General features: G+C 41.6%; 1 protein-coding gene and 2 long non-coding RNA genes across 6 annotated transcripts; all 3 read right to left on the bottom strand.

Moving 5' to 3' along the window:
• Positions 1 to 14,265: 14,265 nt before the first annotated feature.
• LOC143376530 (neurotrimin) lies at positions 14,266 to 280,459 on the bottom strand. 4 transcript variants are annotated; one of them, XM_076827003.1, is made up of 11 exons: positions 280,313 to 280,459; positions 76,710 to 76,802; positions 52,573 to 52,676; positions 47,683 to 47,890; positions 46,771 to 46,926; positions 34,223 to 34,351; positions 29,540 to 29,677; positions 28,700 to 28,870; positions 25,960 to 26,031; positions 25,536 to 25,604; positions 14,266 to 14,632 (listed from the first exon to the last, which is right to left on the bottom strand). In XM_076827003.1, exons 1-11 carry the CDS (start codon positions 280,383 to 280,385, stop codon positions 14,481 to 14,483), a joined length of 1,365 nt encoding a protein of 454 aa, XP_076683118.1. In that variant the 5' UTR covers positions 280,386 to 280,459; the 3' UTR covers positions 14,266 to 14,480. The 4 variants fall into 4 exon arrangements, with proteins under 4 accessions (XP_076683118.1, XP_076683117.1, XP_076683120.1 ...); XM_076827002.1 differs by lacking the exon at positions 280,313 to 280,459 and adding an exon at positions 135,920 to 136,050; XM_076827005.1 differs by lacking the exon at positions 280,313 to 280,459 and adding an exon at positions 135,920 to 136,050 and having other exon boundaries at positions 28,700 to 28,849.
• Positions 280,460 to 295,647: 15,188 nt separating this feature from the next.
• On the bottom strand, positions 295,648 to 297,090 carry LOC143376523 (uncharacterized). Its single transcript, XR_013087109.1, has 3 exons — positions 296,859 to 297,090; positions 296,488 to 296,788; positions 295,648 to 296,407 (listed from the first exon to the last, which is right to left on the bottom strand). It is a non-coding gene; the product is annotated as an uncharacterized LOC143376523 (long non-coding RNA).
• A 9,474-nt stretch (positions 297,091 to 306,564) lies between these two features.
• LOC143376177 (uncharacterized) lies at positions 306,565 to 313,971 on the bottom strand. Its single transcript, XR_013087037.1, has 2 exons — positions 313,704 to 313,971; positions 306,565 to 308,112 (listed from the first exon to the last, which is right to left on the bottom strand). It is a non-coding gene; the product is annotated as an uncharacterized LOC143376177 (long non-coding RNA).
• Between the last annotated feature and the right edge of the window lie 173,616 nt (positions 313,972 to 487,587).

Here is a 487,587-nt window from a genome sequence, read left to right as displayed (position 1 = left end):
CGTTATGTGCGAAGTTTGTTTTATACAGCGGTTCTTTACTTTCCGGGACGTCTTTCGCGACGTATGATGACAGCTTCCCTCATCTGCTCACTTTGACTTGGTAAAATTGCTTTCAGTAGGGGTGAACTTTTTATCCTACCTTTGCCACCGAAGATATGCGATTCAGTATGCGTCGAGTCTGGCAGCGAAATTTGAATATTTGCATGAAATATCCACACATTGACCAAAATACTCCACTCGATCACAAGGATACTTGATTTTATTTACGCTCCGCGTTTTTCTTCGCGATTGAGCTTGATGGCAGAAAATTCACTCAAACGCCACCCCTTCTCGAGAAGATTAACCAATCCTGAATTCTCTATAATTAATAACCAGATATTACAGACTTACACTTACTATTCAATTCCTATGATTTATTCTTAGGAATCCCTTAACTCATTGCTACACACACATAGGAGAAAACCTTCTCCTCGTTAAATTACGCTACCTCAGTCATCATTCACCCTTTAAACTTACCTCGAGTAAAATGTAGAAAAGTGCTCTACCACTGGTACCGCCCAAAGAATCCACAGAATTATTTACAGCGGTGGTCAAAGAAGAGCGTAAAATAAATTTATTCAAGCACGTATACAAGTAGCCACTGGACTTCAAATACCATGTTAATTAACGTCACTGCTCTAGTTGAAGTGTGCAACGCAGACAAAAATTTTGTTTGTTCAAGCGAAATAGTAACATTTTCCACTATCGCTCAGCCTTTTAATTTTCTCCGGGCCACCCCTGTATAAACACGACTCCACACCTATTCAAAACACCGGGCCCTCTTAGCGCCCGAGTTGCCAGCCGTACGAAAATTCTGACGAGCCCGGCCACGAGGCTTTGATGTGATTTTATAGGACGTAAAGCGTGGCGACTAAGCCCGGAGGTGGTTTTGGCTAATTGTGAGGAGAGAATGAAATAACGAAGAGTGAAGTGAAAAGGCCGAAGGGGGGCGTGGATGCTTACACGGCTATGTACACCCACGTACGGGACGCGAAGTGAAGTCTTTCCCACAGGACTTCGGGGAGACACTTTCGAGATTACGTTCCCTCCTTTCCAACCTAAATTGATCCGAGAACCATAAGGCATTCCCTGTCCGGCACGTTATTTCCCCGGAATAACCAATCGGGGAGAAAGCAGTTGAAGGGGCACGTCCCGCGATCGCAAAAATCGAGAGAGAAGGAGAGAGTGATTTTTATATCATCCGATGTTCGGGCCGCGAGGGGGTGCGACGGGGGAGGGCGCTGCGATCGATTGCCAAACACAACATATTGACAGACATCCTTACGCCGCGATATCCTGGCTTTCCTTTTTTTTTTCTGTTTCTGTTAGAGGAAATTGCGAGCTCTCGGATCATCAAACAATATAAAGTATGTATGAGCGGCGTCCCGTTCGACGTTTGCGAAAGCTTAATGCCGCTTGTCGTTAAGCCCCGCGTAGCTCTTGGAATGGATTGCGCAGAAAATAATGGCGCTGTTTGCAGCCATTGTAAATTGACAGCAGCGATTCGATAGTGGTTTTTATGTGAACGCTAACGACCCCCGAATGGCCTCGTAACGGGAGGTCAAGTTCGAAGAGTTGGAGTATCAGTTTTGGAGACCATGGTATTTTAAGAGAATTCAGAGTTGTATGAGTGAAAGAAATGTATGGTAACCACCTAATTTTGTTACGCAACGCTGGGACGCTCAAAACTGCACCAAATTATTGGACGATTTTTGTTTATGATACTATGAAGTTGAACATTATTTCTATACTTTTTATGTTTAGGGCATGTTATTAATGAACATATTGTATATATGTAAAAACGACGAGGATTTATATAAATAATCGTTGAAATAATGCAATATTACTAATAATAATTCACTATCCGTGTTACACTTGAGTTGCAACTGCAATCTGACTACAAATGGTGGCTTCGAAAAAGGCAACACTTTGAACTATATTTTGCCACAAATTTTTCAGTAGGCACTGCACCTTATAAGTTTACCACAGCATGGCACACGTTATACACTAACTACACCCAAAAATTTGATCCAAATCCCTGACCTCAATTCCATGCACTCCCTTTGTAAGCAATTTGCATAAAGTCTACTCACCTTGAAAATATCTAAACACTTCTAAGCACGATAACGAGCTGTTGTTAATTTGCACAATTCGGTAATACAGCTTTCTATAACTCCATTCAAGCACATCTGTAACACCACAATGACGCTTACTACGAATTCTATGGAACAGAAGCCGCCAATGCCCCGTCGAAACCGAGGGTACCAAGTTCTAAGTCAATTTCGACGTTATTAAATCAGATAGGGCATCAATTTTGGTTTTCGAAATGTCAGGTACGACCGATAATGGGCACAAAGGAGTGGCGAATGGGAAACTGCTAACTTCCGCGAGTCAGTAATGTCCCATAATTAGTAACTCGAGAAGTGTCGATGCAAGGAGAGTACGTAGACTTAGTTCCACGGCAGTCGACGTTAGAAGCACGGTGGGTCGGACGTAGAGTCCTTCCTAAACTATGTATCGTTAATTCCGCCAATAGGAACTAGTATCCCCGCTAATTGGACGAACGGTCGGATCTACCTACGAGCAATTTAATGCTGCGCGACAGTCTATTAAATCGGTTTACGCATAACGCGCGCACAGCTCTTGGCGTAGTTAACGGCGGCCAATTTAAGTCTCTGCAGCAGCAACTTTTCTGACGATTTGACCGTATTAATTTGCATGCCAGCCTCGAGCTGCGTCTCGCAACGTGGCCTCGTCGCGGAGCAACGATACCTGTAAGAATTTTATTTCAATGTACGACTGGGTTGCACTTGCTGCTTGCTTGCAAACGGGTCTGGCGAGGTCGCTATGAATCGCAAGTGCCTCACGAAGGACTGAGGTATTTGATAATTATGATTCTACATACAGCTTGGGGATTCATAGGTGTACCAAGCAATAGTGAGTATTACAATACAAGAGGTAGGATGAGGTGGGGAACGAAGTGAACGAGGGATCTGTGGTTTCGATACAAGGTGGGCCGCCAAACCTTAAGGGGTATCCTGGTCTAGCGCGCGAGATTCATGACCATTTTTCAGAATTTTGTATGGGCATTGAAAGTAAGTGTACTACACACAGTTTTTCCTAAGATCTTAATCGTCCTTTTAACTATATTTACAAATCTTTTGTCGTGAAAAAAATTAGTATGACATGTCTGTATCAAACATGAAAATTATGCGTTCTGCCATGATGCTGCCACGATTCTGTTCTTCGTAGGCATCTGAAACAAACGATTAATGAAAATTTTATTCAGTAAGAATATGGTTAGCATATGGATCGAGATTATTCACTGGAATTAATTTTTCACAAAATGGCGTCACGTTGAACTGAAAAGTCCCCCAGAAAAAAAGGAACTTATCTGTGCTAAAATTATATTTTTGCAGGTGCAAAGTATAATGATAGCCTGTTTGCTTGAAATTAACCCCGTTCCTGTGAGATCCTCGGCAACCTTCAAAACGCCCAGTATGAAGGCTGACGCGCGCGTCTGCCACGATGGCAGATCGGTTCGTAAAAAGTGAACAGAATTCTTCATAATTGATCGGTCCTTTCGATGCGCACGGGACACGCAGTCAGCCACCCGGGCTGCTTTTTTTCCCAATCGGCAATGATTTTCTCGTCGAGTGCGTCGACGTGTATGGGTACACGCGCATAACCGTTGGCCCGCGGCGACAATCGCCGGTTTCAAATATACAGTCGGACAAATGCCGGATTGCAAAATCGCACAGGCGTAAATAACGGCGAAATGGAACGCGCGCGGCGGCCGCCTGTTTGCCGAAATCCTCGGCCGCGGTCGCCGCGTTTTGCTTTATGCGGCGTGTCACGCGCGCGCGTCGCCACGGATCTGGAGGCAGAGGAGAAAAATCTGTGTGTGTGTTCCATAAATGGCCACTTTTGTTCGACCGACGCTGGGAATCCAAATCGCGGTTTTAGCGAGCGCATTACGTCTAAACGCTTCGCCGATTGCGGACAAGTGGAATTGCACGTGTCCTCGTGCGGGTTGTCAGAAATTTTAGCGGCGGTTCGGTGCGATGGTGATTCGGAATATAGCAGGTGGAAATTTTGTGTATTGAGTAGCTGCGATTTTCAGTGTGGCAGTGTAATTCTTGTTCAGAATACGGTACGGGGTAATTCTACGTATAGAATAGTTTTAATTCGGATTACGGCAAGGAGTAATTCTGTTTCGGTATAGGTATAGCGCGGAGTTATTCTGTTTCAGAGTATAGAGTACCTACTTACAGAGTTATTCCAATTTAGAGAGTGGTACGAAGTAATTATTTTTACTGGGAATATGTATTCCTAATTTAGAGCAATGTTGGGCAATAACTAAATAAAAAAATAGTTAACGGATCGAATAAAAGTTGCTTCAACTTTAGATTATTTGAAGAGTAAAGTTAATTTTTTTATTCGTCGAGCGTTTCAACTTCAGCGTGGAATACATTTTTCATCATTAACTTTAATTTTATTTGTCACGTGAGGAGTAATTTTGTTGACTTTTATTCGTTCTTCGAAATTTTATTTAAATACAAATTTTGCCTGTCTATTGTTTAGACTACAGTAGGAGCATCCATGTTCTACGAATATTTATTGGGGGTATTTACCGTATGTCTCGTAATATTAATGTGAAATACAATATTTGTAAAGAAAAGTGAACTATATTCTGAATAGGTACGTTCCACTCACTCGAAGCTTCAACAAACTCTCGTGATTAGAGAGTCGTTCCATTCTCAGGTGCTCTCCATCACAGGCAGGGTGGTACTCAATGCCAGTGCGATGTCTCCATTGAGCTTGCAGTCAACAACATCCCAGTTTTCACTTTCAACGCTTTCGTTTTATTTATACTAACTTATGAATATGTTAAGCGGCAGCTGGCAACAGCTTGCAACAGTCCTTTCACTAATAGCAGAGAGAAGTGGCTGGTAGCAGAGCACTTGCTCATTCGACTGACTGTTACCTCAAAAGGGCGGTCTTTACACTCATTTCTTGACAGGCAAATCATGAATTTGCAGAGGGATTTATTGCAATACGCGGACTTTATTTTATAATTTTTTGTTTTATTATTGTATTACTCTTGTACTGGTGTTTCACTTACCGTGTATCTCTTGTTAACTGTATTAACTTTCTATTATAAACCAAAGAGTCTTCACCCGTTGAATAAATAATAATAATCATAATATGTATGTAGATATAGATTACCAGCAGAATTTCAGTTGTGGTGAAAGAAATTTCAAGATTGCTATCTTATATATTCACAGGAACAGCTATGTGCATATACAACAACACACTGTACAAATATATTGTTCCAGTTCGAGGAAAGACATTCTGATTATTTCCATCTATTGAAGCAGGACGAAGTAAGCTTGAAAATAAGCTTGTATGATTGTGCAATTGTTGTTACCACATAATCGATAGAACAACGCGAGGCCGCGAATAATAATTTCAAACCCCGAAGGGAATGAATATGTATAAGTGTCGTTTTAACGAATAGGATGTATACGGACTATTGTTTGTTATTTATGCGGCCACCATACGCACGTACAGATTGAATGATCGTAAACAATGCTAATGCTTGGTCGATACATTATACATTTATTTATTTCCACGCCCACGGCATTCCCGTCACGTTCACACGTGAGCCGCATTCGACGACACTATACATTTCTATAAAGAAATTTCTGTTACCCCCACCATTATTAACAGTTTATATTACAGAAAAATGTACTTCGACATTCTACGCTACAAAAAATCGTAAACAGAAAAATTGAGTAAATTTCAAATAAATAATAAATCACTGCTCCCTGTCTACTAACTCTCTCCTCCCTTGATTACATTTCGATCCCAAAATACCTTAAACGAATGATTCTCCGTAATACATAAGTAGATCATCCGATTTAATCCAATTCCCGGAAGTTTGCTCGTTACGAGTAATAACACTCGAACCAAATACTACCCTTAAAGTTTACCTCATCACTGGGAGCAGCTTGGAACCGTGACGCATTAATTCTAAAAGCATTTTTACCACTTCCATCGGAACTCGGTCCGCCGAATTATTCGCTCACCCGATCAAACACTCGCCCATCCACCCCGCGAGGAATAATTCTCCAACGTCTGTGTACGAGGAAAATCGAAATCGCCCCGGATTTCGTGCAATCAACATTCGCTTTAGCGACAGATTATCCGCCCGTTGTACAGGAGATCTGAAAGGAACGCGAAATGGACATCGGCAAGGTACGAAGAAGTCGCCGCGACAAAAGGAAGCGGTGCGGGGAAAAACAGAGAGGCGAGGCCATCGGGCGGAGAGCAAAATGTCGATGTTGCTGTAACCTTTCTCCGTGTCCTCGTGGAAAAAAGTTCACGGGGCAAGGGAACCGTGAGGCATTTGTCTCTCGCGTTCGGCGAGAGAAATCGATCGAAGGTATTGTTAAAGTGGCGGGAACAATGGTGTCCTGGCGGGGGAAACTTTTGACCGTTTTCCGCGCGGCACGCTTATGAAACGCTCGTCTTCCGCGGCCAGCGATGATCGGCACGGCTCGATCGATTAATCGCCAACGTAATTGACTTTTTGCGCTGTCGCCGATAGGGATAATAAATTTGTCCGGCGGACATGTAAGATAGCTACGGATAGTCTCCGGAGCCTTTTTAATCACCCGGTTTCGTCCCGGTCGCTTTAATATCGTTTCTTCTTCGATCCACGCTCCAACGCGTGCGCATGATTAATTGGCAGCTGAAATTGCGTTTCGTTTGCGGGGAAACAAAGTGTAATCGCTCTCGCGGTACAAAACGGTCGATGCCTTTCGATGATGGCACTGAGGGGCGTTGTTACGAGGAAATTCAACGAGCAGCAGCGGTTCAGGGACCTACGATTGTACTGTTCGATATAAGAACGTCCTTAGGACAAACGAGACCTTTTTCCATAAAACGCAGAATTAGATTCCTCAGTCGTTAGATTCCAATTCGTGTCTAAGGCAAACGTACATCAACCTGAACATGACACGATCTATGATTATTTTTCTGACTTTATTTTTTTGAAATATTATCCAAATCTTAATATATAAAGCAGAAAGTGAAGATTTTTTCTATATTTCTCCATTTTATGCAGGAAGGGCCTGAGAGGCAGAGATGGGAAACAATTTTATTTAAATAAAATTTGGAATAACTAATACAAGTTACAAAAATTATTCGTTATGTGTAGAATAAAGTTGAAGTTGAAGTTGAAGTTGAAGTACCTAACTTTTATTTGATCCGTTATTTAAATATTTTTTTATTTACTTAATGCCCAACTCTGCTGACACGGTTGTAATTAAAATTAATTTCACTGATTAATTTATTACATAATTCGGATTGTAATAATGCAACTAAAAAGGAGATGTATCAAATTTTTAAATATTATAGACGGTTTTACAACTTCACTATGTATAAAAAATATCTAACTTCGTAATGTTTACAGATACATCTCTCGAAACCGACTTTTGGCACTGAGGCCCTTCTTGCACCCAACGGTACAATTTAATTTATGGGAATCAATGAAGCTCAAGGTACTTGTAATTGACATAGATTCTCCAGGATGCCTATTCGCGTGTGAAACGGAAAAACACGGTTTGTGTATAATTCTGAATCACCGAGATGGATGGAAATCTCTTATAGTCGCGATTAATACATGAACAAAGCTTTTTAATTGCCGCGCGACCGCGAATTCTGCACGGAAATGCTGGGGTTTATACTTTATATCAGCAGGAATATAAACGTGTTGTATATTATATTCCAGAGGATTTTCCACACAAAGCGTGGCAAGCTGTTCCCTCGGAAACCGCGCGACGCAACGATAAAACTCTCTCTTTTTTATGTTTTAGATCTCAATACAGTCTTTTATGTAATGCATGTTGCACCGCTGCAGGCGGCGATGTCTTCGTCGAGTTCTTTTTAATAAAACAGCGTATGAAATGATTGTAATTCCAAACCGTACCTTGGAAATAATATTCACTAAAACTCCGTACGCCATTCAGTTTTAATCGGAGGCTCTAACTATTATAACCTAAATTTTAAAAGTTATGGCATAAGAATTAATATTTTTGTTTAAATTATTTTGGTTATGAATAACCATTATAGATGACGGATATCGATTTTGGTTTCAAATTTACCATTATTGTCGACCGGAATATTATTTGGTTACTAATAATTATTATTAACGACGAAAATATTTTTTGGTCACTAATAACTGTTATAGACGACGGAAATTGTTTTCGATTACGAATAACCATTATTGACGACGGAAATTGTTTTCGGTTCCGAATAACTATTATCGATTATGAGATTTTTTTTGGTTACGAATAACCATTATCGATGACCAGAATTTTTTTTGGTTACGAACAACCATTATCGTTGACGAGATTTTTTTTGGTTACAGTATAGCCAATATCTATTGCGGAAATTTTATTTTGGTTACGGCGTAACCAATATATATTGCGGGAATTTTTTTTTTTTGGTTACGGTATAACTATTGAACTATAGAATATCTGAAATGTGAACTGTGGGTATTAGGAGCCGCGGCGCGCTGTTGAAAAGAGATAGTTGCACAGCGTGGGATGCTGTTTCGCTTTTACACACACGTCTATACCTGCCTATACTCAAATTTACTACAGGATAGAAGTAAATTTACTACAGGATGGTGTATAATACAGGATAGACACCCATTCAATGCCACTATCTCTCTTGGCCTGGACAGTCCGGGGTTTTCCGTACCGTGTTTGCATTGCAGATATTCTATAGTTCAATAGTTATACCGTAACCAAAAAAAAATTTCCGCAATAGATATTGGTTATATCGTAACCCAAAAAAATCCCGCAATATATATTGGTTAAACCGCAACCAAAAAAAAAATTCCGTAATATATATTGATTACGCCGTAACCAAAATAAAATTTTCGCAATAGATATTGGTTATACCGTAACCAAAAAAAATTCTCGTCAACGATAATGGTTATTCGTAACCAAAAAAAAAATTCTGGATATCGATAATGGTTATTGGTAACCGAAAACAATTTCCGTAGTCTATAACAGTTATTAGTGACCAAAAAATATTTCCGTCGTCAATAATGGTTATTCGTAATCAAAATCGATATCCGTAATCGATAATGGTTATCAAGAACCAAAACAGATGAATCTGAATATTTTTTAATCTTTTTTCGGAAGATTTATGCAGTATTTAATGAAGACCGACTTCCATTTAAATAAAAATTAACTTTTCCTCAATGATTTTTTTCGAAAAAATTTAAAAAAAAACTGTTATTTCTGGTCTCTGGTTTTAATAAGTAAAAAGTATACTGCCTCCACGTTTTAAAAAACAAAACATCCTACAACACAAAAACCTTTTTTCCATACCTCTAATAATTTTCAGTAAAATGACTTGCATCCCTTCATTAGCACAATACCACCGTCTCAGCAACCTAACATTTTCCAACAATGAGCATTCTTAAATATTCCACGACCGCCGTTTCCTGCATTCCAATTCACCGCTGGGCATACACGCACAGAACGCGCAACAGTCTTCACGTTTGCTCGCGTGGCATTTCGGTACACAATTCTCGTGGTGAAATGCCTAATTAGCCGCGTTAATTAGCGCCGTTAATCTTTCAGCGGTGTTTTAAATCGCGTCACCGTTCCCGTATTTATCGCAACGGGTTGGACAGATGCCGTGGCGTAGACAATGGGACTTATAATGCCATTGCGTATCGGTTTCATTACGGATGGAAATTACTCGCGCGTGTCCAATATTTCACAGGACATTACAACGCGTCACGGAGTTTCGAAAGATTATTATGTCACCGCCGGATGTGGCATTTCCGTGGTCCGATTCGGCGCAGACCGTCCCCTCGCCACCCCCGCCTCGCCCCTCGTCGTTCCTCTGCCGTTATTGTGCCGAGCCGGGGTTACTTTACTGACGACGCAAAGGGATTGTAAGACAGCAGTGGTAGTGTACCGTTGCAGGTCAGCCGTAAAGGCACCCGGAGACACGAAACTTGTCGCGCAGTCGAACAGACGTTGCAACGTTATTATAATTGCATGCAAAACGAATCATGTAGCAACTCGACCGCGTTAATTGTTTCTGCTTTTAATTAGCCAATCGACGTTTCCTTCTACCCATTATAATTTGTCCCGGCCGCCTCTGATGGGAACAAGAAGTGGGTTGGTTTAAAAACGAGCGTGTAATTGTGTTCAAAATACTAGCAGGTACAACATTTTTGCTTATCGAGAGGGTAACGCTGAAATGTTTGTTTAGACGTTTGCCTCAGGTCTAAAAGTTTTCTGAAACGCACCTTGTGCTGTCACACAGTTGTAGTTTGAGTAACAGCACCTTTCTGAATGAGTAGATTTACTGTTCAGCTAAAAAGTAAAGGCCACTGCTTTCACAGGTGAACCTACACCTCTGCATCGGTGGAAATTTATAAAAGAAACATGCCGTAAAATTGTTTATAACACTAAAAGCAAGTGTAAAGTGTTTTTTACATCAACGTGGTCTGCTCGATGAGAAGAAAAAAAGTTGAAAGGAAACCATCGGCCGTGAAAGCACCGTTTCGACGTAAAAAATTGTTAAACTTTACAGAAAAATTAGAGTGTGTAGAGCAGCGGTTCCCAACCTGTGAGTCGCGAAGTGTTTTCTGGGGGTCGCCGCGGTTATATTTAATTAACGTTTCTTAGCAGTTATTTATTTTACTACGGTTACATTGCTGTATTCTATTAATGATGTGACACTAATTTTTCATAAATGAAAAAGGGAAAAAGCTGGTTACCCAGATGCAAGCACAGCCATCACACTAGATAAGATAATTACCTAAATATATTAAATTTCTTTTAGTATATTTAATATAATAAATTTCTTGAAATCTACTTAATATATTTTTTAAGTATATTTAACATATTAAATTCCTTTAAATATATTTTATATACGTAGGTATTAAGATAATTAAATATTACTAAGTTATAATTGTATTCTGGAACACCTGTTTTTAATCTGTTTTCTTTACCTTACGAAATTTACTTTATCTTATATAGAGGGCGCGCAGGTTATTTAAATATTATAAAAGGGGGTGGACATTAAAAAAAGTTGGGAAACACTGGTGTACAGCCACCTGATCCAACTACATACTTTGTATACACCTTGTACAAATTGGTAACCAATTACTTTCGAGTATAAATACTAGCATTGCAAACGTGGAGTACTGCGATATTCCGTACTTACCGTTCTTAAATCGCCGAACTTATTATTTCTGTGAAAGACTGTTTATCCTGCTACTTACCTGCTGTTGCCTGCACCCGTTGCGAAGAACATGCCTGAACTCGTGGAAAACGGAGAATAAAGAGAGAAGATTAGTGAGGGGGTTGATAGAATACTCGTTTGTAATGGCAGTCATGTATTCGATTTATTAAGATATTCAGACCGACAATTTCACTAGCTATAATCTAACTCGTGATCCGCTGACCGTTCGAGGTGCCCAGCGAATGCCATAAAAATTCCTCGGTATAGTGAAACCGTCGGGCATGATACATTAATAACGTTATCATAATAATTCTTTTAATACGACATATCTATGAACGCTGCAGCCTCGGTTTATTCTCTACCGTGCGACGCCTTCGTAACCGATCATCGACGAACCGTTTTCTCGTAAACAGTCAGCGTGAACGAATACGCACCACGCTCGCTCTCCGCACTCGCTTTAACAATACGCAGCCTCGAATCATCCACCGCTGAAGACGACGATTCAGATTGATCACAGCACAACGTATCTACAATATTTACAGAATTAATCGGCAAACACGCGTTGCGTCTCTCGCGTCCCTCTGCTTCGATCCATTGCGGACTGGTGCGAAATTACTGTGGATCAGAAATGGAGCAGCGTAAAGACTCTGCTAAATCGTACACTACCCCTCAATAGCCTGGAATCGTCTGCCTATCTCGCATCTTACGATTCGACGTTAGAAAACATGAATTATTCAGCGAACTTTTAAGTTTGTAACAGCACGATTTCCGAAAGTGGGATTAATTCTATAAGTTTACTGAAACAAAGTAGGTGTCTAAGGAATATTTATGTAATTTATACAAATCTGCAAAGCACGACGTAAGTAATTTGTAATTGCAAAGGAATATCCTTGGGAGAGTAATAATAAGTAGATTTATAGATATTCTTTTTAAATGATAAACAAGTGCAGCATTTTCATCCCCTTCTGCTTGGAACTACCCCTTAATCTCACAACACTATTGGAAACTTAATAAATTCCATCGACAGAAACTCGGTATTCTAAACTCTCCAACAAGAATACATCTAGTTATCTCTACGTATTGGACTCGAAAGAGCCGCGAAATGCACATCACAACATTTAATATCCAGAGCCTACTGCGATGTACATATTGTCAGGAGTACATTTCCCTCTACTCTCCCTCTAGTAGATTTCCCTCTTCTTTCCCAGTTAACTATAGCCACTCCCTAGCAATCCACGAGAATCAACTGTGCAGTGTTCCAGCAATGGAAAAAGATTTCTGACAAAGTGTCGTTAACGAGTGCCTCGTCTCGCTTAACTTAAGGTACATAGGTTTCCGCATACGCGACTTTGCGCAACGTCAAGAATTCTCAGTCGATTATCTCGAAAATGAAGCGCGATATAGAAAAAAGTTGCTCTTTCTTTTCGATTTACAACAAGCAAATAAGTCGAAAAGAACGAATAAAATTTTTTGATATTGCGCTTCATTTTCGAGAAAATCCACATTGAAGTTCTTGACGTTGCGTCCACTCGCGTCTAGAAAAACGTACCAATACAAACCGTACGCACCAATGAAATTCCCGGTTGAATTGATCCAGAAAGGTTAGCTCCACGATTGTATGCACCCGGAAGCTTCGTTAAAGCTTAAAATATTGTCGTTGAGTTAGTGGGCTCTCCCTACGCGATACGTAACCGAAACGAAAACGACGAAGCTCTCCGCGTGACTGTACACCGTCGCCGATGATTCGAGGCCGCGCGACGACGCTCTGCCCGTCGCCAATCTCGCCATTATCTTCGCTCTCTCGCACGCGGTGAACACGCACGATCCATCGAATAATCGCGGGGCCTTCTTGTATATTACGTATGTACGGCTGACTAGCCTCCGTGTTAGTGCATGCACGCATCTGCCAATCGAACACAGCTAATGACGAAACACCGGAGCCCGTATCCCAACGAAACTACGATTCGATTATATGCGTTATATGTATACCTATGTGTCTCGTTTATCCGTTCCCGTGCGTACGTATATGCCGTTACATGCACCCGAGATACAATTACGCCGCGCCTCGTGATCAGGGACAACTGTCGCGAACGTGCCTGGTCGTGAACGAGCAATGGATACCGCTAATCGAAGCCCTCGCGTGTTCATGTACCGACAACGCCTCTACCGAGATCGCCGCGTGTAACATGGACGAGTAGTACGCGAAACTTGGTTAAAAATAATGTCTTTCGGGGAACCGAGGAGTTGCGCGCATCGCCGCCGGCGCGCATGGCAGTGCCCCCACCACCCGGGGCGTCCCCTCCCGTTCGCGCCGGGCCCGCGGGGACACTGGGCAGCGAAACGACGCGAGGAATGGGATACCCTAGGCGAGACGCTCCTCGACAGCCGCGGAATCGCTGAATACGTATGTACATAGGTGATTAGAAACGAAGAAACCCGAACCATTCCCCCCCTCGTTTCTCTCCACGCAAAGTCTCGCGTGCCAATTAGGACTACCTCGAATCATCTAGACGCGCTTTTTGATTATAAAACCTTTGGCGGGACACTCAAAGCGAACGTGCGTACGCGACGCGAATGACGCGTCGGTCCCTCGGTACGCCAACCGAGGAACCGTTCATCCTAACCTCACCCGTTGGACCGAGTCTCACTCGATCGCCAGAGTTTCAGCGTTTCTGCGCGGATACCCGGTCCGCGGATCGCGTGGGTCAGAGTGTTGGATTCTCTCCTCGCGATGGGTGGACGTCGCGCGCCACGAAACGATCGGATCGTCGACCATAAAAGCCTAAGGATTCCTTCATACTCACCGCATGTATACTTACATAACATATTATATTTGTATTTATATTTATATATTTTCTTTGTATATATATATATATTATATATATAATATCCTCTTTACTTTCTCTCTCTCTCTCTCTCTCTCTCTCTCTCTCTTGCTCCCTCTTTCTCTCTCTTTCTCTCTCTCTCAATCTCTCTCGCTCTCTCTTTGTATACGTCTACTTTTAGTATGAAAATAATTTCAAGCGCGTCTTGTCTCGTCGCACTCGCCCGCCAGACGGCCGGACGACGGCGCGCCGGAAACAGGCGGCCGCCATCGGTCTGGTCACCGTCCAATAAACACTAGAACTGGAAGCCCCGTTCCCGCGACGTGAGAATCACCTCCGGATGGCTGGAAGTAGCAGTGACAGCAGACTCACCAAAATGTGAAGAACGAACTGAGCCCGATGGGAAACGGCCGGGCTCAGCGCGTCCACCGGAAGCTCGCCTGGCGGCCTCATCGATGGCGAACCGTAATCCCTGTCGTAATCTGCAAGCAGAGACACCCAGTTGTGGTTCGATCACAGACGGACTGTGGAATGATTTTCGACGACTATTTAACCGAGAGTACATCCAAGAATGAAAGTCGGACTGTCTTCTTGGAATGATTAGGGTGGACAATAGTTATTGGTTATTCCAGACAGGAGGAACGTTTCGTTATGTTTCAAGTTGCGGTGTTATTCTTGCTTTGGACATGTATATTTACGATTTGGGGAATATAGATGGTGCGGTGGATTGTTTAAGATCCTTTTTCGATGTGTTGAAAATATTGGGGGGCTGATATAAACCCACAAAGCTGCGATCCAATCGGTGAGTAAGGGTTTGCGGTGTTTCCTTGTAAGTTACCAATATTCTAGAAAGCTTCGGTATGTCAATAAGGGTAACCTTATCGGTTTGGAGACAGATTGAGGAGGCCCACATATACCGAAGCATTCTAGAATATTGGTAAGTTAATGTGTACAGAATGTACTGTAACAAGTACCATCTTTTTTATCATAACTCTTGAACCAAGATCATCCCACGCTTTGGACAAAGTGCATATGACTCAGAACCCTCCCCTCTACAACATACCTGACATCCCACAAATTGAAGTTGCGGCCCCCTTTTCTGCATAACTACCGAATATTTTTGTATCTCGCACCGATTGAGACTTAACAGTTTTCAGAAGATATTCTTACTGCCGAATTCAGCTTCGTGAACACACGAAATCGGTTTAACGCCGCCGAAGAGTTTCTAACTGCACGTTATTAATGCATTAGTCCCGTACAGCTGCATTCCCCGTCAAGTTCATTCCACCATCACGAGCATTTACCTTTTAAACGTAATAATTTTGTTCATTTCCATAATCGCCGCGTGTTTCTCGTTCCTCGTCCACGGCGAATTGTTCTATATATGCAGGATTAACTGTGAATTTCACGCGCGACAGAGGGGCGTGGGAGGTGGATGGAGTTTCAGACCGCGCTGAAACGAGAGTACGACAAAGCTCGCGTAGGAATATGTTATTCGAATAATAGACCGTTCGAATAATAATACAACACTTGGATAATCGAAAGTTTGGATGGTAATTGTGCGAGCAGGTCGGGTGCCATTCTGAAAGGACTTGGACCGAACAATGCCGCGGTAATACGAGTTTCATGGAAAATAAATGCGCAAACCAATTCGTATTCCCGGCAGTCCGACTTTCAACGATTAAAAGCAGCCAGCATCGTACAATGCTGACTACTTATAAAATGTCAAAGCGCGCGCAGCAACTGATTGTAATATTCGCACATCCTTACATCCCCGTGCCTCTGCACAGGTATTTACGAGTGGGCGTGATTTCCACGTCGGCCCTAACGAACGTTGTTAATTTTGAAAGAAAAAAGGAAGATGGAAAGTAAGTAAGTTCGTTTGGTTCGATTGGCTAGAAGTTGGAGAGTTCGTTAGAGTTCGAGTAGTTCGGTCACAAAGTCGGCGCAGAAAATTTGAGGAGTTCAGGACAGAAGTTCGAGAGTTATAAGTTCTGGTAGTTTCGAACTTCCAAAATTCGATCACGGGGGCTTCAAGTGTGTTTGATTGAAAAAATATGGACGTTATACTGTTTCTAACAAGGAAAATTCGATAAGTGCTCGACACTGGGATCAGTGTAACTTCCAAGTTTTACGGACCAGCCAAAAATTAGGGACGCGTACCCTTTTACCAAAAATTACCCTGCAAATTCTCTTCCCTGCCTTTTAGACAAATCCTTTACTGCGGACCCATCATGGATTCACAATTCTGTTCTTATCCGCAATTACCTATGATTACTTTAACTTGATACTGATATTGCATGCACATAAATTAATAAATTAATAAATAAATTATGCTGGCGCACAGCTGCATCACCGTGTCACTCTTACATTAAAAATAACCTTAAATGCACTTATTATTTAATACAAAATCTCCTTCGTATTATCAACCACTGTCTATTTTCTTTAACCATACAATATCCACCACACCTCGAGAATAAATCGTCGTGTCAAGTAACAATCCAAAATCATAACTGTTTTGCTATAAATGGAGTGAAAATGTGTTGTGTAGTTCAAAAACCTCTTTATTATTAAAACTTTCAGGTGATAAATTAATTAAGTCACTATAAATAAATGCCGCTACTTGTATTGACCAGGGAATTACTAGGCAAAATTATTCAGAGGACCAGTGTAAATTTACTTACACTGATTGGCTTCTGATCAATACAGATAGTACTAATCTAAGGAGATTTATCCAGGAGCTTATTAAACATACCCCACACAACACATGTACCACTTAAAAAGGTTCGATAAACGATTGTGGCGATTTCGAGGCAAGCTGCGAAGTTATGGAAAACGATTCGACGTGGAATTACCGAATTTCGAGGAGTTTGATGGACCACTTTGCACGCTGTTTGGAAACAGTATACCCATTAAATTTTCCCTTGGGGGTTCTTGGAAGGAATACGCGATTGGACCCGTCGCAATAAACGCGTAGTTTATCGTCGAGCTAGATTCTTTCCTGCGCAAGAACCGTTTCATTCCGCTTTCCCGATTGCACGGACGGTTGTTCTAAGTTTCACGGATCGACCAAAGTTAAATCAACATGGCCACCTGTAGCGCTAATACGAATACGGTAATGTTGACGGCTATGAATACATGAATATCAACGGGGAAGAAGTCGATACATACATACGTTTACCCTGTTAACCTGGGGATTTCAACGTGCAGCTATCATACGAATGGAAATGAAATGATTTCGTATGTGCATGCAGCTGCGTGGCTACTGGGTCCCCGTGAAACATGTTTCGGTTCATCAGGCTGAAGAAAGCTTGGCACAAAGTGCTTCCAAAGTCATTTCTATATTCGTGAATTGCTGTCACTATGCGCTGAATGAAGAATTAGAATGATAATATTTAATTTTGAAAATTGAAATAATTGAACTAATTAAAATAATCGAAATAATTGAGATAATTGAAAGACGAATTACTGTCGAATTGAATTTGAAAGAGATTACCTATCCACATGCAATATTTAATTCATAAGATACCGAGTGTTTACGCGTATCGAGGTGAATCTCTCTCTCGAGAAACAGAGGGGAAGGAGTAAATTAAGAAACCTCTCGAACTTCCGATGCATAAAGACTATGAAGAGACTTTAAGCGTACGATGTGCAGCTGAAAGTTTAGATTCCTGTTACTTAGAAGTTCGGAGCAGTGCGACTGAAAATTAATTAGGAAAATTTCTTTCGAATGCAAACAGGGACATGGTCCACTGCGAAATTCCTTTGCCCCCGATTCTGGATATTCGTCGGCGTTAGAATTGAATACAAGCGTTAAGCTGGAAAATAATTGCAATGGCACTGTTGCCTCTCTGGGTTGAAATAAAGTGACCACTAATTAACGGCGACCTATCGCAACCGGAAACGGCGGGATATTTTATACTATTCAGGTGAAGAAACCTCCATTACAGCTCCCTGGTCAGCAATTCAGTGTTCTTATTCCACATGCACGTTATTTATCGATCACATTAGAGAGTAGATATACAGTCCCAGGCGAGTTTAAAGCAACGAATTCTTCATGGAAATACTTGCACTGGAAACTAACGTAACCATACTTGTTCCTCGAGTATTTAAGAGAATTTTACCACTGAGCGCGACTGCTCGATTTTTACTAGAGTACTGCAAATGTAAGATCAAGCACCTCGCAGGAATTAGAGGTCTAAGTAAATTCATCTTTGACGTGATTCGCTGAAAGTTCTAAATTCGTCCTCCATAAATGAATGTTAGAAATTTATTCCCGTCGATAATTATCGAAAGCCCAAATGACGCCCAATTGCTATTGGGCAATTCTTAAAAGCTTTTCTGAATTTTGCACGCGCATGTAATCTTGGCAAGTAAATCCATAATTTGGGAATTTCTGCAAAAGATCTTATTCCTCGGGGCTAATCACACCCTACTCCGAAACTGAAGGATGCTCCTCCTAATTACAATTCAGAAATTCTCCAATCCATTCGGTTTGAAGTGTCTGAGTGGATGAAACGATTGTTCATCGGTTCTAAAAAATGGCAAAGATGTCACGTCCATATCGCAAAGCCAATCCCCCCCATCATAGAGCTTAGCACTCGCAGCGGGGTTTCCAGAACGTAACGATATCAGCGAAGAAGTTTAGAGTGTTTAGCGAAAATGCCATTTCGTTCGTGTTAGAGGGGCGAAGTAAAACACAGGCAGGGAGGAGAAAAACGACAAACTTTTCTTATTACATGACCGATCGAGGAATAGTCGTCGTGAATGCGCGACGTTCCTCCGTGGCAGTTCACCGCTCGGCTTGGCTCGCTCGCCAGAGAGGAACGCCGAAATCGCACGTCCATTCGGGAAAAAGTTATTCCCACCTACGAGTAAAATCCACGGTACGTGACTTTCTGCATGAACGGCGACAGACGAACCGTTTTCTAACGCATTAACAACGTCTTTACCGGTTTCCGCAACCGTGCTGGTTTCATGGTCTGTATCCACAAACCAGTCTGGATGCTCGATCGAAGATGCAGCCATGGGACAGCAGGTAATTAACGAAAATAGAATTCACGCATGCGCCAAACTGCTGCAAGAATAATTACGCAGAAGTTGTGACTGATATTAGTAGTGTAACTCGACGAAGATGAAGTCAAGATTGCGTGGAAAAGATATAGGTACTATGTTTCGTTTCTTCACTTTTTGTAGAATGAATATTCATTTTTCTAAAGGATATATAATTCTAAATATTCTAATATTCTAATATTCTGATATTCTGATACTCTGATACTCTGATACTCTGATACTCTGATACTCTGATACTCTGATACTCTGATAGTCTGATAGTCTGATAGTCTGATAGTCTGATAGTCCGATAGTTCGATACTCTGATACTCTGATACTCTGATACTCTGATACTCTGATACTCTGATACTCTGGTACCCTGATACCCTGATACTCTGATATTCTGATACTTTGATACTCTGATACTCTGATACTCTGATACTCTGATACTCTGATACTCTGATACTATGATACTCTGATACTCTGATACTCTGATATTCCGATACTTTGATACTCTGATACTCTGATACTCTGATACTCTGGTATTCTAAATAAATTTGTATACATCATTCTATTCATGTTATTTATGAACCAAAGGATTTTTTGAGTAACGACAAAAGAAATATATTTATTTGCGAATGAAGACTGAATGGTTTATCCTCGTTATTCGTTACTCTTTAATTGAATACAGTTTCTCAAAAAGCTGTGTGTGGTGAAATTAACGTCGTATTTAAGCAAATTGATATTAGAGAATCGCAGGAACAAACTCAGATATTAATTGCAATATTGGTACAGCTACAGTAATTCATTTCGTGTTAAAAGCGCCAGGGGAAATCCTTTGCAGACCTGCGAGCATTGTCAATTTAAAAATATGTAAAAGCAGAATCCATTCAATGATTAAACTAAACATTGAGCAAATGGAGAATTTAGGGGAGGGAATTTCGTGTGTATTAATAACTGAAACGTGCATTGTGGAATGCTATTACACTCGCGGGAATAATAGCTGATGGGCGTGTAAATTGTAATAAATTAAAATAATTCATTAGCACTCAATTATTCAATTAGGCATTCCGCCATTATTGCTCTTTTATTAGCAGAAACAAGGTTCATAATAACGTTAATAAACAATTATTCCACGCTGACTGTAGCTTATTACTCAATAGCCACTGTAATTGGTAATTTATTCGAATGAAACAACTATGCTTGTGTCCACATACCTTGTACCCTGCCATGCGTTTACATTATTATTATAACTGAACTCATTGGATACGGCGCGATGCAAAAGCAGAGGGTACAAAATTTACGGGGATATTATGCACATTAGAATTATTTAAAATAATCCTACCAAACATGGATCCGCAAACTTTCAATCTGTAAAATATAATCGTTCCCATTTCAAGCGATCATTGCAGTAAGTAAATTTAAAATAAACAACCCCCTTTGGTGAAACCATAAATCAGTTGAAATCCATAATGCACTTTTCTTCGAAACTTTTCAAGAGTTGCAGAAAAACATAGTGCATAAAATGCAATCAAAAGCTACTCAAAGTAACAAAATATTATAAAGTGACTTCATATCAGCAACAAATGACCAGTGAACCGATGTCTATCGAAATTCTTTTCCATACTTCCAACTTATAAAATACATAGTAAATTATGTGACACTGCTTCAGAATCACCTTGTTCATCTCGCGTTATCAGTGCCTACAGCCTTAATTTTGAACCACTGTAAAAGAGAAATAGAAATCTGAAAATACCAGAGGCACCCTTTTCTATTTCTACAAGCAACAGCACTGAACAGTAAGATCCAGAAAGACTAGCACCACCGAAAAGACAGCAGCAGTTGCAACGCATTCAACTCCCCAATACATTCCAAAACCCGCGGCGATCCGTTCGCACGTACCCCGTGCCCGCGAGTACACGCAGGTGAAACGCATTGGCCACGAGCACCGCGAGCATTCCGCGCACACAAACGGAACGAGTCCGCTGGAATTTCTCTCGCGTCAGGCTGGAAATCAATTCACTGGGGATTGCAGGGAAACTGGTTATCGTGTCGATCAAATTCTGAAAGACTAATAGAGACTGCGAGAGCGTGTGTACGCCGCGAGAATCAATTCATCGCGCGGAGTCGCGAAGTTCGGCTTATTATACGTGTTCGACGCGAGAGGGGTGGTGGAGCTGAGGGTCGATCGATGTATAAGAAACGAAAGAAGGGTAGGGGGACGCCCGCGGGAGTAAGAGCGGGGCGGCGAGGAACGGCGAAACGGAGGAAAGAAACGGCAGGAATTCCGCTGGCTGCCCCGCGCCCCAGCGTTTCGCGACCGTGGTCGGCCGCAGGTCAACGGAGCTCGTTTTTCATTAATTGAAAGTAAACTCGGAGAAAGGGGAGCCGCTCCCGGGGATCTTTCAGCGGAGTCATTGAAACCGAGTCGCCGAAGTTTGACGGGCGTGCCAGTTGCTGCCGATTTATTGGCATGCGGAGCGAAAGAGCCCTCGGCGTGACGTTTTATCAGCGACGCTTGTAATACACCGGATGCCCGCCGAACTTCTGATACAATCGCGGGCGGAATGACCCCTCTTAAATGAGCGAATCGAATTTGAAGGTAGAAATTCCTTTCACGGCTGCTGGAAGTGGCCTCGTCGAGGGGGGAATTGAGTGGGCGAACTTCTGGCGAACATTCTTTACGGTTTGTTTAAATCTGAATCGACGAACGCTGGGGGTGGTTGTTTATCTTTGGACGGAGGGACAGCGGTGGAAAAGGCATCTGTAATACCCCCCCGACAGCGCAGATGGTGTTATGATTTGAGAAACTTGAACGGAATGTCGATTTCTTTCGTGCTCGTGAAGTGTTTGTTAGTTTAAGGCATTTGTACTGTAAACGGTGTGAAGCACTTTTAAAATGATGAATGGATTAAGAGATATTAGTGGGGAAATACCGAAAGGTATGATATGAGGTATAGAAAATTGATTTGCGATGATGGAATGCAGAATACTGCGACGCAGTGTGATATAAGTGGTGTAGGTCAATGCATGGTCAGACACACTTTGTAAATACAATTTACGTGCTGTATGCAACTGTTTATAGATGTCTAGTGGAAAAATTGCATTGAAGGGAGATTCGCCAGGGCATGTACACCCAATTTCCTATAATTTTATTCATTTTAGCCAAGATTCTCGATTTACAAGTCTGTGAAGTCGTTTGAGGTGCATAAAGTAGAATCTTGATTCTTGTGTTATGAAAATCGCGAAATGTGGTGTTTGAAATTTGACTCCCGATGAAATACTGCCAGTTGAGTCTTCGAATTAGGTCCTCCATTGATGTTGAATAATTTTTTATCAGATTACTGCTTATAAGGGTCGAAGAGAATTCTTGTTCGCGTCGTTCACGCGCAACTCTACATTGACGAGTTATTTCGTCGCAAAGTGTTTAGACTTTCAATCGATATTCGAAATTTAACGGTAGTTAAACTCGTTGGATTGTTCTTCTCATGCGTATTCATAAGATATTACAACGTTCAATATTCATAAGCTACGCGATACTTTAAAAGGGAGCGGCTGAAATCAGGCCGTTAACAGCGAAGAAATAAGACCACGGCGATATCCGTCCACAGTCTAGAAAAGTCCATTTTAAATGGAACATTCTTTACGCGGCTCACCTTTCAACTTAATCAACGGGAATTCATTGAACAGCCATTAAAATTGAACAGGGTTTCCATTCTCCCGCTATCAACGATTTCAATAAAAATGAAGACTATTGATGTTTGTGCGTTTCTTTCCATTAAGAGACGAACTTCGTACAGTACATGAGTAAAATAAAGCCTGATTTCTACAAGTCTTTTTCAAGGAACTGAAAGTTGCAAAATAAAAAAGTTTGAAAAAAATTCCAAAAATCAGGCTTCATTTGAATCATCTACATATACGAAGTTCCTCCCTTAAATCGTCACGCAAGGAAATTCAAATTGACTTCACATGTGTTAGATTACACCTTGAATATTAAATTCTGACACCTTATCGGTGAATAAACGTTAAATATAAAATATTCCTAAAAGATAGAAGCAGACTATGCAAGATTAAAATCGATTAGGGTGCGGATATTTTATCTAAGAGTTCTATGCGCTTTCAAAACAGCTTTTCAAAGTAGTTTTTCGATGGGACTGGTTTAAAATCAAATGAAATCGATGATCGACGAAATGATATAATACAAACGTTACTTGGAGTTTCTTTTATTGTCTGCGGACGTAGGTACTAAAATAAAAGGGTACCTACTTTGAGACCGAAGTAGAAATAATTCCCCAGAGCTATAGAAGAAGCCGATACTACTGTCACCACTATTTATATCATTATAATTAAATGTGGCTTTCCAACTGACGTGTCTGAAAATGATTGCTGGAGCAATTTCAGGTTAATGCTGGATTTTTAATTCAATACACTGAATCATTGTTCCTCGATTGGTCTGAACTCTGACGAGTTCAAATGAATAAGTAGATGGTGGCCTCGAACGTCTACCCTGTTCAACTTTAATGTGGACTGCGAATTGACATGCACAGTCCACACTGACGTCCCTATGCTACTTAAATGCGTTTCTGTTTTCATAGAGTTCTAACGTCAGACAATCATTTGGAAGTCCAGACCAATTAATTTTATTCTTTGACCTCTGTTGTTCAAAATGTTACTTTTCACAGATTGCACTAGATATCGTCGATTTTACAGTATGAACTCAGAATTTTTAGAAGTGTATTAACGTCATTCTTTAGTGTTATAAATTGTCATTGATTGACATTCGCTGTTCATTTGACATTTTTTTGAAAATGTAAAGGAAAGATGGAATTTACTTATTCTCATTACACGAACTCAGAAATTTTCAGCTAAAATCGAGCTGTATTTTACACTGCTATTAGCACACGTTTCAATTTGCATTAGAATTTCTCGATAGTAATGGCAGAAACATTAACTCCAATTCGAACTGTGGTTTACTGTGAGAATATAAGTGGCAGCCACTGAACACAGCTTCGAGCGCCAAAGAAAAGTTGCAGCGAATTGAGAATATAAAAAAAAAAGGGAAATTCTTAAATAGAGGAAACGGGCGACGACACGTAGCAAAGGCAAAGCTTTTTACGAGTGAAACGCTCGAGACTGAAGAGAGCTTTGCTTTGCACTATAAAAAGATTTCGAAGTAGCAGCCAATTTGCTGCAGTAACTTCGTATTTTTTACTCTGTACATTGTAGTTCTTATTCCAACATTTCACTTAAACTTAACATGACGGGATCCTAATTATTTGACGTTCCTATCGAAAGGAAAAGCCCAAGAGCGTACGTACATAACAATATGTCCATAAATTCTTAACTTGTCACTTTGAAGTCGTCGAAGATAAAATCCGTCGGGAAGTAAATTGGTCCCGTTTAAGAACTTCGCATATTGAACAGAAAAGCAGGAAACAATTAGGTACAGCAAGCGTATAGAAATATATACAGAACGAAAAGTGACATTTCCTTATATCTTACAGCCTGCATCTCTCCAGAAGTAATTTTAACACGACCGATTCTGAGAAGACTACCCCTCAGAGACGTGGCTACTTTAAGCAGAAACCCAATAGGCAATCAACAGCTGAGAATAATCGGACACCTTTCACCCCAAAGAAAATTAATTAAATTCTGTACACATCATTCCACATTTACCCTGCAAGGAAAAGCTCTACCTTCGATCTAACGAATTGTACCACCAACCTCTGTCACCCAAAGATACGTAAATATACATGAATATATAAAATAATCCCCCACGTCAGCCCAACATTCTCTCACCGCTCAAGAAAAACACACCCTATTCGCGCACACGAACTCGAAACGAAAGAGCAATCGCAACCGATTAACCCTCGTCCCAAATCCCGCCGACACTATCGTCAGTCGGTCCCAGCGCAACAGCTGCGAATCGGGAATCAACCCTGAAACCGTGGCCATTAAAGAAGAGAAAAATAAGCGATCGTAATCGCAAAGCGCCCGGACGGTGCATAAACGGGGCTATCAGGGAAATCACTGTCGTCGTCGCGCGGCGCGTGATTCCGAAATCCATTTGGGCCGGTTAAAGGGGACCAAGTAACGCGAAGTGATTCGTTCGCGGATAAAGGGGATCACCGAGCATTGGCAATTTAGTGGATTCGCCCGGTGAATCTCTACGGCCCGAATGCGCCCCGTTGACGAGGTTTTAATTATGCTAATTACTCGAACGAACCGGCGGCTATAAGAGGCAGCCAGCCGGTGTATCGCCGTGGGAAATGGCCGTGGTACACGCTCGGGATGGTGGGGAGGGTGGCACGGTTAAAATAGATATTTACTGACCTGGATCTCGCCATTCCTCGACCTCGTAGTCGATAGGTCGTTGTCGTGATTTCTTGTTACCGTTTCTACCTAAAATGCATCACACAAAGGCGGTTTTACATCGTGCGCACTGGCGACGGGGGCGTCGCGGCTAGGAGGGGCTGCCGGGGGATGAATCGTCCTTTCCGTCACGGCGAAAGAAAGAGAAAGAGAACGGGGACCGGGGCCGAGCGAACGGCGTCACGGCTGCGGAGGCTGTGCGCGGGTTTTCGCTTGCTAAACTAATGGCAGGTATTCCACCTAATTCCGCGCCCGTTGCCGGGATTCCCGGCGATACTTAATTCGCTTCAACTGCGCTGGTCGCACTTGAGACGGGTTCGAGATGCAGATCCGCGCCGTGGAAGCAGGGGGAATACCTACGGCGGAGGAATGAAGGTTCAGTTACCGTTCTTCTTCATCAATGATGTCACGTGGTAGGGCGATGGAGTGGTGGACGTCGTCGATGGAGCTGGAATCTCTGTTAGAGAACGACAGAAATTATGGCTTCGTTAGTGTCTTGCGGTATGTATACTGGAGCGTGTAATGTGGAGTGCGGTTGTTCGGAGCGAGGTGCCGAAGCTTGTGAAGTTGGAAGAAATTGCAGGGGAAATATCGATGGCTTAACATGGAACATGGAGTATGGAACAAATGATTTAGCATTAAATATGTCTGTCTTTGATGATCCAAAAATAGTTTACCAATAAAGTTTTTTCTTTTTACTTAGTGTAATTCGTAATTTCTTATCGGAACATGTGTGTACGTAATATGGAACATATCGGGTGAGTTCATAGTCTATATTGCGTGCGTGTTCCATTAGGGTGGCTCTTATTTATTCTTAGTGAAATTTGTTTTCATGATTTTCTTCGCGGCACCCCCAGAATAGTTCCAAATAATAACAAAAAATCTGTGTAAAGTTTGGGCCTGATCGGATAACGGGAAAAGGTACCCCTTGGTCCTTGAACATTTAAATAATTATTTAATAGCTCACAAAGTCGATTTTATATAATATCCTCCAATTTATTGATTGCATAAAAAAATATGTTAAACAAAAGTTTTCTATACCTTCGAAATTTTTGCGAATTTCAGTCTTAAATTTTCAGGGAACATTCATGACATATCAAACTATGTACATATGATTAGATATGCATTAATTCCTACGTCCCCTCATATCAGTTTTATTAAACAAAACAAACTCCCCTGCTATTGACTAGCTTTTGAAATCGGGTGTTCCATATTACATACATTGTATGTCAAGAGTGTAGTATAATACAAGAAATACACAATTCCACAATTTCACAAAATGTGAACATACAATAGTTGCGCAGTGAGCCATCGATATGTCCTTCTCCGTGTGCGAACAAGTGTTTAATTTGAGAGTTTCTTAAGGGAGAAAGAGGGTAGCGGAGAAATCTATCTATTTGAATTTATCTGGTAACTATTATTGCTTCGTGAATTAATAAATTACTTATTACCTATGTATTTACCACATCGATAAACTTATATTTCTCGAATTCGAAGTGAGCATGAAATCTGTAGTTCCAGTATAAGGAAACGGTTAACATTAATTGAACTCTTTAAGCCACGACATGTGTCGGTTGGAATTTGTAATACCCAAAGTTGGAATCACGTGCATCTTAGGCCATAAATTGGAGAAGTTTCTGAACGTAACCGTACAAGAAAATGTATTGCGTCTCAATGCACAACGGTGTTCACGAAATATATCGGTGAATTCAAGAAATTCAAGGCTGAACTTCCCCTGCACTCGTCCCGCAGCGATCGGCCGAGCGATACATCTTATTAAACTTTTAATTTCAGCCAATTTATTCGTCCAGGGAGGTGGAAAGGTGTACTCTCCGGGGATACATATATCCTTCGTAAATTTAATCGCCAATTACGAACAACGCTGAGCTGGGGAGGCAGTTTCAGCCCGTCCATCGATCGATGCCTATCGACTGTTAAGAGTCTCCGCGTAAAAGTCCATCGGGAATCAATTACGTTGTCATTAGGGCGTAAATACAGACAGGCTCACTCCAATTATTCCCAATGTCACAACTTTCCTGTACACTTTTAATCTCTCTACTTTCACCGGCCTGGGCATGCTCGCAACGTTTACATTTTGCGGAGCACATCGACGTTAAGTGTGCAATATTCAGTTGTGTTTCGATACTGTGCGAAGAGAAAGGGAAAGGAATCTCGCATTTCTGTAATTTGATTGATGCGCTTCATCGACAGCGATATTAAATTATCCGAAAATGGACTCGTCATCGCGGAAATTACTGAATCAGAAGATCATACTACTGGACGTTTGCATTCAGATTTATGATCGCATAGTATCGATAATTTTGTAGGGTAGACCGGGGGCGATTGTAACGCGTTAAATATCTCAAAGCATATGATAGATATTAACACAAATTTTGGATATATGATGAAGAATGACATTTCGAATACACGCATCCATATCCTAGCAGTATAGATACACAATAGACATGCATAGTGAAGAAAATAACTTTTCGATACCCTGAAGCAACTTTTCCTTGCTGATTTAAAATTGTGATATAAATACTCCCTTTGCAAGTACGTGTTTTCTCTATTTTTTAATATTTAATCTGGCCATTTTGAAAGTAATACTGATCGTTACTTATCACTTTTAAGCGTGTCGTTAATAAAAATTTATAATTTAAGTTCAAAAACCTGGTCGGGGGCGATTGTAACATCGGCAGTCGGAGTTTGTTGTGCCACGACAGAATAGAGCAGTGATAAAGAAGATTAATAATATTGTCTTGTTTGCATGGAATCCTATAGCACAGCACAAGTAAATCAAATGAAAAATGGGTGCAGTGTACTGAATGTAAGGATTCATCGCATGAAGAATGCACCAGCCAAAACGTTTTCTATTTCTGCCACAATGTTTAAGCTAGTAATGTGAACAGGGAAACTATGCAACGTACTGAGAAAAAGAAAGAAAATGGTTCACCACTTTAGTAGCTCCGTAGATTTGGGTCTACCAATTAAAATATAAAAGAACGGAATTTATTTTCTGTGGACTTAAGATGTCGCTTTCCCTTTATCGTTTGCTAAAAAAAACTGTTCAGCAGTATTCCATGGGATTTGTAATTCGAAACGGTATCGTGTAATGAAAAGCTTACCGTCTAATTTGATGACACCGTCCGTCCCACCTAGGGAATTCTGCGCCAGACATTTGTACGAGCCGAAGTCCTTCGGCCCAACATTTCGAATCTTCAGCATCATGTACTTGTTGTAGCCATTGTCGGAACACACCGCCTCGTACTTCTCACCTGCAATTGTATGGTAATTGCCTAGGCAAATAAAACAACATTCCTCACGATTTGAAATTAAATTGGGTATCGTGATCTGTGATTAAACGAGAGCAGGAATACGAAACTACTGGCAGAGTATTGCCATTACTAAGAGATATAAATAAGAATGATATTAAGTATGTTTTAGTAAAAGATACTATATAGGCGATAATTTAAAGTTGAACTTTCAGTTGGTCTGGGTGCGGGATAGTTGTCGTTTGATAAGCAAACACAACTGTAAAAAATTTTGGAAAAATATTCATGTCTGCAGGTTCCTTTTTCTCCTAAATAATCATATAATCATTTTTAGGAGAAAAAGGAACCTGCAGACATGAATATTTTTCCAAATTTTTTTTACAGTTGTATTTGGTTAATCAAAAGACAACTATCCCGCACCCAGGCCAACTGAAAATTCGAATTTAAATTTTCCGCTCCGCCCTATTCGACGGTCTACGTGTATTTTATAAGCTAAAGGAATTTTCCAGAATAAATCGGTGGTGTCAACGTGACATAAACTCTGATATTGAAGTTTCCCCCTTACACGCACAAAACACATGAATTCTGAGCTCTCATTTGCCCACCAGTGTGTATTTGAGGAAACCGTTGCTTTAGTATGCACGTAAAGCTGTGATAATCGAGCGAGTCTAATTTTATGAAGCTTAAAATTACCGGGGACGATCATGTCGCCGCGCTCGGTCGTCCAATAATTGATCGAGGTGGGATAAGCTTCGGTGTGGCATTCTAACGTGACATCTTGCCCAATATACGCCCCCTCCAGCTGGTTCGGTATCGAAAGCATAGGGGGGACTGCAACAGAAAAAGGACGAACATGACGTGATTAACGATGAACCTCCATTATCCAAGTGCTCCATTACGCCTACGCTCTGTCATTCGAACATTCCATTATCGGAGAAACGGGTACCGCTCTGTTATCACGACGAACCGTTTCGTGCGATGTTTGTGCCCTCCTGCGAGAATCGCAAAGAATTCCCACTGATTCAGTAAAATCGGAAAGTGGCATTCCTCTAGACTCGCTCGAAGTAATATTTAACTCGAACAAACGTAACTTTTTTTCGTAAATTTTACATGTGAAAATTGTAATTTACGTAAATTGAAATTTTCTAAAGTTAGGATCGATTTTGATTAATTCTGGTCTACTTAGGTTTAACCAAACATGTTCTCAAAATGTCTTCGTCCCTTTTTTAACTTTCTAAATACACTAGGTATTTGATTTTTCAGCAGAATGTGTGACAGAATTACAGGTCAAATTCTGTAGCATTATATGAGAGAAAAATATTTTCCACAGAAAGATTTCAGAAATATCAACACTAACCAGAAATGTTAACTCTAGCCAGAGGGATTATACTCCGCATGTATCCACAATATTAATCAAGCGATTGAATGCAGATATGGGCAAAATGTTTACTTAAATACAATTTCGAATAACGAATAAAAGTTAAAGAAGTTATTCGTCATGTGTCGAATAAAATTACAGTTAGTGTTGAAAAATTGATTCGATGCTGAAGTTGACACGTTGGACGAATAAAAAAATTAAATTAAGTTAAAGTAACCTTTATATGATCCGTTATATAAATAATTTTTTATTTAGTTAACACCCAACTCTGATTCAATGTACCTACTATATCCCCCTTTTTTTGCTTATATCATCAGCATTTTATCCAAACGTCATATTGTCGGTGATACCAAATGAAAAGTTCACGCAAAAGCAGACGTTGCTTTGCTTACATGAATATAAAAGATACATTAATCATCCTAACCGCGGGTGCAACGCATTCACACGAACGTTCACAAAACCGAAGCATTGTTCGCGGCATCTTTCAGAAAGCATTATTTACCAGTTTTCGCGGCACGATCGCTTTCCCTAATCGCGTAATTAATTCCTGTAAGTTGAAGGTGTATACAGCGAAAGTGTTGAATAGATTAAGGTCGCGGCGCCTGAAAAGAACCTTACACCATTCAGCGGTTTTTTAGCCTTTACTCAGAACTGTCAGTAAATTGGTCGAGATTCGCACATTTACATTAATTTAAATGGAGAAAAATATTCGACACTTTAATGCGGCGTGTTTGATCTCTAGTCACTTGAAAATCGCAATGTAAAAACATTATAATATTATTTGTTAAAAAGTAACTGAAGCTTTCAAAGAGAAAGTGCCTTCAACTGTGTTTATGGTAGAAATTGGACAGCTTCTCTGTTATTCTCAGAACTTTTAATTCCTTCCTTTCTTGATCCTTTATAAAGTGAAAAAACGAATTATATGACAGCAGAAGTACCTACGGAAGCGTCTATGCAATTTCTAAATACGAAATTTAAGAAATACTAAAAATATCAACAATCTAATTTATCTAAGTTATAATTAATGGTATTAAATATTCCAGAGTTCACGTATACTTTCACGATTATAGGGTAAAGGACCCAATTACTGTCACCTTAAGCTATTTTACTTAAAATAACGAATAAATAAACTATAGTATATAATCTGTAGTATAGATTATAGGTTGAATTACATAATTCTTTTTGTGTATGACGTTACATCGTTTATTTATTCGTTATTTTAAGTAAAATAGCTTAAGGTGACAGTAATTGGTTAGGTGTAATTTTTCTCCTTTATGTTTTCTTATACATATATATATATTTGTTTTTTTGTCTTCTTGTTACTTTCGTAATGACTACTGTGCAATAAATAATTATTATTATTAACATTATCAGAAAATTTCCCTATTCAACTAGTCCAGATAACCAAGATTCCACGTGTTCCCCTTTTTCCCTAAGCTCGCGAGCCACGAGCCGTAAATAATTCTTCTCCCCGAGCCGAGCATCCATTAGAGGTTCCAGTTAAAAGATGGACGGTTATTTTCGCATAACCTCGGGAGCAAAAATTACCCCCAGGATGTCCTCCTTTTATTCAACTCCTCTCCCTTTACGGCGCTCCATGGACACGCCTTTATATCCTTTAATTTCCCCTCATTCTTCCGCGGACTCGATAAAGTTTCCATACACTTGAAACTCCGACGGCCTCCGACTTAGAGAATGCAAGACTCTCTTAGAGCGAAAACATCCCCTCTTGAAGTTTCCAGTTATTATCCGTGTAGCAACGGCGTGCACCGAGCTTTCACGCGATCGATATAGATATTCCGGGGGCCGCAATATCATGTCATAGTCCCGTCTTTTACGTACCAACGTAAATCACGATTTACTGCCGCTGTGTACGCTTGAGACGATATCACGGTGGATAACGCCCCTCGTCCACTCTGCGGGGTGTTGGAAAAAAAGTTTTCAAAACCTAGACAGCCCATACCGCACGGTAAGTTGAGTGAAAAGGGGTTGTTTAACGTGGATCGAGAAATTAACCGTGCTGGATGGTGAAACGATTTCTAGTTCTGACAATTCGAGGGCTTTTCACTGTGTATAAAGAAATTTTAATATAGAAAGTGTTCCCAGTGCTTTCTTTTTGTGTCTGTGTGCGCATCACATCAGCTTCGTTTTATAAAGTTGCGTTCTTTACGAAGAATTCCTGGTCTGTACTTGACAGGCATATTCTACTGGCTGCGGCAAGGAAGTATTGATTCTTCAAGTATTATGAAATTGGTATACAGGTACTATACGAATTAAGTATGTACAATTGGTATTATGTGAGTGAAGTTGTTAATGGGTTTTCGAAGGATTAAGAAAAGTGTTTTTTTAGTTTTTCTGATTAGTAGAGATAAATAAATAAATCCGCCAAAGGAAGCTTTCTCGAGATAAAATAATTTTACACTTGGACATGAATCTGGGCATTGTGTGAAAGGATATGCGGAATTATTGCTTAGTGTAATGAAATGCAAGTTATCACGAATGAGATGATATTAATAATAATTTCTGCTTAATACTTTAGTTCAATTCTACAAATGAATTATCAACTGATTCCTCTTTCAACAAGAGTTGAATAAAATATTAGCACTAACTTTTTAACTTAATTAATCGCGGTACAATTGCATTTTCAGATTCACATTATTTCTGACTTCGTTAAATTCTTTGAGAAAATCTATTTTTACACCGAAAGCGTATTTTGCTCAATGCACGATGCACTTTATTCTTCATTAACGAATATTATTATATAACAATGGGACCTGAAACAATAACGGTGGACGTGTTATTGTTCCGTTTGTCATAAGTCTAGAATTAAACAAAACATTAATTTACGGTATTAATTTACAGTATATTCTCAGAGGTGTATAAAATAAATTCTGACATATCCAACGTTAGCAGAGCAACTCGACAACAATTGAGCATTCTTCTAAAACTTTCGACACTGAATACTGCAAAATTTATGGTCCCAGTATCAAACAATCCAACAGTCCAACTACAAAAATCTGCACCTACCTCGTTCATTGCAATCTCAATGAATTTAATGATAATCGTCAAATTAATATTTCTTAGAAAAACCATGTATGTACAGTAAAATTCAATAACCACAAAAAATCGTGTGCCAGACAACAAAAACGGAAAAACACAGTGGAACGCGAATCACTCGAGAATGAATTAATTAGAATTATCTTGACGGTTAGCAGATTGCCACTGTCCAACGAGATCGCCATTCGAAAGGAGTGTAATCCAAATTCTGGTGGACAATCGTTAACACTCGCAGCTGCACGCGTGGTGGTAGAACGGAGACTAATGTGTCAGAAAGGACGGAGCGGAAACGCGTTTCGCACCCTGAAACTGGTGGTTGGACGTGATGGTCGGGATGAACGTACCCAGGTACATCGAGCATATCTAGGTCAAGTGGCCGCTCGTAAATCGGTGGCTAAATGAAACGTTGGAACCCGACCTAATGCATCGTGCTTGGACGAACAACCACTCTTTATTGGGCTACGCTTGGAATGCACCCCATTACTCTCCTCCCTCTATCTTCCCTTCTTCACTTGCTATCTCCATGGTTCTCCATGGTTCCATTCAATTATCACAGAGAGCTTTTATCCTATTTTTTCCGCCCGAAATACCTACATATAAGATATATTAATTCTTCCTTCAACCACGTTGCAAGTGGTATAGTATCAAGTGCAAAGATAATTCTAGGTATCACACCATCGTTCTAGGTATTTGCAGAAAGCGATGTCAAATTTCGAGATTCTCGTGTGTTATTATGATTAGCGGGAGATGGAAGGTACTATGTGGTTTGTGGAATGCGACGAAGGCGATTATTTATAGAGTTTGTGCGACCCTTAATGCGATAGTATCTAATTATGAGAGCACGCGTCCAGATTTCGATATATTTTTGGATTGTCGTGTCTGCGGAGCACTCGGACAGTCTGGGCGTAAAAGAGCAAACAACTGTATTTTTAGGCACTCACATTGCACGCGGAGCGATATACGTTGGCTAACCGATGGGGGGACATCGTTCGAAGCGATGCACAAATATGCACCCATGTGCAGTCGGCTTATCTTCACAATATGCAGCACTTCGCCATCCACGACGTTCACTGGAACATAAATAAAGCATCGTGACGTTAGAGACTCGAACGGACAATCGAATTATTTATGCTTCTAGAAACGTCCGTCACGTGCAGATGTAATTTCGTGAATGGGGAGGGGGTGGGGAGGGGAGAGATATTTTCCGCTGGAACAGACGCCCGCCATTTTCAACACTACTACTTAAGCTCGTCAATTTACCTTTTGTTATTAACTGAACGAAACGCTGCTGCTTGAATATTTTTTTACAGCGAAACCTTGCAGACTCGGGCGTAACACAATTTGCGGGGCTATTTAAGTTCCTCGAGTAAAGAATTATGATGGGAAAAAATTTAAAAAGATCTACTTCGATGGTACCTAATTTTTCAATGTAAATTTCCAGATAATCCGCTCAGCTCTTCCCACTGTTCGTTTCTGTTGCTTTAAAATACGTTTAGGTCTAACTTCCTCGGCGTCCAGAACGTTAACTGTGACTGAATTAACGCAGTAACACGGTATCAAGATTTAGGTCGGTTGTTTCAAACTAACAAGCGGGAGATAGGGTGTGGTAGACATCGATTTTGATGAGCCTTAGCACGATGTATCTATGACCGAAAATAAGTAAATATGGAGGCGTCGGGGTGCCTTTTGAAGATTTCCCTACGATAAAAAAATGTAAAGAAATGGTTTATAAAAGAAATGTATAAATTATTATTTTTTTTTAACGTGGGGAAATCTTCAAAAGGCACCCCACCACCTCCAGAAGGGAATCCCCCGGGGGCACCAGGCTAGTGTGGGATTTTTACCCACTAAAACCCCACGGCCACTATGAAATGGTTAATAATTTACATGTAAATATTTTTATTATTAAGGCTTATTGGCTTAAGGGGTTACCTAGAGGTCCGGAAAAAGCATACAAGTTCAGGATTTTTTTTTGGGAAAAGTATAAGTGAAAATCATACACAACGTTTTTCTACTAAAAGATATATCTTTTAACTATATTATTTAAAATTTTCATGAGATATTATTATTAACTAAAAAATTGGGGAGCATTTGAATTTGGGCAGCAAACAAAAATTGCGTTGTAATCAGGAGGAAATCCCCCACATATTCACAAAGTTTCAGAATTTTTTGAATTTTCGGGCTCGGGATCTTCCCTTGTGAGGCGCATCTGTATTACGAATCCTCGACGCAAATCTGCCGGCGCTGCTGCTAACAAAAGTTTCGCTTCCCCTTCATAAAAGGGACATTTAATTAAACCTGTTTTTTTTTACAAATTTGTAGGAAAATGTGAGAAACCGAGAATGCGCGAAGCAGCGCCACCGACAGATTCTGTCCGGAACTTAATTTCACTTTGATGATACTTCTTACAAACACTTTATAATTGAGCGGCCGAGCAGGTGAATTTCCATAAAGTAACCCGAACAATGCCCAGCAGCGGCCAGAATTCGGCGCCCCGATATATCTATATCCACAAGGCTCATTAATATCTGTCATAGAAAAGTAATTATTTATTCCATCGTACAATAACCGCTTCCATTTCCGCGGGGCGCAACACCGTCTAATTAAATTACGTTAAGCGATTTATCATTTTCCGCGCAGTTGCGCAAACTTGCAAAACTCCGGTGTGCTCCACATTTTCCAGCAACTTTCAGCGTATTTCGCAGCCGCGGTCGGTCATCGGTTGTAATAAATTATGCACCTGAACCGCGAAACGAGCCTCCGAGCGAAACGAAATGCAGACCACCCTTCTGCTTGTCCCGTATCGATAAGTTTTAATAAACCTCCGGCAACGAAGCCGAGGGGGAGAAACAATTGTAGAAAAAAGGAGCGCGGCGGCGTGGGTCGGTGTAAAAAGAATATAACACCGTGGAATATAATAAAACCCAATTTACCCGCGGTAACAACATGGCCGCCGGGGATGCACAGGCACGGTGTACCGCGGGACGTAAAACTGGATGATCGTTTCTATGCGTTTCCAATAAGGATGCAGTAATAAAAGACTGCGGCTGCTCCGACACGCATATTCCTGCGCGAGAAAGCACTGTTCATTCCTTGCCCCCGTGGGCTGATAGAAATGGAGGCGCGTTGTAATAAGTTTGAGTACTATGTACCCGTTCCGAGTGATTGGGCCTGGAGTGATGGAGAGCCGAATCAACGTTCGTCTCGATAAAGGTAAGAGGGTATTGTATCACGAGAGCGTTGCTGCAATTCTTCAATGGCAACGCAGAGGTAATGGCACGCTGTAAGAGCTGGGGATTCTTCGAGTCAGATGATACTGCTCAATGCATCACGCTCGTTGTTCTTCGTTCAGGACGAAATGAAATGTTTCAGGCGATCCTTGGACTTTTCGTTTTCTAGCTGCTGTTGCTCTTGTATTTTATTTCCCAATGCAATGGGGGCGCACTTGTGGCTGATCGCGATCACCTCATTATGCAGGTTCATGAACATTGTAAAAATAATGGAGCTAAGTAGTTGTTGGTTTCACTTTATTCGACCCAGTGATGCAGGGGCCTTAGATGAAGAACAGGGCTGGATTTAATTTATAATATTGATGGGGAGTTTAGTAATTATACTTCTTGTAAACCTTCTGATTTTTGCGTGCAATTTCTTGAAGGATTATTACAGTGGGTGGCCAAATTATTATACTCAAACAAAATGGTTTTACATTTTGTAAGTTTCAGCGACGGGATAAAATAGATGTCTGGTTTTTAATGTTATAATGTTATTTTTTAATACTAGTATACGTATTTAAGAATGCAAATTAAATACATTTAGGCATTCTGTGGCTACTTCCTGCGGTTTTCGAATATTCTGCTATACTCTGATGATATTCTCTATAATTTCTGTCTTATTTGTAATAATTTTATCCCTCCCTCTTTTAAAAACAAATGAGATTTATATGTTGAAAAATTACTCACAATGTTGCCAGATGTTGTGGCTAATCAATAAATTCGTCGAATAACCTAAAGTGAAAGTAACTTTTATTTGATCCGTTATTTAAATAATATTTTATTTAGTTAATGCACAACTCTGACCTGAAGTCAGGAATATGGCGAACAGAGTGGAAAATTGATACAACGCATTCGAGTACTTTGAAAGATATTATTTATTGCTGTGAGTTGCATCGAACACTCACCTTTAACATTATTATAGGGCGGCGTATAGCAGTATAGGCGGAGCTGGCGGACTGATGCTTTATCGATTTCGCTATACAATAGAAGCTCGATTAACTGAGCCCGATTATTCGTCTACTGGCATGTGATAAAGGAACTGCCTTAGGAACTCTGTTCTATACGACCTGCTTGAATAGCAGAGGCAAAACGTGGAACACTAATTCTTTTGGAAACTCCAAAGAAACCAATACTTGATAACGCGGATAAAACACAGCTGCGACAGAACGGAGCAATGAAAAGAAGCTTATATCCATGAAAATTAAATTCCACCATACAGTTTAAATCTTCGCAAACAAAGTATAAACTCAGAATGAAAGTAACTCTACGCAAGTACCCCCTTTAGAAGACAACATTCCATTCAGCAATCCAGAAGGATGAAAGGATAGCAAACGAAGTGTTGCATAATCTAAAAATTCGAATAGCTTGGACACTTCAAAACCCCACAAAAGTATAACAGGGACGTTTATGGTTTTAATTTTTAAACGTTGATAAATATTAAAACTTCGATTTTCCTCAAGATGTTCAGCTAATAATATGTATCCTTGGAAAAAGTTTCCACTGCTAAATTTAGATACGGTGACACTTTTACGTAAGGTGCGGCACCTTTCCCACAATAACCCTACAAAGTTCCAAACTCTCTGAACTTACAGTCATCGTCATTATCATCTCCGAGGCTAACGTCTGCCCACTGAATTGCCGCTCCACTAGAAGGCACTACTTGGCTCGAAGAGAACTGGAGGGCACCGAATTGATCGATACCCGTGATATTTATATTCAACGCCGGTTACCAGGGCAAATCCACCCCCTCAGCTGTACAAATTTATCACGCTACCTGGGGAGTCTTATCGCCCGACGAGATATCGCGGGGACATAGGTCGTGAACCGGCTGAAAGTTGCTGTCGCGGTGGGCGACGGTGGGCCGTAAGAAGATGGTGCGAATCGCTGGTGGCCACGGCGTGCCGGGCGCCGAACCTATCCATTGTTCCATAAACAATGCCTAGTAGTGGCGAGAGATTCCAGCGGCGGGTAGCACTTTCCCAGGATTTTAATCAAGTAGTCCCGCAGGTCTTGTGCAGGAGCTACCCGCTTACCGGTTTAGCGGGAACCTTTAAAACTTTCGGCCTAATGGGAAACCTCAATGCGCCACGGCTGGATGAGATTCCTGCCGGCGCACGCCGCGGTTGCGTCGAATAAAGAACGAGCCGGTGGCAATTATTATTTCCCAACAATTCCCCATTGTTATTCCACCTCCATACCGGGCCGCGATTTTCCCCGATTGCCAGGGGTTAAATGTTGTCCGCGACTCGCCGTTTCGAGGCGCGCTTTACGCAGCAAGATTCCAGGAACAGAGGGCAGATGCTTTTTAATACATCGCGATGCGTCCGCCCTCGCATCTTTACGCGACCATCCGATGAGCATTAAAGCGCATCGTTGCCCACCGTTCGCGGGAAGGATCCCCTCAGCCCTCTCCCCCCCCCCATTGAATGCGCCGGCTCGCATTAGCGTTAAATAAGGTTCGTTTCAACTTGTCGCGGCAAGAAATGCCGTGGAATTTTCATAATGCCGGGACGCTCGCCGCACGATAACGCAGTGTCTTTCAAAGTCCATTAGCCCGTTTAAATGTTAAGCGGCCACGATAAGGGGGTGGTGCACCGTGAAAAGAACCGCGGAATAAATTAGCGGCCATTCACGTCGATGCGCCGCGCGCTTTGCATAACATTCCTCCCGCGTGCTCCTTAACGTCGTAAAAATAAGCAGACAGCTTACTCGAAGACGAAAGGCAGGAGGACGGAGAGGGGGGGGGGCCCACCTATTTGGGAATTAGTACGTGATGTATTCCGCCCCATAAGCGGCGGCGTTGGACGTCGATATTTCATCCCCATCCACTTTCCCCCGTACCCTTAAGTGCCCTTTTTCGCGTTATTACCGCCAGATAACCCGGCTACATTCATTCTCCGGCGAAATCCTCCAGCCACGATCATTGCGGCTAATGTTTTAGCGTGCGTTCAAGTGGACAGATGGAATCCGTTTGCGCTGGCTCGTAGTTGTTCGAACCACTCTGTTCGCTGTCGGATGCAGAAATTCACGCGCGGCGTTTGTTCATTGCGATTCATTGTTTTCAGATGGAACACTTATAACACGATTTAAGGAAAAAGGCCCGGACGGTAAACGCTTCGAGGGGCCCATTTTTCGGGAAAGTGAAAAGGTAGTTTAGTAAAAACAGGCTGAGTTTAGTAGTACAGAAAAAGAAGTTACAGTGTTTGGATAAAATTATCCTTTTTTTTTTTGAAGATGGGGCCTTGATGGGGCCCACTGGCAGGGGCCCAGGCGGCGAACGTTCGTCGATCGCCCGTAAAAGGCTTTTGTTGTTCAACGATTACCTACAAAACAATTTCGCTCACTGTCAAAAATTATATTCGAAGATAATTATTTGTAATTAAATACAAAGAGCGGCAACATTCATTTCGGGCCCTGCTTATATGCGAAGTATTGGGTGATCGAAGGAGTTTCTGTGGTTTCCTTAAGACAGTACCTACGCGGAATTCTTCACGGAGTCGATGAAACGTGGCGGTTGGGGTGGGTAGACGATTATTGGAGGGAAAAATCGAAATTCCTGGTACATTGAGGTACAGTGAATTGCAGGAAGACAAAGCGAGGGATGGATGTGTATAGGGGTAAAGGGAAAACGAGGGAAACGTACCGAGAGAAGTTGGAATCTATTCCTTCCTACCTTTAGACGCGAAATTTGCCAGACAATATTGATCTTGCGTGGAACACTGACTTCGCCTGTGCCGTCGAAGCTACAAAGGGGCCTCAAACGGCAACAAGATAAGCTCGTCTCTTCGCTATGAGGATCGACGTCGGTGCAGTTTGGACGCGAGTTTCCCCTCGTCGTATGATGCTGGGGTTTCGCGTAAAGCGAGTACAACGTAGATTCGATTTTTCCGTGCCGTCTATATCGATATCCGCGTCGTGACCTCTTCCCTCTTTCGTTGCCCCGGTCGGGACAGGAATTTGCCCCGTAGGTACCGATTTTTCCGCCCCAGTCCTCGTGGTCCGCGAAACAAGTGAATTCTCGCGAAAAAAATCCGAGAACTGTGTAAAATAAATGCTCCCCTGCCGGGATATTCTATTTCTCGAGGGGAACGGTATTGAAAAATTTCGTCGCATCCCTCGGCTATCGTCGAAAGGTTTGTTTTACAATGTTTTTGTCGGTGTTCGTCGCACGGGGACTCGAATCTCGTCAATTAGGTACTAGTTGCAATTTTGGGGAATGTGTAATATCGTGTATTATAACGATTATTTCAGAATTTACCCTTCCTGGTCACACGGGGTGTATCGCACTCCAGGCAATTTTTCATTCTTTGCCAGTATTTCTGCAAATTTGTAGAGGTTAATATTACAATTTAACGGTTTCGTGAATTTTAACAAAAAGTCGTTGTTTTTCTGTAATTTTTTTTCAACTAAAAATTTCAGCATATCAAAATTTACGTTTCTAGGGAAAGGTTGGATGAGTATTGCGAATGTACAATTATCACTCAAGAGTTAAAAGATTCAAACATGCGAAAATGGCAACTCAAATTGACGCTGGGGTGCAGTGAACGGAGGGTTGATTATTTATTGTTTGTTATTTGCAGATAACTGTGAAAAGTGAATTTGAATTCTTTTTGGTAAGTATTCTGTGGTACTGAAATTTAATTGTGGTTAAACAGTGAAATGTTAAGGTTGCAATTAGTTTTAGTACGAGTTAGGAGCACCTAGTGACTTTTCTCTAGAGCACAGACGTGATTTGTTATCGCCTCTTTGGTGCCATTCCTTCACTTCGGGATTCTTTTGCCCCTTTTGTTCCCGGGTTCTTCTTCCTCGTGCTTTTTAGTCTGCTATCGGCTTTCTAGTCGATGTAAGTCCTAACCCAGACCCGGGAACTAAATCTTCCTCTTGCCCACAGGTGTCTTGATCACATTCCTTAAAAACACCCTCAGACACGCGAGAGTTTTACAAAATTCGATTTCCTTTTTCGACTCTCCAGAGTATTCTTCGGTGCCCGCGGAATGGCGGAAGCAAAAGGACAGTGTTAAAGGAGCTTCCATGCGAACACTCGTACAGTATTGTAGAAAACTTTTACACTGTTTCCATACTTCCAATTTCTTCCGAATTTGTAGCTCCAGTTCTAGCTTCTCTTCAATTTTTAGCCAGATTATCATCACGTACAGAATATTTCTATTCCTATAACCACTCGCTACTGTCATCGAGAAGCCCAGAAATAATAATTTTAATTATGGACCGCGCTTCTTCGTGATTCGTCGTTAAATAAATAATATAAAATTCAGCAAGTGTAGTCCAACGTGTACCGCATCACTGAACACACATATTTACATTGGCGGAACGTATTTGGTAAAGCAAATATTCCTTTCGAATTACTCGGTAGGATCGAATTTCTTGAAAATACTTAAACTGATGGAGCAGACCGATCTTATCAAGCTACTAAAAACCTACTGAAAATTTACTCACAACTTCCACTGGCCGCTCGTAGTATTCAAATTTAACAGTGATCATCACCGGGCTATCCAAAATTAACGAAACAGCAAATCGAATATACCCGTTCGGCTTTCCCAACACAACAACGAGCCTTTCACCACATAATTCACAAATTTCCAAACACCAATATGCCTACATTCCCCAAATATGAAAGCAATAGTTGCGTGCCCATAATAAACGCCAATTAAATCCTTAAATCGTGTAACGAAACATTTAAAAAGTTCAATAAATAAAGTTTAGTCCAGAGAAGCTCGATCTCAGTCCATTAGACTTGAGTATGTAATTATTCCATCAAAATGTCCCCTTACCTTTCAATTTGTACAATAACAACGCATTCTTTACTAAACAAATTTGCAACAAAGTGACGTTACGCGATGACCAAGGAAACTTTGCAAACGGATTGAACATTCGGGCAGACTTATAAATTCTGCGTCGCGTCGGAAGCTTCACGGTTCGATCCAAAAAGCGATCGCATCCTCCCCTCGTGAGTAAAGCTCCGCTCGGTTTTCCCGAGTGGTCGAGCAGCTTGAACCGTAGGTGGAGTACAGGGACGATCAGGGAGCTGGGGAAACTGACAGCAGGCCATACTTTCCTCGTGGGCGAAGGGTGTCTAGAGGCTAGCAGACGGCGAGTGATGGCGTTAGACCATCCCCCGGGCCCCAGAGGGCAACACCTCAGCTAGTGATGCGGCCGTTACGAGTGTGTACCATATTCACCGCCGTAATATTTCGTCCAATTACGCCGATAATCTGACGCTTCCATCGAATGACGTGTCCCTCATATAATAGCAGATGTGTCCACGGATACCTTCGATATTACGCTCGTCGAACGGTGCCCTCTCCTAATTGGCTATTGATGGCTCAACGGGCCCCGCGAATTCATTGGCCTTTTCATTAATGCCAGCCTAGGCTCGACACATTGCGCACATTTATCCTTCGAATGGATGTGTCAGATTCCTTTGACGACGACAAAATTACCCCCGCTTTTTTAAGGGAACTTTGGGTCGCGACAATGCATCAGCGAGCTTGATAATTTGGAAAATCACTGCGGGTGGGAAAGCCGTGAGGAATAAATGTCAATACGGCTGAATTTAGTGGAAATATGCCCCCATGTACCTTTCGATTTAAGGGGGAATCCTATTCTTCGGGCTAAAAACACAGCGAAGTTTTAGATATTTTTTTTTAAAGAAACTAGCGATTCGAATAATCTGAAATTTAGACTATGTTTTTATGCATCTTTGAAGAAGTTGTAGTTTTTTTTTTATTAAATTTTAATAGTAAATATAGGAGTTATGCATGATCGACCATCAAGTCGCCGATGTCCGCGGGGGTGCACGATATTTCTGTAACCACTGAACCGATTACCTTCAAGTTCGGCCTGTACGTCCAACAAACATTACTTTATACTTTGATGAACCAGGATACCGATAAGTTATATACTTCTTTAATTACATAAGACAACTGGCGCCAAATTGTATAGCAAAAGTTAAAGTTTCAGACCTTTCAATTTGAAAACTCTCCACAGTCCTCAAAAAATTTTTGTATTTTTTTCTGGCCCATCAAATTATTGCTACATATGTACACAGTGAAACGCCGTTTCATTTTTCTGTTTAAGATTACCAGGAAGATAAATATCATGCACACCAGCGGACGACGAATTTTCCGCGGCGTGTTGGTCGATCATGTATAACTCTTACATTTGTTATTAAAAATTCATAAAAAAAAAATTATCGCCTCCTCAAAGATGCGTCAAAATATGGTCCGAATTTCAGATGAATCAAATCGCTAGTTTCTTAAAAAAAAAATCCCCAATTTTGCTTTGCTTTTAGCCCAAATAATACAATTCCCCCCTATATTCAGAAGTTTCCTTTCTGTCGATTACGCGTTCAATTTTAACGCAACAAGCTCCAGCTTTTTTCCAATAAAACGGGCACGGCAGAAAGTTTCCCGCTTTCAGTCACTTGTAATCACTTTTACCCCCCTTCGACTGTCTGGGGATAGACGGTAATATATTATAATGTAGCAGAGTATTTTTCCCCGCGTCGAAACGATTCGATGCATACATATTTATCAGTGACAGTTTATACGGGAGAGTTAGGAGGAGACGCAAGCTTCGAAAGCTCCCTCTGAGCGTCTGAGCCCGAGTATGCCTCGAGGGCAATGAAAATTTAAATTAGAGCAGAAATTAAATCCGGCCTTTATCCGATATTGAGAAAATCCTTTGAAACCGACAGACTGTCTGACGTCCCCGCTTTCCTGTACATCTTTCCACCGTTAAACGTGTGTCTGTCCGCCTGCGCGTGTCCGTGTGGAACGGCGACGGACGAGGGTGTCGCACTTCTCACCCTCTCCATAATTAGTAATTAAGAAAGTAATTAGCATCGATCGGGACGATCACCCCCTGGGAGGGTCGTGTCCCGAAGCTGCACTCCTATTTTTAGAGGCGCGCCACGATAAGCAGAAGCCTTCGAGAAGATCGATTATATTCGCGACGGTGGATGATGAAACGTTTGCTCTGCGGAGAACGCTTACAAAAATTCTTTATATTACGTCGGAACGTATCCACTTTCCCGAACGCAGGATACAAGAATCAACCCGTGGATAAAACGTTTCGAAATCGACTGAATTTTAATCAGAGGAGCATCGCGTTTCGGGATATTAATTTTCATTTGCGTGATTATTTAGGATTCCCGATAGCTTGGATTTTTAAATAGAATTGTTAATTACGACGTGAATATTAAATTGCCACGGTAGGATTTCTGTTTTTTAGTGATGAGAATTTATTTAATACAGCTCCAATGCTTGTGGATTACGTGTGCGTATTTAAACCTGACCCTTTGGTTGATAATATCGAAAAGCTGCTATTATAATATTATCGATGCTATTAAAGCAGGTAGCAGCATTGATTAATCGGAGGAAACTGATGAAGGAATTTTAGCCAAGTTAAGAATTTAGAATAACGTCTGGGATAATCTGGTTCTTCCTTTCTTGTGGACTGCTCTTGGAGTTATGAGTCTTGCGTAAACAAAGAATTTACATTAATCGAAAAGTCTACTTGTGTTCGCTCCCTAATGAGGATTGCTATCGCGTAGCCATCGGCATTCAATTGGTAGTTCTATGTCCTACCTTTATTGATATATTAACGGCAGATCTCGAAATCGCAATTCCTGGAACTAATTTAGTTAGTGATATTCTGGAATAGCCTGTTTGCCCGACACAGCACAAATTTCAATTGCTGTCTGGAGCGTAAACGTTCCCCTGACTGAAACTCCCAAAGCATGATACGTCGAACACGTTCTTCAACATATACCCAGCATTCCAAGCAGGGTAATAATTTATGGATTACGTTGATATAAGAACCAATTACCAAACTTCGAGGCAGCCTGTACTATAGTTGCATGTTCTTCGAGGAAGACAATATATACTGCTGGACACTATTTTTTGGGCCAATAGTTAAACGAAATTCGTGTAAAATAAATAGTGTATCGTGTGATACACAGATGGCATTGTTTTAAATTATTAATTACTAATTAAAAGAAGATTGCGTATTGTTTCAAATGTAAGAATTAGGAAACAAGCGACTATTCAAAGCGACGAACTTTATCGTCAAAAAAATGTGTTGCAACAAATTAACTGTCGTTATAAGTTTCCTAAAGTTGTTTGTAAATTTCGTGTATTCAAATCGTTTCCTCTCTCTCATTTACTTCTTGCAGGATTTTTAAAAAGATTGGGTATGCCTTTTCTTGGGCATTTACGTTGCAATTAATGTATACATAATCATATATTCGGCAGAAAATAGTGTCGAGCAGTATAATTGATATTTTCGAGTCGCGTTACACGATATTTACAAAATTGTTAAGCATTCAATATTTCTATCGTTATAGTCTCTCAATTACTGCCCAATAATCCCCTACTAATTATTGACCACCCAATTTACAGATAATCACCATGAATACAGTTCATACAAAAATTTCTAAAACACATTCGCACATAGAACTTTTTAAATTTTCAGAAAACATATTTTCTACATTTCTGATAAATCTATCGAGCGTTCGATCCCCTTTTTCTCACTCCTTTCCGACAAACTGTTACTGATTTTCCAATCATTAAGAAAATTATATTTTACAATACCCAAAGAGAAGACAATCCAGGTTTTCCAAATACCTTAAGCTCCACAATCTCTTTCGCCACAATAATCTAAACAAACACACCTAGGAATCGCTACTAAAGTTAGTATTACCGACTCACACTTGTTCTGTCACGCTATCAGCTAAGGGGTCATTCTTAAATAACGTAAGGCTTTTTTGGGGGGAGGAGAGGGGGTCGTGAATTTCTTACGTTTTCTTACAAAGAGGAGAGAGTCAGGTAGCGTCTTACGTAATATTGTTTAACCTAGTTTTAAATAAATACAAATTCTATCATTATATTTCCAGAAAAGTAGTTTTAGCTTAAATTTCCCGAAACCAAGTTAAACGAATTATATAAACCTTTAAAAGAATTTTAATAACTGAAAAAATTAACCTGAAAAAATATTACGTAAGCAGGGGGTTGGAATATCAAATCTGGCGAATTCTTATATTGAGGAAGGGAGGGATTAAGAATTCGTAAAAATTACCCTTACTTAATTTAAGGACGGCCCCTAACGAGCACTCGAATCCAACATAGTCACCGTAAAGTGGCCATTAATGATCTCGATCTCGAATGAAAGAAACGAAGTATTTATTGGTCAAAACTCACCGCTCTCGCTATTATAGTGTATACCCGTTCCATCCTCTCTGCGCCACATAACGTACGGTTCCGGATATCCGGAAGCTTTGCACGTCAGCGTCACGTTTGACCCCTCGCGGACGACCATGTCTGTGCTGGTTTCTTTCGTGTTAATGGAGGGTGGCACTGCGGGAAGGAAGAAATTCGAAAATTGAATAGATTACCTTCCCCGTCGTTCCATAAAGCGATGAAGTTCGTGAATTATAACCCGGCCGCGAGCAGATCGATGTTAACTTAACACAGCTGTCCCTGATACACGTCCTCCCATAAAAGAGATTACGGTTCCCAAAACATTCGTCCACCCTCGCTGCCTGTTATTCAAATTTTACCTGGGCAGATGTGAATTATAATCGTTCAATTACTTATTATCGCGATTAGCGTATCCTTTATCGACTGCGCGACTTTTATATTAATATTCGCAGGTGTAGCTCGATCGAATGCTCTGGCGCTTTATAAAATAATTATTTGAAAGCCTCGGGACTCGTGGCACGGGATTAATTAGATTCCGCGTTATCGAATCGCTATTTAGGTAGAAGATATTATCGGTAAACTGTCCTTGATGAGAATTCGCTTAACCACACGGGCGAGGCTTAAATCTGTGGTTAATTGGATATCGCGACTGTAACGAACTAGAGGCAAAAGTAATACCGGTAATTCATCGGTTGCCACGGTCCCCAGTGACAGGACCGAGCCACGTCAATGCCATCCTGCTTCGTCATATTTACAAAAAAAAAATAACGCTTGTCCCTTTATTTTAAGTTGCTATCTTTAAGTTCACCGGGAATGGGTCGGCTGAAATTCAGAACTTCATCGATGGGAACCTCTCGAGAATTCAGTCGAGACACGCGCAACGCGAAAATGCAATATTCATTTTGGGCTTACCAACGACCTGCAGGAAACCCTGCCTAAACCTCATCGGATCTGTGTTCACCTGACACATGTACCATCCACGATCCACCTCTTCAACCGCCTTTATGTGAAGGTACCACGTACGATGGTCATTGTACGACAACGAGATCCGTGGATTCTGCGTGATGACATTATGGTGGATAGACAAGATGGTTTGTGTATCGACACGTACCCATGCCACCTAAAACAAGCAGGGACAGACGTTTGTTTAGAGCTTGCAGGATAAAATGAGGCTTACTTTCAACGAGATAGAATGTTCCGTGGAACGGTGAGTTAAGTACTTAACATTCTATAATGGTGGAATGAAAGTTTGTCACGCAATGCTAGTGCACTAGTATCCATGGATGACAGTTTCAGCTTCGTTGTATTGAAAGTAAGTGATTCCTTATTAATTGGCAATACTGATTGTACATCGTAGAAAATTTCTATTCAGCGAATTTATGGTTATTTTGTAGCCGTTCGACCAAAAAAGTTGGGGGGCAATTGGAAGTTGGAAATGGTACTTTAAATGGGAGACAATATATATGTGGTAACCATTCGTATTAAAGTGTAGTCGTTGGATTATCTGGAAAAAAGTGATCACTCGAATATCGAATCTATTAATTAGTTCAGCTAATCGAGATTCTGTTGTAGAGCCTATTGTGCCGAAGGGCTTAGTATAATCGGATAGTGTTCATCAAATGATGACGACAAAATCTGGTATATGAGATTAATGAGAGAAGCATCACAAGTGATATACATGACGTAGGTACGTGCGTATATTATAGGGTATTCCACTAACAATGTATCGAAAGGTTTGCGCAGAACGCATTGATATGATAGATATAATTTTGCTCAAGTAACTATCACTGAAGCTCTTGTTAATCTGAATTATACTCACTCGAAGCAAATTTTAAAATAACAAAAGTATGATAAGTTATTTGGAGATACAGTTTCAACGACTGCTGGAAGAACGTCTGACCACGTACAGTGCTATTCCACTTATTCCCCATGAACTGTGCTTCTCTCATGCATTAACCCAGGTATCGTTTGAAATGTGTTCCTATTTAAAAAACATTTCATATAGAAGTTGCTCAGCTTAAAATAGTACCTGGAATGCTTACACATTTACCAGGACTATCACTCAAGTATCTCAAGTTGTGTCATCATGTTAAGAGCCACTTGGAATGCCTCTCTTCAAACAAACACGAAAGTCTCTTTACCTAATGAAATTAGATTAAGGTAGTTTAATATCACGAATACATTCGTGTCTTTTGCGTGAAGTAGAATATAAATTCAAAAGGAAGTAACGCGAAGATTCCATTAGTAACGCATTAGTAATTCTAGAATTACCTATTCTGGGCAATCTAGTTGCAACGTAGTCGTCCATCGGAATAGAATACTTCGAAGTTAGGTAACAGCAGTTTCACAACTGTGCTTTTATGCGTCCTTTTACTTCAACAATTATCCTTCCCTGTATTAGATAAATAATAAACACTATACCTACTAAATTCAAATAATACTTCCACCTCGAGTCGCATCATGTCAATGTTTACCAAGCACTGAACCATGCTTTCGCGTGCTCGTTCCCCATCCCGTTTGCGAAAAAGCGTTTGCGAGCTTGCCGTGCGCGGGAAAAATTGTATTTTGAAACAGTGATGAGATTGTAGGAAGATAGAGTGGGAGAAGGTAATGCAGTTTTGCGGTGTACTGTGCATGGTGGGAACGCGCTGGTATTTTCTTTAACGTGATATGTCGTCGGTTACGATGTCAAAAACGAAGTTTAATGGTAACCAGTGGTCCCTCCTTTTTTCCCCACTACCTCTTCCCTAAGTGCGGACAGAGGGCGACGTTAGAGGGAGATTTTTCAGGGAAATTCCCGTCGGCTCCCCAAGGGCGCCAATGAATTCTGCGAGTGTGAAAGTAAGAATTGAAAAGCACCGGGCATCTCGATGTACCGCTTCACTTATAGAATCGTTCGCATGTACATTCCCGGCGCATTCTATTCATGCTGTATCCTTTCCAAGAGCTTTGGACACTGCACCTATATAACAAACCACCCCCACCCCCTTCTTATCGCTCGCTTAATCCAATACACTGGCTGGCTTGTATTCCGTATCCTTCGTGGATCTTCGAAACCTTCACGGATACAGAGAATAGAGGGATAAGTATAATAAGGCTTAGAAGCTCCCTCGATTTTCTCTCCTTCGTCGCCGAGGTATCGATGTGGCCGAGAGCTCCTGCGGCTTGCGCGAGACACGAACTTCCTCGAATACGGCACACCGATACTGTCGGCTTCTTAATATGCCGGGAGTCGTGTAAGGATCGATCCAGGACGCGAAGACAACAAAATGCATACGTTTATTTGGCGAACGATAAGTTCTCTCTGTTACTTTAAATATCAAATAAACTAGGTGGCTTTTGCAACAAATCCTGATGCCGACGATTTTCTATGCCCCTTGTTATCGCCTAATAATTGAACGATAGAGAGAAGGATTTCGTCATTGCGGGACAAACCTCTGGACGAAGTTTTATGTACACTAGTCCTGCTAGCAGAGATGGCCAAAAATTTTATTTAAATAATATATAATAGTGTGATTTTAATTACAAATAACAACTAAATTATTTATTCAAATAAACGTCATTTGACAGAAATCATTTATTTATTATTTCTTATTTGCAAATAGAGGGTTATTTGTTATTTGGATTGAGGTGAAAAATAATAAGTGACTTAGTCAGTCCTGAAATAGAAATTTCAGTTATCCTGTGTTAAAAATTGTCCAAAAATTTTTGGAAAATTTTAAAGGGAGGGTTCCAGTAATTTGCATTCATCGAAGGTTCTTCTTCAAACACGAGATAATTGAAATTTCAACTATATTGACTATTTAACTATGTTTAATTTTATATATTTTGGTAGTGCATTATCTGAAGGCCTAGTTAAAATTTGGCGCCAAAATTCGTAGAGATGTAGAGTCTACAGGTATAAAAGTGACTTGTTTTTATCTACAGCAGTTAAACTTTACACGCCACAGATTTAGAAAAACAAATTGATCGGTGTCATGATCTTCTCCATAAACAAAACCTTTGCTCCATTAAATTCGAAGTCTTTCTCTGCCACAAAAGCGGCCATTCTCGTCCAACAAACTATCTTCAGATAGGACACCAGTCTGTGAGCAGAAAGGAACTCAATTTGTTCCTCACAAAGAGTCCCGCAATCTCTAAGCTCCTAAAGTCCGTTTCTCTAACAATAGGAGACCACGCAAACGAATCGCAGAAACAGCACAGCCGAATTACATTCGATATTCCCGTTGTGCACGGAAATCCTGATGTCTAAAAAGTGAGGTAACGTTCGATGGCTGGATGAAACTATCGCCGCGGAGCACGTTGCCTCTCTACGCGTGCACGGTGTGCGGGATCGTGTGGAACAGGCGTCGTTACTGTATTATTTTAATAATTCAACGTGACACGCCGCGTGATGTATTCCCATTGGCGTAACGAACGACGTAGAAGGCTGGAGCTGACGTTGTTGCTAGTCACGGCTAGAATTACCAGGCTTCTCCGTTGCGTCGTGTTAAATTCGCCAGTGAAGAGGGGAAAAAAGAGCTCCGCTTAATGACGAAGCGCTGCGAGACGGTTATTTGTCCGTGGATGGAAAATCGTTTCTGGCCGCGTGTCCTGAGCGTGCAAAAACTTGGAACGGTCGACAGGGAATGTAGGTACCTACTGGTCGTGTTTCGACACCAATCGCCGAAGGGGTTAACGTTCGTTTCGTGCTTTTCTTCGCGACGTATTTGAGGAGGAGGGCAGGCAAACTTAGGAGCTTGCGGATGGAATCAAATGTTCAAGTAACGCGAGTAGGTAAAGGTACCAGTAGTTGACCATGTGTCAATAGTTGACAACTTTTCAGACAAACGTGAAAAATAAGGTTTTTAGATGTGGCGAACTGTGGGTATTAGGAGCTGCGGCGCGCTGTTGAAAAGAGCTAGTTGAACTTCGAAAAACCTTATTTTTCACGTTTTTCTGAAACGTTGCCAACTATTGATACATGGTCAACTACTGGTACCTAGTGGCTTTCATTTTGTTATCGAACGGCATTCATAGTTTTTCGTTCTACAGTCGGGGACAAAAGTGTTTGGACACTTTTTAAAACGGAATAACTTTTTTAAAATTGGTCCAAACGACGAGTGTTTTTTTTTCAGGCAAGAAGCTTTAGTTTGCTAGTTGGCGCGTTTCGGCGTTTTGAAAAAATATTGCAATTGGTCGGAAGAGGGAAGAAATAGTGAATGCTTTTTCAACTTTTTTATCTGACAAGGAAAAATTCCGAAATCGGAAATTCAAAAAATTCTGAGACTTTGTGCATATGTAGGGAATTTCCTCCTGATTAGAACGCAATTTTTGTTTGCCGACCAAATTCACTCTGAGGGGGTGAAATTGACCCCTAAAATTCCGGCTATTTTCCAATTTTGTGTTATAACTGGCGAACTTTAAGATCTTCAAGTTACCAAATGATAGTCCGAATTAAAAGAAGTAACTTTTGTCTTGAAACTTTTTTTTATCTCTTACAGATTGCGAGTTACAAAATAAAATCTGAAAATAGCCGAATTTTCGGGGGTTAATTTCACCCCCTTAGAATGAATTTGGGCTGTAAACACAAATTGCGTTGTAATAAGGAGGAAATCTCCTACATATTCACAATATTTCAGATTTTTTTGAATTTTCGGGTTCGAGATCTTCCCTCGTGAGCCTGTAATGAAAATTTAAAAAGTGCCCTATGTAGAATCAAGTTGAATACATGCTGAAAAATTCATCGAAGTCGTAAAACCCGATAACTAGTAAACTAATTCTTCTAGCTCGTGTTTGCTATCATAAAAAATTCTTTCTGACCTTATATTTTTGAAGATTGTTCACTATGCAGGCTAACAACGCGTTGCTGCCTTTGCTCACGGTCACATTTTGGATTTCCTCAGCGAACTTCGGCAACTCGGAACCTGAAACACAAATTGTAAGGATGAAGTTAGTGGTGCGTTAAAACAATGATTACATACTGATTAAGATTTACACTTCAAATAATAATATTCCGCACAGAAATACTTGTTTATTCCTCATTTAACTTATTTAAATTAAGCTGTATTCGCTGTCATACAATTAATTCTCCATTTAAATCTGGACGAATAAACATATTCAGAGCATCGTTCAGCAATTTATCCGAAAATAAAAAAGGACCCATCTTTTCGACCTCCCCATCGTCAATACCCTTAATTGACCCCGAGTTACTACGACCACTGAAGAACACGCCTCAACTCAGCCCACGAATCCTATACACTACTACTTAAAATACAATTCAATTATATTTAAAAAAAAAAAATTCTGCTCGCCGAAATCTCCTGCTCTCTTTCCGCGCAGGTCACCGACAATAAGTTTCCTCGAAAGACTTGCCTTCGAGGCTCGCATCGATTCGGCCGTAAATACATATATCGCTAGACAGTGGACGGTGGAGCAGAGATTGCGAGTTATTATCGTAAGAGCCGCATAACGAGTTCAAGACTCAGCCAGGCCGCCCTTAAAAGCTTTTACCTTCGTTAATGTCTTTACGACATCCTGAGCACCTGAATTATTTATGGACGCAAAGGACCCGCGGAGAACGAGAAACAGGGAGTGAGGGAGGGGGGGGGGGAGGACGGGATGGAATACAGAGGGAAACGGGACAGAGGCAAGGGAAAGGGGTGGAAGTGAATGAGAGGCAGGATGGAAATACAGACGAGCTCCGGGATAAGACCGTGTTACTTTCAGCTCTTTTCAGAGAGGCAGCACGAAATACGGGGCGCCGTTAATTATGTCAGTCGTACTTTATTATACAACAGTTCGCCGCGTTAATTATGACGTCTGAGGCAACAAATGCGGGGGACGGCGGATGGGGGTGAACGCCGCGGCGCGCCAAGTCTCCCCGAAGTTCGATCGATTTGCCTGGCTAATCGATAGCCGAGGCGCGTGTGTCAGGGGCTCGAAGGGATTCGGAGCTGCCTGTCCTCCCACGAGCTACGCTTAACATCTGAATCGACGACAATGAAGGATTATCGAGCCCGCTACTTCCGGCAACTTGCTCCGAGGAAAATCAACAGGTTTTCTATTCTGTCCGGCACAATGCATGGCCATCGACATTCCGGATCGGCGTGTCGGTCCGCCATCGGTCGGACACGGTCGTTTTGTTGCGTAGGCTTCGGCTGCTTTTGGCTGCTCTGCATGCGGTTTCAGGGAACTGGAATGGAACGGCGCGGGGTGGATACCGCGCGTGGAGTTGTATCGATGCAGATGTTGAGGGAAGAATAACTTTGGCTGCGGTCTCGTGGGAGTGGGTGTTTATTTAAATAAGCTTTGAGGACCGCAAAGAACGTCCTTCGCGGAGGATAGGTGTATAGAGTTGTTTGGATGTGGGAGGAAAAATGGGGAAGCCAGAGCAATGCGTTTTATCCAGGTGTCTGAGAAATCGTAGGCTACCCTGCTTGGTGGGCTTGTATTGCAAGTACGAGGACAGTTGATGTGGCCAAAATGTCGCCTCTTTCCTTGGAGGGTGCAAGACTCCGACGACGCAATGTCACAATCCTTGAGGCTGCAAAAATTACGCGAAAAAATCAGGATTTCAACTTTAAATAGCTGCCATGTTGTTTTAACTTAATATTTCGGGAATTTCTCTCCGTCAACCTGAGGATACATTAATATACTAACGAAATCTTTTTTGTTTTTTGAATTTAGATAATCTAGTTACGAATGGCAGTGCTCACCGCGAAAGCAAATTTTTAAAAATGCTTCTTGGATGTCGCTTGTTATTTTATTATATTCTTAAATATTTTTCTACGAAAAAATTACCAAATGTTCTTTAAATGTTGCTCTTTGAAACGCAAAAAGTTTTGTAAAATTATACGCTTCCGCTTCTTCAAAAAAAAATCACAAATATTCGCCTCTTTTCGACCGCCTGACTAGGTATAACCCCTTAAACCAGGATGCCAACCTATTGCCTATTGGTTGAAACTGACGTGGCTTGTACGATGAAAAACAAACGGAAAGGGAAATGTGTTTTCGGCGAAACCGAAGCGATCAGCGCGACACCACGTCGTCTGTTTATTATCGTTAGCGTCTGGAGAACCGTAATCTCGACTCGGCCGAAGAGCCCCTATTCCACAACGCCGGTTGTAAATTATTGAGCCCCAAAACGTTGGGCTCGGACGGGCAGACCAAGTGTCTGCCACGTGCCCAGTGGCATAGCATAGAACACCAAGATACGCTTCGAGTTTGAAAAATAACATCGTCACGCTCAACAACAGCAGATGTTAAATTACGTGATTTTTGTGTGTAGGTATAATAGCTCTGATGGTTCGGGGTCTCGTTAGGTGATACTGCTCGAAACATTTTGGACAGGTGTTATGATGTTCCATTGTCAATATTGTCATCCTTCATGAGCAATTTGAGGATGCGCTGATGCAGGCATGTGTATTAAGATTTAATGTGCATGTGCGCCTGTGACAGATGGTTCATTATCAATCACGGATTTTAAATTGATTGGCTGGCCGACATTGCGCCAGTGTTGGTGGGTCGTCACATTTCACATGCAGTTAATCACATCACTGGTAAAATGTCAAAATACGGATTCGAAAGTACTGGGATTTTATTTGGAAGCTTTAAGCACTATAGGCCGGTCGTTAAATTCTTGCGCGTGTGTATTAAATAACATGATCAATTACTGTACTGTGTTCGACTGGATCGATGATCAATTGCGATACCCGCGAAAAATGGGAATTTCGCGATAATTGTGGAAGCCATGACAAACGCAGAAGATACCGTTATTGTGTGCTTATCGAAGAAGCACTACGTACACGACGTACATACGTACCTACGTACGTAATAATATACATAATTATTTGAGGCTCCAGGTTCGAACGGCCCACGATAAATTAATTAATTAATTACTATATCATATTAAACTAAAATAGCAATGCTCGTTGAAGGTATTTCCTAACAGGTATAACATGTATAAGAATTGTAATTATCCTTGGATGTAAATGTTCATTTAAAAGAAATTTCAGCAGAAATATCAAGACGTTCATAATTATATTGAATTGCGTAAAGCAGAAGGTAGTTCTACTTTAACAATTTTGAAAAATGAAGGGGATAACAATTTATATTAATGTTCCATGGGTATGAGATAAAAGATAACAGGTTCAGTATCAGCTTTATCTGTGTTTAAGTGAATTCCTGAATAATTTATCGTTTGGTTAAAAGCTCCTTTCGCGTAAAAATATAAATCCTCCCCGCGAGTATCGCGCGCTACCTTCCGCGTAATCTCCTTGTACTTCCAGCTGCAGAACTTAGTTAACAATATAGGTAAAATTGTATGTTGCGCACTGGTGTACGCCAGAGAAGAGAAGAGTACCAATTTGTGTTGACATTACGATATCATTATTCCGTAACGAGATAATTAAGACAACAATAGCTTCACGCAGTATCGCGCTATGGCTTCTCGAATAAATCAAGTGTAATTTTCGCACGGGTTTCGTTGCAAAATTCTCACCCTTTCTCTCACCATCAAAATAACTTACTGTTTATATTAAAGTGTTATTCGCACTTACACATCCGCCGTTTTGTCCCAGATTAATATTTCATAAAAAGGAACGTTTAACTACTTGATAAACTAATATACTAAGTAACTAAACCTTTTTCGTTCTCGATATTAGATAACACAGTTCCGAGCAGGAGTGGTGACCGCAAAACACATTTTCAAAAAGAACTTCCCGGAAATCGACTGTAACTTTGAAATAAATAAATATTTTTGCACCAAAATTTAATACACAAACTTGTTAGAATGTTCTTTATCTAAATATAAAAATCTTTGTGTAAAAATATCCACATAATTCTTCAAATACTTTCTCAAAAATCGTTCTTTTTTACCTCCTGACTGCGAATCACTATGAAATTAAAATTGACGTAGGATATAAATACTTGAATACTAGAAACGTGTTTGAATTCTGTTTGCAAAATTCACGTGTATTCACTTAACTATTTCAGACACATTATCCATCTGAATGGACACGACTTTAAATTATTCAATGAGAACACTAAGTATGTAATTCCTTAACTCTAAAAAATTTAAGTTGTATGCCATTGAATATTCCAGTGCACCTACATATATTCAATTATGTATATGAGGTACCTTGCAATTTTCTTTAATGAATTTCTACAAAATAACTCTATATACTCCAAATTAAATTAATTCTATACACTTCCATAGAATCGTCTAATTAAAAGTTTCCGTGCCTCATTTCAAACATATCGATAAACTCCGTGCCTGCATATTTTCTAACTAAAATTGTTATCATTTACCTACCAGAAGCATTATCTCAAATCCGAAAGAGTAAACCAAATCCCACAAAAGACACAGAAAAAGAATGAATGGCCCACCATTTATTTACCAACCCATTTATAACAAAACCAGCAAATTTGACGAAAATCCTGAATGCACACCCGCCCCAATAACATCCCCAACAAAGTCGATTTCGCGCCAAACCTCGCAGTACGTTCGTTAATGGCGCAAAGCGAGTATTCAGCGCGTCCTAAAGAACGAGTGGGCTGGGGGTGGATTGTAAATGAATTAAAATGACGTGGCCGTTTGAATGAGCATTTGCGACACACGTGAATCGATATGGACACTGGCGGGCGAATATTTCTGAATAGTCGTTGGATTAATTAAACGTAGCTGTGCATATGGATGACAGATTTCTATGGCGGGCGTGCTCTTATTATATTTCGCAAATCCTTCCCTTTTTCCCCACAAAAGGATCAGCTGGGGCGGGTAATTAGTGCGTGGCTGCAGCATCCCTCCACGCACAATGCGGGTAATGGTAATGAGATCCAGGGCAGCCTGTTGGAGCACCTGGAATTCGTAAGCACGTCTCCCAAAAGTCGTTACCAAGCTGATTAACAAGCTTTGATTAAGGCAAATCTGTGTGCATGCAGGCCGCGTAGCTTCGTCCTGATGTTACCCAGGCTATACTTGTGTTACTTGTTGCCAGTCACACGTGACACTTATCTACAATCCGCTAGCAATCAGTCAATTAACTGAAACACCGTCACTGGCGTTGGCGTGTTTGCACGCCAAAGGATTTGCACCATAGCTGGGCATTGACTAAATAAAAAAACTTATTTGAATAACGGATCCAATAAAAGTTACTCCAACTTCAGATTATTTGACGAATAAAGTTAATTTTTTCATTCGATACATGACGAATGATTTTTTTTTAATTTTTATTCAGTATTCGAAATTTATTTAAATGAAAGCTTTGCCTATTTATGATTTCCACCCTGTGCAAGGTTTTCGGGTATTTTCACGCTACTGTTTGGAAATCATTGAAGGTTTTCTTCGAGAGTCATCTACTTTGAAAAGAATTTAGACAATGTGGATTTAATGGTTGAGTTAATAGACTGTGTATCGAATTCTGAAAACAGTCGAGCATCTTTAAATAAATGCAAAGACGGAGTGGTTACTTTTGAGGTTGGAGCTACCAGTTCGAGCCAAATTCGTTTACGTGCTCGACCCGGTACCTTTCTATGCTTTTCCTCGTCGTGCTTGAGGGAGACTAATGAGGAACGTAGAGCACAATGTATCGTTGTTACGATCTCTGACTGCGCTGAGTCTCTGCTTCGAGTACTTGGAAATTCAGGACCAATGCTTCTTTTTCTCTTCTGACTCCCTAATTTCAGTTCCCTCGGCTCCTAATCTTCTGGTTTTCTGTGCCTTTCTGTTTCCTGTTCCCACGTATTTTCTGGTTATCATTTGAACAACTATTCTATTGCTAACTTTTCTGTGGTCCAAGGAGAGGCTTATTTCTCGCTGGTTTATTATTTTAAAGTTCAGATCCATTTCCACTTTGAGCATTAGCACTGGCGTTGATTTGATGTCGAAGTCTGCCCCTCAGCTTTATGCACAAAGAAAGCAGTGCAGCTCTATTTTTTTGTTTTAACGGAAATAATTATTTCTGACATTGATGGTCAGTTTATATAATGATACTTGAAACATTGCAACCACCTTTCACTTCAATCGAATGGTCATATATCGAGTCCAACTTCTTAAACGCTCAAAGGCTGCCTCACTTCGTCATTAAAGAAAATTAAAGGTCGGCCTTTCTTTCTCCAGAAAACGGAAACCTCTGTAACTATATGTCTACTTCCCAAGGAAGAGTGTTTTCTTAGCGCACCTCATCAATCCTAACCACTCCTTGAAACCACAGCGATGTTTTCGAGTAGCCCTTTGGGCGAGAGGTGATTCAATGCTTTCTCGTTAGATGAACGTCCAACTTATACCTACTTGTTTGCGCGATTTTTCATGCCGACGTCAACGTCTGTTAGACAGTGGCTGTTAGTCGGCAGTCCCACAACGAGGCGGACAAAGAATGATAAAAACGAGGCCCTTAATTGGCAAACCTTACTTTTCCTTAAACTACCTAACATTGCCGCAGGAAAGTTTATTTTCTGCAATGTTGCATTCAGAACTCTAATCTGCTAAAATTTTATTGAAAGAGTGTTATGAAGGACAATTTAGTATTTTTTACAAAAGGTAATTTATATAAACTATAGAAAGAATTCTATAATTTAAGGTCTACAACGTTTCTTCTTCCCTATACTATAAAATCAAACATATAAAAATACAATTAATACTTTGCGAAAGCTTTCCTTTTCCTTTTTCCTTCAGGCGTTTCCGCAATCCAACATTATCCTTAATAAGCAATAATTGAAGGGTAGGATGCAGTAAGGGGACCAGCGCTCGAAAATGGGAAAAATTATTGTCCAAACGCTAAGATTGGAAAATTAAATGTGTTAAACTGTATTTTAAAAAATATAATGTTGTAATGGTCGTCACGACACACATTTTTTCTATTTACAGTTTGGTTAAAATACAGTTTAACAGCGTTTAATTATCCAATCTTTCTTAGCGTTTGGACAATAATTTTTCCCAATTCCAAGCGCTAGTCCCCTTACTGCATCCTACCCTTCAATTATTCCTGAGATATCAGCCAGATCCAAAGAAATACTCCAAAGATAAATACCTTTGAATCCATTCGCAATAATCGTACAGTTCAGATATCACCACAGAAATAGAGGGGCCATTTTAATTTCTGTACAAAGAATATTGTCGAATTCTCTGATTGTCAGAGTTCTGTAAAATTTCATTTCGAGCTACTCCGCCAAGTGGCCACATCCACGCGCTGCAACGAACTATGTACATTCAGCGCGGATGAATCGGAACGATGTCCCTGGAACGATTTTCCACGGAACCGCGGGAGAAGTTAGCAGTCGAACCGACCATTTTCATCCGGGTATTTCTATGAAGCGAGATCTGCCGTGAGATAACGTCGACCCGATTGTTCTATGCGCCATTTCAGCGAGAGGCGAAAGAAGTTTCCTTCCGAGAGCTGAAAGCTGAGGGAACGTTCGAAAAACGGTTAAGACCGCACGATATTCAAACGAGACCATGAAGAACATTCTTGGATCGGAAATGACAAACTTTATGACCGATACCATTCGTGGGAAACTTGCCTCCGGCTTCCTCCGCTCCTTGGCAACGACCTTTCCAGTTCACTTTAAATTGATTGTAATAAAGAAAACTTGCAGCCACGTCGAAAGATCCATTATTTATACAGTGCATGATCAAACGATGTTCCGCCCCAGTTGCCCGCGTCCCTTCTTTGCTTTACCTAGTTTGCCTTATTTCGCGAGGAATAGAATCTGCTTACACCTCTCATTTATCGTCCAGCTGCTACCCGCGCCGCCGGAATTCCAGAGATTTTTATAATAACCGAGTAAGTCGCTCTGCCGGTTTCGAGTTTGTTACGAAAGTACACGCATCGTTTAAATAATCCTGCACGCGTAACGCATGAGCTGTTACTTGAAACGGAGCGCACCGAGGTATTTAAAATCTCGTTATAATGCAAATTTTCAAGTGACCACGCTAGACAAAGCATTACTTTTGCAGGACAAGCCACAAAGGACATCGCCATAATTTCCCAGACTTTTACAAACACCACCTTGCAGCGAGATTTACAAAAGAAGACGTTGCTCCTAACTTTTGTATTAGAATGACTTCCCGATCTAAAGAAATTTATTCAAGAGAGCCAATGCTTAACTGATTCCAAAGAGAAACACTTAATATTTCCAAGGATAAAAATTCAAGGAGCGTGTATTTCTCGGAAGGAAGCAAGAACACTGAACTTTATAGGTACTGGCATCTTTCAAACAAATTCAATTCCAGCGAAATGATGACTTAAACCCCTGCCAATTCCGCGCGGACTACATCATATTTCAGTTTCATCGAAATCCCTGCCACGAAGTGGGAGAAACGAGCAATTTGTCGCGGAATGGCTTGAGGAGCCGTGGCGTAAGTAGTAGAGGTCGATAATAGCATCGCCGTCCGGCCCATCGCGTTCGCGGTTGCCAGAAATATGGATACAGAAGTTCTTTACAGCGGAAGGAAGTTTTAATCGGCTCGTTCGCCGGCTGGAACGAGATTTCCCCGTACGAGGAAAATCACCGGCGAAGTCGAATGGCGCGCGGGCTCGTAAGGGTTTACCTTAAATGAAGTTAGAGTTTATTGGTTTATCCGAGCAAACGGAAAGGAACTTGCGCCGAACGTGCTCAATAATCCGTGCCGCGAGATTATCCGTAAGCTGGCAGCGTTTCTTTCGGCCTGCCCTCCCTATCGTCGTGGCCCCGCTTGGAAATCAGGATGGAATTTTAACAAGTTGCGACCGGCTGCACGCGTGAGTGGTGCACCCCAGGAAGGCGTATAAAGACTTATGAAAGTCATGAGTTCCGCCTCGCTTGCCGCTTTATGTTCGCGGATAACCCGGGCTCGTTGAAACGATTGTGACAACTGTAGCTATAATACTCGGCTATTCGTCGGACAAATTCACTCTGCTTTATGAAAGTCGCCGAAGTACGTCGCGCTAATTGCTTCTTAATCAGACTCCATAGAACGCGCTATCGAGAGCTCTTCGTTGACGCAAAGGCCCAGAATACGATAATGTCCAATAATTTTCCAGCTAACGGGTCTTCAAGTGCTTAAAGGTTAGTGCCATTCTTTGTCCAACAATTTTTCACGTAGTAACTTTTTTTACCTAAAAATGAAACCTTTTGTTCAACCACGCACCATTCTGACAAAAAACGGTATTTTTAATTTTCCTACGTACTTCCAAAGCTGATCTCATTTAGAACTCGAATATTTTGCTTTTGTTCCCCAGGTCAAAAATTGCGGGAGAAATCTTTCCGGCCGCGGAACAGAAGGAGCTTCCTTTGTCGAGCTGTGGCGCCCACCGTTTTGTACTAAGAAAATTAAAAAAAATTGTGATCATACTTTAAAGTATGTACAATAAAGGTCTTGAAAGAGATTTTGCATTCCATTCATCGCATTATCCATGTGGGTAGGGCACTGTAACGCCACAAGCACGATTTTGCCGTAGCACACATTTTGACGAAGAGTATATCGGAAACGGATTTTTGAATTTGATTGAAAAAAATGTTTTCTTACCCTTCAATGTATACATATTAACTATACTAAGCAATACATTTATTTACTTGCGTTGTTTGGTTGAAAAAAAATCCCAAAAACATATTTACTTTTCAGACCATTACTGTGGTCTCCTCCCTTAAGGAGACTAGGCAGTCGAAAAATCGTATTTTTTATTGCATTCTTCGAAAGTACTATCTTTTCTGAATAAAATGGCGCTTGGTTTATAGTAAAATTCGCAAAATTGTAGATTTGGCAACGTGTTTTCCTCAAATATTTTTTCCTCTTCATTTTTCCCTGATTGCGAACGAATTGAGGTTCAGATCGACTTGGAAAAAATTACAGGATGTATAAACATGTGCCATTTCAAGGCAAACCTTTTATAGGATCCGTAAAAATTCGAGATTTTCATAAAAAAAATAAAGAAGTCACCAGATTTTGGTAGCGCACCATCATTGTTTACGCGCAAATTAATTTGTCGAACCGTTTTTGTAGAAAAAATTCACAATGAATCATATCTTCGGCCCAACAAGGCGCAATCCTCCCTTAAGAATTTAATCCATCGATCCGCAGCCTGGGTCCTCCAGTTCCTGAATTTTCGTGCCCCTGATTCACTCAAGCCTCGAATTCCTTAATCCCCAAATTACTGGATTTCTGCCTTCTTAAATCCTTCAGTCCTCCAAATTCCGTCCCTGAATTTCTAAGCGGCTGAATTGCAGAGTTCCCGAATTCGCGAACACTTGAGTTCCAGTGTCCCCAAGTCCCTCACCTTTTGAATAACCTCAATCCCTCAGTGTCTAACGCCGCTCCGGAGCATCACATATTAAGTGCTTTAATATTTACTGTTTCCACCTCGAGAATCTCGATGAAATATAAGCTCAACAGAAAATCGCGCCCGTGACAGTAAGAACAGTTAGATATCCCCCGCCCCAGCACCTCGCTCTGAATATTCTGCTTTGTACACGTTCGAGGAGACTAATTTTCCTCCGAGATAACTCTGCGCCCTGGAACGACGTCTACAAGGCAGATAGAGCAAGAAGGGTGCGCGTAAAGGGCGCAGTTCGCTAATCTCGGTTCGTTAATGTTATTCTTCGCTCCCCGTGCCCTTCGTTTCCTCGTTTCAGGGCTGGCCGATATAAATCTTGGAATCAGGCTGCGCGGCGAATGAGCCGGAAGTTCATTAAAATCAGCAGGATAAGAGGCTATCGAGGCGGCCGCGTGCTAATTGCGTATTGATAATTCTTCGCGAGCGTGGCGTGTTCGAGGGGCTTCCGCATAAATTTCTGCTCGCCCGAGACTGAAAGCTCCGGCTGCTCGCGCCGCGTCGTTTTTCAGGATCAGATTCGACGGGGATAAAATATATTCGCCGCGGAGGAGGGACAGTGATAAATCAGGCAATAAATGAAAGCCCAACGACGCGAGAGAGGCCGGACAAAAAGAAAGTAGGGGAGTAGAAGGAAAGCGGAAGAAGGAGTGCGGTCTTCATTATTTCTAAAAGCGCTCCAGAGGCAGAGCCTTGTGGCTCACCAATAAGGGTGTTTTGCGGTGTGTATCAACTTCCCGCCCCCCCGTGGGTCGTTGCCACCAAAGGGTTCACGACGACGGATTGCCACGGAGCGTATATACTCGTCGAAAGGGCGAAGTTCGTTATTACGCTTCGCCGTGGAAGATGTGTCTAGTGAATCTTAGATATAATTCAGAGTAGGTCACGATATTCGTGAAATTCGTTAAGTTTCACGTTTCAGGTATTTTTAAGTTGCAGAATACTCTGATTTAATTTCACGCAATTTCGATTGTAACAAGTATACTATAAAAAGTAACGAAACAATAAAGGATACACAATCGAGTGCCAATATAATCACATTCTTTGCACAGTGAAAAGCGAAAGCAAATTCTGAAACAAATCGTCCACCCCTGATGAAAAATGGGCTCCGTAATGGGAAGTCATCAGGTTTATCGACCCGAAGTTACAATAAACGTCCGTTCGATACCGAAACTTATTTACCGTATTCGCTGACAATTATTTTAGCCGAATAAGGAAAAGGGGTCAGCATGAAATGCCAAAAAAACAGCATAACCACTTCGTTCATTATAGAAACCGATTTCGAGGGAGCATTGTGGAAGCACGCATATCCGATTATCGCGGTATGCTCGACATCTGTTGAATGCTTGGTTGTACCTTTGTAGCATTCTGCAGAATTAGCGTTGCAAACGGCTTAAACGAAAATCGAATCGTGTCCTGGATGAAAGAAAAATCCGACCCAGTTACGAGGTACCAGCATGCGAGTCCGTGTTGCCGTTCGTAATTAATTTACACAAACTTACTTTTTTCAAATCTCACTAATAAGAGACAGAAAGAATCAGAACCTCTTTACTCAACCATCAGCACTTCCACTTTCCCATCTGGCAACCCTGCGCTCGCGTAGCGCTACCATTTCGCGTGAGTCCCCGTCACGAACTGCGCGTAAGTTTTAGGTTAATGTTTTATCACCATTATTATTAACAATTATGTGTTCTTTAATAAATCATTTTCAAACTCAGTTATGCGTTGAGTCTGTAAAAGACATTTGTTCAGTATCTCATTTTGTTATAAATATTTTTCCTAATAAAGATTTAGTGCAATAAATTACGTGCAGTGCAAAAATATTTTTTCCTCAAAATATCTATGCATGTATGCAATATGCAATTCTATGCATTTCTAGATTTGGAGATATGGGCCTGCGAGGCTCAACGCGTGCGGTGGTGTAATTTTAATTTACGCGTGCACTGTGGGGTTGAATTCTTCAACTCCATCGATAGTCAACTACTTGGTAGTCACTGATCAGTTGAGGAAATAAATGTCCTCTTATTACGATTACCCTGCAACTAACCATGAAGGTGGAGGAAAGGAGATGATCAGTGACAATGGTAAAATAGTGGGCGAGCTTACTGAGTTCTGTTTCCCTCGTCCCGTAGTGATTTGCAATCGGGTGCTGGGATGTGAGAGATCAACGGTAAAGGGGAGGAGTGAATCACGGCGGCAGGAAGTGACGCTTTGGAGTGAAGTTAAAGGAAACGACAATGGTGTGTTCTTCACCGCAGGAGTGACAGGACTTGCCACTTTAGCCAGGGGATAAATAAGTGCCATTTAAATGTGATATCCAGAGAGATTGGGGGAAAGAGCCGTGAGGTTGGAAACACAGAATCCGATACGTACATACGTACTCCGCGCGCCGATACACCGCTCTGTACTTAACGTTTACTAACTATTCAACGCTCGATGCAGAACTGCTGCCTGTCATTCCCACGAGTTCCCCGTCGCGCGTCGTCACCGACGCCACTCTCCGCAGTGCGGATTCTTTGCGACAGGGGATAAATAATGCGTGTAACCTGTCAGTGAGAATGGAATAATTTGAAAAAGTTTCTGTGATAAACTGTTGTACCATTGTTGCGTAAGGGGCCGTTCCTACATTACGTAAGGGTAGTTTTGGCGATTTGGTACTCCCCTCCTTAAATATAAGAATTCATAAGATTCTATATTCCAACCCTCCTCCTCTTCATTTCACATTGCATTTTTCAGTTATTAAAATTATTCTAAAACTTTATATAATTCACTCATATTGAAAATTAGGTTAAAAAAATACGTAAGGCGCTACCAGACGCCCTCTTTCTCCCTTTCTGAGAAAAATTAAAAAATCCCCCCTCCTAAAAAGCGTTACGTAATTTAAGGACAACCCCTAATGAGAACTGAAATTGACGTATAATGAAACCTGTAGGTGTCACTGATAAGAGACTTGAACATTAGGATGAATTATTAGATTTTAATTGGAGTGGAGTGGAGCTATTCCGACAAATTGCAATTTTCTTTTCACAACGACGAAACAGGTTACCTACTTAGTAAACTAATCGATCTAGCTTCTCAAAATAACTCAAATCGTTTGGACCAATTTTAAAAAAGTTATTCTGTGTTAAAGGGTGTCCGAATACTTTTGTGGCCCAGTGTAGTTGTTCAAAGAATGTTTCAGAATAACTCAATTGTCCCTGTTGAAATATAGGTATCCACCAAAATTTCCACTAAAAATGTAGAAACGGCTTTGACGTTCTGATAGGCTCAGTGAAGTATCAAGACTTCTCAAGGACACGTTAACGAAGGCAACAGAAGTTCCACCTTAATTACATCACAGCAGAATATATGAACCAGAGCAATTTGAGCGCCATAGGCGCCTATAAATAATCAATACCTGGTCTCTCGTTTTTTTTTTATTGAAATATTAGCTTTCCCCTGTGAACGCCCCGAGGTGTAATAAACCGAAGACACGCGATATTCCTCGGTGTTGAGGGACGTTATTAGTTTTCACAGGCATCCGATAAGAAGAAGGAAACGGAACATTACACGGCTGAATCTTTCATTCTTCAAGGCGTTCGCTCCCCTTTCTTCCGCCCGCCCGTTTCATCTCGCGCGCGGGGGGAGGAGCCGCGAAACAGGCGAGGTGCCGCGGAAAAGGAAATTATTTTATTTCGCGCTTCGGAATATCACCCGGAGGGCTCATTCATATTCATGCCGACGTCTGGCCACTTCGTCTCCGAAATGCGACTTACCGCGATCCCGTGTTGGTTACTTGAAGATTCAAGCACGGCCCCTCTCTGTCTACTCGGACTAATTCCATCCCTTATCCCCTTATCACTCTCTTCCCTCATCTTTGATTGCTCAAACCCCTTCGCAAATGCGACCAGGCCGGTGTAATGGACACGATATCGAGAGATCCATCGCGTCGCTCGTCGGAACGCTTTCAGAATTCAAACAAGCGAATTTACACAGCTGACATGTCAATAAAGTATCAATTGTACCGCGATCCCCGATTTATCGTCCGCCGGTCGCTACTCCGTTTTATTTACTTTGACGACCAGAAGTACGTAAACCATTCTGAACGCTGCTCGACTCGCTGGGAAATTATTAACAATCTGCTATAATTTTTTAAATGAAACGAGCGGATTATAATTAAATGTAAAATGCGATTTACAATAAGCCTGGGATAAGCTACGTTGGACTTTGCTTTAGAGTAACGTCGGTCTCTGTAGAGGTAAACAAAGGTTTGTTGATTGATATAATTGTTTGGAATTATAGTGTTGTTTTGGGGGAATAGGGGTTCTTTGCGATAGTGTAGAACCACGGCTGTTATTTTGGATATATTCACTTGGCAAAGAAAGCAGTAGTTTTGAAAATATAAAAGTAGATAAAAAATGTGTGAATTTGTAAGCCACGAGGGAAAGGGACCCAAAGTGATGCTTTGGACACGAGATACTTTGTGATTTAAAATAAATATTTTGTGCATAAGTATGAAGGAAGTATCTTGCGTAAAAAGGCTACAGATTAGGGCTGTAATACATATTCGAATGATCTAAGTATTCGGATACCAGAGAATTCGAATTTGAGATTCAAATATTCGAATAATGAGGAGTTTTAGAATATTCGATCATTATTCGAATAATTAGGAGTATTCGAATATTCGGAGTGATCAAATTCTGGATTGTACCGAATAGGAATCTGAACATGAAATATTTTATCCAACTTTATCGTGAAATCGTTATATCCTAAAAGAGTTTAATCCAATATGACCAACAGTTTTTTAAAAAAAATTCTTAAATATCAGTTACTTCTGGGGCTGTTAGACGAGAATCCCCCCTTAAATTACTTTAATACCCAGTTTATTACATAAACTCTAATACCCACTTCAAGAAACACTAATAACCTTAGAAACTTGCAAGTGATAATCTGAGAAAGAATTATTCCCCCATTGCCATATTTCCCGTGTACTTTTATCGAATATATCTCCTCCCCCTTTGCTATTTCTTTTTCGTACATTCAAAGGCAAAGGTGATATTAAAATACAGGTACGTATGCTATTAAATGCCCGCCCCTGTTACTATACGACCCATTCACGGCTGAACGGAGTAATCCCCACGCAAACGTCAGACCTGACAATCGGTATGCTCCTATAAAATTAGCGTCCAATGTTGCTTGGACCACGAGGGTCGGTCGGCGATGTGGAACTACCGCAGCCAGTCTTGTCACGGACAGGGAATAACTCATCAGATAATGTCATCTTCCAAGCTTATCTAAACATGTAATGTTTCCATATCGTCTGATGCAGGCGGACGGTTCACTGATTAACACGCTAACGGTCCATAAGTATTACATTATTCATCCCCCTTCGGGCACCGCCGCCACAACGGTAACGGCTATTAATTAACAGCTCTGCGTATAATCAGTTCGTGATGTTGACAGGGGTTAATTAGAATTTTTCGAGAGTCACGCTGCCGGGCGAAAGTTTTCGCTCTTATTGCTTTAAAAACCGTGCCCCGCGCAGGATCGATGATCGTGGACAAAATGTTTTTAGCTATCTGCTGTTAGCCTTTTTGCTCCGAGTGTTCTCGAACTGATGCACACTCCCGCGAAAGCTTTCAGATTGTATATCTGATCTTTTGTGACGGCAGCCTCATCGATGCGACATTTTTTGTCGTCACGAAGGGAATAGTGTTTAAAACGGTGCTCGCGCGTTACGAATGCGGTATATACACGGTGCCATCGTCCGTAGTTGATGATGTATTAAATTTTGAAAAGTTTTTGACGAAGGTAGCGTGTATAAAGAACCGAGGCAATTTTTGCAATTCGAATGGGAACGGGCCGAACAGACTTTACGCTATTCGTCTGTTCTCTGGCTATCAATTAAAACCGCAATTGAAGTCAGACACAGACGAGGACTAATTAAAATTTATTTTTTTCGGAAATTATATCGCCAGCAAGTTTCGCTCTCTTCAGTTTCGAATCTAGGTTACGCGCCCGATCGATGCTTCAAATGAAATATGCTTCGCAATCGAACTTCGTTTTTGCAATTTAAATGTGACCTCTGCCTCTATATCGCGAGACCGTTTAAACAGTTTTCGAATGGCGGAACTCGCGTTTATTATAAAAAAAAGCACGCGTGATTTCTTGCATAATACCAGTGGGGAACGGTAATTTCATCAGCCTCGATTTAGGACATGCACCTTTATGGGTTTCTAGCTTATAATTTGCATTTTACTATTTATTGTAACAATTTGAACTGTGTAAGTGTAACTCGACACAAATAAATGCACGTGGTTTATTCTTAGAGGACATAATAATTATTAATTGAATAGGTATTAATATTTTAAGGTATACAATGTGGAGAACAGAGCAGAAAATAAATGTTAAATGGCATTGAAATTTATTTAGGAGGTTTTAGGAGGATTTAATTTTAATAAATTATGGGAAATCAAAACTGAGTGTCTATAGTGTACTGTTGTATAAAAACTTTGTATCGTTTCGTCACCTTAATTCTCTAAAAATTATGGTAGAATGTCGAAAAATGGAAATTGTTTATTCAAAGGGAATACAAAAACTACTGTAACATTCTGCGACCTAGGGTTCAAGGCAACTGTGGCTTGGGAATCCCACTTCCTGCGCGCGCAATTTAAGCAACACAGGACACGGGAGAAACACGAGCAATCTCGGGCACCGAAGCTGTGCAATCCTCTTAGTTTTGCCACTTTACATGCAGTTTCTTTACATTCGCGTGAAACGTCCTCACTTTTAACAGCGGTGAAAGAAATTTCTTCGTTTTATATTGTTTCAATTAAAGAAACACACTTTCCTTCTCAAATGAACGAATTGTAACAGTTGCGAGCAATAATAGTAATAAATACGTGCTACTAACTGTTGTAGAACAGTTGTAGAACTGTTTACTGACTTGTAGCTTTTAAATGTTTACTAAAGAACTTCAACAAAATCAAATTTCAATTCACTGTCGTGACGCTCCATTTTTTTGTTTTACAAAACACGACTTACAATGTATATTTTTATATAACACTGCTCGCGCCAGGCAGCCCCTTAACTTTACGGGAGCACATTCTCCTTCTCCAAATTCAGACTATAGAGAGATTGTGACTTCCAGTGATAAAGAGTGAGAGTCTGAAAATGTGAAAAGTCGTAAAGTCCGCCTTCAAATACCCGCCCTTTTGCGAAAAATTGAAACAACCAAAATCGACTACGACAAGTCCTAGTTTTTTTCGTCCACTTTAAGAATAATTTTTCCTTATTTGTTTCAGATGGAAAACAGCGAGGATATGATGGTCACCGCAGACGCCTTTTCTGAAAAAGAACCGTTGTACGAAAGCAGCTACCACGCAGCTTCTTCTCCGATTTTTTCAATGAAAATTTCACATTTTGTAGACAAAAGTATGAACTTTCTAATGTATATAATGTTTCTTTGATAAGTACATTTCTTCACAGACAAGAAAATTCTTCGAATCCATCCTACTTTTTCACCCCCTAGGTGTATGCTGCCCCTTAATAAAGTGACACAGTTTATTATAAAACACATATTGTGTATTTAATGTTTAGAATAACTAATAAATAAATATTTAATTCTTGCACACGCTCCACACTAGGGTGGCCCTTCTTTATGCGTGTCGATTTTTTTGTTGTATTTTTTTGCTCTCACCTCCTAGAACGGTGCCATTTGATAAAAAAAAGAGTTTAAGGCGTGGTTGACACCCTTTCTTCTTATCCGATTGCAATAATCCTTTTCAAGGAGTATTTTTTTATGAAATGGAACCATATTAGGGGGTGAGAGCAAAAGAAATCGTAGGTTGGAAATAAGGGCCACCCTGCTCCACACACGAGAGAGCCAGCGAAGCCGCTGCCCCACTTTCCCCTCTCTCTCTTTTCTCTCTATATTATTAGAAAATGTCACCAACTTAAACCTAGTCCTAACCCTACCTATTACTAATAAGAACAACTCTATTATACAGCTTATAATCTAATAGAAACAACCCCACAGGGGCATCCACCGTAACCACTATATTAATAATATTAAACCCGAACGGAACAGACAAGACAGCGAATAAGAATCGGAAGCTTACCATTCTAATTTCTATCCACTTAAACTAACATATCACGCAACGTGGCTGAAACTCTTTCCACTTTATCGCCGCTTGGGCCATTCGTTTTCTCCCCTAATTGTGCCAGCTAAACTTAAATTATCTCCCGGAGGAATCGAATTTTGTTCGACCAGGGGCCCCTTTCCCCACGCCGCGCGGGAAATTCAAGATTCCGTAGACCTGGACTGTTTCAATTACCCGCGACGGCGGATCGTGGGGAATCTGATTTTACGGTAACGCGGGCCCATGATAAAATCATTAAACCAGTGGCCGGCAATCGTAAGGGATTCGAAATCACGAGTAACTGGTAGCGGGGCAGCGCCATCCGCGGAATTCACTCCGGAATCAAGCCCGAGCCCATTATCAGAAGAGCGGGAGGGTAGAAAATGTCGGCTTAACGCGGAATATATGAACCCCTATACGCTCCCCCGAGCGGAATTGGTCATATCGTAGGATTTCTCGTGCAGCAATGCCGTTGATTAGTCGCTGGTGGCTGGCGGGGGGGGGGGGGGGTGGGCCGCGGAGGTAGAAAGAACCGGCACGAGATGCTCCGTTTCTGAGGGGGTAGGGGGTAGCTGGTAGGAGGAAATGCGTGACGAATAATGGAGCGTGGCGAGGAGACGAGTAAGTGGTACGAACTCCTCCTGGGAAAGGATGGAAGAATTGAAGGAGGATGAGTCTGTCTTGGAGGAAACGTATGATTGACGTGGCTGCTGCTTTCGAGCTGCTGCGCCGCCTTCCAATTCGTAACGATTACTGACGGCCTCGAGACACCGCGAATCAGTTTAAATGATATTTGATGTTGGGAGAAAATCGTGGGACAGGAGGGACGTGAAAGGGGGCACGCTGGCGAAACGCGGGGAGAGAGGAGGAATTATTAAGTTTTCCAGGGAAAGGTGGCTACATGCTTCTGGATTCAGGTGTCAGCTGAAAGGACTTCTGCTGTTATTTATTATTTCACGTGACGTAATTGTCTCGTTTATTCAAATCGGGGAGGTGGTCAAGCAGTAGTTTATTTTGGGAAATGCATTTGCAGAATGTATGATTGGAAGGTGATTGCAATTTAGCTGATTGACTGTGAGTGGTGGAAGCTTGACTATTCAAAGGAATATTAATTTCTGATTAGTCCAGGATTGATAGAATCTTGAATTCTCTATAAGTATGCTACCTTGTAACAAATTCCAAGGTAGCAGCTATTTACGTTCGCAGTACTGTAATTCTTTGAAGAAAGGGGGGTGAGGTAGGTAAACAAAGTGTTCCTTCGAAGATAAGCGAACCACCCCAATGACGCGCTATCTACCACTTCCATGAACTAAAGTCAAACGTTCGTTTCACCTAGGGATTATAAATTTAACGACTTTTTCAATTACAGGTAACCTCGGTAAAATTTCCGATCACTACCGGTTTACCGGTATTTTTTAAGGTATTAGCTTTCATTTAGATATTTAGCTTTCATTTAGATCAGAGTTGGTCCTTCATGGGATACTTCAGTTTTCGTCTTTTTTAGGGACTGAAGTCTTTCTTTCATTGATAAGCTAGTAGATATCGAGAGAATTAATGAACCCATATATGCGCTATACTTACTGCTACATGTAATTTATCGAATTACTGGTAAAAACTGGCTAAATAGCGGTATAACTTTTAGGGGTATTTTTCGCAATTTACCGGTATTACAATCCCTAGCAATCCCGCAGGACAATATGCGCGTATATAGATAATCGAAGATGAGCCGGAGGAAAAGAAGGAACGGTAACGGTATCGATCTACCGAAGAATCGTCACGCATTGGGGCTGCTCGTTTATTGTGTCTCAGGTCTCGTGGGACAAAAGGGCATTCAGCTAATTGTGGGAGCCAGACAAGAGGGATGGAAACGTTGAGATTGAAGAAAACGGGCGACAGCGATGGAATTCCATCCGATTTCTATGTCACGGATGATGTATTTTCGTTCAGCAGCAAGAAACGATTGCCTCGGCAGCAGTTCGGCCGCGTCTCCTCTGATTTTTCTACGATCATTGATCAGCGAACGCCAGGAAAATGTTTACGACGGGATATTGAGATGAACGTTGCCTTTCATATTCGATCGGTTGCAGCGCGATACGCTCGGAATTTCGATACGGTGGTACAGCTCAGTGGTTCGATAAACAGTCCGCGACCAAAAAGCATCGAACAGACATTTTAAATAAATCCGGCGGAAATGTCGATGGAGCCGCTGTCGAACGATTGATTTTACCGAATTTAACTTCCACAAGCGACAAACTGATCCCGATTTTACGCAACACTGTCCCCAATCGGTTCTCGTTTCTGGTTCAGTAGTTTAAAAATTGTAGCACCGTGCCTGTGCCGGCCATACCTACATTAACTACAAAATGATTAGGATGACTAGGTGCTAGTGATTTTCCACTCACAGTCAACTTGGTTTGCTGGAGAATATGTGTCTGACAAGGAAATATCCGGAACTCGGAAATTCACAAAATTCTGAAATTTTGTGAATATGTAGGGAATTTTCTCCTGATTACAACGGAATTTTTGTTTGCTGCCCAAATTCACTCTAAGGGGGTGTAATTGACCCCTGAAAATCCGGTTGTTTTCCGATTTTCTGTTATAACTCGTGAACTGTAAAATAATTTTTTTACCAAATGATAGATTAAATTAAAAGCAGTAACTTTTGTCTTGAACCTTTTTTCTATGTCTTACTGTTCGCGAGTTATAACACAAAATCGGAAAATACCCGAATATTCAGGGGTTAATTTCACCCTCTTCGAGTGAATTTGGGCAGCAATAAAAAATTGCGTTGTAATCAGGAGGAAATACCCTGCATATTCACAAAGTTTCAGAATTTTTTGAATTTTCGGGTTCGCGATCTTCCCTTGTGAGTTGTCAAACTTAGAATTAGTACAACGATGTTCTTGATGAAAATATTGTTGCAAGTAGTACTTGAAGAGCTGAGTGAAGATTCCAAAAATTTTGTAACAGGATTACAATATTGAAGTGTTTAATAAAATTACTGTACCAAACTTAGAATTAGTGGAAGTTAAGGTCACGTGTAAATTCTGAAAAGTGTCATCAATGTATGAATTCGAAAATTAATGTCTTCAAAATGTTTGGTACTATCGATATTTCTATTTTGAATTTTGGTTCTTTTTTAGAAATTCCTGAAAACTAAATTACCTTTGTTAACATTGCTATTTTATATTTATAAAGAATTCAGTGATGTTAGAGTAAATTTTCGCTGATTAGGAACTGAAATTCTATCGAATTTTGTAGCAGACTCGACATTTACGTATAAATTCATGATATGGTTTCACAAAAACTTGTTCAATTATAAGCAACAGGTATTCCCAGCCCCCGTCGCCGTAATGAATAAACAAACATCAACTTCGATCGTGTGATTTCATGTTAATTAAACAAATTGCTAAATACTCGGTTCATTTGAAAATTAATTTCTCGTTCGTGTCGCTATAGCATACTGTTGAATTAATTATTTCGAGATATTCAAATTGGAATAAACTATTCTTGCCCAGTGGACGCAGTCTAGACAAATAACATTATTAAAACTGACATTCTCATATCATATTTCACCCTGAAATCTTTAATCTGAAACCGAACAATCCAATTCCCCTTTATTCAATTACCAACCCATCGTTCAAAAGAGTATTAACCACCTTCCCAATAAATTCTAAACCCCAATCTCATAATCCCAGAGGCTAATACCTCCAAGTCACCCAAAAGCTCGCCAAAATATCCACGACAATTCGCCAACTGTCACGAAAAACTCCCCGTCGATCGGATTCAATAATACCAGTAACGACGGGTAATTTTCATTTATCAGCATCTGCTATTGAAATCTTCCGCAACGGACAAACTGCATCCGGCAATATCAATAAATGGTTACTCGATATCGGGGTCGTAAAAATTCAGCGTCCGATGCAATTTTCGCGAGGATTATATCCCTTCGCGAATCAATTAAATATAGTTATCCGCGGACGAAACGGTAGGGGCGGCTTTTTTCCGAAGGGATGATAACCTGCCCGCGCGGAAGGACGGGATCGAGGCGGACGAGAGCGAAGCGCGAGGGCAGTCACTTTAAAATGGTGCCGGTGTGCAGAATTGTACGCGAAACGGTCCATTTCACTGCGCCCGGCTGTACACTGGTACAGTCGTTAACGCAATGCGAAAACATGGTCGTTTCCTAGTTTATTTCGGCTTTTAACGGAAACAGCAACAGCAACAGCAATAATGCCGGCCGTTCTGACAGACGTTCACCACACCGCGACCGTGTGATTTTCAGCATCGAGAGCAGCAAAAACGGGAAGAGAGGTGGAGAGGGTTCTCTATCACGCTAATCCCCTGAGATTTCGCGAGTCCCGCTACTGATTTCAAGCTGGATTATGGCCAGCGCTGAATGATCACTCGCCCTCCTCGTTACGAGCGGGGATATTAGTTTCTCACTCTCCGCGGCAGGGGTCTCTCTTATTTTGCTTACAGCGGACGTAATTACATGGGCATCTTGGCATTGATTGTGGTCTGTTTAGGTACCTATGTATAGTGACGGTTTAGAGTTTAAAGACCCAGGTTTTGTTTGTTGACTGGGGAGTTAGATAGTTTTCTACTTTCTAGGAATGTCGGTGTCCAAGTGTTTACTACTGAGAATTTTATTTTCTTAGGGGTGCAGATGTTGTGGGCAATGTGGGTTGTGTTTTTTTTATTGGAGCTAGTAACGGTGTGATTATAGCACCGTTGGAACTTACCAGGAGAGGTTTTTAGGTGTCCGCTTCTGATTGGTTTGGGTTTTCCAAAACAGTTGTAAATATTCGAATAATTTCGAATGCGACTAGTTTCTTCGAATAATTCGAATAATTAGGAGTATTCGAATATTCGAACATTATTGATAAATTTGGAACAGTAACCTTTGCACACATCAGTATTCGAATAGTATTTGGATACTTGGATATTCGAATTATAATCGTCAAATAACTGAGCAACTGAAGTATTCGAATACCGAAAAATTCGACAAATAATCCCAGCCTTAATACCTAAAGAATTTCACGATAGATTACTGCTCAAAGTTTGAAGTATTATACACAAATAGTCACAAACTAAAGTTTAAACAAATCCATATGCAGGGTCACGGAAAAAACGGGAGCATCGGAAACGGGACTCGAACCCGCGATCTTCAGTTTCGTTGCGCGCTAGTCAGCCGCCTTAGCCACCTCGGCTACCGCCGACTCCCCGGTCTTAGTCATTCCGTGTCCTTCTTTTACGGTGGTGAGGGTTTCTGATCCCACACATATGTAATCCTCGAAATTCTTTAGTCTCAAAAACTAATTGACAATACTAAATGCACGACGATGACACAAGGATGAAACCATTCGTTTCAGACATTGGTAATATTCAGAAAGATTTCTGTCGAATTGCACTATTGAAATAATATTGTGGCACGAGTAAGCTCCAGTCAGATTGAATTTCTGCTGCGTACTCGAGCGCCATCGATCTCGTTTATGAGTAGTAACGTAGATAACAAGCAACAACTCACTGTTCTTGTAACTCTCCGCCATCGATGCATACTGCGTCTCGTGATGGTGGCCCGATATCTGCCCCAATATTTCCAGATTCCTCGATTGCCGTCCTGAAAAAGGCACAAAGGAACAGGGACGTTAAAGACCAAGCCACGATGAATCATAACGGTAAATTAGGTGCTCTGCCAGATAAAAGGATGCTTTCGATGGTTCCGCCATCTTTGTCGTTCCCCCCTTTCTACCTCAGCAGAAGATTTCCAGCTGAAATTCCGCGGATGATTTAAATGAATCTTTATTTCGCTAAAGAGCCCCTAATGAGGCAGGTCGATATTTTTGATGAAGGATGAAGATCTCCGAGTGCCTTCTTGCAACCATTTCGTTCTAATACCTCTTCCATGACAAAAGCAAAGAATCTATGTCGGATATTAATCAATGAGCCCTGTAGTTGATTAAAATAACCGATCGGCAGGTCTGTGGTTGTGTGTAATGAAGAAGTTAGTGATAGTAGTGCAGGTATAACAAAACTATCTACTGTCGACTATGAATTGATAATTGTACACTTGATATTTAAAATCGCACTCCTAAAAAGCTAAGGGTTCTTGTTAAAAGTGTTATGGCACAATCTCACCCCTATTCATAGGAATTATACTGATTTCCAATCGTTACGAATTATTTCCTTGTGATATCTTTAAATTTCCATTTTTAATTTAGAACAGATCGAATTCCAATGATCACTACAATACAGCAATGAACATAGACATTACCATTACGGTTCTTTAGTAAAGTAATCTAGAACACGAGTTGCTGTCAATTACGCCTGTAAAAGGTGTCAGGTGAATAAGTCACATAGTTTTATAAAAGCCGCAGTAACCACGTTCCATTTTCGAAGTTCTGCGGAGTAAAAATTCTACGTTCACTCAGAGCTGTCAGTCATAGCAGAAATTAAATTTCACGTTTCGAAACGCAACGTCAAAAATAAGCGAAATACAAGACTCATTAACTCTGCGCCTTCAGAAGCTGAAGTATCCGAGTTGATTTAAAGCATAATAACTGCCACGGCTCGCGCCTTCGTTTTAAACGAATTTAACTAAATAAAGCGCAGTCTTCGTTGCGAAACTTTATAAAGAGATACCAAATCTTCCCTCCCTCGTAAAACGAACGTCACTGTCCCTTGTTTAAACTTAAAATTGTTTTATTCATTTAAATAGCCGTGTCCGCTTAGCTAGAAAATGACACCAGTGCTTTTATATTCATCTAATCAATTATCAATTACTAGCGTTCCCCGTGTCGGCTTCGCCGGAGATATTAGCGTGACTGCTTCATGTTTATTAGAATTAATATCTTTGAAGGAAATTAAGTATTTTGAAAAAAAAAATGTTAATTTCTGCTTAATATTTCGGAAAAGATTCTCTCTTTTGGGAGATTTACTTTTCCTCCAGCGCAACATATACCAGACGCTTCTTCGTTCCATGTTAATAACGCGTTTTTGAGACTTGCCTATGTCCGTCCTAGAGTATCCAGGAATAACGTGTAAAAATTTGAGGAAGATCGGTTCAATAGGTCTTGAGTTTCGCGCGAACATAAAAATCGGCTCTCTCTTTATATAATAGTATAGATCTCGTTTTATTTTCAGATGCACTCAGCATTTCCCGCATATAAATATAAGCAATGTGTTTCATTATCATACAATTGCTTTTAAAATATGTTTTCAAACAAAAGTTCCTTTAAAGGTGATAGTGACTTGGGGGTGCTTTCAGGTGTTGCGTTTCGTACAATTGAAATATGAATTTTGATCGTTCTCTGGGCTAGAGTTAAATAAAAATGGAATGTATGTGTACTAGAGTGTTGAAGATTTAATATAAACGACGAAGCGACGAAATTCCTCTTCCCGGAAACGGTTTAAGGAGATTTAAAGAGCAATTCCTATTTCGCGGAGTTACATTCGAATCAATAAGAACAAGATTATAACTCCCCAATGGAAAAACTTTCTTCTTAATCACTTTCGTCTATGTGTCGGTAATTAGCAAACTTTGCCGCCTTGCATTATCATTTATCTCTGTCCCATTAACTCATAATTACGAAATATTACCGAAGTAAGTCTTTCGTATATTATCTTTGTGAATTCAGCAGCTTCTCAAATTAGTAAGTGTGACGAAGCAAGCTTATTAGAAAGTGTATCAGAAGCTGCATTAGATCTGACTCACGTTACCAGATTAAATCTCTTGAATTGCATCGCGCGAGATAAATTTTTTTCTCAAATACGTTAAACAGAATTAATCCCAATAGTATTATATTCAAGTGAAGTAAGCCAAAGTATCATAGTTCTCTTGGGACTGAATAAATAAGTTAATTGATTAAGCCTGAGTTACGTGTTGAATACGTTATCCCTGAATTAAATTAACCAGGAATCCCTGGTCTGAGGCGTAGGTTAAGCAGTTTAGGACTGCATCAGTAAATTAATTAATTATACCTACGCTAAATAAGTTAGGCTTGATGGATGTGAGTGACATGTACATAGCTCATGCAAGTTAAACACGAATTAGGTAATTAGGTGTTGTCTAGGTTGTGTTAAGTATGCCTTATCGAATATACTAACCGGTTTAATGAGAACAGGTCCACATAATTTATTAAAAATCAAACACTGAAAAACTGGCCTACCAGCCCCGGTCTCCCCTAACAAAGGAAATTTGAATGGATACTCTTGACGGAATGTTGAAAAGAAGCAGTATATGTAGATAAAAACGTCCCTTTATTCTCCGAATAAAAAAAAAAACTGTAAGCTCAGCGATTATATTGCACCACTGAAGTTAATACCCTGTTTCATCCTTTATCCCCGTGTCTAGCACCACTCGTACGTTTGATTTTCATACACAAGTGTGCATCGATATTCATACGTTCAAAGTTCTGGTGGAAATTCCACGGGCTGGTTGGATGACGCACCATGTATTCATGCTTTTCGGATTCGGTCGCGTCCGGATCACCGAATTTATACAACAGGCCGTCGAGGATGTTGCTCGCATTGGAAAACATTTCGAAACCCAAACTATTCGAAAACATCGTTGTTGCTTAATCAATGCCTGACTAATTCGCGAAAATATAAATAACTCCCAATCATCCGAAGCAGGCCGAGCTCGAAATAATCCAGTGCGAGTGCAATGCAGCACTGGCGTTATTTGTTTTCCATAAACAGGTATCGAAGCGCAGATCTTCTCCCGCTTTCGCGGGTTTGTGTAACTGTGTACCGGTTATATTAAACGGGGCTTTAATATTTCAGCTGAATTTCCAAGTGGTGGAATCGATGAGAAAGCTGTTCATGCGAAAAATATGGAAAACTGTATAACTGAAAAATACCAAAGAATTAAGATTCCATGTTTAACGCGTAATTTATGTGCATCTGGAATGAAAGACCTTTCAGATCACAGTAAACTTCACCCTGGATGGAATAATGGCAACCTAAATGGAATCGAGGAACAGATTCACTAAATAATACATGAAATTCAATTTTCTATTTACAAATATTCAGCCATCTTCATTAGGGTGGAGCTTATTTTTCAACTATGAAAATATGATCGTACCATCTCAATTTGTTCCTTTTTGTGAGAAATAAAATCGAACAGAATATGAGCACAATTTATCTAGGGTAATGCCAGGTAATATGGAACAGCACGTAATATGGAACTTCGTAATATTTCGATAAAGAAATAACGAACTCTTCAGGTAATCGTGTATATTGGATCCCTAGACACAATAGACGACGATACTGACAATTCAGCACCAGTCGAGCATCCATCATTGAAAGAGAAACGTTTATATTTTTAGTGGTGTGTAAAAGTTTCTGAAAATTGTCAAACAGTTAAATATTGTAGTGAGGGTAAGTTACAAAGTATTATTCTGGTATAATTTATCATTAAATATGTGTGTTCTTGATTATTCAACAATAGTTTACCAAGCAATTACTTTCTTCTTAGTGTAATTCTTAATTTCTTATCGGAACATGTGTGCACGTAATATGGAACATATCGAGTAACATAGATGAAGTTGATAATGATGATGAGAAGAAAGCAGAAACAAATTCCAAAAGTGATGTATATTTGTATCTTCTACTTAATAAATCTTCATTTCTAGTAAAAAAATAAAGATTTTTCAGTTTTCTTTACAAATTTTCTAGGTGTTCCACATTAAGTACCTACCATTTTATCGAACGGTCGATTTCCACTCTTTTCCTTTTTTTTTATAATTGCGAAACAATAGGATTTTTTTACATTTAACCATGTAAATATGATTATGCATTAGTTCCTTCATCCCTTCATGTCAGTTTTATTAAGAAAAAAAACCATTCCCCTACTTTTGACAAGCTTTTGAAATCAGGTGTTCCATATTACCTGCCTTTACCCTATATTTGGGGGCAGCTCAATCATGGTGAAATTTGCAGCATTCACTTAAAAAAATAGAAACTGAGAGAACGTATCATTGTGCCCCATCTGACGTATAATTACAGAAAACAATTAGTAGATTGTACCCTGACACCAGGAAACAGATACTGTCTGATGTCTGAGCCTCTCTGAACAATGAATTTAACAAATTCTCAAATATAAATGTAAATGTCTTTTGAAACTGAATTTTCATAGTTTCTCTGATCTTTGACCCACTTAAGCTACCCCTAAACATAAGAATATATTGTCCAAAAATTATACACAATGTCTGTGTATCCAAACAAACAAATCAGGGTGGTAAGCCCTATAAAGAAATATTAATTTTTTCTTTAACTTTTAAGCTACACCCTAATCTTCATCCCCACAAGTCCACAGACGGAATCAATACGAAACCGTTCGACTTAGCTATAAAAATTATTAGCAGCCAGTCCTGTCGAATGGAATATAATCCACAACAACGTCCACGATGATATCCCCGTCTCGATTTTTCCATTGAGCGCAATTTCCATCAGGGGCACGTCGCTCGCCGTAACTTTTGCGAAAATTCGAAAAATTCGAAACAGCTCGAGGAGGGGATGGAAGGAAACAATGGCACTCGCGTTTACCAGCGCAGCCCACGGTGGCCGTATTTTCGAAGGCGCCTTTGTGCTCTTCGCTTTCAAATTTTCAGCCGTGCCTGAACTTGGGTAACTGAATTCTATTGGTCGCCCTCGAGCCGTGCCCCAGTTCACCCCGTGCCGCCCTCTTAAAGAAAGCTTTCATTGTTGGAATTCGACTACGAACTATATTCCCTCTTCTTTCCGCCTGTTCTCCAGTTTCGCCCGTTATCCAAGTGGCCGCGTTCATCGCCCCTCTGCAGGGGGAGGGTGCAGGGCCGGGCCGTTTTGCTTGGGCCGAGGCGTTTGTTTAGGACGCGGTCTCATCATGAAACGATAATATCACGGCCGGCTAGGGAACGATTAATGGAGCAATCTCGGCCGTGACTGATGCTGTACGCAATCGCGGAACAGCTTCTGGCTTTTCATCGGGATACGTATGCATGTACGTCGTGGCGCGGAATTACTCGGCTTACCTATACGGAGCGTCCAATCTATTCAACGCTGCGAATTTACTTTACGGTTTATTGCTTGGGTGTTTAGAGTAAAACCGCCTCTGTTGTTCCTCTCGAATACGTCAAAGCAGAGGTACATGTTCTAAAATGTAGGTAGTTCGTCTGTGCTCCAGCACAGATCTGTGCTGTCTATACGGGCGAAATCGATTACGAGTATTATAGAAACGATGGCCAAACAGTAACACGGCTTTGGGAACGCGCGTGTGTGCATTGGTATGCCGAGCTACGGTGAGGTTTATAGGGGGAGGCGAAAGACAGGGGCGGGAGATAAAGGTTATTGCTTTAAGGGTACATTCTCGTGTACTCCTTACGGAATGTAGGATTTTTTGAAAGACAACTGTAACAGATAAGGTAAAAAGTCTCTTTGGTATTAATTTATACATATTTTAAGGGGGAACACCACTGTGGAGGCTGGGAAAGTATCTAACCCATTTTTACACCAAATACAATAGCGAGTTCATTTATGCAAAGAATCCTAAAAGAATTTTTTAAATCCGTCAATTAGTTATTTTGTTTGTACGTACACCGTTCTTCTATCGCCGTCAGAGTTATTGCTATTTATTCAAGATCGCATCGGAGAAAGGACAATAAAAAAATTATTTTCGTCGTCTTAAAATATGTATAAATACCAATACCAAAAAGACTTTTCACCCTGTGTTACAGCTTTCTCTAAAAAAAATCTAAATTCTTAAAGGTATTACACGAGAATGGAGCTTCAAAGACCAGGGCGTTGCTTCATAGCGAAGCGATAGGGGTAGTTAGCTGTATTTCGAGTCTACTTAGACAGTGCTGTCGCTATTGAGTCCGCGATGTGAAGGTGTCTTTCGATTGGATGCGAGTATTTGGGGAGAAAATAGAGGAAAAATATTCGTGATTGAGATAGTGCATCGGGAATATCATATCTGAGACTTGTGAGATCCGAATTCGTACAGTAGAAACTGTTTATATAATTTAATAAAACAATTTTATAAAACTCTAGATCAATATTCAGGATTCATCACATGTTTGGTTCGCCTGTCCCTCGTGCTCGATTAAGAGTAATGGAACTGAGTTCTCTGTCGTTGGTTTTATAGAGTTCTGGAAAAAAGCAAGTCCTCGGGCGTGACTGTATTAGAAAGGGTATACAATAACACAAGGGTGGCTATCGACGGCTGTCACGGCGTATATTTATTATAAAGCCATGAGTCACATGGGACCAACATCGATTTGTCTTTACTCGCAAATTCGTATCGAGAGGCGGACCTGGCTGCATCTATCTATCAACGGTAGAGAAGCATGGGAAAAGGTGTGTTCCCGAAAAAACGAGGACGACGCGCGGAAGAGCGATGACGTGGTTGAAAAATCGATGTATCTTGTTAAATCGCTATTACAGTTTTTCAGTTTCACGAATTTCATAGCGGATATTGGACAATCTTCCGTAGGTAGGTACGTATCCACGTGTAAGTGGAAAATCATATCATTGAACAGACGCGATTAGCTTCCTTCGAAATTCAATTATTATTGTTCACTAGCGATCGCCATACCGCACTATGCATATTATGACTCGAGATGTCCATCGCAAACCCGAGGTGCCAATTTGAAGATATAAATCAGAGCAACCCTTTGGAACTAGAAATAATTCTACAAGCAGAAAGGTATACCTTGCGTTCGAAACATCCTACTATATATTCCTTAAAAAAGAAGAGTATTTTAGAGTATTTTAATTATAGTCAACTTAGAATGCACTCTCTACAAGCACACTTCCAGAAGAAAAGCCCCTACGTCGACGTTCTAAATATTAAATGAAAGGCTTCAGCAAGTTTCATTTTAAGACATCCATTAAATCTAGGGCGAGTTTTAAAAAATTCACCTAGGTACAATTTTAAGCCACGTTGAATGCGGCAGTACGAATTTTCTACGTACAAGCGAAGGCAGAGGGGAAATGCTTGGTTGCTTGAAGCGATTCCTGTAATTCATACGCGTTCTCCCAATATTAATTCAGGTGGCATAATCAGAATCGCAGCTTGCTTAAGATAATTTCGTAACATTGTTTATTCACTTTGTCTCGCTGAATGGCTCATAACCACATGTAAATTCCCGGTGGATCGCGGGTCCCCTGCTGGTGCTATGAAGTTGCGCGAGAAAGCTACGACGCCTAATACAGCTTTATACACCCAGAGGGGTATTTTATCCAAGTTGCTTCGCTCTGGTCTGTCGCCACTTTTCCGATAGGCCGTTTAACTAATTCAGCCGTCACTGGCACCGGGAACCGTAGCAAAATTCAGAGGAAATTTAAAAGGGAAAGGTCTGTGGGCTCACGTCTGTGGGATTATCGTGGGAAGCATCGACTTCGCTATCGAAAATTGTCGAGTCGCCGGACTAAAACTTTAAAGCTGGAAGAGCACAAATAGAATGTCACGACATCGAGTTTTTATTCATCGCAGAAGAAAATACCTTTGGCAACTTTTCGGGGCCATTGAAGCCCATTTCGCCGAAACGTGTACAGATGAGATGCAATGCGATTTCCCTTCTACGCGTGCAGCGGACTTAAGCCGCGTTACCACGTGCCAGAACAAAACGCACTTGGGATCAGGGCTAAGCAATATTTTTGTCCATTTCTTATCTACAATATTTCTCCGTTACTCGACAAGTATAGATATAAGATTTACTCACACCGTTAGAATGAAGAATTAAAAAAATTACTATACTTTTTTCTTTTCTTGAAATCACTTTCTTCGACTTCAACTGTGCACGCATATATTTTACGCAAAGTTTCGATGCCTTAGAAATACATCCTTTCCCGAGTGCTTTAAATGTGTTTCGCGAATATGCACGTGGGAACGCGGCTTTACTTCAAAGTATTCCTGTTCGTTTGTGCGCAACGACCGTGTGAGATTTCATTTGCGCGAAGAGCGGTCGTACAACAATAATTGTTGGAAACTTCCGATTACAAATTGGAAAGCGAAAGTGGGCGGAGCCGCACGAACAGAGCTGAAGTCTGCTCTAATTGAATTAATTGTGCTGGCTGCAATTTTACTCGTGATTCATCAGTGAAATTACATCAGAGTGCATCGCGATTTACGCGCCGCTCCTATCGGAGGGATTGCGCTGTTGCGGTCTCGAGATCTTCACCGATTTATCGATTTTAATTGTGAACGATGGTTGCCCGTGCCCGCTGCTAATTTATTTAATGCCTTTATGGGGATAAGTGGGGAAGAATTGCGATTTAACTGAAGCGGGAGACCAAGGTGCAACTGCACCTGCGTTCTTCTACCGCACGGGCAAATTAGAAAGGAAGGAAGCGACGGTGAGAAGCTTTCTGAAGAGATCTGGATTACTAGATTTCTAGAAGAGCAAAGGGGAAAATAGAGCAGAGCAAAAAACTAAAATCCTCTCGGCGAGATGCAAACGAATTTCGAGGCAGAAGCGTTAATGTACCCGGTTTAAGTTAAGGAACCGTTTCGTGTATTTGGAATAAACGAAATGAAATACTTTTAAAAGCAGTTTGAAATTGTGTGCACATGTTACAGTGAAAATTTAACTGTTTTGCTGTTTGAATGAAATATAGGCATTTCATTTAAATGTATTCTTATCATTTGATCAAATAAATTTTTATTTGATTAACAAAAGTGATTTAGATTTCTTAATCACAGTTTTTCATTTCATTAAGGATTTGAAAACTGTATTAAATCCATATGTACTCCAAATATTTGTGAATTTCTTGAGAATTGCATACAATTTCATAAACAGGTATATTGCCTTTTCGAATTTGTTTAAAATATAGTGTAACTTACACCACCAATTTTCCACTTTATCCTTGTAATTGTGCCAGATAATATAATTGTCTATTAACGAAGAAAGTACATAAAAAATGCACAAAAAACTAAATTAAAATACACTAAAAACTCAACAAAAAAACTGTGTTTTTTCACTTTAAATAATTCAGTTCAAATAAAAGGGTGGGGCACCATGTGCAACCAGAAGTTGAAGTATCGGCTGGCAAGTGGAACATCATCAACTACAGTTTATCAATTTTATGTCACATTACAATTTGTATCATAAAACATCACAACCCCTCTATTTACCCTAACAGAATCATAATTCCACCGTTCGCACCTCTAAAAATCGTGCACAAAAGACAGTGCGCCCTCCTTTCATCGCGCCATCAATTTCACGCGAATAATATTCCAGCCCCGGAGTGCCGGGGCGGTTTTTCATTCCCGCCGACTCAATCGTCCGGCCAGTCCTTTCGTTTTAATTTTAATTAATACCCCCGGTTCGAATAGCAGCAGATAAGTCAAAGTCGCGCCGCGGCGGAGATACATGGGCCGCGAGGGGCCAAGGATATTACAGAAACTTGCAGGCGCATAAATTTAATTTTACGCTCAGCCGTGTTAATCCTTCTCTCTTTATACACCGCGAGTCTTCTTAGCCGGTGTAAGCCCACCTGGAACTGCGAGCGGCGAGACTGCGACTCGGTGTGTCGTTGCGAAGACACGGTGGAAGAAAAGGGGACCAGAGGTCGAAGAATAAAACCGCCACTTCCCAGGCGTGGGCAAGTTGAAAAAGTGTGAAAAAAATTCGATCCTGACACAATTCTCGCGGCCAGGCGGAACTGGCAATTGCGCAGCAAATTAATTAGAGAGAGGAGAGGTGCCATCGTAAAGGTGCGAAAACGGTTATACCTTGCCCTAACTATTGCCCCCTATTTACCAGCGTCCATCGCTACAGCCACTACTATCGCCCAGCTACCAGCAGCTTCCGCTCTCCGCCCCCAACTTCGCCCTCTTCTTCGCGCGGACTAAATAAAATATGGATCAAAGTAAGAGAGTTCTTCCCGCTCGACCCGGGCGAGTGTGGGGCCTGTAGCCGGCAGCGAGCTGGATAAGTTCTCAACTTTAGAACGAAGAGACACCCCCGCTGCCCCTCTTCGCGGTGAGTTTAGCAAGCTTGTATCGGGGCACCGTGCACGCCACCGCCGCGGCGAGGAGGACAGCGACGTTGTTTGAATTTCTGCGCGTACTCTTGCCATCGTGGCTGTGTAACAACCGCGGTACACGCCGTATAATTACCAATTCGAGTCACTTTTAAACTAAGAAGGTTCTTCAGGGAACGTATATGGTAATGCTGGGTAAGTCGACAGACATTACCGGCTCGAATCGCTTTTAGGGTTAACTTCCAAGGCTCCCGGGCCGCGGGGTAACGCGAGGCGATAATCAAGTGCTCTTACCGTCAAGAACCCAGTTCCTGATCACTTGAGAGTAACTACCGCGGGTTTTTAAACGCGTAAAGGGAGAACTTAAACAAATTTAAACGATTCTTTGTTATTTTAGTGAATCTGTGTTTTATCTTTAATTTGGTATTTAAAAAAGTGCGCACACAATGATAATTATTTTATAATTTAACTTTGAATGTGAAAAATGCAAAGGGAGCAGTTTCTGATCACCTTCACACGTTTTACTATGAGCTATCAAATTTTGCGTATAAATATCAAAATACTTCATAATCATTTAGTAATTTGTTAGAATAAATTTGTATCATAATAAGCTTATTATTTGGATTATTTTCCTAAATTGATCAGGAATTGGGTTCTGATCAGGAACTGGGTCCTTGACGGTGGATGGGACCTTTCGTTTAATTTAGGCTTGTACTGGTGCGCATGAGCAGCACCGTAGCTGTATCTGAATTTTCTGTCGAGATTAATCCTTTAATTGTTCGAGCTGGGCATTTTCAAGGCGTTCGTGGCATTCTGGAGGAAAAGGGAAGCAATGGTGGCGAAGCGCCCGGTCGAATCGATACCCGATGTAAATCGAACGCAGAGCTACCGCGCCTAACAAATGCCGCTGCGCGGCCGTCGAAATCCGCAGAGAAAAAATGCACGGGTTCCAGCGGCAGTCATTCGTCTGTGTTAAAAAGGGATTCGCTGTCGGGATCGAGGCATACATCACACACGTGATCAATGATAGCGATTCGAGCAGATGGCTGCAGCCAGTTGTTTCATGCGCGAATTGAGAGGGAGGAACATTGTTTCAGCCTGAAGATAACGCTTTGTTTCCGCCGCAGTCCCGGGGAACAATGCGCACACGCGAAAATCGAATAACGCGCGTAAAGCTGCAGATAAGCGGCTGAAAAGACCGCGACTGGAGCACCTTTCATATTTCACGAACCGTTCCGCGACCCGCGCCATGTTTTCCGTTCCAGTCCTACCCCTGGTCCATTTAATTACTCATACAACGGGGAAGAGTGCTCCGCGCGGAACCCTCGCCGAGGGAACGTTTAATCGAACCACATACATCGTGATCACGTAGTCCAAAAATTCTGATTTCCTTCCACCCCCTTTATTCTCTGCCTGGCGGATATGGCGACACGAAGATCGCTGGAATTGGATGGAAATTTCGAACGAAACCCAGCTAAAGCTATTAACTGAAGCCATACTTAGGGGTAGTTTGGATTAGCGAAATTATTTAATGATCACTGCAGCTTTATTTTAGATACCTACGTTATAATTATGCGCTGCTCGGAACAGATGCGGATGGTCTCTTTCTATTTTCTATAAATCTTATCAGCCTTCGTTTACAATTCGACTAGAAGACTCTACTTATTTGGTTACATTTCTACACACCCCAGGGCCTTACAACAATTTCGCCTGTTGTGGCATCTGTTATGAGCAGAGCGTCGCTTTTTTGGGGTTGTAAAGCTCCACGACACTAAGTCACTCTCTCTATGGTGTTTTACAAACATAAGAGTACACTGTATTAAGGATGATGAGATGTGGAGGTTGTTTCAATGAATCGAGACACCGCACTTGTAACAACAACACTATTTTGCAATGTATTTACTATGGGTAACAACTATGTTTTACACGGTGACATCGCTGAGGTCTATAGGTCTACATACTTGTGAGTTCTGTTGGTTACTGGCGAGAAGGAGACTGATTTTATATAAGAAAGCTATGGAGCCTCCCTCAGGGTTGGGACTTGTCCAAAGAAGTGATTGAAACTATAAGCTACTGGTCAAAATGAAATGTGAAAATGGTTGCTGGAGACAGTACAGGAAAGGGAATCCTGAGAATCGGTGCCGGCGAAAACACGACCGGCGAAACCATCTGGGTATTATCCTGACCACCCCGGTAAACTGCCTCCGGACTCGGACTAATATAGTCCAGTGAAATTAGACGGGAATCTGCCCAATCTACGGAATAAATCCCAGCAAGCTAAATTTTGGAATGTGTCTTTATTTGGTTGCTTTAAACAATATGTCAAAAGTCCCAATCAATCCGTCCACCGCTAAAAAATTTAGGGAGGGTTAAAAAATAGTTTTTCAAAATAGTTATTATGAAATTTATAGCTTAGGAAATTCTCTACGAAAAGGTGTTATGTGTTTTTTTGTAGGATTAATCATTTTCGTGTATGTCGGGTTACCATGTTTCAACCCTCATATTGTTGACAAGGGAAAATCCTAAACCCGGAAACTTAAAAAATGATGAAATATTGTAAATACGTAGGGGATGACCTCCTGAGTACAACGGAATTTTGTTTGCTGCCCAAATTCACTGTAGGGGGGTGAAATTGACCCCTGAAAATCCGTTTTCTTTCGATTTTGTGTTGTAACTCGCGAACCGCAAGAACTGCAGGGACTATAAGTTACCAAATGATAGTCCTAATTAAAAGATGTAACTTTTTCCTGAACACTTTTTTTCGATCTCCTACAGTTCGCGAGTAATAATACAAAATCGAAACATTTTCAGGGGTCAATAATTGCGGTCTCTTGGAGTGAATTTGGGCAGCAAACAAAATTATATTCAGGAGGACATCCCCTACATTAGCAAAGGCCAGTTCGAGCCATTTGGGAGCCCGGGCCCCATGATGTTTACCAGAGCCGCGCAAAAGGGGAACCCGAAAGCCAATGACAACTTGGGCGCGCCACGGATAGGGAAAACTGTAGTAGTGTGCGGTACAGCTTCATACCCGTGCGATAGGCATGAATGACTGGGATTCTTGGGGACCCCAGTGATCGCTGCCACTGGGGCTCTTAAGAGGGCGAGTTATTTCAGCCTAGGGGTACGACCGTGCACCGCACGCTCTACTACTTACACTTTTACAGTTTTCCCTATCCGTGGCGCGCCCACGTTATCATTGACTTTCGAGCTCCACTTCCGCGCGGATATGGTAAACATCATGGAACCCGGGCTCCCAAATGGCTCGAACTGGCCGTCGCTGCCCTACATATTTACAGAGCCACATAATTTCTTGAATTTCCGGGTTCAGGATCTTCTCTTGTCAAAAGTGTGGGGGTTGAAACATGGTAACCCGACGTACACGAAAATGGTTACTCCTACGCAAAAAACTCATAACACCTTTTTTGTAGAGAATTTCCTAAACTATAAATTTCATAATAACTATTTTTGTCGTAAAACTGCTAGATAACAAGATATTCGCGAAAAACCGTTACTATTTTTGTCAAGCATCTGTAGAATATTTAGCGCGGTTCGGATCGATGGGGACTTTTGACAAATTGTTTAAAACGACAGGATAAGTACCCACACCAATATTCAGCCTGCTGGGATTTATTCCGAAGAAACATCCTAATTTCACTGGACTAATTAGGCGTGATGCCCGTGTCGTAAAAGTGAATTTACAACAGTCCCAAACCAAAAAAGGTGAAGTTCCAGGGCTCGAGACTCGCCGAGATCCGCGCCGTGGAACTTCACCTTAAGAAGTGCGGACTGACGGACCAAGTGTCTGCCAGCTGAGGCAGACGAAGCGCAGGACACCTCTATGGGTATTCGAAGGTTATGTAGTAACATTCTCTCCTCAACAGTATCACTGTACCTCCGCAAGGCACAACGCACCTACGCGTTGCAGCAATTTGAAGCAACGCACGATTACATCCACACAGATGTTCGAGCATCGCCCGTCGATAGCGGTACCCACCCTTCACGCAGCGAAACGATCCTGAGGTCGACGACTAACGCTGCGAATCCGGCGAGGCGTGAAAGATCGCGCCGGCCAGAAATCCCCAGCCGAGCCGAAAGTAACAGCTTTTTGATTTATTCGTCCAATCACCGTAATGTACATCAAGCCGAGTTAGCGTGTCGCGCGCGGACCCGTTGCATATCGAGTTATCGCCGGCCTCGCAGCTGGCCCGTCTCTGTGGAGCGTGTCGACGGCCCCGCGATCGGCGTGGATCCGGCGCGCGACGAAATGGTAGCGGGGCCGTGGATCAAATGGGCCACTCTTTGACGCCCGCGCGCGGCTGCCTGCTGCGGAGGCCCCCCGTGTTCCCCGATGGTCGTGAAACGATCGATACGCGAAACAAAGTGCGCCGGCGGTGCACATTTCTATACGTTCCAATCCGAAGGGCAATTCAATTGCGGGCGGACGTCCCATACGGCCATCTGCAATATTCTCCGCGAGCAATCGTCCTCCAGAGACCGTCAATGTATGCGCTCGCGCGCCCCCCAATGACATTTACATTTATATTGACACGGCGCTCGAATGGGATCTTGAACACTGGCGGGCGCTTAAATGCATTTGCGGTGCCAGCGTAACGATCAATTTCAAATTTTTTCCGACCACCGCCGACCCCCCTGCTGCGATCGGTCGCCGGCCGATTCCAAGCTATGCAACGATCAGCGGCGAACACCGTTATCGCGTTAACAGAGTTCGGGATTGTTCCGCGGAGGGTAGCCGTGACTGGTCGTTCCACCTTTTTCCCGGCCCTCGCGTGGCAAGATCGCCATTGTCTCGTGGAAACTTTCCGATGGTGTATGACGTGGAGTTCTGCTGGGTGCTTGCAGCTGTGGATGGAAGATCGTGGGAACGGTTTTCAGGGAGTCTTTGCGGCTTTGGCTGGGGGGTGGATATTTGGGATGGGTGAATGGGGGAAATGAAAGTTAATGTGTTATGAAATATCGGGGGTTAAGGGTTGGAGCGTAGTAGTGTGAGTCGATATACTGTTCTGGTCTGTGTTTTGCTGTTAAACGAAATGTAATTACAAGGAGTGAATGGAATGTTTAGAATAGCAGCGGGAAATTTCATGAAACGCGAGTAAAATTAAGTGGAATAAAGGATAGAAAATATTTTGTAGGGGAAAAAGTGAGCTTCCGGCGCACAGTGACCAGAAAATCGAATCTAAATCGCAGTCTATTATAATAAATAAGGTATAATAATATAGAGTACCAATTGTTATAAATTAAAACGATTCTTCACTGAATAGTGAATACTTTCGCAGTGTAAATTGAGAATGCGTTACAGACTGAATACCTACCTACTTTCACATAAATTATGTCGTCTCGGCATATTCAAAGTTACCGTACGAGTACTTATAGGTACCACAGATATTTCATAAATAAAAACACAGCCGAATTTCACAAGGAACTTTAAACTTTTCACACCAATGTAACTTGCAATCCAGCATAATTCTGTAACTAATAATTTAATCATGTCGAACGCGGAAACCTTAATGCGTATCGCAAAACTAATAAAATTCTCAAGTAGGTATTCCTATGCTCAAGTGCAGCAAGAGATCCCAACTTGGTAGCTGTTGGACGCTCTAATCCGCGTGTAATCCCTAATTTTCTGGGACACAAATTTCTATGACCCGAGTCAGCCATTCAAAACCAGTCGATCGTACAATCTCATCTCTCCAACTTTTCTGAAACTTGTTAGTCCGAAAATAAGGCGTGCCGTGCGACGACAGCCTACGGCTACTATATCAAGGAGATTGGGATCTCATAACGAAGTGGAGGAGAAAACGGCCGTAAAGCTGCGTTGGTGTAACTCGCTACGCGGCTGATACCACAAAACACGTACCGCGATTGAGTCTCGTCTGCGTAACCAAACTCGACTTGCATATTTCATCGGCTGTTCAAGCTCGCCTATGAAAGCCGCACTGTCCCGCAATTTATCTAAAATGACGTGGCATTCAGCTGGAGATCGGCGATCTCCAACGAGCTCCACTAACTTCTGCAAACATGATAAATCTATAATTGCCTACTCGACGAGCATGCAATTAACATATCTTCCCCTATTAAAACGTACTTCGATCGAATGTCCAATTTTTGCTATCAAATCGACGAGTCGACAGCGCTGAACACTGAGAATATTGCTTCAGAGAGGAGTCTCTGATCCTGTCGGAATTAATGTGTTACCGTCTTCATCGCAGCCTGTCAAATTTGTGGGAACGTGCGACGAGTCGAAGTGGAAATTTGATTGATAAATGGCATATTGCTTGAACAACTTTTGATAAGACGGTGAATCACTTCTTTTCGTTATTGATCAGAGGAGGAGGTACATATTCCACGCTAGTATAGTATTATTGAAGGCAGTTTAATTTTATTTTTATATTCCGTATCGATCAGCTCGATAGGTAGAAATTTCCCAATAACACTCGACGAGGCAAGCCCTTGCTGTTACTACTTTCCAATCTGTACCGCCGCGATTACGTTGCCCGTGATCTTACTCCCGCGCTAAGTGCACACTCAAACGCTGCATTAAGAAATAAAAGCCCCCTCGTATTACGAAAGTGCAAGCCGAAATCCGCAAATTACAAGACATTCGTCGGACCCGATGATGTTTCAATGCCGCAGCAAGGCAGGAGTTAGCAGTTCGGGAATCCTCTTGTAGTAAGCAGTACTTAGTAACCACGTAGTTAGGAGGCAAATCACCCTTTCCCTTGCCCCGCTCCTTTTCATCCGCTCCTTCCCATCGCATACTGAATGTACAACCTACATTTGTATCTATGTGTATGTACAGTCGAGCTTCCCATCGAATACATCGGCATATTTCACAGTGCCCGGTTTCAGCGCGGAATAATTAGGGGATCGTGTTTATGGGGATATAAGAATTTGTTCGTCTGTTACGGAGAAGGTACAGTACACTGCAATAAATGGGTATAGTTATTTGTAATTTTGACCCTTTAGCCCCGGCACCTAGATCCCATTGAAGAAAAAATATCTAACGCTGAATTTTTATATTTCTGTATAACATTTTTTCTTTTTTCTTCAGAGGTTTATTATTTATTTTTTATTTTAGAGGACCGAAAAATAACAAATATACATGTTTTTTAATTTTTCCGTTTGCGTAAAGTTGTTATTATTAATTTTAAAAGAATATAACATTGTGTTGAATAAAACTTGATATATACCTGATATACACAATGTCATACTCTTTAAACTAGTAACAGAAACTTTTGTATCTCTTCATATGAACTTTGAGGGGTGGTTTCAGTCCCTAAATATGCAATCGGGCGAAAATAAAACACACGTATCTGTTCTTTTCGGCCTTCTAAAACATATCCGAAAACCAAAGCAATCGGAGACGGATACCTGAAAACCTCTCTTTGTCAGTGGTACGAGACACCATATAGTCAGACCTCCATGAAGACCATTTTAGATTCCCTCAACTTTGAAAGTCAATTATGTATAAATCATTAGGCACTAAGAAAGTTGATTTGAATCACGCACAGGGGGTGCCCGCAGACATATAGAAAACTATTTTCCAATTACATCTACCATTCTAAAAACAGACTAATCACTTCAAGAACCCACATAGTATTATAAACTGAAATGAGTACCTAGGTGCGCCAGCTGAACTAAGATCTGGTTGAATCGAGATTTACACTAGAGTAGGTTACACATCAGTAACTTCAGCAAACTAAACTCGGCAGATAAGAAACTTCTTAAACAGAAATTACTCGTCACTGAAATTCCACAATTACATTTGGCAGCCTTAATCTTTTCCCCTGCAACGACTGGCATTCACACACCAGTTACACTCGTGTACATCATTTCTGTCAAAGGAACTTTGTTCCTGCAGAACCACCATGGCTCCATCACACTCCTCCTCAAGAACCCCCATTCAATTCTACCTTAAACCGAATAGAAAACAAACTCCAGGAGTCACAGCTACACTAACCTCAATTCTACCACGACAACCACGGTAAAATAATATTAAAAATTAAAATTTTAATAAATGGCCCGATGGCCCTTAGAGACTGTCATTCTGCATAGATTAACGCAAAGTTCATGAAATAAGGTTGTAAATTGGCGAAATTATGATGCTGATAAGGTGGCCCCCCGTTTGGTGCAGAGGTTGCTGCAAGCGCAGAAAACGAACGGCAATATATGACAAAACTGTGTCAAATAACATTTTTTATATAAGTAAAGGTCCCTGCAACAAGATACGATTATAAAATTTCCGATTTATATCATAGCTCTGAAGAAAAAAAATCCGAAAGCAGATGAATTATTAGGCGCCGAGAACGTATGTAACTCCTTAACCGCCTTCTCCCTCCATCAATGTACGGGGCGCAACAGTAGAGACGTCCCAAGCGCTGGACGACTGGCGGTCCAGGGGGGTGTTTCATGGCTTAGCGGGTGTCAGGAGGGTCGTGTAGAAGCGCCGCTCATGTGTCGCTCGTATTATGCCGCAGACGTAGTCGACGCGCTGCAGCAGCCAGCCCCTACCTCGTATAAGCTTCCTCCACCGCGCCCACCTCTTCCTGGCCGGGCTCTCCACAAAGTACACGTCTCGGGGTTGGAATTCTCGCGAAAAGAACGTCTCGTATGCGTCCGGGGATTCGTCGAAATATTTCCGCTGACTGCCTTTCTTGTTTCTTCCTCTTGCGAGCAAACGAGAGTAACGGCCGGCACGGGGCGAGGCGGAAAGAGAAAAGGGGATAAGAGAATTGTGAGAGCAGGTGGAGGGTGGATGTCGAGCACGGGGCGGGGACGCGTATGCTCCTTTCTCCTGTTCTCCCGGGCAAATACGGACCACCGGGTCAGTCGCGGTTTCACAAAGGACCTTTCTACATGCCAGTTTCGACGGTTTTCTGCCCAGCAATAAGACGACAGCATCAAACGCATTTCATGGTTGCAACGGACGGGGGTGGAAGATGGGGGAGGTGGTCGGGGGGGATAGTAGCGAGATAGTCCGGCGGACATAAATATTCAAGTTGCAAGACGGTCCCGATAGGTATAATCCTCGTTCGAGTGAAACTCCTCTTTGAACCGCGGCTGGACTTCCAGCGGGACAATTAGTAATGTGAACGCTACAAAAGAGTCATTATGGGTCCTTCTTTTTCCCTATGCTGCCTGTCGCTGGGAGCATTAAGCTATTTAAGCTTAGTCGCCAAATGGCCCACTATGCGATCCTGACGGCTGCGCGGAAGCAGTGATAGGTAGGAGTATATGGAGTCAACAGAAGAGGCTACCTAATATCTTCACCGCGATTTTCTTCATTTTCATCCGGCCCAATTTTTGATTGAGATAATTCGCGCCTTGACCCCTTAAGACCCACCTCCGGAATATTATTTTTCTTCCGTACAGTCTCCAGATTAAAGGTGGTAATTTTGGCACGTTGTTCTAAAATTCAGTGACAGGTTCAGGGGTTAAGGGTAAGAAGATTCAATGGTTGGAAACAAAATATTGCACGGTGGAGTGAATTAATTTTTTTTATAGTTCTTACAAGCTGTCACGACTGCTAAATCTGTTGAGTAACGCTGAAGACTAGCTAGGACCACCAATTTTACCATGTAATAGTTCCTTCAACAGTTCTTTCTCAGTGAAGATACCCCGCAATGTTGCATTCTTCTGTGGTATTGTTTGTGAAGAATAAAGAGAAAATAAAGATGTACATCCTTCTTTTTAAAAACACTTGAACCTCATCGGAAGTAACAGATCGTACATGAATGGCTGTTGCCCCTCAGCAAGTTCCACTTTCAGTGTACTCGCAAAAAGTTAAGAAACAGCCCTGAAGAAGCATAATTAACGAAGACTATAGACTGACTCTCACAAGAGACTCGTGTGTCGTTCCATTTCCCTACAAGTTCTCCACCAGCCTGGCATCCACTCATTATACAGTTGGAAATAATTAAAATCATTAAAAGTAAAATAACCTCAGGCTAGCTCCAACTATTTTCACCGGACACTTAAGACCTAATGGACCCGTTACTGTCAGCCTGTTTACGCTTAAATCTCATTTCACGAAACATACGGGATTATAAAGGGCACTCTCTCTCTCTCTCTCTCTCTTTCAACCCCTCCACCCCCTCTCTGTCTCTCTCTGTCTCTCGTAAGGCTAAAATTCCGTCCAAGTTCCACGGTAGTGGTCTCCAACTTTCTTTCTCTTACGAAGAACACTGTCATTATTCTCTTACCAGGAAAACTTCTCTAAAAGGGACAGGGGACAGGCGAGACTCCTCTCGGTGCTTTTCCTCCTTTTTCTTCGCACGGTGATTTAATGCTACCGTGAAAGGGGGGACGGGGACGATGCTTAATCAAAATCGTTGCCTGCGGATTCGTGACGAGGGAACGAGCCGAGAGGAAGGTAATTTTGCGAAGTGTGCCTGGATTAGTGCTAGTCCGTTGTCAGTTTAGAGGTAAATAAGCGGAGTAAGACGAGACCCGGATGATTGTGCGTGCTGTACAAGATAGGTGGCCGGAATAATAATAGGGGCAAAGCGACGAACGTTGATGAGCCCGTTTAAACAACTCGACAAATTCTTCCTCTACCCTTGCTCAATTGGAAACATTGACTCGGCGGTTGTTGGCGGACACTGTTACCCTCTTTCATCTGCCATTAGCTAGCGGTCGATCTTTAGGAAAAGGAGTTTTGTCTGAATGTCGATAAATTATATTCACTTGTAGTGGAAGGATGTTAAGATTTCTTGAATTTAATGCTCCTTGAAGAATGCCTGGCATCGTGTTAAATATTGTTAATTTGTTAACCCTCGGTTGTCACACTGACTCAAAATAGCCCACAATTTGACTTTGAGGCATCGTTAAAAATGGTACTACTTTTTTTTAAAAATGATAATACTTTAAATGTTAATATAGTCTACTATGTTCAAACTTTATTTCAGAATTTTTGCGACTTACTTTAACAGATAGTGTTTAAACAGCAGCCGATTGGAAATTGGATTGGGTCGAATCGACCCAGTGTAACAACTACCTTCGAAAAAATTGGTTTGACGACCGAGGGTTAATATAAGTGTGGGGTGATTTTGGTGGTCGAATTGGTTCCAATCAAGAAGGCTCTGGTCATCTTGAAGTAATACTTGTTAATACTGTTTGCGAAACGTTGCGAGGTGAAATTTAGACCCAGGGATTTGCGCATGCACCTATCTGACACGAGTTGGGTCGATGATTAGTTTACTTCAGCCGTCGTAATTAAATAACTGAAAATTCATCTCCCCTCAGAATTCATTTGGAAAATAAATACACATCGACGTGGCATTTGGATTCTATGCATATCTGTCCACAAAAAGAGCATTGAAAAGGAGAAATGATAAAATGGCTGGCTAGTGGTTTATCGAGTTGAAACTGAATCAGTATTTTAAAAGTAATGTAACAGTGCATTGCGCACTTTGAGCAGGAATTGAAAAGGTGTACTCGTGTTTACCATATAAACCGCTTTCAACCGATTCCATTTCAAGCAGAACTGGAATTCCGGATGGTTTAACGGTCTAGCAATATTTACGCGACGAGCACAGCACGGCGATTATTACGAAATTATAAGCAATTACATTCTTCTGTGCACACCTTCCTGGCAACGGGCTTGCTTACGTAATCGCGTCTGCGTAGCCATCCGTGAAAGCTCGCCGATTTCGTTATCAATTTATTGTAACGTAAAATCCGAATTCGCTAACCCGAGCTCGTTCGCAATTTCGTTCCGATATGACGGCCGTGATATCATCCGGATATTGATCTTGGTGTACAACACGGGTGCACGGAACGCGTACACACACTTGCCCCCTCATGAACGTCGGGACCTGTTGGTACGCGCGCCAAGTCATCCAACTTTGCAACGTAAAATATTGCCTCGATAGAAAATCTTTCTCGATTTTCGCTAAACTAACAGGCGACATTACCCAGAGCGGCTGGAATCGATTTCGGTCCCCGTGGAGCATGTTCTTGGCGTCTAAACTCCAAAAGATAACTACATATTCTCCGTTTCTTCTCTGCCCCGATTTTGGGAACGAAACAGCTTCTTGAAGATTATAAACTGTCATTTTATTAATAATATGCTTTGCTGAAGTTGTGGTTGTTTAGATGGTGCAGTATATTTCGGAAGAAACGTAGATTATGAAAGGGATAAATATTATTGAGTTTAAGAATGGCGGAAGGGAAAGTATAGGAAGAGTTGACGAGGGGTGGTCACGAATGGGGCGAGATTTTTTAACGAAACAAGGGCAGAAAATGTTGGGGTCGATGTGTATAAACAAATTCCAGAATTCTAGCTGGGAATGGCCAGCTCTTTTGACATAAAATGGCTTCGAACATTAAAATTAAGAAGTCGTCGGATCGACTTCGTTCTTCTTTTAAATAACAGATTTTGATGAAAAGTATAGAGAAGGCTTATAAGCCATTGTTATAGAATGAATTTAAGCAGAAAATGCAGTTTTTTGTCGTAGTATAGTCCCTTCACTAAACTTGTGGGGAATGATTTTCAACTGCCGCACTAACCTAGGTGCAAGCAAGAAACTAGGGTGCGAATCCGTGCAAGGAGTGGTTTTCATTCGTTCTTCTCCTTATATTTTCGTCATTGCGCGTATTATGACTAATCGAAATTCCACAATTTTCAGTTTAATACCTGGATAAATAAATTTGAATTTAAATACTGGTACTAATCATGTACTAACTGTACAGCATTCAAAAACGTCACGATATTAAAATTCAAGTGGCACACTTAATTTGGAAGAACCTTGTTCCGAGGACTAGAATTTATAACATTTCGAGTCATCGTTGAGTCGATATTGAGCAATTTATACAAACCCAACGACTTGACCAAACTGAATTTTGAGTATCGCGTGACTTATTTAAAAAAAAATTCTAAAATCGAATATTACAAGTGTACAAGTAGAAAAATCAGTAGATCTAACACCCACTCATTTAACGAGTTTGTTAACTCCCATTACAAAATTATCACTAAACGAGAGTTCCCGCTGATTTCCAACAGTCCCTAATTAAATATACACGCGGACCAACAGCCGCTGCCACGAATATAGAAACGTCGAGCAAGAATGACCCGTGTGAATCCTTTAGAGCAAACTTTGATTCCAATTTGCTACAATTTAACGGATCTGATAATCAGGGATCCACGTGTTCTGTCAGCCGTGCGGCCCAGCGTTGCTGCCTTCACGACAGCGTGAAACGGGCGGCGGGATTATTATGCAGATAATGTGCATTTGCAATGTAATGTCGGCGGGGATGCTGAACGCGGCGGTGGAGCGAGCGAATGTTCTCGCGACGCTGCTCGTCAAAACGACGAGTTCCGGCGTGCACGCGTGCGTGCCTCGCTTTTCACGGCTGTCGGGATACTCGTCGACGTTTTCGACCGCTCAACAGCTCTCGAACTCGTGTCTCCGCGCTCCCAAGAATAAAAAAGACCACCCTTGCTCCTCCTCGCTATCTTCACTCCCTTACCGACCACTTTTCTGCGCCCCGACGGCTGTTTGCATATATAATAATGCGAGGAAAACTGCTGGAACTTGGACTGTAACAGTTGCACTCTTACTAGGCGGTGAGAGCCTCGGAAATCTTAGATTAAGGTAGAAACTTTCTGTTTGCAATTAATATCACAGACTGGATGTCTTCTGTGCTACCCTCGCGCATAAGTCAGCTGGTGAATAATGCGGCCTTTGTAATCTTGCTTTTGGGAGTACACTTATTAATCTGTGGTCGGCTAATAGTAATCGATAGCTATAAATGAGGGATGTTCGTTTGAGGTTAAGCATGGTTTCCGTAGGTTGGGTGAAATAGTCCCCTGTCTGGATGAATTCCGTTTGACATAGGTCTTGGTAAAAAGATTAGGTCGTTTAAGTAAAGAATGTGGTGATTCGGAGGGTTAGCTGGGATTGGGGTATGGTTGAGTCTGGATTTAGAATAGAGTAGGTTATATATCATGTCAGTAACTTGGGCAAACTAAAAGTGGTCGGATAAGAAACTTCTTAAATTGATTTTGCACGTTGGCGTTGAAATTTAGAATTATATGTGGCTACGTCCGGGGAACGTCCACCATGGTGCCATGACACTTTGCGCTGAGGAATCACAAGCACGTCGTGATTGAAGAATCAAGTAAACTGTATTCCTCAGTGAACATTAATCCCACATTTCCTTAGACGACTAGGGTGGCTTCTCGCAGGCAGTACAGAAGGATCTTCAAGCCACCGCTTTCTCCTTACCTACCCACCCCTTCGGAATACTAGAAGCACACTAAAACGCGGATTGCACCGAGCAATATAAAACCGCCACTAAAATTTGCATCATCTATAAACCAGATAGCGCCACCCCGCTCCCCAAAAACGAAGTCCCCGGAATATCTGATCTCGCTGCAAGGACACGGAGCGACTCCCTAATAAAGCCAGCCGGAACAGTTATCCGCGTCCCCGTTTTCTCAAGCTTCTTCTTTCCCGTTTACTGTACCGAGACAAAGGTTTCGCCACCCCGGGAAGACGATGGGAGTTCGCTGTCGCAGCACACACAGCTCCCGCGGCATTGTTTCAGCGGGCGTGAGCGATTGCCAGGCCGCGAAGGAAGAAGGGCGTCGTTAGAGCAGAATCGACGTCGAATTGCCACGGGTCGGTGTGTAGTTTTTGAGGGTCACCGTGCTCACATAACCCCGATCCCGTCTCTGAGCGCGGAGCAGTCGTGGCTCTATAGATCTGCGGCGGGCAGAGCCGTTAAAGGCAGCACACATCCGCTGACGAGGCTCTCCCAGGCGGCGGCCGTGCTCGCTCCTGGACGGTGGCTCTGGATCGGGCCAGACGCGCGGGTAAGGGGTTACTTTGCCACGTAGCGGTAACAAGGAGGGATACGAGGCTGTGAGCGAGGAAGGAACAGGAGCTGGCGGGGCGAGGGTGAGGGGAATTGAGGATCGGTGGAAGCGGAGAGCCGAGCTTAGCGCGGAATCGCCCAGCCGGAAAACGCGACACCACCGGAAGATTGCACTATCGCGCACCCACTTGTTTTCTATCCCCTTCGCCGTGGCCTTTCGCCCTGTCTCCCCTTGTCCGCCCGTACATTTCTCCACCGTCCTACCAGCGATTCTCCAATGGTATACACAAATCTGTTCCCCAGGCTCCGCTCCTTCCTCCGTGTGGTCACCTATCGCTGGCGCACCCCACCCGCCGGCTCTAGCTGTGGGCTGGGTTCTTTGTGAAACGAGAGATCGCGGCAATATTCTGAATCGCTGTCGTTGAGCCATTCTTCTGTTCTATTTGCCAAGGCAAACCGGCAGATTGGCTTGTGCTCTCTATCCTCTTTCTTGCCGCCGTTGTTGCTGGACTTTCCTAATTGCTGTTCACTTTCTTGGCTTTCTTGAGTCCAATGGGAACAGGCGAAACTTCCGGGGCTTATTTCAGTTGCTGTAGTCGGATCCTTTTTATTTCTTGACAGAGTTTCGCGAGAATGAAGTGGTTAAATATACATACGAATAGTGAATAACACCAGTGCTGTATATACAGGGTGTATATAAAAATGTGGGACATTTTCTCGGGATCGGTTCTGCTCACCAAAATAAAAACAGTTCCCATACGGATGTGTCTGATAATTGAGGCTATCAGCGCAATAGTGGTATAACTAACCCCAAAACTTTTGTTTCGAGATAACGGTTAATGAAATTATTGACGTTTTAAAGTCGTGGTTTAAAATTTCTACTTTTAGGTAGGGTAAACTCGGGTAAGTTCGTGATAGTTTTAGAATTTATCTATTAACTGCTAATATTCACATGATCTGAAAGTGTTAGTTGTTGTTCCATCTAAATTGATTCAGCAAATTTCGAGTTACAGACAAATGAAAAAGTATCATGGAGCAACCTCTATCACGCACTTACCCGAGTTTACCTTACATAGATATAATTTTTTACAAAATGTAGTTGCTCAGGCGTATATTATTATTATATAAAATAATGACCAATGCTGCACAGGCCAGTATTTTGCGACGTAAATCAACAAAATGTTCAGTGCAAAAACACGTTTTTGTGCTCCCATTTTGTGAATGTTTTTGTAGGGTTGCTCAGGACACTATGGAATTAAAATTTTGCTGCATAAAAAGTGGTTTAGGCTGAAACGTGAATCCACCCAAAATTGTGGATTACGCCACTATTGTGCCGATAGCCTCAATTAATGCTTAGTTTTGCAGTTATAAGGATTTTCCTTCTCACCTTTAAAGAAACAAAGGCGAAATGATAACCGATCCTGAAAAAATGTCCCACATTTTCATAAACACCCTGTATATCGATCTTGGTTTCGAAATCATTCCTCTATAACCTGCCTAAACATCCTCGACAAGAACTATCACGGAAAAAAGGCTTTGAAACTCAAAAATCAAGCGATTCATAATATCCAAGTAGTACAGACTATCGTTTATGACTTCTTCAGTAGTACAGTCTACCATATCTCAGCCACGTATTTCTCCATCAGCTCGCACAATCTCCACGCGTCGGTTACCCTGCTATTCTTCCCAAAAACTCATCGATCCACCCCACCTGTCCATCCCACGTGGCACAACTAGTTTCCTCTTCAAAATGCATGCCAAAATCTCCCTTCAATTTTTTCCACGTCAAGTTAACGTTTCCGTGCGCCGAAGGAGCGTTGCGTTTAATTGAATTTCCAACGCGCAGCGAAGTCCCCGGAGCGCGTACCCCGCGCAAAAATCCATCCGTGCCACCCCTGATTTATCGAGCCTCCCGACGTCCGCCGATGGAACCCGCGCACCCGTTACCGTCACTCGCATCGGGATCCCCCGATCGACAGGGGTGGCTTCTTCGTAACGAATAAACTCCGTTCAGCGGCGTATTGGCTGGCGCGATAAAGTCAGCGCAACTAAGATCACGGTCCGGTATACCGGGGTCTCGTTTTACGAGGTCCGCGCGGCGACGACAGTTTCGTTGATTAAAACTCCTCGCCGTCCTGTGCACGGCTCCCTTTGTACAGAGGCGGAAGGACCACGGCGCGAAAAGAGCACGGCGAAGAGAAAGGCGGACTCCTTACTCCGGAAATTGAAAAAAGTACCGGCGGTCATGGCGGTGGGTTTCGAGGCTGGTGGTGCCCGGGGGAATGGGGCTCGGAAGAACGGAGGGAAGTGCAAGGTGGAGCGGCTCCTCCGCGAGCATACTTATGCATTGGAATTCCGTTTCCGTGAGGATGACGACGCCGGCGGTCGGATCCTGCCACAGAGGCGAGGCAACGGTTTCTTCCGCCGCCGTGTGAAACAGAGGGAAGCGGAGGAGCACAAGAGGCTGCCTCTGTGTTTACCTGCACGATTCTGCGTGTACACGTAGGTGGGAGAGGGCGGCGGGAGGGGCGCAGGAAAAAAAAATCAAGCCGGAGAGATAAAGGAACGGAGCAGAGAAACGGGCAGATATAGTTCGACAAGTAAAATTCGAAAACGAAGTTTGCCAGACTCGGGCTTGCCAAACGCAAGCCGAGAGAGGGCAAATACGGTCCCGGGCATGGCACTGGCGGATAAAGGATTTTCCCGGGGCACGACGTCAGATTTTCCAAAGGCAACCTTCCTCTGACTCTCTTCGAGACGTTTGCATAGGTTAATGCCGCGAGTTTGGTAACCAAGTAATAAGCTAGCTTTCCGAAGCACGACGCCACTGTCTGTGACGTTCCCGTGCCGCGTTTCGGACCTCGCGAGCAGACATTTACAGACCTCGTTTAGATCTCGTTCACACCGTGTTTGATATTCGGAGCTTCAATCTGATTAACTCACCCTCGGCTGGAGAAGTTGCGCGCAGTGGATTTAGACAGTGTATCCAGGCATCAGAGAAGAGAAGCGGCACAGGGAAGAGAAGAGTCAGAGGCGCGCCGAGAACGCAAAGTTTCATCAGGCATTATAGCGAGCTGCCTCCATTACGGCAGTCAATCGCTCCTCAAAGGTACCTCCCGAAAGTGGGCAATTTCTTAACAAGTTGGGGCGTTAGGGGATTGTGATACCGCCGCCGCATTCCCGCGTGCATGATCGTTCCGGCGGCGGTGCACGCGTAGACTGGCCCCGGGGCCGTGGAATAAACTCGTTCCAAGATACTTGAGGGGCAAGTGTTTCGTGGTACGTGTGCAGCGGCGGTGCCGGCAAAGTTTGCGTCGGAACTGCCAGCCGCAGGTCGTAAGGACAAATCCGTTTTCGAGTTTCGTTGGATTACTGGCGAACAAGGAATTTCCTAGATCACCAATACGATCTCGGGGGTCAAGGGACGCGAGGTGCTGCCGCGTTTCGCCGGGGTGCCAGCGTTCCCACCTATACACGCCACTCTGTGTACGTGTGTATATATTTCTCATAGGAAGGGTTAGCAACGCCACAAATCAATGGTGTCCAAAGTTTAACGTGGCCCCGAGGCGTGTTACACGCGGCAGCGTGTAATTAACCTTTAACCCGTGCGCCGACAACGACTTTATAACATCCTGAGTGCACATCCGCTGCTACCAACCCACGTGTCCGACTCCCCCCGCCCCTCGAGCGCCGCCACACCGGGGCAGACTAATTACAACCAACTGCACGGGGAGAAAGACAGCGTACGTGTGAAAGTGGCAGACAGCAGGATGCGAACGAGGGCGAGGGGGCCGGGCGGAGAGTATCACGAGCAAACAGCGGCTCCTTGGGCCAATCAAGGTTCCACATCTGGACCTGTTTCGGCTACGATCGGGATATAGATAAACGTGGCCTGCTTGCCCCCCCGTGGCCGGCTGGCTCCGTACCTGGAACAATTGCCAGAGATCCCAGGTCGCCCGTGCCGCCGACGACCGATCAGGACAATTCCTAGCCAATTCCGGGCGATCGGTTGGATCCTCGAATGTGCCATTCCGCCACGGGACGTGCCATTTCGCGAGTACTTTCCGTTGATCGGATCGTGCCATTCGAAGCCGGGAACGGCCCCGAACGGTCCTGTGACCGTTTTAATTTCGACGGGGTCTCTAGCGAGAGGCGACGTTGACGGTGACCGGGCCATTCGTAAATTCGCGGGACGAGGTTAATCGATGGAGGCGGGGGGGAAGTTCGCCCGATGGGGCGCGAATTTTTAATCAGCCGGAAAAACTGCCAATCCCGGACTTCGTTTCGTCGCGTGAAAAGCTCGAGTTATGGGTGGTGAAACTTAAGGGACGTTAATTCGGATGGAAGTTGCGAGCCTCAACTTTCCGGCGAAGTCAATTTTCGCCGAGTGTTCCGGATACGCGCGTCAATATTTAAGCAAGCGAACCTAGATCACGGGATAATGGAGGCGGGTGGAAAAATGTTACGAGAACGTGCAGTGTGTGTTCCCTTACTCGTGAGTTATAACAGATTAAAGTACATAGTTGGTTGAAGTTCCGGTGTCTCGTTTCAATGGGACGCGCTATGGCGGCTGCGAGGGGGTATAGGTGGTTATCTGATACTTCATTTGGCAGTTTCTGGTGGAAATTGTCTACTGCTGTAGGTACTCTGCGTAAGATACTGGATTGATGTGTTGGGAAGGAGAATTCTATGAGAAGTTAGGAAACTTAAAAGCCTGTACTAGAATGGATTTCTGCGCACTGATTATTCCCCCGAGAAGTTGTTATATGAAATGTAAGAACTCGAGATAACTAGTGTTTCGACCGTACGTCGTTTTCGTATTTGCAACGTAGGTGCGCGCCCGACACTTGTATCTGCACGACGCTTCCCGGCGGCAAGGTAATGGCAACGGGAACTTTGTGCGTATTAGGGGAATTTGAAAAAAACTGTAGCACAGTATCTCCTAATCCTATTAAATTTATTGGACACTACAGCTATTCGCGGATATATACAATGCTTGACTACGTCTGAAAGACTTTGAGCTTGCCCCTATGACGGTTTTCGAGCAACTGGTTTAATGAACAACACGCGACAAAACGTGGACTCCGTGTGGGTGGAGTTCCGATCGTCTTACCGAATTCTGTGACTTTATTGGTGCAATCCAGCAAAACTCTCACCAAGGGTGTCAATAAGGCCTTCCCCTAATAATTAGGAAAGGGCAAATCCGTTGTGGAAAAGTCAGCGACGTCAACGAGGACCTCTGACCCGTCATCGGGCCCTGCAGGTCCTTGTCGCCTGAGTAGAATGAGGCGTTTGAAAATTCTGGGTCGCGACCCAGTGTGGCGGAAGCGTTGGGAAAATATAGTGTGGTGTTTGAGGGTTAAATATGTTTTCCTTATAATAATAAAGAAGTGGATACTCGGAAGACTAGTTTGATGTTGCATAACTTGGAAATAACAGTGCAACGTTTATTTGTGAAATATTCTAACTTTTATTAAAGTCTATGCTCATCCTCTTAAACCATTCACACGCACTTGTAGCACGTTCTGCATAAATGGGTATTAAAAAGGTGACGCTGGAATTTAAAAGGCGTGTAGTGCACTTTATAATGAGTAAAAAATGCTAAGTTAAGATAAATCCACGAAATCGTGTTATGCAAATCATCCTTCATGGAAATAAAGATAAAAGGGGTTGATAAGCTTCTGGGTTCACGAATCAGCTGAACTATTTAAACGAGGTATTCCATTTTACTTGCAAATGAAAATTGTGACAGAAATGAATGAGAGAAATCAAATTTAGAGTTAATTAAGAACCTAGGAAAACCAACGTTTTCTATAACCAAGACTTGATGTCAATAACATATACTAATTTTTCGACAATCATATATATTTTTCATTCATCGACGATATAAATTCATGTCAATTAAGAACAACTTCGACTTTTTTATTTCGCGCAAAAATTGGATCCGCTAGAATGTACAGAATTTGACAACTCCGGCGGCGCGGCGCTACAAAGATAGACTAATAAAACAATATTAAATCAATTATTATTGGATAATAAAAGAAAAAGTTTTCTTGTGGTCGGAACATACAGTAAAACACCCTTAAAGTTTTGGAAAGATTCTCTTCATATTTGATGAGAAAATAATTCTTAAATAATCACCGTGTTTTCAGCGTCTTAAACCAGCTTAATCGCAGCCTCCCAAGGTTCGTACTAAATCACACATCCCAGTCAGAGCCCAACATAGAAAATAACAGTTTCTATTGAACTCCTGCAGTAGTAACTAATATCACACCTTATAAAAGTACCACAGTTTACCAATTTACCCTAAACTCACGAACCACGCAACAGTATCAACTTATAAGGAGTGTGAGATCTACAACACTGGACCCCCAAAACCTCACCAATCTAATTCCCCAATAAGCCTTCGCGTCACAGATGAAAATCGTCCTAATTAGAAAACCAACCGAAGAAACGTCCTCCATAACATTTAACCTCGCGCCAACTTTCTACCATGTCAATAAAATCCACTTATTTTCGATCCGGCCATTCATCTCGCACCCTCCCAGATCCTCGACGAGTCAAAGCCCAAACACCAGAACCGAGAAGCGGTGATCCTGGTCTTCGGCTGGCGCGAATTTAATTCAGACTGATTCCAGCGCGACGGGAACCCGCCCCGTCGAAATCCCCGGAACGTCTCTGCGAGGGCATGAGCCGAATAAAACGGGGAACGCATTCCTTAAACCGGAAGTTTATCAGGGAATCCAAGTCGTGGTCAAGCGGGTCCCCTGGCCCCTCTTCCTCCGCCTTTATCCCCCCATGGCAGGACGTCGGAGGGGTGCAAAAATATTCGAGCAATTTGGTGACACTGCCAAGCATCCGCCCGGGTCTTTTTATCCGTGGTGTTAGCCGGCTTAGTTTTATCGTGGCCGCATTATCCTTCCTTTCCCCTGTTCCATTCCGTTCATCTGTCCTCCCGCTGTTCAGTCGACGCTCTCCCTCGCTGGTACCCGCTACGCTACACTCTGCCTCTTACCTATTCTGGATTAATGCCAGTGGTCTTTCCGCCTCGGAGTCCCTCCCGCTCTTTTCAAACGAACACCACACACACACACACACACCCTCCGCCGGCGACTCCTCCACGCTCGTCCTCTCTATCAACCGTTTGATCTCCAACGATCCCTGCTCCCCATCTCGCTCTCTCGCTCCTCAACTACCCCACTTTCCATCCTCCGCCCCTGCGCGCCGCCACCCCCTGTTCTCTTGCTCACAACGATACGTCGGCGTGGCATAGATGCAAAGCTCGCAATCGCAGCCGAAGAATTACGAAGTGGAGCGTCGCTAGCGGCACCCGGGGCCCGTGTATATTCGTCGCGCTCGGTTTACCCTTCTAACGTCGAATCCCCGAGTTCAGAGCTCGTCGCCTCCGGACGACCTCGGGGGAATGTTACAGGTTGCCGGAGGGGTAGTGTGCACACTTATCGCGATGGCGAATTCAAACGACGACCCCCTCTTTGTGAGCGCGTAGGTACGTGTACAGAAATAGTTCACGGGGGACAGCAGTAATTGAATCGTTCTTTCCTGGAATTTCACGCTCTTGCTGATCAAAGAGTCGCGATATTAGCATTCATTTCCCGCTCAGACGTCGAGCAACTTGTCCCGGGTGTTTCCACTTCCAGCTACGTTCACTGTTTTAATCGCCACCCTTTTGCTGAGAGCCAATTATGATCTCCCGCAAGTATGATCTCGTCGGATATTATTTACCATTGTGGTTTATTGGAAAGCTGCCCTTAATGTTTCGTTCTTCGTCGACTGTAGACCAGATGCATCCAATGTCCCCGTCTGGTTTGCAAGTGCAGGCTATTTATCGATTGTGCTGCAAGACGCGATACAAATGGTACAGTTTACCCCTCGGTATTGAACGTGATATCTCTTGCTGCCCTAGACGGGAGTGTGCATCCACCTTATCTCCTTAAGTTATGTTTGGGCCGCACCGCCCTGAACTCGCGTCGAACATGATTTGAGGGTGCAAGTTCTTGAAACATCGCCAACTATAAGTCTCTCTTTGATCCGGCAGATTCGTTGTAATTGGCACAAGTGTTCCTTATCGGTCTTCGCAACGGCGTCGAGGAAAAGACTCTACCTACTATTCGATACGATCGTCCGTTGAGTAATTACGACTATATAACTTGCAACCAGCGAGAAGCAGCTTCGCTGCGAAACAGAACTTCCCGAACAGAAAATCCTGACTGGTCCGACTGCCCTTTATCGATTTTTACGAAGCAGCAAACTGCGGGGTTAGTGCTTGGCGAACTCTGAACTGAAAGGGTAGCAATTTCGTAAAAAAAGAAACTAAATGGCGGAGTTTCTTTAGAAGCAACATACTATGGAATTGCATTGTGACCTAAGCTTGACTGGCTGGAACGTCCTTCCTCGATTTTTATTCCCAGCTAATGGAGGATTTAATGCCTCGCGGACTTTAACGAGGGAACGTAATAATTTAGGCAGCTAACGAGATGATAGAACTTTATGAAAGTCAGTACCTATACTAAAAAATTCAATTCTACCATTTCTAGTCGACTGGCCTGATTATTGAGCCTCAGTTTCTGAGAAATGAAAGAGCTAGCGTTCGAACTGCTCCGATCTCGGAAGATAATAATCCAGCGAACAGACAGACTTCTTAGACTTCCCTTAGAGACAATATCCCAAGAAATATGTACGACTAATCTCGTTTATTTGACGGCTGCTCGTTGCCGTCCACAGCGCCTCGGAGAGCAAGAGCAACGTTTCCCGGACATTAAATTGAAAAGCTACTAATTTACAGAGCCCTCCATTGATGGGCAGCGCACCGCGAGAAGCAGCCTCGCGACCTTTACTTTCCACTCACTTTAATTGCCACGAGCGGTCTGCATCGTTATTGGAGGAGCAACCAGGAGAATGCCTGCCATTCGATGGGCTGACAAAGGCTGTATCGCGTGGAGAAGATGAGACGATAGAGATCAGGGTACAGCGACATTCTATGCCCACGCAGCATTGTGCCCGTCCATGCGGACGGCGACCCTTTCGATACGTCTACGTAGGACGTCGTGAAACACTCCGATCCGTGGGACAAAAAATCCTGAGGGAGAGCAACGACAACGGCATTCAGTCGAAAAACACTCGTGCGCGTATAGAATCCGCGGCTAAATCCCGGCGGGACGGTGCGTTTATGTCTCGGGAGCTTTTTCCCCTCCCCCTTTTTTTTTGAGCGTCCATCTGTGCAGAGGCCCGCGGGGTGTATGTGCCGACAAGCACTTTATTTCCTTGATTTCCTGCACTTTTCATTCCGCGGATAACGACCCGTTACAAGCGGGGAGCACGCTATACGTTCCTGGCCGATCGCCGCGCGCCCATTCATCCGCACGCCTACCATTGCGCGCCGTTTCTAAAGATCGAGTAAATTGTTAAGTGCGCGAGCGTGGGGCCTGAATGGCGCTCCATGCAGGCGGCACTAAACATGCCCAGCCGCCGCCGCGAATTACGATATTTACCGTCGGCTACCGTCGGGAAACATCATCCGCCAGCCGCGTGAAAATGGTCCCCGCCGAAATCCTCAGGCACGGTGCTTTCATTCCAGCAGCCGTGGAATATCGTAATAATCGGTGTGGGGCTTCGTGGTGGTGGGTATGTGGATGTTGGCGCGCTCTGTTTAATCGTTTTTAAGGGTGTGCTCTGGATTACTGTCCGCCATGTTCTTCGTGGATGATGATGGTGAGTGACGGGGTTGGGTACGTGCGCATCGTTTTGAAATTAAAATTAAACGTGGTGTTTAGAATTGCGAGTTATTTAGAATTAGGGTGGTTATGGGAGAGACGCCGCACTTTCGGTATTTCAGGGTTATCGGTAATAAAATATAACACTGTCGATTTTATTTGCTTCAGTATTACGTCGAAGGAACTCTGTGGAATATTTCTCGGCCAGAAGAGGTCATATTTGACATAGCACTTGGGGCTACGAAAGTGCCGCGTCTCTCCCGGGCATTTCGGATAGATGCCGCACTTTTATGCGGAATTGATAGCGTATTGTATCGGAAGGTACCTAAGTCGACTATATGATGTTTTTAATGTTAAATATATAAAAAAAGGTGTTTCAAAATAGATACCGTGATATCTTCAGGCAAATTATTTATTTTTTAATGACAAATCTGATAATCCAAACATATTTGTGGGCTTTTTACTCTTTTTCGCATTTTATTTTTATTTTATGTGTGATGAATGTGGAATGGAGACGAAAAGACAATTAAATTTAAAACGGCAGAAATAATATCTGTACCTGTTATTTTTCCAATTTTATTGCATTTTACAACCGTATAATTGTTTTTTTTTTATTAACAAGTTTAAATAGAAAATTAAACGTTTTTCGAAATGCGGCACCACTTTCGCATGTGCGGCATCTCTCCTAAGAAAGGATGTTTTTAGTTTGAATTTTTTAAGGGTGACAAATTTTAAAATTTTGATTTTCCTTAACGCTGGTAGTAGCACAAGATGTTCAACTAATAATATGTATCCTTGGAAAAAAATTTCATTGCAAAATTTAGACACGGTGACAATTTTGCATAAGGTGCGGCAACTCTCCCACAATTACCCTATGCTGATTGGTTTAGTATTCAAGTGGTATGGAGGATTGGGTAAGTAAGTAGATAAATAATGGGAAATAGTTTGGAATATTGTTAGTTTGATAGGGCTCGTTGAAGTAGCTGTGTAGTTGTGGGAGTAATTTACTTGTTGAAGAGGACTCACGTGGGATTGTTTGAAAGTGTACTGCATGTTTGCAGTGATATGTGTTAATAAATTTATTCGAGAGGTAGTAACGTTTTCATTTTATAATAAATATGAAAACAGGTAGATGTTACAATAAAAATACACGTGGGTTTATAAAGAGCGAGCTGCAGGCGTTATTGAATATGAGCTCAGAGGAATATCGAGCTTGGAAAAACGAGTAACAAATCCTCCTATCTCGATAAAAGTATATTATGTAGTCATTATTGATACAGCAATGTTGCACGAGTTTTATACAGGGTTGAGAGGCATAAGAAAGCTCGTTGAAATACGAAGAATGGAATCGCTAGATCATTGATCGCCTTGCTCATACAAATACAGAGATCAGGACAGGGATTCGGTTTAGAGAATCCCCTATTTGCTTAGAACAGCTTCTAGTCTGCTGTTTGAATTCATGCAGTATGATTGATCTGCGCGCAGCAGAAGTAACGAGCCATTAATTGATAGGGGTTAAATATGTGATTAAGTGGAATCTGGTACCTTGTTAACTGTTCATTCTTGAAAAAATAATAAGTGAACAATTTGAGTCTATATTTATTGGAACTATTCCATCTACTTTGCTTGGACACTACGTGTAGGTAAATGGCGGTTCACACAAAATTCTCCGCACAGGGGTGTATAAATCAGTAGAGTACTATAATTCAAAATTTTCAAATTATAGGTGATTTCTTTCTTTTTTAACTCGTAGGAAAATCTACTGGTTACCTAATTAACACTTCAAAATTAAATTTAAAGATGAACCATTAAACAAATTTAGACAAAAACCTATAGGTATAGTATGTTAATATACTATGAGTCTCAGGCAATGGCTCTAGTGTTAAAATTTTACAGTGTTCACTCTGAAATCTTCGTATTCACTAATAAACCACTATCAAAGGAAAAACGTTCAAAATCTAAACAGCATACGTACAATCTCTCAGAGATTTCTAATCCGTTGTATCAATTAAATGAATTCTCATCTTTCACCGATGCAACCTTCGTTATGCCATCATCACCAAGAACTAGGGTCGGCCTTTTCTCAGAAAAATGAGAAAAAGAAAAGAATGGAAACGAAAATATTTTCTTTGATCAAAATTCATCTAATTTTAGTATAAACCAACTTGAATTTCATGCTCTGAACACAAAACTGGCAATACTACGGACACACCACAATTGCGGTTGTGGTAACCATTTGCTATGGTGTACCAGAACTGTCGAAAATAAATTAGAATATAATTTCTAATACAATAATATAATAATATAATATTATTACTGATATGGCAATAAGAAAGTCGTATATTTCAATAAGTTAATGTTTATTTGTTTATATCTTTTATTTTATTAGTTACTGTTATTACTATCTTTTTTCGTGAAAAGATGTTATGCTTTTTATATTGAAAATATTTCTTGCATCTTAGACACTTCACAGAGAATGCCGGCCCTACCAAGAGCCGCCACTCAACATTTTCCGACCAGCTCTGACCTGCATGTTAATCTGCCACGCGCTGTGTTAATACAAACAATATTGAACACCAGATACAATAGAATTCGTTAGACGAGAATTACGTATCGGTAGTACCGAAGCGGTACCAAGGTACTCAAACTACGGTTCGCCACTGGTGAGCTTCGGAATGGAATGCGAAGGCGTCGCGTTTTCGACTCGCAGCGCTTTTACCGCGTCGTAAATCCACGCTTGTGAAATATTTCTGCTATAATTGGTTCTAACTTTTTTCATATATGGGGCAGCGACTTATACCCGAGGCCAGGGAAATTATTCCCCGTGGACGCGCGCGTTATGTAACTCGGTCGACGGTGAAAAAGGGGGTGAAGTGTATGTGTGTGAGAGAGAGAGAGAAGAGAGAGAGGGAGGGAGTGAGAGGGTGAATTCCCTCTTCCCACAAACGGTGGTACCGTTACGAACGCCCACCAGCGTACAACGACCATTACATTAGAATGGGTGGAATCGCGAGAAATTCCCCGTTAACACGCATACGCTGAACTCTGCACGGGTTGCACGAAATTTCAAATTTCCCTTTAGAATATCGTATCCGCCAGTATTCGTTTCAGATCCTAATAACCGGTATATCAACAAAATAAGCGGCTCTGAATGTGCTGAACTTACAATACGCAGAGCAATCAGGGAGTCAATTTTCTGGATGGCCCTCTGGAATTCGTGGAATATTAGGCACGAGAGAATATTCTGAAATGCACCAGGATATGCCTGTTTGGAGTTGTGTTTGAAGGATTAAGTAATATGTGGGAAGTAGGATTTAAATTACACGAATAATTGATGCGAGGATTAGGGGGTTTGGAAAACAGTCTTTGTGTCTGTTGTCTGCGAGTTAATCAGCTAAAGTTGCTTTCGAACGTTGGAGTGGAATATTTAGGTAACGTTGCGAAACAGTTTGAATATCGTTTTGGGATCGTTTTCAGTGGTTTCATTTTTTCTCTGTTGAAATGAAGACGTGGCTGTTCGTAGTGGATAGAAAATCAGAAAATAATCTTGTTTAATTACCCTGAGCTACCTATAACAAGTATATCTACTTTAATGAACATTTCACTTATCAACAATTTATTATGATTTATTAAGTCGCCATAGTATGGAACAGCATGATTTATCAATCATTTTACCTTCATAGAAAAGCAAGCTCTTGGTGATTGCTTTCAGTGGACTTGTATTTTGGATTTCGTAAAACAGTATAGGATGAAATAAATCTAATGGTACAAGCTTTGAAGTATATTGATAACAGGACAAATAATTACTAAAAAATTCTGAATTTAAAAATTATATGGTGATGTACAGGGCGAGTTACAAACGAAACAATAAGTACACAACGTTCTACGCTCCCTTTTTAGCCGTTCATAATGTAATCCGTTTTCTGTGACATAAAACGTCGCTTTTTGCACGATTTTCCACTGTGCACTGACATTGCTAAATTAGTCTGAGCTCCCATTACATGTTCGTCATGCCATTTTAATGATTAATAAACATAATGCTACGGGGCAACGTCACATTTACCTTGATACGATATTCAAAGAGATTTTTTAATCTAGTAAACTCTCTTTATAAAACATTCATACTAATATAAAAATAGATAATTTAATTTATAGCGTAGTAGAAATCATGGGCTTTCTGCAGAGCCTAGAAACTTCTCTGCCATTGAAATCATGTTGCATGAAAACATGATTTTTTGTTTGTCGATTTTGCTATCGACTATAATATAATTAATTGTGATTCCATAATCGTATAAAATACAATTGAAAAGAAAATTAATTTCCTTCAAGTCGAAAAGTATTCAAGCATTAGATTTGTCGATTGATTACAGAAATCAATTTAATATTAACACAAGCCTACTTTTTGTGTAATCTTGTAGAAAAAATTCAGGCAAAATCGTTTCCACATAAATTAAGCTCCATACCTTAGGTTTAGTTTTTGGTATTTTGATCGTAATTATTCTTCCATTATAATAAAAGCGATAATTCTTCCAATGCTTACTATCACTCACACATTTTAATCACTAGAAGAGCTCAACTATTGAATATATTGCTCATAGAATATTCCTTGGAACACCAAGAATAAGAGAAGCGTTTAAACGTGTCGCCTTACAACGAGACCGTCACGATCTGTCTTCCAAATACATTTCCATCCCCATATGTCGACCGGAACGATGAACGGCGAAATTTAAAGCATCGATAGGCTTTGCTTAAAGTGCGCCCATTTCTCGATCGAATATGCCGTTTGTCTTTCCAACGTGATTAACTTCAGCGTAACTGGAATATGAAAATGGGTCCCCGTAACTCACGTTGATTTTCGGTATTTGAATTTTAGATACGCCGCCCTGCACTCGCAATAAATACAGACACGCTCGAGGAACGTTTATGTGGTAAATTACTTATCCGAGCTACGGATTATCGCGTTTTCGCGTTCCCATCCGCGTAAGTATCGACTAAACATTTCCTCCTTTTTTCCCCTCTCCGCTTCGCAGCAATCAACGCCGCTGTTGGAAATTTCTGCGTAATCTATTTTAATGTATTGATTTTTCGTATAGCGAAGCACGGCCAGATACAACGCCGTGCAATCCAATTTAAAAAGTCATTAACGCAAAAACTGCGGCCAGTTTCTGGGAGAAAGAGATTCGTCCGCGAGATATAGTTCCTTTCAAATCATATGTTCTTATATAGCACGATACAAGAAGTATGTGCTATATAAGAACTGTTTGTAAAGCACGAAAGGAACTTTATATGGATATATAAGACAAAACATATTTTTCGTTAATTTGGGAGTAAATCAACCAGCGGTGCATTTTGGAGATTTGACACCCCTAGTCGTTTCTGTTGAGGTTGTGGGTCGAAATAAATCGCGGCTTATACAACGGAAACACAAAGAATTTAATATAATCTGAATTGCATATAATAGTACGAAGTGAAATAAATCTTTTACTGTACATCGAGAGAATCGCACGTTCAGATCTTACCGTAGGTCTTCCGCAAGTGAACAAAGGAACATGGGAACGATAGACCTGACCTCTATCACAGTAATAATCCGCAACACTAAAAAAGGAACTAGGCTGCGCTGCGCGACGAATAATGAACAATACAAGTTTGGCAACTCAGTTTAGCAGTTTCGAAACAAAGTCCTTTAACAAACCTCCACCAATCTACACGAATAGATTCCACTGTGAGGATGATTAGCTCGTCAAGTGTTGCCTTCGATGCACCCCGTGCACATGTATCGAATGCTGCACGCCGAAGATGGAGTGGTTGAAAGGAAGTATGTATTATTCAAAGCAGCACATTAGAATATTTTGTTCGAAGGAGGGAATCGATTGGAGGCACATAGTTTCCTCGTTCCTCGGGGAGTTGTGAGATTCGCATTCGAGTCAAGGTTTCCCACGTTTTGCGCGAAGCACAAACAGCGCCTCCTTAACGAGTGACTCGTGGAGGTTGAATTACATTCCTATTGGAAAGCCTCCTCTCGTTTACCCATTCCTCCTTCGCTTTATTTGCGCGGAGCTGGGGCGACTCCGATTTCCCGATTCTTACGGAGTCACAGGGAGGCGAGCCTCGCCGAGCGACAGTCGCGTGTCGCAGCGGTGACGTCCGCGGGCGTGTCGAGCAAACGGGAATGAATACCGGCGCCTTGTTACTGAACCGCTCCGATAATCAATGTAGATGCATGTACGGTGCTATCACACAACAATAACCGCACGATTTGATTTCGCGCGACGCGTGGAGATGAATGACGCCGTTCTGCATAAATCATTCGCCGCCCCTGTGATCCGTTATTCTTTGACAAATAACGCGCGACTCCGCCCTCCGGGGCTAGTGCGCGCCGAAACGAACATACCAATGCTGTTGCACAATTACATTGTTCGAAACAATTTCGGCGCGGCCTGTGCAAATGCCTGGGCTGACGTATGGCGGACATTGTGAATGCTGGTCACATTGTGATGCCATAAGTGCACGGTAAACAACAATGCGCATTGTCGGGGGCTGAATTAGCAAAGTAACAGTGACGATATAAAGGGGAAACGCGTGGGCGTTTCATCGAACAAGGATGTACTCTCCTCCACCCCTGTAGAACTTGGTTTGTACATGGTGACACGCTAGATCTCGTGAAAGCTGCATTTCAAAGAAATAAGGTCTACTTGCACACACAGCATTTTATAACGCTTCGCAGATTTCAAAGAGATGTTGCGAGCTTGTAACCAATCTTTCCCGGTCGCCTCCGGCGTAACCGTAATCCTTAAGGCCAGTGACGCGCAACGGAGTACTGTGTGCGGGGCGGGTGGATTGGCGTTTAAAGGATCCCAGAAGGTAAAGAAGAAGAGAGCCGCGTATCTGTCTTGGGTCCGTCAGTTTATACTCGTCAGTAGGGCTACAGTCGACCTCGACGGAAGACGCATGGGAACCGAAAGGAATAAACTTGGATCTTGTATATATACGCACGAGACTGGGACTTAGGACTTGCGAGAAAATAGTTAGGAAGATTGGACCTCTGGCGGTGCCGGCTGGAACGTTACAAACTTGAGCGGCCATGCCATTTTCAGTAGCCGAGAAGAATCGCAACGCATAGATCTACGAAGAGAAACCTTCACCTCCCAACTGCCCGTTTAAACAGGCAAGGGAAACAGTCAATTTTCCACCCAGTCGTAAACGCGGTAATCACCTCCTTATTAGCATTCTCCCACACGGAAATATTCCGCAGGCGCTGGCGCTCGTTCACGGTGTCCCTTCGTCGCCGGCGATTTCCATATTTCCCATGCGCAAGCAGCGGAACGGTCGCGGCCGTGTGTACCTCTTCTGCGGCCCATTTTTCTCGATGCTCGCGCTTCCGCGGCAGCGGCGACAAACGGAGCGCAGCTCCCCACAGAGTGCGCGCGGCGCGCTCATTCGTACAGATAAATTTGCAACGCGGCCGGGGATACACACCAGGACGGCGTTCGTTTTGCGGGACGTAATTGCCGCAACCGAAATCGATGAATATTTTAGCGCAGACTGTAGCGGCCTCGCGCCTCCACGGCTGATGGCATTCGCGCACACGTGCCATCCCTCTCCGCACACCTTCCTCCCTCCTACGTCTCTTCGGCCTCCTCTATTAGCCTCCTTCCCTCCGCCGCCACGCCACTGGGCAACGAATATGTTTATTCATGCAGTTATTTATTAGTTCGGGCAATTAGCATTAATTAGCGCAATCTGGCACCGGGCGCCGTCCCCCGGCCCCCGATTCTCGGCACACCGCCACGGATATAATAGCGCCGTGCGGTCGCGATGTTTTAGAGGAGTACAACGGCGACAGCGCCGGTTGCGCCGTGTCGCGGCACGTACGGTTGCCGGCGACCAGCCTGGCCACCTTGAATCCACCGGGGTTGTCCTCGAAACAATTAGGAGGCCACTTTTTGCCCGCGATCTAGGTAGGGTTAATTACACGCTTGCGACGAAAGCGGGGCACGGAAGTGGTGCAATGAATGCATCGATCTTGTTCCTTAGACGTTGAGTAGCGTTTTCGCGTTGAAGCGATGGGTATAGTTTAAAAGGATGCACAGACACGTGAGTTAAGTGTTGAAAGGCTTCTTGGTACCGTGACGCTCTGTGATAAGAAGCGCGAATTCGTCGTTATGCCATTTCTTGTGATTATTACTATTTCTAAGCTGCCTTCTTGGCAGGCAACTTCTTGAAAGTTCCTTTGTGGAAACCTCACAAGTTGGCTGCTGGTTTTTATTGCAGTGGGAACGGGAGCCTTCGGCAGGGGTCTGCGTTAAGTTAGTGCGAGGCAAGAGACAGAGTGGCAATGAGGGCTGAAAGTGACGCGATACCGATGTGGAATGGAAGATGAACGTCGCCACTCTTGATCCTTTCGAACTGAGGAATCTCAGGGAGACTCCGGTTGAACCTTTCGGGACATTAGCATAAATCCGATAAAGGTTTCTGGTATTATGGGGGGCCGAATTCCCGCGGTCATTAACAATTCCCCTCGCTCACCGTCAGCCATTTTGCGATAGTCTAGAACTGTCTGGCGAGTGCATCCGTTTACAAGGGCGCGCGTACTAAGAGGACAATGGGGTTTCTCGCGAAGTGGGGGAGGACACTTCATTAGCGAGCGTTTCTCCCTTGAGGATATCGGTAATCGGTCGTCTAGAAAATAGAGAAGCTCGTGCCTTTGCATCCACCTTACGCGTGGCTATTCCTGTGTTTTAGATATCACCCGAGATTTGTAAAATTTCGAAGGTTCTGTGACAGGTTCTGGTAGGCCTCTCCCAGGTTTATGTTACCTTCTGTCTTTGAATAAATGAATTTTTCCACTAACCCCTATTTAAATTTTATTTGTACAGCTCCGGTTTCTCCGCAAACATGCATCATACCAAACAGTCAAACACTACGTCATCCATAATGGTAAACACTGTGTCATTCCTGCGATCCATTGTTATTCTAGCCACTGTGTCATTGAAACCCGTAAACACTCATTATATTTCCTCAGTCTTGTGTATTACTATTCGGGAAGGCACCGGACACAGTCATAGAGTTTAGGTCCAAGCACACTTAACAGTCCTGTCGTAGGTCCGTAACACTTAATTTAGTTTAATAAATATATTGTTTAAACCGGTAGTTCGTTTTATCCTTGTGTCCATTAGAACTGCGATAAACGTGCTCGACGAAGAATCGAATAAAACGTAGCCGCTCGCAGTGAATAATTTCACAAGAATTCATTAAAACGCACCATAAAGGTCTTCATGAATGAAGATCTCGCTCGAGATATGATATCTCAGCGTAAATGAAGTGTACACTACTGTGCACAGCATTAAATGTTACACTGAAATATCTGCTCCTCACAATTTACTGCTACTCGCTCCAAAAGCTATTCACCCTTCTGTCATGAAAGAGAAGAGAACGCACCTTTGTTCTTTATCGAAGATCAACACTCGGTAATTTGTGTGACGTGCATTTTCCGTATTTCGAAGCACTTTTAATTGCCTTTGGCTAACGTTGATCCGCGGAATAGGTGCGATTGATGCCAGCCAATCAATCTTTAAATGGATTCATTTCAGCTAAATGAGATTGACGTGTCCACACCTGATTCGAATCCTTTACAGGCACGACCTATTGGTCGAGCGATCGCGGTTCAATCCTGTTCAATCAGCGCGAAATGTCTTTGCCTCGAATACAAAGTGGACGCCAAAATGCAAGCTCTGGTTGTTTATTTTGAGAACGCACGACTTTTATAAATCTCCGCCGACCCAATAAGCCAGTATTTAAACGGAGACAATATGCATCACGCGTCAAAGTGTCCATCACTTTTAAATCCCCACGTAGATTCTACCACAGACACTGCAAATTCAATTCGACCTATTGGATACAGAGAAGACGGTCTCCTCTGTGGTCTGCCTAAACCCTCTAATCGCTGCTTTACCCCTTCAGTGACATTTTTATGGAGATGCAGTCTCCTATTGAGATTCTTACACACTTCGATGCAAGTAGACCGACTGGGATATATGAGAAGGTCTGCAAACTAACGAACCTGGGGGTCCAGGTATCTTCGCCAGGGTGGCCCTTATTTCCAACCTGCAATTTCTTTTGCTCTCACCCCCTAATATGGTTCCATTTCATAAAAAAAGTCCCTGAAAAAGATTATTGCATTTGGACAGCAGGAAAGGGTGCCTATTTTTTTATCAAATGGCACCGTTCCAGGTGGTGAGAGCCAAGAACTACAAAAAAAAATTCGACACGTATAAATAAGGGTCAGTTACGTATAAATGCCACTTAATCTTCACATGCAGAGGCTATAGACACAAGTTGAGCTATCGTGTGTTAGTCTTCTGTTAAGCAAACGCACAGACACTGTTTCCTATATAATACTCAGCATTTTCCATACCCTCACGCTTCTAGTTTGTCTAATTATCGCTCTGAATGCACTCAAATCCCTGGAATCTTCGTGCAACTCACACTGCTAGCCAATGTATGTCTTCAATCTTCGAATTCACCTCCACACGCACACTCAGCATTCTCTGACGTCCATTCAAACTATGTACTACGACTGGCTATCAGGGAACGTAGACGCAAGCCAGGGCTGAAATCCCATGCTCACTGGCACAAACGATATTGCTAACTCTTTGAAGGTTGCATCATTTGCAGCGAATTTACTGTGGATATTTTTCTAATCTTCTTAGCGTTGAAGTTTCAAATTGCTCAGTCAGAGTTCTCATTGTCCCATCGCTGGCAATATCCAGCGTACATAAAAGCCTTATTATTAATTGAGACTGCCCTAGTTGCATTTCTGGTTGGCCCACAGTATCCCCAAGTTGGGAATTATATAGTGGGCTAAAGCTTTTTTCGTCTGGTATTTTTTTTCAAACTCCTTTCACAATTTTGTTAACCCAAGTTTGCAGCGCTTATTGCGCCATTAAACTTCTGCTTGAAATTTGTTCTGTCTCTTGCACTTTTGATGTTATACGCGAAAAAGTGGGAGTCCCTATTTCACTTTCAGGTTAGTTTTCACACCCTTAAAGGGCGACTGGACACGCATGAAACCTACCGTTGTTTCTGTCTTGAGTCACTCTATAATCCCACAAAGTTGCGTTGCAATCGATGAGTGCGGATTCGTGGTGCTCCGTTGTGAGGAATCTTTTTAAAAAATTCCCTCCTCTTCCCCGAAAAGAGATATGTCACCCGGGCAACGCCGGGTACTTTAAGCTAGTAGGATATAAATGTTTGGATGGTATAGTTCCACCAGTGATAACTATGAAATAAAATTGATTTCTTAGAAGAAGAGCTCCTTCTTTCTTTCTAACATGCATTCTGCTGTCTATGATTGAAAACGTCCGGCTATCATTTGTCATGCCGCATTTTCAATCAGTCTTCCACACCCATTCACATCGAGCATCCTCGCTTTCTTCTGCATGCCGGAATGCATGCAGACGTTATGCACCGCACGGCTTTTATCGCAGCCCTATGGAAGCTCGCGCATTAAAGTTCGCATCACTCCTATTGAGATCGTTTTGACACACTTCTAAACGCGTATACAATTCCCCAGCATGCATTCAGTAATCTTTTCCCATACTTGCGCGCTGTTGCGCCAGCTCACGCACTCGCGTCGTGCATGGCTCGAGTCCTTTATGCACCACCCTTACTGCTCATTTTCATAAAGTCTGCTCCTCGAGCGCCCTCCTCATGCATTCTAGAGTACTCATAATTGTACTCGGCGAAATACTGCCTCTTACGTTGCAGGTGGAGGGAATATAGCAACGTAATGAAAGCAATGGCGAGGAAAGGAATATATTAAGTAGTTAGTATATCGGTTGGACATTAAAAAATTGGAAATCTTCTTATACCGATGTGGTCCGTTAGTGATTGGCAAAGGACCGATTTCGAGGGGCTCTACTTTCGAGAATGTTGCAAGTGCAAATGGAATAGTTTGTCATTTCAAAGAATGCTTGAAGTACTGTATTATATTGCTATTAAGCCAGAATTATTAGCTTTGCACAGAGGTGGGCAAAATTTTTATTTAAATAAAAATTTCGAATAACGAATAAAAGTTAAAAAAAATATTCATCATGTGTCGAATAAAAAGACTTACTATATTTGTTGAATAATCTGAAGTTAAAGTAACTTTTATTCGATCTGTTATTTAAATCAATTTTGATTTAGCTAATGCCCAACCCTGGTTTTGCAGGAAGACACTGCTAAAAAAGCTGAACGTATTTAAAGTGCTATGTAAGACCAGGTGTTATATTTTGGACGTGGAAGTTGATTTTATTTTTAACTTCGATTCATAAAAGAGAACAAATGAGGAACTGTTTAAGCTTGAGGTAAAACTTGACTTAGGTACTCGTTTGCCCCGTCCACTAGAGATTTCCTCTAACAAAGAAACATGCATTATTTTCTTCGAATATCCAAATTGCAGTCGCTATTCATGTATAGCAATTTTTCCCACTGCAATTGATTTCCTCGTATTAAATGCATCTCTATTGGACAACATTGCTACAGTCTTCCACCCACTCATCTCAAGTGCTACACCTCAACCCCATGCACTCGTCATACACCATGCACTCAGATCCCATTCACACTATCCAACCGCACCTCACCGCCTGAATCATCACCAGCAAATCATTCGCATACGCTACTATCTTCCAGTCACGCCTCTGTAATTTACGCAACAAGTTATCCATCACAAGTTTCCGTACCACCGGCTCTCAAATGGACCCATGCACACACCCATTAGCTCACGTTCGACTGTCTTCAAACAGTTTAAACTAAACTGGCCCTTTTCTTTCAACTACACTAGTCTACTGTCACAGATAGGGTTCTCGGTTTTTAAAAACCGAGTTTAAAAACCAGCTTTTTCGATGAATTTGTAAAAGTCGAAAGCCGATACTTGAATTTGAAAAACTGGTTTTAAATAGATACTAGAATTATTAATATCTAAAAATTAATTATTTAATTAAAAACGTTAACGTTCAGACTTGAAGTCGCCTCGGGCACAAGCATATCGTAATTAGTAATAGTTTCCTGTAAAACTAATCTTCGTGAGTTGATATTTTCTGAAGAAAAATACTAAATGAAATAAAAATTTATAATTTATATTTTGTACGGATTTTAGTTATATCAGTTTTTATTTGGATTTGCATGCAGTATATTTTTGTAGTTCCATAAATATTAAATGAACTGAAAATATTTTGTTTTATTTTTTTAATTTATTTAGTCTGTATAGGTAGTGTATCTATACTTTATTTTGTTATATTTTGTAATTACATAAATATTAAAAAAGCTGAAAATTTTTAAAGTGAGCATAAATATTTCTTTACTATTTTAATCATATTTTTTGTAAATTTTTTTTAAGAATAGTGGAAATCGAAAACCGGTTTCTTCAAAAGTCGGTTTCCGCATAAACCCTAGTCACAGAATAGTAATTATAAATTTATACTTAAATTGCTTAAATCTCCATTATCCATAATACCTTTGTATTATGATCTGTCCTGAGATTCTAATTCTGAGCCACCAATTCTTCAACCAATTACCGATAACAAGTGTACACTAAGCTTCCAAGATATCGGTTTCTCTTTCTTTCAGAAGCTAGCAACTGAGCTTCTAATTCTAAGAAACAATTGTCTATCAAACCTAAGCTCGCTACAACTCACCCCCTTCATCCCGCAAGCTCCATTAACCACATAAAATCGTATCTAAGTTACCGAAACACCCTGTGGAATAAGATCTGCATCGCCCGCCTGTATCAATGAGCTAGTGCATCGATCGACTGCACGCGCGAGTGATCGCCTTTCTGAAATCCAAATCTTCTCGCAACATTGTTGAGCGATAGGCAACAGAGAGGAAACAGAGGGCCTCGAGGGTATTGAAGCTGCCACATCAAACGAAGTCGCAGGTAGGTAGCGAGCCAATCCCCAATTATCGTCAGTGGCGCTAGCTCAAGTCGTCCTTTAATCGTTTAACAAGTAGTCCGATGGGAAAGTTCATCTGTCAAACGATCTGGTCGGGTCAACGGACAGCTCGCGCCGATCGCAATTCGCGCCCTCGAATAATAAGTGTATCGATCACAAACCGTCGACACGCTGCGAGCGAGCGATTAGACGTGAATTGTGCGGCGATCCAGCGGTGTCGATTAAACGGGAATTTTCCGCGACGACCGCGACCCCGCGAGCTTAATAGTTTTGGTGGGAGGCTGCGTGCATTTTTAATGGACTGCCGCTCGTTAAATAAGAGCTGGATATTTCATTTGCCTACGCCGCGGGGGTTGAAAGCTTCGGGACCCAGTTCCGCGACTCGATTCGCGGAAATAGAATAAATCGGGTTTAGGCGGCTCGGCGTTACGCGCGCGGTGCTTTATCTATTTAATTCGATATCTCAGCGACCGTCAAAGCATACTGGGGATTGTGATAACGTGTTATAAAAAGCGTGCTTTCAGATCGTACGTGGAGTTAATTGGTGGTGGTCAATATTGAGTATTAGGTACTCTCGTGATGTTGAAACATGATTTTGTAGTTGTGGATGGAATATTCAGTAGTGATGGGTATAGTTTTGTTATAGATCTCTGAATTTTCTATAAGAAAGTATTAAGCTTTGTTTGTCTTAAACCTAATAATTAGCCAAGTATTTGCAAAAACGATGTTCATGGTCTCCATAGTTATTTTATTGTTACTTACAGTAGGTGCTGAAAGTGATAACTGTTGATTTCCATGCAACTGTTATTATTATTAGGTGCAGGAGAAATAAAGCTGAATACTTTCTTACAGAAAATTCACTGCTCTTTTCATACTTTAGAAGTTATTCGGGGTGGACTGTATATCAGGGGGCCCTTATTTATACCTGCCGAAATTTTTTTTTATTTCATCGCCTTCACGCCCTAGAACGGTGCCATTTGATAAAAAAAAAAATAGTCCCAGACAAAGTTTATTACAATCGGGCAACAGGAAAGGGTGCTGACCAGTTAAAGTTTAGAATTCATCAATAGTTTGAATGTAAAGAATTTCTAAAAATGGTAGGCCCTATCGAAATTTTGTTCAAATAATATTAAAATAACTTTCTCCAATTACTGTATATATACTGCACCCTTTCCTGTTGTCCGATTGCAATAATCTTTTCCAGGGACTATTTTTTTTATGAAATGGAACCATATTAGGGGGTGAGAGCAAAAGACATCGCAGGTTGAAAGTAAGGGCCACTCTAATATCACACTGACCATTGCTAGAAAGAAATAAATAGAATTCAATAAAAGTTAATAAATTCAGAATTACCCATTATAATTTCCATTAGTATAAACCTTGATTAATACATTTTTAGTTAGTACCATCTAACAAAGAAATGGTCAAAGAAATTTTGCCAGAAGAATGAAACAGGATAACCTCGAATTACGTTTGTATAAATTAAATATGGAATTTGGATAAATAATTCTTTACACAATCCTTGCTAGTTCTACTAGACATGTGTAAAAATTTTCATTTAAACGCACCTAAAAGAAAAGTTTACTAACCAGGATTTACATTACCGTGAATTAGAGTAATGAATTCTCACTTTGAAGATTTAATATATAAAATATGTTACATACAGGGTGGGCGGATACTCTCGTGACTTGATAGTGATCTTGATAGGTCCATTGAGTTTCAATCTAATATTAGCCTTCCCAACCAAATCGAACCAGACATCCACTGCCTCCACCGCATCCTCCAGTTCGCCAGAACCCGAATACCAATCCTGAACAGCCTACCAAAAGCCAAAAAAAAAATCCCTGCACCCACTTTATCCCCCACGCTCACTCCCTTGAGCGAACTACCGCGCAATTAAGAATCCAGCCGGCTCAGGGTACCCTCCAGCTAATAACCATGGGACTCGCGGCGTGAATAAAGTGCCAAACGACTCGATAAACCAACGTGGCCCAAAGAGATTTCGCGGCATGCATGGGGAACGTTACGGGGCGAAGGTAATCGCTCGAGCGTATCCACCCCACGTTTCGAACGGGGTAACGCGGGTACGTTCGCCGAGTTTTATTGCCCCCGTTTTTGTCAACCCTCGCAGGAGAACGGGGCCGTCGTTTCTTTCTCTTAGCAGTGATATTTCACCATGGTCAGGAGAGACGTTCGCCTCTTAAGCGTCTGAACTCGTTGGCTGGATTCGGTCGCGGGCGAAGAAGAGGGTTGGCGGGTGGGGAGGGGGTGGTAGAGGCCACGGGGTAGTTACCCGCACTGCAGGATTGCCATTTTCCGGTCTCTCTCCCTCTCCATTTTACTCCCCTAATCCCATCGCCATAAATTAGCCGGGACGGAAGTTCGATACGTTGCATTTGTCCACGGTACACCGAAATAAAGAGTAGCTCTCGCGTAATAATGCCCCCCGATTTCCCTCCATTTCCTGGCCGACACCCGTGCAATTATTCCGCGCGTTCTTCGCGGCGGGCGTATCGCTCTTCGAATCGTCGGGGCATCCGTTTCGCGCCCAACTTTAATGTCTCAAGAGCGACCCACGGTCGTTTATGCGCGCCCACCGCTGCCAGAACCAGTTCCCCGCAACTCTCAAGTAACTCTGAGATAGGGTGGGCGCGGACTGGCTGGGAGGGGTGTGAAATTAGATAAACACGAAACAGCACTAGTGGGAATAAAATGGAAGTCTCGTTGTCGAGCGGTCTTGCGCGGGTTAGACGCCGGCGAAAACTTGCCTGTTTTCCGTGGGAATGGAATTTCCGCCGCCGCGGTCCAATCTGTAATTCGAGTCGACAAGAACGCTCGTAGTCGTTGAAACGGTTGATCCAGCATCAATCGAGGCGAACAGATGAACTGGAGAAAGGTGTTGCCGCAAGAGAGGGCTTTCGACGGATCCCGCTCTCTCTCGGAAGTTCTCTCTCAGCTACCGATTTTATATATACACCAGTTTCGCTCTACCTTCTGATATCCCCACGTCTAAGGCAGCGCCTGCTAGGTAAGCCTTAAGCCTCGTTCAGATTAATCAAGTTACTTGACTTCGAGGCGCTTGAGTTTCAAGTAACTGGAAACTACTTCACCAATGGTGAACCTGTTATTCACTTGGCCTGAAATATCCTTTCAAGTTTCTTTTAATTTTCTAGCGATCTAGAGAGTCTTTCTACTTTCACTTATAGGGAATTCGGTACCCCGCACTGACTCTGCTCTGGTGCCAGAAGATGCCTTGGACTGGTTGTTTCTAATAGGAACGAAGGTAGCTCTATAAGAATCAACCAATCCAAGTCATCTTCTGGCACCAGTGCTGAGTCAGTGCGAGGTACCGAATTCGCTATTACCTTGAAACACAGCTTGAACAGTTTTTAAAAGTGAGTTTATAATCATAAAACAGTTTTTAGTTTTTGCAAACTGCTACAGTTAATTGTAAGAATAGGTGGAGTAATGACTCTTCCCTTTTAATGATTTTTTTAAATATTTTTAATAATTCATTCCTAATTTCGTTCCCTATTACACACAATACAGCGAACACCACCTTCTTTGCCGCCATTGTAGATATCTACTTGCTTCAAGTAATCTTAAAGGTAACCCGAAGGCAACTGACACTACGGAACACAAACTTGAATTCCTGTAACTTGACTAATGAGAACGAGGCTTTACCCATGAGCAGCGTTGTCAGGAGAAATTCCCTCTGAGGGAAATACTATGACGTCACGTTACCCCCCTCCTTCGGAATACGCAATATTAAACATACCACAGTCCCAAATGTATGCTAAAAAATAAAACTAGAACAAATTGAAAAAGTGGTAACTTTTTTGCCCGCTACTGTATTATGTAAAATATGGTGATTTTGGTAGATAAAACCAGCATTCAACAACCACATATATTTCCACTTTGAACCGCGGTTTTATCACGACCATATCCCCGCGGCATGCAAACGTCCTCTCCAACATCGCGGAAGACAGTAAATCAATCGTCGTATCTTCCCCCTGAATCTAGATTGTAAAACGCTCTCCCAAAGTCGATTACGAACAGTCCGATCCAATATTTGGCCTCCAATGGCAGTTCGAAGATCATTTTGGAATCCCCTTCATCGATCTTGTCTGGGGATATCTAGGGTAAGAACCCCCCGGCCAGATACGGACTCCGAAGCCCGAAAATCGCAAATTACAATCTGCTAAGCTTCCTAACAACTGGACGTCACAAATGTCACGAGTATAATAACGCCACTGCTTTGACCGTTTCCTTTTCAACGAACTTATTGGTCCAAGCAGGACCAGCCAGATAATCACGCTCCAGCAGATTGATTTTGTGGGGAATCCTAGCGAGAATTCATGTTCCGACAGTTTTTAGCCATCTCGGCTTTCGTTAGATAAATATCAAGCGTTGAACGCGTGGCCTACAACACAAGGAAAATGGGAAAACGTATCCGTGATACGAGATAGTAAATGTCGATAGTGGGATTTATCGTCGAGAACGTTTCAGCTCTAGGTACCTACTTATCTTTACCATGCACACCGCTCAACTCAGTGTTCATTTCATATTTGATATCGATCTTGCTGGATAAGCAACCGAGCACGGGCTTCGGTGCCTTTGGAGATTCTTTCTATTAAACGTGGCGCGAGTGAAAATTAAAAAGCCCCGCGTTCGACGAAGCGGAACGCGCGCTCGTGACACGCGTTTGATCCCCAGCATCAATGCAAATCGAATGTAATATATTCGCCGGAACGAAAGCACTTTAATGACATACTCGTTACACTTTGTCGCGGAATGGTTTACATATTGCACTTTGTAACGGGCTGACGTTTTGCGCTTTGTATTCAGCGAAAAGCGCTTGTATTATACAAATGGAGCTGCGCCAAAGAACTACTGACGTATCAAACAGTTGTACGATTTGATTTGCAAAGGAGCATAATGTGAACTCGACGGGGGAGGAAAGCTTTGATACCTTAACTGGATGTCGTGCCGTTGTAAGATGAGTGTTAGGAAATTCTTAACAAGAGGAGCTGTGGAATAAATAGCTGGAGTGCGGTGTAGTGTGGTTCTCTGTGTAAAGAAGCTATCGTTAGGAATGTTTGCTCGAATCTGTGGGATAAGTTTCTTTCATCTTTCTGAAGAACATTTTGCAGAATCTATGGTGTTCTGACTTACATACGGATATACATCTGCTAACCCTCGGCAGGGGATGTCCAGGTCATTTTCTACCCAAATGTAAGCCTTTGAGCACTATTTTAAACAGTATTTTAATTCACAGATTTTTAGAAACAGATAAATGAATTGCTTTAACGAAAGGAACGTTACCGAAACTGTCTATAATGGGGCAGTTACTGCGGGTCTAAATGGACCCAGACACTTCTGTGCAGTAGCTCAAATCAACCGTTGGTTACTCGGGCGCGGGGGGTAATAACTAGGTTTTACTAACAAGGGGAGTTTTTAGGTGCTCGCCTCCGATTGCTTTGGATTTTGGATATGTTTTAGAAGATCGAAAAATAACAAATACCTGTTTTTTTTATTTTTTCCGGTTTGCATATTTAGGGGGTGGAAGCACCCCTTCCACATGTGAAACCTTGATCCTCAAACTTGTATATACTCTTTTCTACTTTTACTAGGCAATGATAGCCATGAAGATTCTTAATCGACAGGTTTCATAAATTATTCTACTGAACTAGTAAAGAAGAATCTCGCTTTTTTTCAAAATCTATAGGAACGATTATTAACTTAAACAATCCAGAAAGGAATATTAAAGTTTCAATGTATGTTTGGTGCTCATCAGGGTTGTGCAATATGCAACCATGAATTCGAGACTGGAGCGTTATCAAGTCAGCGTTATTATGGACGGAACGAGCAGGAATTACTTCAACGCGCCGGATCAATCAATATCCTGCTAGTAAGAGATCGTTCGCCTGATTTTCGGGGTTGAATGTCGTCTTGTGGCGTGTTGTATATTAATGGCCGCTCCGCGCCATACAGTGGGCGAACAATGGGGTGCAGCGAACAATGCTGAGCATCGATTCAGATAACTCAATCACGATAGCCTAATTCCCAGCATGGTGGGGTCAAGGTGCGTTATACATGTCCAGGAATATCTGAGACCATTTTTCAACGCTACAGCGACCTTAAACAGGAGTGTCAATCATATAAATCCAAGGTGACCTGGTTACCGCAGTATCGAGATCAGGACGTCACTGAATATCTTGTGAATCAGCCGGATCGATGGAGGAAGAAAGGAGAGCAAATATTTGGAGCTGTGTCGAGGGTTAGCAGGGGATACAGGATTTATGCGGAACTTACAATTAGTTTGCCAACTTAATAAGAATTGATGTGACGTGAGTTTCGAAAGCAACAGAGTAATTACGTAATATAGGGTGACTTGTACTTGAATGAACACCTAATAAAATCAACCACAAGAGTCACCTTGAACTTAATGAAGAACTTAGAAAGAACTTGGTTGAATAAAAAAGTACTGGGTAAATTTTAACGTGAAACGAGTGTCATAGGTGTTATTAATATTATTAGTACCTATTAAGCGTTTTTATTCCACAAACAAATGTATATAAGCAAGAGCAAGAGAAAGAAGAACACGACTATCGCAAAGGCAGGGTTCAGTCTAAGGACTGTTTCCCAACCGAACCTAATTTGTGTTAATTTTTCGTTGCTATTTTTTATACGAGCAGTGTTTATTCAAAATTAATACCTTTTTCCCAAAGCGAACTTACAAACTATTTTTTCTCTCAAAATATTATATCTGAACAATAACTTTGTAGATTTTCAGGTTCTAATTATGAAATTTGTAAAAGTTACAATTTTTTGAAAATTTTCTTCGTGTTTTCTCGACACATGGTAATCTAGATTTTTTTTACAAAAATTATGATGAAATTTCAGTTAAGAAACTATTAGAATACATTCTACAGACTTTGAAATTGACCCATAATTTTTTTCATATTGATTACATTCTTCAGATGAGAATGGCAGTCGTTCAAAAAGTGTTCTGGGTGTGAGCCACCCAGGCATGTCAAAGTTGATCGAAATAAGAGGTGTGTCAACGAAGGGTTAAAAAGCTGTATGATATAATTCAACAGCATTGCTGTACTTGAAATACTAAGGTTTTAAGCCTGTATCAATAATTAGTAAGACATGCTGCCTATTTGCATAGTAGGCGAAAGAATCATTTATGAACAACTCGTTTCGCTTCGACGATAGTACACACAAGGCGAATGTTGCTACGAAATAATTCAGTAAATCGCAAACAGTCGCTGTGCCCTGAATGCTGGTACGAAAAGTACGACAGGAAGTCTCAGTAAAAATGCAAAACGTCTACAGACAAGGATTTAGCGAGGCCGTCACAATAATTGTATACTATGCAGCTAAAATTGGATAACAGGGCAAATATCCAACGCAGGATTCTTGGAAAGTGTCTTAAAAGGATGGAGAAGCTTCTTCAGAACTCTTCGAGTGGCACTGTACTGCAGACACAGAAATAAAGTATTCACGCGAGTGTCCTGACACTGAACTTCGAGGTAGTTTGTGCACAGACTTAACAGTACAATGTAGTCGCTAAAACTCGGGAATTATCCGTGTCTCCGCGAGATAGAATTGTTTTATTACATGACTGTGGATAAACTTGACGAAGACTTGCTGGGGCCTTAGAATCGAGCTCCTCTGTGCAGAGTTGTTATTAAACAAGAGAAGCCGACGAAATATTATCTGAAAAGGAGCAGGAAGCCTAAGAAGTCCAAGTTCATAGATGCCGCAACAATGTCCATTTATACCTGCATGGCGCCCAAACAAAACAAAACTATCCTTCTAAGAAGAATATCCTAGAATTTTTATTAATTTCCCCCTACATTTTACAGAATCATTTATCATCTGCTTGCCAACATGTAGCGCCCCTTTAACAACACGTTGCTCGAAAAACAACTAGAAAATTATTCAATGTTCCTAACAGGACCTTCCATCGCCAGAATCGCAACAAATTAACATTATCAAAAATCTACAGCATCTGTTAAATTTAGAATTTAAATTATTTAACTTTACTTTAACAAATCAATTGGTAGAAGCACCTTTGCAAAATTGGTAATCAATGCCATTAATACTATCTACAATGTTGCAACATTTTCTACAATACAAGCACCAGTAAATAAGGAAATGCTTCCTCAACTACAAAGCTGTTTCTCAATTCCCATCTGTCCCGCCAATTGCACGCAAAATAGGTAGCGCAAGAAGTAACGAACAGTAATTACAATCCGGCAACAAAGCCACTCGAAATCGACAGATTAAGTAGCAAGTACCTCAGCTGGGATTCAAGTTTCTTTCGCGACTGCCTAATGGACAAACAATAAATTCTAGGATCCTCAATCAAGGCTGCTTGAAGAACCATCCAGTTGCACGGCTCTCTCTGAAGTTCAACTGAGCTGATACAATAAACAGACCGGTGAACTCGGCCAATACTTATCATAATGAAATTCATTCAGTAGATTTACTTTATCCCGATCCTTACAAAAAAAAAGCAGGGGCACCGATTGAGTAACAAAAACTGTCCAAGTACCGCGGATGAGCAAGCACGGAGGAGCATAAACGCCAGTCGTTTCGCAGATATATTCGAGGGCGTTTGTTGGCCCCAAATTAAATGAGCATCGTTACGATGCCAGCGATTTTTTGGCAGCCGGAGCGAACAGATTTCCGGTCTGCGGGCGAAGGCAAGGGAGGAGAAAGAGAGGGACGACGAGAAAGCTGGAGGACTGGCGGAGCAGTCGCCACCCCCCTTTCCATCCCTTATTGTCAGAGGGTAAGCGTAGCGGCTGGGCTCTCTGGACGCGGACAAAAGTTTTCTGGTCCGCTGGAAGGTTTCTCGCCTTCACGAAAATTCGACGGCTTTATAGCGGCAGGGGAGGCGGGGGATAAATAATGTACCGCGATATCGAGGGGATAATCGCGCGTGGACGAGAGAAATCGACGGCCCACGGATCACGTAGCAGAGGATATCCCCGTCTGGCGCCTGTCCGCGTGTAACGCGCCGAGTTCTGCTGAGGATCCGATGGTACCTAGCTAACACAGAACGCAAGCTAAGTTGTCCTACCGAGCAGATGATATTTCCACCATTTCCTTCAGTTTTTGATTATCCAATGAATTGAAATAAACAAGTCTTTCGCGCTGCAGTTTGTCCTGCATGGAGCAGTGGAGTTGGGTCTAGGTAGACCGAGCAGAGATTTTAGAACGGATTTCAGGGGGAAGGTGGAGCTCGTTATTTAGAAGATTGAAATCCGCGCGTGGCTGTTGCGCCGCGGTGCTCGATGGTCGAAGGAAAACACTCGGGAAAATTACGAAACGAATTATCCAAATTTACTCGTTGACATGGCCGCGGGGTGAAACGCTGCTTTGTTTGGCCGCGTTAAATATGTGTTCAAATGCGTTACCATTATACGTGTCGTCGGCGAAAAAACACACGGACGTGTCACCACCACCGGGGCATCCTATATATCCACCATCATTCGTGAACTGTATTTTCACTCGGTGAGCGGCGCGTCACCGAACGCGCGCTGGTACGCTCGGCGAACAAACTTCGGAGCAACTCCGCCGTAACATTCCGCCCCCCCCCCCCCCCTACCCCTGACTGGTCGCGTACGTATATTTGGCCCCATGCTTCCCTCGATGCCCACGACCTCACTGACGCGGATAAAACGCGATCCCCGCTCGCCAGACTCTGCTGTTCGCACCTACGTGCCGTGACTTGCAAAGCCATAGCGGCTAAACGCATTCGAACGACGTGCGAGAGGGATATTCTCGGGGGTGCTCCGTTTCTTCCTCGTCACTGATCTGTTCACACTGCCGCGCACCCCAGGTATTTACATCACTAACGGCGCTCGGAAAGTATACTCAGCACATCCCTCAACACCTGACTCGCCTGCACATAGGGGAACCCCAGCAATTTCGCCCTCCATTGTCCCCGCGACGCGGCTACGTCTCTGCGAGGCACGGTGCAACTTCGAATCGCGGGTGGAATCGCGCGCCGCGAAGCACGACTCCCCATGGCGAAACGCTGACGGACGGTGTACCGGGAACCTGTCGCCGGACTCGCGCGAGGATCTAGGTGACGAGACACGCCGGATGTATCCCCCGTGCTACGATCTAATCTACGTGGGCCTAGGAAGCGCACGTGTCAGGTTGTACGGTCCCCTTGTGCGTGCCCGAGGGCGAAGTGTTACCCGGTATTAACGGCGGGGTGGGCTTGCATCACTGACCTTCCACGAAGGCTGGACGGACGAGGAGCAGCTGCGCGACGACGTAAATCGCTGACACGGGGATGCGGTTCAGCGACATCCATCTAGGACTTGGCGTGACGCCGCGACGAGGAAGGACGACTCGCGCCGGAATCTCGGTGCGGACTGGCACACGAGGGGGTTACCCGGCTCGCCAGCGACGAGACTGGAAGCGAGAGGGCGAGAAAGGGGGTGGCGCGGCGGTGGGATCGAGGGGTAGAAGCAGAAGAACGGCGGGCGAGAGAGAGAAGGCATCCTTTCTCGATTGCCGTGAGCTTTAGGGTTGGTTCGCATGCGCCCGCTCGGGTTCACGTGCCCTCCGCCATCGCGAGCCGTAGGACCCGCCTTCCTCATACGAAAGACACGTTCCCCAGGATAGCGGAAAACACACATAGACACGGGTTCCGCCGTCGCCCTAAGGAATCCAACCGCGAAAGTCTCCCTTAGGACTGATAGACGGCCGAAAGCTGCCGGCCTCTCTGGCCTCGGCCGGCCAACCGTTCCGATGCGCAGTTTGTTTCGATGACACTTCTGGTATTTACCCGACGATGCTTCGACCAAGTTTTTTACTCTGTATTCCCTTTTCTTTCGTCCTCGCGGATGATGCTGCGAGTTCGAGTGATTTGTTTCGGCCGATCGAACGCTGGGTGGTTTGTGTAACGTTTGGGGTTGATTGGGTGGGTCGTTGGGCACTTGGGGGATGGGAGCTTTTCAGCTGGTTCCGTGGGGTGACAGAGGCTTTTCTTCGGGGACTGAATGTAAGCTTTGACGGTTGTAGCAAATTAGAGGGTTGGCTTTTGAAGTAATTTTGTGGTTTGGTCAGGTATTAGACGGTTTAGAAGATATATGCATTGGGAATTGGATGATCAGTGATAGTATTGCCATATCGAGATCACAGTATTTATTTTCAACCCCTTTAACAGTTTAGAATTGTGTTTCTCTAAGCATTTGTTAGTAGGTACGGGTTATGCAAGTGAAAATTAGACGCTAAGTAAAACCACAGATCTAGATATATAAAATCAATATACCATTGACAGACTGACTCAATTACTTATTGACTCATCACGATTTCTCTGGAACCACTGATTCTATGAACATGGAAATCGGTAGGTAACATTAACTAGAACTTTAACTTCACTTCATTGATTAAGATTTTTAATTTCTTTAATTATTATTCCAATAAATTATTGATTTATTCCTTCACGAATGAATTTTACATGAATATTACTCAAAAAATTGATGGTCCTTGAATTTGAATTATTAACAAAAATCTAGTTTTACATTAATGTAATTATTTTTAATAGAACAATAAGAATAATTATATTAATAAATTTATTTGGTTTGTTTTTATTTGTATTTATGGTTGATCAATAAATACAAATAAAATATTTATTCACTTTGTTATAGTAGGTATCTAATTATATAATAAACGTTTCTCAGACTCAAGCGGCTACTGCTTGTGGTTTCATCGCTAAATCAGTACATGACAGCCACCAAGTTAGACTCAACGTTTCGATGCACCTAACAAACGAACATCAACCTAAATTTTAATTAGCCTCGCTTACGTTTATGTGCTTAATTCGCACAATTCCAACGAAAATTCTCTATCAAGACCGAGTAAAAATAGCCTGGAATCACTTCTTGGTCGAACGGTGAAAAAGATTATCCACTTTTCCCTGTCAGATGGTTAGATTAGGTTCGTGATTCAGATTCGCGGACCAGGCGGGGTGCAGGGAGTGCTTTAACGGGCTGCCGATCAATCAGTCGATATTTCTAATCATCGGTTCTTTTCGATGAAAGTCAGGTTGTAACGGTTGGAGAATGCTTGACAGGGAAAACTTCTCTTTTCACTTTAACTCTACAGAATATATGATGTTTCTTTAGAATTTCTGTAAGCAAAAAGATGGGAAAATACCATATAGAGTAGAAGATATAGAAATCTAAGTATCTCCAAAGATATTGCTGAAGTTTTTACACTCCTACGGTTAGTTTCCTATTTTCTCCCTGAAAGTCTCCAAAAATTTCAGATTACTCCATTTTTTTTTAAATACTGCCATGTCTCTTTACTGTACATGATTATGTCTTTTTAACCAACTTCAAAAAGGAGGAGGTTATAGATTCGACCCGTATGTATGTTTTTTTTTATGTTTAAACTCCTCAGCATATGGACGAATTTTGATGATGTTTTTTTATTCGAAAGAGGGCGATGATTCGGTGGTCCCATATTACAATGCATCAATATTGGCTCAATACTTTCACAGTGCTAGTTAATAATTTGTATCTCGTGTATTCTCGCCATTTAAAGTAGTTTAATCGAATGATTTCACTGCAATTATTAATTCAATACTTGTAAACATATCGCTTATCAGTTTAACGAGATACTAACATTTCACTGAAACACATATTTTTAATTAAACACGAATTTGGAAAGCAATATCGTTGATGAAACAAATATTTAAACTCATTAATCTTTCCAATCTAACCTAGTGACTCCAAATCGATATAATTTCCACCAATCATTTATAGGCGACTACTCAACAATTCTACATCGCAATGAAATTAATTCTAGCCCGGAAAAAATACGTCAACTTTCAAACTCACCATTAATAAAAGATCACCTACTCCTAAACACGCGACATAAATAATCGTAACCGTAATTTCGCCGCAATTTCCAAACCAAATTTTACATATCTCACTCTGACTTTTCTGATTTACGTTCGAGCAACCAAAAATCCGATTTTCGCTCACATTATCCACCCTTCATAATCATAATCACTGCAAGCGCTCCGCGAACCCTCGTCAGAAACCAACGATATGCAATCCCATCCCAAGGATTCTCATTGATATCAACCCGAAAACCCGCGATACGTCTCCACGGGATCGTTCCCCTCGAAACGATAGCGGATCCGCCTTCAAACTCCGCCAGCCGAGGTCCTGCCGATGGGGGAGAGGGGCGGAAGTCATCCGAAAAAGGTTTCAGGAAGAGTTTAAGCGTTTCACGTCTTTCGGGGAGCGTGGCATGCGAAGTAGCGCAAGTCATAAACCCGACCCGCACCCAGCGCGGGCTAGTATTCGTAACAGACATTACAGTACCTAACATCGCACTATTTCGAAGAATGACTTTAAGTGCGAGTGTACCAAAACTTTCGCGCGAGGGTGTCCTCGTAAACCGGCGAGAGATGGCTTCAAGGTGACGGCAGGAAGCGAAACGTGTTTCTAACTCCCCTGCACCTTGCCCCCTCTCACCCTGCCACCATGCCGCGACCCTCCGACTGTCTCCGCCGCCCCTGTTTCCACGCTTAACCCCAAGGCGTGTTTCTTTCTCCCCTCGCCGGCTTTCATTGGCGAGGTGAAGTCGACGAGATTTCCACCACACGGAGTACCGCGGGTTTAGACATCTTCATGCGCGTCAGCGATGCTGGCTGCTCCTTGGGTTATCGACGGGAATTACGGGAAAATATTGGGCGTTCCATTGTTTATGCCAGCCGAGCTGGCTGTGAGCTAATGTCTGTGCACTGGTGTAAGGGCTTCGTAATTGGTCGAACGATTGTGCGCTGAGAACTGTGTGTTTAGTGGGTCTTATTGTTTGGGGCTGCCCAATTTATAGTTTGAGATCGGGGTGGGTATGGAGAGAAATTTCTTATATATTGACGAAGGACTATTCAGGTTGGCGATTGAAGTGGATAGGTACCTACTGCGTGGCATTTGAAAGGAGAGGGAGGATATCTACGTTCAGTTAATCGATTGGAGGATTAGATATTTTTAGGTAGTTCGGAACTTCCGTTTCTTAAGGGGTCATTTAACTTTGATCGACCGAAAAATGAAGCTATTTTTAAAGATTTTTTTCTAAAAAAATACAACATTTAATGAAATAAATCTTTTTGGAATTTATTAAACTACTCTTATACAAAAACAAATTAAAAAGATTGTTTCTAATTTTTTTTTTAGGGTTTTTAATAGCTTCAATGTGGCACCTACAAAAAAGTGGTATGTCAGTGGCTTAGGTGATTTCCTGCCTCAGGGTTATCTGAAGTAAAAAATTCGTAAAGATTCTTAATCTGTATGAGCACCGCTATCGCCCTTAGTTCAATTAACAATTTTTGTCGAAAAATAACCGAGATTTTTCTCGGGGAACATTCGAGAAAACACTCTTTTAGGGAAAGTTTTCTTTTAATTGAGCTATGGGCGATAGCGACACTCATACAGATTAAGAATCTTTTCAAATTTTTTGTTTCAGATAAGTCTGAGCCGGGAAATCATCTACGCCACGATCTTAACACTTTTTTGTAGTTCTCACATTGAAGCTATAAAAAACCTAAGAAACAAATTAATACAATCTTTCTAAATTTTTCTTGTATAAGAGTAGCTTAATAAATTACAAAAAGATTTATTTCATTATATGTTGTATTTTCTAAGAAAAAAAATCTTTAAAAATAGCTTCATTTTGCGGCCGATAAAAGTAAAAGGACCCCTTAAGGAGGTATTATACCTTACGTAACGCTAAAGCAGGTCTTTGTAAATTTTTTCAGGAGAAATTATGAAGCAAATCATTTTGAATCTTTTTATGGCTTTATATTAAACGTTTGAATATTCGAAAAACAAAATTTATGCTAAAAATGTGCATTGTAGATGTCGCTATCGAGACATCTGAAATCGTGGTTACCGTTTTGCCACCAGAACATGCATCAAGTTGGAAAAATTGGAGCAAAAATTATTTTTGTGCCCTAACGAGTGTATTAATAAAAGCTGTATCCTCTTTTTGTAAAAAAATTCATAAAAGTGGCTTATTTTTCGAGCGATTTGACCGGATGGCACCCTTAAATTATGAATGGGGTGTTAAAACGTACATTTCACCAAAATACTCGCTGACATTGGACAATACTGTGCGTTTAAATTTGACGCTCTAGCGTGTTCGCGATTCGATTATCGGGGAACAGATGGAAAATTCATTCCAAGCCCTAATTAGAATCTGCTGGCTTTAAATAAGCAAACCGACAGTGGCAAAGGAACAGTGAATGGGAATCATTAATCATGAAAATTGCGCGATCTCACATTCGTGCCCGTAAACTTAATTCACCGCGTTCTATTAACGCGTGCCGCTGCGAAACTTTGCAACGCGGTTGGCTATTTTACAAGCGCGATTGTTATAACGACGACAGAAACGATAATCTGTTGAGCGTTATCGATTTATCTGCTCCGATACAATACCGGCGCGCTTTGTTTCAAACGCGTATTATAAAACTTATTAAACTTTAACCGAATACAAAATGATATCTCCATTAAGCATTCAGTAAGGCATTTTCAGAATTAACATGGAGTATGTACCTACTTCGACTGCCAAAACAGAAATTTCCACGCCCAGTGTAAATTTTTTAATAGATAACAGTAAAATGATAGAAATTAATGTAAATCAGAAATGCTGCAGATGATCAATTAGAAATTACACACTGCAAATTTCTTGCAGCTCTGCATTCAAAGACCCTTCAATTTTACTATGAATAAATAATCTGCTATTAAACTGTGTAGAATTAATTGGATAAGTAGGGGAGACCGGGGCTGGTAGGCCAGTTCTTTAATTTTTTATTTTTAATAAATTATGTGGACGAATATCATTAAACCGCTTAGTATATTTGATAGGGCATACATTTGGCTATCTCATTAAATTATTAAAGCTGACTCAATGTAAAAACAATTAAGGTATTTTAATGTTTTCTTAACAACAAGTATCGGGTAGATTGACTATAGGTACAATCAGTTAAGAAAATGTTATTAGCAACTTATCTTAGTGGTAATAAAATAAGACAATGTCACGAGAGTTGTTTCATTATAAAATATTAATTTTTTTCTTTCATATTTTACTCTTAAACTGAAAATTTGTTAAACTTAAACATAAATTATAATGTATTTATAACATAGTGAAACTTAAACAAAAAATAAAAATCGCTTTCTGAATAACAAAACAACAATTTAAACCTTATTAACGTTATTAGTCAACCAGCCCCGACTGATCATCTTGACTTCAATAATCTATATAACCTTCAATTATTTATGTGTAAAGAAAAATACTATGTCAATAGATCGTCTAATAAAGGAGCTTAAAATAGTCCCTTAGCATTTATTCTACTGTAACTACATAGACCGTGAAAAAATAAAATCGTTAAGAAAAAATATTTACTTACGTAGTCAATTTTTCCACAAACGCTAATAACTGTTGAAAAACGTGCGATCGCAGGGTCGGTCATAAATGCATGGCATAGTAGAAGTGACTTCTTTCTGCAGTAAATCTTTCCGCAGTAGAGCATATGTCGGTGCAAAATTATTAACAATTAGTCCACCTACCCCTTGAGACAACCAACCTCGGTCTTCCCTTCTCCTCAACTAATAATAAAATAAAAGAAAAATCACTTCACTAGCTTCATCATCGTGCTCTTCGGACAACCAAGGCTTATTCTAATTATCTAGGAATTGTTGTCATTAACACCAAGTAATTCCGAATTTATTTTAAAACATCAGCAAGTATCAGCGTTTCGCCCTCGTTTACGCGGTTGATGCATGTCCTGACTGTGATTGCCAGGAAATACGCGTTTAAGTTTACACCGTGTGCGCGTACTGGAATTCATAGTACCGTTCCAATGCCGTAATAGAAGCTCGCCAAGATAACGTTCCGCATTAGAGCTGGGGAAAAAGTGCTCCTCGAGGAAACCGTTATCTTAGGTGCGGCCATTTTAAGATCTACCGCGGATCTAAATTCAGGGTGGTTCTTCAGAATTTCAGATAGAAAGGCGTCATACATTAAACATGCCAGGGTCAATGAGAAAAGCCGCGCATTGTAGGCATTCCTTAATAGAATTAGCTTTTACCATTGAACGAATGAAACCTCTCTCACTGTATACCATCGTGACTCTCGTTTTAATCGTTTACAGCTGACTGGTATTGAATTGCATCGAGAATTTGGAAAGAAGGGCGTGAGACATGATGGGGTTTGAGAAGTGGAAGGGGTTGAATCGGGTATTCCTTGAATGACAAGAGAAATTAGGTATTTAAGCAGGTACGTACTATTTTTTGTGATGAGTAGAACTTTGATTCAGAGTTGGGTATTAACTAAATAAAATATTATTTAAATAGCGGATCGAATAAAAGTTACTTTAACTTTAGATTATTCGACACATGACGAATAATTTTCTTAACTTTTCTTCGTAATTGGAAATTTTGTTTAAATAATAATTTTGCCCATCTCAGCTTTGATTCAACGCTATTTTAATAGAAACTACTTAGGTACCTACTCGAAGGAGTATATTATCAGAGAATAGTTTCGTCCTTCAGCGTCGAAAAGCAAAGGCATACCGAAAATAAAAATACTCCTACGTTTTTATTGAATTCTGAATCCTGAACTAACAATTAAGATTCAATGAAATCGGGAGTTCTGGAATACGGTAGAATTAAGAGGGAGTAAAAGGAAGCACAATGCGAAATGAAGCTGTGGGAGCCGTATGCATAATGCAAAGTTATATCTGGTGCTTGCAAACATCACGGAAATGAACCCCATTCCTTCGATCGAGTACTGTATCCTTTGCGTAATCGTTCCTCAACGCGAGGCACAAGATACGCCTGCTAATGGGAAGTCGTTTTATTGCACATTGACATGAAATATCGACGGAATTACACATGTAATGTGCGCCCTATATCTCAGACTGTACGCCGGGGAGATAATTTTGTTGGCCACGTTAGACGTTATAACGCCATACGTACGCCTTGTAGCGCAATCGACGTGCAATAGAGTCAGACTTAAGTGTCCCGTATATTTCAATGCTGTACGCGTTATATCTCAGCCTGATTTTTTACCAGCAACGACAAAATTGATCAAAAGTGCCATTTGAAGCTTTATCTTTTCGATGGCACCAGGGGGGAGGGGGTGCAGAGGACGCAAGGGTGAAAAAGGAAAAATGAAGAAAAGAGGAAATAAAAAGGAATAAAATGACTACGAAATTTTGGTATTTGATTAAAATTAAAAAAAGAAGAAATTAGAACGTAATTTCTAATATAATAATATAATAATCTAATATTAGTGATTACACATTAATGTGTTAATGTGTATTTGTTTTATTTTTGTATCCTATTTTCTTTATCACTTTTATTATTATCCCTCTTATCGTGATTTCGTTCTGTGAAAAGATGTAATGTTTTTGAGCATTGGGAAATTGTTTGAGGCCCCACAGTATATCTTGCACCCGGGCCATTTTATAGAGAAGGCCGGCCCTGGTGGTCACGCGGGGTGTATTGCACCCCAAGAGCAATTTTCGAGTTCAGATGTCGTGCCTTTACGACTTCCAAAGGGGATTTAGCAATCGTGGAAAATCGCTGTTTTTCAACTACAAATTTCATCATATCAAAATTTTCGTTTCTAGAAAAAGACTATTGGAGCCTGATTACGCGAGTATTGCGAATATACAATTATCGCTGAAAAGTTAAAAAATTCAGAAATACGAAAATGCTAACTCAAAAATGACGCTGGAGTGCACTGAACCTCGCGTGACCATTTTGTGATTATAAGCTGCGACCACAATTAACAATTATCGTAACAATTAAAAGATTTTAGATTAAAATCTGGAAATTAGAAACGACCCATGCGTTCCAAACAGAGTGTCCCTTCGCAACATGTTATTCAAGCTTAGGTCACCTACATTCTACAGAGCTGCTTTTGGTGGCAGAGAATTTCTTCCTTTTGGACTTGCCTGTGTGTGACGTGTAAAAGGCAAAGCTGCTCTGCGAATATAACAATACCATAGGAAGTAAGGGGACGTATTAATTTCAAAAGCAACTCTGCGTGATTTAATGGGCAAAATTTTAATCACACCCTCTGCGAAAGGGATTTTATTTCTCTCTGGACTTCCCATCTTGTTGATTCAAATAGAATATGAAAAATTAAAAAAGTATTCGACTTCAAATTCGGGATTAATGTGAAGTTTACAGTCATTCTTCTTTTGCTGGGATACAAAGGGATCTGGAAAGTACATAAATGTCAGTATTTCTTTAAAATCACAAAGATTCATTAAACTGAGGCATGGTTTTGCATAAACGCAGCGAGACATTCGCGCATGGCACTGCGCCACGGTGATATTAGAATTCGCAGTAATTAGCATCGGGGGCAATTAAAATTTCCCCGTCATTATTCCGGAAAACGTAAATGCAACGTAACCGCGAATCGTTAACCTTCGTATTAACGTAAAGTATTGAATATCGGGGCTGCCGTTCGCATTCCTATGTAAACGTCTATAATCCCGCGGGCACTCACGCGGAATTTACACGCGCAGCAAGATTCCCCAGCAACAAACATCCATGTTCACGGCGATTTTTAGGACCCGCGTGTTATATTTGCCGATTGGATGAAACAGTTCTCATTAACAAGCGAGAAGCTCGTTAAAACCGAGAGCAATTTATTCTGCGTGCGCGATCACTTCAATATCCGAATGGATTCCCCGCCGTGGACAATTATGGAAACTGAAAGTACACAAAAAAAAAAAAGAAAAAATGTTACTGGCGTGTGTGCCTACCATTATTTTATACGCATTCAATCGCGGAAAATATGAGGGGGAATTAAAACGTCCTTTGATCTCTCGCCGTTGCCACGGAATGAAAGTCGGTTAAACTTTTATGATTTCGCATTAATGAACAAAGTTCAACTGCAGATTAATCTTTCGGGTAATGAAAGTGCCGGGGAAGTAACTTCCTGGCTGGTTCAATGAAAGTGCAGCGTCTCGAGCCCTGTTTCGCTGTGAAAATGGAAAGAAGTATTTTTACGAGCCACAAGCAAGTATCAGCTGATTGGCCCCTCGTAGAGGAATATATATTTAAGAGATGAATGGATTTAAATAGAATCGAATCGAATACCAGCTGCGGCGCAGCTTCCACCACCTTCAAAACTTTCTTCAACTCTGAGCAAATCTTACGCGACTGCCAGCAAATAATCCTTCCACTTCAGAGGAACATTAAGATTCAGAATGTATATAATTAGAGTGATCCAACGGGACATGTTGATTAAATATATAACTCGTCTGTACTGTATTGATTTTCTCGAAGGTGAGTATTAAAAGACGACACTTCATTATTCGAAGGCAACGATGAATGAAGGAGTCAGTTCTTTCGATCGAATTTGCCAAGTTGCTTATTATTTACAGAGGTGCGAGTAATCAGCTTTGAAGCACAAACATTGCGATTTAAATCCACACATTTGTAATTATACTTTGGACGCATGAAAAATATGATTCTATACAGCAAGGGATAATAAACATTTAACACCCAAAAACATTAAAATCCGTGCGTTAGTTTTTGAGAAAAAAAATCATGAATATAGAATCCCTCTTCGACCAGCTAAGTAGAATGGATCCTTAAGTGAATTATAAACGACACATTCGATTCCTCCCTTTTAATATTTATCCCGGGCTCGATCGTTAGACATTTCATTTGAAACGGGAGCAGTAACTCCGTCAGAATGACCTCGAAAGCTTAAAACGTTCAAAGCTACCACGAAACACGACTGACGCGTATTTATCACAGGCAAATCTTTTGAGAGCGTAATGAGATCCTCTCATTGGATATTGAAGTAAAGGTAAAAAGAAGGTAGAGCAGCAAACTGTAAGTATCCTGCTGTTCAACAGCATTTCGACCTCTGCTTAAGGTGCTTAACAAGCTTCTGAATCTTTTCATTACTTCCACTCGGTTTCACAAAGCAAACGCCGAGAACAAGTCTTCGCGCCCGGTTCCATTCACCACTCGTTAACCATCTCGCGGATTTGATGCCCGTTTCCATTAACTCGCCTTCTAGCGTCACACCTCGCCCACGCCAACAAAACCAGATGTGATATCACAAACGGTCACTTCAGTGGCGGATTTAACGAGTGGCCGATGAGTAGTTGCCGCCTGGGCCCCTGTCAGAAGGACCCACCAGGGCCCCATTTTCAAAAATGAAGAATTCTGATTTTAATAAAAGACTATAACTTATTTTTCTGTACTACTACACTTAGCCAAGAAGAGGGTACCAATAAGTAGGTGCATCGCCCCCGAATCTGAAATGCATCTCTCCCTCAGGTCTGGGGTCAGATGCACTTTTTCGAAGTTTTTTAGAAAGCGTATTTTAATACTAAAATAAAGTTTTTATATATTTAATATGTAATTTTGTGAAAGGCATCGAAATAAACAATCAAACTACATTTACCTAAACTTTCAGTTGTATTTATTTAAGACTTTTTAAGCAATCGAAAGAAAGTGGTGCGTCTCCCCCGAAATGACCCCACACCGATTAATGCCCAACGCAAGTGCTTCAGGACTGAAACAACCCCACCACCAAGTTCACAAGCTCGAGGCGCGATAATCGCCAATAAAATTCCGGTCCCTTTGAATCAGCCACGGAGGGGCGGGGGAAAAAAACCGACCCGCAGCAAATCGCAGCCAGAGGACGGCTGGAGGGACGTTGAAACTCTTAGGAGACGTTCGTCCCGCTAAAGAACTGGAAAGCTTATTTCCTGTCGGCGAGGCGCGAAGCGCATAATTTGATTTTCGCCAAGGGGGCAACCGAACGCTCGGCCTCGGATGGCGCCGAAGTCGACAAAAGGAGTTGGCTCGTTTGCTTTATTCATACCGTTCCGATGAGCTTTGTCGTCTGCCAGCCGCACTTTACACGCCCTAATGTCGGTCGTCGAGAAGCTAAAGAGCAGCACAAACGAGAAAACTTGGCTGAACTTCGTTAATAACCGCGCTGTTGTTTAACCTGGCCGTGTACGGGGCGCCGCGTCGATGGCCCCCTTTAGCCGCCCCCGTCCATGTATGGCCGCCTGAAACCACCGTCGAGCCCTTAACTGGCGTCGCGAGTGCGTTACAGGCTGAAACATTATGTACGCTGCATAGCGGCGGAGACGGAAGGGGGTCGCGCCGTTACACGTCGCCCAATGGTTCTGATTGCGTCGTAAAACTTGCCTTGTAAGAGGAAGTCGATCATGAATCGCTCATGCACCGCGCCACGGAGCGTATAACGAGGACGGAAGTTGGATGTTACCGTTGGATCGCCGCTGCTTGAGGACTCGCGAAAATTCCCGTTCGTTTGGAGTTTATAATGACGAGTTTTGATGCTTGCCGCGTGAACGGCGGAAAATTTTCCGAAAACATTTCATTGACTCGCGCGGAGGGAGAGACTGAAGGCTCGTTAACTGAAGTGCGCGAGGTTTTATGCGAGCCGTGTCCACGCGCGATGCAAGGGCCAAAGTTCTGTGGGACGATAATAAAGGTGAGACTCGTTTTTGGGGTAAGCAGCTGGGACGCTGGGCAGTGGCGTTTAGAGGAACGCGTGCGGCTCCTTCGTTACAGATTTTTTGGGGAATTTCGAACGCGGTGTAGGGGAGCGAAATTAAGGGGACCTTTCGGTGCAAAAGTCGATTTTTTTTATTTCATTTTTCGAATGTTCAACCTTTTAGGAATACGTGTTTAAAAGGATTTGTTGAAGCTCGTAAAATTCACGAAGTTATAGGCATTTGAGTAGCGGCAAATGCATGGGCAACAACCCACTCGGCGCCCACGTAAAACTTTCAAAGTGCTTTTCTCGAAACAGTGTTCTCAAAACGGTGGGAATTGTATTTCCAAAAGTTATTATCCGATTCGACTGAAACTTTTTTATTTTGAAGAATATACTGCTGGCTAGGGGTGATACCAGCAAAAAATACAAAAATTGAAAATTTATGATTTTCAAAGGCGTTGAAAGGATGAAAATATATGGAAAAAGTGATTTCAAACGTCAAGTGTCGTTATTTTCTAAAAATATGGCATTTTTGTCATTTTTTCTGGTTTCCCTCCTAGCCAGGACTATATTCTTAAAAATAAAAAAAAATGTCAGTCGAATTGGATAATAGCTTTTGGAGATACAGGTCTCACCGATTTGGATCAATTTTTTGACGCCTTGAATTTAACGACTCTCCAGTGCCATCTGCAATGATTAATTATAAAACAAAAAATATATTTATATAATTTAAGACATTCTTAATACAATGCAAAAAGTCCCATTAAATTATAGAAAGTCCCCTTAAATTGTAATTGGAATATTAACTTTGTGGGATAAATATTGTAGAAGGAATGGGACTAAGTAAGAATATAATAGATTATAATGTTAAGGTAAAGGAAATGAATATGCCCTGTTTGAAATTATTATGGAAATGTAGATCAGAGCGCTACCAAATTAAAGGGGGAATCCTATTTTATGGGCTAACAACATAGCAAAATTTAGGATTTTTTTTTAAGAACCTAGCATTTCGATTCGTAAGAAATTTGGTTCATGTTTTTATGCAGCATTGAAGAAGTTGCAGTTTTTATTTATTCATTTTTAATAATAAATAAATATATACATCGCGCAGCGCAAAATCCCTCGTCCGCTGGTGTGCATGATATTTACCTTCGACGTAACCTGAAACAGAAAAGTGAAACGCGTTTTACTTTGCACATATGTAGCTTCAATTTGATGAACCAGAATACCGCTAAGTTCTATACTTCTTTGGTTACATAAGAAAATTGGCGCGAAATTAGATTCCAAAATTAAAGGTTTTTCAGACCTTTCAGTTTGAAAACTCTCCACACTGCTCAATAATTTTGTATGCTGGTTCATCAATTTCAAGCTACATATGTATAAAATAAATCGCCGTTTCATTTTTCTGATTCAGATTACCTGGTGGATAAATATCATGCACACCAACGGCCAGTGAATTTTGCGCGTCGTCATGGTCGATCATGCATAACTACCATATTTATGGTTCAAAATTAATGAAAAAAAAACTGCAGCTTCCTCAGATATGCGTCAAAACAGGGTCCAAATTTCAGAAGAATCAAAACGCTGGTTTTTTTATAAAAAAATCCCAAATTTGGCTATGTTTTTAGTCCAAAGAATAGGATCCCCCCCTTAAGTGAATTATTAATTTCTAAAGATTCTTCGAATCGAATTTGTATTATAAAGATCTAAAACCTAAAGTTTAGGCTTCGTGTAATTTGGCCAAAGGTGATCATGATCCTATTCTGTTTCTCTTCTTTTAAACAAATTATAGCTATTATAAAATTCTGTTATTTTTCGCACAGCTAATTCGTGTGTGGTGAAGATAATTTTTGGTTACGGTCTAGTTCGCTTTGAGAAATCTAAACTGTTGTGAGTTTCGCATGAATTATTAATCAAATCGGCGTTTCGCTTTTGCGTAAATAACTTACTGACGGGTAAAATGCCTGTGTAATCTACGATGTTTAAGCGAATTTCAGTGCATCGCGTATGTTAATCACAAACCGTATCGAGCGCACACTTTGTTCGAACGTTCCGTGCGCTACAACATTCAAAACCAATTACACGTTTCACTGACCGAAGATATTCGGTTGGCAAACGTTTCGAATTCAATCGAAACCTATTTATACAGGACGATTCGAAAATTGTAGTACAACGTAATGCAATCGTTGCGTTGAATAAATTTGCTTCGCTTAAAGCATCGGTTCTGAGGAAACAAGGGGATATCGATTGCTCCACGTAAAAAGTTAGCACAACGAAAGTATTCTTATACTTTTGCGACTTTATGGATCTATGATAAGCAGATCATTGATATACATTATTAATTTGCCACAGATAAATCATTAGTGGAGATACTTTCCCCCTTTTTGTATTTATTTATTTAAAAGGTGTTTTGTTGACTAAGTTAATATATAATATTCAGATATAATATTTTTGGTAAAAGCCTACTAGGGAAAGCGTATGAAATAAAGAAATAACTGGAGTAGTGACATCAAAATTTGCAATGAAATTTTCAGCAAATTATACACGTTTCAGAAGCTGATATTAATTTGGACACCGTTCACTTGAAAGTATTTTTCAAATATCACACGCATGAGAAGTTACAGAGTAATAGAGCTCCGGCATATTGGTTCGAAAACGTGTCTGGCTATATACGATCCTGTACCACTTGTTCCGCTGCAGGGCTTCTGCCGCTCCATTACTCTTTCGTACTGATTAATCATACCATTTTGCTTTTTGTAACATGTACAATTTTGCAAAGCATTAACTTCTACTCTTTTTATCAACGTTTTCACCTAAAATATTAATTTTTCCCAGCGGCCCGCCATTTTGTTATCTTTTACGATATTGACTTTTCTGTACGCCCGAATTCAGATTAACCGTATAGCTAAAGCACTGTCAACGCCAGACGAACGGTTTTGCCGCAGCGCACATTTTGACGAAGAGTATACTGGAAACGAATTCATTGAATTTTCTTAGAATTTTGTCTACCCTCACATATTAACTGTGCGTTAATTTTGTTAAAAAACAATCCCGAAAATACCCTTACTTTTCAGACCGTAACAATGCTTCTCCCCCTTCAGACGTTCAAATTATACCAACCTTTAATTTGTTATAGTCGAGTTTGAAGTGCCTTTTTTTCTTCGAAACGTCAGAACCCTTCGTGCAATAAACTTTGAAAAGAAAGGCACTTCAATTACATGTACATACACATTCAATGCTTGTGAATACCTTTAACTTACTTAAAAGGGCCAATAGACGCACGCATATGGCTTATAATTCTCATTTCCCATAGGTACATTTGTAAATTCGATCATGATCAATGCCGGCGGATAGAGCCGCCAGGCCATTCATTTTCAATCGAATGCAATTTCTGCGCGTCAAGGATAATTAGACGCGCAGATCGACCGAAAATCCCTAATTAAACCGAGCTTGTCCTACATCGAGCCTTTCAATTAATTCCTCGCAAGTGGAATCAGCAACGAACAGCAACGCACAGGTGCGCCTTTTTACAAACGCGTCTCACAAGAACGAACTCATAATTAGATAATGATCAAACCGTGAAGCAGAACGAACGACGTGAATGTCTGTCGCGGATTTTAAGTCAAATCACTGACCTGGGGAGTGCACTGTTTGAATCACCAATTTGCAACAATTAAAAATCCTACATAACGTTAATCCACCCCATAACAATGCACCACTACTCTAAAATTAACAAAAAAAAAAAACAAATTCAAAGTTCCGCCTTTTACAGGTCTCGCGTAAATATTGAAATGCCCACTGGCAGAAAGAATGAAGAATTACAAAAAATAGAAACATGTAACCGAAATTACTTTATGAATGACCTGGCGCTGCAAGTTAATTACAATTTCCTATTTACCTGCGCGTTCATATATCGAGGGTCTGAAAGAGGCGGAGCTATGCGCTCGCATTTCCCGCAAACATTTGAGTAACGCGGCGTGTGCGTTTAATATGTTATTACGCATGACGTGCGCCAGCCGTGCGCAAAATTCGCCAGCGAGTCGACGGGCGGAATCTGGCGCGGCTCCCTCGCGAGCCTCGAGCCGTCGTTGTCTAACCAGGATTCGAAGAGGCGCATTATTCTGACGGGAACCGCTTTGACGACGGTCCTAGGCTCGGGGGCAAATTGACCTTCGCCATGAGCGTTGAGCAAGTTACATTTCAGCTTGTCCCCGCAAACGTGGGTAACATCCCCCCCCCCCCCCCGCGCAACGGGGAAGTGTCGACGACGCAACGGAGCTTAAACGGAAATAATTGCTTTTCCAAGCTGACGCCCCCGGAACTCGTGTCCCAAATGAATCGGCCGAGGGATTTGCAAAGGGAACGCGCACGTCACACCTGATTTCCCCCGTAATATTCGGACCTCCTCGAGTTCTCGCGCTCCTCACGTTGCGCCGCGGCGCTGCTCGGCGACTTCAAAGGAAATCGAATCGCATTTGCAGTCGCAGCGACGCAGCTGCACATTCCATGGTGTTCTGTCTACTTTAATTGGACGACGAATAAGCTTTTAGAAAGGACAAGGATCGCTCGTGCCTTTTCTTCTGTACTGATTTTTAATTCGGTTTACACGTCACAACTATGAAGGAGCTGGGTACTGTGCACGGCGAAGAGAGTTCGAAGAGTAAGTTAGAAGACCGAGATGGCGTAGGGCTGCTAATCTATGGGGAGACGGAGAAGCGAGGTCTGGGTTAGGCGAGGTGGTGGACTATCAAAATCGATTTTCTCTGGAATGGGAATTATTTTTAGATGCCAGCCTGTTAGGGGTTTCACAGTTTGTAGTTGCTATTAATCTGAAGTAGATTACGTGACTGTCAAGTTACGTGACGTAAGGTCCGAGGAGTCGAAGGGCTGCTGAGTTATTTCGTGGGACCGTAACGTTCCGCGGATTACGAAGCCGGTTGTAAACATTGGTACACTCATCACATATTCATAACCATTCTGTGTCTACAGTGGACGTGGGTGGTTACTTGGTTCCATGCAATTGCGGTTGCTCCGTCAACATTGTGAATACATTATCGCCGCGCTTGCGGATTCTCGTGTCGCGTTAATTGCAATTACGCCGCGTAATCTTCCCGCGATATTTCTTGCATGGCCCGTCGTGAACGTCCCATTCCAATTGGACACGGATTGGTATAGATTCGCAACGGCGATATTTTGCTAAACCACGATCAACGATATCCGTGGCTGCCTACGACGGATAGCGTGATAGTTGTTTAGGCGTTGTTAGGGGTCGTCCTTAAATTACGTAAGGCCTTTGGGGGGGGTCGTGAATTTCTTACGTTTTCTTACAAGGGGGAAGTCAGGTAGCGTCTTATGTAATATTTTTTCACTTAATTTTCAATATTAGTGGCTCAAAAAATAATGTTTCGTGGCACACCCGAAACCGATTTAAATGAATTATATAAACCTGTAAAAAAACTTTAATAACTGAAAAAATGCTATGTAACAAAATTTAATGTAAGGATGGGGGGGGGATATAAAATGTTACGAATTCTTATACTGGGGGAGGGAGGGGGTAAGAAGTCGCCAAAATTAATCATAGTACTGTGCAACAGTCGTGGTGATGAAATAATTACGTCCCTCATCTGCAGTAATTTAACTGTGCGATGCATGTCATTATTTGTAATTTTTTTATTATAAAAGTACATGCTTAGATTAATGTAATCTGTTGCCTTACGTAGTGTGGATTTACATACTATTGAATATGCTTACAGTAGAAGTTGGGTTACTTCAATTACTATGATAAAAATGAGCAACAGAGCTGTAGGAAAGTGTCTACAATTAATTGCAGAACTTTCTAAAGTCCACTGATGGATTTGTGATGGGACGAATTAGGTACATTTAAATTAGACACGCTAGGTATCACCAAGATTAGTAGAAAAATATGTTAAATTATATGAAGGGGGTAAAGATCTATCTGAATAAAATTTTATTTTCCTACTGTAGATACTGACTTAAAACTGTAATAATTAGTATACCTATTATTGGAAGAGTAACAACGTTATCTATCCAGCCCACGCAACCGTGGAATACAATTGTACAAGAAGCTTGAACTTATAACGTTTTCGTGTAATCAAGTAATTTTCAAATGCCGACCCCAAACTGCCCCTCTCCCCTTGCTTAATCTGTACAGCAACGACTAAGAAGGGCACAATCGCGTGTGCAACCGGTGCTAGTCGTTTGCAAGATAGTAACTTCTTAAGGTTAGTCGGGGAAGTGTGCAAATCCCTTCCGTTGGATAAAAAAAGAAAAAAACTCAAGATTACCGTGATTTCCCGAGACGAGGGCGAACGAACGCCTTGCAATGCGAAGACTGGATGGGTGTGGTCGGGTTCATTTTCCTTTTATTCAGTTCGCCGTCGGTAGCTTGGAAATCTCCGACGTAAAAGGCTCGTAGCTTGGCGAGAAACAACCCGAAACAATACTACCGGAAACAATGGTCGTGCTGTTGACGTCATACCGATATCTTGCTGATGCAGTAAGCTAGAAATTCCCTCCTCGTGTTTCCGCCGTGAACGAAAACGCTGGAGCTTTCTGCGAAAAACTGACTGAAATCGCGTGCCGTTCTGTCGGAAATGGTGTCTATCGCCGTGACAAATATTCCAGGTCCCGTGGATTCGATTAAATTCCGTTCGTGCACTCAGTTTACGAATTAGACAAAGGGGAAATAAAATACTATCCGGGAAGAGAAATAAAAAAATATATTAACGCGGTAGCTAATTGCGAATGTAAAGATAAAAATAAATCTGCGATATTTTTCAGTGTTCAGTGGCGTCAGCAAGTCGAGAATAGAATTGATTCTAAATATTATATATTCTAAATTCTCTACGGAAAATTCCTATGGTAAAATTTCCATCGTAAATTGCATAAAAACTGTCTGGTCTTAAAAATAATAATAATAATAATACGTCTTTAATACTTTCATATCTGCGTAAATTAACAAAAAAAAAAACAAATAATATGATTTAATGGGCGAGATTCCGCAATTTGCTGCTCTTAAGTCTACCCCTGAGAATAATAACAAAATACTAATAATAATACGTGTTACCATGTTAACTAGATGGCTGTTATTTCGTTTCCAAGCATGAATAACTTGTCCAACATCTCCAAGCTTAAGAAATGAGGCGTGCACGTTAATTAATCCGACCGACACTGGATTATCCTCGTAACGGCTATCACTGCACTTACCGAACACCCTGTGTGCATCGGCGTTTACCTCGTTTTGAACTCAGGAGCGTTTAGTAAAGCAACTTCAAGGTGGTTCTCCAAAGCTCTTTGAGTAGTCCGCGTTGAGGCTTGATTTCATTGGCGATGCTGCGAAGTTCAACACGACCGAACCGTGCTGTTGACCTACAATTTTGATGAGGCGACAAAGATGACACCTGTGGTCGTAAGACTTCAATTCCGTCGCCTGATTCTACACCCTGCTCGACACCCATAGAATCAACGTGCAGAGTAATCCGACGGTGCCTCTTAAAGGAACTCTTAAAGGGTCACGCGAAATTTCTCTGCCGCGAGGTTTCGAACTCATCGTAACCTACACTCCACAATAACGTCCCCAGAAAAGTATATTTTTCTCAAAATTGGAACAAATTGAAACCATAGGATAGATTTCCCTGTTACTGCCATTTTACTTAATAAAAATATAACGTATAAAAAATAGTGTACAATAATAATAATAATAAGAAGAAGAAGAATAGGGGAAAGGTGGAATAGTTGATCACAGTTTTGCTTTTTTACTTTTAACCACACTATTGTATGCTCCCGAAAGAAAACTGCAACATGAAGTGTTGCGATAGTGCAAACATTACCACGATAACGTGACAGCACGTGCAAATTGCCAATATATTAATTAAAAAACAAATGTGATCCCCAATGATTAACTATCCCACCTTTCCCCTACTCCAGATTTAATAATAAATTTTTTTGAGCACTATTCTTTATGCGTCACGTTTCTATTAACTAAAATAGATGAAGTGGTAGTAATAGAGACACTGGCATTAATTAGGTCATCTACCCTACACAATATGAAAGCAGCAACATTTCTACACTGCGTTCCACATTAGAGCATACTCGTTTCACGCGTGTCTGATCCGTGGGAGCTGCGCAGATCGGTCGCAAATCGGTAGGGGCGTTGGTACGCTCTTATATGGAACGCAGTGTACAGGATCGAAAGCAAACACTAAAGCACTCCGTCCGAACGCTACAATCAAGTCTTGTCGATAGACGTTTGAGAAATTCAGATGTTCGATACTAGGTGAAAAGCTATTGACCTATATTTACCAGAGGCAAACCGTTTTTAGATGAACGTCCACATCGATCCACTCTGTGTGTCGAAACAAAGCGAGGGCACGGGTAGACGAAGCTGCAGAGTTCCGCGATACTATTTCAGTTCTTTTTTCATCTGTGCTTAAGATATCGAGAAACATGAACATCGCACGCACACTTCTGCTGCAGAGTAGGAATGTATGAAGGCATTATATAAGGATAACACGTGTCCTCTATTTTCGAGGGATTGGACAATGGAAATGGCAGGAACGAATCTTCTTACATTTCCGCGCGTCACCCACTGCTCAACAACTACTTCGAGCGACACTTATCCCGAGACAGGCTGCATTAAGGGCTTGCTCCCGAAGGTGGCAGTTCGTTCGAATCATCGAACAGAGTTATCGAGCCGATAGGGAGCCCATCCGAGCTCTGCCCCTCCGTAATCCCGGCTGCTCGAGCTATTATCCCGGAAAAGCTAGTCGAACATCCGATTAGGAAAACCGAACATACGTTATTTCCTACGCGAGGAACGGTCGGATTGCGGCAGAATGACATTTTATCGTTATTACGTTTAGGAAGCAAAGCCGGGGCTTGTCGATCCTCGCATAAGCGAATTTCCTCCCAACGTCTTTAGAAAGCACCGCTGCCCTCCGCCCCGATAAAACGAAATCAACGACAATAAAATCCATTCAGCCACGATAAGACAAGCATTCGCTCTCTTTCAAAACAGCCGACAACGGGAATTCTCTATAAAACCTTCCCGCTGGAACATTCGCTAACCCTCATTGCAATTAACCTTTGATAGAGTAGAACCCGCGAAGATTCGAGGAGTATTGCGCACTAGGGTGGCCCTTATTTATAGGTTTCGAATTTTTGTTTGTATTTCTTTTGCGCTCACCCCCTAATATGGTTTCATTTCATAAAAAAATGGTCTCTGAAAAAGATTATTGCAATCGGACAACAGGAAAGGGTGCCGACCAGGCCTTAAAGTGTAGAATTCGTCAATGGTTTGAATTTGATGAATTTCTCAAAAATGGTAAGCCCTATCGAAATTTTGTTGAAATAATATTAAAAGCAGCATTTAATTTTCTACAATTACTGTATATATAATTTTTTCGTGCTTCCAACCGTTTTTTAGATAATCACGTTTGAATATAGAGAGGTCCGCAGTTCGCGGGTCTCACCTGTACGGCGTGACGTATTGTCTATGCGCGCGTAGTGCGGTCCTCTCTATATTCAAACGTGACTATCTAAAAAACGGTTGGATGCACGAAAAAATTATATATACTTTAATTGTAGAAAATTGAATGCTCTTTTAATATTATTTGAACAAAATTTCGATAGGATTTACCACTTTTGAGAGATTCTTCAAATTCAAACCATTGCCGAATTCTAAACTTCAAGGCGTGGTCGGCAACCATTTCCTGTTGTCCGATTGCAATAATCTTTTTCAGGGACTATTTTTTTAAAAAATATCAACGTTCTAGGGGGTGAGAGCAAAAGAAATCGCAGGTTGAAAATAAGGGCCACCCTATTGCGCACTGCCGTAGAAGAATATGTATACCGAATTTTAGTTAATCCATAAGTCCACGATGTTTCGTGGGAATCGACATACCTAACCTCCAGATACTCCTCATCAGCGACAAAATCAATTGCCGAGCCCACGAGCTTCATCCAGATAATGGCCCCGTCGCAATTAAAACGACGCAACCGAATTAAGGTGCCGACGAAACGGCTACGGCGGAGTCGCTAGATTCATCGATACCGCCGGCATCGATATTCCCTTCATCGAGAATTCCCCGTTGTTCCGCGCGAGAAGCAAAGTCCCCGGTAAGTTAAATGGAAACAAAACAAACGGTTGGCGAGGAGGCCAAGGGGGACGGCCGATAATGGGATTTTTCAGCGGTTTATTCCCGTTGGCGGCGCTGCAACTTGTTGTAATTGATAAATGGAGATCTGAAAAAGCCTAGGGGTCGCGGCTGCGGAGCGGGAGGATCGAAAAGAATGCGGGATAAGCTCGGGCGAAAGAGAGAGAGAGTGAGCAGAGCAGAGCAGAGAGGGGAGTGCAGTTTCGCCGCATACCGGAAGATGAAGGCGCGGCCGTTCTTGAAGCGTTTCATGGCAAACCAAATATTCGCGGTATGCTACGGCGTTGCGCGCCGGAATTTGCCAGCGTGAAGTCGTTATACTGCGAGGCCACTTATAATTAATTGCTTTAGTTTATAATCGCCTTGCGGCCATTGTGACGCAGTCATCCGAATAACGAGGATATCCCCGTATTCCGCGTCGAGCGGCCGCTGCCGCTAATCCCGCGCTTTTTACTTACGCCAACCGACCGCTCCCCGGCTTCGTGTTACACTGTCAACCGGTAGAAATATCAGGCTGAGAGTACAGTGACGGTGAAGCGCACCTACCCCGCTTGGTTAGCGACGATGAAAATATGCCCTGTTGCGCGGGACGCGTGACGTACACCGCAACTTGCTCGAAACGTGACTGGGACCTTGGGGTCTGTGGTGTTGACAAATTTTCGAGGGCTTGATGGATTTGATGAGGTTCAGGAGAGGGGATCCTGGATATTTTCCGCAGCTGGGTATCGTTTAGCGTAGAATGGACTTTCATGGCCAATGTTAAATGTGGAGTCAAATCTGGAAAAGGATCAAAATAGCAGAGTTTCCTCTTCGGAAGATGCACTCTTTGCGGGATATTGAAAGTAATAGCATTCTAATTGCGAAATGAATATTTTATGCTCAGAAATGTCCAAAAACTGTAATAGAACTGATATGAACTCAATGCCATTCATTATGCATCTGTTGAAGATTAAAAAAATTTTATTTTTTTCAACAAATCAACAATTTTATTTAAACATTCACGTATGTCATAAAAATGTTTGTTTTGAAATATCCCTATGTACTTACTTCTTTAGTTTGCGTCATATAGAACATTACAATTTTTTGGTTTGTTGTTCTCGGGCACACCACATCGGAGAAGTGTGCACTGCCGGTTGGCGAGTCAATTGTACAGGACCCACAACATAGTGGCTTTAACAGTACCATTTTGTTGAAACATTTGCTCTTTTTATCATCAATAGATGTATAATAAATGCCAATAGTAGCATTATCTATTCGTTAATTATTTAAAAGATAAAAAATACTAAATTTCTTTTTTAACTTTCTTTTTCTTCTTTATCGGCCTCGATCGGCGCGCCGATTATCGCGGTCCATTCTAAACCGAGCACTCCCCATCGTCTGTTAACCGTTAACTTACACGCGACAGCGGTTAATGAAGCGATAACAAACAAATTTCGCTCGTTTTATCGCGTGACAATTGAACGGTACGTGACAAAGCGTAATAATTCGGAGACTTCATTAATGCTCATATGCCGCGGCGGTTCGTATATTTTGCTTTTCACACAAATTACGGCGTGTAGCCCGTTTAATGCTAATTTCACATATTTCCCACGACAATTTAATCAGAAATTTCGCCATGCCTGGTCGGGCGTGAACGGCTACATGGTAATTGAGATTTATCGACGATACTTTTAATCAAAACACCAAATATTCAATGCAAATGTATCGCGGTTGCCGCTGCTGCTGTGGCATCTGTCGCAAATATGATTGTTTGCGTGTGACGCGTGAAGTTGTTTCAGCAACTGGGGGAGGGTGGTTGAAGGAATTTGGTGTATTAATATTTTTGTGCTGCGAGAAAAAAAATTATGCATTTGCTACATCGCGTATAAATTAGACTGAGTAGAAAGCGGATTAAAGCATAACGATTGTAAAATGAAGGAACAGATGCGTGGGTTAAATAAATCCCAAACATCTGCTAAGAAAATTTGTATGCTGTGGTATTTGTTTACCATTTCTTTGCAAGCAATACTTACAATTAGTAGATAGTAGTACTTGACTACCTATGTTAACGAATCGATTTTAAAAGACTGTGAAGCTTAATCTGTTTAAGGAGTCATTCTACTTTTAACCGCTGAAAAATTAAGCTATTTTTTATACATTTTTCTCAGTAAATGCAACATGTACTGAAATAAATCTTTTTGGTATTTATTAAGTTACTCGTTTTGTTAAAGAAAAAAATTTAAATGAATTTTTGCAATTTGTTTTAATTGTTTTATTACAGTGTCGATATGGAACATGAAAAAAGAGGTATGTTCATGGCGTAGGTGATTTCCTGGCTCAGGCTTATCCGAAACAAAAAATTCCGAAAGGTTCTTAATCTGTATGAGTATCGCTATAGCCCCTAGCTAAAGTAACAAATCACCAAAATAGATATACCCTAATAATTCTAGAAATCTCAATCTGCCTATAACACACATAACACAAATACAAACTTCAGAATCAAAGAGTAAATCTACCTCGAATCAGCTTCCAAATCCGTATCAGTCGGTTCTATCCCATTCTAAATAATCCCTCAGTAGTATTAACCGCCCATTTGTCGTACATTCAGTGGTACAATTAAGTAGTCGTGCATATAACACTGCCATCCACTTACGGTTTTGCCTACACTTGGAAACTATTTTGCTCAACTATGTATAGAAACGACTTTCAACTGTACACCTTCTGCAACAATATATGAACACTGTTATCCACTCAACCACGGAAGGTGTACAACCCAGATTCATCGCTGATCCTGTAAATTTCCCAAAATAAAGTATTAAAAGCCAACTGTAAATATTGTTAAAAGACAACGATATGTATCAACCTATATCGTGGACATCGTTAATAATTCCCCTACTATTTTGCTGGCTGGTAACTCGAGTTCCCTTACATTTTTCCGGGAATAAAATCGCTGTTATTTCAATGATGGATGTAAAAATAACAAAATGAATGCGTTTCACGGTACACAAGAAGAAATGCCCGGCTGTTTACATTTCGCGGAAGCACATGTATGCATGCACCCGTTTATCCAGGCCAGGTGAATCCATTTCCATGTATACCCACGTATAATTAGATAGTCCGCGAACTTATTAAGCCCCCATGAACGATACCCCGAAAACCGAGCGGTGAAATTTAAGTTCTGTTTGACTGCAAACAGATAGCATGTCTATACGTGTCTTCCATCGATTAGACGGGGCCGCGGTTGTTTGAGTTCACAGATTGCGCCTCCGGGGTATTAAGCTGTGTTATCGCAAATTGCTCTCAGACATTCGCGTATCCCGGCATACAGGGACATAGAAATATTCCGGCCACTTTGTGCGACGAAATTGTGCTATATAAAACAACTTTGCTCCGAGTGTCCATTATGCTGCGGCATTTACAGACAGATGACAATAATGACGCCAGTTTTATCCACACAGATTATTGGATACGAGACAATGCAATTTGCTATTGCATATGTGATTGGAATAATTCAATTGAAGACATAATGGCATTAAAAGATGACGTTAGGAAATAGATAAGAAGAATGAAATTAAATCAGATCACAAATCCTTTTAAATTATTTCTGACGGGGGTAGTGGAATTACGAAATTCGAGCTTGTTTGTAGGAGATGATGCTTAAAATATGAAATCAATTCTGCTGAAATTTACGTTGCTGTGTTATAAACTTGGATAATTAAGGAAATTGGGAGCAATTACCACGATAAATTTTTATATATAGATGTTGGTGAAGGAGGGTTTATAATATGAGCAGTAATGAAAGTTTTATTTGTTTGTAGGAAGTATTATATTTCACAGTGCAATCTGATAAGCAGGGTCTAGTTTTATTTATGCTCGTTACGAAAGTATTAATTTTAAACTCTCTTCTGACTGCTGCTGTGTATTTATTATCCAACCCATTATTAAGTGATTAGAGCTTTTAACCAATCAGCCGTTCGAGTTACGCTTTATTGGCGTTAACCTATTAATATTGTAATAATTTGTGGGAGGAATCTCGAAACTACTTCTTTCACCCGCGGTAACTCAAGTTTAAGGGGTGAAACTGCCCTCTGAAGTTTCATTCCGCCGATGCTCCCTTGGAAACTATCGGGTATGCAAAACAACTTCCTAACCGAATGTTTCATGGCGTTTTTTGTGAATTGAAATTAGCATCGTGTAAACATCATTGCAAGGTATACAAGAGCTGCTTAATCCTTTCACTGTGGTATTCGGCTGTAATCGAACGCTGCTATATTTCCGTTCTTTGCGGATTTCGGCTTTAGTCCACGCATTAAAAAATGTGTTCTCATGTACTGTGACACTCAGCAATGTTCTCCGATATATTATTATTATCGCGACTTTATTACTGCTTAAATGGAAAATATAATACATATAGAGGTAGTAAAGTTAGAGTAAAAGCGAGGCAGCAGTAAAAACTGTCTAACCTTAAGAACATAGAATTAAGAATTAACTAAAATTATTACAAATAAAATGAAATGAAAAGAACAATAGTGGCCAACACATCGTTGGAGCAAACCCAATAAAAAAATTATCTGGTCGACTGTTTATTTTTTGGATTCCATTCTTGACACAGTTCTATCCGTAATCATAAGTTGAAAATCAAAATTTTTTTATTCTACTAAAATTGACACTTTCCAATAATCATCCGAAAATTTCGATCGTCCAATTCTCAAATATCAGTGAATTCACGCTTACTCCTTCATTACTCTACTTTAATAATTTACGAACAACATCCAGTTACATCTAACCGCAAAACCCACAATTTTAATCCCATCAACACAGTTCAACTTATTACAAAACCTATCACAGTCCTCAATATCTCAAAATTAGTGCTTAAATATATTATTCTATCAAGGACTAAAGTAATTTCACGTGACTCCACTGATCTATGATCGAAGATAGGGCTCACAAAGCTCATAAATAAATTCACTACCCTCCTACCAAATAACACTACAAAGGATGCCTCTAAGATTTAAAACGAGCGATCACCCTTCACATTACCTTACATTACTGAGTTTCCGACAATACTTCTCAACTACTCACGCCGCAATTCATACTGTCAACTGTCAATTCCTGTCTCTAAACACAGTTTTACATAGAGAACGACAGAAACTTCTACAATTCCCTCCCCACTTCTATAATTCACTTCAATAATTCACTAGCTCTTAAACAGAACACTAAAAACCCCGGCGAATTACGAGCTACGCGCTCCATCCTCGAAGCCGACGTTCCCCATTCACGCACCGGTTAATTCCACCTAAATTAACTCGATGGTATTTTATTGCAGGGTCAGTGGGGTGCCGGCACAGTTGCCCGTGACGCTCGAGCGCGGTGGACGAGCCCCTAATAAAGACGAGCCACGAATCCGTATACATAATATTTCAGGAAGAGCTCCTGCGGCTGTCAGCCGCGTGACACGCGATAAGACAATTTGGCGAGCAGGCAGAGCGCAATAATTCACGTCGACAATGCGAACGGCCCCGCTGGATATCGATTCCGCGGCGACAAGAAACGATGGCCCTCTGATGCCTGGAATAAACAGCGGCGCGGCCGACAGGAGTCTGGTGGAACAAGGAATTCGGGATAGTCGCGCGGATTTGTAACTGCCCTCTCGACCCGCCGCGGCGCCGGCCCCACAGGGCTGCTGCCCTTAAATACTGAATGCCCTGTCAGCCATGAGAAGCTGGCGCGAGAGTAGAACCCGAGTCTCGCCGTGAAGAAAGCTTCTAACGACAGCGACCCTCGTCGGAGGAACGGAGGAGCGGCTGGACGGCCAAGCGGACAGAAGGAAAGCGAGGAATCCCCTGGTGCACACGTACCAACGATCGTGGGATTCGACGCAACATCCGCCTACCCCCATGTCGACGCTGTGTCGAGGGATCGCTGGTAATACAGAGGCGTAATAAGCCTGAGGGTAATATCACTTTTATGACGCCCATAAGTATCGATCCTTCCGTCGATGGAGCTCGATGCCCCCGACAAGCCGACCTTTCCTATCGTCATACATACTTTATACGGGGGAATGAAACGTTTTACTCCACGACGCGACTCGTTATAGGGGATTACGCGCGAACGTATTAATTTTATCGGCCCTCCATTCGTAGCCTCGTATCGTCGTCCGCTTACGTGATCGTTGCTTGGACGAACATCGGCACCGACACGGTTGCGCGACGGGCTTCATGCTTTAACTGCGCTGTTGTTCCGTTGCGCGCTGTTTCGTCACCCTCGGGGATAATACGTGGAGGGGTGGTGGTGGTTGTGGTTGGTGAATCGAAGGACTGAATCAGTTGAAATTCTTTGTAGTCGGTTGGAAATGCGGATGTTCTAAGGGGTGATTGGCGGGGGTGAGATGCGAGTGAAACGCAGACCTATTGGTGCGGGCGAAATGTTGGCACCTAGTTAAGTTTAAGTAGATGATTCAGGATACGTAGTCCAGAGGTTGAAGTTTAATATCGTCTGATTACTTTTGAACAGAGATGGGCAAGTATTTTATTTAAATAATAACGAATAAAAGTTAAAAAATATATATAAAAAATGTTATGTTAAACGATTCTATTAAAAATGCACTAAAAACTTAAAAATAATTTTTTCTGGTACTACAATTTCGGTGGTTTTTTCAGTTTATGCTGGATTAAATTGATTCATGTTCTGTTATGAAACATCTTGCTCCAGGATTTTATTTAAAGTGAAAAAAACACCATCAAAATTGCAGAACAAGAAAATAATTATTTCTTTAGTTTTTAGTGCAACTTTTCAACATAGATAAATTTTAACTCGTACTTTATTCAACGTCGAATAAAGTCGCAGTTACAGTTATAGTTAAGGTTGACAAATTTATTCGACGCTGAGGTTGAAACGCCCGACAAATAAAAAAGTCAACGTTATTCGTCGAATAATCTAAACTTAACGCAACTTTATTCGATCCGTTATTTAAATAATTTCTTATTTAGTTAATGCCCAACTCTCTTTTTGAAGGGCACTTGTACCTTCTTTCCAGAAAATGCAAGGACATTCACGCGGTGGACTCAAACTTCCAATATCATTAATTCAACCCTTAAGTGGCAAGGTACGTATTTATTTCGACGCATTTTCACGCGAAGATACGAAACAGCTTATCGCAGTTTGATGTTCTTTACAAATAAGATTTTATTCATATCACTTATATTAATATTATATACTAGCTGATGTCACTTACATGCTTCGTTCCGAAAAAAGTCAAAATTTCCCTGTCTAAATAGAAATAAATATTCCCCACCGCGTCAGTTAAAAGTTCCGGGTTAAAATAAACGTAGGCTACTGCTTGTCACAGCTTCGATCACACGGAGGAGTTACAAGTGACGAACAATCTTCAGAATTATTTTCCCCAGCTTCCCATTTCTCGCATTTCCCCATTACCTCAATATACATATCTAAAAATCCACATTGAAAACGTAACTGAAGAAACGAATTATGCAAAGGAACGTACGTGACTCCATTTCCAAGGTGCCTATCAACACAGGCCGAGCTACAAGCAGCAACGCCATCGCTGATGGCTCGCGTGCTCGCAATTAACAAGTCGCCGAGGATTTCACGTGGTAGGGGGCAAGCGCAGCCGTGACAACGCGGGCTAGAAAGACACTGATACGCGCAGGAGGGGGGCAATGATAACGGGCTAAGCCTTAATCTGGGTCCATTAGCCTGACAGTTGTAACGGTAAACGCGTTGTTATCGGCTTGCAAATTACAACAGTGTCACCTGCAGGACTGTGATAGACAGGTCTTGCGTCTGGTTGATTACGAGGCTGGAAGGATAGAGGGTGGCCAGGGGTAGACGGAGATAATATGAGAGCAATTAGTTCTCGAGTAATGCCACAACGTCGCCGGCACCTGGCCCGTCCGCGGTGCACACGATTTTTCTCAATTATCCCACATCCCCCCTCCCCCCAAAGTTCACCGCTTCTTTGGCTCATCCGACCGCGTTGAATTACATTCAATCATTCGCTCTGTTCCCCGTTCGGCGCCGGCGGTTCTTTCTCCCTGATAGAATCGAGCGAAATAACGTGCGCCGCGACTTGTATTCGCGCTCGAGGTGCTTTATGAAGTCTGGGGGTCGAAGCCGAAAATTGTCGGGTAACCGATATATCATTCTTCTGAAGAAAATTACCGGCGTGCTTTTAGTCCAGTGAAATTAGGATCTGTCTGCGGAAAAATTCCCAGCGAGCTAAACTTTTGTATGGGCCTTTATTTCGTCGTGTCAAACAATACGCCAGAAGTCCGCATGGATATGACCGCCGCTAGAAATTTTACAGGGGGCTGAAAGGTAAAAAAGACAGTTTTTCGCGAATAACTTGTTATCTACCAGTTTTACGATAACAATAGATATTATGAAATGTGCAGCATAGCGAATTCTGTACAAAAAAGGTTCAATGAGTTTATTTCGTACGAGTAACCATTTTTCCTGTATGACGGCTTACAAAATTTCAACCCTTATACTTTTTACAACGGAGGATCCTGAACCTGGAAATTCAAAAAATTATGAAACTTCGTGAATATGTAGGGGATGTCCTTCTCAGTGCGACACAATTTATTTTGTCACCCAAATTCACTGCAAGAGGGTGCAATAATTGACCCCTGAAATGGTTCGATTTTGTGTTATAACTCGCGAACTTTAAGAACTGTGAGAACTATAACTTACCAAGTGATAGTCCTAATTAAAAGAAGTAACTTTTTCCTGAAAACTTTTTTTCTATCTCCTACAGCTCGCGAGTAATAATGCAAAATCTGAAAATTTTCAATTGTCAATTCCACCCTCTTAGAGAGAATTTGGGAAGCAAAATTGCGTTGTACTCAGGACATCCCCTACATATTCACAAAGTTGCATAATTTTTTGAATTTCCAGGTTCGGGATCTCCCCATGTCAAAAGTATAAGGGTTGAAATTTTGTAAGCCGTCATACATGAAAATGGTTACTTGTACGAAAAAAACTCGTAGAACGTATTTTGTAGAGAATTCGCTGTGCTGCACATTTCATAATAACCATTGATGTCGTAAAACTGATAGATAACAAGATATTCGCGAAGAACTGTCTTTTTTTTACCTTTCACCCTCTGTAAAATTTTTAGCGGCGGTCACATCGATGCGGGCCTCTGACATATTGTTGGAAACGACGATATAAAAGCCCATACAAAGATTTAGCTTGCTGGGAATTATTCCGCAGATTGGACATATTTCACTGGACTATTTCTATCTTCGTTGAGAAAAGAAACAGAAAATATTCCCTGTGCCGTATTAAAAAATATCTGGCCTCCATACGTTTACTCGTGAAATACTGAATGATCTCAAATGAAATTCTAAAGTGGTACATACTTATGTCACCAAGTCTGTACAAATAAGAAATTTCTTACGGCGTTACTTTGATATTAAAAATATCAATAAATCGAACTTGATAGTACGTGCCATAATATGTAAATATTTGCTGGGATTATATCGAACCAACTTGAGCGCAGTTCGAAATCGTCCATCATGTCGAACAGCACCTTGGAGTGCAGTTAATGGAAATTCCTTTTAACACGGTATCGAGATATTGCGCGTTAATGGCCCCCGAAAATTCATCCCCAAAACTATGTATCTCAATGATACTCGGAACCTTGGAAATGGGCCGGTGGAAAAGTGGTGGAAAGATAGCGAAGAAAATAGGGCGAGCCACAATACTGATAGACGTCACTAGGGTGGAATAATCACCTCGAGGGTCATTAAAACTTTCCATCATTTCGGGTTCGCATTGTTTCGGGTTCCATGGGAAATTGGCGGGGAGGGGTGGCCGGATTTTGTCGCATTCGCCCGCATATATAATGTTTCGCGTCCTGACCAAAACCAGCGACATACTTTCCGGGGAACAAGCGGCCCCGAATTTTGAACGGGATTTTATAGCGAAACGATTTCGCGGCTGGAGAACAAAATGCAGATCACCGAGTGCTCGCGCGTACGTGTGCTGTAATGCACCCTCGAACCAGCCCCCGCGCGGACGCACACGTGCGCACGGTAAGGGGGTGTGATGGCGGAGGGAGAAAAGTTCTAGGGTGGAAATTCCGCGCATTTTCCAGAGCGGGGCTGGACGCGCGGTGTTGAACGAGCCCCGACTTTTTTAGTGCTTGTTTAATTCGCGCGAATGACCCTTTTGAAGTTAATGCCCCATGAGTGTGTACGGCCATATACTAAACTCGTACGACTGTTGCCAGTTGAAAAATTCATCGATCGCCAGCGTGCGAGCAAGCGAGGCGAGCCTCCCTCCGCGACGATGAAGCAGAGGCGAACTTCGAACTTTTATGCCCGCAGTTCCCCGCTTCCGTCGCTGTTTCACGCAAAATAAAAGTTAATCCGCTGCTCGTGTAGCTCCATTTACGCGACACCCGTAATGCCCCACTCCCGCGGAGACATTTGTCCTGAGGTGTACGAAAAATGCTCCGCGTTTGTCCGCCGCTTCAAATGCAACGCAATGCAGCCGCGGGTTTTCGTTACCACCCCCTGCGTATACCACGGTTTTCTATAATTTTATTCCCTCGCGTCCGACATATTAAATCTATCTGCCGATCCCGAGCACATACCCAGAAAATTAAATATGTAGGGGAGACCGGTGTAAGTTGATACAGAGAAATTATCTCGACACCGTGTATATATATGCAGCTCCATTTGAGCGAGATATGTGAAGTTTATTGTTGAATTATTTACTACGATGCAGCGTACGTATGGGTAGATTGGCATTAGCAATCGATTTTTAATTATTGTGCTCGTTTTTATAGAGGAAAAGTAAAAATTCGTATTCACTGTAAATCCATCTGGGGATGCTATAGAAAATTTTATTACTCAATTAGTTTGACTTCATATTGAGTCTTTTGAAGGTAAGGTAACTAGGTGCGTTTTGTTACTTTGTTTATGCCCTCTACAGTTTTTATGGAAATGTTTTTATATAATGATTTTCTGGGGGTTGATACGTTTCCAGTGGGGCATGATGATAGAGTATATTCTTGGATTCTTTCCTTTTATTTCTAGGAATATGGTTCGATATTATGATAAGAAAAGAACTCGCGGTGAAATATCGAAAGACATGTTTGACAAAGTTTTTGTCGCAATAAAAAAATGCTCAGTTTCACTGAGGCAAATTGCGAATATGTATAACATTGACAAAATGACTTTACTTGAGATACGTTAATAAAAAAATATGGCACCTGATGTAAAAATAGGTTATTCGAAACATAATCAAATTTTATTTTTCAATTAAAATCAAATAAAAATGTTTCATCTGTGTTTGTTCAAAAATCTATGTAGTGTTTAGATTTTAGACTACGTCTTTGTTAATTTAATTTTGTTAAAAATGTATGTCTTTTTTTGAAAGACATACATTTCAGGAATGTTCTCTCCAAATTTTGTGAAGAAATTCATAAAAATTGACTTAGGAATTTGATTGAAAAATTGCGATATCTGGTTGAAAAAAAATTGCGCAAACACCCTTACTTTTCAGACCATTACAGTGGTCTCCCCCCTTAAAGAGGAAGGGCCAAAGTGTACTTTAGCCTATTTGTTATTAAGTAATTAATTCAAACAAAACTGAAAAAAATTGAAAACTGAAAACAATCTTCAATGAACGATCTTTTCAATTAGCGATCTTAACAGTACCCATCACATATTAAAAAAAAGGAAAAACATTTCCTCAATTTTCCACAAATAGAAGCCACACCCCCCACTTTCTCGTCCCCCTAATCGCCAGGAGTCAGCGTTTTCCTCCACGCTCCAAGGCTCCCCGCGGCTCCGCTATATCGCGATAAAATTTTTGACCCTCGACTTGCGTTTCATCTCAAAATTCGCTCCACGGTTCCGAATCTCCCAGCCGCGAGTGAAACGTCCGACACGTGTCGAGCTTCCAGCGGCTGAAATTGCTTTACACCGCGTTAATGGAGCTAGCAGTCTTTTTGATGAGCCGATGAAAGGGGATTGACTCGGCGCACGGAAAACTCGGGGGCCAGAGCGGTGCGAGGTTACCATCCCCCCCCTTTTTTTCCCCCATCCTCGATTCCGCGCCGGTATTATGCGGATTCCGGGCCGAGCCGATTTGACTGACCATATTAGAGGAGGGTAGCTCGCCTCGCGAGAACGGTTTAAACGTCGGCCGTTCGTTCTCATCATCCTGAAATTTACGCAGCCGACGCTAAAGCAAATTACGTTCCGCGGGCGTGCAAGCGCACCCCGCCATTCGTACGGGCATCCATCCCTTTCTTTTTCTTCCCCCTACCCCATCCCACGCCGCTGTCCCTGTCTGCGGCTCGCGTTACACAACCCTCAACCGCCTGTTATTCATCGAGCTTTTTCAACCGCCGACTCTATGCGCCGGGACCATTGTTGCTGTTAAAATTCACCACGCGGCCGCGCAAAGCCTGTAATAGGATTCGCCGTCCATCGGGCTGAAGTCTTTAACGCTCGCTCACACGCATTACGCAACCGCTGTTCCACCCGACGGGCGATGCCGGTTGTATCGGGAGCTTCTAATAATGCGGATATTTCCCGTTTTACCGTCACGCTGGAGGATCTGTCGATCGCTGGGCAGGCGGATCATCGCCCTGGTTGCAGGTTGCTGGTAGGGATGGGGCGAGCTTGGACATTGTAAAGTCATTTTGTGAGGTTTAGGGAATTAATGGAATGCGAAGCTAACTGGGAACGGGGCGATGGATTATTGGAAGGCATGCGGGTGGATGTAGTGACTACTTTGAGAAGCTTAGTCTGAAATATACACTGCATTCCATATAAGAGCATACCGACGCCCCTGCCGATTTGCGACCGATCTGCGCAGCTCCTACTATTACCTGGTTTGAACCGCACGCGATTGTTCGTCGTGGTTTCCAAGGAATAACTGGTACACCCCAAACGCGGGACCTGACCGTTTTCAACGTAAACAACGTCCCGCGCGAAAAGTTAACAGAGAGAGTAGAGGGCCGTGCGACGGAGAAAAACATAGGCGGTTAAGTGGGGAGTCTACGATTTCGACACAAAGAAAGTGCAGTTTGTCTCACTGTGCGCCGTGGCAGTCGATGAGTTGATTAAAAATTCACCAAGGTGCATATAGAGCAGCAATTACACTTCACCGCTCTCCCGAACGTCCGGCTCCCGCATAGAGCGCGGCGGTATCGGTCACCGCGTTGTCCCCTTGCCTTCCAGTCGGCCATTTGGCCAAGTAAGCCGGCAGCAGTTGGCAAAAGATAAGAACGCTCTGCGCGAGCCATGTGTAGGGATTTGTACCCGGTGCGTGCGCCCCGGGTAGAACCTAAATCACGGATTTGCTGCGGATATACGTTGCGTGAGGATGAGGCTCGTCGCGAGGAACCACCCACCAAGCCTCTAAATGGAAGATCCGCAATGCGGCTAAGTACCTTGATAGATTCGGGAGGCAGGCTGAAAGCGTTGCCCCGGAATTAGCCATTGTTTCGGCCCATGATTTAGGTAAGAGCCCGCAATTTGCTCGAAACTTGACGACGGAGCGGCGATATCGACGTGGCTGGTTGACACAAAGCAACTGGGGAACCAGTGTATACAGGGGGAGCCGCGGGGAGGGCGTCTTGCGGGGGAATCGCTAATGGTATATCCACCGATAGGAAGAAACGACTTCAGACGTGATAACGTGGCAAAGGTTCGGCTGGGAATATGTAAATCGTGCTGCTTACCTTGTCGCGAAACGGCGGTTGCAGGGAGGGTGGCAGGGGAGGCCTAAACAGACGTCGGAAGTCTGGTAAGTAGATTCCGAGTTGTCTGAGAATAGATCTCCTTCTGGGATTCGAGGGGGTCGCGGAAAGCTGGTAGAGGCAAAGGAGCTGACAGAGGGTTGGGGGGGGGGGGCGTGGCTGCTGGAGGATTGTAAATGAAATCCACGAAAACGAGCTTCTCGCGGAGAGTTGATATCGAGTCGGTGGTGCGTTAGGAGAAAGAGAACCAGCCACTTACCGAGAAAGATCTTCCGCGGATTTGCATGAGGAAAAAAGGGGAGGCTAGGTAAGTAGCATGCGTGAGAATGCAGGAATAGGAGACGCCGTCGAGGCGTCCGAGGCTATGTCGGAGCTGCCGGAACATGCCTGCGAGTTTTCATCCCCCCCCCGCGCCAATTAATGGAACCGCTCCCTTTCCTGAGGCTACCGCCCTTTCATTTCGGCCGTGTTCCTCGCGGCCGGACGATTGAACCGTTCGCAGCCTCGTTTCAACCGGGATTATTATTTTTTTTTTTTTCAAACCCAGGGAAATTTGTATTATCCCTGACGCTTGAAACGTTGAAACTGCTAAATCGCGCGTAATATTAAATCCGTCCGGCGACGGGGAGGGAAGTGGTGCAATTTTTTAATGAAATCCTGAACAGGCCGCCGCGAAACTCATTGGGCGAACGTTACAATACGATATTTCACCGCGCAACGCCATGAAAGGTCCAATATTCAAACGGAGCCTAGAATTCTCTGGCCACAATGGGAAATACTCGCGCGTACTCGTCAAGTACCTATTCAGCATCTTCGTGATGATGGTGCCTCGTTGCGCTGTAATTGTAATTAAACATTTTACGCGGAGTAGTGTGCAGTCGTTCCCCAATGTATTATTAAACCCGATTTTCGTATCAGAATATTGCAGAGCTAAAATTTAAGGAGCTCAAATTTTTCGGACTGAGTTACAGTCCATTGTAGCATTTAATAATTTGGTTCGCAATTTACATGTATTTCGTGGAGGAGGAATATTGTACGCAGTGTCTGTCAGGTTGCCAGGCAATAAGAAAAACAGTTTCGGCGCAGGGGGTTGGAAGTGAACACCGGGCAAGTTTAAGTACGTTTAAGAAGTAATTAACGGTCTCCTGGACTGTCGATACCTTCCTTGCTCTCTAACTGCGGCAATTTCGCCTGGCAGATATTCGTCCTGTGAGTAACGGGAGGGGGAACTATCGAGGACAGATTGCGTTCTTGCAAGACGTCTGAAGTCGACCACCGTGCAAGTGTTACCACAGCTCCAAATCTCCTTGTCGAGCGTTTCAGACCTTACAAGTACATCATTATGCGCGTTTCTGCCGTAATTTTGTCCTTCGCCCTAACATAATGTACATACCTGAAGCGTATTCCGCGTTTCCATGTGCGCCAGCGACTGCTGAGCACGGACACATGGTACTCCTAAATTCATTCCTGGGCTTGAGATGGAATTGTTTTGTTTGGTGTACTGACGGCGGAATGTTGCGAACATTGTAAATTTACGAAATAAACAAAATGTGCTATGGGAAACTGGAATAATATCTTATGTGAAGGATAAGGGGAAAAATCGGGAATGCCCATTTTTCGTGGTTTTGCCATTTATAGCATATTTTGTTGGTAGCAACTGGAACTGCAGAATTGTCGAGTCACAGAGGATTATAAAGTTCAAATACCCCCGTAAGATTTGGTATACTGGTTAGAAACAGGAAATGTCTACTCTGCACTGGAATAAAAAAAAAAAATAAAATAAAGACCTACTTAAAAAAAAAAAAAATAATAATAAATAATAATGAAAATGCACTGAAAAGTAAAAAATAAATATTTCCTTCATTTAATCTACGATTCTCAATGCACTGTGTAAATCTGGCGTCGACTTAAAAAATTGAGAATCGTAGATTAAATGAAGGAAAAAATTCTTTTTTACTTTTCAGTGCATTATTATTATTACTTTTTATTATTATTTTTTTTAAGTCGGTTTTTATTTATTTTTAAATTTTTTTATTTAGTTATGTAATATAATATATATATATACTACGTCCTTTGCCAGCCCCTACATACAATGTATTATAATGAACAGTTTTCTTATTTTTGTGTGTAACTTGAAAACTACTGGATCGATTTTGATAATTCTTTCTCCATGGCCTAAGTTGATCGAAGCCAAACTAAATGCAATAAGTTTCACCAAAATCGGTTCAGTAGTTACGGAGAAATTCGCGGACAAACATAATACGTATAACATACATACAAATACCTCGAACTGAGAACCTCTTTCTTTTTGAAGTCGGTTAAAAAAATACGGAAAAACAAGAAATTATTTAAGCAAAAAATTATATAAGAAAATTAAATTCTAATTGTTTTGTATTAAAATTTAATTGCCTCGAAAAAGCTGTTTTGTGACATTCCCTGTTTTCCCTTTATCCTTCATGTGACTGTTCTATCTCTCTTCACGTGACCTCGTAATTTTGAAAATTTTCATATTGATCAGTGAATAATATATATTGTAACTCCTCGTAAGTTATACCTGGACACAGGGAATGGCACTACTACCATAATTTGAAATTTTCATTTGAACACAAATCCTATTCACGCAACTAGATCAAAGCACCACAAACTAATATTCCTAGTAGCAATGAGCAGATTCATCCTGAACCTGATGCACTAACCAATATACTCCTTTCAAATATGTATTACCCACAGTGTCGAAAGCTTTCCTATATAACGACAAAGTTCAAAATCAATACTACCTATCCAACCACATTTAAATTTTTTAAAACAGCCTCCATCCACCTATACCGAACACATGCCGAAAAATTCTGTGGACGATTTCAAGAATGGCCAATGTCAAATTTGACACTTTCGACTAATAAAAAATAGAAACTTTATATTAACTTCGACTTTATTTAAGAAGACTAAGGCAGTCTAATCGCTCGAAAGTCAAGTACTTCTTTGTGAATTAATTGCAAGGAGATGAATGCAAATTGTGTCTGATACTTTTGGGTAACGTTTACTAATACTATAAACTGTATAAAACTTTTTTTTGTTGATAATATATACAGATATATGACGGCGCTATAGTCGCCTGATGTGTAGGTGTTTTTTCTGCCGTTTTGCAGTGATTACAGAAAAACGGAGGTTCGGATCGACTTGAAAAAATTACAGGGTGTGTAAAACATGTGCCATTCCCCGCGGAACCTCGGATATGGTCTATCTTTCGAAGTCTTTTGTTTCGGATAAACCTGAGCCGGGAAATCACCTACGCCGTGAACATACCTCTTTTTTTTGTGCCAAAATTGACACTGTAATAAAACAATTAAAACAAAGTGCAAAAATTCTTTTTAATTTTTTTTTGTATAATATAACAATAGCTTAATAAATACCAAAAAGATTTATTTCATTATATGTTGTATTTACTCAGAAAAAATCTTCACAAATAGCTTAATTTTTCGGCTGATCAAAGTAAAACGACCCCTTAACTCAAAACAGCCAAACGTTGATATTGGCCCATCTCGAACTCACCCATTATCGCTCCTAAAGTCCGAAAACACCTTGTCGCGTGAAATGCTTCTTACAATTGCGGGGGCGTCAGCCTGTAGTTCCCTTAATTATACATTCCCTGTATGTGTACGTTATTTGCACATGAATTTGTATACCCAAACACTTGCGTATAGTCCGTTTCCCAAGAGTACCACTACATATATCTGGTTCTGTCGAATTACGAACGGGATATCGTGCCCGAAGTCGAACGTTATTCTCACGACGGTTGATTTATCGGTATTATTAATACCGGGATAATATTACGCGATACGGACCGTTAAAACCGACGTTAAAATCCGCTTCCAATATTGCCGCTTAAGGCAGATACAGGTGCGCGTGATGATCGATGAGCGTAATCCTATTGCGAATCCTTTAAAGCTTCCCGTCACTGCTGGAGGCTTCGAAAGTTTTCGAACCCGCTCACGACAAAATTGCCGATATTAAAAGTGCACGTAAGGAGATAACGGGCCATATTCCATCATCGACTAATAATACGAGCAATAATGACGACACCATGAATCCGAAGCGTCTTCATTCAGCCGAAACGATGAACCGTAACTGTCGGGTCTACTTAAATCTTTCGCCCCACAAAATTTAACGCGATGGAAAATTCACCCGTTCCTTCGCCGAGATTATGTGAAATTCGCAATCCTCGATGCGTAATAAATTGCAGCTTAAATTAGAAATTAATATCGAAATTACGTTACGTCACTTTATGTAAAAAAAATTTACAGTGACTGTATCACAAATTCTTCCTCATTTCGTTTTAAGATATTTTTTCGAATCACCAGCAGTTTCGATATATGATTTTTGTGATTGTTTAAAATTCTGTTGGCTTCCAAACAGCGTCAGTGCCGTCACCTTTTTTTTTTTATCAGAATGGCAACTAGAGCCATCAAGGTTTGAAAATGCTTAGAAACTACTGCGGATCCCGGAAATTCGCGTGCAGAGTGCATTCGATCGACATTCGAGCCGGCGCCAACGATTCCCCTGGCATGAGGAATAAAGAATCCCAACTCAGGGGGCAACGATCTCGGAGAAAATCATTATAACGCAACTTTCGAATCCCACGAAATCCTTCTGTGCCCCGGCTGCTGCGAAACGATTTTTTTCCAAACGCGGCGGAGGGAACGTTCACGAGGGGAAAGGGATCTGAGGAAACTTCTCGTTACATCCTCCCCGAGTCGGCGGTACGTGTTTGCTCGGAAGCATCGATATCCACTGGCAACAACTACTTGACAAAGCGAATCCAACACGGTCGTCTGGCTCTTTCTTCTACGCAGACAGAGCCGCACACTTTGTGACGTGTGTGTCCGAAAGCTTCCAAGGGTGCAGCATCCAGCCTCGACTTTCCTGCCTCGCGATTGAAGCAGCAAGAGGGCAATGAAGCGGAACGCAAATGTCTTCGTTGAACCTTATGAAACGAACCTAGAGAACCCGTGAGCTTCTGGCACCGAACACGTGGAAAGAAGCTGTGCTCGGTGGAGGAAAGGAAACACCCGTCTCTAATCTGTGCGTCTCCCCGTCTCCGCAAACATTTTTCACGTTCCTCAGTCTCTCCGCACTTGTAAATATTGCATTGTTCTGTCAATGCTGTTTCTTACGTTGTGTTTAAGAAGCACCACTTCAGCTATATTCGTTGCCGATTTTGGATTTTCTGCTTTTCTTTAGTCACTGAACTGTTTTGAATAATTTTGTTAGTTAGTGATATTAACCTCGTGGTAAGGGTGAACGTGTAATGCGTTTCTTTTTGTTTGGTGTTGTATTTTATTCTGTTTTGTAGTTATTAGTATTTATATTCTTTTTCTCTCATTATTAGTGGTTTCTTTTATTATTCTCAGGGTTAGACTTAAGAGCAGTAAATTGCTGAATCTCACCCATTACATTTGTCCGTATAAGCTGGCTCATATTACTTTAGCAAGCTTTATTTTTTGTTAATTGTATGCAGATGGGAATGTAATAAATAATATTATTATTAATATTATTATTGTTATTGTTATAAGTGAATTGTATTGTAAATTGTTAATTTACCTTGCGAGTACTTCAGTAACACTTTAAAATCTTCAGAGAAACTTTAAAATCCATCCTATTAGTTCAAGGGCAATCATATTTTTGGGGCTAAAAATGTAGCAAATTTGGGGATTTTTTTTTATGAAACTAGCGATTCGATTCATCTGAAATTCGGACCATGTTTTTATGTAACTTTGAAGAAGTTTCAGTTTTTTTCTTATTAATTTTTAATAATAAATATAGGAGTTATGGAGTTATAGTAGTAGTGAACCAGAACAGAACAAGAAAATTAATTGAGAAGAGTGATGAGTTCTCAAATTAAAAAGTCTGATCTTTTAATGTTCGCTATCTAATTTTGCGCCAGTTTTCTTATTTAATAAAAAAGTGTATAACTTATTCGTATACTGGTTTACTAAACTGAAGCTACATATGTATAAAGTAAAACACCGTTTCATTTTTGTGTTTCAGATTACCTGGAAGATAAATACCATGCAATCATGCATAACTCCCAAATTTATTCTTAAAAATTAATAAAACAAAAACTGCAACTTTTTCAAAGATGCGTAAAAACATAGTCCAAATTTCAGGTGAATCGAATCGCTAGCCTAAAAAAATCTCGAATTTTACAATGCTTTTAGTCCAAAAAATAGGATCCCCCCTTAAGGGGACACCGCGTTAATGATCCGAAAAGTAAAGGTATCTTTGGATATTTATTAAAAGCAAACTACGTAATGAATCTTTCTTAAACTTTCAGCACTTTCTATTGGATATTTAAGTTATACGAATATCATTTTTTTAAATTTATTTAAAGCAGATTTTTCAGAGCAAAACTTTTCTGTTACAATCTGCCCCGGTCTCCTCTGCACCTTTACTTTCCGAGCCATTGCCGTGGTGTCGCCCCTTAAATTCAAATTCCCAATACTTCCCCTTTCTGACTACCACAACCAATCTACCGAAATTTCGGTCCAGATTTTTGTTCTTCATTTCCATGGAGGCTCATTGGGCTCCATCTTCGCTTCCAGCTCCTAGCAACTTCGAAATTTGCTTTCCACAGACGAAAGAAACTTTCGAAATGGTAAATCCCGCTTCGAGTACCATCGTCATGGCGTGCGAATACTGAACGACAATTCCAACGTCTGACGAAACGCACCTAACAGAGTTTCTTCGGCGAAACTTTACGATTTCGCGATGTAAAGGGGAGCAGCGAAGAAGCTTGGTAGAAATTCAAGATTAGACGCGCTTATTTACGACCATTTGTTTGGCAGGATCAATCCGTAAATTCGGATTACCGCGCACGAGCGGCACGCACGAGCGGGCAGCCAGGGGGAAACGTTTGATCCTGAAAACCGAGGAAAAAACCCTCCAAGGTCCGTTTTACCGGGATCGCGGAATAAGAGCGGGGAAAAAAATCGACGCCCGCGGAGCTTCGGAGCCCGGCGAAAACGTTTAAAATGTTTCAGCGCGTTTGTCAGCGTTTATGCTAACCGAAGACGAGGGAACGAGTTTGTTTGTTCGCCGGCGAAATCAGAGAAATAGCGGCGTTCCATTGGTTTCCCGACAGTTGAAAAAAAAGAGGAAGAAAGGAACGAGGGGGCGAAAGGAAGCGAAATCCTTCAGAATTTTTCCACGGGATAATGTAGAATTGAGGGTGGAACGCGCTGCACCGTGGCCGAGCTCTGTTAAAATTAAAACTTGCCAGAAATTGCGCGGCAACGGCGCGGACGGAAAGTCGTCGGGTCGCTGAGTATCATTTTCCCGTTAGCACGTCGGTGATTCCAGCGGGAAATTGACAGCTTATTTTACCCCGTCACGCAACACCAGAGTATCCGAATTTATATTACGGGACGCACAGGGTCGCGCGCGCGCGCAAGCCCACGGAGCAATGGATGGATGATAAGCCACTGATATTGCCCATCGAAGCGTGATGCTGAGATTGGACTCGTTCCTTCCCATATCCATTCGACGTAATCACCGCAGGCACCGTCGCCATCCTAGCCACGGCGATGGCGATAATCTCCTGGGACGGCGCGAAAATCAGCAGACGAATTTTCACGTCCTCCACCCACCGCCACCTGTCCACAGGCTTCTTTTAATCCCCTTCGATTTTCATTGCTGGGCTATTCGGGTCCGCTTGCAGGGCAGGCCGGAAATTTTGGACAGGCTCGGTCTGGGTGCCTCGCGAACTTCGAATGGAAGTTACCAGACGTCTGGAAGCTTCGAGTCACTGAGCCTGTCATTAAAGCGAGAGCGAGCTTTTTGGGGGATACGAGTGATTCCTTGGCGGCGGAGATTGCCTGCGCGTTAGTAGACTTGATGGGAACTCTGGGCAACTGTAAGTGATCTCGACTGATTCTGCAATTGAGAGACAGTGTTTTGTGGGGGTGAGTTTTCAAGGGATGAGTGGCAGTGTGGCGGTTGGAATGGCTGAGAACGGGTGGCTGAGCAAATTAAGGATGCGCAATGCATGGTGAAAGTGTACCTGTGATAGAGAGTGTATGGAGAATTTAGAGGGTGGCATTTATGCTAGTGTCGATGCTGCGTTGTTTAAGGGAACCTTCCGGTCTAAAGCCCCCAACAAATCGGTGATGTTTAGGAATTAATTAAAGGAAAACTACTATATATAATTTAATGGGACTTTTTGCATTGTATTAAGAATGTCTTAGATTATAGAAATGTATTTTTTGTTTTATAATTAATCATTGCAGACGACACTGGGGAGTCGTTAAAGTCAAGGCGTCCAAAAATTCATCCAAATCGGTGGGTCCTGTACCTCCAACAGTTATTATCCGATTCGACTGAAACTTTTCTTAATTTGAAGAATATACTTCTGGCTAGGAGAGAAACCAGACAAAATTACAAAAATGACATTTTGAAGTTTCAATCACTTTTGCCTATAGTTTTCATCCTTTCAACGCCTTAGAAAATTATAAATTTTCATTTTTTTGTTGTAATTTTTTCTAGTATCCCCCCCTAGCCAGAAGTATATTCTTCAAAATGGGCAGAGCATCAATTTCAGAGGATATTTCACAATTCAATTTCTTACGGCCAGAATCACTGCAAAATTACAGCGGCTCCGGAAAAAAACACCTATATATCAGGCAACTGTAGCGCTGTCATACATATGTATATATTATTCAAATAATTTTTTTTTTTACTGTTTATAGTATTAACAAACATTACCCAAAAGTACTAGTCCCAATTTGTGTTCATCTCCATGTAATTAATTCGCAAAAAATACTTGATTTTCGAGCGAATGCTTAGTCCCCTTAATGCGTCTCTGAAGTGGAAGGATTATTTGCTGGCAGTCGCATAAGAACTGTTCAGAGTTGAACAAAGTTTTGAAGGTGGTGGGAGCTGGCCCGTCTACGTCTTCATAGATGGGCGAATTGAGGGGGTTGCCTAATAATACGAAGTTACACGTGCCGAAGGGGATACGGAATACGGAAAGGCTGGTCGCTGTAGAAAAATTAAATAAGAGGAAGTTTAACGTGGCATTTGAAAGTAGACGTCCAGTAAATAAATAGAAGGAAGGGTGCGATGGAAATACCGAAGTACGAAGGTTCGATGTATCGACCAGCTGCTGGCGCAAATGTTATTCTCTATTTTTAGTCAAAGTCGCGTAAATACTTTTATATAACGAGCGCAGGATCACCCCCACCGTTCTAATGATGTCAATGAATTTTTTCACGTCAGACTTTCGCATTGTCGATCGCACGACAACAGCACAATTAAACAACAGGGTTCGCATGCAGAATTTAAATCAGTTGGTCGCAATTAAATTAATCACGGGGCACATTATAATAGTACGATAATACTGCGATGCTGAGTAAATGATGAGTACCGGTTAAATGGACTCGCGGAGCAGAGTGTATGGTGCAAATAACATTCTCGTTAATTAATATTTTAGCAAGTAACTAAATTCCCACTTGTTTCTTTGGTACGAACGGATGGGATACATTGTTTGTGCAAAAGCTTTTGCCATGCTTCCAGAAACCGTTCCATGATTGATTTAAACTGAGTATTTATTGTCAGTGCTTTCTTTTAATTGCAAAAAGAGGGTTAATGGATTAAAATGACATTAAAACTACAGATGTTATTTAAAACAACCGTGAGACGTGCAGTGAATATTTTTTTATACCTGGAACAGTGGAAGGTTTCAAATTTTCGAGATGGTATTTTTTATTTTGTGTCGATCCGAAACTAGGGCCGGTATTCATAGTCGCTACTTAATCTTAAGCGAATGCTTAAGCATGCGGCATCCTCTACTAACCTAGTAGATATAATTTTGAAATCCTGATTTTTTCGCGCGATTTTTGCAGGAAAAAATCAGGATTTCAAAATTAAATAGCCGCCATTTTGTTTTAAATTAATATTTCGGAAAATTCTCTCCGTCAACCTGAGGATACATTAATATACTAACGAAATCTTTTTTGTTTCTTGATTTTAGATAATCTGTTCCGAATGACAATGCTCACCGCAAAACCAAATTTTTAAAAATGCTTCTTGGATGTCGCTTGTTATTTTATTACAAACTTAAATATTTTTCTAAGAAAAAATTACCAAATGTTCTTTAAATGTTGCTCTTTGAAACGCAAAAAGTTTTGTAAAATTATACGCTTCCGCTTCTTCAAAAAAAAATCACAAATATTCGCCTCTTTTCGGCCGCCTGACTAGGTATAACCCCTTAAGAACAAGTAGCGACTATGAATACCGGCCTAGATCGTCCAAAACAGTCCTGTAACTCGATGAAGAACCAAACTCAACTACGCTAAAAACACGAGGAATAATATTATGCATCAAAACTAGTAAAAGATTGGAAAAATGTAGACACTAAGAAAACAATGATTTCACACAAACTGTCGATGGCAAACTGCATTTAAAATTTGAAGGACAAGTGCTTGCGATTTTTTAAAAAAAAGCACAAACATCATCCGTTGTTTATTTCCATCGATATTTCAGACAGAAAAACTATCACACAATAATCTGAAACATATATAGCAGTGGATGGTAAAAAATGGATAATTCCTTCTATATAGAATAAGTACCAAAAGTGCTTTCCGTGCACGGAAAGTTTTCCCGCATTTTTGCTGGGATATAGCAGGTGCGATACATTTCGAAACGTTTACAGCCTAACCAGTCATGCATCCTTGTTACTTCGAATAATGGACGTGCCGCTGTGTTTTATTCAAAATGGGAAACGTTCAACGATGCGCAAGTTCCGATTTCAGCCGGTGGCATGTAAAATAAATGCGAATTACCGCTAGTTAATTTTTCACGGTATAAAGCGTCGCGATACCAGCGGATTACGGAACGGTCGCGTGTTAAATGTTGAACAAATCTCTCGATAATTGTATGGCCGCGGCGTGAATGGGGAGCGAGGGAAGCGGCGATAATCGATGGGCTGTGTTGAAGACACACAACAGGGGACGATATGTGGAATGCAGGGGGAGATTTCCGCTCTCGGCGACGCTACGTGCAAAAATTCACGAATGCAATGTGAAGCTTCGAAAAGGCAACATTGATGCACCAGAATCTTGATCATGCGAGCTAATCGGTTAACCCAAGTGTTTGGGTAATCGGTCATCTGGATGATCGAGCAATTACGTGTTAACACGATGAACAATTATGTAACACATAGGTAGCGCCTCGTGTCTAAGGGAAAAAATTAAATTAGAATTCAGGGATTCTTCTGGTCCTTTATTCCAATTCCATATCATAATTATCATGAGCATATAAATGACACGGTCTTTTTAAAAAAAAGTATTTTGTGGGGATGATTCAGAAGTGTACCTAAACTAAAAATACTATCCATTTCTTCAGGTTTGGTATTTTTTTTTCCAATCAGTATTAACACTTTCATATTCTTAAAATTAATATTCAAATCCTATTATATGCTTGTTTTAATTACTCTGTTACCGGATATTACAGTTCGAGGAACCAGACGAAACAGTGATATTATAGCATCGAATCATATTTATTTTAATGAGATGACTTTCAATAGTAACAAATTATAACAGTGGTTAGAAGTTTTTCGATAATGGGAAACCTTTCCCTCGTTAGTAATCTAATATGTACTCGGTGCAAATGCTTTTTGCTTCTTTCCTGTTTCTGCTGGCTGGTATTTGATATTGATGTTCCCCATCATTCATTGACTATTTCACGTCCCTGCCGGGCAAATTCCAATTCTCGATACTTTCTTTCCGCTAGAGAGACAATGAAAATACTACAAATAAACCATTGAACGGTCGAATCAAGGATCATAAAACGAATGGAGTATAAAGGCAGTGAAATGCGCGTGGAATGACACCGCGCAATGCGGTAAACAAAAGCGCGGCGAAAACCATTTTCGGGCTTTTTATAACCTTTGAAATCTATAGTCTGCAATCCCTGCAGCAAGTTAATGCAAACAATGCGGTCTTCGTGGCTGGGTATCAATGTAAACTAAATGATTATAAATTAACTTTTTTTCTCTGCAATTTCTCAATGTTTATGTATTTCCTAATTGATCGCATTGAAAAGTGTACAAAAGGATTTTATTTATTTCCTATCTGCACCCTGTCTTCGCGGAAACCTTTCTTTGCGAGAAAGAGAACAGTACAGGCTAACTAATTAACTTCGCCCAAAATAATTTTTACAAATGGAGCGCAATGTCAATACCCAGAATACGAAGTAGTATATACCACCAACGAGAGGGCGAAATTCTCCACGGGAAAACTCGAAAAATGTGAAATAAAATGTTTCTAAAAAAGATCTATTGCAGAATTTTGACACCCTTCGCGACGATAAATAACTTCGTTTGCGATCTACCACAAACATTGTCGGACGTTGTCTAAATTCTCTATCGACATGCGTCATGCGCCGATGGTCGTGGTATTTGCACAGCAAAGAAGGGACACAATATTATTTTGAACCTAATATGTTGGCAGATTAAACAGATTTTGACAGAACGCGCAGCGGTAGTGGTAAATCTACTGTAAGCATTCAAAATGATAACCCGTCATATCCATTGGCGGTCTAAAACTCCGTTGCAACAGTCCGACGATTTCAGCACGCATCTGCGTGGCAATCACAGCAGTTCCCAATAGGAAGATTAAATTCGTCGCAAATTCTTTTCGTGGCAGACTCGCGGGAATCTGATTCACGATGTCACCGGTAGCGCGATCTCGGCGAGAGCAACACTTGAACGCTCGTTGAAACGCGGTTCCCTGTGTTCTTTTTAAAGACATCTCAAGTGAAGGTGTCTTTGCATGCTCCCTTTAACCCTCTGCGTAAACAGAGGCCTAAAGCCACGTTTCCATGTACGCAACACGTGGCGCGGGGAACACCTCTTCAGCGTGCGCTCCCTTTGAAAAGCACCCCTTTTTAAGCGTTTCGAGGGTCAGGCGTGTGTCGTCACACGTGGAAACGTGGTTTAAAGGAGCTGCGTTTACTAAAAGATACATATTTAACTATATTATTCTAAATTTTCATGAGATATTATTATTAACTAAAGGAGATATCGGGTTGGATATGAGGCTTGTTTTTTGTATGCATTAGCTGCTGGATATTCCCTAGGCCAAACGATGTATCTGAAAGCAAAAATTCAAGTAGATTTCATAAATAAATAACTTACAGAAATACCTGACGTTCTTCGAATTTTAATATTGCACTTTAGTCAAAAGGGGCCACCGTTTGAAGTTGAAATATCGAATTTCGTGGAAAAAAAATTATTTTTTTCAAGAAGGCTTTGCAAGTATTTCCATTATTGCAAAATTGAAAGCAAAATTTAAAAAAATGAGAACGTCAGGTACTTCTGAAAGTTATTTATTTTTAAAATCTACTTGAATTTTTGCTTTCAGGTGCATCATTTGCCCTAGGGAATGTTCACCAGCTAATGCTTAATAAAAAAAACACGACTCATATCCAAGCCGATATATATTTTAATTAATAATAATATCTCATAAAAATTTAAAATAATATAGTTAAAAGATGTATCTTTCAGTAGAAAAACACTGTGTATCATTTTCACTTATACTTTTCCCAAAAAAAATTCCTGAACTTGTATGCTTATTCCGGAGCTCTAGGCGAATGTAACCCCTAAAGTCAAGAAGGGTAGCTTTATCTACATTGTGACATTTCTCCGGAAATGAGAATGTCAATCCTCCAGGTCTAAATTCATCATTGAACCTCAACAATCAAGTTTAATTACCACGCCAGTGAACAGCACCACGAAACCAAGTGTTGATAAACATAAAATATGTAATTCAAAGTCCGAGTATCAAAAGCGAAAGGCCTGGGTATTAGAATTTACAAGAATCCAAGTGAAAATCTGAGTTTAGTCGTCACGCTCGATGTTCAGAGGAGCTTCAAGCCCAGACCGCAATTATTTCGTTGCAGCACAGTTCAAATTACTTTCTATCAAGTTCCACACCAGTATTTAGAAGTCCAGTTGAAATGTTCAGATACTTGAGTCGCGTAGTTCCAGTAGTCGCTCTAGGTGCAAGACTTCAACTACCCCTGCGCCGAAGTTCGCGTGCCCCAGGTCCCAGGAACCACTCTAATGTTAAATGAAAACTCCAGTCCCTCCCTTTACAGCGATTTTGTACCGTTGCAGTTAGATGTTGCTCCCAGCGCCAGGGCTCGAGCTTGCTAATAAACTTTTTTCAGACGGTTCCTTGAATTTTACATACACCCTGCGCGAGCCGGCTGCATAGCCCATGCAGGCGGTGCGCCTGGGGATGCAACGCTGCACACGTGCTTAATTTCGGGAAATTGACACGCAACCCCCCGTGCAATTCCCCGGAACCGGGCTTTTTCGCGAGTTTACGCCACGCTAATCGCTATTAAAGAACCACAAGTAAACTAGTAAACTTCAAGCCCCCACCCCCGAGCCCTGATTAAAATTTTAAAGATCCCCGGCCGTAGCCGATCGAATTAAACACGTCAACGGAAACGCACACAGGAGCTTGCACCCCTAATCGTTAGCACCTCGCAAGCCTACAGAAATCATCGATCGTGTCGCGAGTCGCCAACCGAAATTCATTGCCCAAGTAAATGGCCCTCAGCCAGGTGTCCCGCGTCGATGGGGCTGTGTTGGGGCTTTAAATTAACCTAATACCCCGACCGAAAAAAAAAGGGAGAGAAAGAGTGGCGCAGGGTTGGGAGGGTGTTGGGAGATGCCGCGATAGAAAACGAATTACTTTGAAGTTAAAGACCCAGGAGCCCCGTAATTCGTACGGTCGGACGTTTAAAGTCCCGAATCCAATGAGGAGTTCTCTGCAAAGTACAATTTGATGGCGCCGGTTAATTTCGCCGAGTTTATCGCCACGCTCGAGTCTACGCGAAGATCTGGCAAACGACGTGGCTCGATTCGAGGAGCGGCGCTACGTGTCGCGGGACTTACGACCGCCCGAGACCAGGATCCGCTGGAAGCAGTCGGTAGAAGAGGGGCTGTGCACGCGTATTTGGAATAAAAATTCCCGCCCGCTTGGGGAATCCTTGAGCGAAGTGGCAGCGCCCGTCTGCCCACCGGCTCGGTTAATTCGTCGCCGTAAAAGTCCGACTACGGACATTATTTGCCAATCGATTTGCACCAACTGATTTTTCTATTGTCTTCGTGCCGTCGAAACGACCGCCCCCGGCCGGACACCCTACGGAATGCTAATTCACGCCGTTCAAATACTTTTTCTACGTGACTTAAATTCCTCGAATGAGAAAACCATTACTCTCGACGCTCCGTCGGTGTCTGCAGAGCGACTCGATTGATTCCTCCCTCTCTCTCTCTCTCTCTCTCTCCTCCACTCCTCCCGTTTCCCCACTCGCGTTATCCGTCTCTTTCAATCCCTTTCACCCCTACCAGTCTAGCTGCAATAAAAACGTGGCGCACCTTGTATTTAGCGGCGCGTTTGTTCGACCGCGACGAGCAACGGATCACCTGAATTTTCGTCCATGACGGGTCGCAAGATCCACGGGCTGAACCGTGGCCCGCTGGAAGGGCGATATTTTAGTTATCGGGGGAGGCTGTGCTGGCTGTGAAAAACGAACGAGACGCATTTATGGGTGGGAGTTTCGTGTGTCTGAGGTCGAATTGTGAAACTGTTAAATGGAGTGGACCGGGTGCTCAGATTGATGGCTGTAAAAACTGTGAGGACTGATATTTAAGCGCGAATCACTGTCGTAAGAAGCGGTTTTCAAGCTGGGATAAGTTTCATAGGATTTGGGAAATTTTAGTGGTTGATAAAAAAATGTTATCAGAATGTATGGTACCTAGATGATGAAGAATCGAAGAAATTGCCACTGCCACTTGGATATCTTCGCGAAGATTATTGCGGTAGACGGAAATAGACTATCTAACCTTACGTGATGCTTACTTTAATCGAAGTCGCAGTCGAAACTACTCCCGAACAACAATTAGACCAGCGTATGCTGATCCACGGCCCCGGCAGAGTTTCATAATTAAACGTTCGAGCAAATAACAGATTAGCGGCACCAAATGAGGCATAAAGGAGATTAGATCCTGTCGCTAGAATATCAGTCGAGTGGCGTGTACTGGTAGCAAGCATCGTTCGCGGCAAAACCTTTAACAAAGAAGACCGTGGAAAATATCGGGCTGTTTACCCGATTCCCGACAGATCATCAAGGTTTTCTAATTTGGAATAGAATTGTCTTTCTGAGTGAATGCTGTTTGGCTCCAGCTCGGCGCAGCTGTCCTAGGGCACCAGGAACAAGTGGTAACAGCGTCTGCGCTGATCGCGTACACCAGGCTAACACGGCCACTCGAATCTCGCCGGCAACAATATTTACGTTAACGCATAAATCACGGCGGGCCGAGATAGAGGGCGGAGGCGCGGGGGCTACGTAGAAAGGCAGGCAACCAGCCAGGCGAGCAGGCAGCCGGGCGAAGGGTGGGAATTGGCATGCATGAGAATACCCTGGCATTCGATTTAATGCGGGTAAAGAGGTAAGACGCCGTGAAACATATCTATCCTGTCTTATCGGATCCCGAAGATGTATATCGGCTGACGTCGAGCTCGGCAGCCACCTCCATTCTCGCGCCGACCACCCCCTCGCCCCGCTGCCACTTTCTGTTCTATCGGTCCTGCCTCGAATCGGTTTTAACCAAAGTGGATCCCCTCGCCGGGCGCCTTGAGCTCGTAGGCGCGCACCAAACTGGTTAATAGATGTCCCGGGGAGACATGGTGCTTTGACGAGTGCTGGCTAGTGTCGGTGTCTCGAGCGCGGGGTGATTCTTCGTGGGAAATGATAGTGTATCGCCAGATCGATTCTACGGTTGAAGCCTGAGTAGCCGTTTACCTCTAGCCTCCAGAAACTGGAGGATAAATGGATGAAGAAGTGTCTGAAACACCTGCTACGTATGCTATCTAACTACCACCACGCTGGACCCAGAGTTTAAGTATACAAGGAGTCATTATCTCGCAAACTGAAACCTGGAGTGCTTTTCAGGGCTCCTTTGTTCCTTTCTGCGATTTCCATCGACCATTCAAATTTGCACCCGCAGTCCTGGGCCCTCCCTACACAGTTGCACTTAAGAAACTTCTTCAGCAGAAGGACCACAATCGGCCAGCATCCTTCACTTCTCCCTTAACTCCGCTTCTCCCCTTCGTCCTTTCTTTCATTTTCTTCCTCCGACCCTCCCCCTGCTCTGTCTTTCCGCCCCCCCTCGCCTCCAGCGCGGTCCCCGAGAACCAACGACGGTCTCAGCTTTTTTTCTACATTGTACACTCACGCCACTTTGCCCGTCATTTACGCACTGCCATCGATTTCCGATAATCGACGCCGGCCAGCGCGGGGGGCCGATGCAAGCGAGCAGAACGCTCATCACGTATTCCATTTCGTCCGGCTGTGTGGCGAATCAAGGCGCAATTCTAGGCTGGTTTGGACGAAAGTAGGCGGGGTGAAAAAAATACCAGGGAACAGCGACGTCGCCCGCGACGGCTTCCGGTTGACGGTAGCCGCGGATTACTGCGCACAACCCCCCGGCGCGCTGGTGTGCGCGGGTGGCCGCGGTGGGTACGTGTGAAGCGTGGAAAAAATCAACCACGCGATTTAAATCTATTTTTTTTTCTTCCAGCGGAATCGTTGTTTCGGGGAGCGTTCCATTGTTTCGTCGTTGGTAACGTCGCGCTTCACGCGCTGGATTGCTTGAGTTACCGCTCACTTGCTGTTTTTTTTTTTTTTCGGTTGCTGCTCCCTTTTCAACGTGCTTCCTTTCTTCTTTGTGGATTTCTTGAAATTCTATTGTGTTGGATAGGATCCTCGCTATTAAACCGTTTCGTGCCACATGGACCACTGGTGGCGTAAGATATTTGTTGAGAGTGAAGCTTTTATTCAAGTCGAAAGCAGAGCGGGTGTGAAAGAAATTGAAATTGTGAGGAATATAAGTCAGCTTTTATATTAGTGAAAATTGTAATATACTAGGGAGACCAAGAATCGGAATTTCCACTGTGGCACGGAACGTGGTAAGGGGTTGAGCCACCTCGGAGGCACGAAAATCATATGTAAGTTTCAGAATTTTTTTCTGGAGAAATTGGAAAATAATTGGAAAAACTTTTTTGAGGGCTTTATTCTGCATACCTTATGGTATATACAGAAAATTGTAAATATATATTTTTTTTAATAAAATGGCGGTTCTGGTACTCTAGCATTCTTCCAGTTTTTGGGAAGACACTCTCCACTGCTGGCAGTAGGAGTCCCGTACACTTTGACGTAGGATAAAAAAACGACAATTTTCATTATATACATGACATTTGCTACGGAAGCACATAGCGATTGGTCAAAATATTGATTTTGGTGAAACTGATGGATATTTGAAGAGAATATCAGTTTTAGTCGAAAATTTTAAGCCTAAATTGTGTCTAAAAGTGCCTGTACCAGGAAAAGCTTTTACTGAATCCTAAAATCGGTATGTACTTCTGTCGATAATCTATTATAGACGATACTATTAAAATTTCAAGTGAATCGAATGAAAATTGTTCGAGTTAAGCCAATTTGAAAAAAGTGATTCCGTGGAGCTTCGCGGTACAACACATACCTCGGCCACTTTTTAATATTTCTGTACAATATTTATACATTATATTCATTAATACTTCTATTGAGCGTCGCAGAAGTCCAATTTTTTGCCTGCGGGACTTTTGCACCAAAAAAATCAGGATTTCAACTTTAAATAGCCGCCATTTTGTTTTAAATTAATATTTTGGAAATTCCCTCCGTTAATCCGAAGATACATTCATATGCTAACGAAATCTTTTTTCTTTTTTTATTTCAGATAATCTGGTTCCGAATGGCAGTGCTCACCGCAAAACCAAATTTTTAAAAATGCTTCTTGGATGTCGCTTGTTAACCATAAATATTTTTCCACGAAAAAAATACTAAATGTTCTTTAAATGTTGCTCTTTTAAATGCAAAAAGTTCTGTAAAACTATATGCTTCCACTTTTTCAAAAAAAAATCACAAATATTCGCCCCTTTTCGGCCGCCTGACTAGGTACAATTCCTTAATTTCAGTCACACATAAATATGACTGAAATTTTTTTTACTACTTACTGAAATGTTAGTACATTCGTGTGGCTAATGTGTTTCGGTAAAAATTGCGTAGTTTTTTTGTGGGCCGTCCCTAAAGTGAACAGAGGATCCCTCTAGACGAGAATACCCTCTTAAATAAATGTTTAGCAGAAATCGTGTCATTGGTGCTGAATCCCCAGATTGTTTAATTTGGTAGGGAATCGCAAGCTGTTCCATTTATCATTCGATTCGAAGACACGCAGGGATGTCCTCCATATTTATAATACCCCAGTGTACAAATACCACGTCCACACGTACGCCACACTACTATCCACATTTGAATAAACCCATGCGAAATAGTATTTGCGAGGGTATACACCATGACTGAAGGTAAACAGGAAAACGAAGAGGAATAACAAGGCAACTATCGACTTCATCTCGCGATTCATTCGTCGCTCTACTCCGGAGAGTTCTCTCTAAACAGTTCGTCCCCTTGAAATAGACTGCGAAACCTGCGAGCAGAGTCTCGCTCGCGAAATATTGCATCGATCCTCGAGAACGGGACTCCAACATTCGTTAGAACACGTATCAACGTTCGTTCGCGCAGCTCGAACTTAAACTTCGTGGAACAGATTACGCTCAAAGGGGAGGGGGGCGCCTTCGCCCTCTTCGTCGCGCGCGTGCGAAGAAGATAATGGCAACGGTGAAGTGCTCGTCATTAACGAGGAAACGAATTTTCATGTTGCCAATTAGAAGCAAAATCTCTTAAAGCGTCGAGGAGCTCGACGAGTTATTACTTTTCTTCCAACAGTGGCGAAATGATAAAAGTACGTCCTGTCGGCGGACCCTGGCGGGAGAGAGATTGGGAGCGGTGGTAATGGAGGGGGGGGGCGGGAGGGTCGGAGGGGGGGGTGTAAAAATCAAGAGAATCGCAAAGGCCACGGGAAGATACGGGCCGGGGCGGGGGAATATATTCGGAAAATGGATCGAGTGGGAGGCGTGCTCTTAAAAAATTCAAGTCACTGTCCTAAATCCATCGATCGATTTGCTCAAGTCGCTCGGGGAAGGGGGCCCGATAAAAAAAGAGAGGCACTTCGTTACAGACACGGCTGGAAATTCTGAAAGGACTCGTAAATTTTTTAAAGCCGCTCGCGTAAATATTTATCGCGTCATATTTTGTTACACGCGGTTCGGTGTACGACGCACAAACAACCCCCGCCCCGTAATTTCATGCAAAACACAGTTGAATATTTATTCCACTGTTTGTTCGGCCGGCTTTTTCGCGTTTCGCGGGGTTTTATGATCTGTTGCGATGAACGCGGGTATCGAAACTTTTTGAAACTTCGACGAACAGCATGAAGTAATTTAGTGGAGTGCCTGATGTTCTGATGAGCTCCTGATACCTGCGGAATACCCTCCCCCGCAACACGTTTTTAAAGGAAATTTAGTTGACGCGCAACCTGATAAAAGTTTAAAGTGATAGTGTTTGCAGCAACGTTTAAGTAAGCGGGGAAGAGAAATTGTTAAAGACGTTGGAGATGAGTCATACGTCTGTCCTTCGTGTGTTTTAACCAACAGTTATTTTTTTCAGGTAGGTTAATAGTATTCTTCTTGAATGAAAAAGGAACCAGCTTCGTGAGATGTATAATTCGGGAGATAAAAATTCATTTATAGACCCCAATTTTGCGACAATGCATAAAACACTTTTTAACTTTGTTGGCTTGTATTTTTTTAAACAAATGCCGAAGCAGCGAGGGGATGACTTAAACCCCCCCTAATTTCACGCGGGCTACGTTATATTTCAGTTTCGTTGAAATCCCAGACGTCGACTGCAAACAGTGATCGATTCGGTATGGAAAACGTGAAACTTCTTTCTTATGCTGTGTGCTTTGTGGATTTTTATGAATAAATTGAAATTTATCAAAATTATATGGGAAGCATGATATATCAAACGAAAATGCGAGGAGACCCGACAGTGGGAGGGCTGCGAAGAAAATATTCAGCAGAGTGAAAGGCCGACGTCTGACCTGCAACGCCACTATCTACTGCATCACGGGCAGACTCTCGTACTTGCCTGTATCAAAGAAGACTGAATGCAGCCGAGGTGTGTTGGTCTTTCTTTCTGAAAATAAAAATTTTTAATTTAAGTCTGATGTTTCTTTCGCAGCATGTGCAATATTTCTTCCTTATAAGATAGTTTTCAATCAATTTTCGTGTGTACGAATACTTTGAAATATGAAATATGAATTTTTGGGTGTACATACACGCTGGCAAATATGGAAAATATTTTTCAGTTCTGGAAGGTGCGCACACATGGTAGCGGAGTGCATAGAGTGTTTCGTACTAGGCGATAGAATTAGGAAAATAGTGGTTCCATGTGAAAGAATAGGTGGAAACTTTGTTCATACGAGACACCAATTTCGAGGAAATCGATATTGAAGATCCTTCGAGCACGTGTGCACTTAACTGAAAATCAGTTCTATCTCTGAAATCAATTTTCGAGGAAGTGAATCTTATCTAAAGTACATAGCACCTTTTGGTGCAGCAGAATTGGACGACAATCGACGTGGTCTAAACATATTTAAGTTCCTTGTCTTACGAGACATTTTATATATTACATTTTTTATAAATTTATTAAGAAACTATAGGCATCTTCCTCCGACTTACCTTACCCTCTTTAAATGATCGTCATTTTCCATGAAAAAAGGGCCTGATTTCGGGCTGTTGATGGTAACCTACCCCCTTAAACTACCCTGGCCTCCAATTCATCCCTCCCCCTTTCCTACCATAACCTACCATAACATTGTAAATTTACACAGCCTCAACGAAATATAAAAGTCACTGCACGGGAAACAATGCGATGCACGATCGCACCATTCCGTTTTTAACCTCGCTAAGGATCTTCCTACACTTCCCATTAATTAATTTCCATCCGAACAGCCTGGCGGTGGAAAGCGACCGTGGCCACGATTTTCAGTCGCACTAATTCGCGCGACGTCTGAGTCGTCAAATGGCTCAGGGGCCTCCCTTCCCACGAGCCGATGGAAATTATACCCCATAGGTTGCAGAGAATCCAGCGAGGGATTAACGTTCGCAGGTGGTTAATGCGCAAGGTGTCTCTCGATTCGCGGATAGATCAGCGATCACAAAAGAGTCGTCCCTCTCATTAAGAGAATAGAATGAGTGGGGGCGAAGGGATAGGGGGGCAGCGTTCGCCTTAATAAATGGCGACGGCGACGGCAGCCGCGGCGCAAATCAAATATGTCATTTTATAGCCGACGAGGGCCGTAATGAAGTCGTTATTTGTCTGCGCGAGCGAAACGCTGAAAATGCAAATCGCGGGATGGACGCTCCTTGTTGCGACGCCGACGGTGATTCGTTCTTCTTTCCCTTGTTACATTTTTCTTACCTCGCCACTCCGGCAAACGACACCCTCCTTGATACTTCGTAGCGGGTCATTATCTCGCCCAAACTCCCTGACACGCTGATTTCCAAACGAGGATTACTCGCGTCACGCCAAGTGGAGTTAATGGACACGTTGGACGCGTCTCGGAAGGATCCAAAGCGTAGGGTGTTAACATCAGTGCGGCGCTATAAAGTTTGTCAGGGGATGGTGCCCGGTATCCGAAGGGTAGATTTCGGAACGTAACATTCTACCGAACTGTATGCCTCGTGTGTGATTTATTAAATAGTCAAAGTAATATTGGAAGATCAAAATTGTTTCAAGTGAAATTGTGCTTTTTAGTACCGCCATATTGGAAGTGCCGAGTTTTTTGTTTTTTTTTTAATTCGGGGCAAGCCCACTGACGTAGAAATAGTTGTGATTTATCGAACGACGCGGCTAGTGAATTATCGAGGAAATTGTTCGTGACAGTTGGCTGTAAATTGATTTTCCATTAGATATCTTCCACGGGGCTTAAAATATCCCGAAGCGCTTTTTTTGCGAATTAAATTGCAGCAGTTCCAAATAACCGCGCTCGGCGTTTATCAGCAGCGCCTTCGGTTCGCGTTTCGGTGAAATTGCAAATACGTTTCGCCGCGTTATTAACAAATTTCAATCTCCGCGCGAGAGCTGTTATCGTTCGTTCAGTTCGATCATTAAAAACTCCGTGCTTGTTCGTTTCTCCGAATGCAGAAAATATCTCGTTTCGCTGCGAGTGGTTACTGATCGTTTTCTGTTCGTATACATAAATCAGAGGAACATGCAGAAGTTAAGGGAATCGCTCATGCGTCGCCGGGATAAATTAGACGGTATTATAAATTTTTAGCGAATAATCAAACTCGGTTGCGTTTCGTCCGATTGAAACGCGCTGACAAACGGGGAGCCTGTTCATTATACGAATTTAGCGGCAGTGGATGGTGCCCGCACGTCGGATCTCTTCCATCTTTTTTTCTAAAAACTGTCATCCGGGGAATAGACGATTACTCGCTGCAAGTAGGATCGATATTTTCAACAGCTAGGTCGTTTACGTTCAACTTATGAGTGGCCACTCGTTCATTCGCCCGTTGGAAAACGCTCGTAAAGGAACTGCGGAATACTCTGGTGGCTACTAAAATTATTCAGTGTGTCTTTTCACGACTATTACATGATAAAATTACAGTCCTAGCGTTTCACCGGAAGCAATTTGAAACCTCTTCGTTATTACTCCCTGGAAATTCCTTCACGCAGCTTCGACGGCATGCATCGCGCGTAGAAGAGTGAGGATACGTTGACAGAGAATACCTATTCATTTGTTGCACAAAGCAGCGTGCGTCGTGCGAACTGGTATACAATTTATAAATTGTACGAGGATACCTGTATTTTTATATTCAGCTTCGAATGGAATTTATGGGAGGATTTGTTTTTAAAATAGAAGAATTCCATGTCAGGAAGAGTAATCGATAATTGTTATCCTGTACATTGTATAAATTCTAAATAATATGTAGATATTGTAGATAAGATGATGGAATACTTAGACAGTTGCCTTGAATTCGAGGATAATCCAGAAGTGAAACCTCTACACGTTAATTAGTAGGGCTTTCTGGTTCATGCTGAATAGTGAACAGGATTGATGTGGCTAACACAGAGAAGGTGTTATGTGTAGTTAATCTATTTGATCGAGTGGCAACCCTTAGACACGGGTATTTAATATAGTGGATACTGATATAACAGCTACATCACCATCTCTTAAATCCACCTTGTGTTTCAGAATACATAAGACCTGATACGAAGAGACATGATTGAAATGTCAGAAATGCAAGTAGATACATTTTATATTCAACTTGAAACTGAAAATTTTATTATACGTCTCTACCAACCAACTGCACTTTTTCCATGCAAAAAGCTCTGCATCTAACGAGGGTACAATTTGTAAATGTAACGAGAGTCAAGTGCCCCTCTGTACTGTCCCCTGCTTTCCTATACATTATACAGAAGAAAATTCCACTAGGACATGGAAAGCGAGACATCGCTAAGTAAAGAATTCTAAAAAAATGGTAGAATAACGCTTTTGGTCGAGTTGACTCTCGTGGGGGTCACCGATGGCTACCATCTCAAATGTACATCCTCTTTAGAACACTTACAGTGCTGGAAATATTTATTGATTCACTCTGAAATTTACGTAACTTATTTTGACCAGGACAGTGAGCTACACATTTTTGCAATAATATTTTCCTAGTACTAATAATGAGAATGGTATAAGTGATATATAAATATCTACGTGTTTAATATTCGAGCGATGCAATATACAATAGTTCCAGTACTGTACCAATAAATAAACCCTTAGATTTGCAAGCTTCTGAAATATATCACTATTATCAGCAATAATGTAAAGTAATAACATTCTTATTTGAACGTAAAATATCTACGATGTAGCATACCGATTTGAATAAAAAGTTCATTGTACAAATGACAGCAAGATGGAAATTAATATTCATGTTTTAGCTGACAAGGTGAAGATAAAATATTTATTATAAAAAAATGGGATATCATATCAAAAGAACTGTATGCTCTCTATTTTGTAAAATTAGAAAATTTCATTTGTGTAGTTTTGGCCATAAATCGTAAAATTTACCCGCTGTGCACTGTTTCCGCGGAGGAGCTTCAGGGGAACACACATAACTCGGCCATCTTTTAATATTTCCGTACAATATTGATAAAATATGTTAAATAACACATGCCCTAAACATAAGAAGCATAGAAATAATTTCCAACTTCACTGTATCATAAAAAACAAATCGCCTATTTTGGTGCCGTTTTCAGGGTCTCAGAGTGGCGCAACCCCTTAACAGATCACATGTCGCTGCGGTACACTTCTTCATCGACGACTTTCAAAAACCCTATTCCCCTGAGAGGCTCTAAGAATGAAAACACGAAAGAGTGGAAGCCAACTGCATCGCAACAATCATGACTGTTTCGTCGTCACCTAGTCAGTCGCCAAACGATTGACTAATTTAAATAGTAACTGCTTCGGGGTAAGCGAACGTTCTCCCGCGCCCATTAGAATAATTGCCACGAGTTGGATTGTCTAAACGGCACGCCGCGCCCCAACGTCTGTTGTAATTCCCTGGCGCAGCCACCCCCGCCGCCACCCCCGCGAGGTGACGGCGTTTTTGACAATTATTGGCGTCAGACGGAGGTGGCACGTAGCGCCGGTCCCGCGTGAATTTCCAAAGTTCCGCGTACTTTAAGTTTTGACGAGACCGAGTTGCACGCATCACCTGAGCCTGCCCATCTGTAAACAAGATTTATCAGCGGAAACGTTTTAGCGAAACTTTCGCTCCCACGAGTAAACCCGGCGCGCGCCTGACCGAATGCCGTTACCTCTGGAATGCTTCTCGATAGGAAATATTTCACTTCGACGAACACACGGGGATATACGTAATTCCCAATGCATTTTATTTCGCATTCGCCACACCAACGAAAGGTCACGTTCCCGCTCGCCCTCTTCGCAAGCTGGCTGGCTGATCGGGGCGAGGGCGCGGGAGGGTGAGTTTGGATTCAGATTTGCGGAGAAAGAATGGGAGGTTCGAGGGGTGGGTGAAAAAGCCTGGCAGCGGAGGATCGGGGACGAAGGACGAAGGTAATGAATGGAGACCGGAACGGGACGGAGATTTCAGCTTAAGAGGGATCCCTATGCCTTTGCCACTGTCATAACTGCCCCATTCTGGGGACGTTTAATTGTCCCTCCAACGGTGATACGTACGCGGGACACGCTGATCTTATTAGCCGGTCATGCGAATTACTTCTGCCCGCCGTTGGAGATTGAATCCCAAGGTCGTTACGGTTATTCTGATAAGGGGGAGCTAGCAGAGGCAGCTAGGGGATGTCGCAAATCGCGGCGCACATGCACACGATCGTTCCTACTATCCGCCGTCTTCGCAGGATAACCGTGCCGAGGTCTTTATTTGCGTTGCTGACAAATCGAGAAAGGGGTAGCCGCGGGAGGGTGGCGGGCACGGGACCAGGGAGACGAGGAGTGCCCAAGGCACTTTCAAAGTGGTGGTATTTACGATCGTGTACTCGGCGTATACACAGTCGAGGAGGCGGGAACGCAGGGATTTGCGAGTAATTAGTAGAATGCAATTAGTTAATGGTCATGAGGCAAGACGACGGTTTCAGACCTTATAATCCCGCTGCTTTCCTACCCTAGCGCCGCGTCCGGGGGATAAGAAAGTTGGGAATTTAAAGTGGTCAGCCTTAGGCAATTATCCTACCCGCGTTTGATTATGTTGCTCGGCGTACCGGCAAGTGACGTAAGTGACGTGGACGTCGCGTTTTGATGGGGAGCAGCAGCTTTCCGTAACGTCCGCCTTTTCCCTTGTCTTGTTAGGAACACGTGGAAGCATGTGTGCTGGCAGTTTCTGAAGGGAACGCAGTGACTTTATACCGTGCCAAGGCTAAGGTGTGGCTCTGGTGATCGCACACCTGAATATTGCACGGCAGGATGCCACCTCCAGGGCTGAAAGGAACACCAAGGATACCTGGGAACGGGGGTGATCTTAAAATATTGAGTGCGTCGGGCAACAGGCGATAACAGGTGAATATCAAGTGACTTGGAGAGTAACTGAGTAATTGAGGCGTTTCTAAAACTAGCGGGCCACCTAGTTGCGTCTGGATTCTCTGAATAATTGAGATTGCTTGAAGAACCGTTTGACTTTTGGAAGCCAAAGTTCTTTAAGAATTCTGGCTACCTACTGACTGGTAATTTCGCAGAAAAAGATTCATTTATAGAACCGGATTTTGCGGATAGGTGCAGGCAAAAATTGCAAAGTTTGATAGCCTGTATTTTTTAAACAAATACGATAGTAGCAGAATGATGAGTTAAATCGCCCCCAATTTCACGTGGACTATATCAAATTTGAATTTTATAAAAATCCCTCGCATTGAATGCACAACAAAATTGGGATCTTCTACATATTTATAGCATTCGAAGTTTATTTACCATAACTTGTTTACTATATTATTTAAGTTTTCCCTTAGGAAATACTTTTATATATTAATGTTCAAGCCAAAAGTGTACCGGTCACGAATGTGCAATAAATTTTTTTTTTTAATGTTTGACTATTATTTTCTCACCATCAAGCAGAAAGTGATCCGATTCACCCCGGTCTACCCTAGGCGTTATTTATAATTCCAATTTTATAAACGCATTTCACCATTACGTTTGTTATTCAAGTAAGCTATAGGTACACGTGGTTGTTCGCTGGGGAGCAGTAGCGTGGCTTTAGTTTTAAACAAAAGGAAGATATCGCCAGACGTAAAGAAAACGGGATTTTCGCACGGAGCAAAGTGCACCCTGAAGTGCACGCGCCATTTGTAATTGCGTAACGTTTAGGCGAGCACCGCAGCGTTGTAGCATAACGCGTGTGTGCTTAAGAGCTAATGGCGTAAAACAATCATAAAGTGCGCCGCGTTAACATCTATAAATGTGGGAAATACAAGCTTGTTAGCTGCGTGTACGTTTGCTTGGCAGTTATAACGAACAGCAGTTTCGAGTAACATTTTCATTCGTTTTAATAAGTCCCGGCTACTTGAAGGCTTGGAAATGTTTCGCAGCATTTAGCGCAATCAATTTGATGACAAGCTGCTGGGAAATACCCGATAACGATCGATCTTCAGTTGTAGGAAATAATTAAGCAAAGTTGTCGTTTGACGTCATGGGAATTTCAAAGTATAAAGCAGGATGAAAAGCTTCCTTTACGAGTGATACATTCTTCCAAGTGAACTTTGCTTTTCTAATATTTCCCTTCGCTTTCATACGCGCAAGAATATTGATAACGCGATGCTACTTCAGTTGGAAGTAGTTCAAAGTGGAGAGAGCAAATGATATGAACTCTTCGTGGTCACACGGGGTGTATCGCAACACGAGGATATGTCTGCCAATATTTCTGTACGGTTTTAGACCTTAATAAAAAAATTTAAAAATTTTGTGAATTTTAACACCAACAAAATCGCTTTTCTGCAAAATTAGTTTTTCAAATATATATTTCAACGTATCCACATTTACATTTCTAGAAGCAGACTATTATAGCATGATTGTATGAGTATTGCGAATCTACAATTATCACTCAAAAGTTAAAAAATGCAAAAATACGAAAATGGTAACACAAAAATGACGCTGTGGTGAGTGAGCCCCATGTGACCAATTTGTGATTATAAGAAGTGTGACCAAGGAGGGTAAAGAAATAGAAACTAGGAAATCATGCTTCATCATTGGCGTGGGGGTGGAATGACAGAAATATCACCCTCGCATTGCTTTGAATATAATCAGTGACCACATTCCAGTGAGAACAACATTCGTCATTCTGTAGGTAAATAAAAAATCGTATAAATCATAAAATAAAAATTAGAAAATATTCAACCATTACCGGCCAAACATTAAAACAAAAATTCCAGAATTTTCAATGCATTTTCTTTCATTGCATTTGCCTTAACGGAAAAAAAATTAAAATTCAATGCTGCGTTTATGCAACAATGTTTATTCGTTAATGGGTTAATTCAGAAACGTAGAATTTATCAATCCATTGATCAAATAGCTTCCTAAAGCTATCAACTTTAAATTTTAACAATATCAAGCCTCAAACATTATCCACTCAAACTAAATTTCTACCCAATTCAAAGTGCCACCAGTAACACTCCACTAATCACGTTACTAATTTTCCCAACCGCAAAAGCTTCACATTAGGTCACACTCTTTTGTCAAAGTCTCCAATGAAACCACATTAAAATACGTCATCCCCCAATTCCCCAATAACGACAGAAACGTCGATCAATTGAGGGTACTTACAGATACCATTATTCGCGCTCGGACGATCCACTGTGCGTTCTCTCGATTAATTCGAGCGATGTGTGCTTTAGGCCATTTAATTAATATTCTATGATTAATTCCCTGCTCTAATTATGCGAGTACTAACGATCGCGAAAATTGCTTCGACTCGATGCCCTTCTTAAGCATTTCAAGTGGCAAGGCGATCAAATGTGGCGTCAGTTCGCGACGATGTATCGCGGCTGCTCTAATTAAACCGGACAATGGGGCATCAGAGTTAAGTGTAAAACATTCTCGGACCGGAAATGCTCGCGGACTTCCTCCCGTAGTGCGGGCACGGCGGCCAGCGATAAAGTTATAACAGCCTTTTTCGTTGGCGGCGGTGCCGAAGCGCGAACAACAACCCCTTTCCGCAATAAAGCTTAACGTGGTGCTCCCGTTTTATTGCGCTGGCCGAATGTGTTATATACAGAGTGATCCATACACTCAGGACAGCTTAAACACATTCGTGCGCGTTGTCTTCTCGGGGAAGGAGTACGTCGTATGGCAGTGGCTACTTTCAACTGACTTGAAATTAGTGTTAGCTCTGTTACGTGACAGAGATGTTGAAACGTTAAGGGGAGAGTATAGATAAATTGATGTCCAATCTAATTTCGATTAGAGTTTGAAGAGTTTGTGATTTTTACATACTTTGAAGTATTTTGTATAGAAGCTGAATTACTTTGCCAGGTGACTTACATAAGTAAAAAGCAATGTAAGTGGAAGAAGATTTGTGAGATATTAGAAAATGGTACTTCTCGATGATACAAATTAAATAACAAGCAGATAATACTTATGACAAGACCCTGACCACTTAATGAAGTCAGCTTTTAATTCCATCTGACTTTAGGTTGTATGACTGATTTAGGAAAGCAGGTTAGGACTACAGCATCCAGATGTATCAGGTAGATTAGGACCAGATCAAGCAAGTAACTGGATTTGACTAGATGGGATAAGTACGTTAATTCTGGGTTAAATAGATCCGGTAATGTGGATATATTGTACTTGGCCAGGTAGCGCAATTAAGTTAAATCTGATTTAGGTTTCTAGTCAATGAATTAGAGTCTCATTAAGCAGTTCCGGGACACACCATTTAGACTCGGTTTGGTATGGATTAGAATCGAGCTCCATCCGTAACACAATAGTTACATTTATTTTAATGCTTCTTATAGCTTCTCAGTAGTATATCGACTAATAGATGTAAAATAGAGTTTACCAATCAAGTCAGTTGTTGATTTTTTTTAACACACATTTCTATGGAAAAGCGAACGGATTTTCTACCTCAATAAAATACACCTCTCATCGATTGTGGAAGTCTACAGCCAGCAGGGGGATGACATAAGGATTGTACGTTGGTAAGAGACCCAGAAAGTTACGAGTCACGACATACATTATTTTCGCAGGGAAATTTATTCGACGTTTCCTAAGAGAGTGTCATTATATGTCAGACTTGGCTTCTAAATGAACTAAGTTCAGATTCCTGTCATTTCAGTTTTAAATATAATTGAATTTGCGCAACACGAACTTTAAATTCCTCGAAAGCTTTCCTTTTGGGAAATTTACATTTCAGAATCTGAACACTGTCTAATAAAAATCAGTGGTATCTATATGCAGCGTAATACTTGACTTTTATTCAGGAATGCATACTGCATTACATTACTTCTATAAAATTCATGCTAGGTCTACTGAAACTTGTAATTAATATTTTTCTATCAGCAATTAAGTTCCGTTTATAATGCTTCCAACGCTAATTTCCGAAGAATTAAGAAGTATCTTTGAATAAGAGAAAGAAAATCTAATATACTGATCACACAGCCTACAATAGAAATTCTAGTTAACTCAATCGTGTGTTTTTCTTGAAAAGAGCCTTTTCAACAAATCAACGATCTTCACACATTAACTTTGCTTAAAACATTTCCCAATCTATCGAGTGCTTACATAAGCAACTATATAGCAGTGGCGCACTCATTTCTAATGCAAATTCAATAAAATTCATAAGGTGATTACAAAAATTTATTTAATAAATAAAGTCCAGTTTTCTTTTCCTTTTGCAAAGCTCTTGAATTACTTCAGTAGCGATTACATTAATCTCCTTTTTCCTTTTTCTTTGGGGGTGTGCCAGGGTCCCATAGCGCCCTCTGTGTGTGTGTCACTGCGATACAGTACTACTTCGAAATATTTAGTGCATCACTCAAATATTTAGCGTGTATTCATATCCAGTTTCCACCTCATTTAGGAGGTATCCTGAAAGTACCTTTGCGCGATTGTTGACGCCTGCCTGCAGTGCCCCACATCCTGGTTAAAATAGCTAGGATACCAATTACTTCGTCAATCACGTAATTACGAAGATTGTTTCATAGGACGTGAATTTGGTGCTGATAAATATTTGCAGTACCTACTATATAGGTTCTGATACCTCATCTATCTAAAATTTCGTTAAAAGGGATACCGAATACACCCCAATGGGGCGTTTTCCTATTATAAGATACCAGAACCAGGGGATACCAAACGGTTCACTGGTGAAAGTGCAGTCACCGTTTGCCACTCACCATTCACGCGGTTACTACGGAAATAACAAGGTAGATTTCGTCGGATCACTGCAGCGCTCAGAAAAGAATTCAGGGGTCGCCCAAGCAGGGGTGCACGCAGGGCTGGCGCAGCTGCGAGTGCGCACGAATGGAGAGTGCTGAACGACCAATAATTGAATAGAGGACGTGTGAACGAGGTCGGCACGCCAACGACTAGACCGACTTTAAGGTCCTTTCCCTAGCTTCCAGCAGAATTTGCGCTATCGTTATTCAGCAGAATCCGATGGACCCTGTCGTCGCGCCATGTCGACAACGGAGTCCTATGCTGAATAAACGAGTATCTTCCCTCCCCACTCGAACGACCTTCTTCAACGGTTCATTGAAGATTAAGTCCCACCAACTGATTTTTATCTAGATAAGCCAACTGCACAGACTGCAAAACGATTTCGACGATGCGGTTGAACGTTACCGTCATTTATCCTGCACCCTCCGACGAGGGAAAGAACTATGACAGTTTCGCGAATGATAGAGTAACGTAGAACTTTGAGGAAGATGTCAGGACATATTACAAGCAGTGGCGGACTTAAGAAAAAGGCCCAAGTGGAAAACGTTCTGAGGGGCCCATTTTTCTGAAAAATGAACAGGTAGTTTACTAAAAATCCATTAAGTCTAGTAGTACAGCAAAATAATATAGCGTTTGGATAAAATCATAATTTTTTTGGAGATAAGGCCCTGGGGGCCTTCTGGGCGGGGGCCATTTTTCGAGAAAATGAAGAGGTAGTTTACTAAAAACAGCTTAACTGTAGTAGTACAGATAAACAAATATACTTAGTCTTTGGATAAAATCATAATTTTTTTTTTGAAGATAGGGCCCCGGGGAGGTCTGTGCAGGGCCCCAAGCGGCGACTGCTCACCGGACGTCAGATAAATCCGCCACTGATTACAAGTATCGCTAACGAGCATTGCTACTCTTAGAAAGTGTCTTAAAGAAGGAAGAAGAATTAAGTCGCAAGTCCTAAGTACCGAAGGTTGGTGTATTAGTGTTGAAATTTTGCATTTCTCTTGGCCAAGCGTGTTTCTCGCGACGTCTACCTTCATACTGAACGGCGATTGACGTATCGCAAACCTACAATGTGGGGCGTGCAATCAGAGACCCTAACCGAGTTACAACCCCGAGGGTGCAGGTTCCTTGCTACGTTTCCGCATGACAAACCTGTAGATCACAGGCGGCATGGTGGACAGGAGTTCACTGATTTGCTTGCTATGACACCGTTTGTTGAACGCCGTTTCGAATTTAAGGGGGAATAGTACGAGGTACATTTAAACAGCTTAATACTCTATGTTAGAGACACATTAATACAGGCTTTGGATCTTGAGATGCTCATTTTGTATTCGTTAGACATTCGTGGTTATGATTAAAATTTTGATAATGCTTTGTTTTGTCAATACTTTGTTTTTAATTACTTTGTAATGTGTTCGTATTTTAGTAGCTCTGCCTACATTTTGTATACCGAACTTAATGTGCAAGATTACTTCCTGAATAAAATGCCCATGGTATGAGTTAGAAACTAGAGATTAAATTTGAGGATTTTAAAAACATTGTAAAGAGTCTAAAAATATTGCAAAGCATTAAAATAAAAACTCTAGAATTTTTATTGCGTCTGTCCTAATGAAATAAAATTAAAATTTAATGTTGAGTTTATGCCACAACATCTGTCAATGGGTTAACTTAGAAACGTAGAATTTATAAATCCATTGATCAAATAGCTTTCGATATTGAGTTCGCCTTGTAAAATATATCACCTTCCCCAATTTCCCACATTTCCACTTAGAAGGAAGCTATATTACGTCCTAATTTTTAAAACCATTTTATCCATTGCAGCACCCCCACTTGAGCTCTCTTCCCGATACACAATTCTCCTGAAATTCATAAGTACTTCACACATACGCGTGAGAACGAAAGAAAGGGAGACAAAAGACCCACCTTAACCAGTGACCGCAACACGAAAATGAAAATATCAGCGAACACTTTTTGGTAATTGTTGCAGGTTCGACCGACGAACTCGCAGAGCGGAATTTCGCATTGCAAACGATGCGACCGCGAGGTCTCGAGAACGGCATGGGCTATCGATAATGATCGCTGCCCCATTAAACCGTAGGAAGTTCCAATATACGAAAGCGAACATTTGGCAGCAATTACGCGCGGGTGCATTCGGGTATTAGTATTACTCTAGCGGTATACGGAATGAAACAATCAGTTTCGGTGTTCTTGGTTGCACTCCGAGGACTGAGGACGTACAACTCGCTGAATACGAGGTTTTCAGCTACATGCAGTGTCCTTTTGGAAGAATGTTTCAACGATTGGCTGGTATTGCAGTTGGCTTCGTTAGGATTGGAGGACACTGGCAATAGTGTGTATCTGTTGACTATCGAGTATTTGAGATTTTGAGATATCTACGTGTTACTGTAAAAACCTGAATACAGTATATCCCAAGAATTGCCGGTAAAACCTAAGACTTACACGCCAACCACTCCTCACCGCATTCAGAAAACACCACCCTCCCCAAGTCTCCACCAGCAGACTAGACCGAACATCGACTCCTCGAATACCAAGAACGACACGGTTCGCGAATCGTCAGCGTGTCCCGAGACGGGGTCACGGGGTAAACAGGCTCCCCTCGTAACCGGGGTAGAAAAAGGAGCAGCGCGATTAAACGAGAGATCGTGCCACTTGGTTAAGAAATTGACGTTGACCCGTAATCTCGTTAAGGCTCGTCGGGGGACCAAAGAGAAACGGAGAGAGACAGAGGGAGGCAGAGTGAGAGAGAGAGAAAGAGAGTCCGAGAGGGTGGGAGTAGACAGAGGGGTAGTCGCGCGTAGAATTCCTCTCGGTCGTGAGAAGACCGTGAAATCCGGACAGGCTTGTTTTATTTTTGTTTCTCTCCTGGACCACCTCTACTATCCAGACCCCCCCGACAGCTTCCTCTTTTTTCCTTTCGTGAACCTTCCCCCACCCTTTGAAGTAAGATACAGTTATGCGGGCGAAACATTCCCCGCGTTCCCTCAGACTGGAAGCCCCGAGGAGGAAGCCATCGAGATAAGTAAACGGTCGCAGCCGCGTGGCGTAATTCTTTAAACGCTGCAGCTGCGGCGCTAGGCGGAGGATATTTCTCATGAATGTTTCAAACGAAATTGCGGATCTAACCCCACGGCGGGGCTAAATCATTTGAACCCCTGCCCCCTCCCCCCCCCAAGCGACCTAACCCATCCTTTTGCTACACCTATCCCCCTCCCGCACCCTTGATTCGCCATCTTTTCTCGTATTCACTCCTACCCTCTCCGCTCTGCCCCTCGGTATTTTCTTCTTCGGCCTCTCTGTTTCCATCCCCTTTCCATCCGAACGCCCCTGCCTCCCTCCCGCGCCTGTGTTCATTTTCCTCCTCGAACCTCGGTTATCCAGTTACCCTCTGCTCTCTTATCCTCTTCTCGGTTTCTCTTTCTCTCGATACCCTCTCCCCCTGTCCGCCATCCTCCTTCGCCACCCTTTTCCTCTTCACTCAAGCTCGCCTAGTCAGGGTACACCAAACTGGGCTTTTTCGATGGAGGAGGCGGAGGTGGGGGCGGTGTGCACCATCGACCAACGTAGTTACGAACTACCCGCCGTTGCTCTGAATGGGTATCTATAATGCATGGCTCGCCTTATTCGAGATTTTCGATCCTCGACGAGGCTTAGCTTTCGCCCCGGGTAAACCCGGCAAGAAGGAATAATGAATTCTTAAATATTCGCTTAGTCGGAATAGGTGCGCGGCTCGGAGTATCGATCTGCCGCGAAAAATACTGTTTCCGTTTCCGTGCGGGCTGTCTCTCCGCGTGTGCTCATCGGTTCACTTCTCCTTCGCGCCGCGCCGTCGTCGATTTCATCGCGAGTACAGCTCCTCGCGGTGCTGCAACTGTGCTCGGGGATCCACTGATATTATAATTCACCTGTGAAATCTACTTGTACTCTAAACAGTGCGAATAATTCACGATTCAGTTCGCAAGACTCAGGTGTCTCTTAGAGACGAGATATTGGATCTGTCCTGAGTGTCTGCAGTTTTTAATCGTAATGAAGATGCCATTCGCAAACTTCTTTAATGGCAATTCATTAGCTGATAATTGAATTAAGAAAATAAATCCGGGGAGCTACCTGGAAGCTAACAAGGGAACGCAACTTTGAGGGTTTGAAGAGTGACTCAAGGTAAAGACAACGGCTGTTTCATTCATGCCTAATCGCCCTTTAAGCTTGTGAAAACTAACCACAAAGTCAAATAGGCATCACCCACTTTTTCGTCCGTAAATCCTAAAGTACAAGAGACAGAAAAAATGTTCAAACAGAAGTTTAATAGTGCACTAAGCGCTGCAAAATTGCGTTAACAAAATTTTGAAAAAAATTAATCGTACTTTTACACCTTTGCCGATGGAGTGAAGCACCCACTATGACCTAATACTTCAACTACCCCATATTTAGACCCTAGGCCATATTTGCTCCACTTCCTCTACTTAAGCTAATTTTTTAAAACTTAGCTTAGCGTAGCACAGCTTACCTTAGCTTTCAGTGGAGTTCACGGCTTAATTTCCTACTGCACTATTATTATACCAGTACTTTTGTAATTACAATTTGAAATATCCACGTGTTGCTATTTTGTTGCAGTTGAATCGTCGAGCGTTTGCGATTATTTTGTCAGGTCAAGGGGCCAGATAGACGTGACTACCTTGTTCATATAGTAAATCGTATTACAGTTGGTGTTCGGAAGGCTAATATTTCATAATGGGAGAATACGTTAACCGCCGGACACGCGTAGAGGGAGTACGCGTAAACGTGCTTGATGCGCGCTGATTGTGGTGGTCGTTGTCTATACGCCGATGTAATTCAAATCGCATATGACTCCGCGTTAACGCCCCTCGTTTCGCCACATGTTGTAAACACCCCTCCGTTCGTGGGTTTCGCGCGCGATTACCCCAGCGCACTGTGCTCAAGTTGCGAAGAAATTATCGTCAACAAGCGCAGAGTGGCGGTACTGATTTTTAGTAGTTCAGGAATAAATTGTGGAGGGAAAAATTGCGCAAAAATTCACGTTCATCCAAATTCTTCGTGACTCGTGTTGGAACTAAAAAAAAAAAACAAACGCAAATACCGAATGTTACACACCCCATAGCAATGCCACGTGATACTTTTCTATCACGAATTAAACCTTCGGCTTGCCATTTTACTACGCTCCAAAAATTTTAGTGGAATTCACAGCCAAATACCAATACTTTTGACAAATAAGAATGCACTCTACTATCTCGTACACCACGAATTTAAATCCTGAAGACTAAAATTCTGCACGACGCACAATGGGGTGGGAGACCCTAAACGTTGGCGAAAAATCGAAATACAAAAGAATGTTTACATATCTGATTATTTTCCCTGGTAATAAAAATGTATTAAATAAGTTTAAAAGAGGAATCTTATTTACTTTAAAATAATCGTTTTTGATTAAGTTATTTAATTGACACAAGTTTGATGCCAACTTTTATGGTCTTTCACCCACTGTGCGATGACGTTAATCAATGGGATCGCCATCGGGACATACGCGTGCACGCGTTGATCTGTTCCAGCGCTGTCCAGCGTAGGGGCCCCTCGCGCGTCTACTTCCCCTTCCAACCTTCCTCCCGAGCAGCGTGACTTGTCGTCAAGGAAACTGCGCGACGCTGAAAAGGAGACCGCGACATTTCCGTGGACAAGGAAGCTCAGACGACACGCGCGACGCCGACGTTCACTGTCACTTTGAATCGGCCTTGTCTGTGCGCCATGGCAACAGCGGACGATGGTGGGGGACGGCTTTCGCCTCTCAAGAGGCAAGTTGGACGGGGCTGCTCAATCTACTGAAACCCCATCGGCCCGAGCGTCACTGCAGGACGCGGTTGAAAATTCTCAATAATTAGCTCATAGAATCCTCGAAACAGCGTAATGAACACCGCGCAGCGTAACAATAACTAGCGTGCTGTGTCGATTCGCCGACGCGAATAAAGCTCGTGAATTCGACCGATTATCACGGATAGAGCCAACCCCCCCTCCCTCCCGTTAAAGACGATATCTCGTCCCGTTAAATATCGGAATCAATTTGCGCGGAACGATAGTTGATAACGGGTAGTTAATCGCGGCGAAAATTTCACGGAAACGCTCGGTGACCCGTGTGCACAGCAAGCGTTGCGTGTGTTTATGACGCGTCAGTGAAATTAAACAGGGATGATTCGTTAATTAGCGAGGAGTCGGTTAAATAATGCAGACCGGAGGCCAGATGGACGGGGAAATCCTGACGGCCGCGAGGCTGGCGCAGGCGTAATGTATAGGATTAATCTGCGCGAACGTCGGTGCGGACGCGGATATGAAAAATTTGTCGATAATGAATTTCGCCGACAGAGGTGAACGCGAATTTAGCGAAGCCCTTTTGTACCGTTGGGCAGCTGAACTAATCGCGGCGGCGATACAGCGGGGAACAGACTGGCAAGGGAGAATTGCACGGTCAAGAATACAGAAAATTATGAAACGTTGAATATGTACGGGGGATATTAACTTGCGCCATTTTTTTCTTCTGATTTGCAGTTGCATTTGGACGCTTTTGGAAGTATTTCAAGGATTGGTAGTTTTTTGGGTTAGCGTAAATTTGGGTGACAGAAGGTTGCTCTGTATAAGTTGCTTCGTGTCTTTGTGTTTCTATGTTGCGAAGAATGAAACGGAAAGGAAAAACGGATCAATCTTCGAGGACTGGCTTCATCTGTTTAGAGTGAACTCGGGGAGGAGAGTATGTAGTATATTGTTTATCAAGATACGCTTTATATATTCCCGAAGTTTCAGCAGCTTTTGAATTTTGCAAGCTTAGGGTGTTCCCTTGTCAGATTCGGGGCGCTCAATCAGGTGCGATTGAGTTCTCCTCGACGAACTAGTTGCACTGTGTGCTCTTTCCACAATACTTCCTTCTTATACACAGAATTGATTATTTTAATTTGTGACACTCTCTAGGGTGACTGTACCTAATATCGCCACCCGCTATATCTCGCAATGTAAGCTCTAAAATTTATCGGTTATGCACTGAATTAGTACCTAAACATGTGTAGGAATACATAATGTAATTGCAGCACCACGTGATCAACAGTTACAGAAAGAGAAGTATTTTAGTGAATCTTAATAGTGAAAAAATTTATTGGACTGCCACAATTTTACATTACACTCGAAGAAGGTAAGTTTAATATCTACTAAAATAACATAATTAATGATGTACTTAAAGACTGTAATCGATTCAAATATTTTTAAAAGATTTTATTCAGCTTCGATCCTCTGTTTGTTTTTATGTTTGTATGGCTCAAATCTGGCAGCTCAAATTTAACCCACTTCCAACTATCCAATTGTCTTGAAACTTTGCAGGCGTGCGTAGTTTGGATGACAATACAATATTTAAAAAATAATAATTATGCTCGAGCGGGTGAAAAAAATTACCCAGTCATCAATAAATATAAGCCATAACCACAAATCGAAACGACTTGAAATGAGCCACTCGCGTTCTTTACGAAAAAGACAAAAAGCCGCTGCATTCGGGAAGCTAGTCGCATCGCGATTTCCGAAAATGCACAATTTATCAAGAAATGATCCGTCACGTATGTACGAATAGTAAAACTAAAACTTTGCAGGCGTTCGTAGTATATCACCATCGAAATTGTAGTACAAGAGAAGAATTATTTTTTAGTTTTTAGTGCATTTTAATTAAATTTTTACTATATTTTTAATAAAATCGTTTCACATAAAATTTTTTTTATATATTTTTTTTATAATGAAAATAGCGTTTTTCTTTTAGCAGTATGCGTGTTTTCAGTACAGCCTACCGGAGAACAATGGTTTCGATGCAATGTTTGTTACAGGTGGGGTCATGAAATGAGCGGAGCAGCCGAAATAAACTTCATTTGTCCAATATGTACATCCGAACGTAAAAAATAAAATATTTTAAAAATCCTATTTCTATACTTTTGTAATAAAAATAAAATATTTATAAATCCTATTTCTATACTTTTGTAATAAAAATAAAATCAAAGATGGATAACAAAAACATTTATAAAACAAGAAATAATAAAAGCACCTGTGAAAATGACTTTAAAAACTCATATATACATGCATTAATCAATATTTCTTGAGTGGGCGATATTAGGTACACTTTTTTTCTGGACCCGAATTTTGCACGTCTTACGTTTTTTGAGTCCTAATTAAAAATTTGTAGGTTTCAACGATTCTACCTTATGCCACATGAAAGATGAATAATTTCTCTTCACTTTGAAACGAACTGCGTGCAAAAATATCAATTATTATTCAATTGACAGCGATTTAACTTTTGCCTGGCGATATTAGGTACAGTCACCCTAGTTACCTGAATATTTGAAAGACACGAGAGCACATGGTTTTAAAAAGGAACTAATAAATATTTCTCTAGATTGTACTCTGACTGTGACGTTTCATTTAAACTAAAGCTTAACAAGAATTTCGCAGAGAATAATACAGAAACTCTGCGCCAATGAAAACCCTGCTGTATCACTGAATTGTTGAACATACTTCTGATAAACACGGAAAAGCATTCGAGCGATCTTCAATGTCCACGTCAGTGTCCACAATATTTTCGCCACAAGTCATCGAAACACTCGCTGCTCTCAGCATCGATAATCAAGAGCAGTCGCAGTTCCAACACCACTGCTCTTCCTTTAAAGCCTACTTTGAGAGCATAAACTTTAATTAGTTCCTAGAGGTGCGAATTTCATTCGTCAAACGGCCAGCGATAAAGTGTTGGACGAAAGAGGCGTACGTTACAGGAGACAATAGGAAGAAAGGGAGAGCTCAGAGGCAAACTCTACCAGAACTGGGGTGCGAAAAAGAAGAGTCGAGGACGTTTTCCAGCGGTCGCGAGCGGCAGCTGCTCCCTTAACGAACGTTAAGCTAAGTAAAAGCGTTAACCCGCTGCTTCGACGGAAAAACCGCGTGCGAACCGGCCGCAGCTGCGGCAGGGTCGCGGTACTTTGGCTAACTTTTCCGCTAATGCTCATCCCCGGCAAGGTGGATGCCGTCGCGACGTAAGAGAAACGACCGGCCGAAGAATTCCATTAAAATACATTAGATTCCGGGACAGTCGACGGGCAACTAGTTCGGCACGTTTCTTAATGGAGTTTCGGTCATGGTGATTCGTGTCGTCGAAAACCTGTCGGCCACGATAAACTGGAAAACTCGCCGGTACCTGACCTACCTGACCACGGAATCTGGAGCTTGTACACTTACAGTTCCTAGAGAATCTCTGTCGTTCATCAAGTTCGATAAATCTGTACGAGAAAAAGCCGATGCGTTGCTGGGAAACTTTTCGGAAGTCGTAATGCTGGGAAGGAAACGTTCTCAATTAGAAACTTCTGGTTTTAATGAAACTTTCATTCAAAGAGGAAGGTGTTTCTCAATTCAGTATTGAAATGAAAATTGAATAAAACAGAGCTGAAACTGTGGAGAATATTACACAATTGCAATTTTTCTATAATTGTATGTCGCAATTTATTTTAAAAATTTTAATTTCCCCCGTGGCACGGAATGTGTTAAAATGTGTTTAAGAACGTTTTGCGGCTCTGAATATTAATATTATTGGGCACATTTGTTAGAAGGTTAGGAAGAAACGAATACTGAATAAAGGAAAAATGTTAATACTCTTTTAAATCAATAATTTCACAGAGTTTAGAATCTTTCAAATATTTCAATAGTGATGCGTATAAGAATGCATCATGAGATTACTACCAGCGTTCTCGTTTTCGTAATCAATTCGTAATTAATTATTGTACTGCACTGCTTAAAATTTCATTAGACTTCGGAAAGATTTTAGATAAATCTCTCGTAGACACGTTCGTAGAACTGTAATTGTAATGCCAGGCTATTAACCTGACGTTCGAGATTACGAGAGGCAAAAGTAGCTTGTGGTCTCTGTGAAACGAAAATGGGAGCGATAAATGTAAGGAAGAAACGGTCTGCGGCGCTGGCATTGCGTTCTCAGCAGCTCGAACGTGCTCAATTTGCACGAACAACCCCCGTTGGTTTACGCCTAGTCAACCCCCGATGATCATGCGTGCTCGTAGAGGTTGTTCCTGCAAACAACGGGGTGGGGGGAGAGCATTGAGGATAATGTCTCTTTTCGCTCCGGTACTGAAAACAAAGCGCGATAATATCGATGCGAATATGCTGTGGGAATGTAAAGGTGCGGAATAACTTAATGGAAATTGCTGGGACAGCAGACTATCTGAAAGAATCTAATATCCTCTGATTCAAGATAAGTGAGACGTTTAACCATGAAATGAAATGGGATGAAATAAATGCCCTACACGTAGTAACTCTATTTTTATTATTATTATTTATTCCACGGATAATAGCCCTTTATTTTACAATATATAATTAATGAAGTTAACAAAGAAACAGTGTAAAAAAAAGCCCGTGCTGAAATAAACAAACAATAAAACAAGAAAATAATAGAACTACTATATCCCTAAACACCATTCGTATAGCCACCGAAATCTCCTGCCAAATGGCCCCCTATTTTTCACACAGCTATCTCCAACCCAGCCTTAATAAACCTCCGAAACCAAATAATCAACCAAACAAAGCTTCGACCCGGTGTCTGAATCTTCAATCACTAAAATCTGGCCTCCAATTCACCCCCTCGAATTCTCATAATCATAATGGCTGTCGCTGAAAACATGCACAGCCCCGACTAAGTTTTGAAGTCACCGCATTCTAAGTAACACCGCGTACAGCTACGCGAAATCCATTTGCACGTGGAGAGCTTGCAACACAGGCGCGAGGCCAGTGATTAATAACCATGGAAGGCTACAGTGCTCGAAAGGGAAAGGCACACGGGACGATCTTTGGTAGCCTCGGTACACAAGCCAGCTAGCCGAATCCGCAAGATTAAATCAGCCCAACGATTGTATTTCCGCAGACGTGACTTGTACGGGACTTGTTGGAGGTGCCGTGTACGTTATGTATATACACTGGTGCAACAAGGGGCAAGACTTACCCGCGGAGCCCGACGAGGTCCTATGACCGTGTTAAACAACTCGTGCTCAATTTGCACGCGCAACCCCAGGAGTTTACACTGGCTGAACCCTTGACGGTAATGTGCTTCCACGGGGTAGGCTTTGAGGGGCCAGCGGCGGACAGTAGCCGACCGCCAACTTTTTACGCCAGCGAGGACAATCAGGAGCGGGATCGATGCAGCAACGCGTAGAAAATACGTGACATAATCGCGAGCAGGCGCGCCGGGCTCGTTGGGGAAAGCGCTCGCCGCAGAAATTCAATCGCGCGTTTCCTCCTTGCGGCAGTCAGAACTGTTGCGATCACGGTCGACGGACTGTATCGATCCGGAGCCGGTTGGGAACGCGACGAGATTCCGTGCGGTGGAAAAATGAATTGAATTAATATACCGTGGCCAGTGTAACCTCTATCAACACTTCTGTGCAAGATTCGATCCCATGTCGCGTACCTGCCACTTCAATACTTCCGAGCGCTTCGGACTGAACAGGCGAAACGAAGTTGGCGCGCGCACCGATTAAACCGTCCACGTGGAGCCCTCGTTACGACGTTTTCAAACTCGCGTTTAATTGGCAGGAATTATAAGGGAACTTTGTGTTGGGGGAACTGGCCGGCGATGCTTTTCTAAACTTTTCAATTCTCCCATTAGCAAATTCGGCTCCGCCAGAGTGTGAGGAAGGTTACGTCTGAGGAGTATATTTTAGGGACTAATATCATGACCTGGAGGGCTCCAAAAATAATTTCAATTGGTTAGGAATTGAGTTCACTGATTGGAAGGCTTGAAAGGCGATTATAAAAGTGGTTACCGTGGAATGGTGAATTCGTAATGACTCCTACACTGCATTCCATATAAGAGCGCAGCTCCCACTATTACCCACGGTTTCAACCGCACGCGATTGGTCGTGGTGGGTTCCGAGGAATAACTGGTACATCCTAAACGCGGGACCTGACCGTTTTCAACGTAAACAACGTCCCGCGCGAAAAGTTAACGGAGAGAGTAGAGGGCCGTGCGACGGAGGAAAACATTGGCGCTTAAGTGGGGAGTCGGGCGCAGCAACGCTTCCCGAGGGTCGTGCCTGCGCGAAACAGGTATGCTCTAATGTGGAATGCAGTGTACACAAAGACCATAGCCAGTTTATAAATATTCCATATTGAATTTAGAAGCTTCACTTACTAACATTTAGTTAACATATAGATTGCTTAGTGCACAAATATTGTATGTCCACTTTTAGCGTTTTCGAGAAAAACAGGTTTAAAGGAAGAAAGTTGATACTTTCGAAGGAAATTGCGGTTTCCCCGTTGTAATGTGTGGCTGAAGCTTTTCTTTGACTTGTTATACATCATTTCTTATAGATTTTAACGCGCTGATTTCAAATCTGGTCGCAGAATTTACCTTGCCCTTCAGGATTCTATGACACAGATTTTCTAAATGAAAATTCGCTTGTCATAAATTTTCAATATTTTCCCCTGGTTCTGTAACATCTTAGCTTTAGCCTCGAAATAGATGCATCGCTCTATCTTATTTCTACCAAAAGTTCTACGATTTTAACACAAAGGAGTGCAGTTTGCCCCACTGTGCGGCGAGGTGGGGTTCACTTCGCAGTATTCGCAGCCCGTCCAGTGATTACTGGTTAGTGGTAGATTAGGGTGATTCTTCACGTATTGAGTAAGACGACAAGAGAATACAGAGAGATAAGTTTTCTACAGGTATTGTTCCATATTAACTATTCGAGAAATATAATCAGTAATAATACAGTGGGGTATCCTACAACAAATGGCACTCTATTTTTCTGTTCGCCAGTTCTGGTTTCTTCGACTCCATAAAAAATACTGCATAAGGTACAACCAGCCCTTAATTGCAGCTCTTTTCTATTCATATACAGAAAATAGAAATACTAATTCCTTTGACCGATCTGGACGAAATTTTGCATAGTAGCTGCTAGCTAGGACTCTGTGTAAAATATAACTACCATGAAACCTGGACACCCTTCTTCTCCCCCAGATTTCATCCCCTTGACACTTTCTGATATTTTAACTTCAGTGTATTATTATTTAAGCAAGCATCGCGTAATAGTTGACGCATTAAGAGGAAAAACGGACTAACCCAACTTGAAAAAGAATTAATTTAATTTACTAGAATACATTATTGCTGCTAACTCAATTTAAAAAAAAATGTGGGTTACTCCGGTTTTGTTGTTAATGTTAATTCTCAAGTACTATATTATATCGGCAGGTACTTTAATCTAGATTTCCGATAAAACCGCCCCAAACATACGAACTACGAACATCATCCCCCACAATTGCAGCGTGTACCTGCAGAGGACGGACCACCCCTTCCCGTCGATCGCGCCACAGAGCCGTCCAGGGTGGTCGAGTTAAATGTAACCCGTCACGCGGACGTCGCCAAGATTTATGTACCACGACCAAACAGACAGACACGCACAATAACCGTATCTATTGCCGGGCGTGTCAGTCCCCGAGACTGATTGCTCAGGCCGCTCGACTCATCGTTCCCGGAAGATGTTTTTCAGGGGCCGGGGCACTGATTTGCTTGGGCTCCGTGGCAGGAATCCGTGGTCGATTCAGCCGTCGCGGGACGACGAAGCAAGCATAAAAGATTCCTTCGAGGATCTCGCAGATTAAATCGGCGCGGCAATCGTGTTTGCGTGAACGTGACTGCGGATCATCAGTTAGCCAGCCCGAGGCCGAGCTCTCCTCTCCCGGCTCGGCTCGGTCGATACCCCTCTAAATAAATAGCTGGCTTTGGGTCACGGGCATTAAACGAATTAGCTGCGTTTGATTTTATTGGTTTGTCCCTCCTCCTAGCCGATCTATACCTTCGCCGTTTTCCACCTTTCCGTCGTCCGTTCAACCCCCCTCTCCACCCCTTCCGTTGCTCAGCAGGAATATCTGTACGCGACAGATAAAGAAAAAAACGCGGCGGCGTCGACGTCGTTCCGCCGATTCATGGCACTCATTCTCGATAGACAAAACCAATTGGGTTTATTAATGAACGCTCGATTGCGCGACGATGGATTATACGTCCATCCCTCGATTATTGGAATAATTTACCGAGTTCGTTGATTCTCCCGTTCTTCGTTGCGGTACGATACGATGCGTTTGGTTGCGTTGGTTAAAAAGGGTGTGGAATTTCAAACTGTTGGATTGAGATTAAATGGCTTGGTCAGGGGCGGATTTGGGTATAGGCTGCAGCATGGGGCGGCAAGTTTTGGGCGCGAAAAATTTTGGGGAGCAATAAATTTTGGGTGGAAGAAATTGGGGAAGGTTTTAACACAGAGGCTTGAGACAACTGTAAAAATAATACACTTCTTATTCGCATAGCGAATTAGCAATCTTAATATATAAAGCAGAAAGTGTTTGTGGGTTTGTCTGTCGGCTAAAAACTTTCGAATGGAAAACTCTGGGGTCACGAAATGTGCTCCAGCTCATTATGCCTGACTAATCCAGAGGAATGTGACCATTTTCACAAAAGAAAACTAAAAAAAATTATTTTTTTTATACAATCAAAATCTAAATTTCTAGCGAAGCCGAGTAGTAAAGCTAGTAGTTTATAGAAACAAATTAAATTTTATTTTAGAGCTGCTTTTCCATAGTTACACATACCGCCAGCGACTTATGTTTTTTGTGAAGGGTCCAAAAGATTAATTAATATATTAAAATTTATGCATGTGTTTCTATCCATATTTTTTATAATCTCTTAAGACAATGTACTGAAAGTAGCAAATAAAAATTTTATATGCAAACTGTAAATTATTCCTGAGAAAAATTCTTAAATTATTAAATTATTCCTGAGCAAATTAAAATATTTAATGATATTTCGCGGAAAGGGCGGCAGGTACTTTAGCCTAAAGGTGCCAAATCTCCAAATCCTGGGTTCAATCTATGGTATATTTGCTTTTATATTATTTTACGACAGTTCTTGCACGTTGAGTTTCCAGGTGTCCCCTGTGAAGCTTGAAAATTATCTTGACTTGTTAATTTGTTTGCGGAGCATAACAATCTTGTTCACGTAGCTACAGCGATTGCAGTATGTAAAATTGAATAGAAATTTGAGATATTTCGTTGGTTTAGAACTGCAGACAGTTCGCCTCCGAAAATCGGAGCAGTGATCGATGAGTTCACCGTGATTCTTCGAGCCTAACCTCCGGTTGCCAGCAGCGTCTCATTGAGATTAACGAGCTTATAATTTTCCACGTGGATTTCGAGAATGCTCGAAAAATACGGCGGCCGGGGAAAGTTTTACACGGGGAAAAAACGCGGCGCGCCGGGAAGTTTAACCGACGACGACGGATTAAATGAGATCAGCGGATTATACTCTGTCGATACAAGCCTTTTTGTTTTCATGGAACCTGTGTAAACAAAAGTTTCTCGATTGAAAGGCTGGAAAGTTCGGCCACCGTTGGTCGTGCGCGTCGGGGAAAGTACGATTTCAGCTAGGGAAAAAAAGTCACGGACACCGCCTATCGTTTCCCGCTTCAATATAGCGAAGTGAGCAACTTCACGCTCGATGAACTGTTTCGCGCGCGAGGATCGCGGGCTAAAATTTGTTGCGCGCTGCACGACGCGATAATTCGACGTAGGAGTACACAAGATGATTTCCAAGAAATTTCTACTGCGAGAAAGGCGGGGTATTCATCGGGATTAATATCACAGTTGACCACTCGTTTTAATTCCGATTGAAATTGCGAAATGAGTTTCAGAACAGCTTTTTCAAATATTGCAGCGTTAAATATTTGTCCTTTAAACAATCGCTCGTAACGGTAGTCATACTGTATTGGATTTATGTTCTCATCACATTCTGTCCCGGGGAAATTAATTTGCAATTTGAACCTTTATTCGCTTGTCTATTCCAGTTCAATGTAAAGTGGCAGTAGAAACTGTCCGTTCGAGACAGACACTGTGTGATGTCAAACACGTCGTGATTATCTAATTTCTTTGAGGAGGACTAGGCAGTGAAATCGCTCGGAGATCAAGTATATTTTGATATATGTTTATAAATACTATAATCTGTAAAAGAAATTTCTTTTTGATAATATATACATGTATGTGACGGCGCTACAGTCGTCTGATATGTAGGCGGTTATTAGGTAGTTTTGCCCTGGTTGTGAAAAAACCGAGGTTGGGATCGACTTGAAATTTTTACAGCATGTCCCAAATATATTCCTTTGTGAGATGTACCTCAACATTAAAGTGTAAAAGTTCTAGTTTCCGAGTAAAAAAAGAACAGCCATCTGTGCAACCCGAAAATCGACATTTATAGTTCAAATCGTCTTCTCCTAGTCATTATTTTAATAATGTTGGTTCAATTCCTTTTTTCGGAGGTCCTCTCGAAAATTACAGGTTCTAGGAGAAACATATTCCAAGGAAACCGGTGTATCTTTACTTTTAAGCTCAATATCAGGGCAGAACCAAAGACACTTTTTCTAAAACACTGTATAATAATCAACCTCGTGTTGCGCCATTTGTAAAATAGATATGACAAAAAAAAATATTTTCTTACTCTACGTGATAGTATTAATCATTGTGCAAAAGGAAAAGTCTGTGCTTGTTTTCATCTCTTTGTAATTAATTCGCAAGGAATACTTGATTTTCGAACGCTTTGACTGCCTACTCCCCTTAATTCTGAAGGTAATATGTTGCTTCTTTGATTTAAAGGCGATCCCTTTTCGAGTTTGTAAGAATGCACCCTAAAAATTTTGAATAAAATTTTACTTGAATTATGCTTCCAAGATTATGCACAACTACAATTTCCACTTGTAATTCAGAATATGCGATCCAACATAATGTCCTCAAACATCAATTTTCCAATTACCAAACACTAAAGCTTTAGTTCAGTCCCAGCTAAATTAGCATTTCATAAACTCTAACAAAATCAAGCGTAGAATAAACAACCACCCTCTCTATTAATAATAAACAAGAGGCACCGTGCTGTAATAAATACAAATAACTCTTATTCATCCCTAAACTGTGCACCAAACTGCCCCACTATTTCTTTATTAGCAAAGGGCGCCGATAGTCATAAGTACTCCAAGTTTCTCGCAGAGCAGTATCGATCACACACCCTTATTTATCATCTACAAACTGTTGCGCCCGGTTCAGATGAAAATTGACGAGCCCTTGGAACAACCAGACTCTAACGAACTGAAATCCCAGGCAAAATTCCGCGTGTTGGCGGGAAATCAAAAGAACGCCTCCGCGAGGGGTGCGCTTCTCATTAAAAAAGTTTGTTTTCTCATTAAAGGGGGATGTAACTCGCTGGTGGAAGTTGGAATTGTTGCCGGAGTTCTTTCCCTCCCGAGCATGCGATTTTCACTCGTTCGTGGCGAGGAATCGAAAAGCCGAAGCGTCCAGTACTCCGCGAGTATGAAGAATCGCCCCTTGGGGGATCGAGGAACGATAGATGGCCAGGTTTGGAAGAGCTGTTGGATTGCCTTTAACAGTGGCATCTTTTATTCATTGTGGCGGCTCGCTGTGCGGCTTGACGACTGCGTGAGCTGAGTTTATACACGCCCTAGTTAAACTTCTAACAGCCTGCGGTCTAAGAATCGATCTGTTGGATCTTCCTCGTCCCACCGTCGGCCACACGCGCGAGAAGAAACCACCCCCTTTGTTAAGGACGACGTCATTACCGTCGTCGTTGGGGTGGACTAGTCCCAACTTACCCCAGGACACGTTCAGACCGTGAGACAAAAATTATTAGACCGGGCGCCGTGAAATGTTATCGGGCGCTCGCTACAGGGCTCTGTGCAACTTTATTGCCTTCTATTTTTATCTGCCCCTGTTTTCACACCGAATCGATATCAAATTGTTGTGTATTCTGTGACGGTTTTTTTTTATCATCTCCGTCGGTGGATCGTTCCGTTGATTTTTGGTGGTCACGGTGCTTGAACATGTCTGGGGTTCAGTGGTGATTGCGCGAAGTCAAGTTTTTACTGGTTGCCTTCTTACAATTAGTTGCGCATTATCCGTACCTTTTTTCTTTACGTCTATAGTTATTGGAATTTGGTACTGCGTATTCATGTGGCGAACTGATAATAAGTAATAATTTTAGGAAATTGGAACACATAGATATTTCATATTTTAACGATGTCCATTATTTTAATCGATATTGTCAGCAAGGAATTCCTGCAGATATTAAATCCTCTCCGCGAAAAATGTGACGATATTAACTGACATGAAAAGGAACTAGGTAGAAATTAAATTACATGTATGTTCGTACAGGGTTCATTTAAAGGCATCCCCCGGTCTTTTATGATTTTTTCTGGAAAAAGTATACAATGTGTGGGTCTAAAACTTTTTGCACTTTATTCTGCTACAAATGTAGAGTATAAAGCAATTTTTTTATTTCATTTTTGCCTACCCCTGCCTCTGATATGCATTGCGTGCTGCATCATTGTAAAATAAAACAGGCCTGCACTATCGCCACGATAACTTTAGACAGGATCATCCGAAATCAAAAAAACAAAGATATTCCTTAATTACACATGTGTAGTTATCGCGCTACCATCAAACAGTGTTAAGAAACAACTCGGCGATGATTGCCAAATGTTTAAACGATAGGGTCCCTGAAACATGGGTTTCTTCGCACAAAAATGTTTCTTAAAAATGTTGCTGAACTGCCTATAAAATCTGTACCGTTAGGAGTTTCAATCCAAAATTTTAACTTGACAGTTTCGAGACGTTGTTGGATGAAAATATGCAAAAAACAAATTTTCGATTTTTTGAACGGCGGATGCCCTTAACGCGTCACGTTTAAATATTTAAATCTCGTCTACCTTTTATTGTATGATTTTATTTAAGAAAAGGGTTTTTGATTATCATACAAAGAATTTAGAATTAATTGAAGGAAATATAAAATGCTGACAAAGTAACTGTATTTATTTCAAATGATTGTGCTGAGTTGACACAGTATTCAGTAATTACTATCAGCTTACAGCTTCATAATGTCAAGACCGATACCACCTTGTTTCGCCGAGCAGAAAGTGGCTTGTCAAGTGCAGGCCAAGAGTTTTCAAAAGAGTATTCTCTGATACGAAGAAGTTGAGCCTGGATGGAAACGAAAGGAGAGTACTTAAAACATCTTCTCTGTACATCAAAGGCCGAACACGGTAAAACATTAACATGTTTACACGACGTATCTCTTGCGTTATCGAAACGGGAAATTAGTTCTAATGCTAATAAAGACGTGACTCAATTTAACGAATACCATGCACACATTAAATTTTGATAGTTTGTTAAATCCTCTGCGTGTTACTGTGGTATTATTTTTATGATAATATTAAGAAATGTCAGCGGAGAAAGCAGTAATGATTCTAGAATGATTTCATGATAAGATATCTATAAATGTGTGTAATTCGAGAATAATTTTTAACGCTAACTAAAATGGATCATGTACTTCGTTTCTAAATGCCACAATACGAAAATTGGAAACTATTGAGAGATAATGTATCGCGATCCAAGAATGGCTCTCTCGATTTACAAGGATAAGAATCCATCTTACGCTTAGAAGACTGTATTTCTTTGAAACGACTTTAAGTTCCCTACAAGATCGAATCCCCTTAACCTGAATATTGTAAGACCCCGCTGAGAATCTCATCGATATTCACTCAGTTTGTAGAATATTAAAAAGGCGTTTATGATGCCCTGAAGTGTCAGGTCTCTTATGTCTCAAGTACCTCACCTTCGATTCGTCAGTTCTACGATGTTTATTATTATAATTTTTGAGTGGGAGATTAAATGGCTGTGGTAAACATTTTCCTTCTAGCAAATTTCAGTCAGTAACGAATCATTAATGAGAAGGTAATTCTGCTGTGATTATGATTACGAATCACAGTAATTATAATTAAACGCTATTATTAAACTGTAAAAGTTCAGAATTTTAGTAGAAAATTTGTACCTTTATTTTCTAAAATTTAAACGCCTCATACTAGAAGTCGATTCCTTAAGCTTTAATTCCGTCATCATGAAATGATACTTCAGACTTTAAACCATTAAATAGCATTTCGATATGCTTTGACATGAGAATTACAATTTCTTTTCTCTATTTCCTTATAATTTCAGAATAATGTATTTATGTAAAATGGGATACACGCAATGCTTTGTGATACTAAAATGATAGAAACTTCGATGTGTACTAATACAAAGTAGATACTATAACAGAAGTAATGATTTCGTTGATACTTTATGTGAAATTTACGATATTACTTTAGTAACGTTACAAGAGGAATATTCGACTCTTTCATAGGAATGCCAATCACATCTGGCATTCAAGAATTTCGAGAAAAAAGAGGGTACGAGCTGCGGTGCTCCGACATTGCCATAAGGATCTATGCTTTCAATGCAAATCGCATCTTAACAAATGCAGATCGATGTTTCCTTCGGCGAGAAAAGAATACAAAGGCGGGGTGGAGGATGGAAGAGGGACATGGAGAGGGATGGGGTAGGAGAACGAAGAAAGGAGAGTGGAATATAAGTGTGTGCTTAAGTCGTACCACACCTTAATGGGTCCCAGCAGGGAATGGGAACAAGGGGAGTTTAATTGCAGCAAAAAGGAAACGCAATCGGTACCACGCCTTGCTTTCCGTCGTAACTCCGGCACGGAACGTGAACCTCCAAACTTCAGCGTTTCTTTTAATAAATCTGACGTTGAGCGATTTTAGTTGCATTTTATTAAACGGAACACAGAGATTTAGCAGATCGATTGATATTTCGAAATATTTACAAAAATCATTGTAATAAAAACAGGAATGCATTGCGAGGTCCGAATTCGAGTATAGATACCTTGCAAGGTGTGACAAACTCAGTACCTTCAGCAAAACAAATCGGGCAAGGAATGACAAAACTGTTCATCGTCGGAGAATTCAGGAGCAACGCGAAAGATAAGACACTAATATCACAGAATCTAATTACTCATTAATCTAAGAGCTCCTTCGCAGCAGAGCTGGGCAAAAAATTTATTTAAACACAAATTCGAATAAAAGTTAAAAAGTTATTCGTTATGTGTCGAATAAAAAAGTTAACTTTATTCGTCAAATAATGCAAAAATAAAGTAACTTTTATCTGATCCGTTATATAAATAATTTTTTATTTAGTTAATGCCCAACTCTGCCTCACAGGCCACCTTTAAATACAAATTTCAATAACGAACAAAAGTTAAAAAATTATTCGTTACGTGTCGAATAAAAAAATTAACTTTATTCGTCAAATAATGCAAAATTAAAGTAACTTTTATCTGATGCATTATATAAATAATTGTTTATTTAGTCATTGCCCAACTCTGCCCCACACACCACCTTTGTGTCTCACTAGTGTTTCACCTCCATTCACACAGAACAAACAGTACCAGTTTAAAGAAAAAATATTAAATGTCAGAAAATCTGCAAATCACCAAAAACGCAGTAAATCATTCAAGTCTTCCTTATTGGAATTTCCACGACAGAATCACGCTACCAACTTCCGAAAACCCACCCGCCACAAACCCAGTCCAAGTTCCTACACCGATACAGCTCGCAAGGAAATCGTTCCTATAACTCCGAACTCGCAGTTCGCTCGTTCTGCCAAAGAAATATCGTGCGTTGTCTCAGTAACGCTTCCTCCTACGAAAAAAAAAAAAAAAAACAGTGACCTCCATTCCGCGCGGGGTTAGGTGGCCAGAGTAGTTTCCCGTGGAGAAGCGGCGCAGAAAGAAGAGAGCCCAGGCCGTGTCCCCGGCTGACTCCCCGTTCTGAGCGGGGCTAGGTGGCCAGAGGTTTTTCGTGGGAAGGCGGCGCGCAGAGAGGAAAGTTGAATCCGAGTCACCGACTGACTCCGATTCCTCGACTCCGCGCTCCGCTCGGCCGGCTTTCTCACGAGGCTGTATAGGAACGGTGGGCGCGGAGTCACGCGATTCACGTCACCGTACCGCCTCGAGCCACCCTCCGAGTATTTCGCATTTGCATCGCGGCCAGGTGAGCCAGCACCACCAGCACGGTCGTTCGCGCTCGAGGAACGCCTCAATCGAAGGGTAATAAATGAATGGGCAGCCAAGGAGGCGCGACTGATCGCTGCCGGTGGTGGGAACGACCAGCAGCCACCGCAGCAAGGGCTGACGGCGTTGCTGCGATTTCCCAGCAGCTCTAAAAGAGGATCCAGCACCACCCTCCTGTATTCCCACCTAAGATTGGCCCCGGCCGCGCATACAGGCTGCCGGTAATCCGTGACGAGCTGCTGGGAGCAGAAGTGGCCGGTGGGCGGGAGGGAAAAACACGCAGTGCACGGGGAGAATAAACAGTGGGGAGGGAATGGACGAAGGAACGAAGGGATGCAGATAAAACGAAGGCAGCGAGCTTCATCTTGCCGTAGATTTACTGTAAATACTGTTAAGGGATGTACCTGGCCGGAGGATGGGGGGATTCGACCGCCGCAACCGGCGGGGAGTGAGCGATTGCCGCGCGACGAGCTGGTAATAAGAGCCCTTCAGGACGCCGCGCTGCGCGAACGTGGAAGAACCGCCCGGCGCTTTGTAGAATTTATAGTGGCCATAGGAAGAACCTTTCGTTTCGGACGAGAATTGGCTGTGTTATTCCTCGCCGTTCTGCCTTACGTTGTTTGTCCTTCCTGAGCTTTTACTGGCAGCGACGGATTGTGTCACTGCGCGCTGGCTAGGGGAAGTTGACAAAGGATTTTGCCGAGGATATGGTCCGGTTGGGGTGAGGAGATCGTGGCTGTGCCATTTTTGGAATCACGTTCGTGGTTCCGGGTTTCAGAGAGACTTGAAGCATGGACAAATAGTTTTAAGGGGATATTCTCATTAAAATTTTTCAGAAATTCGATTTTTTTATAATATATGTAGGGGGAGTCAGGGAGACTTGACGATATGGGAGAGTTGAGCCGCTTCGACTATCTGTTTTAAATTTCGTGGTATATACACACAGCCTGCGAATTCTTCACCGCTACCATGTCATATAACAAAATGACGATCGGTAGTCCGCTTTAGCTGTGAGTCAGGAACGCGTGTTTCTTCGTGTTCAGAGTGAAATACAAAGTAAAAGCTCAATTAACGTGTGTAAGATAATTATTGTAATGTTTAAAGTTTGTGACTACTTATTATAAACTAAAGCAAATTGTAGTTTTTTTTCATTTGTTCCTGAGTTACTAGAGTATGCTCAAATCCGATAGGGATTGGTATAACATATAAGAATATCTTTGGTTTTCTTATTTGAGGCGCCTCTTTTTGTTGTAGCAGTGCACTGAGCGCCACGTAGGTACCGAACCACTGCAGGAAAACGAAAGAAAAATTTCATACCCTTGAACAGCAAATAAATAAAGGCCATAAAGTATTTTGCTACGAGTTGTATTGTTTAAGAAAAAAATCCTAAAGATCACCTATTTTTTTAGCGATTCGATGAGACTATCCCCTTAATTTTAAATATTTTTTTGAGAAAATTGTGACTATTTGACATTCTCTGTGTCACGCCTCCTGTGGATACAAAATATTCTGTGCTTCTTTCTCAAATGTTATATTGCTTTTCGAAAATAAATTCATTGAAAGCAAGAACGGATTAACCCGCGTTGAGAAAAATTAATTTTTCCAATTTTGTACGATTAGTACAACCTATTGAAATAAATTATTACTACTAATTCAATTTCGCAATAAACGTTGATTACTCTGTTTTTGCTGCGAATGCCTCATACATATATTCTGCAATTTCGTTTAATTTTCGCATGAAGTGCCTTGTTTGTTCAACTACGAACTTTCCTATACACTCTGCGTTTCCAGCTCATATGGTTTGATTTTTCACGAGATGGAGAGGCTGTGATACATTTGCCCGATGCTTCGCTGAAAAGTACATATAATACAACGCCGTAAACATTCACGCTGGGCATCAAAGAGAGTGTCGAAACACCTGTACATGTATTGTCTTTGTAGTTAATACGAATTGGAAGCTGCAACGGGATACAATAAAGAATGACGAGGCGCATGAGAGGCAGCAAATTCGTGTGACCCATTCAGGGCATACGCGGTTCATTTTTACCTGTTCATAGGCATTTTGCGTTTCATACCAAATTTACTGCAAGAGGCTTTTAGTAGAACAGCCAGTACTCAGTTAAATGGGCACTGCTGTAAACTGAGCTTAGTGCACTGAAGACTTGAGTAATGCACATGGCTATCTCCCAAACGATCGATTATTTTGCTTCCATCAATTTCTTTCTCCCACCCAATTAATACAAAACAACTCATTTTGTTAAAAAGCTATTTATACAGATACAAAAATACAATTTGAAATGTCAATGGAAAGATTTGTGCCCTGAGGTCTTACAATACTAAAATTAGTTTTGTTAATTGATAAGTTTGGAATATTCACGACGGACCTATATTTCGTCAGACTCTACTGTGCTCTGCCCTGTAATCTGGGATACTTGGCAGATGAAGGTAATGGAAATTGACGGAAGGAAGTCAGAAGCCTCGTTGCATGTTTTTCGAAATTCAAGCTTCATAAAAATAACTATAGCTACTCTCTTATATCCACTTATTTTTTTCCCGATAATTGCACTAATTTTCAGAGTACCGTTTCTAAATATAATGACCTGTATCTTGCTCTTGTAAAACACCTTTACTATTATAAAAACGTGTGTCCATGTACTGTAACTTCACTTACACTTGTGTGATTTTTATTTGAAGCTAATATGTAGGGGTATCCTTGAGTTTTATTACGTAAAGTAGTATCACTCGATGTAGGATGTTGCGCTCATCGATCAAGCTATCATACATCGCGGTAACATTAAGTTGACAAACACGATTGCTTTGGTATAGGGTGTTCCTAAAATGTTTGGACATCCTTTGCTAGCCTATTCCACCAATCATACTGATGAAAGCAATGCCAAACTGTCGTAGATCCGCGAATGCATCCTATTCTGTTTAGAGACACTGACAGATGGACGTTATTGGATATATCCCTATATGAGATTCATGTATCTCTATATGAAACAATAATTCGGAATATGGTAGGAATTTTTGACCTGGCACTGCGCTCCATGGAGCAATGTTGGGAAACTTTTCTAGACCTAGCATGTAACTTTAAACATTTTCTCTAATGTACAGTTGTAAGTCTGTGAAGCATGTTTCTACAGTATAATTAATAGAACGTAACGTCTGAGTAAATACGTTTAGAGCACCCAGTATTAACTGCCGTGTCTTATTCACATGCATGCGATGGGTATGGAGAAACTGATCACTTTGCATAACTCTAATCGATCAGAAGGCAGCGGTAATACTAAGAGGGATTTCCTAGAAGATACAAAAATAGCTATAGGGGAGAGGTGGGATGAATGGGGCAAGTATAACTGGCCTTTCTAATGCTACCAATTAGAACTCGGATGGTTATTTAGTATTTTTAGTATCTGCTCCTAAACATAAATGTCCCTTTCATCCCACCTATCACCTATCTGGGAATCAGAAGAGAAGATCATCACATTAGTATGACATTATTGTTTTAAATATATCCCGAGAGCATAACGGTTTTAATAGACGTGACTGCCATTAAATTCAACGTCAAACTAATAGCACCTTTCGATAATGAAATGCCGTGCACTCAATTTCTAATATTTCCTGCCATCGTCCAACTAGAATTACTCGAAGAAATGCTCTAAATGTCCTTATTTCTGCTCATGAAAAATAGCGATGTATGTATTGCCCCAAGCTCGTGCAACACTCGCGTAAATGTTTAAATAATTTAGAATTATTTTGTTGCGACTATAGTACAAACGCAACGCATATAATAATAAGAAAAATATGAAAGGAGCAGAAACGGGGACACGAGCAGAAATTGCGACATTCACCTTATCTTGCGACAGCCCTAACAGTTAAAATAAATTATTCTAGCATTTATAATAATCTTTCCCCTAAAATATCCTTTTATAATTTTTTTTTGGCACTTACATCGTTTACCACTTCAACTGTGCGACTGAAGCTCCCTTATAAATGGTGCACGTACGAAAAACCATCCCTTCCAAATCATTTCCCCACCACCACTGTAAAATACACGTTCGCCAGTCCCTAGCACGTTGACATACCCCTTTAAATAATTAATACAAATTGAAAAGTTCGCCAGTACATCCCTAATGAGACCCACTCCACGGCCGAAGCGAAAGCCGCAGAGGGTGCACTGGGAGCACTGGATCATTTCCCGCGGACTGTCTCCCAATAACAAAAGAAAATCATACCCAGCTGGAACAAAATTCGGCTTCACGCCCAGTGGCATTTTCTCATCGCGCCCAAGTGTTAACGAGCCCCGCCACGCGCGCACGAGCGTCCACGTGCATCGCGCGCGATACGAGAAAACGATTAAACACAAAGGCGGCGGGCGTGGAAACGGTGCGCCGTGCCGTACGTCGCTCCGAAGGAGATTCTAAATGTGGCGCGCGTTATCACACGACTATATAATATGTATTATTCATCGTAGTGTCGGTGCCCGGGCAAACGAACGGACGAGCAAAGCCCCTCGCGAGCGTCTGCTCGTCAGAGTAACCGAATCCCACGTCACGAGAGTGGATTATAATTGGACGTCGATATATCCTTGCCTCTCGTACGTTCCGTTAGCCCGACATACGTACCAACACACACACATACATATTTATAACGAGATGTAGCCGCAGCATTTAAACGGAAGCCACGGAGCGTGCATTCTTTGATCCGCGCACGTACCCCTCCCCGACGTTACAGGGGAGGGTGGATGGCCGCCTGTTGGCCACATCGGACCTGTTCAATCAGCGCCACCTAGGTATATAATATTTTACACGCTTTGGGCGTTTCGTGGCGTCGTTTTCTCTCCACCGTCCCAAACCCCCAATGGTCGCCTTCCTGCTCTAGCCACCCCCCCCCTGGTTGTCTGTGTCCGTTTCCTCCTTTTTAAAAAAAAAAAGCCTTGCGCTACGAAGTCACGTTCGTTGCTTAACGAATGCAGTATATTCCAGCCACAGGCACCGCGGCGCGCAGCGCTTCGACGCCAACCCCCTGGTTATTTCTCTTTCCCAAATCAGGGATCTAGACGGCGACGTCTACCGACAACCCAGTGCATGCCTCATCGTATAGGCGCAAACGCTGAGCCAATCTGCGGGAATTATTCGGAAAGATGACGCGTGGAGTGCTTCGCAATACGTACTACTGCGGGCGATACTGGCAATGATGCCTCTGAAAGCTGGTGCGGGTGTGAGGACAACGTTCCCCAGCCACACCGGCGCGGTGGTATAAAGGTATACATTTGGGGCGATGCACGGTAGGTTCTGTCTTGGAGGTATAGAAACTGGGATTTCGTAGGTATTATTTGGAAGCTGGATCTCAAGTATGTTGTGACACATCTAGGGTGACTCGTCCCGCTCGGATATCTTCGAAACTGTTGAACATAATAAAATAGTGTCGAACAATAGCGAAGTGACGTAGAGGGCATATGAAGGCCAACTTTGTTTTTTTTTTAAATCGAATCATATATTTTTTAATGCACTCGTCGATGTAGCTCGGAATTCTCTACACAACAGTACTAATTGTAAGCCAGAGTTGGGCATTAAGTAAATAAAAAATTATTTCAATAACAGGTCAAATAAAAGTTACTTTAACTTTAGATTACACAATTCGACAAAATTTGACATTTTTCAGACTTGTAACATTCAATAGCCTCTTCTTATAGGTTTTCGTGCGCTGAAAAGGAATCCGTAAACCGTTTGTCGCTATCACCCTCAGTTTTTGAGAAATTTAAGTTTGAAAAAAACCTGCAAATTTTCAGTTTTGAACATCTTTTGTGTCGAAACGGTAATAGTTACTCGGTTGGTTGTTCGATGAAATTATTCTATGAACCCTCCCGAATACAACGATATAAGTTATTAGTGCATTCTGAGCATTTAAATATGTTTAAACAATTTTCAAAGGGAAAAGCACACCCGAAATGCTCCCATTTTTGCAGATATCTTTCAATTTATTTCCCAAATTAAGAGTCTAGGGGAAAATCTGACTGCTCCACGCGACGCAGCAGATAACTAAATTCAATTTTTATTTCAAAATTGACAGTGTCGCAATTTTGTGCCTTATTCGTACACACTACTCTGCAAATAATTTCGGACCATCTGGACTCGCCACGCGTTAGAACGGCCAGGTACTGACGTCATGTTAAGTAATTCGTAAAAAGCGCATCAATCGCAAAGCCAAGGTACTTAAGGGCGCGGGGCAGGGGATCGTCCCATGGAATCTAGCACCGAAGCGACGAGGAGGTGGCAAGGAAGGAAACGACGCCAGTCTACGAGGAGTCTTCGGACCCTCATCCTGACACGAAAGGTGTCGTTATGGTTATAACGACGCGCCAAGAAGGCCACGGAGGATGTTCTGGCCCTCTCAGGCCCTTGTTATCTCTGTCTCTCAACGAGTGCTCACGCCACCGCAGCTTTTCCAGGGCGATGCTTGCTGGCGGCGGAGGAGGACCGAGTCTAAGAGGGAAGGGAACGAAACGTGACCGAAAGGGGGCTTGGTCTAGCGAGAAAGTAGATCAGGATAGCGAAGGAGAGAGCAGAGGCTAGCAGGAGGAACGTTTCGAGAGAATTCGGTGGAAACGGGAAGTCCGAAAGAGCGTCTCGATAAGTCAGGTCGCGCTAGAGGCAGGAGGCTCGCTAAGCCTAAGATAAGCTATCGCGTTTAGTGGTTTGTTATCGAGGAGATGGTTAATGAGCTTCCACTGACGGATAATCGCTGTCTATTCTGCTTCGAGCCGACTTCAATCAAGCCGCTAGGTTCGAGTGCTTCTCTGCTACCGTTGGGAGCCATTATTCCTTTCGTGTTGCTGATCACTATGGCTAGAGTAGTAGCAATAGTTGCAAAGTGACTGAGAACAGGTACCTGAACGTGGCAAATTTTTTTTACATTTAATTTAGTAGCAATTCTTGACGTTAATGAAACATGGAAAAGTGACGAGTTTTAAATTGGAAGCTTGCTTTCTAATTCCACTTATTTAAAATAGCATTCGACTGCGAAGCAGCGATACGATATTGGCACCAATTCTACTTTACTAATAATGTCAGTCTTGAAACTTTGCAGCTCCTTTCTTCTTCTAAAATTAAGTGTCGTGGTTACACTTCGAGAAAGCTGTTTGCATGGTTAGAAAAATTTAAATGACCTTCAACTACTGTTTAGGACAATTTAGGTGGTCCTACAAGAATGTACGATTTCCTTCCCTCATTTCTATTCCCTCGTTATTTATATTTATTCCGTAAAACGTTCTGCCACTACAAGTTTCTAAAGATGCTAAATGTCGTGTAATTATTTAAAGCGATAGCTTCCACTCTTCGGGGGTGCAGTTCCTCAAACAAATGCCCAGCAGTAATGGTCAAGCCGTAGCACTGTGTTGTAAACAGCGAGGCGTGTGTTATCATAAATTGTCCGTATAAATTGCCGAGAGAAAAAATAGCCGGGAAAGGAGGAAACGCGTCGTGGCGTGAGGTTTAGTTGAAAGGAGATTCATATTCAAGCTAAGAATGAAAAATCTTCTAAAGCTTCCAGCAGACTGGGCTAATTTTACGCGTCATGCCTGAGAAACATAGTACTGCCGGGGTTCTATTGTTCTATTATTAATTCCTACGCGTTGTTGCATGCAACACGCACTGCACAGCGGTTGTAACTGGATTCGGGTTTCCACCACGTTATATTTCAGATTAATGCTGAAGCTACGTATATACGCTGGCTCGGGTAACGACATCCAATGAGTCCAGTATCCTTAAGTGATACAGTATTTTCTCTTTCATCACCAAACGATTATTTCATCGTTGCCTTATCTTCGCGAAAAATTACGTTAAACGTTCAACAAAATAATTGTTAAGCGTTTATCGTAAAATGATTTCTCATTTGAAATACAGTGTTTCATTGCCCCTTCGAAGTCACATTGACATTTATCATCTGAGATGTCTGATTAAAGTACACGTGAGTGAAGTTAGCCCCCAATTTTATGAAAAATTATTGTAATTTTTTATATATTTTAAAGGTAGTTCCCTTCTGAAAAATATCGTTTTTCTCGATTGTACTGCATTGTATTAGTTGCACCGAGCATTGTACCGTTAAAAAAAAATGGATAACGACACTGGTTCCCAAGAAAAATCAGAAAATAATTAGTGGAGTAAGCATTTCATATGGGTACTTGGTGCACTAATTATTTTCTGATTTTTTTTGGAAACCTATGTTGTTAAACATATTTTTCGAACGGTACAATATTACATACATTTAGTACAACTTAGTACACCGAAAAGGGACGATTTATTTTCATATGGGTGCTTGGGGCATTTTTTAGTAAGCCCCGATGATATACCCACGAGTTTTATAAAGTTTCGTTCTGTTACCGTTAACAAACATGCTTGTATAAAAAGCATAAATCAGTTTCGTGTTTCTTTGTAATGCTGAACGAATGAGGAAACAAGAAAATTCGCAGATAATTCATGCACGCGGCATTAAAAGGATAAAGTTCAGCACGAACGTCACGAAGACGACCCCCTGAACCTTTTTGTTCCTCGTCTTTACTGTTTGCGATCTCGACAAGCAACCGAGCGTTCCAGCACGGGATATTCGATAACTGCAGACATTCGAGACTTCCGCGAAGCTCTAGCACGGCCGTTATCAAATTCTGAAGTCGTTCAAACCGAACGTCTTTGCCCATAAAGTGGCATTGCCTACCTCCGCCTCGATCGTTCCGACATAACCGACATACTTCTATTCAATTACTTGGTTTGCGGCCGATCTCGCCCGCCAGTTTGCCCCATCGGCGCGAAATGAGGTATGCCTCCATGCCCCCTAACGAGTCCATCCCGCCTGAACGTGAAATTAACTGGTAGCAACGGTTAATAAACATCATCGATATAATGAATTTAATTCGCACGAAATCTGTGGCAAATGACACGTGCGCGCAACGTCATGATTAATCTCTGATTACCCCACCAGAGATATAACTCCATCGCGCAAAATCCGCCGGCAGAGTTACGGTATGCGTACCCAATTTACTTTTCGATTTGTGCTCGCGTAATTATCAACGTGGTCATTTAACAGCTTATCGCCAAACGCACGCGCTGCGGTATTTTTACGACATCTGTTGGATTGTTTCGGGCATCGGTGGTTCTGTAAAATAGCCGCGACACAGAAATTGGGGACATTTCGGGGAGGCACTATAAAATCTTTCTTCCTTGCTGAAGATACACAACAATGATTCACCTTTACCGTCTTAGATATAACGTATATGAAGGGTAAGGGGATGAGAAAAAAATTAAAACCGAGGTTAAGAAAATACTGCGCTAAGAAGTAAAAAATAAATCTTCCCTTATTTAATCTACGACTCTGAATCTGGCGCCGACTTAAAAAAAAATGAGAGTCGTAGATTAAATAAGGGAAAAAATTATTTTATATATATATATTTCTAATTTTTTCCCTTATTATTTTATATATATATTATATATATAATATATATATATTATATATATAAAATAATTTTTTCCTTTATTTAATCTACGACTCTCATTTTTTTATATATATTTTAGAAATTTATACATATTAGAAATTTCTTTATATATATTTTAATTTATATATATATTTATATAAATTTATATATATATATATATATATATATATATCCTCAGCACTGCGAGTCAATTATTTTTTATTTTTTGTGCAATTTTATTTTTTTGAAAGTTCCGTAGTCCCACTTTCCACCAACAAACTATGCTATAAATCACAGAATGACAAAAAACAGACATTCCCGGTTTTCCCCTCGCCTTTCATATGTCCTCAACTTTTAATCTCAACCACTACACCATCAGGTAACTTCTGCCTCCCCATTTCCATAACCCCTCGCAGTGCACGCTTAGAAAGCATCGAAAGGGATGGATCACATAACTCTCTTCAGTTACCAAACCACCGAAATCCTTTCCATCTGCGAAAGGAAGACAAATAAAGTAGCACCCGTCCTTCATTCTCATCTAAGAAAGTGTACAGTAATCGAGGGAATATTTCATTTCGCGCGCCACGTAACAAGATCCACCGAATTCCGCGACAAAATCGTGACTCGGCTCTGACGATCGGCGACCGAACACGAAAAGATACTGCCGAGAACAATTTTAATTTAAACGCTAAAAAATCCTCGCCGGCCTTCGATTGTCTGGAACTAGGTTCTACGGCGGAATTCCCGGCGTCCTGGAATTCGTGATCATTACGCCGGAAAGGGAGGGCGGAGGGGATGGGACGCGAGCGGCAGTGAATTTCGCATAAATAATCCGACACCTCCGCCGTTCGACGAGACATAAATCATGCAAATGAACCGTTTGACGTGATAAATATTGCGCCCTTGTAATCCGCTCGTTCCCCGCCACACGATTGATTACTACCAGATAAATCCAAGCCGCACATTAAGGCGGAACCACACCGCCGCCCCCGGAAACTACGTCAGTAATAGTGGCGGCTGGCACAGAGGCGGACTTCAACCCCCCTCCGACCAATAAAACGACGGTTCTTAGGCAACGAGCGCGACGCCACTCGCTTTTTCAAAACTTCCTCGCACATCCATCTGAAGCTGAAAACTTGCCGCGCAAACGACGCCACCGCGACGACGACGACGACTTTGTGCCTCCACTCTCCTTTCTTCGATCTCGCGTTTCATCCCCTTTCCCTCGCCCTCCCGCCGCCGCGCCAGCCCGAACCCCTATCATTCTATCATCTATCCGACTCTGTCGGCCGTATCAAGTCTGATGACTTTGAAAGAAGACACGAAGAAGGGGGAACATCCCCACCCACATCCATAGCGACGTGTGGGTAACGCAGGTGAAGAAATTTTCGGTGAGAATAATTCTTGCCGAGGCTTGGGGAAAAGGAAGGAATGAGAGCTTCCAGGAGAACGGTTATCTGTTGTGTAAGGATTGGCTGCAGAGGTAAATGTGATTGGTTTGTGATAGAGATTTGTGGGAGCTTCGCAGAGGGTTTTGCTGCTTGTTGAACAGCTCAGGTAGAAGGGATAATGGAGGAGTGATTTTTCGAAATGGGATGTTCCCAGTTTTAATAATGTTAAGTTACATTCCCCAGCGGCACAAAACACTTCAAAATAAATTTAAATTCGTTTTGTAAAATTAACGTGGAAATACATGTTTCATATAAAAGGTCTGATTTTCAAGTTTGTCTGATGACATAGTGAAATCATTTTTTAGTCCAATACGAAACGGACATATTCCCTATACTAATCTAGGAAATTCTAATTAATACAAAAGGAACTTAACTCCATATAATTGCCAAAACATATGCTAAATTAGTTTAAAAAAGTAATGTGTATTAAATGTAGCAAAACAAAGTAACCATGAATGCTATATTATATTTTGAAAATGGCTTATTTTTTTGTTTCCATCAAGAGAGCTTATTTCCAAACGTTTTTTTTTAATAACTACTGAAACAATGACGCTAAATTTAAAACATTGCCGCTATCAGGCGAAATAATAAAATGTACGTGTACCGACTAATAAAAAAAAAATTACAATAAATGTTGCTACCACAGTTTTTTGCTGTTATTGAATTTTGTTCTGTGTAGAAATGTGCCCTTTTGATAAATCATTCCTGAATGAAGAGTGTGACGGGTTGCAAATGGACTGCGAGGAAAGTCTGCGCGTGTTATTTGGGAGGCTTTTGTGAGCAAGGTAGGTGATGGAGGAATGTTACTGGTTGCATATTTCTTGTATGTGTGAAAAGTTGACTGCAAAGAATCATTCGTTAGAAATGTTGTTTGCGTCTGTTGGATTAAACTCTCTATTCATTTATATAAACTACTTGGATGGTTTTCCCTCGGTTTTATTTTATGTAACTTACAAGGGAACATATTAAACCCGCACACGTCGATTTGGATGAAGACTTTACAGATTTGAAGAATAGTGAAAAATATTTGACACGTACTTTTTGTCATTGGCAATCGTCCACGTTGAAGGAGTGAAAACAGACCCTAAATTTGGGGGTGGAAAACGTACCCGCGTGTGCGGGTTCGATGTGTTCTCTCGTTAGATAATTAACCACCTTTAGTGTAAAACAGTACACTACTTGTTCTACCCAAAATCTAAATTTCACTTGAACACCTCCAGTTTCTGTCTTATTACAATTCGGTATCTTACGACAACCTCCATTCTAAAGTTCCCGCGCGCAATCCGTACTCATATATAACGGGGAAAATTGAGTGGAAAGTTAGCATCGTCCACCTACCATTCACACAGTCCACTCTAAACTCCCCACTACATTCATTAGCGTCACGTTCGAAAGTTCAAAGCAATTGTCTCTCCCAATGGCACGGAGCTAATAATCGGGTAACTTCCTCGTTACAATTTGTAGTCTTAATAGACCGAAAGTCCATGACTTGCTGCTGCACGTCACGGCAGAGCGCAATTTACTGTACCGCGGCTGGCTGGTCGCGTGCATTTTGTGACACACGTGCTAAATCTTATCGCGTTGTTCTCGATGGAAAAATAGCTGCTCTGACTTCTCCATGATAATCTCACTTGATTTATGACGCCCCATCGAATTAAGCCACAAAAAACCGCCGCTCTCATCGGAAGCCACTATCATCGAATCTACGAGCATTCAAACTCGAATTTCTAAAGAGCCGCGCCGAGCGCAAACAGATTTTAAGCACTTTCCATTAACTTTTTCACACCGCTCCGCTCCATTCTCGTCCGCAACGGGTCGCCATTAAGCATATCCCCCTATATTGCGTCGCGACTCCTCACAAATGAGCTGGCTGACCCGCGCGAGGGAGCCCGCTGAAGAACATCCAGTACACTGCAGCCATTAGCAGGAATCCGAATTGCTCTCAAGACCACTAATTCGCCAATCAACGTTAATAATCGCGGCGGCCGCGGAATTTAGATTACACCTCATAATTGAATCGTCCTCATCAGACGGTGGCAATCCATCCCGAAGCTTAGCTTATCTTTCGCGCGGGCCGACCGAGAGACTGGTTCAGCCTCAGCATTACGATTTTCATCGGCAATCTAAAATTGAATCTGAGGCTGTCCGTGGTTCACGCGATGTTGATATTCCTGCCTCGGGGGGGGGGGAGCGCGGGGATGATAAATCACACGTTTAATATTACGACAATTCTCTTTCCGCGGCGGCGTATCAATAATGGTCTTTATTCACAATTTATCTAGTTACTTTTATAATTTTCTCATTTCCATTTCACGGTGGTGGCCGCTTCTTGCGCTAAGAAGCTCCCAAGTACCGTGCCCGCGGCCATTAATATTCAACGGTTTCAGTTATGAAAGTAAAGTGAAAAAGTAACACCACCCCTCGCCCCGGCCGCTTTCGGCTCGTTCTTTCGCCAACGGCTGTCTCCGTTCTGTCCTCCTTCCGCCCCTGCAGCTCCCGCCCGCCCTTTCTCTATCTCTCTCTCTTTCTCACTTAAGTCAATTATACTATTTAGCATTGTACTTGGATAATGGCATTAGTTAACTCAATTATTTCGTCGGGACGTTCAACGATGCACGACACGTTTCCGCGTGCCGCGCAATGAAAATCTATTTCACCCGGAGCAGCCTTCATGCATTCTTCCCCCCCCCCCACCCTCCCCCTGATTAGCATAAAACCTATTACTCGGTTGCGTATCAGGGGATGCTTCGATCGTGTCGACTTCGTGTATCCGCGAACGGAGAGACAGCTTATCTTGCGTTTATTCGAGACGTACCACTTCTGGACGCATTCAGGCCGATGGCTTTCGCGCCCACCCTGGCCACATTGTCGCGTGACTTCGAGTAACTCGCACGGCTCGCGCATTCAGCGCCTATCGTGCGAGAGTCGTTCCGTTACCTGCAAAGAAAAACGTTTGTGTTTAGTAAGTCGATTCTCGTTCGATTATGCTTCCGAGGTACGACTTGGGGCGTTTTTACGCGGAACATTTCTCCGGCACGTGATTAGAATTTTGGAATTTCATAGGAAATGCGGCGCGAAATTGTGATTATTTTAAAAGGCACTTGAATTAAATGGTAGATGCTAACTGTTACCAAATTTCAGCTGAAAAATGATTTTTATTAGGTTACGTGTCCCCAAGGAGCTGAGTGCCATAGGCCCCTTTTCCGCTACGCATTTGTTTTTTTTCAGTGGGAAGAAAATTTAATATGATACTGTTCAGTGAAACATACATAGGTACCTCTTGATAAGGAGGTGGTGGAATTACACTACATTGCAAAGAATGGAAAATTTATGCGCCTATATATGGCATGTGCCTGTTTTCCACTGGGCCCCTCATATTTAAATATTTATCTGTCTATCTTTCTCAAAATACCGCCGTCCGGTCACAGAAGTGCCTCGTGTGAAAATGTCCTAATACTGTGTTTTTATATTCTAATGTTTATTATTAGGTTTCGATGTTTCTTAACACCGCGTGGCAATTAATATCGTCGATAAAGCGTTTCTACATTTAATGCTAAGCATAAAAATTGTATAGCCACTGCTCTGAAGTTTATACCGAGCCATTTACAGAACGTGGAATTGCCGAAGAAAACCGTCGAAGTGGAATAATGGCAGTTTGTCGCCGGGAGATGCAACGCGGCTAGGATGATCAGAACGTTAACTGTTCGTCGCCGTTGTTTCGCACGACGGCGCGTTTCTCGGGTTATGGCCGTTTTTCAGGGTGTCTGTAACGCCACGCGCGATCGCTGGTAATTGCCTGGGCTGCTAACGGGTGGCACTGCTCGACGTGTAATCACTCACGAATGGGAACAGCAAATAGGATTTAGGAAAAGAGAGAAACGCGTAAACACGCGACGTCTTCATTTCCAGCTATCAATTATGCCCTTTCTCTTACTTCGCGCCACATTTATTCCGTATCTTCCCTGTGTCCAATTGGTAGCTCGTCTGTCAAGATAGTCCAACGTTGTCAGAATTATTTCTGCTCAGCGAAAATGAAACAATAGCGTTCATGCAGCTCGAGTTATTTTATTACGAATTTCTAAAAGGAAAACTGAGCGATTCTTAATTGCTTGTCAGCGTTTCAGAGGATAAACCTGCAGCATAAAATGGGGCAGAACGTCTAGTATAAATACACCAAGTGCATCAAGGCTTCACTTTCTAAATTAAGATGCGTAATTATATTTCTGAGACCCTCGCGATTATTAACATTACCGAAACCCCCCACACCCCGAGCAAGAACCAAAAAATGAAGAAATCTAGGACGAAGTGAGGAAAAAGGGGACAAGAATCCAGGACAGGTGCCCACAGCAAACAGGAAGTAATTAGAAATAAGGCGAGAGACGAAAGAAGGGAACTCCAGGCTGCAGAGCGTCTGACAAAGAAAATTCGAGACGAAAATAAATGACAACGGGATGGAAACGTGTGAGTACCAGAGTGACACTAAAAATCCAACGTACACGCCGCTCGACTCGTCTTCCTGGACCTCGTTTATACTCCCTCAAAGCGGAGCCTCATCTTTGACGTGTTCGCTCCAAGGGCCCGTCAGCGCTCGCAATCGAATTTTTCCCTCCATCGGCGACGATGTTACGCGAACAAGAAAATACATCGCGCCTCTTGCTCCGTCCCCCGTGCGACGAATATATCGGGGACGGTTGCCTCCCCCCCCCCCCCCGCGAATCGAAGTAATTTCTGCGCAGGAGAAGCAACGGAGAGGATTCCGTCCCATCGTCATTTTTTCCGGCCGATCGAATTTCACGTTTGACCGCAGCTCGTGGCTTTAGTCGAATAACGAAAACGTTATCAATTACGGGAGAATCGAGCGCGCTCTCACAGAAAATGTGATGCGATCGATGCAACCCGAACAAAAAAGGGACGGACGAATTGGAGGGGTGGGGGAGATTGGTTAGCGACCGGGTTGGAGACAAAAAAAAAAAGGAGAGGGTGGCCGACACGGTATCAACGCGCGCGATTGGCCGGGCGAAAATAGGCACCGCGATTTTCGGGGGTTGCGCGCCATCGGGATAATTTAGTTTAGCGCAATTCGCGCCGACGACGATTCGCTCCCCGACTTCGCCGATCGTTTCTGCCTGTTCCGTAACCGCATGCCCGATGACGGTTCGCATGAACACGGCCCCGGCTCCGTGCGATGACAATAATTACGCCTCGGCTGTCACGTCACTTCGTAATTTGTAGCTGTCGCGCCCCGCGCCGGGGAAACGGAACAGATTGCGGGGATAGAAACAAAGGGTGAATGATGTACGTAGCTTTCGGGCTGAGTCGATCGAGTCTCTTACGGGATGAATTAAGTCGGGAATGCTGCGGTGTATTGCGCGAGGTTCTGCTATGTGGCAGAGATAAAAGTGGGCCTCTTAATGGGTTATAGGAGAGTTGATGGGTCGGTAGAAATGAGTACTTGTGCATGTTTCCCTTATTTGAAAGTGGAAAGGAAATTTTGGAATATTTAGAGTTCTTTACACCAGGGGTGCACAGGGAGCCGTTTCTAGCGCTTAGCTGCGAGCAACCCGCATGCTCCGTTGCTAAGGTTAGTGAAGGGAACTGCAGTAGTGTAAATGCTTACGTCTTGTGGCACAACCGTACGGGGTAAAGCCGTACCCCGCTATTTCAAGCAGCAAGAAGACGAAAACACCTACTCTGAATATAGAACAATCCATAAGAGCTGAAAACCAAAAATTGATAAACAAAAAATGCAAAGCAAAGAAACGTAGACAAAATAACGTTGAAAATAATTTTTGTGTATACATAATGAGCCACCTAAGACGAGCCACCTGAATAACTTCTATAATTTTGAAGATAGAAAGAAATGTTTGATACAAAAGTTGTTTGGTTCCCGAGGGACTCATTGCGTCGTGGATAGAACTTAATACTAGTGTTGTTACTTTAGATCGGGGCAAAATCGGATAAAGAACAGGTTTTGTTTTATTGTTAAATTAAGTAGCCTGTTCGGACCTTTCAATTATATTTTTGTGATTTTTGCGTTGTTCATTGAAAACATTTTAAATACCGTCTTCATTGCCCAATTTGTTTTATAATTTAAAAAGTTATGAACCTGGAACATTAAGCATACAGTTTTGGACAGGTTTCCCGTACTCCCAAACTATTTCAAAGCAACTTCCTTATATCTCAGAATCCACAATCTCCAGCAAATACTAAATGAATAAAACCCCCAATCTGCAACGTCAGCCACTAAACATACAGATTCTGCTTCTACTGTCACCATAGTCGTTAACCCCCCTGTAACCGAAACTCATTAGCAGACATTAAAGATTACATAGAAATTAACAGGCACATTCAATTCTCTTATAAACCACAGCTTCATGGTTCCTACGTATGCTACAATAGCTGAACACGAAAGGCCTGTGAATTAGCACCTGCAAAACGAAGCACAGATAGTATAATATGCCACCTGAAAGTCACGCATCCTTATAAAGGGTTGACAGAATCCACGCCAGCGAATCAAGAGCACCGTGCCATTTAATAAAAGAGAGCAGGATGGAAGAATTTACTTGCCTGACCTGCAACTCGATAATTGGATTCTATGTACGCGTCGCTATAATGAGGTTACATTGATAAAGCCACCGCGAACGAGGAAGCAAAGGGCAGAGGGTGGGAACGATCGTGCAAGTAAGAGCGAGAGAGAGAGAGAGAGGGGGAGGGAGAGAGAGGGTATGATGAGACCGCACACGGGGCAGAAGGGGTTATCGAGAGTGGCGCGGTGATCCAATCATCCGAAGACGCTGTCATGAAATTGCCTCTGAGCTCTATTCTATCCGCGTGGCACGGCCAATTGCCCGCCCCTCCAGAACTCTCGAAGAAACTTTGCTGCATTTCGGATTAAGTCGGCTGGGCTTAAAGCTCTCTCCTCGCCGCCACGATCGCCGCCAGAGCGTAACAGTCCTCAAGCGCGGCGGTGCGAGGCGATCGAACTGAAAAGAATTGTTCTTTCCGCCTGAATCGCCCTCCTATCAAGCACGAGAACTTGTACGGTCGCCTTCGAGCAAAAGGAAAAAAAAATTTGTCGCATAAAAGAGCAGTTCCAGAAGGGGACAATGTTTCGTGAAATTTCGATCAGTTATTCAGAGAAGGGTCCTTCGGAAAAGTCCGAGCGAAGCGTCGGAACGCAAGCTCCCTATTAGTTGCCGCGAAATTCAAAGAACGGTGTCCAAAGTCGACTTTCCCCGAAGTATTCGCAAGTCTGCGAGTCAAGTCGAAGGGCACAGGTCCCCGCGCTCGAATCCCGTTGAATACCCTGGATTATAAAACTCCTTTAATCCTGCTAAATTTGAAAAGATCCATTTAGGGAAGGGAACCAGGCCCGAGCGCATAAATCTCTTTCACTGGTTGTTGGCTGCGGGAGTTTTTCTGAAACCGGGTGGGAATCCGACCAGAGAAACGATCACTGCAGCCCAGTGGAACGGTACAGCGGTGGCGGCGGGGCGGAGAAAGGTGACTGGCGGGGAATGGCTGCCGTACGTTCTTTAACTAATCGCGGAAAAACGAAGGGCCGCGTCTTGCTTTCTTTCCCCTCGGACGCGTTTAATTTACCACCCGTGGCCCCGAGAATCGAGCCAGTCACGGTAGAGCGGCGGGATGAATAGATGGTGCACTTACGGGGAGATAAGTGGAAGCAGTGCTGGCTCCTTGCTTGCTAATCTAGAAGAGCGCCCGGGATCATCTGTTGCAAGCTGTTGTGGCACGGAGTGATCGCTAATAATGTTAGCCGTCTACAGCTACCGCGTGCACGGTGTGTCTGGTTTAACCGTAGATGCTCAATTATACCCCGGGTCATCGAGGACGGGGGGAAACTATCCGCGCAGCGGCGGGTTTTGTTTGAAAGAGAGAGGTGATACGGAGGGCGAGTCGTTTCACTGATTTTCGCTACCGAGGACCTTTGAAATCGCCGCGGTTTCTTGTAATGAGAATTGTGGTAGATATGTTCGAGATTAATTACAAGAGGTATATGATACTTGCGCTGGCTCAAAGTGGCGCTGATAATTTGAACGGCTTTTCAATAGGCGTATGTTACAAATTTCATTGCAAATTATGACTGTAACTGTGTGATGCAATTAAGTATACGTAAGTAGTACTGTCACAATACCTTCTTGTACTCGTGCAATTAAATCTACTAACTAAGTAACGTGATGTGGTTAATCATTAATTTACCACGGTTTGCGGAGATTAAATCACATATGACTTAACTGTATTACCAAGGGCATTCGCAGACTTCTTCCAGGAGGGGAGAGCAACTTTGGGGTGGCGGTAGAGAAAAATATAGTAATGAAAAATTATTCTGCAATAACTAAATTACTATATATATTTTCAATAAAATTCAAATTTTGACGACCCCCATTAACCAATGCAGATTAAATCAATTTTTATTTTAAGCAAAAATATTACTCAATTTAATCATTATCCAATAAGTACATTATATATATTTTTAATAACATTCAAAAAACCCTGGCGATGACATCGACGAATCGTGAAACACGCGGTGCGAGTGGAGTAGCCCTCTTGTTTTTTTTAAACCCATTACGTATTACCAATTTAAATAAAATTTTAAAAGCGGGATTTAAAAATATTCACTTTTTTAGTATAAACTTAATAAAAATCAGTTTTTAAAATAAGCGATATTTTCTGAAAAGCCAGGCCCTCCCCCTGGGACGCCGATGTTTATTACTACACTTCATACTGATTTTATACGAACTACTTTTAATTCGGGAATTAATAATTTTCGGATTGATTTGGATGAAAGCTGAGCGTGTAAGTTAACAGTGAGACCTGCATTACACAAGGCGTTCTACTACAGGTGAGTATAATTTTTTTCGATAATTTTTTTCATATTGTGGCACCTACAATGTTTTCCACAAGGGCTCTTCAATTGTTGAAAGTACGCGTAAAATATGTCTGACCACAATGGACTTACACTACTGATCCGGCGACTACACGCGGCAGTAGTGTAAGTCCCTCGTGTATCAGCCACTCTTGACGCGTGTATTTCACAATTAATACCTCGGAAATGAAGCCTGAAACGCAAGTTCCTTATTCTTGATTTTCTTTTTACTTCGGCATGTTAAATTATCCCCCAGAAGGACACCCACCTATAGTCGAGCACCTTGTATGTGGGTCATATTTTGCGTTAGGTTTTTGTCTAGCTTGGATGAAATTTGAAATACCCTTGTGATAAATCTACAATTTCAACTACACCTATAATAAATTATACTGGCGCAGCTTGATTTATTCTGTTAGAAAAATGGAATATCATATTGTAAAAACGCCGTACCTCTTTTCTATCCCTACCCTACTTCCTCTGTTTGCATGCTCGCGAAGTAATCGATCATCTATACTCAGATGGAATTTTCCTTGATACCTTCTGGCATCGTCGATCCTTTAAGCTCCAATAACAAATGCTCGAAAATCAGCGCTGAAAGTAAGGCTCCATGGATGGTGATGTAAGACGTTTCCAGTGTGATCGTTCTTGAACGGTCCTTCGCAATCCCTCGTTATATATCAACCCTGCCAAATTGTAACAGGCACAGCTAGGATTCACATCCCCTAACAAATATTTCAAACTAATTGAATTATCATCCAATCCACGGCACGAGTATAGAGCCGCGTACATTCTTCATGAATGGCAAGGGTTGCAACCCCTAAATAGAGCTCCGCTGTGTCCCGAATTATAACGTTGACGTTTACAAACTCATTTGCTGTGGATCAGCGAATACTCGGGACAGGGAGCGTCTTCACCCTCTGTATCCACTTGTCGATTGTTAGACAGTGCTTTGACTGTATCCGTGACGTAAGGTAAATCCCAGCCCTTCGCGTTGTACACGTAGTTCTGGCTGCTGAGTCGTTCCGTTTACTCTGCGCCCGTTTACTCTATCTCCGCGTAATTATCTTCGTTTCGCAGGGATTGGAATCGAATGCCTTGTATCGGGAGTGTTCCGTGTGGACGTAACAGACGATTATTAGGCGGAATTACGGGCTGATAGAAATAACAGTAACGCTGTTAATTCCGGCACGAATCAAGCACTAGGAACTAGTTAGTTCCGCTTGTTCCAGCTGATCGCCGAGTTGCATTAATTAAATGCCACGTCGAACGAAGAATAATTATCTGACATGTGTGGGATCGAATTTTTCTAATTTGTCCCTGTCATCCGCAGCGGTTAGTCATATTAATAGTTTGATACAACCGAAAGCTGATTGCACTCCGCTAACGTTGTCGGAAAAAAAAAACCTCCGACGAGAACAGAACAGCGGGATATCAACGGCGGAGCAAACCGTCTGGAAAATATTTGGTTACAATGCATCACCGTTCCTAAGTGAAAAAGAACAATATTGATTCCTATCGTTTCCACTATGACGGAATCCCATTTTCCGTCCTTTTTTCTTCTTTTTTTTTTTTACAGGGCAGACACACAGAGTATCTAGCTGGCGGGCACCGCAAATAGATCCGTGCCTTCGATTCGATAACAATAAAAACTGGATACTAAAAAAAAGAGAGAGAGAGAGGGAGGAAGGAGGAAGGGACAGAAGGGTGGAAAAAGAGTAATACGCAGGCTTCGACTTCGCTTGAATTTTTCCGAAAACCGAAAGTAATAACTCTTGCAGCTGTCGCGGCGTACGCGTCCTAAATAAAACGGTTAATCGATGGGACAGTCGACTGAATCGAGCACGTCCGTTCCATAAACAGCGAATCGAACCGGGGATGAAAGTCGGCGTTACGGTGGACGATAAAATTTGGCCCGACTGTCGCGATTCTCGCCTGGAAGATCCCCATTTTAATCAACAAAATTCCATTCGCCGTCCACGAACGCGTTCGTGGTCAGCGGACCAGTTTTAGGGCTGATCGTGCCCGTCTTGCTGTAATTGCAACAGCGATACGAGCCCCGCTTTCCCACCCGCGGCTCCACGTTTTTATTGTAATTTACCATTACGACCGCATAATATCAACCCTACCACCCTTCGAAGCCAACGTTTGCGGACACGACGTGCTAATTCCATTCAACCGCGGCCACGTTGTTCACGGGGATACGTTCAATAATTTCTTACGTAAAAACCACTTGCTCCAGTCGCGAAGCGGTATTACGCCTCGCACGTGCAAAAAGCCGTGTCCGCTGGAAGGTAGAGCGGCGGGCGTAAATGCGAATACCGGGCGGTTTTTCAGATGGCCGGTGGAATCGATGGCACGCAAACTGGGGAAAGGGGTGCGCTATCCCGACGTGCCCTTTTTCCTCAATTTGTAAATGGGATTGCGGCAAATATTACGCCACTTGTGTCTGCGGGATGGACAGAGTGATCGATTTTAATGTATAAATATAGCTTGAAAAACGAGTTGAACTGAAGGGTCGTCGGTGTGTTATGTATGCTCGAGCAGTGGAAGAGATTGTTAACATGCTTTTGGGAATCAGTGGGGTCACTTACGTTTGAAGAAGGAAGAAGGTAATATACAGTAAAATATATGTATATCCCAGGAATAAAATTGCATAAGAATTTGAAAATACTGCTACGTATTTTTACAGTTGCACCTTTATAAAATATTTTTGTTGAGACAGTAGAATTTCGGACTAGCAGGTATTTCTTCGGTAGGTCTTGCAGAAGTATAAGAAATATCGTTGACGAGATTCAATTCGAATTCTTTTGAAAGCGAACGATTACGAAAACAATCCTCTTTTGTGTTTTCAATTCGTAGCTTTAACGGAGAATTACTCGGTTGCGTAATATAAGGATAGATTTTGCTGTGGCACCACTTATTACAGAACATTCTGTATATCGGGAAGCAACGAGAGATCACAAACAAGGTAGAAAAGTTCGGGCTGCTCTAAAGAAATTATAAAGTTTAAAATCTCATTGCGTTTAATGAGAAAGTAGCTAGTAGTAGTTTTCTGAAGTTGTTCAGATCCGGCGGCTGAAATGGGCGCGACCGCCCTCGCCCTTGCGACTAACCGTCGAATGTCTTCGAGGCATTATTCCAGCAGCGGGGAAATTCATTTTCAGGATTACCTCCCATGCGTATTCTCCGTTTGATATCTATTTATCGGGAACTCATCGATTCCCGCCATTTCTTCATGCAGAATGGGCCCGCAGCATTTCTTTACACCCCCCTGGGGGCCGATACGTCCTCCATGGCCGTGTGCCATTCTCCAAACCACTTTACTGGTTACCCAGAACCGCTTTTTAACTCATATATTTCGCTTCAACTTTGCGGACAAATCAAAAGTATCAGTAAACGGGCGCTTGTAACTTATTAATTGTCCGTAATGTCAGTTGCAAACTTATTTCGATTTCAGTAGTACAATATTCGTAACTCGTTCGCTGAATCTTTCATTTCCCATGGTACATGGAATTAGGAATTTTGAAAAAAAAATTAAGGACGACGAAAATAAAGAAGTCACTTATTAGGTCTTATACTTGGTGTCGTTATTCATTTCAAATTAAAGCAAAACATGTTACATGCGAACGTCTATCAACTGTAGAACTATAATGATGACAAGGGGGTACACCACCTTGTAGGCCTAAAAGGATGGGTAAATTTAAAATTTGTTTCCTCAGGTAATTTTTCAGGGAAATACCGGGATCTTTTTGCGAGATGTTAGGCAACATTTTAACTTTATTTTCATACATTATTTATTATTTGAAGTTTTAAAATGGCGGAGTTATACAACGTTGCCTACCGTCATGTCTAGAACAGCGATTGGAACTTAAAAAATAAAAATTCTTATTTCAACTCAAAGAAAAATATATTTTACTCAATGTAGCATACGATTTTTGGATAATTTTAAAAATTAAGGAAATGGCGGCTGCGTGAAGAAATGTTTTTCTTCTTCACTGAAACATTTCGGCTACTCAAATTAAAATATGATAGAAACTGTACGTTACGTTGAAAAAAATTTATTCTTCTGTAAGTTGAAATAAGAATTTGTATTTTTTATGTTCCAATCGCTTTTAGTCCTGGGGACCAGCCGCAAAGACACGACTTTTAAAACTTTAAGTAACAAATAATGTATGAAAATAAAGCTTCATTTCCTAACATCTCCTAAAATGATGCCGATATTTCCCTGTAAAAATTTCCTGAAAAAGAAAATTTTAAATTTATCCATCCTCGTATGCCTACAAGGTGATGTACCCCCTTAATACTTCGAACAAACAAGTGAAAGAATACTCTCTATTGAAGTACCAACACTTGAAACCTATTCCACTTCATTCTCCTTTCCCACTCATCACATGATCACTCCTCATTGCACTTTGCGCCCAAAACGTCCCACCTCCTTCAATACAGATATTTAGAGCACACGCCATCTAGTCACCAAACTTCATCACATAATTTCAACCCCGATATTTCTACAAAGTCCACCTGTACCTCTGAAAGTCACCGCAGCCGGCCTGATAGCAACCCTTCAGCTACACCGGCCTCTATCGTCCAACTATGATTTTACAAAATCTGGCGCGACAGCGGGATCGCAGTCGCCGCTGAGTGTGTGCCTCCATCCACCCACTCGTGCCTAAGTGGCCTGCGCGAAGGTACACCTCTGTTCTGTGTGTGCAAGTGGTTTGTGTACACTGAAGGGCGGCCAACAGAAGAGTGAAGGGGGGCGGGAGGCGCGACCAGGCGAAGCCCCGTAAATCGTGCTCTATGTAACGATCGGGCATAGTAATGAGGACAAATGAAGTGGCTGAATTATACGCGAATGTCCCTATGGGAAGCAGGTACCCGCTGCTCATGAGTTATTCATGGGAGTCTATCATAGCCACTCCATCCAGATTGCGAGATTAATCGAGCGCGCGCACTCCTTTGCTCGTCCATACCAGCCCCCCACGCCCCTGCCCATCACCGTCTACCTCTTCACCTTTTCCTTGCCTCTCCTCATCCGTTTTCCTTTAACACCTCGTCAAAACGCGACGCCCCGCGCTGTGGCCTTTCGTTCGACAAACGAGTTCTTTCGGGACGATGGAGACACCACCCCAGCTCGGACACTTAATTCGATTCTAAGATCCTCCTGATACGACTGTCAGACCTGTCAAACATGGGTCACGTTCACCGAATAAGAAGTGGTTGTACCGCTGCGCGATCTATTTGCCATTTGTTACTTCGTTCAAACCGCGTCATTGCCGTTTTTTATAGTTTCTCGTCATTTTGAACAATCGAACAATTAGAGGTTTTCGAATAAATAGGTATTTCATGTTCGGATTGATATTCAACACAATCCGAAATTCGATCACTCCAAATATACGAATACTCCTAATTATTCGAATATGCGAATAATCGAATACTCCTGATTATTCGAATATCCGAATAATCGAATACTACTAATTATTCGAATATCCGAATAATCGAATACTCCTAATTATTCGAATATCCGAATATTCGAATACTCCTAATTATTCGAATACTCGAATACTTGTAAATATTCCATTCTCAAATTCGAATTCTCTGGTATTCGAGCGTTCGAATTCTCTGGTATTCGACTATTCGAATTCTCCGGTATTCGACTATTCGAATTCTCTGGTATTCGAGTAGTCGAATCCTCTGGTATTCGAGTATTCGAAAACTAAGATTATTTGAATATTCGTTACAGCCCCAGTCCTAACCGTTACGTCGCGTGATCTGAGAGAACGTCTCGAGCAGCGCGAGCCAAACGGGGCACTACACCCAGCTGGCGTCTCCGAAGACGAGAAGCTACTCATTACCGATTCAGTTACCCGCCGCAAAGAATTTATTCCGCCACGGGGGCAACGCTAATGGCCCGGTCATACGTTTCCTCTAATCCCGACATTCCTTATATTTGTCTCGATTTCTCTGCCGGCGGCGCGCGCACATAATTCCACTTGACTTATATCTCCGCTAGAACGAGTAATCTGGCAACAGGCGAATATATGTATAACACGGCTGGAATTGAAGTCGCCCGAACCGACGACCGTTCCGTTGTGGTTCCCCGGGCCGGGTCGATTTGGAGCTCGTTCAATCAGGGAGCAAAGCCTCTTTACCGATGACCGGAAGTCCCCATCGAAGACGATGACATCGGCAACGTCAAGCCAGCCCTCTCGCCCCCCCCCTGACGTCCACGATAATGGCGCCGAGCGAAATGATTTGTCCTTGGCCGTTATTGCAGCAGGAAGCAGCGGTCGTCCGGGCAGGGCGGCGGGGGCGAGAAGGGGGTGGGCCAACAGAAGGAAGTTAAATCGAGTAAAAGCACAGAGAGCGCGCACGGGAACGTAAAAGGGTTTCTCTCTCACGTGCTGCGTACGTGTACGTCGATACTGGCTGTCGAACGATAAAATAATAATGGGGGGAAGGAAAGACGCGAAAGGCGGTTCGCCTCGTGTGCCCGCGTTTCCAGATGCCGACTATTTCTCCAAAGGGTTCAGGGAGCACGGCAAAAGGGCCGTAAGTATCCACGCGACGTGTGTTTTATGGCTGTTCGTGTATAACGAGACGCCAGCCGGAGCTTCTGAATTAGGTACCCGATCCCCCCCATTTGTTCCATCTTCTTGAAACGTTCATCTTCCGTGGCCGCGGAAATTAGTTCCACCACGCTATAAACGCCGTGTACTTATCATTCAGGGTGTTCCTCGGGATGTAGCAAATGACACTCCTCGATGGTTGGCGCGTGGTCGTTTCTGTTCCACTGTGGTGGATCCAAGAAGCGAGAAGGAGGTATGCGGTATGCTTTGGAATGGTGGGTTAACAACCGAGTGGGCGTTCGAATGAAACAGAGTGACTCGTGAATGTCACAGGGAGGATATTTTAATTGTAGAGATCGATTAATCTCCAATTTTACTTCTAATGTCTTCGCGCGATACTTTAAGAATACATTTTCCGTTTTATAAGGGGAAGAATAAGAGACACGTTTGCCACATGATCGTGAGTAACGTGACTCATAATTAGTATATAAGAAAGTAGACTTTACTGGGCTATAAGTTTTAAGTGTATAGAAAAAGGATGAAGGTAGTCGTCCGCGCGAAGCTGAAATGAGTTGTCAACCGAGGCTCGAATCAAGGTAAATAAGTTTCTCGTCTGTGATCTATGGGTGATAAAACTCTGCGCAAGTAGTGGTAGAAAAAGAGAAACGATGGCTTAGGTGCGTGCGAAGAGGTATCACCGGAGTTGTACGCACGCGGAAGCAAAAGGGGAGCCTGAGGCTAGGGTCGAGGCGGACTTCTTTGCTCGGTGCTCGATAAATCGAGGAAAAAGGTGCGAACAAGTGGTTCTAGAAAAAAGGCAGCCGTGGACTCAGACGTTTGTAAAAAGTATAGACAAGGATGTAGAGGAGTGCAAGAAAGGCGAGGGATATGGTCGGTTCTTGGAGAAGAAAAGATGGGGAGTTTGTACTGCGGCTGAGGATTAAAAGTGTTTGAAAATTCGTTTGGTTCGCTCCTCTTGCTTTCAACGAACTTACTTTCAATTATAAGCGAAGAAGAGGAGTTGAGTTAGAAACGAGTTTGAAAATGACGCAGTTTAGAAATATGCGGACTCTTCGTTTGTATAATAAAAGTACTGTGTCGAGTAGTTACATACAAGTTGCATAAAACTAGTTTACAAGTACTCGTGTTCGTTACAAGTGTTCGTTTTAAACTAATTATTACGTGGTACCAGAAAATTGCGAATGTGATCTTCCTACAACACTCGGTGCACAGGGTAGTAGAGTGTAATTTCTAAAAATATACCGTGGATGGTACAGGTTGAAAGAGTAATGAAAGCACGAGTTTGCTGAATTTTAACTAGACATTCCAAGTTCTTGATTACATCAAAGAGTTTGAGTTACTTTACATAACCATCGTCAGATCAGTGGGAATTCCAAAAAAAAAAGAGTTATTCTTTTCTCACAGGCGGCAAGACACCGCGCCTGAACTAAAGTCAGAAAGTGGAAAGCCGTAGTATTTGTCAAACAGTTGAACTATGGTTAGACGCAACCTGGTAGCGATTTCGGTACACAATTCAGAAGTTGCATTGTAGAAACACCCATAATGGACCCTGAGGAACGATCTCCCGAGACTAAAACTCCGGACGAGCGAGGCCGGCACATACCATTATCTTATACATTACTGGTTCCCTGTTAGGAAACCACTTAATACAGCAGCGAGGCACTTCCGTTTTTCGGAAAGCGACGAAAACAACGTTGCGGCTGAGACTGGACGGCAGCCAATGACTCGAAACGTCTGCTTTAACGACCCATCCGCCTCCATCGCTATACACACTGTGCTACTTAACACTGACAATTCGTTCGGCAAAAACTTAATTAAAAATGTTGAATCCTACCAGCGACACGGCGATACAAATGGCACCCTCCCAATTACGGAACACTTGTCGCGGCAATCACAACTGAAATCAATATTTATGGTGGCGTCCGGATAGTTCCAGTCGAGTGGGCACACCTGTGTGCGGCGCAATCGTAGGTCGGGGCTTGTAAAATAGGGCAAACGACTCAACGACTAAAAGTGTGACGAGGGGGGAGGGTAGGGGATAAAAGGGAAAAGAGACTGCTGGATAGGATCACAGAGGCGAGATGTTGCGGTGTAGAGAGCCCGGTGTGTACCAAGTCATGCGTCCCCCTCTGAATCCTGACATCGGGTCGGTCTGAGGCATCAATTTTCCCTTGGCTCCGCCGTGTAGCCCTGTTCGACGAGCGTGCACGAACGTTTCCGGCACTACCAACATCCGCCGCCGTCCACAGACGGCGACACACAACGAACAAGATGGGAATTGGGGGACTTCTTCAGCCGGGTAGTTTGAATACACTTTGCCTAAAACGTTGGAGTTTCATAGACAGATCCGCGGTAAGTGTTGTTGCCAATACATTTCCGCGGAGAGCGCATAACGTCGTTGCATTTTGCAGACGCCGCTTCTTTGCCCCAGCGCCGCGGAATGGCGGCCGGGCGGGAAAGGTGTCGTTCCCCCCAGAAACACCGACGGGAATCGTTTAGTTGCCAGGGAAAGATCCCCCAATCCAGAAGTTCACAGAATTATGACACTTGAGGAATACGTCGGGGTGGGAGGGGGGTGGGGGGACGTCTCCAGCTGTGACAAGATACCCTTTCCTCTTCCTAAGATGTAAAATGTACAAATATAGTTATTGGTCTCAAAGAAGCATAATATACCCCGTGTGCTTTATACTTCATACATATTTCACACTTACGATTGCATTTACTATTCTTGGTGAAAAATGTGACACTCTTATTAAAGAGATCATTAGATAACAATATATATGTATATTATATTATAAATATTCCTAACCTACTATTAGCTTTTAAGGGGTTTATTTGCAGCACTATAACTCCGGATGTAACCACTATTTTTGCATGCAATTTTTTCTTCATATTCTCTAAAGATTGACAAATGATGCCACCAAGCTGGAAGTAAATATATTTAATGGTTTTGTTTTAAAAAATTCCCAAAGTTCGCATGATTTTTCGTCCGTCAAGGTAGGGAGACCCCTTAACTCTATGACTCTACTCTGTCAATCTCTTCTATTTGACGTTCCAAATTTGACTCTGGCAACTGCTCCCCGATCCTCGATCACCCCCCTGCTGTTCAAGATTGCACACACTCGTGGCACACGCCACCATGTACGCCAAATCAATTGTCGCCTTAGCAGTTACACTAAATTAAACGAAATTATTGCAAATGTAACGCCATCTGTGCATCATTTAAAAAAATAATTTGGAAGTGGCATATTACCTAAATTCCAAATCCTAGTTCCTGAGCTCTCCCGTCAGATCGCCAAAGACAATACATATTTCCAATTGCAAAATCTCATTCAACCCGTCCCGCACCCCGTAAGCACACCCCCACAGTGCAAAGCTTCACCCTTCCACAGCCTACCGCGGACAACCTCGTTAAGCGTCGCCTCGTAAAAACCGTGGACAAATAAACGGCGCGGACCAAAAGGACACGTGGTGGCCCCGCAGAAATATAAGCACGGTACTCTTAAAGAGCTGCATAAGCAGCTTCCGCCTAAAAGGGCTTAAGGATCACGGTGCACCGAGTAAATCCGCCTTCGCGTTACCTCAATGCGGTTCTGACCAGGGGCGGGGTAGGGGGCCTCGGCTGCGATAAGCGGGCCGGACCCACCGCGGGAATGCGAATAATCCCGGCGAACACTGTTACGTGTTTATATCTTGTGTAGCTCGTAAATAATGCGATTTCCACGGGCCCGTCTGCAACCAGAACCCGAACTATGCCCGTCTATACCGGGAGATCATTGTGCCAGTTCCGGTTGTGTCGTTGGTCGATCGATATCGTGCCCTCCGCCTCCACCCCCCCCCTCCCCCTGCTAACATCCGACAAGGCGGAAGCTATTCACCCCGTACGCGCCCGTCTTCCATTCGACGGGCCAAAAGAGCGGCGAGCCTCGCGAAATGCATGCCACGGGCGCGCGCTAATAAATTCTGCGCCAGCTTATACACAGCGCTGAACCGAGGGCAGCCGTGCCGGCGTAATTTCGGGGCGGGGGCAGCTTATGAAATAAAAGACGCCCGAGCACGGCTGGCATGCCAACAATGGCCATCGTAATCCGTTATCGGCGAAACGCAGTATCGCCTTTTTCAGTCTTCCTCCCTCATTTGCATGTTTATGAAACGAAACGGAGGCGGTACGTGTGTCTTCCGAGTGCAATTCGCTTTCTTACCGCCCGGCTCTCGCGTTGGCGGGAAATACGTCTTTCGGAATGATGGTTCCGGGAGAGAGGCAGCTCGGAGGTGTTCAAGGGGCGTTTTTATGGGGCATTTTTCGCGTTGCAGGGGAAAGGACACTTCGCACCCGTTTGTAATGGGGAATATATGTTGCTTGGGGTGGTAATAGGATGAAGGGGTAGTTTAGGGGTTTTGGGAATATTGAGTTGAATTATTGGGGAAGGCTAGCGTAGCTGAGGGGATTTGCTTTTCTTGGGTCGAGTCATTTTTGAGGTAGGGTGGCTTGAGTTGTTGGGATGACGTGGGAACTGGTAGTATAATTGTTGGGAAATGTCGGCTTTTGCAGTAATTTGCAGGAGCCTATAGTCGTAGCTAGGCATAATGTAGCTTGCTGGATAATATTGAGGAATCGATTCGCGGAGCTGAGACCTAGGTTGTGATTTCACCTCGTATAAAGGTTAACTGACTCTTCGGTGTCAGAGTTCGTCGCGTTTATGCGCACTCCAGCTGGGTGAGACGATTTTCCTAGATTCGTTTAGTTTTAATTGGATGACTTTTTGGGTCGCCTATTTAGGGGATATTGACCAGTACGCTTCAAGGAAGCTGTTATGCAACTAAACCTGTTTAAAGGGACGTCTACACGACGATACTTTTGTGTCTAGATCAAGTGTCATTTGTGTCCAGCTAGAGCTAGTTGCAGTGTCTTGAGTCTAGCTCTAGCTGCAACTCCCGCGACGATGGGTCGAATTCAGTGTCGCGGTCTGCTCTAGACAGTTTCCAATCTTCCATTTTTTCAACATAAGCATTTAAATATTTTTTTTCTATGCAAGATAAAATATTTTCGCCGATGTATTTTCGTTTCATATATTTGGCAGAACTTGGTTTGAAAAAAAAAACAAATTTATTAGAAGGATTCAAAGTACCTGCTATAATAAACACCATAAATGTGCTATCAATTCGTTACTACATTCTTATACGCTCCAGAAGCATTCTGGCACAGTTTAATACTTCAGAATCGAGTTGCGGAATTTGGAACTTCAACGCGTTCGAATTGAGACGAAATTGAACTGGCACTGAAGTGACCTAGTCATTGCAACTGGAGTGAATCGAGACCAGGAACATTCTGATCTGAGGATTGAAGCTAACGGCGATAGACTAGGTCAAATCTCAAGAAATCTCCCCGTCAAGATCTATGATCACAATTTTAAGTAGAAGCTGAATTATTGACTTCGCTTACTTCAGCCTGAATCTGCAATCATGATATCTCGACTAAACACCGCCTGAATCATAAATCTAGTCCCCGAATTTTAAGCTCCTTGCTAATGTCGCATAAAACAGCAAAGACCTGGTACCTATAGCGTCACATCTGGTGGGCTTCAGCGGACGTCCACGGTGTCGCTTGAAAGAAAAAAGGAAGAGAAGGAAAAACTTGGGTGACACACAATAACATGGACAGCCCCCGACTGGCTAGCAGGCGACCGAGCAGCCCAGAGGCAAAAGAGAAGCACGCTTACGATTCTAGGCATACGCGCGGCACGGATGGAGGGTTGGGGCTCGGGTCCACGGTGGATTCTCACGTGGTAAACGAATTAGGGGTTGATTTCTCGGCTAGGTAGTCACCTATCTACCGCTCCTAGGCGAGGATCCGGGGCGTGCACGGCCGTCCACGTGCCCGTTCTGTCCACTCTTTCGCCGCCTATCTATCGCCACGGATCGAGGGCTAAAAGGTTGGATATATAGTGGCGGGCGGTAAGAGAGATAAAACCAATCACATAGCACTGTACACACAGAAATTTATTGCCGCAGATTATCTGGCCGGGATCCAAACACAAACACATTTCTTCCCGGTGCATCGGACGCGAGGATAAGGAGGGGAAGAGTAAGAGAGACGAATGGGCAAGGGTACAGCCGGGGGGATGCTCGAGGGGCGAAAGAATAGGACGGAGATATCACGGTTTCGGAGAATAGAACGAGCGGCGGGGACACGCGGAGCGAGAGAGCGGAAAGCTTCGACGATGGGCGCGGGTCGTCGAGCTTTTTATTCACTACCCTCCCCCCAGCGCTATCCTCCCCCCCCCCCATCACACACGCTCCGGGCTTGTGCGCGTTTGAATCTCGCGGAAGTGGAGGATTTCCAGGGAAAGACGTGCATCGCTTTTTATCGTCGGATAGACCATTTGAACAACAGCCAACATGGAAAACCGAGACCCATCCATGTAGGATTTCCCTCTTCTACTTCATCCCTCTCTCTTCCTTCCACCCATTCCTGCCTCCTTGTCCCTTGCCTCTGTCTCTGGCTCCTTCCAAATCGGCTTCGCTTCCTTCTCTGCTCGCACAGCTTCCCCCCCTAGTTCTCTTCTTCCGCCTATGATCATCCTTCACGTGGATCTAGGAAACGTCGTCGTACGGTAATAGATTTATACGCTTGTGTCCTCGGGGATAGGCGACGGTTGTAAACGCGTATCCGGGCTACGGAAACGAGCGAGGAATGCGCATATGGTCCTCTGAAGCTCTCCACTGGACGACGAATGCGTAACTCGGGGTCGTTGATGTATTCCTGGGTTATGAGAGGAAGGAAATAGGGGATGGGGGAATTGTGGATCTAGGTAGTACCTTGGGTTCTTCGGCAACTTGTATCCTTATGCGTTCCGCGACAAAGTAGTGGCGATCGAGGGTGCTGGAAGTGGATAGTTGGAGTAAATTACTCCTAGTATAACTTTTGATTTTATGTCTTAGAAAGAATTTGATAACGGTGACCATGGATACTGATCTTGTGGTGTAGAACAGAGTTTTTTGGAGGGTGAGATTGTTTTCTGTTGGAGAATTTGAAAACTGAAATTTTTCTGCACTTTGTGTTGATGAAGTGGATTTATGAAAACAGATTAAAAGCACATTGGTGAAGTTTTACCATCCCCCAAGCCCCAAAAGATGAGGTCTTAGTTTCTTTTCATAAAGAATAAGGGTTTTCATTAACTTTAATTTAGGTTTTGAATCGATTGGTACCTCCGTTTTTGAGCTATCACTGCAAAACAAAAGAAACTTTATTTAAAAAGTTTCTTTAATGATCCATCTGTAGCGTCATATATAATGCATATTTTTGACTAAACAAACAAGTGTTTTAAAACTAATCAGACTATTATAAATAACAACAAAGTTAATATAACTCTAATATAATATACGTAGATATAAATTTACTTGATCAATGCAAACAAATTATTTATTTAATAATTTAATTACATCACTAAAAGATTGTAATAACACTACTACCCCCCACCATATTAGGATCCTTACGATTTTCAATAAACCTTAAAAAAATTGGTTTCAATAAAGTTAAAAAAGCTAACGTAATCATTATTAATAGTAATAAAATGAAGTAATAAATAAATAATTATTGAAAGGCTCATTATCTATAACGTAACTTATATATTTTAAACTGTAAATTTAATGCAGTATTCTGCCAAGATAATTTTATATAATAAACTTAATATAAATAAAAAAAGATTGAAAAATAATAGTTTTGCTAATTCTTTGGATTCGATAGGATTGTTTGAAATATTTGAAATCTGCGTCCCTTTGAGACTGCTGGGGTTATTAAACCTGAATGGAACAGTTTTCCATTCCATTTTAATGGGCCAATTTGCTTTTCAAGTAATCTAAAGTGAGCTATGACACGATATAAGTATTTAAAAATGAAACTTCAACTGGTACTGGGTCAACAAATTGAACGATACTGTCCATAACTAGTTAATCAGGTTTCCTGTGAAGTGTACAGTGAAGTATACAAAATACATTTGTTTTCCCTGAAAAGCTAGTGGAAATGGAAGTACAATTACTTTTTCATGCACAGGTCACCGGAACTAGAACACTAAATCTCGTCGGTGCTGCGAACGCTCCGCCGCAGCAATGAATCGAAATCCTCATAGGAGTGGTAGACAAATCGAACGAGTGATATTGGAAAATTAAGTGTGACACGAACATTTCATCAACAAACATTTCTGCCGCCCCCCTCACATTTTCTACTTTCAACTTAATACTAGAAGTTTCTAAAGCGTGCGAGTACTCCACTAGGAATTAAGACAGCCTGGAAATAATAAATTGCTTTTAATTGGCAAATTATATATCCTCATGAAACACCAAAGTCAAATTTAATTTCTCCAAACATGTTTCGTTTTTCTTTCAACGCTACCAATGAAACAACTATTATTTTACTTATTTTCGAATTCAAAGGACCAAGAAGTTTACTTAAAATTCATGAAGTTTTCGTATTCTACATAAATTGAAATCCGATATAATGCACACCGAGGCAAACGACGAAATCACATGTGGCTAATTGCTTCCTAATTTTATCAACCATGGAATTTTTAAAACCTTTCAGTCCTCGATACACAGGCAGTGTCACAGTTAGCGAATAATTATACCGCGGTGTTTAAACTCAAATGAAATTTAAATTAAAGTTTTAAATTACCGACCACTGAACCATTCATTTACAGCTGTCGCCAAGGAGATGTCGGCATGGTCGTTTAAAAATTCAAGTCTTATTAGTACTTTGGACGTTAGTCGATTAATATTAAGTTAATAGTGACTCATAGCTTCATAAATTATTTGAGACCCGTTACATCCCTTTGTCAAGGGTTGTACGAAACAAATGCCTCCAGCAGAAATAGCTTTGGATGCTTGTAAAATTTATTCAACATAAATCCAGGGAGAAATGTACTAGTTCTTTTCTGCACAACGTGAATGCACTTTGTCTTCTATTCAGGAAAGCATTCACGGCAAGAGAGCTGGGCCACGAAATCGCCCAGATGTCAATGGGGGTGTGAATTTCGAATCGATCGTTAGTAAGAAAGTCTCTGGAAGAATTCATGGTGAGAGAAGACGGGAGATACCCCCGACGAGATTCTGCCCGAAATCCTTGATAGGCTGGTCGGTTGTAATCGGGGATTGCAGGGAATCTAAATCGTCTTATTTTCGGGCAAACGACTGGACCACCTACTACAATGCATCAAGATAAAATAAAACTGTGGATGCAGGGGCGAGATTAAGCTAAGGCAACTACATTTTTATTACATGGCAAAGTTTGCTTAAAAGGAATGATATTTTTTTTTTGAGAACATAGTCACGGTCAAGGTTGAAAATGTGCATGAGTACAGTTAGATAGATAGTTCCATGTAGGGGACTATCTTTGAGCTCAATGAGAAAGGAATGATAATAGTGGCTGCTAAGTAATTGGAAAAATTGTTAACTTAATTGTAGCTCTATCTAGCTTACAAGGGACCACCGCGAACCCTTACTTACTGATTGGAACGCAACTTTGTGAGTTTATTGAGTGACTCGAGACAAGAACATTATGTTGTTTAGGAGTGCAAATAGGCACTCCCACTTTTTCGCGTGTAACTCCTAAAGTACAAAAAGAAAACAGGAAAAAATATTTTTAAAAAAATGTTTAATGGTGCACTAAACGCTGAAAACTTGTTTTACCGAAATTTTGAGAAAAGTTTTTTCCGTCGGGGATTTTTTTTTTAAACTCTTTTCAAAATTTCTTTAACCCAAGTTTGCGTTTATTGTACCTACCATTAAACTTCTGTCTGAAATTTTTTTGCTGCCTCTTGTACTGTGGGAGTTATACGCGAAAAAGTGGGAGTGCCTATTTGAGTTCGAGGTATACAATAAACGATTGACCTAGATTGATTAATAATCGTACAAAGCCTGTGTAAGTCGAATTTTCGTTTGCTGAACCTTTATTACTCGAAAACTCGATAAGCCGAAACCTCTATAATTCGAAGATTTTTTCCCTTCCCTTGAGATTCGAGCTATCGAGGTTCGATTGTATACACTTAAAAAATAAGATGATTTTCTCAGAAAACTACTATATTTTTTCACAATGTACTATACTTTTTATCACATTTGGCCGGAAAGTACTATAGTTTCCTTAAGAAGAATTGGCAACCCTACTTTGAGGCTAGTTTTCAAAACCATAATGGGGCGATTGGGCACCAATGAAACATACCGTTGTTCTTGTCTTGAGTCGCTCTATAAACCCACAAAGTTGCGTTCCAATCGGTGAGTGCGGGTTCGCGGGGGTCCCTTGTTTGTTTCTTTGTGTATTGCGTGAAAGAAGAGAAAAGTTTGGCGCAGCAGAAAAGGCAGAGGAATGAAAGAAGAAAATTTACTGCTAAAAAGTGGAAAGAGAAAATTTTAGAGAGGACGAAAGGGAAACGATGAAAAATAAGGAAAAAGCAGACAGTTAGAATTAGACTCTGGAGTGTATTTTTAAAAAAAATTGGCGGGAACATTATTTGCCTATGTAATAAAAAAGATGAAAGTACCAACTGTCTCAACAATCCAGATTCAAAATTTACCTACCTATATATTTCTGAACGATCGTATTCTTATTTATCCAGAAAGGTGGTATATTAATAATTCAAGAAACCATTCCGAATTTTCTGTTACCCTAACGTTCCCGAGCCCGAAGTAAAGCAGCGAGTTGGACGCGAGACGAACTGAAATAAAAATTAATGAAATGAAACGATCGAATTCAACGAACGACTTCTCTATAGCCGAGCTACTCGGTCAACGTAGTATGCAACTAAATGTCCCTATCACTGTAACTCGGCAAGAAGAAGCATTTAAAAAGTTCGGAAGATCGTGTGAGCGCGACTGCCAGCGGTGCACCAGTTACATTGATTTTTGTCAACGGTGGGTGGCGATTTTCCGTAAAGACGTTCGTTATTGATCGATTTACGGCCCGCGCTATAATAGCATTTCGACAGTGGCGTCGCCGTAACTCCTCCGATCGCTTTATTGAAGGGTCCGACCGACGATACCTCAAAAGGTTAACGTGAATTATGGAAGCCGAGGTGGTGCCCTCGTGCTAATCCTCTCTATACGCAGACTTCTAACGCTCCATTACCACTCGCAGGGACGGCCTCGAAAGGTGCCAAGGATTCGGGATCGATCAATTCCGGAAGAAGACGTCCTACCTCTTTCATTGCCGCGGCGGAGCGAACCGTGTAAATTTCCACCTCCACTCCGTCGACGTTTCTCATTAATCGCTGATCGATCTTCTTGCTGGGTGATTAACGCTCGGCACGGTCAGAGGGAAGGAGCCGGCTACTGGGCGAAGATGAAGGGAAAACTATTCAAGGGGAAAAGAACAATCGAGCGGAAAAGCAGAGGGAGATGAACGGAGAAGTGGACGGGCGTGTAGATAGAGAAGAAGATTTGTAGGTGTGGCTAATGAAAAAAACAAGGAATGAATGGGATCGGGAAACCCGCTGGCCGCGAGCTTCCTGTATCTCTATGTACCGTGATTGCTGGTACCTCGGAACACATGTTCTGGGATAAAAGAGTGTTATAGAACTGTGGTGTCATTCATCATTCATCTGTGACTTTTGACGTAAGTAAACAAAGATGAGATAAAAGGAAAGCCAGCAGGTTCGATAGAGAATTCCTCGTTGAAGGGTTTAGCCGAATAATGAACCCTAGCTTTGTACCTTGGACAATTGAAGAGTCCTTGTAGAAAACACCATAAGTGGCAAAAATCAAATTCTATACTATTACCACTGGCACGTAGAATATTTTCCGATGAAATTTGTTCTTTCTTTTAATTGTGCTAATTACAGTGTTTTCCCTTGCAAGGAGTCTTCAATTCAGATCTCAAAAATCATAAGGTAGGGGACTATAAAGGAATTCGAAATAGTAAAGAGATTCTCCAACATATTTAGTCAAGTACGTATGAGCTGACATTGCAAGGCTTGTGATCGTTCAGAAGTGGAAAAATTTATTCGACGCTGAAGTTGAAACTCGAAAAAAGTTAACTTTATTCGTGGGATAATCTTAAGTTAAAGTAACTTTTATTTGATCCTTATTTACACAGTGTTTTATTTAGTTAATCACCAACTCTTCTATAGGGAGTGTACCTTCAAGGAGCATCTCTAAAAGCTCTTGGAATAAAGGTCACTGTTATATGTAATACATCCCTAAACTGGTCAAGCATTTTCCACTCGAACGCATTAGAAAATTCGACCCCGCCGAATATCCTCGTTCACCATTGCCCTCCCTAGCGGGGTATCGAAACTGATCGATAACTACAACGAATGGTTGGCACGGAAAGAAGAGGACGCTAGGACCGAAGGTGTGAATCGGTCGATGAAGATTGTGTGCCAGCCGATAGTTCGTAGGACGCCGTGAATTATCGTAGTAACAGCTATCCGTCTTCAACACGTCACGTAACTATGCACCGCCAGCCACGGAGGTATTGGAGCATAAGGAGACACGCGGCATAATTTCCTCCCACTCGGGCTTCCAGCAGTACCCGCCTAGCGCCCTCCCCGCGGCCGCTGCTACCGAAGTCATAATGAATACGCGCGTTGCGGTTGCATAGCTACGTCACGTGTCACGGAGGGGGGAAACTTTGAACGGTCTCCTCATCGTGAAACAGCAGTCACACACGTCACGTTACAACGGCCTCATGCCGTTCCTCAGCCGCCCTAACGATGACGACTATAACGAAGACGAAGACGGGGAAGTGAACGTGGCAAGACGACGGAACAACCCTCCAGCAACTCGCGGGGCAAGGACTTCGCCCTCGCCCCCTCTGCCTTTGCCACTCGCGTCTCCAACGGCAGAAGAAACGGGTTGCGCACTTTAAATTTCACTGGCACCTTCTTACCTTACCGAAATACGTGACGTTTCTTTCGCCCGCTCGGTTCGCCAACTTTTCTTCATCCCGCGTGTGTGCGGGCCTGCGCGCGTGTGCGTGAAATCTTGTGGCGGCGGCTCACTATTACGTATCCACGGCGACGCGCTCGCTTCGAGGAACGTCGTTTCTCGGGTTCTTGTAAGCTGGGTTATCGGACTTCGTACATTGTTAATGTTGCGGACTTCGTGCAGCCGGATGACGAAATTGTCAAGGCTCGGGCGTGAAAGTTTATTAAAGGAGAGTGAGGGGCAGTGATTGGTTGGCGAGTAGTTTTGTAAGGGATTGTGAATAGGCGTTGCTGAAGTTGCTTGTGTGAAGCGTGATGTTTGGAATTGCTGCGCGGTATGTGGGGTTCTATGTTTGCATTTGAATTATTGAGTTGGCTGGCACCATTGTGAATCGTTTTGCAGTATAAAGACATTAATTATAGCAGCGCTGTCCAGCGTAGGGGCCCCTCACGCGCCTGCTTCCCCTTCCAATCTTTCTCCCGCACAGCGTGCCTTTCGTCGGCAAGGAGACTGCGCGACGCTAAGAAGGCTGCCATGACGGGCTAGCCGGGCTAGCGTCTTCGCGGTTAGGGGGGCTCGAGCTCTACGCACGTCGTACTTATGTGTTAGCCGCCTCTTTAGCGTCGCGCGGTATCCCTGACAACGCGGACGAGAGTGGGAGAACCCCAAGCTCCCGCGGGAGCGACCTTGGACAGCGCTGAATTATAGCGCTACGTTTGAAGCATTCAATGTGTAAGTACATTATTACAGTGGGTGGCAGTGGCGCACATAATGGTGGGGGTAGCAAGGGGCTCTGGTACCCCCCAAAGAAAAAAGAAACAGGAGTTTAATGTAACCACATCTGAAATAATTTAAGAGCTTTGTAAAAAGAAAAGAAAACTGGATTTTTTCTCTTTAAGTAATTTTTTCTAATCACCTAATGAATTTTATTGAATTTGCAGTAAAAATATTTGTATCTGTTCAACTCGCCTCCCCCCGAGATTAAATCCTGACTGCGCTACTGGTGGGAGGAATATGTAATGCAAAAATTACTAAAACCCTGTTGAGACCCCATTGATGAGGTTTTACCATCCCCCGAGCCCCAAAAGATGAGGTCTTAGTTTCTTTTCATAAAGAATAAGAGGTTTTATTAACTTTAATTTAAGTCTGGTCCGAAACTACACATTTCGTGCAGAGGCTCGAATTTGTTTTGAATCGATTGAAACCTCCGTTTTTGAGTTATCACTGCAAAATAAAAGAAACTTTTTTAAAAAGCCTCTTTAATAATATTTTTTACTAAACAAATATATATATATAAAGAAATAAGGAAACATCGACTAAGCCACGCGCGCAAAACAAGTAGTGAAGGCACGAATACGTATCTTTTCAATATTCTCTTGCTTACGTCCGACCCTCTCATTTCAAGTCATCGAAAAGCTACTTCAAAAAAGCAAGATAAAGATTTTACAGAAATTAGAAAATACCTTACAGCTGAGCAAGACGAATCAAACGATTCAATAGATATTGTTGACTTGCAAATCAGCTTAAGCGAATCGGTGAATGGTGAATAATTTTAAAAAGTTTGTAAAATTTTAGTTACTAATTTTATTTTCCGTAAATATATTCCAATATTTTGACATTTATAACTGTATTTAAATTTTCGCCCAAAATTGTATCATTCGGCCGCACTGTGCGCTGTGCATAATAGCCTAAGGGGAAGAGGATCGTTTATAGTCAGACGCGCCCAGCAACCCACCGAACCAGAAACATATCTCCTTCTAGTTCTTCATACATGCGTTACCTAAAAAATGTTTTCAAGCAAAAACTATTCGCGTTAATGAGCACTTGAGAAATATACAAGTGCTTTGTAGAAATTTTATTCGAGGTACTTACTAAATTGCGCCGCGTAGCCACCTTCCGGCCACGTTTATTCGCGAAGTTTCATTGCGAGCAATATTTATTCCAATTACGTTACTCCATTTACCCCGGCGATCTTGCACAATGCACAACAAAGGCATCATTATTACCGCGGAATATAAAGAAAGATGAGTTGACATTTAATTAGAAAGCATCAGAGAAAGAAGGCACCGTTCAAGTGCAGGAAGGAATCTTAAAGACTGCACACTTTGACATTGTGAACGGTACCGCGTGACTAGCAAGTGCCAAGCGCAGAGCGATTCAATTTTCTGTTTTTTGTTTCAACGAAGCTTTCATCGAGCCAAATGACAAAAACAGCGAATTTAAAAAATACAGCGACGACTGTTAACAGCCACGACACGCGTCGTTGTCAAATCGTAAGTCTTCGAATATTTTGGGAACCTATTTGCAAAAATTTGTTATCCAGGTGGGACCTGTTAAACGTTGCATACCTTGGAGTTCGACCCAAGCAACACCATAAACTCTTGGACACCATAGAGCAAAGAACTAGAAACTTATTTGACCAACTGAGTGACCAATCAGAGTACGTCTAAGAGTCCCACCTTCAACTACATTTCAAGAAGAATATTTTTTAACCAGTTCCTTGCGAAACTCCAACTAGTCCTAACTTCTTTATTTGCTAGTAGCTTCAATAGCTGACTACAAGAATCCAATGATGCGGGCGTAACTCAAACAACCGCGTCCTTAAGTCGAGATATTCGAGTGTCGACTTTACAACTCGTGAAATCGATGACACTCAACGGTTACCTCTTACAAAACACGTATCAACGGTTAAAGTCGAAAAGAACACGGAATACGGCCGGACACGCGCGGCGCGCAAGAAATGAGCGGTGATCGGACGAGCAACTACGCGGAAATTAATTAGCGAGCCAATTTAACTTCAACGATCGTTCGATTGCACGGAGGTTCCGGCGAGGTGTGTACATTGATAATAGTTTCGGCGAATGCGCGCAATCGGCGCACGAAGGCGCGGCCATTGGAAAAGTTTATCAAGGATATTTTTTTTTTTTTCGTCGCCTGTTGATTTCGCCCGAGATTGAACGGAGGGCGGGAAATATTTCGCGAAGAATTCACGTCTCCCCTGACAATTTTCCACACCGCGAGAAATGTTCGTCATTACGGCGCCATTCGGGAAAATAAAAAATAATTTCGCTGTCGCACGTGATCGAGAAACTTGGCCGATTCCGATGTGATAATCGTCGTGATTCCCGGTAATTGTCGAGGTCGATAAGCGAACCGTAGTTAGACACGTACATTTCACAGGGAAGGTTTTTTGAACCTCCGAAGGGAAGGTTCCCTGCTGGAGCCGTTCGTGATAGATTCCACCGATTTCTATCTAAACGATTCATTTGTTACTTTATTCAATGTGTTTCAGCGATTAGGGTTAGACGTAGAACAGTGATTAGCCTTAGACATTAGACGAAGGAGTAGACATTGGTTTTGGGAAATATTGGGTCCTGAAAAACAACTTGTCGGATGATCCACTTAGTGCGAATGGAACTAAAGGATCACATGTGTCAAGAAATATTTATAAGCGAACATATAAGTTGAACATATTGCATTAAACTCTTTGGGATGTAAGGAGGCATCTTTAAATTTGTAGAATTTTTTTCTATGTCGATCATTCTTATTATTTATTAATTATTGCGGAATCGCTAACCTCTTCGACGATGTTGGCATCAGGTGTAGCACCTGTCACAGTCATCTGATTGCAAAAAGAAGAAAATTTTCTTAAAGCTAAATAATTTACGTTAGCACTGGACCTAAAATTTTAATTTTAGTTTTTATTTATAATACTGTTTTCGTCGATACAAAGAATAATATGAAAAATTTGTCAAAGAAAAAAACTTACTTTTTCGTTCAAATGCTTTAACTCTTTCAATTTTTTATTTTTTTCTTCTTTAAAGTGGACCAATCCCAGCGTAAACTATCTAACTTTAAGAAACATCTATTTTTTGTGACTACCCATCCCGCCAACAGGAGTTACATCGTCGAAGAGGTGGATAAGGTTTCACAATAATTAATAAATAATAAGAAGGATCAACATAAAAAAAATATTTTCTGCAAGTTTAAAGATGCCTCCTTATATCCCAAAAGAGTTTAATCCAACATGAGGAACACTTTTTTTTTAAAAAAAACATTCTTAAATATCAGTTACTTTTGGGGCTGTTGGACGAGAATCACCCCTTAAGTGTTCGCGATTTTTCTTCGTCTTATTCGGGGTATAAAATTAAAAGGAAATTTGCAAAAATTTTGTCCTAATTCTGCTGGGGACAATAACTACACGTCTGCTGAAGATGTGTGTACACGATGGGTCCAATCGATCAAGTAGAATTTGAGACAACCATTTTCTAAAACACCGTTTTGAGGAAATCGCGTTTAAAGTTTCGCAAACTGTTCCAGTGAAGAAAATTCTACGTACACCCAATCTGCCACGCCTGGTTCGTAATAAAAATATTTCATTAAGTCCATAAAAAAAATTCCCGAAGAAAGTTAATAAAATCGCGTGTCACAGTAGAATACCCCGTTAAACGTACATAACCGATTTCTCTATAATCCCTCTTTTCCAAAGCCTCCATCCTCGAATTTACCCCCGGAGCGTTCGAAAGTATGACGCTCCCAATCGTGTCTGACAAATAATATAGCGAACCTCCTGCCCACCACAGACTGTGAGTATAATTTTCTACCACAGCGTATGATAACGTTTGAACGGGAGTGAATCAAATGCTACGCTATTTCGCGTGATCCGCATTTTATTTCTCTAAGCGGCTTTAAAATCGCGACGTTCGCCGCCGTGGTCGCGTGTATCGTACCTATTTAAACGGATCATCGAATCGTCGGGGCTGGAAATTTCACAAAGCATCAAATCTTGTAGCTGACAGAGCCCCCAAGTATCAGCCTCGACTGTGGTACATTTTTCCTCCCGATTGGGGCGGTCTCGAATCGCCCACCGGTTCAGGAGATACCTGGCGCTATCTACAGAACGATGATAACGCGCCCGTTGAATATAATATATGCTCAGGTGGGCGGCGAAATCGATGACCCGCCGTTTGCACTAACCGATCGCAGGAAATGCGATTGTGCTAGCCGCCTGCAAACAATTATACCGGTGCTCCAGCAAAAGTGCAGTTACAGCATCCCGTAAAAGTAACAGAATGCCGTGCAAATATTTGCGGACGCATGAATCATGAAGTTCGGGTAGCACAAATTTGCAGAATTAATTGAATTCGCCTCATTTCGCTGCGCTACGAACGGACCACGGGTGTTAATTAAATTTCATCAGGGGATTTTTATGCAACAACTTTTTGTATACGGGACGAACGTCCGGGAAGAACGGGCTCCCTTCTTCTGTTAGTTTTAAATTCCAGCGACGTTGATGAGACCGTATCCTCGAGTGAAGGGCAGATAGTGAAATGGTTATTAACAATGAATATATAGACTTGAGGAAGTATGAAAATTTGCTTATAAATCAGAAAGTTAGTTGTGATTCTATCTCAGAATATATGGCACAGCACGGTTTCCCTATTTTCGAGAAATTGTGACGCTTTAGGATACTGAAGTCCCATTGGTGATCTTGCAAAGGGGACAATTTCAACTATAATTTATGCATCTACAGTAGTGGTGAAAAGGCAATTTAAACTGTGAACTATAAGAAATATAAGATACTTCCATTGTAAAGAATTATATCTCTATATGGGCTAGATAATACTTAAAGCATTAAGTATTAAGTTACTTACACATATATGTAAGAATACGAATTTTAAACTTTCTTTTGATCATCACTATGCGTGCCGGTGATTTTTGCGTAAATCAAGAAATCATAAAAATTGAGATTTCTCTTAGTTTGTTATATTAATTTATATTTCAATATTATGAAAGAAGTGTTGCAAAATAACCGTCAAGTGACAAGTAAGACATGAGAGTGTCACTTTCATATTGAGCCGCGATAGTTTCGCGTTAGGAGAAAGAAAACGCGAAATATAATTAATTATGCTGAAAATATGAGAGAAATTAGGAGAAATAGTGGTAAAGTTGTTAGTGGCAAAATATTTGAAAATAAAAATTGCTATTGTTCGAAAAAATATTTGAATTTATTCAGTTTTAGAGATCGAAGATTTTCATGAAATTTTCAGCATTTATACAACTTACTTAAATCTATTAACGGGATCTTTAAATTTTCATTACAGGGTCAAATAAAAAAAGTTGAAAAAGCGACCTTCACTATTTCGACCAGTTGTAATTTTTGTCAAAACGCCGAAACACGTCACCAAATAAACTAATCCTTCTAGCTTCTCAAAAGAATTCAAGTCGTTTGGACCAATTTTAAAAAAGTAATTCTGTTTAAAGTGTGTATTAAATTAAGGGAATGATCCGGTCTAGAGCTCATAAAATAGGTGATCTTTAGGAATTAATTAAAGCAAAACTACTACATATAATTTAATTTTGTCAAAAAATTCATCCAAAACAGTGGAACTTGTATCACCTAAATCATTGGTCTCAAATAAAACACAATGCCAGATTATTAAAAGGCATGAAACTCGCTAGTAGACTTACCAGCAAAAAAATAAAAAAATCACATTTTTTGAGAAAATAACTACACTTGAAGTTTGAAATCACTTTTTCCCCATATTTTTCATCCTTTCAACGCCTTTAAAACTTACAAATTTGCAATTTTTCAAAATGTTAATAGTTCCTCCACTACACAGAAGTATATCCTTCAAAATAAAAAAAGTTTCATTCGAATTGAATAATAACTTTCCGAGATATTGTTTCCATCGATTTTAACAATACTGTTTTGAGAAAAAGGCGTTTAAAATTTTACGTGAGCACCAAGTGGCCGGGTTTTACCCACGCATTTTACTCGAATGTCTATTACTAGATGAATTTTTCGAATTTCCCAAAATCCTCTTAAAAGCGTATTCTTGAAAAGTTGAACTTTCGAAAAATGAAATATAAAACAAAAAATAGATTCAGACTGGAACGGCTGCTTTAAATTAATTGCACGGATATCCAATAAACATCTATCCACACTATTTCCAATCGATTGGAAATTCACTAATCGAAGATATCCCAGAAAGCGATCCGTTAAGTGACTAAAATCGTCCCAATATTGGCGTGAATGGCGGGAAACGACCAAGCTGAACGTCTGGCTGATGCGGGGGGCCATCAACATTCCATGGAAACGCGTTATTAAATCACGGAATAAAGCTGACACGTGTAGCAGGTCGGTCGTGGGCGCGGATTACATTGGTACTTGTCAAGCTCCCAGGCGGAGTTTTCCCCGTTGCTCAGGAAAATTCGACCACCGAACATCGCGTAAGAGCACCGTCCACCCCAGACACGCGTCTACATTTGCATAACAGAAGCGTGTTATATAATGGGAACCAGGCTGCGCTGTATGGCGTTGCGTGCCGCCGTTGTGTACACGTATACGCCCGCTGCAACTCGCGCCGAAAGAGAAAGGAATTTCTCTGATTCGCGTGCTCGCGAATAATTAGCGAGGCTGGCCGTGACATGAAGTTTAAAATTGCTGCTGACTGGCTTCCTATACCGCACCGCTGAGCACTTTATTGTTTCTTTGCTTCATGACGCCGGTATTACTTCCGTATCGCGGAGTATCATCTCGCGATGGCAGGTTTTTGGATGTATGCGATATCCGAGGCTGGGAGAGTGCATGCCCCTTCGATGAGGGAGAAGTGGAGAATTGTTAGTGTATTTTATGGTTCAAAGTTTGGGGAAGAAGGTGATTGTGGGTGTACGCTTGCAGGACGTTTGTTTTCGAAATTTGGGAAGCTTAAGTTAGGGCAGGGATTATGTTAAGGAATTTTTAAATGGTCAGGGAAGCTACATTTATTTATTAGAAAAATACTTTGCACTCTACTTCTACTTTTACGTATAATATATAATTTCTAACTCTGCTACTTTTCTCTTTATGGTTTGCTTGTATGTACGTGTTTTTTTATCTTCTTGTTACTTTCGTAATGTCTACTGGTGCAATAAAGAATTATTATTACAAAATAAATAGAGATAGTAGAATGATATTTGAAATTTCTGTGGAAACTACTTGCGCTTAAGGGGTTATACCTAGTCAGGCGGCCGAAAAGAGCCGAATGTTTGTGAATTTTTTTTGAAAAAGTGGATGCATATATTCTTACAGAACTTTTTGCACTTAAAAGAGCAATATTTATAGAACATTTGGTAATTTTTTCGTAGAAAAATATTTATGTTTATAAGAAAATAACAAGCGACATCCAAGAAGCCTTTTTAAAAAATTGCTTTTGCGGTGAGCACTGTCAATCGGAAGCAGATTATCTAAAATCAAAATACCAAAAAGATTTCGTTAATACATTAATGTATCCTCTGATTAAAATAAAATGGAGGCTATTTAAAGTTGAAATCCTGATTTTTTCGTGCAAAAATCACGCGAAAAATATCACCGCAAAACCAAATTTTTAAAAAGGCTTCTTGGATGTCGCTTGTTATTTTCTTATAAACATAAATATTTTTCTACGAAAAAATTACCACATGTTCTTTAAATGTTGCTCTTTGAAGCGGAAAAAGTTTTGTAAAAATATATGTTTACGCTTCTTAAAAAAAAAATCACAAATATTCGCCTCTTTTCGGCCGCCTGACTAGGTACAACCCCTTAAAAATGGAAATTAAAAATCAGAATGATGAATGAAAAAGAAGGAAAATGGTTCCTTGGTTACTTGGCTCTTTGTTAGCTTTAAGGTGTAAAACGAAATAAATTTTAGTCCTTGGCTTTCCAGTTCAATTTAATTATAAGCGAAAATAAATTATCTTTCTTATATCTTCGTGTTTCCAGAAAGCTTGCATCTCTTGCCCATCGTACGGATTATTCGAGGGCAACTGTATCGCGGAGCGATGAGACATGCAGCCCCACTATAACAAGTCTGCCTGCGATGGCATTCCATCGGAATGATAATGAAAATAATTAATGCAAACGACTTCGGTGACGAGGAAATTAATGTGGTTCCCCGCGGACGTTGACGTTTTATTGAAAGTTGTGAGCCATTTGTATAGGAATGAATGTTAATCTATGCTAATCCCTTGGCCGCTTTATATTTAAATAGGATTAGGATAAGTTTTAACGAAACTTTTCATTCGAAAGTCCGGCCGCCGGGGATTTTCGGGCGAGCGCACTCGAATGGATGCTCAAATTTTCGCATGTTTTTTAACGCTCGTTTCGTGTAATTTCACGTTGAAATGTTGCGTGGAAAATGAACGCTGCGCGACAATTTGCGATACACAATGATGATGTGTATTCGAAGGCGTGAGAGTTTATTTGAGTGCGCATCATTTGGGCGCCAACTGTTGCGGAGAAAAATGTTCTGTAAACTTTAACATTTGGAACGAACGTTGTTGAAATTCAATATTAAAATCTGAATTACCTGTGTAATGTTTAATACGTAGATTATTATTATGTGTTCAGCATACAGCCGCGCTGTGAATGTGAGAATGAAATGAGCTTCGAACCAAGTGTTTTAGTACTTCGGTACTAATTAATATTTGGAAATTGAAAGTATTGTATTAAATTTTCATAAGCCCAGTGTTGGATTAAATTCTAACACACTTCGCAAGATTTAAATCTTCACCCTATCCATCTTAAAATACAGACAACATGTTAAGGATGTGACATACAATCATAAAAACTAATGATAAGTCTAATATCGACAGGTGTTAAGAAGGGAAGCCACTGTAAATTATTTTTTTTACCCGATTTTTCTTTTTTTGTATTTTCATAATATTTGGGGTCTCGAAAATATACCTGCACAATTTCAAAGTGGATCTCGAAAAATTCTGGGAGTTACGGAAGGTTTTGTATAGGTATTTTTTGCTTATATTGCCCAACGAACTATAAGTCCCATTTTTTTGTTCCCTCCTCTCTCCCTCGGGTCCCAGCAGCAGCAGCGCACCGGGAGAAAGGTGGTCTCCCATCTTTCCCCAGCACACCGCCCCGCGACGCTTAACTTCGGTGATCTAACGAGAACCGGTGTTCTCCATCACTTCTACAGCCGCTGGTATATATTTCATTACAAAAGAATGTCTTGAAAATAGCCTTTATTTTCGACCGTCACAGTGGCTTCCTCCCTTAATGAACATTTGAAGGCGCGTCGTGAAAAAATAATTTTCTGATACAAAATACGAAGAGTCCTTATTTAAACGTTTCCTCAAGCAAAATTATTATCTAGGGCTACTGTCAAGCATTTTATAAAAACTGAGTACTTGGTGACCCAGTTTGCAAATCCCTGCAACGTCGACTATGATATCAGCTTGCCGAATTTCTGTTCATTATTTATTACCGGATTACAGGCCGCCATCGTTAATTTCCACGTCACTACATTAGTGCCGTTGCGTCAGTTTGAAAATCAACGAGAACGATCTCGTAAGCGAGTAACTGAATATGTACCTAGTAGCGAATAAACTAAACTTAATGTCGCGACGGAGTTTCGGGAGCAAATTCGTCCTGACAGGTTATCAAATTTAGGAAGTAACTTATTATCACGTGTGCACAGGTACGGCGCACGTGCATCGAGGCGGCCACGTTCTTGACTGTGGGTCATTCCGACAGCGCTACTATTAGAGTCAGCCACCGCTGGTCTGTCTATCACAGACCACTGACTCCCTGGGGGGTGGCAGTCCCCGAGAGAAATCGTGGCCAATCCTCAAGATCGACAGAGCACTAACCATTCAGAACCTTAATTTTTCCTCTGTTAGCTGTTCCGCGGTAACTAGGTGAGACGACGATCGCGAAACTGAGAGGGGAGTTTGAAGTTAAAATGCCACCTGGGTCACAGGGAATTGCTCTCCACCTTCTCTTCCGTTTGCTTGTTAATTAAATCGCTGTAATGTATTCTACTGATAATGAGGATACGATCAAGAATATTCCAAGTAATGCAAATTTTAGCGAAACATATTCCAGGTACCTGAATTAAAAGTGAAGGAATCTTAGTCAAGCTCTGCGCATAGGTTACTCGAGGAATAAAATTCGAATTTTCTTTTAACACGCTTTGTGGAACAATCTTTCTGCTTTCGCGTGCTTTGGGAATGTTACCTAAGTTCGTATGTTTGATGATAGTATTATTGTAATTAATATGCTTCAATGTCTTCTTAAATAAATTACTCATTATAACAGATGGCGCAAAAGTCGCCATCCGATGTTAATAGCTCCTAATTCTTTTAATTTCAGGTATCTGTCAGTGATGTTTTCACGTTTTAATAGAAGAGAGTCGTGAAATGTGTTATCCATAAAGATGAGCAAGTGCACCCTTCATGAACGCGGAAAAATTGTGTCGGTGTTTTTACGTAATGATTCTTCGATGGCCTTAACACAACGTAAATTTAGACGAATGTTTAAAAACTTTTTTGGGGCTATTTGAAGGCATTGGTATAATTGAATAGCCTGCTGGCTTTGCAACAATTAAAGGACAATATTCAACACGAAATCGATAATTTAACCCCACAAATTCTTCGCAACACCATGGAAGATGTAATAAATGAGCATAAATTTACATGAATTCGAAAGGCGGTGATTTTTTGGATGTTATCTTTGCAACATGATGTCATAAAATTTATAAGTGTCATTATTTTGTACCACAAAATAAAACGGATGGTGACTATTGCGCCACCTGTTATAACAGTTTTGAATTTCACGTATTACTCAAGTAGTACCGAGTACTAAATAACTATTACTGGATTGTAACGAAGCACTTGTGCAATACGTGAAAAAAGCTTCGAAGCAGTTTGCAGTTCAAGCGAAATCTGATTCGCTGCTGAAGAGTCAATGATGTGTGTTGCAGCACGCGGAAACCAATGTTTACTGCAGCATAAAAAAAGGAACGCTGCTAGATTCGGCGAAACGTGGCGAAAATTTTACTATTGAGGGCTGGAAACGAATGTCATAGACAGGTGTGTCCTCTTTTGAAGCTCCCGCCCTCGAATGTCGAACGTTTCATCCACGACAGCTTCGAGAACGATCGAACGAAGGACGTTTAATTTACACAATTAAATATGGGGGCGAAAGGACTATGATTTCAAGCTGTTTACTCAGTGACAGAGGGTTAGAAATGCTTTATGCAATTAATCAAATCTTGAAAACAGTAAGAGAATATTTGTCCCTTTCAAGAAAACGCAATATACCTTTTGAAAAAAAAAAACTAGAGAGAGTGGGAAAGAGAAAAATTAATATCTTAGCAAGATTACGGTGCTGAGCTCATTGCAAAAATATGCTAAATCTAAAGTGCAGAAGATTTTGAACATTTCGATTTTTAAATCCTTCAATTCTGGAGTATTTATGAGGTAAAGTGTTTCAGTGTGGGAAGAAAGGAGCTTATAATGGCAAATGACAATCGGGAACTTACTTAATAATTGGTTCGTGTACGATGTTTGCCAACAATGTACAGAAATGATTTTTAGAAAAATTTTAAAAGTATTTAATTAAAAGGTCTAACGGTTCTAGGATGTAGAGACTTTTATTCATGACTGCTAATAACAGTATTCCTCTTTTTACTCCCCTTCCTACCACTCTGTATTTTTTTTTTAATATTTTCTTCACAGATACTTCAAAGAAAATTAAAACACACAGTCATTAAACGACGCTACTGCTGCCTCGAAACTTTCAGTCTGCAATATTCATTCACGAGTTCGTATCGAAATGGTGAACGTCGATAATTAGTAGCTATTTTGGGGATGTTTGTATCGCAAATAAGGGGCGAAGTTTTTGATATTGATAGTACGAATACCTGCAGGCATGCAATTCCTGTCGCGTTATTCTATTTGACATTCGTAGCAATTTCAGGAGGTCCTTTCCGTTCAACGGTGCAGAAAGTCCTACTTCCATTGTGGGGCAGAGTTATAGAATGACTTCTGGTGAATGTTTTCTTCCCCGTATGTTCTACGTTCTTACCTGGTTACAAAATTTTCCACTTTATTTCGACAGAGGACGCGACACTCGGCACCAACTTATTGTCAAACGCGATAAATTTCAAATGCAGAAATCACTCCTCTTTGACGGATTTTTAATCTTTCGAAAAGAAAATTTGCTAGGTCTGTGTAGGTCACGCGTATTAAGCTTGGCTTGCTAATTTTGCCACAACTATGTAAATTAGTTTCACAGTGTGTAATGGTAGTCGAAATTGATCAGAAAATAGTGAAAAATATATGATTCTATAAAAGAATGAAATTATTCTAACTTGTGCCTCGCAATAATTAGGCATACCTAATAAGATTCACTTTTACTTAACCCTTTGTGGTCACACGGGGTGCATCGCACCCCAGGCAATTTTCTTCCTGAAGTATATGGCTTTGCCAATATTTCTGTGAGTGTTTAAACCTTAATACTAAAATTTAAAAATTTGGTGAACTTTAACAAAAAACTTGCTTTTTCCACAACTGTTTTTTTTTCAACTACAAATATCACCATACCAAAATTTATACAATTATATTTCGAATGTTAAAAAATTAAAAAATACGAAAATGGCAACTGAAACATGGCGCTGGGGTGCAGTGGCAACCCCATGTGACCAATTTATGATTGTAAGAAGGTGTGACTACGAGGGGTTAACTGTATGCAATTGTTAATAGGAGAAACACTACAACAGGCTTTAGATAGTTTCAACGACATTCCTAAAGTTATGTTTGTTTTAGCATTTTAATGGTAAATACTAAAATGGACTTCTAAATGTATTCTAAAACGGTGCAACGTTAATTCATCTCCACCTTATATAATGAAGATGTTATTAAATTAATAAGAATATTATCGTCAGTAAAAGATAATTATTCTAGTAACCATGCTGGTGTGGAAATATTTCTGGATAGTAACGAATCTGTTATTATCACCCCGAACTTTTGTTTCCCTTCTAAAATTCCACTTTCGCGACCGCTTGGCATAATAAAGTTCGTCCACGGGAAATATCCGTAGAAACGTAAATATTGAGGTAACAAACATATCAGGTCGCTCACGAACCGTCAGCACAAAACGAGGGTCGTACGTTTAAGAACCCGTGTCAGAGAAACCACAACATTCGTTAAGGAAACGTACGCCGACCTTGGGATTATTTTCTGTCGGAATATTTACGGTCGAGAGTGTATAAAACGTGGGAGTAGAAATATCGCGAAGCAATTTTCGAAACGAAATCACCGCGACGTCAAAATCGCATCAGTCTTAAAATAAATATTCCGATTTACGTGCTTCCCTCACGCGACCACATACCATAATAGAAATTTAGAAACGACGATAAAAAACACTAAATAATTTCAGATAAATAAATGTACTCTGCGTTCTGCCAGTTTCAACATTCCTCAGGATTACACGCACACCTTCCTCGCACAGACACCTCGCTTTCTATTTCTTTAGGAAAGCTGAAAAGCTTCTACCTCGTTCGAATTCGCAGGGGTATTTTCTATTCCAGCGACGGTGCAAGAAGCGTGTGTTTACCACTCGACACGGCAAAACCGACAATCAATGTACATAATTGAAATCAGCATTGCCCACGTGTTGAGAGGCACAGTAAAAACGATTGAAACCCTCTGCGCCGGCCATTAACGAATTGCACGGGGGTAAACTAATTCAAACATCCTTCCGCGCAGAAGGATATCCAAAGAAGCGTCCCTCGGGACGGGGGATTTACATAATCGTAATAAATGGTGCGCGCAAGGAGCATGCACACGGCTGGCATCCTTTGTTCCTTAATCCGTTTCAATGCGTTCTTCCATTGTTTGCCCGTTAATACTTCAAACAAGAGGTCCCGCTCGGAATCCCCTGTCTTCGTGGAATTATGTAACGTTTAACGTAAGAGCAGCCGAAAATAATTAGCGCCCCCCCCCCTCCCCCCTGCGTTCGTCTAATATACTATGGCGTGGCGATACGAAGAAACAGGGGTGGGAATCCAGGCGACGATGGTGCGAATAATCCTAATGCGAACCGCGAAATTTCCTGCTGGCACGATCCCTCACCTTCTGATTGATGAGTCGCTCCGACGACGATCAACGGGGTCCACAGTATCAGCAGAGGCGTTATTATTGTCATAGTTGGTGTCCTAGACGATCCCCTCTCGTTCCTTTCACTCACACGCACAGCGGGAAAATGTACGCGAGCCGGAGTCCAGATGCAGACTGACTCGCCGTACGAAGTCCTGCAGGAGCAACACGACACGCATGCGTCCTGGCTTCCACGTGACTGTCTCCTTTCGCGTCTTTACTACTTACAGGGGTACTTGTGACTTTATAGACGCCCCGTCCCTTCGCTTTGGGGCGAAGATTTCGGGTGTTTGTCGGATGGGTTGTAAAAAATACATCTGACTGCGAGGTGAACGGTCCTTCGGATATTTATTTGCTGGAAACCTGGCGTTCAATGGTTCTGAGAACGCTGCGTTTCGAGGCTCTTTGTTGTGATTAGAGAGGGATAAGGACGTGGGAAGCCTGATATAGATTATAATCTATGCTTTATTATTTATTATATAAATTTGAAGTTGCATACTTTGACGTGCGCTTTCTCTGTAAATATTAACTGTACTCACAAGTGTGTTACGTCACTTTGTTCGTGTTGACAAGAGGAAGGTTTTAGCGGCTTTATTATTTTTAAATAATTTTTCTTAGTACTGTTATACATATTTGAAATTGCATACTTTGAAGTGCGTTTTCTCTGTAAATATTAACTGTACTCACAAGTGTGTTACATCACTTTGTTCGTCTTGACAAGAGGAAGATTTAAGCAGTTTTATATTATTTTTAAATAATCTATCTATAAGTATATATAACACCCAAATACCACTGACACATCACGATTTCTCTGGAACCACTGATCCTATGACCATGAAAATTCGTAGGTAGATTCCTCCTACCCCTAGGTACTCGCTAAGAAATCATTTTAACAACTCTGAACAAAATCTGTTTGAAATATACTGTAATGACATGGGGGAGATTAATAGAGACTATTTTACTATTTATTATTGTCGCATCACGTGCTACAGATTATTAGCGACGTAAATATAAATAAACCGTACATTTACTATTACAATACAATAACAAATACAATTACAAATTTTATATACATACATTTTATACATTGATAGAGATGTTGAGATACTGATTGAAAACTACTAAGTTGTAGGTTACTTAGATTTTGGAGTACATATAATGATTTTCCTCTGTGATAGTCCATTAACTTCTTCATGTGCGCTGGCTTGGTTAGCATTTCACCTATATTGGTATCAAGTGTATGAGATTAAAATAGGCAGATTGTGTATGTATTATAGGATTTCGGGGAATGAGTTTGGGAGATATCAGACGACAAAACAAACTAAAAATTACAGATATGTAACTAGTGTAGATTCGAGCGTGTAGGGGAGGGTTGTCAATATCATATCTACCACTTAAAGAGGTATTCTACTTCGATCGGTCGAAAAAATTAAACTATTTTTAAAGATATTTTTCTCAGTAAATACAACATATAATGAATTAAAACTTTTTGGTATTTATTAAGCTACTCTTATATTATACCAAAAATATTAAAAAGAATATTTTTAATTTGTTTTACTTGCTTTTTTACAGCCTCAATATGTACAGCGCTTAATTTTTCGACCGTTCAAAGTGGAATACCCCTTAAGATATTTTACGTTATATGTATTTCGTATATGGTACTAATTTGAAGATGTGTTAGGCACCTACTATTAGATGTTTACCATTTTTCCCAGAACAAATTAATTTGTTATTAATCTATTTGTGACATATTAGGTCTCCTAAATCGCACCTCTGCTAAAAATAGTAAATCTTCGAATGAAAATAAAACCTAATACCAATATGGGTGAGAAATGGAATCGTTTATATACTTACATAATATATTAAGAACAAATAAAGAAGCATGATTCATTTAAAAGTTTATAGCACGCACAAAATAAAGTACAAGCTCGAAAGGTTTTGTTTCTATTTCTCATTTCGCATTTACTTGACATTCTTACCATTACATGTCATTTATATTCATTAACTATTGAGAATTAATATTTAGGAGACCAGCACGACATTGGCATCTTTCCTCTATTTGATATTACAACATAATCTTCGGTATTTCTGCGAAATCTAAAGACAATGCTTAAACAGACTTCGCCTTATCTCATTTACGACAAGAAACTGCTTGGGATCTCCTTACGTCACTCCCCTGGATTAAACTTATAATTCACTATAATTCTAATAATTACGAGCAGCATTGTACACGCGTGTTTTAACGAAGGAGCCTCGTCTGCGTCTTCTAAAGCTTCAACAATGACAGGGAGCGCGTTAAACGTTCGGCAAGGAGCATTCTACCTATAAATATTACATTCGAAGGGATTAAACTGCAGGAATTATATCGCTGGGAGCATTACGACTGCGCTTGAAATTAGTTTCGACCGTGTACTTGCGTTATGAATCGAGAGAGACGGAGCATGCTTCAGCACGCAGAACCAGACGTCACGAAACGCACTAAAATCGTGAAACGGAATGGAAGTAATTCGTTAGGCTGTTGAGACTGTTAGGATTGTTATAATGCGCCGGCATATAGGATCACGGTGTTTCAAGTTTACACTCCCGAAGTGACAGGAGCAGAGCGGGCGACAGAAAACGAGGAACATGGAGAACGTTCCTTAATATGCAGCAACTGCTGCGCTGTTGAATCAGACGTGTGCCTTTATCTTTGACTTGTGTCGTGACCAATGTTCTGCTCCATCTACAGGTACTTACATTAACACATATATTCCCCTGGAGAAAATTTTATCGAGGAAATACACGTTACAGTGAATGTGTCGGCTTAACTTACTGTTATACCAGTTCCTGTTTTGTGTTTCATGAAGGGAAGGTTCTCGTCTAACAGCCCCAAAAGTAACTGATATTTAAGATTTTTAAAAAAAAAATGGTTGGTCATATTGGATTAAACTCTTTTGGGATATAATAAGGCGTCTTTAAGCTTGCAGAAAATATTTTTTTTATGTCGATCCTGCTTATTATTTATTAATTATTGTGGAACCTTATCCACCTCTTCGACGATGTAACTCCTGTTGGCGGGATGGGTAGCACCAGTCACAAAAAATAGATGTTTCTTAAAGTTAGATAGTTCACGCTGGGATTCGTCCACTTTAAAGAAAAAAAATGAAAAATTGAAAGAGTTATAGCGTTTGAACGAAAAAGTACGTTTTTTCCTTTGACAAATTTTTCGTATTATTCTTTATATCAACGAAGACAGTATTATAAATAAAAACTAAAATTAAAATTTTAGGTCCAGTACTAACGTAAATTATTTAGCTTTAAAAAAAATTTCTTCTTTTTGCAATCAGATGACTGTGACAGGTGCTGCAATAATTAATAAATAATAAAAAGGATCGACACAAAGAAAAAAATTCTTCAAGTTTAAAGATGCCTCCTTATACCCCAAAAGAGTTTAATGCAATATTAACAACAGTTTTAAAAAAAAAATCCTAAATTTCGAGGGCTGTTACACGAGAAGTCCCCCTTGATATAAATAAGGTACCTGACATAAATTTCAAAAGTACCCTTCGCGAAGTTATACCCAACTCTCGAGACAAGCAGAAAAATATCCCACACAGTTCGAAACGAGAGCACGGGTATGCCCAAAATAGGACCGGCCCCGTGGTCCCGCGCAGACTAATTGTCCGAGATCAAGAACCTGCCGCGGACGTGAGAATGGCCGTTGAAGTTTCGAAGAGCCACCCGATGTACAGAACGACGAGCCGGGCGACTAGGGTAGGGGGTGAGAAAATTGACCGAAAGGGAAGAGGAGAACCGACACGATGGCGGCGAGTGGGCGAAGGTGGAGAACGAGGAAGGGGACACCGAGCGGAGGAGAAAGGAGATGGTGAAACATAACAAGTGTGCAAACACATTCCACCAAACGAACATCGTTAGCAAGAGATTCACCTTTCCGACTCCCGCGTTTGATATGAATTTTTCCCCCCTTTGCCGGCGTGCATTAGCGCGCATTTTTCGTTCCCCCGATCTCTGCTGAAAATCGCGCGCAACGGGAGCCAGCGACGGCGGAGGTCTTAGTCGAAGGCGAAGTCAAACGAGAAAACTTTGCGGATTAAGCGCAATCAAGTACCGATAATTCCCCGGTGAATCGTATCTCTCCTCTCTATCCATCTGCAGCGGAGTCAGGAGGGTAGGAGGGGGAAGGTCAAAGGGACTTCCGTAGGTCCCATCTCGAAGGGATGGCTGGATTGTTCAGATTGGATGTCGCTGCGTTCACGGCGACAGCGTCTCTTATCCGCCATCGAAGCTTGCTAAAGCACCCGCGAGTATTATCTGTCGAATTAATCGCGGAGATCCCCTTCATCCCTTTAATTGTAACATTTATTTTAATATCAATTCGCTGATTCCAGCCTCGCCCTCTTAATAACGTCTACGGACCTACTTCGTTAGGAGTCGAATTGAGACGAGGGAAAAGGAATGAGCAAAATCTGGGAGGAGTGATTGAAGGATTAACTAGTTTCGCGGGACGGAATGCTTTCCCCCTTTTTAGCGTGCGATTTGTAGTATCATCGAAGCAGAGGAGACTGAAAAATTTCGAAAATTTCGAAATCCCATCAGTTCTAGCATTTCGTTGAAATATTCAGAGTTCCTCTTATCCTTCTATCTCAACACTATGCTTTGGGTAGGAATAATCGAACAACGCTTGATAATTTCACATAAATTTATTTCATATAGATACATAATATGTAAACAAAATATAAAAGAAAGGGAAGGAGGATTTATTCAAACATTTTAATTTACATTTATTCTTAGGTACATTCTATCAAAGTATGTCAAGTCCAAAATTCTTACATGTAACTGGGATGTTCATTTTGAAAATCGCACCATCAGCTCGGTTCTTACCGATTACCAGGTCTCACCACGAGGAGGTTGCTGCGTTTGGAGACACGCAGAGAGGTAGATGGAATCAAAGCTCCATCGATCTTTCTTTACATGAAAACCTTAGTCTAATAAACCAAAGAGATGGATGGGAGCAAAGTTCCATCGATCTCGTCGGTTTAGATATAGTAGTTAGGGAACTGCCAAGCAACCACTCGATTAAAAGAAATTCAGCGAAGAAGGAAAGACGGGGGTAAGCATGAAATGAGTATTCGATGGCGCAGTTTCCACCACCCTGCTGTCCGAGTCGAAAGGGAAAAGCGTCCAGCGCCTCAGAGGCGATTCCTGTTGCTCCAAGCAACCCGTCAGGAGCGCACTAGGTGTGACCCAACTCAGGCCGACTAACACAGAGATTGGGTAATCGGACCGGGTGACTTACGCAAGCAATGTACCTTTCAGTACACCCCCTGCGCCTGAAACTTTTCCCTTTCGACGTGAACACCAGGGGACGAAACTGATCCATCCATATCGATTCCCTGCTCAGTCACTTGCCTCCAAACACGGAAGCAGCGGTGACGTCGTCGCCAGAGATGAGCAGCTAGTAAGCGATCAGGAAAGCTAATGATTCAGTGACTACTTGGCAATTTTACATGGGACCTTAAGTACTTAATACTATAGTAGCTTAGCCTAGGCTTCCTTAGATGTCTTCTTTCGCTATCTTCTGTCAGTTTCATTTTTCGGAATCATCTTTCATTATCATTTTTTGTTTTTAATGGAGTGGGGGGTTCGGGAGGGAACTAACAACAAACATATTAGGTTGGTGCTGATCGAGGTAATGTGGAACCACAAAAGAGCATGTACGAGCATGCAAAACCATCGCAGAGATACGCGAAGGAGAACGGGAAATGTAAACGCATCGATGAGATACATGCGAGGGAACAAGTCCTGCAAAAACCACCGAAGAAATCAGTTCGAAAAGAAGAAAACTGAATTGTGATCTTTACAGAACAACAAAACTTTAAATGGCTTTCAACGAACCCCAAAATTTGATCGGCGCCAACCGAATAGGTTAGGACCAGGAGGCCGAGGGAAAAGCAAGTTTAAAATCCTGTTCGGGTGTCCAGGAAGTCCAATTAGTGCAGTCAGTCGTGGATCGCCAGAGGTGCACTAAGTCTAGCCAGTCCTGGATCTTCAGATGTCCAGTAGGTTTAGCCAGTCCTGGATCTTCAGAGGCCCAGGTGGTCCAGGTTAGGGTTTATACAAAATCCGACTTTTGAAAAAAAACAGTTTTCGAATTCCACTATTCCCAAAAAATCAGTGAAACCGGTTTTCGAATTTTCACAAAAAAATATAATTCAAATAGTAAATACATATTTCTAATTATTTTAAACATTTTTAAGTTTTTTAATATTTATGGAATTACAAAAATATATCAAAATAAAATATATTCAATCTATACAAAACCAAATAAAAATAAAATTCGTACAACTTTTTACCTTAAAAAACTGGATACCTAATACAGGAGCTCACAAACCTGGGACAGAAAACAGTACTTTGGATGTTAGGTCTATTCTATACCTCACCTGCGGTATAAATACATTTAGAGAGCAGACATTTCAATATTTGATGGCTCGCATTTTACTAGCAAATTAGAAAGTGTCAGTTAAACACCCCCTAATGCCACACGGACTATATCATACTTCAATTTCATCAAAATTCTTGAAATAGAATGGGAGAACTGAGCGTTTTGGCGTGGAACGACCCACATTCACAGAATTTTAGAATAGACTTTATAAATAAATGTAATTTTAATTTCAGGGGATTGAACAACTGAATTAAACGTTATTGGTTCAAACCTGATAAAAGCTTCGGCTGCATTTCGAAACGTATTCCTTCCAGCTGCATATGAAATGGCCTAGCATCGACGTGTGGAAGTGATTTACAGATAGTTGAGTAAATGATTCGTGTGATGCAATGTAAATGTTTAAATGCAATAATCCATCGTTAATCCGCAAGTGCATATTCCGATGGTACTGAAAATATATATCTTACGCAGATGCTGTGCAACACATTATTTGCGCTTCATGCCGCCACCATCAATCTTAATTATTGAGTACACACGCGGTATTTATAGCGGATATTTGGGAAAATAATTCCTGACACTGCAGATAAATATTCCATCCGTTTCCGAAAAGCCAGCCTAACAATACCAACGAAAACATTCATCTTCAGCATCAATATATCACTCCATACTGTCCTAGATCTTCAGCGATCGTTATTCGTGTCCAAGAACTCACAACGAAGGGGAACGAGGCATCCGAAACACTGTCGAAAAGTGACTAATAACTCTGTATGCCCCTATTCGCTTGTTAATTGTATTCAAACCTCAAGCGTAAATGTGTAAACGTTTACCGATCAATAATACCAGTATATCGAACTTAAATATCGAATGCCACGAAAACCATAGCTCTTACTGGCTCTTAAACATTATTAAAATTTCTCCATTGACAAATACCTGCGCGTGGAGTGTGAAATCCCTCGATTATTTCCAATAGAACTGTTTGAAATGCTCAGGAAATTCGCGATGTTCACACGAAGTAGTGGAGCAATGCCAATGCCTCGAAATTTATTTTAATAACATCGCGGCGAATACTATTGTTCGTGGAATTACCTTAACGTTGTACTTCTCAGAAAGGATTATTTGATTGGTGGAGATGTTGTCCTCGGCCAGCGGAACCAGTAAACTAGGTAATAATGAGACTAATAATTCGCCTGCGGAAGCCTCTCACGTTCTACGTAATTCACTGGCTCGAGTACAAATGGCTCTCGTAGCTTCTGGGCCGTTAATGTTAATATACAACGTGCAGCCACACGTGGAGCATCAGATTTCTAATTCTAATAAATCCCATATGGGGCGTGTCTACTTGGATTGCGTCCGTGGAACACCAATAAATGATCCTTATAATTCCTTAATGTACAGCCGGTACGTGGATATCGAGAAAAGTGAGAAACAGCTCTCAGTCGCAATGATAATTTATGGAAACTGCTGTCCATCCTGTTGCACTTTAACTTTCTTGTTTCACGCTTTTTCATTTCTATTTTATTACATTTATATATCTTATCTCATTGTAAGAATTTCGGATACACCGGGTGTGCTAACATATTTTCCGCGGAATAGTGGAACAGTTGAATATAAAGACTGAGTCTGTAGTAGGTGAAGATTGCTAAGGAACTGGACACGAAAAAATGGGAAGAAGAACTTATGTGTTTCATCTAGGTTCGCCAGTTCAACTCATCAAGAAGACTTATCCATAAAGCAAATGGTGGTTGTGTGGTCTTGCTTCTATGTCAACGAATACCTCATGACGAAGGATTGTCTTACCATTTTACTTTGCTTCACTCGGATTTCTTTTTGCTCGCGTGTTTCGCAAGCACTAAAGTAGGAATGTTAAGATAAACCCCTGTTTCCACTCCGCATGAGAAAACTGTCACAGGAGGAAAAGAATATTGCACTGCCAGCATAAAAAATTCCTTTTAACCCTGACTTGATTGATGTTCCATTAGACTTAACTGCGTCTTTATTGATACATCACTGACAGGAAGCTTGCCAGTTTAATGAGTACTATCAATCCCATAAATTATGAATATCTTCATTGTCCTCTAAGTAGAATTAATCCTTCTGTAATGAATATTTTCTAACTAAAAATGTATTCTACGAATTTTTAAAATTCTTATTTATCTTTACTCCCTGTACTGTATCTCATTTTAGATATCGCTTCTTCTGGGTTTATTACGGAGCATCCATGAATGCTGAGTCCATTTGTACGACGTGACGGTAAGTACTACTACGAATTCGTCACAACGATAAAATGGTATCGATTACTTCTGTGACCTTATTATGCACACATACAACTGACACTCCGAAGGGGCGATATTATCCCACGAATTTCTGGCCCTCATTGTACCAGTACACCTTGCATGCAATTCACTATGTCCTGCCACGAAGTCCTAGTGCGAAGTTCTCTTGATTGCGCGTGCAAGTGTGTTGCACTTCATGCCTCTGTTCGACCCTGTTTGTTAGGAGTTCCATCTTTCTTCAATTTATGACGAATGACGTTTCCATCCATCCACCCTTCACTTTACATCTGTAGATACACTGTACTTCTAGTCATGCTCCACCCCATTTGCTTTGAAACCACAATGGTGTTTAATAGTGAAGTGCATACAGTGTTCGAAATGTTTGGAGGTTTATATTACTTTAAAGAATCAACTTTAATTTAGTATCCAAGTGTAATTTCAATAAATTCGTCCAGTAGGTAGAGTTAAACTGCACTAATGCTGCAGTGCACTAATCATTGGCAGTCCTGAGTAAAAAGCCAAATATTAAAAAAAACAAACTTAGAAAGTACTTTTTTACAATTTTTTTATTTTTTATTCAGTACAACGCTGCAAAGCCCAGTAGTTGAACTGCACATGTTACATCTGGCAACACTGTGGCGAAGTGGGACAAAGGTTTCAGGTGTTTCTTAAAATTTTGATAAGGGGTAGGTAAGTATATTTTGTCGCTTTGTAACTAAGTAATGGATTGAAATACAGATTTACTAAGTATCGTAGGTATTTAATAGCGAATGAAGTAGTCTGTTCAAGCACTTTAAACTTCGTTTTTAACTACATATGTTTTTCTATATAACCTTTAAATTTTGGGTGCCAATGATTGTACTTTTATGCCGATTTTTAAAATAAAAGACTTAACAGGTATTCAGGAGGTTTTATTTTAATAAGAAATCCATAATCATTGACAATAACTGAAAATTAAGACCATAATAAAAACTTCACAAAAAAATATAGACATTTCAATTGGGATTTCCACTTAGGGTGCCAATCCTTGTACAGTTTACCCTACTCACTATAATAGTACTAATTAAATTCTTATTCTACAAGATGTAGGCCATAAGTTTACCAAGAAATCTTTGTTACTTCTAACTCTGCAAAGTATACAGAATTTTTGAGAAAAAGTTTGTCGAGTGAGAGGTACAATTATGTTCAACAGACTGAAAGAAATTTCTATGACATATTTCTTGAGATCTGACACTTGGTATTTGTGTGAACAGAGCTACACATATTCCTGCACATACTTTTTAACACAATCTTCATGTTCGTATAAACTCAGCGGAACCGCATGATTCTAATCAGAGTGATTCAAAACAGTGCAAACGAGATGGAACTCTGTCAGTCACGTGGACAATTTTAATGGTACACCTTTTAACGAGGCACTGTTAAGAAATCCTTCGTCGTCAATTATTAATTGCATCTAAAACTTAAAAGCTGCCAGTGGAAAGGTGCGAGTCCACGATGAGATTTTATGAAACTTCTCTGTCACGAGACAAAAGTCTCAGCAACAATTAAATGTAAATAATGGAAATACACGCTAGAGATGAGATTTTTGAAAAAATATCATGAGACTTTTCTGACGAGAGTACTAATTTCATGAAACTAATCACAAAATAATTAAAAAATAATAAAATAATTGTCTCGTGAGATTAAAGTCTCACGTGAGACACGATATTTCTGTCTCACACACTCCTATCGCATTCCTCTGAAATGCGCCGCGAAACAATATTCATCATGACGCTGAAACGCTTGGTAAGGTCGACAAACAATATTAAAGTCCTTTGTGTTGAATCCAGGTCGTGGACGAGGGGCTGACGAAACAAGTGGCTAACAAATTATCGAAATTACGGTCTGTATTAGTCGCTTAGGCCGTTTCATTCGAATTCTGCGGACGCCAGCAGATCGCATAATTCCGCAGAGCGATTGAAATTAAAGAGGGGAATCCCAACCGGCATATTCTTCGGAGGGATGGGAGACGTCTTCCTTGATTTACGTTTGTCCATTAAGGATCCTAGCTAGATAGAGCGCACTTAAAATTAGTAGTAGCGAGAAGCTCTGGCCTCTCGTGCAACAGAGATACTTTATCGAGTATTGAAATGTAGCTCGTTAATCATAAAGAAGGATTACGAGCCACAGGGTGTGCATTTTTCTGGCGGATCTAGGGAACGGATATAAACTTTCTAGCACACTTAAGTAGTTTTAGTTTAACGACATTTATCCAATTAATTTGTAGCACTTAGCTACATCGATATTGTGAATTGTACTCATTTGAATTAAACGCATGAGATAATTTTACTGGTCGAGAATTGTAATACGAAGTTGTCAAGTGATATAGACAGACAGAGTGTACCATATAGTTCGTGATAGTGGCATAGTTTTCAGTCCGAGGAGGAGTAAAGTAATTCGTAGGAAAATATTAATTCCCAGTTGGTAAATTTATTCCACGCGTAACTTAGATATCGTTTGAACCTACATCGTCTAATATTCTCCCTAACTTAAATTTAACTCCATTGGCCGAGGTAAATTATGAAGCTCGCGACCCAATCTACTCAACCTCAATAGCACGACATCGACCACTTCTGCTGAGTATAACATACGTAATCAGTGGAGCCTGTTTAGCTTAAACTTAAGCTACCTAATTCAGATCTAACTACTTTAATGTGCCTTTCTAGTCTAGGGTCGGGTGGGGTAGGTTGTAACACGGGGCGCAGTATAACAGTGGAGGTATTTCTGTTTCTTTGTAACATCTTTATTGCGTCATTCTACGTTTTTGACAAACGTACCGGCGTCATCTTGTGATTCAGTTGTCATTTATCCGCATCGTACTTTTCCTGTGATAATACCTACCAAAATAGTTTTCCTCGGGTTTAAACGTGACGAATTCAAACAAAAGGTTTTTCTTTCTATTCCAACATACAGTAATAATATTTTTTAAACAAACTACATATATTTGTTGCTTTATATAACAATAAAGTTTGCCGGTATTCATGCCCTATAAAATTACTGTTGATATTTTGTTGTTTGTACGGTGGGGGTGCAGTGTAACGTGAATATGACATTAGTTACTTGCGCAAAAATGGAAAAGTAGATCACATCTTTTACTTTCCGCTGGAACTGGGTCTAGAACTGTTGTAATGAATGATATATATCTTATATTGACATTTCCTAAAATGGAAAATAAGACAAAACGTCAGGTACATTTTTATTCGTTTCCAGATAATATTTTGAAAGGATATAGGTAATTTGAGTTAAAGATTGTTTTTGTATTTTATTGGTATTTTTAAGGTTTTATGCAATTGTTATAGTGTGTACTATTCTCTTACATTGTATCCCTAAGGCTGTTAAACTGTACCTCAGATCTGGGGCACACTGTAACAATTATGTGATCTCGGAAAAGTGTCAAATTAATTAGTTTTTAAGGATAATTGTTAACATCTGCTAATTTCGATTTGAAGGACCACGACTGTTGATTGTTTAAGTACAAAAGAAGAGCTGATTTATTATAGGTACATTCTGTTGTCCACAATCATTACTAACTTTTTTGTTACACTCTACTCCACCTGACCCTATCTGTTACAATCCCTTTGTTTCCCATCGAATCTTCTTAACTCTGACTTAATTGACTCAACTAATCGAAGATTCCTCGATTATTAATTGAAACAGATACTTTCCACTTCACAGTTCCTTCTCCTAGAAGCTGGTTATGAAATATATAACCAGCGTATATTAGAATATATTATAATTACAACCGTAAAGTTTTTATCCGAAGAAACAGCGTGACTGATTGCCGAACATAAATCAAGTTCAGTGGAACGGGAAACCGTGACACTCTACAACAGATAATCTACGCGGACAACGCGCTCTGCAAAGCCGATATGCAAATAAACGAAAGTTGTTAGCGAAAGATTAATCGAAACACCACTTTCATCCTATGCTGCTCCTATCTGTGCTATTTCATCCCGGAATGCAGCGCAAGACACGAATCAATAGGATCGTGTTTGCGGAACCGTACCTAACAAGCAAACTCATACAGAGCCTCGTACAATAAATAAATAAAGCTTGCTCTATCCTGCACGTTCCATTTTATCGGCCGCCTTTATTTGCACACCGACACGAACGAACTATATGGATTTATAATCATCTTCTCGCACGTTCCTCGAGCAGGCTGCATTTTCATCTGCAGATTCCAATTGTGCATGGGCAAATAACGCGTGTCCCTTCGCGTACCTGCTGAAACTCGCTTACGCGATCAAGCTAACAGATCGTAAATATAAATTCCACCGGCCGCGGGGGCATTGTCAACGGAACGTGACGGAGGAAAAAAGCAACGTCACGCGCCCTCCCCGCTAATTTTTCGCGCGTATTTCTCGCGGCTTGATTCGATTCGACAGCATCGCAAACAACAGGCTTGGGAATCGACGTTGACAATTCCCGTTGCAGCGTTTCCACGCGACAAGATTTGCACAAGATTTGTAGAAGCAACAAAATATGACAGAACTGGAGCACTTTGATTACTTCTGTGTTAATAAACTGGGTCCGGCTTTTTTTTGTCACAGTTAGCATTTTAGCAGAGGGGCGGATGCAGATTGGTTCGCTCACTTTTTCCTTCAATTTTCGAGCTGTCAAATTTGCTTTTAAAATTATTGTGTTTAAATAGGGACTTTTAGCTTTAATTTTTACCATAAGAGATCTGTGGAAAGTGTTATAGGATTTTATTAAACAAAAAGAAAGTGACGAGTAAGAATTGTTGTATAATGAGCTGGTAGATTGATTTGTGCTTTTTTGTTTGCGTAATTTTTGCTTTCGCCGTAGAAAGGATTAAGGGGTTATACCTAGTCAGGTGGCTGAAAAGAGGCGAATATTTGTGAATTTTTTTTGAAAAAACAGAAGCTTATATTTTTACAGAACTTTTTGAACTTAAAAGAGCAACGTTTAAAGAACATTTGGTAATTTTTGTGTAGAAAAATATTTACGTTTAGGTATAATACAAATACAACGACATCAAAGAAGCCTTTTTAAAAACGGTGAGCAAGATATCTTAAAAACTACTCCACCAATCTTTCTGAAACTTTGTGGGCTTATTTTTTATATAAACATCTATTGAGGGAAATTTTTTTCCATTGTACAGTTTCGATTTTATCAAAGAAAAACGGCCATTAGTGACAACCATGAAGCCAATTTTCGTTGAAACGAAGAATTCTCTGAAGTCTTTAAAATGGCACAAGTTGAAATGTATTTGAGTCTGCATCACGTCCTTTGGCCAATGCGCTGTTTGTTTGGCGGAATTTTCGTTAAAATGAATATTTATGAAATTACCAGGGATGGCGGCAATTAGGTGGGCCCCACAGCGTGTTCAATTGCCTCGATTCGACGCAGTTTCAAAAATGATATATTGAAATAAAACAGCGCGCATAGAGAGGCAGGGGCGGGGGCCAGATTTCATTCGGTCGCTGTATCGATGCATTCTCGAAAAATGGAAACGTGAATTACCCTTTGTCTTTGCCCGTGATATTGATCAATCCATTCTGTTAGCTGTCAAACGAGAGATTGGAAAATATTTTGTTTCCCTGTGACGAAACATTCGTTCTTGTTCAAGACGCGTTGCCCCCATTTCCCTTTATTCTCCACCATTTATGTAGATTATTATTTCGTCAATTTCAATTTTAAACTTCGACGTGATATATACATCTCCAAGAAAAACCATGAGACTACCTCTTTTACTGACCAATATTACTTGAATAAATCAAAGTTAAACCACTAATAATCAGGTTAGCTCAATTAGTTATTCCAAAAGTGTGCTTCACAGGAAAAGGAATAATACTTCATTCATCTTAATACTCGATTTACTTGACCTACTATTCTGCACTTTTATCAAAACCATTCCTAGTAATCAGTTCCATCCATAGAACACGGTGGTGAAGCTTGTATCTAACAGACACTCTGTCCTTCAAAGCTTCTTTTCATCATCATTAAACATGGCAAAACCCTTTCAAAGCAATCTCGCAAATAAAAAAGAAAAATGCCACGTTACTACAACTTAAACTAACAAGGGGAGGACACCATGTGGTAGACACCGATTTTGACGAGCCATGGCACGACGGATCTATTTCGAAAATAAGTAAATAGGTGTCCGAGCGTTTCTGCCAATAAGCCTTAATAATAGAGATATTTACATGTAAATTATTAACAATTTCATAGTGGCCGTGGGGTTGTAGTGGGTAAAAATCCCACACTACCCTGGCTCCCGCGGGAGATTCCCTTGTGGAGGCGTCGGGGTGCCTTTTGAAGTTGTCTCCACGTTAAAAAAAACTTTATAATTTTTTATATGAATTATTTTTTTTATAAATAATTTTTTAACTTGGGGAAACCTTCAAAAGGCACCCCTCCGTCAGAGGGGAATCCTCCGGGGGCACCAGGGTAGTGTGGGATTTCTACCCATTAAAACCCCACGGCCACTATGAAATTTTTAATAATTTCCATCTAAATATCTCTATTATCAAGACCCATTGGCAGAAACGCTCGGACACCTATTTACTTATTTTCCTCATCAAAATCGGTGTCTACCACATGGTGTCCTCCCCTTGTAAGTAGTAAAACTCTGAAGAAAGTCCTTCGCAGACCCACCAATTATTATCGATGAGAATAAGACCCTTTCCACGCAAGTCACTTAGCTAGCCCGTCACTGTAATTTTCAACGCATTGCCAAGTCATCTATTCCCTGAATTTTTCCAACCAAAAAACGCACCGCCTCTCCAAAGTGGGCAATCACCGACCCACGAAGGTGTCCCGTGTGAAAACGGCCTGAGCATCCACGTGTCCTCGGTAGCCCGGCTCGAAAATCGATAACTTGCCCACAGGGCGTCAAAATAAATACTTCCCCGCCGTGGAAACGTACCCTGGCCGCTGTCCGTGAAATTGATCGAGGACATTAAAAAGTACACGGGAGACAGATCGCGCTGGCGAGGCTGCTCCGACGTTGACTCCATAGGTCCGCGTGACGAGAACGGAAGACCCGTCGCGCCTTATGGCGTAATCCAAAAGTAACATAACGATCAGTCTTTTCCGCGAGAACCCGACGAGTTGGCTGCAACCTGCAGACCAGGGCGCGCGCGCGCGCGCGCGCACACACAAACACAGAGGGGAGGATTAGTTGAAGGAGAAAGGCGTACAGAAAGGCCGTTCGTGCAAATCCAAGAAGCTACCGGAACAAACACGACCCACCCCTCCTTTTTCCTCGCTCCTTTCCTCTTTCCGAACCATCGTCCGTGCTGTACGCCGTGCAGAACCAGCCAGTGGATCCCCGACAGTATTTCAGTGAAGTATCTAAGAAGTGAAATGAAATGTAGAGGGCTGGAGGCGTGACTCGAACTCGTATGAGTCGCGCCAGATGTTACAATATTTACTGCGAGAAGAGTTCCCTTCCTATACACCCCTCGATGGCCCCTCTATGTTTTCACCTGGATGCTTCTGACGTGTGTGCACACGTACCCGCCCGCCCGCGTACGTGCGCGCGTTCACACGTACGGCGATATTAATGCCACCTAATGACAGCTAAGAATAGGCGGGGGCGTCGGCGGGCACGGGCGGGCAGGATCGATTCTTTTCGCGATCAAAGGTGAATACGGATGAAACGACTCGGTTGTAGTTGGAGTACCCCCGAAGCAGCATCCCTCGCTACGTAGGACTCCAATTACTCCTTAGGAACTGTAACAGAGTGACGTTAATTACTTCGATCATGGACACACTTTCGAGTGCGCCGCTCGGTAACACCTACCGGTGCGCGAACGGAGGAACAAAGTTCTATTAACACTTCGGTAATTGTTTCTATAGACGTCCATCGTTGCTTCGTTATTGAGTGCTGCTTCATTCGAGGGACTTTCAAGCAGGGAATTTTTTTCGATGACTGTTCCCGCGTCGGCTGTTATTAATGGGGCAATTGAAGTCGAGTTACGGGTAATGGTTCGTGGGAGTGTCGCATCTTCTCGGGCCTCCTTCGGTTGCTTGTAACAGAAAAGATAATTTCGTGCGCAGGTCTAAGGCTGGCCCTTATTTATACGTGACGATTTTTCTTTTGTATTTCTTTGCTCTCACTCCTTAATATGGTTCCATTTCATAAAAAAATAGTCCCTGCAAAAGATTATTGCCCTTAAAGTTTAGAATTCATCCATGGTTTGAATTTGAAGAATTTCTCAAAAATGGTATACAGTAATTCCTATAGATTTTGACGCGCTGATATCAAGTCTGGCCGCAGAATTTGTCTTGCCCGACAAAACTTATTTGTCATACTCTGTCAATATTTTTCCTCATTCTGCAACCTACTAGCTTTAACCCTTTCGCTGCGTATTTAAAATTTCCGAACATTCTTGAAAAGTGTGAATTTTACATCAATAAAGAAAGTTTTTCATTTTTTTCGGAGAACATTGCTGAGTATCACAGTACAAAAGAATACATTTTTTTAATGCGTGGACTACAGTCAAACACCGCAGCGAAAGAGTTAACCTCCAAAATGATTCATCCCTCTATCTCTACGCCATGCCATTTTTTTCTATTTTTAAAAGGCGACTGTAGGCTTTGTGTTTATCGTTTAATTGAATAATTGTCTACTTCTAATGGTGGATAATTAGGAAGAAAAAAACACTGTTTCGAAGTAAACAAATGACTAATGACGAAAAAAATAAAATTACCCCAAGAATTCTATTTTGTTATTATTAATTGACAGAAATTCAGACATTGTATAAATGACCACTACGCAAAAGAAGACCATCAAAACGGAAAATAACAGACATCTTCGACGCAGTAGCGTACGGAGTACACCTGCGGATCAGATCTCCCGAAAAGTTGGCGGGAAAGAATTGCTCAGAATCATGATCCTGACAACATCCCCAAAAATCAATGAAATCGGTAAGGTGGACCCTCGTCTGTATAATTACCCAATCCCCAATAACCCATCGACATCTGCACCGACCCAGCAAACTAAAGCATTCAGGTCAGCGATAAGTTAGAAAACGATTCCATTTCTCTTCGACTTTCGCCGACAGTGATATCCGTCCTCGACGTCCGCCTGCCAGGCAGACGTGCTTGAAAACGCCTCACCTCTGAAAATTTCCAGCCGTCGGACGATTCGGAGCTGGAATTCCCTCCAGCAGCCATGTTGCGGCGACGCCAGCGGTGAAACGTCTACGCGATGTTAATCAGACGAGGGAGGGAAGAAAATTGCACAAAACACCGTGCTATCATCCGCGGTGATCGGAGCTGATCGAATCTTTCTGACGCGCGAAACTAGGTTAATTGACTAGTATAGATCGAAGGAGGGTGCACTCCCGTGGGACGACCTCTTCCGCCCCTGTACGGTCACCCTCTTCCATTTCACACATCGTCCCGGATAACGCAACGTCGCATTAATGTGTAATTGGTGGCGAGCTGGCAAGGTGACACGATACCAGGCCGCCAAGAGGGAGGCCAGCCATGTGATGTAGTGGCGGCAGGCCTGCCGCCAGCATAGACATTTTACCCGTGGAAGACGCATGGTCCTTGCTAATATGACGTGTGAAATATGGCGCGACGCGTGTTCGAAGGTGCGAGAAGAGGCGGCTCGGCGGAGAAGAGGGATGGAATCGCAAAGGGTAGCTGAGGAGGAAAGGTAGGGACGGCGAAAGGAAGGAACTCGAGAAGAAGACGCAGCCCAGAGGGGTTAGGCTCGAACATATCGAGGAAGGTAGCAACGCCAGTCTCGAGTCCCTCCTGACGCCTACTTTCGTTCCACTTGGTCGTCGCGTGATGGGAGAAGAGTGACGTTGACCTAGTCCTCCGTCCGATATTATGATGATGAAGGCGCTGATGAAGGGACTGTCGGTGTATAAATTATATTACCAGGAGCATTACAGGCTAGCAGGCATTCGTTCCTTTATAGCTTTTCTCGGCTCCTTAAGTATCTGACGATGGTGAAGTTCCTCCGAGAGCTAATTTATTTCGCTAATAAAAAGAAAGGAGCCCTGGAAGCCCTGGGATCGAGGAGCGAAATCTACAAGCATCTGGGCGACAAATGTGTTTACCCAATATTTTTCTTCGCGCAGGAACGGCAATTAATTACGTACGTATCAGTCGCTCAATTCTGCTTGTCACTCCAACCGCGGGCAATGCTGATAATGATGATTAAATGGTATAACGACTGGCAGTACGTACTTAATTGTCAGAATATAGCGTGGTTTTATGATTCATTACCCAAAACATGCAGCGTGGATATCAGTGCTGCGCTCGCCGTAATTGAAAAAATTGGGTTTATCGCCGAGCGAATGCGCTATACATTCAAAAGCACTTCTATAAAGTTTATCAACACATCCCAATTCAGAACTTACGTCGACACGAGTGGAAAGGTTTCGTATACACAATGTTACCTCAAAGAAGATTACCAAATGGCATTTCCACATTAGGGTGGCCCTTATTTTCAACCTGCGATTTATTTTGCTCTCACCCCCTAGCACGATGCCATTTCATAAAAAAAAGAGTCCTTGCAAATGATTATTGCACTCGGACAACAGGAAAGGGTGCCGCCCACGCCTTGAAGTTTAGAATCATCAATGGTTTGAATTTGAATAATTTCTCAAAAATGGTAAGCCCTATCGAAATTTTGTTCAAATAATATTAAAAGAGCATTCAATTTTCTACAATTACTGTATATATCATTTTTTCGTGCTTCCAACCGTTTTTTAGATAATGGCGTTTGAATATAGAGATTTCTGCAATTCACGTGCCCAACCTGTACGGCGTGACATATTGTCTATACGCGGTTCTCTCTATATTCAAACGCTATTATCTAAAAAACGGTTGGTAGCACGAAAAAATGATATATACAGTAATTGTAGAAAATTTAATGCTCTTTTAATATTATTTGAACAAAATTTCGATAGGACTTACCATTTTTGAGAAATTCTTCAAATTCAAACCATTGATGATTCTAAACTTCAAGGCCTGCTCGGCACCCTTTCCTTTTGTCCGATTGCAATAATCTTTTTCAGGGACTATTTTTTTATGAAATGGCACCGTTCTAGGGGGTGAGAGCAAAGAAATACAAAAAAAATCGACACGTATAAATAAGAGCCACCCTACATCCACATATACCTGCACATACACTATACAGAAATCCCCTATTCTACCCAAAACACATAGGAATACAATTTTCCCTCTCCTCACGTTCTAAACTTCTTTCTAACCGCGCGGAAAACCCGGCAGTAAAGAGCTCCCGCAAGAAAACTATCTCCCCTTACTTGAACCGTGACAGAAATCACAATCTCCTTGGAACTACAGGGAACCCAAGAGAATCTATGAACAAACGCGGGAATAATCCGACCGCGGAGGAGGGGTCGCAGCAATTTTATTCACACCCGCGACGCGCATTCTTGCGATTCTTCGACGGGACGACAAACTCTATTTCGCTGCGTTTCCCTGTACACGAGGGCCAGGCCCATCCGGATTACGGTGCGCGAGGATCCGGTCGGGGCGCGGGAAGCCGGCGTCAATGCGGGGTGACTCGGTTATACCAGAAGCAGCGCGTGCACCCTGCACGCCCGCCGATTTATTCGAAAATCCGTGGAAAGTGGCACGTTTCACCCGTTGTGAGGCGCCCCGACCATCCCCTCGCCGGCCCGCCGTGCCAGTTCCGCCACCGGGTCTCACCTTCTTTTCCCTCGCCGGCGCCTCGGTCCTTCAGCTTCCCTGGTTGCCTAACGCGTTCCTAGCACCCCGTCCCCGCCCTCCTCCTCTGTCCCGATTTAGGTATTCCCGTAGTAGAGGCACCCGTAGCCTCGGAGCCAGTTTAGCGTCCTCTCTCGCGCCCCTATCTGATTTCAATGTGGTTCGGTTACGTGCTTCAAATCAAAAACACGAACGTTATTTCTGCACGTGGTCTCCACTTTTCTCGCCTCTCCACCCTTCGCCCCGCGACACCGCTACCGCCCCGACCCGCTTGTCCCCGTCGAACCCACCCGCCCCAGCCGCGCGATCACTCCTCGCGCTCCCCCGTCGACCTTGTCGCGTTCTCGCTCCCGTATCCCGCCGACGTTTCCGCTTTTTCGCGCCTCCAGTCAACGTACGCGGTGAGGAACAGCCCCAGCCGGTCTCACCCACACCGGCGAGCCGGCGCTCGGCGCCTTATAAACTTTTATTTTCGTGAACGGCGAGAGGGGGACAAGAACAGAGGAGCCGTGGATAGGTGAGAGTCCCGGGGTTCAGGGCGAGCGGGGAGGGTGCAGGACGAAAGGATTCGAGCGGGACGGAGCGTATGTTCTGTCAAGCTGTCGCTGAGAGGCAGCTCGCCTGCCAACTTATGGGACACGTACAATGCGAGCCAAGAATATTGCAGCTCCTGTCGCCCTTCTTACCACCTCTCACCCCCGCCCGGCGCTCCTTTTTCGCCCGCCTTCATCCAGCGGGCGTCTCGTATCCGCGGCCGTATCTCCGCGACGCGAGGCGTCGCGTTCGAGAGGACTGCTCCCCCGTCGGATATTGAAATGTATTTAGCAAAAAAGAAGGGCGTAAGTGCTTGGCACGGACGACCGTTTCGTAGGGCGCCAGTCCTCGCGGAGCCCGGCTAACTTTTCGCGCGTCGAACAAGCTGCCGTCGCCTACGGTGTAGGGAAACGTATGACGGCGCGGCGACACGGTTTCAAGGGGAGATGAAAATTCGAGAGTCTCCGGGCAGCGGGATCCTCGCCCCGCGCGAGGGTCCCACACGCAATTTTAAAATAAATCGCGGGGTATACGCTCCCTCTGTACTGGGCTGACGCTTGCTCTGCCAATCCCCTCCCTAGAGGCAGATCCTTGCGTTACGTCGAATCAACAGGAGGATGCTGGCGTTTTAAGGGAACTCGTTGCGGCTGAAATAGTAACTGGAAACGTTATGACGTTGGGTTGATGCAGTCTTGCGGTGGAATGTAAGTCGTTGAGATGCGTCGTAGTTTTACGTAAGACACAGTGACATAAGGGGACATTCTCATTACAAATTTTCAGAAAATCGATTTTCTTTTCTTCTGCATATACCTATCTGTAGGATAGTATCTGAAGAATAGTCACAAGGGGAGGGCAGGGTGTGGTAGACACCGATTTTGATGAGCGTTGGCGCGATGGATCTAGGGTAGATGTCCCATTTACTGTCAGTGTCCCTATTACTGCCACTTTATTTATTTCACTTAAAAAAAACGTAATGTATAACGAATAGAAATATAAAGAATGTACTATAATAAGAAGAAGAACAGTCCCAATTTTATGATAAATTATTTTTTAAACTATTCATTATACATTGCGTGTTTAGTAAGTAAAATAAATGAAGTGGCAGTAATAGGGACACTGGCAGTAATTGGGACATTTACACTATGTCGAAAATAAGTAAATAGGTGTCCGTGCGTTTCAGCCAATAGGCCTTAATAGTAGAGACATTTACAAGTAAATTATTAAAAATTTCATAATTTTGTTTGTGTTGAAACATACACCAAACATCGTCATTTTGCTTTTTATGCCTTCTTAGGGGCTGAAACGATAGCGATTGATATAACTTGTTAGAATGTCCTTGGTTTTTCTATTTGAGACAATACTATGTCGCAATATACTGGCTACCGTTGACGCCTCTTTTTCTTGTAGAAGTGCACTGAGCGTCACATAAAAATCGAACCACTACTGAAAAATGAGAAAACAAATTTCATATCCTTGAAGAACGAATAAATAAAGGCCATCAAGTTTTTGTACTACAAGTTGTATACTTGTTAAAAAAAAATCCTAAATATCACCATACCGATTTTTTTCAGTGATGAGAATGTCCCTTTAATACTTTCAGTCAGCCTCTTCTCCCAAGGCCACTTCATAGTTACATCATTTGCGGTGCCAAAAATATCTCAGAGCTTACTGGATCGATTTGAATAAATTTTTGCACGAATATTCTTAAGACTATAATTCAGTACTTGTCGACGCCGATTTAGGAAAAATTTATTTTTCTTAAAAATGGCAGTTACTCAAAGTCAAGCACGTGAGTTTCGACCTAAGTTTTCCCCTTCTTTTGTCAATAAATAACAAAACAAGACACTAATCGAAAAATCGTCCTGGGGGGAGGGGGCACTTTATCAAAGGCCCAGATTCCATCCGGTAAACTGACACCCCGGTTAGTCCGCCACTGCTTTCAGTCTCCAAAATGCGACAATGACTTTGTAACATCGAGACTTAGCCAGCCATTGAATTATCCGGAAAATTTTCGAAATCGGCTTTCGCGAAAACGAAGTCACTCGCGAGGAGTTTCATTCTGGAAGAAGAATCGTCTTCTACTGAATTGGATTTCATGTTACAAGACCTCTTTTATATCTCCGCGTCGTATCAGCTCGACAAAAGATATCTGGTAGGAGTTCCGTGCGTCGTACGCGAAGAATCGGTGGCTAAGTTTCCGTTGGTAAGTCAAATCCCCGGGAGTTGAGCCTTCTGTTGTCGCCGTCGACGTTCGGACAGAAAAAGCGGCTTGACGACGAGAAGCCGTGACAAACGATCGCCTTACTTCCTGCCTCTTCTTCACGGATGCTTGTGCATATAGATTTATATCAATTTCAGAGGGTTCGTAATCGATTAGTGCAGCAACCATCATCGTGATTTCTGATTATATTTCATTCTGCCCTGCTGAAAACCTAATTTCCGATCAATTACTTAATCATCGACTATAAATGAAGTGTTTAATTCTTATGGGCTTTGCTCCGAGCTAATTATCACCGAATAAAGGAATACTTGATACTGTAAAATAAAAATTTCATCGCTGTTTACATTTCCGTCCAGTTAGTCACCGGAGACTTGCTTGACTTGAGTGAACTGTTTATTGGAAAATGGATACAAGTTTCTCAAGTGACTATACTGTTTAGCTTGTTATATTTTTAACATACTTCAAAGAGCTGTATGCCTATTTAAAAGACTTAGAAAATAATAATGAATTAGTAATCATGCCATGATCTCCATAGACACTTCGCATTGACTCAGACGATCTGAATTGAAAAATAATGAAAATAGTTGTGGAACAGATTAGAAGAAGGTTAAAAAGAAATTGGTTCAGAAATATTAAAAAAATTAAGAAAATATAGGAGTATACTTACTTTTAAATTATATATGAAAATTTAATTAAATAAGAAAATATAAGAGAACTTACTAACTTATTTGCAAAATCTTTAACATGAAATTGGAAGTGCATATTCTCTACTATATAAACAATTAATATGTGTTGTTTATATATCATAATGTAGGTCAATTCGTACTGTAAAATTGACCTCCAATTCAACCTTATTAATTGTAAGTGTCCGGTGCCTTACGGACGGGAGTGCAAATCTAGACGGATGTCGACTTTGACCATCAGCGTCCTTAATCCTGCAGCTTACATTTATTTCAACCCCGAAGTGGACACTGGGCGTGCACACGAGTTTGCACTCTGGAAAATAAATTCCACGATGGATACAGCAAGTGGAATGGATAAGCAGCTGTAGACATCCTCAGCCTTTCGTTCGTTCCTTCTAATCCGAAGATTTAGATCTCGCTAGCTAAGCGTGCGAAATCGTGTGGGATTGACGACGTACAGCAGTGCGTGATTTAAGTGCAGGGAGTAAAAGAGGAATTGCGTGACTTCTCTAGACATGGTTAAGTTTGGAACTTCATTGAAATATTTTAACCCCAATGAATTATGAAATTAAAAAAAATACGTTGTTGCATTTTTTAAATAAGTTAATGCTAATTTAACACTATAGGAAGAATTAAGTATTTTGAAATTTCAATCTGATTATAAATTACTCATTTGTAAGTTAAAAAGTTTCAAGTTAAAAACATTAGCAAATACAGAAAACGCATTTTTTGTTATTAATTACACACAATGCAAAAGGATACCAAGATATAAATTTAATTAACATTACCCCAATGTATTCTCAAGCACTGCTTTATTTATTTGAAGTTTCTCCTGTAATCTAAGTTAAATGCTCCCCATACGTGATTCGAAGAAAGAAAGTACCACTATTGTCGCACAAACGTACTTACATCACTGCCATTAACAATTTGTCATTGTCATACACTGTCAATAATTACGAGCACAGAATACACCTCCGCTTGTCCAGAAAAACGCATGGAATCGTCCGCTCGCTGTACCTACCTGTTCCTCGAATTTATAGAAAAATATTTCACCAGCGTAAACAAGCAATTAGCAGAATGCTACGGAATAAGGTACACTTGGACCATAGCTGTATCATGATGGTATTGGTGTCTCTCGATACAGAAGTGCGCCAGGGGATCGTGCACAGTAAACTCGATTGTACCTTGTTTGTACGCGCACCAGACTGAAGATGGAAAATCCGATGAGGTTATCGAGCCTATTACCTGGTAGCAATCATTCTTAAAATAGAGTTAATAGCAGACATCTTGTAACCCCAGGCACGTAGTGAAAAGAGAAACAAAGAGGAAAGGTGGAAAATGCTATGAGATAATTCGACATGATTACAGTATTTATTCCGAGTCTTATTCTACGTCGTGCCGATTAACATATTATTAGATTGTACCAGATTGTTAGCTGCTATTTTGAAATACCAAGGATAATCTGATGGTGAGCACTGCTTTAAATTGCGAGGCAATAATAGAATAATCGTTCCGAGTCTAGTAAATAAGATGTGAGATTGAAATAGCGAATAGATTTTTGTACAGTGCTTGTGATTTGTCATAATAATAGAAAAGATTCTTTTAAAAAAGACTTGTTAGTTATCTATGTAATTTATTTACTGAATTCCGTGGCATAAATAACATTTTCGTAAACGAGAAGAAAGGTTTCATTCTTATCATAAATGGATGAACCTTAGAAGCTTTAAACTAGATTATTATTATAGTTGTGAATGATTCTAAGGTTACTATTAATCGTGGCAAATGGCACTTGAAACAATTTTTAATACTGCAGGTTTGAAGAGTAACAGGGATATAAGGCTGAGTCTGACCATACAGGACTTATACTACTTACCGTTCCTCTTTCTACTGTTCTCTTGCAGTCTTGCCAAAAATTGCCTTCCTATGACAAATTGCTTTGATACATCATGAAACTAAAGAAAACAAAGATATGCTCTATTAGAATTTATATTAATTTTGTTAATATTAGATGAAAATGGCGTTAAACATTATGGAGAACCAGGAATACCTTCATTTTTAGTATTTGGTTGATTTATAGATTTGTTTATACGAATGATCCTCTAATTCTTTCAAGTAATATATAAAGTTTAGTACAAATGAAAAGTAAATCAAAAAATTAAATTAAATCTGTATACAAATTGAGGTTAATTTTCTTGAACGAGAGTACAATGATTACAGTTGCGGTACAGTAATGCAACTAAAATAAAATTATTCAAATTTTAAGTCTTATAAAGTAATATGTATTACTAAACTTAAATATATATTACTATTTACACGCTTAAGCTTAAATATTTCAGAAGACAGTGGAGAAATTATGCCTCATTCCATTATATTTCTTTTCATTAATGTAAGTACAGTTCTTTTTCGAGAATTTTTTGGATGAATAAAGCAACACAATGAATTGAACATTTTTCATCAAAATCGTCCTCAATTCTGCACAACCAAAATTTTACTGAACAACCCATGCGTGCTTTGCGCGAGCATGCGTTTGAAGTGGCTTGATAAATTGAGTGGAAATTGATTAGAAAAAGGAGTAAAACGGAACTGCTGATAAATTTCTGTGGCTTTACGAAATTGTTGTTAAACTGAGCACGTTATACATGAAACAATTTTCCAAATAATGCACACGATACGGCAAGATATAGGAGGGTATGATATAACTAATCTGTGCAACCAGAGGACGCGAAAGAGGCAAAGGAGGTGTGGATTGTCTATGGTCAGACGCGCTGTGCACCCCAATATCACCAGAAATATGTGTGGCCATAACTTTTCAGGCGTGTATTACTTTCAAAATTGTTTCGAGCGAAACTTGCCCAAATTGCTGGGAACTTTAGAATTATATAACAATTTTTCAGCAATTCAATTTAACATCCCTATAATACATCCTTATTTATTTCTTTACGTACAACTCAGTCTTCCTTTCTATCTGATTAAAAGTATATCTTCAAGCTGCGAAGCTTGACGCACCGTTATGACAATTCTACTTTCTTATAAAATTAATGAAACCCACTGCGAATAAATTTAATACTACGTATCACATCTCAATAAACTTGTTTCGATTTTATTTAAACCACCACGGAATGAAACTGATCACAGAGTTCCTCTTTCTACAACAATTAAGAATATTATTTACTAAACACGTGACAGTGGTGGTATGACAAGATTACTCTTTCATCGATCTCTAACTACGCTTATCCTATTAGGGTCGCCACCCTCTCGCATTACCATCACAGCGACCAAAAATGAAAGGGGTTGATAATAGAGAACAGTGACCAGGAGGGTGTGAAGTTGCTAATAAATTGAAGGGTATTAGATAGCTCTAAAAAATAACAGAAAAATAGACCTTGCTGAATCCCCAGCAAGTGATCATGCTAGGGGTGACAACCTCTCACCCGACAATTAAATAATCACAAATTATCAGGCTAACATTTAATTGAGCACGTCAGGGGTTGTTCGGTACGTCTGCTGCCATCTTTTAGGGGGTTGCGCGCAGTCGGTAACAGCAAGGGGCATACACATTGACTATTCACGCTGCGGGGATGTCTTTGCAGTAGGGTTTCAGAAGTCTCCAGTCGAAAGCCAACATCCGGCCGATATTACAGGGACCTTGCTCTCCTTCTCTGTAACACCGACGATCCCCAGGCCATAGGATAGTGTTATCAGGACATTTCATGGCGAACTTTATGTAGTTCGCTTGGTCGGGAAAGTAGATAAAGTCCGAGCTCAGGCTCCTGCTTATACCAGTCGCAGGATAGGCAAGAACGCACAGAGTGCACAAGCTGAATATCGTTACCGTAGCCGTACGACGCATCCTTGTTTCCAATCCTCGGTTAGGGATGCAGTTCTGCGTCCGACTGATCCTGGGAGCAGAGTTATCAATCGTTAAATGCATCCACCTTGACGTAATCGAAAAATGTGACAGGCAATACCTCCAGTACTATTCTTATTAGATTATTTTGTAAAAGGTCCCTTTCAGCGGGCAGTAGTTGAAGGAGGCAAGAATAGCTTTGGAACGGAAAAAATGTTACTTTCTTATGGTGACTATTTCATAGTAGTATTACCCAGTACTTAGTTAGTGAAGCTGTATGGCTCCCAAGTTGGGAAAGAGTAATGGAAAGACATCTACACTGCGTTCCATGTAAGAGTGTACCAACGCCCCTACCGATTTACGACCGATCTGCGCAGCTCCCACGGATCTGACACGCGTGATTGGTCGTAGCACTTTCGCGATTGGTCGTAGCACTTTCCCTGCCGGTTTACTTCCAATAAACAGTGTATCCCTGCGCGAAACGAGTATGCTCTAATGTGGAACGCAGTGTAAAACTGTGCGAGTCAATAAAAAAAAATGGTAATCTGGTGCGTAAACTAGGGTGGCCCTTATTTATACGTGTCTGAATTACACCCTATCGAAATTTTGTTTAAATAATATTAAAAGAGCATTCAATATTCTACAATTACTGTATATATTATTTCTTCGTGCCTTCAACAGTTTTTTAGATAATAGCGTTTGATTATAGAGAGGTCCGCAATTCGCGTGTCCAACCTATACGGCGTAATAATAATTTTCAAGGACTACTTTTTTCCTGAAATTGCACCATATTGAGGGGTGAGAGCAAAAGAAATCGCAGGCTGAAAATAAGGGCCACCCTAAAACTTATACAAAGAAAAATAAAATTACCAAGGTTATCAATAGCCACAACTGATTTAGGAGTTCCTGATTACACTCTGCTCCACACTATTGAACGTGCAAGGTGACACGCTCGAGCGGTCCTCAAAATGGTTCCTGAAAATAATTCCCGTCCCCTCGGCATTGAAACGCAAATTCTGTTTACAGAGATTCCCGGCGAGTTTTCCTGTCAGACGGGGAAACACCGTGCCCGTTCGAATAGCGTGAAGCGATACTAATGAACGTTTTAATAAAACCAAGCATGAGTCCGCGTGTGTCGTAATGGCGTCGCTGGTTGGAGCGCTGTAATTCCTAAGACTATTTACGATCTCGCAGTACGTTCGTCGCCAGTCCCGATCCCTACATTTAGAGCAGACGTGGCACCCAAGGTCCCGTGGTATCAGAGGCACTTCAATTTGCCGCAGACGTCGCCCGTTGCTGCACGAACGCGTTATATTCGGCCGATGTTCCGAATTGTAAAACACCCCGGCGCAAAGCAGGGATAGGTGGGCCGCGGAGGAGGACTTAATCCTCGGTAAGTTAACAGAGGACACTTTGAACTAAGCAACGCTGGCTTTCACGCTTTATAGGTCGCCATAAAAATTTACGTCCGCCGCCCGGGGACGGGGGAACGGTTCCCTAGTTAAAGTCAGACTTTACAGCGGTTTTTCAAACTCTGCCGGCTACCGAGAACCACCGGCAACGCGCACCATTTTTATCGGCGATACACCGGAAACGGAAGGGGCGCGGTGCCTCGAATTGACGCACGACGACTCCACCGAATGCTGTTCGTGCGCCGTTGCACGGGTCTGGCTTTGTCTCGGATGGAAAATTAAATTCAAACTTTCCGCGGGGGCTAACCGCCTCGTCGCCTCCGACCCCTCCCCTATGCGAAAATTTCGCGAAACGCGATAGCGAAGAAACAAACACGTTCTCCCTCGTGCACGCTGCTCCTCGAGACCTCGATTTAATCTCTTTCCTTCCTCCTTCTCGCCTTCCTCCAGGCAAGTTTACTGCGCCAGAGAAGTTCGTTCATTTGTGCACAGGGCCAAGAAATATTTGCGTGTTGGTTACCGAGAGGGTAAGACTCTTTAAACAAGTACAGCTTCTGTGTCCCGCACATAGATCTTCAAAGGGGGTATGTATGTAAAATTTAGCAGTTTAAAAAAATTAGTTTTTTGGGGGATTGCTAGTTTTTCTTACAGTGTGAAGCAGTCAGAAGATATTTCTGAGATATTATGTTGAAATGGGTAATATTTTAGTTATTTATTTTATTTTATTTTTCGCATTTATTACATCAATTTGGTTATATCGGATGGTGAAAAGTCGAGGCCCAGCTATAAGTGTTATTACGCATAACCTGTGTATAAAGTGGGAACGGTGTACCTGGTCGCATCGCACGGGGTAACTCGTAATAATTCCGCGAGTAAGTTTTCAACTTTCGTGGACGATACAATGACCGAGACTTCAAGAAGATAGAGCACGCCGGGAGCTTTTACATTATCATCGTTCCTTACCTCCCGCCGCCAGACAATTTATTGCGTGTAGATAGCAATTAATCGTAACTCTTGTAGGAGATGGGAATTCGCTCGAGGACAATTCCTCTCGTCCTTTTTTCCCAGAATTCCCGGCGACGAAAGCCACGCGAAGGACGGCCATTATAATACGCGTAACGGCTCTTAAAAAAATTTATCGCCCCACCCACCTGTCACGCCGTCGCCCTCGATATATGCGTGCCGTATTTTTTAAACACAACCCCCGCCACCCTGTTGCTCGAAAATACGAGATCATCGTGCCGTGTTTGTATTGTCGCGGCCGATAATTATGTACCCCTCTTATTTGCCTCTCAAATACCTCCGCCCAGGCTTTATGCACAGATTATCGAAGCCCTCTGCCTTGGATTTTGTTTATTTATTTGTTTATCTAGATTGCACGGCACGTAGGTAGTATTTGGGGTGGTCGAAGTTGTTTCAATATTGCCTGCTGTTTCAGTTTGTCAGGGAATTATTGATCCAACCGTAAGAAAAGGTGACGTTGATAGCATGGGAACTATAAGCAATCGAAATTTAATGACGCATAGTTTGGCTGCTTTAAATGATATGTACACCTGTGAATACATTTTTCTTGAAATCAGTGGAACCTGGACCTTCTTTAAGGGGTTATGCCTACCTGCAAGGTCTGAAAACACTAATATATACTAATATATTGGTATTTTTATGAAAATATATTACGTTATGTCGGTGTTTTGATAAGCTCGAATTAATAAGGGTTATGGAGATATTACTTTAATCTACTACATCACCCAAAGAGAAACCGGAAAAATGCCGGTATTTATTTCGGTTTCGGTACTTTAACGATTCGGTATTCACCTATTTCGGTTCTATAACAGTTTCGGTATTCATCTGTTTCGGTACGATATCGGTTTCGGTATAGCTATGTTGACGTAATACCGGTATCAAACTCATACCGGTTTAAAGTCCCTGTCATTGAGTAAGGAACAAATAAAAGCCATAAACTTTTTTATTTGCAAGTGGTATACCTTTGAAAAAAAATCCTAAGGATCACCTATTTTTTTAGCGATTTGATGAGAATGTCCTCATAATATTACTTTAAACTTCACTGTGTGTTAGAAGGAGTTTATATTTATATTTCAAAGAGTTCACACAGCAGAAAATTTTAAGCAAAGTTTATAAAGAAGTAGATTCGAATGCAGTTGTCCAATGCCGCAGGGTCTTTAAATAACTGCTCGAAAGGGGGATGAAAGTCAGTTGGAAATATCGGTTCGATCCAACTGCGATGATTTACAGAGTATACGCGTAGATGAAGTAAATCTACGATATAAAATATTTGCTGCGCTTTGAGTTCTCTGTACCAATATTTGCTGTTAGTTTCGTTCCACCAATTATTGAAATATCTCAGCACACACCCCCTTTTAGTTTCCAAAATCGATCAGACTTGAACAGCTCGTACGTTCGTACGAATCCATAGGAACTCCATCTTGCATCAATTTTCAAATTGCCCATTAAGTCACTAGCAATTTCATACAAACACATGAAATCCGACGTGATTATTTAATTTTCTACGATGCCCATTTCACATAGCCTTTCTATAATATCGTAATTAAAGCCATAATATTTCGTACAATACCGGAGCTGAAGCAAACTTTGATCGATCGTCAGCGCTACTTAATTTCAACTGCATGCAGAATCAAACGTGTGAAGGTCTCGCTTTAATTTCGTTCGCTGTTATTTCACGGAAGGAAGAAAAAACTCGTGCGTGGATACGTGACGAAAAAGAGGTGCACGCGCATCCGTCATCTCCTTTGACGTGTCATTTCGCGGATCTCATTGTACTTCTATGGGCGATCGCATAAATTTCCATTGCACGTGGATATCCGTGAATTATTCGCGGCCGAGAGGATTAAAAATCAGTTCGCCCCGGTCGGGCGTAACGAAACTCTGCGACAATTGATTATCACACCGTGCAGCCTCGTAACCTAGGTACCCGATAAAAAGCGAGTCGATCTAAATTCGCGTTAGCTCTTCGAATAATTCATTATGCTTGTTGGCACGTCGAACGGAGTCCGCGATGTTTCATCGATCACGTTGGCGTCTTTCGCAGTGACACCAAACGTTCTTTTATGGTATAAACTTGTTCCCGCTGACTCGCGCCTAGTGATGGGCGCAAACGTGCCACGAGTGGCGAGACAAATGGGTATCACTTACAGGGTGAACCACAGAAAACAGAGTTTCTAATAGCTTTCTTTTAAACGAACTTATTAGATTTTAACTTGGGTGCAGTTGAATACTCCAAGATTGGATCCAAAAGAGATTTTCAAAATATATTTTTAAGGCGTTACATGCACCTAGAATGGTAAGAAAAATCGAATCGGATGTTTTTGAGTTATCACTGCAAAGCAAAAGAAACATTTTTTAAAAATCCACTTTAATGAACCATCTGTAGCGTTACATATAATGCATATTTTTAACTAAACAAACAAGTGTTTTAAAGCTTATGATGTTAATAATCTTCATGCCAAAGAACAAGTCTCAGTTTCTATTTGTTTCTTTGTAATTAATTGAAACAGAAATGCTTCATTTTAGACAGGAATGGCTGCCTAGTACCCTTAAGGAGTTAAAGATTACGTGGTCAGACTTGGTATACTTTCCAGAATTTTACAGAACTTATCTCTCCACGATATTTGTAGCGACTTTTCACGGAGTTTGAACTAAGTCCTAAGTACTGAACTAAATCCAATTTCCAATCTGAGGAACTAATTTCACTAAACTATTGAAGAATGTACTTTCATTATCGTAAACTACTCATTTTGCCCTAAAGACACACAGCCACAAATTTGCTAGGGAGCCCAAACTTTTCTGAAAGAGCATTGACCATAAATAACTAAACACATTCTAAATGAATCTCCACTGAATTTCCACCAGCACAGGTAACCAAGGAGAAGAGCACAAAGATCACAACAAGTACTCCAGACAAAGCCCTCACTTCCACATCGTCACAACGATCGCATCTACTGCCCGGCCACCGAAACGACACATCGATCTTAAATCTCTCACCGTTTCCGAGCACACGTGAAGTTTAATTCCGCTGCTAATCACGGCCGCCTCAAAATCGGCGATAAAGTCTCTCACCGTCGCGCTTTTACGTGCACAAGAGGGTGGCCCGAAAGCGCCTACTAGATATGCAAAGCGTTTTACATAATTTAGATTAAACTTGCACTTCGCGCGCCCTCGCCGGCAACAAGATTAACGATTACTTTACACTCACGTTTGCCCGTTTATTTCCGTTCCTCCTCCTCTGTTCTCGGCTGGCCTGATCCGACGCTACTAGCGCGGTAGCCGTCCTCCAGCCGCCGCAGCTCCCTGGCGATAAAGTTGCTCTTTACAAGCGATTCGGCCGTCACTAAGAGAAATTTGATAATCGAATGTGCACGACGTGTCCCAGCTCGCGCGTACGAATCGAGGCGCCGACGGAGACTGCAGGGCCGCGTATCAAAAGCTAATCTACGCCCGGCCAGCGAAAGGATCCTTGTTAAAGAGGTGGAAGGTGCCAGGCAGGTGGTGGTATCGTCTGCTTTTAGGCATGTCATCAGTCGGCGGGGGCAGGGGCTGGGTGGGGAAGGAACGGCGAGGGAAGGAATTAATCCGGAGCAGCCGGTGATCACCTCTTAGAGAACTGGTCTGATCGTGAGCAGACTACGTTTTCGAAAGGCGCTGCCGTTCTGCCGGCCTTTCGGACCTCTCCAGGGAAATAAAAGGACGTATTTATGTCTATGGCAGGGCAACGTCGGGAATCGCTCGATAAATAGGACTCCTCTTGCCGCGGAGGTTTATGCGATTAAACCGTGTTTAGGTTCACGCGAGGCGCTGGCTCCTTGGCTAGGATGTTCTTGTCGTGGATGGAGATTTCGTTGAGGAGAATTTTAGATAAATGACACTTAAGTTCAGGCAGCGATGCGGAATATGCGAAGGAGGATTAAAATGCATGAAATTATTTTTAGGGAGTCTTGTATAAGGGAGATGCTTGGGAGGTTGTCGCGTAAGTAGGTACAGTAGCGGACAAAAAAGTTACCACTTTTTCGACTTGTTTTATTTCTGATTTTTTTTAACGTCAACTTGAGACTAGTGTTCCTTCGCGAGAAATTTTATAGATTTTTTAATACTTTTCAAAGTGGTCACTTTTTTGTCGGCTTTAAAAGTGTGTTGTCTTGTTTAATGTTACCTAGGGTTCTTGTTTGTTAGTTAAATAAGTTCAACTTTAACTGGGTTTTATACAGCGTTTAATTCTCTAACAGAATATGTATATTGGGCACATGCTGCAGTGTTGAGTTGATGTTAAAAAGTAATAGAGGTAGAGTGGATTGAAAAAGTTCTAACTTCTTTGCCCGCTACTGTAGGTATATACATACTATGTGGGACAAAAGTATTAGGACACCCTTTAAAATAGAATAACTTTTTTAAAATTCGCCCAAACGACTCGAGTTTTTTTTAGAAGCTAGAAGGATTTTAGTGTATTAGGTGGCGTGCTTCGTTGTTTTGAACAAAGTTGCAATTGTGTGCGGCACCGTAGTTGCAGTGATCGAAACAGGCATGAAAAATTCCAGTTTCGAAGTCTTGAAGTCATTAGGGATTTGTAAGTTCAATATGAATCTTTTCTTCCGTTTTGTTTGTTCAATTTATTCTTTCGCATTGTAATTTCATAACAATTTCCTTTTGTACTAATATGTACACTTTAGAAGTTAATCCTGAGCAATTGAATCACATTGGTGTATTTCTAATGCCTATTAATAATATTAAAAACAGTAAGGTTTTCTGAAAACATTTTGGATGTTTAGAAGACAGTGATTACAACTGGAATATATTTTTTAAAAATTATATGCAATAGGACCTGCATCGGATCTCACTGCTCCTATTCGATACTATATATAGATATTTATAGTTTTCTCGGATGGTGACTAATGCGATCTTCAACCGATTGCATTACCTCATTAATGATCATGGCATGGCCTTGACGCCCGCGGTGACGTGCCAGCTACCAAGTTCAGACGTCAGGAATTAAGTGCCGTCCAGCGGGAATTTCCAAGTATTATGATGCTCTGTCCAGCAAGAAGTGTTTCAGCGAGAAACTAAACGGCATTCGAGTCAAGAAAGTGGTGCATGTAACAAACTTAGAGGAAATTGTTCAGCTACTTTCTCTCGAATCTGACACGTGATGCCTACGACTTAAAAAGTAGTTGACACATTTTCTGTGTTTAATGTACTTGAGTGTTTCAAGTCCATCTGAGTGATGAGTTACAGTAAGTTAGAATATACATGACTACTAAATCACTTCTATCGAGTCTAGTTTCCATAATTTGGTGTCCACTAATTTCTAATTCTCCACCGAATAGTTATTGAATTTACTCACAAGTGTATTTTGTAAAACTGTTAGCTTTTTATTTCTGAGATTTAAGAAAGACGAAGTTTGAGCCAATGAATTCAAGTTTTTTTTTTGTAAGCAGGTGAGCAAATTTCTGATTCAATGCATTTAAACGCCTGAGATGACTCGTGCGTGTGTTTAAAGTGTACTTTTTTCGCAGTGGATGCAATATATCAGGTTCCCGGTGCCGCACACAACGCAAAAGAGCGAACCACGAAGAAGGGATCGGGGACTCATCAGTCGGCTGTCCGAATCAAATGGAAATTACTCTTCCGTTTATAGGTTTCCGCGGTTAAGTGGTTGCCGAAGTTAAATAGGAACATGAAACGTTGGAGAGCTGAACGACATCCAGGGAATTAAACACGATTGAAATAATACTTTTTTTTTCTTACGTTTGACAAACGCATCGGTTTGTCAAACATAACAAACGATGGCCAGTGCAGTCGAGACCGGGAACAATATGTACTAAATCGTTCTGTTTGACATCCTCCTTCTAGGTAACGCGAAACTAACTGGGAAACGTTTATTGCATTCTATCTGACCAGTAATGCGTATAGTTCACGTACAGACAAAAAACTCACCTAATTCATAAGATTAAGTGATTCGAAAATAATAAAAGTATTAGTTAAGAAAATCGTTTAAAGATTTTTAATTCTGAAATAATATTTTGACATAGTTAAAAGAGCTTTTTAATTCTGAAATAATAAAAGAAATTGTCGAAAGAGTTTTGTTTCGTGATTAATAAAAGAAATAATTAAAAGAGTTTTAATTAAAAAATAATAGTAAAATAGTTAAAACAGTTTTAATGAGTATTAGAGTTTTGAAATATTTACGGTGTCATATCGTAAGTCAACAGTTCATTAATTATTGCATGCATTTTAAAATGATCGACAGAAGATTAGAAAATATGTCATTAGTGTGGAATTTGAGAAGCACGTGGTATCCAGAAGATCTTCCAGAAAATTTACGTATTCCTCGTTGCTTTACAAGTTTGGAGTATCCTGTATGGATTTTCAATAGCAGTGCAACGCAAAGAGAAGTGGTAAGCTGCATACTACGGAGAAATCCGTGGTAAGCTCTCGATGATTGTAAATTGAGCTGTCTATGAATGTTTTATAACGGCATCCGTTGGATCGCAATCAACGCTTGATGCGGATCAAAGGTTAATCACCGTGGGATACCGTTAAGCATTTAATCGTCGCAAATTCTGGCGTTGCATTTCCCGCTTGGTATGCACTTTTAATTACGATTTGATTACCCAACCTCCTAAATGCACTTGTAAATTGAATATCCTGGAACACGGTTCGTTATGAGGTAGACAAGTCAGCTGGTGAAAATCTTCTTCCTGAGAACATGATAGCTCTATCATCCTCATTGCACACGCAACGAATTGGTGCGTATGTAACTTATTGTTAGAAAGGAAAATTTATTGTTAAGGGGAGAAGCCCGTATAAACGGTTTATTTTTGTATCAATTTTTAGGAATTTTTTGCAAAGGTACCAATGCGCTAATCCTTTCGTAACTTTACGAGTACTTTATTCAACATTATAACAAGTAAAAAAAATATTTATAATTATAATAAATACAAAAGAAATAGAGCAGTATCTGAAATAGGTTTTTTTCGAGATGCAAAACAGACCAATGAATTTTTTTCAATTTATGTCCCAATTTCAAGAATATGAACCAGAAATGGTGTAAAAAAAATTGCATATTTTAAAAACGGCGGAACTTCAAACATTTTCGCGAAAAGTCGCGTTTTATTTGTTTAAAAACAGTAATTAAAATTAATAATTAGGTTAAACGCTGTGGTTCATATTCTCAGGTATATTATAAACTAAAAGTGTGCAAAATTTGAAGTTGATTGATCAAATATTTTTTGAGTTATCCCCGGCGCCAATTTTGGAAACGTGGTTTCGTGAAAAACGCGTTTAAAATGCGGTTTAGTTATGCTCGACGCTCAGCGGCGCGCAGCCTCACCAGCTATAGTACCGATACGGAGTTGCATTTCGGCCTATAACTTTTGAATATATTTTTGAAATGTTTCAGAAGCGATTTATGGGAAAAATTTTGTTTCTATTTTATTTCGATTTATACGGTCTTCTCCGCTGAAGTGTGATTGTTTCAGCTTGTGAGAGAAAATAGTGTTGCATAAATAATCCTGAAAGATTTGTGCAGATACATAAACTGCAGAAAGATATAATACTACACTTCGAACTTATTTTTTAAAAATAAAAGGATATGGTATATTCATCATACTAACCGATGACTAACAGAATATTTATCATTCACTAAACTCACCGAAAAATAATAACTGTGAGTCATTATATGCAGAAAAATTGATCCCAATCAGGTTTTTTTCATTTTAATTGTTCAAGCATGTTGTGCTCGTAAAATCTAGCGGATAAAAAGAATTATTAAAGAATCACGAATCTTTCCATGACACTCTAAATAGTTTTTCCAGGCGTGATTCTACTTACATACCTACTCGTAGCGATGTCACGTGAGTCAACGTATAATCATTGAGTGAATAATAATACAAGTTTCTTGGAATGGAATGGAAACGTCGAATCCAGCAGGAAAATATTCCGCTGCGCTCGCCAGCAGCAGGAGAAGGTGTTTGTTTTTTATGGGCATCATTTATCTTAATAATCCTTCAGCTTAAGGACACAATTAATCAGCCATTGAGGTCATGAATAATTTATCCGGAAGGAAGAAGGGACCTTCTCTAAAAATATTCCACCGTAACCGATCTTAATTCGTGCCATTCAGTCGCGCCATTTAATTCAACCACTTTCATTGGCAGGCGTGAGCATTCACTTCCGTTGCACTTCGTTCCGTTTAAGTTCCAATTGATAAGAGTTCGGTTCATCGGTTACATTACGCGACTTTATTCTTCCACGGGAATTCGCCACGTGAAAATATTTCAAAGGGCGGTATTTTAAGACGAATAAATTGCGTGGGATACGAATTCTCTTCTTTGTCATATAGATAATAATTAATTTGACGTAGCATATTTCGTTAAGCAAACTATTGCGTTTAAAATGTTCAATTATAAATTGAGTATCGAGTAACTTAGCCAATGGGCCACGCGGCAGTAAAGTAAGACCCGACGTCGCTTTGGATAAAAATACATTCAATCGACAATTACTCTTTAACAGACGTTTTACCCTAATTCGTGGACAAGACGCAGCTCCATCGAAGCCAGGCGATTTAACTTGCTTAAGTAACTTAAGAACGTGTTATCCACTGACATTTCGGTGGGTGTGTTAAACCTGGGTTGTATATTCACCACCTTACCCTTTGGAAACACGGTCGCCCGTTTAGCCTGGCATTTTTCACTTACCTTATCCTTCGCAAAACCGAGATTTAGAGGGCAGCTGACTGAAGATGCATGGCGTATACTTTGAAATTCCTAACAGCTGTTTCTCATGGCAGCGAAATTGTCTCGCGATGGCGATACATCGCGGGGGTAGAAAACTGTATGGTTATCGGCGCTCAATTACATTATAGAAATTATTCAAATTTTCAGGCATTTAAATAATAATAATTGTCGTTACTGCGCAAAGTCGTTGATTGTACAACCTAGGGTAAAGTAGCCGAACATGACGACCTCTCCTAATATGAGACCCCAGCTTGTCTTCGCCACGGAACTCTTGTATGTCATAGCGATGCTATTTCTTTACTAACTAACCGTGTATTAGTTGCTTCGTCCGCACAGTGGCATTGTAATCAATTCAGCATCTTGAGCGAGCACATATTTCTGAAATACATTGCAGAAAGTTTTTCAAGTGGTTCGATTAACTTACAAATACCTCTAAAGTGGTAAGCGTATAGTGATTTTCATAAGTACTGTTGTATAGTGCTTGCTATGGAGTTTAAGACTTACTAAGGTCGTGTTCAGATATATTGGCCGGTGAGTTTCGTGAGGGGTATTCTCCCACCACACCACTTGCCTACATCGGTGCTCCTTTTCTCTACGTTGTGGGCCCACGAAGACTGCGGTAGTGAAGAAACAGATTTCACATGCCGACTTTATGAAAAAAGAAAGAAAAAATAAGTTTCAGGAACAACACAAACTGGGTCTCATATTAGGACCCCATTTTTTATCTGCTTATTTGAATGACTTTCGTTTTTATTTTATTATGAAGAAACCGAATTTTTGTTATAGTACTTTCCAGTAGGTTGCTAAAGAATACATATTCTACTTTTAAGACGTGTATAGAATTTTAATAAAAGTGTTCTCAGTCAAGAGTTATGATGTTTTTAAGAAATGGGTCTCATATTCGGCTACTTTACCCTATTAACATTCAAGAAAGATTCTGTACCTACTACGACTTTTACAATTTCTTTAACAGCAACCGCTGGTTACACAGTTTTTACCATTTGCGAAATATTTCGGGTGAATTCGTCGAAAATGAGATTAAAAACTGCCGCATCGCTGGCATCGTTTTGCAATTTAGCAGCGCCGCTCCGAAGACGACAAAATTCATTAAGATAATTAAAACGGCAGCGAGTGAAATGAAACGGAGACGGTAATCCATACGTATAGTTTACGGCCCTATTATTAATGTTGATGCCATTAATCTAACCATGTAGCGTGTCACGGGAATCGCGAAGTACGTGGGTTCTATTCGGAGCGAGAATCAAGCCGCATAGCTTGGTCTGAAATTAATTTCACCGCTATATTCGTAGGTCTCGAATGGCAGGTGACGTCTAAAATAGATGATTAATTCTGATATAAAAGCCTCGACATATTCTTCCGATTTATTACTGCAATCATCATCATTTCTTACAGCTTAATAATGTTCAAACTTCGCTGCTATTTAACGACCTTACATCCGCAAAACTTTAACTTCCCTCGTTTCTTAGAATATCTAAAAGAATATTCTAACAAGTTTGAGATCCTATTTATTTGTTTCAATCATTTAGGAAGGTGGAAGATTTTGGAAAGTAGGGGAAAGTTCTCTGACTTGGGCCGGATCCTAAATTAGTCTATAGTCTTTATTCGCATATTAATTGACTTGTTAGACGATATCGTTTAGCATGGAGTTGTAACTCACATGTTAAATACACATGTCAATAACTACAGCGCGATGAATGTTTTGCTTTGATGCCGGCTGATGTAATTTTACCTCCAATTTATATAAGCCGTAACTTTTGACTGGTAGCTAAATTTTCAATTCAAATGAAAATTTAATTAAGGAAGTTGTAACTTTTTATGAATGGTCATACCTTTAATTTTGTCATAACATTGATTGACAAAATTACATGCACTAGTTTTTGTTTATTACACATAAACGTTAAAATTGGGTTAGTTTCTTAAATCTAATGATTCTTAAGTTGGACCGGTCCAAATTATGCCACGATGTGAATTTCTTAAGTATACAATGATCACAGCGGGGAAAGTATGGGAAATGGGAAAGATTATGGTACAGAAAATTCTTCAAGTGAAGTAGAGGATGAAGAATGCCTTTGTGTTGTTTGTTTGGCTGCACTTTCGGTCCTAATGCCGATTATCACGAGTGCGTAAATTACCATTCTGATAGCAACTGATTATTTCGCCAAATGCATATTTATTTTTCCCCGGTATGCCGTAAAATGCTTCCTCAGAGTTATTTTTATTTTTTTTTATAGAGTATAAGTATATTTTTAAATAAAAGCTCTTGCCAAAAATAATGAGAAATAGACTTGGTCCAATTTAGGATATCTGTGGTCCAAAGTAGGAAACCAGTTTCATACAAGCCACATATCGTTTCGGTTTGTTTTATTATAATTATCATTCAGCAGGATAAACGTCGATGCCTCAATTTAGAGAAATGAGCTTCGGTCATTTCGTGGCATTTTGTCTCCTTTATGAATACCATTGCTGTGCTTTTTTTTTGTCGGAAATAGGTCTGCCTATAGTTTCGTAGCACATGCTTCAATGTTTTCGCATTTTTTTCGTCAGGGCAAACTGTGTTGCACTGACCGGAAGAACCTCCCAGCCGATATCGTGCAATTGTTTCCGGCTCCCTATTGTAATATGCGACTGCACTGGAGGATGCGGGCCACATGGCTGTGGATCGTATCGACTGTGCAGCCGCAATTTTCGATCTTCTTAATGAGACGTAATATTTAGTTAGATAATTTTTAACTATGACGTACGCTTCAATTCGCGATCTGTCCCATTGCTTCTCACTTTCCTTCCATTTAGAACCTCCTTAATTACCTAACATATCCACTATTACAAATTCAATCACAAACTTGTGCTATAACTTCGACCACCATCACAACTTTTACAGATACAACTACAAATTTGATTAAACAACTCCACTCGTGGTTTATTAATCGAAACTCAAAATTCCTTCAAATAAACCCTTGCTTTCCATCTACATCTACATAACTACTAGCTTTACCACTCGGCTTCGCCCGAAATTTAGAATCTGATTTAATAAAAAAAAATATTTTTTGTGAAAATAGTCACATTAATCTGGATTAGCTAGGCACAACGAGCTGGGACACATTTCGTGGCCCCATAGTTTACCGTTTGAATGTTTTCGAAAAGAATTGAAAAACAAAAATACCCGACGGAAAGGAACTTTTTTCAAAATTTTGTTAACCCAAGTTTGCAGTGCTTAGTGCACCATTAAACTTTTGTTTGAAACATTTTTTCCTGTCTCCTGTACTTTAGGAGTTATACGCGAAAAAGAAAATGGGAGTGCCTATTTGACTTTGAAGTTAGTTTTCACACCGTTGAAGTACGATTAGCCACGAATGAATCATGCCATTATTCTTGCCTCGAGTCACTCTATAAGCCCACAAACTTGCGTTCCAATCGGTGAGTGCAGGTCCGTGGTGTTCCATTGTGAAAAGAACCCATTCAAGGCCGAAGATTGAAATTCTGAACATCCTAATTACGTCACAACCTATTCGACTCCTCTGTCCCATCTACGAAATAATTCGGCTCGCCCTCAAGTCCGTCACCATTTCTGAAACCCTGGTGACTTTAAAGGGTGCAAGGCTACCCGGCGGAAACGAAGGTCGCGGTTTCGTTTAATTTGCAAGTAGCGCCGGATAAATCTTGTACGTAATAGCAGATAAGGACGTTTATGCTTCCGAGCATGAGTTACAACTGGCATCTATTACGTAGTGCCGCGTGTATTATGCACAGATAGGCGCATATATGTATGTATGTCCTTATTAGCGTCTACCGCCGGCCACGTTACTCGCTACCCATCGATTATTACTTACGGCACGCATTAAATTACCCGCGAAGCACAGCCACAGGAACTTCGAAAGACAATCTCGATAATTTCGCTGACTTATCGCTGCTCGGGCGGACTGGTTCGACGTCTGCGCGCGTTTCGGTGCACTACAGGCGTCGCCACGGTTTGTTGATTAGCCCCCAGTTACTGGATACATTCACTTACCGGCGTGTCTACGCCAGCTCAACTTCGGATTAGAGTTCAATTTGCGGATTACAGTCAGCAAGAAAATGCCTGGCTGACGGCCGTGGCTGCGCAGATTGTTTTGCAGTAATCGAACCGTAAATCTTGAGCCACCGTTCCACGGTTAATCCAGCTTTATCGCGGGGAACTTGGAGGCGTCTTCCTACCCTGGCTGGTGGCGACCTCGCAGCATTTGGAAAACTGAGCACAGATCAAGGGAGCCGCGAAAATAAAGCAGCGTGTATTACTTCGTCCCGAAGAGCAGAGGGTGCCTGCGTTATCCTAATTTAAATGACGAACAAGTCACCGTGTAGAATCCCGATCGCTTAAGGACTCGGCGATTAATAATCCAGTTCCTACGGCAGCAATTTTCCGCGGGATCTCGCAGGAGGAACTGAAACGCTAAGTTGCATTTCGGCGAAGGCATCCGGCCTCGTCTGCCGCAGAAAATCGCGAGTGGGCACGAAGCGAAGTAAGGTGAATCGATGACTGAAGAACCGTTGACCTTTCGCGCCGTTTAATGACGTTCGTAACGACTCTGGGCCCGAAGCCGAGAAGATTGTTCACCTACGACAAAGCCTTAGGACGCTGATGGTGTGTCGAAGCCAGCAACCGTCTAAGCTCCCTCGGGGGGCGAAGAAATGAATACCACTTCGCGTTCTTAATGATGTGCTTTACTCGGTCTTCATTTGGTTAAGCGAAAACACTCGCAAGAACGGGGGCCAGCGGCCGGGGCGGCTCGGAGGACGAGGGACAACGGGAAGGCGGCTGAAGCGTCGACAGGAAAATTAGAACACCCGATATATAGACGGCGGGGGACTACGCCGGGCGGGACGAGCGGGACGGGGGGGCGCGGGCGGCGGCTGGAGGCTGGAGGGTGTCGAGAGACCCGTCCTGGGAGTGTGGATGGTAGTAGGGACTCCCGAGTGAGCTGTTTGCAGTTCCTTCCACAAGCCTCCAGTTTGCATTAGTTTGCATACGTGAGTGAAAGTTTAAAGTTTAGTAATTTAAACAGCCGCGCGCTGTCCCTTTTCCGAAGAGCGTCCCGCGGATATGTGCACACGCGCACATAGATTATGTGCATCTATATCGACGCCAGGCGACCGCTGTGTGCGCCCTCCCCATCCTGCCCCTACATGCAGGCTACCGCGCCTCTGTCTCGGAATATTCAACGGATGCAGTTAAGTATTCCTGCTGGTCCAACCTCTCCCTTCTCCCGCTTTTTTTCATATTGGCGCGTTCCACCGGCAGGGAGCAGCGACGGGCAAAACAGAAAGCCAACCGGGCTGCATTTCCTTTGCTGCCCCCCTTTTCTCCCCCCTTCTTGTTTTCAGGGATCCTGAGGATCCTTTTTTCCACGAACGTTTATATCCGGGACTGCGCTACTTCGGAATGTTGCCCTGTTACTTTGCAGCTTATCATATTCCGTGGATTACGGTACTTACGAGGAGGAATCTGTTTTTGGAACGTCGCGCGGAATGTAACGAGTGATGATTGAAGGGGACTGATGGGTTACATTTTCGGTTGTAAGGGCGAGATTTTTGTGTATCATGGGAAGAGTAATATGGCAAATGCGAATGTCACTTAGAAGGGATGCTCGGTTACTCATTTGGATTCTTTTGAAACTCTGCAGGGTTTTAGAGGACCTCGATGGAAGGATCAGGTATTTTTTCGTTTATGCCCAGTTTTTGTTGTTCAGGGTGAAAACACCAGTTAAATGGTTAGGAAGTTACATACGTTTAGCCGAGGTAGAAATTATAAAAAAATAATTAAATACAATGCTTATTACGCATGATTTACCTCAGAAATCACAAATAATTTAATACAAATATTATTGTAAATAAAGTTTTCGTGCACTTTATGGACTAATAAATCGTGTGTAATAAATGTTTTGATTTATTTTTTTTAATAAAATTCCTAAAATCATTAATGTAACCCCTTAATGGATGATTTCCTTCTTTCCTGTATATCTTGAAAACTATTAGAATCAGAACTTAACGTTTTTTATATGCTGTATAAAACTGTGCAATCAAATTGTTTAAAATTTGCAGTATAAACAGGAAAATGTTGCCCGCCACAAAATTTAAACAATTCGATTGCATGTCCAGTTTTATACAGGATAAGTAACCACTAATTTTTCTTTATAACAATGTTTCTATATCTACTATAGTTTCCACGATATAGGTACCCACTGGAAATGGGAAAACACTCGTTAACCTTTAAGAGGTATTTGCACCCTGTAGAGCCAAAAATAGGCAAAACCAAAAAATTGCCAAATCCTTCTATCGAGGCCCTCTACCAACCTGCACAGTTTCAAAACAATCGGAATATTCGGGTAACCAAACTTCCCTTGTTATAAACAAAAGGCAACAGAAAATATCACAAGCTTGCAATGAAATATAAACGTATTTTAATTAATACATAACGAATTCAACTACCGCACTTGTCAATTCAGAAAATATCTGTGTTCACTGTCAAAAAAAGTCAAAGACTTAACGAATACACAGTTCCATGTTAGGTTGCGTTACATAAAATCAAACACACTATGTAGATGTTTTAATTCCTCGATTCCAGTAGTGATCACCTTCGGCGAGGACCGCTAATAAGGAATCCTGTCGGTTGAACTAAATCCCCATTTCTATTCGTTCCTTCGCTATATCCACTTGTCTTTTTGCTTGTGGCTTCCCAAAAGTACGAATACCCCTACCACGTAATTTCATTCCCCCTTCCCCGTTCCCCCAAATGGCCCAATCCCCTTTCTCTTCTCTCGCTCTCCGCGCACCCAACGACATAGTTATTTTTCGGGGGGTTGGGGTGGAGGGCGAGGGGGGGGGGGAGAGGAAGATTCGACATCGATACGTTACATCTCTCTGAATACATTACCCGACTACCCCAGCGCTACGCACGCGAATGCATTACACTGTTTGTACGTGTGTAGGTGCGGGGGAGTTAGTGATTTACGATATCGCAAACTACTTTTCGAAAGCGTATCCACAAATGCGTAGTGGCTGCATTAAATTTCTACGCCCACCCCCTACCCCCTGGCCGACTTCTTCGCGTGGCCATGCTTCATCATTTACGTGGTCGATTCATTCGATTAAAATTTCATTATTCTGGGCTTTACGGAGAACACCGCGTCTCCTAATACGCGCCTCCTTTCCTCCGAGTGGACTTTTTCCAAATGGAGTAACCACGAACGCGAATTTGCGCGGAGCGTAGCAAATAAAAACGTTAATGTGTTCCTTGGAGGAGCGTTGATGTATTTGAACACGTAAAAGGGTCCGGTGTAGCGTACACATAGAGATTTCCTTTTTACAGAAGGTGAATGAAAATTATGCCCTTCGTGATGGGGCGAGTTGCGTGTTGCGTATGGTGTTGTAGCTACTAGTAATCTGAATATAATTTCTAAACTTTATATTACATATCACATCGGTTTACTGCCTGGCATTTCATTTTATTACGATTCTGTCAGCGTTTGCTGGGTACATGTAATGCACGCGCCATTTATTGTTCGTTATAAAGGTTTGACGAATATAACTGGCGAGCTCTGATATCATGCATTCCTCTGACCATTATCACGAAGGTGCAAGTTTATAACTGCTTTATAACAGACCATAAGGCCACCCCCCCCCCTCCACCCCCGTCCCTGATCCTCGTTAGCTTCCTTCCTGCTCCGTTTCTGTCTCGCAATCAGTGACATCTTCTTTGCTCCATTTTCAGCTCGATTGCGCACGTGACTTTTCTCGGTCTTACCATTCCTCCACGGCAACAGAAATTCCTACTTTTATAAGACGCATAATTGCCACAATAATGCGGCACGAGATGAGCTACTCGCTGAGTCTAACGCTATAGTGATAATCGTCTGTGCAGAAGCTGTATTACTCGCGACATCCAAACATTTTCGTTCAACTTATAGAATTCTGTGAAATAGTAAGTCGTTCCCTTTTTGGATCGTGACACGACGGACATTGTGGTGAGGAATTCGAGACGTGGCATCAATTTCACGCTTGGGGTGTTATTGTACGCGATTAGGGTGAGCTAATCGATACTTGGAAGTCACTCAACGAAAATTAACAAAAAAATGCTATTTTTCTAATGTATTATTTAAACAAACGGAGGTTTTTGGATTCTGTTTGCGCAGATGCATTCCTTATTAGAAATTACACAATTTTGCCTTTTACACAGTTTCCCTGGCTCTAGTAGTTTCCAAGATATTCGACCAAACACGTTTTTCACCCTCAGGTTCGAGGGCCGTTTTCACCCCTTCAACGTGAATGTCAGCCGATAAGAAAAATACGTGTCAAATATTTTTGTAAGAACTACTTTCTACAAAAGTCGCATCAGAATCGGCGATTGTCACTTCGATATGTTTCCTTGTTAGATATAAATCAGTGGTTCCCAACCTCTGAGGCGCGACCCCCAAAGGAGACGCAGTGTTTTCTGGGTGGTCGCCGCGGTTATTTTTAGTTGACGATTCTTAGCACTTAATTATTTTAATGTAGTCACACTGTCATATTCTGTTAATGCTGTAACACTGCTTTTTCGTAAATGAAGAAGAAAGAAGCTTACATCACACTGAATAAGATAATTAATTATATTAGATATCTTTAAGTATATTTAAAGATATTTAGTATATTCAATAATATACTTAAAGATATATTAAATTTAATTATCTTATTACATATATTAAATATACTTAAAGATATTTAATATATTCAATAATATATGTAATAAGATAATTAAATATTATTAAGTCGGTATTACATTCTGAAATACCCATTTTTAAAGTGTTTTCTTTACCTTATTAAATTAACATTACCTTACATGGGGGTCGCAGGTTTTTTGAATAGTATAAAGGGGGTTGCGACTAAAAAAAGATTGGAAAACACTGTAATAGATAGTACACAACAGATTCACAAAGCGATATGGTGGTGATAAGTACCATTCACCGTATCTAAACCGAAATTATTGGCAATAACAATATGTCGTCGATTAAATATCTATTTCCTTAGCTCATGTCTCCATTCAATGACACCCTAGTAGTAATCTAGTAATTACGGCATACCATAATATAGAAGATAAGTTTATCAAAATGTTTGCAAACATATCAGCACCCAGCAGTGGATTTCCGTTGTTTATACGTCGCGTTGGCGACACCGTCTCCTTGCCCTTTCAGCAGTTGGAGGAGTTCGACCTGGCCGTCTCGTGGCAGTTGCAGTTGATTTTGGATAGTTTCAGATTCCAAGGGAATCAGGCTCCATCAGCAGAGACCCAACTGGTCGAAATTACTCTTAGCCCTCAAAGCTGCTTCTAATTTCATATCGTCTCGTCAAAGTCCGTCGAATTAACGAACGGGGTCCATTGCCCGCCGTAACATAGTTACTCGAGTGTGAGCCGATACGACGAAGTTTGACGACGATTATCAGTGACCGCGGTGCAGAAATATTACGCTGCATCTCGTCGAAAGAAGCATCGATCCAGTTGAGTCGCTCGACTCGAGGTGACGCGACGAGTTGTCCCAGCAACATTAAGTTATTATATTTACAACCACAGTGTAGAGACCGGCAGGCGGTACCTCAGATGCTGTGAACAATTACGAGGCTAGATATAGTGCCCTCGAGACGAACGGTAAACGTTTAAACGTTTGAAACGCTGATGGATGAAAGTACCCCTTTGACAAATTACCCGAGCACTGGTTAAATTGTAATTAGCCAGCCGGCAATTATTAAACGTTCAGGCAGGCGAAATGTGTTAAAAGGTAATCAGAATTACGAAGTTGTCAGTCTTTACACGAGCTTGCCGAACGAAATAGCAAATTTCAGGCGGAGATATACTGGACAGTAACGCGAAATTAAATTCTAAGGACATATTTACTGCTGGATCACGTTCCCCGCTTCTTTCGATGTCACTGAATCGTAGTAGATGATGCCACTGGGACGTTCATGAACCGGCAAACTAAAATGTGCAATTCTATTTAAAAAAAAACTCGAGGTGGCCTGGAGAACTTTAGAAAATGTGAAGGGGGTGAACTTGACCCCTGAAAACCCGGTTATTTTTCGATTCTATGTTATAACTCGCGAAAAAATTAAAGTAAATTCTTCAAACTGCTATAATTTCCAAAATAATTCGAATTTTGAGAAAATCCTCCGCTACATGGAAGATAATATATTCCAGTTTATATATCTCTTTTGCATTTCCTTCTCAGATGATCCAGTCATTCCCGGGAGTGTGGGTCACTTTCTTTTGCAGTGCTCCGGGAATACATTTTGTTCACCTCCATTTGGTACAATTTTCCATAAAAAAAAAATTTCTAGCAAAATAAAGATTGCTTTAAAACTATGTAAAAAATCCAGACCCAATATTTTTATTTATACGAACAAAAAAATCCCAAACTTTTTAGTGGTTTCTGGGTGGGTTCCCCCCTTGAAAACGACGAAACAAAGGCTCATACAAAAATTTAGCTCGCTGGGAATTTTTCCGCAGTCACATCCTAATTTCACTGGACTACAAGCACCCACTTCCACTAATCCACTATTACTTAACAAAAAAACGGGAAAGTAGTGAAGCGACGATATCCGTGGATCTCCAAGCCCCTCGGCTGTTCGATGGATTTATTAAACGAACGCACGACACATTTTAATTTAAACGGGAAAAAGTGAATTGCATCCAATAGTGCCTTTGTGATGTCCGTTCCGTGTTCCACCGTTGCTCCCTTCCCCCTCGACGTCTTTCCCTCCGCGGAGCACGGTGCCAATAACGTCGATCTCGATTTCACTCTCATATAAATATCGCGATCGATTGACACGAAAGAAACTACGCCCCTCGGAACGACAGGGGGAGGGGGGGGCAACGCGACGCGTCACCCCCGTTCATTGCGCGGTTCATTTCGCAGATGCCCACCCCCCTGGGCCTCTGTTTATGCAAATGCCCGGGGGAAACGGCGGATGGCAGATATTTTTTCGTAACTAGCCTCTCGGCATCAAAAACATTCGCGATCGGGTTCGGCTGGAACGGTCGTCGCTGCCAAACCAACCGCGGCGTTCCCGTGGTCGACCAGGATAACGAGTTAAAGTTCAGCAAGCTGTTTCTGGCCGTGTGAAGTAAGAGCTGATTAGAATGCGGATGAGGTCGATCGGCTGGTGGGCGGCGAACATGTATATTCAACGCGTTCCCACAAGAGACGCCGAGAAATCGATTTCGTGCCTTAAAGCTCTCGCATCCCTCCCCGAGAAGCTGCGAAGACGGGAGGGAAGGGAGGGGCGTTAAATAAAAAGACGCGAACTGATTTTAATGCGCCATTATGCCCCTTTCGCCGCGTTCGTTTCAGCTAACTGATTTATTTCCTCCCGTGGAAATTAAAAGCACGGAAGGAAAGGAGCCGCGCTTGGAGGGGGGGCGTGCAGGAAACGGAATACAATTTCAGAACGGCCGAGGGGTATTTAAATATTCTAGATGCACTTTCGATATTCAGCTTGCATAGTTTACGAGGAAACGAGGAACGAGCAGCAGATTTTCCATGAATAACGCTTATAGGTAGGTACTGGAAGGTTTTTGGTATTGAGAGCCACTTCGAGAATTGCTGCGCCTGCATTAACGGGAGTACCTTGAGTGCCTGTATGGTTTATAAATCTTTCTTCAAGGGGAAAGTGAACGTTTGTTTGAAGATATGTTATTCCAGATTTTCTGTGTATTTCTTCTTGTGGAATTAGTTGCCTTGTGGTTTCACCAGAAATTAGAAATTACAGGGTTCCGTTGACTTAGTACCTAATGTGTCTAAATAGAGTTAGCATTGACAATTAAGCTCGCAATGAGCTTTCCATTGCTGTGCATATTGCTCTTTTATGCAAAAAAATTAATAGTAATTCTATTCACTGAATTTGTTTCACCATGGCTCATTCTGAGTATATCATAGTAATTTATATAGATTGTAATGTAACGTGTTGATTTCCATGAAATTTTCAGCATGTATGCAACTTACTTAAGGGGTTACATCCACTTAGAGCTCTGGAAAAAGCATACAAGTTCAGGAATTTTTTGGAGGTAAAGTATAAGTGAAAATCATACACAATGTTTTTCTACTAAAAGATACATCTTGTAACTATATTAAAAAAACGACCAATTTTAAAAAAAATATTCTGTTTTAAAGGGTGTCCCAATATATTTTCCCCCAACTGTGTGTGTGCTACCAGCTAATTTTTAGAAAGTTAATCGCTGATCGACTTCTTCTTTTAACGAATCATCTGTAATTGAGTATCCAGCTTATTAAAGAACTGCAGATGTTTCTGGAGCGATAGCTTCTATACAAATTAACCTTTACGCAGAAACTTCTGTTTTGAGTATTTAGCAATACAGCACTGAGTGCAGGATCCTTACAAGAAAGTTGAAACCGGAGCCATTTCAGAATTGGATAATAGCTTAATAGCTGCTTTACGCCACCTTTGCATCAAAGTTTCATGCAAGTTGTGGTAAACGCCTCAAAATGGGCCACGCGATGACACTAACAATTTGCGTTCTAATGGCTTCACGTTCGAAGTGGGATTAACGAAGGTGTTACACCGAACGCAAGTTTCCAGGTTTAAAGACAAGTCTGTTCCTTCCGACAGGATGCTTTAATGCTTTAATCGAATCCACCTGAACTTGGAACTGACGCGCTCATTAACATCCGTACATAGCTTGCGAAGCACACAGTAAAACGTCCCATTAAACACTCTTTTCCGCAATCAGGGGCGGATTTTCAGATTTGACGCCCCTAGGCTGAAAAGCGTCTGCCACCCTCTCCGCAAAGTATTCTCCAATATTTTAATTTAAAGCAGCCTTGCGAATTTCAAAATTAATTCAATATGAACAACTCACACATGAATTGCTGCTGATTCGCTACATGGAACAAAAAGTGGATTGTCTTTAAAGTGTTTAAACCTCCTCCAATTTCTTTCGCCTCAACTTCGTCGCCCCCCAAAAATTTTACTTGGCCAACAGCTAAATCCGCCCCTGTCCCCAATCCGAACGTTTCCGTTCGTAATTCCACGTTCATTCGAAATTGCTCGATCGTGTTGCGCTGCAATTCCGCAGTAAAGGCACAATGGACTTTTTCTCGCCACAATTTCGAATCCCAGTTTCGCGATAAAATTCTAAATGCCTGGCCCCGATTATGGATGCTAGAACGTAACGGAGTGGGGAAAGCGCCGGGGAAGTACGGCGCATAATGCTCGCGCAAACATTTTAGCAGGACAGTTTTCAGATTTTACGGCCGTGTACTACGCTCTGCTCTGCAGCAAGATATACTGGTTACCAGTTATCGGAATCGAGCAGCGGGTGAAAAAGTCATAGCGAAATTACGAGATCGTAGTCGCGAAATATATTCGGGAAATACTTAAAAACCGACTATTTCGCGGGGCGCATTATCTTTTGATAAATTTCCCCGCCCGGCGTGCACGGGGAGGGAGTAAATTATTCGTGCAATTATCAGGGATTCCGCTGTTATCGAATAAGTGCTCCTATAATTTGCACAGGCTAGCCAGGCATTCCTTTTGCTTGGAATCCCATCGGCCATGCAGGTCGTGCCTTTGAGGATAATAAAGAGAATAATTACATTGTAATTATATATTGTGAAGCACGCTCCAGACTCTAGAATGCATAAACTTCAGTCGATGTCTATCTGAGCACCCTTAACAGCAGCTGGAGTCGCGGGTCACTGATCGTGGTTTTATGGCTTAACCCTACCCACTGATATGAATGGAGTCTTCCTCCTGAAGAGACTAATTGGTAGTGCCGCCTTTGATTTCCCCCCCGATCCTCTCGATAATCCATCGTCTCGGATATTCTACATAATTTCAAACATATGGAGCAAAAATGCTTTGGACGTCTGCTCGACAAGTTCAGTCTGGCGAATTCAAACAGGATTCAGGGAAGGTCGACGGGGTGAGCATTGAAATTCTACATTGGAACTGGATTCATCTTCACGGTTTGGTGGCAAACTGGTTACTTGAATAATACATGTTTCACCCTTAATTTATTATCCCTAAAACCTCTCCACTAACAATATAAAACTACTTTAACTGTAGACTTAACTTTCCAACAGAGTTGGGTAGAAGTTTCATTTTAAATTTTTATTTAAATAAAATCTCCACGAATGAAGTTGATTTTTTAACTTTTATTCGTTATTCGAAATTTTATTTAAATAATACCTTTGCCCATCTCTGCGTTCCAACACCTCTTCCACTATGCTCTCGAACCTAAATTTACTAAATAGATCCTCCCAAGAATTTTTCTTAAAATTCAGTACCAGTAATTCTCTCATCTTATTCGAAAATTCTACCAAGATGAATAGTAAAGCTTCGCTTGCAGGGCGCGAAAATTTCTTCGGGGAAATCCATTGCAATTAATTTTGAGGTACCTACTTTCACGATCTACAGGAATAAAATTCAAAGTTTCAAGGAAATCAGGTTTCAAGGATTTAAAAGAAATATTCCAGCTTTGGTAATATTCCTCACCCTTATGACTCTAAGGGTAACATTAAATTTCAGTTTCGTATGTACCACATTTCAGTGGAGAAACAGCATCGCAGGTAGGAAAAGATCCTTCTTTCCACGCCAACGGTTTCTACGTCGTGTCACTTCAGCATGCCTAAACGAATATGGTAGTTTTGTTTTAATGCTATCGCCCTGACACATGTCGGTACATTCAAGCGATTTGAGGTTGGACTGCATGCCATGCGCCATATTCTTGAGCTGCTGCTCGACTTTTATCGCTGTTATCGAACGTATACACGGTATAGATTGTATCGAGGCGCATTGTCGAGGCACATCTCGGCAGAATGTCGTTACTTTCCACCGTATCAGGCCGAGGTTTCCATTTGTGCCTTTCAACGAATTCCTCGAGGTATTTCATGCTCGCTGTACTCCTTTTTCCCCCTGCCGTTTACCGATCCTCACTTTCTTTTACCGTCTCCTGTCGTAAATCTGCGGTGCCAAACGGATATTCGAGAATAGCGAAAAGTGAAGTGGGTTAACAGGAACTTTACAGGAGCATTTCGAATTAATAACTCATGAACGTACCTATCCATTCAGTTTATTCCAATATTTTTCTGCGAAATTTCATATCGACCATCATTTAAAAAGCGTGGTTTATTTGGCCTTCTCCCTTTCCTACGGTTTATTATTTTTCTGGGATTAATCGTCCAAGTGAAAATCCAACTTCTGTTGTCTGAAAAGTAAGACCTAGAGGTCTGTCTGGCCTGAGATATTCGGTTTTTGGATGATTAATTACTAGGACAAACGTGATTATAGTGTAGGAGTCGGAAAAAGAGAGCCACAGTCGCCGGGAATCGAACCCGAGCCGTCCGCGTGCTGATCAGTCGCGTTTGCCACCACGGCTACGCCGACCCTCCGCGGTCCCTGTCTTCCGAACTCCTCATAAATGGACGCCACCTATGGGCCTCATCGCACACCATAGGCCGTTGCCTAAGTGGCGGTTGCCTACTACAATAGTAATATTTATTGTTAGATTCATGTAGGAATGGTAGTAGCGGCCGGCATGCGTTACATTCTAGCGCGGAAGACGGAGGTCGGCGGAGGACGAAGTTCGGCGAAGACCGCCGAATCGAGGCGGTGCTCGGCGGTTGTGCCGATCGTCTTTGGGCAGTCGTGCGAAGCGTGCTAAGAGCACAGTTACGTTGCTATTGTCTTCTGTATTTCTTTGTTCTTTTATACTAATATTACACCATTACATTTTATTTATTCTCATTGCACTGGTGTGTTTGGTTGTTCATTTTGTGAAACCCCGAGGATCCTACATTTAAATATAATCGTAAATTATACTTGCAACGTACGCTTTCTCAGCATAAATTAGCGATGGTGAAATGGAAGACTGTTCCGCTAAAGTTTTAAAGGCACCCGAGAGTCTGATGGGAAAAGAGAAAAAGAAACAGTGAATTATGAATGAGGGATGTTTTGTTTCATAACATGATATCAAGGTGGAGAACCAGTCTGACGTGATTCTATGGGAGATACGGCCATGAGCAGCCAGTTAATTTTGTTCCAATTAGAGTGGCCTCGTTAGCCAAGTTGCTTTTATAATTGCCACCTAATATTCGGTGTTAGGAAAACAGGAATTTAGAACTTAAGGGAACAGGGTCTGAGAGAAGGCTCTTTGGTAGAGAGCTGCCACTACACACTAAATAATGTAATAAATGGTAATGAATATTGCATTTATGGCACAAAGAGGTGGGGTATCTTGGAAACTATCTATCAATAAGGTAGTTGTACAAGTCTAATAAGCCCAGGTCCAAGACAAATCAATTTTTTGTTGGTGAAATCAGTCCTTGCAAACAATGCAGAATTTTCTTTTTTGAGGCATATCTCAGGAACAGTGAGAGATATCGAGAAGTTTAAACGAAAGTTTAAACTGCGTAGAAATAATTATCGAAACATGCATACTTTTAATTCGATAATTATTTTTGCATTTGTTGCATAATTTTCTGAATTTTGAGTTGCCCAACTTCCCTTGTTACTGAATTTGACGAATATTCGGTGGAAAATGGTTTTAGCTTATATACAAAATTATTTAAATCCGAATGAATCCAAAATTCAATCGTGGGGAGTAATGTGTAACGTACATGTGGGTGTTAACGCTTATTCAATAAATATCACGACCAAAGCTGTGGTTATTCACTAATTCATCATTTATAACTTAATCATATTTAACGATGGGTATTGACGTACGTTGGTCCCGCTTCCATTAACCATGAATGTAGGTTAATCAAAAATCCTGATTATTAAACAATTGTTTTATTACATTTGGCACAACTTTGATCAATCCAGCATTACCGATGCTTAATATTTGTATCTGCCCATTGAAGCACTTGCCAAACGCTGCTCAATTCGCTGAGGAATAATAATAGGGAGAAAAAAAAAGGAGAGGGCGATGCGAAAGAGGAAAAACATAATCGCAATATTTCCTTTGTCAAGGGAAAAGAGCTTAAACCAAGTCGTTTGAAAAGGCTGACTTAGTAAGGCGAGGCTTTAAGATCTCCAGTCATTCTCCTTCTTCGATTTCCTTTCCGTCTCGTCCTCACCTTCTAACTTCTCCTCAAAGCTTTATGCAAAGTTGTGTGTCCAAGAGCAGTGGAACGACTTGCAGGACCTGAAGGACTGAATCTATCGAAATCTACCATGAGAGGAGGCGTTCTCGCTATGTCAGGATTTTGAATGAAAAATGGAAGAAGCAATTACCAGCGAGTTCTGCTGACTGAAACGTAGAGAGTGGCCCATTTTACTCGGCCGCTTAAAATGTGTCTTCGTAAAGTATGAATACTCAGGGATGATTATCCAACGTTGTAATCATCTACTCCACTGTATAAGTTATCTGAAAATTCTCGAAAATTAAACGTAAAAAAGAAAATGAATAAAAGATATTTGTTCCGCAGTTTCACTTCCACTACGAATGAAGAACCTCAATTATTTTCAATTAAATATCTCTGCGCATATGGACCCTTCAACTCTCATTAAAGCTTTCTAAACAAAATTCAGCAAAAATATTTGCAATATTTTTCTGTAAACATTCCCCAGTTACCCACCACTCCATTCTACTCGGCTCGCATATATCTCTTTGTAATTATTGCTGATAAGCAAAGGGCCGTATTTTAAACTCTCAATAGCCGCTCCACGTGGATAAGAACTGTTAGCTTCAGAAATAAGCCATCACGGAATAATTCAATCGAATTGCACGCAGTCTACACGGGAGCCTAGTCACAGCGCTATTATCTTAATCGTAGCGAGCGATAGCACAAAATAATCTTTCCCTTAGCGCCCCACCCGAAAATTACCATTCTTGGCTCCCATTCAACAATCTCATATCGGCTGTAATGTCGGTGCCCCCGCATTATTCGTATCCTCCAGGCCCCGCTGGTTTCTGCACGATCACGCAAATCGTCAAATTATTCGTCGGTTCCCGGCATATCGTTGGCCATTTCGACGTCGGCCTCAGGAACCTCTACGAGGGGGAGCCACTAAACTCGACAGCCTCAAATTATTGGTAAGCCACTGTAATGGGCACGATTGGACGGACGAAGAATATTCGATCACTTTTAAGTAACAATTCTGCCTCTCCGTCCTTGCCATCTGCACGATTTCGAGTTTGTATCGATAAGAGTGCACCATCGACGGCACATTTTTTACTGAATAAATAGCGTAGGGACATACATGGGAACACAGAAGTTTTAGGAGTTAATGGAAAAATACAAAGTTTTGCTTCTCGCACTTACTTTCGAGTGAAATCTACTTTCAGGGATACTGGAGACGTTTGAGGAGAGATTGGAAATTTTATTAAATCAATTTTGGCGTGCCTCGTTTAAGTGTCATGAAAAAAGAGGAGTTCCGATGCCCAAACCATGTTTTAATCCTCTTTGCATAAAGCTGTTTCGTCAAAATAAATTGAAGGTTCAAAGTAGTGGATGTGTAGTTCGTCTGCATATCTCGAACACCAAGGAAAGCAGGATACTCCTCAACTTCAGCTTTTTGCCAGTTATATCAGGTGTTGAGGCTGGGTCAATCGCTTTGTAGCCCGAGCATTAAAGCTCTTCTGGGGGCTTAGTGGATTTTAAAACCGTGTTGGAGCATCGCTTTCAGCTGCACACGGCCCTCATTTACTGCCCTGCATTCTGGCCGCCATTACGCTTACGATATTTTATCGGTACTCGCAAATAGAAGCAGGCGGATCGCGATATCCAAGCCAGAGCGTCCTCAGCTCAAAGGGCTTTCCAGAGCATAGGTTAGTCGGGGGTTTGCACTTGGCTCTGTCGTCGATAAAAGGGGCTTTTCCCGGTTGATTCGGACGAAACCAGGCCTTTACACCGCATTGCTCCCACAGAAATTTCAAAACCCCAAATATCACTCTCGATTTTCTTCCGTGAACTCGAAATCTGTAGGTACCTGTTCATCCTAGCTTCGCGAATCTATTCGAGCTTTGTTTGTGTAAGTAATGCGAAAAGGATTTCGAACTTCCATTAAGGTAAATTATTAAATTATTTGCAAACGCTGATTGTAATCGCTGTGTTCCTTCAATGATTTTGCAATTTCAATGGAGCCCGTAGCTTTTCTGCGGACCGATTTAAATGCACACCCTTCAGCGTAAACAAAGGTACAACAGAAAATGTAAGCTGCGTGAAGCCGAAGGAAAGCAGCTTTCTAAACTTCTGTGGTACAAGTTTTTATGCAAACAAAAAAAATCGAGCAATTTCTTCTCGTGTGTATTTGAGCACCGGTGCAGTAATTACCAGAGTAAAATAAATCGCGAATTAAAGCTAGATGGAGGGTAGCCCTGTTAGTGGCAGTCTCAAATGAGGGCGTAATTTTCGACGAAACTACTCCCATTTCAAATCAACTTCAACCGAGGTCGTATAACATCAACCATATATTGTACGGATTCCACACACGATGAACAAGGAAAAGTAGATGCACTGCGAGGGCGAATAATGCAAATGGAATTTTTGTACGACCTAGATATACAGATTTACGAAATAAAAGAACGTTTGATATTTATGCGATATGCGTAATGGAATAGAATGAATTAAGTATACCGTACATTACTTTGAATGTAAGATTGAAAATTTCACAAAAAGGTTATTCAAGTATTGTTTTGCTTGACAGTAATTTATTCGTATTTAATTTAATTTCGTGATAGTTAACTTTTACACCCTATTTATGAAATTCACACTTTTTCAGACTACTAGAAAACAATAAATGACATCTTAAAACTAGAATGTGTCCTAATCTTCAACTTGAAAAAAGTCGAAGAAAACTGTATCGTAAATTCTTAATAACCAATATACCATTCTGCTCAATTATACAAGATTCAATTAGAAAATAATTTTTAGCAAATTTTTTTTCAAAATCAAGCTTTCTAAAAAAAAAATTTATGCCGGCCTAAATGACTGTTTTAGAAGATTTATTATCTACATTGCTTTATTATCGGAATCGCGAATTTCAAACTTAGTCTGCGATATTTAAGCGTTTATAGCTCAGAGCATCGTTAACCAATTTTTATGAAATTTTCAACATGTATACAATTTACTTAAATCTACAAACGCAATTTTTGAATTCTCATTACAGACTAAGAAAAAAAAATTGAAGAAACAAACTTTACTATTTTTTTTGCTATTCCGACCAGTTGCAATTGTTTCGAAACCGACGAAACACGTCACCTGCCAAACTACTTAATCCTTGTACCTTCTAAAAAAAACTGAAGTCGTTTGGGCAAATTTTGAACAAGTTATACGACTCTAAAGTGTGTCCACATAATTTTGTCCCCCACTGTAGAACGCGGACATAGAAGCGTGAAAGCTGTACGATTATCACTTTAAGAGATTCTAGTATTCTGTAAGAACCTAGTGGCGACCAGGGTCACGGCGGAACGAGTACTCGTGACCCTTAAGAAAAGTGAAACACTGCTGGGGGAACACAGGTAATAATTATGTTCCATCGTAAACAGCCAGTAAAATATCGCGCGGAGGGGCAGCACGGGGGTCGAGTGAAATCGTGCGAATCTTCGAAGGTGAAAAAGCGTGGGGCTGTTCGCGGGGGTAATGGAGCTGGTAATAAAATGCCGGCGGGTGTAAGGAAACGGATGGAGGCGCGAGTGAGACGCCTGGGAGCGACTTTCGGCTGCCGAGTCGGAATAAGAGGCGGAAAAGGAAGGAGGAAGGAAGCGTGAAGCTCGAGAAGGAGAAAAAGGGGCGAAGGGTGCGAGACGAGGAGCAAAGGTGAGGAATAAGGAAAGGCTGAGAATGAAAGCGGAGGCACGGGAAGAAGGACTATCCCGGGGAGGGGAAAATAAAAGGGTAACTCCGCGAAGGGAACGCTCGGGCCCTGATATTGTGGATTCAGAACTCGCGTCTGCTATCTGAAAATTCTGTAAACCTTCTGCGTTCAGGTTCGATTTTACCGTCCCTGAATGTTTACGATGCATTAGTGCTACTCGGTAGTACACACTGCGAACTCTGGGTGGTGACATAGGTTCGGTTTAAGTGTCCCCTCGGTCTTAAGTGTCTCAAGACGCAGTTCCATGCGCCCGCAAGAGGCGCGTGCCCGCAGAAAATGCGCGTTCCCGGCAATCGGTGTGGAAACAGTCTAGTGAAAACTGTGAAGATGAGAACTTCTGACCTACGAGGTGCAGTAATGAGAAGCGTTTGAAAAGTTCTCACGGGCCACAGTTTATACAGAATCTTCCGGCGGTTAAGCGAGTTTCTAGACCTGCGCAGAACCATATTACCCTTTCATCCTCACTGCCATTACCTTATTCTGTAATATCCCCACCGCTTCGTTCGAGGACTCTTTAATCCCAAGCTCCCGCAGCAACCCTTGCGCTACTAATCGCCAAACAAAAACCCCCAACGTTTCAATCCTTAATCACCCTTTACGGCGCCCTAGCCTACCAGCAGCGGCGCCGAAGCGCTGATATAAAGTGAACGCGCGTGTAGGAATTATCGTTCCATAAATTACCGAAATGATCGTGTTCAAGTCGTAAAAGCAGGTCCAGGACGTGTCCCTAACAGAGGAAGAGCAGCGCCAGCAAGTGACGCCGAAAGCAGCGGCTTGTAAGTAAACCGATATAAAAGGCGTGCACGATCTCCTCGTAAAATACTAGACGGATACGTGTCATTCGAAGGCTGCGGGAGTTGGGGCAGGGTCGGGGGACATTTTTTGCACGATAACCACCCCTCGAAGCCTGAGCCGGAACCCCTGTACAGGCTCCGGCACTCATACCCCCGGCCATTCGCTTTCTTTTCGTGTCGGACGGCACGACAAGGTACTCGCCAATCTTGGAGATGGCCCCGTCGTTGATACGCAATATCGTGTTCTAGCCTGGAAATGGGGGCTGTACAGGGGACAGCGGCGCATACACACGGCCGTACGTGTACATATTGCTGCCTCGATTGTGTCTGGCCAGCTACAAGAACTCGTTGCGAGGCGAATGCAATCAGGTAAGGAGCTCTAGCCGGCCTCTGCTACCTCCAGCTCTCAAAGATTTCTCTCCCGGTCAGCGGAAGTGCTTCCACCATCTCGCGGCCAGTGCGTGCGGTTCAATTAAGGTGGCTGCGTTAAGAAATTAGGCTAGACTCGTTCCTCGCGCGGTTCAAATTTTGTGGATTCGTGGTAGGTGTTAGGGTACGTTTATGTTGGAGCTGCGATAGAAACTATGAGACCGTCGATCTGACGGTGATAAAAGCTGCTCAAAGTGTCGTTTAAGGGGGTAGTCTCGTCTAGAGGGACGAGATCCTTTATTCTCTTTAGGGACGACCCTCAAAAGAACTACGCAATTTTTACCGATAAGCATTATCCACACTCAGGGGAGAGTAAGGAATTACGAACACTTGAGGGAAAAGTTGAATTGAAACAAAAGTACTTACTCTGATCAGATTTACTTTATAGATATAATTGAACTTTGGTTATTCATCTACAAAGGCAACACGAAGAATTATAGATACTTTAATAAACAAATCATTTTTGTTAAAGAAAGACAAAACTCTTTCTGTCCGGAATTACCCGTAGCTAGCGGGGTAAACACGAACGGCTATTTAAAGAGCTTGATGTTTACTAAACACTGGTTTTCTTCAACGCTGTGGGTCTGACACAGTCTTTCTTCTTGTTTCATCGAATTTTACTTGCTCGTGGGATTGAATATTTATTTGCTGCCTGACGGATGGAAAATCTTTAACCTCTTTCACGTGTTTCTCAAGATCTTTCGACGAATATGTACGTATATTCTTCCTAATATAATTCCGGGGTACTGGACGCATAAAAAGCTTCGAAATGTTAAGAGAAAAGGGTAAATGCCACCGTCCATAATAGCTGCTTCAATGCAAACACTTCCATTATAAAATGTATTTCTACGCTTCGCTTTCATCACCGCTCTGATCGTTTATCGCAGCTCCAACGTAAACGCACCCTTCTCTGTGATACAGATTAACGTCGCGAAAATGTTACGAAATTGGGATTCTAAGAATGGGTTTCTTAAGAATTTGATTGTTCTGTGTATGAGCACTGTGAGTCTTAGAATTTTGGATTCCCTTCTAGTACCACTCTGCTGACTTATGTCACAATCTCTTCTCAAACAGCTATTACTCATCGAATGCATCTGGAAGTTACAGGATACATTCATGTTTAGAATGAGGTGTCAAATACTGTCACGCAAAAAAATCCCATTCTTCTCGGGGCACAGCGAAATATTTGAGAAATAAATTTTTCAGCTGAAAGAGGCAAACGTGGTGATTGGCAGGTAATTATTTTCAGGGTCATACCACTGGAGATTCGAAGTCCACTATGGACTTCGTAATTCTGTGGAATTTTTTTTAGTCGTCGATAAATCATCGCGCAGGCCATGCTATAAACGTCGCGGGGGCAGGATGAAAACAATGTTCGTGGCACAGGAAGTTCTGTAATTACACCTATCAAACGCAGAACGACCTTGTTGGCCCGATTAGTTGCTGGCAGACAAAGAGGGCGCTGGTTATAAAGATTCATCGTGCGGTGGAAAGAGGATTTTGACGTTTTAATTAAACGTTATCTAATTCCTTGGTCGAAAGCGCCTGCCGGTGGACGGCGGCGATGGCGGGCACTTCTTTCCAGAGGGGTGAAACGGTAATGTTAAAAAGCGTACATATCGCGGACGATGATGAACTTTTACTGGACATTCCGGGGGCCACGATAACATTTAACGCACCGCAGAGGATTTAAATGGGAATGCTATTTTAAATATTTCTCGCTGCTTCATTTTCCATTGAAAGTGTGTCCGCGAATGGTACCCGGTCCTTCCTTGGAAGCTCTTCACTCGGAAGTTATTAACTATATCGTGCGAAATGTTTTTGTCCCGCCATGTCAGCGAAAGCCAAGCTGAGAGTTCTAGTAGGCGTACCAGAGACTTAGCGGTAAGGAGGGCAAAGAGATAATAAAATTTAACCGGGGTCTGGACAAAATTATGGCTCGCGAATCGTCTGCAGAGGTGTTCTATAAAATTCAAGCAAAAATAGGGAGTTTTCATTCGGGGAAAGCAGATTAAGTGCATTTTTTTATTGTGATGCTTGTTGGACGAACAATTGCTCAAGGAATGGCCTTCGAGGCAGTAGTTCTCCCATTTAGGTATTATGTGCAGACGCTTTGAGTCGCATAAACAATTAACAATGGATCGGACTTTGCAGAGGGGCAGTTTATTCCTGTGGAACTAATATAATTAAGCTCCTCCTCGTTATTTCCGTGTGGAAATGAATGTTTTCTTGAAATAATTCTAGCTAACACAAGTAAAAGATGAACGATATACTAATAAAATGGTAATGTTAGTGGAATGGTACTCGGCGGGAAATAAGTTAAGGCATTTGTAAGGAATGTTGTGATACATTAACACCAATAATGGTATCACGAAAAGCATGGAGAATCACGACGTTGTACTTTTGCTGCTTTACTCTTCGAATCAAATTCAAGGGACTCGATGCTCTAAGAAGGATGTCAGAAGCTCTTCAATACTATAAAGAAGTTCTACAAGTGTGACAGAAAATGGTAACCAAAGATAAAAGCTGTATAAAACAAAGTAACTCCTGATTAGAACTGAACTAGATGTAGAATTAGCCTGAGTTATATAATTAATCAATAAAGAGTAGAAACATGCTAAATTAAATAACACTTCTCTGTGCGCTGCCGCGGAGCTGATCAGTTCCAGCCAGATTTTCCTCTACTGAGAATACTTGAGTAATTGCCATATTAATATCCATACGAAATATAGCAAAATTTAGATGAACTGGTACGGTTTTTAGTTAATTCACCAGCACCACCAGGAGCAATAATTAACCCCGTTAGCCAATGGTTTCGAGCGTTTTGTCGAAAACCGTTAGCTACCACAGAGAACAGGCAGCGAAATGGCGAGAATCCCGACGCGCGGCACTGTTCATTCCTGCACAAATTGGCCGAGCTTTCCGACCCTGGGGCGCTTATTTGGCCGTACTTCCTTCATGAATATGGACCCCTCTGCGTCAAGCCACCCTCGACGAGCGAAGCAACAAAAGAGCCAACGAAACGCGCCGCTGTAGCGTTTAAGAAATATACGTGGCCATCATTCACGCGTTTATAAAACGGAACAAACATGCTCGGTGGCTGCGAGCGCATTCTGCAACGCGAAGGAGCATCGGTGTTCGGCGGAAGGTCCCGGCACCATTCGAATATCCGCAACCCCTCGCCACCGGGGCAACATCAATTGAATCAAAATAAACATTTGCTGTTTCAACGATAGCCGATCGCCCTGGGCATTATTAAATATCAATTTCCATAATTAACCCGTCGAAATGACCATTTCCGTTGCAACCGAGTCCAACTGTTTCACTTATTGGTTTGATTTGCGAACGGTGGATTGAAGCGGACAGTGGAAGTGTGAGACGGTGAAAGGTGATCAGAATACAGATCACTTCACGGTGTCTCACCAAGTGAAATATTATTTCTTCTAAATGGCAATATTTCGGAGAAAAGCTGCATCTTCTGAAAAGGAATATCACTGGACCGAACCCTAGTAGCATTTATTTGTTGGGAGGTTGAGGGGCTATTTACGTGTTCTCGGTTGGCCAACTGTTGAAGTGTGTTGAAGAAAAAACAAATTTGGCGGTAAGCCCCGTTTCATCTCATATGATCTTCGTTCCTTTTGCCGTATAAACGGCGCCGTGCCGTGAATGTGTGAATCAGAAGGGGAATCGAACCCAAACTTCCCGCTACGAAGCTAGCCACTGTTCGCTACACAACACACTTCTTTGTAAACACTTTTAATTTCTAGGTACCTAACTAGTATTAATTGTCTTTAAAAAATGCGCAGTGACGAGAAATATTCTGCAAAATATCGTCATTCGACCTTTAGACTCATTCCTTAAAATTTCACATTGGTTTTAAGACAGACGTCAGACAGAAGTCTTTAAGATGTCTGACGACAGGTGTCTTAAAGATGTCCTAATAAGGTCGTCAGACGTGCAGACCAAAAACAGACGTAAAATGGACATCTTTAAGACGTCGTGTGCTATCTGGGTATCGATGATAAAAAGCACCTTCTTTTTTTAATTCATATTATTTTCACTTCTTTAGACTGAAGTGGAAAATTTTAAAGAAATAAATAAATTCAAAGAAAACTCACAACTTCTATGTATTAGCATTCCGGTAACCGAAAAATAAGGGAACAGATTGGACCTTGCAGCAAGAGGGGTACAACTCCACTTTTGACAGTTTTTTAGTTACGACGTGTAATATTTGTAAACAAAATCTACATCGTTTGGGGGAACTTTGATGCAAATCCGAAAACAAATGATAAACTCAACAACTACTACTTATTCTGTGAAAATGTATATTTTTTAATTTGTGTTCTCCTTTCAACGTTACGTCACAGCAATAGTTTTATAAACAGTTTTCTGCAGTTTACTCGAAACTGGCAAAGATGGAGTTGCACCCCTCTTGCCGCAAGGCTCCAATTTTCCTTGTTACTCATCAGAATCCACAAATCCATTATCACCCGAATCATCATGGCCCCGAGCATGCCCAAATATGTAAGCCTAATTACCGCAAACTCTCTGCAGACTAAACTCTCTTCCTACCCCACAGCGTGCTAATAAAAACGCTGCCCGTACACCGCGAAAATACTGAAATAATGATAGTCACCGTTGACACGTTAACGATACAGGCGACATGGGGTTCGGGCAGACCTAATGTTTGTCAGTGACGAGGCGCCATTGTGCTCCCCATGTCGTCCGAATAATTCTGCGCTAGGATACTGTGCATGCGATACAGCCTAACCAGACAGAGGGATGTGTATCCGCTGCGTAGCTGACATCGAGGTGCGACGAAACAGTCGGTATGTGATGCCAGGAATATACAGGAAGCGCAGGAACGTGCTTCGAGGGGTTCTCGCCGCATAACACTATCGCGGAAATTTCGCCGGCGACCCCTCCCGCGTGTCCGTATCATTCGCGCGCCATTAATTTCATTCCCGTGCTCAAGGATATCCTATCGACGCCGGCAATCACGACGACGATTTGCCACGTATCTCGCGGACAGGAACGAGTGTAGGGCCCGCGTACGTGTCTCCGCGCGGATGTGGGTCGATTGGCGAGCTAGGGGATGCAGAGCGTCGACGGTCGGCTGGACGTGCTCGCGCTGGCTGGTGGAAATATCTCGCGCTACGCCTCGCCTCCCGGCGGTGGCTAAAGATATATTTCATCGCGGAACGAACTCGAACTTGGCCGTAATTATCGCAGACAAAGGCCGCGTGTCGCATGGCAAATTGTCTCTGGGGCGAATCGATACGCGTAATTGGGACAATACCCGTTCGCAGCAAAAGCGACTGATTACTTTGCGGAGCCGATCCGGAATAAAGGGGCACGCGGCTCCGGGTATTAAATTGGGGTATCCCGCGAGTTCATCGATTGTTCCGAGGGGGATCGGCCGATCGCCGCGAGTTTTTATTTACAGTGGCCGACAGAATGGGATTATTAAAAGTTGGAGGGAAGTTTTATTGCTGGCTTGGAGGTAAGTAGGCGAGCCCGATGGCGGATGAGGGAGCAACGTTGGTATGCGACTGATTACCATCGAGTTGCCTGTGTTCGTTTACATTGGAGGGAGGGGTTGGTGAATCCTGTAAGCTCGGTGACGGTAATCGAGTTGCGTATTCTGGAATGGATTCAAGCACTTCTTTTTTTCTGCAGATACGCATTGAATGTTTCTTGGTTGAATTACTTGCGGGAGATGGGACTTTGCGTTGCGATTGGTTAGCGAGTGCAGGGTGACTTTAATTGCACCCTAATCCTGGGGACGAGACGAGGGAAGAAAGCCACGTGAACGTAATTTTTTTTAGCTTCACTTGTGAGTTCGTTAGTTAGGTTTAGGGTGAAATCTTGTAAATTTGTTTTGACCCAATTCCATGTATCCGATCGATTTGAAACTCTGCACACATACGTAGTTCCGATGACAATACAATATTTTCACATAAAGTTTAAAATGATTTTTAGTAAAAATTGTTTATTTTTAAAACAAGTGTTTATTAAAATGTACTAAAAAGGATATGAATTATTTTGATAACGGTCTAAATGACTGCCTTAGAAGAATTCCCTGCAAAAAAATGAAAGCGCGGGGCGTAAAATATTGAATATTAAAAGTTATGCAGAGAGTAATTGCTGGACGGCATGATTTTGTCCTGACTTTTAATCTGGTTATATCTCAGGGCAGACTTTGAATTGAGGAATTACAACAAGGACGCTCTAGCAAAATGCAAAACCTAATGTATCAAATTACGTAGAGCATTGTAAATATTTATATAAAAACGACATTTCAATATTTACGCCCCACGTTTTTATTTTTAGTCATATTTTTTGCTTTTCATAGAAGCTGGTTTTTAAAAAAAAATTATTATAAATTTTTATGTGCTTTCCAATCTCATTTGAACGTTTGTCATTTTAGAGTACCTACTCTGTATTCATTTACTTCACCAGTTTGTTACATCAAGCGTAATGACCTGCATTTAATTACAGAATACCGGATAATATATTGCAGGAGAGGAATTGGAGACAAACCCAATAATGTATTGGGAAGATAATAAGAGGAACGCGAAATTGTATGAAAAATTGTTAAATCTCCCCTAGTTCAAAAAATATGTTTAACAATGCGGATCTGTTTTCGAAATGAACAGAAGAATAATTTATATAATGCATTTAAGATACTTAAGCTATTTTATATTAGTATATCGATATTTGCAAAGCACCATGTATGAAATAAATGTTAATGGGTATATCTATATATTATTTCCATAAATTCATTATGGATTCATTACTGAGTCATTCCATTACTTAATAGAATAAAAAGAAAACAGTAATATTAATTTTATTTTATCCTGCTAAACAATCCTGCTTAATCCAAGCACTGCATAAATATCCATAAAAACCTGTGAAGCAATCTCAGAATTAAGTTTAACAAAAAGAACATGCCATTTCTTGTCACTGAATTTTAGTGATAGAATATTTACGGTTGCACCCTTTTTTAATTCATTTGGTGGTATTTTTCCTCTCAATATATAATATACATATATCCTCAGGAAATTATTTCGATTCATCGACTGTTTGATTAGAAAATGGATGGATAATTTACTTTCCCTCGTATCCAGTCTTTCCCTGCCTTCAACGAGTCTCGCAGCTTCATAGCGGTATATTGCATTAATTTTCATCCGAAACGAAATTATCGGCTGTCGAGGAGAAATTATACAGACGTATCGTTCAACGGCGGTCGAAGAAACGGTACATACCCGTGGATCTCGTTCACTGGAAGGGAGACGAATTTTCGGTTTCACGATTCGCCGTAATTTCCACATGACGTCGGACTGTCGGACAGACATTCCACTTTTTCGTTCGCGCGTCATGGAGCCTCGTAATTAGACGTCCGTTAATTACGAGAGAAATTATTGAACGCAGTAACTTAAATGGTAAATATGGAACGGCACTCGATAGTTGGCGCAAGTAGGAGTGACGTGGAATTACGTAAAAAAATTAATCGGGAGTATTAACTAGCTATTAAAGTTTGATCATGTGCGTCACGCTGCTTACATTTTTGTTGACGAATGTGCGGTAAAAGATGCACGTCCTCGTTTTGACCGACGTGCAAAAATGGAAATTATGGTTCGTTAAAATATTGTTCTTTTTTATCTTAATTAGTTGAGATTTATTAGACTACAAATTATAAAAGTATCTTCACATTTCAGTGTACGATACTAGTACTAAAGTATCTGGTATTGGTAGTACTAATGTTATGATTCAGCGTATCGTTAAAAGTGTCCTATTTTAAATATTGTTGCAAAGTGTTGCAGAATTCTGGTAAAATGCTATAGGTGTATAAATTTATCAGCAATTACATTTGAGGTGCTCACGTTATGCTATCATTTACTCTGGTAAAAGGGGTTTAAAATTTTCTTGCCATACATGAAACAGAAGGGCCCTTGACACAATGAAGTTTTTAATAAATATCCAATTCAATATTGATTACGTTCGTGGAATAATAAGGTTAACGAAGCACTCTATATACTTGCATGGAAAAATAAGTACATATATACTTCTTCGTGTACAGAAAAGCTTCATTTCAAATACATAATATATCACGTGGTTGGTGGAGTGATAAATTAAAGAAATTACCTTCCTCATCGCTTTCAACGAGGAAAAAGTGACCTTCCTCGAAAAGTCAATATTTTAAGGCTATTAAAAGTAGTGCGTACCTGATTCACAAGGAATTAAATGTAAGTCGCGGGGAGCAATGTGTGGTCACAAATAATACTTTGAAAGGACCAGCGGGCTAATGGACTCGCATCGAATAATTTCCATATTTTTATTGAATTAATGCGTTCGAAGGGAAAGAACTCGATTTGAAAGTCAACTCCCCTTAATGTAGTCTATTACGAAGTGTTCCGGGCGACGAGGCAACTATTCGAAACATAAATTTACACCAATTCTGTACACACTTGAAAGGAAAATTTCGATAGGAAAGTCGGAGTTATATTAAACGCTGTTCCGCTGTTCGAGACCGTTATAAGACTTCTTGTTTTATTTTGACAGTGATCGATGTCCATGTTATTTCATAACCAGCCGCTTCAAGAGCGATCCTTATTATTTGAGCAGAGGGCGTCGAAAAAGCTCCGCAAAACTGATCGCGCAGCTAACGTTTCGAAAGTTTAATGCATTTTCTTCGGGCAGAATTATTTGCCTCCGCTTGCAGGCATTAATATGGAGAACATTTATACTCGATGCGAAGGTTGCTCATACTCATCGTGTTATACTATCTAATATCCTGCACCACGGTACTAATTTCGTGAGTGAACACTAATAAAGTGAGTATATGTAAATACTGAAAAAAAAATCGAGGGTTGTCATTTAATAGGATTTATATTTCAAAAACGTCTTAATCTAGTTTCAGTTATAACCTCACTGTGCTAACATCAAATAGGAATTATTCTTTAAGACATCCTCTCTCGTTTTCGGTGTGATTCGAAGTTATGTAAATTCAACCCCCAAGGGATATTAATATCCAGAAACCTCATAGCTTTAATTACGCACATGTGGAAAACAAAACCTCAGGCTGCATTCTAAGAGTAACATGTATCAAATACCAGCGTTGAGGAACCCTTTGAAAAAATGGTAATTAAATTACCACGTTCCTAAATTCTTGAAATTCTTGGGCTTAAGGGCAAGGATATTGATTAAGAAATTTATTTGAAATGCAATTGATTACGGAATTTTTCGTATAACTTTATTGCAGGATTTTCCCTGTTAAGATCCAGCGGGAAGTCGAGTTCGGGAATTACTCTTAAAATGGAAGAGCGTACACGGGGAATGGGGGATGCAGCCTGAGAAATAAAGCAGTATAATTGTAGTCTAAACGTTCTCGTCATTTCTGGTGAAATCAGCAGCAGACGACGTTAAAAGCAGTCGTAAAAAAACACAATACAGCACCGCTGCAGATAGGTGCATCACTCGAGCGTACCAGTCGGATTCGTGACTCTTTTTTCCTCTCTTCATACCAGAGAGGAGCTGCTACAAAGCCAAACGTATCTGGCCGATAAACGTTTGTAACAAGTGGAAGACGCTTCAAATAAAAATTTTGCACGGTTGGCTGCCTATAGAGAATGGTTGCGAATGACAGATACCTATGTCATGTTGAGCCACAATAACTTCTGTTGGCGAAGCTGATAGAATTTTACTTAGTAAATTGAAGTTCGCTGTGCCCACCGTGTTACTTTAACCAGAATCGCGTAATATCTTTCATTTATCTAATTCAGACTTAACGAGGCTTCCCTAATTATCCATTTCTCTCTTGTTTACAATTCAGTGGAATTCCTACCCCAAGTTTGTCAATCACAATCATAATATCCATTAATTTCGCCAACAAAAGTACCATTAATCTTGCTCTCTGTCGTTTGCACAATTCTTCAACTTCAATATCTGACACACATCTGTTTCCTCAGTTCCAGCGCAGTTCTCTTACTGTTTTAGATTACCGTAAACTGGGGGAACATTTGCAGTTGCTTAGCATGTATTAAAGAAGGAAAAGGACACAAATTTTATGCATTTTGACACTTGCAGTAGCATCACAAAAGATGCGACGTTATAATGGGCTACCTGAAGCAAATGTAAATATGTTAATTTTTATATTATATAATAAAGTGTTTCAGGAACATGCCTATGTTCCCTCAGTTTGCAGTATCGAATTTTTATAATTAAATGACCATCATTGCCAAGATATTAGTAACCCTGCAGTTCAATAAATGCGTGCACAGTTTCACAGTCCTCTAGTATTTCATTTCGCATTTACCTAACCCATCAGTGGCATAATTCAATACATCCTCAATTCTGTGGCTTCTGAGGTTCTAGATGCCCAAGTACTTCGCCCCCCAAATCGTCGCAGTTAACCGATTCTCCATTTCTTCGATACCTTAGCATCGCAACACACTAGCCCAGCCTCTTTCAGTCTCGCAGTTTCCTAACATCTCCCATGACACTTATAAAAAATTCTACTTATAACAAATTAATGCAGGATCGTCGGGGTTTCACAACCAAACACACCAGTGCAATGAGAATAAATAAAATGTAATGGTGTAATATTAGTATAAAAGAACAAAGAAATACAGAAGACAATAGCAACGTAACTGTGCTCTTAGCACGCTTCGCACGACTGCCCAAAGACGATCGGCACAACCGCCGAGCACCGCCTCGTTTCGGCGGTCGTCGCCGAACTTCGTCCTCCGCCGACCTCCGTCTTCCGTGCGAGAATGTAGCGCATGCCGGCCGCTACTACCATTCCTACATTAATATACGCTTTAACAAACTTCTCGCTTTGCTTACGAATTCCCCTACTACAGCTACAACGAATGATACATATGCGAATGAGGTATACCTAACAAGGATGGAAATACACTAACTGAACCAAACCTACCCACTCTCCCGAACTCCACATTTTTATAGTCAGTCCACCATTTCTCCAGTACACTGGTCCCACAATGCGCGAGTTCCATAAACCAATGCATTTTTACCTCCACTATATATTCAATTATTTAATTTCGCAGCAAAGGAGAGTTCAATCGCACAGTTCACGAACAATTCTCTACCAAAGTGCTTCATCCCTCGATCTTCGCAGTTAACGAATTCTCCGTTTTTCCAACACTCCGGTCTCGCCACTCAGGAAGTCTGCAACCCAACGTATATACAGTTCCACACTTCCTTCACGCTTTAGTCCTCCATTTACTCATTTCTCCAGTTCTACAGTCAACCCAGCCCCGAGGCTCTCAATTTAACAGCCTCTAGGAACCCCAAGATCCTTCACCCCCTCCCTCCCCCCACGATGCTCTCCTTCGTAGCCTTCCTAATCCCCTTTCAAACATTTAATCACGCAATCAAACATCTTAAAATAAAGCTCACTCCCCTTCTACCAGATATCTCGGTTCTACAAATTTCCATAACTTTGCAGGCGATCGTCGCTTCCAGGCTGGTCCCAGAAGAATTTCATTAGTCCCCCGTAGCTACCAGCGTGCGCTGGGAAACATTGAAACGGGGGTATTATTGCGCGCACCGTAGAGGAGCACACAAAGCGACAAAAGTCGAGGCGAATATAAATATCAAAAAGCGTGGGCCAGTGTCACGTAGCCGGCGAACAACGGTCAGTTTCGGAGGTGGCTGTTGCCGCTGTAAATATCACTGAGCCGCACGTAGAAGCCGTGGGGCAATTTACATTTTATGAGCAGTTGTACATACCTATAACGAGTTATTGGTTGCGCGTCACGTTTCGCCGTACACTTTATCGCACTCAACCTCCCCCCGCCCGGTTTTAGGGACAACAAGCCTGTGGAAACAGCGACCGGGGGATTTCTGCGCCGTGTCTGTAGCAGGAGTGCATTCGCTTTTCTTCGATCGAAACGTCGATCGCGGTCTAATAATGGAGCGTTTCGAGGGTAGCTCGTATTATACCCCACCGGCGGCTGCGCACGGTGGCTGACGGCGGCTACGCGGGACGATACCCCGGCAGAGGTTCCGTTGCCCCGCGCTCTGAATACACAACACCTTTATCCCCTTAATAATCGCCAGGACATAATTGCCATTGAAATTTCAACGGCAAGTTCTTGTCGCCTCTTGTCAGACAGCCGAGGCTTGGATATTCTACGATTCAACGGCATACGAACCACCGCACCGGCGCTCCCCGCGTTTGTCCCCCATTGACCTTTCTTTCTCTCCGCGTTCAGCACGCTTAATGCCCCCGTACAGGGCGGGATCGCAGTAAATCGCTCCTAAAGACAGTGCCCGCAGAGGCACGAGGTTGAATATCGTTGCGCTTGCAGTTTATTTGAATTTCAATGGACCCGCTGACAGAGGCCCCGCGCCAGGCCCGACGCAACGGCACGGCGAACCGATGCCGAATGCTCGCGTCACCAGAAAACTGCGGCAACTTCTAATTAGCGTTGTAGATTTCCACTCGCGTTGCTTTCCTCCATGGCTGCCGCGGAATGAATGACCCTTTCACTGGCAAGACACAAATGGAGCCTCTTGCCGAAGAGCTTCTAGCCGCGGGAACTTTGGTAACTCGGCTCTTGTCTCGAAACACGGTTAATTTGTGCACGGAATCGATATAAGCACAATGCAATTTGTATTTTAAACGAGAAGTCGCTTGAAGAGTAGGGGAGGATTGTAACAGAAAAGTTTACACAGTTTTTTCTCGAAAGTGTTGTCCTCAATCAGGATATAATTTGCGTGACTTACTACTTATATATGTGGTGAACTCATCGAGTGTAAATACGTGTGAAAATCTTGGACACTTAGATATCTAGCTTCATCTTAAACAAATCTTAAGCTTCGTTACAATGTGCCCCAGTCCGGGGTAAAAAGTAACACCATGTGGGGTAAATTGTAACGCATCTGTTTTACTTATTTAAATACAAATATGAACACAAATAAGCATTTCTAAAAAATACAAATGAAAACACAGATCATTATTAAACAGTTGATATACACGAGTTAAACAATCACTGCTTATTCATCTGATTCTATCAAAATTTTCTTCTTCGCTTTCTTTACTTTTGCCTTGATACACCTATTGAACCTATTGAAAAGTTCCAGAACTCTTTCGAACCCTGTTAAAAAGTCCGCGTGTTTCGTTTAAAAGAAAAGATAGATTCTAAAATTCAAGTTTCCTAGAAAAACTCTTCGATAGTTACTGAAAATACTATTTACCCTAAAAGAAGCGACTTTCTTCCTCCATCCACTGCGCAGAAATATGAAGAAGGTTCGCAGTAAGACGCATTGAAGTCCGGTGAAAAAAAAATTGGAGTGCGATTCGTGCTTCGAGGCGTGTGGCGTAAAATGGTGTGGAAGGGACAAGAAGATTCTTGGTTTGATGGTAACTGGCGCATAATAGGTCTGGACCGTTTTATCAGTCTCGAAGGAAATTCCCGGGTAAACCAGAGACACGCTAACACTCCCCCGTAGCTACTAGAGCCGAAGTGAATTCGAGGAGGCAGCACGAAGGAACCGCGGCGCACCGTCGTTCCTGTCTATCCAGTCGCCAATGGCAACCTCCTGGATGCACGACGACCTATTAGACTTTCAGAAGGGTGGTTGATCATCGAGCACATACTGCGATCCAGAGTTTACACATCGTAGACAAATACCCCGTGCCGCCCTTATGGTAATACCCTAACCCTTTGGCGGGGCCGCCTGTACGGCAACGAATGCGAGCGTAAGTTTATTACAGGGATCAGGGAAGCTTAAATTCAGATTGTCCAATGCTTCCCAGCAAACTTCGGACAATTATACGTCCGAGGTGAAACGTTCTCGGCCGGCGGGGAGAGGGCGGAACGGACGAGAGGGCGAATTAGTTCTGGTGAACGATAATGGAGACGGGGAAATATTAGGATCCAGCTTCGCCCGCGGACTGCAACGATTACTTTTCATCATTTTAATTCGTTGATGAAAATATTACTTGCAGCGCGGTGCGCGAGTGAAGATTGGAATGGGTGTGCTGTAAGGGGAACGAGGGGGAAGTTAGAGTGGAAATTTTTTGTGCGAGAAAGTGCCATTTTTGCTAGGATTTTTCTTTTTTACACAGCAGCTATGAAAAGTGTGAAAGGTTTACTCCTCATTTAGGAGTCAAATGAAATTCTTTTAGGAACTATGTGTTTTGGGCTAATTCAAGCCACTCCGAGGACGAATCGGTTTTCATCTTCGCGCTTTTCGAGCTGCATTAAACGTTCAGCTGTTTTCATTGCTCTCGTCGCCTTTATTAAGCATCGTTCTCATATTTTGCACTTCATCTTTGCAGTTCCCTGTTGGAGAAGGAAGTTGGACCTTCCCTTCTTTCGTTTTAATAAAGAAACGTCTTCCACAGTTATGAGTCTTGATTAAATTTGTAGAGGAAAATGTCACCTTTAAGTACCCGTACTTTAAAGGGTGCATTATGAGCGAATGGTAACAGGGTAGTAAATTGTGCAGCACAATGTTCACAGAAAGGAATATTGTTTGGTCTGAGGACAATTTTTAATAACGTTGCAACAGATTAATTCGCAGGGAATTAAGAAAGTTGTGCCAAGAAATTTAATAAGTTGACTTCTTATAATTCCAATTTCTACGAAGGAAATTATTGGAAGTAAACCGTGCGGCATTGGTGAGCACGCGTAATACATTAGTTTATCAAAATAAGCGAAATGATGTCTCCAATATTGAAATGTGTAATTTGAAAGGAAATACTGAATAAAAAATGGATGCAGGTTTTTATATCGATGATCCTTCTTCTTTATCGACATAAACAAAACGTTTGGGTACTTCTGAAGATCTGTCACTCGGTAAAACCTTTACCTCCCTTCCATATACCCAGCAGCTTCCAGGAACATAATCCCGCCGATTACGACGTTTTACTGCTAGACTCTACTAAACCTTCCATTGTTTTTCCATGCCGGCCAATCTGAACTTCGCGCAAGCGAAGTTAACAGCTGAAGCTTCATAAATTCGAGAGTTATCGGTATTTCAACCCACTGCCTAGCGGATGAATCTGTCAAACCGAGTAACCACATAAAATTTTTATAAATTCCAGATTTCAAATAATGAAATTTTTTGCTGCGGTTACTAAAAAATGTATGAAGTCGGTTATTTAATAGACGATCGCACTGTTCCGCACTGAACCGATGATTGACAATTCAATTTTGTCCAATATCTGTTCATCAGCTAATTCTATTGGAAAATGTGCATGAAAATGCTCGGTGATTAAAAAATGAAGTTAGGTGGAATGTTTTGGGCCAATCGTTGGCTCTGTTTACATTTTTTATCGTGTCTGTGGACACAGTTGCGCTTTATCCGTCACATAAATTCGAAAAATATTGGAAATCAACGCCGTATTGACAAGAGAAACATAAATGGCTAAGAATATTTCTGCGATTTTTATTTATCCTATATATGTCATTAACTGTATAAGCGTAATTCGGGAAGTTAAGTATAATAGCACGAACTCCGATCACATCGTTAAATGTTGCTTCAAATAAAAAATAATCCACAAATAATCTACAGACGAGTTTTTGAAATTTTCATTACAGGCTAACAAAAAATTTTAAAAATCCACATTTACTTTTTTTTTTGCTATTCCGACCAATTGCATTTTTTTCCAAAACGACGAAACATGTCACTTAGCAAACTAATTACTGGGATATTAATAAAAGCACCAGCTTTCGCTTGTGTTAAATGTTTAATCTGCTTAGAATATATACAGCTATGTTCGTATAAACCACTAGCCTAACTGAAATGGAAAACTAACTTAATAAACGAACTACTGCACGTGCTTACAGCACATAAAAATGAAAAACGAATCTAATAATTATCTCGGGTGTTCCATGAGAAAAATCTCAGTTATTTCTCTACAAAAATTGTTAATTGAGCAAGGGGCTATAGCGACACTCGTACACATTAAGAATCTTTTGAAATTTTATATTTCGGATTAGCCTGAGCCAGAAAATCACCTACGCCGTGAGCATACCACTTTTTTTTAGGTGCCATATTGAAACTGTAAAAAAAAACAATAAAAAAAATTGCAAAAATTCTTTATATTTTTTTTTGTATAATATAAAAGTAGCTTAATAAATATCAAAACGATTGATTTCATTATATGTCGTATTTACCCAGAAAAAAATCTTTACAAGTAGCTTAATTTTTTGGCCAATCAAAGTAGAACGACCCCTTAAACACCTCTCCATCGATCTGCGAACAAGCGCGCCGTTGCCGATCTTTCGGTAATGATGGAGGTTATCTATGCCGCACCATCGTGTATGGAGTGCAGTAGCTTCATCACGAAGCCGTATTAACAGTTCCAGCATCCTCGATAGCGGCTACAAGTATCATGAACTAACGATATATAGTTAATGGAACGTTCGTGCCCTTATTATTAATAAGCCGACCATTCGAGCTACCGAACGTGATGTTCGGTTGGTATTACACTACTCCAGGGGAGAAATTAACGTGCTTTATCGCTGTGCAGCCGCGTCACAGCGGTGCTCTGATTCCGACTCCTCTATCTAAGCGACCTGAACTTTTATCGAGCATTGGGAACCCACCAGTCCCTTTTAAAGACAACATTATTGAAAATTTGCCTTTCGGCCTGCGCCTCGGCCCTCCGTCCCCGACATATACTTCAATATATCTGGCTGTCGCCCACGTCGTCGCCGATGTATCTTCGTAATCTCGAGATATATCGTCACGTGTACACTCACGTATCAGTGCTCCCGCTGTTCACCCCCCCTTTAAGATATACAAGTCGAACGTCTTTCTATATCCGCTACCCGTATCCATTTTAATAATTCCTCGCAGTGATACCTCTCCACTGAAACGGATTCCAACCCCGCCGCCTCCCCGTCTACATTATCGCTTACACTTCTTACTCGGACTCGATATTGCGGCAAATATTGCGCCCCGAGAGCGTACTCGCCTCAAACTCCGGCATCTTTATCTGGAATTTATTAGATGTTTTCGCGGAACAAATTTCTCCGCCGTTGTCCCGCTCGTTTCGCGTTCCTCGATCAATTTTTCCCTTCTCCTTCTTGTTTGCCCGCCACGATGTTGATTTCTCCCGGAAGCGGCGGGCCCATTCATGGACCGCGCTTCGGTGTAAACACGGTGAAATGATATCCGCCATTTGTTGCGATTTTCTTGCGCCCACGACTTTCCTGTATTGGTCAAAGTCCAGCTAGCACTGTCCACTTCGGGACTATAAATTGGCACATTTCGCGGCTCGCCCGATGGAGTAACTTTCATTGCGGCCAGCTCTGAACGTTTTCCAATTGAAACTTCCCTGGTCTTGAGCTTCTAGGCTGACTCGCGCTATAAAGCTGACCAATTTGAAGCAATCTGACCTATTTCGCGGAACAAATATTGCGCGCAAAAAAATTCTCTCGCTCCTGTTCCGCTGAAACAGCCCAGGCTTCCTAATCCCTCCATGTTATTGGCAACAAGGTCCGGGGTTTATGATGCTGTGCTCTTAAAATTACTCAGCTCAGAAACTTAGTATTCCTTATCATTAGAATTAACCTTTCGGTACTCGCGCTGATGTAAAAAGTGCAGCAGTTGTGAATTATTTTTTCTCCTTCCTTAGAGCGACCTATCGGTTTTCAACCCCTTTCTACTCATCTAGCTATGCTTTGTGCAATTTATGAAAAACTCCCGCCTGTTTTACTCCAGTTTTTCAGTCTGGATGCACAGACGCTGAAGAGAAAACGTCGTCATTTCGTAGAAAGTGCAACGCGCGTGTAGAAGTTCATTGGCAAAACCAGAGATCGAAATGAACAGTTATCTTTCGTCTTTAAAAAAGTTCTGTTAAAACATACATGTTTCGTTGAAGCAAATATCTGTTCCTGTGGAATTTATATGGAAAGAAATGTTACCCTTGGGAACTTCTTTGAAGAGTGTTCTCGTGGAACAGATATTTTGGAATTTGTATAATAAAAGTTCCATGGGAACAAGTTATTTTAGAACGTTTATTAAAAAAGATCCCATAAGATAAAGAAAAGTATCAAACCGTTAATTAGGTACTAGTTTTATTAAAAAATATATCATATTATTCGTATGTTGTTTTAATAAAAGGTATGAAAATCATAATAATTCTCAATTTGCTTTTTTTTATTCGCTTTATAAATATCACGTTTGTATTCAGTAACGTCCATAGCATCCTAACTGTTCATTTCAAAGAGAAACGCAAACAAGCTTTGAACTGTGAAATATCTACGTAAATACTACAAATATGTAACATATTCGGAATATCAATTTAACTGTAATAATTAATTAATATTGTCGTTTTTATTTGCTTTATAAATATCATGTTTGTATTCTGTAACGTCGATAGCATCTTAACTGTTCATTTCAAAGAGAAACACAAACAAGTTTGAACTGTGAAATATCTACGTAAATATTAAAAATATGTAACATATTCAGAATATCAATTTAAGTGTAATAATTAATTAATATATTCATTAACTATTCATTTAATAGCATTCAGTATTTGTTACAATGATTGAGAACTTTTTTAATATTGATGAACAAAATACACATTCCTGTTATACAAAAATTTATTTATATATTTTATAAGTTCTATTCAAACTAAAACTTTTATTTTCATGAACTTTCCTTTATCTGTTCTCATCGGAACTTATAATATGAAAACGTTTTTTAAAAAAAATACTCCACGGTCCATGGTTTAAACAGAACCTATTAAAAACTTCCATTACTCTTTCGATCCCTGGGCGAAGCACATTCCAAAGTGGAACTATAGTGTGAAAGGTGTCACTAGAGCAACGGAAGTGAATGAAACAATCCTTATTCATAATAGTAGTCGTTAACTCAGTTCCGTCTATTTTCTTTTTAAGACAACAACATCGCTTTTTAATACAGAATTATTTTTAAAAGAAACTCGTATTCTTAACTTAAAAAATTCAGAATACCACACAAAACAAAGAACAGGTACAAATTTCAAAAAACACAATAATATTAGTATTTTCTAATCATTTCGTATCTTTGAGAAACTTCTTTAAGATTTAATGTCAACGGACTTCCATTTAAATAAAGATTAATTTTTACTTAATCTCATTTTTCCAAAAAGTTCTTATAAACTAACTGTTATTTTAGACGCCCAGTTAAAAGTGTACCCGCAAGTCCAAGCAACAACATATTTAACTATTTAAACCTCGCCAGAGGCAAAACACAATTCGCACTTTAACACCCCCATCGAACTTACTCGCCACTAGATCAATCTAAAACCCTATTACAAGTTGAGGTGTAAATCCACCGCAAGGTTCTCGAGTTCGTTACAAAGCTGAAAGGAAATCAGCGACATCCTCGGCACGCTTTATGGACACGCACGGCTGTAGCGCATCCGCGCCGAGACGCAACAAACGGTAAGAATAAGATTGCACCTTTGTGGGGAGCGTCGTGCACCGGAAGAAGCCGTCGGCTTACTCTTTCCTGTTTCCATCCGCGACGTTTCCAATGGCATCGTGAAACCTCGGTGAATCCCATTCACCCACCCCCCCGTACCGCGGAAGCCCCTTTTGTTTCGTTTCTTTTTCATTCCCCGCTGCGACCGCGGCGAGGAGGGGAGGGGGGAGGGGGGGGGCGAGCAACGTATCGATGCCTTCGTCGATCCTCCGACAGAGGGATGGATGAAAACGGCGGCGAGAAAATGCATCGCGAGATCGAACTTCGTTCCGAGATTATTAAAGCGGGGGCCAGATGGACACGGAGCCCAGGGCGCATAGATTCCCTCGACGTGAACAAAGATCAATAAGTCTGGAGTGCCTGGTACGTGTGATATACGCGGGAAAGTTCTAAATTGGCCCGAGCCGGATTTTACGATTTTATTGGAAACGCATATGTCGATTATTGGAGAGTAATGTTTCTCGATTTTCTTGCGCTTCGCTTGAGAAATACGCCCGCGGCGGGCGGCATAATTACTCGGATTGTTTAATAGACGCGCGATTTCGTTCCCATCCGGCCGTTAAATTTTGCGGCTCTATAAAACGAGAGGGAATTTTGGAAATTGAACCGGACCGGGTTTAGTTAGCTGCGGGGTCGATGGGGTTGTAGGGTGTTTCGAGAAGCAAAGACGTATTGGTCGGGGATGGTTGATGCTCGAATGTGAGATATGCGAGGGATAGGATTGGCTTGATTTGTTTAATGGAGCTTGCGGGGAAATGATTTTTAATGATAACGTGTTGCGCTTCCGGACACCGATGGCGTTCATCGTCACGTTTCGTAATTAATATTTCTTAGGAATCGATCATTCCGCTGCGATGCACTGGTAACCGGTCGACAAGAAATCAGTGATCAGGAAATCGTTACTGCGTCGTATCAGAAAGATTTGTAGCTGGGAGTAGTGATGGGAACAAGCATGTCTCAAGTAGTGGAATGAGTTTGTGCAAAGGTCATCATATAGTTTACCTTAATGAGATTCGTAGTGCATTTGCTAGATTTAAACTCTTTATTGCACACAAAAGGCGATTCTTCAATCAGTATTTGTACTATAGAACAAAAAATCTGTTGAATCCAACAAAAGAAGAGTTACGCACATAGGTACCTAGCTAACCCCTAAAGCAGAGAATAAATATTCCATGTTCGTACCATGTTTCTTCCCATTTTGCTTTTTAGATTTACAGCTCGAAATATTCATAAGCAATCACCTATATTATCGTCCTATATTGTACATCGTATAATAATTTTCCATTTGAAAGTGTTTCCTAACTTGGGCGTCTATAGTCGGATTTACTAAAGAAGGCGCCTTGGGACCGGGGCCAGAACTTGCGATGTTGCCGCTACTCCAGGCTCGTGATTGGTGCTTCCCCTACGCGGCTCCCTACGCCTTGGCCAATGACTTTCGACTACTTACCTGTGGGCCTAGAGTAATCGTTGTCTTTGTCGGCTATATATTGCTACCCTCTTCCAGAGAGCAATGCCAACGACCTTACCATAGAGATTTGACAGACTGTCGAATCTTATTGGCTATTGCGGACGGCACGCGGCATGCAGAATGAAAGGCGGACAAGTCGAGGAATACAGGCTCATAGGATTCTTATTCTATTTAGGGTCATTCCGCGGCAAATCGATCACTTATTGCACTCGATGTCAGGGATATTGTTCAAACTGAAATATTAGAAGAGGCTTTTAGTCACCACTTTACTGGTTTTCAATTTGTTTAATTTTTGCCTAGTTTCACGAAACCGAGCTGTACTTAGGAATTTTCATCTCGGAAACTCTTTATCGTGTTGAATTCATTCTTTAGTGTTCATATTGCAATTTTAAATCAGTAAGAAAATGTTACGTTAGGGTATCGAAAAGTTATTTTGTTCCCTATATATTGAGTTAGTAGTAATAACGTATTCCAATAAGCTCTGCTAATCATATAAAATAGCAAAAAAAAATTTCAATGTGGGTTAGTCCGTCGGTGCTCTCACTCACTGCCTCAATTGAAAGCACATTTTACTATCACAGTTTCTAATATCGCCCTATTTAAGGGGTCATTCCACTGTGAGGTCGTGAAAAATTGTCATTTTTTAGAATTTCTTTTTTAGTAAACGGAATGTTCAACGTCATTCATATTTTGTCTACTTATTAATACACTTGTTGACAGTATAAAAAAATCTGTTTTAAATTTTCAACAGTTTTTTTGTTTAATATACATCGTACTGATGTGAGCGCCTTGCAAACCGATGTTGTGCTGGTGATTCCGGGAGAACGACGCATGTGAATCCAAAAATTCAAAGTGTGTTGTAGTCATTACGAGTGTAGTTATCGTTGGGAGGAGGATTATTTTGACTGATAAACAAATAAGATGGCAAAGGTTCGAAGTTAAAGTATCGAAATACGGTGAATTTCTCAATCATTTTGCCTCGTAAAATGTATGAAATTATTAATAAAAAAAGGTTTCTAAGGTCCCTGCGGTACCCACTGATGTGCTGAATAACATATGAAAAATTTAGACTGATTATTCAAATAGTTTTTTTGCAAACACCTGCACCAATTGAAAAAATGTTGTTTTGAGATAATCGCGTTTAAAGGTTGATAACAAATTAAAAAAAAATTAAATTTCATCTTGTCTAATATAAGAGCAGCTTAATAAATACGACAAAGATGAATGGCATTATATGTTGTACCTACGGAGGAAAATAGATTTTCGGTCGATCGAAGTAGAATGGCCCCTTGACACCAAGTGCCCGGACTCCGGAATGACAGGATTCAAAATTTATCAAAACGATCCTCCGCGACGCCTCTGAACCACGTCACCCGAAGACACGCGGCGCTCCGTCCCATCGCTAGTTGTAACGGTGAAACGGCACGATTCCCTGCCAGCAATGAGGAAAAATCAATTGCGCCGCGTTACGATCTTTATCATCCTCCTTAGCAGGGCGAGATCTCGAGAAATGCCGTGCGGGCCGACATCGTATTTTTCAGCGCGTCAAAAACAGCCTGGCACATTTATCCGGCGGCCAGTACGTGTTTGAAAAATTACAGTTACTGGAAAAATAAATAACCGGCCATCGCACCGGCGGCGGAGACCCGCCTACAAACGTATATTTTACAGAAGTCTGTGCGATAGCTACGGACGAAGAGCAGCAAAGGGGCCAACACGCAGAGGGCGGGAGGGGAGAAGGGGTTTCGAGGGAGGGGCGGGCGGGGGCGGCAGGGTGAGGGGCAGGTCTGCAAAATAATTGCAGGATGATAAACTGTGGTCAGCACGAACGTGTAGCGAACCGACAGGAATGGTAAAGATGAGAGTACAACGCGAGGGAAAGAGAGGGGTGCAGGACAACCGAGCGGAATGATATATGAGGGGGATGGAAAAGAGGGTAGGAAGAGGAGAGAGTGAAAAGGGGGAGGCAAAACAGGCCCGGATGTGCACGTCGAATGATCATGAAGACTACAAACCCGAGCACGGGATGCCTAACCCTATCGTCCAACCCCCGCTGCCCCCTTTGTCTTGCTCCTATGTTAATTCAATCCGCCGTATCGTCCTTCCCTTTGGGTCTACATCTCCGTGAGAAGCTTCACGCAAGAGGCGCCCCTCGTTCCGTCAGGCGATGTCTCGATTTTCCCGGCGATCAAGCTCGCCGTACACGTCTCGAACCGCCGCTGAGCGAGAACATCGCCTTCAGAGGCTGGAATCACGATCGTCGAATGGATCGAGTATCGTAAAGCATTCTAGAACACCGACGCCTAACACTTGGGACGCGCTGAGAATCGGGTTGCTTAGACCGCGATGGTTCCGGTTGAATTTTTCATCCGTGCGCGGCCAGGGTGCTCGAACAGTGTTCCTGAATTAAGTGCAAGTGTATGCCTGCATCCTATCGGCGCGTCTTAGGAATCTGCTAATTTCTTTCCAGCCCCTTGACTCGGTGTACTCGAACGCGTGATTAATGGTTTGTTTGGAGAGTCGCGGAAGGGGGAGGGGGTGCAATTGAAAGTAAATATTCTTTGCTGTGTATGTATGAGGGTAATTCGTTGCGTACCTACTTGGAGAAGTAACACGTGTGCAAAGTTTTGTTCACAGAAAGTAAAACTGAATGTGACATTCTAATGATAGGTAGGTAAGTGAACTTTTTCATAATAGTAATTTCTTCATTTGCAATCCCAAAATAAGATTAAGAGTCTAGAATGATCGAATCCTGGACAAATTCTTGGAGTTTTGTAACGATTTAATAATCTGCAGCAGAATAAAGATGATTTAAGAGGAATTCTATTTTTGGGGCTTGAAACATAGCAAAAATGGGGATTTTTTTCAGAAACTAGCGATTCAATTCATTTGAAGTACATACATAACTATTATATATATTAATAAAAACTAATAATAAAAAAAGCTGCAACTTCTTCAAAGATGCATGAAAACATGACCCAAATTTCAGATGAATCGAATCGCTAGTTTCTTAAAACAAAATCCCAAATTTTACTATGTTTTTAGCCCTAAAAAGAGGATTTTCCCTTGCGAAAACTATCAGGCACGGATTTAAACTGAGGAATTATCATCACACCTTGCGTGAACTTACAAAAATGTGGATTGAAGAGATTAAAAGAAGATCTGCAAATGACTCGCAAAACTTTACACTCCACAAGCAAAGCAGAATGATTAAAAAATCTGCAGGCTCACCTCTGTCTCTCTTTTTTTTTAAACGACTACATTTAACCTTTCAATTACTGTCGGTTTACGTGCTGGAAAATCTGCGAACAGAATACCGAAGTTAAAACCTGGTTAAGTACTGGTTTGAATTTCCAATTGGAAGTTCACGTGATAATTCGCTTCGATTGCCTTGGAGAGGATGACGTGCCAGCTCAGCCTGAATGGCTATTAATTTTCTGCCTGCAGTTTTTCTCCATTTTCACTCGGCCGTAACTCGAATACCAACCACTCCAAGCAGCCCCCTGAAGTGTCAGTCAAATAATTGTCTTGTTCTGTTTTCTATTCTCTTGGCTCGGTGAACGTTGCACGCAATGCGTATTGTGCAACAATCACCCCAACGAACTGACTCGTGAGCGCCTATTTAAAGGGCGTGAAAACTAGGCACGTCAATGTAAATTATTTTACCCGTTACACTGTTCACGAAAACCCAAAAAGGAGTTGCGAAATTCAGGAGCACATTGTGCCTGAAAAATATATAAATATACCTCCACTTAACATGAAGGGTAAGTGGAAAAACTGGGAATGTCCATTTCTCGTGATTTTGCAATTTATAACGTATTTTGTTGGCGGCAAATAATTATTTTATTCTTTATTTTGTTCTGCTACCTAATTAAGGTGAAAGCTTCACCTTAATGAAGAGTGCAGATAAATTCATTGAACCTTGTTTCTTTAATTGTGAACTAAAATATTAAAACATAATTTTCTCCATGAAGCTGTTTCGTGACGTCCCCTACTCACCCCCTTTTCCTTCACACAGGAATGCAAATTAAATCTATCCAAGTGATTTACAACCATCTAATCCAACTACAATAACAACGAATTTCCTTTTTACCAGTCAAATGCTTTATATAAATATACAGGAATGAGCATTTATTTAAAACACTGCAATACCTAAAAATTGCACAGAAACAGCCCCAAAGTGAACAGTGATAACTTTATTTAATTCAGAATAAAAGCAGGCGCGTGGATTGCGTTACTGCATAGCAATAGACAGTGGGTATCGTTCGTCGATCGTTCCGATCGCAGCTGTATTTCCCGGCGCACTGATTGGATTACTGATCATTTGTCCCCGATTCAAATTCATGCGCCTGTATACGCGCACGTTCGCGTAGCCTCGCACACTTGGCACACTCCGGACTGGCGATCATAAAAAAAAATCCCCCGAAATCGCCTGAAAAACCGCGATCTAAACAGCATTATACGCACGTTTGTGTATATAAATTAGCAGAGAGTGGTAAACGGGCAGGTAATATCAGCTGATCGATAATTGCCACCGTTAAGATTATGTAATGACCGCCTATTTGGGTGGTAACCAATTTTCCAATTTGTTCAATGACTATCAGGGATAAGCAATTATTGATCCGCCAGTTACGCTGCCCCTATAGCGTCGCCGCTTCATAACCGTATTGAATTCTGTCACGCCTACCGGCTATCCAAACTCATTTCGATACGCGAACGCTAACAGCATCCCCGATAATCGTAAAACACATTGCTCCTTTAAAACTGATGATTTCGGCGCATGGGGTGCGGGCAGCAAACGGTAACTATTCCATCCAACGGAGGATTGGTAGACCACTCTATACAGGGTGTAACATAGTATCTTGGAAATGTTTCAGTTTCGCTTTGGTGATGGTCCACGATATTCGTAGGTAGTGAAGCTTTCATTCGAAGGAGAAAGATTCATTCATTCCTTAATTAACTGTCGAAATTCAAGTAGAATGAGAAGGGAAATAGAAGAAGAATAGAAAAAGCACTGTCTTTTTTTTGGTAATTATTGAACTTCGCGATGTAGTTTTTATAGTCCGACTAAAAACCTGAATTTCCACTGTGGCATGGAAAGTGTTAATGATGTAAGTGATTGATTTAAGATAAATAATATAAGAATGTTTAGAAACTTGTATTGAGACGCAGAGGGACCATTTTGAGCACCTAAAAGAATGCTTGTAAATTAGAGGCCAAGCTGGGCATATGTCGGCGTGAATTTAAATTATTGTTTGTTGACTTTAGGTTGGTTTCACCATTGTCATCTGTAGTAAATAGGTCATTGACAGTAGTATCGATATAAACCACTACAGAGACAGTTGTATCTTCGCACACTGCGTGTATGTAATGCCTGCTGGTACCTTCCTCTGGTGTGAGACTTACACGTGAACACATGTGATTAAACGCTACCAAAACCAAAATGTTACTAAATTATATTAGGGTATAAGACTCAATCACTGTCACCTTAAGAATTGACTGACATTATTGCATAGCTTTTGTATTTATTGGCCAAGAGTATACGTTTTTCTATATATTTATTATTATTTAATATGCTTCGTCGAAGAAAAAATGTTTGTGACTCCCAAACCCTCTATTTTTATTTATAAATTCATTTGTATACTGTAAATACTATAAATTTAAATGTGCTTCTATTCTATACGTGCTTGCCCCATATATCGCGTTACACCCTGTATATGGTTGTACCAACGTCGTTCCATTATCGCGTACGTCTCGGACACGTCAGCCGCTGCGTAGCAACGTTAGCAACGTCTAAACTATAATATCACGAGAATAAATCGAGCGCAATGATCCGTTCTGCGAAACGCAGTTGCGCGATGGAGTGGCTAACGATGCAATTTAGTCTGAGATCGATTTACACGGGTCAAGCAGCACCTGGCCATCTGACAGTAGCATTAATGTGGCGGCAGATTGCACGTCTTTCATCATGCCTGCCAGGACGTGCATGCATCAAGAGTGCCCGAAGTTAATATTCCTCCTAGCACGTGGCTAATAACCATCGAGTGTAAATTAATTGCTTCACTATTAAACGGTAATAATGCACGCAACGTCTCTTCCCATTGTATTCTCCATCCGGTACGGGGGAATTTTGTCCAGCTCAGACTCCACAGAAGCACTTATTCGATGCGCATTCGAAACATCGTACGTAGAGAATTGGTAGGGGCACGGATCTGAAAGAAGCTAGACTATAACGAACGAATGTGAACGTATCGAGTCTAGTATAAATAAATTCTGCCACAGAAAGTGGGTAGATGTTTACGTGGAAAGATTGGAATTTGAAGACCTTGCAGCAAGATGAGTGTAGCTCCATCTTTACCAATTTCGAGTAAATTAGAAAACACTGTAATAATGACGTATGCGATATTAATAGCGATATTAATAGTGATATTAATAGTAATATTAATAGTAATATTAATAGTAATATTAATATTAATAGTAATATTTATACTAATATTAATAGTAATATTAATAGTAATATTAATAGTAATATTAATAGTAATAGTAATAGTAATAGTAATAGTAATAGTAATATTAATAGTAATAGTAATAGTAATAGTAATAGTAATAGTAATAGTAATATTAATAGTAATAGTAATAGTAATAGTAATAGTAATAGTAATAGTAATATTAATAGTAATAGTAATAGTAATATTAATAGTAATAGTAATATTAATAGTAATATTAATAGTAATATCAATAGTAATATTAATAGTAATATCAATAGTAATATTAATAGTAATATCAATAGTAATATTAATAGTAATATCAATAGTAATATTAATAGTAATATTAATAGTAATATTAATAGTAATATTTATACTAATATTAATAGTAATATTAATAGTAATATTAATAGTAATATTAAGAGTAATAACAATATTAATATTTCTATTTTTACTTATTTGGAATAAATCGCTCGTTTGATGTACACCAAACGATATAGAATTCTTTTACGTATACCACACGTCATAACTCAAAAACTGTCAAAAATGGAGCTGCACTCCATTTGCTGAGACATCGTGCGATGATTTCTGCTTCCCGTTACTAGATGGTTATCCCTTATCTTCGAACCAGTAACCAACAAGTGAATGCAGCGTTCAAAGTGTGAATTTATAGTCGACAGAGTAGGTAGCTCGAAAATGGAAATTTCGCCCCTGATGCTTTCGGAATTCAAAGGAGGGAGTAGTAGGATGATGGCTGAGAATGTATGCAGTGTATATGGCAGTGGATTTATAACTCATAAAACGGAGCAGTGCAGAGTTGGTCTGTAAATGTTTCGTTCCTACAATGTGACGTTGAACCGTGAAACAAAGGCGTATATGCTAAATGTAATAATGCAAGAATGCCAGCATTGCTGGGGGAATTAGGAATAGCCAGAATATTACTATGGGAATATCGGGGAAAAGGGCAATCAGTTAGCAGTATGGGTTCTCCATTTTTTTTTTCAGCGGCAAGAGCGCAACATATCCAGGCTTTAGATGTTGCTCCGTATCATTTTTCATACTGACAAGTCCATTTCCGTGAATTTTTTACAATCATCATAGTATTAGGGTTTCAAATGTCGCCGCAGCTTTTGTGAAATATCGTTAGACGCCCAAAGTGTCCTCCGGGATGGCGTGGTCTTTGTGTGCGGTTAGTTAATCTTGTGAAGCGTATGTTTCACGGTATGCGACAGGATTTTTACCTAGCTTCAAGTCTGAAACCAAGACAAAACGTACGTACGCTGAAATGGAACACGGACATTCGTTTTCCTTTCGCGCGTTTCCAGTATCATTTTAAACCTCAAAGCAGAAGAATGCTTTATGCACTCAGAAACGTACACCGCATAAAGCAATTATAAAAGTCTTCATAAAAGTCTTCAACGTTCTACCAGAGAAATACACTAACGTGTATATGAAAGGCCTGTGATTTATTAAGATGTACTGTTCTAGAAATTGTTGCCCCTCGCATTTTGTTTAATTCTCCACGTCTTTGATAAAGCACGTATTACGTAAAAAATATATAAAGGAATTAGGCTATAAGCAGCAACAAAAGTAAAAGTCATCCGACATCTAAAATGTGAATAGGGGTGTACAAGGTTTTTTACTAACTCTGTTAAATAAAATTAACACGCGGTATAGAAGATTTCAATGTAATTCTGCCAATAAACCTCCGTGCATTGGGAGGGGCTTAAAAATCAGAAAGCTATAATTAAATGAAATTCCTGCAAACTTGGTACACGTTTCTGCGGTTCTTATTAAGTTAAGTAACTTCGACTGGAAACAATTTTTGAAACGATGCACGTATGGGAAGTTACACAGAAATATAATCCCATCATACTGGTTCAAAGCGCGTCTGACCATGCGCGGTCCCATTTCCCTTGCAGTCTTCAGTTTCTCACTGTTAAATCCCATAAATGAATAATAATCTTCCCATCTCACCATGGCGTTTAAAATGTTAACATTTTATACTTTAGAGGTTGTATCGAGTAGAAATTATTGTAAATAACGAAAGCTTTAGGCAAGCATACAGATTTAATACAGTTTAACATCTTCAGGTTACAATCTTCTATGCGATATTAACAAGGCTATGACTTTAAGACTTCTTTTCCATATGAAACGAAGAGCCATTCCATACGATGGATTTTAAAACAGAATCATTCCAGTACACTGAATTTTCTCAGAAAATCTGTTCGAAGGTTTGCTCGAAGCGGTGAATTGAAGAGTCCTTGTAGAAAACACTGTAAGTGTCAAAAATAAAATTTTATACTATAGTATTACTATTTCCACGTAGAACATTTTCCGATAATTTTTTCTTTAATTTTAGCACTTACTGAATAACAGTAATTTATTTCTCGACACCATTTCTTCAAGCTTTTAGTAGCAATATCCTTTATACCATGTGCATAAAATAGATCCACGTTTATTAGAATCCTTTTTCTAGATCCAAAGTGTAGAATACTTCTTCTAAATTATGCAACACTCTCTCAGGCACATCCAGCATAGCTTTCATGTAAGAAGTAGCGTCCACGTTCTCTCTTTTCACTGGCAATTTACTATCAGACCATGAATTCCTTGTCATTTTATTGGACAAATTCATACTTGATCGTTCATCAAAGGTCCATTATGCTGTCGCGCAGAATAATTTCTCCCCGGTGTGCATGGGTCGTGCTCGCGTTGATTGACGCAACGCAGGTCTTTGTCACTTGGCGGATATCGAATATTAATTGTGTGAGCGCGTGATTACCCGATCCACGGCAAGCTAATTTGTTTTCGGTGGATGATTATAAATAGGATATTATGTCGGCCGGCTAGCGATCGTTTTACGTGCCGCGGGTCGATGTTTAGCTAACTTTCTGATGTCGTTGTTGCAACTTCGTACCGAAAACCGACGGCTACCCCCGTAGAACGAGATCAGTAACTTTCCTCTCCTCCTCCGTGGAAAAGCAGTTATACGCGGGTGTATCTTCTTCCACTCGGTATCTCATTATGCTTGTAAATGTGCCACTCCGAGCACGGCTAGACGCGCTCCGAATACTACGTAAAGATGCGGCATGGTAAAAGCAGATACAATTCCATTGATTATAATACGCGCACCAGGCCCCGCTGCACCGTGCTCCACGCAATAATTTATGATCTTGTCTGTAGATATTTACGTAAGCTCATTATTCCTTCCGTGTGTGCGAGTATTACGTAAATTTATTACGTAATCGCGCAGTAACACGGAATAAAAGGAACTCAATCGGGGCTGGCTTTCAAAGCAAGAATTTGATGAACGGTTTTCAGTATGAGGGGATGCAAGCTAAATATGGTACGTTGGTATTAGTCATAGCTGCAAACGCATTTGAAACGGAGGATAACAATTTAAGGGGCCGTAATTATGTGGGTTTATACAGTGCAGGTACTAGACCACTTGTTGTTCAGAGCTTCGAGGATTGTAGTTTCGTAGGAAAGAACTTAATGTACTTGTGGGGGAATAAAAGTCCTGCTCTCTCATTTAAAACGGATAAATGTTCAAGGCTTTTTGATTGACAGGAGTATTTGCTATTGTCGAATTCAATTATTACTGGCTGCGATGGACACACAATATTCGTGCGATTTTAAAGATCCAAGGAAAATGATTTCCAGGGAAATGTGTTTTCAATATACCGTACTATTATTAGCGCGACACAATTATTAGTTCTATACATTGTTAGGTAAAGTGTAATCTAATTACAAATTACAAATTAAGATTAAAATGTAATTGTGTACCTAATTCAATTACAGATTACCTTATGTAATCGTTAATTTAGTGGACCGCAAATACAATTGCAATTGCCACATGTACTTGTCTTGCACAATTGCAATTACATAGTTCGTAATTGTAACTGTGCAAGACAATTACAATTCCAATTGTAATCGTAATCGTGGAGGACATGTACATTGTAATTGAAATTACACGTAATTGCAATTACAATGCAATTGCTAAATCAATTACGTGCAACTGCAATTACTTTTTAATCAGAATTACACTGTAATTACAACGAAAGTAATAGAGTACATAATCGATTACATTCGTTGAATTGGGAAAACATCATATTTCACTGTCAAACTGGAGCGAAGGTATTGAATCCCGCCAGCAGATTTTGCTGAATGTCACCACACAGTAAATCGTTCGAAATAGAGGACGAATTTTTTCTAGAAATTAATTTCCTTGTGCCACAGTCAAAAGCTGCGTGCCAAAAAAGAATTGAAAGTGTGGAGTCGCTCGGTGTACGATTCCACCGCGAAACAGCCGCAGAGCCGAAAACACGCAGAAATCCTGAAAATGCCTCTTGTGTTGTAAATATTCAAAGCGTGGCCTGTCGGATTACCCGCTTTCGTTTCTATAATAACGCGGAGATTGAAAACGTATGTATACCAGTGCGCAGTGTGTGTATCCGACAAATTAAAGATAGTCCACTGCGAATTGCGTCCCCCATTTTGTTGACAGCATTCTGTCAGCGAAACTCTACATTGCGACGTGCAATTCGACATTTTTTTTTTACCTTTACCCACGGCATCCAGTAAATCGTGTGTACAACTGGATGTCGATGGAATTAATTGCCTCCATTGATATTCTGGCGTCGTAGTAGGTATACATCTACATTCGTTAGTGCACGCATTGACGATTTATTAAAACTTCTCATTTCTTCAGATTGTATAGTAACAGGTACTTACCTGAAATGGAGCGCATCGTTGCTCAAAGTGGCCAGGCTGAAAAGTCATTTCTCTTGTAAAAAAAAGCAGCAAAGGTACAATAGGTAATGTGGTTGTAAGATTTTTAAAGACGCGATCTTATTTATTTGAAATTTGAAAATCTTGAAGTGAAATTAGCAAAACGATAATTAGTTTTCAGTTCTTACTTCTCATGTGAAGAAGATGTGTTTCTGTTTCAGAAATTAATTTATTCAGGAACGGCAATTTTTCTAAATTCAGATAAAACACAAACGAATCTCGTACGATTGGTAGTCTCAGAAACATGGGCAGTTGCCCCCCCCCCCTAGCTTTTAACAAAAAAATCGCTTATTTTTCAAAACTGATTTTTATTAAGTTTATACTAAAAAGGGGAATATTTTTAAATTTTGGTTTCAAATTTTTAATTAAATTGACACTATAAAATAGGTTAAAAAAATCAAGAGAGGTATATTTTTTTACCATCACCCCAAAGTTGCCTCCCTCTGGAAAAAAGTCTGCGGACGCCCCTGCTCAGAGGTAAAAAATTAAATACAGAGCCTATTTCCGCGAAAATAAATACAAATTCAAATTTCGATGCCCTGTATTTTTTAAACAAATTAAAAATCAGCGAAGCGATGACTTAAACACCCCATAATATCGCGTCGACTACATCATGTCCAAATTTTATAAAAATCGAGGCCATTCGATGAGATTATTCCCGCCATACAGTTTGCCTATCTTCTGGCTAAAATTTTTTAAATTTAAAATACATTCCTGCAACGTATCACCCTTGACACTCGCGCTTCAAGCTTCGATTCTTGTTATTATTTCGCCAGTAAGCTCGCGCGCGAGCTTCACAGTTCGCGGAATCTCTGCGTAAGTACGAAATGAAAGGCCGACAACAGGGGATTACAAAAAGCGGCGTGACACACGGTTCGCGCCATCCTATAAAAGGTAACGCGTCGAATAAAATTTCACAGTTCTCGAAATGAAAGTTTTATATCGTTCATTTTGTGCCCCTTGTCTGGGAGATTCTCCCTACAACGCACGGCCCCGGTCACTTTCACAGTAGAACGGACTTTAATCAAACGACTTTGAACTGTTTTAATAAATACGAACGGCATGGAGAGGTTTGCGAATTGATTGAGGGCTGTTTTACAGAGAACAAGCGACAAGTGCCAAGCTTTATGCCGGAGCGTTGGAAGCAGGCAGAGAAAAAAAATATCGCCACTGGATTGATGCCCGCTTTGGTGGTAACTTCTCATTTTTACAAAAGGAGCGAGCAGGCTGCAGTGTGTGATATTAAAAACGTGCTTCATAACGGGTTTATAACAATTCTGTCACTGGCAATATTTACGTAATTACGTCGCGCTACGGATGCAGCTGGACGATGCAGCCTCGGTTACTTAAATGTCCCTAAAACCATCGCCTTTGCTAGGAACGGTCGTTCTCGCACGAAAGTTATCGATCGAAAGTGCATCGCAGCTTGCCAGCCGCATTTGTATACTTTCATTTTTATTGTCCGCGCGGCGAGTTTCGCTGCGCGAAATTAATTATTTTTCCGTATGTAAGTTCTTCGCTGAGATACTTGCAAAGTCTATAATGGATCAAAGGGGCCGGAAACTTCAGACTCGGCGGATTCATCAGAATGTTTAAAAGTTTTAAACACAGCCACTGAAATATTAAAACTTTAATTACACTCTGTTGTTTCCTGCCGTTTAATATTTATATATGCATAACGAGCCAACTCGAATAATTCCGCGAGAACTGTCAGCGGGGATTATTGTAGAAATAAACGGATGATAAAAATATCAACAGCGATTGGTCGCGACTCGGACAGACCATCCATATCAATGCACGATCGAGTGCGGAAGAAAATTAAATGTTACGTCCTCGAAAGCGTCCTCGCGTGAAACAGTCTCCATCGAGATGATGCTTTCGATAGATTTCGACGGGATTAACTGACTCAATGGCACATTTTTCTGACGTTCGATCAACTGTGAAAAGCAACACACACACTTTAATTCGACGAAGTATCTACTCTAACGTTAAAAGCTCAAAAATATATATTCCACAGGGTATGTGTAATATTTCGTCACGCAGGATGGCTATTTTCATTCAGCGGAATAGCAACATTCTTTGAGTTGCTTCTTCAAGGGTGCTGAACATTCACAAGTGCTTATCATCAATTTGAAAAATATGTATAAAATGGCAATTATCTTGATCGAGTTTCGAAAACATTTGATTTCATGTTTCTCTTCTTCTATTTTTCATTTCTAATGTTTTTCACAGTTTTTTAACCAACAACGTGATTATAAGATTTCTAAAACTCGAGTTTTAAGTTATGCCTACTCAGCTTTCGAAAAAGAACGCGATTTTTGGGATTTTTTTTGTGGAATATCTACTGTATATTTTTTTACAACTACTTGCTTACTTTAAACAAAAAATTAAATTTCTCTGAGCCGGAACATCTGAAATTAAAAATTCTTAAATATTCTGTTAATATATCGTTGAATTCAGTAGATGAACGAAGGTTTTTCCAAAAAGTTGACTTTTGTCAAAATAGCGGCCGTTTAACGTAAAACCACGATTTTTCGATGCCTGAATTGCTGGTTTTCGTTAATTCCAAATAGAGTTTTTGTTAAAATAAAAAATCCTTCGTTCATCTACTAGTATTTAGTATTTAAAAGAATCTGCAAAAGTTTAGGCCAATGGATACAGCGGTTTCCGAAATATCTTCCTCACCGATATCAACACAGCTTCCGCGAGAATGGCTGTTATTCGTTCATTTTTCAATGTTTCTCTCTAACAAAATTACTGAGAGTTGCTGCATATATGTACTTTTCAAATAACCAAATAGTTGTAAGAAAATATACAGTAGATATTCCACAAAAAAATCCCGAATATCGCGTTCTTTTTCGAAAGCTGACTAGGCATAACCCCTTAAGGCAAACAGTATCTGAAAGACTGGTCCAATACATCTCTGAATTTCAGGATAATTTAACCTTCAAAAAAAAGCTCCAAATTATTAGGAAATAAGAAGATTGTAACAATAATTCACCCCTCAAAATGGATGTCCCAGTTCATCGTCCACGATAAATACCCCCTACCTACCACCGTATCTTACACATTCCTCTGCTAATCCCAAAAACACAGTCCTGCAATCACCAAACCACCATTCCTGCCTCCTCAAAATTCCGCCTCTCAAGCAGAAAGTAAACTGTCAGACGCCCCATCATAAATTCACTCCCCCTCCCAAGCGCAACCATGGTACCCCCTGACGACGAAACCCATTCAGCCAGTTGCAAAGTGTTTCCAAAATTTCCAGCCAAAGTATCCCTCTCTGGGCCAATTCAGATGACAACCTCGCCCTATGTAAATACCACCGTCCCCCTCCCTGCTGAATGTTTTCAATGAAGCCCCCATTACTGTCGTCCCTCTTTCAACGCCGCGGACCAGAAAGAGCTGATCGTGGCACAAAGTTAAGAACGATTCCGTTTCTTGAACGAGAGCCACCAGCAGCTGAATGGCCCAGTGTGCCACGAATCTTACGGGGCCATCCAGATAATTCACATCGGAAGTTTAACGAGGGGTCCATAAAAACGTACCAGGGGTGAACGTCGATTCTCTTCAGTCGGATGCCAACGCCTGACGCCCCCACCCCCGTCCGCGGTGTTCAGCGCTGTTCCTCCCTGTCTGGGCCGGGCTACCACCAGGCAAACAGAAATTAATTAGAGGCAGTGGAACGTTCCCTCTCCTTACGACAGTTCACCGGTGACTCTGAAACAAGATTACCGGATTTGCTGTTTTTGTTCGGCCGCGCGCGGCGTAATTCGTTTGCAGCGCTCGAATCGCCGTCGACGACGTCGTCGACGTCGTTCTCGACCGCCACCCCTTGGCGTCTCCTCTGCCGTCCTGCCCGGCGACGCCCGGATGTCGACAGCCAGCGTCCCTCCTCCACCCTCACCTCGGGCGCAAGAAGGTATTTTTGTTTCTTCGTTGGCAGTTAAAGGGGCGCTGCGGGCACGGACGGAGGTGCTCACAATTTGGCAGAAGAAGCATCGGAGAAACGGCCGGGCGAGTTAAGTTACTGATTTTCCACGGAACTTCCTGCCGATTAATTGGTTTACTTCCAGGCGCATACCGCGGGCCAACGAACTTCTGTTCCACGCTGTTTTGTCGAGCTGGCTGGGGATTATCCCTGACTTCCGCGCGGCCCCGAATTTCCACTCGCTGTCACCCCTGCATCGATTGGTAACGATTCTCGAGTAGCGAAGGTGTTTTTTAAAAAGTGCATTCGATTCAACTGCTACTGGATTGCATTTTGAGACTGACCTTCAATAACTGTAATAAAAAATTGATAATTATACCTACGTTTTATTTAAGCTTTTATGAATCAATATATATTTGTAAGTCAATACTTTAGTCTTTGGTAAAAAATTAAAAATACACTAAAAAGTAAAAAATATGTTTTTCCTTATTTAGTCTACGACTCTCAATTTGTTTAAATCAGCGACGGATTTATATAGTGCAAATGACGAGCCGCCCACGTACAAAACTGAGAGTCGTAGAGTAATTAAGGAAAAAAATTATTTTTTACTTTGCAGTGCATTTTTATTTTTTTGAAGTCGTTTTTAACTTTTTTACCATTTACCTCTTCTAATTATTTTTTTATATGTTCCTATCATTTTTAAATCTGAACTAAAAGTAACGAAAATTCGACTGCAATAACCGTTTTTAAATATATATTTGTTATAAGTCTCTTTAGTACACAACATAAGATTCACGCGGCGCGTGGACCATTTCACAGCTCTAAACGAGAAACGGGCGCTTCCCCACTCATTTCTACCAGTGATCTAACTGTTACGATACAATGGCTTCCTTTTGGTACGTTCGTCAAATCTCTAGCATTTTGCGATTCTCATTTTTTTTTTAAATACTCCATCTTACCTCACTACCCCATTACACCCCCTTCCCCTACTCGATATTAGTCTTTATCTGACTGTGCAAACTTTTATAGCCTACTGTAGGAGAATTTAGAACGACTCGACCTATATATCATTTTCATATACCCTAGCAGGGCAGCTCCATTATGATATATTCCTCCCTTTGAACTGTCCCACCCCTCCAGCCAGTGCGGCGCTCAATAACAACAGAAACATTGACTTTGAAATTCAATGCGAATCTCGCGGCACCCCGGTCGTGAATATCTCCGCCAAACTCTGGCGAGTTTGCGACACATTTTTTCCTCCGCAACCCCTGTACATCGCCGCGGCGATCGGATACGCTGCGTTCCGCCACATTTCAGCGTTTCGCAGCGCGGAGAATGGTGTGATTATATCGGCACGATAGAAAGATAGGCTGGCTTTACTGGAGGATGCATTACGATATTTTTGTTTACCCCCGGCGTCGTTATTTTTATTCGTCCAAATACGACGAGCATCCACTTGAGGCGGATCCACTCTCGGGACGGGGTTGGCTGGAGGGACTCAAATGAAGAAAATCAATAGCGCTGGTGAAATAACATCTCAGGTATAAGGGAAAGCCGCGCCATCGAAAAATATTGATACTTTAACTAAGGAGGAAAGTTTGGTCGATCTACAGAGAGTGGGAAGAACTAGGGGTGGCCTGGCGAGAGGGTTTCGAAGCGGAGGGCGGGCGACTCGGCATCTGCGGCGGCTGGTATTGACGGGTCTCCAATTCTATCAGACTCCGGGAAAATATATATGTATTGGATGGCACATTATCGCATATTAGTCATAAAACTTTTTTCGCCGGCCGGGGGGTTGGACGGAATAAATTTCGAGTGCGTGTCAGACATCCACCTGGATTATCGTCGTTTGAACGACGTCTTTGCTGGCATTAATCATACTGTTATGATTGCAGATCCGCGCGGGGAAAGGGGGAATCCCGCTGGAACTTTCGGAGTAAATAAGGGGCTGCTGTTTGAGCGTCTTTATCTCAACGCGGAGTGATACGCTTGCGAGATACTGGTAATCCTGGGGTGGTTTGTAGGAGAATACCTGATAGTGGAACATTTATTTCACATGGATGGAGAATTATTGGCGAAAGGAAGACTCGTATGCAGTTATCACCCAACCCGTCTGAATCGTAAACATGGCTGGGTGAAGAGCGAAACACAGAAATCTTCAACGGTTCGGCACAGTGTTTTATAAATCAGAGATCACTGAGTGGTACTTTGCGCATACGTGTAGCAAGCAATTGTGAGATTCGTAGGTGGAATTAAGGGGACATGAGAAGATAACCTTGTGTGTACAGTAGGGTAAAGAGACCAAATTTCGTCCTCGTGCATTTCTCGATTCCTATGGTTGCATTTTCAGTGTCATCTGGTGGTAAATGTTGCATTAGTATACGTCAGTATTCTGACAGACTTGCAAGTAACAGGTTTCGTATTTGTGCGTTTACAAAGGAGAAGAAGATTTTCGAACACGGCGAGTTTTTACAGACTCGTAGATGTGAATATTATTTCGAATTCGAGGTTGTAGCACTTTTTCGGGCTTGTAGATTCCTATACGCAATCGCAATAACTTTGATGGTCATCACTCGCGTGGTCTGTTAGAGCGATCACCATATTGAAACTGCTCGAATTCCAAATTTCTTCCCCAGGAGGTGTCCTAATTTCGTCCCCGAAACTCTAAAGGAAATTGAGATCGATTTTCTACAAATTTGTTATTTGAAATAAAAAGGGCTGAAGCATGAACAGTTACAGGATTATCTTTCATCGGTTTTCAAAGCAATTTTAGTAGAAATGTTTACATGCAGAAACGAAAACAGTGGAATAAGGAGTCCATGCGAAAAAAACACAAACACTGTAAGATCACCTGCATCAATAACAAAATTAATTTTTCAATTTATTTGCTGTTTTACAAACATTTTCTTGGGGGACGAAATTAGGCACAATTTTTTCAGATCTCACATTTTGCACGTTTTCAAATTTTGTTTATTATCTTGTATTGACATGACATAATTACATTTTGCGATTCGTGGATACATAGATGGACGTGACATACACGTCGCTGAATATTTCCGACGGTTAAATTGCGTGAAAACAAGAGGCAACTATGTGCAAATATATAAACACTGCTGTGATCCAGCGAAATATATCTCTACCGGCATTATTACGACGAAGGTTCAAGTTCAGTTAGCATATCGGTGTCCGGGGTAAGTGTCCTCGGAAAGGAAAATACAGACACCTGATAGACGGAAGAAATTACACGTCAGCCAAAGTGGTTTACATGGACACGCGTCCGTACGCAATAACCGATTGACAGATATCGACAGTCGGCGTTAACTGGTCGATGCTAAAGCACCTACGACTGACGCCTATCGCTTGTACCGATGACACGTTGTTCACACCACCGATAAGCCCAGCGAGTGTGCAAGGTGTGTTGTACTTTGTAGCAAGTGTAGTTCCGGGATAATAAATGCACCCTGCATCGCCCAATGGAGATAGATTAACACGTTGCACTATCGAGTCACTCGTCTGTGCCCTGTCATTCGTGACGTAGGTAGTGAAGTTCCTGTATCGCAGGGCAGGTCTGTCACAGTATTATACAACGAAATTCATTTGGTACGTGTATTAGTATCGAAGGAAGACAGGCATTTAGTTGATCAGAACGAAAAGATTGTGACGCAAGGGACGACAAAATGGACAAAATGATTTGAAGTAGACGAGCAATTCGTGTAGGGTGACTCGGTGTGAGATGCCACAATTAATTTTCAAACGTGATATCTCCATATCCTTGTATGATAGAACACTTACAGATCGAAATACAGTGTTGGAAACCCTGAGAAGCAATGTCACAGACCAATTACACCTTAGCAATAGAATAAGTACTGATCACAACTTAATACTAGGCTAAATCGATCCGACGAAGCGTAAATCATCCAATTGTAAATTCAACTGAAGTACAAGATTGAATACTCTGTACGAAAGAAATGGAACAGACCTATGACAATGTCCTTTCTAAAATCCTGCGTCTTAAGGGGGTACATGGGTGTTAGACAGCTAAAATCAACGATTGCTTCTGGGCTAGATTGTAGAGCCAGTAACAACTTAAGCCATTTGCTCTTTTAACAATTCTTTCTTACGGATGTAAAACGTATTTTCAATTAAGAATGTTTAAAAAATATTACAAATTAATTAATATACAAGACGTCAAAGTGAGTGCTTGCGTAATACGCACCTCCATGTGGAGAACACGATTCTGATTGACCGACTCATGTAAAAGCAAAATCGCTGTATATGAGTATCTTTTAACTCAAAATCTACAATGTGGAACTCGGTTGAAAGATTTTAATAAAAATTCACGGAGTTATACAACAAATATCAACTTTGAAGGATTTTACTGAAGCAATTCTGTGATAAATATTGTCTTAAATGTTGTTAAAGTTATGCAATCTTAGCGAGCGAGTTCGATATTGTGGAGAAGAGTGTTTTGTAGGTTCAATTAAAATTTCAACAAAAAATATCGTTCCGTTCTCGAGTTACGATGTTTGCCGTCTTGAGAAACATAGTTTTGAGGAAAACGGGTTTAAAGCTTACTTTTTACGCTGTAACTCTCGTAATTTTTCGAATTTCGCAATGAAATCTATTTTAAAATACTTTTAATACTTGTACCTATCACAAACAAACGAAAAAAAAATCGATTTTTGAAGCTGAAATACCCATGCACCCCTTTAAATAGAGTAGCTGTTTCACACGTACGTATATATCCATTTGCTGGTAACGAAATGTGTACCTTACACGTTCCGTGCTTTAAGGTCCACTAAATCTCATCGTAAATTTTGCGGAGACCTACGCCGAGATAGTTATTATTATAAAATTTAAAAGTACTCAGAAATAAGTCTTCTTGGCCCCGCACAATTTTGGAACCCGGCCCCGCAGAAGTTCACGCTAGCCCTACATTTGTTGGTTGAAGTGGAGAATATGGTGATAGAATAACTTGTTTCGAAGGAATTCACAAGAGATCCCTTTTCAGAGAGATTTCCTAAATAGTAACTAACGGAGTGGTGGCAGAAAGCTGGTCACCCAATAACAGTATCCACCCCGCATAGTTGCACTGTTAGCTCGCCATTTTCTGAATCGAAGCTGCTGCATTACGCCGTAGATCAACGAAAACTCCGTTTCCCTTCTACGCGGAACATTAAATCTCGATATTCGTTAGTAGACGTTCAACGTGCTTTCCGATAGTTCCACTGTTTCCCCCGCATTTCCGTTCGGCTTCGATTTTCGAACGGATCTCGCGCGGGGACGGTATCACTCCGGCTATTATTCGCAGCCTCGAAAACTGTATACCAGGAAAGTGCACGGTACTCGAGCCGATACGCCATGAATCACCGCGGCCGCGGCGTGCGGGACATCGGATTTCATTTATAAAGCAAATAAATCTTTAAGGCGAGAAACCACCGGGGTCAGCAGTAGGCGGAGAAGGGAGAAAGGGGCGCGCGCGGCGGAAAGAGGGCGGCGGGACGGGATAGTTGAAAGAAAAGATTTGCGACCGTGCAGGCGCACGGGGCAAAGAGACTAACATCGACGAAATATTGGCAAATTGTCTTAGACGCTTGCGTACGACGCTCGTTCCCCCCCTGGGGAGGCAGGCACTTTTCCAAGAAATGACGGATTACAGCGCACACCCGATGTCCATTTTTAAAGGGACGTCTCAGTGGTTAAATGAAATTCCGCTTCAGGAAATATTTATGGAACCATTCCTCGCCAGAACCATATTTGGAAGATGTGTATTATCGAATGAGGCGTTAGTGCCGAGTCCGTTCGCCATTTTACGAAGAGTGATGACAGAGTTTGAATGATTGTCGTTGGTGGTTGCAATCTGTTGAAAGGGTTGGGTATAATTTGGGTAAAGTTGCTGGGATTATATTCTCTTATTTTAAGGGAGGAATCCTATTTTATGGGCTAACAACGTAGCAAAATTTAGGAATTTTTTTTTAAGAATCTAGCATTTCGATTCTTCTGAAATTTGGAGCATTTTTTTATGCATCCTTCGAGAAGTTGCAGTTTTTTTTATATTCATTTTTAATAATAAGTATAGGAGTTATGCATCACGCCACACAAAGTTCTTTTGTTACATAAAAAATTGGCGCAAATTGGATTGCAAAAATTAAACGTTCAGACCTTTCGGTTTGAAAACTCTCCACACTGCTGAATAAATTTTTTTGTTTTTTGCTAGTTCGTTAATTTCAAGCTACATATATATAAAATAAAACGCCGTTTCATTTTTCTGTTCCAGATTACCTGGTAGATAAATATCATGCACATCAACACCAAATCATGCATAACTTCTATATTTGTGGTTAAATATTAATAAAAAAAAAACTGCAGCTTCCTCAAAGTTGCATCAAAACATGGTCCTAATTTCAGATGAATCCGAGCGCTGGTTTCTTTAAAAAAAAATCCCAAATTTTGCTATGTTTTTAGTGTACCTACCTTTGACAATTGTTTGTGGACAAACAATGAAATAAGTCGAAAATCTGTTTAAACACCTTTATTATACACATCTTAAGTACTTTCAAGCTATTTTCTTCTCTTTTCTTTTTTTCAAAATGGCACTTCAAACGCGTTTTTCTCGGAAATACGTTTTCTCAAATTGGCTTGCAGCGTAATTTAAACAAATTTTATTCGATTCACTTGAAATTTTTACAGTAGCCTCTAAACTACATTCTCCATAGAAATACATACCGATTTTACGATTTGTTAAAAACTTTCAATGTTATGAACAATTTTTGAGTGAATGGAGCTAGAGAGTGAATGTTCGAATGCTTAACATTTCTAGGAAAAGTAATATCGATACGTATTTCTATGGAGAATATATTTTAAAAGCTATTGTAAAAATTTCAAGTGAATCGAATAAAGTTTTTACAAGTTATGCTGCAAGCCAATTTGAAAAACGTGTAATCGTTCCGAGAACAACGCGTTTCAAGTGCCACTTTGAAAAAAGAAAAACGAAAGAAAGCTTGAACCTACTTAAGATGCGTATAATAAAGGCGTTTAAACAGATTTTCGACTTATATCTTTGTTTGCCCAGAAACGATTGCCAAAGGTAAACTACGTTTTTGTGTCTCTACAGTGATGTTACCCTTGAACCGATGAATTCCGACGTTCTGTTCGTTGCGCAATAGTTGTAGCTATGATAGCAATTTAAGTTATTGTTGCATGTAACGCGCATCGTCGATTAATCCAAAGTATGTCCGATACGTTTAATGTCGTTTATTACAGTTGTTCGCACATTCATCCCCCTCCCCCCCCCCTCTGTGTCCATCTATCATCGCGTTGCATGCGAGTTCACAGATTAGATGCGTAACCATATCGACCGTAATCGGTTGATCATGTGTACAGGTATTAATTCCGTAGTCGGAGCATAAACTCGCGGAGCGATTAATTAGCAAACAAATGAACAACTGTGCATTAGTTTCCTGATCAACGGGTAATTACCTAACCGGCCGAAATTGCTATCATCCAAGGTGCTGCAATAATCAACTTAGAGCTTCGTACGCGGGGTTCCCGTCACCGCAACTTCTGACATGTTCCCATTTCTAGCATATCAAGCGCTTTCTGCTCTGTTTATACATAATCCACCTCGCTTTCGTGGATAATCGAGGGTCAAACATGCTATCGGGACAGGAGTGCGCACTTAAAGTTTAGACTTCCCTGAAATCCTTGGTATTAGGTACACTGATACTCTGATAGTCACATCATTGTGTAAGAAATAACTACTATCCTTTATTATTATCCGATAGGCACTGATTTCGTGTGAATTTACCTGTCACAACTTATAAAAAATAAATATTTCCAAAAAGTGTTAAATGCGAACTTTTACCCGATATGTGGGGCAAATAAAAAAATGCGGACTGAAATTAATTTATACGAGACCTACCTAGCTTTCAGGAAGATTTCTTTCCAGGAATAACGGGGTACCCATGTGATACACTCTAAATATTTAAAAAGGTGCCATCCATACATTACCCTCCGCGAAGAAAAATAAAAATCCAAGCAGGATGATCGATTGTAAGACACTGTACGTTACTTTCACTTCTCACATATTTCTGATATCCCGCCCCAACTTGACGCGTTTCGGACAGTTAATAGCAGCGGCCGAACCATAGCTTGCAGCATTTCATTTTTGCCCGTCCGTTCTCGCAGCATTTCATACAGGAACGGCCGAATGTTGGCCGCTGTATCTCGCATCGGTCCACCGAACGGGACACTTTACTGCCGCACCGAAAACTTTTGATCGACAGTGTACTCCGGCTTTGCTCAACTATCGGCTGCTATCGCTAAAGTGAAGATCGATGACACCATTCTTCCACGGATGGCCGGTCAAGGAACAGAAAGGGTACCGACCCTTTTTAATCGCCAAGTAAAATTGTTATGATCCTTCATTGTTGCCAAGTGGACGGCGTCCAAACGTTTCGATGTCACTACGGTTCATCCAATCAAGCGTGGCCACGTGAAAATAGCTGCTTCAGCACGGTACAGCGATTGCCTCTACGTGAGGTCGGGGCCCACCTACGTGCACATACACACGGTCCATTCGCTTCTTGAGTTCGTAATATACCCTCCCTCCACCTGATTTCACCTTCACCCCCCCGACCCTCGTTCCCCGAACCCCCTCTTTCGAATCGCCTCGTAATTCCTCTTTCTTCGAATCACGCGCAAGCCAGTTTGCCCGTCTGGCGTGGTCACTTTTCCTTTCACACTACCCCCCGAAGAAATTCTCAATTTTCGCCGAATGCATTTGCCCGTTTAATCATTTCCACCGGGGCGGGCAGGAGTCGCGCGGGGGGTCGGCACGAATCAATGAAACGAAAAGCACGCGCCACGGGCCTCAACCCCCTCACCGGGCTTTCTCCGCGCCGGAGAACTACCCCCGCCGGCCGGCGGGGCTTCTGGTTAGATACGACACTGCATTACGGTCCCATTCAATACTTCTACAAGGAGCCGCCACGAATCCAACGCGGTAATGGTTTTTGCAGCTATTAACGTTCGACTAACGAAGGAAAGCTTGCTGCGGCGGCCGGTTGCGTTGTAACGAGAAAGTACCGGGCGGAGGGGCGGGAAGAGTTTCAGTGGCACTCATACCGAGGAACCCGGAGGGGGGGGGGTAGGGGTCCGGCCCAGGGCTGGAATAATTGAGTTCTCCATTCTCTAACGACCGGCATCTTTCACGCCCACGAACTAAGAGCCGAATTAATTGAGCAGATTGAAAGGAAAGGAGTGCTCCTGCAACGGCCACGGGGAAAGGAAGGGGAGGACGAGTTACCGTCTCGTACGATTTCGATGTTTCTTCTTTCCCCGGGCGAGGAACTTCCTCTTACTCGTTAGTATTCCGATCCTCCTTTAACACTATGCTTGTGTTTCTCTGTCTCGTTGCGCTTGTTCAGGCGAAGTCCGGCGAAATCGAGTTACCGGGCAACGACGATCCGGAGACTAATGGACTTCCGGGTGGGAATACTGAAATATCGTTGGGCCAACAACGAAAAAGGGTACGGCGGGAGGGGCGGGAGGGGGAGGGGACGTTATCGGTCATCAACGAGCGATCGGGTCGATTCTGGCCCAACGACGTTTGGTCTACCGGTGACGTCACGGCAACTTTCCTTCCCACCGTCGTCAGAGGCGAGGCGGGGAAAATTGAGTTACGATGTCACCGCTATCCTCTCGAATGTCGCTCGATATGGAAACGAGCAGAGACTCGACGCCCGCCGCAAAACTTCGCCCCTGGCCTTTTTTCGCCGCGGAAACTACGCCGGTGTTCTCCGCTGTCGACTCGCCTCGTCTCTTACCCCTAAACGATTCCAGAATCCCCGGCTTCTTCTCGCTGCCCTTGCATCGCTCCTCGTTTGCTATTCCACGGGCATGATTCATCTTGTTTCATGGTAGGTTTAATAGTAGCCTGGGCCAAGTGCGGACGTTTACACGCTTCGCGGCATTTTTGCGACAGGATTTGGGGGATCGCGTGGATGATTCGAGGGATTATTAAACGTGTATTCTTTCTTAATGTCTGAGTATTTGTAGGTTGAAGAGGAGTATATGTTTGGGGTAGTTTTGTGAGAAATTTGAGCAGGGACTGTTGCTAATGGACACTAGGGTGGATCTTATTTTCAACCTGCGATTTTATTTGCTCCCACCCCCTAATATGGTTCCATTTCATAAAAACATATTCCTTGAAAAAGATTATTGCAATCGGACAATAGGAAAGGCCGACCACGCCTTAAAGTTTAGAATTTATCAATGGTTTGAATTTATAGAATTTCTCGAAACTGGTAAAACCTATCGAAATTTTGTTCAAATAATATTCAAAGAGCATTTAATTTTCTACAATTACTGTATATATCATTTTTTCGTGCTTAACACCGTTTCTTAGGTAATAGCGTTTGAATATAGGTCCGCAATTCACGCGTCCCACCTGTACGGCGTGATGTATGGTCGACACGCGTAATTGTAGAAAATTGAATGCTCTTTGAATATTATTTGAACAAAATTTCGATAGGACTTACCATTTTTTAGGAATTCTTCGAATTCAAGTCATTGATGAATTCTATAATTTGAGGCCTGGTTGGCACCCTTTCCTGTTGTCCGATTGCAATAAACTTTTTCAGGGACGATTTTTTTATGAAATGGCTCTGTTCTAGGGGGTGACAAGAAATTTCGACCCGTATAGATAAGGGCCACCCTAATGGACACTTTTAATTGAAGAGTTGTTTATGCAAATGCATATATTGAGATGCAAAAATTATTTTGCATATTGCATATGCTTTATTAAAATGTATATGCGCATATATTACATATTTCATTTATATATATATATATATCTCACTGTATTTGGATGCGATCATAGATGAATTATCGACCCGGTACGTGACATTAGAGATAAATCGCAATGCATTGCGATTTAGCATTGATATGCGATAGAATAAGTCATTAGTAGAGACTAATTACTCGTTCATCACAATCACCTGATAGAAATACACAATTTCGATAAAGTTAAAGAGGTTTGGTCACTTTTTTTCTCTTAACACCCGAAAATATTTAAATTATTAATTTTCTCTGTTTATTTAATTTCTGCAAATAGGCAGTTGAAACTTTTAATGGAAATAATGTCGTTGCAATTGCAACTGCTCAGAATGTTTCCCAATAGACACAAATTGCTCAAATTTTCACATTAAGGCACATTTACAAATCCTTCCAGCCACAATAACGAAATTGGGAACTGTCGGCCTACCCTTAACAAATTCGATAAAAATGGACATGGCATATTTTACGTGCATAATTGCATAAGCTTTTTGCATACGTTACGTGCGTAAACATCCGCAGTCTAGTTATGAAGAACATATTAATAATATTTCGATTCGAAATAAACCATACTGGGAGATTTAATTCATTAGTTTCGTATGTGAAATGTGTCAAATATTTAGTTCAGTATGTTATTAATATTGTAATTTAATAATTTCTCTTATTTAATGCCAGTTTTTCTTGTGTTAGTAAATATGTAAATTATAGAGAGGATTAACTGTTTGCGATTAAATAAACGAACAGTATTGAACTGCAATATTACGAGGAAATGATTAAATATTAAATAGATATTTAAAATATTTATAGTTTTGTATACCGCTTAGTTTAGCATGATTATGGTTACTCTTGCATGAATTCTATATATTTGAATTACGCGCGAAACTAGCTGCACTAATCTGTTTGTTCTAAACTGCGAATCTGCTGCACAAAGCTGATTTCCCCATTAAACCACCTGCCTTTGAGTATCACGAATAATTGCATTAGTACCCGATGATCACCTGATAGGCAGAAACTTATTGTTAATATTGATTTACGCCATGTCGACGTAATTTTCATATAACCAAGCGTAAATAAATGGATCATGATACCTATGTAGTGATACTACTGGCATTTTTCATTATGACGCAATGATCTACGCATTAAGTAAATTAAAAAAAAAAAAAATTTGTGGTGGCAAGAGTACGCGCGACAAGGTACTGAAAATTTCTTAGTTTTAAAAAATAATACTTCCATCTATTTGCAGCATTTTACAAATTTCCATTCATACAAAAAGCATGCAAGTTTATAAATTATTATACCTACGAAAACATCTACGTGCCCCCAATTTCATACATCAACTCCGGTTTTCTCAGATTAAATTCCTCGTTACGTAAGCCCTCCACGGAACTTTCAACATTTTTGCCTCTGGAAAATAATTCTCCGTTGCAAATTTCGATTTCCATACACCATGCACAGTAGGGCGGAGCGATACTATATAGGCGAAAATTTCAAGTTGAATTTTCAGTTGGTCTGGGTGCGGGATAGTTGTCTTTTGTTTAACCAAACACAACTGTAAACAAAATTTGGAAAATATTCATGTCTGCAGGTTCCTTTCCCCCTAAATAATCATATAATCATATTTAGGAGAAAAAGGAACCTGCAGACATGAATATTTTTCCAAAAATTTTTTACATTTGTGTTTGGTTAATCAAAAGACAACTATCCCACACCCAGGTCAACTGAAAATTCGAAATTAAATTTTTCGCTCCGCCCTAATGCACAGCCATAACACAGATTTACAGCAACATCTTTAAAAAAAAGTCTCTATCCTATAATCTCGATTTAATTTTTCAAACCGAAGGTGCTAGCCGTGCCACAGAAATATCACATAATAGCTTCCCACGAACTTCAATCAAATACACGCGTAGCCCCCGAATTTTCAAAATTCTATCGATCGAAAACGAAGTTCCGTACACACAGAACAAAGTGTCCCCTATTTCCACCCGTTCTGACAAATAATCGTCCCCAGTCTATCAGAATTTTTCTCCACTGAATCCCAATTGAACGCGTTACTTTAAAAACGCAGCTTTCATATACCGGGAATTAAAAAACGCAAACGACTCCTCGCATAGCACGAGTTTTGAGTGGTATTAACAGGGGATTTCGCCCATCCCCTGGATTTCCTCCCCGTTTTATTCCTCGCGGATTAACGGCCCCGTTTAATACGGTCGTCGATATAACCGGATAAGGAATAACTATTTTACACCGCTGCGAGATCGAATTCCTAGACGTCGCCTGTCCCGGCGACGTTCAGCTAATTGCCCTCGCATGCCGGTGCGCAAGAAAGTTGCAGTAAAACGTCCCCGTGAACTTCACCCCTCGCGAGCCGCGGCGCCGCCGCCGCGGCAATGTCACGTTAACTTCCGATCGATATGCTCTCTATTTATCCATTAAATGGCGTCGGCCAGTGTTCGGAAGTCGGTCAACGATCCATTATCATCGTGCGCGTACAAATTGAGTTGTCGCGCGGTACGCGCCTTTGATTCCCGCGTTATACACTTGAGACGGGGGCCCTCGTCTAACTGCACGTGATCCAGCATTCGCGGCGTAACGCGATAATGATTGCTGGCAACTTGCACCGTATCGCAAAATTAGATCGGCTGGTATCAGGCACTAACTTTGTTGCCTGGCTGCAAGCTCCCCGGCCGTCTCTGCGCGCTTACGCCCGGGGCTCGTTCATATCTTGTCCCACCCCCACCCCTACTCTCTCTCGGCCGCGGCACGGCGGTCCGCGTGCATCGTGAAATTAGCGTGGCAGCTCCTAGCCAGCGAGCCATTACGAAAAGGAAAATTCAATCCCATCGTGGCGTGACCAACTCACGCAGCTCTCCGTGCTTCAAACGGGCGCGGGCCACGGACGGGTCGCGAAAGTTCTTTTGCGGGATCGAGCGTGCTGATCCTGCTCCTGACCCCGTGGCTGCTGTCCGGCTGGGCGGTTGCTTCAATCTGTTTGATACGGGCGACGATGCGGTGTCGGGTGGCAGTGGAATGGTAGGGTAAGTCGGGGAGAGAAATCAGTGCACCGTAAATTTAGTGGTTTTATAAAGGACAAAAATATATCTGCAAAAGGATATGCATTTAGATAAACATTTGAAAGAAATGAAGTAAAATTGCAGTCTATGCGAAAGGCCATCTCACCCGGATTGTCAATTTTCTGGAGGGGGAACTCTTGATAGAATGACGCCAGGCAATCCTGATGTATGAATTCGTCTTTATTAAAGAAATACAGTTTTATTTAAAAGATTAATAAGCGGGGAGCAAACTCTAAACACAATGAAATGTAATGAAATTTTAACGAGGCCCGTTTTTCAGCATAGAGAACAAAATATTAGGGCGCCTCAGCAATATTTTAGAAGTTGAATTTTATGCACCACTCTAATGCACGCGATTATACAGGTGAATGCAGCTATAGAACAAGGGAGATCTATTCTGCAGCAGGTGACATGTGTAGCTGACAGATATTTTCACTATGACGTTCAAAGAGAAAATTTTCGTTAGCTGGCTGGGTGGATTAATTGATCAAAGCAGTCCTCCAGCGGAGCGACCAAATCCAAGTTTGGATTCCCAGTCCAGCGAAATTCGATTGGTCAATTCCCTTTCACTCTATACATTCATTGAAACGTTGTCGTATCAGCAATCAGCTCTTAATTATTTCATTTTCCTCTACGTTTCCACCATTTTATACTCTTTCCTCTTTCTCTTTTTTTTCAATAATATTTACCTTCACCCTGCACCGTACCTGTTAGGGATTTTACCTTTTTGCCTTCGTATTTGAAAAAAATAAGCGCCCCCTTAAATACATTTCGACGTTACATATAAAATAATCTTTTCTCCGATGCCGATTACCCATTTATGGTAAAGGTACCAGTAGTTGACCAGTTAAGAGAAATCCTTCATGTAAAAAATAGTAACTACTCGATCTGTTATTAAATAGTGAGAGTTGATGGCTACAGATACTTTTTAAGGGATCTCCCTACCTTGACGGACGGAAAATAACGTGAACTTTGGGAATTTTTTAAAACAAAACCATTCAATATATTTACTTCCAGCTTTGTGGCTTTATTTGCCAAACTTTAAAGAATATGACAACAAAATTTCTACGCAAAAATAGTAGTTATATTCGGAGTTATAGTGCTTCAAATAGAGCGGTTTACAAAAATCATATACGCATGGTTAGCATAAAATCAGCCGTTGTAGTGATCTGAAATAGAAATTTTAAAATTTTGTGTAATCTGTGTGAGTGTGGCTATCGCCTGAACTAGATTAAATGAGAAATAATGAATATTAATTAAAAAATGGCAGCGTCTAAAGCAGACATCGATTTCTGCAAAAAATCCGCTGCTTTTTCAAGTCGCAAAAGTCTAATTTTGCAAAAACCGACTTAGTTTTAGTACCAACGAGAATGGGACATCTACCGAAGATATATGCCAAGTTTGAAGTAAATCGCGTGATTGGTTTTTGAGATATGCTAACCAATTCGAAAAACATAGTTTTGAGAAAAATGCGCTTAAAGTTTTACGAACCAAACACCTGTTCTTAATAAAATCGTTAAGGAAATAACGATATAGGAACACATTACTCACCTTGTTGAAAATAAACGTTGGCCAATACTATTCATAATCCACTTCACACTTGAGTGTTTTAAAGTTGAGTCAGTAGATGGACGTCAACAGCACTTTTTTCAAAAGATCGTCAGTCCTAAAAACCTTATTTGTCACGTTTTCTCTGGAAATTGGTCGACCACTGGTACCTTAATTATTACAGTATCGAAATGAACCAAGGACAGTAGCAGAACAAGGTACTGTAAACAACTCACACTCCTTCCCAGTTACTAGTTATCCATAATACATCAATACTGACAATAAGTTAGGTCTATAATCATTTTATTTTAATAAACATTTTGACTGCACTTTGTTTTCTAATGCAATAGAGACGTTGCGATCTCATCAGTATTATTTCTATAGCTTTAGTTTAACCTGCCCAATGAGGGCATAATGGCTGTTGGGCCGGTATTGTTGAGCTGATTGTACCATACGTCAAATGAATCAGGACGATTTAGGGGGCGCGTTTCGATTCGACGAAAGTGATCAGCGATACATCAATTCGGGGCTTACCGGTGCGTATAGTTTCATAGCGATTCTCACGAAGATTTAGATGTGGCATGGGAGAATTGCGGAACGCTGCGTGGTAATCGACGGTGCTTACAATGCTACACATCTGATAAATTCTCGTACACGTTCGTGCGGCCGCGCTCTACAAGAGTTAATCAACTAATGTGAGCTAATCGCCGGTAATCGTTAATCAGGCTTGATTACACGCGGAACAAAGTTCGATTCGTAAGGGGTTAATCCTATCGATTGCTGTTCACCCCGGCCAGAGGCACTAACGGTGACGTGCTCATTCGTTGCTCTAATTTTACAGAACCGTGTTGCACGTTTCTGTTCCCTTGTCATTGCGCTATTCAAGGGGGCGATGATCTTCTTTCTCCACTCCGCGCGACTCTTTCCCTCTTTCCGTGTTTCCCAGCTTGAAAGAAAATGCTGTGACTATGTTATCTCTTGTATCGTTGCAGTCTGTTTCCTTGATTTTCGTTGAAATCTCTTTACGTTCGTTTGCGTGGCAACGTCTGCTCTTCGTTTCTTGGGTCCTTCTGCGCTGGGTGTTCCCAGATAGGGAGAATTTTTTTAAAAAGTGGAATGCAGGTACATTGTATTAATGAACCACTTAAATTTCCTATCTTGCAGGATATTCCGTAGAAACAATGACAATAATTTCTGAACTGTATTTCGGAGGCGGAGAACTCATTACTTCTTTAATATCAATTGCCCCACCTGCGATGTAATATTAAATTTCAAGAGAATTGAACGTTTCATTTCGTCGTTTCTACCTGCAATTTTAAAATATACAAGAGATTCTGTTAAAAATAATATTTCGTTCCTGTCTGCCTCATTTTTTTCACATCAATTTGTGTATATAAATAATTGGAATGATTTTATAAATTAAGGCAGAAGGTAGATTCATTTTAAATGAATACAAAGAGACTTGATAAATCCTGCAGTTTTTATTCTAGCGTTCAGCTTTCATATTTAAAGAAGCTCGCGACAAAGTTTGGGTTTCACAAGAATTAATCCAGCACTAATCGGTATACAGATTTTATTAAATTAAAGAATCCTACGTCCGACTAAATGTTGTCGCTAATGAAAGCAGAACCTTCTGACGCTAGTTAACAAGCAGAATACGAATAAATGAAATACCATTGAATAAACATTGATTAAACCCCAAGATTAAAATTACCATTGCAATTTTCTTAACAAACCTCTATCAATTTAAAATGCAATCATTACTTTCATACAACCCATCTCTGCTTGCAAGTACATTAGAACTGCAATCTGTATTTTCTGAACACACAATATGGTGTCAGTGGAAGCTAGATGAGACGATCCCGTCACTTTCGCGATGTGAATCTACTTCACTTACAAATCCACTTGGCGGTAGTCCGAATAAGTCCTATAATCCGTCGTTTCAAATGTACTCTTGGCAAGAAGCGCGATGGCGACGGTCAAAAACCGCGGCCAGCATTTTCTCATTCAAGACACGCGGCATAAGTTTATATGGGAAAGATGAGTGACCATATTGCTCTCTCGTGGTCGGTGAACCGACTATGAATCTTTTGGTCGGGCGGGCGAGTAGAATGCCGTGAAACGTGAGGAAAAGTACCGCCGGGAATATATCTGTCGATAGATGTTACTTGGAATTAGATTCTATTGATTCTCAGTTTCATATCCGGCCGAGGCTTAAAGTCAATCCCCTGGAAAGAAGCGTGGCAAGTGTCCATTGAATTAAATCGCGACATCAGAGTTCCAATCGTCACTGAGCAATTGCTACCGCTAACGTAGACTACGATTGCACACCCAACAATTCACGTTTCGAGAACAGTATGGAATGCTTACGAGTTACACAGAAATTTCGATCCTTAATTCAATTTCATATTGAATCAACAATACTTGGGGATTAGATAAATGATCGCAAAAGATAAAACAGTCGCAATTGAGGAGTTGAAGTGGTAAACGATGTAAGTGCCAGTAGCTAAAATTTTCGGTAAAATGTCTGCTGCATCGCGTGGAGTAGTCAGATATTCTCCTAGACCCTTAGTTTTGAAAATAACGAAAGATATCTACAAAAAATGAGTGCAATTCGGGTGTTCTTTTCCCTTCGATCGTTGTTTAAACACACTTAAATGTTCATAATGCACTACTAACTTATATCGTTGTATTCGGGAGGGTTTATAGAATAATTTGACGCGACAGGTAACCGAACAACTGTTACTATTTCGACACAAAAGATGTGCAAAGTTGAAAATTTGCAGTTTCGTTTTCAAAATCGAATTTCTCAAAAACTGAGGGTGATGGCGACAAACGGTTTGCGGATTCGTTTTCAGCGCACGGAAACCTATAAGACACGGCTATTGAATGCTACATATCCAGATGGCTGTCGAACTGCGTTATTAGACACACCTGTTCTTCTAATTTTCATAGAAAGCTTTTTCGCGATCCAATCTAACGTAACCAGCCACACCATCAGCTCGCAACGAATGAACTTTGACGCTGTTTTTTTAGCCCCCAGCACACCTCTAACGCAATCCCACCGTGATGATCAACGCGGCACGGTGAAATTCGAAACGTGAACGAGAAGAGCCCCGATAAAGTTGCAGCCTCGCATCGTTCAACGGGAAATGCAACGCTGCCGGAACGGCCGCACAGGCTTGCGGTCATTTCCAATGAAACAAGCTCCTGTCCATCTCATTCCCCCTCAATACGCGTACACGCAGCAGCACACACGTACGCGCGGGGTATTCGGCTCACAACTGGTTCCAGGTCCTCTCCTTTCAGCCATCAGCGTTGCACGAAGGTTCTTTCGCTGCCTATTCTCTAAATGGCAATTCGCTTAATACCTGGCGGAGCACGAGGCAGGGAAAGAGAAGCAGAAGGCCACGATTTCAATCGACGGCGGTAGCTTCAACGTCGATTACCTCCGTCATAGAGCACGGGGGATGCGCGTTCTATTTGCGGTCGCCTGACTTTTAATGCCTCATTCAGCGACGCAAAGGCAGACACGCGGGCAACCTTCCTCCGGGTACACGGTGAAATGGATCGAACCGGCATCTTCTTTTCCTTGCCGCGGGGAAAGGCGGGGAGGGATCGTGTGATTATCATTACGTGCCATTCGCGAGTACCCGGTGCCTCGTCCGTGACGGAGTGATTCTGATATAGAGACACGGCTCGTTGCGCTTTTAGGGCAAGAATGTTGCGTGGCTGAAACGATTACCTTGGAATTTTCATAGGGATGTGGACGCAGCACTGGAAATATTCATTGCACACTGCTTATATGTGTATCATATAAGCATCTATATATATATGAAGAAGTCCAGATTGAATGACTATATATATATGTATATAGATGCTTATATTATATATGCGTGTTTTGTGAAGGAAAGGGAGTTTATTAAAAATATTTCTTAGCAAGAACCTACGGGCCAAGAGAAACCTACCTACCAAATTTCATGGTCATTGGTTCCAGAGGAATCGTGATTGTCAGTGGTATTTGATTTGAATTTTATATATATAGATTACACAATATTTCTTCAGAAGGCGATATTAAGTACCCCTTTTCAACACCTGATTTTTACATGTCTCACGTTCTCCGAGTCCTAATTAAAAACTTGTCGGTTTCAACGATTTTAACTTATGCGACATGAAACATGAATCATTTCTGCTCACTTTGAAACAAATTGCATACAAAAATATCAATTATTATCCAATTAACAGCGATTCATTTGCTAGGCGATATTAGGCACACTTATACACACAATTTTCATAGAAATATGATTGATAAAATGATTTGTATCCAACTTATTTTGGCCGAGATAGCGAGCTACATATTTTTGCAATAATATTTTCCAAATGGTGTTAATAATAAGAGAGGTGTAAGCGATAACGTATTTATCCGAGTGACGCAATAAACATTTCCAGTACTGCAGCGCATTTCAAGATTTAGGAAACTGCTTAGACCATTCTGAACGACCACTTCTGCCGAGGAAATTTTTTCCTGCTCATTGAACGCGTGACTACAACCACGTGTTGTTTTCGAAGAAACTATTCGAAGACTCTCGGAAAATACTTTCGATGCTTTGCAGTGAATGTGGAAAATGCAGAAAATACGCGAGAGCCGTGCACAGGATGGAGATTCCTCGTCGTGGAAACACGCCGACGTCGGCCACAGCGTCGATTTAAATGGATCGAATTAAAAAGCGTTGTGGGATTTGTTTCGCCAGCAAACACTACTGTTTATTCAATTTTGGGCCACGTTTCAGTGTCTTCTTCAGGGCTGCATGGTGAGTGACCACTCTGGAGTTTAGTGGCGACAGCGACCAGAACAAGCATGCGGCGGCGAAATTCAAGCCTTGGCTCGTTATACTCGCTCAGGTTTCACAGCTACCTTTTCCTACGGTTTCTACGTATTCTAAACTTCATACGGTCACTTAACATTTGAACAGTGCGCGCTGGAAGTCGCCTGCTTTAATGCCCGCCGCATTCAAAGCCGAGTCTCATTGTCAGATTGCAAAACAGTAAGAGGATGTTTGATTTCCTTCTGGTACGAAGAAGTCATCTTATTAGACGTACTTAAAATTACTAACAAGGGGAGGACACCGTGAGGTAGACACCGATTTTGATGAGCCTTGGCACGCTGGATCTATGTCGAAAATAAGGAAATAGGTGTCCGAGCGTTTTTGCCAATGGGCCTTAATAATAGAGATATTTACATGTAAATTATTAAAAATTTCATAGTGGCCGTGGGGTTTTAATGGGTAAAAATCACACTACCCTGGCACCCCCGGGGGATTCCCTTCTAAAGATTTCCTGAAGTTAAAAAAAAGATTATGAAAAAAATTTATTAAGTTTTTTTTAACGTGGAGACATCTACAAAAGGCACCCCGACGCCTCCAGAAGGGAATCTCCCGCAGACGTCAGGGTAGTGTGGGATTTTTACCCACTAAAACCCCACGGCCACTGAAATTTTTAATAATTTACATGAAAATATCTTTATTATTACTTATTTTCGACACAGGTCCAGCGTGCCAAAGCTCATCAAAATCGGTGTACCTCGTGGTGTCCTCCCCTTGTAAGTATTTTTTAAGATTAAGTATATCTAGATACCTTTGGCAGAAATGTATAGCGAGTTTCATAGTTCCCTGTGACATGTAGTACAGGTATGGACAAATTGTCCGAACTTGACAATACTATTCGAGGTTTATTGGGAAATGACGTGATTCGATGATAATTGTGCGGTAATTAGAGCGATCTTGCCTTGCAGGCAAGATACGCGAATAATGCCGACGAGAATTTGAACAAGTGGAATGTCAATGGAACCTAGTTGCTCTTACCTGGCTGCTGTTAATTATACGTCACAACGCGACACGACGGGGCATCGATCGATCACTCCAATTTGATCGACGTAAATTACTGTTTTACATCTCGCTGGGCCCTGATGGCAAACTGTCACGGCAATATATCATATAACGTAGTATCTATACAATCCAGTTTCATTACACTGAATCAACGGGACGGTGGTAGATGAGCCTGCAAATTAGATTTAAGCAGAAAGTTCGTGTCACCTAGAGTAGAACAGAATATTTGATGCTAGGTTAGAGACATATACGGTGGCAAAGATTTTTGCGCTCTAGAAGTGTGTTTCTTATTAGGAACACATTTCCAAATTTCGATTGACTTCCTTCTATTTATAGGTACATTTTAGGTACGGATTATAAATTGCCAAATTATGAACATCAATGTAAAAGTTCATGTAATACCAAGACGAATTAAGTTTTCTCAAAATTCGTACAGAATGAAACTTGTTGTGGGATATTTACAGGAAAACAGGTTTACTCAAGAACTCTTATAATATAATAGCAACTAATAATTAATAGATCTTTATTTTCAATTGTTTGGGATTTTCATTCTTGCAGCACTAAAACTTTTACAGACACATTAATTATATACCTCGTTCAGTTTATACCTCCGAATGTTGATCCAATATATCTTTCAATATTATTTCTATAACACTTCCACCACGAAACATATTTCCACTTCGTTGAAGTACGCGTAATCCTGCAAAAATTCTGTTACACGTTCCAGAACAAATACCAAACGAGCCAACACTTGTAAGCTGCTACAGCTCCTCCGCGCCAGTAGTATTCCGTGAAATTCTTCCGCCGAGGCGTTGATCGCCCTTCGAGAAACGCTTATCGTGAGACGTTTAATACGATAAGGCCAGCTCGTACATGTAACACAAAGCTGAAACAGAACAGTGTACTCGCGGCGATACGTTGAGTAAGCTTTAGGACTTTGCAGTAGTTTGAGCACAGTTGCGGGGAACAGCTTATCGGATATATCACATATCGAAGGCTCTAACGTTACTGATATCGATTAATCCACTGTTCCACGGATCTTTCCACGGAGTTTCAAGTTCGTGCTCCAGGCAGTGCGCAGCAAGCGGGGAGAAGAAGGTAGGAAAACCTCAGATGAATTTTCGTCCATGAAAGAAGAAATCTCTTAACGTCATCCCACTCTCTGTGCAAGTCCAAGGACTTGCAATTCCACTACAGACATACACGTGGCTTGGTTTAATATGTTTCTAAGACTTTGAAGAATATTAAATTCTAGCAAAATGCCCGTGCTTCGCTTTATTTTTATATCTGTTTCTTTTTAAGGAATTTTTTTATGCAATTTCTGTAAAGTAACCTTTGTGTAACGAATATTTCTATATGTATATTAGGGTGGCTCTTATTTTCAACCTGCGATTTCTTTGCTCTCACCCCCTAATATGGTTCCATTTCATAAAAAATATTCCCTGAAAAAGATTATTGCAATCGAATAACAGGAAAGGGTGCCGACCGGGCCTTAAAGTTTAGAATTCATCAATAGTTTGAATTTGAAGACTTTCTAAAAAATGGTAAGCCCTATCGAAATTTTGTATTAATATTATTTATATATAATATATAATATATTATTTATATTAATAATATTTATATATATATATATATAGATTAGATAGACCAAGGTTGCGTGTCCCATTTTGATGTCATGCACTTGAGATCAAGTGACGTAGCAATTACATAAATGTGTTACTAAGAAAACACTTTCTTGAAGATTGCAAAAACAGGATCAGAATACCATATTTTAGGTATTGCCTGCAGGGTGGTTTAAGTAATTCGAAACCGCCGTGTATAAATAATTCCAAATGTTCCGAGTGAAACCCTTAATCCCACAAAATAGCATTATTTTTTATTATTATTAATTAAGCGTCTTTATTGGACAAACAAAATAAGCAAGAGAAAAAAAATGCGAACAAGACTATCGCAAAGTAGAGGTTCAGTCTGACCATATACAAGAAAAATATTAAATACACAGGTCACGTTATTTAAAACTTCGCGTGAAAGTTGAGTTAAAAGTTCCCGTTGAAATTAAAATATTATACGATAATAAATTTATAGACTCAGAATCCCCTCAAATTGCCATCCGAACCTAGATCTTCAATCTTCATATCCGATCAGACTATCAAGTTCGTAAAAGTATTCTTGAATGCCGATTCAATTATTATTACCATTTCCTATCGCAATTCTCGATGTTCCATAAATTCTACAATCGTAGTGCAGTCTGTCATTAGTTAGTAAAAAAGATGAGCTGCTGAACCGTCGCCGGGAACGAAAGGAGTTAAAGTTTTCTTTCTGGCACGCTGCACATCCTCGAGAGGAGTGGATCAAACGTAGTCCTGGCTGTTCGCACGACCTCTGGGAAACGTATGTTTCAGCGATTCAGAAATGGAAGGAACGACCGAGAGAAAGGGGGCATCGCGAAGAGGGGCTCGGAGTTCCTGCACGGAAATTACAGATGCGACGTGTTTCACGCTCGAGCGAGACTGACTAGCGAGCGGTACTTGGAGAGAGCAAGGGGTCGCAGGAATATAGAAACAGAAGCTCCGCCGTCTCGGCGGGCTTAGAAGAACGATCGCTGGCAGCGGGGTGGAAAGTTTGATTGCATTGCATTTTCAATGATTTCCATCATTTCCATCTAATCACAAGAAAATGTTGTTCCGTAGATGAAAGAAACGTTTCCCTGCATTCGAACGTGCAAATACTGCTTATTTAAAATCGCTACCATCCGTTCCACTGTTAAAATAGATTACTTTTTGTTGAATTTTGGCGTGCAAAGTAGATTTAATTTACCGATAACATAGTTTCAATAGCTTAATAAATTGAGCCGTATTAAGAAACGCAAAGGGCCTTTTCACATGAGATATTTCCGTGACGCACGAGTTGTATTTTGGATATACTCGTGTGGCAGAGATAGCGGTAGTTTCAAAAATATGGAGAGAGGTAGAAAATATATGTGGATCATATCCGAAATAATAGTCTGAAGAGACAAAAGTATCTCATATGAAAGTATTCCATATAGAAAGTTGCGTTTTGTAAGAATTATCCATTTATTCATTCAACTAATTAATGTGTGTTGATGAAGAAACTGTTTTCACGTATTCCAAAATCGTAATATGGTTACCCGAGTTCGAAGGCCACCCGATTTCTTTGTAAGAAATTGTTAGAAAGAAACGTAACTTTATACTTGCAATACAATTGTGGAACGCATTGATTCGCTCTTCCATTGACAGTTTTGGCATTCCATCGTACCGCACTAATATTTCTTCCTGGAGTTTGGTTGGCTAACAGGGCTGTATGTTTTCCAAATTTCAGTGCCTCTTTTAACGCGGAAGTCTCAATATCCGAGTGCAATCAATAAACGTCCAACTCCCCTGAATCGAAGAATCAATCGAAGGACTGATTCCATTTTTGTGTGTTCGAACGAACGGGAAGAAGGGGCACGCGTATCGATTATCGGCTGTCCAGATGGATGCCTGAAACTTTTTTCCCCGTGTCGTTCCGTAAATTCCGAAGTTAAACTTTCTCCCTGCAGAGCTGCGCCAACCTGCAACTTGGGCGACATCATTCCGTTCGCGAGCTGCAAGCTACGTGCTGCTTGGTTGTCGCCGTTTCGCGATGCACAATATAGTTTATAATTATTGGAAGCACAGTGAATTAAAAAAACATCGGTTAAAAGTAGTGTTTAAACCAACGCCTGTCCTTAAAACAAGGGTACATGCGTGCTGCTCAATCTACAATGGAGCCATTTCAAACATGCTTGCTTATGTACGTAACAAAACCGTAAGAATGAATTTATCCGTTTCGAAAGATTTCCCCCAGAACCCCCAAAAGTGAGGGACAAGCCTAAACATGCAATATCCTGATCCAAAACGACATCGAAAAGTCCTTTACCGTTTTGGGATCCGAGGCTTCGTTCTCGAGATATGAACGGTTGAATATTAGCGCCCCAAGTTCCGGGACGCGCAGTTTAAAGCCGAGACAGCTGAGCGCGGAGTAGTGACCGCTCGCACGCATGCGTAGCTGACTCGGCTTTAAACTGCGCGTCCCGGAACTTGGGGCGCTAATATTCAACCGTTCATATCTCGAGAACGAAGCCTCGGATCCCAAAACAGTAAAGGACTTTTCGATGTCATTTTGCATCAGGATATTGCATGTTCCGGGAAGTGCCAAAATTTTGGACACCCTGTATATAATTCTCTGTCAAAGTAATATTTCTTGAAGGTTACTAGGCCATAGCTCTTTCTACGTATTTAGCTTCAAAGATTCGACCTCATAACCTTAAAACTATCCCTACTTTGTTCAGACCTTGTCTTAATAAAAATCCAGTAAGAAAACTATTTGGGGGCCGGTACATAAGGTGTCACCGCATAATCAATCATATTTACCACTGTTTTCACTTCTTAAATCGTCGACTCCATAATTGCCTGGAAGTCCTAATAACAATTTCATAAACCAGAAAAGAATATTAATCGAAGCAATTGAGTTCCAAAGCAAAGCCAACTTCCTTGCGCAAATAACGCAAGCGTATTTTTCCACCCACGTATCACCACGCTTAAAACACCAATTGGTCCATAGAATCCGAGCCATGTCCTGTTAACGTCTGGGATCCAACTTGGTGGGGACTTATATCCTGCATAAACTTTGCAGTATGGCGCGTAGGCTTGGGGTTGCGGGTGCCGCTACGGAATCTGGTTTCTCGATCGTCTTACTCGGTTAGCGCAAGGGCGAAACCGCCGTTTCGTGGATGTACTGGTGATGTCGCTGGTTTAACGGCTCCGTATCCAGCGACGGCTGTGTAATTTAATGAGCATAAAAGCCAGAGCTACGATTAATATGCGGCGCTAAGACAACCCTGGCGGACCTGGCCTGGCTTTGACGGCGGGAAGTTGGACGCGAGTATGGCGGCGTTGAACGGCAGACGTCCGCGAGAACGGGGGAGCATGGCCCTGAAAGAGTAGAATATCGACGAAGGAACGGTGCCTGTGATTTAAAAACGTTCGAGAAAGTTGTGAAATTATTTCCTTTTGGGCAACGCGAGCGGAGCTTCAAAGCCCGCGGGGCTTTGAGCGCGCGTAAGAGGATCTGGCCCGTCGTTTCTCAGGGACCACTGGAGTCGTCGTACGCACTTAGAACTAAGCGCTGTCTGACCTTTGTTAAAAGGAACACGGCTGGGTTAGTTCTTTGATCACGAAACTGTTTGGTGTGCCCCGCGATCTCGATCCAGCCGATCGAAACGGCGGATATCTTTTCATGTTTGCCGCGTGCAACGGTGGAATCTTCTTTGAATATTCTTGTGTACTTTTCTTTAATAACACGCGGTACTAGTATTCGGTACGATAGTTGTGTCTTTTGATAACTTTTTTTAGACGTGCAAGATGCCGTTTGAGTCGGGTACTGTTAAGTCAATATAATTCACTTCGCAATGAATGGATTTATGCGAACCTATATTTTAATTTATTCTACACACTTGCTATGCGTCGCACGTTCGATGACTGGAAATGTGGATGCAAAATTTCATGACAGTTGGAATATAAATATCCTTCGTTTATTTATTTTATTTTATTTTATTTTATTTATTTATTTATTTATTTATTTATTTATATATTTATTTATTTATTTATTTATTTATTTATTTATTTATTTATTTATTACGGGTAAAAACCCTTTGTGTACATTGTAATGAAATGAAACGTCGTGAGCAGAGGAGGCTTTTATGCTTCTATTAACGGAATTCAGGAGCTATGTGTTGAACAGTTTTCTGTGGACAGTACGATTACATATTTTTTAAATACCATCCATGAGAATGGAAACATGCAAACGGATTTTATTATTAAATAATGCAATCTTACACATTCTGGTATCTTCGTTCGAATATTTTCCTTTATTATTTAAAAGCTACGGTGCACTGTTTCTAAAGTAACGGCACCGTTATCGGAACAGAATTAGCTTATTTATTTCGTTATCGTCGCAGCTCGTCGAAGAAAAATGGCGCGAATAATTCTCCCGCGGATAGCTGACGGAAAGTGAGGAAAACTTGTGCTGTAGTGCGTCTTCGAGGTAGACGGTGTATTCAAAGTTTTTGGCATCTTTGATATTGATATATCGTGATACTTTTAAGACGCGTCAGCGTGTTTTCAGCGGAGCTTTTTCAATTCGTTCTTCCTTCGACAGAACAAGGCATTCGATAAATCTGATCGTTTCTCCACAGCCCAATAGGCGAATGCGAGTTTCCCGCTGCATAAAATAGTACAGCGTAATGAGACCGCTGGGAGAAAAACAAAATCTGGTGAAATAAAGCTCGTATTTTACTTTCTGCTGAACGTAATATAAACACATGCAGCATATCATTCCAAATGACTGCACACTCGTGTTTATTCATGAAGTAAAAATTGTTCCCGTTCGAAGTACCGATTTCATTTGTCCATTATACATTTATTTATTCATCGACATGTCTGTTTATTTATTTATGCTCACGGGGCTGAGACATTTATACTGGCCGCTGTCGAATTTATGTTAGCTTGACAATTTGCTTGAAATTCTAAAACACGACGAACATTACATGTTCACAAATTATGGGAGGCGTGGCCAAGATACTTACATTTATTGATACACAACTTGTGTTTGAATATTTCAGGGTCTCGAGTTGTCTTACGTTATTAGCATCAAAGCAAACTGTTTGAAAACTGTAGAGAAGAGGTTTGAATAAAAATCACGAAGTAGAGATAATTCATATAGTTTAAGAATCTCTTTTTCTTTTTGCGTTTCGGAAAACCCTTACAGTATTTTTCGTCAACGCCAGGGCCACCCGATTATTTTTCAACGCTCTCTCTGTATCTGCCATGTTTTTTTCACTGTCACAAAAAAATTCAGAACAATAGTTCAAGGTACAATAAAACAGCCTGCCAAACTTCAAATTAATTTGTCGAACCGTTTTTAAAAAAAAAAATCATAAAGAATTACCTATTTTTCGGCCCAACAAGGCGCAATTCCCGCTTAAGTTATAATTATTAGAGAGCAAAAATTACTCACACACATTCAGGGGCATTAATACGAAATATACGGACAGATAAAATACATCAAAATCCCATTTAAGATGCTCAAGATTTTAGTTCAATATAATTCAATACAGTCTTACATTGTAAAACGAGTAGAAACTTTGCGTGCTCTCTTATTTCTTCTTGTTTATATACGTAACCGAATTCATACCGAAATTTGCGCAGTCCTTGAGCGTTTTCCTGTTGGCTCTTCCGAAATTCCTATTTCAAAAGTTCCAAACTCTTTGTCCCAGTTCGATCCCCCGAAACGGAAGCAACGATGATTCTTGACATCGTCTTCCAGCTCGAGTGAAATGGAATTCGGGGACAATGGCAGTATTACTGCCGCGTACGATATTGGCATACTCGAATTACGTGTGCAACATTGTCTATAAAGTGTGAAAATTTGAACGAGCCCCGCGATGACAACTTTAAAATTATGTATGAAGACTTGATCGACTAGTAGAATTCGCAAAGGAACAAATAAAAAATGATTAATGGACATGGATTCACAGATTAGTTGTTTTTAATACATTCGAGAACCTTGCAGCAAGAGGGGTGCAGCTCCATCTCCATCAGTTTTTTAGTTACGATGTGCAATATATGTATGTAGAAAAATTCTACATCGTTTGGTGCACGTTTGCAATAAAAAAATGAGCGATTTATCGCAAATTTTGAATTTGCGCCCTTTACTGTTTTGCATAATATAAATACTCCAGATTTGAAAAAGTAGTAAAATATTGAGATAAAATCTTGTGTGAAAACTATTGTGTGAAAATATATATTTTTCAATTAGTGTTCTCTTTTTACTGTTAAGTGAAAGGAATAATTTTATGTACAGTTTTTTTTAATTTACTTGAAGTTGGTAAAAATGGAGCTGCACCCCCTTGCTGCAAGGTCCTCTTTCCATGTGAGGCCGTAGGTGGTTCACGACAAACTTTCATTTTGGCCAGTAGCTACTTTCATTATTAAAATCTGTATAGTCATATATGTAATACATTACACTGTTATCAATTAATATATAAGGATGGGTTTCGACATAGTTATCACGACACGAACCACCTATGGCTCAAGGAGCATTAACTGTACCTACATATACTAAAATGAATTGAGTGTAAAAAAGACGAATTATTATAAAAAAAAATATAAAAAATGTGTAAGAGACTGTACTGTAAAAGTATCAACAATCTGTAACGAATGTTTAAACGCCTTATTTATATCCACCGTGGTTTAACACAATTCGTAGCAATAAGAATTAATTTTACCTATTCAGCAAAAGTATTCATTTTGCTATATGTACAACAAACTTCGCATATCATAATTTTTACTTAATAAAATTGATATTTGCACCTTAACTAATATTATACATGGTGTGCATTATTATTATTATCATTGTTAATAGTACATCCCGTTATTGGGCACGGAACATTAATTACGGAACATAACTCTGAAATTGTCGAGCAACTACATCAACATCACCAAGGATACGCATATTAATATCCACACCTTCAAATCGTTGACCTTTCCATTCTACTGCTATCATCTCCCAACAGTACCTGCACAACGGCCATTGACTTCGTTCCGTCATTACAGGCGTTTCGCCACCCTTAATCTACAAAGCCGAAAAGCGTAGTCCGCTGGAAAATACGCCCCTATACTTCGGGATTTGTTCTGTCCGCGTGGAATAAAATCTCCATAGTGTAGACATACGATGAACAGAATATAGTGGATCCCCTTCGGTATTAAAACACCGCGTTTTGTTGACTGGTTGAACAGTGGGTGTAGGAGTGGAGCTCGGCGGTGGAGGAGAAATTAGAGGAAGGGACTGGATCGAAACGAGAAAGTGGATAGAGGTCGGGGAGAGAAAATAGGGAGAAGCATTTTAAAGCTGTGACTCGAGAAAAATACGTTGGCATGGTACCTGCGGCCTGCGCGCGCGTGTGTATGTTTATATGCACGCGACGGTAGTTATTTTCCACCGCGTATGGATAGAAATATATGTACGTAGGATTACCACAGGGCAAATATCAGCAACAGACGATGCCACAGCGCGCTTCGCAATTCCTTAGGGATTAGTATTTGCTCTGCCTCTTTGCTGTATACCGCATATATCGATTCATTCGCGAGCATATGTCTCCATCTGCACGGCGCACGTACTCGCGTAGATACACATGTGTAACGCGGTCGCTACTAATTCTAATGATCCCGTTTTCTGGCTACCACCGCGACGAAGCATAAATTGCGCTGTCTGAGAGGCAATCAAAGCTGTCTTATATCGGCCCCCAAGGTGGACCGGGATGGAGCTTCTAGTGTTTTAATAAAGTTTTCCTCGTGTACCCCGAGTGTTTGCTCCTCCAGCTGGCTTCGATGCGGCCTGCGGGTGCTTCCAATCTCGAAATGACCAAGTTTTGATCACGGTTTGCGTTATGCATTCTAACGGGCGTCCTGGCCACTATTCGAATTGTCACGCGACGACAGGGGACTTGGTTGCATTCAATTACGGATGCGTAACGGGTGATTCCTCATACGCACTATACTGTGAGGATTAATGGTTATTTCTTGAAAATAAAGGAGTGTATTCTACTGTTTCGAAGCAGCGTGCAATTTGGGGACCCTGGCGAGCGATCATAAATTTGTATGGCAATGAAAACTGGCCTACAGTACTCCTGACGGAGCATAGGCGTACTCACAGGTGCACCCGATACCGGGATTTGCTTCGCTAACAAAAATCAATCTTTGAAAATGCTTTGCAAATTAACAGTTTTGAAATTTATACTCTACTGAGAGGATAGAAAGTGAAATTAGAGAATATTAAAAAAAAAAAGTAAAACTGCTTCACTGGGATTTGAACACTCGACGTCCTGCTTTCGACTCACGCTGGGGTTTCTGCGATGTGAACTTTTGGTGAACAGAACCAAACACGATATGATTGTGTGCAGTGCGATGGGAGCAAAGTGAGGGACGAGGGTAGGTAGTAATGGTGGGAGTAAGCATTTGTCCAACGTCCCACGATTCTGGCATCGCTGCGTGCAAGTGGCACCAAGGAATTACGTTTCTCACTACAAGCAGCTCGTGGCTTCGTCCTTTGTGGCCCCTTAGAAATCGCGAAATCAGTTGGATCGGTATCTGAAAGGAAGTGGATGAGTCGAAGATAACGCAAAAGGGGGAACGAAAGGGAGCAGCGCGCAGCATATTCGCGAGGTACAGGACTGAAAATAGTCGGCAGTTCGGCGAGAGACGATTTATAGCGTTAGTAAGGGGCCGCGGGACGTTTGGCGCCATATAACCATCATTCATTTTGTCAATAGCGCTCACTTCAACAATAGATTTCGTGTACGTATCAGAGGCGAACAGCTTTATTCTTTCAGTCCGCCGTGGCGCGAATCCAAATGCCCCCTGAACCCTTCGGCACGTGACGATCCTTATTATCCGCTGCGAGTCCTTCCTCCACTGTATCTGTACAAATGTCTCTACAGGGTGTCTCTGACAACGAATGATAAAACTGGGTTAGTGGGCCCATGAAACAGGAAAACTAAAAACACCACAAAGCAGCTTTTTGCACGAAATGTCATTCTGAACCCTCTATGGACCCTAGAAACACGACAATCAGAGAGTAGGTACATTCCTTTTACGATTTAGGTGCTGGATAAGAATGGATTTTTTTAAATTCAACACTTGTAAAGCGTGTTTTCACGGACTCCTTAATATCTCCTAGGCCCGATTAGATATCAACTTGGTTTTTACTTCGAAAGGTTACCCACATAAATCCCTAAAAACCAATTTTAGGATTCTGCCCTAATCAACCCCTAAGGGGGTGATGGAAAGGGGTGAAATGTGTTTTCATGGAGTCCTTAATATCTCTTAGGCCCGAAGCTGAGCACGGGGGTATTTTTCTAGTAGTTAATATGTTACTTCAAAGTCACATGGCGGTATAGAGGTCTAAGGAAATCACCTAATTTGTGTGCCCTTAATTCCATTTCATATTAATCTTGTATAACCGTGTAGCTTGTTTTACTCCGTCTCCTACTATTTTCACAATATTTTGTTCACTACTTCACAATCACACTCATTCATACTGCTAATGCAGTCATTTATCGCTGGGCACCATCTAGGGAGGACAATAACGATTAAAAATGGAGCACCCTGTAATCAGCAGATAAAAGTTCCCGTGTGTCTGGAACTCATACATCTTGGTGCATGCTATACGTTCTGTTTGCGTTTATATTTACAAATCGTTAGTCGGGGGCACGATTTACTATCTGCCGTTCGTAATGCCCATTAATTTATCGATATGGCAACAATACTGTGTATACTAGTACGATATTTCCATCGGAAATAATGTTTTCTTTCGATTCTGTAGCAGTATGCTTGCGCGGAGACTGTTATTCGAAGCGTAGAATTCGCGAAACAAGAATTCTTCCACATGATATAAAGTGCAATTGTATTGGGTGAATGTAAAATCGTACAGAGGAATATATTCTTCAAAATATGCCTAATTACTCTCGATTTTTAATAAGCGATTTTTTATTAAGAGAACTACCTTAGGATTTTTTTTATACAAACAATAACGTCATGTTCGGATTCAGCAGCACAAAGAACATACAGATGCCAGGTTTTAGCCAATTATTCTTAAATAAGAGGATTTTGCCGTTTTTCGCATATACCTTGAGGCTATATTGAATGCTATTGATAACATGAGTAAAATAGGTCCGTTGCAGATATAATTTTCGGGATTTCTTAGTTACTACGAGTACTTTAAAAATATACATTCCAAATCGGGAAACTCTATTCCCTATAAGTGAATGTTTATTTGTGAGTGGCTTGATAAATTGGCAGACTCTGTGACAAATAATATTATTAAGAACGTGGAATCTTCAATATCTGTAAAATTCGTGCTTCGAGAAGCGCATGTAGAATTAGAAATGCATTTTCGACGTTGAAGCTTGAACAACTTTTGTCACGTGACGAGGATGACGAATGGAATATTGATTTAATATGAAACTATATAACAGCAAATTTGGGTATTTTATGTTTTCAGGTTTGAAGGTACAAGTAGGTACTGTTCTCTATGAAATAACTTCTCCTGTGTCGTGACACTTTGGTAAAGAGAATTTCGTAAAGGGTTTAAACAATAATGTAGAAGTAATTAGTGTGAAATGACATTTCGAGTCTACAACTGATTATTCGTAACAAATTAAACGGTGCCCTCAGTGTCGAAGTTTTGGAGACATTCAGCGGTGGCAATTAACATAACTTACACACTGATACAGTTGCCTGCAAATGGTTGAACAGTGCGCACGAGTTGCTGGCAATTCTTGAACAATGTACATGAATTCATATCCGAGGCTTGAATCTGCAAACATAGTTGACTGTGCCGTGTCACGTCCCAGTTCGAAGTTCTGTTATAAAATTATGCAAATGTGGCTGTTCGCAATTCGTCTTGACGAATCAAACGTTGCGGGCGTTTGAAGTAGTGTCAAGGAACAGTCGAATTCTTATTATCGAAAGGAAAGTGCCTTTATCAAACAAATCAACATTGTATACACCTTGTTTCCTTATAACCAATCAATTCCACTATGTTTCTCTGCCCTCCAATTGCTGATACTCCTTATACACATATTTCTGCTAAGCGAAGTGTTTGTTTTCAAACAATTCCCAGAGTTCACTAGTTTTCACGCAAACATTTCACCGAGTGGTGTACATATTGTTTATACTACATTACCGCAATTTTCGATATTCATTGAAATGTGGAATAAAAGAGTGTACCCACAGAAATCTAAACTCGATGGCACCCTATCGATTCACCTTCGAAATCCACTTCTAATTATGACCGCATGGTCGACAAGACGACAGGTTCTAAGAGGACTTTGTCAATTAGTCGTGTTAATTAGACCGTCGAGAGGACCAGCAGACAACCTACGACCGCAGTGTTGCCTCACACTGTCCCAACTTCCGCTCGCCAGAGACCGGATCGCTTTGTAGTCGTAGACTCGGTAGCACTGAGTATCGATTTTTAGACCGAACTAACATTTGGATAATTTCCACCAATGACCCTGTAACGATGATTAGCTTTGTGCCTGTTCCTCGGTACCACCTAATCTATCTTACGCTTTGTGCATTGACCTGCCTGCTAGGAAAACGAGAATCAAAATCTCGACACACTTTGGTTCGAATTTGATCATTGAATTTCTAAGTGATCTTTATTAGGTCAACCAGCAAGTTGGATCTTCAATTATCTAATCCGGAGCTCTTTATCGAAAACAGTTATTATCAGTTCACTTGGAATTCATTTCCAAACTGTCGATACTCTTCCAATCCATATTTGTAAGTGATTTTCTGTGATTAAATGAGGCATTGAGAGCAAACCCGGACCACCCACATTTTTTTTGCGAAATTGGCGAAATTCCAATAGGTTGTAGGATAGACCGGGGGCGGTAGTAACAGGGGGGGGGGGGGGGGAGAGAATGTACAATGACATTTGGAACAATGACATTTGGAATACACACATCCATGTCCTAGGAGCACAGATTCGCGATAGACATGGATAGTGAACCAAATAACTTTTCGATGCCCTAAAGTAACTTTTTCTTAGTGACTTAAAATTGTAATGTAAACACTCCCTTTGCAAGTATGTGCTTTCTCGATTTTTTAATCTGTAATTAGACCTTTTTTAAAGTAGGACTGATCGTTACTTAGCACTTTTAAACGTCACGTTAGTCAAAATTTATAATTTAATTTCAAAAGCATGGTCGGGGGCGATTGAAGCATCGGCAGTCGGGGCCGCAACAGAACCGAATAGTGACGAAGAAGGCGAATTATATTGTCTTGTTTGCATGGAATCCTATAGCGTAGCACAAGCACACCAAATGAAGAATGGGATGTACTGAATGTAAGGATTGAGCAGATGAAAAATGCACCAAAACGTTTTTTATTTCTGCCACAATTGCGATACCACTTAATTGGTTATAAATTTTACTTTTTACATTGATGATTATAATTTCAACCGATAAATATTTTAATATTAAAGTTAAATTTGTGTTACTATCGACTCCAAGCAGTGTTACAACCGACCCGGGGTCAGGGACGGTTGTAACACTTTACCCGCTTCAGTTTTATTATTAATAACTTGAATATTACTTGACAAATAAGCGAAACTGTTGTGACTCAATGATATCAGATAAGTAAGTAACATTTCCCTATACGAGTTTTTGTTGTAAATGTAACAGTTCCTGCGTAATCGTATTCCAAAGTCAAAGTGTTACTACCGCACCCGGTCTACCCTACTAATCATATAAAATACGAAAAACTATTTTTGTTTAATGTGGGTTAGTCCGTTTTTCCCTGAATGCCTCACATATCGTGCTGATCGATTCAAAGCTTCCAGGCTATTACACAAGAGTATCCAAATTTTCTTCAGATTTTCGTGAACTTATTCATGAAGCCTAAAAAGAACAACACTAACCTCACCCTACATCTCCAACATCCTCGCAACTTCCTCCACAATCACGCTACCTATCCCAACCTCCAGTACCCGCACCCATCCACTGTCGAATCCCCAATCGAATCATCACTTGCCGCCTCCGAATATCCAATTAAACCTAACGAAGAAGCGTTGCCGCAGCGACGCACAGTGGATCCGGCGCGTTGCCGCGTGATAAAGAAGCGACATCGGTCACGGGACGACCTAACAATTATATGCATTTGAGTGCACCCAGTGGCGGTTCTATCGGCTCCCGGCCACGGTCGCAAGATCCTTTCATAGAACGAGATGTGGCTCTCCCGGTGGCAGCGCGACGGGGGTGGCACCGCGGCGGCAGTGCTCGACGTTTCAACGGTCGGGTTAAAGCTTATGCCGGATAGTTTCCACCGGCGATCCCGGCAAATGGACCAGCTTCCATAAACATGAATAGAACGGTGTGCCTCTCCCCGTTCGAGCACACCGCTTGCTTTCCACCGACATTGGAGCGGATGTACGGGCCGGCGATGTTGAATTCCGTCGATGGACTCGCCAATACCAACCATCACCCTCGACCTGCGCCCCGGCCGGGCGGCGTCCTCGTGAAGCCTGCCTGGGGACACGTATAAAAATGACGCGCCCGGCGCCTGTGTGCGCGTGGCCGGCCCGCGTTCACAGGGCCAGGTCGGGCTGGGCACTTCGCCTCGATGCATGAATAGGATATTAAGGATTTCTTCCGTGCCCGACCCGTCAACGGCGCCACCGACGCGACGCTCGTACGTGTGCCCGACCTCCATGCATCCAGCCGCGTTTTTGTCCCCCCCGGCCAGTCCCCCAACCCCAGGGGAGGTCCGGTCCTCGCCGTCCGGCGTAATGGCCGGCTCGTTTGTCTCCACGGCGATGATATCGGCGATCTGCCGTTTCATCAGGGGCAATTTAAAGGCGACCGCGCCGCGCCCGCTGGCCCTTCGGATGCACAATAATCGAGCGGGCTGATCGAGCTCATGAGACGTTCCAGGCACGTAGCGGCGTCGCACGCGCGTCCACCAAACTCAGCGACTTCTGTGTAGCTGGCTTTGATCGTATACCGATACGGTGCCGCGGATGCGACACGTGTCCCTGTGACTTTTATTTTATTAGCTGCCCAATTTCGGCCGCGTTTTTGCGGCACGCTGCACGGCGGCCTGGCTGGCTGGCGAGGAATTAGGTTCCAGGTGGCCTCTGGGCTCGTGGTTGAGCATGTATTGTTACGGTCACTGTGTAACGTAACAACAGAAAGAAAATAGGGGCAATAAATTCGAGAGTTTACTCCAGATTTACTTCTGCAAATTTACACATATTCGTACGAGTACGAATTCATGGTAATAATGTAATTCTTTCAATGCCGCAGTAATATTAATGCAGACTTGTTGTTTCAAGGAGAGCTTCAGTTTGCAGGACTAACCGTGCGTGTAATTTATGTCGGCCGTGGTAATTTATCTGCAGTTTTATACGTAATAACGACGGAGGGCATGATTTTCTTTTGATTATGGATTCACAGAGTCCGTGGAGGTTCGGTTTCGAGCAGAAATTATGTATGAATACAGGGTTCTTCAGATCCGCGGTACCTCGATAAGTAATCGCCGATCGATATGCTCCGCAAACAGGAATTATTGCATCTCTGTTGAATTTGTAACATAGAATTTGAACATTTGGAAATTGAAAAACAATTACCAACTACGAATGGGAAATTTCAGTAAGTAGTCTTGGGCGGTCATTAAGGAATTGTTTGCACGCTACACTTCGTCGTGTTTCGTCGCCGTTTCGTTAGTCGCGCAGCTTTTGTAAATCTCATTCTGATTAACAATGGGAATTTTAAGCTTGCATGTTAAACAACAAGCAGCTTGGGGAACGTGCCCATTGTTCCTCCTGTTCTGCTGCTGCGAACGTAATTATGACCTACCCCTAAAATCAAACCCCGGTTAAACAGGAAATCTTTTATTGGATAGGAAAAACGACCGTTGCAATTGTTTCCTACGGATTTAATGAAATCCTTTTTTACTTGCCACTATCGTGTCGCCGTTATTTTGCAAGCTCTTTTGTTTTCTTCCGGCGCAATCCATTGTTCCGCTGCATTTTGATGAACTTGTTTTACTCGCGTTGAATGGCGCGCTTTTCCATCGGCGCGACCCGCTATATCGCAGTCCCTTTGGGTATTACTTTGACCCACCGGGGGAAAAGGAATGGTCCTATCGATGCAATTCGTTCCGCCGTGGACGAATATTACACGTCCGTCCGTAACTGCGCAGACTGGGGTCATTAAACGCAAGTCATTCGTTTCTTCACTGTGTTAGATCATCATTATCTACAGTTGCAACAAGACATCTGCAGTGATTGATGTTTCACACTAAAGAAGAATAATCACTGCACTTGGTCGGAAAGTAAGGTCAACTTTATGATTTTCGTCTGCATTCAACAGTGTTGTTTTTACTTCAATTTATTACTCTACTAACAATACATTTTCGAGAAGTAAATCGTAAGAGAAGTTAGGGCAAAATGTTAATTTTACGCCAAGTTACTTGTTACCGAAAAAAATTGTTGTATGGTGGCAAGATTTCTCGAAATCTAATGAAATGACATACTACTACAAAGTTTTGTGAAGCAAACATGTTCAGCCATACGTTAAGCAATTCAAGCATCAGATAATGGAGATTACAATGAACATCGGTAAGACAAATAGCCTAAAGTCGCGCACTCGCATAATTAATTAACCAGTCCGAGGATCTGACAGCATTCTGCGAGCTAATTACTGACACGTCTTTGCCAGTCATCGTGTCAGGTTGTGGTCCGACGCCTGATGCCACGATATACTGGAGGAATTTCATCAAGACAGCTCATAGTAGCGCGTCTTCAAGTAGAAAGGACCTATCATTCAACCACCGCAACGAGTGTCAAGACGCTGACCCTACTTCACGCCAAATAATTTCGCATTAATTAAGCTCTTTACGTTGCTGATTGCATTTCACATTTCCATGGCGTCAAGTAAATCGACACACCTATGGTGCCAATACATTTTTGTCCGGGACTTTTTAATACTCTTTCGACGTATCCAGTTATTATTCGTACCTAGATTATCCGCGATAAAATAATTTAATTCAGGGAAAATTCAATGGCACACTTGAAGGCTTTATCTCCGAACTATATTAAGTTCGTGTAGTTGAAACATAAAGATTATGTGTTACAAATCCTTCTATACTATTTCAGATTACGTATGTAAATTTCTTTCTGCGCATAAAGTGGTTTGCTAGTATGCAGTTACTGCCAACGTATCTTAAATCCGGCAGGCACTTAATTTTCAAAATATATTTATGTCCCTTCCGACACTATACCGCAGACCTTAAACGCAACAAAGTCAGGAAATACTAAAGGGGAGGTCTCCAACTCGGAAATTCAAAAAATTATGAAACTTTGGGGATATCTAGAGGATATATAGATATATATTACGCAATTTTTTTTCGCTGCCCAAATTTACTCTAGGGGGGTGAAATTGACATCTAAAAACCCGGGTATTTTCCGATTTTCTGTTATAACTCGCGAACTGTACGAGATAGAAAGAAAGTTTTGTGACAAAAGTTAGTCCTTTTAATTAGTAGTGTAATTCGGTAAATTACAGTTCGCGAGTTATAACGCAAAATCGGGAAACAGCCGGATTTTCAGGGGTCCATTTCACCCCTTAAAATAAATTTTGGCAGCAAAGAAATTGCGCAATACTTACTTATATATCCTCTGCACATCCACAAAGTTTCATAACCCTTTGAATTTGTAATTAGGTACACTTATGACTTCCTTGTCTTCCTAAATAAAAATCAGTAAAATTTTTTAAACTGACACCGTAAAATAATCTCAAATAGTATTTTACGTTGCGATCTTATTTTCCCTAGCAGTTACAGGAGCCTCCTATTTAATTGCATCGCAGTTACAGATCCCACGTTTTCGCCAGAAACAACAATATTCCGCAAAGTGAAGCTAATCCTGAAAACAGAAAATCTTCATCCTCAGCACCTGGTTCGTTAGATTCTTGCTCCGTGGAAGCAAGCTGTTCAACTGGCTCGATGCTCGTGCAGAGCTGTCTGGCGGATGTACGGGCGCGACTTTCTTTCCGCGATAAAGAAAAGATTCTTTCGCTTGTACGGTACATTATGCGCGACGACTTCCACGGAATTGTTCACGGAGCCTTGCCACCGCGACGGAGGAGGATTCCGCGGACGAAGATAATTGATTGCGCGAGGCGGCCGCCGCGCGGAAAAACTGGCTGAACCGTTGATATATTATTCGACGGGGCAGGGTATAAGGTGGACGCATTAACCCCTGAAATTAAGAAAATTACCGACTGCCCGGGACAAACTAGCCGGTGTAAATTGCTCAGTGTCCTGCAGTGGCCATTCTTTTTTTGCCGCGCACGCGGCAGCGAGACAATAATACGTCCGGGCGTAGGGAAAATACGTCGGAATAAAAATTACGGCCGGCAGCGCTGTTAATATCTTACGATGCTTCGTCCGCGACCACGCTGTGCAGAAGATCCGTAATTGCAGCCGCTCGTTGAACTTCTGGTCGATTTATAGCGCTGCGATATTCATGACGCCCGCGCCAAGTAAATGGGACTCAGTCTTTCCGTGAAATGAGAAATTTTACTTTCAAACGATCGTTTCAGTTACGCGCCGCGTAAACACCGTTTCCCGCGCAATTGCCCTACAGTCCCGCCTATTAAATTACTGTGTACCGGCGGACCTTCGGAACGTCTGTGATCAGTGGCCTGCCAAGCGTTTGTTGGGGGAACGACGGATGCAAAAGCACGGGGGAGGAAATTGTCCTCGATGGATTTGTGTGTTGGCTGTGATGAACTTGAGAAATTGACGTCGCAACGGAATGATTTTAACGAAGCGTATACGTGGGAGTGAAAGTGCTAGTTTGATTGGATCTCGGTGGCGTAGATATTGTAGTTTGTTATTATCTACTCGGGGTGAAATTAATTCGATATCCAAAGAGACTTCGGGTAACAATGTGGAATGAATTCCGCGGAAAATTCTTATCTGAAGGGATTCTTTTTAATGACAAAGTGGACTAGATTTTGTAAGTATTTTCCACGTGTAATTAAAGTTTCAGTAATTACTGGTGATTGCTTTAAGTAATACGACATACCTGAGTTAGCTTCTGTAGCTCGATGTTACTGTCAGTCTTTTTTATTCCGTGTTTTTCACAGTATTCAAACGCGACTACAAACGACTATAAAAAGTCGATCTCTTAGCGATTGAATTTGATTGCTCTCGGTTTTCTACGGAAGTAGAGGAGCTTGCAGTTTCAGAGAACGTTGGAACAATGTGCCAGATCCTAGAAGCTGTTGCAAACCTGACAACTATTACCGTAATCTGACAACCGCCTGGTAGTTATTTTATTGCTTCGTTTAATGTCTATCCGAGAAGCACTTCCCTTGAACATTTTTACGCGAAATCACGATCATTAAGTTAAAATGCAGCGGCGAAGGGGCACAGGAAGTTTTGCCGCGAAACAACGTACAGAGAACACGAAAACCTGTTACGCCTGATTCAATACGGACCTCTACTACTGGCGGATGACGTCTGCACACATAGTGCAACGCTCTGTTTTACATAGCGTCGCGTGCTACCGCTTAACGATGCACAGGTCTACACAAAGTGGACAGGAAAGCTGGGAACAGTTGCTGTCAAAGGGACGAATGTTTAAATGTATACAGAACGTGATTTTTTATGAATTTCCCTACCTGAGAGTATTAAGTGGAACTAATAACGCATGCATGGCAATTGCGTCATTTGTGTATTCAGTGCAACTACTTACAAGTAAACATTCACTTGTAAACAAAACCTGGCATCTATATATATTTTTTTAGGTGATGAATACGAATATGATGTTATTGTTGAATGTTTACTTGTCATGAAATAATTTTATTTTTACACTTCTCTTGAATGATCCGAGCAAATCGAATGAATTAGAATCCTTGTAGAAAACACTGTCTGTGCCAAGAATCAAATTCAATACTATAGTATACCATGGCGAAGATTTAAAAAAAATATTTTTTTTACTAGAAAATTCAAGATGTTGAGAAAATTCAAATGTTCGCCGTTCCTTCAGAAGTCAATATTTTTTTAGAAATCTTGTGCTTCTTTAGTATTTAGTGTGTAGATTACAAAACTTTTTGTCTTTTTGTTCTAGGCCAAACGCTGTGGAGGTGTAAAATTCCACCGCGGAATGACTGAAATACAAAATACGAATCAGCTATGCGGCTATTGTACTGCCATTTCTTTATTAAAAAAATCGGAAATTTTTTTGTTCATTTTTATTAATATTATAAGAAACTTATGTTACATTTTTAATAAATTTCAGGAATTTCTTTAAAATCAGCCCCAAAGTTATCTTACCATTTCTGGCCTATCATCGGGGCGTTACCCCTTAATGTACATACAGATAAACTATTCTTGTGCTGCCTGGCATCAATGACTTGACTTACGCGAAAGTTACAGATACGTCTATTATAAAGTATAATAAAGAGTTCTACCTTTTCTGCTTTTCCAATACTCCTTCGAAACGCTACCCAACGGTTTGCCCAGTCCTACGATACATCTACATCTAAAAGTTCATCCAAACACCTACCGATTAAACGTCACATCCCCCCCACTGATTTATTAAAAGAACCCTTCAGGCATTTTGCTTCGCAGCAACGCTCACCGAAGACCGATTTCCGGGTCCCGTACGTTCCACAGGCTTGTGAAGTTGCTCGAACCGCTTAAACAAAATTCATTGCTCCCTTCCCCGCTTTTTTTCCTCACGACATAGCCCTCCAATAGCGCCCTTAGCGATTCACCAGCGTGTCCCGTCATTTTTAATAGAACGTTTCGAAGCTTAACGAAGCACGGTTATCGAGCACGTCGTGAAACGTTCTGTAAACCGTTATCGGTACCCTTGGCCATCTTCCTGTGCAAAGTGGCGGACATTTTTCTGTCCGCGTGGGCACACAGCCGAGAGACGTCACGATCTGCTCGCAGATCGAAGATAATCCCCGTCGGTTGGCGAAACTATTCGGGGCCGGCAGAATTTTCTCGCTGCCCTGGCTCTGCACCGTCCACCGTCCGCCATAGAAAAATCTGTCGATCTTCCCCGTTAGTGGGCCGCGTATCGGCAGCCACAGCCAGAATGAAATATCGATTTTCAATCGGGCATAGTTTAACACTCGGACGATTTCGAATAAAATTGCCAGTCCGTGGTCGACTCCATTCGCCCCTCTCGCCCCCTCCCCCCTCCCTCTGCCCGCCCAGACCCTCTCCCATTCCGCCGTCCATCGTTCCTTTGGCTATCAATGATTCCGCGATACACGGCGAAACCGAGCGCCGATGGAAATCGAAACGTTTACTACCCTATCTCAGGAGGGTGGAGGGAAGCCTGTTGTCATTCCAGCTGAGACTTTATGGCCGCGGCCAAGAAAAATAGTGGCCCCTATCCACGCCCCGTCCAGGATCTCTCTCTTTCCATTCCCGATCGGACCTGTATCCACTTTGGAAAAGCGTTAATGAGACCAGGCACATCGACGTTGTACCCCTGCCCTGCGATCGTCCTCCCGGATAGCGAGTACTTTAATTGGAAAACTTTCGAGCCGCCCTTGTCCTCTGTACCTTTTTCCCTTTTGCCGGTTTTCCTTTCGTCACGAAATCAGGGATTTATGTGCGAGGATATATATATATATATATACGACACGTACCGGGCAATCTGGCCGCGGCGGCACTTGTATGCTCCGCCATCCGCGGGAGCCACTGAATCGACGTTTTTCAATTAAATTCGGCATTTAGGGGGTGATCTGGCTGTGGGCTTCGGAGGATTTCGGGCAAGTAGTAGTTACAGAGGCGGGCGAACGTGTCAAGTTAGTGTATATACGTAAGTCATCCTTGGAAACGGATGGAGATGGCTAGTTTGGTTGTGAACGTTGTTTCTGCGGGAATTAGAATGTGTCGTGGTACTTGGGTCGATGTGGAATAGCTTCTTGTTGAGTTTATTATAATTATTATTATTATTATTATTATAATTAAAGGGAATCCCCCTAGTATACAATTATGTATATAATACAGAGATTATAGAGTCTTAAACTTAGAGATAATTAACCGTACGTGAAAGAACTAATAGCTGTCTAACAGGATTAGGATTTTATTTTTAAAAAATCTCACACTACGCGTTTTCGGATTTGTTATTCCATATTATACTGTAATAACCGTCCCCTAATAAAAACGCGGATTTCCCTGCTGCAGAAATTGGAACACATTAAAATGAAAGATGTATCCTCATGCACGAACAAAATAAATCTGTCTTTATACAAAATGCAATGGACTAATGTAACGCACGAACGTTATTACTCTATATTACTTTGCGAATTAACATGTAAAACACGATGCACGCTTGAAACGACACGCCGAATTCGATGTTCATATTTCAATGGATTGAGAGGCACAAAGAATCCATAGAATCGGTGGGAAGTGACAACAGCGGGGGAATAAATAAATTTATACGAACGTAGTGGGAAATTTATAGTTCAACCGTAAAACGATTTCCGATCACGAGTAGGTTTAAACCTCCAACGCAGCAATAATAACTGCAACGAGATTTACGAAATGCAATTCGCGCGATTGATTTTTGAAATACGTCCGGTTAAAAAATAGCCCGCATTTACATCCACGCATCACCAACACAGCGCTCCGACCCATTATTTATCGTGACAAAAAACACGGGCAGTTATTTATCGAAAAATTTCGAAAATCCACGCGCGATATAATATTCGAGAGCAAACTCAATAAGCTCGTGCACGGGTGCATGATTATTCATTAAACAACCTACGTTCCAACTCCTATATTTATTTTTAAAAACTAATAATAAAAAAAAACAGCAGCTTCTTCAAAGATGCATCAAAAAGTGGTGCAAATTTCAGATAAATCGAATCGCTAGTTTCTTAAAAAAAAATCCCAAACTTTGCTATGTTTCTATCCCAAAGAATATGATTCTCTCTTAAAGGACCAACGTTGAAATTTGCTTCGTATCAAACCTAACAATCGTTCTCCTCTCGTATGAACGTTTTCGAAAAGTACCTACGTCTCATTAAACTGCGCGACAGGCTCATCAACCAGCTTTTTCCGTTCCCACTCGAGAGAATGATATTTCTCTCTAACTTTTTTAAAAAAAAATCCTGTATCTGCCGTTGAATTAAGTTCGCCAATTTTCGCGCAGTCCAGGGCGCCCCTCGGACGTTCCCCGCTTCTTTCCCGAGCCACTTCATCAATCATTCACCTTTGTTTCCTAGTCCTCGTCGGGTTTAATTAATCGTTGAAAGATGCACGCGTTATCCTCGATAACCGCCCCGTTACAATAGCTTCCAATTTAATGAATCGCTTCTTGAAAACACGGTAAATCAATGGCTCGCGTCGGGGGGGGGGGGGAGGGCTCGCGTTGCCCGGCCATCGGGCTAAATTGGTAGTAACAGTAGATTGATATTGATTTTCTGGCCGGCACGCTAAATTTCTTTCGTCAGAAAATCAACGATTTATGTTTGACCAGATAGGATACACAAAACGCGATCGTTTCACGCCGCTCCTCGCAACAGCGCCCTACCGTCGAAGCGGCGCGTGCGCGCTGCCAGCTCGCGTTTATCGCGAAACATGGCAAAATATCCGGGAATGGGCGTCGAATTTGCATCTCAAAAAGCACAAGCTGGCGAGCCCTCGCGTCGCTGAACATTCGATGGACGCGCTGATGACAGCGCGGTCCGCTTTGTGTCATGCAGCGCACATATATTAGCGCGAAAGGAGCACGAATGGGGACGTTGTTGGGGGGTTGGGGTTGGGAAGGGGGCTGAGGTGGCGGTGTAATTAAAATTACAATCCTTTGTGGCTATCCCCGCGCGGTTTTCGTCGGGTATCGTTAGCCGCGCGAGTCGACGGTGTTATTTTCCGTATATAATTCAGTCGGCGCTGTGTACCTACACGCAGCCGTCTCTGAATTATGTATTAGTTTGTATTTGCGAAACGTGAAAGTTACAGTGGGGGAGGAGGTGTGCTGCTTGCGCTTGAAACGGGCAAGTGTTGCGTTGAATTAACAAGGCGAATATTATGTGTCCCGGCGGGGAATGTGTCAATCGCGCCCCCGATAGCACCGCCCACCCTTTCTTTTGTTTCACTTACACTCTGTGCGATGTTGCTGCGTGAAAAAAAACCCACTGGAACTGAGTTGATCCACTTGTCAGTGCGAGGCGAGCTTGGAAGAGGCTTGAAAGTTTTGTTTGACTGAGACGAATATGTAATTACGAGGATTAAGAGGGTTCCATGCCTATGTACGTACGTTCAGCTGCGGTGGAAATGAATGAGTTGAGGAATTTTTTGTAGAGGTTGGATTAAAGAAAATAAAGCAAAATGTTTATCACGCGTGATTTATTAGTCCATAAGGTGCACGAACAAATTGATTTACATTAATTTTTGTATTAAATTCTTTGTGATTTTTTAGGTTCTTTAGAGTATTGCAGCAAAAATGGCTTTAAACATCGATGGATCTGTAAAATAGAAAGATATTCTGTGAAATAATGTTGCCATTTTGGGCTGACGAGCCAAATTTTGTAATTTAAGAAATAAGCAATTTATGACACTTTACAGCACTAAAGTTAAATAAACTTTTTCATGAAAAATTTTGGGCTATAATTGTGCATAAAGAATGAATTAAACAAAATATATATTAAAAAAATGATCTCAATGTTTTAGAATGGATCTCGAAAAGAATTTGCTGTGGATTTATTGTAGATGACCTAGCGTCGTGAGATGAGATTTTCGCGTGAGGACTGGATGATGTTTTGATGGCGAAATGAGTAGCAGCATGTACTTCAAAATCGTCGATGGTGGAAAGCACGCATGTAGTTCGATAATTTTATTAGGTTTCCCTTGAAAAAAGTCACGTTTGCCTTCGATACCTATTACCCGCGCATGCGCAATCTCAAGCGTGAATAGCAACTCGACTGCTCGTATAAAGAAAACATAATAGATGGCTCAGGTAACGCCGAGCAGTTCAGGCATACAATTACGCACCCGGCAAGCTATTGTCCCCAAATTGCACCGTCTACCCTCGTAAAATTAATTCCGTAATACCAGAAGATAGGGTTACTACTCGGTAAGTAACTGATTTCACGAACTTCCCCCTAGAAATTACCCTGAAGTGCTACCCCAACGCTGCTTTATCAATTCCTTCACGGCGTTCGATGGTTCCTCGAATTCAATCTACCCAACGGCGCGCGGAATTATCGCGTGCCCGTTAATAAGAGAAATTAGGGGGACGCGACGCGTTCGGATGGTCCACAAGATTGGTCCGTTCACCGCGATGGTGCGGCGCAACATCCACCCGACATCGATCGTTATCCTTGCCGAGTATAAACAAAGCAACGTGATGCATTCGACCATTTATCGATACGTTAAGCGCAGTAACGCGGCCGTTGCGTGTGCGTGCGTGCAAATCAGAGGGGGAAGACTATATCTGGTGCGCGCGCAACGCAGAGCCACTGTATCGATTTGATATTTGTCGTGTTTCTCGCTCAAGGGTTGGGCATTTTTTTTTTCAAATTGCCGTTCCCGTGGGCGGCCTCGCGCCCGTGGCACGTTACTCCGCGACGTTGACAGCCGGGACGCGCATCCTGGCAAAAAAAGGAGGGCGCGCCTGATACTCGCGCGAGTCCTCGAGTCCAGCGCCTGGTGGCAAAGAAATTGTTAGTATAAACTGCGTACTTATCGAAGCCTGTATTCAGCCCCAATTCTCGGAGCCAGATTGCATATCAGATTTCTCATTTGGCAGACGATCGGTCTAGCCAGTTGATGTATCCGAAGGAAGGTTCCTTCTTCCTGTGCTTAATATCCAAGTACCTGTCACGCGCATCTGCACCAACCTGACAAATGTAGTCACGTGCAAAACTCACGGTTCGTGATAATATGAGAAGGGAGGTAGGTAGGAGTTGATAAAACGTTTCGATTCGGAAAATTCTTCAGGGGTCGAACCGTCGTTTGCTGGGTGTATTGGAGTTTTTAGGGGAGAGCGCTGGGAAGTTGATTTAACCCATTGAGATGTTGCAATTTAGTTTGGCTTGTATTTAAGCGGGTTCGTATTGGGTTTGTATTACTGTAGAATTCGCGGTGCGCGGCTCGCTGCAACTTGAGCATGCGCATTTGGAGACCTCAGTAGTGGCTGATGATCCTGAACTATAATAGCGATGTTTGTTGAGTTTGCAGATAATATTTCCCTCTCCAAAGTATTGGGCTTGGTAAGCTTATCGGGAACTAAGGTAGGGCACGCTGGGGATAAGCTCTTAGTGACCCTGAGTATCCAGTTGCTTTTGATCCAACTATATCGAACTTGTGAATAAAGCTACCTAGTAGATATTAACTCCAAGAAGATTCGGTGGCGAGGCAAAGGGTTTATAAATTGAAATCGATAGCAGGGTGAAAACTTGCGAGAACTAGGTCCAGTGGAGAGCACTTTGGTGGGAACTAGGCTGACAGAGCAAAAGGACTATCACTTATTATCGTTAGTACCTTTTCCCGCAAACTACCCAGTTTCGCTGTTCAGAAAGAATAATATATTCCACGCGGTCAGTTACTAAGTTTCTAAAATTATTTACCTGTATTATCAGCAGGGAACTTCCACCATTCGCTGGAGTAAAGTGCAACGCCCTCCGCAATACACCGTTTGTTTCGTTGAACTTTTTTACGATCGTACACATGTAAATGGCCCTACGAGATCTCGCGGTCATATGCTAAAGCTAATTGGGCAAACACATTCTGTAGGTACTCTGTTCTTTCAGCAAATACTGTGGAATTATAGCTGCGTATGTATGTACATGGTGTATGTTATTCATTCATTAGAAATGAGTGTAATCGATCGGGGGTAGGGGAGAGTGTGGCAAATCGGAACGCCTAACTTTGGAGTGTGATAACAAACAACCCGAAGGGAAAGAAGGCATGAGGCTTCGATAGGAGTTTTAAGTAGACCTTAGACTATAAGAAAATCAAAGACTTTGTAAAGAAGAATATTTGGCAACGCAAGAAAATAAGACTTTCCGGAGGTATTGAAATATGCGCCACGCTCAAGTTATGGGGTGAACCGGAACACCCATTTCAGGACCATGTCCCTATCTACATTTCCTACATATGTGATTTTTAACATTTTTTAACTTTTCTCTGTTTTATCATTTTGTTGTCTTGTTTAACGATTGCCGCACGTTTGAACGAAATAGTGTAAAGACGGGTAATTTTAACCTGAAGAACTGCAACAATAATCACGTGTCATCTATCAGTACCTACTACAGAGGTGTTTTATTTTAAAACAACCACTCCATGCAACACTATTTGCGTCACCTTCCGCATCCTAGTTTCATCCCCGCGCCAAAATACGCTCCCTAAATCCTGGTTCTACCCCGTCATTTCACCCTTACGTGACTCTTAACCCACACCTGCGATCTGCAATAACACCGGCATGACGAGTGCCCTTATGAACACCCCGCTCTTTTTCTAAACAGTTGATTTTCGTATCTGGATCACGTCGATCGACCGTACATGCAGGCACGAGCGCGAGACACTTGAGGTTCTCCCTTTTGTTTCCGCCCCGGAGACGATTTACGTCGATTCAGACGCGAGCGATAAAAAGACAGTGGGAACTGGTACGGAACACAGAGAATATTTGTAACTTAAATTCTCCAGGGGTGGGCGGAACGGAATCCGATACCTCGACGATTCCGCATCACGTTATTCGGCTGCCGTTCCCGGCGAGCCTCAGAACCGACTGCTAGGGAAATCCCTATATTCCCCGGCGATAGCCGCGAAAGTGTTATTTTATTTAGCGGAAACGTAGGAACGCGGCGCCGCACAAAGCTGCGGGCGCTGTAAATAAAATTACTCTGTATGGTTGCGAAGCTGCCGAGAAATGGGTGGAAACGCATTTTCCTTTTCTCTCGTCTCGAAAAATATAAGTACGGCTGGTTCTGGGCGATGCAAATATCGGGAGGTAGAAGTGTGTCAATCTAGATATTGAACGGCCAGATCCATCGTACGTAGGAAATATTTGCAATGAAAACTTCTTAGAAAAGCGGCATTCAGGCTGTTTGCATTTCCGCAGCACTCGGATCCTATGCAACCGCTTTCGCGAGTATCGCCGAACTTCAGAGGCGATCTGTGTGGAAGCTGGTGTGCTGTCTGGTGAGAAGCGACTTGCTTCTGTGACGGAGGATTCGAGATGGTCGATTTACATATTTAAAATTAACAGCCCTGGATGCAGATATACGTATAGAGTAAACTTGCCGAAATCGTACCCATTAAGAGGCAAATGATTGTTACATGAAAAATAGCAGGGTAAATGAAACAAAATTGGAGATAATCAACTCTGCTGTAACAGAGTAAACAGTTTAACAAACTCGAACAACATAAATCAATCAACTTCTACTCATGAAAACGATTTATTTTTAATGTCGAAAAAGTATCTACGATTTAGGATTAATGTCTCTAAATCGAATCACACTTATCCTATATAATTGGTACTTTCAAATCTAACAATAATCATCAGATAAATATTCGAAAGTACCTATGTGTATCTCTCCCGCACAAAGCACGTGTAGGTACCCACATTTTGCACTGTGTGAATTGTATCATATTTTCCTGTCTATTCTGCTCGCATATTTCACAGAACCAGCTTTCATTTTCATGGACTTTCTTTGCCATCTTTTTCTTCTTTTGTGTATCGGTTTTGGCGCTACATAGGTATTCTTCCTCTTAGGAGTTTTCTTTGCTGTTCCGGTTAAATTCCCAGTTATGGTTTTCTTTATAGTCTCATCCCTGTTTTGTTTCAGTACGATTTAAGGTTACACAAGGTGGTACGAAATAGGCACATAGGTCAACTTGAATTCAAACTTACCGTGCTACAATATAGAGCACTGTTTGTTGGGGTAAAAACAAGAAATAAAATTTAAAACAGACATAGTTTCACACAGAAATTTGTTTCACTGAATCTCACAAATAGTAACTGTGCAAAATCTTTCAGAAAATGTTACCTTCTTTATATTTCTTTCATGGAGTGCCCGCATGGCGACTCGGCTTGTTAATAGCGTATGGCTAACTGTTTGTTACACTTGCTACAGCTAGGAGCGCCTGTGACTGTGTTATCGTTAGTTTAAAATAAAGAATTAGGCGCAGGTACGAATTAGGCAAGTTTACCCTAATTGCGCAAATGTTGATATTTTTATGGGAGACGGGAAAACTTGATACAAACTGGAGATCCCTGAGAATATTGGTTTTGCCTGAAGACCTTGCCGCAATTAGGTCGTCATAGATTGCTTTCTTTCACTAAAACAGATGAGAAATTGAACTTTAATGCACTTTTACTGAACTTCTGTTGCCTTCTTTTAAACTGAAAGTAACTTAACTTACCTCATTATTATAGCAGGCCACTCACGAGTTCAAGTTATCAAAGAAATTAACATATTTCAAACTACAGCTTTCCTCGCAGAAAGTGAATTGCAAGATGATCTTCGGTGCCTGCTCCTAGATCTTAAGAATCGAGATTTAATATCAAATTAATTAAGGAGGCAGACCACTGTAAACCACGGGGGGCTTGGAAAAACTCCCTTCCTCTTCCCGACAACAGGGGTAGCCTTCTATAGCAACAATAATCCCTTGATACGCGTGTAATCAGTTAAACTGCGCCTCCTTCTCAAGTCGATGCACCGTAAACGAAGTTTCCCAGAGATGTGTGTCGCACAGTCTAACGCAGACTCTCCCGCCACCCCTTTCCAGCGACCCTCTCACGACTCACGGCCCCCACAATCCTCGTGACCGCGACCCAGAGCAGGGACCACGCCCTTGGTAAGAGGGTTCTCTCCAATTTCAGATTTTAAAGTATCCACCTCAATGCTTGATATAGAAAGTTAGCGGGGAGCAGCCTGTAAAAGGATCAGAACTTAAATGAAGTTAGCGGTGGGATAGAGAATTCTTAGGGCGCGGCACGAGGTGGGCGCAGAGGAAGGGTTCTGCAGGCGGCCCCGGTCGTGTACTTGCCACCTGCAGCTCCCCCCCCTCGGCCCCTTCATCAGCAACCCCTTTATGTCATCCGCTCGGCGCCGTTGCTCGCGATTTAAATAATATTTTGCGAAACAGTCGATCCAATAGTGCACTGTTCTCCACTCGTTCGAGGAACATTTCACTTAAACCGCCGTCTCTGGCTTTCGCGCAATTTCATTCCTCCCCCGCGGCCCCTCTCTAAGAGACCATTAAGACTGTTTCATCTTTCCATACAATTTGTTTTCCCGCTGCTTTTCGAATGCCGTCCGCGATTCCACGGGAACGAGCGACGGGAAAGCGGTGGGATAAAGTAATCCCGTAACCTGCCGAGGAACCCGAGGCACCGCCATTCTTGCATCGGCCGCTGAAGCCTGCGAACGACAGGGGAGAGCGATTAAACGGGGGAAAGAGAATCGCCATTCAAGGTTGAAGAAAAGATCGCTGCTCCATGGGACGCACAATGGGCCTAGTTTCTTCTATTCCGATCGGCGTTACACCGGCATTATTTCGGTCCGATGCAACAGCTGCGCACTCGGCACTGTTTGGAATAATTTATGAGACGTGCTCTTCTGCTCGACATGGCGACTGGTATTCCTTTAAGAGAAGGCCGCGGAGACGAGGTTGTTCGTGTAAATAGAGTGTATGTATGTATTTGCGGGGTATGGTGGGATGAACGACAGGAGAAAGCGACCTTCCATGGAAATGAGAACGAGAAATGCGAAAAATCCCACTTTCAAAAACGAAGATTCTCACTGTTATTTTAAACATATAATTTAAAACAAACATTACTTTTTTCAGCTTGTTAAACATAATTAACATATAGATTCAAGTGTCACGTCATAAAAATCTTCAACAGGTGTGGCCAAAACCCTGAATTAAAAATGCTGGCCCATATTTAGGCCGCTTCCTCTTTTGAATGCGAATGAATGAAGACTTATGGTTGACGTTCCTTTTACTCGCTCGTTATTATTGCTATTAAGATTTCCACAGATCTGAGTGGATTGAGTTTCAATTATCTTGCGAACAGGTCTTCCAAGCACCATTGAAGTGTTTTCAAAGATCTAGAGCACGGTCCCCAGCAAACTGTGTTAAAGCAAAATCATTCTGATTTCATTATGCCCCAGCCTTTCAAGTACCCTTGCTTGATTAAAAATTTTCTTGAATTTTCTGCTGCTTCTGATTTACTCTGAATACTCTCCGAGGTGGCTTCAACGCGGGTGTATTATTTTCTAGTTGATCTCTCTTGGCTCATTGTCCATATTAATTATATCGGTCTATCCCACCGCTATTCAAGCGTGAAAACCAGGAAGCGGAGGAAGGACACGGACAAAGGAAGAAGAAGAGGGAATGCGGAAGAGAGAGCGAAAATTAGGGGCGCCGGAAAGGAAAAGGGACAAAGCCATTTCCTCTCGGCATAACGCTTTGCCGGGGAATTCGAAACAGAAGTGAAGATGCTCTAATACAGCGAGGCTGCAATCAGAAAGCCGAGCTGCCTATTCGCCTTGATATTTAGATCCGCGGAATATCTTGCGAGCAATAGGGCGGGGTTGAAAGCGAACGCCCAAAAAACACCCCCCGCTATTGTTAGCGAGACACGCGACTTCTCAAAGAACAGGATCCCCGCATTCCGCGGCCTTCTCAAATCGTAAACCTTACTGTGCTGATGCGCAGCCTATTTAATATTGTTCTTGATGGCAGAAGTTAAATGCCCCGAGTGAGGAGGGCGAGCAGTTTTATTAAAGGGGAAGCTTATCCACCGGGTCCTGCCACAGAGGCAGAAATAATTAAAAGTATTTCCTTCTCTGTCCTCTCTCTATAAATAAATACCTCCACTATTGTACACATTTATCTCCGCGCCACGCTCGAATTGCAGAATTAATCCCCATAGCCGGGCCATGCAGCTGTTAATAAAATTTCTCTCCATCCCTTAATTCGCCGAGCAATTCTAAACATTTCGGCGGTAGCTCTTACAGCATATCATTACGGCTTCCGTCCGGAAACGTAACACAATTACGACCAACCAAAAGAATCTCGTTCCGCCGCTTATTACCCACCCGCGCCGAAACTACACTTCCCCATTCAAACAAACCACCTCCAGCCCCCATTAGTCTTTCGGCACCGCGCGACGTTCGTCGCGTAATCGAATTCCAATTTACGTCTCCTCGTCGAAGGCTGAACGAGGAGGAGCGCGACCTGGCCCCGGAACTTAATAAAAGGATAACCGCAGAATGATTCCCGCGAAGCACTCGTAAACTTTCATACCGTGGCCACGGTCACCGTGGGAACGATAAGCCGTCCTTCTCCCCCGATACGGGCCGACACGGTGCTTCCAGGTCGCCGCTTTACACTGAAACACTTTCTCGTGTCTGGGTGTATGACTCCCGGACGAGGATCCGATAAAAGTTTCCAGGATTATCCGAGCTGGACCGGAGGGGGCGAAGGAGGGTTGTGTGTGTGTGGGGGAGGGGCAAAGTTCCAGCCGTAATGCGAGCATATTGACCACGACTCGCTGGAATAATGACGACACGGGCGAGGACCAGAGAAAATCTATCGCGGCGTTTGCCTAGAGTTATCGCCATCGGTTGCCTCCGAAACCGCGGGTCATCACGATCCTGGCCACGTTCGGGGCCGGACCGGCAGCCCGGCTCGGGCACCGTTCGCAGGGGCCAACAACAGGCGTTGAGAAACGGAGACGATTCGCCGAGGAGGCACACCGGGGAATTTCGGGGGTGGGAAAAGGAGGGAACGGTTATTAGCTCTGTATGTATAGCGACGCGAACACAGCGGCGCTGCCGAATCCTGCGGTAATTACCGTGCACGCGTTGTAATTTAGATCCTTCCCAGAGGGATTTAAGCAAGAAAGGGGGAGGGTGGGGACGGGAGGAGGGGCGGTCTAGCCGCTGGATCGGTAAGTCGGGGGGAAAAAAACGATTAAGCTCATTGATTCCGAGGAAAATTCGATGAACGCTTTGCTCCGCTGCTGACGCGTCCTGGAGGTATTTATTAAGCGACTTGGGGATTTGGGATATGGTGGAAATTAGTTCAGTGTGGTTTAGCGTTTAGTGTGAAGTGATCGGTTGGGGTTATTGGTGCCTATAGGGCAATTTCGATGGTGTTTTGTCACTTTAAATAAAAACGTGGTGCTTTATTAAATTGATTCATATTCTGATATGAAATATCCCGCGCCACGATTTTATTTAAAGTGAGAAAACACCATCGAAATTGTAGTGCAAGAAAATAATTATTTTTTAGTTTCGTGCATTTTATAAATCGTTTACCTAACTTAAAAAGTTTTTTTTATATATTTATTATTCTCTAGTTTTTAGTGTCGAAATTTTATTTGTAGTTGTAGGCTGATTCAAGTCGTTTGGAATTCTAGTTATAGATTATATTTATTGTTGACTTGGTAACTTTTCAAACCCCTCGGGTTTTTTTTACACCAGCGTGTTCAGCAAGAAATTATACATTTCATATCTTTTACTTTATCCATTATTTTCTTTTAATTTCTTACTTTTTTACATAAAAAATTGCAATGCCACTACACCCACGCACGCCTGCGAAGTTTCAAGACAATTGGATCGGTGGAAGTGGGTGAAAATGGAATTGCCAGATTTGAAACATTCACCAAACATACAGAGCATCGAAGCTAATATAAATCGTTTAATAAAAACCCTTCACACTGTCAGTAAAGTTAAAACTCCTCTCGTTGGTATAAATAACCTACAAATATCCCAAAGAAGGAAACCATAACTGCTTCGTAGCACTAAATTGCACAAAAGAAGCAAACTGCAACAGAGCAAGTAGAACAGCTCTGCGTATGGTCAGACAGGCGCTGAAACCCATACCTGCCTACGATCTTTCACACACACACACACACACATACGTTCCCTAAAAAATTCTTTCAATTAAGCCTCCCTTCACCTCAACAAGAACTTCCCACGCATGCACCCCTAATTCACCCCTTCCCGGCCACAGCGCAAACGAAACCTGCGCCCATTCTCGGTCCTCGGCCACAACGCGCCAGCCATTACAGGGCGCCTCGCGTATCGACTCGCTCGGATGATCCTCCTGAAAGACGCTCCCGATCGTTCAACCGAGCCCTGCTTTCGTTCCTAACGAAGAGACGGCGGGCGGTGGTCCCCCATTGCGAGGCCGTGGTCGTGCGCCGTCGTAGCCGGCTGAAATTGTTCGAGACGAGTGTTACGTGCCTACAATACACCTCGCCTTTATTACGCGCGCCACGAGCGAGCGTGTCGCCGCGCGCGATTACGACGAGCGAGCCAGGTAGCAGCCGAGTGCGTAAAACGCGCGTCATAGGAGCGATTTCCGGGGACGTTATTCCAGCGGCTGCATGCAGATTACTGCGGAGGCAGAGGCGAAGGACGGGCTGGAATGAATCGCCAGGCCGTGTAGCGGTAATGCATGGGCGTAGCCGTAACAAGACACTTAGTTCGCGCGCGGTAATACGGGGCGTAATGCGAGGGAGCAGCGCGGGCGTGAGCGCGGGGCCAGATCAACCTCCGAATGTTAACCGAAGTAATTACAGTTCATAACGATTCCTCGCCAGGCCGGAGATAATGGCGCTGTTGTCGCCCCAGGAAATTGCACCAATTTTATGGAGTCCTGTCGACAATTGAACGATTTACTTGCCGCGCGTAGAGAAAACTGGCTGCCGGCTGAATTTATCGAGCGTCCGGTCGCTGGCTGTCAAAGTTACTTTCCGCGGCTGGAATTATCTGTTTCGCCCTGTACTTGGTTGCGCGGATTCCCCGCAACTCGGTTAATCGAATATTTAGGGCTAAACGCCGCTGTTGCTCTGCCTCGTTTGCTGATTTCAACGTTCTAATTTGGATGCTGATCAAAGAACGTTTTCGATGGCGTTTGTTGGAGGATGTTTGTGATTGATAGAAACTGAGAGGTTGATGGAAGGTTCAGACTAGATGAATACGCGGATGGGTATTAATTATTGCTGCTATTAAGAGGGTACTCGCGAAGGGGGCGCTGTTTAATATAAACTCGAGTGTATTTTACCTCACAGGGTTGCGAAGCTTCGTAACGTTCCAGGGGTGATGCAACTATATTGTTAGAAAGGTAATATTATTGGACACTGAATGGAGAGGTAATTAAAAATTATTACCCTTTCTTTACGAACAACGCGACTATATAGAAAAATTATGTTCAAGGGTGATTTTGGAGATTTGGCATCCCTAGGCTAACAACCATCTGCCGCCCTTCTCGTGAAATGTCATCAACTATTTTAATTTAAAAGAGTTGAGACCATTTGAAAATTAATTCAATGTCACAACTCACATATGAGTTATTGCTGGTTGCTAATTTGTTGCATGAAAAGAATTGAATTTTTTTTAAAAAGTAACATACATTTTGCCACCTTTTTCAATCTCTGTCGCCTGAAATTTTCCGCTCTGATCTACAGTTTACTTAGCCTATATACAAATTCGCGAATTGCAATTGCTGATTCGAACCTCATTTTCTCCGTGTTAATACAATTCTTCGCGGAGGGTTGAATATTCTTTTTTAGAACGTTAAAAGGTAGCACTAAAAGAAGGTGAGAGATCCTTGATTTGGACGTCAAAAGGACAGGCGCCTTCCGCGCATGCAGTTCGCAGAGTTCACAGAGGAAAGGTAGCACCGCCTATGTAGTATATTCCCGCGCTTCTCGCGAGCTTGCGTCAGGAAATTAAACGCTTCCGTGGGCTTTTGTGAGTTCCGCGTGAAAACGCATAATGTAATACCGCCTTAAGGCGGTACGTTGTTCCCGGCCCGAAGTCGGGCAAAAGTGTCTTTCCGGTTACCTTCCGGAAAGTCCTGATTTCGATAGAACTTGGCGAGAATGTAGAACACATTGACGTGGACGAGAAACAGCTCGCCTTCGGAAATTCGAAGCGACGATGTAGGTCGGGTGCAAATACTTTTCGAACCTTGTACAGTATTTCTCTTAGTTAAATGAAGAAGAGTAGGGTGGATGCACCATTTTTGGCCACTTTAAGCTATTGTACCAGTTTTGGCCACTTCTTAAAAAATATTTTCCCGTGTAAGCAATAAATGTAACCTTATATTTCGGCCGGTATACTAAACAAAATATTTTTCATGTGAAATTCTCCACATAATAATCATCTGCAAGCAATTTAATAATAAGACAATTATGCACATGGCCAAAAACGGTACATTTGCCCTATTCTTGAAATATTTTAGGTGCTTGAATTCAGGTGTGTGAATTCATCCATGGAAGTCGTGATTACTACTATCCTGCAGCTTATAAAGATACGCGCAACCCTTGGACATTCCATCCCCGCGTATTCTTCAGCTAGAGTTATGCAAGTTCGATGGGAAATTCGAAGAATCGCTCGAGAATTCCTCATTGACTTTCTCGCACCTGTACACCTGTCGATAAACTTCCAAGACTATCTTGGAGGAAGAAATTAGCATCGAGCACTGTGACAGTAAACGTTAATATTCAGGAACTAAGTTTCTTGAGATAAAATTACCAATCTCCAGTGTCTCTACAAAATGAGTTGTGTAGTACCTGAGATTTAATACTGCCTACGTAAAATACTAAACAGAGACACTAGAAAAAGAATAAAGTTTCCCCCATTCCTCGAATCCACTGAATATTCGAACTCTCTGCCATTACGAGTCTCCAAACAAACGAGAATCGTCGCAGCCAACACCAAATCCACGCTTCTCCCTTAGAACACAAATTATGTATTCCCTGAGCAAGACTGGAGATAATTGGCAAGCTACATCGCTACAGTAAGCTCGAGTTAAAAGCAATTCCGGACTCTTCAAACAACATGAAAGATTTAGCCTGTTTAAAAAGAAAAGTGGAGGGAAAGCGACGAGAAAATTGTCGCAGAGTTTTATTCCCATTTGTAGCGATCCTCGGGAAACTGGTGCGGCGATGTTACATAAAGAAGTCCACGTCTAGGGGGAGAAAAAAAAAACGGTACGACGTCTCGGCCGTAAACACCCACGCATTCCATCACGTCGTGAAACGCATCGTAACGCGGAATGAGATTTACGGCACCGTGATTCCGAGGATTCATCGGCGCAACGGAGGTTTATTATCGTTTTCCCTCGCCGAAACGATTGCCATTGCCAATTCAATGAAGTGCTTTTCTTTATCCGCGGATGTTTACTGGGCTCTTGACACAAACGATAGAATTAACCGTGCCTCCGTTACTGGTCCGTATAAATTGTTTCAGCTGCACCGCTGAAATGTCACGTAACGCAGATTATTCTGTCAGATTAGAGATAAATTTACGATGGATTTCACAATGGAGGGGGAGGGGGGGCTGTAATTGTTGCTATTTATAACGGCTATTATAGTTTTCAAAGTAACAGCGCGATAAATTGCTGGCGTTTAAACGTAATGCCAAATAATTTCCGTGTACAGGGGAGGATGCGATGATAAATCCATAATATGGATGAAAGAGTCGCAGCGGCTACCACTTCGGCAGAAAATGCGTAACATCGTGCTCACTCGAATAATTTGACATCTGCTGTGGCATCGTTACTGGGACTATTCGAATGATTTAATATTCGAATATTTTACAAGTATTCGAATGCTACGGATAAACTTCGAATATTTGAGTATTCGAATGTTATTATTCGACTATTTAAGTATTCGAATACTCGTGTATTCGAATAGTATGGTGTGAATTATATATCAAGTTGTTTAGGTTAATTTTTTACAAGCTTTTATTTAGTTTCAGTTGTGAGTTTGTTAGTTTGTCAATTACACCATACCCCACAGATTAATAATCAAACTAACCAAGATGACTCCGAAGCAAATGTACCAAGTAACAAGCATCTACATAGATCCATAGGTAGATCAATACAACCCCGAACGCCCTTTTAAAATACCCATTTTCTCGTTATGTAATCTGCTTCTCGCGGAAAGGGAGCCGCTGGTAAGTTCCGGGAGGATCGATACGACAAGTTATTGCCGTGCGCGAGTAATTAATCACCCGCTTAACCAGCAAAACAAATGGACGCTGGAGGGTTTTTCGGCGGTGTCAAGGGGGATTGTCGTCTTCACGCGAGCATATATTCCAACTGACTCGGGAAGTTCCATCGTAAGCAGGGCCATTTTTCAAGTTTCCTTGCGGAAAAGGCGGGGGCGAGGGGAGGGCGGGCGGGCGGGCGCGAACAGTGGCATTTTCGAGTTGCGATCGTGTAGACGTAGCAATAGATGCGGGGGGGGGGGTAGAACGATTGGTAACATCCCCGGGCGAAGAAGACGCATCGAGGCGTGAATGTCGAAATCGATGCGAAGTGAATGCTACAGAGGCAGAGGAAAGTTTAAAGAACGCTCTCGACGGAAGGGGCGGCATCGAGGGTGGTACCGTTCCGCTGAAAGGACGGCCACGAAGACAGACGGTCCTGAAACCTGGTGGTAGGGGGAAGGGGATGGAGAGACAAAGTAAATCTTGAGAAGTAAAGACTTCGTATACATCGACAGGGATCCAATAATCGATACTGGGTACAAGTACGAAGAAAGGAATCGAATGTACCTAGTCAAGCATACCTGCACCCAACCTACCAAGCAGCCTTGATATATCCAACTTAGAAACAGTCTGTCTAATCTGCGCATCGAGTGGCCAACGAATTATTGGCAGAGTTAAAACGTAACTTGCATCCAGGCTATCTGAGTGAACAGCTTCAGAGGGAGTAAGGTTTAACGAGGGCGGATAATTCTGACCCCACAGTCGTTTCATATAATTTTTTCGTTCACTTCGGGCAGATTTGTTTGAATTAGGTGTTTTAAATTGAAGCAATGGTAATTCCGATTTCAAAAGTATTAATTATTATTAAAGAAATGGCACTAGTAGTAGTATAGTAAAGAGTGTTCTAACCGAAACTTGAGTTTTGCGTTCAATACACGTTCAGAGTGGTACGATAGAAGTTCAATACACGTTCAGAGTGGTACTGGCGTCATAGGTGAATTGAACGTCTATCGCACAATTTTGAACGTGTATCGAACGCCTATCGTACCACCCTGAACGTGTATTGAACGTCTATCGTACCACTCTGCACGCGTATTGAACGCAAAACTCAAAATTGGGTTAGAACTCTCTTTACTATACTACTAGCACTACTCTAAATGAAACGTTCAATTTTCCTTTTTGTGCAATAAAAAAGACACTATGAATCAAATACAAAGTCCGCCCTATCAAAAACAGCATTTAGTATTACAGCCAAAGATGTGACATAATTAATAACAAAATTACGGATACAATAATGTTTATACTTTCATATAAAAAAATTCTAAAAGAACGTCAATTTTCTTTTAAAAAGTCAAAGATCACTTTCAAATTTTTAAACATTTATTTAACTCGAGAATGTCCAGCCTTACTTGGAACCATGTAACTTTTATTATTAATGTAATTCAGAGTGCTTAATTTCAACTGCTCTGTCCTTTCAACAGTACCATGCACGCCAGTCGCTTCAAATAAAGGGATTCTGTATTGCATCATCAGCAGCATTCGTGAAAGCGGAAACGTTGTATTCACAATGATATCTTGTTTCAGGAAAACACATAATCACCCTTCCTGCTCCCTGTCTAGTTTCGTAGCTACGCCGTCGCGCCCTTCTCATAAAACGATTGTTGCTTTTTGCCAGGAAAGTTTTGTACGTGCTACTGAAGGTTTCCTATGCTCCCTCGACTTTTTGCAAAGTCGAGGATAAGGGACGTGGTAAAACTTTCTAGTCGACGTCGTGTAATTTTTTCTCAGCCTTTCCTCTAATGCGTTACCCAGCGTTAGGGTGCTGCTAACGCCCTGAGGATGCTTCAGGGGATTGATTTTATGAAACTCCGAGGAGCTGTAAGAATGTTTTCTGATATTACAATATAAATAAGATAATAATATTTTTATTGCATTGAGTAGGCCTCCAAGCGTTAGAATCTATGATTCTTTTAAGTGATAAAATATCGCCAGATATCACAGAGTGCCGGAGGTCCTGTAGGTCTTCGAATTTTTTTGTTTCAGTGCTACAGTTTCAGAGTCCTGGATTTTTCGGAGTGATAAGATATTTACAAGGGATGTCAGGCAACCTGAAAATTCATAAAATTATGCAACTTTGTGTGCAAGTAGAGTACTTCATCCGTAAGACAAACCGATTTTTTGTTGGTGCTATAGGGTGGTTTTAAGGGATGAAATCACCCCTTGAAAGAAATGCAGAATTTTCTTTTTCGCAGAATATCTCGTGAACGGTGAGACATATCGAAAAGAAGTTTAAACAAAAGTTGCATATTTATTTTATATCTACCAAACTGCGTAAAAATAATTATGGAAGAATCAATCCTTTTCAAATTACCCCCATCACTTGACTCGATAATTATTCTGACGCAGTTTGGTAGATACAAAAAAAAAATGTAACTTTTGTTTAAACTTCTTTTCGATAGCTCTCGCCGTTCTCGAGATATTGCACACAAAGTTGCATAAATATTCGGGTTGCCTAGCTACCCTAGTTCGTTAAGCTGAGCCGGTCCTAACATTGCCAGTGTCTCGGTGGCTTTCCACGGTGTCCCGAATGATTCAGCATAGCGTGGCGTTCTCATCTGTTACCTTCGATCCCGATTAGTTTTCAGCTTGCCGCGAATACCGCCGTTGATCCACGCTGCGAGGGCCGCACGGTGTGCGCGGTACGCGCGCTAGCATCGAGGGAGCAGGCAGGGGTGCGAGGGTGCACCTGCTGGAGCCAATGAATTATGGCCATTGCTGATGCATCGTCTGCAGCTTCAAGTGCAGCCAACGTGACGGGCGTCGGTCATCAAAACGAGTCCTGTCACTGTCTCGTCGATACCCCATTAAGCACGGTATCGTTCAAGTGGTATCAGATAATTTCTTGCTGCATACAGTAGAGAAATCCGATAACACGCGATGGTCTCGAGGGAAGGAAACCGTCGCGCTGGATTATTTCATCGACATCGCTGTATCGCTCGTCAGCGTGCTTCTTCGCCAGTGTCTTAATTGCTGGGAGAAAAATGGGGCACTAATGGATGGGTGGTCTATGAATCTGCATGTACTCTCGTTTCGCGAACGCGAGCAGCTTCTGCAAAGTACGTTGGGATAGTTTAGTACGAAGTTGCAGTAAAATGGGGTTTTCTAAATGGAAATCAGAGATGGGTAGGAATGTTACACTCCGCACTGGTTCAGTTTGGTCGCCTCGGTACTTTGTTGGTGAAAATTTGAAGAAAAAAAATGCACGAAGGGGATGTGAAGCGGATGTACGAACTGCACCGAAGCGGTTTCGAAGATTTAATATCGGATATGTGACTGCTAAAAATGAGAAATGCTCTGGGCATCCTGCAAAGTTTGATAACCAGTCTCGTGGAAGCAGAACCAGAATTAATGGTTGATCAAATTGCAAAAGGGCTCGATTCATCTTAGTGAACTCTGCACCATCATCTGAAGGAAATCGGGGAAGTATCGGAGTCGGGAAATGGGTATTTCAAACACTGTGGGGTCCAGCTGCAAATAGGTATCTTATGTATGTACTGCTTTCCCATTATAGACAGATATTGGCGGTAACAAATAGTCGACCTAGAAGAACAATTTTAGAGAAAGACTGTCGTCCACAAATCATCTGTAAGAGGCAAATGTCGCCAAACAGATTTTGTCAGGTTATTGGTCAAATAAACGTGATAAGTAATTTACGCTGCACTCTTGGGTCTGAACCAAACAATAACTGCGCGTGTGCAGTGTGAACAGGAATAGAAAATTTATTAGTTTGTGTTATTGCATGTTATTATTTTTGTTTTAGTTAGTGAAAACAAAGGCAATGTTTAAGGTAAATTTTTTAATATCTATTCCAATTATGTACCAATCTTTCATTTATTAAATATTAATGTGATTGATAAGAATATTTTAATTTTAGACCAAAATGAATGTTGGAAATAAGTCAGAGATTTGGGATCATTACAGAGAGGTTGGAAAAGACAACGCACGTTGCGATCATTCTAATAATCTGTGTAATAAATTGTTGTTTTTTTTTGGTAAAAATTCGAAAACCAATTTTTCTAAAAATCGATTTTTGTATAAACCCTTGTGAACACCTAAATAAATTCAGGGATTTTGGGATTCAAATATTGCTTCACATTTCAAAATAATTCGAATTTATTTATACCAGCAAAAGAAAGGTGTACACAATATCACTTAATACGTCATCGATTAATAAAACCTCATAATCATACAGAATTTTAATTCTGTATATATATATATATATATATAAAATTCGGTGAAAGAGAAACGGCACTATTCAATTTAAGGCATTATAATCGATTAGCTGTATTATCTTTCAATGCTACGGTCTGGTCCGAATGAATCCCGTGCCTCGCATCGAATATCGATAACCACTTGAACCCGATTGAAGTGGCGATCAATTCATAAAAATTTCGAAACGCTTGTGTCCCCGGCGAGCGTGTCGAATGAAATGAGGAAACACATTGACAATCGTACGATCTCCCTTTCGAGGAAGGGGTGAGTTATTCGAGCAAATTGAACCAGTTATCACTTACGGACACATGCATCAGGGCCGGGCAGGCTTTATTAGAAAATATATCGCGGTAAATCGCACCTGCGTAAATAATTACAACGCGTGTATCGCGCAAACAGAAATGCTCCAGCGGGCAATCCCGACGTCATGTAATACAACGCAGCCGTCAGCCATTGATTTGTTTATAGTTGAAGCGAGCCTTCGCTTTTGTACGGCGGGAAATGCATGACCACCCCGATTCCATAAGGCATGAATTTATTTTTGCCGCTGCAACTCGCGCATCCATTAAACGGGGAACGATGCTAAAAGATAAATGAAGGTAAACAAAGTGCTGCGTATATCCTACGTACATCCAATCCCTGTTTGATCAGATTCTTTTTTCAAACCATCATGGTACTCATAGTTTCATATTTTTCGATTTTGTGTTATAACTCGTGAACTGTAAAATATTTTTGTTACCAAATGCTATATCTAATTAAAAGAAGTAACTTTTGTCTTGAAACTTTTTTTCTATCTGTTACAGTTCGCGAGTTATAACACAAAATCGAAAAATAGCCGAATATGTAGGAGTTAATTTCACCCCCTTCGAGTGAATTTGGGGAGCAAACAAAAATTGCGTTGTCATCAGGAGGAAATCCCCTACATATTCACAATGTTTCAGAATTTTTTTAACTTCCGGGATCGAAATCTCCCCTTGTAAATTCTGAGAAAAATCGATTTTTATTTTTCATAAGAATATTCAGTAAATGAATTTTAGCAAAAATGAAGTTAGTGGATTTTCCTGGTATGCCCACGATATTGAGTATCACAAATTCAATAACATTTTGTTTACAAGATTATAATGAAATGTAAAAATTATATGAAGTACCACTTTTATGTACGTCTTGCTTTGTATATATATATATGTAGGTATGTCAATTTCGGATCTGTAGTTTTACCGATAAGAGATGACTTTCTTCTCAAATCCACGGCACCACTAGGCTTTGACCATTAGTCACATAAAAGCGTTATATATATATATAGATGATGTTTCTGAATATATTCTGTTATTGGATCCTGTAATAAAATCAGTTTCGCTGCAAGAAACTCTGAATATTCCATTTCCCTTCAGGCATGTTTCACTCACTGCCAAAACAGTATAGTACTTTCCAGGTCAATATTTGGATACTCGAACTTTTCAATACCGTAGACTACAGCCCGAAAGCCAGGCGTACCAATTACAAAATCTTCACGTCATAACAAAACGCTCCGTCATATTCAGTTGAAAACAACCAACAGAAGCGGTCATTCTGTTAGCCGAAAAATTCGATTGCCCGCGCCGTCACTTCTCCAATTAGTCGCGGCTCAGCTTCATCGTAATTGGAATAAAACGATTTGATTAATACACGGCTGAGCACCCCAATTCTGCATTAAAAAAGTCTTCCGCCGCGTGCGCATGTAGAGGGCGATTTTTCATTTTTTCATTCCCCTGGTAAGTCTGGACAATGAAACAGGAAAACTACCTGCGTTGTCCAAGATTCGTTTTTTAAGTTCTAATAAATAGAAAACAGTGCTGGTGAAGGGGTGGAAGTTGAATTTGAGTACTTTAAGTGCGTATTGAGATTAATTATGGAATGAATTTGTGTATCACTTCTAATGGATCGAGTGAAAAGGTGTAATTTAATTGAGAGAATATGACGAATTAATTAAAAATGATACAGGGTGAAACAGAGTGAATAAGAATTTTCGTCTTTGGTACCGTGCATCGGCATTTGAGAAATATTAAAAAAACTATCGTGACTTAAAAGGTTTGTTTTACATGAATTGCTGATGGTGAATTGCCTCGGGGAACGAACTGTACTTCATTGCAAGGTGAGGAAACCTGTTGCTTGTTTCTCAAGTCCATATCCATGATAAAGAAAGAATCTTATATACAATCCGAATAAACGTATCAAAAGTACGAGTCGGAGGATTGAAAATAATTCAACTAGATCATAGTTTAATCCATGAATTTTTAATAAAACAGATTTTGCTGTACACATGTTGGGGTTTCAAAGAAACGATTCATTATATATTTTTAAATCCATCAGCCTCTAATAGATCATGCACAACTTTAATGAAACTTCCAATCACCATTCTAAAACAATTCACCATACATACAGAAAAATTTATGTTCCGTTGTTTACTTCAATCCCTGCAAAATTCCATTTGCACTACTACCAATGAAGGAGACCCTTTCCTCGAGGCGGCCAAAACTTTCAAAGCCAACTAAAGAACTATCCCTCGCAACGAAACATGCTACACGGCGAAACATAGAATTTCATTGCCCCACCCTGAAACATTTGCATCTCAATGGGCCCATCAAGAGGACCGCGTTCCCCGCGGTATTGTGGCTCTATTAGAGAAAAGGAGGCTCATAAATTCGACGAACTGGTAGAAGGTGTTGGTAATCGGCAGCACGGATCATTGAGTTCCGCGCGGACAATTAGCGAGTTCACTGTGGTTTCGGTTATACCCCGCAGGGAGTTTCTATATTGAGTCATAAAAGACCCTGACATAAACTGAGATAATGGGTCGACTTGGCCCACTTAAGACAAGGGGAACTTACGACGCATGTTCATGGGCAAGTACTACCGGTGACTCGTAACACTTGCAGCCGAAGGGTTCAAGTACGGTCCAATTTATGTCTGTGCCATATTACCAGCGACGTGTTACGGCCCGGAAGGCCACAATGCAAGACGACAAGTCTATAAGCTGTGTCCAAACTTGCCCGTAACACTTCGAATTACATAAGACTGACTTTAGCGCGGCCCAAATTGTTTCAACGAGGAACCAATGTCATTGAGTGACACTTTTCCATCGAATGGGAATAAGTTAATTTGCTACACTGATTTGTTAAGTCTACATGAATGAAAGAGGCGCGTTGCCTATACATATTATCTATGGGCCCCAAACGAAGGGGGCCCTATGGGTCCCCTTAAACATCAGACAATGTGTTAAATATGTTAATGAAGTTTTAGCAGCTTGAAAATGTAATTGAAGTTCCAATATTATTACTGTGTGCAATTAAAATTCACTTGCACTAATATTTTAAAAGATTTAAAACTGTTTAAAAATATCCACCATTTATTTGAAATTAAAAAAATTCAATTATAACAATCTGTATTTATATTCTGTATCTCCTGTACTCTGCCAGTAATGTGCACAATATATGTACACTGTAATTACTAAAAAATATACATTTATTTCACAAAAATTTTAATTGTATCTTTTGCCTTTTATGTATTTTTTTAATTTTTTTTATTTCTTATAAAAATTAAATGGTGGTCATATAGTTGTGGGTGCTCCGTCCCCTTTGTCTTCTGGCAACCAATATTCTTAGACCCAGTTCACCACTGATAATGAGATGTGCTGTTGATGCGCTTCATCTTTATAGGGATACTTTGGAAAGAGTAATATTTCCGGCGATATTTGTTTCGTGTTGGGAAATGGTCCATGACGTGGATAGTTTAGCAGACGTTGTGGATAATAATTTGATTGAACGTTTTGTTTATAAATCTTTTGGGCAATCTGATTGCAAATTAGTAGGGCACAGTGTAGAAGTGTAAATGTGAAGCATGTTTGTCTGTGCGTAGCGTTTCTTTTCGAGAAGTTTCAGTTCGAAGTGATTCGGTTTTGAAGAGAGGGACACTTGACTGAGCAAACGGACATTCGGCGTGGTGAAATTATTTTGTCACAAAGATCGACCACCTGCTGAGTTACACCTCGAATTACACCTCACCCTGCACAGAAATATTCGTATACTACTTTGAAGCGGTTCAACATTTACTGAAATTGAAGTACCCACCTACGTTGTGTACTTTCGGAGGGTGGTTTAACGATCGTAAATTTCGATACCAGCTTAATGGTTCCATGTACTTCGGCAATACATGGAGCGAAGCAATTACTCGTATGAGCGTCACGCGAGTCTAACAATATGACACTTGCATATTCAATGGATCGACATTTCGGAACGTAGGATTCGAAAGGAGTAATGTAATGGCTTTGGCAAATGAGTTTACGTATTAATATAACCGGCAGAAAGCTAGATTTTCGTCTTGAAGCGAAAAGTGAAACGTTTCTCCTTTCTACAAGCTCTACATGACAAAAGAAAGAAATGCGTGGGTGGAACATTTCTTCATTACTACAAACACCATCGATATTGCCTCAAAATCTTAATAATTTTTAAGGAAGTGATTCATTTTCAAAGCACGTTTTCTTCTCAACTTATTCCGTCCTTGCCCTGCAGAATACGTAGAAATAAAAAAATAAAGTTGACGAAAGATTTCTTTACGAAAGATAAAAATATGTGATTTCGCTTTTTTACCCCCTTACACGATGAATATTTTCACATCATTAATCACCATTAAACGACAATATTTGCTGTTTTCACCGACGATTTTGTGGTTTCATGTAAAACAAACGATGTTTTAAATCATTTTCAACCCCCCCCCCCCTGTTTATATGTTTTAGCAATAATGCCAGCCCAAGGTGCATTGAAATTTATGTCGCGTACAAAGCACGATTGGATCTCTTTGAATGGTCAGTGAGCATTATTAAACGAGATCCGTGGAAACAATCCAGTCGATCTATTTTATGTAAAAGGGCTGTTCTCCTTTTGGCCCGTATCCATTCCGCGTTGGTACTCGAAAGAGCAAGGACTTCGATCTCCTGCCCGTTGCGACTCAAAAGCGGAAACGGATGATTGCTTCCGATACATCGCACTATTTTCCGAGTTCCTTCACTCGAGGCCGTAGATAAAGAGACTGGGGGACGACAGACGATTTTATTCAATATTTTGTGTGAATAACCCTTCAGTAGAGAGATTCTTCCGCGTATACACCACGCTTGTCTTTTATAATCGTAAATTATAGTAATTGAATAATTAGTGGGTATACTTTTTTTTTATAAATTAAAGAAGATAATTTTCCATATTTCTGAATTATTAATTTTATACGTAAATGAATTTTCCGTATTTTCTAGCCCGATAAACTCGATCAACGTAGAAGCAAGTTAAACAGACCAAAATCTAGGGAAACATTCATTTAGTTAAAATCGCGATACGTCCCAATGGACTCCATCACATGAGACTCGTTAAATATTTATTTTTGTTTTAATTTTAAATTGTACCCGTCTGAAGCATCTACAAATAATCCTGCAATAATTCGATTCACGTCCACCCTTCATCGCCGCATTTTTTGTTACCGACGTATCGCAGCACCGAAAACATGAAAGCTAATACGAAATCAATAGGATTTTTATTTTCGATATGGATACATTAGCGGACAAAGATTGCGTAATCAATGAATTTGTTACGAAATCAGACTGCCATGAAATTTGTATAGAAATGCCCCAATTAACGAAAAAAAGCTGGCATTTCACGGCGAAGCTGAAAATAATGGCGCGACGCGAGATGTCTGACAAATATGTGATGTGAAAAACAAAGGAACAATTAATTCATGCATAACAATGTGTTTCCTAAAAATCTATGAATGCAAAAACAGATGGAGGCTGAACACAAGATTCCTTTGTAATAAATCATTTTAATATTTTATATGGCGATTTGCAATTTAGTACTTCACGAAAATGTTATTTATTACCATTCATGATTTGATAATATAACAATGAAGTAGGAATAGGAATCAATATCGTGAACTATACAATTGAATTTTTATTAATAAATGATGTACATATACATTATTCCTTAATGTGTAGAAATTGGTGCATTATATAATTTTATTAAGCAATAACATGTTGTTTACTTTATTATTCTTTAATCGATTTCTTTTCTTACTTACTAACTCTCCGGACTTTAAAAAAACGTGTTCAGCAGGCATGAAGCTTGCAATAATACAAAAATATTTTTTACCAACTCGGCTAGAATGTGCATTTTGCTTGCAATAAATAAGAGGATTTATTTTTCTGGATAAATAAGTTCCTTTAAAATAGTTATCTTGTAATTGTACATCGACAGATATCGACATTTTCAGGTAGGTATCAAACAGGTATCGATATTTTCGTGTAGATGTCAAACAGGTATCGATACATTCGTATATATAAGTATCAAAGACGCATCGATTCCTTTTGATATCCTTGACTTTAATATGTATCAATACCAGATCGAAATTTGTAGAAGGGTATAGATATATTGTTCTGCATTAGTTCATTGTTCCTTTGTTTTTCACATCACATTTTTCTCTCGTCGCACCATTATTTTCAGCTTCACCGTGAAATGCCACCTTTTTTCGTTAATTGGGGCATTTCTATACAAATATCATGGTAGTCTGATTTCGTAACAAATTCATTGATTACGCAATCTTTGTACGTTAATGTGTCCATATCGAAAATAAAAATCCTATTGATTTCGTATTAGCTTTCATGGTTTCGGTGCTGCGATACATTGGTAACAAAAAATGCGGCGATAAAGGGAGGACGTGAGTCGAATTATTGCCAGAACAAATTACTAATAACATTGTTGGTTGCCAGTTTGTTTTCCAATGAATACTGTGTTATTAGAGCATCGTATTCTCCTCGTGGCAGTGATTTTTTAAATCTACGAACAACTCGAAAGTATTTATAAATGTGGACGTGTGCTTTCGTAAATTGCTGAATGTATAAGAATCTAATCATTTAAGAATAATTATTCTTATACAAGATCGAGGAGGAAGATGTGCGTGGAAAAGAAGATGTGCCCCGTGTTTGGTCTTGGGACTCATCAAGTAGGGCTATACCTGACGGCCCCCGCCCTAGATACGCGGGGACTAAGAGAAAATAAACTTGGAACTTATATATATACGATCGAGAGTGGACGATAGTACTTGCGAGAAGAGTAGACCTCTAGCGGCGCCGGCGGAGACTAACCGGCTGACCCATGTGGTGGGGCCGGGACGTCACAATACCTACATGGATTTCTCATCACGACGCCTCTTGCGACATCCAGAGGAACTACACAGAAATCGGCACACAAAATCGCTGGGGTAAAGGTGCTGAGTTGGAACACGTGACTGTTACACCCTGGCTAAAACTATGCTGACTCCTATTACTAATTGGCTCTCATTTCCCACGTCTCCCCCACATGTTTCACACAGCCGTAGAAGTAGACTCGTTCTCTTGAGCCCTCATAGGGATGTTGCGCCTGGGGCCTCCAACAGTATATACGCGGCTCTTCTCCTTTTCAATTAAACTATCCATCGCAAGTACTGCAACGCACATAAGACCTCTAGACCAGCGCTGCCAATTCTCCAGTCCCTCTATATATTTTCTATCAACCATTTAAATCCCAACGATTGCCAGTAAGTCCCGTGAGAATCGTCGATAGAACCGTAGCAGTTGCCTCCAATGGAAAACGTATGAAAGAAAATGGAAGCTCGGCGAAATCTCTTCGCAGGATGTCCGACGCTTGTAATCGTTCCCTGCAATGTACAGGTATATAAAAAAAGATGTGGGTCGTACAGGAAGGAGCGTATAATGCCGAGCGCTGGTGCCGCGGAATCACGGTGAATCGTACAAAGCGAGTGTACCCGTTCTTCCGTACGAAAGCCCTGTAACCGAAAAATTCGCAATACCTTTTGTTCCTAAGTTTCGGCGGGTCTTGGAAGTTGCGCGGTGTAGTCGGGGGGGTTTGCCAAATCTAAAGTAGTTCGAAAACGCAAAGCCGCGCAAAACATACCTAGGCGATTCACCCCCGGGTCGAAACTCGGCGTCTACGGTCGGAAAAAGAACTACGGAATGCAAGTCGGTTGCGGAAGCTTCTGATTCGCGGCGGCGCAGGAAGTCGACGCGCGCACTCTTTTTGCCCGCGAAACTTCTCCTCGGCTAGTACTCGTTTGGGACGAGTACGAGACTCCGCTTCTAGAGAATGACAGCTTCTGTTGTGTTTCGTGGCTTGATAGCTCGCCCCGTCCCACGGAATTCGAGGGACAAGTGAGCCACGAACGATAAAAACTGGGAATGAATGCAAATTGCAGGACTCTGCGCGGAGTGAATCACTGTAAAGTATAAACCAGAGCTTCGAGGAGATTTATTTTGAATTGTGTGACAATTCGTGCGAGGGAACGTATTGAAAATTTCAATTAGGTGCATGTATCGAATGGAAGAGAGTATTTTTTTTATAAGGAGTATCATTTTTTTTATTTATTTAACAACAACACAGTTTGCAGATTTTACTCTTAAATCTAATTAAACACTAATGTCTGTTCGAACCTACTTATTGTTAGTTGTCTACTAATATTCTATTATATGATACTGCATTTTTAATATTCATAAAATGTTTTTTTTTTATTAAGGTTTCTATTTATACAATTCTGTTTTTTAGAAGCATTGTATTTGTAAGGTTTCGAGAATAATTTGGATGCTCCCGATTGGGAATTGGTATCCCATGCTGTGTAATTTTAATTAACTTGTGGGATTTGATAAATGCAATCTAAAATATCAAATTCTTGATACAGCATGTGTCTTTGAAATAATTTTTGCAAAATAAAAAAAGGTACTGACCGCGGTACCTATTAATCTATAGAAGCACAGTTCCTATATAGAATAAGTAGGCAGACAGTAAAAAGCAAATTAAAAACTAACCAGTATATCAAGGTAAAATGAACTCTCCATAAGTGGCTTTTCAAAGAGCTAACCATCCCTTATTGGATACTGCAAAGTATATAGAATCATGAAATCTCGCGAAATCTATAACTTTTTTACGACGGCATAACCACAAAAACACAGATGACCAGCAGCGCCGCGAAATTTGTGTCGCAGCGAGTTTTACGCGTAATACCATGAATTCACAAGCAAACTATACTCAGAACTTTCTTTCTCCCCCAAATACCGCCGAACAAATTCAAGTAAAATCTATAAGCGTCGTTTATTCGACACACCGGTCTCATAGCCAATCCCCCATAGAATGTATAGTACTTACTAGATCAACCTTTCCGTCAAAGTCCATATTGGAATCAGATCATCGCAACAATTCAAAGCTCGCTTATTGGTTTCCTTCCTGTCCGCGTTGTCCATCTTCAATCCCTGACGACAGACGACAGGGACAAACTTTGCGACGTCACCTTGTTACGCGAATTTATCAAAGGCCTCGATGAGCACCAGCTATCTCGGGCTAACTCAATGACTCGTCCCGAAATAATTGTCCCAGCTGAATGTCTGACGACCTTTCAGATGGCATGATCTCGAGCAGAAATACCTGCGGCTAGGTCGGTTATATCATGCGGTGTCACAAAGTGGACCGGATTGAAAAGTTAGCGCCCTTTGGTTTTTTTTTAAGATATCGGAGTGAAATTTGCATAAAAAAATAGGATAAAAGTATTCCTTTCCAGTGATGTATAATTTAATATATTTTACACTTATTTATTTATTTAGTTTTCAATTCTTTTAACTTATTTGTGACAAAAAATTTGAATGCTGTTCGTTTGGTACTTTATTTAATTCCCTTTTAAGTGGTTTAGGTCGAATGTTTGGGAAACTATGTTATTTAATTATTAATTCTTCAGCTTCGGCATCTAAATATTTTAACTTTTTTTTTAATATCTATAACAAGAAAACCACAAATTATTATATATAACTCTCTTGTTAATAATATTAAAAGAATTAAAAATTTAGACTTCGAAACTGAGGAATTAATAATTAAATAACATAGTTTCACAAATATTGGACTTAAACCACTTAAAAGGGAATTAAATAAAGTACCAAACAAACAGTATTCAAATTTGTTGTCGTTTCATCTCTGTCCCTCTAGGGAAGCATTCGAAACGGGAAATTATTCTAACGTTTCGCCCGGAAAGTCTAAAAACCGAATAACCGTGAATTGTTGGGAATATAAGACGACACCGCGGCCCGCGCTCCGCTACGTAATTATTTCTGTCGTCCGTGTCGCGCGGCAAAGTTACGTCGCCCAATAATTTTTCAAAGTCGCCCAGAACGACGTTCACCGAGTTTCGAATCGCATTGGCCGCGACCTTAATTTGTGTTCCGTTACATGGATAATTAGCAAGCTCAACGTACCGAGACCGACCTGTTTGAGAATTTCGCGAGTATAATTACCTACTCTGGTTGAACGTCGGCCGCGTCTTCTAGGATGGCCGGCGACGTTGGATTATTATACGTATTAAAACCGCGGGTTTCCTGGCGCAACGAGGTTCTTTCGTTAATTTGTCAAAGGAACTTACGATTCAGTGGAAGCTACCGACTTTCGGGGGAATTAAATGTGAGGGGGCGAGAGTGCTGTATTGATTTAATCACAAATTGGTTATTTTTGAGTTGCCATTTTCGTATTTCTGAATCTTTTTAACTTTTCACTCATACAGTCTAATGTTCTAATAGTCTTTTTCTAGAAATGTAAATTTTGATATGTTGAAATTTTTATTTGAAAAAATAGTTGTGGATAAAAGCGATTCTTTTTTCTTGACATTCACCAAATTTTTAAATTTTATTATTAAGATCTAAAACTTTACGGAAATGTTGGCAAATACATATCCTGGGGTGCGATACACCCCATGTGACCAGTACCGTCTTTAGGCATGTGCATACTGGGCAGTCGCCAGGGGCCGCATGCTCGTAGGGGCCCCCAAATACAAAATATTTTTATTCCCGTGGTTTGGCAGGGGCCCCACTGCATTGCTTTGCCCCAGGGCATGCAATGCTGTTACGACGGCTCTGCGCGTGACCACAAAGGGTTAAGGGTGCGTGACATTTGTGCAGGGAACAACATTGTATCGTTACTTTAAAATTGTATTCAAGGAGTATTTTAATTCTGGCGAGGAGAACTGAAGGGGCTGAGGATTCTTCCCTGAGGAGGGAAAGTTTTGAGCTCCTTCAGGTTTGCTCTCGAAAATTGAAACGGTAAAGTAGTCTCAAGAACTTCAACAGCTTTTCTAGCAAATTAGTACAAAATACTACAATAACGTCGAAGGACAAGGGGCTGTCCTTAAATTACGAGAGGGTCATTTTGGCGATTTCTTACCCCCTCCCTTCCCCAGTATAAGAAATCGAAATATATACCAACCCCTTCCCCCTTCCTTACGCAATATTTGTTACATTGCATTCTTTCAGTTATTAAAATTCTTTTCAAGTTTTGAATAATTCATTTAACTCAGTTGCAGGAAACTAAAATTACTTTTCTGGGACATTAACGATAGAACTTGTATTTATTCTTTTTAGAAACATCTCTAAATACTCGCGCAAAATTATATATTAATTATATTAATAATATTTAGATTGTAATAACAATTAAAATTATATGAACTTAAAGTTCGTTGCTTCTCCATGGATTTTGGGTCCAGTCCCCAGCTGATTCTATAATAGGGAGTGAATTTTCTGTGCTTTCTGCAGCATATACCTCGATCTTAGGAATCCACTCTGCACTTTCTCTGCGGCAATTTTTTTCAAAATTTGAAACAAAATTGTCTAACGTGTGTGCAATGAAACATTGTTTTGTAGGCCTACAGGGCTTCCAGCTACCAGCAAAAAACAAAAATTTATTCAGCAGTGTGGAGAGTTTTCAAATTAAAAGGTCTGAACTTTTAATTTTTGCAATCCAATTTGGCACGAATTTTCATATGTAACAAAAGAAGTATAGAATTTAGCGCTATTCTGGTTCATCAAATTGAAACTACATACGTACAAACTAAAACGCTGTTTCATTTTTCCGTGACGCATAACTCCTATATTTATTATTACAAATGAATAAAAAAAAAACTGCACCTACTTCAAGGATGCATAAAACCATGGCCCAAATTTCAGATGAATCGAAACGCTAGTTTCTTAAAAAAAAATTCCTAAATTTTGCTATATTTTTAGTCCACGAAATAGGATTCCCCCCTTAAGACATGTTTTCCTTTTACGCTATAGAAGTAACGATCATTGCTAATTGGATATCCCCCACAGGCTACTCATATTGAAAATTAGGTTTAAAAAATATGAGGTAAGAGCATGCCTGAAGACGAGAAAAGGCAAGAAAACGTAAGAAACTCGCGACCTTCTCCTCCCAAAAAAGTCTTGCGTAAATTAAGGACGACCCCCAAGGGTCGATAAACATTTTCTGCATTTAAACCGAAAGTCTTTCGAAAACGTATTTAAAAACGATTCATAACGAAAGAAGCACAGCGAAACGCAAACAACACGCAATACCTTCCCGTTTCCTAACTAAGCATAATCGTTAAATCTCCGAGCCGAGTTAACCCAATTTTGCACGCTAAGAGAGCCACGTCGAATGACAAGAAAACCCGCTCCCTTCGTTTCACGGTTCAGGAGGCAAGCAGACGTATTTTAAAGAAATGCCCTGGGAGGAATTGCCGTCTGTGTTCCGCGCAGTAACAATCACGATAATATTAATGGGAGGGACGATGCATCGGTGGGAAACAGGATCTATGCGACCGTTGATGTTCGAGCGTTACTTACGCCAGGCATTTTGCCAGTAACAATGAGAAGCATGTCGGGAATAATGCCACTCCCGTTCACGGGAAATGAGGATCCATAGACGCGCTCTGCTCGTACCAATACGTCTCCTCCGACGATAGTCGAACTTTCCCGCGCATAAATAGTAATACCGATTCGCCATTCTCCACGGAGTGATCAGTCAAAAGTTTCTGCCCCGGGACAACGGAAATTCTTTTTTCCCCGCTGGAACCATCCAGCCCGCTCGAACCGATCTGAAAATTACTCCTCGATGAATACGAAACACTTCCGTGCGTACCTCTGCTGGCCAGGGCGCGCGACGTTGTTTGCCAAGTGGGAGACTAACTGGCGTCAGGGGCCAATACCTCTTGACGCATTATGCGGAATGATCTTCGCCGCGATTATCATTTTAAGGATCTTCGGAACTGCGGGAGTCGCTGCAACGTTTCTGGTAGAACTCTGCGGGGAGGGGATTACTGTGCGACGATAATTGAGTTACTTCTTTATAGCGTGCGCTACTGGGCCATTGGGAATGAGGATTTAAATCCTCTGTCGAGCTCTGCGCGATGGGATTTAAATTGGGAGGGTGTTGGAGCACAAAATGTTGTGTATGAAACTCATGTGTCTTAGGCGCTCTTGGCAGTAAAGGCCGACATAGACGCTTCTTCTTGCTGTTCGATTTACTTGTACAGTCAAAAGATGAAATGCAAGACGGAGCCTGTGTGTCCACAAATCGGCCGACTATGTGCGTACCGTCAATTACCTCGCATGAACGCAATCACCGCGAGGTTGAATTTTTTGTGTTCCCGATTTGCCGCAGGACCAGATATAAATTGGGTTCTCCCATTAATTATTCCTGGACGTCCCACAGTAGGCTGGAAACCCGCTTTTTGTGGCCGAACACTAACTAAGTAGACAAAATGTCGGGTCACGAATTTGTACCCCTGCCCTACTAATCCAATCCATGTATTCCTCTCCAATCTCAATAAACCGTGTTTCTCCAGCATTATATATTATACTACTTGAATTCTGCCTCCGACGACTACAAAACTGCCAACAGAATCTAGGATATATTAAACGTAGCGTCAGCAGGCTCAACTGTATTCCGTCTTGCATTACAACTTTTGGCTGTACAATCAAATCGAACGGCAAGAAGGAGCGTGTATGGCGCAACGTATGAGACAAATTGCCATCGCGGGGGTATGTATGCGTTTGTACGGTCTCAGAGTTTCATTAGGAAAATGAATTGCTCACTTTAGCTAGTGTTGTAATCTATTGTGGAGCGCAAGCGGGTAGTCTGATGACACGGGAGCAACTCTCTGTCAATATGCTTGTGCATAGTTGTCTCCTAAACAATCAGCAACTGTTGATCCAGATTCAGTCATGCATACGGTGACAGGTTAATTTAGGTTCCTTGTCAACACGCGGTATGATTGTATTAGATCTATAACAATATTATCGGTGTTGAATATAGGGCGTGCTAGTATTAGTGGCAGAACAAAGGAAGGGGTGATTCCGCATGAAAAAATAATTTAGAAATATAAAATACATTTTTAAATTTTTTTCATTCGAGGCTTTATTTTCTGAGGCTCTATGTCTTACTTTCATTTATGAACCCACTCTAAGCAGACACAGATAGATAATAGCACATAACATTAATGATTAATCACATATTAATGCTAGCTGGTGATTTTCTTGAAAACAAACCCTCAAATGATCAATATTTGCTTTATATTTTCGACTTATTTTTTCATGTAAAGTTACACCCTCCTCGGTTGTACCATCAATACTGGGACACTCGGTATACTTTGCCACTTTGTTTTTTAGAGTTTAATAAACAGAATACTGTATCTTATACACTTGTTCACTTTTCGATTATCACTGATTATGAGAACTCTCGAATTCGAACAGTATAAGACTGTTTCTCGCCACCAGTTTTTTAATTTGCAGCTCCAAATCGATTTGCCATAAGAATACACTAAAGCAGCTTAAATAAGGATTAGAAATAGCCTTTCGTGCAATCAGAAAACGATTTCCTAAATGTTTATTGATACGAACCAGCTTCAGATTGCTTATCTGTAACTTAAGTGGCAACAGTATCGCACTATTTTTGCGAATATTCACGTTTGTTTTACCTTAACGACCTAACACCGTTTCTTTACGCTATCTCCGCGCCGAGGGTGGAAGAATACGAGTGGAGAGGCGGTGCAATCTACTCCGCCGATTCTTTTCCTCCTTATCCTCTTTCAGTTTAAATTCTACCCCCTAAATACTCTCGAAAGTATCTACAACGGAGTTCATTCTACTAGCGTATTGGCTTTACGCAGCTGGGGCAAGGAGTCGTTTCAAACTGAACAGATCAAGGACTTAGCTGCATCCAGAGACTGTCTTAGGACCTTATCTAATTGGCAAGGAATTGGTTTATAACTTTCGTTTCGCGATCAGGGGATCCAATACGTGGAATTACTGCTGGCTCAAATTGCTGAACATGTTTAAAATATGTTTTCATTAATCATCGGTGCAAAACTGTAAATCTTCATCGAAGAGGGCAATAAATTCAGAACGGCAAGCATTTTGTGTGCGACCTCAATTAGGGGTGTCCCATTACGCTTTCCCTAGGTCAATCAATTTGGTTAGTCCTCAGGTTCTCACTAGACCTGGATGCAGTGTGAGGTTAAATATACCACCCAGATTGGAAATTAAGGGGCCGCCCTATCCTGACGGACGAAAAATGATGCGAACTTTGGGAATTTTTTTAAAACAAAACCATTAAATATATTTACCTCCAACTTTGTGGCTTTATTTGTCAATCTTTAGAGAATATGAAAAATAGAATACAAATATTATCCGTACTAAGGCGATCTCCATACTTGATAAGATTTCGTGTACAAGGAATTCTTATTTTTCAATTATTCTTAGTTACATTTTGTAATTTATTTAAAATGATAGCCATTAAAATATTCTGTGCAAGACGAGAGAAAGTACCTATATACCTACGAAAACGTGTTCCTAGACAACTCGTGAGAATGTTGACCTTCCCTCAAACACATATTTCAATGTTCAACAGAAGTGACGAATAACCAGCAACACCACTCGTGGAGTTCGAATTGATTCACTCTGAACACCGCTTAACTTTAACAGAAATATTCCAACAAACGGTCACGTACGCGGTCGTAACCGCCATTGTCGCCGCTGTGCAAGGAGTAATCGTGAACAAAAAACGGGGCGCAATTAACGATTAAAGTCATTAAAGAAAAAGAGCATAAAACGGGTCCAGCCGGTTGGATATTGAAAATTATCGCATAACGAATCCCGGGAAACTTTGTAACGAATTCCATCGCAATTTAAAAGCGTCGGCGGGGCAAACGATTCTCCTTTGTAAGTTTTAATTCAAAGCAAACATAGGGTGAAATCATTCGGAGTTGTATAATTGTGCTATTAATTTTAATAACCGTGTGCCGCGTTGCAGCATTTTAAAGCATCGAGTGGTAGCGTTGTGTAAGGCAGCTGTGCAACAATGGCCGCGAAGTTCGCGTGTCAGGAAAAGGAAACCGCTCTAATTAGAGTAACAGCGCTGCGAAAGTAACACGTTTACGTCGCACAATGTCGCACGTAAGATGCGCCACAGACGGAAATGTCCCCGCGGTGGAAATTCGCTGTTGACATCAGGACGGCGTCGATGTGTGTAGGTACTGTTTTCTCGTTGGATCGTAAACACCAGCGGCGACCCAATTGTTTCGGCGGGCATAAAGGCTTATCATTCCTCGAAAAAGCAATGTTTTACTTCGGGCCGCCGCGCTGGCGCGAACTTGAAAAAAGAGGAACAGCGACGGCGGGTAAACAGCGAAGGGGAAGATATGAATTCAGATGGCCCGGAACTTTCGCGGTAGGGGCGCATTTTAAATTAAAACTTGACGCGTTTCCACGCAATACGCTCGAATTCGCGACGCAGCCCAGCGGGTGTCGCTGATGAAGGTTGTACTGCCAGGCCTAATTAACCTAACAGCCCGAAACGCTGGAAATTTGAAGGAGCAGTGACGTTTTTGTGGATACTCGAATACGTTAGAGAATATACCAGCGTGTTTAACGTGAACGCACCAATGACGTCGAGTTTATGCTTCTTCTAATTCTAGGGGAACGAGGAGGTAATTTGAAAATTTTTTAGTGAAATTTTTGATAGATTTGTAATTTGATTTTAGGGAGCATGTTGGTTAAAGCATGTTTAAATTGAAATACAGACGGGAACATAGTGCTAGCAATGATTTCAAGAGGTGTCTGGCTATGCACTGGTCTATTCCCCTTGCTCTGTTATATGTACTTCGCTTCTACTTCGTGCGCTGGAGTAGAGCTGTAATTATTCAAATATTCAAATAATTCGGATAATTTCGAATGAGAATAATTTCTTCGAATCTTCGAATATTTAAGTAATTCGAATAATTTCGAATACAAATAATTTCCTCGAATATTGGAATATTCGAATAATCAGGAGTATTGGAATATTCGAATAATCAGGAGTATTCGAATATTCGAATAATTAGGACTACTCGAATATTCGGAGTGATCGAATTTCGGATTGTACCGAATAGGAATCTGAAGATAAAATATTTTTTACACTTTATCGTGAAATCCTTTTCATATTGGCCTTCACAATTATTTGTTTTTCAAAGGATACATTTGGAAGTTTATTAATCTTTGGTAAATTTATATATTTTGCAACGAAAGGAACAAGTATTCGAATTCTCTGGAATTCTCTGGAATTCGAATATTCGAATCTCAAATTCGAATTCTCTGGTATTCAAATATTCGAATCTCAAATTCGAATTCTCTGGTATTCGAATATTCGAATCTCAAATTCAAATTCCCTGGTATTCGAATATTCGAATAACTCTTACATTATTCATTACAGCCCTACTCGGGACACACATACATATTATATTTCGCTACAACTTGAGATATCTTTGAAATTATGCAATATCCTGAGAATTATTACCGTTATCATTGATATTTGTCGATATTAATCATAGTTTCTCTATGCAATTAATGTGTGCTTTCTGCCGCAATACTAGGGCCACGACACATATGCTTCTCTTCCACCGTGGCCTAAACTGTTCGACATCGCGAAGCAATTAACCAACACTCGTCGAAAGACATAATTACCTGCGGTGTGCAAGAAATAGAGGACTTCAGGAGGTTGATTAACAGGCGCATGGGGGCTGGTGGACTAAAGAAATGGCAGGTTTAGGTAGCGGGGAATGGAGAAGCTCAAAAACTGGTGCGCTACGGTACTCAGCAGGCTGGTATGAGAAGTTGCTTGATGGGTTGGATCAATTAAGTTTCGGTTAAACTAGGTTAGGGCTGTATTAAGACGATTTGGTCAGGTTTGGATCATTTCGACTGGCTTATGGCTTAGTTTCTGTCATCCTAGTTAAACGTGAACTAGGGCAGATCGGATCTGGTATTATGTCTTGTTAATATCGTTATGTTTGGGGTATCAGAAAGGGCTTGGAAGCTTATGTAACTTGAGAACTGCAACATTCGAAGCATTAGCGTACTTTCTACAGTTATCGTTCAATGAAAAATCTTTCCTCGACACAGGGATTTTGAAAAGGCTTCACAGCTGTCAGAGGTGAGACGTTTAAAAAACCTGTAACCAAAATAATCACTTAATACTGTGCTATTACCTTTTCCTACCTTATACAAAAATACCAATGATTTACTAGCTTTAATTAAACATCAACTGGAGTCGAATCTATGTACATTAAATTCCCTTGTTGCCTCATGTTACCCTTCAAGGTTTGCCTGGATTGTGGAATTTTTATTAAGTTCCTTATACAACAGACTACGTAACTGTAGTCAGAATGTCCAATACAAACTCCTCCACTTTTATTTAAGTATTTCTTTACCCCAACGCCGTACACTGGCAAAGCTTCGCTGGTGACGCAGAGATTAATCCAGACTCGCTAAAATTTCGCGAAGTTGTCTCTTGTGCCGCATATCCGTAAGCCCAAACGAGCATTCGTTCCCAAGCGCTTGTCATTCACACGAAGCGCGCAGTTCATTCATCCAATCATGCAGTCACAAGCAAATACTTTGGCATATATCATTGTCGCCATTATTCCCCACGCCCCTCGGAAAATCACGCGAACAGACAGAGCGAGCAAACACGTCGATCCACCTCGAAAGTCCAATTTAAATGGCAGCTGAAGTGCGCGCAGCCTGGATTCAAGCTTTTCCCAGGCCAGGTACATCCACTTTAAGTGTTTCCTAAAGATGCGCGCATCGCCGCCCGTGTAATTGGATCTCGGCCGACTTTATAAATGTCGCGAATAATTGGTCGGGGCCTGCTTGGATCTTCGCCTTTTCGAAAATCTCATTAGACGGCCACAGCAATTTCATCTTTCCTTACATCCGCGCGGATAAACAAAATCGCCAACGGGAAAAACAGCCAATCAAGTTTGGGCTGCTTTCAGGATTATCCGGCGGTTCACCCTGCGGCGGAAGAAAAATTCCAGGGGCTCGGTTAATTCCGCTTATTGCCCCGAAAAGTGTTCTGGAATTGGCTGCGAATCGAAATGCACCGACAAACGTGGAAACGTTCCTGTCGATATTGAAAACAGCCCGCTGCGGAAACGCACGATCGTTGATTGAATACGGTACATCTCTGCAGCTCGTTATTCTGTGAAAAGATTTTCCATTTGTTTGGAGGTCACGGCTCTATGCAACTCTTATGTGCGCAGAATGAATGAAGGAAGCTTGTGCGACAATTGGGCCACGTTATGCAGAAAGCTAGCAGCCCTCAATGATCTGAAATTCAGGACCATGCAAAATTGTTTCTAAAATTATTGCTTTGACTTAACATTAAAAATAGAACACTAGTTGAAAAATATATACTTTTTTACACGATATGTAGTAGTTATTTAGTTAATAAGTTTCTATTTCTATTTTTGGCGAAAACATATTAATATTAATATTTCTATTATGATTGATTTGCAATGAATTGCTCATTTGTCATCGGATTTGCATCAAACCTGCACCAAACGATGTAGATTTTTTTATATATTACATATCGTAACTGAAAACTGTCAAAAGGAGAGCTACACCCCTCTTGTTGCATGATTCCCAATTGAGTAAATTTAGTTTGAGGATTTTAATTGTTAAAGAAAAGTAGCTTTATTTCTATTCTGAGTATAATTAATATTATTTTAAATTTTCTACAGTTTTTGCTTTTTAAGCCTAAATTGAAACTATGGTTTGGTAATTTTAATAATTCTATAACATAAAAGTTGTTCCATGGGTTGGTAATTTTTTGCAAAATAAAGATCACAAAATTATGGGATCTGTATACTGTGTTTAACTAATTCCTTGTCACTTTGAGGATTGGCAGTGGTTCTCCAGTACTTGGACCAATTCGGGACTTCCTCTTTAATTAAGAGTAAGTTTAAACTTTGATTAGCGTCGGTGTGTTTCCACCCCGAGGTAATGGCATCTGGTACTACTTCAGCTGTGCTCTCGCGTCCAATATTTTCTGAAGAGCATCGAAAATATTGCCCCCGGGTTTCCCAAACGTTTACATTGTGAATAAATCAAGCTCGATTTCGCTTTGTAAAAAACTCGAAGCTGCGTTCTTCAAAAGCTTGCGTCACTCACAGTGTTAACGTGGCACGATTCAGCGCAGAATTACCCCCACCGACCTAACACATTCACCATTGTTTCGACCTCGTATCGATTATGGTTGTGACAGTTTATCTCCCCGGGAGAAAGTTGCGACGCGTGGTGCGAAAATTCGAGCAGTTCCGCGGAGTAAACGACGCTAATACCCGTTATGCGTAAAGTTAACGGTGCCGGCTCATTGTTGCGTATCGAGTATAATAAATTAGACGTGCGCGGGTGGAAATCGATAGGGCAATATAGGGTTCGTATTGGATCCTAAAGCATGGTTACCAACTCTTGCAACACGTTTCAATTTCTACGCAGCTGAACGAATAAACTGGCGCCCGCCCGTGCACCGTACACGCGCAATAAATGGGCGAGCTTTTAATTTGTAGAAAGAACGCTGTTGCCCGTTCTGAAAACTATACACCCGCTCGGAGATCGTAAAAATCGCCGGGCGAGAGCTTGGAAACGCCCTGGCCGTACGTTTCGCGCGATTACCCGGTGCGCGGCTTGTCAAATGTAATTACCAGCTTTCGTTTTCAATTAAATCCGCGTTAGCATGCAGACGAAGAAACGCCTCCCGTTGCGTCCTCGGGGGAAGAAAGAACCGCGCGGCCGCGAGGGTAGGGAAATGATCGTTGAAAGAAGGATGGAGAGCAGCTGTCGTTGTTCAGCGAAATCTGAGCGGTCATTTTTCAGGCGGCACTCGAAAACGGATGGGAATTGTTTCAGCCAGCGCGGTACGGTTCGAAGTAACGAGAATGTTGTGACGTTCTATGGAATTGGTATTAAATTATCCGGCGGATACGTATCGGTGTTGAGGAGGTTGCATTGATTTGAAAAATAGAAAGGAAAGTAAAGTATTATCGGGTAACGGGGATTTTATTCTGACATAGAGGAGAGGCGGGGTGAAAGGGACGTTGCAATTATCTGATAGATGAAGGATCTTCCCACGATGAAATTATTTTTATTTTGTAGCAACACTAATGCATAACCAAACACGTCTAGCTGCAAATACATACCCCCAAACCATAAATAGAAAAATAGTAGAGTTAGAAAATATATATTATACGTAAAAGTAGAAGTAGAGTGCAAAGTATTTTTCGTAATCCCCTCACATCATAAGCTGCTGAACACACTTCAAAATTCACTGGCAGTGAAGAGTGCTCCCTAAAAAGTACCACTTACAGAGAACACGAGTATTCCAAAAATCTCGTGGAAATCTTCAAAGAAAATAGTATCTACACCAGGCGTGCTTGGTCAGCCTTCTAAATAGAGGGAGCATTTCGTACGATAAAGTTAGACACCCTGTAGAACCGTGATGCACCATCGACTTAAACGAGGACACACGCTGCGACAGAACCTGCCCCGTCTCTTTCCCTTGAACCGAGGCCGAGGTCGAGACTGTGTCCGTTGAAATTTTGTGTTACGCGAGCGACGTCCATTAATGAAAATCGATTACCTATCAGAGCTGCTGCTTACACCGATGCGCGTCAAAAGCTCATGCATGTGGGCACATATATCTCCGGCCCCATCGGGGCCGGAGCTGCCGCGTTGACGACGGGCTATACGTGCCTCAGCTTATATACGCTAATTCCAGAGATTCCAAGAGACACATTAGCCTAACGAAAACTAAGCGATAACCAGTGATAAGCCGCCTGGGTAAAAGGGGACTCGGCCCTTCGGCCGGATTAATCGATTGAAGTGCACACGAACGCGCAGAAATTGGGCTACGCCTTATTGGGCAGAAAGGATTAAGTTCACAGGGAAGTTTCATTCATCAGAGTTATGAACTTTGGAGATCGGATGACGGCCTTTCCAACGGAATCGGGCTGAATTCGTATTGCAAGGTGATTGTGCAGGACTGAGAGGATTGACGGAACGAGTGGTGTTACGCTGCTTCAGGTACCTAGTTCAGTGGCGATTGTTGTTGCTTGTGTGTTTGTGGAGGGATGAGTTCTTCAACAATCCCGGTACCTAAGCAAGCACTTTGTTTTAGTTTAATTCTTACAAAACCATACTTGAAGAGCAAGGGATTGCAAAAATTAACTTCTACAATGAAGAATGAAGACTGGAATATTTAGTAGACTTGCACAGATATGTGTGTGTGAAAGGGAAGAGATTACGTTGCTTTATCTGCTGTATGCGAGGATAATGGAGATACAGCCGTGACCAGGTTTTGGAAAAATGAGAGCAGTTGCAAAGCCTCCAATTGTCTTTCGTTGGTGAAAGGGTATCAATTTACTATTTCGGTGGCAACGATTGAAGACAGGTTTTCCCTTTGTTGACACAACTCCCGGGCGTGCACAGAGGCATTCACTGTGACGTGCCGTCAGAATCGCTACGTGTAGCTTTCGACGGTGCGTTTCCGGTAGCAGCCAGCTCTGGTTCAACGTCGACGCAGCGTCATTTCGACACGCGTCGTTCGGCCAGGCCGCCCCATTTTTTTTTTTCAATTGCGTTCTGAAAAGACTGCGTTGAATCGATGCTGTATCACTCGTCCGTATCTGGTCCCGTGACATGTCCCACCACGTCTGCAGACACTCGCGTTTAATTTGCGCGGGACTTGTGACTCTGGTCTGCATCGAGCACCTAAGTGTGGATAGAACAGTCCAGAAAGAGGGACAACAAATGTACAGAGCCTTAGGAACTACTGTGCTTGAGGATTTGTGAGAAATGTAAATCATGAAACGAGGTAGAGGAAAGTGTTACAAAATAGCGTGTACCATATTAGTCAAATTACAACCTTTAGTTAAGTTGACTTACTACTTTCTTTTGTCTGCCTCGAGCCAGAGCACATAAGTTTCCAATGAATTTTATGATAAGCCAAATGATCGTACAACTTTATCATACTAGGAAGTCTTAGGCTCGAAGGTAGGAGAGGCTATGCATGTGGAGTTGGTGCACATCTAAATACAGAGGCACCTCTGAAGTCCTCTTGAAATAATGACAGATGAAGACCAGGGTTCATAGAATCATCGGTTGCTTGTAGATAAAAATCGTATGAACAGTGTGGATGAAGAACAGACATGGTGACAGGTGCAGGAGATATACTTCCTAGAGGAACACCTAGAGATAAAGTAAGGAATATATGATTATTACAATAACATGCTATTCGTCAAATCTTCCTTAACACTCTGTTCGTGCTTCTTTAAAAAAATGAAATCACTTCAATACTTTTAGTCCAATTTACTTCTAAGAAAATGGCAACTCAGCGCACGTTCTATCACTTTTCCGGTTACCTTCAGAATGTACTTACAAATGAATAATAGTACATATCTCATTTCTGTAACTTTTACAGGGAGACATTAAGATTAATAAAATAGAATGCGGTATCTAATTTTAGCGATTAGCTTGGAAACCACAGAGAGATGATAAACTGTAGGTAGTTCGTATCGATTGCGTACCCAGTCGGGCGTTTGTTTTTCGTTTCGTCGGGTGAGAAGCAGAAATTCCCGTTCGAGGATTCGAAGTAACGATTCGTTACTGTAAGTTCCGATATCTCATCGGGAGCAAGTGTCTGCAGACGGTTGGTTAAATTTCTTTGGCAACGAGGAAGACGGGCCTCGGGAGGGTTACAGAGTATTCCTGGGAGGCGTGCCGAACGAAAAGCTTCGCGCCGGGCTATAAAATTCTGAACGGCGCGGGAATAGAGGACAGAAAAATCAATTAGACTGCCTCCGACAGCCACGTCGCCATGATTCAGGAAACCGATAAATCTGAGCGCACCGACATCAGCACCTCGGCTCAAATCTTGAGTATCCCGCGCCACCTCTCCAATTCTGCTCTTTGTTCTTTTCCCTTCGCGGGAATAAGAGCGTAATGAGACACCTAACGCTGACAAAATGGAGACATTGTTAGACACGTCGATGCGCGGGTGCGACTAATTAAACAAATTAGCAAACCGACCACCGTGAGGAATTTCTGCAACTTTCTGGGTTTCGTCTTTGGGTTCTTTTATTATTTGCACTATTTGTGGCGGAACTCTGTGTACCTACTCTGAAATTTGGAAATGCTAGAAATTAGAAATTAGTTGCCGAGTTTTTATTATATTTATATAGTTGTGAGGATGAGACATTGGTGTCGTTCATTTCGAATTTCTCAAACTGCTTACTGTGCAGTAATAGAGAAAGAGACTCAGACTCATAACGGAACACTGCATTAACAAAATGGGTTAACAAAATTTTGAAAAGAGTTTTTTTCGTCAATTATATATTTTTTTATAAGTCATTCCAAAATTTTGTTAACGCAGGTTTGTAGCGCTTATTGCACCATTAAACTTTTGATTCAAACATTTCTTTCTGTCTGTTGTACTTTGAGAGTTATACGCGAAAAAGTGGAAGTGCCAATTTGACTTTGTGGCTAGTTTTCACCCCCTTAAAGGACGATAGGGCCCAAATGAAAGACACCGCTGTTCTTGTTTTGAGTCACTCTAAAAATCCACAAAGTTGCGTTCCAATTGGTGAGTCCGGGTTGGCGGTATTCCTTTGTCAGTAAGTTTTCCTGTTTATATAATAATTTCTGTATAGGTACTATCGAGATTCCCGTTTATAATAATAATAATAATCATAATAATAATAATATAAGAATTTAGTGGTATTGTTTTTCTAACAGCACTATATTGTTAACACAAAGCTGTATTTTTTCTTGAATATGTCACGGTGAACCACATAACTGAACGAAATAATCTTGAAAAATATTCTCTGATCACTGTTTGAAGTACTCTCTTTATTCGTTTTTGGGGGTCCAATTGGTTAGCGACTGAAATATTTGGTGGAAGTTAAAAATGAAACGTGGTCTTTGAAGTTGGAATGAAAGCTCTTCGAATCTCCACGTGTAACCGTACTCTGATTTCAGTTCACTGTTTCAAAGGAATAAATTCTTCGGACAGAAACGTTCGATCATTAAACTCGTTTATCTATAAATTATTTTGTAATATCTGAAAATCAAAATTTTCCGATTCCAGTCGCTACCGGTCTCTTTTTCTTTATACCATTGTCTTTGATTGCACGATTTTTGATTAATCATTCAATCGGTTGTATTTTAAGCCGAATTTATAAATCCTTTGTTTCTAATTTGCAACGCCAATGCGAACACATTTCTTTACTAGAATCTCAATGTATCACACTCGAAGTTTGTTAGATTTTAATTTATCAGTGTTTCGAAAGTTCATAAAAAAAATTCGACAGTCATCGCGTCAGAATATGAATGTATATTTATCCAAATGCTGCACTTCTCAAAATTGAAGCAATTTCGTTAACATTACACGTGCTGGTCCCAAAGCATAGATCCTGTCCGCGAACATTTCAAGATTATTTATTTAATGCTAGATTTGACGAGATAATAAAATTTACACATGTATGCAGGCACACATAACAAACGCGTATTTAAGAATACATTTTAAATTGTTAAAAAAATCAGTGTTCTCCTGTATTTCCTTAGAAAAGTATCACTAAAGACGTCGAACTCGAAACTTTATCCTGTAGGACTTTGTTCTGGGGGTTCCTCGAGAAAAGGACTAACGTACACAGCAGGGTGATTAAGCCGATATAACAGAAGTTCGAAAGTTTAGGTTTTAGTTTGCCCCACGTTCCTTATTGTCTTCCTTTCCACCTACTTGCTCCGGCAAACTCAAAGAACTGTTCAATATTTACCGTCTAACCGTTAGATGGCCGCTAATATATTTTTCATGACGATAAGAATATATTGCGAAACATATACGATTAATAATAAAAAGAATACCTGCCATGTGCAGGTCTGAAAACCGCTACAACAATGTCGAAAAAAAATAATACAATATTTATGTTGAAAAATACGATTTTATCGATTTCTTGTAAGAAAAATAGTTTTTATCTTCTTTTTAAGAATTTATCTGGAAAATCTGCTCCCGACACATCGTAGGGAATGGTTTTCTGCATCTCTCATTAAACTTTCATCCAAATCGTTGGAGCGGTTTTCGAGATTTTATGTTCACCATCAAACGGTACACCGGATACACGCATTTACGTTTTTACTCACAACTTTTATGTACATAGAGATATTTAGACTTTTCTTTCTGTGTGTTAGAGCTCAGAGAATAACAATTAAAACTAGGGAAAAACGTTCTCCCTACTGTTATTTATCACTTTACAATTTGCGTTTGAAAAAAGGCCTTTTTAGGGCTATCGAGGGTAACCTACCCCCTTAATCCACTTGATTACTACTGGAGGGAGGTCTACGATCTACCTTTTATTCGCGTGGAGGGTTAAATGCGTCAATGTAATACACGCGAAGAAAAGTGAACCACGATCTGAGCAATGCACAGTGGTCCGGAAACCTGCTTTTAGTGGCAAAAACTCTGATCTGTCCGAAACTTCGTGATCAAGGGTTTTTGAGGTCGCTGCTAACGAACCTGGCACCAAAAATTCCAAACTCAAGATGGCGAATTCAAATTTATAGCCAAAATTACAGACTTCTTTATATTGATTTTTTCCAATGCAAATTTATTTTCTGTTGTATAATTCGACTGTTTATCGCTAACAATTGTCTAAGCTTTCGTGTAAGAAGAGTCTGACGTCGAACACTTTTAAACAGTTTGTTATGAGCCTTCTCAAAGTTTAACTTGATATAAACTTTGCCCTCTTTGTACCTGGACTAAAAAATATTTGCGACACATATATACTTGTTTGCATAATTTTGATGTTGTATAAAGAGTCATTAAAACAATTAGGTAGATTCACATAAAATTTCATGATTTTGTCTTCATAATATTATATCTAATCAAAGAATCATCTGACAAACCACAGGTATGGAGGGTTGTCAATTCATAAAAAAAAAAATTACATTGAAAAGTTCAAATTGAGAAATTGAAATTTGGCCACTCCGCAGACCACTGTGAAATGTAAGAATTGAACTTCCTGAATACATTGCGTAATTTGTAAGGAGATAGCCTGAGACATTTATTGAATAGATTTCGTGGATGTGGGGAAGCAGTTACAGGGAAAAGGGGTAATATTTATACTAGCATTGAGATCGTGGAATACTACTACGGCGTACTTTGCATACACTTCTTATCGCTCTTTTGAATCTGAACCCATCTTCTCAATACATATCGTTAGAATACTGCATACCACCTTTTCAATATGAATTCTACCAACAGAATTCAGTTTCTATCGACACGCTCAACTGACACAGGTACGTACCCAGTCCTTCGTTTAGTAAACTCAACTAGGCTTTGTCTTTTATTATATTTGTGTACACTTTTCTAGACAAACACTTAATTTGACAAGGGACTTTACAAAGTTGTAGCTGACAAATTAGAATTTCACTTATGAAGGGCGAGGGGAAAAACAAGTAATATCACAAAACAGCGTTACTGAGAAAATCGAGTTTTAATACTTTAGTCCATCAGTAAAGAAACAAGGTTCAATGAATTTAATTTTCTTATATAACTTTCTTCTTAAGTAATTTCTTGTTTTGCCTTGACAGAAGCTTATTCTTAGGCAAACAGTTGGGACATTCTTAATTTCCTTCCACTGCAGAGTGGACATTTCCTGATTTTAACCAGTAGGTATACCAAATCTGTAACGTTATCTTACGGGGGTACTTGAACTTTATAACCTTTTGCGATGCGACAGTTCTCTACAAGGGCATCCGGAGACTTTTTTCGAGGAAGGGGAGAGGGGGGGGCATCTTCGGGATGATGGTAAAGAAAACTATACTCCTCTTGCTTTTTTAATCCATTGTACACTGCCAATTTAATTAAAATTTTAAAACCGAAATTTAAAAATATTCCCTTTCTTAGTATAAACTTAATAAAGATTAGTTTCGAAAAATAAGCGATTTTTTCTCAAAATCCAGGGTGAGAACTGCCCCTCCCCCGGGCTCCCCATGCTTCTGTAGCCCCAGTTGCCACCAACAAAATATGCTACAAATCGCGAAAAATGCATATTTCCGTTTTTTCCCCTCACCCTTCGTATAGGTAAGTATTCCTACACTTTTCCCTTTTTCTATCTTCTTCAAACCAGATCTATCAAGTGAATAGTTATGCGATACACCCACCCTGAGCGACAAAAGTGTCCCACCTAAAGGGACTATTAATTTTTACAAAATTGACAGGAATCAGCTGCGCTGTTAACAAAAATATTGCAGCGTGCACATCGAAACGTAAAGCCGGTCGCACAATCGACTCGCCTTTTAGCGTCGCATCGCAGGATTAAACGTGAACGCTAAATTCAAAACGTTTGAGTGACATCGCAGTCGCAAAATTCGGCGCATCGCACGTTTTTCGAGGGGAGTTTTAACGCTTTAAAATTTACACCGCGATACGGAAGCTACGCGTCCCGGATAAACATCTCGGATTATTGAGCGGCCGATAAAATTATCAAATTTAAAATGTACCCAGCCCTGCGGACGCAATTTAAACTATCGGATTGGAACAAAGCCTAGGGGGCATTATCTATTTTGCGATCGTCAGTCCCCGTATTGCTCGACATGAATATTCAAACAGCCGCTGTGTACATTACGACAAACGTGTGTGTACATTTTTGATGTATGTATGTACTTGAGCCCAGTCGAGATAAAGCAAGAGCGGTGTCTGCTGTGTGTCCACGGATATCTGTAACAGAGGACGGCTCCTCTGGCTTAACTAATGCGATTATCTGCGAAGTTTCCAGATATGTATTTGTGTTGGGCACAGCCATTGTGGCTGGGCTTGCGACATGGGCGTCATCTTCTTCGTTACTTTTGACATCTAGATTCCCTGTCCATCCCTCCAAGTGCAGCCAGAAATGAGCATTATTAGGTAAAATTGTTATTTCGTTCGAATAAAAATTTATTCGAAAAATGCCCAACTCTGAGTACCTACAGTGGAACTTTGTTACTCCAAGTATAGATTCAAGCAAACGAAATTTCGAATCTGAAACTTTCGAAATGGAAATGAGCTTTGTTAACATTTTCTCACTTCTTGAATACTGTATTTTGCAATCTCATGGAAGTTAAACATGTGGAAGGGTTACATACATCTGCAGAAACTGTTTAACTTGTAGGTGAATATTCTGATGTAAAAGCTAGTGTAATTGTTTCTTCGTCCTAAGCAAAGAGTTTTCTAACTGATGCATTTTCATCCCCTTCTTCTATTTTGCGTTAAAGTGTATAACAATTCCTAGAATCTTACTTCTATGTCTAGAAACGAGTATGTGGCAATCGCCAAGCAGCTTTACGTTACTGAAAGAGTGTGAATTCTAATGTCCCTTCAGTACAATAGCGCGATAAATCCTACGAAATAAATGGCGACAACAGCAGTGCTGCGTAAGATTCCCAACTGAGCGAAATTACCTTTGCAACGAAACGTATTGAGCGTCACACTCTATAATTCCCTGAACATATTTCTACGAGGCATAAACCAGGTGCCATTCACTCAAATGGAAGCCCATGTTGCTAAACACGCGGACATGTTTCATTAAATTGCAATGTAGCATATTGTTCAACATCATCGCGTCGCGCATTTGGATCTACGACCTAATAAATTCGTTTCAGGACCGCATCGTTACAGTACAATGTACATTAGGACACTTCTACGATAGCTAACAAGCTGTTGCCCATTATCCGATTACTATTTGCCTCGGACGTATAGAAAGCATTGTAAACCCGTAAGCTGCAGTAAATGAAAGTCACGGGAAATAATAAATTTATGCACGTTCTTCTATATGCAGCTTCATTAGAGCCCACTGCAATTCCACAGAAAGATTTATTTCTTCTAAGGATTTTTAGAATCTAACAAAAACTACTCTTAACAAGTATCTTTTGTTGGAAAGAGTATTTTAAGACAAACGTTTGAATTTTTAAAGGGGTTTACTCGCGTGAAAATAAACTACCAGTTGTTTCACAGATAAAAATTTGAAAATATGTAAGTATTTCAATATTAGTTTTTACGCTAAACTGAATTATGCAAGAGTTAATTTATTTGTATAAAAATATAGCTGCTTAATATTATTATCTTCTTTGTTCCTTCCAACGATGAATCTTGGAATACCGGTCAGAAAATAATAATGGAGTAATAAATTCTTTGCTACTTCGCCAAAACAAAAAACTTTATAACTCTGACAAAAATGAAGTTTTCTAGCTGAATTTTTTCTGCAGTCCGTGTATACGATAATAAAGAGATAAGGGTCTGATTTTTTTTTTAAATTTTGTCACTATATTAATTCTTACATAATTCAGTTCGGCGCAAAAAATAATATTGAAATGCCCCTTTTCAAAGTTTTATATGTAAAAGAACTGGTAAGTCATGTTTACCTAATCCGGTAGCATAACAGTTTTACTAAATCTCTGAAATTTGTCATTTCCAAAATGCAGGCGATCGATTATTTCCCTTACAAAAACGAAACCGATAACGAGCTTATAACTGCGATATTTTACGAGATTCGTCCGAGAAACAGGACAGAACTTCTCGTATATCAATCAGTTTACAATGGATCACCTCTCGCATCCGAAAATTTCAGGGATAATCACGTCAGCCGGTTGATAAAAATGGTCCCCGCGCATCGAACTTTATCCGCGAATATTGGAGGCGCCGGGTTCGGTAATCGAAATCCGCGAGAAATCTGTAACAGGGACTTCATAATCGTTGGCCAGGATCACATTCAATATTAAACGCATTCATCGCGGAAATTCTTCCATAACATTCACCTGGAGCCCAGCCGCCGTAGCATTTAAATTTAAAATCCGAGTTCAAAACAGCGGCCAGATAAATATCTATAAACCCCTGAATAATAAAAATACTGCGAAACTCGATGGGCCCGCGGAAACGTGAAAAATAAACGCCGCGAGGTTCTGAATGCGAAGTGGAGGAAGGCAGGGTGGACCGAAAGAGCAACAGTGCATCGAGCTCGTTTTGGAAAATTACTCCATCCCTTGCAGCCAGTCCTTCCCCACACAGAGGCACGAGGAGCGATGATCGTGAAGGGATGCACCTCGCCCCGTCGTTAAAGCGACTCTGCGCATACCGTGAAAAGTACCAGGGAGCACCGGTGCGACACCCTTAAGCCGAACTGCGGCGGTTGAATCGTCGTTCACCAAATGGCAAGGTTCGCTGCACCCTCGCGGAACCACCATTGATCAGGGACAGTTATCATCCCATCCGAGGAGCTGCATCTCCTCCAGCATTCTTCAATTCAAAGGAAAACGTCTGCTGGCTAGTTGGGCGGCGTGATTTAAGCTCGAGAGCACGCCAATAATGCTGCGAGCCGCGCCGAGTGGCTGGCTTCCATGCATCGCGATTTGAACATTGTCGCTCAGCCGGAAATAACCGATACGCTTCTCGCTGGGAGGCTCGTAATTCACAGGGACACCAGCTAGCGACTCCCGGCGGTAGTGCGCGCGCGGAGGGGTGGTGCGCGTTCCTGGGCAAACAGCCGTGGCTACGCTCGCTCGCGACTTCGCGACAGGCCTCGAAGTGGCTCTATTTATCGAGCACCGTAGTCGCGCTCGTCGCCGGAGAGGATTTCGCCCCTCACCGCCCGCCGAAGAAAATTGGACGGAACGGAACGAGCATATTTTCGTCCTGGTTCTCTCGGCTGCCCTCTTTCTCTCGCCCCCATTCAATGCTCGCCTCGTTCGCCGGAGCCTCGTGGCTGATTCCTCGCGCCGAGCCCCGACTATTAAAGTTCGTTCCGTGCGCGGAAAGACCGTGCTGAATTCCTCCGGATGAATTCGATGGCGTGCGCGCGCGCGCGTGCACCAATCGCCGGCTAATAGTTTAATGCCTCCTCGATTTCCCGCTAGAACCGTGGCCGCTTGCAGGAGAAAGGTAACGTAACTAACAGTAATGCCGGCCCAAGTTCCAGCGGCAGGTAAATGTAATGGAAAGCGCTTTCGGTCCTCGGAATCGAGCGACCAGACCAATATCATAATTCTCAGGCAGCCGAGTGGACCGACTTACCTGGTTCCACGCTCGAAACCAGTGTTCAGTCCAGTAGAGAAATGGCTCGTAATAACGCGCGCCTCCGTCCGCCGGCGTTGCAGCCCGTCGTCGTGGATGTTGGGGCTGGGAGTGTGATAAGGCGGGCGGTGTAGGCCGCGGCTAGGATGGAAAGCTTGAGAGGAAGTGTACGTTTCGTCGGGGACCTGACATTGTGATAGCTCTGACGCAGAGGTGATAGGATTGTACTTTATTTGATATTGCTCGGCTCCACTGAGGTACCTGCACTTCCTTGCGTGTGCAATCTAGGCGAAGCTCTGTTTAAAGGGAATAGAGTTGGAGCTTTCCTTTTCTATTTCGTGCATTCGCTGGGAAGTGTGCGATGATTCTTTTTCTACGGCTATAATACTAGGTGGGAGCAGAACCGGATCGTCTCTATGGGCAAAATTAGGCAGCTACCTGGGGTGTATATTTGACAAGGGACGCAAAATGGTGTTTTCATTGTTGGCATTTTTTAAAATAACATTCTGGATAAATGAAATATTATAAACTGTACTGTAAATGTTTTAAACTACGAATAGAATTTCAGAATAAGGATATCAGAAAGCTCAAATGAGGGCACAATTTGGCAAGTTTGCTTAGGGCGCAAAAAAGGCTCGAGCTGGGCTTTTGTAGTGGAAGGTGTTAGGACACATGTATAAACTTGTATTGGGTAGATGCGGGATGATTAAAGTAAGGGATGTAGTCTGTTTGAAGGGTTGCTTGCATTAACACGTTCTGTTTTACTAATGGCCCATGATATTTATCGGTGGTGATACTTTTATTCAAAGGAAAGTGGTGTTTCTCAATTCACCGTCGAAATCGAAATAGAATAAAAAAGGGTTGAAATTATGGAGAATATTACACAACTACCTACTATTTTTCTATAATTGAATTTAGGTTTCTCGTCACTTTGTATGGACCTAGCAGAAATCTGAATTTACACCGCGGCACGGAATGTGTTAAAGGATGCAATCCCCGGTGATTACACTTTCGAATATTGCATAAAAAGTGTCCATCAAAGGATATGTAAACCGTTCATTTGAAAAAATCGGAAAATAATATGGAGTTGGTCAGATATGTCTGTTAGTACCGTGTACGTCCTGCGCGATTGCTCGTTGAGCTGACTGAAGCGTGAATGATCCTTAAAGTGACTGAAGTCTAAGTGCTTCTAATAGTAAGACCAACTGAACTAACTGGCTGTTCGAAGTCTGTCAATAAGTGCTTCCTGGATTCCAACCGATTGCTGAATGCTACCTGAACTTTGTCTATCAACTGCCAAGTCTGTCCAAAGCTGTTCCACTTTCCCCATTCATTTCGCCTTTAGCGTGCCTTTTGCACACTAGAAGCACAATAATATGAACTCTATGATGGACATGGCACAGACTTTCGTGAGAGACATTAATCTCCCCCAAATGCAACGTCCTAAATTAATAAATCTAACCTTTGATACGAAGCTGCATCAACGTCCATTAAATCCGCTTGCTACTGAAGACTGGAAAAGGAAAATTATAAATTCCAAGAAGCATTTCACAGGAAACACGATATCTCGAATACATTCACTTTTTTAAGAAACAGAAAAAGTGGCTGATGTATATAAATATTCAGAGTGTTAGGGCCGAGTCTGGAGTTGAGGCGCGGAGCAGTGGAGCAAAGGGGTTCTGCCCGGAGCACGAAAAAAATAGTCCTTGAAAAAGATTATTGCAATCGGACAACAGGAAAGGATTCCGACCAGGCCTTAAAGTTTAGAATTCATCAATAGTTTGAATTTGAAGAATTTCTCAAAAATGGTAAGCCCTATCGAAATTTTGTTCCAATAATATTAAAAGCAGCATTCAATTTTCTACAATTACTGTATATATCATTTTTTCGTGCTTCCAATCGTTTTTTAGATAATCGCGTTTGAATATAGAGAGGTCCGCAGTTCGCGGGTCTCACCTATACGGCGTGACGTATTGTTTATGCGCGCGTAGTGCGGTCCTCTCTATATTCAAACGATATTATCTAAAAAATGGTTGGAAGCACGAAAAAATTATGTATACAGTAATTGTAGAAAATTGAATGCTGCTTTTAATATTATTCGAACAAAATTTCGATAGGGCTTACCATTTTTGAAAAATTCTTCAAATTTAAACCATTGATGAATTCCTGTTGTTCGATTGCAACAATCTTTTTCAGGGACTATTTTTTTATGAAATGGCACCTAGGGGGGTGAGAGCAAAGTAATACAAAAAAAAATATCCACACGTATAAATAATGGCAACCCTACTGAAGCATCTCCAGCGTAAACAGCCTAAACCGCAAACTCAAATTCCTCCCGCCAAGATCCCATTTCTGCTGAGCTTCTGCCAAGCGCGAACAAGAGTCCTTATTCAAGAATATCTTCCCGAAAGTCACGGGACCGTTTTGCGTGCGGTGTGTTCGAGTGACGTCAACCCGATGACTGGACACGAAATACACCGAAAGCAATGATTTCCGTCTTGGTGGCGGGAGACGCGCGGAAGTCAGCTGCACCGCTCGCTCGGCGTTCAAAGACGCGTTTTTGTTCGTGACACGTGTCATTCTGTTCGAACGCGATAAACGGCGGGAACGCGAAGCGTGACGGACAGGAGGGAACGTTTCGGTCCGCTTGATGATTTTCAGGGGACGCCACGTCGGCGTGCAATTTCACAGGCGAGGACCGGGGGGAGGGAGGGAGGGAGGGAGGGAGGAGGGGGGGGGGAGAAAAAAGCGATTTAATTAACCGGCCACGGTAAACGGGCGATCGCAGGCGGAAGATAAATAACTGGTATGTAAAATGCGAAAGAATCACGCGCGATCCCGCCGGGCAGAAGCGACATGACAAACCCGTTACTGCTAGGTACACACTCGTCATGCCGCTTTTGCGGTTCGATTATCCTATCGCTGGTTAACGGAAAAGTGATACGTGCCAGCGGCTGCTGAATCCTATAATCCCACTGAATTCCGAGTGGCCGACCGCTGTCGCAATTTTTCCTCGTGACCGCGATCCCCCCCCCCCCCTCCATTCAACGGCCTGTTTCATATTTCTTTCGACTGAAACGTTTTCGGGCATTTCAGTCATTACAGGCGCGCACGTTGTAGAAACTGGACCGGCTACCTGGCCGGACGCGATTGGAAATCGATAATTTAGAAAGTTGAATGATAAGCTGTATTTAGATGACTGACGCCTGCTCTGCTACCGTATGAATCGTAATGTCAAGCCTGCTGGGAGGCGGTTTAATGACGTGGAATTTGGTCGGCGGTTGGCTCCCTGGATCCACGCGTTCCTTGGGGACTGTCCGCCATTATCGGTGTCATGCGTCCTCGGGGCGACTAAACAGTTTCGTCGATCCAGTGAAATGTGCTTCGCGCTGAGTAGCAGCTTCGTCGAGAATGTAAATACCTCGACTTACAGGATTTAATTTGTTCAGTGGAAGTAATGATTCAGTACGCGGTAAGGTGGGAACGTAATTGGTTAACTGGTATGACGAGGAGATTTACTTCTTCTATGGATCTCCTTCTACTTTCAAAATTAATGTTAAAAAAAAATTGATGTTCAGACCGGAACCTCCCCTTAAGGGGTGTTTTCACCCTGAGGAATCGAAAAGAGGCACAAACGAAAAATTGTCTGATTCTTATAATAAGGTCCTCTGCAAACCGGCACAGTTAAAAAAAGAATCGGAATATTCGGGTAAGCGAACCTCCCTTGTAAATGGGCGTCGTCTTAGGGTAAGTTTATGTTGGAGTTGCGATAATAGCGAAGAAAGAGAAATATTTCTTTCTCGACGCTTTTATCGTTGGTCATCTATATAGTCATCTCGCTCTTATCGTCGCTCTGATCGTTTATCGCAGCTCCAACGTAAACGCACCCTCACCCGTGCAAGAGAAGTAAATAAAAAAATAAATAAATAATTCTTGCGGAGTGCCCAGTCCAGTTCGATCAGCGGAGCACTATCGTTCATCCGAATCGTCACCGAACATCGTGGCGCGATATCGGCTATACCGTGTTTATCCCGCGGCGGTTAATTAAAGGCATAACACCCAAGGATCCATTATACCCCGTTTCGAGGAGTACGAATAGCCACGAGTCATAGACGGGGGCGCAAGTTTACGTAGCAACTTGCCAACTGATCCACGCGAAGCCTTCCTGATTATCGCCTCTATCCACTTCGATAAGGTACAAAAGGGGGCGGGCGGGTGGCGGCGGGGCGGGCTGTTCCCGGCAGAGAAAAGCCAGCGGGAGACGAGGGAGGCAGGCGAGCGTGGCGCGGCACGTCGGAGGAAGACAGCAAGACTTTGATAATTAGTCGACGTCCGTGCCAGAGGAAAGTCGAGCATGGGTAACCTATAGGTTTTCCTGCATCCGCGAGTAACCGAACGTTCCGCAGTTTGCGAAACAACCATAACAAAAGATGGAATTAATTAGGATGGGACGATCGTCGGTTCGATGAAATCCCGCTGGCAACGGTCCAGTAAACAAGTAGGTATTGATTCAGATGGCAAAGGTGGAGCTGGCCTGGACGGAGGGGTGGATTAGGGTGGGGTGCCGGGGCTCGCATTAACCGGCTGTCGTACGTATTTATCCGCAAATTTATATCCTCGGTACATATGTGCCGGCGTTTAAACACAAGCGGCACGGGCGACGAAAGTTGAACGGGTGAAATACAACGAGCCCGATCACACGTGTCAATTAGTATTCAATTTATGACTGGCGGGAAAAACATTGGCCGATCGGCTGTAACGCTACACTGTGTGCGCCCGTGCACGTGCACTGGCCGAGGGATGGCACCGTCCTTCGCCCCGTGTCGTTTGGCTCGGTGGTGTCGAGTCGCGTGCTGGGCTAGATTGCACGAGCCAGCGTCTGCTCGTCTGCACTCTTCCCAAATAACGATAGGTCAACCAGCTACGCCCGATATGAATATCGGTGTGCGAACGCGATGGAAAGTGTAAATATCAAGGGTCCCTGTGTCCTCTGCGCGCGACTGCAGCGGATGCACAACGTCGATCGGCGGTAACAGCCACCGAGGAGCGATGAGCAGTCAGGGGAGGTGTGTTTTGTGGACTAGCGTACCGCGCGACGCCCTGTTGGCATCGGATGGCGGAATGTATCGGACCTGGTGCCTCTTATGCGGGGAATGTTGAATATCCTGTGGCCCGTGTCGCCATCCACGTGACCAGCTTCCGACATCGCTTTGCAATTAAATACAAAACATGGAGAGTAGTCGGGGGAAGTTTCTTGTTGATCGTATTATGTATGTAAATTATAAAGAGGAGGTTTGTTAATGGGCAGAAAGCTGCAAGAATTTTTAGAAATAAAGATAGCTACTTGGTTTGTCACTGGGACATTTTAGTGGTGCGGCTTTGGTGTGATGTTGTGATTGGAAACATCGTTGAATCTAGTTTTTTTGAAAATTATGAGAGAGTTTAATTACTGTGGATACTGAACCAGAAGACTTTCGTGAAAATTTGAAAAGAGTCTTTGAAATAATGATCAAATAATGGCCACTATCTGCTTTGAAATTATATTAAATTTCGCAATTTCTATTTCTGCTATATACCTACTTTTGGGAAAAGTATTTTTGTTCCAACTATCGTGGTGGTTTCTGTTAAATAGTACCTCATGCCCTACAGGCGTACAGTTGTCTGTTTGCAGTGATTGCACAATTTATTACAGTTTCTAAGACTAACAAAGAAGAAACTGCATTACCTAATTGTTCATTGGATCGTTCTGTATTGATTCCCAGATACAGAAGCACACGAAGTCACGTTATCCTTTATCATAAATATGCATTAATCGTGAAGTCATCAGCGTGTGCAGTACAAAGTCGGTCATTTTTCTGCGGCGGGAGGAACTTTTATCGGAACTTCACCGTAAGGCAAGCAGGATTATTTAATCGAGGAGGAAACATTTGCGTAAGCTCCAGAACGAGGGTTTCGACTTTCAGTTCCAAAGTCGATTTCCCAAAGATGTATCCGTACACTGGGATAATTCTGCAATTTCAAAGTTCCTGCCAGTATTAGGTGTAAAGGCGCGAGAAAGGGCGCGATCCAATAGAGTTAAGGAAGCACTTCTCTATCCCGTTACCGTAAAAAGCAAAAGTCCGTGCGAATTTTTTTATAGAACGCTGCACATGGCCCCCCTTTATTATTCGAAGTTACGAGCGTCGAATAAGTCTGATAAAAAAGATTGGAAAGTTTTGATCGAGGCATTATCCTGATCAAGTCCTCTTCTCTTTTATAGAGGAAACAGTTTTGGCGTGGTTAGCCGCCTCCATATTAAATATTTCACGTCGCTGGATAAAATTCTACCCAATTTTTAATAAAAAAATCGTTGATTACATCACGTTAGTAGCAATTTTATAATTAATCTACAAACGTGATTTAAACTCGGCGATATTTAGTAATATACACGACTTCAGATTTTCAGTGATTTGATAAAAGAATCGATAGAAGAACGTATTTATTCATTAAGCTGCAAATTTTATTTAAATGGTCACACGAAGACGCAAAAACTTTCCTGCAAATATCGATTGCTAAAATTAAAACACTCAATTTTCTATGCTACTTATGATGGTACAAGGGGAACTTGTATCATACACGTTATACAAAAACGCGATTGCCCCACTTTTTCAGTTCAATCAAGCGAATAAAACAACGAAAGGAGAAATCGATGGTGCTGTTGGGCATGAGTAAACAAATCGTGTATAACTGAATGACAAGTTATTTCAATTCCAACTTTGAAATAAATTGAATTATCCCCAGAAAGGAAAATGGCAATCCTATAAGGCAATGTACCAACAAATCGGAAGCGAGATTCATAGTGGTGTAAGTCACTCGCGTGATGTTTTGTAATAAAATAATCTACGTATATATTGCAATTGTAGGAACACATCTAAAGGCTAAAAATACTGTCATAATAAATATATATAATCTTAAAAATAAGCACAAAACAATAGTAACTTTTGTACATTATCTTATGAACATTGAAGGGTGGTTTACCCTCTAAACGTGCAAATGAGCAAAAATGAAAAGACACGAATTTCTTATTTTTTTGATCCTCTAAAACATATAAAAAAATCTTATAACATTGAGGAGTGGTTTAACCCCCTAAATATAAAAATGGGACAATATAAAAAAACACGAATAACTTATTGTTCTGCTCTCTAAAACATATCCAAAATTCAAAGCAATCGGAGCCGGATAGATAAAAACTTCTACTTGTTAGTCGGACTTACACCAGTATGTTTCTAAACGCTCTGCTCTTGTTACTTAACTACTAAAGAGACATGTTCTTATAATTCACTATGAAAGTAAACAGATCGAGCCTTTAAGACGTAAAAATTGTTATTATCTCAAATTATAAAAATTTGGACTTACACCACTATGATTTTCAACCCCTGAAATGTGCATCTAACAATATGTCTTAAACACTAGATTGCAAAAGAAGACAGTTGCTTTCAAAGCAGTCATAATATAAAGGTACCATTTTAAAGACATTTATTCGACATACAATACTTCAACCCTACTGAATGTACCATAGATCTTTTGCAAAATAAGTCGCCTAATTGGAGCAGATTTGAATTCGCGTACTTTAAGCTTATTCTTCCATAGAAAGATACTTCATCTACGTTATACTACTTGTTAACAAGCGCTCTACATTCTCTGTATACAATCTCTATCAGGAATCTTGCAGGATCCAATCCTCGTCACCCCTAACACATTTCTTCCTACCCACTCAAATCCACTCAAACATGTATGTATCTTCAGAAATACCAATTCTCCATTACTGACTGATACACTGCTCAGTAATAATTTGCAAATCTAAACGTGTGAATCCCGGGTGAGATTCGACACGAGACTTTTCTATCACGAGAAAAAAATCTCAGCCACGACTAAATGTAAATAACAAAGATAGTCGCGAGAGCTGAGATTTTTGAAAATACACCATGAAACCTGTCTCGAGAGAATTCAAGTTTCATGAAACTAATGACAAAATAATTAGAAAAGAATGAAATAATTGTCTCACGAGATTAAAGTCTCATGTGAGACACTATATTTCTGCCTCACCGTCGATTTGCATCCTTAGAGTTCACCTTCTAATGGCAACCTACCTTCAACGCTCTACTCACCAATGACCTCCCCTAGCGATCATCGTGTCAAGTACTAAATAACGTCCCTAAGTTAATAAGTAGCTCGGTGAGTTACAAGCCCAGTAGTTACGCATCCACTTCGCCGCACAACATGCGCCCGGCTTGCTCCAGAGAAAATAAATGACTGGAGGGCCAGCGTCTTTGCAACATGCCTCGCAGCCGACGAAAAAGCATAGTCGAATGGCGCCCAGCACTGCGGCGCGAGTCCATCTCGAGGACCACCCTTTCGTCTCGTCCTGCTTCTATCCCGCGCTGCGTCTCCTTCCTGCGGACATTCCGTGGCAGACGTAGCCCGTTAGTTAGTTTAAAAGTGTCCCGCGAGTTGGCGAATTCGGTCGCGCCACGCAGTGTTCCTGTTAAATTTCTTCAATGGCACCGGGCAGCGGTACACGGCTCTCCCGCGTATTTTCCGAAATTTTCTTCCTTTTAGCGACTTGGACGCTGACCAAACTTTCGCCCTCCCCCCCCCCCGCCGCCACCTCTTTCCCCCTTGAACCGGCCTAACTTCCGTCTCGCGGAGACGAATGATCCCCCCCCGACCTGTTCCCCCTTCCAACGCCATTTCCAGCCGCCTGCCCCACGACTTCCGCCCTTTTGCTTTTTCACCCTTACTCGACTGACCCAACCCCGCCTACCCCCTGTATCCCGATGCTCTCTCCTTAGCGGACCCTACCGAACTTACTTATAAGTTATGTTTTCCAGTGAAGTTCGCTGGCAGCGCGGAATTTCGTAACTCCTGATATTCGATAACCCCCGCCGTCGCGCGAACCATCCTCATTTTTCGCTCTTTCAACGGCGAGAGGGCTGGCAATCTTCGCGGAGGGGGCCGGGGGGGGGGCAACGATCCTCACGGCGTACCGTCGCCGCGCAGCCCCGTCCGGCCCTCCGCCTACCCCCTAGACGTTTCGCCCGGTGATTTCTCGGACACGAGTTCCTCGCGGCAGCTACAGAAATTAGATTTCGCCCCGGCTGAGTTCGATCCCTGGAAGCTTACGATTTCGTTCCGCCCGGCCGACAATAGTTCGTCAAGGGGCCCCCGGCCCGTGCCGCGGAGTTTAGCGCAAGGGTACGCGCGCCCGGATCAGTCAGTCGGAACCGGTGCCACAATTGAGTAACATTAGCGACGCGATGAAGCCCTGCCTATCCCGAAGGAATTTTCCATCAAACCGGGAGCTTCGGCGCGGTATTTACGATCGGTCGTAAAGTCGGATGGGTATAGGCGTCGTTTGCATACCGACCTATAATACTTTACCCTCCGCACCCTACTTCAGCCGCGGCCCTTGTACTTCATCGACCTCCCATTTTCGGGGAGTCCCTTCGACTTCCGCTATCGCCTCTGCCCCCTCTCCACCCCCCCATCGTTATTAGCTACATAACCATTTCGAAGCCATCCATCGGCGAATTAACTTCCGACTCTTCTTCCCTCCGCGGCAGACACTGCGAGGATTCTCCAACCCCCGCCCACCCCTCTCGCCGCTCCTTGCTCGATCAACTTTCCTAATCCTTGGCGAATCAATGGGGAAAGAAGTCCTGCCGTTACAGTAGGCAGTAAAGTCCTCTCCCTTGGTGCCTCTGAATACGGTAAATCTCGAGCGTCTTACCCGCGAGACTTTCGAAGCGTCGATAGGCAATGGGGAGGATCCCGGTGTCTTTGTTAAAATCGGGAACCCTTTGTCTTTGCCCGGATGCCTCTCGCTGGTTTGGAAAGCTGCGACCGGGGTGGGTGAATTTTCTCCGCCTCCGAGTGAAACGTCCTTCACTGTCTCGTCCAAAGGAAATGGCGCCTCCGCGTTTGATGGTGGAGATAGGTGTTTGAATTATTCAGAGCTTATTTGGTTGCTTTTTAAGTGAATGGTGACTTGTGCGCTTTTTGCGGGGAATGATCGCGAGGACTAAACTACGCGCGCGTGTAACTGTGGCTTGTGCTTGCATTATTATTAATATTAGTAGTTTCGTAGAGAAATATGAAATCTTACAATTCTGCGATTTATGTAGGGGAGAACGGGGAGAAATGTAACGGCGTCGTGAAAGTAACACGCCTTCTCCACGAACATTTCCAAAACGATTGCTTCACACAGTTACATGTGGGCAAGCTAAATTTGTTATTTAGATCATTCAGGGAAGTTTCTGCTATTTTGGTTTCTTTGTTAATATTCATAATTAAAATATAGATATTAAACCAGGATGGGAATTCTTCAGATGATAATGATTGTCTATGTCTGTTTCGTTTGGAACCTTTCGGTGGAAGCTGTTCGAGAGAGGAGTGGATCCAATGTCTAGATTGTAAGGGTTAGTCCCACGAAGACTGCACCATGGGTGGTCTCCACTAAGTATGTCATAATTTTAATTCGGAGTAGGTAAAATTTAATACCTGTCATTCAACTAAATATACAATACCAAATAAATGTTCGAAGCCGGTTATGCTTTCTACCTTTCGTTGTTTAAAATTTATTTCTTTTATCGTTACTTAAAGTATGTTTATTTAAATGTTCCTTTTGTCGTTTTTTTATAATAGAAAATCCTATTTTGCGTTGGAAGAAGTGTTTTTACTTAATTCTCCTGAAAATAATTAGTGTTACTTTCGTCCTACCCCTGCAGGACAAAAGTAACAATGACAACCACTGCGGAAAACTGCCATAATTCTTTGACTACTTATCAGGTACGGCTGAATTTAGGCTCAAATGATAGAATTAGAATAGATTTTCATTTTTATATCCACAAGCGGTAATTGTAGGCTAGGCCAAATGTAGAAAATGTTACTTTTGTCCCGGCTCTCCCCTACACAGCCTGCGCAGCATTTGAAACGATTTTACTTTACGCTGTTTATCGCAGCGTAACGAGCAGAATCGATTCGTCGCATGAAAGATACATAGTTCCATTAAAGAGGAGTGCAGTTGAGTGTTGGAATTACACCATTGCCTCCGAGAGACAAATTTTATTATGGGACGAGACTTTTAATTAAGCCACTTAACTTTTTCCTCTAGCAATTTCCTGTATCTTCGCTTAGAAAGGAATTACATTCTGTCCCCGTTTCCATAATCACCCTGGATACGAAAGGAGTACAGAAAATGCCCGTAAACAGGCAACCGGATATTTAATATCTGACGCAACAATATTTAATATCTTGAAATTATCAATTCGATTTACAACGATATTAACAGTGGTTAGTGGTTCCCAAGTGACTCGCGAAGTGTTTTCTTCGGGGTCGCCACAGTTATTTTTAGTTGGCGATTTTTAGCACAAGTTAGAATTGTATTCTGAAATACTTATTTTTAATGTGTTTTCTTTATCTTATTAAATTTACCTTATCTTATACGGGGGATGGGGGCGCAGGATATTTGAGTATTATAAAAGAAGATCGCGACTCAAAAAAGGTTGAGAAACACTGTTCTTCTACTTCAAAAGGTACGTGAGATCAAGTTTCACCCATCAATCCAATAAAATCGTATCAAACGGTGGCACTTCATAGATTTAGTGATAATTTCTGTCCCTTTACATGAAACTCTTGAAATGCTTATATCCCTCCACCCAAATAATTCTGAAAAATTCTACTCAATCTCGAATGCACCTATCTAAAGACAACCTCCACCAGACTCGAATTCATTACGACCGTTCCGCGATTATGAAAATGAAATTAATACAGCCACTGTAAGTTGAGATCGCCGCATCCAGGGAACCGAGCCGTTCACCCCTTCGAGCGAGACGTATTTTCCGGTTAACAAGCGTCGTACAACGTTCGAGTGCTCTCCCGTTACCGAATTTATCGCCACACTAATTTGAATAACCCTCGAACAGCGCGATGCCCAGAGGACACTTGACAACTTTCCCGTTAAAAACTTCCAGGACACTTGACCTTTGGTGGAAGGACCGACGCTACTTGACCGTTCCTTTCTCATTCTTCCAACGTCTCCACGTTAGAAGAGCGCGCGCAGAGACAGATGAATTACCTTCCGAACTTACCCCCGGTCAAAGGGGCTGCGAAGCCAGTTCACCAACACTCCGAGCGGCTCGCCGCAAAAGCGAAAAATCCACAGTTAGCGCTGTTGAGTCGAAGGGGTGGGACTCGAGGAAAGAATGGCCTGATGGAGACCCCAATTATCCATGTAATCTGAAGCAACCAGACGGTATTTCGGGGGGTATAACCGACTTCCCTTTGCAGCGCTGTAAGGCCAAATTAAATATAGGGTGTCTATAGGCTGGCTCGCGAGATGTCCCGAAAGGAAGTTCCATTAATGTAGAATCTTGTCGATTCGTGCTTCTTCCTTCCCTTAGAATTCACTCGGCCTCGCAATCACCTTCTTTGTGCCCGTTCCTTTGGTTCGGCTCGAGATACGTTGGAATTTTGTGGAGTTCCTCCTGGGGAAACAAAGTAAGCGTCCATTGAAGCGATACTTTCTAATATAGTAATGTGACGTCGTTGAGCACTTACTGGGATATAATTATAGTAAATTAAGTAACTGATGCCACGAGGAAAGAGAATTCTCTGCTTATATCAATATAAATTATCTAGTGGATTCTGCAGAGATTTATTGCTTGAAAGACAATTTCAAGTGTTTGGAAAAACATACAACAGTCATGAATTAACTCAAGTCGAAGTTGGAAAAATGTAATGGGCATAAGAATATTAATTATTCACTAATTGTAAGAGCAACTACTTAGGAAACCCTTTAATTTCAAATATAGGTACGAAATTAATTGCCCAAAGAAATTACGATACTACTACCCTTTTTCTTTCACATTATTCGCCTCGCGAATGTAAACAGTTTGCTTTGGAGACACCTTTCTGCGTTATTATACGGCTTTCAGCTGCAAACTCTCGTCCTAAATTTCTCACGAATCTCGCGCGATACCGTTTGGCGGATTTTAAAGCGTTCGCTCGCTCCCCGCTCAGCGGGGCGGGGAAGCGGAATGAAGATTTTAGCAGGGGCTGTTCATAAAATTACGTAAACCGTTCGATAGTTGCAGAATATTTCGGCCCGCCGCCTTCTGCGCTGCCCCTATGTTGACACACCCACACCACCGCCGCTGTCAGCCCTCGTACAAACGAGAATATCCAGCCTTTTCTGACGCGACATCAACGTCCTTTCCAACTTTTTCAATGATCCGTTCGGTGACCCAGATCCGCTGCTCGGTTTCGTGACAAAAATTATAAGGACCGCTCGAGGCTCCGCACGCATATCGAGCACGCGTCCGCGTCTCGTTGCGCGGGGCTTAATAATAAATTCTGGTGGCCTATCGTGCATACGTTTCGCGTACCCTTCCTTTACGAACCAGCTCGACGCACGGCGTTTGGGAAACTCACGGGGATCGTAGTTCTCTCGAAAATTGCGAGGAACGAGTTATAAGTGAATTCTATCGTTGATTCTTCGAGCACGTGAAATTTCGAACGTAGTAGCGGTTTACATGATTAAACGGGCAAGTTTGCATTCTGTACGCCGCGTGGACGTGCTCCGTAGAACCGGGGAGCAAGTGGACTTGCAGCATTCT

The sequence above is a fragment of the Andrena cerasifolii genome, chromosome 14, assembly GCF_050908995.1.
Source record: "Andrena cerasifolii isolate SP2316 chromosome 14, iyAndCera1_principal, whole genome shotgun sequence".
Classification (NCBI taxonomy): Eukaryota; Metazoa; Arthropoda; class Insecta; order Hymenoptera; family Andrenidae; genus Andrena; species Andrena cerasifolii.
This window is presented reverse-complemented; position numbering and strand designations above follow the sequence as displayed.

Coding starts and splice junctions, on each gene's coding strand:
- LOC143376530 (XM_076827002.1), bottom strand. CDS start 135,998: ATGTCGCTGAACCGCATCCCCGTGTCAGCGATTTACGTCGTCGCGCAG. Junction 34,352..46,770: donor ACACTATAATAGCGAGAGCG/GTGAGTTTTGAC, acceptor TTTATGTTCCAG/TGAACGTCGTGGATGGCGAA. Junction 26,032..28,699: donor CGGTGTCATCAAATTAGACG/GTAAGCTTTTCA, acceptor GTTCTCTAACAG/AGATTCCAGCTCCATCGACG.